Source organism: Hyla sarda, chromosome 1, assembly GCF_029499605.1.
Source record: "Hyla sarda isolate aHylSar1 chromosome 1, aHylSar1.hap1, whole genome shotgun sequence".
Taxonomy (NCBI): domain Eukaryota; kingdom Metazoa; phylum Chordata; class Amphibia; order Anura; family Hylidae; genus Hyla; species Hyla sarda.
This window is the reverse complement of record NC_079189.1, coordinates 262,584,988-263,161,703: the sequence shown is the minus strand read 5'-3', so window position 1 is coordinate 263,161,703 and position 576,716 is coordinate 262,584,988. Positions and strand designations below refer to the sequence as shown.

The following is a 576,716-nucleotide window of genomic DNA, read 5'->3' as shown; positions in this document are numbered from 1 at the left end:
CCTCGGCCACCCTGGTAACGTCTGGCTGTTGCTGCTTGGTTGGTATCTGACTGAGAATGAATGAAGTCAGAATTATGACTTACCGATCATTAAGTTTTATTTTTATGTCAAATATGTTATGTTTTTATTGTTTTCAACAAGGACAGCAAAAGAACGCAAAGTGAACAGTCGCAGCTGCTCATAACTTCGTAACAATTATACTTACAATATGCAATTCAGCATGTCATGAAAACAAGACAATGATGAGATTATAAACAAAGAAGTGTATAGTCCAGCTCACTCCCTCAGCCCGTCGCGCCAGGACCGGCGTGGGCAACGCCGACTGGAATTGACAAGAAGAAGCAGAATGTCCAGCGCGAATGAAAAGGAACTGGATGTTTATTCCAATAGCCAAAAAGACACGTAGAACATGACAAGGTGACGCGTTTCGGTCCTAAGGTTGGACCTTAGTCATACACTAGTATACAGTGAGTACAAACCTTATATAGGTGGCCCTTCAAACGCCGACCAGTAATCCGGCCGCATCTGAATAGGGTCCTCCTCCTCTCTCCGTGACGTGGGGGGGGATGAGTAAAGCCCGGAGAGAAGAATGAAAAAGTGAAAAGAAAAAAGCGGAGACAAAAAAGCAAGGAAAATAAAAAGAAAAAGAAGGTGGAACAAGAAAAGGAAGAAAAAAAAGGAAGAAGAAGAAAAAGGACCATACGTAATCGCCCCCACGTGACGGAGAAAGGTTACAATCTTAGACGATACAAAAGGTCAATAAAAACAATAACGTTTATTACATGTAAATGAAATATTTTTAAAAAAGATCAATAATACAACACATAATCTTATTCTAAGACTACTCCCAAAAGGGAGAGAAGAAATGAAAGGAATGTACTATGTTTGGGGTTTCGTGAGGAAAAGAAATGGAAAAAGAAATTATTAAACGATAAACAGTAAATTAAATGGTATTACTAATTTTTTTATATATAATAAAAAAATGTAATTCACTATATATAAGTAAATACATGATATGATGAAATAGTATATACCAATAACTTTCTCACAAGAGAAAGAATACTGTATCCTATGAAACCCTGACATAGATACTCGTACAGGATCAGCAAGTAGCTAGACTAGTCTGGGGTACTGGAACCGGTCAAGGAAAAGGATTGGGGGAGGGGACAGGGGAAAAAGACAAAAGAGATAAGAAAGCCCATGGTAAAATGGTCATGAGCATCCTGATTGAGAGGAACAAGGGAAATTTAAATAGGAAAGGCAACACCAATTAAATGGAGGGAGCAAAACATAAATAAACTTGAGTATGGGGTACCCGTACAGAAAAGAGTATTTCAATGAAGCAAATAGGAGGAACAGAGCTAAATGAATCTCCAGCCAAAAATCACTAATAATGGAGAATGGTGTCCATCCTTTTATTAAGGCCCCGAGGGACGCGACTGTCCAATCTCAAAATCCAATAGACCTCTCGGTCCAGGAGTTTGAGCTTGACATTGCCACCCCTCACAGGTGGGCTGACTCGTTCTAGCCCCTGTAGTATAAGGGATGACGTATTGCCGGCATGCACCTCGGCTATATGTCTCGAGACCATAGAGATATGTCTTGAATTAAAATGGGGTATATCCGAGATGTGTTTTCGGATACGGACTTTCAGTGGAGTGGAAGTGCACCCCACGTATTGTAAGTTACAGTCTCTGCAGGTAAGGACATAAACAACGTACGGTGTGTTGCAGTTGATATAAGCATTAATTTTATGGGTGTCACCCGTAGTAGTTGAAACCACCGAATTTGAATTTTGCATAAAGCCGCAACACACGCACCTGCTGTGTCCACACCTGTAGGACCCCATATAGCGTAACCAGGTTGGTTGTGATTTCTGCTGTGTGGAAAATAGACTGGGTGAAATGCTCTGACCGATAGTCGGGGCCCTTCTGGATATACATTTATATCCTGTAGGGAATACCCCTTGAAAGGCAGGATCACATAAGACAATGGGCATATATTTGTGTATGATGTTACAGATCCGTTTATATTCAAGACTATACTTGGTGCAGAAGACCACCGGGGAATCAGGGGTCTTCTGGGTACCTCGTGTCTTATTGTAGGAGGGAGAAATCAACAGCGCCCTATTTTTATTCGAGGCAATATTAATGCCCCTCTCTATGTCCCGAGACTGGTACCCACGGGCTTGGAGACGGGAAGAGATTTCACATATCTCCCGTCTAAAATCTGGGTCGGCTGAGCAGTTTCTGCGGGCTCTCACCATCTCACCCGTGGGCAAGTTACGAGTTACATGTGATGGGTGGCACGAGGACGCGTGTAATATTGAATTTACTGCAGTTTTTTTACGAAATGTAGCAGTTTTCACACAGCATCCCTCATTGTCACCCATCAAATGCAAGTCAAGAAAACTAACCATGGATACCTCCTGATTAAGAGTGAACCTCAAGTTGAGAGAATTCTCATTGATGTACGTGCAGAAATCCGGTATGGCCGCCACATCGGAACTCCAGATGATAAGAATATCATCTATGTAGCGGCCATACCAGATCATGCACGACAAAAATGGGTTGGATGGGGAGAAGATTGTCCCCCTCTCCCACCAACACATATAAATGTTAGCGAGAGAGGGGGAGAACTTCGCCCCCATAGATGCTCCCGTCACCTGCAAAAAGAAATGGTGATCAAACATAAAGAAATTATGGTGTAACAGGTAGTCCACCGCCTGAATGATATACTCTTGTACTGTATGAGAATAATCAGAGTATGTGATAAGGAACCATGTTAGAGCCTGAAGAGCCAGGGAGTGGGGGATAACAGAATATAGTGAGACAACATCAGTTGTAATCCATCGGTATGAATCACTCCACTTTATCTGGTTCATCATATGTAGAACATGGCCGCTGTCCTTGATGTATCCCGGCATATGTGCAATCAAAGGCTGCAGGGAAGCATCAACCCAAGCGCAAAGGCGTTCGTTGAGGGAAGATATCCCCGCAACGATAGGCCTCATAGGGGGAGGAAAAATACACTTGTGGATCTTGGGTAAGGAGTGGAAAATGGGGACCACGGGGTCCTCCACAATCATATATTCCGCCTGCTTTTTGGAAAAAATATTATGCTTAACTCCAAGATCCACAAGTGCACCAGGCGGACAAGGGGGGAGCTGTGGTCATTCTGGATGCTGGTCTGTATGCTAAAGTCAATATGTCTATGCTATCTGACATCGATACATACAGGCCACTCCGGAGTGACCCCACTCAAATCTATAAACGTGAACTAGGTGCAACTTTTATTCCAAAAAACCCTCCCCCACAAGCTCCAAAGTAGTCCTCTGCATACACGGATATGAAATGAGAAGAAAAAAACACACACATTTTTATCAAAGCTACTACTTTAGATCAGAAAAGTCACAGAGGAGAGGAGGTGGTGTTACAAAGTGGTGTTCTGAAGTCATTTATCGGTTTTTGCTTATGTGTGCTAAATTTATCAACCCCTGTGTAAGTATGATTTTAATAGTTTAGGTATGCTTTGTTTTCTGTTTGGACATATGTTGCAATGTGATATGAATTCCTGATCTTATATGTTGAATATTTGGGAGGACCTTTGTTATCTCCGTTTTGGTGGGACTTAGCTTTGTTGAAGAGGGATCCGTGGAAGTGCTTTGAATAATTCCCACATTATTGATGGGAACTATTTGTTAGCAGTGGCGTTGCTAGGGTTGCGGTGCGGTAGAAAATGGTGTCACCCCATACCTTCCCCCCCCCCCCCCCCGCTCAGTAAGTTTTTAGCCTGTTGTGACAGACACCACTGGTGTAGCGCATTGTGAGAAATTCAAGTATAATAATCAGATATACCAGTTGCCACAGAATAGGAAAGTGTTAAAGAAGTTTTCACCATTTAAATATACAGCTCCCAGAATTACTTAAAGGGGTACTCCACTGTAAAACATTTACTTTTATATCAACTGGTGCCAGAAAGTTAAACTGATTTTTAAATTACTTCTATTTAAAATCTTAATCCTAACAGTACTTATACGCTGTTGTATTCTCCACAGGAAGTTGTGTAGTTCTTTCCAGTCTGTCCACAGTGCTCTGTCCGTCCATGTCAGGAACTGTTAAGAGCAGGATAGGTTTGCAATGGGGATTTGCTCCTACTATGGACAGTTCTTGACATGGACAGAGGTGTCAGCACAGAGCACTGTGGTCAGACAGAAAATAAATTAAAAAAGAAAAGAACTTCCTGTGAATCACTTAAACAGCAGCTAATAAGTACTGGAAGGATTAAGATTTTTAAGTAGAAGTAATTTATAAATCTGTTTAACTTTGTAGCACCAGTTGATTAAAAAAAATGTTTCCAGTAGAGTACCCCTTTATGCAGTGGTAAGGTTATGCTGGGAGTTGTAGCTTCACTCACCATAACTGAACTTACAAGTGACTACAGCTCTGATAGGACATAGAAAGGAGAATGTACAATGATATCAGTGACTACAGGTGACGTCTTCTCTATAGTCTTTCCTTATCTAATTCAGATGGTACATACCGCCTGGTCCAGCTAAAACTTCTGTCTGTAGAATGTGACGCCCAGACGTCTCCTCACTATGTCAGCGCATTCTCATCCTCTATATGAAAACAAGTATTATTATAAACCTGCCAGACACTGTATCCTCTAAATATAATACTACTATACACTACACTCTTTGATTATAAACCTTCCATACACCATACCCACTGAATATAATACTACCATACATTGTACATTCTGAATATAATACCAACACATACTGTACCCTCTGAATATAAATCTGCCACATACTGTACCCTCTGAATATAAATCTGGTGGTGTTGCTAGTGGATGATGGGGGTGCTAGTACTGGGGGTGTGTTGCTGGAGGATGATGAGGGTGCTAATGGCCATCCCCCCTGGCAGTATCATCCCCATCATCCATCGGCAGGATCATCCTCCTGGCAGGAGCACCCCCATCATCCACCATCAGGATCTGCTGATGGAGGTGCTGCTGCTGGGGGGGGGGGGGTTACTGGTGGATGATGAGGGTGCTACTGCCAGGGGGGAGCATTAGGTAGGCAGCAGTTCCCCCACTTAAGGTAGGTAGCAGTTTCCCCACATTAGGTAGCATAGATTCCCCACATTTGGTACCAGTTACCCCACATTAGGTAGTAATTTCCCCACATTAGATAGCACAGATTCCACACATTAGGTAGCAGTTTCCCCACATTAGGTAGCACAGATTCCCCACATTAGGTAGCACAGATTCCCCACATTTCTTTCATTTCTTCTCTCCCTTTTGGGAGTAGTCTTAGAATAAGATTATGTGTTGTATTATTGATCTTTTTTAAAAATATTTCATTTACATGTAATAAACGTTATTGTTTTTATTGACCTTTTGTATCGTCTAAGATTGTAACCTTTCTCCGTCACGTGGGGGCGATTACGTATGGTCCTTTTTCTTCTTCTTCCTTTTTTTTCTTCCTTTTCTTGTTCCACCTTCTTTTTCTTTTTCTTTTCCTTGCTTTTTTGTCTCCGCTTTTTTCTTTTCACTTTTTCATTCTTCTCTCCGGGCTTTACTCATCCCCCCCACGTCACGGAGAGAGGAGGAGGACCCTATTCAGATGCGGCCGGATTACTGGTCGGCGTTTGAAGGGCCACCTATATAAGGTTTGTACTCACTGTATACTAGTGTATGACTAAGGTCCAACCTTAGGACCGAAACGCGTCACCTTGTCATGTTCTACGTGTCTTTTTGGCTATTGGAATAAACATCCAGTTCCTTTTCATTCGCGCTGGACATTCTGCTTCTTAATGATGAGATTATGTCCAACAAATTGGGGAAAAGGAGGTTGGGATAGTGGAGGTGAAGTAGTAAAGTAGAATAAAAGGAAAGAGAGGAGGCAGCTTAGAGAGAGAGTAAAGGCTAGAGAAAGAGGGTGTATAGAGAAGAAGAAGGGAAGAGAGAGGAAGAGATAAAGGTAAAGGTGCTCCTGAGCCAGTCTTAAGTAGCCCGAGCGACATCAAACTCCTTTATGTGCGTATTTGAGCCATGGTGACCAGGTTTTGAGAAACAAGTTGTGCTTCCTTATTGCCCTGTAAGACAGTTCTTCAAACCTACAGACTTGATGAACCTTTGAAAGCCACTCCCCCACAGTATGGGGGTCCCTCTGGAGCCACCTGAGAGGGATCTGTGTTGTGGCTGTGGCCAGTAAGAGGCTTACCAATGAGTTCCTACCAGGGGTATAACCCACCAAGGGGAGACCTAGCAGGATAGCTTCAGGCGTGAGCAAAATCTTTCTGGACATTATGGACTGGACAATTTTCCCTATTTCTCTCCAGAAGGGGGTAATTTGAGTACATGTCCACCAAATGTGCAGATGCGTGCCCAACTCTGACTGACAGCGGCAGCATAAATTCGTCGGAGAGAGCTTATGAGTAAACAGGAATTCCGGTGTTTTGCACCACCTAGACACAACTTTATAATGTGATCCCTGTAATCTTATACACCTAGAGAAACCATGGGAATACCTCAGTATTGTCTCAGTTTCTGAATCGGTAAATGATCTACCCAGTTCCTTGGCCCAGGAACTAATGTAATGTGGTGGTGTAGTGCATGTACTGGATGTGACCTGAGAGATACAGAACGAAAGCTTACGTTTCTTAGGTTGAGTGGAAATCAGGGTTTCCTCGAAAATAGTCAGCTTCCGCTGCATATCAAATCTGCTCTTGAGCAGCGAACAACAAATGGAGAAGTGGTTAAGGTGTAAGAAAAAAAATATCTGATTAGGAATCAGTTGTTTAAGAGTCTCCTGTGTTGGTGTCTCTCCAGCCCTAAACAGTTGGGACACTTCAGATGTTGTAAAAGATCCCACATAGGTTGGAAGGTAGGTGAGTATCTGTCCACGACCGCAGGTATAGTATTGACCGGTAGTAATGGGGAAGGTGTAGGTGAGAGTGAGGGTGACAATTCAGACCAAACATTTGAAGCTCCATGAAACAAAATAAATTTAGAATTAGGCCTATATCTAGCAAAAGTAGGGTTCCATATATTTCTCAATATGTCAGTAGTAATTTGGTTTACAGCAGTATGAGTCGTATGTCCAGTAGTGGGAAGTGGATGAGTGAGATCCATCCATCTCTGTAGATAAACAGCCTTCTAAAGTGTCTTTACATCTTGTAGCCCTATTCCTCCATCCAGCTGATGTCTCGCTAACAGACTGAGCTAGTCTAGGCCTGTTCGACTTCCATACGTATCTAGAAAACATGGGCTGCAGCTTCCTGAAGAAGAGTAAGGGAAGAGCAATAGGCAACATTCTCATCTTATATAATACTTTTGGCAGGACATAACATTTAATAACGTTCTTCCTGCCCAGCCAAGAGATCAGCGGGATATCATATTCCTCTAGTCTTCGCTGGACGTCGGCTAGAAGCGGTTTGTAATTAACGTCATATATCTTATTAATGGAAGAAGGTATGTTCACACTTAAATATTTCAAATAGGATGCTGTCTACGGGAAGTGTGTGAGGCCTGACAACTTGGGGGAAGAGAAATATTAAGCATCTCTGATTTCGACACATTAACCTTAAGGTTAGATAATCTACCAAAATCATAAAAAAAACGGGACAGGCAGGACAAACCCCCTTGAGGATTACCCAGCAGAAAAAGTCAATCGTCTGCGAAAGCAAGTACTTTGAGTTCTCCCTCGGAAACCAGAAAACCATGGATCTCAGGAGACTGACGTACTCTCTATAGTAAGGTTTCCATCACCAGGACAAAAAGTGTAGGTGAAAGAGGGCAGCCCTGCCTGGTCCCATTGCCTATTGTAAATACTGGGGATATGACCTCATTAACTTGCAGGGTAGCAGATGGAGAAGAATATAGGGAGAATACTGCGTCCACAAATGCTTCAGGAAAGTGAAATTTTAATAAAACCTCTTACTCTGTGAAATGCCTTCTCGACGTCAATGCCGAGAAGGACTAGGGGACGTTTCTCTAAGTGGGCCCTATGAATGGCAGTTAAGAGACGCGCAGTATTAGTACATGCCTCCCTGCCTTGTACAAATCCCGACTGTTCGGAACCAATTAACAAAGGGAGAAACTTCTTGATACGTGTGGACAGCAATTTTGCCCAGATTTTTAGATCCAAATTGAGCAGTGAAATTGGTCTATAACTGCCACAATCCTCCAGATTTTTCCCCTCCTAGGGTGATATGTGCCTCTAGAGTCTGCCTTGGAATAGGTGAGCACTGAAGAGCAGCCACGCAAAAGTCAGTCAGTTGTGGGAGAAGCGCAAATTTAAATGTCTTGTAAAAAGAGAGAGGAAGACCATCCGGTCCCGGGCTCTTCCCCGGGGGTGAAAGAGGAGAGAATTTTTATTCACCTCCTCTGTGTCAACAGGTCTCAGGAGATCTCGAGCCATGTCCTCTGTCATGGACGGAAGCTTCAAGTTACTCAAAAATGCCTTGACCAATTGTGACTTCTCTAAGCATCGTAGAGATGTATCCTCCTCTCCCAAATTAGAGAGCTTGGCATAAAAGTCTCGGAAAGTTCGAGCAATTTCAGACGAGGTGCTATGAAGCACTCTGGTATGTGATCTGACAGAGTGAATGTGGTCTTTCAGTCTGGCCTTCTTGAGTAAGGAGGACATACGTTTGCCCCCCCCCCCCCCTTGTTACCGTGGGCGTATATTTTGTGTCTGTAATGCATATACACTTTAGATTGTCTCTGTTGAAATATATCTCAAAGTTGTTCCCTAAGTGTTTGGAGGTCCTTTTGAATAGCTACCGCTCTCTTACGTTTAGGCGCCCTCTCTAGTGTTGAAATCTGGGAGAGTAAAGAAGTAATAATGATGTTCCTCTCTTTTTTTAGTTTGACTCACCATGATATAAGTATGCCCCTAATGTAAGACTTGTGTGCCTCCCATACTAGTGTTTCAGAGGGGACAGATTCTGCATTAAGTTCAAAGTACAGCTGGATATGTTTTAGTATGTCCTTTCTCACTCTATCATCCTCAAGTAGACTCTCATTTAGACGCCAACGCGTTTGTGAATGAGTGTGACCCGAGAGGGAGAGAGTTAGGGTGATTGGAGCATGGTCTGAGACTGTTATAGAGTCAATACCTGCGGTCGTGACCAATGGAAGGAGCGCCGAGTGGACAAGGAAATAGTCTAATCGTTGGTATGAATTGTGAACCATGGAGAGGAATGAATAGTCCTTTGTTCCGGGATGGAGATGACACCAAGTATCTGAAAGAGAGAGGTCAGAAAGTTTAGAGTGCAGTTTGGCAAGGGCTCTATACGAAATATGTGACTTTCCAGTAGTTGCATCCAGCAGCGGATTTAAAGTGACATTCAAATCCCCTCCTAAAATTATGGGACCATCAGCAAAAAGCGACAAAGTGTCAAAAGTCTTCAGCAGCCAAGAGATCTGACCCTGATTAGGGGCATATTTATTTACCAGTGTGAATTTACTCGTTTGGAGTTGAGCTTTTATGAAGATAACACGCCCTCATGAATCTCTAAACATGTCAATGACACGCAGAGGCAGGGAACGATGCACTGCAATTGAGACACCTTTTGATTCTGAAGACACATGAGTCGAATGGTACCACCTATCGAAGTGTCGCAAAGATAAGCGTGGAATTTTATTTTCCCTAAAATGCGTCTCCTGTAGGAATAGTATATTGGCACCTAGTTTCTTTGTAACTCCAAGGATCTGGCCTCGTTTGTTGGGCGAGTTAAAGCCCCGAACATTAAAAGACAGTAACTTCAACTCGGACATTGGGCTCTAAGGTGAAGGAAGATAAAACCTCTCGAGTAAATGGATATGCAAGAGAGGCTCAGGATCAGAAGAAGAAAGGGAAAGAGGAAAAGAAGACAGAGAATAGGGGTTAGTTGAGAAGGAGGAAAACAAGAGGGAGGATAGCAGAAGTAGAAATCAATAGGGGGAAGGTGGTGTGGGTAAAGTAACAGGTATAACAGTAGATGTTATATGTAGAAGCATGTGATTTGTTAATATAGATTTTGGTATCCCTCAAAGGATGAGGAAAAGGAATACGTTTTATTGTGAGGGTAGGTTTGTGGTGAAGTAAATCGGTTATCAACCAAAACAATCCTAGCCTGTGAGGCACAGGCTCAGAACCTAGCATTAAATCAGTTTGGGCAACTTAGGTATGAAGCATAAAATGTAGGGGGCAACTGGGGATAGCATAGAGCAGAAGATATGCAGCAGAAAGGCATAAGTGCATAATGGAAAGGTATGAGTTAAGAATTTGAAAGAGGGGGGAGGGGGTGACTGGGTAGGGGGAGGAAACGTGAGTGAGGATCTCTGGGAGCGAACGGGTCTGCTACTCATGTCCACAAATATGCTTGTGGGGGGAGTCCCGGCACAAGCATATCAGTCCCGGTAAGGTAAAGGTGACGGTAAGCGGGACTCGCCACGCAGGACCCGCGGGCTGTCTCCACAGCTCGCAGTACAGACCAATCTGTCAGTAGACTAAACAATATATAAAACCATCGGAAGTTGGTAAACTGGAACAATTTTACTTGCATAAGATGACTGGTGAGCCGGACAGGCAGATCGCTGAACTATGACAACACGAGTCACTCAGGTAGCTCAGCGGGGTGGCGGGGGACCCTTCACCAGTGTCTTCTTCCCCTTGTTGGACTTATGTTTAGAGACGACTCTCCATTCCTCACATCTCGGCAGGGACGGGAGACGCTGCATGTCGGCGATCGGTAGCCAGTTGGGGACTTTCAAAGGAGCCATCTCCAGGGCCACCCATACTGCCTCCAGGTCCTCCGGGGTACGTACAGCAATCCTCTTACCATTATGGTTAATGGATAGTCCAAAAGGGAAGAGCCAGGCATAGGTCACTTTCTTCTCCCTCAGTTTCTCCAGTAATGGCCTGAGGAGTCTGCGCTTGGCTAGAGTAGTTGGTGAGATATCCTGGAATAGGGACAATTCCGCATGCCCACACATTAGTGGGCTCTGCTCGTGGGCCGCTTGGAGAATACAGGCAGTGTCCACATAAGATAACAGGCCACAGATTACATCCCTAGGTGGTTCATTGGGCTTCGGTTTGGGACGCAATGCTCTGTGGATTCTTTCAACGACTTGAGCAGCCCTCTCAGGACCCAGCATGCCCCTGTAGAGATCCATGGCGATCTTGCGCAAGGACTCTGGTCCCCATGTCTCAGGTAACCCTTTGATGCGCACATTTTTTCTGCGGCTTCGGTTCTCCTTGTCTTCAATCTGGGACAAGGCGGCATTCATGTGCTTCTCCAGGTTAGCTTGTCTGTGGGCCCGCACACGTCATTTCCAGAGCCTCCGTTTGGTAACCAATCGACCGGACCTCGGACTTGATTTCCGTCCGAGGTCCCATGGTTCAGTCCGATGCACAGGTTTCAGTGCATCGGTAAGTGCTTTTCTCATGAAGGTTTTGAGGAACTGTTGGGTAACCACAGCAGGGGCCGCTCCCACATCCTCAGACACCGGCGCCATCTTGGGTGGTCTGGCGGGAGAGGTGGCGCCCTTCTTCTTCTTCAGGAATTTAGCCATATCAGCTTGGTTTTTCCTCGGCCCAGGGGGTTCGGCAGGGTCCAGGTACGTTCCCCTACCTATTTTGCCCATCTTGTAGCAGGTGAGGTTGCAGTTTTAGGTGCTGAGAGTGTGCTGAGGAGGAGAGCAGCAGGCTCATGCTTCCATCTCAGTCTGCGGCTAGGCTCCGCCGATCATTCCGTTTTTTTTGTCCAGCATGACAGCCACCAGAGATATGGTCCCCTTGGACCTAATAGGAACAGGAACAGAGAGTTTAAAAGTCCCTCCCCTCCCACACTTTCTCAGTGTTTTACAAATTTCCCTTGAGGGACAGGATAAGATGAATGATTAAACACAAATCAATCAATAATAATAATAATAAGGGGGTATGAAGGGGCTGTTTTGATGGACTAAAAAAAAAACTGAATTATCAGTAAATCATAATTCTGACTTTATTCTTCATCCACCATGACAGCCACCAGAGAAATACCAAGTAAACTAATTAGGGAGGGACAATAGCATGCAACCCTTTCCTACCAAAAGAAAGGGCCTGGCCTATAATGTTTGAAAAAAGTATGGGAACCAGACCAGGTGGCAGCTCTGCAGATTTGGCCAATAGATGCAGCAGACTTTTCAGCCCATGAAGCAGACATGGCTCTAGTAGAATGAGCCTTCAACCCTTTTGGAACTGGTTCCCCTTTGGATGTGTAAACTTCCGAGAGGACTGTTTTGAGCCACCTAGCAATTGGACTTTTAGAGGCTTTCTGGCCTTTGTTAGACCCCTGAAACTGAAGAGGTAAGTTGTTATCTTGTCTCCATGGGTCAGTTACTAACATCTAGTGTGTGAAAAACATTTTTCTGATCATTCCTCAGGTTATCACAAAAAGACTGAAGTACAGTCTCTTAAGATCTGTGGAAATTAGAAACAACTTTTGTCAAAAAGGCAGGGTCCAACCTCAGAGTCACTAAGAGGTATTTGATCCAAAGATTCAAAGGGAGAAACTGTCAGGCCTGAAAGAACCCAATTAAGATTCCAGGAGGTTGTTCGGATTGGAATTTTAGGTTTGATTCTGGCTAAAGCTCTAAAGAAATGTTTAATCCATCGATGATTCACGATTTGCTGATCAAACACTGCACCCAAAGCTGCCACCTGGACTTTAAGGGTACTTACCGACAGGCCTTTTTCAAACCCTTCCTGTAAGAAGTCAAGAATACAGGGAATATCAGGTTTGGATAGATTCAATTCTTTAGGAGCAACCCATTTTACAAACTTCCACCAGATCTTCATATAAATCTTAGATGTAGATTTTTCCTGCTTTTTAGAAGGAAGAGTAGCAACAACTTTATCAGATAAACCCCTTGTTTTTAAAAGGGACTCCTCAGAATCTAGGCAGTAAGCTATAGATTTTGAATGCCCTGATGATACACTGGGCCCTGGAAAAGAGTCCATTAAAGGGGTACTCCGGTGCTCTCTGCTGACATCTCTGTCCATTTTAAGAACTGTCCAGAGTAGGAGAAAATCCCCATAGCAAACATATGCTGCTCTGGACAGTTCCTAAAATGCACAGAGATGTCAGCAGAGAGCACTGTGTTCCAAAAAGTAAATAATTTCCTCTGTAGTATTCAGCAGCTAAAAAGTACTGGAAGGATTAAGATTTTTTAATAGAAGTAATTTACAAATCTTTTTAACTTTCTGGCACCAGTTGATTTAAAAAAAAATAAAAAGTTTTTCACCGGAGTATCCCTTTATAGGAAGAGGGTTGTCTATAGCTAGGCTCTTCAGAAGGCAGAACCAGACCCTTTTTGGCCAAAAAGGGGCTACGAATAAGGGTGAATACACACCATGTTTTTGCAATACAGTTCCTGTATCAGGTTTTTGATGAAAAACGGATTCCTCAAAACCTGACTAAACTGTATCAAAAAGTTTGTACAAATTTTAAACCATATACAGTTTAAAACCGTATACGGTTTGAAAAATAATGTTCGGTTGCATCCGTTTTTTAAGAAAAAAGTATACGTTTTTAACTTTTCACTCCATTTTTAATAAAGTTTCACTTGTTTGATTGAAATTGCAAGAAAAAAAACTGTGCAAAGTCAAAAACCGTATGGTGAAAACCTGATTGAACCGTACGCACATACAGTTCTGTACGGTTCCCATTGACTCCCATGTTTTAAAAAAAACGTATACGGTTTAATACAGTTTTTCACCCAGACCAACAAACGTGGTAGACTACAGTTTTGGGTATGGGTAAAAAACTGGACAAAACCGTATGAGATGCAAAACATACTAAACCGGATGATGCGTTTGACATACGGTTTACAATGTTAAGTCAATGCATACAGTTTTCTATACAGTTCCGTACGGTTTTTAACTCGAAACCATATACGGGAATTGTATAACAAAAACGTGGTGTGCATGCACCCTATCACTGTTAAATTGCTGTCCCGGATTTTTGCAAGTGATCTTGCAATAAGAGGGATTGGAGGAAATGCATAGGCGAGGGAAAAGTTTTGGCCAATGCATCCACCGCCTCCGGATTGTCCCTTGGATCCAGGGAGAAGAACTTCCCCACTTTCACATTCTTCTGGGATGCAAATAGATTTATGGAAGGAGATCCCCAGTTGTTTATTAGACACTGAAAGACCAGAGGGTTGAGAGACCATTCTCCTGGGCCAAATGTCCTCCGACTTAGAAAATCTGCCACCAAATTGCAGGAGCCATTTAGATGAACTGCCTTGATGGAGGCTACATTCCTTTTTGACCAGACAAAAATTCTTGAGATCGCTTGCAGAGCTCTGTGTTTTGTGCCTCCTTGATGTCTGATGAATGCTACTGCTGTAGAATTGTCTGACTACACTTTTATGTCTCGATTTATTATCAGATGCTTGGCAGTCTGTAGGGATTCCCATATTGCTCTCAACTCCTTGTAATTTAACCCCTTAAGGACGCAGCCCTTTTTCACCTTAAGGACTGAGCCCTTTTTCGCAATTCTGACCACCGTAACTTTACAAATTAATAACGCGAAAACACTTTTACCAAATATTCTGATTCTGAGATTGTTTTTTCGTGACATATTCTACTTTATTTTGGTGGTAAATTTTCGGCGTTACTTGCATCCTTTTTTGGTGAAAATCCCAAAATTTCATGAAAATTTAGAAAATTTTGCATTTTTCTAACTTTGAAGCTCTCTAATTGTAAGGAAAATGGATATTCCAAATACATTTTATTTTTCTTCACAAATACAATATGTCCACTTTATGTTGGCATCATAAAATGGACATACTTTTGCTTTTTGAAAAAATTAGAGGGCTTCAAAGTAGAGCAGCAATTTTCAAAAATGTCATGAAAATTGCCAAATCTGAAGGGATAGATGTTACAGAACTACAACTCCCAGCATGCCTGCGCAGTCGAGGCATGCTGAGAGTTGTAGTTTGGCAACATCTGGAGGGCTACTGTTTGGGCACCACTGTAACAGTGGTCTCCAAACTGTGACCCTCCAGATGTTGCAAAACTACAACTCCCAGCATGCCCAGACAGGCTTTGGCTCTCTGGGCATGCTGGGAGTTGCAGTTTGGCCCCCCTAGTGGTTGCCACAGTAAAGATCGATTTACTTTCTCTTTCAATTCCCCCCCCCCCACTGTCGATTCCCTACCTGATCAGGATCCTGCAGGCTCCAGCGAAGATCCCAGGTCCCCAGGCATCTTCTCCTGCAGGTACGGCCTCCATCTTCTTCCCAGAGCCCCTCGACATCCAGGGGCGGGCAGAACGGGGGGTTGCCATGGCAACCCCCTGTCCTGCGCTGCCATTGGTCAGAACTCCGTTCTGAGTAATGGCAGGGGATAGGAGTAGATCGCAGCTTTGCAATCTCACTCCAATCCTTTAGGCTGATCGGGGTTGTTGCTGACAACTCCGATCAGCCCTATTTTCCGGGTGATCGGGTCACCAGAGACCCGATCAGCCCGGAATTGGAGAAAATCGCATGTCTGAATTGACATGCGATTCTCTCCGATCGCCGACATGGGGGGGTCTCAGGACCCCCTGGGCGATGTGCCAGGGTGCCTGCTGAATGATTTCAGCAGGCATCCGGCTCCGGTCCCCTACCGGCTAGTGGTGGGCTCCGGAATTCCCACGGGCGTATGGATACGCCCTGCGTCCTTAAGAGGTTAAGGAAAACTTTTCCAAATGTGGAGGCCACTGACCTTGAAAATAATCTTGATTTACGTGAGCCCCCCAACCCCAGGCGCAGGTGTCTGTTGTTATAATTATCTGATCATGGTACCAAAAAACTCCCTTCTTCAAGTTTGTATCCCTGAGCCACCAGTTTAAAGACCTTGACACCCTGGGAGACAAGTGGAGGTTAGCTGAAACAGTTAACCTAATTTGTGGGAGGAGTCTGGTCTTTATATACCCACCTGATCCACACAGGTGCTGTCGCCAGCTTGCAAGATGTCTTTGCACTGGATGCTGTGGTTTTGGTGGGAGTTTTAATTGCATACGTCGCAGAGAGGCACTGTTTGCAAGCCTAACTATGATGCAAGGAATACGGTAATGTGTTACGGTACCTTTCATGCTGCAGGCTGGGAAGTAGCTACATCTGGCTCCTACAATATGCTGTAAACATGCAGTAAGCACATGTAGCTGTGCAGGCTCCAGCCTGGCCTGCTGGCCGTAAGGTAATTTGCATATTTCAGCCTGAGGTTAACTCTTTCCTGCCTCAGTCTCTTAGTCTGCAAAGATCTCTCATAGGAGATCACAGCTGTGGCTTATACATATAATTGACTGCAGCAGGAGGATGTGTTTGGGCTGAGAGAGCAGCACAGGCTGCTGAATCTCCAAGTTTAATCCTCTCAGCGCTGGGCTCCATATTTCGGTGTTGTGTGTTGACTGTGTTCTTACATTTCCTTCATATGTGGCCTGGTGTAATCCAGTTTCATGCTCACAACCGCTCTCCATTCTGTCCCCTCGCTGGAGTCTTTCCTGCTGCGTCTCCACATCTGTACGCTCTTTTATGCTGCAGCCCAGAACCGAGCTCTATCTCAGACATGTCATCCATTATAGGCCATGTATAAATTTGTCATTATACATTGTACTGTTATACATCACCAGTGCATTCATTTACTGTTTGTCAGTTATATGTACACCACGTATACATCTCTTAGTATATGGGGTGACTGGTTCTCAAGGTCTTGAGTGTGATGGAAATGTGTTATATGGTTTTGTCTGTGAATATGTAATGATGATAGTGGTGTTTATGAATAATTCAAGAGGGTGATGATGGGTGTTTGTATAAATTTGAGGGTATGTATATATATATAATGAAAGAGGGTGATAGGTGTTCCTGTATAAACTGGAGAATCTGTATATAATGATCGGTGTATATGGGAGAGAGGGAAAAGTATGGGGGAGAAAAGTATCTTGATAGGTGTTTGTGAATGATTGGAGAGGGGGATGGTAAGTGTTACTGTATAAATTGGAGAATATGCATGTATATAATGAATATTTGTGATGATAGGTGTTTCTGTATAGACTGCAGGATGTGTGTATATATTGATCGGTGTATATGGGAGAGAGAAGTATAGGGGAGAAGGAAATGATTGAAGGAGAAGGGGGATGATGAAAGAGAGATAGAGGATGGTGAAAATAAAAGAAAAGGCTCTTACTTGGATTGATAAAAGCGCAATTTATTTGTAATTTAATAATATAAAACAGGAAAAAACGCTGGGCCCTAGCGCTTATACTTTCCAATGCATATGAAACAGTTAAAATAATTCATAAATGTAATTCATAACAAGGTCAGTAGATGAAAAGCACTGAATAGTTATACAATGTGCAATAGTAGGTAAATGAACCCGGTGCTGCGACCGCAAGGTATAACAGACCAAGTCAATTGCTCTCGGTACGGCGACCGTAGAGATGTGTGAAATAGTCAAGTAGTCCACGGTGCTGCGACCGTATGCCAGAATGAAGAAACAAAGTCACAATGTAGCGGTACTGCGACCGTATGCCAGAAAGAAGAAACAAAGTCACAATGTAGCGGTGCTGCGACCGTAGTTGGTAGTACAATTCAATGGGACACAGTGTGTCAATGTTGCGAGGGTGCGTGCTGTCTCTAACAGAGTGAGGGAGCCATGGATTGGCAGTGGGCCAAAAGGAGGAAGCTCCAGCAGTTGCAAGGCTGGGTAGTGGAAAGGGGGAAGAAATATCTTGTGGTACTATGTACCTCTCACCCGGTCACTCCTATGGACTTTGTGATGTCGGTCCTCACTCTGGAAACGAAGCCGCTTGTTTGTGGCTGTCTGCGGTCACTGGTGCTCTGCTTCTCCTCGTGGCGGTGAGCGTGTTGGGCGCGTAATAGAATCCTGGCGCGCTGTGATGATCCTGTGGTTCAGCTGGTGATGATAGTGCTTGCAATGGTGTCTACTGCCTTAAGACTAGACGCGTTTCGGACCCTCTAGGTCCGTCCTCAGTAGTCTGCTTGAACACTGCCAAATTGTGCCTTATATACAGTCCAAGTAAAAGATGGAAGGAAAACATGGTGGAAGATCCGGACCCGGGTCCAAAATGGAATAACAGGAATGGACTCGGTCCGGGTGGTGAAAAAAGAGGTAGGTGAATTGGCGAAATAGAGTTTGAAGAGTTAGAGGTTGTAGATGATTAGTATGTGTATATGGCAAGGTGTGGATTTTACCTAAATGTATATATATCTCCAGGTGTGTTCTTATGGAAGGTCTGGTGGAGGTAATAGGTGAAGTATTTATTACATGATGAATGGTATGTTTGAGGGGACAAGAGCTGAATAATTAATGTTTGCAGGTATGGCTGGGTAAATGTAGAGGTGAAAACAGTTTTTCCATGTAAACTTATGTATAAATCAATGGATCTATAGTCATGAGTAAGAAGAATATAATGAATTGTGTGTATGGAGGGACAAGAGCTGTGTAATTAACAGGTCTGGCAGGTGTATGTGGGAATGGAAACGATTAATTGTATGATTATATATCAATCAATAGATACATAGGTATATATAAGAAAAATGGGCAAGATAACTGATTGTAAGAGTGGATATGGATAACAATTGGTGATATTCTGGGTGATCTAATAAATATGAGTAAGATCAAATTAAGTGGTGCAAGTGGGAGAAGTAGTGAAAAGATATTAAAAAGATGTTTAGGTAAAAAATTGGATAATAGAGGATATATGTAGAATGTGGAGTGCTGCTCTTATTGGAACACACGATTAATAGTAATAAATATGAAATAAAAAAATAATAAAATATAAAAAATAAAAAAATAAAAATAAAATAAAATAAAAATAATAATAATAAATATAAAAATAAAAATAAATAAACAAAAATAATAATAATAATAATAATAAATAATAAAAATAAAAATAAATATAATTAAAAATAAAAATAGTATAAAAATAAAATAAAAAAAAAAATTTATATAAAAATAAAAATGCTAATAATAAAAATAAATCTAAATAATAAAAAATATAAAATAGTAAAAATGGTAAAAGATGTAGTAGAAATAAGAATAAATGTAAATAATTGAATGGGTAAAATTAGTAAAATAATATAAAATATAATATACTCTGTAGCTGCGTACTGAAATTGTCTGTTTATAGGAATCCAAAAATTTCCAAGTCTGCGTTTAATCCAAAGGGCGCCAGAGTTTGCAGGTCATAGATCATTTTGCTTTCTTGTCTCGACATTTTCCTGATGTGGTCGCCTCCCCTCCAATCGTGTTTTATTTTTTTAATGGCTGCAAAGGTAAGTCCTGATGGGTTCCTGTTATGTTTATCTCTAAAATGCGTTGATAGAGAATGGTTCTCAAATCCTGTTTTTATGTTATGAACGTGTTCTTGTATTCTTTTTTTGAGGCTTCTTTTTGTGCGTCCTATGTATTGTAGTCCACATGGACATGTGATAATATATATCACAGACACGCTGTCACAGGTGAGGAACTCGGTTATCTTGTGTTCCTGTCCATTACCTTTGGATATTATTGTCTCCGTTTTCTTTGGGAAATCCATGATCTTGCAGTTGGTGCATTTTCCACAGCAAAAAAAACCTTTGAGTTTTAGCCACGTTTCTGTTGGTTTTTGGGTTTCTCCAATCACTGGTTGTTTAGTACTGGGGGCTAGTTTCAGTCCCAAATTCGGTGCTTTCGTGTAAACTATCTTCGGTTTGTCAGTTAAAATTGAGTTTAAGGCTTTGTCCTGTTTTAGTAGTTCCCAATTGCGTTTGATAATATTTTCAATTTGTTTATGTTGGTTGTTAAAGGGTAAGATAATTTTCGGATTTTGTTCCATTGTTGTAAGTTTGGTCTTTGGTTTGAAATAGTCTTTTCTTTCTTGTTTTCTGATTTTTTCAAATGCATTTGTCAGTATTTTCTCTGGATAGTCTTTGTTCTTGAATTCTTCTGTTAGTGATCTTGCTTCCTCCTCAAAATCTTCCTCGTTGGTGCAATTTCTTTTTAAGCGTCTAAACTGGCCCTGGGGTACATTTAGGAGCCATTGGGGTAGGTGGCAGCTGCTGAATAGGATATAGGAATTCCTCGCTGTGGGTTTTTTGTATGTTTGGCATTTTAAATTACCGTCATTGATTGAGATGAGAAGATCTAAAAATTCGACCTGTTCTGTACTGATTTGTGGGGTAAAACGGAGATTAAAATTATTGTCATTAAGAGAATCTAAAAATGTATCCAATTGGGGTCTTGAACCTCTCCAAATCATTATAATGTCGTCAATGTATCGCTTCCATAGGACCAGATCTGCGCCAAGCTTGGGGATAATAACATGTTGTTCCCAATATCCCATGAACAAATTAGCATAACTCGGCGCAAATCTGGTCCCCATGGCTGTTCCGACCTTCTGGCGATAAAATTGGAAAAACTAGAGTGGCATGAAGACTGGATAATCGGAACCCTAGATGTAAGTTCACTCTATACCTGTATTAATCATGAACAAGGGATAGAAGCATCGCACTATTTTTTAACCCAAGCAGAAGAACTTTTTCCCACCCAAATTGGGTTTTTAACAGAAAGTATCAAATATATTTTAACACATAATTATTTCTTTTTTAATCAACAATTTTATCGCCAGAAGGTCGGAACAGCCATGGGGACCAGATTTGCGCCGAGTTATTGCTAATTTGTTCATGGGATATTGGGAACAACATGTTATTATCCCCAAGCTTGGCGCAGATCTGGTCCTATGGAAGCGATACATTGACGACATTATAATGATTTGGAGAGGTTCAAGACCCCAATTGGATACATTTTTAGATTCTCTTAATGACAATAATTTTAATCTCCGTTTTACCCCACAAATCAGTACAGAACAGGTCGAATTTTTAGATCTTCTCATCTCAATCAATGACGGTAATTTAAAATGCCAAACATACAAAAAACCCACAGCGAGGAATTCCTATATCCTCTTCAGCAGCTGCCACCTACCCCAATGGCTCCTAAATGTACCCCAGGGCCAGTTTAGACGCTTAAAAAGAAATTGCACCAACGAGGAAGATTTTGAGGAGGAAGCAAGATCACTAACAGAAGAATTCAAGAACAAAGACTATCCAGAGAAAATACTGACAAATGCATTTGAAAAAATCAGAAAACAAGAAAGAAAAGACTATTTCAAACCAAAGACCAAACTTACAACAATGGAACAAAATCCGAAAATTATCCTACCCTTTAACAACCAACATAAACAAATTGAAAATATTATCAAACGCAATTGGGAACTACTAAAACAGGACAAAGCCTTAAACTCAATTTTAACTGACAAACCGAAGATAGTTTACACGAAAGCGCCGAATTTGGGACTGAAACTAGCCCCCAGTACTAAACAACCAGTGATTGGAGAAACCCAAAAACCAACAGAAACGTGGCTAAAACTCAAAGGTTTTTTTCGCTGTGGAAAATGCACCAACTGCAAGATCACGGATTTCCCAAAGAAAACGGAGACAATAATATCCAAAGGTAATGGACAGGAACACAAGATAACCGAGTTCCTCACCTGTGACAGTGTGTCTGTGATATATATTATCACATGTCCATGTGGACTACAATACATAGGACGCACAAAAAGAAGCCTCAAAAAAAGAATACAAGAACATGTTCATAACATAAAAACAGGATTTGAGAACCATTCTCTATCAACGCATTTTAGAGATAAACATAACAGGAACCCATCAGGACTTACCTTTGCAGCCATTAAAAAAATAAAACACGATTGGAGGGGAGGCGACCACATCAGGAAAATGTCGAGACAAGAAAGCAAAATGATCTATGACCTGCAAACTCTGGCGCCCTTTGGATTAAACGCAGACTTGGAAATTTTTGGATTCCTATAAACAGACAATTTCAGTACGCAGCTACAGAGTATATTATATTTTATATTATTTTACTAATTTTACCCATTCAATTATTTACATTTATTCTTATTTCTACTACATCTTTTACCATTTTTACTATTTTATATTTTCTATTATTTAGATTTATTTTTATTTTTAGCATTTTTATTTTTATATTAATTTTTTATTTTATTTTTATACTATTTTTATTTTTAATTATATTTATTTATTTTTATTATTTATTATTATTATTATTTTATTTTATTATTTTTATTTTTTATATTTTATTATTTTTTTATTTCATATTTATTACTATTAATCGTGTGTTCCAATAAGAGCAGCACTCCACATTCTACATATATCCTCTATTATCCAATTTTTTACCTAAACATCTTTTTAATATCTTTTCACTACTTCTCCCACTTGCACCACTTAATTTGATCTTACTCATATTTATTAGATCACCCAGAATATCACCAATTGTTATCCATATCCACTCTTACAATCAGTTATCTTGCCCATTTTTCTTATATATACCTATGTATCTATTGATTGATATATAATCATACAATTAATCGTTTCCATTCCCACATACACCTGCCAGACCTGTTAATTACACAGCTCTTGTCCCTCCATACACACCATTCATTATATTCTTCTTACTCATGACTATAGATCCATTGATTTATACATAAGTTTACATGGAAAAACTGTTTTCACCTCTACATTTACCCAGCCATACCTGCAAACATTAATTATTCAGCTCTTGTCCCCTCAAACATACCATTCATCATGTAATATATACTTCACCTATTACCTCCACCAGACCTTGCATAAGAACACACCTGGAGATATATATACATTTAGGTAAAATCCACACCTTGCCATATACACATACTAATCATCTACAACCTCTAACTCTTCAAACTCTATTTCGCCAATTCACCTACCTCTTTTTTCACCACCCGGACCGAGTCCATTCCTGTTATTCCATTTTGGACCCGGGTCCGGATCTTCCACCATGTTTTCCTTCCATCTTTTACTTGGACTGTATATAAGGCACAATTTGGCAGTGTTCAAGCAGACTACTGAGGACGGACCTAGAGGGTCCGAAACGCGTCTAGTCTTAAGGCAGTAGACACCATTGCAAGCACTATCATCACCAGCTGAACCACAGGATCATCACAGCGCGCCAGGATTCTATTACGCGCCCAACACGCTCACCGCCACGAGGAGAAGCCGAGCACCAGTGACCGCAGACAGCCACAAACAAGCGGCTTCGTTTCCAGAGTGAGGACCGACATCACAAAGTCCATAGGAGTGACCGGGTGAGAGGTACATAGTACCACAAGATATTTCTTCCCCCTTTTGGCCCACTGCCAATCCATGGCTCCCTCACTCTGTTAGAGACAGCACGCACCCTCGCAACATTGACACACTGTGTCCCATTGAATTGTACTACCAACTACGGTCGCAGCACCGCTACATTGTGACTTTGTTTCTTCTTTCTGGCATACGGTCGCAGTACCGCTACATTGTGACTTTGTTTCTTCATTCTGGCATACGGTCGCAGCACCGTGGACTACTTGACTATTTCACACATCTCTACGGTCGCCGTACCGAGAGCAATTGACTTGGTCTGTTATACCTTGCGGTCACAGCACCGGGTTCATTTACCTACTATTGCACATTGTATAACTATTCAGTGCTTTTCATCTACTGACCTTGTTATGAATTACATTTATGAATTATTTTAACTGTTTCATATGCATTGGAAAGTATAAGCGCTAGGGCCCAGCGTTTTTTCCTGTTTTATATTATTAAATTACAAATAAATTACGCTTTTATCTATCCAAGTAAGAGCCTTTTCTTTTATTTTCACCATCCTCTATCTCTCTTTCATCATCCCCCTTCTCCTTCAATCATTTCCTTCTCCCCTATACTTCTCTCTCCCATATACACCGATCAATATATACACACACATCCTGCAGTCTATACAGAAACACCTATCATCACAAATATTCATTATATACATGCATATTCTCCAATTTATACAGTAACATTTACCATCACCCTCTCCAATCATTCACAAACACCTATCAAGATACTTTTCTCCCCCATACTTTTCCCTCTCTCCCATATACACCGATCATTATATACAGATTCTCCAGTTTATACAGGAACACCTATCACCCTCTTTCATTATATATATATATACATACCCTCAAATTTATACAAACACCCATCATCACCCTCTTGAATTATTCATAAACACCACTATCATCATTACATATTCACAGACAAAACCATATAACACATTTCCATCACACTCAAGACCTTGAGAACCAGTCACCCCCATTTATCTTTACGAATTTTCTGCTTAATCAGGGTATACAGGAGATTATACCCAGACTGAAGTTCTCGGTCACCACACCAGATTGAGTACATCTCACACTTCCCTAATCTTTTTCAATATCTTAGTATATACCATGTAAATTGCCGTCAGTATACTGTTAAACGTCACCGTGGTTGTCACTTATCGTAGATACATCATATGTCTCTATTATACTGTTTTTTGTTACCATTCATATAACTTGTATAGTTTATTATTACATACACATAGTCATGTATGGGTTATGTCACCATAGAATATACTGCGTGCCCACCTGCTACGTCAGTGGACGTTTCATAGCTTTACTGTCACATTTGTCTTTTTGTCTGGTTTTAGTTCTGTCACGTTAGGCTTTCATTAATGTATGCAGGTCAGGTATTTCAAGCTGCTGCATGACTCTCATGGTTCTCAGGTGTAGTATGTTAGGCTGTTATCATGGCATAGCTTTTACATTTACTCATGTGGGAGGTCAGGTGTGATAGGATGTCCTTGCTGACATTACCACATGGTTTTCCACACTTATGTTTCATTACAGCGTTCTGTGTTTCGTTACCATACACGCCATGTTTCCCTGCATTTATCACACATACGGTTCACACAAGATAACACTTATTCATTTCAACCAGGGCATGGACATCACTTAGCTTCCTGTGTCATGGCTACATTCTACACAACTGCACAATGATTGTGTTTCCACTCAGTTGCATTAGCAGGCAACAAGCAAAACCGCGTACTGCCATACGTTCCCACACAGTATCCCACGCCTACCTTCCATATAGTGTTCCTTGCTGATATCCCACACAGTATACCAAGCTTGCGTTCAACAGTGTATTACTCAGGTTCCTACTCGGTGTACGTGCATATGTTTCCCTAGTGATATAACATGTACATCTTCCTTCAATGTGACTTGCATATGTTTCTTACAGTATTGTTTTCATGGCGTGACCCCATAACATTCACACTATGCAAAGGTTCCTATAGCAGGCACATTAGGCATAAAATTATGTATACTTTTCTGGAGCTGTCACATTGTACATACATGACTATGACATTTATGCTACAATAGTACCGGTGGCATGTGTTACCTGAGCTGATACCGTGCTTCACGTTATATTGGTTTGCAGTGCCAGGCGTTGATACCACAGCTGATGTACTGTGCTCGTTTTGGTATAGTTAATTTACTGGGCTTTGTGTTAATATAGCCGATGCTGTGTTACGTTTCCATAGCTGTCATGTGGTGCATTAATGTCCCTATTGTGGTCATACGGTGCTTATGTTACTATAGCTGATAATTTGCATTACATAACAAGTGTCTATATGCTATGCGTTAGTGTTAATACTGGGCATTTAACATTATTTTAGCTGACATATGGGCCTATGTTCTATTGCTGGTAATTGTGTTTACTGTGGCCTCTATATATGTATGTATATATATGTGTATGTATGTATATATGTATGTATGTGTATGTATATGTATATGTGTGTGTATGTGTGGATGTATGTATGTATATATATATATATATGTGTGTATATATATATTGTATTAGTGGTTAATTTATCTGTTCTGCTGAACATTAATGTTGTTCAGGGTTTACACTACTGTAAGCTTAAAGCTTATATACAGGGCTTTGTTGTTTTCGGACATGTTATACGGTGCTTACATTACTTCAAGTGATATACCATGCTTCAACGTTAACGGTTACCTTCAGTGTCACATACATACGGTTACCTTCAGTGTCACATACATACGGTTACCTTCAGTGTCACATACATACGGTTACCTTCAGTGTCACATACATACGGTTACCTTCAGTGTCACATACATACGGTTACCTTCAGTGTCACATACATACGGTTACCTTCAGTGTCACATACATACGGTTACCTTCAGTGTCACATACATACGGTTGTTACCTTCAGTGTCACATACATACGGTTACCTTCAGTGTCACATACATACGGTTACCTTCAGTGTCACAGTGTCACATACATACGGTTACCTTCAGTGTCACAGTGTCACATACATACAGTTACCTTCAGTGTGACATACATACATTTCCCTACAGGTTAATACGCATACAGTTCCTTACAGTGTACGTTTCATAGTTATTCTCCCGCTGTCACGTTATGCTTACGTTATGTACGCTAGGTTGTTTTAACTCTTAGTGCTATACGTTCGGTGTGGTTGAAGGCTGATTGCTATCGTCAATCTGTAAAGCCTCATCTTTATAGTTTCCTTTCTGGTCATTATACACGCCTTGTTACAGCCAAGTTGACCTCACCCTTCCAGGTAAGCTTTAAGTGCCTTTACATGCCTTTCGTACGTCACACGCTCCCGTGAGAGAGGCTGGCCGACAATCCTCGAAGCCTCATATCGTTGTCATTCCTTTGTATATTATAAATGTTCTCATTTGGGGCAGATTGTATAGTTAATCCACGAGCCTCTTTTGTCCGTACGTTACACACGCCCCTGTTAAAGTCAGATAGCTCATGTTATACGCTGCTTACGTTACTTCAAGGGATAAACCATGCGTCAACCTTAACGGTTCCCTACAGTAGGACATATATATGGTTCCCTACAGGGTAATTCACATACAGTTCCTTACAGTGTAAGTCTCATAGTTTATTGTCCCCTTCTGTTGTTTCAGCTCTTTTGTTTCATCTTACGTTATGTACGTTAGGTTGCTTTACGTCTTAGTGCTATGTGTTCGATGTGGTTGGAGGCTAAATGCTGTCGTGAATCCGTAAAGCTTCATCTTCATAGTTTTCGTTTTGGTCATTGCATACACCTTGTTACAGCCAGTTTGAGCTCGCCATTCCAGCTCTTTTGTTTCAGCTTACGTTATGTACTCTAGGTTGTTTTACCGCTTAGCGCTATACATTCGGTGTGGTTGGAGGCTGATTGCTGTCGTCAATCCGTAAAGCTTCATCTTTATAGATTCCTTTTTTTTGGTCATTACATACGCCTTGTTACAGTCAGTTCGACCTTGCCATTCCAGGTAAGTGTTAAGCTGTCTCTTTGCATGCCTTTCGTACGTCACATGTTCCCAGAAGAGAGAGACTGCCCGACAATCCTCAAGCCTTCGTATTGTCATTCCTTTGTACATTACAAACGTTCTTGTTTGGGGCAGATTGTAGCATCAATCCACGAGCCTCTTGTCATTTGTTTTTGTACGTTACTTACACCCCTGTTAGAGGCAGATTGCTTGACAATCAACGAGCCTCATGTTGTTTCCGATTCTATGTTTCATGCGATTTTGTCTGAGGCAGATTGCACTGTCAGTCCACGAGCCTCATGTTTTTTCCGTTTCTGCGTTTCATACGATTCTGTCCGAGGCAGATTAGTGCGCACTGTCAGTCCACGAGCCTCATGTTGTTGCCATCTCTATCTTGCTCTTATGTTTGTTGCTATGCATCTGATTGTGGTCTTAGTTGTACACATCTTAGTGTTAAGTTCTTTGATGTGGGTTTAGCTTGTTCAAGTCTTGTCATGTGTGTACCTGTTGGGAAATTTGCCCTTATCGGTCTTTGTAACCTGCTGGTCATGTAGATTTTATTTTGCAATAAGCCTCAGGGTGCAGCAGTAATAATCTTCTTTTCACCTGCAAGTATGTGGAGACTACCTTACTGGTACACGAAACCTCAGGTTAAGTGTGTTTATATCCTTTTATGTTTTGTCTATGCGGGTTAGTTGTCGTCACTTTATGTTGGCATGGTTCAATAGGATTACTTATGTGTAACTCGGGACACTTTTCAAATCTTCCTCTTCTGGCACTACCTATCTAAATACCTACTGACTTCTGTGTTTTGGCCACTTTTCTAACCGACTCATTGTACCTTCTGTCTATCTAGCACTTCAACATTTTCTATATTTCACACTTGGGTTACCTCTATCCAAGCACACCCTGGTAGTACCATTCTGGTAGGTGCTATGGGTCTAGTAGTGCCAAGTGGTATAACTAAAATTTATCTTGGCTTCGGCTCCATAACAGCTGCACCAGCTTCTGGGTAGGGGCTTCTCTTTGTCAGTTATCACTTAGATGTTAAGTAAGTTAGGGCACTGCTATCGCTCTGTTCCATTGACACGTTCCAACCTCCAGCTGTTAAATGGAGCATTTGGTCTGTTATCTTGGGTTCATATGACGTAGGTTATGCTTAACCATTAATTCATGTATTACCTAACTGAGGTATTTTTTTGCCCCCTTCTCTAGGATAGCCTTCACGGCCACCCAGGCACACCCCAGGCCTAATTATTCATGCAAGTGGTACCCTACTTACGGTACATATAAGAATCCGACCACAAGTGGAGGTTAGCTGAAACAGTTAACCTAATTTATGGGAGGAGTCTGGTCTTTATATACCCACCTGATCCACATAGGTGCTGTCGCCAGCATGCAAGATGTCCCCACCCTCCCTTACCCTTTTTTTCTACAGTCACTTTCAGGGTATCCCCCTTCTCTAGGATACCCTTCACGGCCACCCAGGCACACCCCAGGCCTAATTATTCATGCAAGTGGTACCCTACTTACGGTACATATAAGAATCCGACCACAATTGAAATTTCTTTTCCAAGAGTTTGTGCTTTCAGCATTCTGGAATGAAATTGTGCCTATTGGACAGCTGGAATAGTGGAAGTCATTGATACCAACACTGACATAGCTTGTCATGCTTTTTGTACACCCCAAAAATGAATCCCTATGTCTAATAAGTTTCATAGCATAATTGCATGATGTCCGCCATTTTGTGTATTAACCTAAGTAGGCCAATTCTGAAGTTTCATCTCCTATCTCCAATGCCAGTCTGGGAGTACAATGCTTCTTGTATCTTTAGCTTATTTATGGTGTTTAGATAAGAGACTGATAAGGGATCTGGTTACACTCTGTAGACGACATTACTACCATTCATCCAAGGTAAAGGGGGGTGAATGGAGAGAAGAAGGGGGTGAGATAAGAGATCGTGAAATAACTATGTCTCACTCATCCGAATGAACATTAGTTCTTTATATATATATATATATATATATATATATATATATAGATATATATATATATATATATGGTAATCAGTAGTACATGATATTGTCATATACTGGTAGTATTGTAAAGGACATCACTATATATCTATTATCTTATATATAATTCTCAGGTATAGACTTTGAGAATGAGTCTTTGTGTAGGGCTAGTTAGCCTGTGAATGTTATTGTAACCAACAATCAATTACCAAGATTGGACAAACAGAGAGATTCACACATCTGTGTGAAAGAGCCCTCCATGATCTTTATCTCTCTAATAAATTTAAATGTCTAATTGGAGACTCTATGTCTATGAGAATCCAGGTTTTGATTACTTATAGATGTCAAAAGTAATCCCTGAATTGTTAATTATGGTTCCATTCGTCAAGTGTGGAATGTGGGTTTAAGACCAATTATTGACAGTTAAAGAAAAGTGGTGGATAAAATCCAGGAAAACAGGAATTACCATACGGCGCTTTTACTCCTTGGACAGATGCAGGCAACAGTCCATATGACAGGTTAGTTCTTTATTGTGCGTATCTAAGGAGGCCCAGGTTGTGTGAGTGGTTGTATGGCCTGAGTGTCAGGCCATACAACCACTCACACAACCTGGGCCTCCTTAGATACGCACAATAAAGAACTAACCTGTCATATGGACTGTTGCCTGCATCTGTCCAAGGAGTAAAAGCGCCGTATGGTAATTCCTGTTTTCCTGGATTTTATCCACCACTTTTCATTGCCCATCCAGCGACCGAGAGGAACCTGGAAAGGAAACCGTGGCTGCTGACCTCCATTTCTTCCTGCAAGTCTATATGCCTGCTGAGGTGTTGTGCTCTTAGCACAACACGATGTGGTAAGCCTTCAATTTTTGTGCACATTGAAGCCACTCTGCTATACCGTCCACACTAGGAGCGCACCTTGTTGTTTTTTTGTCTTTTTCACATTTAATTATTGACAGTTAACCCTTAATGGTAATGATGCTAATTGCTTATGCAATAGCACCCCCTAGTGGATGGGTAGGTGACATTACACCACAGAAAAGGCATTATGGCTGATATGCTCAATGCATTATGGGTAGTATATTGATGTCATAGTCATTACCATATGTACACGCCCAACCTACATTCATTGGGGAATTCCAATTTAGGAGGGTGTGTCTAACTAATTTAAAAGTCTGGTAAACCAGATGTTACAAGGCTGGAGACTGAACTGAAAACTCTGAACTGTAGACTGTAGGCTGAAGAGAACACAAAAACACAAGAAAGAGGTCCACAAGATGGGAGCCATGAAAGCCATGTGAGATCCCATCAGCCGGACTGATCACACGGTACCGACCCAATGGCTATCCATGATGATGAGATGGACCGTTCAGTGTTCCTAAGAGCTGAAAGAAGATTCTTACATAAACTTGGTATGAGACACAAAAATGGTATTCCATTTAATTAAGACCAATTGGGATAATGTGAATGGGATTATACCATTTAGATTGGCGAATAAATAAAATAATTATCTCCATATTGAGATTATAGTTTTAGGATATGTGAGACTTCATTCTCCCTGCAGAAGAATCAAGGCTCAATCTATTAAAGCATTAAATAATTGCTTAGATATTGATAGAATTCCTACTCGCCAACCTAGGTGTTATAAATATAGTTCCCACACAGGAAACTTGTTTCAAGTTATTCCTCCTAAAATATAGAGCAAGATCATAGTCTTAATAGTCTTACTAAGATCATGTATAGAAAAATAGTCAAGAATGGGGCGGAAGTATTCTTCCATGTTTATATCCTTATGGATTTGCTCATTCTTGGAGTCATGTGATTTGTCGTGGTTAAAAGGGGGCGGGGAGTGTATTTAGCATTCCATATTGATGTCTATGATTAGATATTGCCCACCTTGATATCATGAGGTTCCTCTGAATAGAGTGATATGTAAAATTTTCTTATATATTTCTAACCTAGTAGCTTTTGTTTTATTTTAACAAGTTACTTACTACTCACATGTATTGTTCTACTAAATGTAGTCAATTAACAATCTTGTACTGTTTACTAATATCTAATTGATATTCATTTACATATATCATTTTATATATATATATATTTATATATATCATATTACTCATTTATGTTTATAATCTTATAACCAATAAATCTGCATACTTTATAATACCTGTGTATTATTGTATATTGCAAAACTACATCCTAAAGGGTAAATGTCATCCCGTCATAAAAATAACTTGTTGATATCTGAAGAAATAGTCGTACTCAGATGTGAATTGTATTGATTGGCTTTGTCTACAATTCACCAGGTCATAATTTTGATATTTTTAATAATTTTCATAATTTAAAATTTTTCATAATTAATCATTTTTATGACCATAATTCATAATTGATTTATTACCTCACGACAGGCTTTCCTTACTGACACAGTCCTTTATATCCGGAATATTAGAAAAGATAGTTTCCCTTCGGGAAAAAAAATTTCAAAAGGGTTGTGGGTTGTAGAATCATTCCCAGAAACTTCTTTCTGTGGTTGGGTATCAGGTCTGATTTTTCTAGATATATGATCCATCCTAGATTTTGTAAACAGCAAATGACTTGATGTTGATGATTTTTTAAGAGATCTGGAGAACTTGCTGAAATCAGGAGATCGTCCAGATAGGGAATTATAACAATATCTTTTAGTCTTAAGAAGGCAATTACTTCTACCATCAATTTTGTGAACAACCTAGGGGCTGATGCAATCCCGAATGGAAGGGCTACAAATTGGAAGTGAAGAATCTCCCCGTTGTGACTAACTGCAAATCTGAGATACTTCTGGAAGTTTGTATGAATAGGCACATGGAAGTATGCATCCTTCAAATCCATTGTTATTATAAGAGCCCCTGATGAAATCATTGGGATTGCCGTTTTTAGAAATTCCATCTTGAATTTTTTTGTACACAATAAACTTGTTTAGAAACTTCAAGTTTATTATAGTACGGAAAGAGACATTTGGTTTCGGGACTAGGAACAGGTAAGAATAGTAACCCCAACCCTGTTCCAAGTTCGGAACCTGAGAAATGGCTCCCAAATGCAGCAGATTGTGAACACTTTCTAACATCCTGTTCTAAAGAAGAGAAGCCTGGTTTGAGACTAGAAATCTTGGAGGAGGGAGAGCAGAAAATTCTATCCTGTACCCCGAATTTATTAAATTCAGGATCCAGGCATTTGCAGTAATTTCCTTCCACTGGGGAAGAAAAAACTTTAGCCTCCCTCCTACCGGCCTCCCGTCATTGTTTTTTGGGGGGCTGGGAAGAGTTAAAGGGGTTATCCATCATAAGGTGATTTTAGTACGTACCTGGCAGACAGTAAAGGACATGCTTAGGAAGGATCTGCGCTTGTCTTGGGGCTAAATGGCTATGTTGTGAGATTACCTTAACACTGTGGCTAGCTGTTTGTGAACTGGTATTTCCTGTTTGACTTTTCTTTTTTTGACTACAAATCCCACAATTCCATCTTTCTCCCTCCCACACATCAGCCACCCCACCCATTGAAACATAATGAGCTGCATCCATTCAAATCAGTGTGGTTTTAACCCCTTAAGGACTCGGGTTTTTCCGTTTTTGCACTTTCGTTTTTTCCTCCTTACCTTTTAAAAATCATATATTATGGCTTATATTTTGCGTCACCAATTCTACTTTGCAGTGACATTAGTCATTTTACCCAAAAATGCACGGCAAAACGGAAAAAAAAATCATAGTGCGACAAAATCAAAGAAAAAACTCCATTTTGTAACTTTTGGGGGCTTCTGTTTCTACGCAGTGCATATTTCGGTAAAAATTACACCTTATCATTATTCTGTAGGTCCATACGGTTAAAATGATACCCTACTTATATAGGTTTGATTTTGTTGCACTTCTGGAAAAAATCATAACTACATGCAGGAAAATTTATACGTTTAAAAATGTCATCTTATGACCCCTATAACTTTTTTATTTTTCCACGTAATGGGCGGTATGAGGACTTATTTTTTGCGCCATGATCTGAAGTTTTTATCGGTATGATTTTTGTTTTGATCGGACTTTTTGATCACTTTTTATTCATTTTTTAATGGTATAAAAAGTGACCAAAATACGCTTTTTTGGACTTTGGAATTTTTTTGCGCATACGCCATTGACCTTGCGGTTTAATTAATTATATATTTTTATAGTTCGGACATTTACGCACGCGGCGATACCACATACGTTTATTTATTTATTTTTTTACACAGTTTTATTTTTTTATGGGAAAAGGAGGGTGATTCAAACTTTTATTAGGGAAGGGTTTAAATGACCTTTATTAACACTTTTTTTTTTACATTTTTTTTTGCAGTGTTATAGGTCCCATAGGGACCTATAACACTGCACACACTGATCTTTTACACAGATCACAGGCGTGTATTAACACGCCTGTGATCAGTGTTACCGGCGCTTGACTGCTCCTGCCTGGATCTCAGGCACGGAGCAGTCATTCGTCGATCGGACACCAAGGAGGCAGGTAAGGGCCCTCCCGGTGTCCGGTCAGCTGTTCGGGACGCCGCGATTTCACCGCGGCGGTCCCGAACAGCCCGACTGAGCAGCAGGGTCACTTTCAGTTTCACTCTAGAAGCGGCGGTCAGCTTTGACCGACGCTTCTAAAGGGTTAATACCGCACATCGCCGCGATCGTCGATGTGTGGTATTAGCCGTGGGTCCCGGCCGTTGATGAGCGCCGGGACCAACGCGATATGATGCGGGATCGCGGCGCTATACCGCTTCATATCGCGGGAGCCGGCGCAGGACTTAAATATACGTCCTGCGTCGTTAAGGGGTTAATCAAGGTGCCTACAGCTGTTGCAGATTGATCTCTCTCCCTCCAAGCGATCCACCCACCCATAGAAGCAGACAGCTGACTAGTGAGTCAGGTTTTGGCCGCATTGCAAGCTGGGAAAAATCTGAGACAACAGTCATTTTGTATGTTGGTAAAAACAAATATTGGAGTGAAAATCACAGAAGAATTGTGAGAATTATGAACTACACTAACTTTACAGCCCCTGAAGTATAGTCAAATAAAAAAAACATATCCTAGTGTTGGGACATATAGCTCCACTGGAGCGCAAGGGGGATAAGATTAGGGAGCCCAAAAAAGGGGATCACAACCCACCCCAGGGGAAAAAAGAACTTTAAACAAAAAAAAGAAATTCCATCAACAGACCCCGGACCTCTGTCCTGGACCTAATAGGAACAGGAAAACACTGAGGAGGTGTGGGAGGGGAGGGTCTTTTAAACTCTCTGTTCCTGTTCCTATTAGATCCAAGCGGACCATCTCTCTGGTGGCTGTCATGGTGGACGAAGAATAAAATACGGGTAACCCCACATGTTTTTCTTTGCATACTTAAAGTGCACCTGTTAGATCCCACACAAAACAAACAACTGCTATATTACTCGGTACCTAATCCTGTATACATAATTTTTATGTCTCTATCACAGATATTTCACAAAAAAATAGCATATTACAGCTGCTCAATGTCTTTTCTATCTTCACAATGGGTGGGGGGGGGGGGGTGTCCCTCTCGTCTGCACTGTGATGACTCCTCCCCTTCCCTCACTTTGCTGACTCACTGCTCTTGGGAGCAAGCCTGGCAGCCCTGCTCTGTAATCCTTTGCTCTCTAGTTTAATACTGTACACACACACACTGATTATATTATTGGAGATTGCCTGTACTCTACCAAAGACAATATGGTAAGTGTATAACTTACATCTTCCCAAATTTGTGCACAGTTTTAGTGCTAAAAGTACAGTGTTTATTTATGCATACATCTTATATATGTTTCTGTGTCATTCATGTCCTTTGTCAGTCCGGAAATGCTGGAATAGTCTGAGGTACAGTCTTTGGATAACTCTTTTTTTTGCAGCAGTGTTGCCTTCAGCTGTGAGCCTACAGCTTTTGCAAAACTCAACTCCCCCCCCCCCCTTATTTTTATTCAAACCAAACAGATACAAACCAAACAGGAGGGTGGGCATTGACCATTGTTTCTAGCCCTCCACAGCCTAAATAATGCCGGCCTGTTACTGCCCAGGCCTAGGAGTGCCATTTTTGATGCTCCGGGCCTGGGGATCAGCACTAGCTGTTTTTGGGGCTAACGCAAAGCCCCGACTTAGTAATGGACTCCATTTATAAGACGGCTTCCACTAATAAGTCTGTAAAGTAAATTAAAAAAAAGCCACATGTTTAAAAACTTTTATTCCAAAAAAATCTCCCCAACAAGGCTTCATTAACCATTTTATTAATATTAAACAAAAATAAATGCAGGTTATCGCTGTAGTCCAACGAATGTGAAGTAGTCCTCTGCATACACGGATCTGAAATGAGAAGAAAAAAAAAATAAAGAAAAATAGGTTAATACATTTATGGCACCCTCCTCTGGGGAGACTGCTCATAAAGCAGGTTTTCCAGGCAGGGAACCTCCAGTAGTTGCTAAGCTACAACCCCCCATCATTCCTAGACAGCCTTTGGCAGTCTGAGAATGATGTGAGTTGTAATCTAGCAACAGCGGGGCTCCAGTTTAGCAACAGCTGGAGGCTTGCTGTTCCTTAGAGACACAATTAGAGGGGTTTGGGTTCATGGAGAACTGGGCCGACTTCACTGTCGGCTACCGGCTCTACCGTAGGGACGGGCTGCACCTCAATGGGGAGGGTGCAGCTGTGCTTGGAGCGAAGATGGCTAGAAGGGTGGAGGAGTGTTTAAACTAGGGACTTGGGGGGAGGGAACCTACAGCAAAGAGGGGGAAGATAGTGTAGATAGAGAGAGGGGACTTAATAATGTACCTGGGGGTGGAGCGGAGGGAGGGGTTAGAATAGTTAATAGTAATAGGCTTCATAGGAAAATCTTATACCCTTGAATCCCATTAACCCCAATAACAAAGGATGGAAATGTAAAGTGTATGTTCACAAATGCCAGAAGCCTAGCAAATAAAATTGGGGAGCTTGAGGCCTTGATACTGGAGGAACATATTGATATAGTTAGGGTCACTGAGACATGGCTGGACTCCTTGCATGACTGGGCTGTCAATCTGCAGGGGTTTACATTGTTTCGCAAAGATAGAATGAACAGAAAAGGTGGTGGAGTCTGTCTGTATGTAAGAAGTGGTATGAAAGTCAGTGTGAACGATGCCATAGTGTGTGATGATTCTGAGGATGTGGAATCACTGTGGGTAGAATTACAAAAGGAGGGAAATACTGAAAAAATAATATTTGGTGTAATCTACAGACCCCCTAATATCACTGAAGAGATAGAAGGTCAGCTGCATAAACAAATAGAGAGGGCTGCCCGGGCAGGTACAGTGGTAATAATGGGAGATTTTAACTATCCAGATGTAGATTGGGGTCCGGGGTTGGCTAAAACTACAAAGGGGCGACAATTCCTAAATTTATTGCAGGATAATTTTATGGGCCAGTTTGTGGAGGACCCAAAAAGAAGTGATGCCTTGTTGGATCTGATCATTTCCAACAACGCAGAGCTGGTTGGTAATGTAACTGTGCAGGAAAACCTTGGTAATAGCGACCACAATATAGTTACTTTTGACTTAAAATGTAGAAAACAAAGACAGGCGGGGAAGGCAAAAACATATAACTTTAAAAAGGCAAATTTCCCTGGGCTGAGAGCTGCACTACAGGACATAGACTGGGGGGGAGGTGTTGTCAAATACTGATACAGAAGGTAAATGGGACATCTTTAAATCAACTCTAAATAACTATACAGCTAAATATATACAAAAGGGGAACAAATATAAATGATTAAAACTAAATCCTACATGGCTGAAAAATTATGTTAAAAGAGCAATAAACAACAAAAAATAGCTTTCAAAAAATACAAATCTGATGGGTCAGCTATAACATTTAAACAGTACAAGGAGCTTAATAAAATCTGTAAAAATGTAATAAAAACAGCAAAAATTCTAAATGAGAGACAGGTGGCCAAAGAAAGCAAATCTAATCCTAAATATTTTTTTAGATATATAAATGCAAAAAAAGCAAGGACAGAGCATGTAGGACCCTTTAATAATGATAATGGGGAGGTTGTCACAGGCGATAAAGAGAAAGCAGAGCTACTGAATGGGTTCTTTAGTTCTGTATATACTAAGGAAGAAGGAGCTGACATTGGCCAGGTCAGTGCTGGTAACACATCATGTAATGTACTGAACTGGCTTAATGTAGAGATGGTACAAGGTAAGTTAAGTAATATAAATGTAAGAAAATCTCCAGGGCCAGATGGATTGCAACCAAGAGTTCTTAGAGAACTAAGTTCAGTAATATCTGTACCCCTGTTCATGATATTTAGAGATTCACTAAATAGGGGATAAGGGGATAAGATGTCAGATCGCTGGGGTCCCGCTGCTGTGGGCCCCCGGGATCTCTGCTTCTGAACCCACCTGTTCGGCTTCCACCTCACACCGGCAACGCTGGAGGCTTCGGAGCCCGAGCGTGACGTCACAACTCCGCCCAGGGTGACGTCACACCCCGCCCCCTCAATGCAAGTCTATGGGAGGTCCGTCACGCCCTCTCCCATAGTCTTGCATCGAGGGGGCAGGGTGTGACGTCACGTTCCTCCGCCATTGTGGTTGGGCTACGAAGCCTCCAGCGTTGCCGGTGTGAGGTGGAAGCCGGTGGGTGCTGCAGCCGAGATCCCGGGGGTCCCCAACGCCGGGACCCCGGCAATCTGACATCTTATCCCCTATTCCTTTGGAAAGGGGATAAGATGTCTAGGGGTGCAGATTACCCCTTGAAACAACACAATGTAACTCCAAGTCAATCACACTTCTGTGAAATCACTGTCCACTCAGGAAGCAACACTGACTGACAATCAATTTCACATGCTGTTTTGCAAATAGAACAGACAACAGGTGGAAATTATAGGCAATTAGCAAGACACCCCCAAAAAAGGAGTGGTTCTTCAGGTGGTGACCACTTCTCAGTTCCTATGCAACCTGGCTGATGTTTTGGTCACTTCTGAATGCTGGCGGTGCTTTCACTCTAGTGGTAGCATGAGACGGAGTCCACAACCCAAACAAGTGGCTAAGGTAGTGCAGCTCATCCAGGATGGCACATCAATGCGAGCTGTGGCAAGAAGGCGCTACCAGGAGACAGGCCAGTACATCAGCTGACATGGAAGAGGCCGTCGGAGGGCAACAACCCAGCAGCAGGACCGCTACCTCCGCCTTTGTGCAAGGAGGAGCACTGCCAGAGGCCTGCAAAATGACCTCCAGCAGGCCACAAATGTGCATGTGTCCACTCAAACAGTTAGAAACAGACTCCATGAGGGTGGTATGAGGGCCCGACGTCCATAGGTGGGGGTTGTGCTTACAGCCCAACACCATGCAGGACGTTTGGCATTTAACAGAGAACAGCAAGATTGGCAAATTCACCACTGGCGTCCTGTGCTCTTCACAGATGAAAGCAGATTCACACTGAGTACATGTGACAGAGTCTGGAGATGCTGTGGAGAACGTTCTGCTGCCTGCGACATCCACCAGCATGACCAGTTTGGCGGTGGGTCAGTAATGGTGTGGGGTGGCATTCCTTTGGGGGGGCCGCACGGCCCTCCATGTGCTTGCCAGAGGTAGCCTGACTTTCATTAGGTAACGAGATGAGATCCTCAAACCCCTTGTGAGACCATATGCTGGTGCGGTTGGCCCTGGGTTCCTTCTAATGCAAGACAATGCTAGACCTCATGTGGCCGGAGTGTGTCAGCAGTTCCTGCAAGAGGAAGGCATTGAAGCTATGGACTGGCCCACCTGTTCTCCAGACCTGAATCCAATTGAGCACATCTAGGACATCATGTCTCATTGATGCTTTAGTTGAGATCTGGGAGAACATCCCTCAGGAGACCATCTGCCACCTCATCAGGAGCATGCCCAGGCATTGTAGGGGGGGCTTGTGGAGACCAACCCACACTACTGAGCCTCATTTGACTTGTTTTAAGGACATTACATCAAAGTTGGATCAGCCTGTAGTGTGTTTTTCCACTTCATATCCAGACTTCATATCCAGACCTCCATGGGTTGATTAATTTGATTTCCATTGAAAATTTTTGTGTGATTTTGTTTTCAGCACATTCAACTATGTAAAGACAAAAGTATTTTATACGATTAGTTCAGTCATTCAGATCTAGGATGTGTTATCTTAGTGTTCCCTTTATTTTTTTTGAGCAGTGTATATCAAGTGTATATCCCCACTCCCTCCAGCCAGCGCCGCACATCTACCACCTGCCTGCTAAGCTGCTGCAAGACTACAACTCCCAGCATGCCCTTACAGTCAGGACATGCTGAGGGGTGTAGTCTTGCAACAGGTAGCAGATGTGCGGCGCGGGCAGGTGGGAGAAAGGCTGAGTGTCTTTCCAAAGGCATTTCTATAATCCAGGTTGGATCTGATTTGGCTTACCCACAAAAGTTGCACAAAAAAGTACTTAGGCACACATGTGACTTTTTGTACGCCTGAAGTAAGCAAAAACAAAATGCTCTTAACACCTTGATAACTGTCCCCCACAGTGAGCACCAAAGGATACTTACCTGGCTGCATTAGAATTTGAATTGCCTACAGCTGTGGTTCTGAGCATTTGTTGCAGTGCCAAGGCTCCTTTCTATCGTGGAATTGTACAGGTACTGAAAGAGCTTTAAAGTTAACTAGCGAGCAGCAACTTGAAGGAGAAGCAGATGGGTACATTGGAACATCAACTTCTCAGCAACACATGGAACATCACTTATTATATGGTTGACAAACTCCTGGAACAAAGGTGGACAGAAACTGCAACCCTGCCAGACCCATCAGTTACCCAAAGGGGCAAACATTATTGGGACCTAAAGCCAGAACAATTGAGTGTCCTTGAGGAGCTTTCTACTGCACTTAAAAGGGCACTGTCAGATCCAAAAACATTTTATACATTGTTACAGATGAAAATAAAGACCTTTTGTAAAATGGTTGTTTAAAACATTTTGATTATTCAATAAAGAAAACGGCTCCTGAAAATCACACCACTATGGGTCCCCATACCTACTGGGACACTAACCAGTCCTGCAGCAGAATCCGGCTTGTCCATGATTCATGAACAAGAGATGACTCATGGACAAGGCTGCATGAGCAGACACACCAATTACCTCAAACCACCGCAAGGGAGGGACATGCCCCCCTTCCCCTGAGAGGATTTCCAACACTGTGAGCTAAAGAAAAGAAGCATTTTTTTTAAATAACAAATAAAGATGATAGCGGCATTAAAAATGTAAGCCTTCTGAATGTGTCACTTTGTTTATGGGTGGTCAAAAACATACATCTCTACCTTCAATACTTGCGCTTGTCAGAATGCCTCCTCTCTGCAGCTTGTAAGAAGAAAGCTAGCCTTAGCCCTTAACACTGTAATTGTTACGTTATGCGCTCCGGCCGCACACATTGGCTGTGAGTCCCGTTACCTGCTGCTGCCGGCGGGGCTGGGATTCGCATTGTGGTACGCGCCCACATGCGAATCCCAGTCTGTCACTCGCCAGGTGCTTCTCCTACCCCCACCTCTGCCTCTCTGCTCCGGCACGTGTGTACCCGTCCCCTAGGGCGCACGCGCGGGCTGGAGCTTTAACATTTAAAGGGCCAGTGTGCCCATTAGTGTAGTACACCTGTGGCTCATTTATAAATTTCTCTTCCTCCCACACTTCCCTGCCGGATCTTTGTTGCCTTGTGCCTGAGAGAAAGCATACCTGACAGTTGCCTTGCCGTGTATCTGATCCTTTTCTCTGTGACCTGACCTTGCTCCTCTGCCGCCTGCCTACTGACCTCCTGCTACGTCCAGACTACGCTACTGTGCCGCCTGCCCTGATCTTCTGCTATGCTGACCACGAGCTGCCTTATCCCTCCTGTGCCTTGCATCTCCTCAGCCGCCTGTGTGGTCGAGCCGTGCCAGGGGTAGCGACCTGGGTGCCGCCTGCTGCAGCAAGTCCATCCCGCTTTGCGGTGGGCTCTGGTTAAAACCAGCGGCACCTTAGACTCCGCTCCCTGGTATGGTCCGAGTCATCTGCCCCACAGGTCCAGCGGATTCACATCCACTGGTGTTCCTGTCTTCTGAAACGTTAGTGTTACAGTAAGATCCAGCCATGAATCCCGCTGAGAGACCCTTGCCTGAAGTCACGGATCTTCCTTCTGTTGTGGTAGGTCAGTCTCAGCAATTTGTGTGACAGGCGCAGCAACTTACTCAACTGTCTGCTATGATACAACCGCTTTTGGCCTTGCAACAGCAGCAGCACCTGCAACCTGTCCCACATCCTCCTTCAGCTCCTGCAGTGTCTTCTGGCTCCCAGCTACATATACCATTACCCTCTGTGATAAGGTGGCAAGGAAAGGGTGTATTTCCTTTGCTCACCCTGAAGAATATCTCACCTGCTTGTTAAGTAATGAGGCAACAGGGAAGGGAGGTGTATATAAGATGGAGACTCGGTCTAATCTGTGCTCTCCCCAGGAAACAGCATGTTGCTGTAGGGGGAGTCACTTGGACCCTGTTGAGGAAGCACACAGCTGGAATCTGTGAGTGGTCCAAGAAGTGGTGTGAACTGTGAGTAACAGGTTGCAGGAGTCACATGTTTAACTGGCTGAGGGTAGCTCACCAGTTGATTGACAGGGCATGCTGATATGTGTAGTCAGTGACCAGACGGTCTAGGATTTTATTTTGTTCCTGCGCTATGTTAGTTTTTCCCCTGCAACCTGTCTAAATAAAGCTGGCAAGCAGGCTTGCATGAATAACCATTGTCTGCGGGTTTATTGAGTGGAAACATGTCACGTGACAGTGTCCAGGACGATCCCGGAGCTATCCCCAAAAATATGACGGTGATTCGAAGCTATGCAGAGGCTTCGTTACACAGTGCTCCATGCATTTGGAGCTCATGTCCGAACTGTTTCCGATGGAACGTGCTAAGGTGGCCTTTGTTATCAGCCTACTGTCCGGAAAAGCCCTGGCCTCGGCTACACCCCTTTGGGACCACGGTGATAAGGTTGCTTCCAACTTGATAGCATTTCTGGAAGAATTTCGCTGTGTCTTTGAGGAACCCGCAAGTGCCTCTTCTGCTGAGACAGCTTTGCTGAACCTATGTCAAGGGAATTCTTCCGTTGGTGACTATGCAGTTCAATTCCGCACTCTAGCCTCAGAACTAGCATGGAATAATGAGGCCTTGTGTGCCACATTCAAAAAAAGTACTTTCTAGCAGGATTAAAGATGCCCTGGCTGCACGTGATCCTCCTTCTTCTCTGACTGAACTTATCCACCTGGCCACACTTATTGATGTGCGTTTTTCTGAGAGGATGGAAGAACTGCACTTAGAGAGGGAACCTGCTCGAACATAGAGATATCCTAGCCTGGCACCCGTGTTTCAACATCCACCTCTACAGTTTCCTGCGCCTCCTGCCGAAGAGGCTATGCAAGTGGATCATTCCCTTCTTAAACAACAGGAGAGATCACAATGACGCAGTGAGAATTTGTGTTTGTATTGTGCTAGCCCGGAACACTTCCTCAAAGACTGTTCTGTTCGTCCACAGTATCCGAGGAAACACTCGCACCTAGGGTACGTAGGAGAGGCGTCCCTAGGTGTGAATACCACCTTTCCTTGCTTGACCATTTCTGTACAAGTCTTCGCTTCTGCCAAGTCTTCGTTCAGCGCTACAGTATTTTTGGATGCTGGATCTGCAGGTGACTTTATTGATGCTTCTTTCGTCCACAAATATCTTCCTGTTACTCCGCTTTCGAAGCCTTTGTTCATCTCCTCTGTTAATGGACAAAATTTGGACTGTAAGGTGCTATTCTGTACTGAGCCTCTCGTCATGCAAGTGGGTGTCTTGCATACAGAAAAGATTGAATTCTATGTACTGCCTCACTGTACCTCTGAGCTTCTTCTTGGCCTTCGTTGGCTCCGACGTTACTCTCCGCAATTAGATTGGAGAACTGGAGAAATTACTCGCTGGGGACCGTTCTGTTAAAATCTTTGTCTCAGTCCAGTCCAGCCTAAAGTTGTTTCTTGTCCTCCTCCTTTGCCTGGTCTGCCTCCACCTTACCAAGTTTTCTCTGACATATTCTGCCTCCACGTCGTCCTTACGACTGACCTATAGATCTTTTGCCTGGTACCACGCCTCCTCGTGGAAGGATATACCCTCTATCGGTTCCTGAGACCAAAGCCATGCCTGAGTATTTCCAGGAGAATCTCCAAAAGGGATTTATCTGTAAGTCCTCTTCTCCTGCTGGAGCTGGTTTCTTCTTTGTAGGGAAGGATGGCTCACTCCATCCATGCATTGACTACAGGGACTTAACAAAATCACGGTCAAGAACCGTTACCCTCTACCTCTCATCTCAGAACTTTTTGACCGTCTACGTGGTGCCAAGTTGGACTTATGTGAAGCGTATAACCTCATTCGTGGAAAACGGCCTACAATACTCGTGACGGACATTTTGAGTATCTCGTAATGCATTTTGGTCTCTGTAATGCTCCAGCCTTTTTCAAGAGTTTGTCAATGATATCTTCCGTGATCTTCTCTACACTTGTGTTGTCGTATACCTAGATGACATCCTGATCTTCTCTTCCAACTTAGAGGAGCATCGTACTCATGTTCGTCTGGTTCTTCAGCAACTACGGGAGAATCATCTCTACGCCAAACTGGAGAAATGCCTGTTCGAGAAATCTAGTCTTCTGTTTCTTGGCTACATTATCTCTCATCGGGGCCTGCAGATGGATCCAGATAAATTGTCTGCAGTGTTGGATTGGCCTCGTCCTTCGGGCCTATGTGCTATTCAACGCTTTCTGGTATTCGCTAACTATTATTGTCAATTTATTCCACATTTTTCGTCCTTGGTTGCTCCAATTGTGGCTCTCACTAAGAAGGCTTCTAATCCTAAGTCTTGGCCTCAAGAGGCCTTCTCCCATCTAAAGTCTGCGTTTGCCTCTCCTCCCGTGCTTACAAGACCTGATCCGGAGAGGCCCTTTGCTTTGGAGGTTGATGCTTCATCTATTGAAGCAGGTGCAGTTCTTACTCAGAAAAACGCCAAGGGCAAGACTGTAACTTGTGGGTTCTTCTCCAAGACATTCTCTCCTGCTGAGAGGAATTATTCCATTGGCGATCGTGAACTCCTCGCTATCAAGTTAGCTTGGAAGAATGGCAACATTTATTGGAAGGTTCTTCTCATCCTGTCAGAATCTTCTATACCTTCAGTCTGCGCAGCATTTGAACCCCCGCCAGGTCACTGTTCTTTTCTAGGTTCAACTTCTTCATCCACTTCCATCCAACAGACAAGAACATCAGTTCAGATGCTCTCTCCAGGTCCTCTGACCTAGGCATATTAGAAAAAAATTGAAAGAGTAATGTACATTAGTACATATGAAAGAGACACTAATTTGATTTTAAAAAAAAACAATCAATAAATACTGGGGAATATTAAAATCTGACCCCAAATACAGTAAATTGTTTAAAAAAACCACCTATGTTTATACACAACAGAGGAAAAACAATAGGAAACATGATAATACGGGGTGACATTTCAAAAAAGAAAACAGATTACCAGACATTTCTAGGAACTAAACGGAAAGGTACATACCCATGTTTATAATGTCCTCATTGTAATAATATAATTAAAGGAGAGAATATTCATCATCCTAAAAAAGGTTCAAAAATCCCTTGCCGTGGTTTCTTCACATGTAATACCGAAAACGTGATCTATATGTTGAAATGCCCTTGCGGCAAAAGTTACATCGGCCACGCCAGTAGAAAAATTTAAATAAGAATAGCAGAACATAAGAACAATATCAGGAAAGCGTTAACAACTAAAACAGTAGGAGAATCTACTAAATATAGCGAGACAACAGTAGCAAGACACTTCTTAAAAGCAAACCATAATGTGAATGAACTTCGTTGGCAAATCTTAGAACAAGTTCACACAGAGACGAATGACACTCAGAGCCGCAAGCGTCTCTTGCAAAGGGAAGCTTATTGGATTTCCCACATGGAAACGACTTCCCCATCAGGCTTAAATGAAGTCTGTAGTTATAGAGCTTTTTTTAATAAAGAGATAATACTATATAATCCAGAGCTAGATATGAAATCTCACATATATTACTATATAATTATAGCGGATCGTACATCCTATTGGATTGCACACACATAGAAAAAACTATTTGTTCTTTTACCTGATACTAACTGATTGATATCACCAGGTGTGAGATTCCTATATCTTCCTCTGGAATCCCAGGATCTAGTACGCATGAGTAAGGGGGAGGTCCCCCGAAATGTCGCCTCATGACCCTGATGGCTCCTAGTCAGTAAAATTAGACCTCTGCTAGACTGGATGTGTGCCAACATCCCACCTGAAAAGCTGACTAATACTGCAGAAATATCTAAATAAATAAGAAAAAGATGAACCCTCAAAACGTGAGTGCTGGAATTTATTTCAAAAGCATATAGCCCATGCCCTTTTATATATAATCATTAGTTGTAGCCCTAGTAAACCTGAAAACATATACATATATGCACATACACGCAGACAGCTCAAATATAACCCCCAACTTTGGCACTTCTGTTGAACGTTTTGTGTTCTGGCGCGAGTGTAGCGATGGTCAAGTGATCTGTCTCACTTCCTGGTTTTTTTTTGAGCATGCTCTGTAGCAATAAAAGATGTAAAAATAATGGAAACTAACAGAGATTACATTTGTCACCATAAACCTCATTGTTAAATTACTAACATACATTAGAATTTCTGTTATTTCTGAGAGAGAAAAAAAATCAATGCATGCGCAATATATTTTTTCTGTTAAAATTAGCGGAAATAATAACAACAGAGTATAGGGAGGTTAAAAATTGCCTTTAGTAATGAATACGATCTGTTTACTTCATTATTATTTCAGTTTCTCATAATAACAGAATCAAGCAAGAGAAAAAGAAAAAACGCTAATGCGAACCCAGCTTAATGCTCAGTTCTATTAAAGCTGTCTACTGCTGAGAAGTCAAAAAAAATTAAAATAGCTGCCACTAGGGGTCATCTATCTTTATGCAGACAGACTAAAGCATACTGAATACCGGCCATAAAGCATGTAGGTATCCAGTATAGGAGATCACTGCTGCACCACTACAGCCTTAAGCTGTTCCTAAACTACAACTCCCATGATGGGATTTGTACTTTTGCAACAGCTAAAGGCAACACTGCTCTAACACAGTTCTTTACAAACACTGCAGTAGAGCCCTGTATGGGACTGTTTTTTCAATCCCGCTCCCTATGATTTTGTCACCCGCTCCCGCAGGGTGTTTGCTCCACTCCCACCTGCTCCCGCAACATGTGTGTCCAATCCCGCCCGCTCCCGCTAAAATGTTTGTCCAATCCCGACCGTCATCATGGCAATTTCTTCCTGCCGCAATTCTTCACCATTGCACCTGTAAAACAAATCTATTAGGCTCCGCACTTTTCCAGATTCCCCTTTTACAAGTAAAGAGGAATACAGGGGCATATAGGTATAACATATGGGTGACAGAGGAGTGTACACAGGTGACAGAGGTGTAGATGAGTGTACATGGGTAACAGAGAGGTGTACATGGGTGACAGGGGTGTAGAGGAGTGTACATGAGTAGCAGAGGGGTGTACATGGGTAGCAGAGGGGTGTACATGGGTGACAGAGGCGGGTAGAGGAAGGTACATGGGTGACAGAAGTGTGTACATGGGTGACAGAGGAGTGTACATGGGTGACAGGAGTGTAGAGGAATGTACATGGGTGACTGAGAGGTGTAGAGGAGTGTACATGGGTGGCCAAGGGGTGTAGAGGAATGTACATGGGTGACAGTGGAATGTACCTGGGTGGTAGACGGGTGTAGAGGAGTGTACCTGGGTGGTAGAGGAGTGTACATGGGTGGCAGAGGGGTGTACATGGGTGACAGGGGTGTAGAGGCGTGTACATGGGTGAGAAAGTGGTGTAGAGGAAAGTACATGGGTGGCAGAGGGATGTAGAGGAGTGTACATGGGTGGCAGAGGGATGTAGAGGAGTGTACATGGGTGGCAGAGGGGTGACAGGAGTATAGAGGAGTGTACATGGGTGACAGAGGGGTGTAGAGGAGTGTACATGGGTGACAGTGGAGTGTACCTGGGTGGTAGAGGGGTGGCAGAGGGGTGTACATGGGTGACAGGAGTGTAGAGGAGTGTACATGGGTGACAGAGGGGTGTACCTGGGTGGTAGAGGGGTGTAGAGGAGTGTACATGGGTGACAGAGGGGTCTAGAGGAGTGTACATGGGTGACAGAGGGGTGTAGAGGAGTGTACATGGGTGTAGAGGAGTGTACATGGGTGACAGAGGGGCGTAGAGGTAGGTACATGGGTGACAGAAGGGTGTACATGGGTGATAGAGAGGTGTACACTGGTGACAAAGGGTTGTAGAGGAGTGTACAGGGGTGACAGAGGGGAGTAGAGGAGAGTACATGGGTGGCAGAGGGGTGTAGAGGAGTGTACATGGGTGACAGAGGGGTGTAGAGGAGTGTACATGGGTGACAGTGTAGTGTACTGGATGGTAGAGGGTGTAGAGGAGTGTACATGGGTGACCGAGAGGTGTACTTGGGTGACAGAGGGGTGTAGAGGAATGTACACTGGTGACAGAGGGGTCTACTTGGGTGACAGAGGGGTGTAGAGGAGTGTACATGGGTGACAGAGGGGTGTACATGGGGGGGGGGGAAGAGCGGTGTACATGGGTGGCAGAGCGGTGTAGAGGAGTGTACATGGGTGACAGAGGGGTGTAGAGGAGTGTACAGGGGTGGCAGAGGGGTGTAGAGGAGTGTACATGGGTGACAGAAGGGTGTACATGATTGACAGAGGGGTGTAGAGGAGTGTACATGGGTGACAGAGAGGTGTACTTGGGTGACAGAGGGGTGTAGAGGAGTGTACATGGGTGATAGAGAGGTGTACGTGGGTGGTAGAGAGGTGTAGAGGAGTGTACATGGGTGGCCGAGGAGTGTAGGAGTTTAAAGAAGCAATCCAGCGTGGGTGAATAGAAAATCCAGACTTTATTGACTCACGGTAAAAGCAGTACAGGCAACCAGCAGATCTGATGCGTTTCAGGCGCATGACGAAGGGCGCATGCGCCTGAAACGTGTCTGATCTGCTGGTTGCCTGTACTGTTTTTACCGTGAGTCAATAAAGTCTGGATTTTCTATTCACCCACGCTGGATTGCTTCTTTTCGACTGGATTTGTGTGCACCGGGCTGGGTGCGAATCCGTGTCGGGGGTGTACTGGTGGAGTGAGCTGGACCCCATTGGATTGCACATGTAGAGGAGTGTACATGGGTGACAGAGGGGTATAGAGGCGTGTACATGGGTGTAGAGGAGTGTACATGGGTGGCAGAGGGGTGTAGAGGAAGGTACATGGGTGACAGAAGGGTGTACATGGGTGACAAAGGGTTGTAGAGGAGTGTACATGGATGACAGAGAGGTGTAGAGAAGTTTACATGGGTGACAGAGGGGTGTAGAGGAGTGTACATGGGTGACAGAGGGGTGTAGAGGAGTGTATATGGGTGACAGAGGGGTGTAGAGATGTGTACATGGGTGACAGAGGGGTGTAGAGGAGTGTACATGGGTGGCAGAGGGGTGTAGAGGAAGGTACATGGGTGACAGAAGGGTGTACATGGGTGACAAAGGGTTGTAGAGGAGTGTACATGGATGACAGAGAGGTGTAGAGAAGTTTACATGGGTGACAGAGGGGTGTAGAGGAGTGTACATGGGTGACAGAGGGGTGTAGAGGAGTGTATATGGGTGACAGAGGGGTGTAGAGATGTGTACATGGGTGACAGAGGGGTGTAGAGGAGTGTACATGGGTGGCAGAGGGGTGTAGAGGAAGGTACATGGGTCACAGAAGGGTGTACATGGGTGACAAAGGGTTGTAGAGGAGTGTACATGGATGACAGAGAGGTGTAGAGAAGTTTACATGGGTGACAGAGGGGTGTAGAGGAGTGTACATGGGTGACAGAGGGGTGTAGAGATGTGTACATGGGTGACAGAGGGGTGTAGAGGAGTGTACATGGGTGGCAGAGGGGTGTAGAGATGTGTACATGGGTGACAGAGGGGTGTAGAGGGGTGTGCATGGGTGGCAGAGGAGTGTACATGGGTGGCAGAGGGGTGTAGAGGAAGGTACATGGGTGACAGAAGGATGTACATGGGTGACAGAGGGGTGTAGAGGAGTGTACATGGGTGACAGTGTAGTGTACTGGATGGTAGAGGGTGTAGAGGAGTGTACATGGGTGACCGAGAGGTGTACTTGGGTGACAGAGGGGTGTAGAGGAATGTACACTGGTGACAGAGGGGTCTACTTGGGTGACAGAGGGGTGTAGAGGAGTGTACATGGGTGTAGAGGAGTGTACATTGGTGACAGAGGGGCGTAGAGGTAGGTACATGGGTGACAGAAGGGTGTACATGGGTGATAGAGAGGTGTACACTGGTGACAAAGGGTTGTAGAGGAGTGTACAGGGGTGACAGAGGGGAGTAGAGGAGAGTACATGGGTGGCAGAGGGGTGTAGAGGAGTGTACATGGGTGACAGAGGGGTGTAGAGGAGTGTACATGGGTGACAGTGTAGTGTACTGGATTGTAGAGGGTGTAGAGGAGTGTACATGGGTGACCGAGAGGTGTACTTGGGTGACAGAGGGGTGTAGAGGAATGTACACTGGTGACAGAGGGGTCTACTTGGGTGACAGAGGGGTGTAGAGGAGTGTACATGGGTGACAGAGGGGTGTAGAGGAGTGTACATGGGTGACAGAAAGGTGTACATGGGTGACAGAGGGGTGTAGAGGAGTGTACATGGGTGACAGAGGGGTGTACATGGGGGGGGGAAGAGCGGTGTACATGGGTGGCAGAGCGGTGTAGAGGAGTGTACATGGGTGACAGAGGGGTGTACATGGATGACAGAGGGGTGTAGAGGAGTGTACAGGGGTGGCAGAGGGGTGTAGAGGAGTGTACATGGGTGACAGAAGGGTGTACATGATTGACAGAGGGGTGTAGAGGAGTGTACATGGGTGACAGAGAGGTGTACTTGGGTGACAGAGGGGTGTAGAGGAGTGTACATGGGTGATAGAGAGGTGTACGTGGGTGGTAGAGAGGTGTAGAGGAGTGTACATGGGTGGCCGAGGAGTGTAGGAGTTTAAAGAAGCAATCCAGCGTGGGTGAATAGAAAATCCAGACTTTATTGACTCACGGTAAAAGCAGTACAGGCAACAAGCAGATCTGATGCGTTTCAGGCGCATGACGAAGGGCGCATGCGCCTGAAACGTGTCTGATCTGCTGGTTGCCTGTACTGTTTTTACCGTGAGTCAATAAAGTCTGGATTTTCTATTCACCCACGCTGGATTGCTTCTTTTCGACTGGATTTGTGTGCACCGGGCTGGGTGCGAATCCGTGTCGGGGGTGTACTGGTGGAGTGAGCTGGACCCCATTGGATTGCACGTGTAGAGGAGTGTACATGGGTGACAGAGGGGTATAGAGGCGTGTACATGGGTGTAGAGGAGTGTACATGGGTGGCAGAGGGGTGTAGAGGAAGGTACATGGGTGACAGAAGGGTGTACATGGGTGACAAAGGGTTGTAGAGGAGTGTACATGGATGACAGAGAGGTGTAGAGAAGTTTACATGGGTGACAGAGGGGTGTAGAGGAGTGTACATGGGTGACAGAGGGGTGTAGAGGAGTGTATATGGGTGACAGAGGGGTGTAGAGATGTGTACATGGGTGACAGAGGGGTGTAGAGGAGTGTACATGGGTGGCAGAGGGGTGTAGAGGAAGGTACATGGGTGACAGAAGGGTGTACATGGGTGACAAAGGGTTGTAGAGGAGTGTACATGGATGACAGAGAGGTGTAGAGAAGTTTACATGGGTGACAGAGGGGTGTAGAGGAGTGTACATGGGTGACAGAGGGGTGTAGAGATGTGTACATGGGTGACAGAGGGGTGTAGAGGAGTGTACATGGGTGGCAGAGGGGTGTAGAGATGTGTACATGGGTGACAGAGGGGTGTAGAGGGGTGTGCATGGGTGGCAGAGGAGTGTACATGGGTGGCAGAGGGGTGTAGAGGAAGGTACATGGGTGACAGAAGGATGTACATGGGTGACAGAGGGGTGTAGAGGAGTGTACAAGGATGACAAAGGGATGTACATGGGTGACAGGGGTGTAGAGGAGTGTACATGGGTGACAGGGGTGTACATGGGTGACAGAGGGGTGTAGAAAAGTGTACATGGGTGGCAGAGGGGTGTAGAGGAGTGTACATGGGTGACAAAGGGTTGTAGAGGAAGGTACATGGATGACAGAGGGGTGTAGAGGAGTTTACATGGGTGAGAGGAGTGTACATGGGTGACAGAGGAGTGTAGATGGGTGTAGAGGAGTGTACATGGGTGGCAAAGGGGTGTAGAGGAAAGTACATGGGTGACAGAAGGGTGTAGAGGAGTGTACATGGGTGACAGAGGGGTGTAGAGGACTGTACATGGGTGACAGAGGGGTGTTGAGGAGTGTACATGGGTGGCAGTGGAGTGTACATGGGTGGCAGAGGGGTGTAGAGGAGTGTACATGGGTGGCAGAGGGGTGTAGAGGAGTGTACATGGGTGACAAAGGGGTGTAGAGGAGTGTACATGGGTGGCAGAGGGGTGTCAAGGAAGGTACATGGGTGACAGAAGGGTGTACATTGGTGACAGAGGGGTGTAGAGGAGTGTACATGGGTGACAGGAGTGTAGAGGAGTATACAGGGGTGACAGGAGTGTAGAGGAGTTTACATGGGTGACAGGTGTGTAGAGGAGTGTGCATGGGTCACAAGAGTAGTGTACAGGGGTGAAGAGGAGTGTACAGGGGTGAAGAGGAGTGTACATGGGTGGCAGAGGGGTGTACATGGGTGGCAGAGGGGGTGTACATGGGTAACAGGAGTGTACATGGGTGACATAGTGGTGTACATGGGTGGCAGAGGGGTGTAGATAGGAGTGTACATGGGTGGCAGAGGAGTGTGGACATCACCGAAGAAGAGCGGATGCGCTCGAAATGCGTCTGATGATATGGTTGGTTTTATCTGCATCCTGTGATCTTCAATAAAGCTGTTTGTTTTTGCAAGTGCTGGATCATCGTTCGTCTGTTCTTCATTGACAGAGGAGTGTACATGGTTGACAGAAGGGGTGTAGAAGAGTGTACATGGGTGTCAAAGGGGTGTAGAGTAGTTTACATGGGTGGCAGAGGAGTGTACATGGGTGGCAGATGGGTGTAGAGGAGTGTACATGGGTGGCAGAGGAGTGTACTTGGGTGACAGGGGCGTAGAGAAGTGTACATGGGTGACAGAGGGGTGTAGAGGGTCCCGCATGTCACCCTGTCAGAGGCCATACGCCCAGCAGAGGTGAGTGGATTAAGCATATTAGGATCCCATCCAACAAGAGGCCACCTCCGCGTGGTGGATGGGGGACACACGTTTTGATCAAAAAGCGCGCTAAGAGCCTCCATTTTTTGACCAAGAGTGCTGCTGCAACCTTCTTTTTTGTATACTTTATATTTGCCACAGCAGCGTGCACCCGTGTATTAGGTAGTTGTGCTGGCTATTTTTCTTTTTGTGTTTTTGCTCTGCAAGTTAGGAGGAGTGGCACCCTCTCTAGCCATGCACCCTTCCCTGTTTCACAGGTGGATTAAGAAAGTTAGGGTCCCATTCGACAAGAGGCCACCTCCGCGTGGTGGATGGGGGACACGTTTTGATTAAAAAAAAAGTGCGCTAAGAGCCTCCATTTTTTGGCCAAGAGTGCTGCTGCAACCTTCTTTCTTGTTTACTGTGTAGAGGAGTGTACATGGGTGACAGCGGGGAGTAGAGGAGTGTACATGGGTGGCAGAGGGGTGTAGAGGAGTGTACATGGGTGACAGGAGTGTACATAGGGGTGTACATGGGTGGCAGAGGGGTGTACATGGGTGACAGAGGGGTATACATGGGTGACAGAGGGGTGTAGAGGAGTGTACATGGATGAAAGGAGCATAGAGGAGTGTACATGGGTAACAGAGGGGTGGAAAGGGTACCGTACCTTAAGCAAGCTGGCACAGGAATCCAATGCAGCTTCCAATGGCGAGTTCTTCCCCTCTCCGGCCGGGCACCATTTTCGGCCTGCGACTCACTCACTGTGCCGCAGGGGGAGGGGGACACTGGGGATGCTGTGTGTACACGCACAAGCTTCCTTTTCCCCTTGCGGCGCCATGAGTCACAGGCGTGCAGGCTGGGGCGGGAAATTTAAAAAAAAAATGAAAAATTGACGGCAAAATCCCGCGCACCCCAGTTTAGGAATCACTGCCTTAAGGACTCATTAAGGCCATTTTCACCTTAAGGACATATTTGCGCTTTCATTTCTTTCTCCTCCCCTTCTAAAAATTATAACTCAATTTTCCACCTACAGACCCATATAATGGCTTGTTTTTTTGCATGTTTTTTTTGTCACATTACTCATTTTACCACCAAATCTACGGCAAAACCCCAAAAATGTTTTTGTTGGGTAAAATGGTGAATTATACTCACCGATAATTGTATTTCCTGGAAGTCTCCATGACAGCACCCGGAGATTGCACCTGCCTAATTGGGACAGGAAAAACAGAGTTTAAAACTTCCTCTCCATTCCCAGTGTATTATAAAGAACACCGAGTAGAAAGGAAAAGTGATCACCGAATGACTAAGCCAGAAAGAAAAAACCAAAGGGTGGGTATTATGGGTGCTGTCATGGAGACTTCCAGGAAATACAATTATCGGTGAGTATAATTCACCACTTCCCAAGTCGTCTCCATGACAGCACCCAGAGATATTACCAAAGAATAGTTTTCAGGGAGGGACCACAGCACTCAACACCTTGCGTCCGAACGCCATGTCCTGATTAGAAAGAACATCTAATCTATAATGTTTGGAAAACGTATGTAAATTTTTCCAAGTGGCTGTATGACAAATCTGCTCCACAGAAGCAGATGCTCTCTCTACCCATGAGGAAGAGACCGCACGGGTAGAATGAGCCTTTAATTCTAGAGGGGTATTTTTTCCCTTTGCCGAATAGGCGTCTGAGATGGCCATGCGGATCCATCTTGCAATTGAACTCTTGGAAGCCTTTTTCCCCTTGTTAGGACCTGCAAACTGGAGAAAAAGTTTTTTGTCTTTCCTCCAAGGACGGGAGGATTCAACATATTGTAACACTGCTCTCCTTACATCTAAACAGTTGAACGATCTTTCTTGATCATTCTTAGGAGCTGAGCAGAAGGAAGGAATAACAATATCCTGGGATCTATGAAATGATGAAGATACCTTAGGTAAAAAATTAGGGTCTAATTTGAGAATGATTCTATTATCTCTGACTATGAAAAAAGGCTGTAAAGTAGAGAGAGCCTGAATCTCACTGACTCTACGTGCAGATGTTATTGCTACCAAAAGTTTTTAAGGTAAGTAATTTGATATGGGACTCTATTGGCTCAAAGGGAGGTTCAATGAGGGCTTCCAGGACTACATTAAGGTTCCATGGAGGGTAGAGGTTTGTAATCCTAGGCCTAAGTTTTTCAGAGGCTTTAATAAACCTAGACACCCAACAATCCTCTCCTAATTTCATTTGTAAAAGAGCACTGAGGGCTGAAACCTGGACCTCTAAAGTGTTTGGAGAAAGACCTAAATCAAAGCCATCCTGCAGAAAATTAAGTATCTGAGGAATGTTAGGGGATTCAAGTGAAAAAGAAGACCCACACCAGGAAATGTATTTTTTCCAAACCTTAGAATCGATCTTACAGGTGGAAGACTTGCGACTGGCTAGCAGGGTGTTAATTACTCTTTCAGAGAAACCCTTTTTCTCTAGCAGAAGCTGCTCAGTTTCCAGGCCGCTAAGCTGAGGGTAAGAACCTGGCTGTGCTGGACTGGACCCTGGGTTAATAGATCTGGACGAGGAGGAAACCGTATTGGATCTTCCACACTCATAGATTTTAGAAGAAGAAACCAACTCCTTTTGGGCCAAAAGGGGGTGATGAGGATTAACGTACAAGAGTGGATCATCAGCTTGTGTAGTACTCTGGGGATTAGGACGATTGGAGGGAAGGCATATCCCAGGCTGAAGGACATTCTTAAACTAGAGCATCCACTGCCACTGGAGAGTCTCTGGGATTCAGAGAGAAGAAACTTCTCACTTTGAGATTCTTTCTGGAAGCAAACAAATCTATCTGGGGTAGGCCCCAGGCATTGACTATTGATGAAAATGCCCAGTCTGCTAGCGTCCATTCCCCCGGATCTATAAAGTTTCGGCTCAGAAAGTCTGCTCTGATGTTCCATATCCCCCTGAGATGGAAAGTATATTCTGTTCTGCCCAACAGAATATTTGACCTGAGATTGACTGTAGGGCTGAGTGGCGAGGCCCCCCCCTGATGACGAATGAATGCCACTGCCGTTGTGTTGTCTGAGTAAATGAGGACTTGTCTGTCTTTGCAATAAAGTTCCAAGTCCTGTAGAGCCATCCAGATGGCTAATAAGGGTATGTTCACACTGAGGAATTGGGGCAGAAATCAACTCACAGAGATTTTGCGCAGAATTTCGCACGGAATTCCGCGCGGAAATGCAGGTTTCATGCGGAGGAGGAGTTTCAAGTATTTCTATTCATAAAATATATATTTTTTTTTTCATGCGGAAATTCCGCGCGAATTCCGCGTGGAAATGCTTCTGACTGAAAAAAAATAATAACATTGATCTCTATGGGAGAACGACGCTGATTCAGCCTGAAAGAACATGTTCTTTCTTCAAGCGGAACAGACTTACTCGTCAGAATTCTGCTTGAGGAAATTCCTCAGTGTGAACTGAGGGGCAGAAATTCTGTACAACTCTATGGGGATTTCACTGCTGAATGATTTGGAGAGGAAAAAGAGAGCAGATTACTCGTGGAAATTCCTCTCCAATTCCCCAGTGTGAACATACCCTAACTCTTTCAGGTTTCCTGACCTGTTCACTAGAGCGGGACTCCATTTCCCTTGTACCGAAACTATTTCTGAATGGGCTCCTCAACCCCGAGCACTGGCATACGTGGTAAGGATCCTGGGGTTTGTTTGATGCCAGTGTACACCCCTTACCAGATTTTGGAGGGAAAGCCAACATCTTAGCTGGGTCTTTAATTGTGATGGAAGAGGAAATATTTTGTCTAAGGAGCTTTGCTTTTTGTCCCATACCATTAGAATCCACTTCTGGAGGGGTCTGGAGTGTTACTGAGCCCAAGCCACCGCCGGGATGGAAGATGTAAACAGTCCTAGGACCGACATGGCAAATCTTAGAGTACAACTTTTGAGAGTAAGAAGAAGAGTAAGAGTATGATGAATATGATCCTGTATCTTTTGGATCATTTCTTTGGGAAGGAAGGACTGTTGGGCTACTGAATCCAAGAGGATCCCTAAAAAGACTTTCCTGCAACTTGGTAGTAAGTTGGATTTGTCTAGGTTTAAGATCCAACCGAGATCCTGAAGGACCTGAGCCGTTCTTTTTATATGTTCTTTTAGATAAAGAACAGAGTCCGCCACAATTATGTTGTCCAAATAAGGTATTACAAGAATTTTCTCCTTTCTGAGAACTGCCACCACCTCCACTATCACTTTTGTGAAGATGCAGGGGGGCCGAGGAGTGCCCAAAGGGCAGACAAACAAATTGAAAATGGCGGACTCTTCTGTCCCACTGGACGGCGAATCTTAGAAAAGGTTGTGAGTCTATGTGGATAGGGAAGTGGTAATACGGGTCCCTGAGATCTATTGTTGCCATGACTGCCTTGTTTTTTTATGAGATGAATGGCTGATCTCACTGTCTCCATCCTGAATTTCATGTATGTAACTAGTCTGTTTAAGGGTTTCAGGTTGATGATAGTCCTGAATTTTCCATTTGGTTTCTTTATGACTGCCCCTAAACTCAATAGATTCTGGACCCCCTGAAGGATTAAGGCTAGGGAACCTGGGGATTTGTTTACCACAAATCTTGGGGAAAGGGGAGAGGAGAGCTCTAACCTTCTTGGATAATGTTGACTATCCAAAGGGTTGTATTCCCAAATAGGGGAGAAGGGTGACAGTCTCGCCCCTACCGGAATGGCGTAATTGTTTACCTCCATGAGCGCTAGACCGGTTGGGGTTAATCAAGAAGCTTCTTCCTAAGGCTCCTTATTACAGAATACACATTTCCTTATTTTATATTTTGATTTTACCAAAACCATAGGAGTATCCTTTTCTCCCTAAAATATAAAGGGAGGCAAGGATCAGACAGTAGTTCTGAAGATAGGCCAGGGTACAAAACTCTATAGGCCCTCATTACTTATGGTTACTTGGATCTGCACAGGATCAACCTCAGCGGCTTTAACTGGTGTAGGCATACTGGAAAACGACTGTAGCAGCAGAAATTGCTTCGGCTGTGACAGATAGTACCTTCAAGGGAACGGTCATAGAGCTTGAATCCACCATGGTAAAAGAAGCCAAAAAATGACCCAGCATCAGGAGTACTTACAATATATCCTGTAGCTGGTAATAGGACGTAGCAACTGTAGCGCTGTAGGGGGTCCCTGCGGCGCAGCGTCAGCTGTGGTAGTGAATCCTTCTGGAGCTTACTCTTCTGGAGTAAGCACCTTCTGTGATTTTCATGTGTCCTATATTCATGGGGATTTTGAAATCCCAGCATCTTTTCTTGCCAGGTGTGACGTCAGACACCATACACGAGGCCGGAAGCAGGCTCCGGAGGACTCCCACTTCACCGGAAGTGACGTACTTACCATAGAGTCCTCCGGTTTTGCGATGCCACCGCTTGCTGGTCGGCGCGGGACCAGAAGGCAGGACCTGAGGACCGCGATCCGGCCCCTATCGAGTCTCCCCTGCATAAGCCTCCCTGGGTTTCCCGGCAAGTCGGTAAGTATTTTTATGGGGCAGACTAACCCCCAAAGTTTTCTAGCAGAAGAGCGTTCAGCTTCCTTCCCTAATCGCGACAGGAAAAACACTGGGAATGGAGAGGAAGGGGTGGGGTTTTAACCCCTTAACGACAATGGACGTAAATGTACGTCATGGTGCCGTGGTACTTAACGCACCATGGCGTACATTTACGCTCCGTCATGACCGCGAGCACCGAAGCGGTGCTCGCGTCATGCCTGGCTGGTCCCGGCTGCTATCAGCAGCCAGGGAGCTGCCGGTAATGGCAGACATCCGCGATCGTGCGGATGTCTGCCATTAACCCCTCAGATGCCGTGATCAATACAGATCACCCACAAAAAGAACCCCTAGGTGGGTTAGGGATCCCACTAATATATATCACACAAACCCGGGGCCTAAGCCCAGGGCACAAATCCCTTTAAGGTGAACCCCCCAAAATAAAATATAACTTTTATTGTATTATCATATAAAATGATGACAAGTGATTAAAACCACAATTTTCACAGTTCCAGATAAGTAATGAATTCTGAGATCAACCCAGTGGTTTCTTGTCTTATGGGTCTGCAGTACCCAAACAAATGGAATCTGTGAAATTGATTAAAATCTGAAATTTGCCTCCTTTGCCTCATCTGCGCCGTCCTCAGGAGGAATATGCGGCAAAAACACATGGGGAAAAGGGGGAATGATGAGGGAGGGGAAGAATAGCATAGGAGGAGGAACATGATGGGGGGGATGATAACAGTGTGGGGGGGGATGATGAGACAGGGTGGGGGAATGATGTGACAGGGGGAAATGATGAGGGGGGGATGATGGGGGACATGATGAGACAGGGGGAAATGATGGTGGGGGAGGCACTAAATGCTTAATGTCTGTATGGCTAGTGGTGGTCTATGACAGGGGGATATATTGAGACATGGGGGGATGATGAGATATGGGGGGTGGCAATGAGAGGGGTAAATGTGGCACAGGGACTGATAAAAGGGAAGGAATGATGTGGCACTGGAGGGGACAGGACCAAACTGAGGTGCAGAAGAAAAAGTTGGGGGGAAGATGTGGCATTTAGTCCAAGTCATTAATTTTTTTTACTTAAATTTCCCTGTTAAAATGGGGGTGCGTGTTATACGCCGATAAATACGGTATTAAATATGCTAATATATACAGAGATAAAGCTCAAATAACCAAGCCATCCTTGACAGCAGCACTGTTTTGTATGCATTACTGCATATATGGCAAATCTCTCTCTTACCAGAGCGTGTTGTGCAGAGGGCACACCAACTGGGATTGCCTGTAGATTCGCATTGTAGTCCTAGATATGGGATGGCTGCCTCCGCGTCCAGCTCGATGCACAAAGAGTGTATCGTTGTAGAATTCAGCAATGCAAAAGAAAACCGGGATGTGTGGACTGGCGCCTCTCCCAAATAGTAATGGTTAGATGTCACAAATTGGTCCAAAGATATTTATTGGAAAGAGGGTGCAACTTTAATCTCTTCAGGACATAGGGCGTATGGATACGAGTCCTTAAGGACCGAGGGCGTATCCATACGCCCGTGGGAATTCCGGCCCCCACCGCTAGCCGGTTGGGGACCGGAGCCGGATGCCTGCTGAAATCGTTCAGCAGGCATCCCGGCATATCGCCCAGGGGGGTCATTATGCCCCCCCATGTCGGCGATTCCGGGTCAATCGGGTCTCCAGTGACCCGGAATTACTGGCTGTTCGGGGCCGTCTCTGACGGCCCCGAACAGCCAGGGCCTGCAGGGGTGAGGTGGCACTGGTGCCACCTCACGATCGCCCTGATTCGTCGGCCGGATTACCGGCCGACCAATCAGGGCGCCTGCTGCGGGTGTCACTCCCGCACCCGCTCCTCTTCCGGAGGACGTGAGCGGGTGCGGGACGTGCACCCCGGGTGCTGGGGACCCCGATCCCCGGCGTTAATGTTGGGATCGGGGCCACTCACCTCCAACGATCTGACTCTCCGGCGTGGATCGTTGGAGGTGAGTGACAGCCTCCTGCTGTTGCTTAGCAACAGCTCTCAGCATGCAAAAAGGGCATGCTGGGAGCTGTAGTTATGCAACAGCAGGAGGCAGACCACCACAACTCCCAGCATTCCCTTATGGGCATGCTGGGACTTATGGTTTTGCAACAGCTGGAGGCACATTTTTTCTATGGAAAAGTGTACCTTCAGCTGTTGTATAACTACAACTCCCAGCTTGCACAAACAGCTAAAGTGCATGCTGGGAGTTGTAGTGGTGCATCTGCTGGTTGCATAACTACAACTCCCAGCATGCCCGTTGGCTGTCGGTGACTGCTGAGAGTTGTAGTTTTGCAACAGCTGAAGGCACACTGGTTGTGAAACTCAGTTTTTTTTTACCTAACTCAGTGTTTCACGACCGGTGTGCCTCCAGCTGTTGCAAACTACAACTCTCAGCAGTCACCGTACACCATGCACCGTACATGCTGGGAGTTGTAGTTTTGCAACAGCTGGAGGCACACTGGTTGTGAAACACTGAGTTAGGTCACAAACTCAGTGATACATAACCAGTGTGCCTACAGTTGTTGCAAAACTACAACTCTCAGCAGTCACCGACAGCCAACAGGCATGCTGGGAGCTGTAGTTATGCAACAGCTGGATGTCCCCCCCAATGTGAATGTACAGGGTACACTCACATGGGCGGACGATTACAGTAAGTATCTGGCTGCAAGTTTGAGCTGCCGCAAACTTTCTGCTGCAGCTCAAACTGCCAGCGAGAAACTACTGTGAACCCCCCGCCCGTGCGACTGTAACCTAAAAACACTACACTACACTAACACAAAAAATAAAATAAAAAGTAAAAAACACTACATATACACATACCCCTATACAACCCCCCTCCCCTCCCCTCCCCAATAAAAATGAAAAACGTCTGGTACGCCACTGTTTCCAAAACGGAGCCTCCAGCTGTTGCAAAACAACTCCCAGTATTGTCGGACAGCCGTTGACTGTCCAGGCATGCTGGGAGTTTTGCAACAGCTGGAGGCACCCTGTTTGGGAATCACTGGCGTAGAATACCCCTATGTCCACCCCTATGCAAGTCCCCAATTCAGGCCTCAAATGCGCATGGCGCTCTCACTTTGGAGCCCTGTCGTATTTCAAGGCAACAGTTTAGGGCCACATATGGGGTATCGCCGTACTCGGGAGAAATTGTGTTACAAATTTTGGGGGGTATTTTCTGCTTTTACCCTTTTTAAAAATGTAAAATTTTTGGGAAAACAAGCATTTTAGGTAAAAAAAAAATTTTTTTTTTTACATATGCAAAAGTCGTGAAACACCCGAGGGGTCTAGTTTCCAAAATGATATGCCATGTGGTTTTTTTTTTTTGCTGTCCTGGCACCATAGGGGCTTCCTAAATGCGGCATGCCCCCAGAGCAAAATTTGCTTTCAAAAAGCCAAATGTGACTCCTTCTCTTCCGAGACCTGTAGTGCGCCAGCAGAGCACTTTTCACCCCCATATGGGGTGTTTTCTGAATCGGGAGAAATTGGAAATTTAGGGGTATTTTCTGCTATTACCCTTTTTAAAAATTAAAAATTTTTGGGAAAACAAGCATTTTAGGTAAAAACATTTTTTTTTTTTTACATTTGCAAAAGTCGTGAAACACCTGTGGGGTATTAAGGTTCACTTTATCGCATGTTACATTCCCCGAGGGGTCTAGTTTCCAAAATGGTATGCCATGTGTTTTTTTTTTGCTGTTCTGGCACCATAAGGGCTTCCTAAAGGTGACATGCCCCCCAAAAACCATTTCAGAAAAACGTACTCTCCAAAATCCCCTTGTCGCTCCTTCGCTTCTGAGCCCTCTACTGCGCCCGCCGAACACTTTACATAGACAAATGAGGTATGTCCTTACTCGAGAGAAATTGGGCTACAAATACAAGTAAAAATTTTGTCCTTTTACCCCTTGTAAAAATTCAAAAATTGGGTCTACAAGAACATGTAAGTGTAAAAAATGAAGATTGTGAATTTTCTCCTTCACTTTGCTGCTATTCGTGTGAAACACCTAAAGGGTTAAAACGCTGACTGAATGTCATTTTGAATACTTTGGGGGGTGCAGTTTTTATAATGGGGTCATTTATGGGGTATTTCTAATATGAAGACCCTTCAAATCCACTTCAAACCTGAACTGGTCCCTGAAAAATACTGAGTTTGAAAATTTTGTGAAAAATCGGAAAATTGCTGCTGACCGTTGAAGCCCTCTGGTGTCTTCCAAAAGTAAAAACTCATCAATTTTATGATGCAAACATAAAGTAGACATATTGTATATGTGAACCAAAAAAAAATGTATTCGGAATATCCATTTTCCTTACAAGCAGAGAGCTTCAAAGTTAGAAAAATGCAAAATTTTCTAATTTTTCATCAAATTTACGGATTTTTCACCAAGAAAGGATGCAAGTATCGACAAAAATTTACCACTATGTTAAAGTAGAATATGTCACGAAAAAACAATCTCGGAATCAGAATGATAACTAAAAGCATTCCAGAGTTATTAATGTTTAAATTGACAGTGGTCAGATGTGCAAAAAACGCTCCGGTCCTTAAGGCCAAAATGGGCTCCGTCCTGAAGGGGTTAAAGTTTTAAACTCAAGCAGAGTTCTTTGTCAGAACTTGTCTTGAGTTCAAAACTTTTAAGTTGCACCCTCTTTCTAATAAATATTTTTGGCATCTAACCTTTACTATTTGGGAGAGGCGACAGTCCACACATTCCGGTTTCTGCTGATTTTGTAACTTTTGGGGGCTTCTTTTTTTCAGGCAGTGCACTTTTCGGTAAAAATGACATCATATCTGTATTCTGTAGGTCCATACGGTAACAAGGATACACAATTTATTTATTTTATTACTTAAAAAAAAATTATAACTACATGCACCAGTATTTTTTTTTACGCGTATGCCATCGACCATGCAATTTAATTAACATTATTTTTTAATAGTTCAGACATTTACGCACACAGCGATACCACATACGTTTATTTTTTTACATTATTTTAGTTAAAAATGGGGGGGGGGATTCAAGCTTTTATTAGGGAAGAGGTCAATGGGAAGGGATTTGTTTTTCTTTTCCTTTTTGTTGTAGCTCCCATAGGGTATGTGCAGACTGCAGAGCATTGCACCCTAGGGTCTGTACAAGACACTAGGGTGCAATGCTCTGCAGTCTGCACATACCCCCATGTGTATAGCAGTGTGTGTGTACATTCCTATACAGGTGGGGGTATGTGCAGAGCATTGCACCCTTGTCTGTAGTAGATTAAGCTTCACTGAGGAAGCTCATCTGTAGTCAAACGATCATTGTGCTTGGGTAGGTATGTTCTGGCACCCTATATGGATCACTCTCCTTGGTAATGCTAGAGTTTATTAACTTTTGCTCTTTGCTTTTCATTTGCTGTATGCTATCTTTGGCATTGTTGTCCTTTGCCTCATTTTTGTATCCATTCCTATGAGTCCACCATGCCTATTTTCTGTTTTTGTTCTGGTGTTTTTAACATTGTGTCCTATTTTACATATGTATTTTTCTCAATAAAGATATACCGTATTTATCGGGGTATACCACGCACCGGCCTATAAAACTGACGTCATGCGCCGCGCAGCACACAGCAACGACGCAGGGGACGCACGTCGGAGGCCTGAAGGAACACGGACCCGACCCTGGCAACAGGTAATTATGCAACCGGGGATGGGGGGAGGCAACGGGGCAGCGGCGCCGGCAACGGGTGCTGCTGCCCCTTCTCTCCCCCTGGCTGTCGGCGCCGGCAATGGGGCGCCGGCACCGATAGTCAGGGGGACAGAACGGGCAGCGGCGCCGATAGCCAGGGGGAGAGAAGGGCCGGCAGCAGGGCTCTAGACCCCAGGAAAGGCAGTGGGAGAGAAGAATTTGTCTAGTGCACTAATTTTTTGGTTCTAATTTCGGTGTTGCATATTTGTCAGTGCACTCTTACCTATAGTTTGGGTAGGTTACTTGTTTATCGGTGACTACTTGCATGCAATGCCGTCAACGTTATTACTAGGGATGCACTGAAACCAAAAATTTAGGCTGTGCTTGGCCGAAAACCGAAACTGCATTTCCCCACCCCCTTTTTTTTTTCAATATAGTTTTTGTTTTACATTTTATCACTTTTTTTTAGGGATGTGATCAAAATCAGAAATTCTTGCGTTTGGGATTTTTTTTTTGCATTTACGCCATTCACAGTGCAGGATCAGAAACAATAATTTAATAGTTGGGACAATTACGCACATGCGGATAACAAATATGTTTATTTTTATTCTTTTTTCATATGTTTTATATGGAAAATGGGAAAAGGAGGGCGATTTTAACTTTTAGGGTGCGTTCCCACAGGGCGTATACGCAGCGTATTTGACGCTGCGCAAAATGTATGGCAGCAGCGGGAAATACGCTGCGTATCCCTTGCTCACTATACACACAGGGCTTTCCGGCGGCAGCCCTATGTGTGTAGTGAGTTTTGGAGGCGGAGCCGCGCGTCACAGATACGCCGGCACACGGCCCCGCCTCCAAAACTCACTACACACATAGGGCTGCCGCCGGAAAGCCCTGTGTGTATAGTGAGCAAGGGATACGCAGCGTATTTCCCGCTGCTGCCATACATTTTGCGCAGCGTCAAATACGCTGCGTATACGCCCTGTGGGAACGCACCCTTAATTTGGAAGGGATTAATGTTTTTTTTTTACATTTTATTAGTCCCCTAAGAGGACTTTTAGGAGGAATCATTAGATTCCTCATACAGATCAAAAGGAGTTCCATAGAACCACATACCACATTGGTCTGTGTGATCTGTGCTAATTTTGGTTGAGCCTGGCTAAGGCTGGGTTCACACTACATTTTTGCCATACTGTTTTCAATCCGTTTTTCTAAAGAAAACCGTATGGCAAAAAAACGGATGGAACAGTATGGAAAAAAGTAAACCGTATGCGTTTTTAAACAGTATACCGTTTTTAAAAGTGCATACAGTTCCGTCAGTTTTTATAGAAAAAAACCCATACGTTTTTGAAAATGTTGTCCATTTTTAATGGGAGGGGTCTTGGGTGGGGACTTTAGGATTCAAATGCGCATGTGCAAAGTAAAAACGTATACGTTTTTCCCGTATGGAACCGTATACATGTGCATTTCCCATTGACGTCCATGTTAAAAAAAACTTATGCGGTTGCAGTACGGTTTTTAAACTGGAGACAAAATTGTGGTCAACCACGGTTTTGACTCCAGTTTAAAAAACGTACTGTAATTTCACCCCACTGGACTACCAGGGAGCATTTACATGTCTCTTTAGACGCTGCTGTCAGCTTTGACAGCGGCAATCTAAAGGGTTAATCGCCGACCACGGCGATCGCCGCATGTCGGCTATTAGCGGCAGCCCCCTGCTACAAGAATTAGCAAGGGACTGCCGGGTATGGTCGATGACGGACATTGGAGCAATCTCTGATGTCCGTCACTACAGGGAGATGTCAGCTGCTGATAGCAGCAGGCATCTTCCGTGTATAATGCGGATCCGCGTCAAGTTCTCACCCGACCCATGACGTACATGTAGGTCATGGGTCGGGAAGGGGTTAAGCCACGCCCCCAAACATTTTTGGCTGAAAATTCATGCTGAAAGGGGCATTTTCGGCAGCCGAAATTTCAGTGCATCCCTAATTATTACATTGGTAAAACAGAAAAGTCAGCACTATGGGGGAGATTTATCAAAAGAAGGTTTCCACACCAGCACAGACAGGGGTTCTTTACTGTAAGAGCAGTGAGACTGTGGAATTCTCTCCTGGAGGTGGTCATGGTGTACTCAGTAAAAGAGTGAAAAGGGGCATTTTTGGAGAGTAATAACATCGCTGGTTATGTATACTAGATTTATAGGGACAGAATGTTGATCCAGGGTTTTATTCCGACTGCCATATTTGGAGTTTGGAAGGAATTTTTACCTCTAGTATGAGGGTTTCTTTTTGCCTCCTCTGGATCAACTCAACTCAATAGGGACTTATTAGGGTTATAGGTTGAACTTGATGACTCTGGTCTTTTTTCAAGATCTAAATTATTTCACTTTTGAGCACCCCACTCTGCATTGTCTGAAGCTGGCCTGGGAACCAGCTGTACTGGAGAGCACATACAGTAGTGGTGAAGTGATAGTGTGCAGTGCCAGCACCTGTTCTTTTTTCTTTTAATCTGACTGGTTGCTATGGGCAACTGCACCACTTTTGATAAATCCACCCTAATGTATAGAACAAAACGGTCTAAAAGAAAAACTGTGTAGCCCATGACAACCAATCGCTTTAATTTCTCCAGAGCAGAAACAGAACCTGAGATCTGAATGGTTGCTACAGGCAACATACTGGCTCAGATATATCTGCCAGAATCACAGTTTAGCTTTCATTTTACCTCAGCTCACAAGGATATGAAAGCTGAGCTGTGATTGGTTACTATGGGCAAAACCAGACAGTTTTGGTTTCAGGAAGATTGATACATCTGGGTCAGTATGTTGCCTGTAACACCATTCAGAGATCAGGTTCTGTCCTGGTAAAATTAGAACTGAGATCTGATTGACTGCTATGGGCAGAACAAAGCTTTTGCCAACCAGTGTGCCTTCGGCTGTCAGAGCATGATGGGAGTTATAGTTTTGCAACAGCTGGAGGTACCCTGATTGGAAAATGTGTCATTTTGCTGCATATTTTCTTCAGCTGATTTCGCTATCTAGGACATGAGCAAATACATCACGTGTGACCCTCCTCTTAAGCAGTGTGATAAATTGCCCCTATTATTCCCTTTACTGCCTATCATGGGGCAGTGCAGGGGCACAGTGGTGTTCCTGGAACTAGTATGTTCTCATTTAGGCATAGGACCCCAAGACTTGAGGTCCCCTCTGCACCACATGTTTCTTGTCTCCTATTGATATCACACAGTTGGAAAATGTGCAGAATGTCTGCACAGAAAACACGTGCGGACATTCAACACATTTGCCAATCCAGAGGGTGCTAGGACCACACAAAAATGTGGCTTCTCAAAGGCGGCAATGCATTTACTTGTGGACTCTGCAGAAAGGATAGGCCTGTCTATTCTTCCTGCGGATGCGGGGCAGAAACTCTGCTGTGTGAACAGTGCAGCAGAATCCCATGGGACACTGCCGCAGCAGAAAGTCCAAGCAGACATTCCGCCCAGAGTATGTTCACACGCAGAATGTCCACAGAAATATTCTGCAATAACATTCTGCTGAAGCAGAGTCTCATTGATTTCAAAGGAATTCTGCTGCTCTGCGCACATGGCGGAATTTATGTGCCAGATGTTTCTACCGATTCCAGCTCAGAAAGAATAAGATTGCCTATACTTTCTAAGGAGTCCGCTAGAAAATGCATTTCTGTCTATGAAATTGTGCATTACAGAGCGGTCCTAGCACCCGCCAGATTCTTCAAATCTGGGAAATGTCCACCCTTGTTTTCCAGGCGGACATTCCACAGATTTTTGACTGTGTGAACCCAGCCTAATAATGAAACCCCCATAGTGTGACGTCCGTCATTTCAAAATACATATTAATTGGAGGAAAGCGAAAATCTATGCATGAAATGAGTGCAGAAACCAGTAAAGGAGAATCCTCGCCTCCACAATCATTACGATGACGACATCTTAGAGAAGGCGCCATTCTCCCGCGCACCCTCACAAGCTCTAGCCTGTGTTACACACCGGAAGTGTCCCCAGGAGCGCGCCCTGACAAGAGCACGGCGGCCAGCCACTCCTGAGCGAGCTCTTCTACACTTAGCCAATGGTGTGAGGCGGCGGCGGGGCCTGTGCTTCCCACAGAGCATGCGCAGCCGTTCTCCGCCATGTTGCTTTCCTCTCGTTTTTCCTTTTTTTTCACTGAGTGACGATAGAAGCCGCTGCTCTTTCTGTGCTGGGAACGTGCGGGTTTGGACACGGTTCGCGCAGCTCACTCGTCTGCCTAGAGCGGAAAGCTCCCGACGGTAAGTACGGCTGAATGCTGGGACACCTTGCAGAGCATGGGAAAATGTGGAAAACGCTGCTGCCGCTGCTGCAGGCTTCATGGGCGGCCCCTGTCTGGAGCGCACACCCTCCTCCATAGGCCGCTCGTTGAGGCTGCAGTGCGGCCTGCTTCCCTACCGAGCCCAGGGTCATTGTGGCGGAGACCTGCCGAAGTACTCTACCTTGGGGATGGGCTGTGGGCCCGGATGCTGGCGGAAAATGTGGGGTTTGGCTCTGTGGGGGGATGGGCGGGAGAACGCGATAGAGATGCAGTAATGGCCGCTTGCTGGCATAGAGATGCCTTCTAGCTAATGGCCTGGGTTTATCAATCTGACTAAAACCATAACAACCAATTACAGTTTAGCTTTAGTTTTATAGAGCTCGTTATGAAATGAATGCTGAGCTGTGATTGGTTGTCATGAGAACCAGTGTTGAGGCAAATTTAAAGTTAGAGCTCCTTAACCCCTTAAGGACACATGATTTTTAGAAGGTGAGAAGGAAAAAAACGAAAACAAATAAAATTGTCTAACTCTTGTATATTTCTATCCACAGACCCATGTGAGGACTTGTTTTTTATTTATTTTTTATTTTTTGCATGACCAATTTCACTTTGTAATGACATCACTCATTTTACCATAAAATGTATGCGAAACCACAAGTGTTATTTGTGTGAGGAAATTGAAAATCAGAATGAGATTTAGCACATTCTGGAGGATTTTGTTTTTGTGCTGTACACTTTATGGTAAAACTGTTCTTTATTCTGTGGGTTGATATGTTAAAAATGATTCCAATGTTTACATTTCTATTGTACTGCTTTTAACCCTTGGGGATGGAGCCCATTATAACCCTAGGGACAGGAGCATTTTTTGCAAATCTGACCACTGTCACTTTAAGCATTAATAACTCTGGAATGCTTTTACTTATAAATTTGATTCCGAGATTGTTTTACGTGACATATTCTACTTTATGTTAGTGGTAAATGTTCGTCGATACTTGCATCATTTCTTGGTGAAAAATTCAAAAAATTTATGAAAAATTAGAAAATTTAGCAATTTTCTAACTTTGAAGCTCTCTGCTTGTAAGGAAAATAGACAATCCAAATAAATTATATATTGATTCACAAATACAATATGTCTACTTTATATTTTCATCATAAAGTTGACATATTTTTACTTTTTGAAGACATCAGAGGGCTTCAAAGTAGCAGCAATTTTCCAATTTTTCTCCAAATTTTCAAAATCGGAATTTTTCAGGGACCAGTTCAGGTTTGAAGTGGATTTGAAGGGCCTTCCTATTAGAAATACCCCATAAATGACCCCATTATAAAAACTGCACCCCTCAAAGTATTCAAAATAACATTCAGGAAGTGTGTTAACAGCAAATAGCAGCAAAGTGAAGGAGAAAATTCAAAATCTTAATTTTTTACACCCGCATGTTCTTGTAGACCCAAGTTTTGAATTTTTACAAGGGGTAAAAGGAGAAAAATCCTCACAAAATTTGTAACCCAATTTCTCTCTAGTATGGAAATACCTCATGTGTATGTCAAGTGTTCGGCGGGTGCACTAGAGGGCTCAGAAGGGATGGAGCGACAGTGGGATTTTGGAGTGAGTTTTTCTGAAATGGCACACTATTATGGAAACTACACCCCTCAAGGAACGTAACAAGGGGTACCGTGAGCCTTAACACCCCACAGGTGTCTGACAGCTTTTTGTTAAAGTTGGATGTGTAAATGAAAAAAAAATTCACTAAAATGCAGTTTTTCCCCCCCAAATTTTACTTTTTTACAAGAGGTAATAGGAGAAAATGCCCCCCCAAAATTTGTAACCCCATTTCTTCTGAGTATGGAAATACCCCATGTATGGACGTCAAGTGCACTGCGAGCGAACTACAATGCTCAGAAGAGAAGGAGTGCCATTGAGCTTTTAGAGAGATTTGTTTGGAATGGTAGTCTGGGGCCATGTACATTTACAAAGCGCCCGTGGTGCCAGAACAGTACCCCTACTGGCGTTTGACAGTTCTTTGGAACTATGGGCTGTGCAAACAAAAAATTACATTTTTCATTTTCACGGACCACTGTTACAAAAATCTGTCAGACACCTGTGGGGCGTAAATGCTCACTGTACCCCTTATGACATTCCGTCAGGGGTGTCGTTTCTAAAATGGGGTCACGTTGGGACCCCCCCGTCCATTGTTCTGGCACTATGGGGGCTTTGTAAACACATGGCCTTCAGTTCCAGACAAATTTTCTCTCCAACAGCCCAATGGCGCTCCTTCTCTTCTGAGCATTGTAGTTCGCCCGTAGATCACTTTACATACACATTTTGGGGGGCTTTTTTTTCCGATTTTTCCCTTGTGAAAATGAAAAATTTAGGGTAGCACAAGCATTTTAGTGGAAATTTTATTTTTTTCCCATTCAACTTTAATGAATATTCGTCAAACACCTGTGGGGTTTTAAAGTTCACTGTACCCCTTGTTCCATTCCGTGAGGGGTGTAGTTTCCAAAATGGGGTCACGTGTGTATTTATTTTTTTGCGTTTATGTCAGAACCGCTGTAAAATCAGCCACCCCCTGTGCAAATCACCAGTTTAGGCCTCAAATGTACATAGTGCGCTCTCAATCCTGAGCCTTGTTGTGCTCAGGTGCTATTTCCGTACTCAGGAGAAATTGCGTTACAAATTTTGGTGGTCTTTGTTTCCTTTTACACAAACAGGCTGGTGTAGCCCCCAACTTTTCCTTTTCATAAGGGGTAAAAGGAGAAAAAGCCCCCCAAAATTTGTAGTGCAATTTCTCCCGAGTACGGAAATATCCCATATGTGGCCCTAAACTGTTTCCTTAAAATACGACAGGGCTCCGAAGTGAGAGCGCCATGCGCATTTGAGGACTAAATTAGGGATTGCATAGGGGTGGACATAGGGGTATTCTATGCCAGTGATTCCCAAACAGGGTGCCTCCAGCTGTTGCTAAACTCCCAGGATGCCTGGACAGTCAGTGGCTGTCCGGAAATGCGTGGAGTTGTAGTTTTGCAACAGCTGGAGGCTCCGTTTTGGAAACACTGCCGTACAATAAGTTTTTCATTTTCATTGGGGGGGGGGGGGGGGCCTGCGGCAGTGTAAGGGGGTGTATATGTAGTATTTTACTCTTTTTATTATGTGGTAGTGTAGTGTTTTTAGGGTAGGTTCGCACTGGCAGGTTACGGTGAGTTTCCTGCTAGGAATTTGTGTTGCGGCGAAAAAATTGCCGCAGCTCATACTTGAAGCAGGAAACTTACTGTAAACCTACCTGTGTGAATGTACCCTGTACGTTCACATGGGGGGGGGGGGGGCAAACCTCCAGCTGTTTCAAAACTACAACTCCCAGCATGTACTGACAGACCGTGCATGCTGGGAGTTTTAGTTTTACAACAGCTGGAGGCACACTGGTTGGAAAACCTTCAGTTAGGTTCTGTTACCTAACTCAGTATTTTCCAAACAGTGTGCCTCCAGCTGTTGCAAAACTACAATTCCCAGCATGTACTGATGCTTGGAGATGTAGTTATGCAACAGCTGGAGGTACGCAACTACAATTCCTAGCATGCCGAGACAGCTGTTTGCTGTTTGGGCATGCTGGGATTTGCAGTTTTGCAACATCTGGAGGGCTACAATTTAGAGACCACTGAACAGTGATCTCCAAACTGTGGACCTCCAGATGTGGCAAAACTACAAATCCCAGCATGCCCAGACAGAAAACAGCTGTGTGGGCATACTAGGAGTTGTAGTTTTGCAAGATCTAGAAGGCGACAGTATAGAGATCACTGTGCAGTGGTCTCTAAACTGTAGACCTCCAGCTGTTGCAAAACTACAAATCCCAGCATGCCCAAACAGCTGTCTGGGCATGCTGGGAGTTGTAGTTCTGCAACATCTGGAGGGCTACAGTTTAGAGACCACTATAGTGGTCTCAGACTGTAGCCCTCTAGATGTTGCTAGGCAACTTACCAGCTTCTGTCGGATCCAGGGAGCCGTCCTCTTCTGCCGCACGACGCCCGCCGATCAGTCACTCTGCTGCCTCCGGATGGGTAAGTGGACTCCGGCGCCGTTCCCTTAGTTTTCCCCGTTCTGCCCTGCCTATTGTGGGTGGGTAGGACGGGGAAAACGAAAGTAAAGCCCCTCTGCCCCCGATCTGCTATTGGTGATCGCTTCTAGACCACCAATAGGAGGGGTGGCACCCCTGCCACCTCACTCCTATCCCTTCAGGGGGATCGTGGGCGTCTTAGACAACCGCGATCCCCCTTATATTCCGGGTCACCATAGACCTGTATGACCCAGAATCGGTGCAAATAGCAAGTGTGAATTCACTTGCGATTTGCGCCGAACGCCAACATGGGCCCCCCCCCCCCCCCCGGGGCATTTGCACGGGGTGCCTGCTCATTGACACCAGCATTCACCCCGGTCCCCGGGATACGCCCTTCGTCCCCAACAGGTTAAAGGAGAACTCCAGAATATGAAAATTCTCCCCTATACTGCCGACAGTAAAAAAAAATAAAGATGTACATACCTTCCTTCGCTCCTCCGGTAACCTTCTCCGGTCCTCTTCCTGGTTGCCGGTGGTCGACGAGTAATACTGCGCTCAGCTCGGCCGGCGATAGGCTGAGCGGCAGTGTGAGAACGCTTCAAGACACAAATTTCTTCACTACATCGGCACCTGCTGCCAGGGCCAAAAACGTCACACTGCCGCCTGCCGAGCCGGGACTTCACTTCGGCCGGTGATTGGCTGAGTGCAGTATGACAAGCAACCAGGAAGAGGATCGCGGCAGAGACCGGAGCTGGTTCCTGGAGGCCCCGGGGGAGTGGAGGAAGGTATGTACATCTTTATTTATTTTTTTTTTACTGCTGGCAGTATGGGGGACAATTTTTATATTCTGGAGTTCTCCTTTAACCCATTAAAGGGGTTGTCAATTGCCCTGCCTTCCGGAGCTCCGCTCGCAACGTCCTGAAGTTCGTTATTCTGAATGCTGTGTGCGGGCTTCCGTGTTCGAGGGGGCGGCCTCGAACACCGAAGCCCACACACAGCTTTCGGGGTAATGAACTTCTGGACGCTGCGAGCGGAGCTCTAGAAGGCAGGGCAGCGGACAACCCCCCTCGGGGGTTTCATTTTTGCACTTTGGTGTTTTTTTTTTTTTTCTCCTTACCTTCTAAAAATCATAACGCTTTCAATTTTGCACCTGCATATTTTTTTGCACCACCAATTGTATTTTGTAATGGCATCAATCATTTCACCACAAAATTTAGGACGAATCCAGTAAAAAATATTTGTGGGACAAAATTGAATGGAAAAAAACACAATTTTGTAACTTTTGGGGGCTTCTGATTCTATGCAGTGCACTTTTTGGTTAAAAGTACACCATATCTTCTGTAGATCCATACGGTTACAAGGATACCTACTTAATATAGGTTTTATTATACTACTTTAACCTTTTAAGGACGTGGGGCTTATGCATACGCCCGTGGGAATTCCCGTCCCCGCCGCTAGCCGGTTGGGGACCAGACCAGAATGCCTACTGAAATCATTCAGCAGGCATCCTGGCACATCCCCGAGGGGGGGGTCTTGATTCTGACCAATGGCAGGACAGTGGGTTGCCATGGCAACACCCGTTCTGCCCACCCCTGAATGTTGAGGGGAACGTGGGGAGAAGATGGAGGCCGGTACCAGGAGTAGAAGATGCCTGTGGACCCCCGATTTTTGCTGGAGACTTCAGGAAGGCCAAACCAACTCCCAGCGTGCCCAGACAGCCAAAGGCTGTGTCTGGGCATGCTGGGAGTTGTAGTTTTGCAACATCTGGAGGGTCACAGTTTGGAGACCACTGTTACAGTGGTGCCCAAACGGTAGCGCTCCAGATGTTGCCAAACTACAACTCTCAGCATGCCTAGACTGCCCAGGCATGCTGGGAGTTGTAGTTCTGTAACATCTGTCCCTTCAGATTTAGCAATTTTCATGACATTTTTGAAAATTGCTGCTCTACTTTTGAAGCCCTCAAATTTTTTCAAAAAAGCAAAAACATGTCCATTTTATGATGCCAACATAAAGTGGACATATTGTATTTGTGAATAAAAATAAAATTTATTTGGAATATTCATTTTCCTTACAAGCAGAGAGCTTCAAAGTTAGAAAAATGCAAAATTTTCTTGAAATTTTGGGATTTTTTCACCAAAAAAGGATGCAAGTAACGCCGAAAATTTACCACCAAAATAAAGTAGAATGTGTCACGAAAAAAACTCTCAGAATCCGGATATTCGATAAGTGTTTCCGAGTTATTAATTCGTAAAGTGACAGTGGTCAGAATTGCGAAAAAGGGCTGTCCTTAAGGTGAAAAAGGGCTGTGTCCTTAAGGGGTTAAAAAAAATAACTACATGCACCAAAATGAGTGTGCAAAATTGTCATCTTCTGACCATTATAACCTTTTCATTTTTCCATATACAGGGATTTATCAGTACCATTTTTTTTTTCCATTGGACTTTTTTATTGCTTATTATAAATTAAAAAAGTTTAGGGTATATAAAGTGACCAAAAGACGAATAAAAAAATAATTTTTTTTACATATTTTCATAGTTCGGAAATTTATTCACACAGCAATACCACATATGTTTTTATTTTTGTTTACATATGTTTTTTTTTTAAAGGGGAGTGACTTTATTCAGGAAGGGGTTCAATCACCTTTTTCATTTTTTTTTTTTTTTTTAAGCCCCCATAGGGGACTGTTGCATGCAATCCATTGATTGCATACACTGAACAATGCTATGCCATAGTACAATCTGTGCTCTGATATCATGCTTGAAGCAATCAAACACTGATCGGACAGCGAGGAGCAAGGTAAGGCGCTTTCCGCTGTCCTCTCAGCTGTTCGGGACACCACGTTTTTACCATAGCATTGATCAGTGTTATCTGTGTTCGATTGTTCCAGCCTGGATCACAGGCTTGGAGCAACGATCGGATGGCGTGAAGGTAAGGCGTTCCTGAACAGCTCCGCTGTTCTAACCGGCTGTGTTGCTCCGTTTTAGACGTCGCAAGCAACTTTGATCGCGGCGTCTAAAGGGTTAATACCGGACATTAGCCTGATCAGCAATGTCCAGTATTAGCTGATAGCAACTGGGACCCACCAGATATGAAGCACACTTGACATAACAGGAGCCGGCCTCAGACGTAAATAAGTCTGTGGTTGTAAAGGGGTTAAAAAAAACTTTCACAAAATAAGTGTTTACAATTGCCCTGTTTTGACCACCTATAACTTTTCCGCATGAGGGCTCATTTTGCGCTGTGATCTATAGGATTTATTTATTTTTTGTACCACTTTTGTGTATATCTGAGTATTTGATTGCCTTTTATGAAATGTGATGTGATCAAAACACAGCAATTCTGGCTACAAAAATGTTACTTTTACACCGTTTACCGCACGGGATCATGACCATTATATTTTGATAGTTCGAACATTTAAACACGCTGCAATACCAAATATGTTCCCTGTTTTTTTTTTGTTTTTTTTTTTACGCTTTTTGGGAGCAAATTGGGGGGAAAAATTGTCACTTTTTATGCATAGGCATAGCACTGATCAGTATTATCGGCGATCTGCTTCTTAATGTCAGACCAAGGGGAATGATAGAGGCAGATGAGGGTATCTCTGTCCACCATCTTGGCTGATCCATTCCTCGTGGCCGTACCGTAGGCTCAGATCAGCCATTTAAAGTGCCACATTGCTGCATGTGTCGTGATCTATGTTGTTGAGGTCCCATGTTTTTTTTTGTTTTTTTTTTAATGAAATTCAGAGATCTCTTAAAGGGGTACTCCGCCCCTAGACATCTTATCCAAAGGATAGGTGATAAGCTATTTGATCGCTGGGGTGCCGCTGCGATCTACCTACAGCACCCGGCGTTTGTTTAGAATGCCGGCTGCTGCTTCGGAAGGGGTCACGAGAGGGCATTTCTGTGATGTCAGCGCCGCATCTCTAGTCATCAGGCAGGAGCGAGGTTCGTTCTGTGCACCGGATGATTGCGGTGCTACAACAGACATCGCGGTTAGAGATGAGCGAACTTACAATAAATTTGATTCGTCACGAACTTCTCAGCTGGGCGGTTGCTGACTTTTCCTGCATAAATTAGTTCAGCTTTCCGGTGCTCTGGTGGGCTGGAAAAGGTGGATACATTCCTAGGACTGGATCCACCTTTTCCAGCCCACCGGAGCACCTGAAAGCTGAACTCATTTATGCACGAAAAGTCAGCAACCGCCGAGCCGAGAACTTTGTGACTAATCGAATTTACTGTAAGTTTGCTCATCTCTAATCGCGGTGGTTCCCAGCAGCAGGACCCCCTGCGATCAGACATCTTATCCCCTATCTTTTAGATGGGGATAAGATGTCTAGGGGTGGAGTACCCCTAAGGACCAGGCAATTTTTCATTTTTGCTCTTTCTTCTTTTCTCTCATCACCTTCTATAAATCATAACGCTTTCAATTTTGCAAACCATATAAGGGCTTGTTTTTTTTGCGTCACCAATTGTACCTTATAATGACTTCACTTATTTTATAACAAAATTTGCGGCAAAACCAAAGAAACTTAGTGGAGTGTAACTTTTGCAGTGCACTTTTTGGTAAAAATGACACCTTATATTTATTTTGTAGGTCCATATAACGATACCCAATTTATGTAGGTTTTATTTTACTACTTTTTCCTAAATACAGGCATCAAAATTAGTATGTTTTTAAAATCTTCTGACCCCTTTAAATTTTAATTTTTCCGCATACTGGGCTATATAAGGGCTCATGTTTTGTGCCCTGGTCTGTAGTTTTTATTGGTACAGTTTTTGTTTTGATGCGCCTTTTTGATCGCTTTTATAGAAAAAAAATTTTTTTATGGTATATGAAGTGACCATAAATGCACCATTCTGGACTTATTTTTTTTTACGTGTACACCATCAACCATGCGGATGGGAAAAGGGGGTGATTCAAACTTTTATTAGGGCATGGGGCACATAGGGGGTTATAACACGCAATCTTAAGACTTCATACACTGTTATATGCTGAGCTTTGGCTCAGCATTGATCATTGTTATCAGTGCTCGGCTCTCTCAAGCCTATGGAGGCTGGAGACAGAGGATCACTGGACGGTGAGGAGGCATGTAAGGGCCCTTCCACCATCCTCTTCTGAGCTGCTGCGATCGTTTCTTTAATTTTAGACACTGTGATCAGCTTTGATGTCTAAAGGGCTAATGCCGGGCAGTGGCCTGATAGTCTGTGCCCGAAAGTAACCCTAGGTCCTGGCTGCTTATTGCAGTCAGGACCCACCAGGTTTGAAGTGTGCTTGGCCCGAGAGAATGCTTTAAACACCGGTAACAGGACATGGGCAGGTATGCCTCTGGTCCTTAACCTGTTAAGGACCAAGGATGTACCGTTACGTCCTGAGTCCTTTCCCTTTTTATAACGCGGGGCCACGACGTGCCCTGCGTCATAGCGGGTCGGGCCCGGCCTCTAACAACGGCCGGGACCCGTGGCTAATAGCGCGCGGCAGTGATCGCGGTGCAGCGCGCTATTAACCCTTTAGACGCGGCGTTCAAAGTTGAATGCTGCGTCTAAAGTGAAAGTAAAACATTGCCGGTTAGCTCAGGGAGCTGTTCGGGATTGCGACGTCCCGAACAGCTGTAGGACACGAGGAGGAACTATAACATTGCAAAAAAAAAAATAGTGAATAAAGATCATTTAACCCCTTCCCTAATAAGTTTGAATCACCCACCTTTTCCCATTTAAAAAAAAAACCTGTGTAAATAAACATGTGGTATCGCAGCATGCGGAAATGTCCGAATTATAAAAATATATAATTAATCCGCACGGTCAATGGCGTGTGTGCAAAAAAATTCCAAAGTCAAAAATTGTGTATTTTTGGTCACTTTTTAGATCATGAAAAAATAACTAAAAAACGATCAACAAGTCCGATCAATACAAAAAGGGTACCGGTACAAACTTCATATCACGGCGCAAAAAATGAGCCCTCGTACCGCCCCATATGCGGTAAAATAAAAAAAGTTATAGGGGTTAGAAGATGACAATTTTAAACGTATACATTTTCCTGCATGTAGTTATGATTTTTTCCAGAATTACGACAAAATCAAACCTATATAAGTAGGGTATCATTTTAACCATATGGACCTACAGAATAAAGATTAGGTGACATTTTTACCGAAAAATTTACTGCGTAGAAACGGAAGCCCCCAAAATTTACAAAATGGAGTTTTATTTTTTCTATTTTGTCGCACAATGATTTTTTTTTTCTCTTTCGCTGTAGATTTTTGGGTAAAATGACTGACGTCATTACAAAGTAGAATTGGTGGCACAAAAAAGAAGTCATCATATGGGTTTCTAGGTGCAAAATTTAAAGAGTTATGATTTTTTTTTTTTTTTTTAAAGGTAAGGAGGAAAAAAGGAAAGTGCAAAAAACGGAAAACCCCCTGGTCCTTAAGGGGTTAAAGGGATTAAAGGCCAGCATTCGGAACATCATGATGTCACGTCACACCTCATTAATGCAAGTCTATGGGAGGGGGCATGGCTGCTGTCACGCTCCCTCCTATAGACTTGCATTGAGGGGGCATGACATTATGAAGGGTGTGGCCGACCCTCGCAGCGTGCGCACACAGCATTTGGAACTAAATGTTCAGAATGCTGTTAAGTGGAGTACCACTTTAAGCACCTGGAAGCAATGGCTTACTCATACCCTTCATCCTTTAGGGGTTAAAGTCAAATGCAGGACTTGTGGGTGTCCGGGATGGCGAGACATCACCCCAAAAGCGGGAATGTCCAGCCAGATCCGGGACAATTGGGAGCTATACCGGTTGGTGGGACCCGAATTAGCTGTTGGGGATATTTGCATGACTGAAAGTACTCGTGCAAATGTCCAGAATCTGTCCCAAAACAAACATCGGTATTGCAACATCCCTACTGATCGGATAGCCCGCGGCCGTCACACCCCTTCCTATAGACATGACTGGTCCTGGAAATACAAAGGTTTTCAGAGACTGAAGCAGCAGCGGTGGGCCCTCAGCGATCAGACCTTTTGTGCCATATAAGATGTCTATGGCTGGAATACCCCTTTAAAGGGGTACTCCGGTGTAATTTTTTTTTTTTTATCAACTGGTGCCAGAAAGTTAAACAGATTTGTAAATTACTTCTATAAAAAAAAAAAAATCCTAATCCTTCCAGTACTTATTACCGTCTGTATACTACAGAGGAATCATTTATTTTTTTTGGATTTCTTTTCTGTCTGACCAGTGTTCTCTGCTGACACTGCTGAAAATCCCCATAGCAAACATGCTGCTCTGGACAGTTCATAAAATGGACAGCGGTGTCAGCAGAGAGCACTGTGGACTGACAGATAAGAAATCTAAAAAGAAATTAATTTCCTCTGAAGTATTCAGCAGCTAATATGTACTGGAAGGATTTATTTTTATATATATATTTTTTTTTTATATAGAAGTGATTTACAAATCTATTTAACTTTTGGCACCAGTTGATTTAAAAAAAAAAATAATTCCTCCGGAGTACCCCTTTAAAGGGGTTCTCTGGAGCTAAGACATCTTATCCCCTATTCAAACACTAGGGGATAAGATGCCTGATCGTGGGAGTCCCGCCGCTGGGGACCCCCGTGATCTTGTACGCGGCACCCCGGTTAAAATCAGTCCCCAGAGCGTGTTCGCTCCGGGTCTGATTGCCGGCAACCACAGGTTCGACGGTGTGGGACGTCACGCCTCCGCCCCCGTGTGACGTCACGCTCCTCCCCTCAATGCAAGCCTATGGGAGGGGGCATGATAGCTGTCACACCCCCCTCCCATAGGCTTGCATTGAAGGGTGGAGCGTGACGTCGCACGCAGTCGGCCCTGTGGTCGCCGGTAATTGGACCTGGAGCGAACACGCTCCGGGGACTGATTTTAACTGGGGTGCCGCGTGCAAGATCACAGGGGTCCCCAGCGGCGTGACTACCGCGATCAGGCATGGATAGGGGATAAGATGTCTAAGCACCGGAGAACCCCTTTAAGTTCCAAGATGCGAGGGCGTACCCATGCGTCCTGAACTGTTCAACTGTTTTTTTGTTTTTTTTTATGATGCTCAGGCTGTGTTATAAAACAGTTGTACCTACCTTCCGCGCTGTTCCCTATCTCAGTAGGTCTACTCTTCTGTATGCTGGGGCCTAATACATAATTTGCCCCAACAGCGTCTTGCCTCAGCCAGTTGTTGGCTAAGCAGCAATTAGTGTATTTAGCCCAGCATGGTCTCATCCACGCTCTACTTCTTTATGCTGGGGGCTAATACATTACATTGCCACTCAGTCACTGGCTGAGTTGGGATGATTCATGTATTGTGCCCCAGGACTCTGAAGAGGGGTGCACCAGAGACTGGGGGCAGCGTTTCCAGAGGCATCAGGAAAGTGTGGAATGCATGGGTTTTTATTTATATATCTATTTTTTGAAAGCCTGGACTTAAAAAAAAAAATATATAAATATATATATACATATATATATATATATATATATATATATATATATATATATATATATATATATATAATAGTAAATGAGTATATTTCCCGCCCTTCTACCCACTTCCGCTATATAAGTGGTGCTGCTCTTTGAATAGCTTTTTCCTCTCTACGCTCACTCTGTAGTAATAGGGATAAGGATAGAATACTGTAGAACAAAGTGCGACTGTCAGAAAACAGACTTTCCATTCAGACTTGATCTAGAAGAGTAAATCTAGTTACTATGGAGAGCATAAAGATCATTAGAAAAACTTCTAGCTTGCGAACTGTCATGCACACTCAAAGGCCATGTTCACATCTGAGATTCTATTTGGAGCCTCCATTGCAGAAATTATCCAAAATCCTGTCTGATAAAACACCAGGTGCCATTACATAGTAGTCAGTGAGGTCCATCCGGTGCCATCAATATTCATGTAACTGCGCTGTGGGGTTCTGGCCATATGACAATATGAGCCTAAAAGTAACTTTCTAAACCTATGCTTTTTTTTTTTTTTTTTTACTATCATTAATTTATATGTATAAATTTTATTTTTATATATATATATATTATATATAATTTTTTTTTTTTTTTTTTTTTCACCTTCAAGAAAAATGTATTCCATCATGACTTAATGTTTTTGACCTACAAGGTTTTCAGTATGACAGTTTAGTTTCTGGTGCTTAGGTTATATACTTTTTTTTTTTTTTCAGGGTTTCCAATTGTACAGTCCTTGTTAGCGTTATTTACGGAAAAAATACCAGAAACCTGATTAAAGTAAATATTTTTGTCTTCCGTTTGCCAAATGATCTGGATTTGCTAATATGAGAAATATCGGTACATAGAGTTTCTTACTAACATGTTTTTCAACAGTTTGGTGTATAAGCTTATTCTATTGAATTCTATATGCATTTATATGCTTCTTCACATATGATATAAAAGTTTTCTCTGATCAATCAATGAAAGAACATCTCCATAATCTGATACCACATTAATGCAGCATTTGGTGGCACATGGATTTCTTGGGCCTTCAAACAGACTGCTTCACACATGCTGTTTTACTGCAAGGAAGTTGATAGTAAGGGCAGTTGAATATAGGAATTATTCGACATGCTTAGTGTCTCTAAGTCATCTGAATGCGGCAAATGAGATAGCTTAGAGAAAATATGTCTTAATCACAATGTGCAAATGTAGTAATTCACAGTATAGAGATCCTTCCAGTGATCTTTTTATACTTAAGCCAGGAACATGACAAGGGGGCATCCTCAATGTCTAGAGGAAAGAAGGTTCCACCATTATAACAGGCAGATATTCTTTACTGTAAGAGCAGTGAGACTATGGAACTTTCTGCCACATGATGTTGTGATGTCTGACTATAAACATGTTCAGGGGGGCCAGGATGCTTTTCTGGAAAATATATTGTTACAGAAACTAGGGATGTAAGAAAAAAATCGATTTGCGCGATTATTGCGATTATTTTATTTTTTTTCACTTACTGAATCGATTCAAAATATTTTTTAATCGATTCTTTTAGGGATGTGGAATTTGTATCTCCTGATGCCCGGGACATGCTGTTCCGGGTGTCAGGAGATACAAGTCCCACATTTGTGGAGCCGGGCAGGCCTGATCTGAAGCGGCGGCGTTCTGGGTGTACGGAGCGGTCTCCGACTCGTGCCCGCTCCATACTCTGCAGCCCCAGGCTGTTCTCAGTAACCTGGGGCCGCCGCTTATAGCCAGCATGCGGCGATCGCCGCGGCTGGCTATTAAAGGAGTAGTCCAGCGCACACTTTTCTCATCTTACCTGCATACGCTCCCCCAGTGCTCCGGTACAGGTGTTCGGTCCCCGGGCTGCATTTTTCTTACTTCCTGTTAGCACGTCACACGGAGCTTCAGCCTATCACCAGCCGAGGCGGGACATCGCTGCGGCCGGTGATAGGCTGAAGCTCCGTGTGACATGCCAGGCTATCACCGGCCGCAGCGATGTCCCGCCTCAGCTGATGATAGGCTGAAGCTCCGTGTGACGTGTCGGGCTAACAGGAGGTAAGAAGAATACAGCCCGGGGACCGAACACCTGTACTGGAGCTACGGGGGCTCATTGGCAGGTAAGAGAAAGTGTGTGTTTTCTTTTATTTTGCAGCCCGGACGGGATAAAATGAGAAAAGTGCGTGTTGGACTACTAGATCGCCGCTGTCAAAGCGGATCTGTGAATGCTCCCTGGTGGGCGATGTATCGGGATATATCGTCACCTAGACTGTATCGAGATATATCGAATCACCACACTGGTATCGCGAATCGTATCACCAAATTCTTGGCGATTCACACCCCTAATGGATACTAGATTCTTGGGGCTATAACATTGATCCAGGGATTAATTCTGATCGCCATGTTAATGTCAGGAAGGAATTTTCCTATTTGTCAGGCAATTGCCGTTAGCCTCATATTGCTTTTTGCCTTCCTCTGGATCAGCACAGTAGGGTTTTAGGTTGAACTTGATAGGTTATAAGTCTATGTAAGGTCCTTCGCATTGTGGTCTATGGTCCCTGCTGTAAAGCATATTAACAGCTCGGGCAAGATGGCATCCCCCATAATGTGTGTGTAGTAAAAACAAAAAAAACAAAAATATTAGAAATTAAAAAAACTGATATTTTTTTTTAAATGCTACACATTTAAAATCCTACACAGGTCAGTTTTCACTTGGAAAGTTTTTTCACACTTACATAATCTGGTAATTACAGATTCGCTACAGACCTATTGAAGTCAATGGGAATCAACCAAATCTGCAGCAGATCATGTATGTGTGAACGTACCTAGTTTCTATGCAGCGTTTTTATTTATTTTTATTGTTTTTTAAACAGCATATTAAAGATTTCTTAAAGGAAATCTGTCATCAGCACTAACCTGTCGGTACAGACAGGTAGTGCAGGTGACACTGATAACTATACTTACCTGCCCCAATTACGTGCTGTGGTTCTCCCGCAATGTTCTGGGGCAGACTTGGAGCATGGGTGGAGCTTAGTGACATCACCACTGCTGCTTTTCTGCTGGGTCCTGCTGCTAGCAAACAGTAGCAATTACGTCACTAAGCTCTGCCCATGCTCTAAGTTGGCCTCCGAATGGAAGATACTGTGGAAGATTGCGGGAGAACCATAGCAGGGAACAGGGCCACGTGAGTATCGTTGTCATCAGTGTCATCGTTTATCAGAATAGAAATGAAGGTTTCTCCAAGATTGTGGTATTGCAGTATTTCGAAGAGGATGTGTTAAAATTTAGTGTACATGCGGTATGCACATTAAAACGTGACATGGTAATGCTCTCTTTACATCTGTCAGTGGCTTTGCTTGGATCCTGTGGAAAATTGTCATATTTGACAGAAAAACCTAGCACACTAACAGCTGATACTTTGACGCAGTCCCAAGAATGCAGATATGAACAAAGTCAAAAAGATGTTTGACATATTTTTTTCATGTTTTTATAGTCCTACAGGTTAACCTTAGCCTGCTTTGCTTTTTAGTACTTAAACGAAAGCTAATTTTGTTAATTTTAATGTTAACAGATAATTTAAGATGTCTAACGGTTATGAAGATCACATGGATGATGTATGCAGGGATGACATGGCCAGAACTAACTTAATTGTGAATTACTTGCCTCAAAACATGACACAAGATGAGCTGCGCAGCCTTTTCAGCAGCATTGGGGAGGTGGAATCTGCCAAGCTAATACGTGATAAAGTTGCAGGTAAGTTTTCTGTTTTTGCAATTACAAATACTAAATTTTCAGTTATTCTAAAGTTCTGAACAGTGTATTAAAATTAAACAAGGAATTATTTACTTTTTTCTACCTTGGCTATAAATGCTTAATACAAATTTATACAACTGGGTGAGAAGTTAACATCGTGGTATTGTGGTAAGGTATGCCATTGATGGTCGAATAGCTAGGGGGAAAACCATAGTAAGGCAGGTACATATCCCCACAATTTACACTAAGCAGACTGGGAATGACCTAAAAAAAGTGACACAAGCCCATGAAGGCTATACACATTTAAAAATATAAGTCAGCAATAAGAGGGCAATGATTGAACAACTCATAGAATGTGTGAGTCCATGTTCATCTAGTTTTATATGTTTGCATGCTCTGGGATAAAAGTCCAGTGGGCGCTTTCTGCAACCTAGAACCTAAAGGTGAAAAGTATTAATTTTTATTTTATTTTTTTGTTCTCTTGGGCCTAAGTGTAGTTCCATTTACTGTGAAATTTGTACTAATTTATAAGAGAGAAAAATAAATCACTAAGTTAAAGGGGTATTTTAGCCATCAACACTTAAAGGAGAACTCCAGAATATAAGAATGGTCCCCCATACTGCCGGCACTGCGGCTGGTAATTGGCTGAGTGCAGTATGACTCTCCGACCACCGGCAACCAGGAAGAGGATCGTGGCGGAGGCCAGAGCCGGTTACCGGAGGCCCCGGGGGAGTGGAGAAAGGTATGTACATCTTTTATTTTTTTTTATTTTTTTTTACTGCTGGCAGTATGGGGGACAATTTTTATTTAATTTTTACTCCGGTTTTACATATCAGCTGTCTGCAGAAAGTTATACAGATTTGTAAATTACTTCTATAAAAAAATGTAATTCTTCCAGTACTTATCAGCTGCTGTATTCTACAGAGGAAGTGTAGTTCTTTTTCTGTCTGTCCACAGTGCTCTCTGCTGACACCTCTCTGTGTCAGAAATTGTTCAGAGTTGGAACAAATCCCCATAGCAAACCTCTCCTGCTCTGGACAGTTCCTGACATGGATAGAGGTGTCAGCAGAGAGCAATGAAGTCAGACTGAAAAAAACTTCTCAACTTCCTGCTGTATGGAGCGTACATCAGCTAAGTACTAGAAGGAATAGTAAAAGTAATTTACAAACCTGTTTAACTTTCTGGCACCAGTTGATTAAAAAAATGTAGTAATTGCTTTCCACCGGAGTAACCCTTTAAAACCCTCTGCACAGGCGTGTGTGGCTTGCCTCTTCAGATGAGTAGGTTGTTTTCACATTATATGCAGCGTTCTCTAAAGTGTGTTTTGTAGAGAAAAGGATGAAATGGTTAAAATGATAGAACTGAGATGTGCTATATAACTGAAGTCTTTTATAAGCTCTTACACTTAGAAGAGCAGTGTCAGGCATGTACTACAGTGTGTGGAGCTATTCAAATATATCTTACACAAAGCATGTGTATATCTCCATGTACCGTATTTATCGGGGTATACCACGCACCGGCCTATAACACCTACCCTCATTTTTCCAAGGATATTTGGGTAAAATTTTTTTTACCCAAATATCCTTGGTAAAATGAGGGTGCGTGTGTGCGCATGTGTATGCCCCAATAGACTGTTTCTGACCCCCGCAGAAGCGCAGCTTTTGCGAGGTCAGAGACCGCTGTCGCTGCCCGCTTCTCTCCCCCTGGCTATCCAGAGACTGCTGTCGCTGCCCTATTACCTCCCCCATCCCTGGTTTTAGAATTACCTGTTCGCGGGGTCCCCGCTGCTTCTGGCTCCGGAGGCGTCCTTGGCTGTCACTGTGCGCCAGGCCATTGACGCCACTTGTCATTGAAGACGTCACTTGTCATTGCGCAGCCCATAGCAACAACGCAGGACACTGCCGGAGCCAGAAGCAGCGTGGACCCCGGGAACAGGTCATTTTAAAACCGGGGATGGGAGGGGCAGTGGTGGCGGCGGCGATCTCTGGACCCCAGGATAGGCTGGGGCAGAGAAGCAGGAGGGACTGCAGGTCTCTGGACCTGCAAAAGCCGCTGCAGTTCATTGATTTAAATCGCCCGCTTTAAATCATTGAACTGCAGCTGCTTATCGGCATATAACACTCAGATAGACTTTAGGCAAAAAAATTTTGCCTAAAAAATTAGTGTTAAACGCCGATAAATACGGTAATTCTGTCATTCTCAGAAAGTCAATTTAGCTAGGACAGACTACTTAATGAGACTGAAGTCTTACTGAAGTGCTACTGTGCAGGAATTAAACAGATTGCACTGTAGGCGTAGTGGTGAGCAGTGTGCATTATATGGGCAAAAAAACGAGTTGGTTTAATCTTCCCTGTGATGGTACTACAGGGAAACTAAATATTTAACCCCTTCCCGCAGAATGTCATATATAAACGCCGGGTTGTGCAGTGCGTTCGCGCATCCCGGCGTTTATAAATGACATGCAGTTAACCCGGCGATGCGCAGCATCGCACGGGTTAACTGGCAGAAGTCCCGCTGTTTCCAGCAGGGGACAACTTCTGCTTCACCCCCAGGACCATCCATTGATGGTCCTGGTCAGCGATCACTGTGATTGGTCCCTGTGGACCAATCACAGTGATCTGGGGTGAAAGTTCAGATCCCCCGCACTGCCCGCCCCTGGAAGTCGGGCAGAACGGGGGACGAAGGCTGCGGGGGCTCGCGGGGACCTGCGGCACACGGGGGGGAACAGGAGGGGACCGGCGGACTTACCTGATCCAGCGGCGGGACCGAGGAGCAGCGCGGGACCGGCCACGTGGACGAGCAGCGACGGGTGAGTATATGGTCCTCAGAAGCAGCAGTGAAGATCTTCACTGCTGCTTCTAGGAGTCTGAAAACTACAACTCCCAGCATGCCTAGACAGCCTTTGGCTGTCTGGGCATGCTGGGAGTTGTAGTTTTGCAACATCTGGAGGGCCTCAGTTTGGAGACCATTGTATAATGGTCTCCAATCTGTGCTCTTCCAGCTGTTGCAAAACTACAACTCCCAGTATGCACTGACTGTCCAGGCATGCTGGGAGTTTTAGTTCAGCAACATCTGGCCCTTCAGATGTTGCCGTACTACAACTCCCAGCATGCCCTTCAGCTGTCTGGGCATGCTGGGAGTTGTAGTTTTGCAACAACTGGAGACACACTGGTTGGGAAACATTGTCTGTTTCTAACTCAGTGTTTCCTAACCTGTGCCTCCAGCTGTTGCAAAACTATGACTCCCAGCATGCACTAACAGACCATGCATGCTGGGAGTTGTGGTTTTGCAACAGCTGATGCAAGCCCCCCCCGCCCCGCCACCCCCGTGAATGTACAGGGTACATTCACATGGGCGAGGCTTTTACAGTGGGTTTCTCGCATCTTGAGATGCAGCAAATTTTGCGCTGGGAAACTCGCTGTAATCCCCCGCCCATGTGACTGTACCCTAAAAACACTACACTACACTAACACAAAATAAAATAAAAAGTTAAAAACACTACATATACACATACCCCTACACAGCCCCCCTCCCCCAATAAGAACGTCCGGTACGCCACTGTTTCCAAAGCAGAGCCTCCAGCTGTTGAAAAACAACAACTCCCAGTATTGTCGGACAGCCGTTGACTGTCCAGGCATGCTGGGAGTTTTGCAACAGCTGGAGGCACCCTGTTTGGGAATCACTGGCGTAGAATACCCCTATGTCCACCCCTATGCAAATCCCTAATTTAGGCCTCAAATGCACATGGCGCTCTCACTTTGGAGCCCTGTCGTATTTCAGGGCAACAGTTTAGGGCGACATATGGGGTATCGCTGTACTCGGGAGAAATTGCGTTACAAGGTGTGGGGGGCTTTTTCTTCTTTAACCCTTCATGAAAAGGAAATGTTGGGGTCTACACCAGAATGTTAGTGTAAACATTTTTTATTTTTTACACTAACATGCTGATGTTGCCCTATACTTTAAATTTTCACAAGAGGTAAAAGGGAAAAAAGCCCCCCAAAATTTGTAACGCAATTTCTCCCGACTACAGAGATACCCCATATGTGAGCGCAAAGTGCTCTGGGGGCGCACAACACGGCCCAGAAGGGAGAGTGCACCATGTACATTTGAGGTGATTTGCACAGGAGTGGCTGATTGTTACAGCGGTTTTGACAAACGCAAAAAAAACAAAACCCCACATGTGACCCCATTTCGGAAACGACACCTCTCACGGAATGTAATGAGGGGTGCAGTGAGAATTTACACCCCACAGGTGTCTGACGGATCTTTGGAACAGTGGTCCATGAAAATGAAAACTTGTACAGCCCACTGTTCCAAAGATCTGTCAGACACCAGTGGGGGGTAAATGCTCACTGTACCCCTTGTTACGTTCCTCAAGGGGTCTAGTTTCCAAAATGGTATGCCATGTGGGTATTTTTTGCTGTTCTGGCACCATAGGGGCTTCCTAAATGCGACATGCCCCCCGAGCAAAATTTGCTCTCAAAAAGCCAAATATGACTCCTTCTCTTCTGAGCATTGTAGTTCACCCATAGTGCACTTCAGGTCAACTTATGGGGTACCTCCATACTCAGAAGAGAAGGGGTTACAAATATTGGGGGGTATTTCCTGCTATTAACCCTTGGAAAAATGTGAAATTTGGGGGGAAACACACATTTTAGTGAAAAAAAAATATTTTTTTTTACATATGCAAAAGTCGTGAAACACCTGTGGGGTATTAAGGCTCACTTTATTCCTTGTTACGTACCTCAAGGGGTCTAGTTTCCAAAATGGTATGCCATGTGAGGGTTTTTTGCTGTTCTGGCACCATAAGGGCTTCCTAAATGCAACATGCCCCCAAAAACCATTTCAGAAAAACGTACTCTCCAAAATCCCCTTGTCGCTCTTTCCCTTCTGAGCCCTCTACTGCGCCCACCGAACACTTTACATAGACATATGAGGTATGTGTTTACTCGAGAGAAATTGGGCTACAAATATAAGTATACATTTTCTCCTTTTACCCCTTGTAAAAATTTAAAAATTGGGTCTACAAGAACATGCGAGTGTAAAAAATTAAGATTGTGAATTTTCTCCTTCACTTTGCTTCTATTCCTGTGAAACACCTAAAGGGTTAAAATGATGACTGAATGTCATTTTGAATACTTTGGGGGGTGCAGTTTTTATAATGGGGTCTTTTGTGGGGTATTTCTAATAAGAAGACCCTTCAAATCCACTTCAAACCTGAACTGGTCCCTGAAAAATTGTGAGTTTGAAAATTTTGTGAAAAATTGGAAAATTGCTGCTGAACTTTGAAGCCCTCTGGTGTCTTCCAAAAGTAAAAACTCGTCACTTTTATGATGCAAACATAAAGTAGACATATTGTATATGTGAATAAAAATTTTTTTTTATTTGTAATATACATTTTCCTTACAAGCAGAGAGCTTCAAAGTTAGAAAAATGCAAAATTTTCAAATTTTTCATCAAATTTTAGGATTTTTCACAAGGAAAGGATGCAAGTTACCACAAAAATTTACTACCATGTTAAAGTAGAATATGTCACGAAAAAACAATCTCGGAATCAGAATGATAACTAAAAGCATTCCAGAGTTATTAATGTTTAAAGTGACAGTGGTCAGATGTGCAAAAAACGCTCTGGTCCTTAAGGCCAAAATGGGCTTGGTCCTGAAGGGGTTAAGTGATCTGATTGCTATGGCCAACTGCTCTGGTGTTTCTTTGCACAGGGTTTGATAAGTCCATCCTTTGGTGTCTTTGACTAGCTGTTGGGAAAAATAATACATGTTTTTTTTTTTTTTGTTTAACCTCTACAGGATTTGTGTATAGTATGGGGTAGATAAAAAATCAAAACCTTCCCATGGCAACCACACAGATTGCTGCTTTCATTTTTCACAGGCCTTATTAAAAATGAAGGCAATCTGATTGGTTGCTATGGGCAACTTTTCATCCGGACAGGTTTTGATAAATCTCCCCCATGTGCTAAAATGCTGCTCTCAGATGTTTATTTGGAGCCTGAAAAAAATCTGAGAATACATACACATTTATCATGCTTTTTGCCTTTAATTATTTTTTTAGTGTGTGTAAAATTGTCCTTAAAGTCACAGCAAGCTCTGCTGGGACCCATTTTTGTGACTTTTTATAAATTTTTTTCTTCCAACCACTGCATTTATCTGTACCAATGTAGTGGTCATCGATTTTTATCATTTAGGATTTTTGGAAAGTGGCTCGTTTATGTTAAATGGACCACATTTATGCTACTTTTTTGATAAATTTGTCCCAGCCACATCAATTTAATCCCAAGTGAGTAATGAGTACATTATGTACACCATGATAAATTCTGTTACTCATATAAAATAGTAGTTACACTCACCCTTGTGTTCTCCCAACCCCCCCCCCCCCCCCCCTTTCCAACCTTTAAGAACTATTGCCTAGGCAAAACCCAGATGCCCCATACCAGAGGGAAAAATTCCTTCTTGACTCCAATATGGCAACCAGAATACATCCCTGGGTTAACGTTTTATCACCTTTTAAAGGAGAAGTGCGGCGCATATCAATAGCTATTCATATACTGTACAATCAAGTTATAACGGTGCTCAATATACTTGCGCTGTAAATATTGAACCGTTTGTCTGCTTTTCCTCTTGGTTTACCGGAAGCTGGGTAGTCCAACTGAGTAGCGTGACTTTTGAGGCCATAGAGAATCATAAGGACACCATCTTAGGCTCAAAACATCATCATTCTCCCACAATGCTTCAGGAGTTGTTTCTCCTCCTTAGACTCCTGCTCCCTTTGGATGAAACTCCCCTCTCCATTATTATTCCTAATTCATTATTCTTCTCAGCTCTGATACACTGAGCTGTCTTGGCGCTTCATCGCCACCCTCTTCTGCCTGCCAGACAATAATATAACTAATCCTGGCACCTGCGCACAACCCAAATCATGCTCCTGGCATAGTACGCATGCGTACATGCTAAGTTGCAAAGCAGCACAGCAAACCTACGCTAACCAAGTCCGTAGTACACTACGCAAGCACTGGCAGTGTACTATGGACTGCTGAATTCTCAAAGTAGCGTACATCGATTATGCTAGCCCCATACTAACTGTGGAGTCCGTAGTGAAGTGTGCATGTACGTACGATTTTCGATGAATGATGTATTAGGGGCTTGTGGGCTCATTGGAGATGAAGTCACACACTAGCCGCAGTTGCCTGCATGAACCCGGAAGTAGGAAATGTTATATGGTGGTAACAGGAGAATGAGAGCAGCCAGACTGCAATATTGTGATGAATAGAAACTATAGCGATGGAATGGGGTGTGTGTGTGGTGTGTTTTTTTTTAATTTTTGTTTTTTTAATTTTTGTTTTTTTGTGTGTGTGTACTACATATCTTTATTCCGCCCTAGACATCTTGTCTGATCGTGGTGGTTCTGCTGCTGGGGACCCCCATAATCTCTCCTGCTGCCCCCCGAATCATCACTGCACTGAGCCCCCCATAGACTTGCATTGAGGGGGTGGGCGTGACGTTACAAGGGACGGAGCCGTGACGTCACAATACTCCGGCCCCTGTATTGTAATTATGCACAGAGCAAAAGCTTAGTGCAGTGATGACTCGAGGGGGCTGCCAGAGAGAGTGTGGGGATTCCCATCAGCAGGACTCCCGTGATCAGACATCTTATCCCCTATCCTTTGCATAGGAGGATAAGATATCTAGGGTGGAATACCCCTTAAAGGAAATCAGGATTTTTTTTATTTTTGCACTTGAGTTTTTTCCTGCCTCCTTTTTAATAGTCCTAATTATTCACCTACAGACACATATGAAGTTTTGTCTTTTTGTGCACCAATTGTACTTTGTAATGACCTGAATAATTGTACCACAACATTTTGCAACTTTTTCAGTTTCTACAGTGCGTGATTAACCCCTTCCCGCTATAGGACATATGCATACTTCCAATCCGACACGTTCGTGCAATTGGACACATGCATACAGCATAGCTATCTCCGGCACTGCCGCGGACAGTGCAGTAGATCGGCGACGGGACCCGGCTGTCAATCACAGCCGGACTCCCACTGCAGCTGCCGGAGCTGCGATCGCGCCGGTCCCTGCATCATTAACCCCATCTATGGTGTTGACAGGGGGAGCGCTCTTCCCCTGTTCTCCAACGACGGTGCCGCCGCGATACAATCGCGGGTCGCTGTTGGTTGCTATAGCAGCAGGAGGTCAGATCATGACCTCCTGTATGCCTGCTACGGAAGCCTGTGAGATCCAGCCAGAGGCTGGATCGCACAGGCTGTAGTGTGTGCAGCTCATCAGGTTATACTGTGCTGCAGTACAAATGTATTGCAGCATAGTATAACCTGTAAAAAATAAAATAAAAAGTTCTTCAATAAAAGTATGAAGTGTAAGTAAATAAAAAAATGCCCCTTTCCCAATAAAAGCCCTGTATTATCACCAAAAACACAAATCATATACATAATAGGTATTGCCACGTCTGTAATGACGTGTACTATAAACCTATAATGTAAATTATCCCGCACAGTGAATGCAGTTTATTAAAAAAAAATATCAAAAACGCAAAATTCGACAATTTTTGTACAAATAGCGGAATAAAAAAGATCAAAAGGTAGCACAAAAATGATACCAATAAAAAGTACAGCTCATCCTGCAAAAAATAAGCCCTTAATGGCGTCGGATGAAAAATAAAAGTTACGGCTGTTGGAAAATGAATGGCAGAAAAATAACTTTGCTCAGAAAAGGAAAAAGAACATAGAAAGCTATATAAAATTGATATCGCCATAATCGTACCGACCCACAGAATAAATAGAACATCACTTTTACCGCACAGTGTACACCATAAATTTTTTTTTTAAACAGAAATTTTCCCGTTTTTCATAAAAAATGCTTTGTGTCAACAAAAATGCACCTCTTATATAAAGTACAATGTGTCACGAAAAAACAACCTCAGAATCGATCTGCTCAGGAAAAGCATTCTAAAGTTACCATTTAAAGAGATACATGTCAAATAAAAAAAAAGAGCCTGGTCATAGAGGTAAAACGGGTTGGTCCTTAAGGGGTTAAAATGACAAATTATCTAAATTCTATAAGTCCATATAATGAAAATTATATATAACACTGCAAAAAAAGTTAAGATCATTTAACCCCTTCCCTAATAAGTTTGAATCACCCCCCTTTTCCCATAAAAAAAACTGTTAATAAAAATAAACATAAGTGGTATCGTCGTGGGCGAAAATGTCCGAAGTATAAAAATATATATCTTCAATTAAAGGGGTACTCCGATGGTCAAAAAATAAAAATTTCCACGGGACTACCCCTTTTAACCCCTTAAGGACCAAGGACGTACCGGTACGTCCTGAATCCTTTCCCTTTCTATAAAGTGGCGCCACGTCATGGCCGGGACCCGTGGCTAATAGCGTGCAGCAGTGATCGCGGTGCAACGCGCTATTAACCCTTTAGACGTGGCGTTCAAAGGTGAAAGTGAAAGTGAAACCATACCAGTTAACTCAGGGAGCTGTTCGGGATTGCTGCGTCTCGAACAGCTGTAGGACACGAGGAGGGTCTCCTACCTTGCCTCCTGGGGTCCGATTGCCGAATGACTGCTCAGTGCCTGAGATCCAGACATGAGCAGTCAAATGGCAGAATCATCAATCAATGTAAAGCATCAGTGTGTGCAGTGTTATAGGCCCCTGTGGGAGCAAAGAAAAGTGAATAAAGATCATTTAACACCTCCCCTAATAAAAGTTTGAATCACCCCCCCTTTTCCCATTTAAAAAAAAAAAGTGTAACTAAAAATAAACATGTGAAGTATCCAAGCAAGATACAGCTCACTCCTGCAATGCGCACACCTGTGTCTCGGACCCGCCGGCACCGCCCCGGCTTCCACAGTAAATCCAACACAAACGAATGTCCAGCACTAGGTATGCGAATAAAATTTTTCCGTTTATTGAAGTTGCACAGGACAAACAGGTACAAGTGGTCTTTCTGACGCGTTTCGCGCTTAGATGCGCTTAGTCATAGAATAAAGACTTCACACTAAAGACACATTAAAATAGTATTTGTGAACAATCACGTGACTGATAGGAATCAGATATGTTGGAAAATGTGGTCCGGATTTTCTCCGATACTTTCTCCGGAATTTATCCACATTGTAGTCCATCACTTTATTATATACATACTATTAAGACAATGCATGTATCTCTACTATATTTTCCCGGTGTGTCTTTTACTCAAAAGTACTTAATAGTATGTATATAATAAAGTGATGGACTACAATGTGGATAAATTCCGGAGAAAGTGTCGGAGAAAATCCGGACCACACTTTCCAACATATCTGATTCCTATCAGTCACGTGATTGTTCACAAATACTATTTTAATGTGTCTTTAGTGTGAAGTCTTTATTCTATGACTAAGCGCATCTAAGCGCGAAACGCGTCAGAAAGACCACTTGTACCTGTTTGTCCTGTGCAACTTCAATAAACGGAAAAATTTTATTCGCATACCTAGTGCTGGACATTCGTTTGTGTTAAAAATAAACATGTGGTATAGCCGCGTGTGGAAATGTCCGAATTATAAAAATATATTAAACCGCACGGTCAATGGCGTACGCGCAAAAAAAATTCCAAAGTCCAAAATTGTGTATTTTTGGTCACTTTTTTATATCATGAAAAAATGAATAAAAAGTGATCAAGTCCGATCAATACAAAAAAGTACTGCTAAAAACTTCAGATAACGGCGAAAAAAATGAGCCCTCATACTGCTACATACCGTGGTCAACCACGGTTTTGACTCCGGTTTAAAAACCGTACTGCAACCACATACGTTTTTTTTTAACATGGACGTCAATGGCAAACGCATATGTATATGGTTCCATATGGGAAAAACGTATACGTTTTTTTTACTTTGCACATGCGCATTTGAATCCTAAAGTCCCCACCCAAAACCCCTCCCATTAAAAATGGACAAAATTTTCAAAAACTTATTTTTTTTTTCTCTATAAAAACGGACGGAACAGTATGCACTTTTAAAAACAGTATACTGTTTAAAAACGCATACGGTTTACTTTTTCCCATACTGTTCCATAAGTTTTTTTCCCATACGGTTTTTGATAGAAAACGTATGCGGGAACCGTAGTTGAAAAAACGTAGTGTGAACCCAGCCTTAGATGGTTATGTTCATTAGAGGGGTTAATCCAGGGGAAGATGTAATGTCCCATTACCTTTTATACTTCCAACGCTTTTGAAGGTCCCCTAGACCTCTTATTATAGGTGGATATATGTTAATTGTAGGTGAGGTATATGGTAAAACCATTACATTTTTTTTACTGGTAGCTTTATTTCTAAATTACAAGCTCTGTTCTAGTTCTACTACTGTTTTATGTGGCCTAAACTCACTCTCCAGATTAGTGTCTTCTGTGTGGTTACATTCTCTATGCATCCTACAGTACAGTCCTCACATAAGTCTGACTGTAATGGAGCTCGTGTATGAAGTTACCAGTAACAAAACGTTACTCTCTCAATCTCCCTTACACTACTAATTGGTAGAAAGGTTTAAAAAAAAAGTGCTGCTAAGAGTTTATAATATTGTTTGAAAGAGTTTTTATTTAATCTATGCCTTACAGAGTTCAAAAACATGGACACATCTGAACACGAGTGTTTTTGTGGGGGGGGGGGGGGTCCTATCTTTGACATATCAACAGGAAAGCAGGGAAGGCTGTTAAACATCCAATTTACAAATGTAGGTTTAAAGGAGAACTCCAGCCAAATGAAATTACCTTTTTTATATAGCTATTCGTGACGAATCGAATTTACTGGAAGTTCGCTCATCTCTAACTTCTCGGCTCGGCAGTTGCTGACTTTAGCCTGTGTAAATTCAGCTTTCAGGTGCTCTGGTGGGCTGGAAAAGGTCCTGGAAAGAGTCTCCTAGGACTGTATCCACCTTTTCCAGCCCACCGGAGCACCTGAAAGCGGAACTAATTTATGCAGGAAAAGTCATCAACTGCCGAGCCAAGAAGTTCGTGACTAATCGAATTTACTGTAAGTTCGCTCATCTCTAATAGCTACCTATGTTAGTTATGTAACTTGTGTGCAATGTACAAGTGTAATCTTTTCTGAGCTTATACCATGTTTCTCTCAACTTTTTCCTCCAGGCAGGAAGTCCAGTAGTTCTTATTACACATGATGTAACATCACACTTTAGTGTGCCATGTGATTGTCCCTGATTGGTTGAGGTGAACACACTTCCCTTTTTGTTATATTCACTGCTTCTCTAAACATTTGACCTGCTCAACAATCTCTCAAGGCAGCCCTTCCTGCAGCTCACAGAAAACAAGCGGAGGGGCTGATGGTTTGTGTAGTTTTTTTTCTCTCGGTTATATAGTGTAGGGCAGAGTATATGTATAGGTGTAGATTTTAACATTTTGTGCAGTAAATGAAACTATGAATGCGCAACGTTGTACTGTTCTGAGTAGGCTTTTAATTTCTTTACAGAACTCTAGTTCAGAATTTTGCTCTTGCGTGTACTGGACCATGAAAAGGTTTGTTTTAATGGCTGAAGTATATTAAAATGGGTCAATGATCCTACAGTGATTGCTCTATACAATAGTAATTTAAGTAGGGCTCACAGGTCTCTATCATCCTTTAGTCGAACAAGCATACCTGTTGTACAAGTAAACAGGAGAATGGGTGGAGAGGTGGGTTAAAACAGACTCTGCAGTACTGCTTTGTGTATAATGTATTATGCTTGCACAAATAATAGCTAAAGGTAACACTCGCTTGTGCTTTCCCACAAATTTTCAGTGCACTCTGTTGTTTTTGCTAATCCAGGTGCAACAGCAGTTGGTGCTAAAACATAAGTGCTGTCTGTGGCCTCTGACATTACTTGTACAAGCGGCTTAACCCCTTAAGGACGCAGGACGTAAATGTACGTCCTGGTGAGGTGGTACTTAACGCACCAGGACGTACATTTACGTCCTAAGCATAACCGCGGGCATCGGAGCGATGCCCGTGTCATGCGCGGCTGATCCCGGCTGCTGATCGCAGCCAGGGACCCGCCGGCAATGGCCGACGCCCGCGATCTCGCGGGCGTCCGCCATTAACCCCTCAGGTGCCGGGATCAATACAGATCCCGGCATCTGCGGCAGTTCGCGATTAAAATGAACGATCGGATCGCCCGCAGCGCTGCTGCGGGGATCCGATCATTCATAACGCCGCACGGAGGTCCCCTCACCTTCCTCCGTGCGGCTCCCGGCGTCTCCTGCTCTGGTCTGTGATCGAGCAGACCAGAGCAGGAGATGACCGATAATACTGATCTGTTCTATGTCCTATACATAGAACAGATCAGTATTAGCAATCATGATATTGCTATGAATAGTCCCCTATGGGGACTATTCAAGTGTAAAAAAAAATGTAAAAAAATGTAAAAGTAAAAAAAAAGTGAAAAATCCCCTCCCCCAATAAAAAAGTAAAACGTCCGTTTTTTCCTATTTTACCCCCAAAAAGCGTAAAAAACATTTTTTATAGACATATTTGGTATCGCCGCGTGCGTAAATGTCCGAACTATTAAAATAAAATGTTAATGATCCCGTACGGTGAACGGCGTGAACGAAAAAAAATTTAAAAAGTCCAAAATTCCTACTTTTTTAATACATTTTATTAAAAAAAAAATTATAAAAAATGTATTAAAAGTTTTTTATATGCAAATGTGGTATCAAAAAAAAGTACAGATCATGGCGCAAAAAATGAGCCCCCATACCGCCGCTTATACGGAAAAATAAAAAAGTTATAGGTCATCAAAATAAAGGGATTATAAACGTACTAATTTGGTTAAAAAGTTTGTGTTTTTTTTTAAGCGCAACAATAATATAAAAGTATATAATAATGGGTATCATTTTAATCGTATTGACCCTCAGAATAAAGAACACATGTCATTTTTACCAGAAATTGTACAGCGTGAAAACAAAACCTTCCAAAATTAGCAAAATTGCGTTTTTCGTTTTAATTTCCCCACAAAAATAGTGTTTTTTGGTTGCGCCATACATTTTATGATATAATGAGTGATGTCATTACAAAGGACAACTGGTCGCGCAAAAAACAAGCCCTCATACTAGTCTGTGGATGGAAATATAAAAGAGTTATGATTTTTAGAAGGCGAGGAGGAAAAAATGAAAACGTAAAAATTTAATTGTCTGAGTCCTTAAGGCCAAAATGGGCTGAGTCCTTAAGGGGTTAAGAGTGAGACATGAGACATGGCTCATACACTTAATCGCCCCAGTGGTTTCTACCTAAATCACTCTGCCAATCACTACCTGAGGTCGATCCCTCTTATGGTCAATGATGAACACCATTGGATTGAGTGGGGTTAGTATAGTACAGTGGCCTCTCAATTTCAATATTAATTGGTTCAAGAACAACCATTGTATTTTGGCGAATTAGGAGTGTCAACTCAAAATAAGAGAAACTGATAAAAGCAAAATTACCAGATAACTAAAAAAAGATAGAGACCTTACATGTAGACAATGGTTACATGTGACAAAAGGTTATTGTAGCTAGAGGGATACTAGTCCAATACCATAACACTTTTTGTGGTTCTGCCCAAGAGTTAAATTTTACACAGATTACTTTGCAAGTGAATAAAGGATTCTCACATCCATAACAAATGTAAAGTACTGCAGTTAGTTGGATAACATTTTATACCGTAATGGGCAATCTCCCGCCTATTCTCCGCCTCTCTGCATGAATGCAGTTTGTCGACCAAGGCACGAAGCTGTGGCCAACACCCCCCCCTCAATGCAACCCTATGGGAGAGCTGTACATACAGTGTTTGGGTATCTCCGGCTCTCCCAGAGAGATACATGATGGTGGTGTAAGATAGTGAACAAGCCTCCATTCATGAGAAAAGCAGCGTGCCCGGCGGGGGGGTCCCAGTGGTCGGACCCCCGCAATCTAAAACTTACCCCTATCCCACATATAGGGGATATGTTTTATATAACTCCTTTTTAATACTCTCCCTTTTAAATTACCATAAATAAAAGGTGCACATTCAGGAGCATCAGGTGTCCGTTTTAGCATGCAACATCTCCTTACCATTTACAACAGGATAGACGTTCCTTTTATGAAGCTAGCACAGGAGCTGCACAGTCTTTATTAGAAATTCAACTTTTACTATTCTACTGCTGTACATACACTATTTTCTGTGTATATTTTTCCAGCTTTTTTTTTTTCCTTGGTTATTTCCCACCTGTCTGAGCTGCTTTGTAACCTCCCCCTGCTGTTATCCTTAACCCTTAGCACAACAATCGTCAGAAATTGATCTAATCTTAATATTAAACCGGGTAGTAAACCTCTTATGAAGCCTATTTAGAAAGTTGCTTTATTTTGCATTCAGGAATCAAATCGACAATATACCAAAACGGAAAAGATGTCCATTACCTTTAAGTATTGCACTTGTCCAATGTGCATAGTGACAATGTGGCTGGGGGATAAAAGTATGAAGCGCATTTCATTCTTATTAGCATTAGGCTCCAAAATGTCCCCGCCCTCCCCAGAAAGCTTTCACTTTTATCCAAAACTTGCTCCAAAACTAGCTGAGTACCTGACCTTGTCCAGTCTTCTTGCCTAAACCTTAAGGGAGAGGAAAAAACTGATGCTCGTGTTCTCATATCCTGACCCCATGTGGGGCTGAGCTGTGATGGAGATTGTAGGCTGGAAATGGAACGGGTACATTTTTTGTGCAGACCGTGGCTTGTGGGAGAGATGTGGCTTGCAAGCCGGATCGACACATTCACCCGAAGATGTGGAGTAAGGTGGGGCTGAGCTATGATGAAGATTGTGGTTGAAGGACCTGTGATGTGCGTGAATTAGGCGAAGATGTTGTTTTCGGCCTCGGGCAGAAGCAAAAGGGCCGAATTTAGAAAGGATGTACCATGCAGAAGGGATGTGTGGCTTTCAAGCTGGACAAACACAATGCCATGAGATGTGGAGCTTGTGAAGTAAGGTACCAAAGTTATACACAAACCCCTACCCTCACAATTGGGAGTATGTTGGGGTTAATTTAACTATCCTATATTTTTAGTTCACATATAAGTAACTTGTACAAAGTTTCATCGAAATATCTTCAACCTATATATTTATAGATGTGGGTGTGACTGTCTACTTTTTTTTCTTTTATAATATTTTCTGCAAATTTTTGGTGCTCCCCAATGATCTCTCACTTATTAGAGGTGTTAAATAAATGAAAACCTCTTTGCTTGGTCATTCATGCGCAGTTTGGCACATGCCCATTCCTGCCAAAAGTTCCAGACATCTGAAAAATAAGGAATAGAAAAAGACATTTAATAATATAAAAAAGAAGCATGAATGATTGCATCACTTACGAAATGTGCTTGCATCAATAGAAACCTTTGTTTGCTTCCAGTACATATAAACATAGAACATCAATGTAACATTTGTCTTTTAACCTCCTAAGGATGCAGGGCGTAGGGTCATAGCCGAGTGGTCCTGGCGGCTATCAGGCACTAGGACCTCTGTCTAAACCCAACTTTGATCACCGTGTCTAAAGTGAAAGCAAACTTCCCGGCAGCTCAGTGAGGCTGTTTGGGACTGTTGCGATGAAATCAGTCCATGCCATGGAGCAGCAGAGAGCCGATGACACTGATCAATGCTATGCTACGGCATAGCAGTGAACAGTGTATGCCGTAAAGACAAACATGTGGTATAGCCACGTGCGTAAATATTTGAACTATAAAAATGTTAAACAGCATGGTCAATGGCGTATACGTAAATTCCAAAGTCCAAAATTGCGTATTTTTGGTTATTTGGTATACCCTTATAAAATGCAATCAAAAAGCCCCATCAAAACAAAAATGGTACCGATCAAAACTACAGACCACGGCGCAAAAATGAGCACTCATTGCCCTGTATGCGGAAAAATTTTACAATGATCAGAAGATCAAAGTTTTAACCACTTAACGACGCAGGACGTATATTTACGCCCTGCGCCGGCTCCCGCGATATAAAGCGGGATCGCGCCGCGATCCCGCATCATATCGCGTGGGTCCCGGCGCTAATCAACGGCCGGGACCCGCGGCTAATACTACACATCGCCGATCGCGGCGATGTGCGGTATTAACCCTTTAGAAGCGGCGGTCAAAGCTGACCGCCGCTTCTAAAGTGAAACTGAAAGTATCCCGGCTGCTCAGTCGGGCTGTTCGGGACCGCCGCGGTGAAATCGCGGCGTCCCGAACAGCTGATCGGACACCGGGAGGGCTCTTACCTGCCTCCTCGGTGTCCGATCGACGAATGACTGCTCCGTGCCTGAGATCCAGGCAGGAGCAGTCAAGCGCCGATAATGCTGATCACAGGCGTGTTAATACACGCCTGTGATCAGGATGAGAGATCAGTGTGTGCAGTGTTATAGGTCCCTATGGGACCTATAACACTGCAAAAAAAAAGTGTTGTTAAAGGTCATTTAACCCCTTCCCTAATAAAAGTTTGAATCACCCCCCTTTTCCCATAAAAAAAAATGTGTAAAAAAAATAAATAAATAAACATATGTGGTATCGCCGCGTTCGTAAATGTCCGAACTATAAAAATATATAATTAATTAAGCCGTACGGTCAATGGCGTACGCGCAAAAAAATTCCAAAGTCCAAAAAAGCGTATTTTGGTAACTTTTTATAACATAAAAAAAATGAATAAAAAGTGATCAAAAAGTCCGATCAAAACAAAAATCATACCAATAAAAACTAAAGATCACGGCGCAAAAAATGAGTCCTCATACCGCCCCGTACGTGGAAAAATAAAAAAGTTATAGGGGTCAGAAGATGAAATTTTTAAACGTATAAATTTTCCTGCATGTAGTTATGATTTTTTCCAGAAGTGCGACAAAATCAAACCTATATAAGTAGGGTATCATTTTAACCGTATGGACCTACAGAATAATAAGGTGTAATTTTTACCGAAATATGCACTGCGTAGAAACGGAAGCCCCCAAAAGTTACAAAATGGTGTTTTTTTTCCGATTTTGTCGCACAATGATTTTTTTTTCCGTTTCGCCGTGCATTTTTGGGTAAAAAGACTAATGTCACTGCAAAGTAGAATTGGCGACGCAAAAAATAAGCCATAATATGGATTTTTAGGTGGAAAATTGAAAGGGTTATGATTTTTAATAGGTAAGGAGGAAAAACGAAAGTGCAAAAACGGAAAAACCCTGAGTCCTTAAGGGGTTAAACATACGAATTTTGGTGCATATAGTTCTAATATATATATTTTTTTAAATGGTAAAATAGAATAAAACCTACAATCCTAGTAATTGTATGGACCTACAGAATAAATATAAGGTGTCAGTTTTACCGCGTAGAAACGGAAGCCACAAAAAATTACAAAAAGGCAGGTTTTTTCAATTTTTTTCCCCCCACATTTTTTGGGGTTTAGCCATCGATTTTGTGCTAAAATGATTGATGGTATTAAAGTAAAATTGGTAGTGCATAAAACAAGCCCTCATATAGGTCTGTGGATGGAAAACTGAAAGAGTTAAGATTTTTAGAAGGTGAGGAGGAAAAAACTAAAAACCCTTAGTCCTTATGGGGGTTAAATCCTTAAGGATGCAGGCTGTATATGTACATTCTGCTCCCGCCATATGAAGCACTCTGCATTCCCAGTGGGTCTCTGTTGCTTTCAACTCGGGATCGACCGATTATCGGTATGGTCGATATTATCGGCCGATAATGCCCCGACCCACCGCGTCGCACCCCCCACCATAGTGCTGGGCGGTATACCGGTATGGATTTTTGCCCATACCGCTATACCGGTCGGCCCCTCCCCCACCCTCCGAGTCAATAAAAAAATAAAAATAAACTTACCCGTAATGGGGGTGGTCCGGGCCAGCCATCCTTCCTTCCTTTAGTGTCCGGCGGCATTCCGGGTGGAGGGTGAACCGGTCCGGGCTGTCATTCTTCGGGGGGTGCTCTTCTCCACTCCGGGCAGGCACTGGCCTAGTACGCTGCATAGACGCCGTGACGTCAGGTGCGGCATCTATGCTGCGCTACTAGGCCGGAGCCTGCCCGGAGTGGAGAAGATGACCCCCGGAGAAGGACAGCCCGGACCGGTGCACCCTCCACCCGGAATGCCGCCGGACACTACAGGAAGGAAGGATGGATGGCCCGGACCACCCTGACAGGTAGGGGGAGAGAAGCGGGTGGCGACAGCGGCGGCCTATGGCACCACAAAAGCCACTGCAGTGCATTGATTTAAAGCGCCCGCTTTAAATCAATGACCTGCAGCGGTGTTGAGGGGGGATAAATAGCCGATAACTTATACCGGAATATCGGTATAAGTTATCGGCTATCGGCCCTAACCTCCACCGATTATCGGTATCGGCCCTAAAAAAACGATAACGGTCGATCCCTACTTTCAACTACTAGGACCCAAAGCTAATGCAGTATATCACCGATCGGACCAATGTCTGGCATTAACCCATAAAAATTTGCCCCCCCCCTTCTCATTTTTCTAATAAAATGTTATCAAACGACTTGTTGTGTATCAGTGTGCGTAGGTGTCTAAACTATTTAAATATATGAATTAATCTGCACGGTCAATGGCATAAAGGTAAAAAAAAAGTCTAGAATTGCATATTTTTGGTTACTTCATATACTAAAAAAATTAACATGCTATCAAAACAAAAATGGTGGCAATAACTACACATCATGGCACAAAGATGTAGCCCTCATACTGTATTAATATGTTACAGGGGTCAGAAGGACAATTTTAAGCATGCTAATTATACAAAAAGTTTAAATTATAAAAGTAGTCAAATAAAGTGCAAAAATGAAAAATCACTGCCTTTTTAAGGGGTTAAGCTGTTGATGCCACAGGTCGAGAGTGCTTGTCCTGAAGCTGTCAGCATTGTATAAAGCTGGCTTTAAACTCTACCCTGCTCCATACCAAACTGTATCAGCAGTCAAGGGCTACCGCTAATAGCTGGCGCAGAGATTGCATTGTCAACAATTTTTACTGTTTAAATGCTACTGTCAGTTTTGGCAATGCCATCTAAACAGTAACTCCTCGCATTGTCGTTGGTTTCGTGGACGAATCCTCTTTCCGCATCATGGGCAGCAGATTTGTCATAGCACCCCCGAGGCTTTTTGAAGACCTTTGTGTGTGTCGAGACATCTGTTATTACTGTTTGCATATATATTCTTTTTTTTTTTTTTTCCACCTTAAAAAATAAATAAATAAAAAATAGGTCCTCCCCTCATTCTCTATAGTTATTCTGTATCTGGAGCTCTCATAGTAGCTCCAGATAGGCCAGGTTCATACTACGGATTCAATCGGCACTAGGACTTCAACTTGTGTAGATACTGCCCAAAGCTTAACCCGATAACGACCACGGACGAGTATAGACGTCCAGGTTGGCGGCCGTTCCCGCACCTGGACGTCTATACTCGTCCATTATTCTCGTGGGTGCTGCCCAGTGCACCCACGAGATCGCGGCAGGGACTCGGCTGTATCACACAGCCGGGACCCTGCTGCACTGCCAGGACCGAAGTAAACTTCGGTCCCGGCAGTTTTAACCCTTACAGCCGCGGTCGGAAGTGACCGCGGGCTGTAAGTGTTATGACAGAGGGAGGGAGCTCCCTCTGTCACTCCTGCAGCACCCCGCATCGCGATCGCGGGGTGCTGTGTGTGTCCGCGGCTGGCCGGGACCTGCCGCACTGCCGGGAGTGAAGTTCACTTCACTCCCGACAGTTTAACCCTTACAGCCGCGGTCAGAAGTGACCGCGCGCTGTAAGGAGTTCTGACAGAGGGAGGGGCCTCCCTCTGTCTCTCCTGCAGCACCCCGCAGCGCGATCGAGGGGTGCTGCTGCATACCTGGGCAGCCGGGGGTCCTACAAAGACCCCCAGGTCTGCCCTGGGTATTGCCTGAAAGGACGTGCCAGAGGCACGTCCTAATATGCTGCCTGCTAGTGAAAACTGGCAGGCAGCATATAACTGCAATGCTTTGGAATACTAAGTATTCCAAAGCATTAAAAAGTGTAAAAATAAATAAAATAAAAGTGTAAAAATAAATAAAAATGTAATAAAAGTGTAAAAAAAAAAATATATATATATATATATATATATATATATATAAATATATATATAAATATATATATATATATATATATATATATATATATATATATATATATATATATATATATATATAATATATATATTAAAAATAATGTATTAAATGAATCTAATTAAAAAAAATGCATAATGTGAAGGATCGTATTGGTGGACATCCGCAGCATGTAATATGCTGCGGATGTCCACCATGTGATCCTACACATTATGCGGCAGTCACGGTAATGAGCTCGCTGCTGCGGCTGGGTAGCTTTGTGTGTCCACTCTTAGCGGCGGATTTCCCGCCGGCAGTCATGAGCGGACACACTGAGCTACCCAGCCGCAGCAGTGATGGATATATTCGCCATGAGCGGGTGCTTATTCCCACAACATGGCGAATATATCCATGAGGAGCCTTAACTGTCACAGACGCGTTATACTGCCAGCCGACCAAGGACCAATCAGAGAGGTCCCTGGTCCAGCCAATAACTTGTAGGGGTGCGGTATATAAATGGGGTCACTTGTGGGGGTACTGTTCTGCCCTGAAAGCCAAATGGCGCTCCTCTCCTTCTGAGTCCTACCACGCGGCCAAGGAACCATATATGGCCAAAGCGGGGGTATTTCCGAACATGGGACAAGCAGCTAAATAAAATATAGGAGCATTTCTTTCAATATCAGAAGTGATGTACAAAATATATGCCCCCCAAATGATGCATTTGTGAAAAATTGAAAATTTCGAATTTTTAACACTGACTTTGTAATCATTCCTGCCAAAAAACTATGGTGTTAAAATACTCACTGTACCCCCTAGCGAATACCTTGAGGGGTCTAGTTTTTAAAATGGGGTCATTTGGGGGGGTGTTCCTATGTTCTACCTTTTTAATTTCTGCAAACCTTGCATAGCACACAAAAAAAGATGTACTTTTCAAATTTTCAAAATTAAGTTAAATTGTTAGGCTTCTAACTAATTTAAAATGTTAATTAAAAACAAAAAAAAATGACGTCAAAATAAAGTAGACATCTGAAAGTATAAGTTTCATAAACTATTTGGTCAGTATGTATAAACATATGCAACCTATTAGTGTTAAAATAGCAAAAAATCGTAATTTTTTGTAAAAATGTCATGATTTTTTGCATTATAAAAAAAAAACTACAAATGATATCGGCTTACTTTTACTATGTACATGAAGGACAACTTGTGACAAAAAAACAATGTCAGAATTATCGTGATTGGCAAAACGTTACCAGAGTTATTCTCTAATAAAGACAGACATCCCCGATTTGAAAAAACAGGCCTGGTCTTTCAGGGGCGTACAGGTTTATTTGTATTGGTCCTTAAGGGGTTAATCAGAATTTCAAAAGCGGAATTCCATAGTGTAAACCCAACCTTATAGGAAAAACACTAGCCCCCTGATGAATCCTAAGTCATTAGAACAAATAACCAACCCCATAGGGCTTAACCCCACCCTATGGGGTAAAACCCTCTTACTAGAGAGACCCCACTCCCCCTGTATAAAATATAACTTTTACTGCTTTTAAAATGTTATTAATTTAGAGATTAAAAACCTAATTTTAAACCTAATCTAATTTTAAAATATTTGTGTTGATTTAAGGAAAAACACCATTTTTAAAAGCAGTATTTTATACAAGGGGGCTCATTAAAAGGATTGGTGATTGGTTACAGGAAAAACAGACTGACAGCTGTTGGGGCTGTTCAAACAGGCAAGATGATGTGACACAGTGATCACATGATCCCTGGGACCAGTACTTTGTGTGTATGTATATATATATCTTGTTCTGTCCCACAAAAGACAAACCCTTGTGTGACTAAATCAATGGGGGGGGGGAGTGCATTGTAAACGAATACTAACCTTGGTGCTTGTTTGCAGACCCTATTTAGGAGGCAGGGCCAAGCTAATGTTGGAGGATTGCTCTTGCAGCTCTTTGCTTCCATCATTTTAGGCTCTCCTTTCTGGTTACACAGGGAGATGTGCGGCCGACGATGTTTTTGTTTTATAACTTGTCAAAAGAAGTCATCAGCTTACCAATGAGCGTTTGCTCGTTTGCCAGCTAATCGCAATATCTGACTGTTTGGTCGATAATTGCATGTCATAGGGCCTTAACTTGTCATTGTGTAAAAACTAACATGTATTTGCTAAAACTGGAATACCTCTAAGTGTCACTGCAATTGCCTCATCCCTTTATTCCACAAGGGACAGTGTCCACCAATAGCCAGCGATGAATTGTGGATTTTCAGGTCAGTATGCTTATATAGCATGAGCAGCTTATATTGCACCAGTATATTTTTGCTTTGATATTCTTACACGTGTCATTTTGCATAACTAAATCTGTCGCAGTATGTGTACTAGTTTGTTTTGTTTATATTCTATCAACAGTAATATAACTTGACTTTATTTCCAGATTCATATTGCTACTTAAGAGAAATAAGTCTTAACTAGGTATTGCTGGTTAAATTTTTACCACTTGAATGTTTCAAAAATATTTTGATCAGTTTGGCCACCAGTTTTTTTTTTTGTTTATCAGAAAGGCAGGTGACTGGGTTTTCCTTTCCAGATTTTTTATGTATGCAATCAATTCAGAGAGGATTTTTTTTTTTCTTAATTGTGTTTTTTATTTTGTTTTTGTTTTATTTTTTTTCCTTTTGCAGGGCACAGCTTAGGATATGGCTTTGTGAATTACTTAAATGCTAAAGATGCTGAAAGAGCAATAAACACACTTAATGGATTGAGACTACAATCAAAAACTATAAAGGTGAATATATATCTTATAAACCTTAAAGAGCAAAGTGCTTTGACGGGATATCTTTGACTTTGCCACTTATGTCATTCAAAGTTTCCCATGGTTTAAGGGCTCTGCACTTCTGATCTTGCTCCTTGAATAGCAAGAATATTGGACTAGCTTCTGGACGACTCATTTTGTTATTGCAAAATTCTTCAGAGCGAGTAAATTTGTTCTTGAACATAAGACTCAATTTGGTTGTCTTTCATGGACAGGAAGGTTAGATTTGGTAATTCTTTCCTGCTCCATTAACTGAAAACATGCATAGAATGTGGAGCCTTGTTCAGAACCAAATTGTAAAAAAATCATTTTATTGTTCTAGTCTAAGATACTTTTATTTTTGTGTATTGTGGCACTCCTCAACCCAATCTTTTCTATACAATTTGTTTTAAAATTCCTCAATGGCAATGAATTTTCATCACTGAATTATCAGCAAGCTTAGTTATCTTATATTTTGTAGCCAAGTTGCCACAGTTTTGATCCTTTATATGTCCATTGCTTTGTGTGTGATTTTTTGTTAGTAAATAGTACTTAATGTTACAAAAAGGCCAATTATATGTTGACTTTTAATTTTGATCCTTAAGAAACTTCAAAGTTGCATTATAAGCTTACATAGCTTTTCCCCTCTATAATTATAACACGAAAGTATAGGTTCTTAAAGAGGTACTCCTGGAACCTGAGCTTATCAGACACCTACTCCCTATCCACAGAATAGGGTATAATTGTCTAAAGTTCAGTTCCCTGGAATTCCTCCTGAAAGTGTCCATGTCCTTTTTAAAAAAGACATGTGAAGTTTTATTTGATCATGATCTTAGTGCTGAGAACTCAACCGAGCAGATACTCCTATTTTTACAGGGCCCAGACTTATCACACTGTGTAAGAGAGTTTTTGCCCATAAAAATTAATCACTGCTCAGCTTTCAATTTACCAGAGCTTGTTGAGATATGAAAGCTGAGCTGTGATTGGTTTCTGTGGGAAAAACTCTCAGAGCCAAGGAGTCTTAAGCCTTAAGATTTATTTATTTTTTTTGCCCTGGCATTTGGAATGTGGTGGTGCATTTTGGTGGTGTGTGTGGGTGAGGGGTTTGACTTTTAAGACTCCGCCCAATTTCCTGCTGAATGGAGCAGTTGATAGCACGGGTTGCATCCATTCTCTGGAGCTGCCAGATATAGCTGAGTGCTATAGGATTTATAATGGGGAATATTCCCTAAAAACAGCACATATTTTTAACCCTTTCGCGACACATGACGAATTGTCTGTTATGGTGCCGTTCAGGGTGTATGAAATGGGCTCTGCCACTAATAGCAAGCATGCAGCTATTGCAGTGGGTGTACTGGGGAGGGACTATGGGTGTGTAGATGAGGAAACAAATTATGGCTTTTAAAGGGCAAGGAGGAAAAAACTAATGTACCCCAAAAACATTTTTTGGACCTGTTCTTAACACCTTAAGGACCGAGCATTTTTCAGTTTGTGCACTTTCCTTTTTTCACTCCCTACCTTTTAAAAATCATAACCCTTTCACTTTTGCACCTAAAAATTCATATGATGGCTTATTCTTTGCACCACCAATTCTACTTTGTAACGACAGCAGTCATTTTACCCCAAAATCTACGGCAAAACGGGGGGGGGGGAAATAATTGTGTGACAAAATGGAAGAAAAAAATGCCATTTTGTAACTTTTGGGGCTTCCGTTTCTACGCAGTAGATTATATTTTATTTTTTTATTCTGTAAAAATGACACCATCTTTATTCTGTATGTCCATATGATTAAAATGATAGCCTATTTATATAGGTTTGATTTTGTATTACTTATGGAAAAAATCATAACTACATGCAGGGAAATTTATGTTTTGAAATTGTCATCTTCTGACCCCCTATAACTTTTTTTTTTTCTACGTACAGAGCGGTATGGGGGCTCATTTTTTTGCATCGTGATCTGAAGTATTTATCGGTACCATTTTTGTTTTCATCTTACTTTTTGATCGCCTTTTATTCATTTATTTTATGGTATAAAAAGTTACCAAAAAACACTATTTTAGACTTTGGAATTTTATTGCCTGTACGCCATTGAATGTGCGGTTTAATTAACAATACATTTTATAGCTAGGACATTTACGCACGTGGCAGTACCACATGTTTGTTTTTATTGGCTTTTTTTTTTTTTTTTTTTTTTTTTTTTTTTTGGGGGGGGGGGGGGAAAAGGGAGTCACATTTTTATTAGGGAAGGGGTTAAATGATTAATTTTATTTTTTGCAATGTTATAGCCCCCATAGGGGACTATAACATGCAGTACGTTGATGCAATACATTGATCACTGCCATTGCAATGCCGTGATCATTGTTATTGGCGGTTGATTGCTCAAGCCTGTATTTCAGGCTTGGAGCAATCAACCGCCGATCGAATGCACAAGGAGGCAGGTAAGGGACCCTCCTGTTGCGTTCTAGCTGATCGGGACATCACGATTTTCCCACAATTGTCCCGATAAGCCCAACTGAGCTGCCGGGAAGCTTTTACTTTCACTTTAGACGCAGCAAACAACTTTTGCCGCATCTAAAGAGTTAATGCCGGACATCAGCCCAATTGACAATGTTCGGCATGAGCCGTGGGTTCTGGTTGCTTGTAGCAACCGGGAACCACCAGGTATGATGCGCGCTTACCTGCTGAGCACGCGTCATACCTCAGGAGCCGCATATGGATGTTTATAAATGTCCATATGCGGCAAGGGGTTAACAAAATATTATTGCTAAAGATGTGAAAAAATGGTTTAAAAAATAAAATACTGTCAGTCTCTTTCATTTTGCAAACTAATCCTTGTAACAGTCTTTGGTACAGCATGTGTGAAGGAGAATGTGGTGAATGGAGCACTCACCAGGTCCATATGAAGTTTCTTTATTTCATATCAAACATCATTGCAGCAGGGAGACAGGACGAATGGTGAATGTGGAGGGCTACGACAGTTTGCCACAAACACAATTTCTTCATTGTGAGGCCAGTAGAAGCACCTGTTGGTGTGAAACTGTTGTAGCCATCCTTGTTCCCTGTTTGACCGGTCTCCCTGCTACCTTGCTGTGATGTTTGATACGAAATTAAGAAACTTCATACGGACCTGGTGAGAGTGCTCCATTCACACCCATACCTTTTTGCTTCTTCTGTGGTCCAGCTTCTCGATCCTCCAGCTGTTTACCTGGTTTGACATATTGCAAATTGAAGTTGTGCCTGGTAATTTTCCCTTTGGCATGGTTTTTTTGGTACAGCAACTAAGTATTTTGGACCAATTTTCTGAGGGGAGAGGAGGGATGGTGTTCTCTTGTGCATCAGTGCAGTGTGTGAAGGCATACAGCCTTTTCAGAAGAGGAGCATTTCCATGCACGCTGACGAGCAAGGTGCTCAATAATTTGTAAAATGGTTTCTCTTGGTCAATTCATGAACTTATTTCTTGTGTATTTGCACCAAATACACATTGTTCTTTAGGGTTATAAAAAGCAGGCACTTTTTTACATTTGTTTGTGCAGACCCTATGATGAGGGGGGGGCGGCGGACGGTTGGCAAAAACTAAAGTACAACCTTGCATACAATCACATAAACAGATAACACAAGTAAGGCTCAATGTGCTTGCACCCCACTATTACATCGCCATAGGGTGTACACACCTCTACTGGATATGAAGTTAGAAAGTAAACACATACATATCAAACGCAAAATAAATAATCCTGTGCCATGTAGCAGCTCATACTATGCATGCCCCTAATAGCTAATCAGAAGGGGATCATTATTATGCAAAGTAATACATGCACCTCATGTACTGGCGCATGTACCCCTATCGCTATTCCCATGCATGCATTAGTTTGCTCTCTAACACTAGGAAACTGAATATTCTAGTGCAAGTGTGCAAAAAAAAATTATAACAAGTTCATTTATCTATACAAAGTCCTATATTATGGTAGATATTAAATATACATGGGTATAAAATTGAATTTGAAAATGTTTATATTAATTATGTGGATAAATATGATATAAATAGCCTGGTGAAATAAGTGAATTTAAAATGTGCATATGAACGTGAATACATTAACTCAATTAATATATATTTGTGTGTGTACACCTTCAATGTTCAAAATTAAGAAAACCTGCATGTCTTTGTAAATACAGGTACTCTTTAAAGTTAGTATACTAGATGCCAAAAGAAGAGGCTTAGAGAACCTGTAGCAAACCTCAAAAAATGCTTAATATTAAACTTTAAGTGTTTTGGGGTTGGCTAGAGGCCCTCTTTAAGAAGTCCCCTTCATACTGTGTTGTTGAGTTTAGTGCTAACAGTATGTAGAAAGTCTACATCTAGCCTATCCTTATGCTTACTAGTCCATCAGTGTTAGAATGGTGAGGGGCTGACCACCCTCAATGATTAGCTATTTAATGTGACCATGGCACTTGTATGAGTGCTGCAACCTCTTCCTTGTGTACATAACCATCTACATAACATTGAACTGGGTGCAACCAATTATGTTATGTTTTTTTACAAGGCTATCAGATCACTGTTAAGATATTTTAATAAATCAATCCTTTATTTTCTTTTTTTTTTCTTTAAATAATGGTGGTGTAGGGTAGAAATGGTGCCTTTCTTGCTTCTCTCCTCCTCTCTAGTTGTATAAAGTTTCTATTCAACTGTTTAAAGCCCCATTCACACTACCGTTGTCACACGGTAGTGTGACTGCCATCGGGGAGAATAGCGGGAGAGAAATACTGCTTTCGCGGTCTCCCTCCCGCTGAAAAAGTGGCGCCTGACGGACCCCATTGACTGTAATGAGGTCCATCGGGACCCTCTGTTGCCCATTGCGTCATGTCAAAATGACTGCCGTCAAACTAAAAAAATAAAAAATGTTGACGTCCGTTCTGGACAGGGCGCAATATCGGTGTGAAATAAGCCTTAGTCTGTTTTTAAACACTTGATAACATCCAGCATAGCAGATTCTAGATGATTTGTCAACAAGCTTTCCTATTTGTCGACCTGCTCTGTTTATATCCCTCTTTAGTTGTGGGGGGAAAAAAGCATAGGATTGTACTTTTTGTCAATTTTAAATATTGGTCTACTAATTTTTTGGGATCTTGTTAACTGATCATGTGACATACTAAAATCTTACATGGTGTACTGCCTTTAGAAAAAAGACCAAAAAAACGCATCAGCTCACAATGTAGCAGGTTAAGTCCAAGGTAGCTTCATATAAGGGAGCACAGATAAGTATTGCTAAGCCACATCCTCAGTGCGCAACAGTAGGAGATCCAACAAGGGGAGGATAATCCAGCTCCTCGTGTTGGATCTCCTACTGCTACCTTTTAGACTTTTATTTTTTCATTATTTTTTTTTTTTTTTTTTTTTGTGCTCTTGGTGTGCACTTCTAAGATCTGGTGGGATAGTGCACGTAAAGTATACATTAGATATAAAAATGACAGACGTAATACTGTTTTTTTTACTTTGTCATAAGGAGACACAAAACAAAAAAACTTGATTATATATGCCGAAGTACAACAATCAGTCTAGATAGGGATTTTTTAACCCTTTTACACTGACCTGCTGTTCATGTACTGCAGCTGCCCCCTAACGTACATGAATTTGATGGATGTATGTTCCCTACCCCAACCATACTAACTATGTAATGTACAATGAAGTGAGTTGAGAAGCGGAGCTTTCTTCAAAGATGGCGAGTGCCGGCTGGTATTAGCAGCCGACACTCAAAGACCCACATAAGCGATTGCGCTAAAATTATGCAATTGGTAGCCATTGCAGCATTTAAAAGGCCATGGTGGAAGTAAATACGAAGATTGGCTTGGTTGTTAATGTCTGCTTTATTATTCCATATCTTTATCTCTACATAAAATATAAATTTGTATGGATAGATATCCATTTCTGTATGAAGAGACACATCAGATATTTTTTGCAGTAGATCGCTACATACTAGAAGTACAGAGATCAGTAGAAGGTAACCCAAAGTATTGCATATCAGGTACACTGTACTAAAATTGTACTCTTTATACTGGGGCTGTACTCAAACTTTTTGCGTAGGTACTAGTTGATTTTTACATTTTAAGAAACCGCTGACTTGTGTATGTGGTTGACTTCTGTTGTTGCTTAGTAGTAACATTTACAAGAAATAGTGGTTGTAATCTGATGACTGACACTTTGAGAATGATAATCTACCTACTTCTTCCTTTAATATATTAGTGTGTATTTCTATTGCACACTTACAGGAACAATTTCAATAAGGGCCATAAATATTAGAGAATGGTTTCTAGAACCGTTCTCAGTACAATTTTAAAATGAAATAAGAAGGTGGAGGTAGAACATATTACTTCCTATGTATGTGCTGGTAACGTGACCCTAAAGGCTCTCCTGCATGTCCTGCAGTAAATCATGTGTAGTAATTCATTTTATCAGATTGATTAAAAAAAATAAAGGTTTATTGCAGGTGAAATATCCACCTATATTGACCTTATACACATATTGATTCTTCTGTATACCTTTTGCATTATCGACAGTCTTTCTGTAATACTATATCTTGCTTATAAGTGTGTACAATCTATTTCAAGTCCATCAATTGCAATATATTTCTTTAGCCAAAAAAAATAACTTTTACTCTTCCTTTCATTTTGAGGTATCGTTTGCACGTCCAAGTTCAGAAAACATCAAGGATGCAAACTTGTACATCAGTGGACTTCCAAGGACGATGACACAGAAAGATGTTGAAGATATGTTTTCTGGGTTTGGCCGCATCATAAATTCTCGCGTTCTTGTTGATCAGGCTACGGGTAAGTAATGTCAAGTAGTTTTTTTTTTAAATCTTTGTACAGCATCAGATTTAGCTTGCATAGCTTAGTGAGCTCCACCTGCTGATTCCATTTAAATGACAGGGTAACAGACATAACAGATCTGCAGCCTATGTTACACAGCAACGAGCGAGTCGCCAAGCGCATGCGCAGTGTACTCAGACATCCCTCTCACTCCGCAAAGTCTGAGTACACTGCGAGTGGGGACTCGCAGGTCCCTGTGTGGCTGCTCATAGCGGTGGATTGCTGCTGTGAACAGGATACTGGGAGAAAAAGTTGGAGGCACACTATAGGTTATAGGTTACTGCAGTGAATATGCTGAGAATGTTACTGCCTTTGCTATCAATTGCTTTTGTGGAACTAGCTGAGATGGCAGCTTTGGTAACCTATGAGTGTACTGGGTCTACAGACTCTGTGGGCACATATACCGCAAGATGTCATAGAGAACCAGTACACCTTCATGTCCAACCATATCTAATCTTGCATCCAGGCCAGTGGTGGCCTAACTGGGTATTAGAGCCTCCTTTCAATTAAACACTTCCTAATAAACATATCCTTTATCATCATCTATGAGGAGGTCAATTATAGATTGGTCTGGGGTGAAGCTGTGGGTGATAGATATCTGGACTTTTCTAAGGCGTTTGATACTGTGCCTCACAAAAGGTTAGTACATAAAATGAGGATGCTGGGACTAGGGGAGGCTATATGTAAATGGGGAAAAAGTGACGGAAAAAAAAAAAACAGGAAGCAGAAGGTTGGTATCAATTAATTCTACTCTGGTTGGGTGATAGTTTCTAGTGGGGTACCACAGGGGTCAGTACTGGGTCCACCTGTTAGAGTAGAATTTTTATACAGTAACCCCCCCGACATGCGATGGCCCCGACATATGATCAAATCGACATACGATGGCCTCTCGGAGGCCGTCGCATGTCGATGTCAGCATCGACATACGATGCTTTTATATGTCGGGGCCATCGCATTAACTGCTATCCGACAGCATAAAATGCTTAAGCTGCTGTCGGACAGCAGTTTAAGCATCGCGGACAGGTTCACTTGCCTATCCCCGCTGCTCCGGGTCCACTTCGCGATCCTCCGGCGTCTTCTACATCTTCTCCGGGGTCCGGCCCTCGCCGTCCCGGCGCCGCAACGTAATAACGTCACCAGAAAGCGAGGCCCAGACACCGGAGAAGAGGCAGAAAAAGCCAGAGGATCCCGAAGAAGATGCCGGAGCAGCGGGACAGCATCGGGAGCGGTGAGGACGCGGTCCGGAGCGGCAGGGACAGGTGAGTATAACTTCCTATACTTTACATTGCACGAATCCCTCAACATACGATGGATTCGACAAACGATGGGTCGTTTGGAGCAAATTACCATCGTATGTTGAGGGACCACTGTATTTGCAGATGGAACTAAACTGGCTACGGTGAACACAACAAAGCATGATTTTAGGATGATCTCAATGTTTTTTTTTTCTTCAACCTTACAAACTGTTAGTATATATCATTCACACACACAACTTCCCTACTTGATCACAGCTGCATTATAGCATTTTTCTTAGAGGCATTGGGGGAGATTTATCAAAGGAAACTTGCCTAGTTGCCCATAGCAACCAATCAGATCACTTCTTTCATTTTGCAAAGGTGTTAAAAAAAAAAATCTTCTTTGTTGCTATGGGCAACTGCAACTTTTCCTCTGCATGAGGTTTGATAAATCTCCCCCGTTATTCAGGAAGCAGGATCATTCCTATCGCCTGATGCCGGGGACATGTAGTTCCCGGGCAGGTGAATTTTTCAGGCTGCTAGCCCTACTTTGGGCAATCAGGGCCAGACCTGAAAGCCCCTGAAAAATACAGCGGCGCTTAGGGTGTATGAAGCGGCCCCCTGACTTGAAACTGCTCTACACCCGGAAGTCCCCAGCTGATTTTAGTAGGAATAGCTGGCATACAGCGATCCACGGCGGCTATTAAACCTTCAAATCGCTGCTGTCAAAGTTAACAGCTTCATCTTAAGGGACAGGTAAATGCTCCCTGGTGGGCTGTAAATGATGTTAATGTAAAAAAACTGAATTGATTAGATAGATAGATATAGATAGATAGAGATAGATAGATAGAGATAGAGATATATAGATATATAGATATATAGATATATAGATATATAGATATAGATATAGATATAGATATAGATAGATAGATATATATATATATATATATATATATATATATATATATATATATATATATATTCGAGTATAAGCAGAGACCCCTAATTTCAACCCAAAATCCCAGGAAAAGTTATTGACTCGAGTATAACCCCCCCCGGTCATCATCCAGACCCGTCATTAACATCCTCATCATCATCCCACACATCCCCCCTTCATCATCCCACACATCCCCCCTTCATCATCCCCTTATCATCCCGCACATCCCCCTTCATCATCCCCTTATCATCCCACACATCCCCCCTTCATCATCCCCTTGTAATCATCCCACACCCCCCCCCCCTTCATCATCCCCACCCCCCTTCATCATCCCCACACCCCCCCTTCATCATCCTCGTCTCATCATTCGCCCTCAGTGGTCTTCAACCTGCGGACCTCCAGAGGTTTCAAAACTACAACTCCCAGCAAGCCCGGGCAGCCATCGGATGTCCGGGCTTGCTGGGAGTTGTAGTTTTGAAACCTCCGGAGGTCCGCAGGTTGAAGACCACTGCGGCCTTCAACATCATCCAGCCCCCTCTCACCCCCTTTAGTTCTGAGTACTCACCTCCGCTCGGCGTTGGTCCGGTCCTGCAGGGCTGTCCGGAGAGGAGGTGGTCCGGGCTGCTATCTTCACCGGGGGCGCCTCTTCTCCGCGCTTCCGGCCCGGAATAGAGGCGTTGCCTTGACAACGACGCAGAAGTACGTTGGCAATGAACGCACCTCTGCGTCGTTGTCACGGCAACGTGACTATTCTGAGGCCGGGCCCGAAGCGCTTAGAAGAGGCCTCCCCGGTGAAGATAGCAGCCCGGAACCACTATCCCACCGGACCACCTCCTCTCCGGACAGTCCTGCAGGACCGGACCAGCGCCGAGCGGAGGTGAGTACTGTACAGAACTAAAGGGGGGTGAGAGGGGGCTGGATGATGTTGAAGGCCGCAGTGGTCTTCAACCTGCGGACCTCCGAAGGTTTCAAAACTACAACTCCCAGCAAGCCCGGACAGCCGATGGCTGCCCGGGCTTGCTGGGAGATGTAGTTTTGAAACCTCTGGAAGTCCGCAGGTTGAAGACCACTGCGGGTGGGGGAGTTCACTCGAGTATAAGCAGAGGGGGGTGTTTTCAGCACGAAAAATCGTGCTGAAAAACTCGGCTTATACTCGAGTATATACGGGGTGTGTGTGTGTGTGTGTGTGTATATATGTGTATATATATATATATATATATAGATAGATAGATAGATAGATAGATAGATAGATAGATAGATAGATAGATAGATTATAGAATATATATATATCTCTATTATTATACACATACACACAGTGGTCCCTCAACATACAATGGTAATTTGTTCCAAACTACCCATCGTTTGTCGAATCCATCGTATGTTGGGGGATTTGTGCAAAATAAGGTATAGGAAGTTACACTCTCCTGTCCCCGCCGCTCCGGACCGTGTCCTCGCCGCTCCCCATGCTGTCCCGCTGCTCCGGCGTCTTCTTCCGGATCCTCCGCCTTTTTCCGCATCTTCTCCGGGGTGCGGGCCTCGCTTTCTGGTGACGTTATTACATTGCGGCGCCGGGACAGCGTGCCCACTGACGTAATGACGCCGGAAAGTGTGGCCCGGACCCCGGAGAAGATGCAGAAAACACCGGAGGATCGTGAAGTGGACCCGGAGCAGCGGGAATAGGTAAGTGAACCTGTCCGGGATGCTTAAACTGCTATCCGACAGCAGCTTAAGCATTTTGCGCTGTCGGATAGCAGTTAATGCGATGGCCCCGACATATAAAAGCATCGTCTGTCGATGCTGACATCGACATGCGATTGCCTGTGTGTGTGTGTATATATGTATATATGTATATACATACACACACATATACACACACACATTTTAATATTTTAACCCCCCCGACATATGATAAAATCGACATACGATGCTTTTATATGTCGGGGCCATCGCATTAACTGCTATCCGACAGCGCAAAATGCTTAAGCTGCTGTCGGATAGCAGTTTAAGCGTCCCTGGCAGGTTCGCTTACCTATTCCCACTGCTCCGGGTCCACTTCGCAATCCTCCAGTGTCTTGCGCATCTTCTCCAGGGTCCGGGCCTTGCTTTCCGGCGTCGTTATTACGTCACTACGCACGCCGCGCCGGCGCAGCAGCGAAATAAAGTCACCAGAAAGCGAGGCCCGGACCCTGCAGAAGATGCGCAAGACACCGGAGCAGCGGGGCAGCATTGGGAGCGGTGAGGACCTGGTCCGGAGCGACGGGGACAGGCGAGTACAGCTTCCTATACTTTACATTGCACGGATCCCTCAACATACGATGGATTCGACAAACGATGGGTTGTTTGGAACGAATTACCATCGTATGTTGAGGGACCACTGTATATACACAGAGGCGCACACACACACACACACACACAGACACACACACGTAGGTGTGTGTGTGTGTGTGTGTGTGTGTGTGTATATATATATATATATATATATATATATATATACACACTATATATAATATATACACATACGTGTGTATGTATATATATATATATCCGTGTGTATTTTATATATATATATATATATATATATATATATATATATATATATTATAATCTCTCTCATACACACACCTGTGTGTGTATTATATAATATATACATACATACACACACCGGGGGGTGTGTGTGTATTATATAAAAATAAATAAAATTATATAATATAATATAGGTTTTTTTTTTTAACATCCCAGAAAAAAAAGTAGAAGGCTATTTAAAAACTCAGGTCGATACCAAAATGGTACTGATACAAACACATTGTGGCGCAAAAAAAAAATTAGCCCTCATACAACCTGGTATATGAAAAAATAAGTTACAAGGGTCAGAAAATGACAATAAAAAAAAAATTCTAAAGTTAAGAAATTTGGGGTGGAGGAGTGCAAAAACGAAAATTGGCCAGAGCAAGTGGATTGTCATGAGGGACAAGTAGAGTGTGCTCCTGTTTCAGTCCTATGGACAAGTAGATTTAAAAAAAGAAAAATTCCACACCCCTGTTGTAATCAAACCATGGAGGAAATCATGCCCACGTGGTGGCAAAAGATCTCAATGTTGCAAGAAAAGCTAATACCTTTCTTGCTTCCTATGTGACTCCTCATTTTAACATCTCATAGTTATTGAGAGCGAATATTTCATGATAAATGAAATGTTTTTTTTTTTTTTTTCTGTGTAGCGTGTTTCTTTGTTTTTAGGACTGACTAGTGTATTAATGCTGCCTACTTCCTAAATTTTATTTTTAATCACTACTTTAAGGTTTATCCCGTGGCGTTGCATTTATACGTTTTGACAAACGATCAGAAGCAGAAGAAGCAATTGCAAGCTTCAATGGCCATAAACCACCAGGCTCATCTGAACCAATCACAGTAAAGTTTGCTGCTAATCCAAACCAGAATAAAAACATGGCACTTCTTTCTCAGCTGTGTCATTCTCCAGCACGGCGGTTTGGAGGCCCTGTTCACCACCAGGCTCAAAGATTCAGGTATGTAATGTATTAGCTGCTACAGTCATACTAAATTATGGTCTGTTTTCTCAAGGCTGACTTTTAAAGAGGTTCTACAGTGACTAAAAACTATCCCCTATCAAGTGCCTGATTGTGGGTGTCATAACCCTGGAGCCCCCTCTGCCATCTCCAGAAGAAGACCCGGCTACTCACCAATACTTTGAGCAGAGCACCCCCACCCTAAGACGTACTGTCCGCTCAGCCATTTACCGGCAGAGATTGGGTCCTATCCTGTGAACTCCCAGTTACCCAGTAAACTCCCTTAACTGTAATAACTACATTAAAAGTTTGCTGCTTATGGCTATTTAAAGTCTAACCTACATTTTTAGTCCATGTTTATAATTTTCAGTTCAGGACAGATTTATATTCGTGTTAAATTGGGTGAGGTAGTGCTGAAGTGTAAGAGTCTGGGAGAACAATGTACGGTAAATATTTGTCGTCCCTGACATGTATTGTATTTATACATTTCTTCCTCTTCTCTTTTGAAATAGGTTTTCGCCAATGGGGGTAGATCATATGAGTAATATATCTGGTGTGAATGTTGCCAGCAATGCTTCTTCTGGATGGTGCATCTTCATTTATAACCTTGGCCAAGACGCAGATGAAGGAATCCTTTGGCAGATGTTTGGTCCATTTGGTGCTGTCACTAATGTGAAGGTTATCCGTGATTTTAACACCAACAAGTGCAAAGGTTTTGGCTTTGTGACCATGACAAACTATGAAGAAGCAGCCATGGCCATTGCAAGTCTGAATGGATACCGTCTAGGAGACAAGACCTTACAAGTTTCTTTCAAAACCAGCAAGTCCCACAAATAACTTGCTCTTAATTGTCTTTTGTATGAAATAGAGGAAATAAGTTTGACAAAGTTGGGGGAAGACTTTTCTTTGTTAGTGTAAAACTCATTCGCGCCAATTTTCACAAGTGTGTTTTTGTCTTAGTCTAAATGAAAAGTGGGAAAAGATTTTTTTATACTCTGGGGATGCAACATACATGTTCAAATGTTTGAGAGATCCCAACATGTTAGACCAATTTTAAGTTCCTTAAGTTATTTACTTTAAATATACAAATAAAATATGAATAACATTAAATGTACCCTATGGATGAAGATAACTTTAAGCATGCGTTAACCTTGAAGACTTAAAGAAGGTTTGCTCTGTGGGTTTCTATTTTCCAGACTCTGGAAATAACTTTTTTAATCAAGCTGTCAAGGTGCCAGCTTAGGTATTTGTGTAGATATATATATAAATAAACATTTGTTTTTCATTTTTTTTCTACCCTCCCTCTTCTCACTACAGCCTGACCTTAAGTTTTCTAAAAGCCACATTTTTAGTTACTCAAAATGATTTGTCAACAGGTCTATATTACGGTGTACAGCTTCCTAGATTAATGTCAAAGATATGTCCATTATCTTTATAGCATTTCATAGAAATGCAGCTTGTTTCCAGAGGCAACAGCCTTCTATACGCTTCTTATTTTATGTTTTCTAACAAAAGTTAAATATGCCTCTGATTTCCTCTATATTCATTTGAGGGTTTTCTTAGAACCATTTTAAAAACTAAACATGTTTTTTTTGGCTTGGTTTGAACAATGGTTCTAAAAAGCAGGAATGGATTTTTTTTTAATTTTACCCAAGCCAGTTTCTTGTTTTTTTTTCTCTTAAATAGGCCATATGAGAGGCAGGGAAGGACCAAAGAGTTCTTTGTGCATTAACTGAACTCTAAAAAAAACAAACATATTTCTTCTTATAAATTTTTTTTCCTCCATTGCGTCACATATTGTGCATTGTGCACTTTGTATTGGTACAGTTTAGATGAGTTAGTGTATACTTTTGAAGTAGAAGTAAAATGTATGATTTTGAACTAAGATTACTGTTTTAATAACACTTGTAAACATTTGAGCATTGTGCTTTTTCCTAATTTTTTTCTTTTTTTTTTCTTTTTTGGTTTCATGAATTTATTTTGTAGAAGTAATGACAATTTGCGTTTAAAAGCTTAATTTCCTTAAAGTTAAAATATTAACAGCATATTTAATTAAGTAAAATTCAATCCCCTTAATTTTCTACAGAATGCCTTGAGTTTTGTTTTGTTTCTCTTTATTTTGCTTTTTTGTGTTTGTTTGTTTTACTTTAAGACCATTAAATTTGATTTTGTTTTGCTCAAATTTTGTTTTCGTTTTTTTCTTTTGGTTTTGTTTTCTTTTGGTAACTAAATGCTTTCAGGCTTTTACATGTAGGAGTCTAAAAATTGATTTGTTTTTTATTTTAAAGTCTAAACAAATGTTACATTTCATGCAAATTTAACTTTTTATGCTTTAAAACAAATGGGATTTGTAGGGTGCTGTTGTTTTAGAGCAGGAGAGAGACTGCTCAAGCAGTAATCTTTCTCCCGCTATTCTCCCTGACTCCCCCCCCCCCCCCCCCCCCCCCCGATGGCTGTCACACTGCGGTGTCCTAATGGCAGTGTGAAAGTAGCCTTAAACAGAACTGGTTTGATATATGTATTTATAGACTAGCTTTTACAAATTTGCTTTAGTTGTTTAATTGAAAAAAAAACACAAATTCAGTTTCAGACAGATGAAATATACAGTTTCTTCTGAATGATCAACATGGTGTACTCATCATTATAAGGTACAAAAGACAATTTGTGGATTAATGCTTTTAAGGGTGCGTTCACACGTGGGTATTTTTGCTGTAGGTCTGTTGTAAATCTGCAAAAGCAAATCTGCGGCAGAAAATTTGCTCCTGTGAACGAGCCCTAAGGATGTTTTGCCCATATCTAGCAGACACTATCTAAATTATTTTTTTAGTTTATTTTAGTTATTTTTACATTGAAATTCAGTATTGGATCTAGCTTTTTAGTATTAAGTTATGTCTTTGCTACTAAATTGTTAGAACATATGAGCCTTTAAATCATTCTTGAGTAATCAGGAGACAAAATGTCTTTGGTGCATCTAGCTAATTCCCAGTCTACCTAAATAGTTTCATATTTAATTGTCCAGTGTGTATTTTATTTACTGAGGTTACACTGTATTTAATTCCACATAGCTAAGGCTTTTTAAAGTTCAGTATTTGATGTATTTGGAGTTAAAGGGGTACTCCACTGGAAAACAATATCATTTTTTTTTTTTTTTTTTTTGTTAAATCAACTGGTGCCAGAATGTTAAACAGATTTGTAAATTACTTCTATTAAAAAATCTCAATCCTTCCAGTACTTATCAGCTACTGTTTGCTCCACAGGAAGCTCTTTTTAAATTTCCTTTCTGCCTGACCACAGTGCTCTCTGACACCTCTATCCGTTTTATGAACTGTCCAGAGTAGGAGCAAATCCCCATTGAAAACCTATCCTGCTCTGGACAGTTACTAAAATGGACAGAGGTGTCAATAGAGAGCACGGTGGTCAGACAGAAAGTTCAAAAAGATCAGATCTTCCTGTGGATCATAACAGCAGTTAAGTACTGGAAGGATGAAGATTTTTTTATATAGAAGTAATTTACAAATCTGTTAACTTTCTGGCACCAGTTGATTTAAAAAAAAAAAAAAAAAAAAAAAAAGTTTTCCAGTGGAGTACCCATTTTTAAGGTTTGTCCCACCTCTTCCTCATTTCAGAAAAGTTTTCTCCATGTTCCCACGAAGTACATCACAATGCTATTTAAGTACACTTAAGGCTATGTTCACATCTGTGGTGGAGGTCCATTTTGGGAGTGCCGTTGCAGAATCTAATTAGCAGAAACTAAGTGGACAAAAAATTCTATATTAGCTAACTATAGGTTATTCTGCATTTAGATTGTTGCTTATTAGCTATAAACCAAAATTGGATCAATAAGGAAATATTTCCATTTAAAGGCAGATTGACTAATGTTTTATGGAGTTTACCTTTCTCTGAATAATGTTTTATGGAGTTTACCTTTCTCTGAATTAGTATGGGAAAAAGAATGCTTTATTTTACTTATTCCTTTGATTCACATCCTTATTCCCCGGTTGAACCAGATGGACATGTGTTGTGTTGTGTGGTGTGTTTAAAAAAAAAAATATATATAATATATATATATATATATATATATATATATATATATTATTTATATATATAATGAGCTTTAATGGAATATTTCTGCCTCTAAAATTAAATGTTAAGAAAAAAAAAAATTAGAACAATAACTGACCAGTGTGTTGGTTTTTTTGTAAGCACCCAGACTAATATTTTGAAAAATTGTTTTCTGAAGCCTGGATACTTCTAATTGTTGCAGTCATCCATCGGAAGATAAGTTAACCTGTGCTGTAGATTCTAAGGAGACCTTATTCATTTGCAACTACATATGTGAAAATATTATATATAATTTTTTTTTTTTTTTTTAATAGTCCATTTCATGAGTAGTCAGTGTTTTGATTATTTCCCATGAAGGCATCTAGATTAATTTTTAATCCACAGGACGTAAATGTACGTCCTGGTACTTAAAACACCAGGACGTACATTTACGTCCTTTACATGACCGCGAGCCCCGGAGTGTTGCTCGGGTCATGCACGGCAGGTCCCGGCTGCTATCAGAAGCCAGGGATCCGCCGGTACTGGTGGACATCAGCAATCATGCCGTGATCAATACATTTCACGGCATCTGTGCGGTCAGTTAAATTGATGATCGGACCACCCACGGCGCAGGATCCGATCATCCATAATGGCGGATGGAGGTCCCCTCACCTGCCTCCATCCATCTCTTCTGCTCTGGTCTGAGATAGAGCAGACCAGAGGAGATCGCCGATAACACTGATCAGTGCTATGCCCTATGCATGGCACTGAACAGTATTAGCAATCAAATGATTTCTATAAATAGTTCCCTATGGGGACTATTAAAGTGTTCCCCCTCAATAAAAATAAAATTTTCCCCTTTTCACATTTTACCCTCAGTGTGTAAAAATAAATAAATTAAAACATTTGGTATCGCTATGTGCGTAAATGTACGAACTATCAAAATATAATTTTGTTCCTGTACGGTGAATGGCGTAAACATAAAGTCCAAAATTGCTGCTTTTTTTCCCCGCATAATCAAAGAAAATTTAGTTTCATATATGCAAATGTGGTATCAAAGTACACATCATATGCAAATGTGGTATCAAAAAATTAGCCCACATACCGCTGCTTATACGGAAAAATGAAAAAAGTTTTATAGGTCGTCAAAATAGAGGGATTTTAAACGCACTTATTTGGGTAAAAAATTTTTTTTTTTTTTTTTTTTTTTTTTTAAAGTGGTACAGTAATAGAAAAGTGTGTAATCATGGGTATCATTTTAATTGTATTGACCCACAGAATAAAGAAAATGTCATTTTTACCGTAAAGTGTACAGCATGAAAACTAAACCTCCCAAAATTTGCTAAATTGTGGTTATTTTCAATTTCCCCACACAAATAGCATTTTATTATAGTGATGTCATTACAAAGGACAACTGGTCGTGCAAAAAAACAAGCCCTCATACTAATCTGTGGATGGAAATAGAGTTATGATTTTTAAATCAACTGGTGCCAGAACTATAAACAGATTAGTAAATTACTTCTATTTAAAAAAAATCTTTATCCTTCCAGTAATTAGCAGCTGTATGCTACAGAGGAAATTCTTTTCTCTTTGAATTTCTTTTGTCTTGTCCACAGTGCTTTCTGCTGACACCTGATGACCTTATCAGGAACTGTCCAGAGCCGGAGAAAATCCCCATAGCAAAGGTATGCTGCTCTGGACAGTTCCTGACACGGACAGAGGTGTCAGCAGAGAGCACTGTGGACAAGACAAAAATAAATTTGAAAAGAAAATTTTCTCTGTAGCATACAGCTGCTAAAATGTACTGTTAAGGATTAAGATTTTTTTAATAGAAGTAATTTACAAATCTGTTATTTTTTTTAAATGAACTGGTGCCAGAAAGTTAAAGTTTTCCACCCGAGTACCCCTTTAAATGGAGTAGTCCAGTCCTGAAAAACTTATCCCCCATCCTAAGGATAGATGAGAAGCTTCAAATAACTGGGGGGTCCGACTGCGATCTCTCGTACGGGACCCTGGCTCTCCTGCCCAATAGCATGTGTGTGTTGACCACCACACGAAGTGGCGGTCGACACACCCCCTCAACACAGTGCTATGGCAGAGCTGGAGATTGCTGAAGGCCGCTGCTTTGTGTGGTGTTTGACACTCCTCCTTCCGATGGGCTGCTGGGGCCCCGTACATGAGATTGCGGTCCCCCCACTATCGGAAACTTATCCCCTATCCTTAGGATAGGGGATACGTTTTTCAGGACTGGACTACTCCTTTAAGCCCAAAATGGGCTGTGTCCTTAAGGGGTTAATTTGTTTATAAATCCTTTCCACCCAAAATGTAAGCTAATATTAGTCAGTATGCTGTTAGTACAGAAGCAAGAGTCTGGTAAATGTGTATTAGATGTGGTTTTTAAAAAAAATTCTAGCCCAGCCATGTTTTAGTTTTAAGTGACTCATTTTAAACTGACATTTGATCAGCAAACTGAAAACCAATTTGTCCAAACATTTCAAAAGATGTTTTTGTGCCTCTAAGTTTAGGATTCTGCTTTCATTTTTGGGAACTTTCTTCTAACAACAGTAAATACCACATTGGTGCATTAACAGGCCTCAGTGATTTTTTGGTTATGGAACCTCAATAATAATAATGAATTTGCTTTCTATAATTAAAGAGGTTATCCAGCATAAGGTGATTTTAGTATGTACCTGGCAGACAGTAATGGACATGCTTAGGAAGGATCTGCGCTTGTCTTGGGATAAATGGCTATGCTGTGAGATTACCATAATACTGTGGCTAGCTTTTTGTGAACTTGTATTTCCTGTTTGTTTTCTTGTTTGCCTACAAATCCCATGATACCATTTTACTCCTTCCCACACATCAGCTACCCCACCCATTGAAGACCACAGGTTTGCAGCTCATTTATGTTTCAATCAGGATGCCTACAGCTGTTGCATTAGTTGCAGATTGATCCCTCCACCCATTGAAGCAGACAGGCTCCCTGTCATCAGCTGACTAGTGAGTCAGGTCTCGACCGCATTGCAAGCTGGGGAAAATCCGAGACAGCAGTAATTTTGTATGCTGTTAAAAATAAATATTGGGGTGAAAATCACATAAGAATTGTGAGAAAACCGTCACACACAAGTACAGACACTAGATTATGAACTACACTAACTTTACAGCCCCTGTAGCATAGTCAAATAAAATAAATTCCCGGAATACCCCTATAACCCAGCTTTTTCTTCAGCACTGAAGCCTGAAGCTGTGTGTTCTTTAAAGTACCTCTCATGATCTTGTTAAATTTCCTAATCCTTCCAGCTCACTGCCCCCATCATGATAAACCACCCCCTGCGTTTAATTTTATTGTTTAGTTTTCTATCTTGATTTTGCTCTGTATTTTCTGCTCAGATTCAGACTAGGAAGGGGCGTTACCCAGCAGGCGTGACATCATCTGAAGCCATACAGGGGAGAACTTCCTCCCTCACTCTGCTACACACAGCCCAGAGCAGTTCAGTGTGTGACATGAGATATGATTGGCTAAGGCTGCACCCCCATAAACCAACCCCGCCCACCCAATTTCCTGATTTTTGACTTCTGCCAGGCCAGCAGGAATCCAAAGTTTGTGCAAGAGATGGGTGGAAAATGTGCCCTGGACAAGTAGGAAGACACCTAATGGCAGCTTTTTAAAAAACAAATAACCTAGAAAACTTCAATTTTATTTACCATAGCAAAAATTAGTGTTAAGTGTTCTATAGTGATTTTATATAAAGGTGTGTATATAAGCCCCTCTTTCCCCTTTTTGCCCCACTTCCTGACACTGTTCATAACATTAACATTTATTTGGAATGCTGTCAGTTTGAAATACCACTGTAATGAAGGATTGGTAACAGCTGTCTTCCACACATTTTGGATCAAAAGGTAATGCAAAGTAAATGTGGACTTGGTTTTTCAATACATTAAAGGGGTACTCCACTGGAAAACTTTTTATTTATTTATTTTTATCAACTGGTGCCAGAAAGTTAAACAGATTTGTAAATTAAAAAATCTTAATCCTTCCAATACTTATCAGCTGCTGTATGTTCCAGAGGAAGTTGTTTTCTTTTTGGGTTTTCTTTCTGTCTGACCACAGTGCTCTCTGCTGACATCTCTGTCCATTTTAGGAACTGTCCAGAGTAGGAGCAATTCCCCATAGCAAACCTATCCTGCTCCGGACAGTTCCTAAAATGGACAGAGATGTCAGCAGAGAGCACTGTGGTCAGAAAGAAAGAAAACCCGAAAAGAACTTCCTCTGGAACATACAGCAGCTGATAAGTATTGGAAGGATTAAGATTTTTAAATTTACAAATCTGTTTAACTTTCTGGCACCAGTTGATTGAGAAAAAAAAAATTCCAGTGGAGTACCCCTTAACTCTAAAATGTATATTTTGTCATGCAAGTACAGTAACAACTCTCCAAAAGGCCACAATTTTATCAGACACAGACTACTTGGCTGAAGGGTTTTATTCCATATTCTATTTAAACTGGCCATTCTCTGAGACGACCATTAAAAGTGCATAAAAAATTATAATGCAGATTGTACGATAACTGAACAAAACTCCTTTCATGTTTTAATTTAAGGCAGATATTTGAAAGGGGTTATACATTTAAAAAAAAAAAGCTTATTTCTTCAAAAGGCATCCACGGATCAATGAAGCCAGGTTGGGTGGTATTTTTTCTTTCCCATTATTGGATAACCCCTTTTTACCTTATGATTTCATCTTGAATGTCAGTGAATTGGTTGTAAATTGCTTACATTTTTTAAATGTTGGACCTTTTTTTTTTTTTTTTTTTTATACTGCTTGCGACAGTATATGTAATGTGGCATGTCACATTGTGTATCAGTCTAAGCCGCAGCATTATAGAGCATCTGACCAGATTAATATATAGTTAAGCGGGAAAAGATTCAGTAGAACTTGTCATTTATGCATTTAAATTCGTTCTACTCTTGGGAGTCCAGTGGGCAGTCCCTGTCAGTGGCAGGCATGTTTTCTGTATAGTTGTATAGAGAGAGAAACAAAGGATCCCTGCAGAACACCAGCGTACCTTTACAAAGAAAAGTGGATTTTATTCCAACATGTGCTGAGTTACGGGCAATGTTTCTGCTGGCGCACACTATTATCAAGCAGAAACATTGCCCGTGGTGGTGTAGAATGATTCTCCTCATTTATGAAATACGCCTTTTTTACATTTCTGTGCAACAAAATGTGCTGTACATGAAATTTTTCCTCTTTAAAATACACCATTTTGCTGGCTTACAAAAAATACTTTCAGCAACCCTCTAGTACACAAAATTCAAATTGTGTAGAAAACAACTGTAACCACTCCAACATTAATAAATCCCCTTTTGTCTATAACGTTTATACATGTGAAGTCGTGTGTGTGTTTTTTTTATTTTTTATCATTTAGCACAAATCCTGGTATACAGCTGACTGCAAGCCACCACCATTGCAGTATGTGTTTTAGATCTTCCTCCCTCCCTGAAAGATAGTTTTAATTAAAAAATGATTTGAAAAAAGAACAAAGGTTCTGCAGGAATTAAACTTTATATTGTTTTGGGATTTTATTGTTTTTGTTCGGTCTTAAAGCTCACCCCCTTTCTTTCAGAATTTCTAGATCTATTAGTTTTGGTTAAATTATGGAATTTGAAGCATATGTAATTATAATTTAATTGTATATTTATAATCGACATATCGTCTACACTTAGTATAATCCTGTGAATCTGGAAGACACACTGTATATTATGTATAATAGCTGTGCTAAACATTAACCTTTCATTTCTTAGACTTATTTTGAACATGTTTCTCTACTGTAGGTTATAATGCATGTGTGTCTGGCTTTTATGAGATACAGAATGACATTTCTGGCAGTCAAATTTTGCATTGTGTATATTTTGGAAACTGAAGTTAAAGTAAGCTGATTAATGGGTATGTAGGTTTTCTGTATACACGCACAACTATACAAATGGTATAGTGTGACTTTTTCTATACACTAAGTAGAATAAAGTATCTTTTTTATTTTATCGCTGTATAATGCTGCATTTAGTTCTGCAGCATAAAATTAGTTGCTTGTAATTATAGATATAGTTTTTAAAATGGTCTGTTGTTGTAGCCTTTTTATTTTTTACCCAATTGCAGCCTTAGAGAATCGTGTGACTACAATAGTTTTTCCCCTCCCCTTCTACAACTTTTCTGTTCTATAGAAAGCACTGAGAAGAATGAAGATCAACTGTCAACCACTGACAGATAACTGCAGAGGGATTCCCTAATGAATTAAGGTGAAAAAATAGTTTCCCACCATAAAAAAAATACATTGCTATTTTTTCAAGGGTTGTGGCAATCTTGTTTTGTAATCTATATTTATTTCACTCATGTCCAGTAAAACACTTACACCAATTCTGCATGCAAAGGTTCCCTTCCCATTTATGGAATCAAGGGCAGCTGCATTTCATTTATTGGAGGTAATGCACACAGTGCAAGAACGTTAGCATGTAAGTATTTTACAATAAAATGTTAAACATAGTTTACTCCTAAGTAAGGTTCCTTGCTTAAAGGGTAGCTCCCACCATCCCTATATATAATATATATATATATATTTTTTTTTTATACTGTCCCTGCCTATTGCCCGTCAATCCCTAACCCCCTCCCTGCCTTACATTTTTTTTTTAAACATATAAAAAATGTCTTTTGTCTGCCTGGTAGGGCACACTTCCGCCCTTAGTTCACCTATTCAGTGTACCTCCAGCTGTTTCCCCACTGCAACTCCCAGCTTGCCCTGATATCTATTGGCTGTCAGGGAATGCTGGGAGTTGTAGTGGGGAAACTGTAGGCATACTGTATAGGGAGGTGAACACAGTATCTGTGATGGCTGCATATCCCGCTCTCCGCTGCGCAGCCCGCAAACCCCCCCCCCCCCCCCCCCCGGCCCCTTCGTTCCACTCAACCCCCCCCTTAGTTCACCTATTCAGTGTCCCTCCAGCTGTTTCCCCACTACAACTCCCAGCTTGCCCTGACATCTATTGGCTGTCGGGGCATGCTGGGAGTTGTAATGGGGAAACTGGAGGCATACTGTATAGGTGAACATGGTATCTGTGATGGCCGCAACCGCCTCCGGCATATTTTACCTGTCCCCGGGGCCGGCGTGCGAGGCCAGGGAGCCTGCGCGCATCCTCTTGCTTCAAAGTCTGGCTCGCTTCTGTCTGACTGACTGGCAGGGATCGAGCGCAGCCTGAATGAATTTGGACCGCTGCCCGGCCGGCATCGGTCCGAATTCAAGCGTGACGTCACGCCAGGCTGCTGCCTGCCACTAGGAGGGAGACCCCTAGTGGCCAGTTTTTAGATGTAAATTAAACCATTTTAATGGAAAAAATTAAAATCTGGTGACAGTGCCCATTTGAGTTAAGGAGGTTGGTGACATTTTGATCCATGTATCTCATTTATTAATGCCAACAGAATACTTTGTGTGCCATCATTTTTCTGACTGTGTGTATGCTGATCTCTTTAATGTACTACATAACCGCATTTGAAGATGTTGGAAAAATGTAATATCAACAAATATTGCTTATTTTTAGCGGTTCTGATAATGTATTTTTACATGTTATAAGTTTACTTTTTAGATTGGGCTTTAAAGATGGATTCATGTATCCATTCCAGCAGAATGTTTTTTTTTTCTTCAAAAACTGACCACAACTGAAGGAGAAATGCCTCAGTTGTCTTCAAGCTTTTTTTTTTTTTTTTTCTACGGAAAAGTTTTTAGAGCCGGATTAAAGAAAACGCTGCAGTAGTCCATTTTTTTTTTCTTCCTCTATCTGCTGTCTGGCATCCCCACTGACGAGGCTTGATGCTTTTTAAATGATCCCATTGAGAACAATAAAAATAAGTTCAAGCGACTGTTTACTTCTGGTACTTTACTCCCTTCCTATCGCAGGAATTGGAGTTGGCTTACAAGATGAGGACCTTAGTTAATCATATAAAATGTTTTTTTTAAGGGTTTAGAAACTGTGCCACTTTTGTCCACAGGTTGTTTATTGCACCTCAGTTACATTGATTTGAGTGTATGGAGCTGTGCTGAAATACAACACACAACCTGAGGACAGTTGTGACATTGCTTTTTGAACAAAGCAGATGATGAGTTACTAGATAAGCCCTTTAAAAGATTTTAAACTATCCTCTAACCCATAGCTTTTTTTTTTTTATTAACATAGAGGTTTAACCTATATTTTGTAAATTAGGCACACACAAACTAATGAACTGCTGGTTTTACAGGAAAGTTGTGTGTTCCAGTGTGGACAACAACTCTAATGTTCTCTAATGGAATAATACTTGTGAAATTAGTTAAGACTTTATAGGTGGTTTTAAAGACACTTTAAAGCATCTCCCAAGTTCCCATTGGCTTATACAAAAACCTTATTTTATTTGCACATACTTTTTAATTGTCTAAGCTCAGTTCTACTTGCCTTAGTAATGCCTTTTATGTTTTGGTTTCATAGAATCTGCTTTTAAATAAAAAGTATTAAAACAATTGGTACTAACTGTTTTTGCCAGTTTGGTAGTGTTATTAAGCCTCTGTGCATTCAGAACATCAAGTAGCATTTCTAAATGGTACTTTTGCCCCTGATCAGGATTTGTTATGATCAGGATTTATGTTTTGAACTCAATTTGTTGGTAAACAAGATGAGGCCCATTTGCTTGAAATGCATTTTGAGTTAATTTCATTAAATATGATGGTTTTGAAAGAATTACACAATTATGGTTACTAATACCTAATAAATTGTGACAGGAGATAGGGGTTAACACCACTAACCATTTAGTGAATCTTGACTGTATAAACCCTTGGTCATTTTATGCATCGTATTGCAGAAATAATACTTATGTTCCTATGTTGTGACTGTTTTTTTTTTTTTTTTTTTTTTTTTTAAACCTAAAGTTTAAGATTTTTTTTTTTTCACTTGGCAAACATCTCACCTTATTAACTTGAATCATATCTTGATTGTTTTGTATCTGATGTATGGTTAGTCTGTTGGAAAGAAGGCATTGTTTCCCATATTGTATATACTTAAACATTTTTGTATATTTGTTGTTAATTTATTTTGTTATATATTGTTTGTTTTTTAGGCATCATTTTTTTTCTTTTTAAACATTTGTTTTTACATGGTTTTATTTAAAATAAAGTATGACACTGCTTTTCAATTGAATCTGACGTCCTTTTGAGCTCAGTTGCATTCCCACAGTCTCTCTTCCTTTACGGAAAACTTTCTGAATGAGGGATCCAGTTGAACCAACAGTAACAAATTAAATCTTATCTCAAACTTGTACTCAGGGCTCCAGACATGTGCTAGTTACTGGCAATGTTGCATACATAACTGTATGAAAACCTTAGTTTAGCATAGTGGTCAGAGGTTTACCATGAAACCCCGTCCGAGCACATACCCTATAATAAAAGAATGAATGTTGGGGGGGGTTCCGCAAACATCAAATATGCACCTTCTGAATGGAGAAGGGGGAGTTATATATTCACGCCCCTCACTTAATCCCTATAGGCCCCACCTTGAGATGCAGCGGGCGTGAAATATTTACGCCCCTCCCACAAATACAGCCCTATGGGCTTTATACTTGTGCTCAACATGTGCTAGTGACTGGGAATGTTGCAATCATACCCGTATGAAAACCTTAGCTTAGCATAGCGGTCAGAGGGCATGCCTATAGAGGGCATAAATAACCCTAATAGGATGAATAACAACTAATACCATAACAAACCATACACAAGCATCACATACCCCTAACATACTCTACCTTGCTTGCCAGCAAAGAATAGCATCTACCAACTAGTGATTACTAGAGGTGGTACCTGTACCTTAGCAGCTGCGGCAGTAATGTCCATTTGTGAAAGAACGACCTGACTCTGATAACCGGAACAGACGGACATACTGAAATATACATTTTAACATGCTAATTTATGACATCACTACAACGGGATACTGACAGATGTTTGTCCAACATGACATAGAGCTCTCCCAAGTGCTTGCTATCAAAAGGCAAGAATAAACTGTCAGGTAAATACCAGGCAAGAACCTAACTACATGATAGACCTTTGTGGGTCGTGTCACTTGTGGCCAAACAAGGCTCCTAAAAGTACCTTACCTGAAGACTTCGACTGTATAGTCAGACATACCCAAACTGCCAACATTCTTACCCAACTGGTCTCGAGAGTGATGAGCCGCTGCAGATCATAGGTCCCTGTGAACCACCGAACCTGTAGACGTGACAGGTCTTTGTGAAAACCATTGTGCCTGTAGATGTGACAGATCTTTGTGAAAACCATTGTGCCTGTAGATGTGACAGATCTTTGTGAAAACCATTGTGCCTGTAGATGTGACAGGCCTTTGTGAAACCATCATGCTACCCGCATGCACATAGTAACATTAACCTCTTAAGGATGCAGGGCGTACCTGTACGCCTGGTCTCTGTGTTTAAAACGCGCATCACACCGGGTCGGTCTCGGCTGCTATTTATAGCCGGGACCCTGGGCTGATCGTTGTGCCGCGTGCTATTAAGCCTTCAGACGCAGTGATCAAAGTTGACCACCGCGTGTGAAAGTAAGCGCTTCCCGGCAGCTCAGTCGGGCTGATCAGGACATCGTGATAAAATCTCGATGTCCCGATCAGCTAGGGCGCGAGCGGAGGTCCCCTTACCCGTCTGAGCTACAGGCTTGAGCAATCGAGCTCCTATCTCGCTGATCCATGCAAAGCTATAATAGATCAGGGAGTGCAGTGCTATAGCTCCCTATGGGAGCTATAGCACTGCAAAATAAAAGTTAATAAAGGTCATTTAACCCCTTCCCTAATAAGTTTGAATCACCCCCCTTTTCCCATAAAAAAATAAATAAAAATAAACATGTGGTATCGCCGCGTGCGGACATTTCCAAACTATAAAAATATAATTAAATTGCACGGTCAATGGCGTACGCGCAAAAAAATTCCAAAGTCCAAAATAGCGTATTTTTGTATCATATAGCGTTTTTATATCATGAAAAAATTAATATAAAGCGATCAAAAGTCCAATCAATACAAAAATGGTACTGATAAAAACTTCAGAACACGGCGCAAAAAATGAGTCCTCATACCGGCCCATATGCGGAAATATAACGTTATAGGGGTTAGAAGATGAGAATTTTTAACATAGGAATTTTCCTGAATGTAGTTTTGATTTTTTTTCCAAAGTACGACAATATCCAACCTATAAAAGGTCATTTAACCCCTTCCCTAATAAGTTTGAATCACCCCCCCCCCCCCCTTTCCCATAACAAAAAACTGTAAATAGAAATAAACGTGGTATCGCCACGTGCGGAAATTTCCGAACTACAAAAGTAATTAAATCGCACGGTCAATGGCGTACGCGCAATTAATTCCAAAGTCCAAAATAGCGTATTTTTGGTCACTTTTTATATCATGAATAAAAAGCAATCAAAAGTCCGATCAATACAAAAATGGTATGGATAAAAACTTCAGAACACGGCGCAAAAAATTAGTCCTCATACCAGCCCGTACGCGGAAAGTTATAGGGGTTAGAAGAAGAGAATTTTTTTACGAAGTACGACTATCCAACCTATATAAGTAGAGTATCATTTTAACCATAAGGACATACAGAATAAAGATAAGGTGTTATTTTTACCGAAAAACGCACTGCATGGAAACGGAAGCCGCCAAAATTTAAAAAATTACATTTTTTTTCTTCAATTTTGCCGCTTAATGAATTTTTTTTCTGTTTCGCTGTCGATTTTTGGGTAAAATGACTAACTGCAAAGTAGAATTGGTGACGCAAAAAATAAGTCATCATATGGAATTTTATGTGCAAAATTGAAAGCATTATGATTTTTAGAAGGTGATGAGGAAAAAATGAAAATGCCAAAACGGAAAAACCCTGCGTCCTTAAGGGGTTAAGCGCATGCACAGAATAAACATGCTAAACCATATGTACAGAGCAAAAACACACTAACCGTAGGCATAGAATAAAACATGCTTACTATGCACAGAATAAACACGCTAACATTATGTACTCCACCCAACCTGCTAACCATATGCATAGAACAAAAAACACACTAACTGTATGCACAGAATAACGCCTGCTAACCATACACACAGAATGAAAGACTAACCATAGGCACCGAATAAAAACACGCTAACTTTATGCACCGAATAAAACACGCTAACTGTATGCACAGGATAAAATACCCTAACCGTAAGCACAGAATAAAACCTGATAACCGAAAAACTATCTAACTGTATGTACTGAGTAAACATGCTAACAGATAGCAGCATAGAATACAACATGCTAATTGTATGCACCTAATGAAAAGCTAATCGTGAGCACAAAGTAAAACTAACCATATACACAGAATACACATGCTAACCATAAGCACAGAATAAAACCAACCGTATGCACATATCTAAAACATGAAAAACGAAATGTAATTCTCTGAAGACGTGTCGGTAACAATAACCTATGTGGTGCATCCCCCTGCCGATGTGGCCGGCATAAGAAATGTGTGCTCTGTATAGCTGCTAAACTTAAGCGCAATATGAAAGCTGTAATTGTGTATTACGAATGTACGTACAGGAAGGGATGCTAGCCACCATAAATAGCTTCCCAACCAAATGCACCGAATAAACTGATAACCAAATGCACTCCGAACATACTAACCATACACACGGAATAAACATGCTACACCGTATGCATTGGAATAAAACATTCTAATATTATGCACAGAATAAAAAACATAACTAACCAAATGCATTGACTAAAACATGTTAACCATACACCAATAACACCCTAACGGTATGCACATCATACCACGCTAACCGTAAGCACCAAATAAAATGTACGTACGGAATTATGCATGCTAACCAGAGAAAGTATGTTAACCTTGTGCACAAAATAAAACACTCTAAACATATGCACAGAATGAACACACTAACTATATGCAACGGGTGAAAACACGCTAACTGTATACCTTGTTAACACATGCTACCTGTATGCACAGAATAAAGCATGCTTCCAGACTGAAACATGCTAAACGGATGCACTGAACACACACACACTAATGGTATACACAGAATAAAACATGCTAACCATGTGCACTGAATGTATATAACTCTAAAATGTATATCGAATAAAGCACTCTAATCATATGTACCTAACAAAGTATGCTAACCGTATGCCCCAAATTATGACATGTTGAGCGGCAACATATGCTAACCGTATGCACTGAATGAATATGCAAACGGTATGTATGGAATAAAACACGCTAACCTTATGCACAAAATAAATGCTAACCATAAGTACAGCATAAAATCCGCTAACCGAAGCACAGAGTCCTGCCAACTGAACGCACAGCATAACCATCCTAACTGAATGAAATCTAGGAAGGTATGCACATAAACATATACCTACTGTGCAGGCTACGTACGAATGCCTAAGTAAAGCTATGAATAAATGCATAGAATATCCTACTACGGCCGTATGCATCAACAATGCTATGAACTAGTGTATGTAGAGTATAAGTGCTGAGAGTGTATGTTCCGTGAGAATGTAAAGCAAGTTATGCACGCATGATATGATATGCGTCTATGTACAGCATAAAAGTTATGTACAGTGAACGCTACATGTGAACGGTATAAAAATCTTACATATTTACAGTGAAATGCTATAGATAAACAGTAACGATGCGTCGAGCGTATGAGCACTAAAAACTGCTACTAGCTTATGTACGGTAACCATTATGAGCATATTTATTATAACCAAGTTTGTATGCACCGTATATAACTAACCAGGACCGTAAACACTAGACCACTCTATAACCGTAAGCACAACATAAACTCATATGATACACACACATATGCACAACAGATATATATATATACACACACACACACACACACACACACGTATATACACGCATACATATGCACATCTACATACACATGCACGCACAACCCTCGGATACACATACATACTGTGACCATATGTGCTGCATAATAATATAACTGCATGCACTGTATATCGTATAAAATATGACCGTATGTACTGAATCTGACAGTGTGCATTGAAAAGCAACACTATAATCGTAAGTACTATATATATATATATATATATATATATATATACTGTAACCCTATGTACTAATAACAGATGCTATGTCTGAGCACTGTACAAAATATTAAGACCATAAGTAACTGTAGATATTATGATTGCATGCACTATGAATCAATTTATGACTGAATAACCTGTATATAACACTGTAACTTGTAAGCACTGCAGAAATACTGAGACCAGATGTACTGTAAATATAAAATGGTATGACTGTGTGCACTGTATCTCCAAAACTATAACCATGCGTTGCATATATCTAAAATAGGTTATAGAGACCATACACTCCATAAACTAGCACTGTGAACTATGACCACGTGATCTGTAAAAGTGCACCAACAAACGTCAAGACAGTATACGTTGTAAAATACTGTATACCGATACACGCACATTACACACATACATCCAAATGTACCCACAACCCTAACACTGTATACTCTAAACCTCTTGAGGAGTGGGCGACCACAAAGAGCCTCCCACCGCCTAACGAGTGGCTGTACAGTCACTGGCAGCTGCCGTGACCTCTATCCCAGGCACAAATGACTGTAGCTGTATGGGTGGCAGGCGGCCCGCATCCCGCCATGAGGCAGCTGGCTGGCTACGCAAGATGCTAAGGCCACCCACCCCCCACCACCAAGACAATCCACCTGCTTGCCTCTCCTCAAACCCCACCACCACTGTGGGCAGAGCCAGAGAGCACCATATGCTTGCCCTATATTACTTAACCAGGGCGATGCAGCATCCCACCATTTGACAGCCGGCAGAGCTGCCAGGGATGCTGCGCCTGCAAGGCTCCTTATCAGCAAGGTCCCGGCACCGTAAGCGGCCACTCTGAAAATGTATTGGTGGGAGAATCGAAACGCCAAACTGCTTCCGCAAACGTCACATATGCCCCTTCTGAATGGAGAAGGTGGAGTTATATACTCACGCCCCTCACTTAATCCCTAAAAGCCCCACCTAGAGATGCAGATGGCGTGCAATACAAATACAGCCCTATGGGCTTTATACTTATGTGCATACACACACCTATTCTCAATACACTGGAGCTTATTCCATAAGACAACAAACATATTGGCATTCTTTTATATTCCTCCTCCATTTCATGTGGGTCCACAGAACTCCTTTCTGAAATTTTTAAAGGGGATAGAGGATATCCCAATGTTTATGTGGGGTGATTTTAATAGTGTAGTTGATAAGGAGAGAGATAGGAGGAGTGTTGGGAGTAGTAAAGATCAGTCAAAATCACCTCAAACTCATTTGGCTAGATTAATGGGAGAATTAGGTTGGAAAGAATTTCGGAGACAATTATATCTGACAATAGATGTGTTCTTGTGTTATTCAACTTCCCACCAGTCTACCTCCTGTATAGACCTGGGGTTTTGTAATGATAGCAGTCTTTCAATGGTGAAAGATATGTCATATCACCTTAAATCAATATCAGACCACGGCTTAGTGGTAAAAGAGATTATGATTGGTGGGGAGTTGGAAGTATATTGATGGCTGGAGGAGAGATAGTAACCCAACCTAAAGAAATATGGCATAAGGTTCTTGAATTTTTTCTAGCTTATATAAATGGGATATTAAATTTTCTGAGCGTAAATGGGAGTTATATATGGGGCGGATAAAGCTACCAAAATTTACGGAATTATTAAGGGAACATTTTGAGAGATCTATAAACCTGGAGGAAGTGAAAGCTGCTCTTGATTCTCTATCTGAAACGTCAGCTCCCCATCTGGATGGTATTCCGTTAGGGATATATAAGGAATGGGGGGAAATATTGTTGCCCACATTGTTGAATGTCTTTAATGAATCCTAGAAGGGTGGCAAACTCACCCATCTATAATGGAGGCAAATATTACCTTAATTCCTAAGAAAGAACAGTCCATAATAGAGCTAACCGCATTGAGACCAATCTCATTATTAAATGTGGATGGGAAAATCTTAGCAAAAATTCAGGCACGTAGGTTGGAGGTTACATAGTAGTTACATAGTTAGTACGGTTGAAAAAAAGACATGCGTCCATCAAGTTCAACCACGGTATTGAAGGGTAGGGGTGTGGCGCGATATTGGGGAAGGGATGGGATTTTATATTTCTTCATAAGCATTAATGTTATTTTGTTCCAGGAATGTATCTAACCCTATTTTAAAGCTGTTACATTTTCCTGCTGTGACCAGTTCCTGAGGTAGACTGTTCCATAAGTTCACAGTTCTTATGGTAAAGAAGGCTTGTCGCCCCTTGAGACTAAGCCTTTTCTTCTCCAGATGGAGGTAGTGCCCCTCGTCCTTTGGGGGGGTTTAACCTGGAACAGTTTTTCTCCATATTTTTTGTATGGGCCATTAATATACTTATATACATTTATCATATCCCCCCTTAAACGTCTCTTCTCAAGACTAAACAATTGTATCTCCTTTAATCGCTACTCAAAACTAAGATGTTCGATGCCCCATATTAGTTTAGTCGTGCATCTCTGCACCCTTTCCAGCTCCACAGTGTCCCTTTTATGGACTGGTGCCCAAAACTGAACAGCATATTCCAGGTGAGGCCGTACCAATGCTTTATAAAGGGGGAGTATTATGTCCCTGTCCCTCGAGTCCATGCCTCTTTTTATACATGACAATATCCTGCTGGCCTTGGAAGCAGCAGCCTGACATTGCATGCTATTCTGTAGTCTGTGATCTACAAGCACACCCAGATCCTTCTCTACCAGTGACTCTGCCAGTTTAATCCCCCCTAAGACATACGACGCATGCAGGTTATTAGTACCCAGATGCATAACTTTACATTTATCCACATTGAACGTCATTTGCCAAGTGGATGCCCAGACACTTAGTCTATCCAAGTAATCTTGTAACCTATACCCATTCTCTATAGACTGTACCGTGCAAAGCTTGGTGTCATCTGCAAAGATAGAAACAGAGCTGTTAATACCATCCTCTATATCATTGATAAATAAATTAAACAACAGCGGTCCCAGTACAGAACCTTGGGGTACACCACTAATTACCGGGGACCAATCAGAGTACGAATCATTGACAACCACTCTCTGGGTACGATCCATGAGCCAGTGTTCAATCCAGTTACAAACTAAAGTTTCCAAACCCAAAGTCCTTAAAGGGGTATTCCAGGAAAAAACATTTTTATATATTTCAACTGTCTCCAGAAAGTTAAACAGATTTGTAAATTACTTCTATTAAAAAATCTTAATCCTTTCAGTACTTATGAGCTTCTGAAGTTAAGGTTGTTCTTTTCTGTCTAAATCCTCTCTGATGACACCTGTCTTGGGAAACGCCCAGTTTAGAAGAGGTTTGCTATGGGGATTTGCTTCTAAACTGGGCGTTTTCCGAGACAGGTGTCATCAGAGAGGATTTAGACAGAAAAGAACAACCTTAACTTCAGAAGCTCATAAGTACTGAAAGGATTAAGATTTTTTAATAGAAGTAATTTACAAATCTGTTTACCTTTCTGGAGCTAGTTGATATATATAAAAAAGTTTTTTCCTGGAATACCCCTTTAATTTACCTGTCAGATGTCTATGAGGGACAGTATCAAACGCTTTAGCAAAATCCAGAAACACTATATCCACAGCCATTCCTCTGTCAAGGCTTCTACTCACATCTTCATAAAAGCAAATTAGAATGGTTTGACAACTTCTATCCTTAGTAAACCCATGCTGGCTATCACTTATAATATAATTATCCCCTATGTATTCCTGTATGTAATCCCTTATAAGTCCTTCAAACAATTTACCCACAATGTACGTTAGACTTACCGGTCTATAGTTTCCTGGGGAAGACCTACAGCCCTTTTTGAAGATTGGCACCACATTCGCCTTGCGCCAGTCCCTTGGCACAATACCAGACACCAGTGAATCTCTAAATATCATGAACAGGGGTACAGATATTACTGAACTTAGTTCTCTAAGAACTCTTGGTTGCAATCCATCCGGCCCTGGAGATTTGCTTACATTTACTTTACTTAACTTACCTTGTACCATTTCTACATTAAGCCAGTTCAGTACATTACATGATGTGTTACCAGCACTGACCTGTCCAATGTCAGCTCCTTCTTCCTTAGTATATACAGAATTAAAGAACCCATTCAGTAACTCTGCTTTCTCTATATCGCCTGTGACAACCTCCCCATTATCATTATTAAGGGGTCCTACATGCTCTGTCCTTGTTTTTTTTTTTTGCATTTATATATCTAAAAAAATATTTAGGGTTAGTTTTGCTTTCTTTGGTCACCTGTCTCTCATTTTGAATTTTTGCTGTTTTTATTAAATTTTTACAGATTTTATTAAGCTCCTTGTACTGTTTAAATGTTATAGCTGACCCATCAGATTTGTATTTTTTGAAAGCTATTTGTTTGTTGTTTATTGCTCTTTTAACATCATTTGTCAGCCATGTAGGATTTAGTTTTAATCGTTTATATTTGTTCCCCTTTGGTATATATTTAGCTGTATAGTTATTTAGAGTTGATTTAAAGATGTCCCATTTACCTTCTGTATTAGTATTTGACAACACCTCCCCCTAATCTATGTCCTGTAGTGCAGCTCTCAGCCCAGGGAAGTTTGCCTTTTTAAAGTTATATGTGTTTGCCTTCCCTGCCTGTCTTTGTTTTCTACATTTTAAGTCAAAAGTATTGTGGTCGCTATTACCAAGGTTTTCCCGCACAGTTACATTACCAACCAGCTCTGCGTTGTTGGAAATGATCGGATCCAACAAGGCCTCACTTCTTGTTGGGTCCTCCACAAACTGGCCCATAAAATTATCCTGCAATAAATTTAGGAATTGTCGCCCCTTTGTAGTTTTAGCCAACCCTGGACCCCAATCTATATCTGGATAGTTAAAATCTCCCATTATTACCACTGTACCTGCCCGGGCGGCCCTCTCTATTTGTTTATGCAGCTGACTTTCTATCTCTTCAGTAATATTAGGGGGTCTGTAGATTACACCAAATATTATTTTTTCAGTATTTCCCTCCTTTTATAATTCTACCCACAGTGATTCCACATCCTCAGAATCATCACACACTATGGCATCGTTCACACTGACTTTCATACCACTTGTTACATACAGACAGACTCCACCACCTTTTCTGTTCATTCTATCTTTGCGAAACAATGTAAACCCCTGCAGATTGACAGCCCAGTCATGCGAGGAGTCCAGCCATGTCTCAGTGACCCCAACTATATCAATATGTTCCTCCAGTATCAAGGCCTCAAGCTCCCCAATTTTATTTGCTAGGCTTCTTACATTTGTGAACATACACTTTACATTTCCATCCTTTATGTTATTGGGGTTAATGGGATTCAAGGGTGTAAGTTTTATTTTTCTATGAAGCCTATTCCTATTAACTATTCTAACCCCTCCCTCCGCTCCACCCCCAGGTACATTATTAAGTCCCCCCTCTCTATCTACACTATCTTCCCCCTCTTTGCTGTAGGTTCCCTCCCCCCAAGTCCCTAGTTTAAACACTCCTCCACCCTTCTAGACATCTTTGCTCCAAGCACAGCTGCACCCTCCCCATTGAGGTGCAGCCCGTCCCTACGGTACAGCCGGTAGCCGACAGTGAAGTCGGCCCAGTTCTCCATGAACCCAAACCCCTCCTTCCTACACCAGCTTCTGAGCCACTTGTTTACCTCCCTAATCTCCCGCTGCCTCTCTGGTGTGGCTCGTGGTACTGGCAGAATTTCAGAAAATACTACCTTGGAGGTCCTTTCCTTAAGCTTGTGGCCTAAGTCCCTGAAATCATTTTTAAGGACACTCCACCTACCTCTTACTTTGTCATTGGTGCCAATATGTACCATGACTGCTGGGTCCTCTCCAGCCCCGCCCAGCAACCTGTCAACCCGATCCGCAATTTGCCGAACTCAAGCGCCAGGCAGACAACACACTGTTCGGCGATCCCGGTCTTTGTGACAGATCGCCCTGTCTGTCCCCCTAATAATTGAGTCCCCAACCACTATTACCTGTCTGGCCTTCCCTGCACTCCTCCCTCCCTCTGTACTGGAGTAGACACCCCCCTGGTGGTCAGAGGCAGTATCCTGCTGCAGTTCTGCTAGCTCTGTAATGGCATCCCCTTCATCTGCCAAGCGGGCAAACTTGTTGGGGTGTGCCAGTTCAGAACTAGCCTCCCTGACACTTTTTCCCCTACCCCGCTTTCTAACTGTAGCAAAAAAGAAAATGATCCAGCAGAGTCTGAGTTTTCTGATTTGTTGCATGTAAAATCAATACATCCACAGCAGTGGCAGGATACTGGATGCGTTTCGGACAGATTACCGTCCTTTGTCACAGCTAATGTCCAAACTGATACAGATCTATATATATAGACATTTCAAACACACACAGGAAATACTATTTGCAGGTGTGGTAAAAACAGGTAGTTAAGATCATGTGATCAAAATGGGTGGTACAAACTTACACCTTCCCGAACACTATGTGTGAGCAGGGTGTGGTATGCGGGAAAACTTCCCTTCAAGTGCAACATAAGCCCTCGTTCACACTGTGTTACGGGAATAACATGAAAATGCATGAGCTGAACATATCAAAAACTAATACAAAGTGCAAGACATGTATAAGGAACAGAAACATAATATACTAGTGCACATGAATTAACTGATGAAATAAATTAAACAGAGGAGACCTGAATTACCAGAGATCCAGCAATCTAACATAAAAAAATCAGTAATAAAGAAATAATTCCTTCCGGATATTTAATCCAAATGGTTCCACTGTATTTAGTGTTAGTTGCCAGAACGCTTCCCAATTTAGAAGCCGTCTGTGCAGGTCACCTCCTCGCAAATGCTGGAATACTTTTTCAATCGCATAGGCTCTGAACGCATTGTCTGAGCCTGCATGTATGTTTCTAAAATGGGAAGATACCGATGAGATGTTACACCTAGCAACGTTGGATATGTCATTGATGTGCTCTAAAATTCGGGTTTTAAATTTGCGTTGAGTGCACCCAACATACATTAGATTGCATTTTATGCACTCAATGACATATACAACGCTGGTAGAGCAACAATTTAAAAATCGTTTAATAGTAAATTCCCGCAAGGGGTCATGAATTTGTCTTCCATAACATTGAATACAGATGAAATTAGGGTATTATCAAAGGGCTTGAATTTTGCTCCGACTAATTCATTTAATGTCTGGTTGCGAAACACTGAGTTAAGTAACAAACTCTGGCCCTCGTACTAAAAGTGGAGTGTTTATTGTGGAGTGTTTTCAATATCACTTGTCTTTTTTTTCAGTCTTATTTACTATTCTGTCGCACATGTCGGTTATTTTTCTGTTGCACGTTTTTTTTGTATCGCACTATTCAATTGTGTTGCACAAACTCCGAGCTAAAGAAATTAGTTGTGTGAGTCAAAATGGTTTAGATTTGTTTGTTTAAAATTTTTTTCATGAATCAAAAGTATTCATGTGTTATAATTTTTCAAACATTACAACAATTATCCTTGTTTATCAGCTTGGGTGTTAAATTGATTTAAACCTAATATTGCAAATGTGTTAAGAATTTTTTTTTTAAACATTAACACAAAAGCATAACATTTTTTATTCATAAAAGTGTTTAACTGTACAAAATGTTTTCCGGTTATAAAACAAGTTACTTTCACACAAAACACAATGGCAAACAGTCCCTTGTTAGAACTCACTAAATTTTTTGAATTTCACTCGGCCTCTTGGCTGTAGGTGTTTGTGTGAGGCAAACTCACACTTTTTCTCGAGTGATTTTGGAAGTACATAGTAAGTACGGTTGAAAAAAGACATACGTCCATCAAGTTCAACCAGGGAATACTCCGAGTATTATTTTGTTTTTGTCGGTAAAACCCCCATTTTTGCATAAAACACACCCATTTCATAGAGAAAAAAAACACCCCCAGTGGTTTCTAAAGTTTTGCTTGTGCGGCCAAAATTGTTGTTGCGACTTAAATTTAGGCGCTAGAACCGAGAAAAAGAGTCGGTTGGACTTTAGTAAATGAGAGCCTCTGTGTTTTGCAACCAGTGTGCCTCCAGCTGTTGCATAACTACAACCCCCAGCATGCACGAAAGCCAAAGGGCATGCTGGGAGTTGTAGTTTTGCAACAGCTGGCAGTTTGCCCCCCCCCCCCCCCCCAAAGGCGGGTTTACAGTGAGTTTCTCGCTGCAAGTTGGAGAGTGGAGGAGTGTTTAAACTAGGGACTGGGGGGGAGGGAACCTACAACATAGAGGGGGAAGATAGTGTAGATAGAGGGGGTGACTTGTCAATGTACCTGGGGGTGGAGCGGAGGGAGGGGTTAGAATAGGTAATAGGGATAGACTTCATAGAAAAAAAAACATACACCATTGAATGGCATGTTGATTAATGCCAGAAGTCTGTCCAATAAAACTGACAAACTGGAGTTGATAATGTTTGAGGAGGATTATGACATAGTGGGTATAACAGAGACTTTGTTGGACGATAGATGTGACTGGCCGGTCAACATACAGGGTTATAGTCTATTCAGGAAGGATCGGACAAAATGGAAAGGGGGAGGAGTTTGCCTTTATGTAAAGTCCAGTCTGAAGGCCGCACTGCGGGAGGATAGATGGGAGGGAAATGATAATGTGGAGTCGTTATGGGTAGAAATATATGGAGATAAAAATAATTATCATAGGGGTTTGCTATAAGCCACCAACTATAAAGGAAGAGGCAGAATATCAATTACTGAGGCAAATAAACAAGGCAGCAAATCAGAATGACGTGATAATAATGGGGGACTTTAACTATCCTGATATAAACTGGGAGACTGAGACCTGTGAATCTCATAAAGGAAACAGGTTTCTGACTATAACTAAAGACAATTATCTGTCCTAAATGGTGCAGGGCCCTACCATAGGGGGCGCCGTACTAGACTTAACCCCTTAAGGACACAGCCCATTTTCACCTCTAGGACGCAGCCCTTTTTTGCACATCTAACCACTGTCACTTTAAACATTAATAACTCTGGAATGCTTTTACTTATCAATCTGATTCCGAGATTGTTTTTTCGTGACATATTCTACTTTAACATAGTGGTCAATTTTTGTGGTAACTTGCATCCTTTCTTGGTGAAAAATCACCAAATTTGATGAAAAAATTGAAAATTTTGCATTTTTCTAACTTTAAAGCTCTCTGTTTGTAAGGAAAATGGATATTCCAAATATTTTTTTTTGGGATTCACATATACAATATGTCTACTTTATATTTTCATCATAAAATTTATGAGTTTTTACTTTTGGAAGACACCAGAGGGCTTCAAAGTTCAGCAGCAATTTTACAATTTTTCACAAAATTTTCAAACTCGCTATTTTTCATGGACCAGTTCAGGTTTGAAGTGAATTTGAAGGGTCTTCATATTAGAAATACCCCATAAAAGACCCCATTATAAAAACTACACCCCCCAAAGTATTCAAAATGACATTCAGTAAGCGTTTTAACCCTTTAGGTGTTTCACAGGAAAAGCAGCAAAGTGAAGGAGAAAATTCAAAATCTTCATTTTTTACACTTGCATGTTCTTGTAGACCCAATTTTTGAATTTTTACAAGGGGTAAAAGGATAAAATTTATACTTGATTTTGTAGCCCAATTTCTCTCGAGTAAGCACATACCTCATATGTCTATGTAAATTGTTCGGCGGGCGCAGTAGAGGGCTCAGAAGCGAAGGAGCGACAAAGGGATTTTGGAGAGTACGTTTTTCCGAAATGGTTTTTTGGGGGCATGTTGCATTTAGGAAGCCCCTATGATGCCAAAACAGCAAAAAAAAAAAAACATGGCATACCATTTTGGAAACTAGACCCCTTGAGGAACGTAACAAGGAATTAAGTGAGCCTTAATACCCCACAGGTGTTTCATGACTTTTGCATATGTAAAAAAAAATAAAAACATTTTCACTAAAATGTGTGTTTCCCCCCAAATTTCACATTTTTGCAAGGGTTAATAGCAGAAAATACCCCCCAAAATTTGTAATCCCATCTCTTCTGAGTATGGAGGTACCCCATAAGTTGACCTGAAGTGCATTACGGGCGAACTACAATGCTCAGAAGAGAAGGAGTCATATTTGGCTTTTTGAGAGCAAATTTTGCTCGGGGGGCATGTCGCATTTAGGAAGCCCCTATGGTGCCAGGACAGCAAAAAAAAAACGACATGGCATACCATTTTGGAAACTAGACTCCTTGAGGAACGTAACAAGGGATAAAGTGAACCTTAATACCCCACAGGTGTTTCACGACTTTTGCATATGTAAAAAAAAAAAATTTTTTTTTAATCAAACATGCTTGGTTTAGCAAAAATTTTACATTTTTAAAAAAGGTAATAGCAGAAAATACCCCCCAAAATTTGAAGCCCAATTTCTCCCGATTCAGAAAACACCCAATATGGGGGTGAAAAGTGCTCTGCTGGCGCACTACAGGTCTCAGAAGAGAAGGAGTCACATTTGGCTTTTTGGAAGCAAATTTTGCTCTGGGGGCATGCCGCATTTAGGAAGCACCTATGGTGCCAGGACAGAAAAAAAAAACCCACATGGCATACCATTTTGGAAACTAGACCCCTTGGGGAACGTAACAAGGGGTAAAGTGAACCTTAATACCCCACAGGTGTTTCACGACTTTTGCATATGTAAAAAAAAAAAATGTTTTTTACACTAAAATGCTTGTTTTCCCCCAAATTTTACATTTTTACAAGGGATAATAGCAGAAAATACCCCCCAAAATTTGTAACCCCATCTCTTCTGAGTATGGAAATACCCAATAAGTGGACGTGAAGTGCACTGGGGGCGAACTACAATGCTCAGAAGAGAAGGAGCATCATTGAGCTTTTGCAGAGAGAATTTGGCCATGTGCATTTCCAAAGCCCCCCCGTGGTGCCAGAACAGTGGACCCCCCCACATGTGACCCCATTTTTAAAACTACACCCCTCACGGAAGGTAATAAGGCTTGCAGGGAGAATTTAAACCCCACGGCATTTGACGGATCTTTGGAACAGTGGGCTGTGCAAATTAAAAATGTTATTTTTCATTTTCACAGACCCCTGTTTCAAAGATCTGTCAGACACCTGTGGGGTGTAAATGCTCACTATACCCCTTGTTACATTCCGTGAGGGGTGTAGTTTCCAAAATGGGGTCACATGTGGGTATTTATTGTTTTACACTTATGTCAGAACCGCTGTAAAATCAGCCACCCCTGTGCAAATGACCAATTTAGACCTCAAATTTACATGGTGCACTCTCCCTTCTGAGCCTTGTTGTGCGCCCCCAGAACACTTTGCGCCCACATATGGGGTATCTCCGTCCTTAGGAGAAATTGCGTTACAAATTTTTTCTTTTACCGCTTGTGAAATTTTAAAGTATGGGGCAACACCAGTATGTTAGTGTACAAAAATGTTTTTTTTTTACACTAACATGCTGGTGTAGACCCCAACTTTACCTTTTCATAAGGGGTAAAAGGAGAAAAAGCCCCCCAAAATTTGTTAGGCAATTTCTCCCGAGTACGGAAATACCCCATATGTGGCCCTAAACTGTTGCCTTGAAATACGCCAGGGCTCCGAAGTGAGAGAGCGCCATGTGCATTTGAGGCCTAAATTAGGGATTTGCATAGGGGTGGACATAGGGGTATTCTACACCAGTGATTCTCAAACAGGGTGCCTCCAGCTGTTGCTAAACTCCCAGCATGCTTGGACAGTCAATGGCTGTCCGGAAATGCTGGGAGTTTTTGTTTTGCAACAGCTGGAGGCTCCGTTTTGGAAACACTGCTGTAGGATACGTTTTTCATTTTTATTGGGGGGGGACAGTGTACGTGTGTATATGTAGTGTTTTACTCTTTATTTTATGTTAGTGTAGTGTAGTGTTTTTAGGTTACATTCACACTGACGGCGGATTACACTGAGTCTCCCGCTAGGAGTTTGAGCTGCGGCTGCAGCTCAAACTTGAAGCAGGGAACTCACTGTAATCCGTCGCCAGTGTGAATGTAACCTGTACATTCACATGGGAGGGGGGGGGGACTACAACTCCCAGCATGCACTGACAGAACGTGCATGCTGGGAGTTGTAGTTTTGCAACAGCTGGAGGCACACTGGTTGGAAAATACTGAGTTAGGTAATAGAACCTATTACCTAACTCAGTATTTCTCAACCAGTGTGCCTCCAGCTGTTGCAGAACTACAACTCTCAGTATGTACTGATTGCCAAAGGGAATGCTGGGAGATGTAGTTATGCAACAGCTGGAGGCACGCCGCAAGTACAACTCCCAGCATGCCGAGACAGCCATTTGCTGTTCCTGAATGCTGGGAGTTGTAGTTTTGCAAGATTTAGAGGGGTTCAGGCTGGAGATCACTGACAGTGGTCTCTAAACTGTGGCCCTCCAGATGTTGCAAAACTACAAATCTCAGCATGCTAAGACAGCAAACTGCTGTCTGGGCATGCTGGGAGTTGTAGTTTTGTAATATCTGGAGGGCTACAGTTTAGAGACCACTGTCAGTGATCTCCAGCCTGAACCCCTCTAAATCTTGCAAAACTACAACTCCCAGCATGCCAACACAGCAAACAGCTGTCAAGGCATGGTGGGAGTTGTAGTTTTGCAACATCTGGAGGGCGACAGTTTAGAGACCACTCTCTAAACTGTCGCCCTGCAGATGTTGCTAGGCAACAGACTCTGCGTCATACTTACCTCCACCGCCGCCGTAATCACAGCCGCCGCCGCCGGGTAAGTGACCGCCGCTGCCGCCGCCGCTATTGCACGGTTCCCCCCGCTGTGCCCGGACACCGATGGGTGGGCATAGCGGGGGGATACGAACTTTAACCCCCCCGCCCCCAGTCTGCTATTGGTCGGCCGCTCCGCCGATCAATAGCAGGGATAGGAGGGGTGGCAACCCTGCCACCTCACTCCTATCTCTTCAAGGGGGATCGAGGGTGTCTTGGACACCCCCGATCCCCCTTATTTTATCGCCGCGCCGCGATTGATGGGCAGGGGAGAGCGCTCCCCCTGCAAACACCGTAGATGCCGTGATCAGAACTGATCACGGCATCTATGGGGTTAATGCTGCCGGGACCGGCGCGATCGCGGCCCCGGCAGCTGCGGTGGGACTCCGGCTGTGATTGACAGCTGAGTCCCACCCGCGATCTCCTGCGCTGCCCGCGGCAGAGCAGGAGATCGCTTGGACGTATGCATACGTCCATTTGTGCGAACGTGTAATTCGCCTGGACGTATGCATACGTCCAATAGCGGGAAGGGGTTAAAGGGGTTATCCAGGAAAAAAACTTTTTTTTATATATCAACTGGCTCCAGAAAGTTAGGCTGGGTCCACACTACGTTTTGTCCCATACGGGAGCGCATACGGCAGGAGGGAGCTAAAAGCTCGCGCTCCCGTATGTAACCGTATGCGCTCCCGTATGTCATTCATTTCAATGAGCCGACCGGAGTGAAACGTTCAGTCCGGTCGGCTCATTTTTGCGCCGTATGCGCTTTTACAACCGGACCTAAAACCGTGGTTGACCACGGTTTTAGGTCCGGTTGTAAAAGCGCATACGGCGCAAAAATGAGCCGACCGGACCGAACGTTTCACTCCGGTCGGCTCATTGAAGTGAATGACATACGGGAGCGCATACGGGAGCGCGAGGTTTTAGCTCCCTCCTGCCGTATGCGCTCCCGTATGGGACAAAACGTAGTGTGGACCCAGCCTTAATCAGATTTGTAAATTACTTCTATTAAAAAATCTTAATCCTTTCAGTACTTATGAGCTTCTAAAGTTAAGGTTGTTCTTTTCTGTCTAAGTGCTCTCTGATGACACGTGTCTCGGGAAACGCCCAGTTTAGAAGCAAATTCACATAGCAAACCCCTACTAAACTGGGCGGTTCCCGAGACAGGTGTCATCAGAGAGCACTTAGACAGAAAAGAACAACCTGAACTTCAGAAGCCCATAATTACTGAAAGGATTAAGATTTTTTAATAGAAGTCATTTACAAATCTGTTTAACTTTCTGGAGCCAGTTGATATATATATAAAAAAAAGTTTTTTCCTGGAATACCCCTTTAATATTAACCAACAGACCTGACAGAGTAACTAAGGTGCAAATAGAAGGACAATTAGGAAATAGTGACCATAATATAATACATTATAACTTGTTCTTCAATAAGGGAATCTCTCGAGGGGCCACAAAAACAATAAACTTTAGGAAGGCAAAGTTTGATCAACTTAGAGAAGCCCTTAACAATATAAAATGGGATATTGTCCTCAAAAAGAACAATACTGACACTAAATGGGAGACTTTTACAAATATCTTAAACTCTCACTGTAAGAGGGGCTGGATGCATTTTTGGAGAGTAATAATATTGCCGGTTATGTATACAAGATTTATAGGGACAGAACGTTGATCCAGGGATTTATTCTGACTGCCATATTTGGAGTCGGGAAGGAATTTTTACCTCTAGTATGAGTTTTTTTTGCCTTCCTCTGGATCAACTCAAACTCAATAGGGACTTATTAGGGTTATAGGTTGAACTTGATGGACTCTGGTCTTTTTTCAACCTTATGAACTATGAACTATCTTATGGGAATAAAAGGGTCAGAAATAAAAGAAAACCAATATTGATGAATAAAAATGTAAAGGGGGCAATAAATGAAAAAAAAAAAAATAAAGCATTTAACCTCTTAACCCCTTAAGGACCCAGCCCAAATATACCTTAAGGACCCAGCCATTTTTTTGAACATCTGACCACTGTCACTTCAAGCATTAATAACTCTGGAATGCTTTAACCTTTCATTCTGATTCCGAGATTGTTTTTTTCGTGACATATTCTACTTTATGATAGCGGTAACATTTTATCGATACTTGTATAATTTCTTGGTGAAAAATTCCAAAATTTTATGAAAAATTTTTAAATTTAGCATTTTTTTTAACTTTGAAGCTCTCTGCTTATAAGGAAAATAGACATTCCAAATAAATTATACATTGATCCACATACACAATATGTCTACTTTATGTTTGCATCATAAAGTTGACATGTTTTTACTTTTAGAAGACATCAGAGGGCTTCAAAGTTCAGCAGCAATTTTCAAATTTTTCACAAAATTTTTAAAATCTGAATTTTTCAGGGACCAGTTCAGGTTTGAAGTGGATTTGAAGGGCCTTCATATTAGAAATACCCCACAAATGACTCAATTATACTTTTTTTTTTGCATTGTTTTAGATCCCATAGGGACCTATAACACTGCACACACTGATCTCTTGCACAGATCACTGGTGTGTATTAACACGCCTGTGATCAGTGTTATCGGCGCTTGACTGCTCCTGCCTGGATCTCAGACACGGAGCAGATAGGACACCGAGGAGGCAGGTAAGGGCCCTCCCGGTGTCCTGTAAGCTGTTTGGGACACCGCGATTTCACCGCAGCGGTCCCGAACAGCCTGACTGTGCAGCCGGGTCACTTTCACTTTAGAAGCGGCGGTCAGCTTTGACCGCCGCTTCTAAAGGGTTAATACTGCACATCGCCGCGATCGGCAATGTGTGGTATTAGCCGCGGGTCCCGGCCGATGATGAGTGCCTGGACCGACGCGATATGATGCGGGATCGCGGCGCGATCCCGCTTCTTATGGCGGGAGCCGGCGCAGGACGCAAATATACGTCCTGCGTCGTTAAGGGGTTAAGAAGCCCCTATGGTGCCAGAACTGCAAAAAAAAAAAAACACATGGCATACTATTTTGGAAACTACACCCCTCAAGGAACGTAACAAGGGGTACAGTGAGCCTTCACACCCCACAGGTGTTTCACGACTTTATGTCAAATTTGGATGTGTTAATAAAAAATTTTTTTCACTAAAATGCTAGTTTTCCCCTAAATTTTAAATTTTTACAAGGAGTAATATGAGAAAATGCCCCCCAAAATTTGTAACCCCATCTCTTCTGAGTATGGTAATACCCCATGTGTGGACATCAAGTGCACTGCCGGTGCATTACAATGCTCAGAAGAGAAGGAGTCACATTTGGCTTTTGGAAAGCACATTTTGCTGAAATAGTTTTTCTAGGGCATGTTGCATTTAGAAAGCTCCTATGGTGCCAGAACAGCAAAAAAAAAAAAAAAAAAAAACACATGGCATACTATTTTGGAAACTACACCCCTCAAGGAACGTAACAAGGGTTCCAGTGAGCCTTACCACCCCACAGGTGTTTGACTACTTTGGATGTGTAAATTATTATATATTTTTTTTTACTAAAATGCTGTTTTTTCCCCACATTTTAGATTTTTAGAAGGGGTAATAGGAGAAAATGCCCCCCTAAATGTGTAACCCCATCTCTTCTGAGTATGGTAATACCCCATGTGTGGACGTCAAGTGCACTGCGGGCGCACTACAATGCTCAGAAGAGAAGGAGTCACATTTGCAAATTTTGCTGAAATGCGGGGGCATGTCGCCTTTAGTGCCAGAACAGCAAAACATTTTTTATTGTATGTGTAAATACATTTCTTTGCAATAAGGACGTACCTCATATCTGGACCGGTCACAGAAGAACAGGAGTGCAGTCAGGGGCCTTGAGCTTCGAAATCGCTGCCTGTGGAGCCAGAGCAGTGGGACCCCCCCTCAAGAGGCATTACATGGTGTAATTAATAAACGTTACATGGGGTAAGTTACTAAAATGGGGTACAGTGGGACATAAAATTATAAAACAGGTTATGATCCCAGAATGATGACCCAGAGCATAGCCAAAACTAAAGAATATGCCCAACCCAAACCCTATGCTCTGAATCATCATTCTGGGAATGTGATGTGTGTGGCCGTCCCTAACCTGTTGCCTCAAATGCGCACCCCGCTCAGATGGAGAGAGAGCACTGCGCATTTGAGGGAACATAAAATGTCCCCAATGATAGTGACTCAGTGACCCATGACCCGTTTTTTTTTTTTTTAAAATACCCCCCAGAGGTCTTATCAGTTTATTTATTTATTTTTGCTGAAAATTTTTTTGGGGCAATTTTGTGGTTTTATGGGGTTAAAATTTGGAATGTACTCTGGACTTGGTACATTGGGGTCAAATTATGGAAAATTTTAATGTAAAGGGAAAATGTAGTACCGTATCGAAGTGTGATACTCCCTGAAGCAGTTTTTAATGCAGAGGCCCGGATGATCGGGGCAAGTGTCACATTGATAGGTGGCGTCCTTCTGTATCCCCCTCCTGTGACACACTCTGCATTTTTTCTGGGTTCGTCCCTTCTTTCTAGTGTGCGGGATGTCACCTGGAAAGTGTTGGCCTGGGACGATCCTGGCACCAATTACTTCAGTTCCTTCTGAACTCCGGCCTGCTCTTTCCCGGTCAGCAAAGATCAGGGCCTTTAGGACTTCTTCTTGGAACTGGAGGAATGTCCCTGTGCTGCCAGTGTTCTGGTACAGTACAAAAGAGTTGTACATGGCAACCTGTACCAAGTAGACCACAACTTTCTCGTACCATACACGTGTTTTCCGCATGGCGTTATATGGCTTCAGGATTTGATCAGAAAGATCAACTCCCCCCATATACCGATTGTAGTCCAGAATACAATCGGGCTTGAGGACCATTGTTGTGGTACCTCGCACAGGGACAGGTGAGCTGCCGTTGCCATGAATAGTGGTCAGCATAAGGACATCCCTCTTATCCTTATACCTGACCAGCAACAGGTTTTCATGGGCAAGGGCACGGGACTCACCCTTGGGCATAGGTGTCTGCAGAAAAATTAGAGGGAGGCCTCTCTGGTTCTTCCGCACGGTCCCACAAGCGGACGTGGATCTGGCGGCAAGGGATGTGAAGGGATGCTGGTATAAAAGTTGTCCATGTACACGTGGTAACCCTTATCCACCAATGGGTGCATAAGGTCCCAAACGAGTTTCCCGCTAACACCCAGAGTGGGGGAGCAATCTGGGGGTTCAATACAGGAATCTCGCCCCTCATACACCCTAAACTTGTAAGTGTACCCAGAGGTACTCTCACAAAGTTTATAAAGCTTCACGCCATACCACGCCCGCTTCGAGGGAATATACTGGCGGAAGATGAGTCTCCCCTTAAAACTGATAAGAGACTCACCTGCAGAGAGCTCCCTGAGCGGTACGTAGGCCTCCAAAAATTTGGCCCCAAAGTGATCGATGACCGGCCTCCCTTTGTAAAGCCGGTCATAGGCGCTGTCACCTCGGGGTGGACATGCCTCATTATCTGCATAATGAAGGCATTTCCGAATGGCCTCAAACCGCTTCCGTGCCATGGCCATACTGTACTGTGGGGTCTGGTATAGGACGTCCCCGCTCCAGTACTGCCTGACACTTGGCTTTTTGACCAGGCCCATGTGCAGCACGAGGCCCCAAAATGTCCTCATTTCGGCTGCACTGACGGCGTACCATTCATTGGACCTGGCAAAAAAAGAATCTGGGTGGTGGGCGATGAACTGCTGGGCGTACAGATTCGTCTGCTCCACCATTAGATTGACCAGGCTGTCACTGAAAAAATAACTGAAAAAGTCAAATTCAGTGAACCCAGCCGTGTCAATCCGGATTCCGGAGTCGCCAACAAGCTCCGGAACCCGTGGCTGATAACCCTCTGGGGGTCTCCAGACAGGTTCACCGTAAGGGGGCTCCGGTAAAATCGCCCAGGGGGTCGGACTCCTAGTACGAGCAGCATTGTCGCTCGTACTGGTGCCGGCTACTGGGCCACTTTCATTGGGGGTGAGTGGCCTCGCCTGGCAGCGTTTCCGCCGCCGTGCAGGGGACTCATCCTCACTGCTAGATGATGAGGAGGACGATGAAGAACACAGGAATGTTGGATCTTCATCGTCCTCACTGACAGATTCTGAGTCGGAGGCAAGAAAAGCATATGCCCCCGCTGCCGAAAATGCCTGGCGAGCCATCGCCTTTTTCTATAGTGGCGGGGGTGGGGGGTGGTGGCGGGGGGGAGGGTGTGTTTGTGTGTGTGGGGGGGGGGGGGGGCGGAGATGTATTTAGTGAGTGCTTGGTGTAGCTATTAGATATAACGGTGTGTGATTAGAAATCTCACACCGTTATATAAGGGAGGAAAAAAATTGCGGACAAAAAAAAATGGGGGGGGGGACTTTAAAATTTTTTTTTTTTTACACTCACTCCTACCTTGCCCTGGAGTGTATTCTTTCCCTGCTCTGTCCCTGCAGATCTTCTTCCCTGAGGGAGCTCTGATCGCACAAAGGGGGGGTCCCTGGCACCTTCCAGCCAATAGCAGCGCTCCTGGTCACCTTGTATCTCCGGGTCATCGGTCACGGGTCACGTGACCCATACGAACCGAATCCCGGCAGATCGTTAGTGTCAATTCACTAACGATCTGCCGCGATCGCCGAAACGGGGGGGGCATTTGCACGGGATGCCTGCTGAACGATATCAGCAGGCATCCCGGTCCGGTCCCCGCCCGGTGCGCGGCAGGGACCGAAATTCCCACGGGTGTATGGATACGTCCTGGGTCCTTAAGTACCAGAAAGCCAGGGCGTATCCATATGCCCTAGGTCCTTAAGGGGTTAAGGACCCTTGACGTACGCGTACGTCATGACACCCTGGTACTGGTCCGCGCCGGGCGAGGATCAGACCGGGATGCCTGCTGAAATCCTTCAGCAGGCATCCCGTGCAAATGCCCAGGGGGGTCATTAGACCCCCCATGTTGGCGATCACAGAAAACCGCAAGCGAAGTCACACAGAAGACAAGAAGCCCCCATAGATCAGGGAAAGCATACAGTCCAGGGAAAGGTAGGGTAAAAAGTAAAAAATCCCCCCCGACCCCCTAATAGGTCCCCAAGGGTCCGCCGCTATTTTTAGCGTGACCCGGGCCCTATTAGGGGTTCAGGGTGCTGCATTTAGCCCCCCATATTTCTTTGGCCACAGCCCTTTTTTTTTTTTTACCCCCCTCATACAGTTATAGTTACACCAATCACACAGTACATAAAACACCCTCCCCCCCCCCCCCTGACACCGCCATCCTCACACCACCTCCCGCCACCATAGAAAAAAGGCACCAGGCATTTTCGGCAGCGGAAGCATACGCTTTTCTTGCCTCCGACTCCGAATGTGCCAGTGAGGACGATGAAGATCCTACATTCCTGTGTTCTTCATCGTCCTCCTCATCAGCTAGTAGTGATGATGAGTCACCTGTACGGTGGCGGAGACGGCGCCAGTCGAGGCCACGCACCCCGTATGAAAGTGGCCCAGTGGCCGGTGCAGTGCCGTGGATTGTAATTTGCCATAGATTGTGATGGAGTGACTAAGCAGTTTTCCCTGCTCGAGCGCTCCGCCTCCATCACATTCTATAGGCTGACACTCGCACCCCCCCCCCCCAACCATTGGTTAATGCGGGGGCTGGGGGGTGTGCGAGTGTCACGTGACATATTTAACCATCAGGCATCGCAGCTCACGGCAGTCTCACTTGGGCTATCACAGGGAGAGGATCTCTCCCTGTGATAGCCCGAAGCTGCACGGAGCTCTTATGGCGTCTGTGGCCCGATTCCGAGAGCGGAATGGAGCCACAGAAACCAATCCATTTACTGTGTCCTGCCTGCTGCGCCTGTCAGCTTGTGTGCCCCTCGCACAAGCTGACAGTCAGTGTCACCCGCCAGCGCGATCACTATTCACCGCTAACGGGACCCCTGTGCCCGCTAGCAGTGTTATGTGTCCCCGCTGCGCCTGTCAGCTTTTTTGCCCCTCACACAAGCTGACAGTCAGTGTCACCCGCCAGGGCATGCTGGTAGTTGTAGTTTAGCTTAGATTAGACAGCAAAAGGACTACAACTCCTAGCATGCCAAGACAGCTAAAGGCTGCCCAGGCATGCTGGGAGTTGTAGTTTTACACAGGTATAAAGTAGTTAGTGTAGTGTTAGCGCGATTTTAGCGTAGTTAGTTAGCGTAGCGTTAGCTCAATTTTAGCGTAGCTTTAGTTTAATGTTAGCGCGGTTTTACAGTTTTTAGCGTAGCATAATGTTAGCGCAGTTGTAGCGTATTTAGCATAGCGTAGTGTTAGCGCAGTTGTAGCGTAGCTTAGTGTTAGCGCAGTTTTAGTGTATTTAGCGTAGCTTAGTGTTAGCGCAGTTTTATTGTGTTTAACGTAGCTTAGTGTTAGCGCAGTTTTAGTGTATTTAGCGTAGCATAGTGTTAGCGCAGTTGTAGCGTATTTAGCATAGCTTAGTGTTAGAGCAGTTTTAGTGTATTTAACGTAGTGATAGCGCAGATTTAGTGTATTTAGCATAGTGTTAGCGCTGTTTCAGTGTATTTAGCGTAGTGTTAGCGCAGTTTTCGTGTATTTAGCGTAGTGTAAACGCAGTTTTAGCGTAGCTTAGTTTTAACGCAGTTTTAATGTATTTAGTGTAGTGTAGCATTAGCACAGGTAACGTCAGGCTGTTGCTGTTTGGTTGGTATTTGGCTGAAAATGAAAAGACGGGGAACCACACGTTTTTTTTTTTTTTTTTACCAAAAAACAAAATGTGTGTGGTTCCCCGTCTTTTCATTTTAAGCCAAATACCAACCAAACAGCAACAGCCTGACATTACCAGGGTGGACGGGGACCATTGTTACTGGCCCTCCCCAGCCTAAATAACGCCAGCCTGTTACCGCCTAGGCCCAAGAGCGCCATATTTGGCGCTCTGGGCCTGTTGGTATCGGCTCTTCCCTGTGCCCTTGTGTCGTTGGGTACCGGGGTAATAATTCGGGGTTAGCGCTAGCTGTTTTTGGGGCTAACGCTAAGCCCCGACTTAGTAATGGACTCCGTCTACAAGACGGCTTCCACTACTAAGCCTGTAAAGTAATAACAAAGAAAAAAAGCACACACAAGTTAAAACATTTTTATTAGGAAAAACACTCCCCTACAGCCCTCGTTAACCATTTTATTAAAAGAAAAGAAAAAAATGCAGGTCATCGTTGTAGTCCACCGATTCCGATGTAGTCCTCCGCATTCACGTATCTGAAACGAGAAGGCAAACACAAAAAAAAAATGGGTAAGTACCTGGAGAGACTAACTTACCACCCCCATTCGAGCTCCGTCATCTTCCTGCATTGCTAATAGTCCAGTGACGGAGCAGGAACGGAGGTGGGTAAGTGGCCTTGTGATCACCGTATCCAGCCATCTATACAGGTGGCCGTATACTACATTAATGTAGCAGAGCGCAACTGCCTCTGCTACTTTTGCAAAACTACAACTTCCATCCTGCCCGGACAGCCTTTGGCTGTCTGGGCATGCTGGGAGTTGTAGCCCCTTCACTTTATGACTAAGCTAAGCTACACCCCACGCTAAACTCTCTAAACTACACTTCATCTGCCTGTAAAACTAAGTTAGCTACACTACACCCGTGTACAACTACGCCAACTATGCTAGAACTGGACTAACACTACACTACGCTAACTACTCTAAGACTACGCTGCGATCACTACTCTAAGACTAGGCTAACAATACGCTACGCTAAATACGCTAAAACTGTGCTAATGCTACACTACACTAAATACATTAAAACTGCGTTAAAACTAAGCTACGCTAAATACGCTAAAACTGCGTTTACACTACGCTAAATACACTAAAACTGCGCTATCACTACGGTAAATGCCCTAAAACTGCGCTAACACTACGCTATGCTAAATACACTACAACTGCGCTAACACTATGCTACGCTAAATACACTAAAACTGCGCTAACACTATGCTACGCTAAAAACTGTAAAACAGCGCTAACACTAAACTAAAGCTACGCTAAAATTGAGCTAACGCTACGCTAACTACGCTAAAATCGCGCTAACACTATGCTAACTACCTTATACCTGTGTAAAACTACAACTCCCAGCATGCCTGGGCAGCCTTTAGCTGTCTGGGCATGCTGGGAGTTGTGGTAACTTCACTGCACTACAACGCCCAGCATGCCCGGACAGCTTTCCGCTGTCTGGGCATGCTGGGAGTTGTGGTCCCTTCACTGCACTACAACTCTCAGCATACCCGGGCAGCCTTCAGCTGTCTGGGCATGCTGGGAGTTGTGGTCCAATCAGCTAAACTACAACTCCCAGCTTGCCCGGGCAGCCTTCAGCTGTGTGGGCATGCTGGGAGTTGTAGTCCCTTCGCGGTCTAATCTAAGCTAAACTACAACTCCTAGCATGCCTGGGCTGCCTTTAACTGTCTGGGCATGCTGGGAGTTGTAGTCCTAAACTACAACTCCCAGCATGCATGGGCAGCCTTAAGCTGTCTGGGCATGCTGGGAGTTGTAGTCCCTTTGCTGTCTAATCTAAGCTAAACTACAACTCCTAGCATGCCTGGGCAGCCTTTAGCTTTCTGGGCATGCTGGGAGTTGTAGTCCTAAACTACAACTCCCAGCATGCCTGGGCAGCCTTTAGCTGTCTTGGCATGCTGGGAGTTGTAGTCCTTTAGCTGTCTAATCTAAGCTAAACTACAACTCCCAGCATGCCCTGGCAGCCTTTAGCTGTATGGGCATGCTGGGAGTTGTTGTCCTAAACTACAACTCCCATGCTGGGAGTTGTGGTGCCTAACCCCCTTTCACTTTTAATACTAAACTGTGCTGAACTACACTAACTATAGCCCTACGCTATTTGCGTAGTGCTGCGCATGCGCAGTACAAATTTTGCTGCGCTCGAACCTACGCATGCGCAATGGCTAGCGCTTTGCCCGAAGCACTTTAAATCTGTTTCCCGTTCCCTGAGTTAACAGGGAGCGGGCAACAGAGCCGCGGGTGGGCGGCTCGCGCAGGCGGAGGACACGCGTAACACTGCTAGCGGGCACGGGGGTCCCGTTAGCAGTGAACTTTGCTCGCGCTGGCGGGTGACACTGACTGTCAGCTTGTGTGAGGGGCACACAAGCTGACAGGCGCAGCGGGGACACATAACACTGCTAGCGGGCACAGGGGTCCCGTTAGCGGTGAATAGTGATCGTGCTGGTGGGGGACACTGACCCAGGCCCATATGCAGCAAGAGGCCCCAAAATTTCCTCATCTCGGCTGCATCAATGGCGCACCATTCATTGAACCCAAAAAAGAATCAAGGTGGTGGGCGATGAACTGCTGGGCGTAGAGATTCGTCTGCTCCACCATTAGATTGACCAAGCTGTCTCTGAAATAGTCAATTTCAGTGAACCCAGCTGTGTCAATCCGGATTCCGGAGTCACCAACATACTCTGGAATCCGTGGCTGATAACCCTCTGGGGGTCTCCAGACAGGTTCACTGGAAGGGGGCTCCGGTAAACTTGTCTGGGGGGTCGGACTCCTAGTACCAGCAGCATTGTCGCTTGTACTAGTGCCGGTGCTGCCGTGGATTGTAATTTGCCATAGATTGTGATGGAGTGACTCAGCAGTTTTCCCTGCTCAAGCGCTCCGCCTCCATCACATTCTATAGGCTGACACTCGCACACCACCCCCCAACCATTGGTTACTGCGGGGGCTGTGGGGGGGGGGGGGTGCGAGTGTCACGTGACATATTTAACCATCAGGCATCGCAGCTCACGGCAGTCTCACTTGGGTTCACTATCATCGGGGACCTTTTATGTTGCCTCAAATGTGCAGCGCTTTCTCTCTCCACCTGAGCGGGGTGCGCATTTGAGACATCAGGTTAGGGACGACCACACACATCACATTCCTAGAATCATGATTCAGAGCATAGGTTTTGAGGCGGGCACATTTTTTAGTTTTGGCTATGCTCTGGGTCGTCATTCTGGGAACATAATCTGTTTTATAATTTTATGTCCCACTGTACCCCATTTTAGTTATTTAGTGTACCCCAGTTATTTACCCCATGTAATGCCTCTTGAGGGGGGGTCCCACTGTTCTGGCTCCATGGGAGAAAGCCAAAGCTCATGGACCCTGACTGATCTCCGGCACCTCTGAGACCGGTGTGCATGCTGTTTACGCCCAGACATGAGGTATGTCCTTACGCCAAAGAAATGTATTTACAAACTTGTGGTGACATTTTCTCCTTTTACCACATTTTTTTTTAGGATTTTCCTAGCTTAGTGACGGAAAAAATAGATTTTATAAAGACAGGAGGCGAGTATCAGATGCATTATCCTTCTTTATTAAGCCCAATAGCAGAAAGAAATGCAATGTAACATGATAACAAAAGAAAAAATGGGAGTGCCGGTCGCTTAGCAACCATATACTCCCTTACATTCCAACCAATCCTATCCTGCCTTGCTCCATATTAACCGAATCCAGCTCCACCTCCTCCTCTTTCTTTCTGCTCAATAGCAGAGGCAACACCAGATAAGTATATGCTCCGTGGTTTTAGACTTACTGGCGATCAGAAGTACTCATAGTTTCTTCTGTCGCTCTTTATCTTCTTCTCCCTGGTAGCGGTGTAGATACTTCATACACCGGTCCTTGTTTCCCCCCCCCCCCTCTTTTTCCCCCTTTCTGTTATATATCGTTTCCCTCTGTGACACGCTTGTTGCTAGTGGCACGCTGTTCCTGTTACTAGCGTCTGTTTCGTTCTTTCCCCCCTGTTTCCCCAACGGGCGCTTGTCCCTATCTCTGTTCCTACCTGTCCTACTGGGCGCCATTGCAGTGACGTCGGTGCTTCTTCCCCACCGTCCGTCTCCGCCCCTATTATCCTGCGCGCTTCTCGGACCCAGCGTGTCACGTGCGCAACACAGCCGTTCACTAGGGACGCTTGTGTCCATAGTTACGGCTCTGTCTGTCTGAAAATCAAAATTTTCATTTTCACATCCCACTTCATGAATATTTATCAAACACCTGTGGGGGGGGGGGGGGGGTTAAGGCTCACTGTACCCCTTGTTACGTTCCTTTAGGGGTGTAGTTTCCAAAATAGTATGCCATATGTTTTTTTTTTTTGCTGTCCTGGCACCATAGGGGCTTCCTAAATGTGATGTGACCCCCATTTCAGCAAAATTTGCAAATGTGATTCCTTCTCTTCTGAGCATTGTAGTGCGCCCGCAGTGCACTTGATGTCTACACATGGGGTATTTCCATACTCAGAAAAGATAGGGTGAGACATTTTGGGGGGCATTTCTCTTGTTACCCCCTTGTAAAAATATAAAATTTTGGGGAAAAAATGCATTTTAGTGGAAAATAAGAATAAAAAATCATTTGCACATCCAAAGTCGTCAAAAAACTGGGGGGGTGTTAAGGGTCACTGTACCCCTTGTTACGTTCCTTGAGGGGTGTAGTTTCCAAAATAGTATGCCATGTGTTTTTTTTTTTTTTTTTTTTTTGCTGTCCTGGCACCATAGGGGCTTCATAAATGTGATATGCCCCCCCCCCCTTTCAGCAAAATTTGCAAATGTGATTCCTTTTCTTCTGAGCATTGTAGTGCGCCAGCAGCGCACTTGACGTCCACACATGGGGTATTTCCATACTCAGAAGAGATGGGGTTACAAATTTTGGGGGGCATTTTCTCCTATTACCCCTTGTAAAAATGTAAAATTTGGGGGAAAACTAGCATTTTAGTGAAAAAAAAATTATCATTTACACATCCAACTTTAACGAAAAGTCGTGAAACACCTGTGCGGTGTTAAGGCTCACTGTACCCCTTGTTACGGTCCTTGAGGGGTGTAGTTTCCAAAATATTATGCCATGTGGTTTATTTTTTGCTGTCCTGGCGCCATAGGGGCTTCCTAAATGGGACATGCCCCCCAAAAACCATTTCAGCAAAATTTGATTTGCAAAAGCCAAATGTGACTTCTCTTCTGAGCATTGTCTTCTGACGTCCACATATGTGGTGTTTCCATACTCAGAAGAGATGGGGTTACAAATTTTGGGGGGCATTTTCTCATATTATCCCTTGTAAAAATGTCAAATTTGGGGGAAAACTAGCATTTTAGTGAAAAAAAATAATAATTTACACATCCAACTTTAACGAAAAGTCGTGAAACACCTGTGGGGTGTTAAGGCTCACTGTACCCCTTGTTATGGTGCTTGAGGGGTGTAGTTTCCAAAATAGTATGGCATGTGAGTTTTTTTTTTTTGCTGTTCTGGCACCATAGGGGCTTCCTAAATGTGACATGCCCTCCAAAAACCATTTCAGAAAAACTCACTCTCCAAAATCCCACTGTCGCTCCTTCCCTTCTGAGCTCTCTACTGCGCCCGCTGAACACTTGACATACACATATGATATATTTCCTTACTCAAGAGAAATTCGGTTACACATTTTAAGCAGATTTCTCTCCTTTTACCCCTTGTAAAAATTCAAAAACTGGGTCTACAAGAACATGCGAGTGTAAAAAATGAAGATTTTGAATTTTCTCCTTCAATTTGCTGCTATTCCTGTGAAACACCTAAAGGGTTAACAAACCTTTTGAATGTCATTTTGAATACTTTGAGGCGTGCAGTTTTTATAATGGGGTCACTTGTGGGGTATTTCTAATATGAAGGCCCTTTAAATCCACTTCAAAACAGAATTGGTCCCTGAAAAATTTAGATTCTGAAAATTTTGTGAAAAATTTGAAAATTGCTGCTATACTTTGAAGCCCTCTGATGTCTTCCAAAAGTACAAAAGTAAAAACATGTCAACTTTATGATGCAAGCATAAAGTAGACATATTGTATATTTGAATCAATATATAATTTATTTGGAATATTCATTTTCCTTATAAGCAGAGAGCTTCAAAGTAAAAAAAAAAAAAATGCAAAATTTTCCTTTTCTTTCATCAGAAATGATGCAAGTATCGACAAAATGTTACCACTAACATAAAGTAAAATATGTCAGGAAAAAACAATCCCGGAATCAGAATGAAAGGTAAAAGCATCCCAGAGTTATTAATGCTTAAAGTGAAAGTGGTCAGATGTGCAAAAAAATGGCCGGGTCCTACAGTGAAAGTTGGCTGGGTCCTTAAGGGGTTAAACTACTAAAACGGCAGTGAAGAAGCATTAAAATGCTATAGAGAAAAAAGTAAAATATGTAAAAAACTGATAATAGCCACTAAAAAGAGACAGACTCATTGCCCAAAAGAGTAAAACTAACCCCAAAATGTTCTTTAACTATATAAATAGCAAAAAGGTCAAATATGAAAGTGTAGGCCCCTTAAAAAATGAAGAGGAAGAAATTATAAACGGAGAATAAGCAAATAAATTAAACAAATTCTTCTCCACTGTATTCACTGAGGAAAATGAAATGCCAGGTGAAATACAGCGAGATAATGTAAACTCCCCAGTACAGGTCACCTGTCAAACACAGGAAGAAATACAGTGCCGCCTACAAAAAAATCTAAATAGACAAATCACCAGGTCTTTTATAGACAAATTTCCAGTGGAGTACCCCTTTAAGTAATGTAATAGACAGACCCCTATTTTTAATATTCATGGAGTCCATAGTAACAGGGACTCTTCCCCAGGACTGGCACATGGCAAATGTGGTGCCAATATTTAAAAAGTGTACAAAAGGTGACCCTGGGAATTATAAGCCTGTTAGTTCAACCTCTGTTTTATGTAAATTGTTTTACATAAGAGATGCTATTTTGGAATATCTTGATAAAAATAAATGTATGACTCCATATCAGCATGGCTTTATATGGGATCGGTCCTGTCAAACTAACTTGATCAGCTTTTATGAGGAGGTGAGCTCCAGACTGGAAATATAAAAAAAAAAATGTGGGAGCTCAATGTAAAGGGAGGGGAAAACCTATACCAAGGATGCTGCATTGCACATATCCATGTGCCAAAAAAGAATTCTGGTAATAGAAAAAGGAAGGCAGTCCTGCCAGGCTAGGTAAGCGTAAGAGATATATAGTCTAAAACTAGAAAAAAGAGAAAAAGAAAGAGAAAAGGTGTCTAGAATAGCATAAAATATTGACATTTATTTAGAAAATGATGGGAGGTCTGCGGCAGGGCCCTTATCGCAGACTGGTCTCTAGATAAAATGTTACAATGGTATATAATACAAAAAATAAATAAAAAGTAGATATAAAATATATAAACAGTGATATTGCACTTCAACAATTAGACAATGAGACAATGAGACAACGAAGGTGGGGCAATGGGACAGTGCAAACAGTATCTGTTTAGTTATACTGTAAAGTCATATTATAGGAGCCGGGATTAATCCAGATGAAAGTGCATGGTAGAAAAGTTAATAATCCAATAGGGCAGTTTTCAGTAGCCCTGGAGCCTCCCAGATTGGGGCCCACTATAAACACTTTTAGGTGCAGAGATACAGGCGATGCCCCCTCTACCCGGCAGCACGGGGACTGAGTGCAAGAAGGCAATCACTATATAATTCGGGCACTTAGTGCCTCTTACCGGCTGCAGTGTGAGCATTCAGATGCCTGCGGCAATGCTTGTGGTCCGGAAGCACGTTCCTCCTGCACGGGAGAGATGTAGGAGGGGTGATGGGATCCGGTACTGGGGGACGGAGATGATTGCTGGGAAGCAGCGTGTGTCAGCGCTGTGAAGCCTAGAGATCATAGCAGCGTATGGCAACGCTGGAAGTATCCTCTCTACCCCGACGGCACGGGGAGCAGGTGAGAGGACCGGCAATGCGGTAACGATTGTCTCAGATGATGTGCAGGATTGTCTTAACACCAGACGCGTTTCGGGGAGCTGTGTCCCCTTTTTCAATGGTGGAAGTTCAGAAAGACTGCTTCCTTGTTCAATAATATATATAAAATTTATGTTACATATTGGATTGAATGAATAAATAGAAAAAAATTGATAATATAATAAATAAGTGAGAGATGTGTAAAAACATATATGCACACACATACACGTTAAGACATGTATGAGCATGCATATACGAGTACACACCTAGAAAGCACTGTATGTATAGAATTGTATATGAAAGAATAAAGGGAAGTACGCAGAAGTAATAAAAATTTTAGTAAAAATGTATAAATCACTATTAAATATACCCGCAGCTATAGATTGCTTTTGATGTACTCATTCAGACCTAGGGGTTGTAAGGTGCGCAATTTGTAAATCCAATTGTTCTCACGTTGTCTTCCAGTATGATATCTTTGTGGAATGTGTTTAGTAATATGTTCAATGGCCGTGATTTTAAATGTGGAAAAATCTCCATTGTGGTGGGTGGAGGCATGCGTGATACCGTGGAGTTGGTATTTCAGGGTAACGTTGCTATGGTGTTTATTCACCATAGCAACGTTACCCTGAAATACCAACTTCACAGTGTTTCACGGCATGCCTCCACCCACCACAACTATATTATTCACTGTATTTGTGTTTAATGTGCCATGTAACTTTAACCTTACACCTTGCCACCATCTTGGATCTTATTGACAACCATATAAAAAGCCCACATGTTCAGTATGTTGTATGCACCTTTCAATCGGATGAAGGAGTTGCTATACCCCGAATTGTGTTATTGCTTTAACCTTGTTCTATTTTATTCAAACAACTTTTATTCACATCCTCTATTTGGTTGTGATATTTTCCACTGGACACCTGGGCGCCTAGATCAAGGTCTGTTTTTCTATCCCTTGTAGGTTTAAAATTGTCATCTTTTGACCCCTATAACTTTTTTATTTTTCTGTGTACGGGGTAGTATGAGGGCTCAATTTTTTGTGCCGTGATCTGTAGTTTTTAGCAGTCCCATTTTTGTATTGATGAGACTTTTTGATCACTTTGTATTCATATTTTCATGATATAAAAAGGGACCAAAAATAAGCTATTTTGGACTTTGGAATTTTTTTGTTCTTGCGCGTACGCCATTGACCGTGCTGTTTAATTAATTATATATTTTTATAGTACGATCATTTACGCACGTGGCGATACCACATATGTTTGTTTTTATTTATACTGTTTTTTTTTTATGAGAAAAGGGGGTGATTCTTACTTTTATTAGGGGAGGGGTGACATTTTTTTTTGCAATGTTATAGCCTGCTCTAGGGGCTATGACACTGCACACGCTGATCTTCTACACAGATCACTGCCATGCATTAACATGATCAGTGTTATCGGCGGTCGATTGCTCAAGCCTGGCTTGGAGCAATCAATCAGGCTTGGAGCAATCAATCGCTGATCATACGCGCTGGAGGCAGTTAACGGACCCTCCACTCGCGTTCTAGCTGATCGGGACATCCCAAATTCACCTCAATGGTCCCGATCAGCCCGACTAAGCTGCCAGGAGTGTATTTTTGTTACTTTAGACGCAGCGATCAACTTTGAACGCGTCTAAAGGGTTAATAGCTATTAGCCATGGGTCCCGGCTAGAGATGTCGCGAATTGTTCGCCGGCGAATGGTTCCCAGCGAACATAGCTTGTTCGCCGCGCCGTGCAAACATATGCGATGTTCGATCCGCCCCCTTCGTCATCATTACAGTAAACTTTGACTGTTTGTCACAGTCAGCAGACACATTACAGCCAATCCGCAGCAGACCCTCCCTCCCAGACCCTCCCACCTCTCAGACGGACTCCATTTTAGCCTCATTCTGAAGCTGCTTTTGTAGTGAGAGGAGGGAAAGTGAACCAGCTCCTGATTTAATAGGGAAAGTGATAGCTAGGCAGTTTATTCAGGGTCCACTACAGCCCTGAAGGACTAATCTGATCTCTGCTGTAAGGACAGCACCCAAAAAAGCCCTTTTTAGAGCTCAAACATCAGTCTGCATTTTTTTTTTGTTCCCCTGTGTAATCTAATAGCATTTGCCTGCCTGTCAGCATGTGTGGCAGGCTCACAGCGTATATAATGCCCACTTGCCCAGTGCCATAACTCATATTTAGTGTCACAATAGCTTGCATTTAAAAAAAATATATTTTTTGACTGTAATATAATAGTCAGTTTCTTTCACACGTGTGTTTTGCAACAGCTGGAGGCACCCTGGTTGGGAACCACTGGTTAAAAGGGCTACTCCGGTGAGAAACTTATTTTATTTCAAGCAACTACAGTATTCAGTGTCCACAAAAGTCCTGAATGACTCATCTGATCTCTGCTGTAAGGACAGCAACCAAAACAGCCCTTTCAGGGCTAAAACATCAGTCTGCATTTTTTTTTGTTCCCCTGTGTAATGTAATAGCATTTGCCTGCCTGGCAGCATGTGTGGCAGGCTCACAGTGTATATTGTGCCCACTTGCCCAGTGCCACAACTCATATTTGGTGTCACAATAGCTTGCATTTAAAAAAAAAAACACTGTTTCTTTCACACAAGTGCGTTTCAGGGCCTGCAAGTGCACAGTGTTACACCAGTGCTACTCATATATGGTGTAACAGTAGTGTACATTTTAAACAAAAACACTTTTTTGACTGTGAAATAATAACAGTCACTTTCCATCACACAAGTGCGTTTACAGGCCTGCAAGGGCACAGTGTTACACCAGGGCTACTCATATCTGGTGTGACAGTAGTGTACATTTAAAAAAAAAAATACAATTTTGACTGTAATAGATTGAATAGCAGTTAGTTGTCTGCAAGCGTGTGTCTCAGGCCTACAGCGTCTACTCTGCCAACTTCTGCCAGTGCACAGTGCCACTCATATCTGTTGTCATAGTAGCTTGCACGCATAGTACCACTAATTGAAGGCCACCCCGCAGTGGTCGTGGTGCTGTGATTCCCTCTGGCCCTAGAATAATGGCCAGTGTTCAGAGGCCACATACCCTGAACTCACAAAGTTCTGAGGACATAGTTGACTGGCTAATACAGGACACTCAATCTTCTACAGCTTCCGCTCGGAAACTTGACACACCATCCTCCTCCAGCTTAGCTTCGGGCACCTCTCAAGTTACCACTCGCCCGCCTGCCACCACCACCAACACTAGCACCACAGCTGCTTTACTTGATCTGTCAGAGGAGTTATTTACACATCAGTTTGAAGAAATGAGTGATGCGCCACCATTATTGCAAGAGGATGTAGATGACAGGGATATGTCTCAGTCAGGCAGCATTACACACATGGACGTATGGTGTGATGATGATGATGATGTTGTACTTGCTGCTGCTTCCTTTGCTGAGTTGTCAGATACAAGTGAAGCGGTTGATGATGATGATGCGTCCGTGGATGTCACGTGGGTGCCCGCTAGAAGAGAAGAACAACAGGGGGAAAGTTCAGATAGGGAGACAGAGAGGAGGAGGAGATGAGTTGGAAGCAGGGGCAGGTCGTCGCAAGGAGCTAGTGGCACAGTCAGACAGCATGCATCGGCTCCCGGGGTCAGCCAGACAGCACGCCAATCAACTCATGCTGTTGCCACCACCAGAAATCCGTCATTGCAGAGCTCAGCAGTGTGGCATTTTTTTAGTATGTCTGCCTCTGACAACAGCGATGCCATTTGCAACCTGTGCCAAAAGAAACTGAGTCGTGGGAAGTCCAACACCCATCTAGGTACAACTGCTTTGCGAAGGCACATGATCTCACATCACAAACGCCTATGGGATTAACACATGAGTACAAGCAGCACACATACTCAAAGCCGCCATCCTCCTCCTGGTCCAGCATCTTCAGCCACGTCAACCTTTGCTGTCCACCTTGCCCCTTCTCAACCATCCGCCACTCCGTCTTTCGCATTGAGCAGTTCCTGCTCATCTGCCCATAGTCAGGTGTCTGTCAAGGACATGTTTGAGCGTAAGAAGCCAATATCACAAAGTCACCCCCTTGCCCGGCGTCTGACAGCTGGCTTGTCTGAACTCTTAGCCCACCAGCTTTTACCATACAAGCTGGTGGAGTCTGAGGCGTTCAAAAAATTTGTAGCTATTGGAACACCGCAGTGGAAGGTACCCGGCCGAAATTTCTTTGCACAAAAGGCAATTCCCAAATTGTACTCGATTGTGCAAAAGGAAGTAATGGCATGTCTGGCACACAGTGTTGGGGCAAGGGTCCATCTGACCACTGATACCTGGCCTACACTGCGCATTGGGTAAACCTGCTGACGGCTGCCAAGCATGGAGTTGCAGAGGAGTTGGTGACACCGCCACGACTTGCAGGCAGACCTGCTGCCACCTCCTCTATTCCTCCTACTCTCCTACTCCATCCTCCTCCATAACCTCCTTGGCTGAGTCCTCTTCTGCGTCTTGCTCCACATCAACGGCAACCCCCCCAGCTCCCCAGGTGCTATTCCACATCCCGGATACGGCAGTGTCACACCGTCTTGGGTTTGACTTGCCTGAAAGCAGAGAGTCACACTGCACCAGCACTCCTGTCTGCCCTGAACGCACAGGTGGATCAGTGGCTGACTCCGCACCAACTGGAGATTGGCAAAGTGGTTTGTGACAACAGAACAAATTTGTTGGCGGCATTGAATATGGGCAAGTTGACACATGTGCCGTGCATGGCACATGTGTGTAATCTGATCGTACAATGCTTTGTGCATATGTACCCAGGCTTACAGGACGTCCTAAGCAGGCCAGGAAGGTGTGTGGCCATTTCAGACGTTCCTACACTGCCATGGCGCACTTTTCAGATATCTAGCGGCAAAACAACATGCCCGTGAGGCGCTTGATTTGCGACAGCCCAACACGTTGGAATTCAACACTCCTAATGTTTGACCGCCTGCTCCAACAAGAAAAAGCCGTTAATGAATATTTGTACGACCGGGGTGCTAGGACAGCCTCTGCGGAGCTGGGAATTTTCATGCGTCCTTTTGAGGAGGTGACAAACCTAGTCAGTCGCACCAAAAGCACCATCAGCGACATCATACCATTTGTTTTCTTCCTGGAGCGTGCCCTGCGAAGAGTGCTGGATCAGGCCGTAGATGAGCGTGAAGAGGAAGAGTTGTGGTCACCATCACTGTTACGCCGAGCGTTCCGGGTCCCTGCTCCTCCCTGGAGCGCTCGCGGTGTTCTTCTCTGTGCAGCGCCCCGGTCAGACCCTCTGACCGGGAGTGCTGGACTGGTATCACCGGCGGGGATGCGATCCGCGTAGCGGGACGCGCCCGCCTGTGGGTCGCATCCCAATCTCCTCACCTGCCCCGTCCTCTTGCTGTTCTGTCCCGGCGTGCGCGCCGGCTCTCTGAAATTTAAAGAGCCAGTGCACCATTAATTGGTGTCTGGCCCAATCAGTACCCTACAACCACCCATAAAAACCCACTTCCCCTTACTGTCCTTGCCGGATCTTGTTGCCTTGTGCCCTGTGAAAGCGTTTAGTGTGTTCCCAAGCCAGTGTACCCAGACCTTCTGCTGTTGCCCCTGACTACGACTCTTGCTGCCTGCCCTGACCTTCTGCTACGTCCGACCTTGCTCTTGCCTTGTCCATGTGTACCGTGCCTGTCTCAGCTGTCAGCTGGGGTTGAGTCGCTATCGGGTGGAACGACCTGGGGGTTACCTGCCGCTGCAAGTCCATCCCGCTTTGCGGCGGGCTCTGGTGAAAACCAGTAACCCCTTAGACTCCGTTCCCCTGGTGCGGCCCACGCCATCACCCCACTGACACAGAGGATCCACCACCAGTGTCCACGTTGCATACCAGTCCGGATCCTGACAATCACCACCAGAAACAGCCTTTTCAGCATCGCTTGCTGGACCTGCGGCAACCCTGGAAGAGGAGTCAGAGGAGGAATGTGGCTTTGAGGAGGAGAAGGAGGAGGAAGACCAACCACAACAGGCATCCCAGGGTGCTCATTGTCACCTATCTGGTACCCGTGGTGTTGTACGTGGCTGGGGGGAAGAACATACCTTCCGTGAGATCACTGAGGATGAGGAACGAGACATGAGTAGCTCGGCATCAAACCTTGTGCAAATGGGGTCTTTCATGCTGTCGTGCCTGTTGAGGGACCCTCGTATAAAAAGGCTGAAGGAGAACGACCTGTACTGGGTGTCCACGCTACTAGACCCCTGGTATAAGCAGAAACTGCCTGAAATGTTACCGAATTACAGCAGGGTGGAAAGGATGCAGCAGGTACAAAATAAATTAACAATGGGAATCTAACAGGGGAAGAGGTGAAAGTAATCCTCCTCCTCCCACAACCACGCCGGCAAGGACAGGACGCTTTACAGACATGTTGTTGATGGAGGACATGCAGAGCTTTTTAAATCCTTTGCATCGCCACAGCCCTTCGGGGTCCAGACTCAGGGAACGACTCTACCGACAGGTAGCAGACTACCTCGCCTTAACTGCAGATATCGACACTCTGAGGAGCGATGAACCCCTTGACTACTGGGTGTGCAGGCTTGACCTGTGGCCTGAGCTATCCCAATTTGCGATAGAACTTCTGGCCTGTCCCGCTTCCTGTCCCGCAGATATCGACACTCTGAGGAGCGATGAACCCCTTGACTACTGGGTGTGCAGGCTTGACCTGTGGCCTGAGCTATCCCAATTTGCGATAGAACTTCTGGCCTGTCCCGCTTCAAGTGTCCTGTCAGAAAGGACCTTCAGTGCAGCAGGAGGTATTGTCACTGAGAAGAGAAGTCACCTAGGTCAAAAAAGTGTAGATTACCTCGCCTTTATTAAGATGAATGAGGGATGGATCCCGAAGGGACTGACAGTGGGCGATACATTTGACTAAAAATGGCCTGATGAGATGAGCTGCCTTGGGCTAAAAATGGTCCACACGCTGCTGTATTTTACCTCTGAATGCCAGATGACTTGCATTACTTATCCGCCACCAACTAGGGTTCAAGCCGCAATTTTTTAGGGCACTTTCTGCCTGGGAAACAAACATCAATTTTTCTGGCCGCTGCTACAGCAGCGGCTGCAACAATACCTAATTTTTAAGGCATGTGTACATGCCTAATTTTTCTGGCCTCTGGTGCGGCACTGTGGCTTCAAAACTCAAACCCCCAAAAAAGGCACATAACAGGGATTAAACTGGTAGGAGTGGTGTGTTAAGTAGTACTATTCCTATCTGGTGGCACATTAGATTGCAGTGCCCCAAATTTGAAGTAGGAGGTCTGACCAAGCATCTTTTTCCATCTCCCGGTTCCTAAAATTGATGCCTGATAGGGGACGTAACAGGGATTCAACTGATAAGAATAGAACTACTTAACACACCACTCCTATCTGGTGTCACAATAGCTTGCATTTCAAATCATAAAAACATAAATAAAAACATTTATTTTTTTTGTCTGTAATATAATAGCAGACAGTTTCCTTTACACGTGTGCGTTTCAGGGCCTGCCAGTGCACAGTGTCACACCAGAGCAACTCATATCTGGTGTAACAGTAGTGTACATTTCACTGCAGAGAACACACTTCCCCTTATATACCAAGAGCCCTCTCCCCCTTTCCCCCCAAAAACGACAGACTCAATTCTCCATTTTAACTGGGCTGGGTAGTGGTCACAGCTCAAATGTATTTTATGTAAACAATATAACCATATAAAAGTGCACGGCAGTTAACATTTAACATCAACTTTTACCTCAACATAAACCAGAAACTCTTACCAAGGCGGTATGGCGACCGCCGGATTCCTGGCGGGCATATGTGCCCTCGGTACCTTTTCCTCCAACTCCTCTCATACCACACAGTTCTCCGACCGCCACTAAGGAGGAAAAGTGCTTGATCTAGGCCATCCTGAAGGCCGGACAAAAATATGTCCAGGCCAATATCGTTCAGGTGGACCCCGTCCGGGATCATAAAACGCCTGTTGTCCCCTTCGAGCTCCCGGTGGCGAACAACCTCACCACCTTTCGAGCGCACAAACTTTGGCATCCGCGAGTTCACAAGCCGGCGAGATCGCTCGAAGGCTTCGGCATTGCGGGCCCCCAGCCACGAAAACCAAGACTCTCTCCACATCAGCCTTCATGAGAATTATAAGGTCCGGAACCCGGGAATGACAAAGGTCATTCCCCCCAACATGAACCACCAAAATCACACTAGTAGGAGTTATCCTTGCGATGTCCACCACCTCTGTCAATACCCTAGGCCACCACATGCCCGGAATACCTCTCCAGTGAGTCACAATGTCACTGCAGCCAGCCAGGCCGACAATCCGCTCTCTGTGCAGCCCGATGGAAGTAAGAGTGACCCAGGAAATAAACATTGGCTCTTTGAGAATCTGAAAAAGAAAAAACATTAAAGCAACAATTCTGGGCGAACATACCCCGCATGACAACCAGACCTCCAGTGCCCGATACGCTGTATTGCATCCACTGACAGGCCTGCTCTCGAAGCCTCGGTTGCAGCCTCAATCCGAGAGGAGTGGGTACCATACTCCGCCACAGGGGCACCTACCAACCCCAAACAACGCTTAAACACAACTTGAGATTGAAAACGGGTTAGGGGCGCCCAGTCAGTATGCGTAAAAAAATGTGCACCAGACTCCCTGACCGCCAAAAATTCCAAAACTGTCCGCACAAGGCAGGTAACCCCACCAATAGCTAAAACACGCACCCACGCGCCTTGCCCCACCTGGTCCGTCTTAGAACGCCTAACACGCAGCTCCAGCACACGTTGGAGCACACCACATCCTCCCACAACAAACCCCCCATCCCGCTCTTAGAGGCAGGAACTAACTCCCCAAGAAGAACAGCCTCGTTCTGTTGCATCCAAAGCTCCCCAGGTACTATTCCACATCCTGGATACGGCAGTGTCACGCCGTCTTGGGGTTGACTTGCATGAAAGCAGAGAGTCACACCCCACCAGCACTCCTGTCCGCCCTGAACGCACAGATGCATCAGTGGCTGACTCCGCAACAACTGGAGATCGGCAAAGTGGTTTGTGTCAACGGAAGAAATTTGTTGGCGGCATTGAATTTTGGTACCATACTCCGCCACAGGGGCACCTACTAGGGTTGCCACCTTTCCCTCAGAAAAATACCGGTCATGGGTGTGGCTATGTGGGGGTGGAGCTACAAAAGGGGAGGGGCCAGATTGCACAGGGGCTGAGGGATCAGGGGTTTAAGAAATGGCATGGGGGATGGGAGGGGTGTTTAAGAAATGGCATGGGGGATGGGAGGGGGGTTTAAGAAATGGCATGGGGGATGGGATGGATACAATATATATGCGGGGGGAGTTTTCCTATATCGCACAAAAAAATTTACATTTAGAGAATACCTACCAAAACCCTATTTATGCCGGCGGCGGCGGTAGTGGTGGTGCGCGACAGCAACGCTGGCTCTCTCTGATGACGAGTGACGTCCCCCTGCGCAACGTCAGATAAACAGGCTAATCAGACAGTATCACACATGACAGGATTAGATGCACAGGCTCAGCAGACAGTATCGCACATGACAGGATTAGATACACAGGCTCAGCAGACAGTATCACACATGACAGATTTAGATGCACAGGCTCAGCAGACAGTATCGCACATGACAGATATAGATACACAGGCTCAGCAGACAGTATCACACATGACAGATTTGGATATACAGGCTCAGCTCACAGTATCACACATGACAGGATTAGATACAGAGCGCAGCAGACAGTATCGCACATGACAGGATTAGATACAGAGCGCAGCAGATAGTTTCACACATTAAATCAGTGTTTCCCAACCAGGGTGCCTCCAGCTATTGCAAAACTACAACTCCCAGCATGCCCGGACAGCCAAAGGCTGTCTGGGCATGCTGGGAGTAATAGTTTTGCAACAGCTGGAGGCACCCTGGTTGGGAAACACTGCATTAAATACACAATTTTGCAGAGAGGTCTCACCTCACCAGTCTCTTGTCTTCACTTTCTCCTTTCCCCGGGCGGCTCCAGGTTAAGGAATGTCCAGGGGTTGAGGAGGAATGGGGTGGGCAATTATTTATCCCATGGGGCCACATGAGAAACTAAAAATATTGTGGAGGGTTGGGTAGTTTTTCCCCAGATTAGGAGCATAGTTGTCCCCCAGATTAGGCAGCATAGTTGTCCCCCAGATCAGGCAGCATAGTTGTCCCCCAGATTAGGAGCATAGTTGTCCCCCAGATCAGGCAGCATAGTTGTCCCCCAGATTAGGAGCATAGTTGTCCCCCAGATTAGGAGCATAGTTGTACCCCAGTTGTCCCCCAGATTAGGAGCATAGTTGTACCCCAGTTGTCCCCCAGATTAGGAGCATAGTTGTACCCCAGTTGTCCCCCAGATTAGGATCATAGTTGTACCCCAGTTGTCCCCCAGATTAGGAGCATAGTTGTACCCCAGTTGTCCCCCAGATTAGGAGCATAGTTGTACCCCAGTTGTCCCCCAGATTAGGAGCATAGTTGTACCCCAGTTGTCCCCCAGATTAGGAGCATAGTTGTACCCCAGATTAGGCAGCATAGTTGTCCCCCAGATTAGGCAGCATAGTTGTCCCCCAGATTAGGCAGCATAGTTGTCCCCCAGATTAGGCAGCATAGTTGTCCCCCAGATTAGGAGCATAGTTGTCCCCCAGATTAGGAGCATAGTTGTCCCCCAGATTAGGAGCATAGTTGTTCCCCAGATTAGGAGCATAGTTGTCCCCCAGATTAGGCAGCATAGTTGTCCCCCAGATTAGGCAGCATAGTTGTCCCCCAGATTAGGCAGCATAGTTGTCCCCCAGATCAGGCAGCATAGTTGTCCCCCAGATTAGGCAGCATAGTTGTCCCCCAGATTAGGCAGCATAGTTGTCCCCCAGATTAGGCAGTTTACCCCCCCCCCCCCCCCTACACACACACACACACACACACATATATACACAGACACATAGAGACACAGACACATATAAACACAGACACATATATACACACAGACACATACACAGACACATATATACACACAGACACATACACAGACACATATATACACACAGACACATATATACACACAGACACATATATACACACAGACACATATATACACACAGACACATATATACACACAGACACATATATACACACAGACACATATATACACACAGACACATACACAGACACATATATACAGACACATATATACACACACACACACATATATACACACAGACACTCACCCGCCCTGCGCAGCAGAGGGAGACAGAATACACGGCCTCTCCCCTCCCTGCTCTGCCTATGGAGGGTTGTAAGACTGCACGGGGCAGAGGGAAGGCGGGGGAGGGGGAGAGAGGAGACAGGAGGTGCACGCCCCCTCCCCAGCACTGTACAGTCTCTTCCTGTCATCGCACGGAGCTCTCCCTGTCACAGGCTGCTGGTGTCAGACCTGGGCATTGTACGGCCGGTCATGAAAGAAGTGCTGTTCTGGGGATGCTGCTCCGTCCGCCCCTGTCAGTGAATGAAAAATACCGGCCATTGCATGGCCGGTATTTTTCATCCAAACTTACCGGCACAGCCCGGAATGTAGATGAAAATACCGGCTGTGCCGGTAAAATACCGGCAGGGTGGCAACCCTAGCACCTACCAACCCCAAACAACGCTTAAACACAACTTGAAATTGAAAACGGGTTAGGGGCGACCTGTCAGCATGCGCAAAAAAAATGTGCACCAGACTCCCTGACCGCCAAAAATTCCAAAACTGTCCGCACAAGGCAGGTAACCCCACCAATAGCTAAAACACGCACCCACGCGCCTTGCCCCACCTGGTCCGTCTTAGAACGCCTAACACGCAGCTCCAGCACACGTTGGAGCACACCACATCCTCCCACAACAAACCCCCCATCCCGCTCTTAGAGGCAGGAACTAACTCCCCAAGAAGAACAGCCTCGTTCTGTTGCATCCAAAGCTCCCCAGGTACTATTCCACATCCTGGATACGGCAGTGTCACGCCGTCTTGGGGTTGACTTGCATGAAAGCAGAGAGTCACACCCCACCAGCACTCCTGTCCGCCCTGAACGCACAGATGCATCAGTGGCTGACTCCGCAACAACTGGAGATCGGCAAAGTGGTTTGTGTCAACGGAAGAAATTTGTTGGCGGCATTGAATTTTGGTACCATACTCCGCCACAGGGGCACCTACCAACCCCAAACAACACTTAAACACAACTTAAAATTGAAAACGGGTTAGGGGCGACCTGTCAGCATGCGCAAAAAAAATGTGCACCAGACTCCCTGACCGCTAAAAATTCCAAAACTGTCCGCACGGGGTGGGTAACCCCACCAACCGCTAAAACACGCACCCACGTGCCTTGCCCCACCTGGCCGGTCTTAGAACGCCCAACAAGCAGATGCAGCACACCGTTGGAGCACACCACATCCTCCCACAACAAACCAAGCATTCCCGCTCTTAGAGGCAGGAACTAACTCCCCAAGAAGAACAGCCTCATTCTGTTGCATCCAAAAGCAGACCTAACAGGGAAAAATAAACCGGCCGACGAGTGTCCTGCCGCACTTGAGTGCACTGCCATCCTTCTAAAGCCTGCTGGATCAAGAAGCGCTTAGTAACATCTTCCCAACCAAAAAGCTTAAAATAAAAACGAATGCCGGACAAGCGCCGTCGGACAACTATCGCAGAAACCTGAGACTCTTGTAAAGAAAGCAAATAGTCTACCGTGACCGCTAGGCGATCAGCCAAATTAACTGCCACCTCCCTTCCAGCTATCAACGTACACCACTCAGCCCATGCCTTACTGTGTCCAGCCAATGTGGCAGCCCCACGGGATGAGCGGGATCTGCGGGAGTGCTCCCTGCTCCTAGTATCCTGTCGATCAAATCTCCACCGCAGTTCTGCTAGGCCTGGAGCAGCCAGAACCACAGAAGGACGACCGTGATCGCCTCCCGCGGGTCCGCCCCCCAGTGTTGGGGCAAGGTCCATCAGACCACTGATACCTGGTCTGCAAAGCATGGTCGGGGCAGGTATATCACCTACACTGCACATTGGGTAAATCTGCTGACGGCTGCCAAGCATGGAATGCATGGCTCTGCAGAGGAGTTGGTGACACCGCCATGATTTGCAGGCAGGCCTGCTGCCACCTCCTCTACTCCTCCTACTCCATCCTCTTCCATAACCTCCTCGGCTGAGTCCTCTTCTGCTGCTGCGTCTTGCTCCACATCAACGGCACCCCCCCAGCTCCCCAGGTACTATTCCACATCCCGGATAAGGCAGTGTCACGCCGTCTTGGGGTTGACTTGCCTGAAAGCAGAGAGTCACACCGCACCAGCACTCCTGTCCACCCTGAACGCACAGGTGCATCAGTGGCTGACTCCGCAACAACTAGAGATCAGCAAAGTGGTTTGTGACAATGGAAGAAATTTGTTGGCGGCATTGATTTTGGGCAAGTTGACACATGTGCCGTGCATGGCACATGTGTGTAATCTGATAGCACAATGCTTTGTGCATAAGTACCCAAGCTTACAGGACATCCTGAAGCAGGCCAGGAAGGAGTGTGGCCATTTCAGGCATTCCTACACGGTCATGGCGCAAAGCGTAAAGCACCGAATGGTATGATAGGTAGTTCCTGGGTACAGAGTCTCTGACTTTGTGTTCCAGGGCACCCAACATACCCTGTGCAAAGGGGCACTGCCAAAACACATGCAAAGATGTTTCCTCCATGAAGGGGCACCGGGGGCAGTACCGGCTTCTGCACAGGTCGTGGGCATGCATGAACGACCTGAGAGACAATCCTCCCTTAATGGGCATCCACAACAAGTCCTTATCTCCATTGGTAAGCCGCTTTGAAGCCACATTAGTCCAAACAGTCTCTGCCGTGGCAGTGGGGAGCCCCGGAACAAGCTCCAATAAGTCTTTTCCTCAGATGAGCTTGTAGATTGTCTTTGGCTTCCACAGGTCCGGTTTCAGACCCTCCAGCTGGTGCTCCCTCACAAACCGGACAACATCCCCATAGAACTAGGGAGTGTTCCAGTTGTAAGGAATGGAGCTGTCCCACCTGTCCCAGCCCAGCTGTGTACAAAGGGGCATGAGGAACAAGCGAGACATGGATCTGCAAGCTGAGCCAGTCTTTTCAACAAGAGTTCGCTGCACGCTGACACATGCAAAGGAGGCACTCAGCAGAGTGGGGATATCGGGGATTACTTTCCCACCCTTGCATGGCTCCTTATACATCACAGTCCTCTTGACTGTCCATTTTGGCCCAGATGAAGTGAAAGCCATATACACGTCCCCTGATAGGGGATGTAACAGGGATTAAACTGATAAGAATAGTACTACTTAACACACCACTCCTATCTGGTGGGACATTAAATTGCACGCGTGTCACGGTTTGGCTGGCAGGAGGTGGATCCTCTTTGCCAGAGAGGGATTGGCGTGGACCGTGTCGGTGGACCGGTTCTAAGTTGCTACTGGTATACACCAGAGCCCGCCACAAAGCGGGATGGTCTTGCAGCTGCGGTAGCAATCAGGTCGTATCCACCGGCAACGGCTCAACCTCTCTGACTGCTGAGATAAGCGTGGTACAAGGGAGTAGACAAGAGCAAGGTCGGACGTAGCAGAAGGTCAGGGCAGGCAGCAAGGATCGTAGTCAGGGGCAACGGCAGGAGGTCTGGAACACAGGCTAGGAACACACAAGGAAACGCTTTCACTGGCACAATGGCAACAAGATCCGGCGAGGGAGTGCAGGGGAAGTGAGGTATAAGTAGGGAGTGCACAGGTGAGGATACTGATTAGGCCTGCTGCGCCAATCAGTGGCGCAGTGGTCCTTTAAATCGCAGAGACCCGGCGCGCGCGCGCCCTAAGGAGCGGGGCCGCACGCGCCGGGACAACACAGACGGGGAACGGGTCAGGTATGGGAGCCGGAATGCGCATTGCGAGCGGGCGCGTCCCGCGTCGCGAATCGCATCCTGGCTGGGAGTAATATCGCAGCGCGCCCGGTCAGCAGGACTGACCGGGGCGCTGCGAATGAGAGGACGCTGCGAGCGCTCCGGGGAGGAGCGGGGTTCCGGAGCGCTCGACGTAACAGCACCCCCCCCCTTGGGTCTCCCCCTCTTCTTGGAGCCTGAGAACCTGAGGATAAGACTTTTGTCTAGGATGTTGTCGTCAGGTTCCCAAGATCTCTCCTCAGGGCCACAATTCTCCCAATCAACCAAGAAGAATTTTTTACCTCTGACTGTCTTGGACGCTAGAATCTCCTTCACCGAGAAGACGTCAGACGAATCGGAAACAGAAGTGGGGGAAACAACTTTGGGAGAGAAGCGGTTAAGGATGAGTGGTTTAAGGAGAGAGACATGGAAGGCGTTGGGAATACGGAGAGAAGGAGGAAGAAGGAGTTTGTAAGAGACAGGGTTGATCTGGCACAAGATTTTGAAAGGACCAAGATAGCGTGGTCCCAGTTTATAACTGGGGACATGAAAGCGGACATACTTAGCGGAGAGCCATACCTTGTCTCCGGGAGCAAAATGGGGGGAGTTCTTCTTTTTTTATCAGCAAATTTTTTCATCCGGGATGAAGCCTGTAAAAGAGAATTTTGGGTTTCTTTCCATATGGTGGAAAGATCTCGAGTCACTTCATCAACAGCGGGCAAACCAGAGGGCATGGGAGTGGGGAGGGGAGGAAGAGGGTGACGGCCGTACACCACGAAGAATGGGGATTTAGCAGAAGATTCGGAGACTCTGAAGTTGTATGAGAATTCGACCCATGGTAGAAGATCTGCCCAGTCATCCTGGCAGGAGGAAACAAAATGTCGTAAATAGTCACCCAGGACCTGATTAATTCTTTCTACTTGCCCATTGGATTGGGGATGATAAGAAGAAGAGAAGTTTAATTTGATCTTGAGCTGCTTACAGAGGGCCCTCCAGAATTTAGACACAAATTGAACGCCTCTATCCGAGACGATATGCGTGGGCAACCCGTGAAAGAGAAAAATGTGTGTAAAAAATTGCTTTGCCAACTGAGGCGCTGAAGGAAGGCCTGGAAGAGGGGTAAAATGTGCCATCTTGGAAAATCGATCAACGACCACCCAAACAACTGTGTTGCCACGGGATAAGGGCAAGTCAGTAATAAAGTCCATACCAATCTGTGACCAAGGTTGTTCAGGAACAGGCAGAGGATGAAGGAGACCAGCAGGCTTCTGGCGAGGAGTCTTATCCCGGGCACAGACAGTACAGACCCGCACAAAATCAACAACAGCAGTCTCCAGAGTAGGCCACCAATAAAATCGAGAGATGAGTTGAAGGGATTTTTTGATGCCCGCATGGCCTGCGAGGTGGGAGGAGTGTCCCCACTTGAGAATCCCGAGGCGCTGGCGTGGAGAAACGAAGGTCTTCCCTGGAGGAGTTTGTCTGATGGAAGCTGGAGAAGTGGAGATCAGACAGTCCGGAGGAATGATGTGTTGCGGAGAGGTTTCCACTTCAGAGGCATCCGATGAACGAGAGAGGGCGTCAGCCCTAATGTTCTTGTCAGCAGGGCGAAAATGGATTTCAAAGTTAGAACGGGCAAAGAACAATGACCACCTAGCCTGGCGACAGTTCAGTCGTTGGGCAGACTGGAGATAAGAGAGATTCTTGTGATCAGTGTATATAATAACTGGATATTTGGATCCCTCCAGCAGGTGCCTCCATTCCTCAAGCGCCAATTTTATGGCCAGTAATTCTCGATCACCAATGGAGTAGTTTTTCTCCGCCGGAGAGAAGGTCCTAGAAAAAAAAACACAAGTAACAGCATGCCCGGAAGAATTTCTTTGTAGAAGAACTGCTCCAGCTCCCACTGAGGAGGCGTCTACCTCCAATAAGAAGGGTTTAGATGGGTCAGGTCTGGAGAGTACGGGAGCAGAAGAAAAGGCAGACTTGAGATGTTTAAATGCGTCTTCCGCTTGAGGAGACCAGGACTTAGGATTGGCATTTTTCTTGGTTAGAGCCACGATAGGAGCCACAATAGTGGAAAAGTGTGGAATAAATTGTCTGTAATAATTGGCGAACCCCAAAAAACGTTGGATAGCACGGAGACCGGAGGGGCGTGGCCAATCTAATACGGCAGATAGTTTATCAGGGTCCTGGCCAGAGACTAAGTATCCTAGGAAAGGAAGAGACTGACATTCAAAGAGACATTTTTCCATTTTGGCATAAAGTTGATTGTCCCGAAGTCTCTGAAGAACCATGCGGACATGTTGGCGGTGTTCTTCCAAGTTGGCAGAAAAAATCAGAATATCGTCCAGGTAAACCACAACACAGGTATATAGAAGATCACGAAAAATTTCATTTACAAAGTCTTGGAAGACGGCAGGGGCGTTGCAAAGGCCAAAGGGCATGACCAGATACTCAAAGTGTCCATCTCTGGTGTTAAATGCAGTCTTCCATTCGTCCCCCTCCCTGATGCGGATGAGATTATAAGCACCTCTTAAGTCCAGCTTGGTAAAGATGTGGGCGCCTAGTAGGCGGTCAAAGAGTTCCGAGATAAGAGGTAGGGGGTAGTGGTTTTTTACCGTGATTTTATTAAGTCCGCGGTAATCAATGCAAGGGCGTAGGGAGCCATCTTTTTTGGAGACAAAAAAAAATCCAGCTCCGGCAGGAGAGGAGGACTTGCGGATAAACCCCTTTTTTAAGTTCTCCTGGATGTATTCCGACATGGCTTGGGTTTCTGGAGCAGACAGAGGATAGATTCTGCCCCGGGGTGGAGTAGTACCCAGGAGGAGGTCAAAAGGACAGTCATAAGGCCTGTGAGGAGGCAAAGTCTCTGCTTGTTTCTTGCAAAAAACATCAGCATAGTCCAGATAGGCCTTAGGAAGACCAGATACCGGGGGAACAACAGGGTCTAGACTGTGAGTACTGGGAGCCGGTTTAAGACAGTCCTTGTGGCAAGAAGTACCCCAGTTCTTGATTTCCCCTGTGGTCCAATCAAGGGTTGGGGAATGGCGTTGAAGCCACGGTAATCCAAGAAGAATCTCTGAAGTGCAGTTAGAGAGGACCAAAAATTCAATTTTTTCGTGATGGGGTCCGATGCACATTAAGAGAGGTTCCGTGCGGTAACGCACGGTACAGTAAAATCTTTCATTGTTAACAGAGTTGATGTAGAGGGGTCTGGCGAGACTGGTCACCGGGATGTTGAACCTGTTGATGAGAGAGGCCAAAATAAAATTTCCTGCAGATCCGGAATCCAAGAAGGCCATAGCAGAGAAGGAGAAGGTAGAAGAAGATATCCGCACAGGCACAGTAAGACGTGGAGAGGCAGAGTTCACATCAAGAACTGTCTCACCTTTGTGCGGAGTCAGCGTGCGTCTTTCCTGGCGAGGAGGACGGATAGGACAATCTTTCAAGAAATGTTCGGTACCGGCACAGTACAGGCAAAGGTTCTCCATGCGGCGTCGTGTCCTCTCTTGAGGTGTCAAGCGAGACCGGTCAACTTGCATAGCCTCCACGGCGGGAGGCACAGGAACGGATTGCAGAGGACCAGAGGAGAGAGGAGCCGGGGAGAGAAACCGCCTCGTGCGAACAAAGTTCATATCCTGGCGGAGCTCCTGACGCCTTTCGGAAAAACGCATGTCAATGCGGGTGGCAAGATGAATAAGTTCATGCAGGTTAGCAGGAATTTCTCGTGCGGCCAGCACATCTTTAATGTTACTGGATAGGCCTTTTTTAAAGGTCGCGCAGAGGGCCTCGTTATTCCAGGATAATTCGGAGGCAAGAGTACGGAATTGGATGGCGTACTCGCCAACAGAAGAATTACCCTGGACCAGGTTCAGCAGGGCAGTCTCGGCAGAAGAGGCTCGGGCAGGTTCCTCAAAGACACTTCGAATCTCCGTGAAGGAGTGTACAGAGGCAGTGACAGGATCATTGCGGTCCCAGAGCGGTGTGGCCCATGACAGGGCTTTCCTAGACAGAAGGCTGACTATGAAAGCCACCTTAGACCTTTCAGTTGGAAACTGGTCCGACATCATCTCCAAATGCAGGGAACATTGTGAAAGAAAACCACGGCAAAACTTAGAGTCCCCATCAAATTTATCCGGCAAGGATAATCGGAGGCTGGAAGCGGCCACTCACTGCGGAGGAGGTGCAGAAGCTGGCGGAGGAGATGATTGCTGAAGCTGTGGTAGTAGCTGCTGTAGCATCACGGTCAGTTGAGACAGCTGGTGGCCTTGTTGCACTTGCTGGGCGACCACCGTGGTGAGGTCGGCGACAACTGGCAGCGGGACCTCAGCGGGATCCATGGCCGGATCTACTGTCACGGTTCGGTTGGCAGGAGGTGGATCCTCTGTGCCAGAGAGGGATTGGCGTGGACCGTGTCGGTGGACCGTTCTAAGTTGCTACTGGTATTCCCCAGAGCCCGCCGCAAAGCGGGATGGTCTTGCAGCGGCGGTAGCAACCAGGTCGTATCCACCGGCAACGGCTCAACCTCTCTGACTGCTGAGATAAGCGCGGTACAAGGGAGTAGACAAGAGCAAGGTCGGACGTAGCAGAAGGTCAGGGCAGGCAGCAAGAATCGTTGTCAGGGGCAACGGCAGGAGGTCTGGAACACAGGCTAGGAACACACAAGGAAACGCTTTCACTGGCACAATGGCAACAAGATCCGGCGAGGGAGTGCAGGGGAAGTGAGGTATAAGTAGGGAGTGCACAGGTGAGGATACTGATTAGGCCTGCTGCGCCAATCAGTGGCGCAGTGGTCCTTTAAATCGCAGAGACCCGGCGCGCGCGCGCCCTAAGGAGCGGGGCCGTGCGCGCCGGGACAACACAGACGGGGAACGGGTCAGGTATGGGAGCCGGAATGCGCATCGCGAGCGGGCGCGTCCCGCGTCGCGAATCGCATCCTGGCTGGGAGTAATATCGCAGCGCGCCCGGTCAGCAGGTCTGACCGGGGCGCTGCGAATGAGAGGATGCTGCGAGCGCTCCGGGGAGGAGCGGGGACCCGGAGCGCTTGACGTAACAACGCGCAGTACCCCAAATTTGAAGTAGGAGGACCGACCAAGCATCTTTATCCATCTCCCGGTTCCTAAAATCGATGCCATATACATGTCCCACAGATGCCCATGTTCTCTCCCTCTGGGGGCAGTCCTTGTAGCTGTGGGCCGCCAGTCCGCAGAGGTTGCAGGTCTTGCTCTTGGGGCAATCCTTGGTCTTGTGACCTGTCACTCGGCAAAACCTGCAGGCATCTTCCTTACAGTCCTTGCCCTCGTGGCCCATCTTGCCACATCTCCTGCAGGTCTGCGGCATGTCTGGGTAGATGATAAGTCCTGTTGAGTTGCCCAAGGAGAATGTTGGTGGCAGGTGCTGTAGTCCATCTGGAGAAGCAGGTTTCTTGTTAAGTCTGAAGACCACAGACCACTTGCAGGTCCAGTATCCAAGAGAGTTCAGGATGTGGGTGGGTTCTCTCACCACAGTGCAGAAGCTCTTCAGGAATGTCGAGATGTCCTTGCCTGGGGTGTGTGGGTTCCGCATTGAGTCTGTCACCCGCCTCTCCTCTCTTTGAATAGGGCAGTTGCCCACAAAGTGAGAGAAAGGGGATTCGGGACTTGCTGCTTTTATTGCCTCACAGTATTTTCTACAGGTGCTGATGGTAGCGAAGGCAATGTAGAAAATCCAGGACATGAAGGTCTGAATGCTGAGGGTGTCCGCAGAGGACACGTCGTGGGACATGTCCGGCACACTTCCATCCACTGGCTTCAGCTTCGCACGTTCGCGAACTTTTGGGGAAATTCGCATTCGCCGTTTTATGTTCGTGACATCACTAGTCCCGGCCTTCATTAGCCTTCATGAAGGCAGGGAACCACCTGCTATGATGCGTTGTCCCGGCGTGACCCCGTGTTATAGACCGGGACTGGGCGCAGGGCATACAGGGGTGCTCCGGTGGAAAACTTTTTTTTTTTTTAGAATCAACTGGTGCCAGAAAGCTAAACAGATTTTTAAATTAATAGTGTGTAGCAAAAGAAAATAATATTATCCGCACTCACCGCTAGAAACGGTAATAGTTGCTCCTAAATGGACATCATAGCCGGACCGGGACTGCAGAGACGTTCAGTGCGCTCAGAGGCCACAACCAGTTATTTCACGCATTAGCGCTTCATCCGGCCTTCATATTAAAAAATCTTAATCCTTCAATTACTTATTAGCAGCTGTATACTACAGAGGAAATTCCTTTCTTTTTGGATTTATTTTCTGTATGTCCACAGTATTCTCTGCTGACACCTCTGTCCAAGTCAGGAACTGGCCAGAGCAGGAGAAAATTCCCATAGCAAACATATGCTGCTCTGGACAGAGGTGTCAGCAGAGAGCACTGTGGGAAGACAGAAAAGAAATCCAAAAAAAAATAATTTCCTTTGTAGTATACAGCAGTTTATAAGTACTGGAAGGATTAAGATTTTTTAATAGAAGTAATTTACAAATCTGTTAAACTTTTTGGCACCAGTTGAAAAAAAAAATATGTTTTCCACCGGAGTATTCCTTTGACTCCTTACATTCCATGGTCTGGACCTGCACCTGATACATGGAAATGCATTTGAGTTGAGTAGCACATCTGCTACTAATTAAAATCACTGGGGAGCAGAATCAGCAATGGGTTTTTGATACCTCGTGCACTGTATCTTTATTTTATTTATAAGTTGTTATGATTCACATACTTCTTTGTCACATGTTAGTTGCATTCCTTACACACCTTGCTGAAAAAATAAACAGTTCTAATATAAGTTCTTTATTTGCCTATTTTCCTTAATTTTTCTCAAAATAATCCAATACAAATTTTTTTTTTCTGGGGTGGCCGCGTGCGCAAAAGGAGCTAGCTACCGCTCTGCCTTCAAACATTGCAAAAGTGCAGGTTTATAATAAATTTCCCACCATAAAAAAAAACATTTTGGTTGTAGATTTTATGGTAAAATAAAACATGCCATTACAAAGTACAATTAGTTGCGCAAAAAACAAGCCCCAAATGGGTATGTATGGGGGAAAATAAAAGACTTGCAAAAATGAAAATCTCCTGTGTCCTCAAGGCCAAAATGGGCTGTGCTAGATTTCCACTTGTTTTTTTTTTTTTTTTTTTTTTGACAAAAACACCAATATGTTAGCTGCAAGTCAATAGTAAACTGCAAAATGCCAAATCCACTAGGCGTTTTTCAGTTTGGCATTTTTTTAAATCCTTTTGGCGTTTTTGGGCTCCTTGGCAGTTTTAAAAAACGACCTCTTGTCGAGACTTTGGCGTTTTTTCTGGAAAATATAGGTATTTTTCTCCCATAGAAGTCTATGGGAGTGAAAAAACGCCATATGGGTTTTAACTTTGGCGTTTTTTCAGGCGTTTTTTATTCTCTTTTGGACTTTAGCGATCCAAAAAAGTGATGGAGATACCTTTTTTTAATAAAATTGTAGTAGGGTACCATTAAAAAATAATAATAAAAAAGATACAGTAGTGATGGAAAAAAATTTATTTAACGAAATTCATCTTTTTTATAACAAAATTTTTATAAATTCTTAAACGGGGATCAATTTATGTGTGTGGGTAGGGCACAAAAAATGTAGCCGACAATAATAAAAATGTATTGTGTGTGTGTTTTTTACTTGTTATTTCCCCCCCCCCCTCCCCCCCCCATTTTTTAGGTAGTACTACCACTCCCAGCAAGGAACACACTGTTCCATGATAGGAGTAGTAGTTACCTGTACTAATTGAAAGATCGCTGGGGTTCGTTGCGATCCTCATGTATAATGTATAGATGCGGCCGGCCGCTCTTCCATGGTCCCTGCACTGCCATGTATATACACATATTCATTTTTCCTGCAGAGCTGTGATTGGTCAGATGGCTCCAGCCAATCACAACTCTGTGGGAAATAGGTAAATGTGTATATAAACCTCAGTGCAGGGGGCCGTAGAAGAGCGGCCACCCGCATCTATACGTTATACAGGAGGATCACAGCGGGTGTCAGGAGGAGTGACACCCGCTGCGATCTGTCTATTAATGCAGGTACTACAGCTCCCAGCATGGAGCAGAGTGTGCTCCATGTTGGGAGCAGTAGTACCTGCAGTAAGGGACAGATCACAGCAGATGTCACTTCTCCTGACACCCGCTGCGATCCTCCTGAAGTGACTGTTCTCAAGGCTACAGAGCCAGGAGAACGGCTGATCCTGAGCAGTATATATACATCGTATACATACTGCCCAGCAAGAACTGAGGCTAAGTCTCCTCTTTTTGTCCTGCGTTTTTAGGGATTAAAAAAACGCCTGAAAAATCTCCAGTGCAATGTACGTCATCATGCGTTTTTTTCAGGCGTTTTTTTCATTTGTGTGGAAATTGCACCTTGGCGGTTTTTTTTTGGGTAACCAAAATTTGTTGGGTACCAAAAAAAAAAAAAAAAGGATGCAGCAGTGATGGAAATTTTTTTATTAAACGCAATGTATATATTTTATAACCCAATTTTTATAATTTTTTTATAAAGTGTGTGTGTTTCACTTTTTTTTCTTAATTTTTTAAATTTTTTTTTGTAGTACTACTACTCCCAGCATGGAGCAGACTGTTCCATAATGGAAGTGGTAGTACCTGTGCTATAGACATATCGCCCCGCTCGACTCTCCGCACTATACTCCGGCCAGTGATGTCAATAGAAATTCATATCACTCATTCATATTTTCCGCCCAGAGCTGTGATTGGCCGGATGGTTGCAGCCAATCACAGCTCTGAGGAAAAAATGAATGAATGAGTGGCCCGGCCCGGAGTATAGTGCAGAGCAGGGATGCGAGCGATGTATACAGCCGCTCCATCTCTGCTATAGATAGGACGATCACAGCGGATGTCAGTAGTGATACCCGCTGCGATCTGTTCTTATCTGCAAGTACTACTACTCCCAACATGGAGCACACTCTGCTCCATGCTGGGAGCTGTAGTACCTGCATTAATAGATAGATCACAGCGAGTGTAACTTCTGACACCCGCTGCGATCTGTCTATTAATGCAGGTACTACAGCTCCCAGCATGAGGCAGAGTGTGCTCCATGTTGGGAGTAGTAGTAGCTGCAGTTATGGAAAGATCACGGCGGATGTCACTCCTCCTGACACCCGCTGTGATCCTCCTGTATAATGTATGGATGCGGCCGGCGCTCTTCTATGGTCCCCTGCACGGCCCTATATATACACATGTTCCTATTTCTCACAGAGAGCTGTCATTGGCTGGAACCATCTGGCCAATAACAGCTCTGTGGGAAATAAGTGTAAATATACGTCAGGGCAGGGGACCATAGAAGAGCGGCCGGCCGCATCTATATATTATACAGGAGAATCGCAATAGGCGATCTGTCTATTAGTACAGGTAGTACTACTCCCATCATGGAACAGTGTAATCCATGCTGGGAGTAGAAGTACTAACTAAAAAAAATGTAAAAAGTAAAGCAAAAAAGGGAAAAACACACACACAATACATTTTTATAATTGTCGGCTTCATTTTTATTTCCCCGCACACATAAATTGATCCCTGTTTAAAAAGTAATAATTTTTTTTAAATAATATAAATTTCGTTAGATACAATTTTTTCCTTCACTACTGTATATTTAAAAAAAAATTAGTTTAATGGTACCGTACGAAATTTTATTAAAAACCGGCATCTCCATCACTTTTTTGGATCGCTAAAGTCCAAAAAATATTAAAAACCACCTGCAAAAACGCCAAAGTTGAACCCCACATATTGTTTTTCTTGGCATTTTCTCACTCCCATAGACTTCTATGGGAGCAAAACGCAACGATTTTGAGAAAAAAACGCCGGTTTGAGAGACATACAGCATTTTTTCAAAACGCCAAGGAGCTGAACAAAACGCAAAAATAGTGAAAAAGCGCCAAAAGGATTAAAAAAACGCCAAAGTGAAAAATCGCCAAGTGGAATTCGAAATTTGCGATTTCTCATTGATTTACAGCTAACATCTGGCCGCAGCGTTTTTTGGCCAAAAAAAAACGCCATGCTGCAGAATTGGCGTTTTTCTTGGGGTTTTGCCGGAAGGAGAGACTTAGCCTTACAGTGAGCCTGCAATGTGTATACAGTATTCACATTACTGGCTCACTTAACCCCTTGCTGAGCTGTGCGCTAAGCCAGCCCAGCAAGGAAAGAGTTAACTTACACTGCTGGACCCTTTGGGCGGTATACACTATATACAGCTATCTATAGATAGCTGTATATAGTGTATACAGAAGATGTAGAAGTCCCCTTACCTCCGTCCAGTCCCCGCATGTCCGTGTAGCTCCGCCCCCTAGTGATGAAGGTTATAAGGCTCTGTTAACATTGTTCGTATTGGATAATGTGAACAGACCCTTCTGCCAGTGTCTACCCAGACAGGGAGACTCCAGCTGTTGCTAAACTACAACTCCCAGCATGCCCAGACAGCCAAAGGCTGTCTGGGCATGCTAGGAGTTGTAGTTTTGCACCAATTGGAGGCTCACTGTTTAGGTAGACATTGCATTATGGGCGCTCTCCCCTGCAGACAGCGCAAAAAATTTCCTAACCCATTTTCTCGTTTCAGATCCATTTATGCAGAGGATTACGACGGATTCGATGGATTACGACGGATGAACTTTATTTTTTTTAATTTTTTTATAAAATGGTTAACGAGGGCTGTGGGGGAGTGTTTTTAAAATAAAAGAATTTTTCCAATGTGTTGTGTTTTCTTTTTTATTGAATATTCAGGCTTAGTAATGGAGGCTGTCTAATAGATGGAATCCATTACTAAGCTGGTGCTTAGCATTAGCCCCAAAAACAGCTGGCGCTAACCCCCAATTATTACCCCGGTACCCACCGCCACAGGGGTGCCGGGAAGAGCTGGTACCAACGGGCCCTGAGCGTCAAAAATGGCGCTCCTTAGCCTAGGCGGTAACAGGCTGGCGTTATTTAGGCTGGGGAGGGCCAGTAACAATGGTCATAGCCCACCCTGGTAACGTCAGGCTGTTGCTGCTTGGTTGGTATCTGGCTGATACTGAAAATAGGGGAACCCTATGCGTTTTTTTTTTTTTTTTATTTATGGAAGAAAAACGCATAGGGTTCCCTGTATATTCAGTATCAGCCAGCTATCAACAAAGCAGCAACAGCCTGACGTTACCAGGGTGGGCGATGACCATTGTTACTGGCCCTCCCCAGCCTAAATAACGCCAGCCTGTTACCGCCTAGGCTAAGGAGCGCCATTTTTTACGCTCAGGGCCCGTTGGTACCAGCTCTTCCCGACACCCCTGTGGTGGTGGGTACCGGGGTAATAATTGGGGGTTAGCGCCACCTGTTTTTGGGGCTAATGCTAAGCCCCGGCTTAGTAATGGATTCCGTCTATTAGACAGCCTCCATTACTAATCCTGAATATTCAATTAAAAAAAGACACAACACATTGGAAAAATTATTTTATTTAAACCCCCCCCCCCACAGCCCTCATTAACCATTTTATTAAAATAAAAAAAATCAAGTTCATCCGTCGTAATCCATCATAATCCCCTGCATACACGGATCTGAAACTAGAAGAAAAAAAACCCACAAAAGAATGGGTTAGGACATTTTTTGCGCTCCCTGCAGGGGAGGGCACCCATAATGCAATGTCTACCTAGACAGTGAGCCTCAAATTGGTGCAAAACTACAACTCCCAGCATGCCCAGACAGCCTTTGGCTGTCTGGGCATGCTGGGAGTTGTAGTTTAGCAACAGCTGGAGTCTCCCTGTCTGGGTAGACACTGGCAGAAGGGTCTGTTCCCATTATCCAAAACTGACAATGTGAACAGAGCTTCAGACTAACCTGAATCCCGTCTGTAGCTCCGCCCCCTAATGATGTCATCACTAAGGGGCGGAGCTACACGGAATGGCAGTGACAGAAACGAGGGAGGTTAGTGGACCTCCTGTTCTGTATACACTATATACAGCTATCTATAGATAGCTGTATATTCTGTATACCGCCCAAAGGGGATATAGGAGCAGGGAGTCCTGTCAGTATAGTGACAGGATTCCCGGTTCCTGTATAGTATACACCGGTACACTATGCACCCCTGTATACTATACAGCTGGGGGAGGTGAGTAGTGAAGCTATACATCACTCCTCATCTCCTTACACTCTGTGGACCGGGCGATCAGCATCCGACCCACAGAGTGGTACCTGAAGACAGTGAGAAAACTGCCACAGGGGACAAATTTGTCTGTTTTCACACACCAGGGAAAACGCCAGAAAAAATGCCAGAAAAACTGCCAAAACGCAGGAAAACCTGTGGCAGTTTTTCTGGCGTTTTTGCTGGAGTTTTTTAGGTGTACAAAAAATACCAAGTGTAAACCTAGCCTCAGGGGTTAAAAACTATCTGTTATATCTCACAAAAAAAAAAAAGTTATGTTACTCAGTACTTTATTATGACCATTTACACAAATACCTTCTCTTGATCATAGGCGTGCGCACAGGGTGTGCCGGGTGTGCCCAGGCACACCCTAATCACCGCGACCGCGGAGCAAAAGGGGCAGCTGCCCCGGGCCCTGTAATTCCTGGGGGCCCAAAAGCAGCTCGCCCCTTTTGCACCATGGGCCCTGATAAATCTGATAAAGGCTGGCGGGCCAGGCGTCAGGGGCCCGGACAAAATGTTAGTGGGAGGGGGCCCGGTTTTGCGCCGCACGCTACCCTTTTATGTTCGCCGCCGCCCCCGTCACTCATCCCCAGGCAGCCAGTACCGCAATGGCTGTCTGGGAGATGGTCATGTGACGTGACGTGCGACGTCACGGGCGGCATCATAGAGAGGAGCGGAGCAGAGAGAGTCTCACGCTCCTCTCAGTCCCCACACGGCCGCTTCCAGGATCCAGGCCGCTGCAGGGGACCCACCGCCGGATATGTGAGTATGTATAATGTGTGTGGTGTGTGTATGTGTATGGGGATATTTATTATATAGTGTGTGTGTGTGGGGGGGGGGGTTATTATATAATGTGAGGAGGGATTTATTATATAATGTGAGAAAGGAGGAAATTATTCATGTGAGGGGAGGATATTGATTATTATAATCCTCCCCTCACATATATGTAACATCTCTCCCTCACATGTATAATCTGATAACCCCCTCCTCACATTGATTATCCCCTCACATATAATCTGATTATGATATTATATATGTGAAGGGATAATCAATGTGAGGAGGGGGTTATCAGATTATATATGTGAGGGAGAGATGTTACATATATGTGAGGGGAGGATTATAATAAACAATATCCTCCCCTCACATGTATAATCTGATAATCCCCTCCCCCTGTACGTATCTTGAACTGATCCTGAGTTATATCCTGTATTATACTCCAGAGCTGTACTCACTATTCTGCTGGTGAGGTCACTGTGTACATACATTACATTACTGATCCTGTACTGATCCCGAGTGTGTGTGGGATGGGGGTGGGGCACCGGGGGGCCCAAAAAAAATTGCTTGCCCAGGGTCCAATCAAAATTAAAGACGGCCCTGTCCATTATACATACTGTACAGCAATCATACCTCCATTATACATACACTGTACAGCAATCATACATCCATTATACATACACTGTACATCAATCATACATCCATTATACATACATTTACAGCAATCATACATCCATTATACATACACTGTACAGCAATCATACCTCCATTATACATACACTGTACAGCAATCATACATCCATTATACATACATTTACAGCAATCATACATCCATTATACATACACTGTACAGCAATCATACCTCCATTATACATACACTGTACAGCAATCATACATCCATTATACATACATTTACAGCAATCATACATCCATTATACATACACTGTACAGCAATCATACCTCCATTATACATACACTGTACAGCAATCATACATCCATTATACATACATTTACAGCAATCATACATCCATTATACATACACTGTACAGCAATCATACATCCATTATACATACACTGTACAGCAATCATACATCCATTATACATACACTGTACAGCAAGCATACATCCATTATACATACACTGTACAGCAATCATACATCCATTATACATACACTGTACAGCAAGCATACATCCATTATACATACACTGTACAGCAATCATACATCCATTATACATACACTGTACAGCAATCATACATCCATTATACATACACTGTACAGCAATCATACATACACTGTACAGCAATCATACCTCCATTATACATACACTGTACAGCAATCATACATCCATTATACATACACTGTACAGCAATCATACATCCATTATACATACATTTACAGCAATCATACTTCCATTATACATACACTGTACAGCAATCATACATCCATTATACATACATTTACAGCAATCATACATCCATTATACATACACTGTACAGCAATCATACATCCATTATACATACACTGTACAGCAAGCATACATCCATTATACATACACTGTACAGCAATCATACATGCATTATACATACACTGTACAGCAAGCATACCTCCATTATACATACACTGTACAGCAATCATACCTCCATTATACATACACTGTACATCAATCATACCTCCATTATACATACACTGTACATCAATCATACATCCATTATACATACACTGTACAGCAAGCATACCACCATTATACATACACTGTACAGCAAGCATACCTCCATTATACATACACTGTGTCTGTGACTGTACAGCAATCATACATCCAATCCATTATTAATGGATTGGATGTATGATTGCTGTACAGTCACAGTGTATGTATAATGGAGGTATGATTGCTGTACAGTGTATGTATAATGGAGGTATGATTGCTGTACAGTGAATGTATAATGGAGGTATGATTGCTGTACAGTGTATGTATAATGGAGGTATGCTTGCTGTACAGTGTATGTATAATGGATGTATGATTGCTGTACAGTGTATGTATAATGGAGCCTCCAATCCAAAGAAAAGCCTCCAATCCAAAAAAAAGTTTTAATAAAGTTTTTCATTTTGTTTGTATTGATATTTATATGAGTGTAGGTCTGTTCATGTGTGCATGCAAGCAAGAGAGTGTGTGTGTGTGTATATATATATATATATATATATATATATATATATATATATATACACGCATAAACACACACAAGCGTGCGCAGCTTGAGTTTGTGCTTTAGGGTGCACACCCTAATGCAATAGGCTGCGCACGCCTATGCTCTTGATTAGAGTATGCTAACACAGCGGAATGTCCATGTGGACACAGAGGATTCTGCAGCGGAAATCTGGATTTTGCATCCGCAAGAAGAATCTATTCTTGTCTATTCTTTTTTGCGGAATTTGCTCGGAAATGTATTGCCTTCTATGAGATGGCGCGTTTCTGAGCGATCCTAGTGCCTGCCGGATTATTGAAATGTGCTGAATGTTTCTGTGTGGACAGTCTGCATATTTTACAACTTGTGAACATGGCCTTACATGATTTTTCAACCTGTGCTCTAATGGGGTGTGCTTGGTCCCTTCATCCAATCACTGCATGCTGCTCTGCAACCCTTTCTCTCTGTTTTCAGACAGGAATGAGCACAGAGGTGCAAGTCCTGTCCTCACTTATGTCCCAGCCTGTGCTTCAGCTGGGACAAATATGCCTTTTTTTTTTCTATAAAAAGGAGATACCTTTATTAAGTGTATTAGAAGGGTTAATGTTTTGCCAAGATTTACAACATATAAACGTTTCTTTAATCAGACATTGCCCATTTAAATCGTCACTGTTGTTTAAAACATATTTGTAAATAACCCAATTAACTTAAAACCGCTCCATAGCCCCTGGGAAAAACAAAACAGCCATTAGGTGACTGCCCTCTCTCCAATCAGTTGGGGAAATTCCATCTCTAGTAACAGGAAGGTGAAACACAGGAAGTGAGAGCAGGTATGTGCAGGAGAGTCTGGGCTGTGTACCCGCATCAGTGCTCACTTTAACTCTTACCTTGCTGTACTGGAACTGTTTTTCATTTTGGACTCACCTAGGGCATAACCAGGGCCAGTTTTAGGCTTAGTGTGACCCTTGGTAAAATTAAAAGTGGGGCTCCAAAAGTCAAAATAGTGCGCTAACCAGATTTGCGCATTTTTGGTCACTTCAAATACCATAACATAAAAAAACATATAAACAGTGATTAAAAAGTCCCATCAAAACAAAAATGGTACCGTTAAAAACTACAGATCACATCACAAAAAATACTGAAAGGTGCACTGCGTAGAAACGGAAGCCCCCAAATTTAACAAAATGACGGTGGTAATATTGAGATTCTGAATCAGTGCGTGGCATGACACGGCATGTCTGCTACCCATCACCACTACAAGCAACCACTGCTCTTTGTGGCAGAGGGCTCAACCATCGTCGCGCCTGATCTTAAGGTGGTGATGGTGGTATTATGGAGTTCCATGCGCCCCAGACAAATTTGCTTCCTCTACTTTCCTCTGGTCTTGAAACATTTCCAAACCGGCTCTTCAATATACATTCCTTGCCTCCACCTCCCCACTCTGTATTACTGGCTACTGCACGGCTGCTGCTGCGGCCTTCGTTCCTCCCACTTGCCTGACTCCCATCATCCTTCTTTTGTAAAACTACAACTCTCAGCATGCCCAGACAGGCTTTTGCTGGGAGTTGTAGTTTTGCAACAACTAGAGACACTCTTTAAAACACTTGTTGTAACACTAATGTATTTCTCTCTATCTCTCTGTCTATCAGTGTTTTCCAAACTGTGTGACGCCAGCTGCTGCAAAACTGTCAGGGCATGCTGGGAGCTGTAGTGTTACTAAAGCTTGCGACACATTTACCACTATCATCATGCCTGGACACGATTTGGATGTCTAGGCATGCTGGGAGTTGTAGTCTTGAAACAGCAGGCAACACACTGTTATATTATTTGTCTGTGTTCTCCAAAACAGTGTGTTCCAGCTGTTTCAAAACTACAACTCCCAGCATGCCCAGACAGCCTGTCTTGGCATACTGGGAGTTGTAGTTTTGCAAAATCTATTTAAACACTGTTTTGTAAACACTTGTATATGTCTTGTGATGGCATATACAGTATATTTGCTAATAATAAACTTTAGGAGTCAATTGAAGGCAGGCAGATTGCTAAGGACGCTTCTTACACGTCCAAGATGGCCGCTGGTGTGAAGCTGCGCAGTAGCCAGTAATACAGAGAGGGGAGACAGAGGGACGAAATTCATATTAAAGAGCCGGTTCGGAAATGTCTGAAGAGCTGAGGGGAGGAGCGGACGCAAAGTTGTCCGGGTTGCATGGAACTCCATCAAAGTAGCCCTAGAACAAATGGGGAGGAAGGGGGATGCTGTTTGGCCACTGCTGCGATAAATGCAGCAGTGGTCTGGGCCATATTGGCCTAGTGAGAGATACACCACTACATATCACAAGCAGAGAAAAAACTTTACAAATACACACATATATCATGTGTATATACATGCTGTAAACACTCAACACAATATACAAAAATTCAAGAGAAATAGTTCACATCACACATGTACACACACTAGATATAAATATACATAATTTTACGCAGAGCTTGCTGGGGGCAGACAATACTTTAGCAGCTAGGGGTTCATGGCTTCCTGGGGCCTTCACCCATTGGCTGACTGGCAGATACACTGTGCGACATCTACCAGCAGAAGCAGAAGGACGGAGGGGGAGCTGGGGGGTTGTTAAAGCAGCCCAGTCTCTCCCTGCCAGCACTATGTGAATGGCCTCTGCTGAGAGCTTTAAAGAAGCAGCAATTCTTAATTCTAAATGTTGCTAGCTGCACTTCCATGCACATTCCCCCGAGCCACAAACACTGTAGCAGCCACAGGGACTGGGGGCCCTGGGCAGTTTCCCTGTTTGCCCCCCACTTAATGCTGGCCCTGGGCATAACTAGAAAAGGCTGGGCCATGTACCACATTTTGCATGCCCCCCACACCACAATGTTATGATGCTTAGCTTGGATTAAAATTTTAACAGGTTCCTTACTTGGCTTGATAAACTGATATGAGAATACCTTTACCCTTTAACTCCTTGGGGACGGAGCCCATTATAACCCTAGGGACGGGAGCATTTTTTGCAATTCTGACCACTGTCACTTTAAGCATTAATAACTCTGGGATTCTTTTACCTTTCATTCTGATTCTGAGATGGTTTTTTCGTGACATATTCTACTTCATGTTAGTGGTAAATTTTTGTCGATACTTGCATAATTTCTTGGTGAAAATTCCAAAATTGATGAAAAAATAGAAAATTTAGCATTTTTTCGAACTTTGAAGCTCTCTGCTTGTAAGGAAAACAGACATTCCAAATAAATGATATATTGATTCACAAATACAATGGGGGAGATTTATCAAAGGCTTTAGACTGGTTTTTCCTGTCTAAATTTGTTGCACAGAAAGTCGCAGTCTAAATATGTGCGGCTTTTCTGCGACTTTTGCTGTAGAGGATTTTTAGAACATGATGCATGCAAGTCTATTTTAGATGGAAATGCATTGGAAAATGCATTGGTGCGGAATTTATCAAGTGCAACTTTTGTGCAACAAGTCGCATCTGCCCAAAATACGCTGAAATGTCAGACCATGTTGGAGCAGTCTAAATGCAGTTTAAGCTGTAGACCCTGAAGTCTGAGCACAGAATTTATCAAGGGCTGTGAGACCTTTGATAAATTAGGAGCACAATAGACAGGAGACTACCACATACGCTGGTCTATAAGCATACCCCAAATAGACTAGATTAGTAAATGTCCCCCAATATGTCTATTAATGTTTGCATCATAAAGTTGACATGTTTTTACTTTTGGAAGACATCAGAGGGCTTCAAAGTTCAGCAGCAATTTTCCAATTTTTCACAAAATTTTTTAAATCAGTTTTGAAGTGGATTTAAAGGGCCTTCATATTAGAAATACCCCATAAATTACCCCATTATAAAAACTGCACCCCTCAAAGTATTCAAAATGACATTCAGAAAGTTTGTTAACTTTAGGTGTTTCACAGGAATAGCAGCAAAGTGAAGGAGAAAATTCAAAATCTTCATTTTTTACACATTCATATTCTGGTAGACCCAGTTTTTGAATTTTTACAAGGGGTAATAGGAGAAAAAGCCCCCCAAAATGTGTAACCCAATTTCTCTTGAGTAAGGAAATACCTCATATGTGTATGTCAAGTGTTCGGAGGGCGCAGTAGAGGGCTCAGAAGGGAAGGAGCAACAATGGGATTTTGGAGAGTGAATTTTTCTGAAATGGTTTTTGAGGGGCATGTCACATTTAGGAAGCCCCTATGTGCCAGAACAGCAAAAAAAAAAAAAAAAACACATGGTAAATTTTGGAATAGTAATTTTGGAAACTACACCCCTCAAGAAACTTAACAAGGGGTCCAGGGAGCCTTAACACCACACAGGTGTTTGACGACTTTTCGTTAAAGTCGGATATGTAAATGAAAAAAAAAATGTTTTCACTAAAGTGCTGTTTTTTCCCCAAAATTTACCATTTTTACAAAAGGGTAATGGGAGAAAATGCCCCCCAAAATTTGTAACCCCATCTCTTCTGAGTATGGAAATACCCCATGTTAAGGCGTAAAATGCTCTGCGGGCGAACTACAATGCTCAGAAGAGAAGGAGTCACATTTGGCTTTAGGAAAGCAAATTTTGCTGAAATGGTTTTTGGGGGCATGTGGCATTTAGGAAGCCTCTATGGTGCCAGAACAGCACAAAATACCCACACGGCATACTATTGGAAACTACACCCCTCAAGGAACGTAACAAGGGGTACAGTGAGCCTTAACACCCCACAGGTGATTGACGAACTTTCGTTAAATTGGGACGTGAAAATGAAATTTTTTTTTTTTAACACTGAAATGTTGGTGTTACACAAAATTTAATAGAAGAAAATGCCCCACAAAATTTGTAACCCCATTTCTCTCGAGTAAGGAAATACCTCATATGTGTATGTAAAGTGCTCTGTGGGTGCACTAGAGGGCTCAGAAGGGAAGGAGCAACATTGGGCTGTTGGAGAGCGAATTTTGCTGAAATGGTTTTTGGGGGCATGTCGCATTTAGGAAGCCCCCATGATGCCAGAAGAGTAAAAAAAAAACAAAAAAAAAACACATGGCATACTATTTTGGAAACTACACCCCTCACAGAACTTAATAATGGGTGCAGTGAGCATTTATACCGCACTGGCATTTGACAGATCTTTGGAACAGTGGGCTGTGCAAATGAAAAATAAAATTCAAAAAATCTGTCAGACACCTGTGGGGCGTAAATGCTCACTGTACCCCTTGTTACATTCCGTGAGGGGTGTAGTTTCCAAAATGGTGTCACATGTGGAGGGGGTCCACTGTTCTGGCACCATGGGGGCTTTTTTAACACACATAGCCTTCATTTCCAGCCTAATTCTCTCTCAAAAAGCCCAATGGCGCTACTTCTCTTCTGAGCATTGTAGTTCGCCCGCAGAGCACTTTACTTCCACATATGGGGTATTTATATACTCAGAAGAAATGGGGTTACAAATTTTGGGGGCCTTTTTTCCTATTACCCCATGCGAAAATGAAAAATTTGGGGTAACGCCAGCATTTCAGGGGAAAAAAACTAATTTTTAATTTTCATGTCCAAATTTAACAAATATTTGTCAAAGACCTAAAGGGTGTTAAGGCTCACTATACCCCTTGTTATGTTCCGTGAGGGGTGTAGTTTCCAAAATGGGGTCACATGTGGTTGTTTTTTTTTTCCCTTCATGTCAGAACCGCTGTAATGATCAGCCACCCCTGTGCAAATCACCATTGTAGGCCTCAAATGTACATGGCGCTCTCTCACTTCAGAGCCATGTAGTTCGTCCGCAGAGCATTTTACGTACACATATGGGGTATTTCCTTACTCAGAAGAAATTGTGTTACAAATTTTGGGGGTCATTTTCTCCTTTTACTTCTTGTGAAAATGAAAAGTATGGGGCAACACCAGCATGTTAGTGTAAAGGTTTTTTAAAATTTTTTTACACTAACATGCTGGTGTAGCACCCAACTTTACCTTTTCATAAGGGGTAAGAGGAGAAAAAATGCCCCAAAATTTGTAGTGCAATTTCTCCCGAGTACGGAAATACCCCATATGTGGCCCTAAACTGTTGCCTTGAAATACGACAGGGGGCTCTGAAGTGAGAGAGCACCATGCGCATTTGAGGCCTAAATAAGGAATTTGCAATAGGGGCGGACCCAGTTACCTACAGTAAAACCCTACAGCAGTGTTTCCCAAACAGGGTGCCTCCAGCTGTTGCAAGACTCCCAGCCTGCCAGGACAGTCTATGGCTGTCCGGCAATACTGGGAGTTGTGGTTTTGCAACAGCTGGAGGCTGCCTTTAGGAAACACTGCCGTATGTGACTTTTTTTCATTTTTATTTGGGGGGGGGGGGGTGTGTGTAAGGGGGTGTATATGTAGTGTTTTACTTTATATTATTTGGTAGTGTAGTGTAGTGTTTTTAGCGTACATTCACACAGGCGGGGATTCACAGTAAGTTTTCTGCTGGGAGTTTGAGCAGCGGCGGAAAATTTGCCGCAGCTCAAACTTGTAGACGGAAACCCACTGTAAACTCCCGCCCGTGTGAATGTACCCTGTACATTCACATGGGGGGGGGGACACCCCAAACCTTCAGCTGTTACAAAACTACAACTCCCAGAATGCACTGACTGACCGTACATGCTGGGAGTTGTAGTTTTACAACAGCTCTAGGCACACTGGTGGGGAACCACTGAGATAGAAAACAGACTCTAGCTCAGTGATTCCAACCAATGTGCCTCCAGCTGTTGCAAAACTACAACTCCCAGCATGTATGGCCTGTCAGTGCATTCTGAGAGTTGTAGTTTTGCAACAGCTGGAGGCACACGGGTTGGAATCACTGAGTTATGAAACAGACTCTAGCACAGTGTTTCCCAACCAGTGGGCCTACAGCTGTTGCAAAACTACAATTCCCAGCATGGCCAGACAGTCAAGGATGCTGGGCGTGTATTTCTGCAATATCTGGCCCTTCAGATGTTGCAGAACTACAACTCCCAGCATGCCTGGCAAGTCTGGGCATGCTAGGAGTTGTAGTTATGCAACAACTGGGGAAGAACAGTTTGGAAACCGCTCAGTAGTGGTCTCCAAACTGTAGCCCTAGAGATGTTGCAAAACTACAACTCCAAGCATGCCCAGACTGTCCAGGCATGCTGGGAGTTGTAGTTCTGCCAGATATTGCAGAACTACATGCCCAGCATCCCTGACTGTCTGGCCATGCTGGGAATGGTAGTTTTACAACATCTGGAGGGCTACAGTTTAGAGACCACCTTATAGTGGTCTCCAAACTGTGACCCTCCAGATGTTGCAAAACTACAACTCCCAGCATGCCCACACAGCCTTTGGCTGTGTGGGCATGCTGGGAGTTGTAGTTTTGCAGCTTTTAGAATTTGCCGCGATCACTTACCGCAATCTTCACTGCAGCCTTCTCCGCTTCACTTTCCGGCCGCCGCTCCTCCTGCTGCTCCTCACGCTGCTCCGTGACGCCGACTCCGCCGCCTCCACCGGTCCGGGTAAGTCGGGCCATGTTTACCCCCTCGCGGCCCGTGTTCCCCCGCTCTGTACCAACTTCCGATCGGTGCGCAGAGTGGGGGAAATTAACTCTAACCCCCCGCCCCCCTCCTGCCATTGGTGGTCAGCCTGACCGACCAATGGCAGGGGATAGGAGGGGGTGGCAACAATGCCACCTCGCTCCTATCCTTTAAGATGGTCGGAGCTGTCTCTGACAGCTTCAATCATTCTTATTTTCCGGGCGATCGGGTCACCAGTGACCCGAATGGCCCGGATCGCGGGCAAATCGCTGGTCTGAATTGACCAGCGATTTGCTGCGATCGCCGACATAGATATCAGCAGTCATCCCGGTCCGATCACCGCCCGGCGAGCGGCAGTGATTGGAAATGCGCCCTCCGTTGCCAAGGAGTTAAGGACCCAGCCCAAATATACCTTAACCCCTTAAGGACCAGGCCAATTTTCACTGTAGGACCAGAGCGTTTTTTTGCACATCTGTCACTTTAAGAATTAATATCTCTAAAACGCTTTTACCGAATATTCTGATTCTGAGATAGTTTTTTCGTGACATATTCTACTTTATTTTGGTGGTAAATTTTCGTCGTTACTTGCATCCTTTTTTGGTGAAAAATCCAAAAATTTCATGAAAATTTAGAAAATTTTGCATTTTTCTAACTTGAAGATCTCTGCTTGTAAGGAAAATGGATATTCCAAATAAATTTTATTTTTATTCACAAATACAATATGTCCACTTTATGGTGGCATCATAAAATGGACATATTTTTACTTTTTGAAAAAATTAGAGGGCTTCAAAGTACAGCAGCAATTTTCAAAAACTTCATGAAAATTGCAAAATCTGAAGGGACAGATGTTACAGAACTACAACTCCCAGCATGCCTGGGCAGTCTAGGCATGCTGAGAGTTGTAGTTTGGCAACATCTGGAGGGCTACAGTTTGGGCACCACTGTAACAGTGGTCCCCAAACTGTGACCCTCCAGATGTTGCAAAACTACAACTCCCAGCATGCCCAGACAGCCTTTGGCTGTCTGGGCATGCTGGGAGTTGCAGTTTGGCTTTCCTAGTGGTTGCCACAGTAAAGATCACTTTACTTTCACTTTCATTTCCCCCCCCTTCCCACGTCGCTTCCCTACCTGAGCCAGGATCCAGCAGTCTGCAGCGACGATCAGCTGTTCCCAGGCATCTTCTCCTGCAGGTACCAACCTCCATCTTCTCCCCATGTTCCCCGCGACATCCAGGGGTGGGCAGAACGGGGGGTTGCCATGGCAACCCACTATCCTGCTCTGCCATTGGTCAGAATCAGTTCTGATCAATGGCAGGGGACAGGAGGAGATCGCATCACTGCGACCTCACTCCTACCCTGCAAGATGATCTGGGCTGTCACTGACAGGTCAGATCATCACTATTTTCCGGGTGATCGAGTCACCAAAGACCCGATCAGCCCGGAATAGCAGAAAATCGCATGGGGGGGGGGGGTCTCAGAACCCCCCTCGGCGTTTGAACGATTTCAGCAGGCGTCCGGTTTCGCAACCCGCCCGGCACGGCGGGATGGGAAATTCCCACGGACGTATGAGTACGTGCCTGGTCCTTAAGACCCAGGGAGCAGGGACTTACTCATACGTGCCTGGTCCTTAAGGGGTTAAGGACCCGGCCATTTTTTGAACATCTGACCACTGTCACTTCAAGCATTAATAACTCTGGGATGCTTTTACCTTTCATTCTGATTCTGAGATTGTTTTTTCGTGACATATTCTACTTTATGTTAGTGGTAAAATTTTGTCGATACTTGTTTCATTGTTTTTTTTTTTACTTTGAAGCTCTCTGCTTATAAGTAAAATGGATATTCCAAATAAATTATACATTGATCCACATACACGATATGTCTGCTTTATGTTTGCATCATAAAGTTGACATGTTTTTACTTTTGGAAGACATCAGAGGGCTTCAAAGTTCAGCAGCAATTTGCCAATTTTTCACAAAATTTTCAAAATCTGAATTTTTCAGGGACCAGTTCAGTTTTGAAGTGGATTTGAAGGGCCTTCATATTAGAAATACCCCACAAATGACCCAATTATAAAAACTGCACCCCTCAAAGTATCCAAAATGACATTCAGTAAGTGTATTAACCCTTTAGGTGTTTCACAGGAATAGAAGAAAAGTGAAGGAGAAAATTCAAAATCTTCATCTTTTACACTTGCATGTTCTTGTAGACCCAGTTTTTGAATTTTTACAAGTGGTTATAGGAGAAAAAGCCCCCTAAAATTTGTAACTCAATTTCTCTCGAGAAAGGAAATACCTCATATGTGTATGTCAAGTGTTCGGCGGGTGCAGTAGAGGGCTCAGAAGGGAAGGAGCAACAATGGGATTTTGGAGAGTGAATTTTGCTGAAATTATTTTTGGGGGGCATGTCGCATTTAGGAAGCCCCTGTGGTGCCAGAACAGCAAAAAATACCTACATGGCATACCATTTTTGAAACGACACCCCTTAAGGAATGTAACAAGGGGTACAGTGAACCTTATCAAGAAACAGGTGTTTGACAACTTTTTGTTCAAGTTGGATGTGTAAATGAAAAACATTTTTTTTTTACTAAAATGCAGATTTTTCCCTAAATTTTACATTTTTGCAAGGGGTAATAGGAGAAAATTACCCCCAAAATTTGTAACCCCATTTCTTCTGAGTATGGAAATACCCCATGTCTGGATGTCAAGTGCTCTGCTGGTGCACTACAATGCTCAGAAGAGAAGGAGCACCATTGAGCTTTTAGAAAGAGAATTCGTTTTTAATGGTAGTCAGGGGCCATGTGCTTTTACAAATGCTTACTGCACCCCTTATTGTAGTTTCCAAAATGGGGGGGGGTCCAAAATGGGGGGGGGGGGGTCCAAAATGTGGGGGGTCCAAAATGGGGGTCACATGTGGGGGGGGGGTCCATTGTTTTGGCACTATGGGGGCATTGTAAACACACGTGGCCTTCAATTCCGGACAAAATCCCAATGGCGCTCCTTCTCTTCTGAGCATTGTAGTGCGCCCGCCGAGCACTTTACATCCACATTTGGGTTATTTAAATACTCAGAAGAAATGGGGTTACAAATTTTGGGGGGCTTTTTTTTCCTATTTTCCATTGTGAAAATAAAAAATTTGGGTAACACCAGCAAATTCCCTTTGTCCATTTTCCCATCCAACTTTAATGAAAATTCTTCAAAACCTGTGGGGTGTTAAGGCTCACTATACCCCCTGTCACGTTCCGTGAAGGGTGTAGTTTCCAAAATGGGGTCACATGTGGGTATTTATTTTTTTGCGTTTATGTCAGAACCGCTGTAAAATCAGCCACCCCTGTGCAAATCACCAATTTAGGCTTCAAATGTACATGGTGCGCTCTCACTCCTGAGCCTTGTTGTGTGCCCTCAGAGCATTTTCCACCCACATATGGGGTATTTCCGTACTCAGAAGAAATTGTGTTACAAATTTTGGGGGTCTTTTTTCCCTTTTACTGCCTGTGAAAATAAAAAGTATCGGGCAACACCAGCATGTTAGTGTACATTTTTTATTTTTTTACACTAACAGGCTGGTGTAACCCCCAACTTTTCCTTTTCATAAGGGGTAAAAGGAGAAAAAGCCCCCCAAAATTTGTAGTGCAATTTCTCCCGAGTACGGGAATATCCCATATGTGGCCCTAAACTGTTTCCTTGAAATACGATAGAGCTCCGAAGTGAGAGAGCGCCATGCGCATTTGAGGACTAAATTAGGGATTGCATAGGGGTGGACATAGGGGTATTCTATGCCAGTGATTGCAAAACAGGGTGCCTCCAGCTGTTGCTAAATTCCCAGCATGCCTGGACAGTCAGTGGCTCTCCAGAAATGCTGGGAGTTGTTGTTTTGCAACAGCTGGAGGCTCCATTTTGGAAACACTGCCATACAATACGTTTTTCATTTTTATTGGGGGGACAGTGTAAGGGGGTGTATATGTTGTGTTTTACCCTTTATTTTGTGTTAGTGTAGTGTAGTGTTTTTAGGGTACATTCGCACTGGCGGAGGTTTACAGTGAGTTCCCTGCTAGGAGTTTGCGCTGCGTTGAAAAATTTGCCGCAGCCCAAACTTGAAGCAGGAAACTTACTGTAAACCTGCCTGTGTGAATGTACCCTGTACATTCACATGGGGGGGGGGGGGCAAACCTCCAGTTGTTTCAAAACTACAACTCCCAGCATGTACTGACATACCGTGCATGCTGGGAGTTGTACTTTTGCAACAGCTGGGGGCACACTGGTTGGAAAATCTTCAGTTAGGTTCTGTTACCTAACTCAGTATTTTCCAACCAGTGTGCCTCCAGCTGTTGCAAATCTACAACTCCCAGCATGTACTGATCACCGAAGGGCATGCTGGGAGATGTAGTTATGCAACAGCTGGAGGAACACAAGAGACAGCTGTTTTCTGTTTGAGCATGCTGGGATTTGCAGTTTTGCAACATCTGGAGGGCTATAGTTTAGAGACCACTGCACAGTGATCTGCAAACTGTGGTCCTCCAGATGTTGCAAAACTACAAATCCCAGCATGCCCAGACAGCAAACTGCTATGTGGGCATGCTAGGAGTTGTAGTTTTGCAAGATCTAGAGGGATACAGTTTAGAGACCACTGTATAGTGGCCTCAAACTGCAGCCCTCCAGCTGTTGCAAAACTACAACTCCCAGCATGCCCAAACAGCTGTCTGGGCATGCTGGGAGTTGTAGTTTTGCAACATCTGGAGGGCTACAGTATAGAGACCACTGTATAGTGGCCTCAGACTGTAGCCCTCCAGATGTTGCTAGGCAACTCACCGGCTTCCGTACGATCCAGGGAGCCGCATAGCCATCCTCTTCTGCCACCTGCTGCCACCGCCAATCGCGTCCCGCTGCCATCGCCAATGGGTAAGTGGACTTTGGCACCCAGTCCTCTGTCGTTTTCCTGTCCTGCCCCGCTGATTGTGGGTGGGCAGGATGAGGAAAGCGAAGGGTAACCCCCCGCCTCCGATCTGCTATTGGTCGTCGCTTCTGATGACCAATAGCAGGGATAGGAGGGGTGGCACCCCTGCCACCTATCTCTTATCCGTTCAGGGGGATCGTGGGTGTCTTAGACAACCGCGATCCCCCTTATATTCCGGGTCTCCATGGACCCGTATGATCTGCCGATCGCCGACATGGGGGGGTTTGATGACTCCCCTGGGCATTTGCATGGGGTGCCTGCTGATCGATATCAGCAGTCACCCCGGTCTGGTCCCCGCCCGGCACGTGGCAGGGACCGAAATTCTCTATGACGTACGCGTATGTCCTTGGCGATGCAAAAAATAAGCCATTATATGGATTTTTGGGTGGAAAATTGAAAGGGTTATGATTTTTAAAAGGTAAGGAGGAAAAAACAAAAGTGCAAAAACTGAAAAACCCTGAGTCCTTAAGGGGTTAAAGTGTACCTGTCATAGTGCAAAAAAAAATAAAATTATATGTTACTCAGTACATAATCCGGATCATGTACATACGGTATATTTTTATGTGTCTAAGACCTATATATCCCTAACAAATAGCATTTATAACTTGCTTTTTAACCTCTTAAGGATGCAGGGCGTACCTGTACGCCCTGCGCCCGGTCCTGGTGTTTATAGTCGGGACCCTGGGCTAATAGCGCGCAGCACCGATCATTGTGCCGCGCGCTGTTAACCCTTCAGATGTGGCGATCAATGTTGATCGCCGCGTCAAAAATGAAAGTAAAAGCTTCCCGCCAGCTTAGTCGGGCTGATAAAATTGCGTTGTCCCGATCTGCTAGGAAGTGAGCGGAGGCCCCCTTACCTTGCTCCGTCGCGTCCGATCGGCATTTGACTCCTCCAAGCCTGAGCTACAGGCTTGAGCAATCAACCCCCTATTACGCTGATCCCTGCAAAGCTATGGCTTTGCAGGGATCAGGGTAAAAGATCAGATCAAAAGATGTGTGCAGTGTTGTAGCCCCCTATGGGAGCTATAAAACTGCAAAAAAAAAGTGAATAAAGATCAAACCTCTTCCCTAATAAAAGTTTGAATCACCCCCCTTTTACCATTTAAAAAAAGAAAGTGTAAATAAAAATAAACATTTGTGGTATCACCGCGTGCGGAAATGTCCGAACTTTAAAAATATATCGTTAATTAAACTGCACGGCCAATGGCGTACGCTCAAAAAAATAGCGTAAGTCCAAAATAGCGTATTTTTGGTCACTTTTTATATCATAAAATAATGAATAAAAAGCGATCAAAAAGTTCTATCAATACAAAAATTGTACCGATAAAAACTTCAGAACATGGCGCAAAAAATGAGCCCTCATACTTGCCCGTACATGGAAAAATAAAAAAGTTATAGTGGTCAGAAGATGACAATTTTAAACGTATAAATTTTCCTGCATGTAGTTATGATTTTTTACAGAAGTACAACAAAATCAAACCTATATAAGTAGGGTATCATTTTAACCATATGGACCTACAGAATAAACATAATGTGTCATTTTTACCAAAAAATGCACTGCGTAAAAACAGAAGCCCCCAAAATTGACATTTTTTTTTCAATTTTGTCGCACAATTAAAATTTTTTTCCGTTTCGCTGTGGATTTTTTGGTAAAATGACTAATTTCACTGCAAAATAGAATTGGTGGCGCAAAAAATAAGCCATCATATGGAATTTTATGTGCAAAATTGAAAACTTTATGATTTTTAGAAGGTGATGAGGAAAACATGAAAATGGAAAAACGTTGAGTCCTTAAGGGGTTATTCATGCCTCATGCCTGCTCTGAGTCTGGGAGCAGCCTGGCAGTCTGCAAATCACTGCATTGTAGTTTTTAATCATACGTTTTCTATCTGTTCCTAGTAAAACTGGATGCTGATCAACATAGCTCTCACTATGTGTGTGATTCAGCGTTCACAGACTCCTGAATGTCTTAACAGCTTCTTTGTTAGGCTGGGTTCACATCACGTTTTCTCCCATATGGGAGCGCATACGGCAGGGGGAGCTGAAACCTCGCGCTCCCGTATGTAATTCATTTCAATGAGCCGGCTGGAGTGAAACGTTCGGTCGGCTCATTTTTGCACTGTATGCGGTTTTTCCCCGGACCTAAAAATGTGGTGAACCACGGTTTTAGGTCCGGATGTAAAAACGCATACGGTGCAAAAACGAGCTGACCGGACCGAACGCTTCACTCCAGCCGGCTCATTGAAATGAATTACATACGGGAGCGCATAGAAAGGCATACGGGAGCGCAAGGTTTCAGCTCCTCCCTGCCGTATGCGCTCCCGTATGGGAGAAAATGTGATGTGAACCCAGCCTTATTCAAGAGTCAGAGAAAGCTTTGGCTGTTCAAGCATGCTTGGAGTTGTAGTTTTGCAAGAGCTGGAGCTGCAGTGTTTGTAAAGCACCGTGTTAGAGCAGTGTTCCCTTTAGCTTTTGTAAAACTATAACTCCCAGCATGCCCACACATCCTTTGTCTGTAATTTTGCAAGAGCTGGAGGCACACAGCTGGAGAATACACAGCTCTAAAAAAGAGTTTTACAAAGATTGTACCCCCAGCTGTTGCAAAACTACAACTCCCATCATGGGAGTTGTAGTTTAGGAACAGCTGAAGGCTGTAGTGGTGCAATGGTGATCTCCAATACTGGATACCAACACACTATACGGCCGGTATCCAGTATGCTGCAAAATACAGAGTAGTCTGTCTGCATAAAGACAGATTTAAATTTTTTAGTAAAATTGAAATTTTTTTTAAATAAATGTATATTGAAAAAAAACTCATCTTATCAGTAGTACTACAAAATATAAATAGTTTTTCATAATGACAGTGCCTCTTTAACCTCTTAAGGACGTAGGGCGTACCTGTGCGCCCTACGCCCGGTCCCGGTGTTTAAAACAGGGTCACGGTGCGGTCCCGGCTGCTATTCATAGTTTGAACCCTGGGCTAACAGCACGCGGCATTGATCATTGTCCTGTGCGCTATTAACCCTTCAGACGCTGCGATCAAAGATGACCACCGTGTCTGAAAGTGAAAGTAAATGCTTCCCGGCAGCTATGGCTTGACAGGGATCATGGTAAAAGATCAGTGTGTGCAGTGCTATAGCCCCATATGGGAGCTATAGCACTGCAAAAATAAAGTGAAAAAAAAAAGTTACCAACGGTCATTTAACCCCTTTCCTAATAAAAGTTTGAATCACCCCCCTTTTCCCATAAAAAAAAGAAAAACTGTGTAAATAAAAATGAAAATAAACATATGTGGTATCGCCGCGTGTAGAAATGTCCGAACTATAAAAATATAGCGTTAATTTAATCGCACGGTCTATGGCGTATGCGCAAAAATATTCCAAATTCCAAAATAGCGTATTTTTGGTCACTTTTTGTATCATGAAAAAATGAATAAAAAGCGATCAAAAAGTCCAATCAATACAAAAATGGTACCGATAAAAACTTCAGAACACGGCACAAAAAATGAGTCCGCATACTGACCCGTACGCGTAAAAATTAAAAAGTTATAGGGGTCAGAAGATGACAATTTTAAACGTATACATTTTCCTGCATGTAATTATGATTTTTTTCCGAAGTACGACAATATCCAACCTATATAAGTAGGATATCATTTTAATCGTATGGACCTACAGAATAAAGATAAGGTGTTATTTTTACCGAAAAATGCACTGCGTAGAAACGGAAGCCCCCAAAATTACATTTTTCTTCAATTTTGTCGCACAATTAATTTTTTCCATTTCGCCGTGGATTTTTGGGTAAAATTACTAATGTCACTGCAAAGTAGAATTGGTTACGCAAAAATAAGCCATCATATGGAATTTTATGTGCAAAATTGAAAGCGTTATGATTTTTAGAAGGTGATGAGGAAAAAATGAAAATGCAAAAATGGAAAAACGCTGCGTCCTTAAGGGGTTAAGTACACAGCCAATTTCCATTTTTGCTTTTTCGTTTTTCCTCCTCGCCCTCTAAAAGCCATAATGTTTAAATTTTTCCATCTACAAACCCATATAAGGGCTTATACTTTGCAGAACAAATTTTACTTTTTAGTGTCACCTTTCATTTTACATTAACCCCTTAAGGACAATGGACGTACTCCTACGCCCCCGTTTCCGAGTCCTTAAGGACCGAGGACGTAGGAGTACGTCCTGTCCTTTCCCGGCCCTCCGCCGCTAGCCGGAGGGGAGCCGGTGCCCGATGCCTGCTGAAATCGTTCAGCAGGCATCGCGGCATATCGCCCAGGGGGGTCATTATGTCGTCAGAGACGGCCCCGAACAGCCAGAGCCTGCAGGGGTGAGGTGGCACTGGTGCCACCTCACGATCGCCCTGATTCGTCGGCCAGATTACTGGCCGACCAATCAGGGCGCCTGCTGCGGGTGTCACTCCCGCACCCGCTCCGCCCCTCTTCCGGAGGACGTGAGCGGGTGCGGGACGTGCACCCCTGGTGCTGGGGACCCCGATCCCCGGCGTTAATGTTGGGATCGGGGCCCCAGGAGCGACGACTGCGGCGGCGGCGGGACTGACCTGTGCGGCGATCAAGCAGCAGCAGGAGGTGAGTGACAGCCTCCTGCTGTTGCTTAGCAACAGCTCCCAGCATGCAAAAAGGGCATGCTGGGAGCTGTAGTTATGCAACAGGAGGAGGCAGACCACCACAACTCCCAGCATGCCCTTATGGGCATGCTGGGACTTATGGTTTTGCAACAGCTGGAGGCACATTCTTTCTATGGAAAAGTGTACCTTCAGCTATTGTATAACTACAACTCCCAGCTTGCACAAACAGCTAAAGTGCATGCTGGGAGTTGTAGTGGTGCATCTGCTGGTTGCATAACTACAACTCCCAGCATGCCCGTTGGCTGTCGGTGACTGCTGGGAGTTGTAGTTTTGCAACAGCTGAAGGCACACTGAGTTAAGTAGCAAACCAGTGTGTCTTCAGCTGTTGCATAACTACAATCCCCAGCATCCCCAGCCAAAGTAGTATGCCTCCCGCTGTTGCATAACTACAACACCCAGCATGCCCTTCCGCTGTCCGTACATGCTGGGGGTTGTAGCTTTTGCAACAGCTGAAGGCACACTGGTTGCAAAACACTGAGTTTGTTGCCAAACTCAGTGTTTCACAACCTGCGTGTCTCCAGCTGTTGCAAAACTACAACTCCCAGCATGCACTGATAGACCGTACATGCTGGGAGTTGTAGTTTTGCAACAGCTGGATGTTCCCCCCCCCAATGTGAATGTACAGGGTACACTCACATGGGCGGAGGATTACAGTAAGTATCCGGCTGCAAGTTTGAGCTGCAGCAAATTTTCTGCTGCAGCTCAAGCTGCCAGCGAGAAACTACTGTGAACCCCCCGCCCGTGCGACTGTACCCTAAAAACACTACACTAACACAAAATAAAATAAAAAGTAAAAAAACACTACATATACACATACCCCTACAATAAAAATGAAAAACGTCTGGTACGCCACCGTTTCCAAAACGGAGCCTCCAGCTGTTGCAAAACTACAACTCCCAGCATGCACTTATAGACCCTACATGCTGGGAGTTGTAGTTTTGCAACAGCTGGATGTCCCCCCCCCCCCCCCCAATGTGAACGTACAGGGTACACTCACATGGGCGGAGGATTACAGTAAGTATCCGGCTGCAAGTTTGAGCTGAGGCAAATTTTCTGCCGCTGCTCAAACTGCCAGCGAGAAACTACTGTGAACCCCCCGCCCGTGCGACTGTAACCTAAAAACACTACACTACACTAACACAAAAAATAAAATAAAAAGTAAAAAACACTACATATACACATACCCCTATACAACCCCCCTCCCCTCCCCTCCCCAATAAAAATGAAAAACGTCTGGTACGCCACTGTTTCCAAAACGGAGCCTCCAGCTGTTGCAAAACAACTACTCCCAGTATTACCAGACAGCCACTGACTGTCCAGGCATGCTGGGACTTTTACAACAGCTGGAGGCACCCTATTTGGGAATCACTGGCGTAGAATACCCCTATGTCCACCCCTATGCAAGTCCCTAATTCAGGCCTCAAATGCGCATGGCGCTCTCACTTTGGAGCCCTGTCGTATTTCAAGGCAACAGTTTAGGGTCACATATGGGGTATCGCCGTACTCGGGAGAAATTGTGTTACAAATTATGGGGGGTATTTTCTGCTATTACCCTTTTTAAAAATCAAAAATTTTTGGGAAACCAACATTTTAGGTAAAAATTTTTTTTTTTTTTTTACATATGCAAAAGTTGTGAATCACCTGTGGGGTATTAAGGTTCACATTACCCCTTGTTACGTTCCCCGAGGGGTCTAGTTTCCAAAATGGTATGCCATGTGTTTTTTTTTTTTGCTGTCCTGGCACCATAGGGGCTTCCTAAATGCGGCATGCCCCCAGAGCAAAATTTGCTTTCAAAAAGCCAAATGTGACTCCTCCTCTTCTGAGACCTGTAGTGCGCCAGCAGAGCACTTCTCACCCCCATATGGGGTGTTTTCTGAATCGGGAGAAATTGGGCTTCAAATTTTGGGGGGTATTTTCTGCTATTACCCTTTTTAAAAATGTAAAAATTTTGGGAAACCAAGCATTTTAGGTAAAAATTTTTTTTTTTTTACATATGCAAAAGTCGTGAAACACCTGTAGGGTATTAAGGTTCACTTTACCCCTTTTTACGTTCCCCGAGGGGTCTGGTTTCCAAAATGGTATGCCATGTGATTTTTCTTTGCGGTTCTGGCACCATAGGGGCTTCCTAAATGCGGCATGCCCCCAGAGCAAAATTTGCTTTCAAAAAGCCAAATGTGACTCCTTCTCTTCTGAGACCTGTAGTGCGCCAGCAGAGCACTTTTCACCCCCATATGGGGTGTTTTCTGAATCGGGAGAAATTGGGCTTCAAATTTTGGGGGGTATTTTCTGCTATTATACTTTTTAAAAATGTAACATTTTTGGGAAACCAAGCATTTTAGGTAAAACATTATTTTTTTTTTTTTTACATATGCAAAAGTCGTGAATCACCTGTGGGGTATTAAGGTTCACTTTATCCCTTGTTACGTTCCCTGAGGGGTCTAGTTTCCAAAATGGTATGCCATGTGGTTTTTTTTTTGCTGTCCTGGCACCATAGGGGCTTCCTAAAGGTGACATGCCCCCCAAAAACCATTTGACGCTCCTTCCCTTCTGAGCCCTCTACTGCGCCCGCCGAACAATTAACATAGACATGTGAGGTATGTGCTTACTCGAGAGAAATTGGGTTTCAAATACAAGTAAAAATTTTCTCCTTTTTACCCCTTGCAAAAATTCAAAAATTGGGTCTACAAGAACATGCGAGTGTAAAAAATGAAGATTGTGAATTTTCTCCTTCACTTTTCTGCTATTCCTGTGAAACACCTAAAGGGTTAATACACTTATTGAATGTCATTTTGAATACTTTGGGGGGTGTAGTTTTTATAATGGGGTCATTTATGGGGTATTTCTAATATGAAGACCCTTCAAATCCACTTCAAACCTGAACTGGTCCATGAAAAATAGCGAGTTTGAAAATTTTGTGAAAAATTTCCAAATTGCTGCTGAACTTTGAAGCCCTCTGGTGTCTTCCAAAAGTAAAAACTCATAAATTTTATGATGCAAACATAAAGTAGACATATTGTATATGTGAACCCAAAAATGTTTTATTTTGAATATCCATTTTCCTTACAAGCAGAGAGCTTCAAAGTTAGAAAAATGCTAAATTTTCATTTTTTTCATCAAATTTGGGGATTTTTCACCAAGAAAGGATGCAAGTTACCATAAAATGTTACCACTAAGTTAAAGTAGAATATGTCACGAAAAAACAATCTCGGAATCAGAATGATAACTAAAAGCATTCCAGAGTTATAAATGTTTAAAGTGACAGTGGTCAGAATTGCAAAAAACGCTCTGGTCCTTAAGGTGTAAAATGGCCTGGTCCTTAAGGGGTTAAAGAAGAAGTCTCATGGTAAAAAACATATTCCCTATAGGCAGGAAAAATAATTATAGATACTAGAAAGTTATGGATACTAGATTTATGTGGATAGAACATTGGTCAGGGGACTTATTTTGATCGCCATATTGGAGTCAGGAAGGAATTTTTTCTCTAGCAATTGCTATCAGCCTCATGGGTTTTATTTGCCTTCCTCTGGATCAACACAGTGGGGTTTTAGGTTGAACTTGATGAAGGCTTTTTTTCAACAGTTCAACTATGTAGTATGACACATAGCACTGGTATGGTATAATGAGGGTAGTAGTAATATGGATGATGTTACCTATCAGTGCAGTCTTAGTTCTACAGCAGAATCTTCATCTCTCGGACCAGCAGCTTCAGGACCTGATCCATCCTGGATCTGTCCTGCCCAGTTTCCTCTTCCACAGCGTTATTACCTCAGAGGGGCCTGCTGTGTCCTCTGTATGCTGACACTAGTGTTATGGCGGCTGTGGCCAGAAGCCATATATACACTCACACACTGCAGTTTTTTTTGTTTTGTTTTTAAAGGAAATCTGTCACCAGTGTCACCTGCACTAACCTGTCGGCAGCGTGACACTGATGACAACGGTACTCACCTTTTCCTGTTCCGTGGTGGGGATCTTTGGTAATTTTCTCCGTCAGCTTCAGGCACCCAGCTTGGGGCACGGGTGGAGCCTAGTGACGTCACCGCTGCTGCTCCCTGCTGGGTCCTGCTGTGAGAGAACAGCAGCGGTGATGTCACTAAGCTCCACCCGTGCCACAAGCCGGGTGTCCGGAGCGGAGCTAACGGAAAAGATTACCGAACATCCCCGCCATGGAACGGGACAAGGTGAGTACCTTTGTCATCAGTGTGACCTGCACTATCTGTCGGTACCGACAGGTTAGTGCAGGTGACACTGGTGACAGATTTCCTTTCAATCTGCCACTACTGTTTTAAGATAAATCCGAAGTTAATTTAAACGGAATGAAAATATAAATGAAGGACTTATACTTCTTCTTCCTGCGGGATCCACTTCTGTCTTTGGCTCAAAAACTGCTGTGTGTCATCTGCATAGACATAAGCCACTTTGATATGAACAAAGACTTTTACGACCACCTTTGTCTTTTTTTTTTTTTACTTACAGTAAATTCGATTCGTCACAAACTTCTCGGCTCGGCAGTTGATGACTTCTCCTGCATAAATTAGTTCAGCTTTCCGGTGCTCCGATGGGCTGGAAAAGCTGGATACAGTCCTAGGAGACTCTTTCCTAGGACTGTATCCACCTTTTCCAGCCCACCGGAGCACCGGAAAGCTGAACTAATTTATGCAGGAAAAGTCATCAACTGCCGAGCCGAGAAGTTCGTGACGAATCAAATTTACTGTAAGTTCGCTCATCTCTAGTTATTTTATCTGACTTATTTATTGCAAATCATTATTTTGTACATCTGCTTGTGGTAATAAAGATTGACAATGTTGGTTGTTACTTCAGTCATTTTTCATTTATTGTGTTAATAGAGTAGGATTGCAGGTTTGTTGGTCCATATACTTTTGAACAGTGTAAGTTAATGGGAAAGAAAATAAATAAAATCACAGTGTGCTCAGGAGACATTTATGGTATCACAGTCCAGCAAACGACACTAACAGATCCAGACAGGTCCCTATTTTGCAGTATTTTAGTGGAGAAAACAAATCTGACGTAGGATTTTGTTCTCCACTAAACTCTCGTCATTTTAACAGAATCTGTGAATGAAGCTTCTAGGTCTGATGTATACGAGGCCTTAGTTTTCATAAATGAAGCTTATTTTTAATGTGTGCTTGTGTTACACCTGACAGATATTAAACTGGATTCTTCTTTTCTCATATCGTGATTCTTCAATCATCTCCATAATCTGACAATCACCTTGTTGCTGTGGATCATTTGAAGACAGTTGTAATGGTGTTGTTTCAACAGACAGATCCTAAAATAGAATACAAAACAGCCTTAAATTAACACTAAAGTAATGTTAAAATATCTTCAACATTTAACAACTAGAAATGTAAATATATAACTATACACATGCGCTTCTAATAAATATACCCCAAGGGACAGCTGCTAGTATACGTGAGGACTCCCGTACGCCTCACAAAAAAATATAGAAAATATGTAATATAAGTAATACCAGCGCTTGAACCACAGGGTAGAAAATAGAGAAAAGTATATACAGTGATCCCTCAACTTACAATGGCCTCAACTGGGGACTGTTTTAAAGTGGCCGCAGCGCCGGCTGCTTGTTAAAGATCAGTAGCCCGGCCGCGGCCACTTTAAAACAGTGACCAGCTGCGGCTCCTGTGGGCCCGGACTCCTCCTGCTTTTTCTATTTTTCATATTTCCTTACCTGGCCGCGCTTGGCAGGCTCAGGTAATGCGGTGGGTCTTGTGGGCTGTTACAAGTGATGTCTCCTGCGGCTCCTCTGCACGGCATCAGGGACGTCACTCATTATTTCCTGCGGCCGTGGCCGCTACAGGGCACAGTTTTTTTCATTACACCCCAGCGCTGCAGGAAATGAAGAGTGACGTCCCTGACGCCGTGCAGAGGAGCAGCAGGAGACGTCACTCGTCACAGCCCACAAGACCGAACGCATTACCTGAGCCTGCCGAGCGCGGCCAGGTAAGGAAATATGAAAAATAGAAAAAGCAGGAGGAGGGGGAGCAATGACCAGGGGAGGATGATGAGGCAGAGGGGGGTAATGATGAGGCAGAGGGGGGTAATGATGAGCATGGGGGTAATGATGAGAAGGGGGGGAATGATGAGCAGGGGAAAACATGGGAAAGGAGGCACAGGGGCTAATAAAAGGGGGAGGAAGGAGGGGAGGGGAACAGGATCAAGGGGAATCAAATTTGTGGGGTTGATGAGGCATATAGTACAGAGCTTCCAAGTAATTTATTTTACATTTATTTTTTCCCCTCAAATTTTCCTGTGAAAATGAGGGTACGTGTTATATGCCAGTGCGTGTTATACACAGATAAATACTGTCATTCCCCTTCCCCCCCTCACATTCAGCAAGACATCCCTGTGTCCTGAAAGATCTTTTCGGGCACAAGGATGTCCCGGTTACCTTTCTGCAGCCCCGCGTTAACTTTAGAAATGCAGGGGCCGCCAGGAGGTAGCGCACGCAGGGACATCACTGACGTCCCGTGCATGCGCCCGTAGGAGCGGAGCAGCGAGGATGCACGCATGGTAAGTTACCTACACGTCATCTACACGTTACCTACACGTCACCTACACGTTACCTACACGTCATCTTCAGTGCTCCGACCACCGCTGCTCCGGTCCCGGGACCTACTGCTATGGCCCCTAGGCCATAGCAGTAGATCATGACCCCGGACCAGAGGAGCGGTGGTCGGAGCACTGAAGTGGGGCAGTACACAGACATACAGTCTCCAGCCGTACACTGTATATGGCTGGAGGCTGTATATCTGTGGGGGAACTATACTGCCAACGTAATGTGGGGGGACTACAACCTAATGCGGGGGAACTGCAACCTACTGTGGGGGAACTGTCACGCCCCCTCCCATAGACTTGCATTGAGGGGGCATGACATCACACGGGGGCGGAGTCGTGACATCACGATCTTCCGTTCCCGTGGTCGGGAGCCAGAACCTCCAGCGCTGCCAGAAGCAGATACAGATGGGTGCTGCATGCTATATCCTTTGGATAGGGGATAAGATGCCTAGGGGTGGAGTACCCCTTTAAGGACCAGGGGAGGACTAAGGCTAAGTTTCCAGAAAAGGCAAAAGCACAAGAAAAAAATACCAAAAAATTACCATAACACAGGAAAAAGCAGTAGCAGTTTTTCTGTGTTTTTGCAGGTAAAAAAAAAGGGGGAAACCTAGCCTTAGGGGTCTCTGGGAGCAGGAGTCTGGAGGAGGACTTAGGGGACTGGGGGCAGAGGGGTCCAGGGGAATTAGGGCTCGTCCACACAACGAACTTCCGCCAGCAGAATTTTGCTTGTTTTCAATGGGATGCTGCTGCTCTGTGCACACTATGGAAGACACAGTGTGTGGTAGTATTATTTTTAGAGGACATGATGTTTGGAAGTATAATATACAGGGTACACACGGTTTGGCAGTATTATATTTAGGAAGCACAGTCTCTTGAAGGGTTATAATGATTGTTGTCTTTATACAGAGGATGAGGATCAGCTGGCAAAGTGAGGAACCAATGATGTCCCGGAGTCTAACTTTACAGAGGAAGATGGAGCTAGAAGAATACATGGTGTCTGGACCAGATCATTTTATGTTTGTGTATTTTCCTGACTCTCCCATTAGATCTCTCGTCACTTCTAAGTTTTGCAGTAATAATGGATTGTATTCTTTCCCTGATCATCATAATGAAGTGCTCCGTCTTCCAGGCAGCCTTAATCTGGCCCTGCTTCTCTACCTCACAGGAAAACTGGACGTAGGGATTTTGTTCTATTGCTTTGAGGTCGGATTCCATTGAGGTTTTTTGTCCATCATAAAAAACACCATAAAAACTGTCCCAGCTTTTTCCTGCGTTTTGTCAGTTTTTCTTGCATTTTTTTCTTGCGTTTTTGCTGGTGTCTGGAAACAAAACAATTTACTAAACTTTTTGTTGCCCAGGAACGCCATTTTTGACGCTCCGGGCCTGTGGGTACTGGCTCTTCCTGTCACCCCTGTGGCGGTAGGTACCGGGGTAATAATTGGAGATTAGGGCTAGCTGATTTTGGGGCTAACGCTAAACCACAGCTTAGTAATGGATTCTGTCTACAAGACGGCTTCCACTACTAAGCCTGAAAATTAAATTATAAAAAACAGAACACATTAGTTACATAGTTACATAGTTACATAGTTAGTACGGTCGAAAAAAGACATATGTCCATCAAGTTCAACCAGGGAATTAAGGGGTAGGGGTGTGGCGCGATATTGGGGAAGGGATGAGATTTTATATTTCTTCATAAGCATTAATCTTATTTTGTTCCAGGAATGTATCTAATCCTGTTTTAAAGCTGTTAATTGTTCCTGCTGTGACCAGTTCCTGAGGTAGACCGTTCCATAAATTCACAGTCCTCACGGTAAAGAAGGCGTGTCGCCCCTTGAGACTAAACTTTTTTTTCTCCAGACGGAGGGAGTGCCCCCTCGTCCTTTGGGGGGGTTTAACCTGGAACAGTTTTTCTCCATATTTTTTGTATGGGCCATTAATATACTTATATACGTTTATCATATCCCCCCTTAAACGTCTCTTCTCAAGACTAAACAATTGTAACTCCTTTAATCGCTCCTCATAGCTAAGATGTTCCAAGCCCCATATTAGTTTAGTCGCGCGTCTCTGCACCCTTTCCAACTCCGCAGTGTCCCTTTTATGGACAGGTGACCAAAACTGAACAGCATATTCCAGGTGAGGCCGTACCAATGCTTTATAAAGGGGGAGTATTATGTCCCTGTCCCTTGAGTCCATGCCTCTTTTGATACATGACAATATCCTGCCGGCTTTGGAAGCAGCAGCCTGACATTGCATGCTATTCTGTAGTCTGTGATCTACAAGTACACCCAGATCCTTCTCTACCAGTGACTCTGACAGTTTAATCCCCCCTAAGACATACGATGCATGCAGGTTATTAGTACCCAGATGCATAACTTTACATTTATCCACATTGAACCTCATTTGCCAAGTGGATGCCCAGACACTTAGTCTATCCAAGTCATCTTGTAACTTATGCACATCCTCTATAGACTGTACCGTGCTACAAAGCTTGGTGTCATCTGCAAAGATAGAAACAGAGCTGTTAATACCATCCTCTATATCATTGATAAATAAATTAAAAAAAATGTTTTAAAACACTCCCCCCACAGCCCTCGTTAACCCTTTTATAGACATAAAAAACGCTGTTCATCGTCGCAAGCCACAAAATCTGACATAGTCATTCGCATTCACGTATCTAAATTTCGAAGAAAAAAAAACTACGAAAAGTTTAATAAATTTTTTTGATTTCACACACCAGAAAAAATTCAAGAAAAACTGACAAAATGCTGGAAAAAGCTGGGACAGTTTTTCTGGCGTTTTTTATGATGGACAAAAAACCTCAATGGAATCCGACCTCAAAGCAGTAGAACAAAATCCCTACGTCCACTTTTCCTGTGAGGTAAAGAAGGAGTGTACGGTAGAGCGTGGGGGGGGGGGGGGGGCGTTTCTATATTTTCACAAGATTTATCAAAGGAGTGTACACCCTCAGTAAATTCTGAGCAAGAGTGTACAATAGACAAGCAGAGTAAAGGGGTAGAACTGTGTCTACAATAGACAAATAATGATAAATCTTCCCCTATATCTCTATTTTCTACCCTGTGGTTCAAGCACTGGTATTACTTATATTATATAACAACTAGAAAGTATTGATTGACAAATAATATCCATAACTAAAAGAGTTCTGTAGTGTTCAATATACACTATAGATTCCCAGAAACTTCTATTTGGACATTCCTGTACATGCAGCAGTGGTCCCTTAGATGTCAACTTAAGGAAAGCATACTTATTGTTGGGATCTTAAGATATCTATCATTTTAACTAACTTTAGACTTGTCATAGTTACATGTCAGAAGTTTTGATCAGTGGGGTTCTCAACACCCGTGGTACCAGGGATGTGCACAGAAATTTTGGAGGGCAGGGGCTCAAGTAAATAAAAAGGACACTTCTCATAATTAAAAAAAATTCAGACTCACTGAGTATGCCCTGCAAGGAGTGGACGTGGCATCACAGAGGAGGAGCACTGCAGCCCAGGGACACAGTGGACCTCCGGCCAGGCCTCTTTGACATTCCTAGCCACCATAAAAGTTGGAGTTTTTATTAAATAAAGTCAAGAACAGCTACTATAAAGGTAGGCCATGAATATATACACTTTGGCTGCGCTGGCAGTTTTATTCACATAAAACGTCATAGTTCGAAAAAAGACATACGTCCATCAAGTTCAACCAAGGAATTGAAGGGAAGTGGTATGGTGGGATGAAGGGGAAGGGGTGTTATTATATTTCTGTGTAAGCATTAATGTTATTTCGTTCTAGGAATATCTAACCTTGTTTTAAAGCTTTCAACTGTTTCTGCTGTAACCAGTTGAACTATAATATACTGTATTATATAGGAGATTTATTAAAACCTGTGCAGAGGAAGAGTGGTGCAGTTGTCCATAGCAACCAATCAGATCGCTGCTTTTATTTTGGAGAGGGTTTTTCCTCCGCAAAGGTTTTGATAAATCTCCCCCTATATGCTCTGGCCTGACCTCTGTATGACAGAACTTGCACTGTACCTACCTCATCCAGGACCAATCACCTTGCAACCACTACATGCAGGAATCTCCACATTGCCCTAGCTTTTACACTGAAGAAATGGGCACTGCACGAATATATGCTTATTGTGCTAGAATATACAAAATTGGACCAAAAAAAAAAAAAACTAGGCAAAGAATTAGGAATATGTGGAAGATGAACAGGCATAGCACAGCAAATAGGACAGAGGCCGGGAAGCTTGGCAAGCTGGCTCCCACCTCCATTACGCACAACACTGAGTTTGCATGCTAGCACCCCGTATAACATCAATTCACATTTGTTCACTTGCACAATAACCTGGTGTATTGGGTTTAGTGCGGGTAAACAGCCTGTCAATTTCACTTTAATTATATACTATGCTTCTATTAATGTACAATATACTGTGCTCCATTAATAAACTATATACTGTGCCACTATTAATAAACTATATACCGTGCCTCCGTTAATGCACTATATATTGTACCACCATTAACCCCGACATCTGTACTGCATGAATTTTCTATATTCCTGTGCTCGGGCTGCAAAAATAAACAGAATAAACTTTAACTCACCTTCCTACGTTCCCCTGTTGCTCCGGTACCGGCCTCTCGGTCCTCCGCTGAGGTCCTCTTGCCGCCTCGGCCGGTGATAGGCTGAGCGCACTGTCATGTAAGGAGACGGTCAGCAGCCACCACGACATATTGCCCAGGGGGGGGTCATGAGATCGTCGTGAATCGCCAGTCAATTCTGACTGGCGAAACACGGCATTTCCGGGCCAATCGGGTCTCTGGTGACCTGATGACCCAGAAAACAAGGTTGATTGGTGCTGTCCGAGACCACACCAATCGCCCCTAAGCAGCAGGAGTGACTGGTGCCACCTCACGATTGCTGTGATTGGTTGGGAAGCCGACCATTCACACCTCTTGCTGGGAGGCACCTGTTCACAGCTCCTGCTGGGAGGCACCCGTCCTGCCCCCCAGGGCGGAGGGTAGAGGGGGTGCACGTCGGGGGGTACATGGGGCTTCAGTGGCGGCAAAATGGTCAGCGGCAGCGGCATGATCAGCAGCGGCAGCGGGATCTTGGCATAAGTGCAACTTCCAGCAGGCACAGCCAAAGGGCATTCTGGGAGTTGTCGTTATGCAACAGCTGGAGGCACACAACTACCAGCATGCCCTTCGGCTGTCTGTGCATGTTGGGAGTTGTAGTTATGCAAGAGCTTTTCCACTAGCACTTGCAGAACTACAACTCCCAAAATGCACAGACCGCCAAAGGGCATGCTGGGAGTTATAGTTGTGTGCCTCCAGCTGTTGCATAACTACAATACCCAGCTTGCCTTTTGACTGTCTGTGCATGCTGAGAGTAGTAGTTATGCAAAAGCTGGAGGCACTCAAAAGGTGTGCCTCCAGCTATTACATAACTACAACTCCTAGCATGCACGGACAGCTGAAGGGCATGCTGGGAGTTGTAGTTATGCAACAGCAGGAGCCACACAACTATAACTCCCAGCGTGCCCTTCAGATGTCCGCACATGCTGGGATTTGTAGTTATGCAATAACTGGGGGCACATTTTTTGCCTCTAGCGGTTGCATAACTACAACTCCCAGCATGCACAGACAGCCAAGGGGCATGCTTGGAGTTATAGTTGTGTGCCTCCAGCTGTTGCACAACTACAACTCCCAGCATGCCCTTTGGCTGTCCGTGCATGCTCGGAGTTGTAGTCATGCAATAGCTGGAGGTACACTTTTTGCCTCTAGAAGTTGCATAACTACAACTCCCAGAATGTGTGGACAGCTGAAGGGCATGCTGGGAGTTATAGTTGTGTGCCTCCAGCTTTTGCATGACTACAAGTCCCAGCATGCACGGACAGTCTAAAGACATTTTGGGCGTTGTAGTAATGCAACAGTTGAAGACACACAACTATAACTCCCAGCATGCACTTTGACTGTCTGCACATGCTAGGAGTTGTAGTCCATGTGTGGACAGCTAAAGAGCATGCTGGGAATTATAGTTGTGTGCCTCCAGCTGTTGCATAACTACTCTTCCCAGCATGCTGTCTACACATGCTGGGAGTTGTAGTTATACAACAGCTAGAGCACATGGTGGGTTTACAGTAAGTTTCCCGCACAGAGTTTGAGTTGCGGAAAATCCGCCGTTGCTCAAACTTGTAGCCGGAAACTTGTTGTAAACCCGACCGTGTGTACGTTGTACGTACTGTAAAAAAAAAAAAAAAAAAAACACCTGCACTACACTTACACAAAATCACGGAATTCCGCGGGAATTACGTAGTGTGAACATACCCTAAGAAACATACTTGCCCCCAGCCGTCTGAGGAAAAAATGCAAAGATAAATAAACAATCCACATCAATCCCGTTTACCCCAGGTTCTTTCAAATGCGGCCAAAGGGGATGTCTATGCTGCAACAATATCGGCCACAATGTGAACACCTTCACTTCAAAAACCACCTTCACCACCTATACAATCAAAACCCACCTCAACTGCAGCTCTACGCATGTAATTTACCTTATAGAATGCAGCTGAGGACTCCAGTATATTGGAAGAACCACTCAATCACTATGTAAACGTCTAAACGGTCATCGTCATAACTGTTCCAATGGATTTTTTAAACACAGTGTCTCCCGCCATCTGACTGAAACACATAGCAAAGATTTCTCACAGATACGCATCCTACCTATTAAACACATCACATCGGAGACCCAAAACAGAGTGGCCACTTTGAATAGGAGAGAAGCCTTCTGGATATTCAAATTGAACTGTCTCAAACCTGACAGACTGTTCGAGTTTTATAGTTCTATACATTCATTCACTCAATTTATTTTTCAACAGTTTTTATTCATCATTATTTCATTTATACAGTATATATGTTTGTCACGATGCCGGCTGGCAGGTAGTGGATCCTCTGTGCCAGAGAGGGATTGGCGTGGACCGTGCTAGTGGATCGGTTCTAAGTCACTACTGGTTTTCACCAGAGCCCGCCGCAAAGCGGGATGGTCTTGCTGCGGCGGTAGTGACCAGGTCGTATCCACTAGCAACGGCTCAACCTCTCTGACTGCTGAAGATAGGCGCGGTACAAGGGAGTAGACAGAAGCAAGGTCGGACGTAGCAGAAGGTCGGGGGCAGGCGGCAAGGTTCGTAGTCAGGGTGGATAGCAGAAGTACTGGTACACAGGCTTTAGACACACAAAACGCTTTCACTAGGCACAAGGGCAACAAGATCCGGCAAGGGAGTGCAAGGGAGGAGCTCAGATATAGCCAGGGAGCAGGTGGGAGCCAATTAAGCTAATTGGGCCAGGCACCAATCATTGGTGCACTGGCCCTTTAAGTCTCAGGGAGCTGGCGCGCGCGCGCCCTAGAGAGCGGAGCCGCGCGCGCCAGCATATGACAGCAGGAGACGGGAACGGGTAAGTGACCTGGGATGCGATTCGCGAGCGGGCGCGTCCCGCTGTGCGAATCGCATCCCCGACGGCCATGACAGTGCAGCGCTCCCGGTCAGCGGGACCGACCGGGGCGCTGCGGAGAGAGAGACGCCGTACGCGCTCCGGGGAGGAGCGGGGACCCGGAGCGCTAGGCGTAACAGTACCCCCCCCCTTAGGTCTCCCCTTCTCTTTGTCCGGTAACTGCCTCCCCTGGGATGAGGAGACCGGGAAAGGATGGAGGGATTCCTCAACGGCAGGCAGAACAGCAGGAGTAGGAATGGGGAGGGAGGGCAGAGGGCGAGGCCTGGCACGGGGCAGTGTGACACCAGGACGAGGGCCATGAGGAGGCACCGAGGCTTGCCTGACTGGACTGGGAGGGGGGGAGAGGCACTTCTTAAGGCAGGCAGAGTCCATAACAACTTTAGGGAGACCGGATACAGGAGGAACCACAGGGTCACGGCAGGGGGTACTGGGAACCGGTTTAAGGCAGTCCTTGAAGCAAGAGGTACCCCAGCTCTTGATCTCCCCTGTGGACCAATCCAGGGTTGGGGAATGGTGTTGAAGCCAGGGTAGTCCAAGGAGAATTTCGGACGTGCAATTGGAGAGGACCAAAAACTCAATTTTTTCGTGATGATTTCCGATGCACATTAGGAGGGGCTTCGTGCGATAACGCACGGTGCAATCCAACCTGGCTCCGTTGACCGCGGAAATGTGGAGTGGCTTGACAAGACGGGTCACCGGGATGCGGAATTTATTCACCAAGGACTCCCGAATAAAATTCCCAGAGGCACCAGAGTCCAGGCAGGCCACGGCTGAGAGGGAAGAACTGGCTGAAGTAGAAATCCGTACAGGCACCGTGAGACGTGGAGAAGCCGACTTAGCATCAAGAGACGCCACACCCACGAGAGCTGGGTGCGAGCGTGCGTTTCCTAGACGTGGAGGACGGATAGGGCAATCCATCAAAAAATGTTCGGTACTGGCACAGTACAGACAAAGATTCTCTTCCTTACGGCGATTCCTCTCTTCCAGGGTCAGGCGAGACCGATCCACTTGCATGGCCTCCTCGGCGGGAGGCCTAGGCGCAGATTGCAATGGAGACCGTGGGAGAGGTGTCCAGAGATCTAAGTCTTTTTCCTGGCGGAGCTCTTGATGCCTCTCAGAAAAACGCATGTCAATGCGAGTGGCTAGATGAATGAGTTCATGCAGGTTAGCAGGAGTTTCTCGTGCGGCCAGAACATCTTTAATGTTGCTGGATAGGCCTTTTTTAAAGGTCGCGCAGAGGGCCTCATTATTCCAGGATAGTTCTGAAGCAAGAGTACGGAATTGTATGGCGTACTCGCCAACGGAAGAATTACCCTGGACCAGGTTCAGCAGGGCAGTCTCAGCAGAAGAGGCTCGGGCAGGTTCCTCAAAGACACTTCGGATTTCCGAGAAGAAGGAGTGTACAGAGGCAGTGACGGGGTCATTGCGGTCCCAGAGCGGTGTGGCCCATGACAGGGCTTTTCCAGACAGAAGGCTGACTACGAAAGCCACCTTAGACCTTTCAGTAGGAAACTGATCCGACATCATCTCCAAATGCAGGGAACATTGCGAAAGAAAGCCACGGCAAAACTTAGAGTCCCCATTAAATTTGTCCGGCAAGGACAGGCGGAGGCTAGGAGTGGCCACTCGCTGCGGAAGAGGTGCAGGAGCTGACGGAGGAGATGGTTGTTGCTGCTGTAGCTGAGACTGAAATTGCTGTTGCTGTGACTGGAGCTGCTGTAGCTGCGACTGGAGTTGCTGTGTCATGGTGGTCAAGTACGACAGCTGGTGCTCTTGTCGGGCTTGCTGGGCGACCAGTGTAGGGAGGTCGGCGACAACTGGCAGAGGAACTTCAGCGGGATCCATGGCCGGATCTACTGTCACGATACCGGCTGGCAGGTAGTGGATCCTCTGTGCCAGAGAGGGATTGGCGTGGACCGTGCTAGTGGATCGGTTCTAAGTCACTACTGGTTTTCACCAGAGCCCGCCGCAAAGCGGGATGGTCTTGCTGCGGCGGTAGTGACCAGGTCGTATCCACTAGCAACGGCTCAACCTCTCTGACTGCTGAAGATAGGCGCGGTACAAGGGAGTAGACAGAAGCAAGGTCGGACGTAGCAGAAGGTCGGGGGCAGGCGGCAAGGTTCGTAGTCAGGGTGGATAGCAGAAGTACTGGTACACAGGCTTTAGACACACAAAACGCTTTCACTAGGCACAAGGGCAACAAGATCCGGCAAGGGAGTGCAAGGGAGGAGCTCAGATATAGCCAGGGAGCAGGTGGGAGCCAATTAAGCTAATTGGGCCAGGCACCAATCATTGGTGCACTGGCCCTTTAAGTCTCAGGGAGCTGGCGCGCGCGCGCCCTAGAGAGCGGAGCCGCGCGCGCCAGCATATGACAGCAGGAGACGGGAACGGGTAAGTGACCTGGGATGCGATTCGCGAGCGGGCGCGTCCCGCTGTGCGAATCGCATCCCCGACGGCCATGACAGTGCAGCGCTCCCGGTCAGCGGGACCGACCGGGGCGCTGCGGAGAGAGAGACGCCGTACGCGCTCCGGGGAGGAGCGGGGACCCGGAGCGCTAGGCGTAACAATGTTGCTTCTATTTTCAGTTATTTTCATATTTATTTTCAGTAATTTTTAAATTAATTTATTTTTATTATTATTATTAATATTATCTTATTCTCATGTTTATTCTCATATTTTCTCATATGTCCTCATTTTTATCTTTATTTATACTTTAAATTTTTTTGCATTTTAGTTTAATTTCACTTTCATGTCTGCCCGTCCATCCATGTTATGTTCATGCCAACCAGCCACATCTCACATCTCTGCCTACCCTTTCCCACAATTCCCTGGAACACAGCCAATTTCCACACTTCAGCCATATCCTCATACCATACCATACAGTTATGCCTCCCATTTTTTTGCCATTCACCTCAGGTTCACATCTTCCAAACACTCATATTCGCCATTCACCTCTGGTCACATCTGCCAAACACTCATTATATTGCCATACAGTTATATCCTATAATCCCTGTATGTAAAACAGCCATACCCTACATTTTCAGTTTTACCAACCAACATTCATATCTATTCCATTTTACCCCAATAACTATTTTCCCGGCTAATCAGCCCTGCATTTATATCCCTCCAGTGCACCCCACTTCATCTCCGACATCATACACGTCTATTAGCTTATTTTCTCATCCTAACTATGTACACACAGCCCTATAACTCCTCTGGACCAGCGCCAGCACGCGCCGCCCAGACACATTGTCCTCTAACCTCAACTTGTCTTTCTCACAGCATTACAGGTTTGAGCCCAAACAAACCCTGGGGCAAGTTTACAATATCCACTTTTCTTACCTTAAACAGATGCCCTGGAGTCTATCCCTGACATTATAACACTAACCTCCAGTATACTGAAACTGCTGTTCGCCTCTTCTAGTACTGATGCCCTGTGGTCATTTTGAATTTATTTTTTTTACCATGCAGTATTAACTCAGTATCTAGACTACAAGGCTTTTTTGTATTTACTTTTTATGTGAATGAAAACAACACTTTAAATTTTAAGTATTAAGTATAGCTGTTAACTATACGCTACAGCATGTTTTTTTACATTTGTGTGCAGAGTTGGATATTCATTTGGATAATTTGACTGTGCCTTTTGCATATTGTCGCATGTTTTCTACACAGTATGTACACTATTGCATTTTCCCACCATGTCATACCTAAAAATGTATCACACCAAAACATTACCCTAGGAGTCTCAGGGCAATTATTAATCTCAACACAATTTTAGGGACAAGCCCCTCAGGACTGCCCTAAACTAGAGACTGCCTACAGTCTAAGTTAAAACTTAACTTTTAATTATTATCAATTATAAATACGAAAGAAAATCTATTGTGCTCTGGTATAAACAGTGGGAAATTATATATTAAAATTCCGGTCACCTTATTAGCGTGCACTGCTATCAGTTATGCAGCTAGTCACTTTTTATTTTAACAAGTTTCACAGTCAGTCAGTGGGCCATCACTGTCAGTGCTGCTGCGCCTGACAGCCTATACACACTCACTGAATCACTGTAGGGCTGTGTGTACATAGTTAGGATAAATATAGGGATGTCAGTACTTTGAGAAAGCCCGGTCCACGGGCGAAACCTTAGTTCAGAGGCATTAATATTTTAATATTGGTACCTGTAGCGGCATAGATTTTCATACAATAATTGAGCAGTGATTCAGTGAGTGTTTATAGGCTGTCAGGCGCTGATAGCAGTGCACGCTAATAAGGTGACCGGAATTTTAATGTATAATTTCCCACTGTTCATACCAGAGCACAATAGATTTTCTTTTGTATTTATAATTGATAATAATTAAAAGTTAAGTTTTAACTTAGACTTTAGGCAGTCTCTAGTTTAGGGCAGTCCTGAGGGGCTTGTCCCTAAATTGTGTTGAGATACCCAAAAATGTGTCACTGTCCCGACAAATACTTCGCACTAAAACCTACCCCTCCATATATATGTGTATACATGTACATATGTGTCTATTTTTTTTAAACTGTAAGTGGACCTGAAGAAGGCATTAGTGTATGCTGAAACTCCAACCCCCTTCTTTAACAATTATGTTTGGACAGTGAACTAGCACCACACAGTCTTCCACCCGGGGACCGTAGTCCACTCTATATGCACACGCTGCGGTGTGAAAAAGCCAACGAATAGGGAGAAATCCAGATAAATCCAATAATGAAGAAAGAATGGGCCGCACTCATCAGCTTTAAAGTGCAAACAGTGTTGATTCTTTATTTCAGAGATGCATCACATCAAATGGCATGACAGTTCACAAGAGCTTCCGCATGAAAAATGGGTGACAGCTGTTGCGCGTGCACATGCACGCTTCATCAGACCCTGCCCTCCTTGGTGCATATCACCTTTAATACTCTCATGTGGTCACATGCAGGAAGGAGGAGCAAAATGGTTTACATCGATACATACTAAAATACAATAAAAATAAATAAATACTTCTCATGCAATGTACTGATTTAAGTTACAAAAAGACACTGAAATCCAGTCTTTCATTCAGACCAAGGTTCCCTTGTTCATTGGTTTAATTATCCAACGTGCCTCCGTTTGCAGGAGGATTTTTCTTTAATTGCCACTTTCTTTGTTAAAAACTCGTTCGATCCCATAAAACATTAGACTTCTGCAATCTCCTCCGTGCACTGTATTCATGTGTTCAATGAATCTGGGAGATCCCTTTCCTGAGCGCACGGAGTAGACATGTTCACGAAATCTAATGTGGACGGGTCTCTTGGTGCTGCCGATGTAAAAATGTCCGCAGCTGCAGGTCAGGGCATACACCACCCAGGGAGTATTACAGGTAATTAGAGCTCTAACCATAATATCAAATCCTCCAATTTTGAAGTGTTTCCCTGGTTTAAAATTGAAGCACCATGATCAGGAGCCACAACGGTGGTTCCCAGTGGGGCCCAATTTTCTGAGCCATTCTGCATTTGGTCTCTGTTCAGATTGGAACTTACTTCTAATAACTTGATCTTTGAGATTTTTACATCTGTGAAAAGTAATCTTGGGTCTGTGAGGGACAATTTTATATAAATCCACATAGTTTTTAACTAAGAACCAATTTTTCTGGATGATCCTTCTTATCTTATTTGCCATGGGGATGAATTTGAAGGAAAAGGAAAAATGTTCATTGTTAGCAGGAGTAGTATTTTGTCTTACATTCTTTTCTTTTCTTTTAAAACCCTTTAGCAAAGATCTTCTATCTTGTGACAGGGCCCTATCCAGAGCTCTGTCCAAGACTTCAGTGGGGTAGCCCCTTGCGAGCAACCTATTCTTCAGATCCCCAGCTTGTTGCATAAAATCCTCATTCGTACTGTTAATATGGCGTAGTCTTAAAAATTGCCCATAAGGGACTGCTTGTTTGTTGAGAGGGATGATAGCTGGAGAAATGGAGAAGGGAATTGCACGCAGAGGGTTTTCGATAGCTCACTGTAGTCACCTGCCCCTTATTGATTTTTACCAGAACATCTAGAAATTCCAATTGAGTGCTGTCAATCTTATATGTAAACTTGAGGTTCATATCATTAATATCATTCAGATACCTTACAAACTCCTCAAAGTCCGTCACGGTGCCATCCCAGACCATGAACACATCGTCCACGAACCTGAGATAGCACCGGATAAACCTGAGGAAAGGATTTTTATCTGTGAATACGTATTTACTCTCAAAAACCGCAACATAAAGATTTGCAAAAGTACATGCCACGGGGGTTCCCATGGCCACACCTCCCGTTTGCGTGTACCACTGCCCATCAAATTGGAATGAATTGTTATTTAGGATGAAAGTGAGAGACTCGCAAATAAATTGGATGATATTTGCTTGTTTATCTGTATGTTCCAACAGTTCTCTGATGCACTCTACTCCTAGTTTTTGTGGAATACTTGTATAGAGCGACTCGATGTCGATCGATGCAAGTAGACATGTTTCTGGCCAAGCTAGATTCTGCAATTGAGAAATTGGTTAGTGTCCCTTGTACTAACGCTGGTACTTCTTGAAAAAGGGGTTGCAGTAGCCAGTCCAAATATTTGGATAATGGCTCTGTGACCGACCCGTTCCCGAAACAATAGGTCTTCCTGGGGGTGAGGGTCTTATGTACCTTTGGCAGGAAGTACCAGTGCAGAAAATTAGGGTATTGGGGTATTAATTTTTCAGCCTTGGCTTTTGAAATAGAACCTTTTTCTACAAAACACCTTAATAATGTTTGCAAATGAGTCTTGTTTTTTTCCACTGGATTACCTTTCAATCCAGTGGAAAAAAACAAGACTTTATTTTGAAAGAGGTATAAATTACCGCCTGAGGTAATCTAGACCTCTTTCAAAATAAAGTGGTGGAGGAGATTATCTGACTAGGGAGGAACCTACTGCCCTAGACATCTTAAAGAAAATGGACTATTTAATAATTAAAAAATCCGATAAGGGCGGAATTATCGTTATCATGTCGAGTGAGTATTATGCAGCAGAAGTGAACAGACAATTAAGTGACGCCCATACCTACCAAAGATTGCGAGGTAATCCAGTGGAAAAAACAAGACTAATTTGCGAACATTATTAAAGTGTTTTGTATAAAAAGGTTCTATTTCAAAAGCCAAAGCTTTTACCCCAATACCCTAATTTTCCATGCTGGTACTTCCTGCCAAAGGTACATAAGACCCTCATCTCACCCCCAGGAAGACCTATTGTTTCGGGGATTGGGTCGGTCACAGAGCCATTATCCAAATATTTGGACTGGCTACTGCAACCCCTTTTGCAGGAAGTTCCAGCGCTAGTAAGGGACACTAACCAATTTCTCAATTGCAGAATCTAGTTTGGCTGGAAACATGTCTACTTGCATCAATTGACATTGAGTCACTCTATACAAGTATTCCTCAAAAACTAGGAGTAGAGTGCTTCAGAGAACTGTTGGAACATACAGATAAACAAGCAAATACCATCCAAAGTGAGTCTCTCACTTTCATCCTAAATAACAATTCATTCCAATTTCATGGGCAGTGGTACACGCAAACAGGAGGTGTGGCCATGGGCAACCCTGTGGCGTGTACTTTTGCAAATCTTTATGTTGCGGTTTTTGAGAGTAAATATGTATTCACAGATAAAAATCCTTTCCTCAGGTTCGTCCGGTGCTATCATAGGTTCTTGGATGATGTGTTCATGGCCTGGGATGACACTGTGACGGACTTTGAGGAGTTTGTAAGGTATCCGAATGATATTAATGATATGAATCTCAAGTTTCCATATAAGATTGACAGCACTCAATTGGAATTTCTAGATGTTCTGGTAAAAATCAATAAGGGACAGGTGACTACAGTGAGCTATCGAAAACCCTCTGCGTGCAATTCCCTTCTCCAGCTATCATCCCTCTCATGATAAACTTTCATCTATCATCCCTCTCATGTAAAACAAGCAGTCCCTTATGGGCAATTTTTAAGACTACTCCGTATTAACGGATCTCGCAAGGGGCTACCCCACTGAAGTCTTGGACAGAGCTCTGGATAGGGCCCTGTAACAAGATAGAAGATCTTTACTAAAGGGTTTGAAAAGAAAAGAATGTAAGACAAAACAAAACAAAATACTACTCCTGCTAACAATGAACATTTTTCCTTTTCCTTCAAATTTATCCCCATGGCAAATAAGATAAGTAGGATCATCCAGAAAAAATGGTTCTTAGTTAAAAATGATGTGGATGTATGTAAAATTGTCCCTCACAGACCCATAATTACATTTCGCAGATGTAAAAATCTCAAAGATCAAGTTACTAGAAGTAAGTTCCAATCTGAACAGAATGGCTCAGAAAATTGGGCCCCACCGGGAACCTCCGTTGTGGCTCCTGTTCATGGTGCCTCAATTTTAAACCAGGGAAACACTTCACATTCGGAGGATTTGATATTATGGTTAGAGCTCTAATTACTTGTAAAACTCCCTGGGTGGTGTATGCCCTGACCTGCAGCTGCGGACGTTTTTACATTAAGAGACCCGTCCACATTAGATTTCGTGAACACGTCTACTCTGTTCACTCAGGAAAGGGATCTCCCAGATTCATTGAACACATGAATACAGCGCATGGAGGAGATTACAGAAGTCTAATGTTTTATTGTATCGAACAAGTTTTTAACAAAGAAGGTGGCAAATTAAGAAAAATCCTCCTGCAAACTGAGGCACGTTGGATAATTAAAATCAATGCACAGGGGAACCTTGGGCTGAATGAAAGACTGGATTTCAGTGTCTTTTTGTAACTTTAATTTAATTACTTTTAGTACATTGCATGAGAAGTATTTATTTGTTTTTATTGTATTTTAGTATGTATCGATGTAAACCATTTTGCTCCTCCTTCCTGCATGTCACCACGTGAGAGTATTAAAGGTGATATGCACCAAGGAGGGCAGGGTCTGGTGAAGCGTGCATGTGCACGCGCAACAGCTGTCACCCATTTTTCATGCGTAAGCTCTTGTGAACTGTCCTGCTATTTGATGTGATGCATCTCTGAAATTAATAATCAACACTGTTTGCGCTTTGAAGCTGGTGAGTGCGGCCCATTCTTTCTTCATTATTGGATTTAAAAATGTTATTGTCTTGTGCTGCTCGAGTCCTCTCTTCATGACCACAGTTGTCCAGAGCCTCCAACAACCTGTTTTTTTATACCTCATTCGTCCTTCGCTATTCTCTATCGTTCACCATTACTGGGGTCCGATACTGGTAAGAGTGCAGCAGCCAACAACCGCGCCAATTGCTGCAAATTCCAGCACAGTGTCATAAAAGGTGGGTATCTCACCTGGGTGTGGTGAAGGGTACACACTAGTAGATACCCCTCATCAGGGAGTGCCCCCTATGTTTTTTATTCTTTCTTCTAAACTCCCTACTCGGGAGAAATTGTGTTATACATTTTGGGGGCTATTTTTCCTTTTACCCCCTATGAAAAAGAAAAGTTGGGGGCTAGACCAGCATGTTAGTGTAAAAAATTACATTTTCTACACTAACATGCTGGTGTAGCCCCATACTTTTCATTTTCAGAAGAGGTAAAAGGAGAAAAAGACCCCCAAAATTTGTAACGCAGTTTCTTCCGAGTTCAGAAATAACCCATATGTGGACGCAAAGTGCTCGGTTGGTGCACAACAGGGTTCAGGAGGAAGCCATGTACATTTGAGGACTAAATTGGTGATTTGCACTGGGGTATTTCTATACTCAGAAGAAATGGGGTTTAACATTTTGGGGGGACTTTTCTCATATTTCCCCTTGTGAAAATTAAAAACTTGGGGTAACGTTAGCATTTTAGTGAAACTAAAATGTCCAACTTCCAACAAACGTCCAAATTTAACGTACATTCGTCAAACACCAGTGGGGTGTTAAGGCTCACTGTACCCCTTGTTACATTTCTTGAGGGGTGTAGTTTCCCAAACAGTGTGTCATGTGTTTTTTTTTCCTGCTGTTCTAACACCATGGGGATTTCTTAAATGCGACATGCCCCCCAGAAACCATTACAGAAAAATTTGCTCTCTTAAAGCCCTCGCAGTGCACTCGCAGAGCACTTTACACCCACATATGTGGTATTTCTATACTCAGAAGAGCATTTTAGTGAAAAAAATAAAATTTATCATTTTCACGTCCAACTTTGATGAAAATTCGTCAAACACCTGTGGGGTGTTAAGGCTCACTATACCCCTAGTTACATTCCTTAAGAGGAGTCGTTTCCCAAATAGTGTGCCATGTGTGTTTTTTTCTGCTGTTCTAACAACATGGGGATTTCTTAAATGCGACATGCCCCCCCAGAAACCATTAAAGAAAAATTTGCTCTCTTAAAGCCCATTGTCGCTCCTTCCCTTCTGAGGCCTCTAGTGTGCTTGCAGAGCACTTCACGTTCACATATGAGGTATTTCCAATTGGGTTTCAAATTTTGGGGGTCTTTTTCTCCTTTTACCCCTTTTAAAAATGAAAAAAAAAAATGGGACTACAAAAACATGTTATATAAAAAAATGGAAATTTTGAGTTTTCTCCTCCACTTTGCTGCTATTCCTGTGAAACACCTAAAGGGTTAACAAACTCTGATTTTGAATAATTTGAGGGGTGCAGTTTCTATAATGGGGTCAATGGGGATTTTTCTTTTCAGAAAGGCCCCTCGAATCCACTTCAAACTTAACTGGTCCCTGAAAAATTCAGATTTGGAATTTTTTGTGAAAATTTGGAAAATTGATACTAAACTTTGAAGCCCTCTAATGTCTTCAAAAATCAATATATTTAATTTATATGGCATTTTTATTGGGAGAGGGGCTTATTCACATTCCCCCACCCCCTAATTTCAATGTCCCCATAGGGGAGTCTATAGTAATCCTTAGATTGCTAATATTGTTTAGTGCTATGCAGGCCAGAGAAGATAACCATGTAAGAGCAGCTAGAGGCAGGTAAGGATACATCTGTCCACCATCTTAGTTCATCTGATCCCCATGGTAGTTCTGCGGGTGATCAGATGAGCTATCAGAGCCTCCACATTGCTGCAGATGCCATTATCAGTATTGATCACAGCATTTAAGCAGACATCAGCTCCGCTATTGGACATACCTTAGAGATACCCTAGTCAAAGAAATAGGGAGGGGCAAGTCAGAAGCAGCGAGTGCACACTCCGAAGGTGATAGATCAAGCAAACGCTCTTGGTAGCACTTTTTCCACAGCAGGAACATGGTTTCCTTCAACAGTGTTTTTTATTGGAGTCAAATAGATATTGTTACATCATATCTATGCAACAAATTTTCTAATTTTTAACAAACAAAAAGAAAATATAGTGAAGAAAATAATAATAATTCTGAAGTAGAGTCTACTGCAGGCTTCAAGTCTTTATGTTGGTAATGTCCATAGGATAATGTAGAAGGTGCAGTTTACAGTAGTCTATTTTAGCACATATATGGTGTTGAAAGTGAACAGGTAATGGGATATTTCCCATGTTAGCATGAAAGTAATAATGTGATGTGCCACTGGGGTGAGTGGCAGGGCCACGGGTGTTGCAGTGATAAATGGGTGGGATCAGATGTTATTAACCCCGGGGGTCGGATGGTATTAACCCTTATGTGTTTGTGACGCCAGTGTGGTTTTCGGTTTCCGGGAACACCACACGCCTGCATTCTCCGCTATCCCGAGGGCTAGTAGTGAATAAAGAGTCCAAAACCAGTTTCAGGTAAACAGAGGCTTTACTGAATAGAAGACAGGTGTAATTATCTTCACAGCTATCGTCAGATTGTCCCAGGGAGGTGACCAATACCAAGAGGACCTTGCAGCTTGCTGGACCAATATTTGTAATAAACTTAACTTGTAATTTAGACTTGACTGTTATAAGACTGGGCTTGACTTTGTGCAGGACTTGACTAACTTCAGTGACAGCAGACATAGACTTGTAGACTTATTGGAGAGTTGTAGCTTTGTGGTACTCCAGATGCTATTTTATGTGACTGAAGTATACTTGACTTGTGTATACTAGACTATGTGTTCTGTAGTTTATTTACACATACTATTTACATTTGTTTGTACTTTAGTCCCTGTATCTAGCATCTGCCCTAATGTGGACCGTTGGGACCTATGCAGCACCATTTCCGGAGACTCTGGAACAGCAACCTCTTCAGGAGCTCTTGACTCTGCTTGGCTGACAACAGATTCTTCTCTCTCAACAGCTGGAACAGGAGATGACTCTTGACTAACAGGAGGGTCACTTGGAGTGGGAGACTGATATGGGTGAGGTGGTTGGACTGGTGATTGGAGTGAACTCCTGTGCCATTGGTGACAGAACTTGGGCCGGCGGAGTGACTACCGTTGGCTGCACAGGCCCACAGACTGATGTGAACCCGAAGATTGCAGTTTGCTACAGCGGGAACGTGGGATCATCCATAGATGGGCAAATTCCTCCTCTGGGCCCATACTCCCTCACCGACTGGACTGGGAGTGAAGGAGGCTGCAATGACACTGGCAAATCTTCCTTGCGACACAACTTGATTCGATTACGGTGGACAACTTGGGGCTCATACCCTGACTTTTGAATTGCATACACATCTGTATCAGGATAGGGTACGGTGTCACTGTGTAGGGCTCCATTTCCCAAATGGAGTCCAATTTATGGGTTCTCGGAAATTTCTTCAGCCAGACTTTATCACCTATTTAGAGTGGCTTGGCAGAGGCATGACGATTATAGTCTTGCTGCTGCCTCTGCTGTGCCTCCCCCATTTTTCTGTTGACGATTTTCCTTTGCCTCCTAGATCCTCTTCTGGTGTTCAGAGACCCATTCCATAGAGGCTTGTGCAGAATTATTGAAAGGAGCTTGGAGTCCAAATGTTCTATCCTTGGGTAGCTGGCCATGTTGGCTCATCATCAGGCAGAATGGAATGTATCCAGTGGAGCAATGTACAGTATTGTTGTAGATCTCCAACAGTTCTGGCAACAGCTGAGGCCATTCTTCATGTCTGGACACAGACGCTGCTCGCAGGATGTGAATGAAGACTTGGTTGATCCTTTCACAGAGTCCATTCCCTTGAGGGTGATAAGCAGCTGTCCTGAGCTTCTTACAGGCATGGAATTGGCATAACTCCTGTAAGAGCTTGGCCTCAAAGGCCGTTCTCCGGTTGGCCAGGACAGACTCTGGACACCCAAGGATTTGTACCCAATGGGAGTAGAACATCTGTGCTGTGGTCTTGGCTGTAAGAAAGATCTTTAACTGGTACGACTACAACTAGAGATGAGCGAACTTTTCAAAAATTGGATTCGGCAGCATGAGGAGACCATATAGTGGCTGAATGACACAGCGTGGAGGTGTTGGCAGCATGAGGAGACCACATAGTGGCTGAATGACACAGTGTGGAGGTGTTTGCAGCATGAGGAGACCATATAGTTGCTGAATGACACAGCGTGGAGGTGTTGGCAGCATGAGGAGACCATATAGTGGCTGAATGACACAGCTTGGATGAGGCTGAAGCATGAGGAGACCATATAGTGGCTGAATGACACAGCGTGGAGGTGTTGGCAGCATGAGGAGACCATATAGTGGCTGAATGGCACAGCCAGGAGTTGGCAGCAGCATGAGTAAATACTAGGCCTTCACAATCTCTAAGATTAAAAGATTAATTCAGAAATTGAAACCGAAGATTTTGGATAGCTAGTGCTACCTACCATAACAACATTTTTATTCCCAGACCCAGGCCCAGCAGCAGTATCAGTAAACCATATATTGCCTGAATGATACAGCCTGGAGTCGGCTGAAGCATGAGGAGACCCCAGGGCTTTACAATCCCCTCAAAATAACACAAGAATTTTTGAAATTTTAAATGAAGAATTTGGATAGCTAGTGCTACCTACCATAACAAAATTTTTATTCCCAGACCCAGGCCCAGCAGCAGTATCAGTAAACCATAGATTGCCTAAATGACACAGCCTGGAGTTGGCTGAAGCATGAGGAGACCATTGAAATGTATGATTTTTTTATTCAAATTTAAGATTTTGAAATTTAAATTAATGATTTTGAAATTGACCTTTAAACTCCCAAGTTTTAGTGTCCCGGACCCCGGCGTGTGGGTACAAAGGGCCAAATCTAACAAGCCCCCACAGGGCTCATGTGGCCGTGAGATGTAGGCGCAATGGGGGAAATTTATCAAAACCTGTCCAGAGGGAAAGTTGCCCAGTTGCCCATAGCAACCAATCAGATCGCTTCTTTCATTTTTCAGAGACCTTTTCAAAAATGAACGAAGCGATCTGATTGGTTGCTATGGGCAACTCAACAACTTTTCCTCTGGACAGGTTTTGATAAATCTCCCCCAATGTCTCCATTGCCCTGACCAGCCATTGTTTCCAACACTTTTCGTCAAGGCAAACCATGTGAAGAACAGCGTGACACCGCCATGCCCTGTACTCATTGTATGCTGAAGGGCCACTGAGACTTGTCCGGGCAGTGGAGGCTGAGGACATGGTGGAGGATGAGGAGGTGGAGTCAAACACTGTCACAGGACCAAGGGTCTGACAGAGTGGAGCAGGAAGCAGCATGAGAACACAAGAGGGGTTCACAACCCCTAAAAGTAGTAGGTGAATGTTGAAATCTCTATTGAAGATGCATGTTAGGTAGTGCTACCATCCAAAAATGTAAGGCCCAAGCCCAGAAGCATCAGTAAGCCAAGTAGTTCCTGAAAGACACAGTCAGGAAAAGGCAACAGCAGAACACAAGAGGATTTCATAACCCCTAATCTTGAAATATCATTGTTGAAATTTCAATTAAGCATGTATGTCAGCTAGTGCAAAACATCCATAAATTTAAGGCCCAAGCCCTGAAGCATCAGTAAGCCAAGTAATTCCTGAAAGACATGGGAGCAGTCAGCAGCAGGCATCAGAAGTACCTAAGAGGGTTTCATAACCCCTTAGATTGAAAGATCAATGTTGAAATTTCTATTAAGCATGTATTTAGCTCGTGCTAAACATCCAAAAATTTAAGGCCCAAGCCCAGAAGCATCTATAAGCCAAGTAAATCCTGAAACACACAGTCAGGAGCAGGCATCAGCAGTACCCCTCTTGCTTTCATAACCCCTTACATTGCACGATCAATTTTGAAATTTCAATTAAGCATGTATGTAGCTAGTGCAAACATCCAAAAATGAAAGGCCCAAGGCCAGAAGAATCAGTGAGGCAAGTAGTTCCTGAAAGACACAGGATCAGTCAGGAGCAGGCATTTGCAGTACCCAAGAGGGTTTCATAACCCTAATTGATAACCCAAGAGGGTTTAATAACCATAATTGTGAAGTGTTGGTGTAGAAGCATGTTCAATCTACTCTGAGGCATCTGGCATTGGTGGGTGGAAATCCTGGCTGATCCATGCCTGATTCATCTTCATAAAGGTCAGTCTCTCCACATTTTTCATGGACAGACGAGTTCGCCTTGGGGTGACTATGGCCCCGGCCGCACTAAACACCCGCTCTGATGGCACACTACTGGCTGGGTAGGACAGCTTTTCCAGGGCAAACTCTGCTAGTTGCGGCCATAAATCAAGTTTGGCTGCCCAGATGTCACTATGCGGGTGAAGAAAGCTACTCATCAGCGACTGTAGACTTAGGCTGTTGATATAGAAGCTGGTACTGCTCCTGCCACCCCTCCCCTCCACAGCAGCCATGGCAATGGAAGGTGAGCACAGAGGGCCCCTCGAGTCAGACCTGCGAGTGGATGGACCATGTTGCCGATAGGCATCGGCTAACTGACTACGTAGGATCTCACTGTGGTAGGTCAGTTTGTCCTCCCTCTCATTGGGTGTAAAAAAGGCCCCCATTCTGTGACGGTAGTGAGGGTCCTATAAGGTGGAGAGCCAGAAGTCATCCCGCTGACGAATTATGACAATTCGGGGGTCACTACGCAAGCAACTGAGCATGCATCGTGCCATTTGCGCCAGTGACTCGGAGGGACTCCCTGCCTCTATCTCCACTGCACACTGCAACGGTGTGTCTGGGTCCTCTGTCTCGCCTTCCTCATAATAACCCTCTAGCTCCTCTAGCTGAATATGCTCCTCCTCTCCTGTCCGATGACTAGAAACACCGCCCATCTCATCAAACCTAAACTGTGCTCCACTCTGCCTCTCATCCTTCTCCTCCAGTTCAGCCCCCACAGGGCTCATGTAGCCGTGAGATGTAGGCGCAACGTCTCCATTGCCGTGACCAGCCATCGTTTCAATCATTTGTTGTTAGCAAAGTAGGAGTGGAATTACGTTGTTCATCCCGTAATCCAGGTGACTTACAAATAATGTGGCTTCCTCAAAGGGCCTCAGCAAACGGCAGGTGTCACGTATGAGCTACCACTGGTTCACATTGAAGTTACACAGGGTGTACCCCTATCTGCTTGGATCATCAAGAAATCAGTGATGGCTTTTTTTGTTCGTATAGTCTGTCCAATATATGGAGGGTGGAATTCCAACGTGTGGCAACGTCACAAATAAGACTATGCTGTGGGACACCGTTCTGATGCTGCAGCTCAAGGAGTGTGTGCTTTGCGGTATACGAGTGGCTGAAGTGCATGCACTGTTTCCTTCCAATTGTTAGGATGTCTTGCAAATGGGCTGAAGATTCCAGGAAGTGCTTGACAACCAGATTTAACACGTGTGCCATGGAGGGCGCATGTTTCACACTTCCTTGACGCAGCGCGGACACAATGTTCTTCCCGTTGTCGGTCACCATGGTTTCCATTTCCAGTTTTTGTGGAGTAAGCCATACTCCAATTTCTTGACAAATAAATTTTTGCAGTTCCTCCCCTGTGTGACTATGTTCGCCAAGACAAACCATGTGAAGAACAGTGTGACACCGACGTGCCCTATACACATGGTACGATGAAGGGCCACTGAGATTTGTACGTGCAGTGGAGGATGAGGTGGCGGAGTCGCACAGTCACAAGACCAATTGCCTGAGAGCGAGAGCATGGAGGAGGAAGCGGTGTGACCTGTCCAAGTTGCTGTTGTGGCTGTGCAGGAACCACATTTACCCAGTGGGCCGTAAAAGATATGTATTGTCCCTGCCCGTAGTTACAGCTCCACACGTCGGCGCTGCCATGCACTTTTGAACACACCGTCAGGCTCAAGGACTGGCACACAGTCCCTGTGCCGAAATTGCCTCTGTCCTATTCTGTTCCCTCCCCTAAAGAATTATCTTACCCAGTGGGTTCAGCTCCACTATTCAGTGAGGAAGATGTATTAGATGACAGTCAGCAGCTACTGCCCAGCCAAGAAGTGGAGGAGACATCTGCCGCTTCCTACGATAGGCAGGCATTTATTGATGAAGAGGGTGACGTGGAAGGTGGTTGTACAAAATTATGCAGGGCTGGTACTGCCATCTTCGCAAAGAAATGACGGCTTGGGATTCTCCACCTCGGCTCGGCACAAGACATCAATTCTCTTAAAGGTGCAGAGTCCACCACTTGAAATGGGAGGGACTGCAGCACCAGCAACTTGGAAAGGAGGACATACAGCTGCAGCATCATTGGATGAGTGGTCGCATACTGTTGTCTCTTGGACATGGCTTCGCCTATGGATTGTTGGCGGAATGGCTGACTAAAAGTAGGAGGAGCAGAAGCATCTAGACAGAAGGAGGGTATGACACCCAGCTCCCTTCGCCTGAGGTGGTGGACCCTTGGCTGGCTTAAAGAGAGAGTGGCGTGCCATTGGGTAATGCGGCAGGCTGGACCACCACATCTGAGCCACGGTTTTCCCAGGCTGCTTTATGGTGGCGCATCATATGTTGACGCAGGGCCGTGGTGCCAACATTGCTACCCTGTACACGCTTCACCTTCTGCCGAAATATCTTGCATGTGGCTGTGTGAACTTCCTCCGGATGCTTGATGAAAAACTGCCAGACCGCCGAGTATCGGATTTTACCACCAATAGTGCACAATAATTGACTGCTACTGCCGCCATCTCTAGGAACCCCTGTTCCACTACCTCCTGGGAAGGTAGGCTGCCACAAAGCAGGTGGCCTACCCCGGGCACGTTTGGCTCCTGAATTTCCACTTCTGCCACTATGCTGACTGCCAATCATGCTAACACCTTGCTGGCTCATCTGCTGCCTCACAGGCAACCTGCAACCCTCTTCTGCTGATGATGATGAAGCCCCCTCTGCACCCGGCTCCCAAGTGCGATCGGCTTCATCATCATCGAGTTCTGTCTGCACGTCACTGATGTCCTCCTCAGGTTCCTCAACAGTGTATGATTCAGGACCCTGAATGCTGGAAACACCACCTTCCACGTCACCCTCTTCATCAATAAATGTCCGCCTATCGTAGGAAGCGGCAGATGTCTCCTCCACTTCTTGGCTGGGCAGTAGCTGCTGACTGTCATCTAATACATCTTCCTCACTGAATAGTGGAGCTGAACCCACTGCGTAAGATAATTCTTTAGGGGAGGGAACAGCATAGGACAGAGGCAACTTCGGGACAGGGACTGCTCCTGGGCCATGCCAACTGAGCGTTTTGTCTGAGGAACCCACCGACTGTTGACTGGGGGGGTATCAGATGTTACTTGAGATGAAGTGGATGAACGCGTCAACCAATCGACAACGACAGATGGGTTGTCGGTAGAGACATGACTGGTAGCTGATACCGGGAGCTCAGGCCTCTCACTGCGACTCCTGCTGCCACTTGCCCCTAGTCTGCTGCGACCTCTGCCTGATAAATTTAGGCCTCTGCCACTCCTCTGAGCACGTCCTGGCACTTCTCTGCCTGACATACTTAGTGCGTATACAAGGGGAGTAAAATACGCTTCACAACACGCCTTTCACTGTATGTGGGCTTGTTGCAGGTTAACAGGTTAAAAAAAGTACACTACTTAGATGTAGCTATGTGGTATGCACATTTGACATAAAAAAAAAGCTCTATAGTACACTTGGAAAACTTATTTTCGTAACAAACCAGCCGGTGGTTACCATTCCCTGGCCTTTCACTGTATGTAGGTTTGTTTCAGATTAACAGATACAAAAAAGCACACTACCGTATATACTCGAGTATAAGCCGAGTTTATCAGCACAATTTTTCGTGCTGAAAACTCCCCCTCGGCTTATACTCGAGTGAACAAAAAAAAAATGCTTCTGGCATACCGGTGGGGGGATGGACCGGGCGGTCCATCTTCGCCCATCTACGATACAGGGACCGTCCGCATTCTGGTGGGGAGGGTGAGCTGATCCGGGCCGTCTATCTTCACCGGGAGGCCCTCTTCACCACTCCGAGCCTGCCCCAATCTAATGACGCTGCCTTGATGCTGCAATGCAGGGATGTCCTTGCGCAGCAGATATCTGTGACGTCAGTGGCGTCACTGCACATAGACGTTTGTTGCGCACGGATGTCCCTGCGCGGCAGCTTCAAGGCTGTGTCATTAGATTGGGGTTGGGGCAGGCTCGGAGTGGTGAAGAGGGCCTCCCGGCGAAGATGGACGGCCCGGACTGGCTCACCCTCCCCACCGGTCCCTGCGCATCATCGTTAATGCAGCATAACTAGTCTGGGGCCGGCCCAGAGCGGAAAAGAGGGCCTTCAGGTGAAGGTGGACGGCCTGGACCGGCTCACCCTCCCCACCGGTATGCGTACATTTCCTGCAGCTACTTGGCAACAGGAATGAGATAACTGGGGAGGTCAGTAGACAATGAGATGTATGTCTGTTTGTTGACAGAGGGGGCGCCTGGATGATGACAGGGGGGAAATTGACAGGGGGGTCTGGATGATGAAAGGGAGGATTTGACAGAGGGTGATGATGACGGGGGTCTGGATGATGACAGGGGTTGTTGACAGGGCGTGATGATGACAGGGGGTCTGGATGATGACGGGGTGATGATAACAGGGGGTGATGATGACAGGGGGTCTGGATGATGACAAGGGGTGATGATAACAGGGGGTGAAGATGACAGGGGTGATGATGACAGGGGGGTCTGGATGATGACAGGGGGATGATATATTTCCCACCCTAGGCTTATACTCGAGTCAATACGTTTTACAAGGTTTTTAGGGTGAAATTAGGGGCCTCGGCAAATATTCGGGTCGGCTTATACTCAAGTATATACTGTACTTATTTGTAGGTATGTGGTATGCACATATGACAGAAAAAAAGGCTCTCTAGTACACTTGGAAAATGGTACACTACTTAGATGTACTTATGCGGTATACACTGATGAGGGCAGAAAAATGTGCTACAATACGCCTAAAAACTCTGTCTTTTTGAAAAACACCAGCCGGTGAGTACTGTTGCTTGGACTTTCACAGTATGTAGGCCTTTCACAGATTAATAGGTACAAAATGGTACACTAATTAGATGTACGTATGTGGTAGGCACTGTTGAGGGCAGAAAAATGCGTTACAATACGCCTAAAAACTCTGTCTTTTTGTAAAACACTAGCCAGTGAGTAATTTTGCTTGGACTTTCACAGTATGTAGGCCCTTGACAGATTAACAGGTAAAAAATAGTACACTACCAAGTTGTAGGTATGTGGTATGCACTGATGAGGGCAGAAAAATGGGTACAGTACACCTTAAAAACTCTGTATTTTTTTAAAAACATCAGCCGGTGAGTAATTTTGCTTGGACTTTCTGAGTATGTAGGCCCTTGACAGATTAACAGGTACTAAATGGTAGACTACTTAGATGTACATATGCAGTATACACTGATGAGGACAGAAAAATGCGCTACAATAAGCCTAAAAACTCTGTCACTTTGTAAAACACCAGCAGGTGAGTAATTTGGCTTGGACTTTCACAGTATGTAGGCCCTTGACAGAGTAAAAGGTAAAAAATAGTACACTACTTAGATGTAGATATGTGGTATGCATGTATGAGGGCAATACAATGCTCTACAATACCCCCAAAAACTCTGTATTTTTGTAAAACACCAGCCGGTGAGTACTGTTGCTTGGACTTTCACAGTATGTAGGCCTTTCACAGATTAACAGGTACTAAATTGTACACTAATTAGATGTACATATGCGGTATGCACTGATGAGGGCAGAAAAATGTGCAACAATACACCAAAAAGCTCAGTATTTTTTTTAAACACCAGCCGGTGGGTAATTTTGCTTGGACTTTCACAGTATGTAGGCAATTGATAGACTAACAGGTACAAAATGGTACACTACTTAGATGTAGGTATGTGGTTTGCACGTATGAGGGCAAAAAAATGCACTACAATACGCCAAAAAACTCAGTATTTTTGTAAAACACCAGCCGGTGATTACTTTTGCCGGGACTTTCCCAGTATCTAGACAGATTTACAGATACAAAATAGTAGACTGTTTCCATGTAGGAATGTGGTATGCACATATGAGGGCAGACAAATGCACTACAGTCTGCTGAAAAACGTATTTTTGCACAGCAGCAGGACATGACGGTGCAGCACCACAAAAAAAAAAAACAAAGAAAAACGGGGATTAGACCCTAAATTGCATTCTGTCACAGAGTGTTAAGAATGGTGTGAACTGGTTTTTATACTGTCTACAGACTAGTATAAGCAGCAGTTGATTTCTTTCCTGCCTCCTGTGATAATATTCATGAAGTTCAGGCAGCTTGTCAATATGTATGAGGCAACGAAAAGCTATCTGCCCCTCTGATAAAATGCTGAATGAAGTGACTGGGAGCTTAATGGCTTCTGTCAAAATCCTTCTCAGTGACAACATGCACTGCACTACTCTCTGTCCACAACGCTGATGTAACTAGCAGTTGGCAGTGGAACGCTGTGGTACAATCAATTCAGCGTCTCTGTGTAACACACAGAGACACGCAGTATGTCCTATCTCTGCAGTGTATATGGCATGATATGAGCAGCCGCAAGATGGCTGCCGATTATATAGGGCTATGACATCACAGCTGTCAATGAATGCTGATAGGCTGCATCCCGCATGTGATTCAGGGTCATCATGCCTACCTCGCTTCCCGCCTCGCATGCCTGCCTTCCCAGCATCCCCCTGCCCCATGGATCCACCATTTTATTTGAATAATAATTGAATAATCCAAGGAGAAGAGTAAATAGAGACTGTCTCTATTTATTACCAACCCTGTGTCTGAGAGCTATATTCACATCACATCATCAGGGCACTCCAACTTCCATCAGTTTAGAGGTAATTACAGGTGTGCAGATCTACATAAAGTATGTGGTAGCTTAGTGGGAACTGGACTAGATGATGTGTCGAGTGTGGCTTGTCTGCTAAATACAGTATGACCTGCAGCTTACTGTTTTCCCTAAAGTAAGCCATGGTGAATTGTGGCTCTTTTTTAGCGAGCTGAGTCATTTGTTCTCTATTGAATCTTGAATTTGCTCTATTCAATCTTAATGGGAGCTGCTGGACATAGCATTCTAATGGGTGACTGGGATCCCCATTGGTTGGATGCTTTCTGTGGATGGGAAAACCTCTTAAATACAGCTTCTGCCTTTTTATCTACCCAGAAGTCTAGCCTTTCATTGCTATCAGAGTAAATTCTCAGTTACGCAATGTCGGGGGGGATTATAGAGTGTAATAGGGTCAGGAGAAGCACAGAGGCAGTATTTCCAGGGGTGTGTTATAGGTTATTAGGGCGCCTATCCTGCTGTTTTGTAGGGAATAAATAATGGCTGAACAAGCAAGGGAACATAGTCAGTAGGTGGTGTAGATCTCAGAGGGGAGCTGACTCCCATCATTAACACCTTTGGTACCCCGCTCCCCAAATCAATATTTTGGCACAGTGGTGATGCTAATCAAATATGGTGACAAAATCTTGTTGCTATTTGAAAATTCCTCTCAGATCCTGCTGAAACTTCCCTGCTTGCATCCTGAGAACGACTGGGAAAGAAGTGAGAACTGTCTATGCTGTTATCTACAGTACATTCAATGAAACTTGAAGTTATTTGCTGTATTGCATAATGCTGGTTTTAAAAGGGAGGTCGTAGTGTGATAAGCATCACTCAGATTCATCAGCTTGGCCATTAACCCCTTTCTTATGTGTTGCATACACCTGTCTCTTAGTTTTTGCCTTTGGGGATTCTGTGGCATGTAGCTCACGCTGTGTCCCTCATAGGCAATGTCCCCAACATTGATTTAGATCACTCTGCAGCATCAAACTAGACTTTTGTATTAATGTATTGCAAAGGATTTGGTAAAAAGGTCATACTAGAGACTCTCCTTTTTTGGCACAAAAAGTGGCGCAAAATCAGATCACTTAAAATTGTCCAAAACAGCATGACCTTGGTGCATGTGGCCTAGGATCATTTTATATATGTCAGTTAATGTGTGTGGTGGCCCAGTACAGGAGATGCACCCCTGTACCTTTGCTGCCCTGTCTGGCAGACTCCATTCCGTGACCCCTGCCCCCCCCCCTTTACTTGTGTCTTATGTACCTTTAAGTGTTGTTGACATGTGATTGTAACCAGGGAAGGTACTAGTGACCATGTGACCTAAAGGGTGACCTATGGCACTCCTCCTGAGTCTCCCCCATATAAGCCTTGGATGGAGCTTCCTCAGTCTCTCTTTAGTACTGAGTTGCAGTGAGGTCAAGTCTGGAGAGAGTGTCTGGTGTCCTAAAGAGGTCTTCAGTCTACCACGCAGCCACGGATCCACAAGTTCACTACCCCCCAGGTCCAAGTCAAAACCTGGTAAACTACAAATGGGGTAAAGTCAGTCATAGTCAGTCTCAGTCAAGTCAGTCCAAATCAAGTCTGTATCAAGTCAGCGTGGTCCTGCATCAAATTGTCCAAGTCCACAATACGTCTCAGCAAGCCCTGTGGTCTCTAAAGTCACTGGTCACCTCCTTGGGCCTAGCCAAGCTGTATAGAGTGTTACACCTGTCTGACTCAGTAAAGCTGCCGTTGTTCTGTAATTTGGTGTCGGAGTCATTATTTGCCCCGTGCCTATCCCAGGATCCAGCGGTATACCTTCGGGTGGTGTAGAGGATAAACCTCGTCCTGACTTCATGAACACAAGGGGTTAATGCCATCTGCCCCTAGGGTAATTCCATCGGCCGTCATCACACATTCACCGCAACTTTTGGCATGCTACGAACAGGATATGGGGGTGCGCCTTATGCGAAAAGTACTCCCCCCACAGTCTGAACTGTGTCCAGTATTGCCGAAAATTTCCACACAGATGTGAACAAAAATAGCGCCAGAAAGTGTACGGGACTTTGTCAGTGAAGAGTGTTTATTCGGAGGCGCTTGTGAAATAGAGGGGGAGGTGAACAAAAGACTGTTATCTGCCACTGTGAATTGTCCAAGAACTGTGCCAACCATGTGTAAAATCAGGTCCAAAGTTATGCTACGTAAAAAAAGTATTGCCTGTACTTGAAAGGGTTAAAGATGTGCCAGAGAAGTGTGTGAAAATGTCCTGCACTGGTCAGCGTCCCATCCCATATTGGGGCCTCGTGCTGCATATGGGCCTAGTCTAAATAACAAATATTAGGGAATATTGGAGTGGGGATGTCCTGTACAACACACCACTTTACCTTATGGTCATGAAAAGGGCTCACTCTTAGTAAATCCAATGGCTTTGTGAGCGCCCTTGCTCCCGTCGCAGAAATGCACACCTCCTATAGAGGAGGTGTATATTTTTCCGACTTTACATGTTGCAAGTTGGTCCTAAAATCGCATGTGAGTCACTCACAATCCCTGCAACTGTCAGTAGCCCCTGTGCAAATCCTAATATGGGCCTCAAATGCACATGGAGCTCTCTCCCTCCTGAGCCCTGTCGTATTTGAAGTCAACAGTTTAGGACCACATATGGGGTATTTCCGTTTTCAAGAGAAAATATGGTGCAAATTTTGGGGGTCTTTTGCTCCTTTTACCCCTTATGAAAAAAAAAACTTGGGGACTACACCAACATATTAGTGTAAAAAAAAAAAACAAGAAAAGAGTTAAAAGTCGAAAAGGACCCCCAAAATTTGTAACACAATTTCTTCAGAGTAAAAAAGTACCCCATATGTGAAAGTAAAGTGCTCTGCGGGCACATGCCAGGGCTCAGGAGTGAGAGAGCACCATGTACATTTGAGGCCTTAATTGGTGATTTGCATTTGAATGGCTGATAGTGGCAGAGATTTGGACATAAATGCTATGAAAAAACATACTACAACCCTCTAGGAAAGTATTGAAGGGTGAAGTGTGCATTTACATCCCACAGGTGCCTGACAGATTTTTGTAACAGTAGTCTGTGAAAATGAAAAATTTCATTTTTTACACTAACAGGTTGGTGTAGCCTCAAACTTTTAATTTTTACAATGGGTGAAAGAAGAATAAGCGCCACAAAATTTGTAACCCAATTTCTCCTGAGCACCAAATACCCCATTTGTGGACATAAAGTGTTTTACAGTTTCACAGCAGGGCTCAGAAGGGAAGGTGTGCCATTTGGCTTTTGGAGAGTGCATTTGGCTGTAATGGATGTCAGGGGCCATGTTGCGTTTATAAAGCCCCCATGGTGCAAAAACAGTGAGGAGCGCACTGAGCATTTACACCCCAGAGGCATTTGACAAATTGTTTGGACAGTAGGCCCTGAATATGAAAAATCACATTTTTCATTTTTACAACCCTCTGTTCCAAAAAATTGTTGGACACATTTGGTGTCCAAATGCTCACTGGACCCCTTATTAGATTCCTTGAGGAGTGTCTTTTCTAAAATGGAGTCACATGTGTGTGGGGGATTACACTGTCAGGGCTCCATGGGGGCTTTGTAAATGCAACATGGCCCCCAAAAACGATTCTACTATGTAAGCCAAATGTTGCTCCTTCCCTTCTGATCCCTGCCATGCACACGCAGAGAGCTCAAGGCCCACACATGGGGTATTTTCATACTCAGGAGAAATTGGGTTACAAATTTTACTGGAGCTTTTTCTCCCTTTACTCCTCCTGAATTTGAAGAATTAGGGGTTACACCAGCATTTTAGACCAAAAATGTTAATTTTTCATTATAACAGTCCACTGTTCCAAATTGTGTCAAACACCTGTTGGGTGTAAATGCTCACTGCAACCATAAGGCTAGGTTTCCACTTTGTCTTCTTTGCAAAAGATGCCAATATAAATGCCCATTCTGCCCATTTTCTGTGGAAAAAATGCTGAGGCCAGATGTTAGCTGCAAGTCTATAAGGAACTGAAAAATGCCATGTCCACTTGGCCTTTTTCAGTTTGGCGTTTTTAAAAATCCTTTTGGCGTTTTTCAGTTATTTTGGGCTCCCTGGCAGTTTTTCAAAAACGACCTATTGTTGAGACTATGGGAGTGAAAAAACGCCAAAAAAAAGCCATGTGGGTTTTAACATTGGCAATTTGCAGGCGGATTTTAGTCTTTTTTTCTTTTACTTTAGCGATCCAAAAAAGGGGATGGAGTTAGCTTTTTTTAAAATAAAATTTCGTAGGTAACCATTAACAAAAAAATAAATAAATAAATACAGTAGGGATGGAAAAAATTGTAGGGAACAAAGTTAAGGATTTATATAGAGAAAATTTTTATTAATTTACAATCAGGGACCAATTTATGTTAGCAGGCAGGGACATAAAAATTTAGCCGGCAATATTAAAAATGGATAAAGGGGCTATGTAATTGTAAAAATAATATATTTTTTAATTTTTTTTTTTTTACTTTTTATGAAAAATTTATTTTAATTATGTGTTTTATTATGTGTGTGATGTTTATTACTTTTAAACTTTATTCTCTTTATTTTAGACATTATTTAGGTACTGCTACTACTCCCAGCATGGAACAGGCTGTTACATACTTTGAGCTGTAGCACCTGTTGCGATTGTCCCATTGCGATTGTCCTTTATATTCTTGAGATGCGAAGCGACTCTCTTCTGCGCTTCGCATCTCTGTTCTATACTCCGGCCAGTGATGTGAATAGAAATTCACATCACTGATTCATATATGCATCTCAGAGTGGTGATTGGGCTGGATGGTGCCAGCCAATCACTGCTCTGAGTGTCATATATGCTGTACATCACTCCTCAACATTTTACACTCCGTGTGCCAGGCGCTCTGCATCAGACCCATGGAGTGGTACCCTGAAGGCACACCAGAAAAAATGGCAGAAAAAAAGAAAAAAAGCTGTGGCAGTTTATCTGGTGTTTTTTTAGCATTTTTTCAGGTTTAAAAAAAAGTGGAAACTTAGCCTTACTACATGTTCTAGCACCATGGGGGCTTTATGAATGTGACATGGCCCTCAAAAACTAATTTAGCCAAATTCTTTATCCAAAATCCGAATGGCGCTACTTTATTTCTGTGGGCTGCCGTGCACCCGAAGGGCACTTTACATCTATATATGGGGTATTTCCATTCTCTGGAGAAATTTGTTTACAAATTTTCAAGGGCTATTTCTCCTTTTACCCCTTTCAAAAATGAAAAATTTGGGGCTGCAACAACATGGAGATTTTAACTTTTCACCTCCAAATTGATGCTTAACCCCCTTAACGACCACGGGCATATATTTACGTTCCTGTGGCCGGCTCCCGATCTTCATATCTGTAGGGACCCGCGTATGTGTAGGGACCCGGTTGCTATCAACCAGGACCCGCGGCTAATACCGGACATTGCCGATTGGGCTGATGTCAAGTATTAACCCTTTAGACAACGCAATCAGAATACGCTGCCAGTTAGCTCAGTGGAGCTGTTCGGGATCGTTGCGGTGAAATCACGGCATCCTGAACAGCTGAAAGGACAGCGAGAGGCGTCTTACCTTGCTCCCGGCTGTCCGATCGGCATTTGATTGCTCTAAGGCTGAAATCCAGGCTTGAGCAATCAAGCACAGAAAACACTGATCAATGCATTCCTATGGCAATGCATTGAACAGTGTAAGAGATCAGTGCATGCAGTTTTATAGCCAATGGAAGGGGCTATAACACTGCATAAAAAAAGTAAAAAAATTAATAAAAAAAGTTAATAAATGTGATTTAACCCCTTCCCTAATAAAAATCAGAATCTCCTATACAAAAAAGTGTGTAAATGAAAACAAACATATGTGGCATCGCCACGTGCGTAAATGTCCGAACCATAAAAATATATCATTATTTAAACCACACGGTCAATGGCGTGTGTGCAAAAAAACTTCCAAGGTCCAAAATAGCATATTTTTGGTCACTTTTTATACCATAAAAGATTAATGAAAAGCGATCAAAAAGTCCAAAACAAAACAAAAATGGTACCAATTTTCAGATCATGGTGCAAAAATTAGCCCTCATACCACCCCATTCATGGAAAAATAAAAAAGTTATAGGGGTCAGAAGATGACAATTTTAAACGTATAAATTTTCGTGCATGTAGTTATAATTTTTTCCAGAAGTACTACAAAACCAAACCTATATAAGTAGGGTATCACTTAAATCATATGGACCTACAGAATAAAGATAAGGTGTAATTTTTACCGAAAAAATGTACTGCGTAGAAACGGAAGCCCCCAAAATTTACTAAATGGAGTTTTTTCTTCAATTTTGTCGCACAATGATTGTTTTTCCATTCCACCGTCGATTTTTGGGTAAAATGACTGATGTTATTACAAAGTAGAATTGGTGGTGCAAAAAAAAAAGCCATCATATGAATTTTTAGGTGCAAAATTGAAAGGGTTATGATTTTTATAATGTAAGAAGGAAAAACGAAAGTGCAAAAACTGAAAAACGCTTGGTCCTTAAGGGGTTAACAAACATTCTGAATGTCGTTTTGAATACTTTGAGGGGTGCAGTTTTTATAATGGGGTTATTTTGGGTGAATTTCTAACATGAAGGCCCCTTATTATGCCTCTTACGCGTGCATAATTGCCCATTAAATTATTGTGTTTCAGATCCTGCACCGTGAATGGCGTAAACGCAAAAAATTCCAAACTCCAAAATTGTTGATCATAAAATTTATGAAACCTTCTCCTGCGGGTGTTAAAACACGAGGTGGGAAACCCCCCATGTCAGAGAATTCTCAAGCAGGAGAGGAGGAAATGGTGGCTAATTTGGAACTGTGTAGTAGCACCGTGGTGCAGGAACTTTCTGGAAATTCCGAATTTCCCCTCTTATTCTAAAAATAATGGTTAGAGTACTCTTCTGGAATGTGAGGGGAATGGGGGCAAGGGTGAAGAGAAGCACCATTTTTGACCAATTAAATAAACATTTGCCTGCAATAATTCGTTTGATCGAGACCAATGTAACTAAAGATTCGTATATACAAGTTATCAATTCCATTCAACATATTCATCATACTGGTCGGGAGTCTTGGTGTAACACTCACGTTTCAGAAGACAGGAACCCCGGTGAATGTGGATCCGCTGGACCTGTGTGGCAGATGACTCGGACCGTACCAGGGAGCGGAGTCTAAGGTGCCGCTGTTTTTCACCAGAGCACCCAGGTCGCTACCCCTGGCACGGCTCGAGGAGATACGAGGCACAGGAGGGATAAGACAGCTCGTAGTCAGGATAGCAGGTCAGGGCAAGCGGCACAATAGCATAGTCAGGAACAGAGCAAATGGTCAGTAGGCAGGCGGCAAGGAGCAAGGTCAGGTCACGGAGCAAAGGATCAGATACACAGCAAGGCAATAACAGGAATGCTTTCTCTCCAGCTCAAGGCAACAAAGATCCTGCAGGGAAGTGAGGAGGGTGGAGGAATTTATCAATGAGCCACAGGTGAATTACACTAATGAGCGCACTGGCCCTTTAAATCTTAAAGCTCCGGCAAGCGCGTCCTAGGGGACGGGTATATGTGCGCCGGAGCATTGAGGCAGATACAAGGACAGGAGATGCACCAGGTGAGTGACGGACTGGGGCTCACATGCGGGCGTGTCCTGCGATGCGTGTCCCAGCCCCGCCAGCAGCAGCAGGTAATGGGACCATGCGCTCATGGCCAGTGTGTGCGGCCAGAGCGCATAATGTAACAGTACCCCATCCATTTACGAGTCACAAAACTCCTGAGAAGGTCATGGTCCAGGATATTCATCTCAGGCTCCCAAGATCTCTCCTCAGGACTGTAACCCTCCCAGTTGACAAAAAAAAATTGTTTACCTCTCAGTCTTTATAGCAATAATCTCTTTAACCTTGAAGATGTCAGAAGAGCCGGAGACAGGTGTGGGGACAAGATTCTTCTGAGAAAACCGGTTTATGACAAGAGGCTTGAGGAGAGAGACGTGGAAGGAATTGAGAATGCGTAACGTAGCAGGTAGATGGAGTTTATAGGAGACAGGGTTGATTTTTTGTAGAATATGGAAGGGACCAAGGTAGCAAGGACCGAGCTTGTAACAGGGGATCTTGAAGTGGATGTACTTGGATGAAAGCCACACCATGTAACCAGGAGAGAAGGACGGAGGAGGTCTTCTACTTTAATCCGCCTTCATGTGTGAAAAAGCCTGAGAAGGAGTCCATAGACAACAAAAAAGGGGGACAACCTCGTGGACTCCAAATCCTTATGATTATATGAGAATTCAGCCCAGGGGAGAAGGTCGACCCAATCGTCTTGGCTAGCTGAAACAAAATGCTGAAGATAAGTCTCTAGGATTTGACTAACCCTCTCCACCTGACCGTTGGAGTGAGGGTGGTAGGCCAAGGAGAAGTCCAGCTTGATGTCCAGATGGTTACAAAGGGCTTACCAGAACTTAAAGAAAAACTACATACCTCGATCTGAAACGATATGCTGAGGAAGACCATGTAAACGAAAGACATGCAACACGAAGTACTTCGCCAGCTGCTTGGCAGAGGGAAGACCTGGTAGAGGAATGAAAAGAGCCATCTTGGAAAACCGATCTACAAGGACCCAGATAATAGTGTTATTATGAGATGGAGGCAAATCGGTGATGGAATGGGTAAAGGCTGTAAGAATCCTGCAGGTCTCTGTCGAGGAGTTTCGTCACAGGCACAAGTTTCACAGGAATGAACAAAATCAGAAACCTCACATTCAAGATGGGGCCACCAGTAGTGCCGGGAGATAAGAAGTAGAGTCTTGCGTAAGCCAGGAAGTACTGCTGTCAAGGAAGAATGACCCCATTTCAATACCTTTCATCTCAATCTGGTGGACACAAAGGATTTTCTTGGAGGAATTTGTTGAATCTCGGCAGGAGCAATAGGGATCAAACGGTCAGGAGGAATAATATGCCTAGGCGTGGAGTCTAAACTAGAGATGAGCAAACCTTTGAAAAATTCAATTCGTCCGATTTGCCGAATAAAAAAAAAAAAAATTGGTTCAATCCGAATGTATTTAAATCTATATTAAAAACGGCTATTTCTGGCCTACAGAAAGCCTCAATAGGGGTGTAGAACACTTTGCTGTGTTCTAACACGCATATGGAATGTGCTGGGGTAGTGAAATAATATTGTTATTCAATTATTATAATAACATGCAGATTACCGACATTGCTTTTAGAGTCACTGCGGCAGACCATCACAATGACAGAGCCTGGAGGTGGCAACAATATGAGGAGACCATATAGTAGCTGAATGACACAGTGTGGAGGTGTTGGCAACATGAGGAGACCATATAGTGGCTGAATGACACAGCGTGGAGGTGTTGGCAGCATGAGGAGACCATATAGTGGCTGAATGACACAGTGTGGAGGTGTTGGCAGCATGAGGAGACCATATAGTGGCTGAATGACACAGCATGGAGGTGGCGACAGCATGAGGAGACCATATAGTGGCTAAATGACACAGCTTGGATGAGGCTGAAGCATGAGGAGACCATATAGTGGCTGAATGTCTCAGTGTGAAGGTGTTGCCAGCATGAGGAGACCATGTAGTGGCTGAATGACAAGGCGTGGAGGTGTTGGCAGCATGAGGAGACCATATAGTGTATTAATAGCACAGCTAGGAGTTGGCAGCAGCATGAGTAGACGCTAGGCCTTCACAATCCGTAAGATTATAAAATGAATTCTGAATTTTAAACCAAAGATTTTGGGTAGCTAGTGCTATCATAACAACATTTTTATTCCCAGACCCAGTCCCAGCAGCATTAGTAAACCATATATTGCCTGAATGGCACAGTCTGGAGTTGGCTGAAGCATGAGGAGACCATATAGTGTCTGAATGGCACAGCCTGGAGTTGGCGGCAGTTGAGGAGACAATAGGGCCTCACAATCTCTAATAATAAAAGATGAATTTTGAAATTTCAATTGAAGATGTATGGTACCTAGTGCTACCATAAACATATATAGGTAATGTCCTAGGCTCAGTAGCATCACTAACCTTCTTAGCAGTTATCCCGAGCGTGACTCGGGGTTAATTTTCCCTGCCAGGAGCAGTAACCCCGAGTCACGCTCGGGGTAGAATTGCAGAGTTACCGGCCGGGCTGCATATATCGCAAAAGCAATGGAATTGCGATTTTTGCTTTTTGCGATATAGCGATACAGCCCCCTGGAAAACATATGATTATCTGCTCAGGCTGGCTCCCATGGCCAGCCCGGCCAGAGTAGGTAAAGAAAAATCTAAATACTAAAAGTCAGTGTTTCCCTACCAGGGTGCCTCCAGCTGTTGCAAAACTATAACTTTGAACAGCCAAAGGCTGTCCGGGCATGCTGGGAGTAGTAGTTTCACAACAGCTGGAGGCAACCTGGTAGAAAAACACTGAGCTAGTGTAAAAGGCCACAGGGACGGAAAAAAAAAACCTCACCTAGTCCTGGTCCCTGCAGATGCCGTTCCCCTCCGTGCGGTCCGGTCCCTGCTCTTTTCATTATTCATCTTGTAGGACCTTTCCCTTTTCAGCCAATCACCGGCCGCAGTGGTGTCACTTGTCAAGCCTGTGATTGGCTGAAGGGGAAAGGACTTGTTCTGCAGCAAATACACTAGGTTTGAAATTTGCCCGGCAAACCTAGTGTGTGTTGCTGCCGAACAAGAAAAGGTGACAAGGGGGATGAATGTGACAGGGGGAAATGTGACAAAGGGGGGGGGGGGGGGGGAGAATGTGACAAAGGGGGGAAGGGGGGAATGTGATTAGGGGGGGGGAGGGGGGAATGTGATAAGGGGGGGATGTGACATGGAGGGGGAATGTGACATGGAGGGAGGGTGAATGTGACAAAGGGAGGAATGTGACAGAGGGGGGAATGTGACAAGGGGGAAGAATGTGACAAGGAGGGGATGTGACAGGGGGGATGGGAATGTGACATGGAGGGGGGGAATGTGACAAGGGGAGAAGAATGTGACATGGGGGGAATATGACAAGGGGGGATGTGACAAAGGGGAAGAGAATGTGATAGGGGGGGAAATGTGACAAGGGAGGGGGTATGTGACGGGGGGACATGTGAAATGGGCGGGGGGAGATGTGAAATTTCAATGCCAAAAATTGTACCACTTTTGGTACAAATTTCCAGACATAATCATACCGCCAGGGAGGCTAAACCATGTAGTTGCTATGTGACACATACAGGAGCAGGTAGCAGCATGAGTACTCAAGAGGGGTCACAACCCCTAACATTAAAAGGTGAATGTTGAAATCTCTATTGAAGATGCATGTTAGCTAGTGCTACCATGCAAAAGTTGAAGGCCCAAGCCCAGCAGCATCACTTAACCATGTAGTTGCTGAATGACACAGACAGGAGCAGTCAGCATTAGGAGTACACAAGAGGGTTTTATAACCCCTAAGATTGAAAGATAAACGTTGAAATCTCAATGAAGCATGTATGTAAGCTAGTGCTAACATCCAAAAATGTAAGGCGCAAGCCCAGCAGCATCAGTAAGCCAAGTAGTTCCTGAAACACACAGTCAGGAGCAGGCATCAGCAGTACACCCGAGGGTTTCATAACCCCTAAGATTGAAAGATCAGTGTTAAAATGTCTATTAAGCATGTATTTAGCTAGTGCTAAACATCCAAAAATGTAAGGCCCAATCCCAGAAGCATCAGTAAGCCAAGTAGTTCCTGAAAGACACAGGAGCAGTTAGGAGCAGGCATCAGCAGTACACCCGAGGGTTTCATAACCCCTTACATTGAAAGATCAATGTTGAAATTTCTATTAAGCATGTATTTAGCTAGTGCTAAACATCCAAAAATGTAAGGCATAAATCCCAGAAGCATCAGTAAGCCAAGTAATTCCTGAAAGACACAGGAGCAGGCATCAGCAGTACACCCGAGGGTTTCATAACCCCTTACATTGAAAGATTAATGTTGATAGGGGGGGAAATGTGACAAGGGCGTGGAGGTGGCTGAATGACACAGCGTGGAGGTGTTGGCAGCATGAGGAGACCATATAGTGGCTGAATGACACAGTGTGGAGGTGTTGGCAGCATGAGGAGACCATATAGTGGCTGAATGACACAGCATGGAGGTGGCGACAGCATGAGGAGACCATATAGTGGCTAAATGACACAGCTTGGATGAGGCTGAAGCATGAGGAGACCATATAGTGGCTGAATGTCTCAGTGTGAAGGTGTTGCCAGCATGAGGAGACCATGTAGTGGCTGAATGACAAGGCGTGGAGGTGTTGGCAGCATGAGGAGACCATATAGTGTATTAATAGCACAGCTAGGAGTTGGCAGCAGCATGAGTAGACGCTAGGCCTTCACAATCCGTAAGATTATAAAATGAATTCTGAATTTTAAACCAAAGATTTTGGGTAGCTAGTGCTATCATAACAACATTTTTATTCCCAGACCCAGTCCCAGCAGCATTAGTAAACCATATATTGCCTGAATGGCACAGTCTGGAGTTGGCTGAAGCATGAGGAGACCATATAGTGTCTGAATGGCACAGCCTGGAGTTGGCGGCAGTTGAGGAGACAATAGGGCCTCACAATCTCTAATAATAAAAGATGAATTTTGAAATTTCAATTGAAGATGTATGGTACCTAGTGCTACCATAAACATATATAGGTAATGTCCTAGGCTCAGTAGCATCACTAACCTTCTTAGCAGTTATCCCGAGCGTGACTCGGGGTTAATTTTCCCTGCCAGGAGCAGTAACCCCGAGTCACGCTCGGGGTAGAATTGCAGAGTTACCGGCCGGGCTGCATATATCGCAAAAGCAATGGAATTGCGATTTTTGCTTTTTGCGATATAGCGATACAGCCCCCTGGAAAACATATGATTATCTGCTCAGGCTGGCTCCCATGGCCAGCCCGGCCAGAGTAGGTAAAGAAAAATCTAAATACTAAAAGTCAGTGTTTCCCTACCAGGGTGCCTCCAGCTGTTGCAAAACTATAACTTTGAACAGCCAAAGGCTGTCCGGGCATGCTGGGAGTAGTAGTTTCACAACAGCTGGAGGCAACCTGGTAGAAAAACACTGAGCTAGTGTAAAAGGCCACAGGGACGGAAAAAAAAACCTCACCTAGTCCTGGTCCCTGCAGATGCCGTTCCCCTCCGTGCGGTCCGGTCCCTGCTCTTTTCATTATTCATCTTGTAGGACCTTTCCCTTTTCAGCCAATCACCGGCCGCAGTGGTGTCACTTGTCAAGCCTGTGATTGGCTGAAGGGGAAAGGACTTGTTCTGCAGCAAATACACTAGGTTTGAAATTTGCCCGGCAAACCTAGTGTGTGTTGCTGCCGAACAAGAAAAGGTGACAAGGGGGATGAATGTGACAGGGGGAAATGTGACAAAGGGGGGGGGGGGGAGAATGTGACAAAGGGGGGAAGGGGGGAATGTGATTAGGGGGGGGGGAGGGGGGAATGTGATAAGGGGGGGATGTGACATGGAGGGGGAATGTGACATGGAGGGAGGGTGAATGTGACAAAGGGAGGAATGTGACAGAGGGGGGAATGTGACAAGGGGGAAGAATGTGACAAGGAGGGGATGTGACAGGGGGGATGGGAATGTGACATGGAGGGGGGGAATGTGACAAGGGGAGAAGAATGTGACATGGGGGGAATATGACAAGGGGGGATGTGACAAAGGGGAAGAGAATGTGATAGGGGGGGAAATGTGACAAGGGAGGGGGTATGTGACGGGGGGACATGTGAAATGGGCGGGGGGAGATGTGAAATTTCAATGCCAAAAATTGTACCACTTTTGGTACAAATTTCCAGACATAATCATACCGCCAGGGAGGCTAAACCATGTAGTTGCTATGTGACACATACAGGAGCAGGTAGCAGCATGAGTACTCAAGAGGGGTCACAACCCCTAACATTAAAAGGTGAATGTTGAAATCTCTATTGAAGATGCATGTTAGCTAGTGCTACCATGCAAAAGTTGAAGGCCCAAGCCCAGCAGCATCACTTAACCATGTAGTTGCTGAATGACACAGACAGGAGCAGTCAGCATTAGGAGTACACAAGAGGGTTTTATAACCCCTAAGATTGAAAGATAAACGTTGAAATCTCAATGAAGCATGTATGTAAGCTAGTGCTAACATCCAAAAATGTAAGGCGCAAGCCCAGCAGCATCAGTAAGCCAAGTAGTTCCTGAAACACACAGTCAGGAGCAGGCATCAGCAGTACACCCGAGGGTTTCATAACCCCTAAGATTGAAAGATCAGTGTTAAAATGTCTATTAAGCATGTATTTAGCTAGTGCTAAACATCCAAAAATGTAAGGCCCAATCCCAGAAGCATCAGTAAGCCAAGTAGTTCCTGAAAGACACAGGAGCAGTTAGGAGCAGGCATCAGCAGTACACCCGAGGGTTTCATAACCCCTTACATTGAAAGATCAATGTTGAAATTTCTATTAAGCATGTATTTAGCTAGTGCTAAACATCCAAAAATGTAAGGCATAAATCCCAGAAGCATCAGTAAGCCAAGTAATTCCTGAAAGACACAGGAGCAGGCATCAGCAGTACACCCGAGGGTTTCATAACCCCTTACATTGAAAGATTAATGTTGAAATTTCTATTAAGCATGTATTTAGCTAGTGCTAAACATCCAAAAATGTAAGGCCCAAGCCCAGAAGCATCAATAAGCCAAGTAGTTCCTGAAAGACACAGGAGCAGTTAGAAGCAGGCATCAGCAGTACGCCAGAGGGTTTCATAACACCTAAGATTGAAAGATCAATGTTGAAATTTCTATTAAGCATGTATTTAACTAGTGCTAAACATCCCAAAATTTAAGGCCCAAGCCCAGAAGAATCAATAAGCCAAGTAGTTCTTGAAACACCCGGTCGGGAGCAGGCATCAGCAGTACACCAGAGGGTTTCATAACCCCGAAGATTGAAAGATCAATGTTGAAATTTCTATTAAGCATGTATTTAGCTCGTGCTAAACATCCAAAAATTTAAGGCCCAAGCCCAGAAGCATCAGTAAGCCAAGTAGTTCCTGAAAGACACAGGAGCAGTCAGGAGCAGGCATCAGCAGTACACCAGAGGGTTTCATAACCCCTAAGATTGAAAGATCAATGTTGAAATTTCTATTAAGCATGTATTTAGCTAGTGCTAAACATCCAAAAATGTAAGGCCCAATCCCAGAAGCATCAGTAAGCCTAATAGTTCCTGAAAGACACAGGAGCAGTCAAGAGCAGGCATCAGCAGTACACCTGAGGGTTTCATAACCCCTTACCTTGAAAGATCAATGTTGAAATTTCTATTAAGCATGTATTTAGCTAGTGCTAAACATCCAAAAATATATGGCCCAAGCCCAGAAGCATCAATAAGCCAAGTAGTTCCTGAAACACACCGTCAGGAGCAGGCATCAGCATTACACCAGAGGGTTTCATAACACCGAAGATTGAAAGATCAATGTTGAAATTTCTATTAAGCATGTATTTAGCTAGTGCTAAACATCCAAAAATGTAAGGCCAAAGCCCAGAAGCATCAATAAGCCAAGTAGTTCCTGAAACACACCGTCAGGAGCAGGCATCAGCAGTACACCAGAGGGTTTCATAACACCGAAGATTGAAAGATTAATGTTGAAATTTCTATTAAGCATGTATTTAGCTAGTGCTAAACATCCAAAAATTTAAGGCCCAAGCCCAGAAGCATCAGTAAGCCAAGTAGTTCCTGAAAGACACAGGAGCAGTCAGGAGCAGGCATCAGCAGTACACCAGAGGGTTTCATGACCCCTAAGATTGAAAGATCAATGTTGAAATTTCTATTAAGCATGTATTTAGCTAGTGCTAAACATCCAAAAATGTAAGGCCCAATCCCAGAAGCATCAGTAAGCCTAGTAGTTCCTGAAAGACACAGGAACAGTCAGGAGCAAGCATCAGCAGTACACCCGAGGGTTTCATAACCCCTTACCTTAAAAGATCAATGTTGAAATTTCTATTTAGCATGTATTTAGCTAGTGCTAAACATCCAAAAATGTAAAGCCCAAGCCCAGAAGCATCAGTAAGCCAAGTAATTCCTGAAAGACACAGGAGCAGTCAGGAGCAGGCATCAGCAGTACCCAAGAGAGTTTTATAACCCCTTACATTGAAAGATCAATCTTGAAATCTATGTTAAGCATTTATGTTAGCTAGTGCTACCATAACATATTTGGAGTTAATATCCCAGTCCCAGTAGCATCAGAAAACGATATATTGGCTGAATGACACAGCCTGAAGGTGGCTGAAGCATGAGGAGACCATATAGTGGCTGAATGACACAGTGTGGAGGTGTTGGCAGAATGAGGAGACCATATAGTGTCTGAATGGCACAGCCAGGAGTTGGCAGCAGCATGAGTAGACACTAGGCCTTCACAATCCCTAAGATTATTAAATTAATTCTGAAATTTAAACCGAAGATTTTTAATCCCAGTCCCAGCAGCATCAGTAAACCATATATTGCCTGAATGGTACAGCCTGGAGTTGGCTGAAGCATGAGGAGACCATTGGGGAAAAAGGAATCCGATCCTGGCGCTCACCCGTGCGGCAGCTGAGGAAATGATGTCAGGAGCCGTGATGAGGTAAAAGATGCACTTTATTTTGGATAAAGCAGGGACTACGCATTGCAAGGGGACAGGCTCCCCTCTTCCTCAGGTCCAATCATAAGGGCTAGGGGGTAGGGCTTGTGTTTTAAAGGGAAAAAAGCCAGCGAATTTGGGTGCTCATAATCACAGAATACACAATAATGCAAAAAATAGCAGACAAATACATAATATATAAGGATCGTGAGCGATACAAACATGTGGGGTACAGAATGTTACAAAGGCCCCATGTGAAAACAAAAGATAGGATATGTTCTCTATTTAGTATAGTTTCATGCACCAAGTATTGGGCAGTGATACTATACGACATGGTGCACAGGAAGTCCCAGTGGTATGGGGCCATGGACAGACAGTGCACTTAGTCGCTGTTCAGGCATGGCAGGGACAAACCTCTGGATGGGAGACATAGGAACCGACAATCCAAGCCCTTCAATTGAATCCAGATGATGAGAAAAACATTCAAAGAACAAGCAGGAATCTTGAAAAATCACTTCCACGAAAAGGGCTATCCAAAACAGCTGGTTAGGGATGCATACCAGAGAACCCTCAAATTGACTAAGGAAGATTGCCTACCGGTTCCTGAAGCAGGATCCTCAGCTTGGGTGGCTCTCCCGGCAGCGATGGATCCTGTTGTTTCCCTAGTCCATCCCTTGGAAACAAAGGGGAATGAAATTACACCAGTACCCATATCTCCTGGCCCCAGAAAAAGGAAACAGGCAAAGTCAGACAGAAGTAATCCAACGTTGAATTTTATTACCACATACTCTGGAGGCCACAGAATTATACAACAAATCATCAACAAACACTGGAATGTTCTGAAATCAGATCCCCATCTCTCTGGAATAATTCCAGATAAACCTAGGTTTACCTACCGTAGGGCTCCTACTCTACACAATCTGATCGCCCCTAGCCGTGGTAAGAAAAAGAAAAAACATCTAACCATAGGGGGTACCTTCAATACCATGACCACGAAAAATGGAGCCTTTAAATGTGGTCATCCCAGATGTTTATGCTGCACTACCATCTGCCATAAGCAATCAACCATTACAAGCACAACAACGGGTGCCACGTTCCACCTCAAATCCCGCATGACCTGCCAATCATCTTACGTGGTCTACCTGATAAACTGTATATGTGGCAAACAATACATTGGTCGGACCACACAACCACTTCACATACGCTTGAACCAGCACAGGACGAATATAAGAAAAGGTTTTCTCCTCCACAGCTTATCCAGACATACCAGTATTCATCATAAGGACATCCCTAACCCAATTACCATCACACCAATTGAGCAGATCCCCATTGGTGCGGACAACAGGTCTGCAATACTGAACAAAAAAGAGATGTTCTGGATTTACTCCCTCCAGACACTTCACCATAGGGGTCTGAATGAGGCAATTGAGCTCATCTGCTAATATCAAGCTATGGACATTACCACCCCCCTTAGGTCTGCCAGCCTATTTTCTGCCTAAACCATGTACCCACCTCAAATCATCTGGATTCAATGGAAGGGCTTGGATTGTCAGTTCCTATGTCTCCCATCCAGAGGTTTGTCCCTGCCATGCCTGAACAGCAACTAAGTGCACCATCTGTCCATGGCCCCATACCACTGGGACTTCCTGTGCACCATGTCGTATAGTATCACTGCCCAATACTTGGTGCATGAAACTATACTAAATATAGAACATATCCTATCTTTTGTTTTCACATGGGGCCTTTGTAACATTCCGTGCCCCACATGTTTGTATCGCTCACGATCCTTATATATTATGTATTTGTCTGCTATTTTTTGCATTATTGTGTATTCTGTGATTATGAGCACCCAAATTCGCTGGCTTTTTTCCCTTTAAAACACAAGCCCTACCCCCTAGCCCTTATGATTGGACCTGAGGAAGAGGATGGATCCGGGCAGCACACCGTGGATTTCCACTTACCCACACCAGTTGGGCCCCTTCAAGATGCAACAGGTGTTATGCTCTCAACATAACACCACCAGGTGAGAGCATTCCTTACGCTTCCTCACCTGTCACTTGTAATAAGGATAACGGCACATAGATAGAAGCATTGTCCCTTTTTGTCTTTCATACTTCTCTATGAGGAGACCATTGAAATACAAGAATTTTAAATAGAAATTTAAGATATTGAAATTGAGGATTTTGAAATGGAACTTTTAACTTCCAAGTTTTAGTGCCCCGGGCCCCGGCATGTGAGTACAAAGGACCTAATCTAACAAGGAGTCCTATGTCACATGGCAGCACAATGACAGAGCCTGGAGGTGGCATAAGAACGAGGAGACCATATAGTGGCTTAATGGCACAGCCTGGAATTGGCGGTAGATGAGGAGACAATAGGTCCTCACAATCTCTAAGAATAAAAGATGAAAATTGAAATTTGGGATGTTAGTACTAGCTTATGTACATGCTTAATTGATATTTCAACACTGATATTTCAATATTAGGGGTTATAAAACCCTCTTGTGCACTCCTGCTGCTGACCGCTCCTGCCTGTGTCATTCAGCAACTACATGGTTTGGTGATGCTGCTGGGCCTAGGACATTACCTACCATAAACATGTATAGGTAATGTCCGAGGCCCAGCAGCATCACTAAACCATGTAGTTGCTGAATGACACAGACAGGAGCAGTCAGCAGCAGGAGTGCACAAGAGGGTTTCATAACCCCTAAGATTGAAAGATCAATGTTGAAATCTCAATTAACTATGTATGTAAGCTAGTGCTAACATCCAAAAATTTAAGGCCCAAGCCCAGCAGCATCACTAAGCCAAGTAGTTCCTGAAACACACAGCCTGGAGCAGGCATCAGCATGAGTTTACAAGAGGGCTTCACAACTCCTAACATTATGTTAATGTTGAAATCTATATAGAAGATATAAGTTAGCTAGTGCTAACATAAAAAATGTTTAGGCACAGGCCCAGCAGCATCAGTAAGCCACATAGTTCCTGAAACACACAGCCTGGATCAGGCAGCAAGATGTGTACATAAGAGGGCTTCACAACCCCTAACATTAAAAGATCAATGTTGTAATCTTTATTGAGCATGTATGTTTGCTAGTGCTACCATAAAATAATTGTAGGTAATATCCAAGACAGTCCCAGCAGCATCAGAAAACAATATATTGGTGGAATGACACCGCCTGGAGGTGGGGAAAGCATAAGGAGCCCATATAGTGTCTGAATGACACAGCCTGGAGGTGGCTGAAGCATGAGGATACCATATAGTGGCTGAATGGCACAGTCTGGAGGTGGCATCAGGAGTCCTGAAAGTGACCCTAATGCAAGGAATTTCTGAAACTGGGGACCAGAACCATTATGTTTTGCAGTATTCAAGGCAGCACAATGAGAGAGCCTGGGGGTGGTAGCATCAGCACGAGGAGACCACAGAGCAGCACAATTATAGAGCCTGGAGGGGGCAGCATTAGCATGAGGAGACCATAGAGCAGCACAATTATAGAGCCTGGAGGTGGCAGCATCAGCATGGGGAGAACATAGAGCAGCACAATTAGAGAGCCTGGAGGTGGCAGCATCAGCATGAGGAGACCATAAGGCGGCACAATGACAGTGCCTGGGGGTGGTAGCATCAGCATGAGGACACTATATGGTGGCACAGTGACAGAGCGTGGAGGCAGTATCATCAGCATGAGGAGACCATAGAGAAGCACAATGAGAGAGCCTGGAGGTGGCAGTATCAGCATGAGGAGACCATATGGCAGTACAATGACAGAGCCTGGAGGTGGTAGCATCAGCATGAGGAGACCATATGGTGGCACAATGACAGAGCGTGGAGGTGGTAGCATTAGCATGAGGAGGCCATAGAACAGAATAATGAGAGAGCCTGGTAGTGGCAGCATCAGCATGAGGAGACCACATTGCGGCACAATGACAAAGTCTGGAGGAGGCAGCAATAGCATGAGGAGACCATAGAGCTGCACAATAACAGAGCCTGGAGGTGGCAGCAGCAGCACGAGGGCCATGCCAACTGAGGGTTGAGTGTGAGGAACCCACCGACTGTTGACTGGGGGTGTCGGATGTCACTTGAGATGAAGTGGATGACCGAGTGAACCGATCGATCATGGCTGCTGGGTTGCTGGTCGCGACACGACTGCTAGCTGACACCGGGAGCTTAGACCTCACTCTGCGACGCCGGCTGCCACACACCCCTACTCTGCTGCGACCTCTGCCTGCGCCTGATGAATTTAGGCCTCTGCCACTCCTCTGTGCACGTTCTGGCAGTACTCTTCCTGACACGCTTATTGCGTATATGAGGGGAGTACAATGCACTTCACTACACTTAAAACAGTATTTGTCTAGAGCAGCAGCAGGTGTGTACTATTGGCTGTCCTTTCATAGTTTCTAGGCCCTTGACAGATTAACAAGTACAAAATAGTACACTACTTAGATGTAGGTATGCGGTATGCACTGATTAGGGCAGAAAAATGCCCTTCAATAGTAACATAGTTCATGAGGTTGAAAAAAGACCAGAGTCCATCAAGTTCAACCTATATCCCTAATGAGTCCCTACTGATTTGATCCAGAGGAAGGCAAAAACCCTCATACTAGAGGTAAAAATTCCTTCCCGACTCCAAATATGGCAGTCAGAATAAATCCCTGGATCAACGTTCTGTCCCTATAAATCTTGTATACATAACCAAGAATGCATCCAGACCAGTTTTGAACCGGTTTATTACTCTGGTTGCCCGTCTTTGAACCCTCTCCAGCTCCACTACATCTTTCTTGTACACTGGTGCCCAGTACTGTACACAGTATTCCATGTGTGGTCTGAATAGTGATTTGTACAGTGGTAGAATTATTTCCTTGTCGTGGACATCTATGTCCCTATTGATGCACCCCATGATTTTATTAGCCTTGGCAGCAGTTGCCCAACACTGGTCACTACAGCTAAATTTACTGTTAACTAAGACTCCTAAATCCTTTTCCATGTCAGTCTTCCCAAGCGTTCTCCCATTTATTACATAACCCCAGCCCGGATTTTTCCTCCCCATGTGCATTACCTTACATTTATCAGTGTTGAACCTCATTTGCCACTTCCCAGCCCTAACCGCCAACCTATCCAGATCCATTTGTAACAGTGCACTGTCCTCTATAGTGTTTACCGCTTTACAGAGTTTAGTATCATCTGCAAAGATTGTTACTTTACTATTCAACCCCTCTACAAGGTCATTAATAAATATATTAAACAGAACAGGACCCAAGACGGACCCCTGTGGTACCCCACTAGTAGCAGTCACCCAATCAGAATAAGTACCATTCACTGAGCCAGTTACTTACCCACTTACACACAATACACCTAAAAACTCTGTAGTTTTTGTAAAACACCAGCCAGTGAGAACTTTAGCTTGGACTTTCACAGTATGTAGGCTCTTGACAGATTAACAGGTACAAAATGGTACACTACTTAGATGTACGTATTCGGTATGCACTTATGAGGGCAGAAAAATGCGCTACAATGCGCCTAAAAACTCTGTATTTTTTTTAAAACACCAGCCGGTGATTACTTTTGTCTGTCCTTTCACAGTATGCAGGCCCTTGACAGATTAACAGGTACAGAATGGTACACTACTTAGCTGTAGGTATGTGGTATGCACGTATGAGGGCAAAAAAATGCGCTACAGTACACTTGGAAAACGTATTTTCATAAAACAACAGCCAGTGATTAATTTTCCCTGACCTTTCACTGTATGTAGGCTTGTTACAGATTAACAGGTACAAAAAAGTGCACTACTTTGATGTAGCTATGTGGAATGCACGTATGAGGGCAAAAAAATGCGCTACAGTACACTTGGAAAACGTATTTTCGTAAAACACCAGCTGGTGATTACTTTGGCGTGGACTTTCCCAGTATCTAGACTTGTTACAGATTTACAGCTACAAAATAGTACACTGCTTTGATGTAGGTATGTGGTATGCACGTATAAGGGCAGAAAAATGCCCTACAGTCCGCTGAAAAAACTTATTTTTGCACAACAGCAACAGTACACAACAGTGCTGCTTCAATTCGCTCATCTCTAGTCCAACCCAATGACGTCATAGGACCTGGACAGAGCATCAGCCCTGATGTTCTTGTCTGCTGGACGGAAGTGAATGAAGAAGTTGAACCTAGAAAACAGCAGTTACCATCTTGCCTGGCGGGGGTTCAAACGCTGAGCAGACTGAAGGTATAGATGATTCTTATAGTCTATAGTCTTATAGTCTGAGTATATGCTGACCAGATGAGAACAACCTTCCAATAAATGTTGCCATTCCTCCAAAGCTAGCTTGATAGCAAGGAGTTCACGATCTCCAATGGAGTAATTCCTCTCAGCAGGAGAGAAGGTCTTGGAGAAGAACCCACAAGTTAAACTCTTGCCCTTGGCGTTTCTCTGAGTGAGAATGGCACCCACTACAATAGATGAGGCATCAACCTCCAAAGCAAAGGGCCTCTCTCCGGATCAGGTCTTTTAAGCATGGGAGCAGAGGCAAACGCAGACTTTAAACGGGAGAAGGCCTCTTCAGCCTCTCGAGGCCAAGATTTAGGATTATAAGCCTTCTTAGCGAGAGCCACAATTGGAGCAACCAAGGATGAAAAATGTGGGATAAACTGAAGATAATAGTTAGTGAATCCCAGAAAGCATTGAATAGCATGTAAGCCCGAATGACGAGGCCAATCCAATACTGCAGACAATTTATCTGGATCCATCTGCAGGCCCTGATGAGAGATAATGTACCCAAGAAATGGAAGACTAGATTTCTCGAACAGGCATTTGTCCAGTTTAGCATAGAGATGATTCTTCCGTAGTCACTGAAGAACCAGATGAACATGAGTACGATGCTCCTCTAAGTTGGAAGAGATCAGGATGTCATCTAGGTATACGACAACACAGGTGTAGAGAAGATCACGGAAGATATCATTGACAAACTCTTGAAAAATGGCTGGAGCATTGCAGAGACCAAAAGGCATTACGAGATACTCAAAATGTCCGTCACGAGTATTAACCCTTTAAGGACCCGGCCAATTTTCACTGTAGGACCCGGCCATTTTTTGCACATCTGACCACTTTCACTTTAAGCATTAATAACTCTGGGATGCTTTTACCTTTCATTCTGATTCCGAGATTGTTTTTTCATGACATATTCTACTTTATGTTAGTGGTAAAATTTTGTCGATACTTGCATAATTTCTTGGTGAAAAATTGCAAAATGTTATGAAAAAATTGAACATTTTGCATTTTTTTTTACTTTGAAGCTCTCTGCTTATAAGGAAAATGAATATTCCAAGTAAATTATATATTGATTCACATATACAACATGTCTACTTTATGATTGCATCATAAAGTTGACATGTTTTTACTTTTGGAAGACATCAGAGGGCTTCAAAATTCAGCAGCAATTTTCAAATTTTTCACAAAATGTTCTAAACCAAAATTTTTCAGAGACCAGTTCTGTTTTGAAGTCGATTTGAAGGGCCTTCATATTAGAAATACGCCACAAATGACCCCATTATAAAAACTGTACCCCTCAGAGTATTCAAAATGACATTCAAAAGGTTTGTTAACCCTTTAGGTCCTGTTTCACAGGAATAGCAGCAAATTGAAGGAGAAATTTCAAAATCTTCATTTTTTACACTGGCATGTTCTTGTAGACCCAGTTTTTGAATTTTTCAAGGGGTAAAAGGAGAGAAATCTTCCTAAAATGTGTAACCCAATTTCTCTCGAGTAAGGAAATACCTCATATGTGTATGTCAAGTGTTCGGCGGGTGCACTAGAGAGCTCAGAAGGGAAGGAGCAACAGTGGGATTTTGTAGAGTGAGTTTTTCTGAAATGGTTTTTTGGGGGCATGTTGCATTTAGGATGCCCCTGTGGTGCCAGAACAGCAACAAAATCATCCCCACAAGGCATACTATTTTGGAAACTTCATCCCTCAAGGCATGTAAAAAGGGGTCCAGTGAGCCTTAACACCCCACAGGTGTTTCACGACTTTTTGTTAAAGTTGGATATGTAAATTATTTTTTTCCCACTAAAATGCTAGATTTCCCCCAAATTTTTAATTTTTACAAAGGGTAATAGGAGAAAATCCCCCCAAAATTTGTAACCCCATCTCTTCTGAGTATGGAAACACCACATATGTGGAGGTCAAGTGCGCTGCTGGCGAACTACAATGCTCAGAAGAGAAGGAGTCACATTTGGCTTTTGCAAAGTAAATTTTGCTGAAATGGTTTTTTGGGGGGCATGTCCCATTTAGGAAGCCCCTATGGTGCCAGGACAGCAAAAAACTAACAAAAAAAATAAAAACCCACATGGCATACTATTTTGGAAACTGCACCCCCACATGTGGCCCAATTTTGGAAACTACACCCCTCACAGAATTTAATAAGGGGTGCAGTGAGTATTTACACCCCACTGGCGTTTGACAAAAAAATTACATTTTTCATTTTCACGGACCACTGTTCCAAAAATCTCTCAGACCCTTGTGGGGCGTAAACGCTCACTGTACCCCTTATTACATTACGTGCGGGGTGTAGTTTCCAAAATGGGGTCAAATGTGGGGGGTCCATTGTTTTGTCACTATGGGGGCTTTGTAAAAACACATGGCCTTCAATTCTGGACAAATTTTCTCTTCAAAAGCCCAATGGCGCTCCTTCTCTTCTGAGCATTGTAGTTCGCTCGCAGAGCACTTTACATCCACACATTTTCTTACTCAGAAGAAATGGGGTTACAAATTTTGGGGGGATTTTTTCCTATTTTACCTTGGGAAAATGAAAAATTTAGGTGTAGTTTCCAAAATGGGGTCACATGTGGGGGTGTAGTTTCCAAAATAGTCTGCCATGTGTTTTTTTTTCTTTTTTTTCATTTTTCCATCCAACTTTGAAGAATTTTTATTAAACACCTGTGGGGTGTTAAGTCTCACTATACCCCTTGTTACCTTCTGTGAGATGTGTAGTTTCCAAAATGGGGTCACATGTGGGTATTTCTTTTTTTGAGTTTATGTCAGAACCGCTGTAAAATCAGCAACCCCTGTGCAAATCACCGATTTAGGCCTCAAATGTACAAAGTGCACTCTCACCCTGAGCCTTGTTGTGTGTCCGCAGAGCATTTTATGCCCATATATGGGGTATTTCCGTACTCAGGAGAAATTGCATTACAAATTTGGGGGTCTTTTTTTCCTTTTAACGCTTGTGAAAATAAAAATTAACGGACAACACCAGCATGTTAGTGTAAAAAAAATTTTTTTTACACTAACAAGCTGGTGTAGCCCCCAACTTTTCCCTTTCATAAGGGGTAAAAGGAGAAAAAGCCCCCCAAAATTTGTAGTGCAATTTCTTCTGCGTATGGAGATGAGAGAGCACCATGCGCATTTGAGGACTAAATTAGGGATTGCACAGGGGTGGACATAGGGGTATTCTACCCCAGTGATTCCCACACAGGGTGCTTCCAGCTGTTGCTAAATTCCCAGCATGCCTGGACAGTCAGTGGCTGTCCGGAAATGCTGGGAGTTGTTGTTTTGCAACAGCTGGAGGCTCCATTTTGGAAACACTGCCGTAAAATAAGTTTTTCATTTTTATTGGGGGGGGGGGGGGGGGGGACAGTGTAAGGGGGTGTATATGTAGTGTTTTACCCTTTACTATGTATAGTGTAGTGTTTTTAGGGTACATTCGCACTGGCATGTTACGGTGAGTTTCCCGCTAGGAGTTTGCGCTGCGACAAAAAATTTGTCGCAGCCCAAACTTGAAGCACGAAACTTACTGTAAACCTGCCTGTGTGAATGTACCCTGTATGTTCACATGGGGGGGGGGGGGGGCAAACCTCCAGCTGTTTCAAAACTACAACTCCCAGCATGTACTGACAGACCGTGCATGCTGGGAGTTGTACTTTTGCAACAGCTGGAGGCACACTGGTTGGAAAACCTTCAGTTAAGTTCTGTTACCTAACTCAGTATTTTCCAACCAGTGTGCCTCCAGCTGTTGCAAAACTACAACTCCCAGCATGTACTGATCACCAAAGGGAATGCTGGGAGATGTAGTTATGCACAGCTGGAGGTACGCAACTACAACTCCCAGCATGCCGAGACAGCTGTTTGATGTTTGGTCATGCTGGGATTTGCAGTTTTGCAATATCTGGAGGGCCACAGTGATCTCCAAGCTGTGGCCCTCCAGATGTTGCAAAACTACAAATCCCAGCATGCCCAGATAGCAAACAGCTGTGTGGGCATGCTAGGAGTTGTAGTTTTGCAAGATCTGGAGGGATATAGTTTAGAGACCACTGTATAGTGGTCTCAAACTGTAGTCCTCCAGCTATTGCAAAACTACATATTCCAGCATGCCCAAACAGCTGTCTGGGCATGCTGGGAGTTGTAGTTTTGCAACATCTGGAGGGCTGCAGTTAGAGACCACTGTATAGTTGTCTCAAACTTTACCCTCCAGATGTTGCTAGGCAACTGACCGGCTTCCGCAGGATCCAGACGCACGACATCATCGGCCGCCGATCTCCGTCGCCCACTGCCTCCGGACGGGTAAGTGGATCTTCGGGATTTCAGCAGGCATCCCGGTCCGGTCCCCGCCCGGCGCGCAGCAGTACCAGGGTGTCATGACGTACGCGTACGTCAAGGGTCCTTAAGGGGTAAAAGGCCGTTTTCCATTCATCTCCCGTGCGGTACAAATGAGGTTATACGCTCCACGTAAGTCCAACTTGGAGAAGACCTTGGCACCACGTAGACGGTCAAAACGTTCTGAGATAAGAGGTAGAGGATAACGGTTCTTGACTGTGATTTTGATACATCCCCTGTAGTCAATGCAAGGACGGAGTGAGCCATCCTTCTTCCCAACAAAGAAGAAACCAGCTAAAGCAGGAGAAGAGGAGTTACAGGAGATTCTCCTGAATATACTCCATGCCTTTGGTCTCAGGAACCGATAGAGGATATATCCTTTAAACTAGGAGGAGTGGTACAAGGCAGAAGATCAATAGGGCAGTCGTATGGACGATGTTGAGGCAGATACTCAGCCTGTTTCTTGCAGAAAACATCAGAGAAAACTTGGTAATGTGGTGGCAGACCGGGTAAAGGAGGAGGACGAAAAACTATTTTAGACTGAACTGATAGGAGGCAAAGATTTTGACGGGATTGTCCCCAACGAATAATCTCTCCAGTTTTCCAATCCAGTTGTGGAGAATGGCGTTGCAGCCAAGGAAGGAAGGCCAAGAAGAATCTCTGAAGTACAGTGTGGCAGAACATAGAATTCAATCTTTTCTTTGTGCAATACTCCCACTTGCTTGACAAGAGATTCAGTACGGAAGTGAACCATACAGTCCAGATTTTGTCCATTAACAGAGGAGATGAACAAGGGCTTGGCAAGCTGAGTAAGAGGATGATGATACTTGTGGACCAAAGAAGAATCAATAAAGTCACCTGCTGATCAAGAATCCAAAAATGCTGTAGCACTGAAGGAAGACTTGGCTGAAGCGAAGACTTGTACAAAAATAGTGGAGGGGTAGTATTCACACACAGGGACACCTCTCCCACAAACCCTAGGTGCAAGTGTTTCCCGGAAGCTGTGGGCAAGCTGTACGGTCCATGAGGAAGTGCTCCGGGCTGGCACAATACAAGAACAAATTCTCACTACGTCGTTGTGACCTCACCTGTTGCGTAAGACGAGAACAATCCACTTGTATAGCCTCTTTGGCAAGAGGCAAAGGAAACAGAAGAGGTGGATGTTGAAACACGGGTGCTAGACGAGGGTATCTCCTTGTTCGGGCAGGTTCCCTTTCTAAGCGCAGTTCCTCCTGTCTCTCAGCAAAACGCACATCAATGTGAGTGGCCAAGTGGATAAGTTCAGTCAAAGAGGATGGAGGATCACGTGCTGTGAGGGCATCTTTAATTCTGCTTGACAGTCCTTTTTTGATGTGGCACACGAGGCCTCATGATTCCATGCAAGTTCAGAGGCAAGAGTGCGGAATTGAGCCGCGTAGTCACCAACGGAAGAATTCCCTTGACAGAGGTTCAGCAAAGCCGTCTCAGCAGAAGAGGCACGTTCGGGTTCCTCAAAGACACTGTGAAATTCTGCATGAAAGGCCTACAAATTGCAGGAAAGCGGATCACCACGGTCCCAAAGGGGTGTAGCCCATACCAGAGCTTTTTTTCCGGACAGTAGACTAATGACAAAGGCCATCTTAGCACGTTCCATCGGAAACTGTTCAGACATGAGCTCCAAGTGCATGGAGCACTGTGTAACGAAGCATCTGCATGACTTGGAATCCCCATCATACTTGGAAGGTAACAGAAGACGTAGCTGGGAGACAGAAGACACTGCAGTAACTGGTAGTGGGAGTGGGCCAGGTTGCGGTACCTGCTGCTGTTGTAAGGCCAAAAGCTGTTGCATCATAGCAGAAAGTTGAGAAAGTTTCTGCGCCTGTCGGGCCAACTGCTGCGACTGACGTACCACAACGGAGGGAAGATCCGTGACTTCAGGTGGGGTACCTCAGCGGGATCAATGGCTGGATCTTACTGTAACACTCACGTTTCAGACATGCTCTTTCTGAGTGTTGTTGTGTAAGAGGGGGCGTGAAAGAGGAGTTTCAAAAACTGTGATTATCTGTTGTGCGGAGTGAATCTGTGGAGTGGGTGCGACTGCCTATAGCCCACATTCATATTTTGGGGGGAGGAGGAGTAGATTGGGCACAGGTGTATAAATCTTAGCTTGGGACTCTTATTGAGAGCTTGCTCTTTCTGAGTGTTGCTGTGTAAGAGGGGGCGTGAAAGAGGAGTTTCAAAAACTGGAGTTTGAAAGCAGGAGGTTGAGATCGCTGTGAGTTTTAATTTTTGAACCCACAAGGTCTACAAAAAATTTTAAGTGTAATTTTGACTGTCTGTTTTTTCCTATACATTTGTGAAATTCCCATTATTAGATGGCCTCCATGTTGGAAAATGCAGTCCAATGTACATCCTGTTCAATGTATGCAATCCTTGAACAACAGTTTGAGGGTGCATATTGTTGTACGAGATGTGTGCTAGTTGTCCGTTTGGAAGCCCAGATCCTGCATCTAGAGGGGCGACTGGCAACAATGAGAAGCATTAACAACATGGAGAGGAGTCTCCTGCTCACTGAGCAGGCACTCTCGGGAATAGAGGTGGGGGAGGACAGTGGGACGGAGTTGCAGGACAGTCAGGCAGTTAGCTGGGTTACAGTTAGAAAGAGGGGTAGCGGAAAAAGTGTCAGGGAGGCTAGTCCTGAACTGGCACACCCCAACAAGTTTGCCCGCTTGGCAGATGAGGGGGATGCCATTACAGAGCTAGCAGAACTGCAGCAGGATACCGCCTCTGACCGCCAGGGGGGTGTCTGCTCCAGTAAGGAGGGAGGGAGGAGTACAGGGCAGGCCAGACAGGTACTAGTGGTGGGGGACTCAATTATTAGGGGGACAGACAGGGCAATCTGTCACAAAGACCGGGATCGCCGAACAGTGTGTTGTCTGCCTGGCGCACAAGTTCGGCACATCGCGGATCGGGTTGACAGGTTGTTGGGCGGGGCTGGAGAGGACCCAGCAGTCATGGTACATATTGGCACCAATGACAAAGTAAGAGGTAAGTGGAGTGTCCTTAAAAATGATTTCAGGGACTTAGGCTAAAACTACAAAGGGGCGACAATTCCTAAATTTATTGCAGGATAATTTTATGGGCCAGTTTGTGGAGGACCCAACAAGATGTGATGCCTTGTTGGATCTGATCATTTCCAACAACGCAGAGCTGGTTGGTAATGTAACTGTGCGGGAAAACCTTGGTAATAGCGACCACAATATAGTTACTTTTGACTTAAAATGTAGAAAACAAAGACAGGCGGGGAAGGCAAAAACATATAACTTTAAAAAGGCAAATTTCCCTGGGCTGAGGGCTGCACTACAGGACATAGACTGGGGGGAGGTGTTGTCATATACTGATACAGAAGGTAAATGGGACATCTTTAAATCAACTCTAAATAACTATACAGCTAAATATATACCAAAGGGGAACAAATATAAACGATTAAAACTAAATCCTACATGGCTGACACATGATGTTAAAAGAGCAATAAACAACAAAAAAATAGCCTTCAAAAAATACAAATCTGATGGGTCAGCTATAACATTTAAACAGTACAAGGAGCTTAATAAAATCTGTAAAAATTTAATAAAAACAACAAAAATTCAAAATGAGAGACAGGTGGCCAAAGAAAGCAAAACTAATCCTAAATATTTTTTTAGATATATAAATGCAAAAAAACCAAGGACAGAGCATGTAGGACCCCTTAATAATGATAATGGGGAGGTTGTCACAGGCGATCAAGAGAAGGCGGAGCTACTGAATGGGTTCTTTAGTTCTGTATATACTATGGAAGAAGGAGCTGACATTGGCCAGGTCAGTGCTGGTAACACATCATGAAATGTACTGAACTGGCTTAATGTAGAGATGGTACAAGGTAAGTTAAGTGATATAAATGTAAGCAAATCCCCAGGACCGAATGGACTACACCCAAGAGTTCTTAGAGAGGTAAGTTCAGTAATATCTGTACCCCTGTTCATGATATTTAGAGATTCTCTGGTGTCTGGTATTGTGCCAAGGGACTGGCGCAAGGCGAATGTGGTGCCAATCTTCAAAAAGGGCTCTAGGTCTTCCCCAGGAAACTATAGACCGGTAAGTTTAACGTGCATTGTGGGTAAATTGTTTGAAGGACTTATAAGGGATTACATACAGGAATACATAGGGGATAATTGTATTATAAGTGATAGCCAGCATGGGTTTACTAAGGATAGAAGTTGTCAAACCAATCTAATTTGCTTTTATGAAGAGGTGAGTAGAAGCCTTGACAGAGGAATGGCTGTGGATATAGTGTTTCTGGATTTTGCTAAAGCGTTTGATACTGTCCCTCATAGACGTCTGACAGGTAAGTTAAGGTCTTTGGGTTTGGAAATTTTAGTTTGTAACTGGATTGAACACTGGCTCATGGATCGTACCCAGAGAGTGGTGGTCAATGATTCGTACTCTGATTGGTATTTTCCAACCAGTGTGCCTCCAGCTGTTGCAAAACTACAACTCCCAGCATGTACTGATCACCAAAGGGAATGCTGGGAGATGTAGTTATGCACAGCTGGAGGTACGCAACTACAACTCCCAGCATGCCGAGACAGCTGTTTGATGTTTGGTCATGCTGGGATTTGCAGTTTTGCAATATCTGGAGGGCCACAGTGATCTCCAAGCTGTGGCCCTCCAGATGTTGCAAAACTACAAATCCCAGCATGCCCAGATAGCAAACAGCTGTGTGGGCATGCTAGGAGTTGTAGTTTTGCAAGATCTGGAGGGATATAGTTTAGAGACCACTGTATAGTGGTCTCAAACTGTAGTCCTCCAGCTATTGCAAAACTACATATTCCAGCATGCCCAAACAGCTGTCTTGGCATGCCGGGAGTTGTAGTTTTGCAACATCTGGAGGGCTGCAGTTAGAGACCACTGTATAGTTGTCTCAAACTTTACCCTCCAGATGTTGCTAGGCAACTGACTGGCTTCCGCAGGATCCAGACGCACGACATCATCGGCCGCCGATCTCCGTCGCCCACTGCCTCCGGACGGGTAAGTGGATCTTCGGGATTTCAGCAGGCATCCCGGTCCGGTCCCCGCCCGGCGCGCAGCAGTACCAGGGTGTCATGACGTACGCGTACGTCAAGGGTCCTTAAGGGGTAAAAGGCCGTTTTCCATTCATCTCCCGTGCGGTACAAATGAGGTTATACGCTCCACGTAAGTCCAACTTGGAGAAGACCTTGGCACCACGTAGACGGTCAAAACGTTCTGAGATAAGAGGTAGAGGATAACGGTTCTTGACTGTGATTTTGATACATCCCCTGTAGTCAATGCAAGGACGGAGTGAGCCATCCTTCTTCCCAACAAAGAAGAAACCAGCTAAAGCAGGAGAAGAGGAGTTACAGGAGATTCTCCTGAATATACTCCATGCCTTTGGTCTCAGGAACCGATAGAGGATATATCCTTTAAACTAGGAGGAGTGGTACAAGGCAGAAGATCAATAGGGCAGTCGTATGGACGATGTTGAGGCAGATACTCAGCCTGTTTCTTGCAGAAAACATCAGAGAAAACTTGGTAATGTGGTGGCAGACCGGGTAAAGGAGGAGGACGAAAAACTATTTTAGACTGAACTGATAGGAGGCAAAGATTTTGACGGGATTGTCCCCAACGAATAATCTCTCCAGTTTTCCAATCCAGTTGTGGAGAATGGCGTTGCAGCCAAGGAAGGAAGGCCAAGAAGAATCTCTGAAGTACAGTGTGGCAGAACATAGAATTCAATCTTTTCTTTGTGCAATACTCCCACTTGCTTGACAAGAGATTCAGTACGGAAGTGAACCATACAGTCCAGATTTTGTCCATTAACAGAGGAGATGAACAAGGGCTTGGCAAGCTGAGTAAGAGGATGATGATACTTGTGGACCAAAGAAGAATCAATAAAGTCACCTGCTGATCAAGAATCCAAAAATGCTGTAGCACTGAAGGAAGACTTGGCTGAAGCGAAGACTTGTACAAAAATAGTGGAGAGGTAGTATTCACACACAGGGACACCTCTCCCACAAACCCTAGGTGCAAGTGTTTCCCGGAAGCTGTGGGCAAGCTGTACGGTCCATGAGGAAGTGCTCCGGGCTGGCACAATACAAGAACAAATTCTCACTACGTCGTTGTGACCTCACCTGTTGCGTAAGACGAGAACAATCCACTTGTATAGCATCGTATGTCTTAGGGGGGATTAAACTGGCAGAGTCACTGGTAGAGAAGGATCTGGGTGTACTTGTAGATCACAGACTACAGAATAGCATGCAATGTCAGGCTGCTGCTTCCAAGGCCGGCAGGATATTGTCATGTATCAAAAGAGGCATGGACTCAAGGGACAGGGACATAATACTCCCCCTTTATAAAGCATTGGTACGGCCTCACCTGGAATATGCTGTTCAGTTTTGGGCACCTGTCCATAAAAGGGACACTGCGGAGTTGGAAAGGGTGCAGAGACGCGCGACTAAACTAATATGGGGCATGGAACATCTTAGCTATGAGGAGCGATTAAAGGAGTTACAATTGTTTAGTCTTGAGAAGAGACGTTTAAGGGGGGATATGATAAACGTATATAAGTATATTAATGGCCCATACAAAAAAATATGAAGAAAAACTGTTCCAGGTTAAACCCCCCCAAAGGACGAGGGGGCACTCCCTCCGTCTGGAGAAGAAAAAGTTTAGTCTCAAGGGGCGACACGCCTTCTTTACCGTGAGGACTGTGAATTTATGGAACGGTCTACCTCAGGAACTGGTCACAGCAGGAACAATTAACAGCTTTAAAACAGGATTAGATACATTCCTGGAACAAAATAAGATTAATGCTTATGAAGAAATATAAAATCTCATCCCTTCCCCAATATCGCGCCACACCCCTACCCCTTAATTCCCTGGTTGAACTTGATGGACATATGTCTTTTTTCGACCGTACTAACTATGTAACTATGTATGTAACCCTGGTGGATGTGGATCCGCTGGACATGTGTGGCAGATGACTCGGACCGTACCAGGGAGTGGAGTCTAAGGTGCTGCTGGTTTTCACCAGAGCCCGCCGCAAAGTGGATGGACTTGCTGCGGCAAGTGGCACCCAGGTTGCTACCCCTGGCACGGCTCGACCCAACTGGTGGCTGAGGAGATGCGAGGCACAGGAGGGATAAGACAGCTCGTAGTCAGGATAGCAGAAGGTCCGGGCAGGCGGCAAGTAGCATAGTAGCAAGTAGCATAGTCAGGAACATAGCAAATGGTCAGTAGGCAGGCGGCAAGGAGAAAGGTCAGGTCATGGAGCACAGGATCAGATATACAGCAAGGCAATAACAGGAATGCTTTCTCTCAGGCTCAAGGCAACAAAGAGATCTGGCAGGGAAGTGAGGAGGGTGGAGGAATTTATCAATGAGCCACAGGTAAATTACACTAATGAGTGCACTGGCCCTTTAAATCTTAAAGCTCCGGCACTCATGCCCTAGGGGATGGGGACACGCGCGCCAGAGCAGAGAGGCAGAGGCGGGGGCAGGAGAGGCCCCAGGTGAGTGACTGACTGGGGCTCGCATGCGGGCGCATCCCGCGATGTGAGTCCCAGCCCCATTGGCAGCAGAAATTAACGGGACCATGCGCCCTCGGCCAGTGTGTGTGGACGGAGGGCATAACTTAACACTTGGTCTATGTACATAAAAATATTGGTTTTCAGGTTTTGAAATCTCAAATTGATAGTAAAGAAAGATAAATTTTTTTGTTGGTGGAAATAAATATGAAAAAGATCATATAGAACATATTCGTATTTCTCTATATCCCTCTTCTCCCCTTTCTCCTTAGAAGAATTGAAGAAATTGACTGGGGCATTGGTTATGAAGAAGAGATGACGGTACTTGTTTGTGGCGATCTCAATTTTGTCATGGATTATCAAATAGAGAAAAAATATATATCCAGAAAAGGAAGCATTCACCTGTTTTAGGAAATCTCATCAGACTGCATCGCGGATCGATTTGATTCTTGGAAAAATTTTGTTTCTTTAGCTAGGAATATTAAATTTGGTATCAGATCTATCTCTGATCATGTGCCAATGTTTATGAATTTAGATCTAGACAATGCAGGTAAGATGGGAGGGTGGGGATTTCTATTCAACTTGTATTGACTACGTATTTTCTCTAATAAAGAACAGATTTAAAAAGAAATGTCACAGGTCTGGGAAGAAAACTGTGGTTCGGCAAGTCCTCAGGTAGTATGGGACTCACTGAAAGCAGTCCTTAGAGGTCCATTGTTTAAAGCGGTTAATGCACAAAAAAGAAAATTAGTTGGTGGAAAATGTTAATCGGAAGGAGGCTCAATTATTAATAATCCTTTTAACAGTAACTTTGAAGAACAAATAACAAGAGGAATATGAATGATACATTAATGATAAAGTACAACAGAAACTTTTCTCTAAAGGGGTTCTCCGGTGCTTAGACATCTTATCCCCTATCCAAAGGATAGGGGATAAGATGCCTGATCGCGGGAGTCCGGCCGCTGGGGATCTTGCATGCGGCACCCCTTTTGCAATCAGTCCTTTGGATAGGGGATAAGATGTCTAAGCACCAAAGAACCGCTTTAAGGGCCAGAAGGCTTTTGTAGAAAAGGACCACGCTAATGGAACCCAGGCTAGATTGATTAATGCACAAGAGAGTGATAAACAGATTAGCTTTATTCAGTTGGCAGATTACATTTTCTCTAATGATCCTAAAATTATGGAGTGGGAATTTTATGTGCAGTTATATAAATCTGAAAGGGACATATGATGCATTTCTTGGTGAACTTAATCTTTGTAGAATTGACTCCCCCCAGGAAATTAATCTTGTTGAAAGTGACACTCAGTTCATGTAAGTCTAGGTCTGCTACTGGAGGGACCGGGCTACCCTTTGAAGTTTACAAGTAATTCTCTGATAAGTTGCTACCACCACTTCTTCCTGTAAAAGCAGCATATGTAACTATGGAACTACATTTCCTTCCTCAATGAGTGAGGCTAACATTATTTTGATTCCAAAGAAGGGGGGGGACCTTACTCGACTGGAATTGTTGAATGTTTCAGCCAATCTTGATGCTCACTTCCGATGTAAAGCTTTTTGCGAAAGGTGTTGGCCGCGAGGTTGACCGGAATGAAAAATCATGTGATAGGGACAGAGCAAACAGGATCCTTTTATCCCTAAAAGGTCTATGTTTGATAACCTTAAAAAAGTCTTTATGAATACCCAGGGGGAGATGGAGGGGCCTGCTCCATTCTGTCGCTTGATGCCATGAAGGCTTTCGACAGAGTGGAGTGGGGCTTTCTATGGCGTATCTGCGAGTACATGTGATTTGGGGGACAGTTTTTAGAATGGATTAAGCTTATGTATGTGAATCCTACGGCAAGGTTATTGAATAATAGGGAACCAACAGAATCCTTTCAGCTGGAGAGCACTTTTTTCCCATTATCATTTACAATTTATAATGAATCCCTTGACCAGGCCATCATCTTGATGTGTGAGCCGGCATGTAAGAGCCTCAGTGCACAGAGCCCTTTATGAATATCTTCAAATTATTGGAGTCTGGCTTTTTACTGGTGGATTGTGTTAGGAAAGATTCCTATGCGGTTCTCTATGAAAAGGTTTGTGAATGAATAAAATGTATGGCCCAGATTTATCAAGCTTTGTGAGAGAAAAAATAGAGAGATTTTCCCACATGAACCAATCACAGCTCAGCTTTCACTTTACCTCAACTAGTTACCTGAGCTGTGATTGGTTGCTGGGGGAAAATCACTCTCTATTTTCTCTCACACAATTTGATAAATCTGGGCCTATATGTATGAGTGGACAACGGCATAAAAATCATCAAAGGGCTTGAAACTATTTGAAAAACTTGGAGGAATCGACAGTTAGATGGACTGGGCCTCTATAGAAATAGGTACTGTCTCTTTCAGGATGACACTCTGTAATTAATCCTTACGTGGCGTTTTTTTTCTCTCTCTGCAGATGGGGTGGGTTTGGAGTAAGGTAATATTGTTTTGTAACTGTAATTGTAATTTTTATGTACTCAGGGCTTGAAGTACAGTATTCTTTAACCCCTTAACGACCAAGGACGTATATTTACGCCCTTGGCCAGCTCCCGCGATATAACGCGGGGTCATGTGGTCTAAAACGAAAGTGAAAGCTGCCCGGCTGCTCAGCGGGGCTGATCGGGACTACCGCAGTGAAAATGCGGTGTCCCGATCAGCTGGGACACGAGTGGAGGTCTTCTTACCTGCCTCCGGCTTGTCCCCTCGGTGATTGATTGCTCCAAGCCTGAGATGCAGGCTTGAGCAATCGACCGCCGATAACGCTGATCATTACAAAGTTATTGTCACGATGCCGGCTGGCAGGTAGTGGATCCTCTGTGTCAGAGAGGGATTGGCGAGGACCGCGCTAGTGGACCGGTTCTAAGTCACTACTGGTTTTCACCAGAGCCCGCCGCAAAGCGGGATGGTCTTGCTGCGGCGGTAGTGACCAGGTCGTATCCACTAGCAACGGCTCACCTCTCTGACTGCTGATGATAGGCGAGGTACAAGGGAGTAGACAGAAGCAAGGTCGGACGTAGCAGAAGGTCGGGGACAGGCGGCAAGGTTCGTAGTCAGGGTGGATAGCAGAAGTTCTGGTACACAGGCTTTAGACACACAAAACGCTTTCACTAGGCACAAGGGCAACAAGATCCGGCAAGGGAGTGCAAGGGAGGAGACCAGATATAGCCAGGGAGCAGGTGGAAGCCAATTAAGCTAATTGGGCCAGGCACCAATCATTGGTGCACTGGCCCTTTAAGTCTCAGGGAGCTGGCGCGCGCGCGCCCTAGAGAGCGGAGCCGCGCGCGCCAGCACATGACAGCAGGGGACGGGAACGGGTAAGTGACCTGGGATGCGATTCGCGAGCGGGCGCGTCCCGCTGTGCGAATCGCATCCCCAACGGCCATGACAGTGCAGCGCTCCCGGTCAGCGGAACCGACCGGGGAGCTGCAGGGAGAAAGACGCCGTGAGCGCTCCGGGGAGGAGCGGGGACCCGGAGCGCTAGGCGTAACAGTTATGGCTTTGCAGTGAACAGTGCTGGCAATCAGTGTGTGCAGTGTTATAGGTCCCTATGGGAGCTATAACACTGCAAAAAAAAGTGTAAAAAAAAGTTAATAAATGTGATTTAACCCTTTCCTTAATAAAAGTTCAAATCACCCCCCTTTTCCCATAAAAAAAAACACCATGTAAATAAAAATAAATATAAACATGTGGTATCGCCGCGTGCGTAAATGTCCGAACTATACAAATATATAATTAATTAAACCGCACGGTCAATGGCGAACGCGCAAAAAAATTCCAAACTCCAAAATAACGTATTTTTGGTCGCTTTTTATATCATGAAAAAAAATGAATAAAAAGCTATCAAAAAGTCTGCACGGTCAATCCCAATCCTTTCAGTACTTATCAGCTGCTATATACTACAGCAGAAGTTCTTTTCTTTTTTAACTTCCTTTCTGTCTGACAACATGCTCTCTGCTGACACCTCTGTCCATTTTAGTAATTGTCCAGAGTAGGAGCAAATCCCCTCCCCATAGCAAATCTCTTTTGCTCTGGACAGTTCCTGACACAGACAGAGGTGTCAGTAGAGAGCATGTTGTCAGACTGAAAGGAAATGCAAAAAGAAAATAATTTCCTCTGTAGTGTACATAATTAAAAAAAGTACTGGAAGGATTGGGATTTTTAAATAGAAGTAATTTACACATCTGTTTAAATTTCTGGCACTAGTTGATGTTTTCCAGTACCCCTTTAATGGTGAGATGTATGTGGTTTGTCTCATACTTTAGTAAATACATTTTGTGAAATACTTTTAGAAGTGCATTGTATCAATGTTTTAAGCGAGCCATGTAAACTGGTACTGATACATGTATATTTGAAAATATACCCTTATCAGTACACATGAGGAACAGTTTTTACATGTATATATAATTTTATGATTCAAAATAGCACTTTGTCATGTTGAATCTCTAGAATACCAAATGTAATCCTGTAGCATCTTATATATTTGTCACTAAGTGGCATAGAGCGATATTTTTGCGTGTCATAGCATCACTATTGGACGTAGATTTTAGTTTTGTAGGTAAAACAAAATAAAATGTGAGAAGTAGAGTATAGGACAAACAGTCACCATGTATACTCCTTTTAAATTTAAGGACAATACTTCACTTCGGATAAGTACACTGGAAGTAAAAATGTTTTGCTACTTCCCAACTGACACAGTCCTTCTCCAAGTGATTATGCAATTGGTATTTCCTTACCGTTTCTGGATTAGCAGCAAAATCTTGCCGACACACGTGAGCTACAACCCCAGCAGCCAAAGCATCTCCAAGGACATTGGTCATTGTTCTAAACCGATCTCTGGATAATCAAAATACATAATTAAAAGTAATAATGATGTTTCACATACAAAAAGCACATTAATGATAACTAGTTGAAACATCCTTTAAGAGAAACTGACAGCCTGTTCACCTACACTATGCCCAATATATCGGTTTATTGTGCGGGGAAACAGCATTATAAATATTGGTGCAGTATATACATTTACCGCTATGCCCGCTCGTCTAATGAATATACAAATGTCTTCAGGCTGTGGGAGTTACGTGTTGTGGTCTCTGAAAGCAACAGCGCCTGCGCTCTGCTCAGTTTATTGGGTTTAGTGTGGGTGAACAGATTGTCAGTTTCCCTTTAAATGGGCACTGTCAGATCCAAAAACTAAATTTTTTTATATGTTGTTACTGAGGAAAATGAAATGTCTTTTGTAATATGGTTGTTTAATTTTTAGTGAATATTTAAAGGGGTTCTCCCCTGGAAAACTTTTTTTTTTTTAAATCAACTGGTGCCAGAAAGTTAAACAGATTTGTAAATCACTTCTATTAAAATGTTTTAATCCTTCCAGTACTTATTAGCTGCTGAATACTACAGAGGAAATTATTTTCTTTTTGGAACACAGAGCTCTCTGCTGACATCTCTGTCCATTTTAAGAATTGTCCAGAGTAGGAGAAAATCCCCATAGAAAATCCCCATAGAAAATCCCCATATGCTCCTTTGGACAGTTCCTAAAATGGACAGAGATGTCAGCAGAGAGCATTGTGGTCATGATGTCAGCTGAGCTCTGTGTTCCAAAAAGAAAACCATTTCCTCTGTAGTATTCAGCAGCTAATAAGTACTGGAAGGATTAAAATTATAGAAGTAATTTACAAATCTGTTTAGCTTTCTGACACCAGTTGATTTAAAAAAAAAAAAAAAAAGTTTTCCATGGGAGTACCCCTTTAACCCCTTAAGGACCGAGCCCTTTTTCACCTTAAGGACCGGAGCGTTTTTTGCAATTCTGACCACTGTCACTTTAAACATTAATAACTCTGGAATGCTTTTAGTTATCCTTCTGATTCCGAGATTGTTTTTTCGTGACATATTCTACTTTAACTTAGTGGTAAAATTTTATGGTAACTTGCATCCTTTCTTGGTGAAAAATCACCAAATTTGATGAAAAAAATTGAAAATTTAGCATTTTTCTAACTTTGAAGCTCTCTGCTTGTAAGGAAAATGGATATTCAAAATATATTTTTTTGGGGTTCACATATACAATATGTCTACTTTATGTTTGCATCATAAAATTTATGAGTTTTTACTTTTGGAAGACACCAGAGGGCTTCAAAGTTCAGCAGCAATTTTGAAATTTTTCACAAAATTTTCAAACTCACTATTTTTCATGGACCAGTTCACGTTTGAAGTGGATTTGAAGGGCCTTCATATTAGAAATGCCCCATAAAAGACCCCATTATAAAAAACTACACCCCCCGAAGTATTCAAAATGACATTCAGTAAGTGTATTAACCCTTTAGGTGTTTCACAGGAATAGCAGCAAAGTGAAGGAGAAAATTCTAAATCTTCATTTTTTACACTCGCATTTTCTTGTAGACCCAATTTTTGAATTTTTGAAAGGGGTAAAAAGGAGAAAATTTTTACTTGTATTTTAAACCCAATTTCTCTCGAGTAAGCACATACCTCATATGTCTATGTTAATTGTTCAGCGGGCGCAGTAGAGGGCTCAGAAGGGAAGGAGTGTCAAATGGTTTTTGGGGGGCATGTCACCTTTAGGAAGCCCCTATGGTGCCAGAACAGCAAAAAAACACACATGGCATACCATTTTGGAAACTAGACTCCTCAGGGAACGTAACAAGGGGTAAAGTGAACCTTAATACCCTACAGGTGTTTCACGACTTTAGCATATGTAAAAAAAAATTTTTTTTTTTTACCTAAAATGCTTGGTTTCCCAAAAATTTTACATTTTTAAAAAGTGTAATAGCAGAAAATACCCCCCAAAATTTGAAACCCAATTTCTCCCGATTCAGAAAACACCCCATATGGGGGTGAAAATTGCTCTGCTGGCGCACTACAGGTCTCAGAAGAGAAGGAGTCACATTTGGCTTTTTGAAAGCAAATTTTGCTCTGGGGGCATGCCGCATTTAGGAAGCCCCTATGGTGCCAGAACAGCAAAAAAAAACACATGGAATACCATTTTGGAAACTAGACCCCTCGGGGAACGTAACATGGGGTAATGTGAACCTTAATACCCTACAGGTGTTTCACGACTTTTGCATATGTGAACATTTTTTATTTTTTTTTACCTAAAATGCTTGGTTTCCTAAAATTTTTACATTTTTAAAAAGGGTAATAGCAGAAAACACCCCCCAAAATTTGAAGCCCAATTTCTCCCGATTCAGAAAACACCCCATATGGGGGTGAAAAGTGCTCTGCTGGCGCACTACAGGTCTCAGAAGAGAAGGAGTCACGTTTGGCTTTTTGAAAGCAAATTTTGCTCTGGGGGCATGCCGCATTTAGGAAGCCCCTATGGTGCCAGGACAGCAAAAAAAAAAACACATGGCATACCATTTTGGAAACTAGACCCCTCGGGGAACGTAACAAGGGGTTAAGTGAACCTTTATACCCCACAGGTGTTTCATGACTTTTGTATATGTAAAAAAAAAATTTTTTTTTACCTAAAATGCTTGTTTTCCCAAAAATTTTACATTTTTAAAAAGGGTAATAGAAAAAAAATACCCCACAAAATTTGAAGCCCAATTTCTCCCGAGTACGGCGATACCCCATATGTGGCCCTAAACTGTTGCCTTGAAATACGACAGGGCTCCAAAGTGAGAGTGCCATGCGCATTTGAGGCCTAAATTAGGGATTGCATAGGGGTGGACATAGGGGTATTCTACGCCACTGATTCCCAAACAGGGGGCCTCCAGCTGTTGTAAAACTCCCAGCATGCCTGGACAGTCAGTGGCTATCTGGCAATACTGGGAGTAGTTGTTTTGCAACAGCTGGAGGCTCCGTTCTGGAAACAGTGGCGTACCAGAAGTTTTTCATTTTTATTGGGGAGGGGAGGGGGGCTGTGTAGGGGTATGTGTATATGTAGTGTTTTTTACTTTTTATTTTATTTTGTGGTAGTGTAGTGTAGTGTTTTTAGGGTACAGTCACACGAGCGGGGGTTCACAGTAGTTTCTCGCTGGCAGTTTGAGCTGCGGCAGAAAATTTGACGCAGCTCAAACTTGCAGCCGGATACTTACTGTAATCCTCCGCCCATGTGAGTGTACCCTGTACGTTCACATTGGGGGGGGGGGGGGGACATCCAGCTGTTGCAAAACTACAACTCCCAGCATGGACGGTCTATCAGTGCATGCTGGGAGTTGTAGTTTTGCAACCGCTGGAGGCTCCGTTTTGGAAACAGTGACGTACCAGACGTTTTTCATTTTTATTGGGGAGGGGAGGGGGGCTGTGTAGGGGTATGTGTATATGTAGTGTTTTTTACTTTTTATTTTATTTTGTGTTAGTGTAGTGTAGTGTTTTTAGGGTACAGTCGCATGGGCGGGGGGTTCACAGTAGTTTCTCCCTGGCAGTTTGAGCTGCGACAGAAAATTTGCCGCAGCTCAAACTTGCAGCCGGATACTTACTGTAATCCTCCGCCCATGTGAGTGTACCCTGTACGTTCACATGGGGGGGAAGGGGGGGAGAAACATCCAGCTGTTGCAAAACTACAACTCCAAGCATGTACGGTCTATCAGTGCATGCTGGGAGTTGTAGTTTTGCAACAGCTGGAGACACACAGGTTGTGAAACACCGAGTTTGGTAACAAACTCAGTGTTTTGTTACCAGTGTGCCTTCAGCTGTTGCAAAAGCTACAACCCCCAGCATGTACGGACAGCGGAAGGGCATGCTGGGTCTTGTAGTTATGCAACAGCCGGAGGCATACTACATTGGCTGGGGATGCTGGGGATTGTAGTTATGCAACAGCTGGAGACACACTGGTTTACTACTTAACTTAGTGTGCCTTCAGCTGTTGCAAAACTACAACTCTCAGCAGTCACCGACAGCCAACGGGCATGCTGGGAGTTGTAGTTATGCAACCACCAGATGCACCACTACAACTCCCAGCATGCACTTTAGCTGATTGTGCAAGCTGGGAGTTGTAGTTACACAACAGCTGAAGGTACACTTTCACATAGAAAGAATGTGCCTTCAGCTGTTGCAAAACTACAAGTCCCAGCATGCCCATAAGGGCATGCTGGGAGTTGTGGTGGTCTGCCTCCTGCTGTTGCATAACTACAGCTCCCAGCATGCCCTTGTTGCATGCTGGGAGCTGTTGCTAAGCAACAGCAGAAGGCTGTCACTCACCTCCAACGATCCAGCAGCACAGGTCAGTCCCTCGTCGTCTCCGCCGCCGCCGCTGCTCCTGGGGCCCCGGTCCCAACAGGGACGCCGGGGATCGGGGTCCCCAGCACCGGGGGTCGTCTTCCCGCACCCGCTCACGTCCTCCGAAAGAGGGGCGGAGCGGGTTGCGGGAGTGACACCCGCAGCAGGCGCCCTGATTGGTCGGCCGGGAATCCGGCCGACGAATCAGGGCGATCGTGAGGTGGCACCAGTGCCACCTCACCCCTGCTGGCAATGGCTGTTCGGGGCCGTCTCTGACGGCCCCGATCAGCCAGTAATTCCGGGTCATCGGGTCACTGGAGACCCGATTGACCCGGAATCTGCCGCAGATCGCTGGACTGAATTGTCCAGCGATCTGCGGCAATCGCCGACATGGGGGGACATAATGACCCCCCTGGGCGATATGCCGGGATGCCTGCTGAACGATTTCAGCAGGCATCCGGCTCCGGCTCCCCTCTGGCTAGCGGTGGGGGCCGGAAATGCTCAGGGCGTATCCATACGCCCTCGGCCCTTAAGGACTTGGAAACGGGGGCGTATGGATATGCCCTATGTCCTTAAGGGGTTAATAAAGAAAAACAGGTATATAAAGTCCTACCACCAGGGGTCCCCATATCTACTGGGACTGGTTAAGTCCTGCAGCAGCATCTGGCTTGTCCATGAGCAGACACACCAATCACCTCTCACCACCAAAAGGAATGGACACGCCCCCTTCCCTGGAGAGGATTTCTAACACTGTGAGCTAGTGAAAAGAGGTATTTTTATAATAAATATAGGAGTTAGAGGCATCCTTTTTTATTTTTTTTGGATCAGACAGGTACACTTTTTAAAGGAGTACTGCAGCCTTAGACAACTTATCCCCTATCCACAGCATAGTGGATAAGTGTATGATCACAGGGGTTAGACCACTGGGACCCAGCTAAGAGGTCAACAGACACGCCCCCTCCATTCAGCTCTATGGGAGAGGGGGGCTGCACGAATGCTGCATCTCCGTGTCTGCATCTCCACGTCATGCTGTGGTGAACACACCTCCTGCATGTACAAAAGAACACAGAGAGCGCTCCTTAGTGCAATAAAAGATGGGTAGGAACCGCATATAATAATAATTTGCGCTTACCCAAAGAGTTGTGCTGACAAACAGGCACAACTCTGGTGATCTGGTGATAGGAAAATGTCCAAAGTGCAGCCGGTCCCTCTCCACCACCTCGTGGTGTTCAGTATTCCAATAAAACCTCCAAACCACTAAGGGTTAATTCAGGCGCAGGCAATGGATCGTGGTGTGTACAGCAATGCTGATAGATGGCTTATAGGAAAGTAGGAACAATGTGGATAACCAAAGGTTATTTATTCAGAACAACGCGTTTCAACGCCGGAGCAGGCGTCTTCCTCAGGTTGAAACGCCTGCTCTGGCGTTGAAACGCGTTGTTCTGAATAAATGACCTTTGGTTATCCACATTGTTCCTACTTTCCTATAAGCCATCTATCAGCATTGCTGTACACACCACGATCCATTGCCTGTGCCTGAATTAACCCTTAGTGGTTTGGAGGTTTTATTGGAACACCTCCTGCATGGGGAGAGCCGTGGCAGAGCCAGGGCCCTGACAGGAGACACTCATCCCCTAGCTGCAGTACTCTTTTAAGGATTTATATTTTTTCATATATTAATGGGGTACTCCGGTGAATTATTATTTTTTCAATCAACTGGTGCCAGAAAGTTAAACAGATTTGTCAATTACTTCCATTAAAAATCTTAATCCTTCCTGTATTTATCAGTTGCTGTATACTACAGAGGAAGTTCTTTTCTTTTTGAATGTATTTTCTGTTTGACCACTATGCTCTCTGCTGAGACCTCTGTCCATGTCAAGAACTGTCCAGAGCAGGGTAGGTTTGCTATGGGGATTTGCTCCTGCTCTGGACAATTCCTGACATAGACAGAGGTGTCAGCAGAGAGCACTGTGGTCAGAAAGAAAAGACATTCAAAAAGAAAAGAACTTCCTCTGTAGTATACAGCAGCTGATAAGTACTGGAAGGATTAAGATATTTAAATAGAAATAATTTACAAATCAATTTAACTTTCTGGCACCAGTTGATTTAAAAAAAAATAATAATAATTTCCGAGAAGCAATATGAGGGTTTAAATATAGCATGATAATTGACTACCATTGATTGACATCCTGTAAGAAGAGTAACTTACAAAGCCCAATCGACTGCAACAATCAGCGTAATGTCATCAGTAGGTAGTCCAACTGATGTCAGCACAATCACCATGGTGACCAGTCCCGACTGTGGTATACCTGCAGCCCCAATGCTTGCTGCTGTAGCTGTTATGCTGTAAAAGATTACGTGTATTGGTCATTTTTGTTTGTTTATCTTTGACTTTATCTTTGATAAATACATTTAACTTCACTATAGCTATACTATATTTCTAGATTGAAGATGGTTCATTGATCTCAAGATTTATTTATTTATTTATGTTTTGTTTGCTATATAGGACCTGAAATTATCATTATAACATTATAAAATAATTTTATTATTTAGCATTTTTTTTATGAAAGAATGAAGGATGTCCTTACAATGTTCAATTAGTCCAGCAAATAACAAGCTCTCATATGAGTCCGTGGAGGAAAAAAATAAATGTGTTATGGCTATTAGAAAGCAAGGATTTAAAAACAAAAATGCTAATTTGCCCAGTCCTGAAGGGATTGAAGGGGTATTTCCATAATCACATCCATGGTTCATTGTCCCAGAGAAAATATAAATAATATAAATAAGTCTTATAAAATTCAAAACATTTTCTCTGCTCCATATTTTACCCACCCCAAATACTCAAGATGAGCAATTTGTATTTACAGATTGCCAAAAGATATCCCTCCATCAGTAGTTTTCGGTCAGAAGGGCGTGCATAGTTCATACTCACTATTGTTCTATAGCAGGTGCCCCCCTTCTGTGCAGGGATGTCAAAGAGTTAATGGTTGTAGTCTGATTGTAATGTCATGTTAACCCTCCATGCAGATTGGTTTATGTATTAGCGCAATCCCGTAGCAGCCCTAGCTTTGTGAGGTAAAATAACCAAAGCCAGACAATTAAGTAAAAATTTAAAAACAAAAGGATCTTTGTGTCTTGACCTGAAAGAACTAGCAGTGGAGGTCATTGCACTGAAGAACACAACCTTCACAGCAGAAAAAGAAAGATGAACATATATACACATAAGAACAATATCAAACATTCATATATAAAACAATTACATCCATTTAGAATACCTCATATATAAAAGATTTAATTGGCACTGTCTGATATAAAACCTTTGTATATGCTATACATCTTGGCAAAACATTAACCTTTCTAATATACTTTCTTTTTCATAGAAATCATGGCTTTTATAAAGAAAAAAAAAAGCATATACACACACACACACACATATATATATATGTATATATATATATATATATATATATATATATATATATATATATAAACACCTCATACAATCCAGAACATAATCCTGTCTGGCTGCCACATCGTCATTGTCCAAGCTGAAGCACAGGCATGGACAAAGTCCAGTAAGTGAGGGTGGGACTAGCTCTCCTCTGAGCTACCTCCTGTCCTATCAGACTGCAGCAGAGACGAGGGGGTTACAGAGCAGCCTGCAGTGATTGGATGGAGAACCCAGCACTCAGGGAGGAAGATGAGTCATGCAACGCGTCCTTACTCCTCCAAAGCTCAGAATGACAAAGCAAGTAAGCAACAGAAAGAAGAAATGTATTCCTTCCTGGCTCCAAATATGGCAGTCAGAATAAATCCCTGGATCAACATTCTGTCCCTATAAATCTAGAATCCACAACATGTAATGTTATTACTCTCCAGAAATGCATTCAGGTCCCCTTTTAACTCTTTTACTGAGTACACCATGACCACCTCCTCCGGGAAAGAATTCCACAGTCTCACTGCTCTTACAGTAAAGAACCCCCGTCTGTGCTGGTGTAGAAACCTTCTTTCCTCTAGACGTAGAGGATGTCCCCTTGTTATAGATACAGTCCTGGGTATAAATAGATCATGGGAGAGATCTCTGTACGGCCCCCTGATATATTTATACATAGTTATTAGGTCTCCCCTAAGCCTTCTTTTTTCTAAACTAAATAACCATAATTCTGATAATCTTTCTGTGTACTGTACTCCTACCATTCACCATATTACTCTGGTTGCCCATCTTTGAAACCTCTCCAGCTCTTCGTCAGGTCCACGGATTGGGTAGCAGGAGCAATGACGGTTTTTATACCGTTTTTGCCTGCGAGAATAACTTTTCTTTGAAAACAGATGTAGTAAAATCACAATGAAAACAGTTTGTTATACATAAAACTATCACATGATCAGATGTGCAAAATAAGCATTACATACAAAAAAAATTAAAACATGCGTGTATGTGCAATAATTATCACTATTCCCCAGGTTAAAGGAAAGGTATGACATAGCCTCATCTAAGCTGTAGATGTCAGTTTTGATTCAGATAAGAGTTTGTTATCCGTGCCCTCAGGTCTGAGGCACGGCTCATCTACAACAAGTGTTAGTCTGTCCCGGAGAGAATGGCGGACCACTCGGCATTAGAAGCGCCAGAGAGCCACACCACAGACTCACTCTGTCTCGCAGTGTCGGCGTTCTGGCCGCATTCCACAGGGTAAAGCTTCCTGTATGGGATCGCAGGGAAGGCAACCTGTAGTTTTGTATTGTCAGCAAAGGTCATATAGTGGATTAAAGACAAAATGCAGGCATAAGATTATGGTAGTGCATCTAAGATAATAGTGCATTAGTAAAGCAAATAATGCATATACAAGACAAATGCAACCTTGTTCTACGGGCTAAACCTAGGAATAAACGGGAGGGATAGCTAACAGTATTATCTCAGGAGAAAAGGGATATATATATAGGGGATGGCTCAAAAAGAGGGCAAACAAGCAAAAAGGATAAATATAGGAGATGGCTTAAAAAGGTCAACAGACAGGATCGGCTTTTGAGCTGGAAATCGCTGGGAAGTTTTAAAAAGGAACAATACAGGTAATATGTAAACAATTTGGTATCATAGCTTATGTGATGTAAAGGATAATTAAATAAATAATTTAGTAAATGACTTCTGTAATTTCATTTAGACCATGCGGCTGTAATGTTTGAAGGGAATACATCCAGGGAACATCTCCTTTTTAGATAGGGCTTCAGCTCTATTTGTGACGTGTATTGGTATATGATCAATTGGTAGAATGGTTAACAGATTATTCTTTTCACTTTTGTGTTGTAACTTAATATATTTCTGAAGAGACCATGATGCATAAAATTCTTTTTAATATGGCATCTATGCTGCTTGAGCCTCTGGTGTAGTTTTTGTGAGGTCCTCACGACATATTGTTTCCCACAGTGACAGTTGATTAAATATATGACAAAAGAAGATTGACATGTCATATGGTGTTTTATGGGAAAGATTTCCCCCGTATATGTACAACTAAAAACAGTAATTTGGTGCTGTATGGTGAGACAGCAGAGACATCTCTTTTTCTGGCATTTGAAAACTCCCTTGTTCAGGAGAGTTTCACTGGACTCGGTTTTAGTTTTCCTCTGTATTCTCAGGCAGCTTGGAGCAACAATATTTTGTAAGGATGGTGCCCTCCTAAAAGTTATTCCCGGATTTTTTTTATAGTATATTTTTAGATAGGGGTCATAAGGATTTGTCATTTGTTTTGTTGTCCAGTAGAATAAGTGGGGATGAAATTTGTGTTGAATTTATTTGTTTGTAAAATCTTTGTGGGTATTCTAGATATTTCTTCTTTATTTTTCTCTAAGTCTTTTTAATTTTCTTTCACCTGTTTCTCATTTTTTGGGTTATTGGATGTTCCTGTGTTCACTGACAGGCATTCCTCTTGGGTGAATAGTTGTGTTTTCTGTTAGGTGTCTTCTATTAGTTTTTTTGGATAGCCCTTTGCTTGAAAACGTGTTTTAAAAATGTTTGCTTGCTTCGCAAAGGTAGTTTCATCAGTGCCATTTTTTCTAACTCTCCTGAATTGGCCGTAAGGTATATTTTGCTTCCATTTCTGGTAATACCCACTTAAAAAGGGGACATTACTGTTGGAATCTATGGTCTTGAAGTAGGTAGATGTTACTATTTTGTCTTCACAGTGGGTTATCTGTAAGTCGAGGAAGTCAGTGGATGTATCAGAGGAGTTTGGGATCAAAGAGATCACCCAATCATTGGCATTTATTTCCTGAACAAGTTGCTGTATTGTTTCACTTGCGCCTTTCCATAATATAAAAAGATCATCAATATATATTTTTATAGATCACTGCAGGTTCACAAAATAGTGAGTTATTGATTATAAATTTCTCCTAAAAGCAAAGAGGTTTGCATATGAGGGGGCCACACGGGTCCCCATAGCAGTTCCTTTTATTTGATGGTATATAGTTCCATTGTAGGAAAAATTTTTTATTATTCAAGATTAACTCGAGACATGTCACCAGAAAATCTGCCTGATCAGATGGGATATTTGGATTTGCATCAAGATAGGTTTTTGTGCTTGCAATACCTAAATTGTGTTTTATATTGGAATATAATGCAGTAACGTCCAGTGTGACAAATAACATGTCCTCTTCCCATTTGCTATTTTTCAATATGGAAATTAGTTGGTCAGAATTTTTCAGAAGGCTTGGCATCTTCTGTACATGATCTTGGAGTATAAGGTCTAAATAATGGTAAATATTGCAGGTAGCACTGTTTATCCCTGAAATGATGGGTCTCCTCTCGGGTCCCCTTCATTTAGATCTTTTGGACCTTCGCTTTAAGAACCTTCCACTAGATTGACTGTTACCTTCTCAACCAAGTTGTTCCTGTTCTTCAAGTTTCCAGTTCTACACATCCGAAGCCACAGATTTCTCCGACCTCTTCCCTAAACTCTCTTCGACAGTTCCAGTTCGTACTTCGAAAGATTTCATGAACCATATTTACTTTTTCTTAGTACCCTTTAAGTATAAGTTATCGTAAAGAAAGAGGAATATATCCTGTTGATTAGCACCTTTATTACCTTGGGTGTTACCTGATTGGCTAATATTTATACAGCACCTTAGGGTGTACCTTTGTTCATGCAAGCTTTTTTCTCTCATGTGTGATAAACATTTTAACAATTTCACTGCTATGTTTGACAGTAAAGAAAGAATTGCCTATAATGCTCGCCTCCTGTCTTTCATAAAATCTATATTTTCTGTCACTTAGGATAGGAAAATATTCAATTGTAGTTGAGGAAAGGGGTCACTTTTGGCTTGCTTGTAATATGACATATCCTCCAGGATTTTTCGTGCTTCACTGTCATAGTCGTTATAGTCCTGGCTAACTATCCCGCCCTGCTTATCGGCGGGGCGGATGATGATATCCACATTATTCTTTAAGGATTTCAAGGCAAGGTGTTCTTTCTTTGTTAGGTGTCCCTCTTGGAAACCGGATGGAAAAGAATCAGGAAGATTTCTGAGGTCCTGGAAGGTCTGTAGAAAATGTCCCTGGCTCCCGACAGGATAAAACTTGGATTTTGGTTTAACCCCTTAAGGATGCAGCCCTTTTTCATCCTCCAGGATTTTTCGTGCTTCACTGTCATAGTCGTTATAGTCCTGGCTAACTATCCTGCCCCGCTTAAAGGATGCTGGGAGTTCCAACTCTGTCTATTCCTTTTTTAGAGACAGGTCTTGTCAAGAACAAAACAATCACAGACCTTTTCCTTCCAAGCAAAGCAACAAAAAGAAATTTTTTTTTTTTTTTTAGAAGAGGCACCAGAGGAAGATCTCACAAGAAAGACAAAAAAAGCCCTAAAGAGATAACAACATGATCCATGACCTCCACATCCAAAGAAGATACCACTATTAAGATTTTCTATCTGGCACAACATAGTATAGATGAAGGTGAATTATCCCTTCTACAGAAAGGGCTATCCTACTGCCCAAAATACCATTCCCAAAAATTTGATTTCTTTTTGATTTACATCAATTCACCCACCGTTTAACTCACCAGCGCTATTTTTCTATACAAAGTAATATACACAAACAGCCTACTGCAGGAGTGGGCGTTGACCCAGGAGTTAACCTCTTCAGGATGTGGGGCGTATGCATACACCCTGCATCCTGAGTCCTTAAGGACGTAGGGCGTATGGATACGCCCGTGGGAATTTCAGTCCCGGCCGCTAGCCGGTTGGGGACCGGACCGGGATGCCTGCTGAGGGGTAGCTTCTTCTTTATTTGGTCAATACCGACAAGACAAATAAGCCGACGCGTTTCGGACCTACACTCGGTCCTTAGTCATGGCATGAAATGAATTCTGACCAATGGCAGCGCATGACAGTGGGTTGCCATGGAAACCCCCCGCTCTGTCCACCCCTGGATGTCGGGCAGAACGGGGGGAGAAGATGGAGGCTGGTACCTGGAGGAGAAGATGCGTAGGGACCACCGATCATCGCTGGAGACTGCGGAGATCACGGCGCAGGTGGGGAAGTGACGGTGCGGGGAGGGGGGGGTAAGGAAGGGGGCAGTAAAGTGATCTTTACTGCTGCCCTTCTAGTGGTTGCCAAACTACAACTCACAGCATGCCCAGACAGCGAAAGGCTTTCTGGACATGCTGGGAGTTATAGTTTTGCAACATCTGGAGGGTCCCAGTTTGGTGACCACTGTTACAGTGGTGTCCAAACGGTGGCCCTCCAGATGTTGCCAAATTACTGCTCTCAGCATTCCTAGACTGCCCAGGCATGCTGGGAGTTGTAGTTCTGTAACATCTGTCCCTTCAGATTTTGAAATTTTCATGAAAATCTACTTTGAAGCCCTCTAAAAGTAAAAATATGTCCATTTTATGATGCCAACATAAAGTGGACATATTGTAATTGTGAATAATATAAAATTTATTTGGAATATCCATTTTCCTTACAAGCAGAGAGCTTCAAAGTTAGAAAAATGCAAAATGTTCAACATTTTCATGAAATTTGGGGATTTTTCACCAAAAAAGGATGCAAGTAACGGCGAAAATTTACCAACAAAATAAAGTAGAATATGTCACGAAAAAACAATCTCAGAATCAGAATATTCGGTAAAAGCATCTTGGATTTATTAATGATTAAAGTGACGGTGGTCAGAATTGCGAAAAAGGGCTCAGTCCTTAAGGTGAAAAAGGGCTGCATCCTTAAGGGGTTAAACCAAAATCCAAGTTTTATCCTGTCGGGAGCCAGGGACATTTTCTACAGACCTTCCAGGACCTCAGAAATCTTCCTGATTCTTTTCCATCCAGTTTCCAAGAGGGACACCTAACAAAGAAAGAACACCTTGCCTTGAAATCCTTAAAGAATAATGTGGATATCATCATCCGCCCCGCCGATAAGCGGGGCGGGATAGTTAGCCAGGACTATAACGACTATGACAGTGAAGCACGAAAAATCCTGGAGGATAAGTCATATTACAAGCAAGCCAAAAGTGACCCCTTTCCTCAACTACAATTGAATATTTTCCTATCCTAAGTGACGGAAAATATAGATTTTATGAAAGACAGGAGGCGAGCATTATCGGCAATTCTTTCTTTACTGTCAAACATAGCAGTGAAATTGTTAAAATGTTTATCACACATGAGAGAAAAAGCTTGCATGAACAAAGGTACACCCTAAGGTGCTGTATAAATATTAGACAATCAGGTAACACCCAAGGTAATAAAGGTGCTAATCAACAGGATATATTCCTCTTTCTTTACGATAACTTATACGTAAAGGGTACTAAGAAAAAGTAAATATGGTTCATGAAATCTTTCGAAGTACGAACTGGAACTGTCGAAGAGAGTGTAGGGAAGAGGTCGGAGAAATCTGTGGCTTCGGATGTGTAGAACTGGAAACTTGAAGAACAGGAACAACTTGGTTGAGAAGGTAACAGTCAATCTAGTGGAAGGTTCTTAAAGCGAAGGTCAATGTTGGTTTCACATATGAAGATATCAATAAGCTGAAATACATATATAAGAAGAGAAAAAATCATAAGGGTGGGAACATTGGGAGGGATAATGCTCGCCTCCTGTCTTTCATAAAATCTATATTTTCCGTCACTTAGGATGGGAAAATGTTCAATTTTATGTCAAGACAGGAGGCCTTGCATTATAGGCAAGTTTAAAGCTCTAAATAAATGTCTAATAATAATAAGATGCATAATAAGAATACACTATAACAGACACATTGCGATATGAGAATCAGGTCTAAAATAGAAAGATTTAAACGTAGATTCTAATGGCCAATTTGCGGCTGAAAAAGAACCTCCTGAGTTTGGTAGAGACAGCGCCTCTAGTTGAATGGGCACCAAATATAGTAGTGTCTATATTAGCTAGAGTCATGGGTTGTCTAATCCATCTAGCTAGATTGGCAGAAGATACAGCAAGATGCGGTTTGCAATAGGAAATAAGGAAATAATGGAAATTAAACAGAGAAGAGATGTAAGTTTGAAGGTTTGAAATTTGAGAGCTAAAGAATCATTATCTACCCAAGAAAAAAACAGATTAAGGAGAAGGGTAACGTCCCATGTGGAAGTATATTTTTGGTAGGGGGGGCCTCGGAAACAAATGCCTTTAAGTAGTTTACATATTATAGGATGTCTACCCACTGGAATGGAGTCTATAGGAGAAGGGTAAAAAGAAATGGCGGACGGGTAAAGGTTCAGGGTGCGATAAGCCTTACCCGAATCAAAAGAAGCGGATAAATAATTTAAGATGTGGGAAAAGGTGCATAAACGGGATCCAAATTCTGTTGATGGCACCAATCAGCCCAAAGTTTCCAGGCTAATCGGTAAGCAGTTCTGGTACCCTTGCCCAGGCTTCTGCAAGGATGTTTCTAGTTGACTGAGAAATCTCAAAAGAGTTTGACCTGAGATCAACCAAGCAACCAGTTGAAGTTGATGGGAAAGAATAAAAGGATGGGGATTTTCTAATGGGTCTAGAAGTATATTTGAATGGTGAGGAAGAATTCTGGGGTAATCTATCAACATTTTTAGAATGTGGGGGAACCATGACTGGGACGTCCACCAAGGAGTGATCAATACTATGGTCACTTTCCGGATGTATATCTGTAATAGGACTCTGGTGATTAGAGCGAACGGGGAAAGTGTACAAGATTTTTGTTGGCCAATTCTGTAGTAAAGCATCCACTCCCAGAGCTTCCGGGTCAGGTCTCCAACTGAAGAACTGTGGAAGTTGTAAATTTAGGCGGGAGGCGAAAAGATCTAAATGAAGGGGACCCGAGAGGAGATTTATTTCCTGAAAGATTAAGGGGTCTAGTTTCCAATCGCTGGAATCTGTGAGGTATCTGGAATTCCAGTCCACTACTGCATTGGAGAGGCCTGGAAGATATTCCGCTCTTAACCCCTTAAGAATCCAGCCCATTTATACCTTAAGGACCTGGCCATTTTTTGAACATCTGACCACTATCACTTTAAGCATTAATAACTCTGGGATGCTTTTACCTTTCATTCTGATTCAAAGATTGTTTTTTCGTGACATTTTCTACTTTATGTTAGTGGAAAATTTTCATCGATACTTGCATCATTTCTTGGTGAAAAATTCCAAAATTTGATGAAAAAATTGAAAATGTTGCTTTTTTTTTTTTACTTTGAAGCTCTCTGCTTATAAGGAAAATGGACATTGCAAATAAATTATATATTGATTCACATATACAACATGTCTACTTTATGTTTGCATCATAAAGTTGACATGTTATTACTTTTGGAAGACATCAGAGGGCTTCAATGTTCAGCAGTAATTTTCAATTTTTTCACAAAATTTTCAAAATCGAAATTTTCAGGGACCAGTTCAGTTTTGAAGTGGATTTGAAGGGCCTTCATATTAGAAATTCCCCACAAATTACCCCATTATAAAAACTGCACCCCTCAAAGTATTCAAAATGACATTCAGTAAGTGCGTTAACCCTTTAGGTGTTTCACAGGAATAGCAGCAAAGTGAAAGAGAAAATTCAAAATCTTCATTTTTTACACTCGCATGTTCTTGTAGACCCAATTTGTTGAATTTTTACAAGGGGTAAAAGGAAATAAATCTTCCTAAAATGTGTAACCCAATTTCTCTCGAGTAAGGAAATGCCTCATATGTGCATGTAAAGTGTTCAGGGGGTGCAGTAGAGGGCTCAGAAGGGAAGGAGCGACAGTCGGATTTTAGAGAGTGAGTTTTTCTGAACTGGTTTTTGGGGGGCATGTCACATTTAAAAAGCCCCCATGCTGCCAGAACAGAAAAAAAACTCCCACATGGCATACTATTCAGGAAACTACACCCCTCAAGGAACGTAATAAGGGGTCCAGTGAGACTTAACACCCCACAGGTGTTTGACGACTTTTCGTTAAATTTGGATGTGTAAATGATTTTTTTTTTTACTAAAATGCTAGCTTCCCCCCAAGTTTTAAAGTTTTTCAAGGGGTAATAGGAGAAAATGCCCCCCAAAATTTGTAACCCCATCTCCTCTGAGTATGGAAATACCTCATGTGTGGACGTCAAGTATTCTGCTGGCGCACTACAATGCTCAGAAGAGAAGGAGTCACATTTGGCTTTTAGAAAGCAAATTTTGCTGAAATGGTTTTTGGGGGGGCATGTCCCATTTAGGAAGCCCCTATGGTGCCAGGACAGAAAAAAAAACACATGGCACACTATTTTAGAAACTACTCCCCTCAAGGAACGTAACAAGGGGTACAGTGAGCCTTAACACCCCACAGGTGTTTGACGACTTTTCGTTAAAATTGGATGTGTACGTTTTTTTTCCACTTAAAATGCTGGTTTCCCCCCAAATTTTACATTTTTACTAGGGGTAATAGGAGAAAATGCCGCCCAAAATGTGTAACCCCATCTCTTCTGAGTATGGAAATACCCCATGTGTGGATGTCAAGTTCACTGGGGGTGCACTACAATGCTCAGAAGAGAAGGAGTCACATTTGGCTTTTAGAAAGCTAATTTTGCTGAAATGGTTTTTGGTTTGTCAGGACAGCAAAAAAAAAAACCCACATGGCATACTATTTTGGAAACTACACCCCTCAAGGAATGTAACAAGGGGTACAATGAACCTTAACACCCCACAGGTGCTTAATGACTTTTCGTTAAAGTTGGATGTGTAAATTTATTTTTTTTCACTAAAATGCTGTTTTCCCCCCAAATTTTCAATTTTTACAAGGGGTAATAGGAGAAAATGCCCCCCAAAATTTGTAACCCCATCTCTTCTGAGTATGGAAATACCCCATGTGTGGACATCAAGTTCTCTGCTGGTTCACTACAATGCTCAGAAGAGAAGGAGTCACATTTGGCTTTTGGAAAGCAAATTTTGCTGAAATGGTTTTTGGGGGGTATGTCCCATTTAGGAAGCCCCTATGGTCCCAGGACAGCAAATAAAAACCCCACATGGCAAACTATTTTGGAAACTACACCCCTCAAGGAACGTAACAAGGGGTACAGTGAGCTTTAACACCCCACAGGTGTTTGACGACTTATCGTTAAAGTTAGATGTGTAAATAATTTTTTTTCCACTAAAATGCTGGTTTTCATCTAAATTTAACATTTTTACAAGGGGTACTAGGAGAAAATGCCCCCCAAAATGTGTAGCCCCATCTCTTCTGAGTATGGAAATACCCCATGTGTGGACGTCAAGTACACTGCGGGCGCACTACAATGCTCAGAAGAGGAGTCACATTTGCAAATTTTGCTGAAATGGGGGGGGGGGATATCACATTTAGGAAGCCCCTATGGTGCCAGAACAGCAAAAAAAAAAAAAAAAGTTCTCTGTTGGTTCACTACAATGCTCAGAAGAGAAGGAGTCACATTTGGCTTTTGGAAAGCAAATTTTGCTGAAATGGTTTTTGGGGGGTATGTCCCATTTAGGAAGCCCCTATGGTCCCAGGACAGCAAATAAAAACCCCACATGGCATACTATTTTGGAAACTACACCCCTCAAGTAACGTAACAAGGGTTACAGTGAGCCTTAACAACCCACAGGTGTTTGACGACTTTGGATGTGTAAATTCTTTTTTTTATTTTTTTTCCCTTAAACGCTGGTTTTCCCCCAAATTTTACATATTTACAAGGGGTAATAGGAGAAAATGCCCCACAAAATGTGTAACCCCATCTCTACAGGGGTATGGAAATACCCCATGTGGGGACGTCAAGTGCTCTGCTGGCGCACTACAATGCTCAGAAGAGGAGTCACATTTGGCTGAAATGGGGGGGGGGGGGCATGTTGCATTTAGGAAGCCCCTAAGGTGCCAGAACAGCAAAAAAAACACCTACATGTGACCCGACTTTGAAAACTACACCCCTCAAGGCACATAACGAGGGGTACAGTGAGCATTAACACCCCACAGGTGTTTGAAAAATGTTCATTAAGTGGGATGTGAAAAGGAAAAATTTGATTTTTTTTTTAACACTAAAATGCTGGGGTTACCCCAAATATTTCATTTTCACAAGTGGTAATAGGAAAAAATGTCACCCTAAATTTGTAAATACATTTCTTTGGAGTAAGGACATACCTCATGTCTGGATGTTCGCAGCTCTGCGGGTGCACACTGTACTCTAAGAAGCAGGAGCGCAGTCAGGGTCTTGAGCTTTTGCGTTGCTGCCTATGGAGCAGGAACAGTGGGACCCTCCCTCAAGAGGCATTACATGGGGTAAATAACTGGCGTACGCTAAATAACTAAAATGGGGTACAGTGGGACATAAAATTATAAAACAGGTTATGTTCCCAGAATGATGACCCAGAGCATAGCCAAAACTAAAAAATATGCCCGCCCCAAACCCTGTGTGTGTATGTGGTGGGGGGGGGGGTATGTAGTGTGTGCTTGGTGTAACTGTATTATATAACGGTGTGTGATTAAAAATCACACATCGTTATATGGGGTAAAAAAAAACTCTAATAGGGCCCGGGTCACACTGAAAAAACTGCAGAAGACCCTTGGGGACCTATTAGGGGGTCAGGGGGGGGAAATTTTTTTTTAAACTTTTTACAACTTTATCTGTTTTTTACTCCTACCTTTCCCTGTTGTGTTAGCTGTCCCTGCTCTAAGGGGGATCTTCAGTCGTGAGGGGGCTCCAATCTTGCAGAGGGGGGGTCCCTGGCTTCCTCCAGCAGCTCTGACCACTGACTGAACTCAGTCAGCCGTGGGAGCTGCGGGAAGATGCCATTAACCCCTCCACTGCTGGCTGCTATTGGCCGGACAATCGCAGTAATCCTGGGGGGGATGACAAAATTGCCACCTCCCCATAGATACAGTGGGTGTTAGGGGGTGTATCCTACACCCCCGATCACCATGTATCTCCAGGTCAGCGGGTCACTAGTGACGCGCTTCACCGGAATCGCAGCAAATCAAAAATGTGAATTCACTTTCGATTGCCCGCGATCGCCAACATGGGGGTCTGATGAACCCCCTGGGCATTTGCGCGGGGTGCCTGCTGATCGATATCAGCAGTCACCCCGGTCCGGTCCCCTGCCCGGCGCGCGGCTGGGACCGAAATTCCCACTGGCATACAGGTACGCCCTGGGTCCTTAAGTACCAGGGACCGAAGGCGTACCTGTACGCCCTGGGTCCCTATGTGGTTAAGGTAATATTTTTGTTTAAACAGAAATGCCAAAGATCTTTGGCAATATCGGCTAGAGGTTCTGATTTCGTTCCCCCTAAACGATTTATGTATTGGACAGCTGAAATGTTGTCCAAGCGAAGAAGAATACAAAAATCCGAGGAGTCTTTCACGAAACTCCGGAGAGCAAAGAAACCTGCCAGGAGCTCCAGACAGTTGATGTGTAATCGAAACTCTGATGGGGACCATTTGCCTCCTGTAGAAAGGGATCCACAGCGTGCTCCCCAAACGATCAAACTTACGTCCGATTCCATAATCAGATCCGTGTTGGAATGCAAGATTGTTTTGCCATTCCACTCCGTGAGCGTGATGAAGCCACCAAAGAAATTCTTCTTTGGCTTCCCAAGAGAGTTGAATTTTGTCTGAATATTGCAATCCTTCTCTGAAATGTAGAATTTTTAGGCATTGTATAGCCCTGTAATGTAAAGGGGCCGGAAAGATACCCCCGCTTCTCCCGTGCACTCTTCCCTGCTTGTCGTCTATGGTTGAAGCTTTAAGAATAAAGTACCACTTGCTAAGATCATCTGGTCCGGTGTGGTATGTTGCTCCGTTTCTCTGCTCTTGATTGTGGATTTAATATATGGACTTAGTTTGTACGTAGAGCACCACCGAAGTCCCTCCAGCAGTTGCAAGGAAAGACCAACACAGTTGCGCTATTGCCTATCCTAAGTGTGAACAAGGGTGGTGCAGAGTCTCTATCTACTTGGTTGAGAAGCTGAAAGAAGGCCTACTATACGAGCTATAGAATGTAGAGAAATAAGATCCTTGTTGAGGATGGATCGAATTTCTTTTCGGATGGTTTTTAATTTTTTGGAAGGAAGACTTAACATGGTTGAATGGGTATTGATGAGAAATTCCAGGAATTCCAATTCTTTGGAAAGAATAAGAATGGATTTGTCGTAGTTGATCAGAAAACCTAAATGGACTAAGAGTGAGAGAGTCCAATCCATATGAAGATGTGCTATCTGTTGAGATCTGGCTATAATGAGGATATTGTCTAGATAAATGATTAGACGAACTCCTTGAGAACGAAGAATAGCCACTCCCGTTTTCATCAATTTGGTGAAACACCAGGGGGCTGAGGAAAGCCCAAATAGGGGAAAATTATTGTATTGAAGAAGGATGGATAGGTACTGTTAAATATGCATGTTTCAGATCTATCTATCCAAGTCAATCGTCTGGCAATAATAGATCTTTTAAAAGAAGGATGCCTTCCATCTTGAAATGTTGGTAACGTACAAAATTGTGTAATATTTTTAGGTTTATTACAGGTCTTTCTTTTTTTCTAAAAAGAGATCACTGATGAAACCTGTTGAGTTTAGGGTAACCTCGAATATAGCATTTTTGGAAGAGAGTTCTGCTATCTCTGAATTTACTAGTATCAGATCTTCCTTGGAAAATTGTATGGGATGAGGAAGATGTTCCTGATGAGGTAAAGAAAGGAATTCAATTTGATATCCTTTCACAGTGTTCAGGATCCAATGATCGGAGGATATCAATTCCCAATTCAGGAAAAAATGAAGGACAGACAGACTTACCTGTAGGTCTGGAGCGAGTGAAACCTCTTTGTCCCCTCGCCCTCCAAAGACGTTCACGAAATGGGAGGGGCCTGGGTGGTGGGTATAGGATACGTTGGTGTTACGCCGAGCGCTCCGGGTTCCCGCTCCTCCCCGGAGCGCTCGCTTCACCTCCTCCGCTGCAGCGCTCCGGTCACGTCCTCTGACCCGGGGCGCTGCGATCCTGCTGCTAGCCGGGATGCGATTCGCGATGCGGGTAGCGCCCGCTCGCGATGCGCACCCCGGCTCTCCTACCTGACTCGCTCCCCGTCTGTTCTGTCCCGGCGCGCGCGGCCCCGCTCCCTAGGGCGCGCGCGCGCCGGGTCTCTGCGATTTAAAGGGCCACTGCGCCGCTGATTGGCACAGTGGTTCCAATTAGAGTTATCACCTGTGCACTCCCTATATTACCTCACTTCCCTTGCACTCCCTTGCCGGATCTTGTTGCCTTAGTGCCAGTGAAAGCGTTCCTTGTGTGTCCCTTGCCAGTGTTTCCAGACCTTCTGCCGTTGCCCTTGACTACGATCCTTGCTGCCTGCCCCGACCTTCTGCTACGTCCGACCTTGCTTCTGCCTACTCCCTTGTACCGCGCCTATCTTCAGCAGCCAGAGAGGTGAGCCGTTGCTAGTGGATACGACCTGGTCACTACCGCCGCAGCAAGACCATCCCGCTTTGCGGCGGGCTCTGGTGAAAACCAGTAGTGGCTTAGAACCGGTCCACTAGCACGGTCCACGCCAATCCCTCTCTGGCACAGAGGGTCCACTACCTGCCAGCCGGCATCGTGACAGTAGATCCGGCCATGGATCCCGCTGAAGTTCCTCTGCCAGTTGTCGCTGACCTCACCACGGTGGTCGCCCAGCAGTCACAACAGATTGCGCAACAAGGCCAACAGCTGTCTCAACTGACCGTTTTGCTACAACAGTTGCTACCACAGCTTCAGCAGTCATCTCCTCCGCCAGCTCCTGCACCTCCTCCGCAGCGAGTGGCCGCTCCTGGGATACGCTTATCCTTGCCGGATAAGTTTGATGGGGACTCTAAGTTTTGCCGTGGCTTCCTTTCCCAATGTTCCCTGCATCTGGAGATGATGTCGGACCTGTTTCCCACTGAAAGGTCTAAGGTGGCTTTCGTAGTCAGTCTTCTGTCCGGAAAAGCCCTGTCATGGGCCACACCGCTCTGGGACCGCAATGACCCCGTCACTGCCTCTGTACACTCCTTCTTCTCGGAAATCCGAAGTGTCTTTGAGGAACCTGCCCGAGCCTCTTCTGCTGAGACTGCCCTGTTGAACCTGGTCCAGGGTAATTCTTCCGTTGGCGAGTATGCCGTACAATTCCGTACACTTGCTTCAGAATTGTCCTGGAATAATGAGGCCCTCTGCGCGACCTTCAAAAAAGGCCTATCCAGCAACATTAAAGATGTTCTGGCCGCACGAGAAATTCCTGCTAATCTACATGAACTTATTCACCTAGCCACTCGCATTGACATGCGTTTTTCTGAAAGGCGTCAGGAACTCCGCCAAGATATGGACTCTGTTCGCACGAGGCGTTTCGTCTCCTCGGCTCCTCTCTCCTCTGGTCCCCTGCAATCTGTTCCTGTGCCTCCCGCCGTGGAGGCTATGCAGGTCGACCGGTCTCGCCTGACACCTCAAGAGAGGACACGACGCCGTATGGAGAACCTCTGCCTGTACTGTGCTAGTACCGAACACTTCCTGAGGGATTGTCCTATCCGTCCTCCCCGCCTGGAAAGACGTACGCTGACTCCGCACAAAGGTGAGACAGTCCTTGATGTCTACTCTGCTTCTCCACGTCTTACTGTGCCTGTGCGGATGTCTGCTTCTGCCTTCTCCTTCTCTACAGTGGCCTTCTTGGACTCTGGTTCTGCAGGAAATTTTATTTTGGCCTCTCTCGTCAACAGGTTCAACATCCCAGTGACCAGTCTCGCCAGACCCCTCTACATCAATTGTGTAAATAATGAAAGATTGGACTGTACCATACGTTTCCGCACGGAGCCCCTTCTTATGAGCATCGGATCTCATCATGAGAGGATTGAACTTTTGGTCCTCCCCAATTGCACCTCGGAGATTCTCCTTGGACTTCCCTGGCTTCAACTTCATTCCCCAACCCTGGATTGGTCCACTGGGGAGATCAAGAGTTGGGGGTCCTCTTGTTCCAAGAACTGTCTAAAACCGGTTCCCAGTAACCCTTGCCGTAACTCTGTGGTTCCTCCAGTAACCGGTCTCCCTAAGGCCTATATGGACTTCGCGGATGTTTTCTGCAAAAAACAAGCTGAGACTCTACCTCCTCACAGGCCTTATGATTGCCCTATCGACCTCCTCCCGGGTACTACTCCACCCCGGGGCAGAATTTATCCTCTCTCTGCCCCAGAGACTCTTGCCATGTCCGAATACGTCCAGGAGAATCTAAAAAGGGGCTTTATCCGTAAATCCTCCTCTCCTGCCGGAGCCGGATTTTTCTTTGTCTCCAAAAAAGATGGCTCCCTACGTCCTTGCATTGACTACCGCGGTCTTAATAAAATCACGGTTAAGAACCGCTACCCCTTACCCCTCATCTCTGAACTCTTTGATCGCCTCCAAGGTGCCCACATCTTCACTAAATTGGACTTAAGAGGCGCCTATAACCTCATCCGCATCAGAGAGGGGGACGAGTGGAAAACGGCATTTAACACCAGAGATGGACACTTTGAGTATCTGGTCATGCCCTTTGGACTGTGCAATGCCCCTGCCGTCTTCCAAGACTTTGTCAATGAAATTTTTCGTGATTTATTATACTCCTGTGTTGTGGTATATCTGGACGATATCCTAATTTTTTCTGCCAATCTAGAGGAACACCGCCGGCATGTCCGTATGGTTCTTCAGAGACTTCGTGACAACCAACTCTATGCCAAAATTGAGAAATGTCTGTTTGAATGCCAATCTCTTCCTTTTCTAGGATATTTGGTCTCTGGCCAGGGACTACAGATGGATCCAGACAAACTCTCTGCCGTCTTAAATTGGCCACGCCCCTCCGGACTCCGTGCTATCCAACGCTTTTTGGGGTTCGCCAATTATTACAGGCAATTTATTCCACATTTTTCTACCATTGTGGCTCCTATCGTGGCTTTAACCAAGAAAAATGCTGATCCCAAGTCCTGGCCTCCTCAAGCAGAAGACTCCTTTAAACAACTCAAGTCTGCCTTTTCTTCGGCTCCCGTGCTCTCCAGACCTGACCCTTCCAAACCCTTCCTATTGGAGGTTGATGCCTCCTCAGTAGGAGCTGGAGCTGTTCTTCTACAAAAAAATCCTTCCGGGCATGCTGTCACTTGTGGTTTTTTCTCTAGGACCTTCTCTCCAGCGGAGAGGAACTACTCCATCGGGGATCGAGAGCTTCTAGCCATTAAATTAGCACTTGAGGAATGGAGGCATCTGCTGGAGGGATCAAGATTTCCTGTTATTATCTACACCGACCACAAGAACCTCTCCTACCTCCAGTCTGCCCAACGGCTGAATCCTCGCCAGGCCCGGTGGTCTCTGTTCTTTGCCCGATTTAATTTTGAGATTCACTTTCGTCCTGCCGATAAGAACATTAGAGCCGATGCTCTCTCTCGTTCCTCGGATGCCTCAGAAGTTGATCTCCCTCCGCAACACATCATTCCACCTGACTGCCTGATCTCCACTTCTCCTGCCTCCATCAGACAGACCCCTCCAGGAAAGACCTTTGTTTCTCCACGCCAACGCCTCGGAATCCTCAAATGGGGTCACTCCTCCCATCTCGCAGGTCATGCGGGCATCAAGAAATCTGTGCAACTCATCTCCCGCTTCTATTGGTGGCCGACTCTGGAGACGGATGTTGGGGACTTTGTGCGAGCCTGCACTATCTGTGCCCGGGATAAGACTCCTCGCCAGAAGCCCGCTGGTTTTCTTCATCCTCTGCCTGTCCCCGAACAGCCTTGGTCTCTGATTGGTATGGATTTTATTACCGATTTACCCCCTTCCCGTGGCAACACCGTTATTTGGGTGGTCGTTGATCGATTCTCCAAAATGGCACATTTCATTCCTCTTCCTGGTCTTCCTTCTGCGCCTCAGTTGGCTAAACAATTTTTTGTACACATTTTTCGTCTTCACGGGTTGCCTACGCAGATTGTCTCGGATAGAGGGGTCCAATTCGTGTCTAAATTCTGGAGAGCTCTCTGTAAACAACTCAAGATTAAATTAAATTTTTCCTCTGCATATCATCCCCAGTCCAATGGACAAGTAGAAAGAATTAACCAGATCCTGGGTGATTATTTGCGACATTTTGTTTCCTCCCGCCAGGATGACTGGGCAGATCTCCTTCCATGGGCCGAATTCTCGTATAACTTCAGGGTCTCTGAATCTTCCTCCAAATCCCCATTTTTCGTGGTGTACGGCCGTCACCCTCTTCCCCCCCTCCCTACCCCCTTGCCCTCTGGTCTGCCCGCTGTGGATGAAATTTCTCGTGACCTTTCCATTATATGGAGAGAGACCCAAAATTCTCTCTTACAGGCTTCTTCACGCATGAAGAGGTTCGCGGATAAGAAAAGAAGAGCTCCCCCCGTTTTTTCCCCTGGAGACAAGGTATGGCTCTCCGCTAAATATGTCCGCTTCCGTGTCCCTAGCTACAAGTTGGGACCACGCTATCTTGGTCCTTTCAAAATTCTGTGTCAAATTAATCCTGTCTCTTATAAACTTCTTCTTCCTCCTTCTCTTCGTATCCCTAATGCCTTTCACGTCTCTCTTCTCAAACCACTCATCCTCAACCGTTTTTCTCCCAAATCTGTTCCTCCCACTCCTGTTTCCGGCTCCTCGGACGTCTTCTCGGTCAAGGAGATTTTGGCTGCCAAAAAGGTCAGAGGAAAAAATTTTTTTTTAGTAGACTGGGAGGGTTGTGGTCCTGAAGAGAGATCCTGGGAACCTGAGGACAACATCCTTGACAAAAGTCTGCTCCTCAGGTTCTCAGGCTCCAAGAAGAGGGGGAGACCCAAGGGGGGGGGGTACTGTTACGCCGAGCGCTCCGGGTTCCCGCTCCTCCCCGGAGCGCTCGCTTCACCTCCTCCGCTGCAGCGCTCCGGTCACGTCCTCTGACCCGGGGCGCTGCGATCCTGCTGCTAGCCGGGATGCGATTCGCGATGCGGGTAGCGCCCGCTCGCGATGCGCACCCCGGCTCTCCTACCTGACTCGCTCCCCGTCTGTTCTGTCCCGGCGCGCGCGGCCCCGCTCCCTAGGGCGCGCGCGCGCCGGGTCTCTGCGATTTAAAGGGCCACTGCGCCGCTGATTGGCACAGTGGTTCCAATTAGAGTTATCACCTGTGCACTCCCTATATTACCTCACTTCCCTTGCACTCCCTTGCCGGATCTTGTTGCCTTAGTGCCAGTGAAAGCGTTCCTTGTGTGTCCCTTGCCAGTGTTTCCAGACCTTCTGCCGTTGCCCTTGACTACGATCCTTGCTGCCTGCCCCGACCTTCTGCTACGTCCGACCTTGCTTCTGCCTACTCCCTTGTACCGCGCCTATCTTCAGCAGCCAGAGAGGTGAGCCGTTGCTAGTGGATACGACCTGGTCACTACCGCCGCAGCAAGACCATCCCGCTTTGCGGCGGGCTCTGGTGAAAACCAGTAGTGGCTTAGAACCGGTCCACTAGCACGGTCCACGCCAATCCCTCTCTGGCACAGAGGGTCCACTACCTGCCAGCCGGCATCGTGACAGTTGGTCTATCTTGATGGTAGGATCCTCGCTGCTGAGGTCTGTACTGGGGGCCTCGGACGGAAAAACGGCCCCGACGTTTCCAAGCCCTAAAAACCTTGCTGGAGAAGACCTTTTTCAGTGATGATTGGGCCTTATACAATGTTGAAAATAACCCTACATATTTAGATATCTCTTTTCTGAATCGGTCTCCGAAAAGAAGACCTTCGGTAGGGGATAATGGTTCAGAGGAGGCCAGATGGGCTAGTTGGGGATCTAACTTCATAAGCACCGCTCTCTTTCTCTCGGTGCAGAATGCTTGGTTGACATTACCAAAAATACACATGGCCCATTGGGCCCAACCTCTGGGAATGTCAATGGGAGTGTCCGAATTAACTTCCTCCTCAAATAAGTCTAGTATTTTTGAAATGAGGCCTAAAAGGTCTAACAATTTATCCTGACATAGTTTGAAACTACAGTCAATGCCTTTCTTTGGGTTCTTTCCCAATTTTTGAAGGTACTTTATCAAAATCGGATCTAATTCAGGAGTCTGAGCCGCATTCATAGAATGGGAGGGGTCAAAGAATGGGACACCTTGACTATCCAAAATACCTGATTCCCCAGTAGAGGAATCGACAAAATTCGTATCATATCCCTCTGATCCTTCAGGAAAGTAAGAGGGGTCATTATAATCCGAATAAACGGAAGTGTCATCTGAGTCATTATAGTCAGTGTCCTTCATTTTATTAGGTTGTTCATGGTGAACAGAGGCTTTCTTAACCCGGTTACTCATTTGCTCCTCCTGAGTAGAGGGTCCTTGATGCAACATATAGGCATCTGTATTATGGCCATCATCGTGAGAGAGACCTTCACTGTCAACCTGACCTTCATTCCCATTATTGCTTTTTTTGTGTTTAGAACTTGGAAGGTCATCATTATTAATATTCCTCTTTTTTGAGAGACTCTTACGTGCTAAAACCTGTGATTGATGCTTTTTATGGGCCATCATTTGAGAAATTGTCATAGCAACAGATTTAGCCATGGACTCATGCATGGATGTCATTGCAGTATTCAGCACATTTTGAACAGACCTAGATACAGCTTAATCAATTCATTCCTGTATTTGTTCCTCAGACATGGAATTTTTAGTTTGTTCAGAATAATTTTTTTTTATAGATAAAATGAATAAAATGTATCTGTCTATGAGGAAAGTATATATAATTAACTAGATAATATGATATATATATATATATATCTATATATATATCTATATATATATCTCTATATATATATATATATATATATATATATATATATATATATATATGAAAAATGAAGAGATGTCCAGCGCAGGTTCCAAGCAATACGAAATAATTTATTCAGCAGTAACACAACATGATGACAGGTAGGTGACGCGTTTCAGCCACAATCTGCGGCCTTAGTCATACAACAATACATTACAAATGAATCTCTTTTATAAGGGAGAGAGGCAGGGTTCTATCCAGCAGGAAGGGTGTGCCCGGTGAGTAAAATCACCCTCAGGGTTAACCCGTTGCTGGAAGTTAACTCGCTCATCCCCCGTACAATTGTGATATAAAAACGCATGGTTTGTGTGAACACATGCTAAAAATTACAAATATTACAAACAAACCCATATTGAATGGGATTCACAATTATAAAAGGTTCTTAAGTACGGATTGGATAATGGTGTCTGTAAATTAGTCATAAACCAATATTTGATGGTCACTATATAACTTATAAAAATAGCAATTTCATATGAAAATATTTATCAAATGTATATAATGCAATAATTTGCTAATTTTATACGACAAACACCATGTCTTAGAGAAATGGGAAGATCAATGTGAAAATACGAAATATTGAAATGGACTCATATGTGTTAGTGTTGCGAATTTATCTGGATTTTCTTCATATGAACAAAATCACATGTTGATGACGATAATTTAATCCTAAATAATTAGATAATATTCATTATATTGCACAGAGGGCATAAAGCGATATAAATTCAATTTGATTATCTGTGTATTTTAAACATTAAATATTTTAACTACTAAATTCGTAATATATATAAAGAGTCATAATTTCAATAATGCAATATCACATCTTGTCTTTGATTCAGGCCTTGGGGGTACCTAGTTTGTAATTTTATAATCCAATAAACTTCCCTATCCAGTAGTTTTTGTTTAATATTTCCACCCCTAATTGTGTGGGCAACTTTTTCTATTCCCTGAAGGCTAAGACCGGAAAAATCCCCCTCATGGTTTTCTGCACAATGTCTGCTGACCATGGATAAATGTCTAGTTTGGAAATGGGGAATATCAGACAGCTGTTTTCTGATCCTCGCCTTCAGGGGATTCGTGGTTAGTGTTGAGCGGCATAGGCCATATTCGAATTCGCGAATATTCGCGAATATATGGACGAATATTCGTCATATTCGCGAATATTCGCATAGTCGCAATATTCTCGTTTTATTTTCGCATATGCGAATATTCGCATGTGCGAAAATTAACATGAGCGAAAATTCGCATGTACAAAAATTAGCATATGTGAAAATTCGCATATGCGAAAAATAGCTTATACAAATTTTCGCATATGCAAAAATTCGCATACCGGTCTCACACAGTAGTATTAGAGCCTTCTTACACCACATAAGCTGGAAGAAGAGAGGGATGATCACTGTGATGTGTACTGTGAAGAAAAAAAACAAAAAAAAAAAACGAATATTCGTAATTACGAATATATAGCGCTATATTCGCGAATATTCGCGAATATGCGATATTCGCGAATAAAATTCGAATTGCGAATATTTGCGAGCAACACTATTCGTGGTACACCCAACATATTGAACTTGGCATAGTTCACATGTCATTAGATACACCACGTTATTAGTGTTACAATTTATGTATCCAGACATGTTAAATGTTTCTTTTGTTGTGGCAGAGAAAAAAGTTTTACTGTTTTTCATAATTGTACAACAAATACATTTCAGGTGTCCACATTTATAATTTCCTTTCACTTTTAACCAGGTAGAATTTTTCTTATCTGTAGAACTATAAAGACTGGGAGAAATATATTGCCCAATGGTTTTTGCTTTTTTCGAAATATATTTATATCCATTTTCAAATATTTTTGTATAATGACTATCATTCGCTACCATTGGCAGATATTTTTCCACTATATGACAGATTTGTTTAAAATTTTGGCTGTAATTAGTAGAAAAAATAAGTGTTTTTTTGTGATTCTGTGATGTATGTCGCTTAAGTTTTTTGTTATCTCCATATATTAGCTCGCTTCTATTTCTTTTACTGGCAATATTTTTTGCTCTTTCTAATGACCATTTTTGATATCCTCTCTGGCTTAATCTTTGCGATATATCATCCACTTCACGATCAAAGATCTCTGGAGTGGAACAATTACGTCTGGCCCTTATCATCTCCCCCACTGGGAGATTTTTAATTACGTGGGGGGGGATGACAAGACCCTGCCTGTAATATAGAGTTTGCTGAAAGTTCCTTACGGTATGTGGAGGTCTCAATTTTGGCATTTATTACATCACCTCTTAATGTTAAATCCAAAAAATGTATTTCATTTTCGTGACTATGTAATGTAAATTTGAGATTGCAAGGATTATGATTTAGATATTCACCAAAGTGCTGTGTAGTCGGCATAGACGACCTCCCGATAAACAGGATATATATATATATATATAGTCTTATAATTATAATCCTATGAATATAATAACAGAGGTTAGATATATGTATTTTTATAAAAATTCTATAGCAAAAATGAGTAATTATAATATGAAAGACTGCAATATCTTTAAAAGGACACTAGGGAGTAGTCTAGCACCAAACAGGAGTGTGAGTGAGAGAGGTCCGCTGTGACAAGATGAATGTCGCGTCTGTCAGAGCAGGAGGCGGGAACGACTAGGTGATCACCAGCTGGTCAAGTAACGCGAGAGACAGGGTCTGACACCGAAGATGGAGGCGTGCATGCGCATATCGGCGAAATTGAATACAGAGCGGCGATGGCGGGGAAAATATTAAGAACTGAGCGAAAATAGAGGAGGTAACCCTGAGAAAGGAAAGATAATATATGTGAATAATAAGACAAGTACAGTGATTAATAGGGAGAAAAGATTAGTACAGTAGTCATATGTTAATTATTTATAACTGAGAAAATATATGGAAAAACACAAAGTATCGATATATATGGAGACAATATGCAGGCACAAGCACTTATCTGCAGAGCAGTAAAAAAAAAAAAAAAGAGGAATATATCCTGTTTATTAGCACCTTAATTACCTTGGGTGTTACCTGATTGGTTAATATGTATACAGCACCTTAGGGTGTACCTTTGTTCATACAAGCTTTTTTCCCTCATGTGTGATAAACATTTTAACTATTTCACTGATATGTTTGACAGTAAAGAAAGAATTGTCTATAATGCAAGGCCTACTGTCTTGATATAAAATCTAGGATTTTAGCATTGTTGGAGAATGGTCTGTCTAACAATCTAATAACCAAAAAAGAAAAAGAGTTTTTACTCATAGAAAATCCTGTTTTATTATCATTTGCCAAAAATACATAGTGATCCATCATTTCAGGGATAAACAGTGCTACCTGCAATATTTCCCATTATTTAGACCTTATACTCCAAGATCATGTACAGAAGATGTCAAGCTTTCTGAAAAATTCTGACCAACTAATATCCATATTGAAAAATACCAAAAGGGAAGAGGACATGTTATTAGTCACACTCAACGTTACTGCATTATATTCCAATATAAAAGCACAAAAACCTATCTTGATGCAGATCCAAATATCCCATCTGATCAGGCAGATTTTCTGGTGAAATGTCTCGAGTTCATTTTGAATAATAATTTTTTTTTTATAACTACAATGGAACTATATACCATCAAATGAAAGGAACTGCTATGGGGACCTATGTGGCCCCCTCATATGCAAAAATCTTTATGGGGTGCTTTGAGGAGAAATTTATAATCAATAACCCACTATTTTGTGAACACACAGTGATCTATAATTATATATATTGATGATCTTTTTATATTGTGGAAAGGCACAAGTGAAACAATACAGCAACTTGTTCAGGAAATAAATGCCAATGATTGGGGAATCTCTTTGATCTCCAACTCCCCTGATACATCCATCTACCTACTTCAAGACTGTAGATTTCAACAGTTATGTCCCCTTTTTAAGTGGGCATTACCAGAAATGGAAGCAAAATTTACCTTACGGCCAATTCAGGAGAGTTAGAAAAAATTGCACTGATGAAACTACCTTTGCGGAGCAAGCAAATATTTTTTAAAACACGTTTTTAAGCAAAGGGCTATCCAAAAAAAACTAATAGAAGATGCCTAACAGAAAACACAACTACTCACCCAAGAGGAATGCCTGTCAGTGAACACAGGAACATCCAATAATCCTAAAAATGAGGAACAGGTGAAAGAAAAAGACTTAAGAGAAAAATAAAGAAGGCGCTTGCTAATATCCGGTCTGTGCATACACAGGGAAGCACTTTATCCATGCGTTCCACTGTGGAGTGCAGAGCGGAAGTCATTCCACCTCCGGTCTCTGCGCGCCCAATTGACAGACACCGGAGGTATTGAAAGGAGCAGGAGGCCGGCACTTGGCAGATGCCGCACCATCCTGGACTCCTGCACACACTGACCACCAATCCACCTAATTGTAAGTAAATACCATTTTTTTAATTTACCCAGGGTCATTATATATACCCATATGTCTGACCTAATGGCTAATATTTATGTATCTTTATAGGCAGGTACCTAGCATCCATATGGCCCTATCAACCATCCTAAAGACGCCATCTAAATATAATTATAGTTTATACCCAATCTGTTGAGTTTTTATACATTTATGCAATGCTCCCTATAAATGATACACCCATACTACTTACCTGCAGATACGGCCCCAAGTTATATGTAGGACCATCATCCTGTGGGTGTATATTCCGTGCCCCCCCCCCCCCACACAAGGTAACTAAAAGGACCCCTTACCTCCCTCTGACATCATACTCACCTACGGGAGGTGTACTAATATCCCCCTTCTTACTTTTGTTAGGTTTATTGTATCAACCTAATAATCCAAATAAGTATTTGTATCCATGTATCTACCGCTCTGCACCTATATACTCATCATATCAACTTAAGGTAGGCGACCATTACTATCCTTTTTTATAAACATATTATCTTAAATAACATGAACATACTCTACATACAATAATATTATGCATCTACAGGACGGTATTTATCAAAATACAAGAGGGAACATAAACCTTGGACCATTACCTACATAACCCCATTTGGGCCTTTCTACCTAAGCACACCAGAATACTTATCTATACCTCTATATGTCTTATCACAATCATACTACTATTCAGTGAGGGAGGCTATGGGAGAAAATAAACTCTTACCCTCTACACACTTGTCCCTGAAGAGTTGGGCCTTGAAAATGTGCCGCAACGAAACGCGTTGGATTTATGTGGCTTAAACTGTACAATATTTGTATGCAATCTTTGTATCCTATAATTGATGTGCCTACAATTTGTATACTCACCGAATAATTAGGTTGAGGTTTTTACAAACCAGCTGAGTTTTTGCTGGTGACGTGCTATACTCACTGCACCCGACGCCTCCATTCCCTCCAGAACCAGGGAGAGACAGGAGGTTCCTGTTGCAGGTTGGCACTCTATAGGAAGGCCTCCCTGCAGTAACAAGTAGGGGGTCCTATGCGACTAAGCAGGGTTAGTATAGCCTCTACTCCAGCAATATATCCAATACTAGGATAAGCTGGATTGCTATCTATATACTGTTTTGTATACCTTTTTGTTTTTTGTGTGCCTATATTTAATTATACACCAATAAAAGTATGTTTTATGATCTTAGTGTTTTTTCTATTACAGAAAAATAAAGAAGAAATATCTGGAATACCCATGAATTTTTTTTTACAAACTAATAAATTCAACACGAATTTCATCACCACTTATTCTACAGGACAACAAAACATATGACAAATCCTTAAAAAACATTGGGGAATATTAACCCCTGACCCCTATCTAAAAATTATACTATCAAAAAATCCGGGAATAACTAAAACCGAGTCCAGTGAAACTCTCCTGAACAAGGGAGTTTTCAAATGCCAGAAAAAGAGATGTCTCTGCTGTCTCACCATACAGCACCAAATTACTGTTTTTAGTAGTACATATACGGGGGAAATCTTTCCCATAAAACACCATATGACATGTCAATCTTCTTTTTTCATATATTCAACTGTCACTGTGGAAAACAATATGTCGTGAGGACCTCACAAAAACTACACCAGAGGCTCAATCAGCATAGATGCCATATTAAAAAGAATTTTATGCATCATGGTCTCTTCAGAAATATATTAGGTTACAACACAAAAGTGAAAAGAATAATCTGTTAACCATTCTACCAATTGATCATATACCAATACACGTCACAAATAGAGCTGAAGCCCTATCTAAAAAGGAGATGTTCTCTGGATGTATTCCCTTCAAACATTACAGCCGCATGGTCTAAATGAAATCACAGAAGTCATTTACTAAATCATTTTTTTAATTATCCTTTATATCACATAAGCTATGATACCAAATTGTTTACATATTACCTGTATTGTTCCTTTTGAAAACATCCATCGATTTCCAGCTCAAAAGCCGATCCTGTCTGTTGACCTTTTTAAGCCATCTCCTATATTTATCCTTTTTGCTTGTTTGCCCTCTTTTTGAGCCATCCCCTATATATATCCCTTTTCTCCTGAGATAATACTGCTAGCTATCCCTCCCGTTTATTCCTAGGTTTAGCCCGTAGAACAAGGTTGCATTTGTCTTGTATATGCATTATTTGCTTTACTAATGCACTATTATCTTAGATGCACTACTATAATCTTATGCCTGCATTTTGTCTTTAACTGACAATACATAACTACAGGTTGCCTTCCCTGCGATCCCATACAGGAAGCTTTACCCTGTGGAATGCGGCCAGAACGCCGACACTGCGAGACAGAGTGAGTCTGTGGTGTGGCTCTCCGGCGCTTCTAATGCCGAGTGGTCCGCCATTCTCTCCGGGACAGACTAACACTTGTTGCAGATGAGCCGTGCCTCAGACCTGAGGGCACGGATAGCAAACTCTTATCTGAATCAAAACTGACATCTACAGCTTAGATGAGGCTATGTCATACCTTCCCTTTAACCTGGAGAATAGGGATAATTATTGCACATAAACGCATGTTTAAATTTTTTTCTAGTATGTAATGCTTATTTTGCACGTCTGATAATGTGATAGTTTAACCCCTTAAGGACGGAGCGTTTTTCTGTTTTTGCACTTTCGTTTTTTCTTCTTTACCTTTTAAAAATCATAACCCTTTCAATTTTGCACCTAAAAATCCATATGATGGCTAATTTTTTGCACCACCAATTCTATTTTGTAATTACATCATTCATTTTACCCTAAAATCTACAGCAAAACGGGAAAAAAATCATTGTGCGACAAAATGGAAGAAAAAAGTAACTTTTGTAACTTTAAAATGATACCCTACTTATATAGGTTTGATTTTGTCGTACTTCTGAAAAAAATTATAACTACATGCATAAAAAGTTTAAATACCTTAATACCTTTAAAATTATCCTCTTTGGACCCCTATAACTTTTTTTGTTTTTCCACGTACGGGGTGGTATGAGGGCTCATTTTTTGCGGAACCATTTTTGTTTTGATCTGACTTTTTGATCGCTTTTTATTCATTTTTTTATGGTATAAAAAGTGACCAAAAATACGCTATTTTGGACTTTGGAATCTTTTTTGCGCGTACCCCAGTGACCATGCGGTTTAATTAATGATCTATTTTTATAGTTCAGACATTTACGCATGCGGCGATACCACATATGTTTATTTTTATTTACACAGTTTTTTTTATGGGAAAAGGGGGGGTAATTCAAACTTTTATTAGGGAAAGGGTTAAGGGTTAAATGATCTTTATTAACTTTTATTTTTAAATTTTTTTTGCAATGTTATAGCTCCCATAGGAGGCTATAACATGCAGTACATTGATTCAGTACACTGATCAATGCCATTGCATTCTATGGCAGGGATCAGTGTTATCGGCGGTTGATTGCTCAAGCCTGGATTTCAGGCTTGGAGCAATCATTCGACGATCGGACGCGCAGGAGACAGGTGAGGGGACCTTCTGCTGCGTCCTAGCTGATCGGGACATCACGATTTTATCGCGATGGTCCAGATCAGCCCGACTAAGCAGCCAGATGCTTTTACTTTCACTTTTAGACGCGGCGATCAGCGATGTCCGGCATTAGCGTGCGTCCCGGTCACTTATAGCAACCGGGACCCACCGGGTATGACGCCCGCTCACCTCGTGAGCGCGCATTATATATGGGGACGCGCATATGGACGTTCCTAAAGGGGTTAATGTATAACAAACTGTTTTCATTGTGATTTTACTACATCTGTTTTAAATGAAAAATTATTCCCGGTGGCAAATATGGTATAAAAACCGCTACCCAATCAGTGGACCTGACAAAGAAGGGGTCCGGCCCCTCGAAACGCGTTGTCTGAACTTATTTAGCAAATTTTTTTTTTTTATTATTTTACTGGTCCGTGTTTACGGTTAAAGTTGTTTGACCATCCTGGAGAGTGCCTGAAGACATAGACTTCCAGCTGTGCCTACAGTGTCTTTGGTTCTACAGTTTCTGACCTTTGCAAGGACGGGTTTGAGGCCGGCTGCACTCCAGACCTTTTAGCCACGCTACTGGCTGTATGCGCATATTGGTGTTGTACAACACATTAAGGAGAGCGTACCCCGTAACATCACAGCATTTATCCCCGTAAGGAAATAACAGCACATGGTTGCACTTTGTTTCTGTTTTTTGTTTCTTTTACACATACCTATAGTTTAGGGTTAACGATAGCTTCACTGAGGTAGACAGATGGTACAGTCTTTACAGCTAGGCCAGGATCCCAGAGAGGTGACCAGTAACACAGGGGACCTCGCAGCTTGCTGGGACTTGTAGTGACTTTGAAAGACTTTAGGACAGCCACGCTGAATATAATACACTTGACTTGACTGAAGATCGTGACAGCAGACAGAGATGACTTGACTTATTGACTTTTGGCTGTAATTTAGACTTTAGGCCTCCAGATGTGCTGGACACTGGATCTGAGACGTCTGGACTGTACTTGACCTCAGTAGAAGTGTGGTGGAAGATAGAAAAGAGAGAGATTGTAGTATCTCCCCCTCTTATAAAGGGGGGCTGAGCAAGGAGCCCATAGGCTAGCTGCAGGTCATCTGGTCACCTGGTGCTCTCTGGGTAACAAAACATGTGACTTTAACACGTGACAACAGTGTCCTTTACACACACTATATAACTAATTACATTATTGGGGGTACACTGCAGATAAGCCCTGGGGCATGCTGGGACTCAAACTGATGGGACTGTGAGATTCATATCCCACACTGGGACATCACAAACCCCCCTACTTAACTAAAGCCGCCATCGATGTCCATCCTGGAAAGCTTTGAGGAGCGAAATGGCAGTGGGGCCACATGTAGTCCTGGAGCATTGTATTCAATGTCCATTTCCAGGCTGTTTGTTGTCGACAAGAACTGATAATGCAATAGGGTCTCTGTATCAATGTCCATACATGCTCTGGTAGATTTTTGTATTTAATGGAGAATAAGAATTATGTATAATAATAACAACATACCTATGACTATGGTATAACACGACTTATGGACTATGACTATGTATATCATAATATTAGACTATGGCTATGCATACTATGACATTTGACTATGCATAACAACACTTTTAATATACATTACTAAGACATAACACTAGCGGATTAAGTTGCCAGAGGCTTTCCGCCCAATGCCTTGGCTACTGGGGTCCATTAGCATTACACACTTCTCCCCTGAACACTAGTTATTTTAATGCTACAGGGGTGCCGGGAAGAGCCGGTACCAACAGGCCCGGAGCGTCAAAAAATGGCACTCCTGGCCCTAGGCGGTAACAGGCTGGTGTTATTTAGGCTGGGTAGGGCCAGTAACAATGGTCCTTGCCCACCCTGGTAATGTTAGGCTGTTGCTGCTTGGTTGGTATCTAGCTGAGAATAAACATACGGGGAACCCTATGCGTTTTTTTAATGTATTTATTTATTTAAAAAAATGCATAGGGTTCCTCGTCTTTTTATTTACAGCCAGATACCAACCAAGCAGCAACAGCCTAACGTTACCAGGGTGGATGAGGACCATTGTTACTAGCCTAAATAACGCCAGCTTGTTATCGGCTAGGCCAAGGAGTGCCATTTTTGACACTTTGGGCCTCTTAGTACCGGCTCTTCCCGGCACCCCTTTGGTCGTGGGTACTGGGGTAATAATTGGGGGTTAGCACTAGCTGTTTTTGGGGCTAACCCTAAGCCCTAGCTTAGTAATGGATTCCGTCAATAAGACCAGCTTCCACTACTAAGCCTGAAAATTCTATTTAAAAAAAAAAAAAGACGACACATTGGAAAAAAAATTTATTTTAAAAAACAATCCCCCACAGCCCTTGTTTTCTCACAATTCTTCTGTGAGTTTTACCCGAATATTTATTTTTAACAGCATACAAAATTACTGTTGTCTCAGATTTTTCCCACGTTGCAATGCGGCCGAGACCTGACTCACTAGTCAGCTGATGACAGGGAGCCTTTCTGCTTCAATGGGTGGAGCGATCGCTTGGTGGGAGAGAGATCAATCTGCAACTAATGCAACAGCTGTAGGCACCCTGATTGAAAACCACAGGTCTTTTGAATGGATGTAGCTAATTAATGTTCAATGGGTGGGGTGGCTGATGTGTTGGAGGGAGAAAATGGAATCAAGGGATTTGTAGGCAAAAGAAAAAAACTCAAAACAGGAAATACCAGTTCACAAAAAGCTAGCCACAGTATTATGTTAATCTCATGACATAGCCATTTCGCGACAAGCGCAGATCTTTACTAAGCATGTCCATGACTGTCTACCAGGTATGTACTAAAATCACCTTATGGTGGATAATCCATAGACATCTTATCCCCTATTCAAAGGATAGGGGATAAGATGTCTGATCGTGGGGGTCCCGCCGCTGGGACCCCCCGTGATTTCCATGCAGCAGCCAACATTCTAAACAGTATGTTTAAAATGCTGTGTTCCTGTGGTGGGAGACGTGACGTTACATCACGCCCCCTCCCATAGACATGAATGGAGGGGCGTGGTGTGACGTCACGTCTTCCGCCATGGGAAGCCAGCATTTTAAACATACTGTTTAGAATGCTGGGTGCTGCACAGAGATCGTGGAGGGTCCCAGTGGCAGACCACCGTGATCAGACATCCTATCCCCGATCCTTTGAATAGGGGATAAGATGTCTAAAGGTGGAATACCCCTTTAAAATGAACAAAGTTTAAATTTTTATTAATAAACTTACCTTATTGTAATGATTTGTCCTAAATCTAGATCATACTCATTCACTTGGGCAATAAATATTGCAGCCACAGCTTCATACAATGCAGTGCCATCCATATTGATAGTAGCACCAACTGGAAGAACAAATCTGGCCACACGCCGGTCTATTTTATTATTTTCTAAAAGGCATTTTAGTGTTATCGGTAGAGTTGCAGAACTGTAGCAAAATAAATTATTACATCTGGTTAATAGTTACAAAAAGTAAATTCTCTACACCATTTCATGAAACCTGAAAACTGACAGCCAGCACAGTCAGGTTATGTTCACACGGCACAATTTCTACATAAGCTTGCTGAATGAAATTGCAGAATTCCAGGGTTTTGGCAGAATTTCTGTGTTCTCAGAACACTGAATTCTGCCAAAAAGTAAGCCCCTTTGACTTCAATCGGATTCCACCACGGAATTACGCAAAATATAAATATAGGTGAAGGGAGGGCGGCACTCCGATGATATTGCCATGCACATGGACCCCAAAAGTCCAAAGTATAAAAGAAGATGTCCCGGCACTGGCTTTTTTGAATACTACAAGGGATTTATTAACAGTATATTCACGTAGGTTACATAACCTAAGTGGATATAAATAAAACCTTTGAGGCATTCAAAAAAGCCGGTGCCGGAACATCATCTTTTATATTTCCACGTAATATAAAACTGGTCTTATATTTTTATGGAAAGCCGAATTTCTGTGGTAGAATGCCCACTGCAGGAATTCCGCTGTGTGGATAGGACAGAGTAATCCCCTTGAAGTGAATGTACAGTAAAGTTTAGCGGGATTCTTTAGCAAAATTCCGCATGGAAATTTTAACATCTGAACATAGCCTAAGGAAGGAGTCCATCGTATTTATTAAAATCAACCCCCCTCCCCTCCACACACACACCTGCTGCAGATTTACAGTTATTTTCCTATGCACAGTAATAGGAGAAAAATATCACAGGTAGGAAACAAAACAAGGTTACCAGGGAAACTTTTCTCATCCCTCTGGTGTCATAGTGAATGTTTCACATTGAATTATAAAGATACTAAATACATGATTTGATATCTTATGAGGTATATTCAATATAAATTACTGTATAACTATCATTATATAAATGTATTTGTGTTATGCTTTGTCACAAATCATGGCACATCACAACATTCGGGAAAATTGTGCAACTTCCAGACCCACAAGACTTCTAAAACCCCAGTCCGTACACAGTCATACACTTTCATTTTTCAGTGGATAACTTGAATACATATGGTTTGCATATTCATGAAACATTTTACTTATTTCAGCATCACAAAATACATGGTATGGTTACAAACTCACCTTGAGGAAGTGGCAAGAGCAATTAGAAGAGCCTGGAGTATTCCTTTTATAAATGAAAATGGGTTTTTCTTGGTAATAATAAGGTATAATAGTGGTAGAAGCACTACACCATGTATTATTAGTCCAGCCATAACTGTTATAGCATAGAGTCCCAGCTTCCTCCCAATTACAGATGGGTCCTCCATTTCCAAAATTTTCCCAGCAATCAGGAAAACTATTCCAAACGGAAAGTACCTAAAAAAAATGTTAAATACACCAACATAAAGATGAATCTCACATGTAGTCACTGTCTTATTTGTACATGCCCTTCATAACCCTCAAAGCAGATCAATAGATTCTGTGTGTCTCCCACCTTTCTTCTTTAACCTGCAGTTCCCATTATATCAGCACTGTGTTACAGTGGCGCTCCGGCCGGACTCTCCGTCCATGAGCGCTCCCTGTCCCCGCTGCTGGCGGGGCTGAGATTCACATCGTGGGACATGCCTGCATGTGAGTCTCAGCCCGTCACTCACCTTCTTGTGTCTCTGCTTTCTGGTGTACCCGCAGCTCCGGCGTGCATGCCTTCACCCCCTAGGGCAGCGCGCGCCGGAGCTCTGTTTCTTAAAGGGCCAGTACCAATTAATTAAAGTGTCTGAACCTTTCCCTTGTTACTAACAGCCATGATGCAACAGATTTTTGCCATGCTGCAGGAACAACAGCAGCAGACACCTGTTCCTGAGCCTCCTCCTGTATCTGCAGCTTCACCTGGTTCCAAGTCTCGTTTGTCCCTGCCTTCTAAATATGACAGAGATCCCAAGCTGTGTAGAGGCTTCTTGACACAGTGTTCTATTCATCTTGAACTTATGGCAGATCTGTTCCCAATGGAGCGTGCTAAAGTGGCATTTGTCTTTAGTCTTTTGTCCGGAAAAGCCCTGGCCTGGGCTACTCCTCTCTGGGATCGTAGAGATACGGTCTCCTTGAATCTGTCTGCCTTCCTTGTAGCATTCTGCAGTGTATTTGAAGAACCCGCGCCAGCTTCCTCTGCCGAGACGGCTCTGCTGAACCTCTGCCAAGGAAACTCCTCCATTGGCGAATACGCGGTTCAGTTTTGAACTCTTGCCTCTTAACTTTCCTGGAACGATGAGGCCTTGTGTGCCACCTTAAAAAAAAGGCCTTTCCTCTAGAATCAAGGATGTTCTCGCTGCACGAGATTCTCTGGCTAACCTGAGTGAACTTATCCATTTAGCCACTAGAATTGATGTGCGTTTTGTCCAGAGGCAAGATGAACGTCCCTTGGAAAAAGAACCTGTCTGGTGTCCCAACATCCTCCTCTGCTACCAACTTTGCCTCTTGCCGAAGAGGCTATGTGTGTGGACCGTTTTAGTTTAACACCAAAAAATTCAAGGAAAAATTCAAGGGAAAATTCAGTCGACACAATGAGAATTTGTGCCTGTATAGTGCCAGTCCCGAGCACTTTCTCAAAGACTGTTCTGTACGTCCTCCGCGTTCGAGAGAAAGTTCTCATCTTGGTCAAGTTGGAATAGCGTCCCTTGGTGTGAATTTTTCTTCTACTCGCTTGTCCATTCCGGTTCAAGTCTTCACCTCTGCCAGGATCTCTTTCATTGCTTCTGCTGTTTTGGACTCCGGGTCCGCTGGCAACTTCATTAGTGCCTCCCTGGTCCATAAATTCCGTCTTCCAGTGTCTCATCTTGCTAAGCCCTTCTACATTTAATCTGTAAATGGACAAAATTTGAACAGTATGGGGCAATTTTGCATGGAACCCCTCGACATGCATGTAGGAGATCTGCATAAGGAGAAAATTGCATTCTATGTATTACCACGGGGTACTTCAGAGCTCCTGCTTGGTCTTCCCCGGTTGCAACACCATTCTCCTCATCTCTACTGGAAGACCAGAGAGATCGCATCTTGGGGACAATATTGCCACCATCATTGTCTTGTTCCTCCAATGTTGTCTTCTGTCAGATGTAAATTCTTAAAATGGGGACATTCTTCCTCACCAGGTGGACATCTTAGAAGACGGAAGACTCCTTGCCAGAAATCTGCTAGTTCCTTTTAGCCTTTGCCCAGTCCAGTATCCCCCTGGTCTCATGTAGTGGGGGAACTCTTTGAGTTCCAAAGAAGAGCTCTGCGGCCATGAGCACTCCCTGTCCCCGCTGCCGGCGGGGCTTAGATTTGCATTGAGGGACGGGCCTGCATGCGAGTCTCAGCCCGTCACTTGACTTCTTGTGTCTCTGCTTCCTGGCGTCCCCGCAGCTCCGGGGTGCGTGCCTCCCCCCCCAGGGCGCGCGCGCGCCGGAGCTCTGTTTCTTAAAGGGCCAGTACCAATTAATTAATGTGTCTGCACCTGTCCCTTGTTCATAAGTATCTGCTCCCCCTCTGTTCCCTGTGCAGGATCTTTGGTTGTCTAGCAGTTACGCCGAGCGCTCCGGGTGCTCGCGTCGTTCGTCTCTGTGCAGCGCCCCGGTCAGACCTGCTGACCGGGAGCGCTGCACTAGTGTCACCGGCGGGGATGCGATCCACGTAGCGGGACGCGCCCGCCCGCGGGTCGCATCCCAATCTCCTCACCTGCCCCGTCCTCTGTCTGCTCAGTCCCGGCGCGTGCTGCACCGCTCTCTAGGGCACGCGCGCGCCGGCTCTCTGAGATTTAAAGGGCCAGTGCACCATTGATTGGTGCCTGGCCCAATCAGTACCTGCACCTGCGCCAATTGTATATAAACCCACTTCCACTTGTTGTCCTCGCCGGATCTTGTTGCCTTGTGCCCTGTGAAAGCGTTTAGTGTGTTCCCAAGCCTGTGTACCCAGACCTTCTGCTGTTGCCCCTGACTACGACTCTTGCTGCCTGCCCTGACCTTCTGCTACGTCCGACCTTGCTCTTGCCTTGTCCCTGTGTACCGCACCTGTCTCAGCTGTCAGCTGGGGTTGAGTCGCTATCGGGTGGAACGACCTGGGGGTTACCTGCCGCTGCAAGTCCATCCCGCTTTGCGGCGGGCTCTGATGAAAACCAGTAACCCCTTAGACTCCGTTCCCCTGGTACGGCCCACGTCATCACCCCACTGACACAGAGGATCCACCACCAGTGTCCTCACTACATACCAGTCCGGATCCTGACAGTAGATCCGGCCATGGATCCCACTGAGGTCCCGCTGCCTAGTGTCGCTGACGTAACCACGGTGGTCGCCCAGCAATCCCAACAGATCACGCAACAAGGACAGCAGCTGACTCAACTGACCGTCATGCTGCAACAACTTTTGCCACAGCTTCAGCAATCATCTCCTCCGCCAGCTCCTGCATCTCCTCCGCAGCGAGTGGCCGCTCCCAGCCTCCACCTGTCTCTACCGGACAAGTTTGATGGGGACTCTAAACAATGCCGTGGATTCCTGTCCCAGTGTTCCCTACACTTGGAGATGATGTCGGACCAATTCCCCTCTGAACGGTCTAAGGTGGCTTTCGTGGTCAGTCTCCTGTCTGGAAAGGCCTTGTCATGGGCCACACCGCTCTGGGACCGCAACGATCCTGCCACTGCTACAATCCAGTCCTTCTTCGCTGAAGTTCGTAGTGTCTTTGAGGAGCCAGCCCGGGCCTCCTCAGCCGAAACTGCTTTGCTGAACCTCAGAGTTCTTCCAAGGGAGTTCTTCCGTAGGCAAATATGCCATCCAGTTTCGTACCCTCGCCTCAGAGCTATCCTGGAACAATGAGGCCCTCTGCGTGACCTTCAAGAAAGGCTTATCCAGTAACATCAAAGATGTCCTGGCCGCACGAGAAATTCCTGCAAATCTGTCTGAACTTATCCATTTGGCCACCTGCATCGACATGCGTTTCTCTGAAAGACGCCAGGAACTTCAACAGGAAAAGGATCTTGTTCGCACCAGGCGTTTTCTCTCCCCGGCTCCTCTCTTCCAAAGTCCTTTGCAATCTGTTCCTGTGCCTTCCGCCGAGGAGGCTATGCAAGTGAATCGGTCCTGCCTGACCCTACAAGAGAGGACTCGCCGCCATAACGAGAATCTGTGCCTGTACTGTGCTAGTACCGAACACTTCCTAAAAGACTGGCCTATCCGCCCTCCGCGTCAGGAGAGACGCACTCCGCTACCTCACAAAGGTGAGACGACTCTTGGTGTGAATTCTGCTTCTCCACGTCTCACTGTGCCTGTGCGGATTTCTCCTTCCGCCAACTCCTCCTTCTCAGCTGTAGCCTTGTTGGATTATGGTTCTGCAGTAAATTTTATTTTGGCCTCTTTTGTTAATAGGTTCAGCATCCCAGTGACCAGTCTCGTCAAACCGCTCTATATTTCTTCTGTCAACGGAGAAAAGTTGGACTGCACTGTGCGCTACCGCACAGAACCCCTGCTTATGAGCATTGGACTGCCTCATGAAAAGATTGAATTTCTTGTTCTGCCCAACTGCACCTCTGAAGTTCTTCTCGGCCTGCCATGGCTCCAACGTCATGCTCCTACCCTTCTTGTCTCAAACGATGCCTCTCATCTGCTTCCACTTGTCAAACTCCTGTGGCTCCACCTATTCCGGGTCTTCCCAAGGCCTACCAGGACTTTTCTGATGTTTTCTGCAAAAAGCAAGCAGAGATCTTACCACCTCATAGGCCTTATGTCTGTCTCATTGACCTCCTTCCTGGAACCACTCCACCCCGGGGCAGGATTTACCCTCTGTCTGCCCCAGAGACTCAAGCCATGTCCGAGTATATCCAGGAGAACCTAAAGAGAGGTTTTATTCGGAAGTCCTCATCCCCTGCTGGAGCGGGATTCTTCTTTGTCTCTAAAAAGGATGGATCCTTACGACCATGCATTGACTACCGCTGTTTAAATAAAAATCACCATCAAAAACCGCTATCCCCTGCCTTTGATCTCTGAACTCTTTCACCGTCTTCGTGGCGCTAATATATTTACTAAATTGGACTTAAGAGGCGCATGTAATCTTATTTGCATCAGGAAAGGTGATGAGTGGAAGACCGCGTTCAATACTAGAGAGGAACATTTCGAATATCTAATTATGCCCTTTGGGCTCTGCAACGCCCCTGCAGTCTTCCAGGACTTTGTTAATGAGATATTTCGGGACTTATTATATACCTGTGTTGTGGTTTACCTGTACGACATCTTGATTTTCTCCTCTAACTTGGAGGAACACCGTCGTCATGTCCGTCTAGTGCTCCAAAGACTTCGTGAAAACCACCTGTATGCAAAAATTTAAAAATGTCTCTTTGAATGCAACAGTCTTCCTTTCCTAGGTTACCTAGTCTCTGGCCAAGGGCTTCAAATGGATCCAGATAAACTGTCAGCGGTTTTGGATTGGCCACGCCCTTCTGGACTCCGTGCTATCCAACGCTTTCTGGGATCTGCCAACTATTACTGACAGTTTATTCCTCATTTCTCCACCATTGTGGTCCCTATTGTGGCCCTGACCAAGAAGAATGCTAATCCTAAGTCATGGCCTCCTCAAGCTGATGAGGCCTTCAATCGTCTCAAACTGCCTTCGCTTCTGCACCAGTGCTGTCCAGTGCTATCCATCGAAACCTTTCTTTCTGGAAGATTACGCCGCCTCAGTCGAAGCCGGAGCCATACTTCTCAAAAACTCTACCAGACGTAACATTACTTGTGGTTTCTTCTCTAAAACTTTCTCTCCGGCAGAAAAGAATTACTCCATTGGAGATCGTGAACTTCTGGCCATCAAGTTAGCACTCGAAGAGTGGAGGCATCTATTGGAAGGTTCCAAACATCACATAGTCATTTACACTGACCACAAGAATCTCTCGTACCTCCAGTCTGCTCAGCGCCTGAATCCTCGCCAGGCTAGATGGTCGTTGTTTTTTGCCCGCTTTAACTTCGAGACACCCTTTAGTCCCGCAGACAAAAATGTCAGAGCTGATGCCCTTTCTCGTTCCTCTCATGCCACCGAATCTGAAGCCCCTCTGCAGCATATCGTACCGCCTGAATGCCTGGTCTCCTCTGCTCCAGCCTCACTGGGACAAACTCCCCCTGGATAGACTTTTGTTCCTCCACGCCTTCGCCTCAAGATCCTCAAATGGGGACATTCCTCTCATCTTGCTGGCCATGCTGGCATTAAAAAGTCCATCCAGCTCATTTCCCGTTTGTATTGGTGGCCTACACTAGAGTGTGACATTACTGATTTCGTTCGGGCCTGTACTATTTGTGCCCGGGATAAAACCCCTCGCCAGAGGCCTGCTGGACTCCTCCTTCCTTTACCCGTCCCTGAGCAACGATGGTCCCAAATTGCCATGGATTTTATTACTGATCTGCCCGTATCCCATGGCAACACCGTCATCTGGGTGGTCGTTTATTGTTTCTCCAAAATGGCCCACTTCATTCCACTTCCAGGTCTTCCTTCTGCGCCACAGTTGGCGAAGCAATTTTTTCTGCATATTTTTCACCTTCACGGGCTTCCCATGCATATCGTCTCGGATAGAGGTGTTCAATTTGTGTCGAAATTTTGGAGAGCTCTCTGTAACCAATTAAAAATCAAATTAAATTTCTCGTCCTCCTATCACCCCCAATCCAATGGACAAGTAGAGAGAGTAAACCAGATTCTTGGGGACTATTTGCGACATTTTGTCTCCTCCCGCCAAGACGATTGGGTCGACCTTCTGCCCTGGGCTGAATTCTCGTACAATTTCAAAAATTCGGAATCCTCTGCCAAATCCCCATTCTTTGTGGTGTACGGCCGTCACCCTCTGCCCCCCCCCTCCCCATTCCCACTTCTTCTGGACTGCCTGCTGTAGATGAAGTTACCCGGGACTTCTCTGTTATCTGGAAGGAGACTCAAAAGAAGAATAATGCAGATAAGAAGAGGAGAACTCCTCCTGTCTTCGCTCCTGGTGACAAAGTGTGGCTCTCTGCCAAATATATTTGCTTTCGTGTTCCTAGCTACAAGCTGGGTCCACGCTACCTTGGACCATTTAAAATCAAGAGTCAAATCAATCCTGTCTCCTACAAACTTCTTCTTCCTCCTTCCCTTCGTATTCCTAACTCTTTTCATGTTTCCCTTCTCAAACCTCTCGTTCTTAACCGCTTTCCCCCCCAAGGTCACCGCTCCTGCTCCTGTCTCTGGCTCCTCTGATGTCTTCACGGTAAATGAAATCCTCGCCTCCAAGGTAGTCAGAGGTAAAAAAAAAAATTCTCGTTGACTGGGAGAATTGTAGCCCCGAAGAGAGGTCTTGGGAACCCGAGGATAATATCCTCGACAAGGAACTCATCCATAGGTTCCTGGGCTCCAAAAAGAGGGAGAGACCTAAGGTTACGCCGAGCGCCCTGGGTCCCTGCTCCTCCCCGGAGAGCTTGCGGCGTTCGTCTCTGTGCAGTGCCCTGGTCAGACCCGCCGACCGGAAGCGCTGCACCAGTGTCACCGGCGGGGATGCGATCCGCGTAGCGGGACGCGCCCGCCCGGGGGTCGCATCCCAATCTCCTCACCTGCCCCGTCCTCTGTCTGCTCAGTCCCAGCATGCGCAACCCCGCTCTCTAGGGTGCGCGCCGGCTCTCTGAGATTTAAAGGGCCAGTGCACCATTGATTGGTGCCTGGCCCAATCAGTACCTGCACCTGCGCCAATTGTATATAAACCCACTTCCCCTTCCTGTCCTCGCCGGAGCTTGTTGCCTTGTGCCCTGTGAAAGCGTTTAGTGTGTTCCCAAGCCTGTGTACCCAGACCTTCTGCTGTTCCCCTTGACTACGACTCTTGCTGCCTGCCCTGACCTTCTGCTACGTCCGACCTTGCTCTTGCCTTGTCCCTGTGTACCGCGCCTGTCTCAGCTGTCAGCTGGGGTTGAGTCGCTATCGGGTGGAACGACCTGGGGGTTACCTGCCGCTGCAAGTCCATCCCGCTTTGCGGCGGGCTCTGGTGAAAACCAGTAACCCATTAGACTCCGTTCCCCTGGTACGGCCCACGTCATCACCCCACTGACACAGAGGATCCACCACCAGTGTCCTCACTACATACCAGTCCGGATCCTGACACTAGCCTTAGTAAAGTCATATTTCCTAGAGTCTGTGTATCTGTTCCTAGTTCCGCCATATCCTGTACCTGTGTTTCAGCCCTGTTCTTCTGCCATCCCGCCACGTCCTGCCAGCCACATTCTGCCAGTTGCTGTCAGTGCCACGTCACCCCCCAGCTACCTGTGTGGACGAGTCGTGCCAGGGGTAGCAACCTGCCGCAGCAAGACCATCCCGCTTAGCGGCGGGCTCTGGTGAAAACCAGTGGCCCCTTAGACCCCGCTCCCTGGCATGGCTCAAGTCTCCTTCCACACAGGCCCAGAGGATCCACCACCTGCTGTCCACCTGCCGTGATTCCTAACACACTGTTTGCCAGACTTCACTTATAACAACACCAGATAATAGGATAAGTGACCAAACTTCACATTACGGCAAAGCATCATGTAACACATAGGTATTTTACCACCCACTTGCCTACTAAATTATCCTGGAACTTTCCCTCCCCCAACACTATATATCAATCTGCTCAGCACATTCTACTCTATAATATGATGTATGCAGACTGGTCTGTATTTTAAGTGTGTGTTCCCTTACAAGTACAGGAAAACTTTGTTTTCTTTTGTTCTCTGCAATTTATCAAATAAGAGCAAATATATTAGTAACATACAAATAACGTAATACATTTATAGCCAATGTTTTAGGTCAAATTGAGTTGGACTTGATTTGACACTAAAGGATGACAACAAAGGTCTCAAGACATTTATATATTGGTGAAAAAATTGCAATTATTAAATAAATAGAAAAGAATAAAAGGAAGCAAAGCTTTTCTGTGTTTTCATTTATATTTTGCATATAGTCTAAGATTCCAGGTATTGAGAGGTATGCATATAATACTAGGAACCCTTTCCTTTCTCATATTAAATTGTAATCACATTATTTTGATGGTGTGCATTTCTGAAACTGTGTAAAGTATAACACGCACTTTTTAGGCAAAAATTTTTAGCCTAAAGTCTATGTGCGTGTTATACGCCGATACACCCCCAGGAAAGGCAGGGGGAGGGAGGCCGTCGCTGCCCGCTTCTCTCCCCCTGCCTTTCCTGGGGTCTAGAGCGCTGCTGCCGGCCCTTCTCTCCCGCTGGCTATCGGCGCCGCTGCCCGTTCTGTCCCCCTGACTATCGGTGCCGGCGCCCCATTGCCGGGGCCGAAAGCCAGGGGGAGAGAAGCGGCGCCGACAGCCAGGGGGAGAGAAAGGGCAGCGGCACCCATTGCCGGCGCCGCTGCCCCGTTGCCTCCCCCCATCCCCGTTGGCATAATTACCTGGGTCGGGTCCGCGTTGCTGCAGGCCTCCGGCGCGCGTCCCCGGCGTCGTTGCTATGTGCTGCGCGGCGCATGACGTCAGTGCGCCGTGCATAGCAACGACGTAGGGGACACGCGCCGGAGGCCTGCAGCAGCGCGGACCCGACCCAGGTAATTATGCCACCGGGGATGGGGGGCGGCAACGGGGCAGCGGCGCCGGCAATGGGTGCCGCTGCCCCTTCTCTCCCCCTGGCTGTAGGCGCCGCTTCTCTCCCCCTGGCTTCTCTTTTTTCTACAGTTCCATGTGATTAGAACAATTTATATACAGTATAGTTTTGTTTTACTTTTCCTAGGTTTAAAAAAAATAACTTTTTGTAAGAAAATTAGTATGTTTAAAATTGTCCTTTTCAGATCCCTATAACTTATTTTTCTGCATGAGGGGCAAATTTTTTGTGCCGTGATCTGTAGTTTTTATTGGTACAGTTTTTGTTTTCATGGAACTTCTTGATCTTCTTTTATTCATTTTTTTCTGGTGTATGAAGTGACGAAAAATCTGTAATTTTTTTTATGTTTACCCAATTCACTATGCGGTTTCATAAACATTGTAATAGTTTGTATAAATATACAAAGAAATGAAACCACCGGCACCGCTAGGTATGTTGCAGTCCTACCATGTAGCTGTATCTCGGACACAATAGTTAATATCGTCCAATACTATAGTTCCACCTTAGCGTGGGCCAGCACGAGGATCGACTGACTATGTGTGAAGACAAGGCTGGTGCTCTTCTGTAGCAGATACGAGGCAATACATACAAGTACATACGAAAAGATCAGAATGCACTCACCCGGAGTCGATTGCCGTCACCAGGGGGTCCCAATCCGGGTCACCATCAATCCGCAAGGAGCATCGCAGGAGAGAGCTGTAGCGTGTGGGGGAGTTCTCAGACTCTGAGAACTCCCCCACATGCTACAGCTCTCTCCTGCGATGCTCCTTGCGGATTGATGGTCACCCGGATTGGGACCCCCTGGTGACGGCAATCGACTCCGGGTGAGTGCATTCTGATCTCTTCGTATGTACTTGATTGTAATAGTTTGGACATTTCCACACACAGCAATACCAAATATGTTTATGTTTTTTTTTTTACATTATTTTATTAGAAAAATGGGAAAAGGCGGAGTGATTAAAACTTTTAATAGAGGAGGAGCCTCTTCACACTTTATTTAAAAAAATGGCTCAGTATTAATTAGTGTTCTGGTCCCTCCACTTATTAGACATGTGCACAATTGAAAAATTTGGTTCTGTTTGTTTAGTTTCATTAAGTGCATTTTTTCGTTCTGTTGTTTAATTCTTTTACCTCATTTGGCATTTTGAACTTTTCATTATTCACACTACAGAAAAGTTTTGTTAAGTTTACTTTCTTGTTGCACATTTTTGTTCTGTCACCTTCATTTTTCAACCTCATTCATTATCCTAAATATTAATTATTCTGTAGTGAAATTATCATTTTGGACCAATACGGCATTCGTAACTGCATTCTTTCGGTAAGGTTTAGGGGGAGATTGATCAAAGCCTGTCCAGAGGAAAAGTGAAGCTGTTGCCCATTTTTTTGTATGAAAAAAGCAATGATTGGTTGCTATGGAAAAATGCTCCCTTTTTTTCTGCACATGTTTCGGTAAATCTCCCCCAAACTTCTCTTTTACTGTCACCAGATCTGCCCTGCCTCCTACTGAATGTATTCGTTATTAGACAGTTTTCAGTTTTGTCATATTAGTCTTTTGCATCATTCAGATTTTCATTTTTCTTATTTCATATTGTCTATTTGAATTATTGTATCTGAGTGAATATATACATAAATTTGGTTTGTTGCTTCAGTTGGATTCAAATTTACGAAAAACTGAATTTTCCATACAAAAATGATTTGTTATGGAACAAATTGCACATGTCTACCAGTTATACAGCCTGCCGAGGCTGCCTGAATTTTTTGAGCACTGATTTGACTTATTGAACTCTGGCCAACTGAATGAATTGAACTCTGCAATTTCGCCATGGTGGTTCTGGTGAGTTTCCCTAAAGGCCCGGCAAGCAAATTTTGCTGCTTTTACATGCCAAGATCGACTTTGACCATGGTGTCTCAAAAAGTAATGCCGAACAATGGCATAATTACCATTGTCTGGCATTATTGGTGAGATTTGGCTGCTGATAGCAGTCATTTATCATCAGCTTTGAAGTGGGCTTAGCTTATAAATGCTCACTAATGTCCCTAAGGAGACATACACGTGACATACATGTACACTGCTCAAAAAAATAAAGGAAACACTAAGATAACCCATCCTAAATATGAATGAATGAACTAATCGTATGAAATACTTTCATCTTTACATAGTTGAATGTGCTGACAACAAAATCACACAAAAATGATCAATGGAAATGAAATTTATCAACCCATGGAGGCCTGCATATGGAGTCACACAATCAAAATGGAAAATCACACTACAGGCTGATCCAACTTTGATGTAATGTCCTTAAAACAAGTCAAAAGGAAGCTCAGTAGTGTGTGTGGCCTCCACGTGCCTGTATGACCTCCCTAAAATACCTGGGCATGCTCCTGATGAGGTGGCAGATAGTCTCCTGAGGGATGTCCTCCCATACCTGGATTAAGCATCTGTCAACTCCTGGACAGTCTGTGGTGCAACGTGGCATTGGTGGATGGAGCGAGACATGATGTCCCAGATGTACTCAATCGGATTCAGCTCTGGGGAACGGGCGGGCCAGTCCATAGCATCAATGCCTTCCTCTTGCAGGAACTTCTGACACATTCCAGCCACATGAGGTCTTGCATTGTTTTGCATTAGGAAGAACCCAGGGCCAACCGCACCAGCATATGGTCTCCCAAGGGGTCTGAGGATCTCATCTCGGTACCTAATGGCAGTCTCTGGCAAGCAAATGGAGGGCTGTGCGGCCCCCCAAAGAAATGCCACCCCACACCATTACTGACCCACTGCCAAACCGGTCATGCTGGAGGATGTTTCAGGCAGCAGAACGTTCTCCACGGCATCTCCAGACTCTGTCACGTCTGTAACAAGTGCTCATTGTGAACCTGCTTTCATATGTGAAGAGGACAGGGCGCCAGTGGCGAATTTGCCAATCTTGGTGTTCTCTGGCAAATGCCAAACATCCTGCACAGTGTTGGGCTGTAAGCACAACCCCCACCTGTGGACGTCAGGCCCTCATACCACCCTCATGGAGTCTGTTTCTGACCGTTTGAGTGGTCACATGCACATTTGTGGCCTGCTGGAGGTCATTTTGCAGGGCTTTAGCAGTTCTCCTCCTGCTCCTCCTTGCACAAAGGCGGAGGTAACAGTCCTGCTGCTGGGATGTTGCCCTCCTACAGCTTCCCCCATGTCTCCTGATGTACTGGCCTGTCTACTGGTAGTGCCTTCATGCTCTGGACACCATGCTTTAAGACACAGCAAACCTTCTTGCCACAGCTCACATTGATGTGCCATCCTGGATGAGCTGCACTACCTGAGCCACTTGTGTGGGTTGTTGACTTTGTCTCATGCTACCACTAGAGTGAAAGCACCGCCAGCATTCAAAAGTGACCAAAAACATCAGCCAGGAAGCATTGGAACTGAGAAGTGGTCTGTGGTCACCACCTGCAGAACCACTCCTTTATTGGGGGTGTCTTGCTATTTTCCTATAATTTCCACCTGCTGTCTGTTCCATTTGCACAACAGCATGTGAAATTGATTGTCATTGCTTCCTGAGTGGACAGTGTGATTGACTTGGAGTTAAATTGTGTTGTTTAATGGGGTACTCCACCGCTAGACATCTTATCCCCTATCAAAGGATAGGGGATAAGATGTCAGATCACGGGGTCCCACCGCTTGGGACTCCCGAGATCTTGGCTGCAGCACCCCTCTTTCATTATTGCACAGAGAAAACTCGCTCTGTGCTTAATGACGGGAAATATAGGGGCCGGAGCATTGTTACATCACGGCTCCACCTCCTTGTGACGTCATGGCCCGCCCCCTCAATACAAGTCTACGGGAGGGGGCATGACAGCCATCACGCCCACCCCCATAGACTTGCATTAAGGGGGCATGCCGTGATGTCACGTGGGGCGGAGCCATGACATAATGATGCTCCGGCCCCTGTATCACCGGTCATTACGCACGGAGCGAGTTTGCTCTGTGCAGTAATGAAAGCAGGGTGCTGCAGCCGAGATCCCGGGGGTCCCCAGCGGCTGGACCCTCGCGATCTGACATCTTATCCCCTATCCTTTTCATAGAGGATATGATGTCTAGGGGTGGAGTTCCCCTTTAAGTGATCCCTTTATGTTTTTTGAGCACGTTAAGGAATTAAGCTAGAGGATAGCTTGTAGGCTTGGTGGCCCAAGTCCTGACCTTATGCTTTTTTACCTATAGTTTAAACCTATATTTTAAATATATGTTATTCTGTGATACACTCACAGCTGCCCAACCTGTTTTTCATCCTACTATTCTTCATCCTAATTGTCACGATGCCGGCTGGCAGGTAGTGGATCCTCTGTGCCAGAGAGGGATTGGCGTGGACCGTGCTAGTGGACCGGTTCTAAGCCACTACTGGTATTCACCAGAGCCCGCCGCAAAGCGGGATGGTCTTGCTGCGGCGGTAGTGACCAGGTCGTATCCACTAGCAACGGCTCACCTCTCTGGCTGCTGAAGATAGGCGCGGTACAAGGGAGTAGGCAGAAGCAAGGTCGGACGTAGCAGAAGGTCGGGGCAGGCAGCAAGGATCGTAGTCAGGGGCAACGGCAGAAGGTCTGGAACACAGGCTAGGAACACACAAGGAACGCTTTCACTGGCACAATGGCAACAAGATCCGGCAAGGGAGTGCAGGGGAAGTGAGGTGATATAGGGAAGTGCACAGGTGAACACACTAGTTGGAACCACTGCGCCAATCAGCGGCGCAGTGGCCCTTTAAATCGCAGAGACCCGGCGCGCGTGCGCCCTAGGGAGCGGGGCCGCGCGCGCCGGGACAGAACAGACGGAGAGCGAGTCAGGTACGGGAGCCGGGGTGCGCATCGCGAGCAGGCGCTACCCGCATCGCGAATCGCATCCCGGCTGGCAGCGGAATCGCAGCGCCCCGGGTCAGAGGATGTGACCGGAGCGCTGCAGCGGGGAGAGTGAAGCGAGCGCTCCGGGGAGGAGTGGGGACCCGGAGCGCTCGGCGTAACAGTACCCCCCCCCTTGGGTCTCCCCCTCTTCTTAGAGCCTGAGAACCTGAGGAGCAGACTTTTCTCTAGGATGTTGTCCTCAGGTTCCCAGGATCTCTCTTCAGGACCACAACCCTCCCAGTCCACTAAAAAAAAAGTTTTCCCTCTGACCTTTTTGGAAGCTAAGATCTCTTTGACAGAGAAGATGTCCGAGGAGCCGGAAACAGGAGTGGGAGGAACAGATTTGGGAGAAAAACGGTTGAGGATGAGTGGTTTGAGAAGAGAGACGTGAAAGGCATTAGGGATACGAAGAGAAGGAGGAAGAAGAAGTTTATAAGAGACAGGATTAATTTGACACAAAATTTTGAAAGGACCAAGATAGCGTGGTCCCAACTTGTAGCTAGGGACACGGAAGCGGACATATTTAGCGGAGAGCCATACCTTGTCTCCAGGGGAAAAAACGGGAGGAGCTCTTCTTTTCTTATCCGCGAACTTCTTCATGCGTGATGAAGCCTGTAAGAGAGAATTTTGGGTCTCTCTCCATATGATGGAAAGGTCACGAGAAATTTCATCCACAGCGGGCAGACCAGAGGGCAAGGGAGTAGGGAGGGGGGGAAGAGGGTGACGGCCGTACACCACGAAAAATGGGGATTTGGAGGAAGATTCAGAGACCCTGAAGTTATACGAGAATTCGGCCCATGGGAGGAGATCTGCCCAGTCATCCTGGCGGGAGGAAACAAAATGTCGCAAATAATCACCCAAGATCTGGTTAATTCTTTCTACTTGTCCATTGGACTGGGGATGATATGCAGAAGAAAAATTTAATTTAATCTTGAGTTGTTTACAGAGAGCCCTCCAGAATTTAGACACGAATTGGACGCCTCTATCCGAGACAATCTGCGTAGGCAACCCGTGAAGACGAAAAATGTGTACAAAAAATTGTTTAGCCAACTGAGGCGCAGAAGGAAGACCAGGAAGAGGGATGAAATGTGCCATTTTGGAGAATCGATCAACGACCACCCAAATAACAGTGTTGCCACGGGAAGGGGGTAAATCAGTAATAAAATCCATACCAATCAGAGACCAAGGCTGTTCGGGGACAGGCAGAGGATGAAGAAAACCAGCGGGCTTCTGGCGAGGAGTCTTATCCCGGGCACAGATAGTGCAGGCTCGCACAAAGTCCACAACATCCGTCTCCAGAGTCGGCCACCAATAGAAGCGGGAGATGAGTTGCACAGATTTCTTGATGCCCGCATGACCTGCGAGATGGGAGGAGTGACCCCATTTGAGGATTCCGAGGCGTTGGCGTGGAGAAACAAAGGTCTTTCCTGGAGGAGTCTGCCTGATGGAGGCAGGAGAAGTGGAGATCAGGCAGTCAGGTGGAATGATGTGTTGCGGAGAGAGTTCAACTTCTGAGGCATCCGAGGAACGAGAGAGAGCATCGGCCCTAATGTTCTTATCGGCAGGACGAAAGTGAATCTCAAAATTAAATTGGGCAAAGAACAGAGACCACCGGGCCTGGCGAGGATTCAGCCGTTGGGCAGACTGGAGGTAGGAGAGGTTCTTGTGGTCGGTGTAGATAATAACAGGAAAACTTGATCCCTCCAGCAGATGCCTCCATTCCTCAAGTGCTAATTTAATGGCTAGAAGCTCTCGATCCCCGATGGAGTAGTTCCTCTCCGCTGGAGAGAAGGTCCTAGAGAAAAAACCACAAGTGACAGCATGCCCGGAAGAATTTTTTTGTAGAAGAACAGCTCCAGCTCCCACTGAGGAGGCATCAACCTCCAATAGGAAGGGTTTGGAAGGGTCAGGTCTGGAGAGGACGGGAGCCGAAGAAAAGGCAGACTTGAGTCGTTTAAAGGCGTCTTCTGCTTGAGGAGGCCAGGACTTGGGATCAGCATTTTTTTTGGTTAAAGCCACGATAGGAGCCACAATGGTAGAAAAATGTGGAATAAATTGCCTGTAATAATTGGCGAACCCCAAAAAGCGTTGGATAGCACGGAGTCCGGAGGGGCGTGGCCAATCTAAGACGGCAGAGAGTTTGTCTGGATCCATCTGTAGTCCCTGGCCAGAGACCAAATATCCTAGAAAAGGAAGAGATTGGCATTCAAACAGACATTTCTCAATTTTGGCATAGAGTTGATTGTCACGAAGTCTCTGAAGAACCATACGGACATGCTGGCGGTGTTCTTCTAGATTGGCAGAAAAAATTAGGATATCGTCCAGATATACAACAACACAGGAGTATAACAGATCACGAAAAATTTCATTGACAAAGTCTTGGAAGACGGCAGGGGCGTTGCACAGGCCAAAGGGCATGACCAGATACTCAAAGTGTCCATCTCTGGTGTTAAATGCCGTTTTCCACTCATCCCCCTCTCTGATGCGGATGAGGTTATAGGCGCCTCTTAAGTCCAATTTAGTAAAGATGTGGGCACCTTGGAGGCGATCAAAGAGTTCAGAGATGAGGGGTAAGGGGTAGCGGTTCTTAACCGTGATTTTATTAAGACCGCGGTAGTCAATGCAAGGACGTAGGGAGCCATCTTTTTTGGACACAAAGAAAAATCCGGCTCCGGCAGGAGAGGAGGATTTACGGATAAAGCCCTTTTTTAGATTCTCCTGGACGTATTCAGACATGGCAAGAGTCTCTGGGGCAGAGAGAGGATAAATTCTGCCCCGGGGTGGAGTAGTACCCGGGAGGAGGTCGATAGGACAATCATAAGGCCTGTGAGGAGGTAGAGTCTCAGCTTGTTTTTTGCAGAAAACATCCGCGAAATCCATATAGGCCTTAGGGAGACCGGTTACTGGAGGAACCACAGAGTTACGGCAAGGGTTACTGGGAACCGGTTTTAGACAGTTCTTGGAACAAGAGGACCCCCAACTCTTGATCTCCCCAGTGGACCAATCCAGGGTTGGGGAATGAAGTTGAAGCCAGGGAAGTCCAAGGAGAATTTCCGAGGTGCAATTGGGGAGGACCAAAAGTTCAATCCTCTCGTGATGAGATCCGATGCTCATAAGAAGGGGCTCCGTGCGGAAACGTATGGTACAGTCCAATCTTTCATTATTTACACAATTGATGTAGAGGGGTCTGGCGAGACTGGTCACCGGGATGTTGAACCTATTGACGAGAGAGGCCAAAATAAAATTTCCTGCAGATCCAGAGTCCAAGAAGGCCACAGTAGAGAAGGAGAAGGCAGAGGCAGACATCCGCACAGGCACAGTAAGACGTGGAGAAGCAGAGTAGACATCAAGGACTGTCTCACCTTTGTGCGGAGTCAGCGTACGTCTTTCCAGGCGGGGAGGACGGATAGGACAATCCCTCAGGAAGTGTTCGGTACTAGCACAGTACAGGCAGAGGTTCTCCATACGGCGTCGTGTCCTCTCTTGAGGTGTCAGGCGAGACCGGTCGACCTGCATAGCCTCCACGGCGGGAGGCACAGGAACAGATTGCAGGGGACCAGAGGAGAGAGGAGCCGAGGAGAAGAAACGCCTCGTGCGAACAGAGTCCATATCTTGGCGGAGTTCCTGACGCCTTTCGGAAAAACGCATGTCAATGCGAGTGGCTAGGTGAATAAGTTCATGTAGATTAGCAGGAATTTCTCGTGCGGCCAGAACATCTTTAATGTTGCTGGATAGGCCTTTTTTGAAGGTCGCGCAGAGGGCCTCATTATTCCAGGACAATTCTGAAGCAAGAGTACGGAATTGTACGGCATACTCGCCAACGGAAGAATTACCCTGGACCAGGTTCAACAGGGCAGTCTCAGCAGAAGAGGCTCGGGCAGGTTCCTCAAAGACACTTCGGATTTCCGAGAAGAAGGAGTGTACAGAGGCAGTGACGGGGTCATTGCGGTCCCAGAGCGGTGTGGCCCATGACAGGGCTTTTCCGGACAGAAGGCTGACTACGAAAGCCACCTTAGACCTTTCAGTGGGAAACAGGTCCGACATCATCTCCAGATGCAGGGAACATTGGGAAAGAAAGCCACGGCAAAACTTAGAGTCCCCATCAAATTTATCCGGCAAGGATAGGCGTAGCCCAGGAGCGGCCACTCGCTGCGGAGGAGGTGCAGGAGCTGGCGGAGGAGATGACTGCTGAAGCTGTGGTAGTAACTGTTGTAGCATAACGGTCAGTTGAGACAGCTGTTGGCCTTGTTGCGCTATCTGTTGTGACTGCTGGGCGACCACCGTGGTGAGGTCAGCGACAACTGGCAGAGGAACTTCAGCGGGATCCATGGCCGGATCTACTGTCACGATGCCGGCTGGCAGGTAGTGGATCCTCTGTGCCAGAGAGGGATTGGCGTGGACCGTGCTAGTGGACCGGTTCTAAGCCACTACTGGTATTCACCAGAGCCCGCCGCAAAGCGGGATGGTCTTGCTGCGGCGGTAGTGACCAGGTCGTATCCACTAGCAACGGCTCACCTCTCTGGCTGCTGAAGATAGGCGCGGTACAAGGGAGTAGGCAGAAGCAAGGTCGGACGTAGCAGAAGGTCGGGGCAGGCAGCAAGGATCGTAGTCAGGGGCAACGGCAGAAGGTCTGGAACACAGGCTAGGAACACACAAGGAACGCTTTCACTGGCACAATGGCAACAAGATCCGGCAAGGGAGTGCAGGGGAAGTGAGGTGATATAGGGAAGTGCACAGGTGAACACACTAGTTGGAACCACTGCGCCAATCAGCGGCGCAGTGGCCCTTTAAATCGCAGAGACCCGGCGCGCGCGCGCCCTAGGGAGCGGGGCCGCGCGCGCCGGGACAGAACAGACGGAGAGCGAGTCAGGTACGGGAGCCGGGGTGCGCATCGCGAGCGGGCGCTACCCGCATCGCGAATCGCATCCCGGCTGGCAGCGGAATCGCAGCGCCCCGGGTCAGAGGATGTGACCGGAGCGCTGCAGCGGGGAGAGTGAAGCGAGCGCTCCGGGGAGGAGCGGGGACCCGGAGCGCTCGGCGTAACACTAATTTTATATGTTTATTATTTTTTACTCAGCACATGGATTGTGAATAAAGATTTTATTGATTTTCACTTTGCATCTGTATATTCATTTAGGGCCCTGTAGGTTTTCATGCAAGAGAGACATCAGACAGCATCCCATTAGCATTGGGCCAAAAGGCCTCCTGTAAGATACTTGAGGGTGTTGTATTCCATGCACAACATCAAGGGGTGTGTTTTTGGCACCCTCTTCACTACTGTATTGTTAAAGTTCTGCACAACAGCAATATTATTTTTCTATTTTAAACAAAGAGAGAAGAAGCAGCACGCTAACTGATGGAAATGGCATTCGGGTACTATAGGCGAGGGGTCCTGGGGCCACAGAAGAATAAAAGAAGGAAGAATCACCACAGCACGCATAGATAAAGTGAATGAATGGTAGCTTTATTCCAATACAGGCTGAACTTCATCTGTGCGTGCTGTAGTGATTCTTCCTTCTTTTTCTATTTTAGATTTGCCATCACTTTTGTATATCATCCCCATCTCAAATTTTTTTTTTTCTTACCAAACTGCAACTGCAACAATTTTCATTACTGCTTCATTCAGACATTGACACACATTGACTAATGGAGTTCCTCTTTCACCCATCTTACCTAGCAGGAGACCTGAAACAATGATATATATGTATCTCAGAGACAAAGAAAATCAGATCAGGAAAAAATAAAACGGATGTGGTACTTATAATACTATGATGATGCCAATAGGCTGCATTAAAAAGCCAACCATTAAATTAAATGACATATGATTCTTTCATGTGAATGACCAATCAATGACACTTAATCTGTAGTATATATATATATATATATATATATATATATATATATATGTATATATATATATATATATATATATATATATATATATAAAATAATGTATGTATTACTTTTGATATTTGCTATTTTAAAAGCTGAAGTCATTTCTAAACAATAGGAAACATGGAAACTAAGCTATAAAGACTCCCTATTATATTACAAAGTTTTATATAACTACACACTGTACCATTTATGGAAAAAATTTATAACTAAATAAAAAAAAACATTTACACACACACACACATAGAGAGCGAGAGAGAGAGAGAAAAAGATCTCATAATGATTGGTATGCGGCTCTCACTCTTACACATATAACCAGTATATAAACAAAAAAACTTTTATGTAGGGTATGTTCACACGAGGTACACGTGTGGAAAATCTGCAGCTTATTACAACTGCAATTACAACCGCTCATTACAATAACTGTAAAGTGAATAGTATTTGTAAAAAAAAAAAATATCTGCTTGCAAAAAGTTCCCTGTGGTAAGGATTTCCAATCAGCAACATGTCAACTAATGGTGGTTCGAGGGTATGTTTACACAATAGGGTTTACAGCAGGTTTCCCACTGTGAGTTTTAGCACCGGCTGGTTTTCTGTAAAATCCTCAGCAGACCCCACTGATGTCAATTTTTCGCTGCAGAAAACTGTCTGTAGCTCAAACACTTAGCAGGAAACTAGCATGATGCTCTCATGTGTGAACGTACCCTTAGTACCGATTTTCTCCATTGACTTCAATAAGGAACTTTTTGTTTTTGCAGCTTGGTTGCGTCTCATTATCATAAGGGCAGGGACGTGCACACATAGGAGTGAAAGGGGGCTGGAGCCCCTGCCCTTTTCCTCACCTGCCCCTCTAGTGCCCTCACAAAAGGAGCTGCAGACTTAGGGTGACAGGTGAAGTAAAAAGGATCCATTGCTGGGGAGTTGTATGTGGTTTAATGGAGGGTGCTGTGCCCTCCCTGCAGCAAGGGGGCGCCACTCACCCTGTCATTATCTGCTATTTCTAAGCTTCTCTCCACACGGAGGAGACAGGAGCAGCGGAGGCAGAGAGAAGCCCCGCCCACAGCATGTCCGGACACACACTTCAATCTATGCAGCCCTTACTGTAAGTAACTGTAAATATATGTCAGTGTGTGTGTATGTGTGTATATGTGTGTGTGCTATGTGTATATATGTGTGTGTGTGTGTCTATCTCTATGTATGTGCAGATAGGGATGGCTGGGGCCTTACTATAAGTAACTGTAAATATATGTATATATTGTATATATATTGTATGTGTGTGTGTGTGTGTGTGTGTCTATCTCTATGTATATGCCTATATATGTGAGCAAGTGTGTGTATGTATGTGTATGTATGTATATGTGTGTATGTATCTGTGTATGCATATGTGTATGTATGTATATATGTATGTATGTGTGTATGCATGTATATATGTATGTGTGTGTGTGTATGTATGTATGGATGTATGTGTGTATGTATATATATGTATGTATGTGTGTATGTATGTATATATGTATGTATGTATGTGTATGCATGTATATATGTATGTGTGTATGTATGTATGTGTATGTATGTCTGTGTGTATGTGTGTATGCATATGTGTATGTGTGTATGTATGTATATATGTATGTATGTGTGTATGCATGTATATATGTGTGTGTGTGTATGCATGTATGGATGTATGTGTGTATGTATGTATGTATGTATGTATGTGTATGTATATATGTATGTATGTACGTATGTGTATGTATGTATGTATGTGTGTGTATGTATGTGTGTATGTATGTATGTGTGTATATATATATATATATATATAGATATATATATATATGAGCAAGTGAATATATGTATGTGTGTATATATCTGTGAGCGATTGTATGTGTGTACCTGTATGAATGATGTGCTTATTGGCTATATCTTTTAGTATATATTCCATGTTATATGTGTGTCTGTGTATTTATGTTTCTTAATGTATATTTGTACCTGTATGTATGTGTCAAAGTGTCTTTTTGTATGTGTGTATATTACCTATGTACTGTATGTGCTTTTATGTTATGTGCTTGTATGTATTGTATGAAGCACATTATTAGGGAATTATTGGAGGAATGTAAGCACAGTATATATTTCATTATGTTGGAACATTATATTTTTTATGTATGCTGTCACTGTGTATAGATCCTTAGGGTGCGTTCACATGTGCCTATTTTTGCTGCAGATTTTGCTTCCTATTGACAATGGGAAGAGAAATCTGCTAAAGCAAATCTGCAGCATATTTGCAGCAGAAAATACGCACGTGTGAACGCACCCTTATTGGTGGCACAGTATAGTTAAATAATAGTGGCACAGTATATAGTTCATTAATGGTGGCACAGTATATAGGGAATTTATAGATGAATGGTGGCACAGTATATAGTTCATTAATGGTGGCACAGTATATAGGGAATCAATAGATGAATGGTGGCACAGTATATAGGGAATTAATAGCTGAATGGTGGCACAGTATATAGGGAATTAATAGATGAATGGTGGCACAGTATATAGGGAATTAATAGATGAATGGTGACACAGTATATAAGGAATTAATAGATGAATGGTGGCATAGTATATAGGTAATTAATAGATGAATGGTGGCACAGTATATAGGGAATTAATAAATGAATGGTGGCACAGTATATAGTGAATTAATAGATGAATGCTGGCACAGTATATAGGGAATTAATAGATGAATGGTGGCACAGTATATAGGGAATTAATAGATGAATGGTGGCACAGTATATAGGGAATTAATAGATGAATGGTGGCACAGTATATAGGGAATTAATAGATGAATGGTGGCACAGTATATAGGGAATTAATAGATGAATGGTGGCACAGTATATAGAGAATTAATAGATGAATGGTGGCACAGTTTATAGGGAATTAATAGATGAATGGTGGCACAGTATATAGGGAATTAATAGATGAATGGTGGCACAGTATATAGGGAACTAATAGATGAATGGTGGCACAGTATACAGGGAATTAATAGTGGCACAGTATATAGTTAATTAATAGTGGCACAGTATATAGGGAATTAATAGATGAATGGTGGCACAGTATATAGGGAATTAATAGATGAATGGTGGCACAGTTTATAGGGAATTAATAGATGAATGGTGGCACAGTATATAGGGAATTAATAGTGGCACAGTATATAGTTAATTAATAGTGGCACAGTATATAGGGAATTAATAGATGAATGGTGGCACAGTATATAGGGAATTAATAGATGAATGGTGGCACAGTATATCGGGAATTAATAGATGAATGGTGGCACAGTTTATAGGGAATTAATAGATGAATGGTGGCACAGTATATATGGAATTAATAGATGAATGGTGGCACAGTATATAGGGAATTAATAGATGAATGGTGGCACAGTATATAGGGAATTAAGGGGGGGTATGGTATATAATTAAAGGGAAACTGACAGGCTGTTTACTCGCACTAAAGCCAATACACTAGGTTACAGTGCATGTATACAAAAATTGGTCTTTCCATTTTCTAGGTATTGCCCCACATTCCCGGCTTCCCTGCCTCCATCCTGTATGCTGTGCTATGCCTGGTCGTCTTTGTATATTTACAATTCTTTTTTTTGCCAACTATAGTATATTGTAGACTGTAAGCATATATTTGTGTGGTGTCCATCTCTTCAGTGTAAGAACCAGAGCTGTGTGGAGATTCCTGCATAAGTTGGGTGCTGGGTTATTGGGGATGGGTGATGGGTGCTGGGGGATGGTTGACGGGTGCTGGGTGATTGGTGCTGGGTGATTGGTGCTGGGTGATTGGGGATGGGTGATGGGTGATTGGTGCTAGGTGATTGGTGCTGGGTGATTGGGGATGGGTGATGGGTGATTGGTGCTGGGTGATTGGTGCTGGGTGATTGGGGATGGGTGATTGGGGATGGGTGCTGGGTGATTGGTGCTAGGTGATTGGTGCTGGGTGATTGGTGCTGGGTGATTGGTGCTGGGTGATTGGTGCTAGGTGATTGGGGATGGGTGCTGGGTGATTGGGGATGGGTGATTGGGGATGGGTGCTGGGTGATTGGTGATGGGTGATTGGTGATGGGTGATTGGGGATGGGTGGTGGGTGATTGGTGATGGGTGATTGGGGATGGGTTCTGTCATATAGAGCTCAGGTGGGGCATATATGGGGAGATTTATTAAAACCTTTGCAGAGGAAAATCCTTCTGCAAAACGATTTGATTGGTTGCTATGGGCGACTGCACCGCTCTTTCTCTGCACAGGTTTTGATGAATCTCCTCTATAATACAGTATATTATAGGGCAGCTGTCACATGTTTTTTGTAAATAAGACTGGTAGCACAGCCAAAGTGTATATACACATGGCAGACCTTCATAGAAACTGTTCTTGACTCGATTTTACAAAAACACCAACCTTTATGGGGGCTAGGAATGTCGAGGAGGCCCAGCGGGAGTCCACTGTGTCCCTGGGCCGCAGCACATCTGCCCATTAAGTCTGGCAGACGTTTTTTAAATTATGAAAAGTGCCCTCTTTTTTTACTTGAGCCCCTGCCCTTCAAAATGTCTGTGCACGTCCCTGCATAAGGGTAAGTGGTTTAATGCCTGCACAGAGGACATCACACATCCAGAGAACAATAACCTTTCAGTGGGTCTGCTCACCTTATCATATTGTACTGGGGCACAACTGTTGAAGTGCATGTAGGGAGAGTTGCTGCCTGGCATCTGTCCAAAATTGCAGTTCCCAGAGTACAAGGACTAGCAATCCAGAGATCAAAAATTGACCTGTTTATGGCGGTTCTCTCTTGATGTTTAAAGAAACCAGTATCATAAAGCAATAGACAATCCAAAGTTGTATGACATGAATTAGGTTGTCCATTGCACATAAAAAATAAAAAGACACAACTTTGCATTGGCTTTGGCTCTAATAAGAGGAAAATTTATCATTGAGTAAATCAAGTTATTTTTACCTCCCTTTTGCCTGTGTGTACGCCATGGGAACAACCCCCTTACTTAACAAAAAGTAGCTTAGGTATAGACAAGTTTCAAAGTAGGGTCCAGATTTGAATGAGATTGCGCAAAAAAGATGCAGTTGATAAATCCTCATCCACTGCAAAAGCTAAACTTGCCTCACTATATTTAAGTTGTTTTCTTGAATTCATTAAAATTAGTTCCTCAAAAATGTTGTAACTTATTCACCTATTGCGCAAAAAATTTGAGAGAGACAATTTACAACCACCAAAAAAAAATCGGTAAAACTCGTACATTTACATGTGCATATTGAAGTCAATGGGCAGCAAAATCTGCTGAAGCAAATCTGCAACAGAAAATATGCATGTGTGAACGTATCCTAAAAGAGGAGCTGCTCTACTGAAGCCAGTTACTAAGAATGCAGTATATTCGGTATGTCAGACATCAGTATAGTAGTATGACAGCATTATCAGGGTAAGTTAACAGAGGCACCTACGCTGGACTAGGAGAAGTGAGCACACTCTGGTTTGTTATTTTAAAGCCCTGGGAGGCTGCATTGAAATTTTATATAAAAACAAGACGCTTTGTATTATGCTTAAACCTCTTTTACTTGACTCAGCAGCAAAAGAAAAAAGTATAAGAAAACTTTGAAAACGTAGTATATGGCGTAGCCTATGGTGCTATGCCACCGTAGCCAATCAGCACACAGTACAATACATATCAACAACTGTCGCCTTTATCACTTCCTCTTCTTTTGCTGCTCAGCAGTGTGAACAGATGAGTATTTTCTTTCTCCATATTATTTAATTAAATTAATTTGTTGTTAATTAACTAGTTTATTGTTAATTAATTCATTTATTTTGGTTTATTGTTATGATATCTTCTACATTAAAGACTGTCATTATCTTTATTTTATACTCATTATTTTTCCTTCCTTACTTATTGAGTGTTATTACATATTGTTACCTCATTCTTAATTAATTTCCATTATTATCATTTATTTTCCTCTATCAATAAAGCGCAGACTAATATAAAAAAAAGTCTTTGCACAGAGAGTTTTTGGTAGGGCCGGGAAAGGCAGGAGTCGCTTCCCCGGCAGCTCCAACCCATCCCGAAGAGGCTCCTACCAACCCAATACATCATATGCAGTCCAACCTGTCAATACCACTCCATTCTTCCCATATCGAGCAAGACCATGGCGTCCCAGAGGGAATCGAGGAGGACCCCGAGCAAAAACATCTTCAGGTAAGTCTTCCTGTTTCTTCAGATTGGGTTCCATTGGGCGGAAGACTCCAAAATTTTTTGAACAATTGGAGTATGATTACTTCCGACTCATGGATCCTGAACACTGTATCAGGTTTCCAGATAGATTTCATATGTCATCCCATACAACACTCTCTTCCTCATCCCATCCAATTTTCTTTAACAGATCAAACTCTGATAGCTTCAGAGGTGAAAGATCTCATTACAAAAAGGGCCATTATACCGGTCTCTCAAGACACACCAGGCTTTCTCAGCAACCTTTTTCTAGTAAAGAAAAAGGACGGAGGTCACAGACCGGTTATCAACCTCAGACTACTCAACAATTTTGTTGTGTACAGACACTTCAAGATGGAGGGCATCCATCTTTTGAGAGATATACTTCTAAAGGACGATTAGTTGATCAAGATAGACTTGAAAGACGCTCATCTTACTGTTCCGATCCATCCTTCGTCTCAGATTTTCCTTCAATTTCTTTGGGACAATCAGAAATGGCAATTCACTTGCCTTCCCTTCGGTCTTTCGTCAGCCCCGTGGTGTTTTACGAAACTTCTAAAACCAATCGTGGCTCTACTCAGGAGTCGAGGAGTTCGTCTTATTATTTACCTCGACGACATCCTCATTATGGCACAATCCATATCTCTTCTTCACGTTCACAGAGATTGGACTCTAGATCTTCTGAACAACTTAGGTTTTCTTCTAAACCTCAAAAAATCCGTGCTTCAACCAACTCAAGAGATCGAATTCTTAGGTTTCTTGATAAACACGCAATCCACTTGTCTACGGCTCCCTCCCAGGAGACTAAAAACTATTCGGAAAGAGATTCGCCAAATTTTACACAAGGATCTGATTTCTCTCAGAACTATAGCTCGTTTGGTGGGTCTCCTTTCAGCCCCCATTCAGGCTGTGTTTCCAGCCCCTCTTCACTATCGGGCTCTTCAACGTCTGAAGATCAAACATTTGAGAGGAGGCCTAGGTTATTCGGACGAAATTTGTCTCTCTTTTGACGCCAAGGAAGAACTTCTATGGTGGCTATCTCACATCCAATCCTGGAACGGAAAGGCGATCTTCCATCCGAATCCAGATATAATAATAGAATCGGATGCAAGTCTTTCAGGATGGGGAGCTCGTTGCGACTCCCTCTCTACTGGAGGGAAATGGTCTCCTTCCGAATCCAAGCTACACATCAATTGCTTGGAACTTTTGGCTGGGTTCTTCATGCTAAAGAGCTTTGTGAAGGATTCATATCATTGCTGTGCCTTACTTCGCATGGACAACATATCTGCTGTCCAATATATCAATCATCTTGGCGGAACTACTTCAAAAACCCTTGCAGATATTGCCAAAGATTTCTGGCATTTCTGTCTCGAAAGAAATGTGGTTTTGAAAGCAGAATACCTTCCGGGCGTTTCCAACTCCATCGCAGACAGGAACTCCCGGTTCCTCTCGGATTACAGCGATTGGAGACTTCACCCCAAAATATTCCATCACATCAATCTATTGTGGAGTCCCTCTCACGTAGACATGTTCGCTTCTCGTCTCAATTGTCAATTTCCACAATTCTTCAGCTGGAGACCAGACCCAGAAGCTTTAGGAGTGGATGCTTTCCTCCAATTCTGGCCTCGGGAAACACTGTATGCGTTTCCTCTGTTCAATCTTATCCCTCGTGTTCTTCTTCAAACTTCAGTTCGCAAATCGACGTTAGTTCTCATCATTCCTTGGTGGCCAACTCAAACTTTATTTTCTTCAACTTCTGCATCTCTTAGTAGATTTTCCTCGCATCATTCCATCTTCTCCAGACCTTCTACAGCATCCTCTTGAAAATTATCACCCGCTAATCCTTGCAGACCAGTTGTCTCTTGTTGCTTGCCTAATATCAGGCCTTCCAGACCGTCCTCTCCACTTTCTCTCTCAACTAGAGAACTCTTATCCGATGCATGGGCACCAGGTACCAGATCAGCTTACAGATCAGCCTGGAAAATTTGGCTTCATTGGTGCTCTCAAAGGGATCTGGATCCCTTACATGCATCTATCTCCGACATTCTAAATTTCCTTTCTGCATCTTTTGATGCTGGTAGAGCTTATAGAACGATTAATCTATATCGCTCTGCTATTTCAGCCAATCATTCTCTTATAGATTCTATTCCTGTTGGCAAACATCCGTTAGTATGCAAACTGTTAAAGGGTATATGTTTCCGTCGTCCCCCTTTACCTAAATACACTTCGACTTGGGATGTTAATATCCTTCTGGATCTCTTTCTTTCTTGGGAGGATAATTAATTTTTGTCTCTTAAATTATTATCTTTCAAACTCACTGTCTTACTCTGCCTAATTTCTGTCAAACGCGTTTCGGATGTCAGGGCCTTAGACATCTCCCGTCGACAATACTCTCCAGAAGGAGTTATCTTTACGATTCATCGCCGCACTAAAACTAATTTACATTCTGTATCTTATCCAGCTTTTCCTCATCATCACAAACTCTGTGTGGTTAGGTGCCTTCGTTGTTATGAATCTAAAATGGCACTTTTAAGATCAGAATCTTCTTCACAACTTCTAATATCTTTCTGTAAATCCCATAAACCGGTTTCTTCTTGTACTGTAGCCCGTTGGGTTAAGCTTACCATGGAAATGGCTGACATTGACATTTCTAAATTTGGTCCACATTCTACCAGAGGAGCAGTTTCGACAAAATTGTTTCAATCCGGAGCTTCTCTCTTAGACATCCTTAAAGCGGCAAATTGGTCGTCCGAATCGACGTTTAAAACATTTTATTTTAAACCTGAATCTCACGTTTCTATGGTTTTATTGTAATTTGTTATCATATTAATATTTTATGATTTGTATTGACATGTATACTTATACTCTTGTTTAATTTCAGCTTTAAACTAGCATAATACGAAGCGTCTTGTTTTTATATAAAATTGAAGATTTTCCTACCCTTGGTGAGGAAAAATATAGATTTTATTAAACACAAGACGCGAGTATTATCCCTCCCTCAGAACCCATCCCTATAATTCTTTATATTCTGTTTATATTCACAGCCTCCTAAGACCATCTTCTGGCACGGAACCTGTTCCGGATTATTAAGGACTGCCTCCATGCCCCGGCTTTTTACTGCTGTTCCCGTTCTGATTTGAAGTTTCTATCCTATTTGGGACGGTTATATTCACTGCAAAGAAGAGGAAGTGATAAAGGCGACAGTTGTTGATATGTATTATACTGTGTGCTGATTGGCTACGGTGGCATAGCACCATAGGCTACGCCATATACTACGTTTTCTGTATACTTTTTTGTTTTGCTGCTGAGTCAAGTAAAAGAGGTTTAAGCATAATACTCGCGTCTTGTGGTTAATAAAATCTATATTTTCCCTCACCAAGGGTAGGAAAATCTTCAATTTTTAAGTAAACCAGAGTAAAAGTATTAAGTATGTGAGATATTCAAATTGACTTCCGCTGCAATCGGGTTTATTGTTAAAGGGAATCTGACAACAGCATCACCCGCACTAAAACAACAACCTACAGGTGTGGAAGACCACACAACAAAATGGTGAATATACCCCAGTTAGAAGTAACTTATGACAAGTATGATCATGTATAAAAATGATTTTATTGAAATATATAGTTTAAAAAATACATATATGTATATCTGAAATCACAGAATCAAATCATAAACAGTAGTATAAAAATAAAGGATATATATAAAAGTATAAGTAAAAGTAAAAGGTGGATACTGGGGTGAGAGAGCCTGTATGCCAATAAAATAGATAAAGAGATAAAAAAGTTCTTTGAGAAGTCACGATGCTAGTAGTGAGCTGCAATTAATGGTTATAAATAAGTAAATTGATAATAATAAATAAATTAATATCTACAGGGGTTGCATGCACAAGGTGAGGGAAAGAAGGGGGGAAGGGCGTCATGCAAGATATGTGCAAACAAAAATGTGCAATACTTGTGGAATTAAATACCACGCAATAGCCGGTGAGGACAAACAAATATATGTGATGGAATTATTAATTAATAACCAAGGCAGAAAACAAATAAGTAAAACATAACACTCAAGTGAGTTACAACAAGTGCAAAAAATTAACCGTGCAAATGAAGTGGACAAGGACCTGAACATGCAACCCAAAAAAAGGAGAATAATATCACCTGGGTCACATAGTATGGTGCTAACAATAAGCAATAACAACCAACAGGCAAATAGCAGCAATAATATGGATAGCAGCAGATAGATAGCAGCAAGTTTGAGTAGTGACTGGCAGCAAAGAGTGATATACAGAGAAAAAACCGTATGGTATAGGCTGGCACAGGACTCACCCCAGTCCACCTCCACAACTCCGACGCATTTCGCCGGAAGCGGCTTTGTCAAGGAGTGAGGTGGATTGGGATAGCCTCGCTATAAGTAGTATATGTGTGCCAATGGGGAGTGAGGAACGCACCTGTTACGAGACACTAGGTGATGTATCAAGATAAATCCCCTAGGGGTTTCTGGGCCAATTTAAGTTCCACAATACCTACTTGGGGAATAAATCCCCTCAGGATAAACCCTGACTAGAAATCCCCCATAAAAATAAACTTTTAATTTCGCTCATTAAAATAGTGTCCAAACTAGTATGTTGCACATCTATTGCATCTAAATGGCAGTGGTGTTTAAAATTATCAGTACTGTGTCCAGTTAAATCCTATAATATCATGAAAATGTCTGCCATGCAGGCTATTAGTTTGTCTATCTAGTGTACCACGGTTGCCTGCGGCAGCTTGGGCACTCGGTGTACTAGCTAGAAAAGGTCTCTGGTACAATCTGTGGTTAAAACATTAATCCTCTCTTCTAAACGTTTTCGCCATTCTGAATGGATTTCTCAAAGCCATTCAGCCATTCTTTGAGAAATCCATTCAGAATGGCGAAAACGTTTAGAAGAGAGGATTAATGTTTTAACCACAGACTGTACCAGAGACCTTTTCTAGCTAGTACACCGAGTGCCCAAGCTGCAGCACGGCACCGTGGTACACTAGATAGACAAACTAATAGCCTGCATGGCAGACATTTTCATGATATTATAGGATTTAACTGGACACAGTACTGATAATTTTAAACACCACTGCCATTTAGATGCAATAGATGTGCAACATACTAGTTTGGACACTATTTTAATGAGCGAAATTAAAAGTTAATTTTTATGGGGGATTTCTAGTCAGGGTTTATCCTGAGGGGATTTATTCCCCAAGTAGGTATTGTGGAACTTAAATTGGCCCAGAAACCCCTAGGGGATTTATCTTGATACATCACCTAGTGTCTCGTAACAGGTGCGTTCCTCACTCCCCATTGGCACACATATACTACTTATAGCGAGGCTATCCCAATCCACCTCACTCCTTGACAAAGCCGCTTCCGGCGAAACGCGTCGGAGTTGTGGAGGTGGACTGGGGTGAGTCCTGTGCCAGCCTATACCAAACGGTTTTTTCTCTGTATATCACTCTTTGCTGCTAGTCACTACTCAAACTTGCTGCTATCTATCTGCTGCTAAAAGTTAATTTTTATGGGGGATTCCTAGTCAGGGTTTATCCTGAGGGGATTTATTCCCCAAGTAGGTATTGTGGAACTAGGTGATGTAAACCGGAAGTAGCGTCAGGTCACATGAGCGGATCGGCTCATGTAAATGAGACCGGGATCTCGCGAGAGGAGGGCCGTGTAAGCCGTCCTCGCCTGGGGTACACTAGTGCGCATGTATGCCGGCTCAACTCCCATACAGGGAGCCGGAAACGCGCACGGATGGAGCTATTGGCGCAGGCCACACAAACATGGCCGTATGCTATGATATTGCGCATGTGCGCCGGACCCGGTCCCTAGAGGCAAAAATGCCTGTGGCCTCACTAAGATGGCTGAATGCCGATAATAGACTAAGGGAATGAAGTGATGTGTAGAAGATAATTGAAAAATAATACTTAATGAGGGGAAATGGTAGGATCTAAATTGGATCAACCATATGGGATATATGTAATACAGGAAATGTGTAAGGATGTGTGTGTGCGTGGGAATAAACAAAATTGTGTAAAGTGGTGAAAGGGCAGGGAGGAATAGAAGGGAAGGAGAAGAAGGGGAGGTGTGAATGGGAATTATATAATATGATGAACCTGGTGTGCAAATATGCAATAGGATTTAATGCTAAGAGGGTGAGTGAGTGGAAGTGATAAGATGAATAAATAAATGTGAAAAATGTGGGAGATAATTAATGCATTGATGTTGCCAAGTGAGAGGGTATAGGAACCAATAGAAAGGGGCGTGATAAATGAATTATACATCAATAAAAAAGAATGATAATATAATAGCCAAATATTAATAATTATAAATAACATATAGGTTATGAATAAACATACATAATAAGGTGGGGGGCCCCCCATATAGCTTTAAACATAATTAAGAAAAAAATTTAGTTTATTCCCACGCACACACAAATCCTTACACATTTCCTGTATTACATATATCCCATATGGTTGATCCAATTTAGATCCTCCCATTTCCCCTCATTAAGTTTTATTTTTCAATTATCTTCTACACATCACTTCATTCCCTTAGTCTATTATCGGCATTCAGCCATCTTAGTGAGGCCACAGGCATTTTTGCCTCTAGGGACCGGGTCCGGCGCACATGCGCAATATCATAGCATACGGCCATGTTTGTGTGGCCTGCGCCAATAGCTCCATCCGTGCGCGTTTCCGGCTCCCTGTATGGGAGTTGAGCCGGCATACATGCGCAGTAGTGTACCCCAGGCGAGGACAGCTTACACGGCCCTCCTCTCGCGAGATCCCGGTCTCATTTACATGAGCCGATCCGCTCATGTGACCTGATGCTACTTCCGGTTTACATCACCTAGTGTCTTGTAACAGGTGAGTTCCTCACTCCCCATTGGCACACATATACTACTTATAGCGAGGCTATCCCAGTCCACCTCACTCCTTGACAAAGCCGCTTCCGGCGAAACGCGTCGGAGTTGTGGAGGTGGACTGGGGTGAGTCCTGTGCCAGCCTATACCAAACGTTTTTTTCTCTGTAAATCACTCTTTGCTGCTAGTCACTACTCAAACTTGCTGCTATCTATCTGCTGCTATCCATATTATTGCTGCTATTTGCCTGTTGGTTGTTATTGCTTATTGTTAGCACCATAATGTATGACCCAGGTGATATTATTCTCCTTTTTTTGGGTTGCATGTTCAGGTCCTTGTCCACTTCATTTGCACGGTTAATTTTTTGCACTTGTTGTAACTCACTTGAGTGTTATGTTTTACTTATTTGTTTTCTGCCTTGGTTATTAATTAATAATTCCATCACATATATTTGTTTGCCCTCACCGGCCATTGCGTGGTATTTAATTCCACAAGTATTGCACATTTTTGTTTGCACATATCTTGCACGACGCCCTTCCCCCCTTCTTTCCCTCACCTTGTGCATGCAACCCCTGTAGATATTAATTTATTTATTATTATCAATTTACTTATTTATAACCATTAATTGCAGCTCACTACTAGCATCGTGACTTCTCAAATAACTTTTTTATCTCTTTATCTATTTTATTGGCATACAGGCTCTCTCACCCCAGTATCCACCTTATACTTTTACTTATACTTTTATATATATCCTTTATTTTTATACTACTGTTTATGAATTGATTCTGTGATTTCAGATATACATATATGTATTTTTTAAACTATATATTTCAATAAAAGTGAATAATAAATCCCCTATCCTACCCATATAATATTATTCTATTTTGAGCCCTTAATGAAAGTCTTTTTCGGTCACACATCACCCGCACTAAGCTGAATATTCAGGTTAATAGTTCAAATGATTTTGATTAAAATGCAGTTCACCATAGAAAAATCTGTGCAGCCGTTCTGTTGTAATCCTTAGAAAAGAAAATATGCAAATTAGCCTGTACTAGCAATGTTTCTACTGCCTGCTCTGTCCCATAACTCTGCCTACTCTGGCCGGTAACTCCACCCCTCCCTTTATCAACAATATTCATCTGTGAAGGGGTCAGAGTCACAACCAAAGGAGTTACTGGCCGGAGAAGACATTAGAAGCATTGCTTGTACACTATAAAGAACACTAACAGTCCAACTGATTACAACAAAATAGCTGCATGGATTTTCATAAGGTAAACTGCATTTGAGGGTAGGGTCACACATGTCCTGTTTGCTGCTGCATATTTTCATACCAATTGAAGTTAATGGGTAGCAAAATATGTATCTGATTTTGCTGCCCATTAACTTCAATGGTTCGGAAAATACATAGCAGCAAATATGCAGCAATATGCGGCACATATGACCCTCCCTGAATCAGCATTACCTGCTATATTAACCCCTTAAAGACTCAGCCCATTTTGGCCTTAAGGACTCAGACAATTTAATTTTTACGTTTTCATTTTTTCCTCCTCACCTTCTAAAAATCATAACTCTTTTATATTTTCATTCACAGACTAGTATGAGGGCTTGTTTTTTGCGCGACCAGTTGTCCTTTGTAATGACATAACTCATTATATCATAAAATGTATGGAGCAACCAAAAAATACTATTTTTGTGGGGAAATTAAAACGAAAAACGCAATTTTGCTAATTTTGGAAGGTTTCGTTTTCACGCCGTACAATTTACGGTAAAAATGACGTGTGTTCTTTATTCTGAGGGTCAATACAATTAAAATGACACCCATTATTACGTACTTTTCTATTATTGTTGCGCTTTTTAACCAAATTAGTACGTTTATAATCCCTTCAATTTGATGACCTCTAACTTTTTTATTTTTCCGTATAAGCGGCGGTGTGGGGGCTCATTTTTTGCGACATGATCTGTACTTTTTTTGATACCACATTTGCATATAAAAAACTTTTAATTAATTTTTTATAATTTTTTTTTAATAAAATGTGTTAAAAAAGTAGGAGTTTTGGACTTTTTTTTTTTCCGTTCACGCCGTTCACCGTACGGGATCATTAACATTTTATTTTAATAGTTCGGACATTTACGCACGTGGCGATACCAAATATGTCTATAAAAAAAAATTTTTACGCTTTTTGGGGGTAAAATAGGAAAAAACGGACGTTTTACTTTTTTATTGGGGGAGGGGATTTTTCACTTTTTTTTTACTTTTGCTTTTACATTTTTTTACATTTTTTTTTACACTTGAATAGTCCCCATAGGGGACTATTCATAGCAATACCATGATTGCTAATACTGATCTGTTCTATGTATAGGACATAGAACAGATCAGTGTTATCGGTCATCTTCTGCTCTGGTCTGCTCGATCACAGACCAGAGCAGGAGACGCCGGGAGCCGGACGGAGGAAGGAGAGGGGACCTCCGTGCGGCGTTCTGAATGATCGGATCCCCGCAGCAGCGCTGCGGGCGATCCGATCATTCATTCAAATCGCGCACTGCCGCAGATGCCGGGATCTGTATTGATCCCGGCACCTGAGGGGTTAATGGCGGATGCCCGCGAGATCGCGGGCATCGGCCATTGCCGGCGGGTCCCTGGCTGCGATCAGCAGCCGGGATCAGCCGCGCATGACACGGGCATCGCTCCGATGCCCGCGGTTATGCACAGGACGTAAATGTACGTCCTGGTGCGTTAAGTACCACTGCACCAGGACATACATTTACGTCCTGTGTCCTTAAGGGGTTAACCTGTATATTTAAATTAGTGCAGGTGTTGCTGAGGTTAGTTTCCCTTTAATAGCCCATGTTAATCCAGTTAACCAACTGTTTGCCTCGCAGTAATTAGCAATTAAACAGCTGTTTGCCTCACAGTCATTAGCAATTAAACAGCTGTTTGCCTCGCAGTCTTTAGCAATTAAACAGCTGTTTGCCTCCCAGTCGTTAGCAATTAAACAGCTGTTTGCCTCGCAGTCGTTCGCAATTAAACAGCTGTTTGCCTCACAGTCATTAGCAATTAAACAGCTGTTTGCCTCGCAGTCGTTAGCAATTAAACAGCTGTTTGCCTCGCAGTCATTAGCAACTTAACAGCTGTTTGCCTCCCAGTCGTTAGCAATTAAACAACTGTTTGCCTCCCAGTCGTTAGCAATTAAACAGCTGTTTGTCTCGCAGTCGTTAGCAATTAAACAGCTGTTTGGCCATTTTGTGGCTGCATCAGTTCCCCAATGTGGAAGCCAACAGCAGCAGAGGAGTGATTCTATTCTATTCACCTATTTAGAACAGAATTAGGTTCAAGAGCTGCTGGGGTAGGACCAATTCTGTTTAAAACCTGACCAAGCTCTCTTGTAAAATTAGGGGGGAGATTTATCAAAGCCTGTGCAGAGGGAAAATGGAGCACTTGCCCATAGCAACCAGTTAGATTGCTTATTTAATAAAAAACTAACCAAAACCATTTGGTTGCTATAGGCATCTCCACCCCTTTTCCTCTGCATAGGTTTTGATGTCTTCCCCTAGGACTGTGGTGTATGCTGGTTAATGAATGTTTCTACAACGCGCTCTCTCTTAGCCTCTCAACCATTAGCTTCAGCCAGTGACACAACACTTATACGCTTACCTATTGTAGCAGAAAAAATTACAATTCCTAAAACATTCATTTCTGTATTTGTCCCAGGCAAAGTTTTGTATTTCACATCAGGAGATGGTGTAATTTCTAAGATCAAAGATTGATGAATCAATGGATTTTTTTCATCTGGAGCAAAGTACACAAAATTAATTGGCTTTCTGGCCACTTGGCGAGTATCTTGAGTTTTGACAATTGGAACTAAAATAGTTCTGTACTAAACGAAAGAGAAAAAAATAAAAAAATGTTACTTTTTTAAAAAAAAGAAATAGATTTACTATTTATATAGTGTCAACATCAGCAGTGTATAGAGATTTCTATCATTTACTTTCTTCCCTGTACCCAGTAGGTCTCACATTCTAAACACTCAAACACATTACTGCCAAAGAACCTAACAAAACAATATTTGACTTAAAGGGGTAGTCCAGTGGTGAAAAACGTATCCCCTATCCTAAGGATAGGGGATACGTTTGAGATTGCGTGGGGTCCGACCGCTGGGGCCCCCTGCGATCCCTCTGTACGGGGGCCAGGCTCTCCGGCCAGATAACGGGTGTCGACCACCACACGAAGCAGCGGCCGACACGCCCCCTCAATACATTGCTATGGCAGAGCCGGAGATTGCCGAAGGCAGCGCTCTGGCTCTGCCATAGAGTTGTATTGAGGGGGCGTGTTGGCATCCGCTTCGTGCGGAGGTCGATATGCCCCCTTCCCGCGGCCTGTCGTGGTACCGTACAGGAGATCTCGGGGGGCCCCAGCGGTCAGACCCCCCGCGATCTGCAACTTATCCCCTATAGGGGATAAGTTGTTCACCACTGGACTACTCCTTTAAAGGTATTGGCCACCTTTAGCAGGTATAGGGGATAAATGTGGCACTGAACTGACAGACACCCCCTGTCCCTCTCTTTTGGGGTGCCCAACTCCTTAATATAGGATGTCCCCAATTATGGAACCGGTCCCTACTCTACAAATGTTCAATAAGTAGTGAAGTCAAAATAACAAAAGAACACTGTATGGACATCAGGGAAAAGATCAGGGCACAAACAGAGCAACATTAGAAACACAAACAGGGAATGCACAAACATATGAACAATCAGGGTCAAACAAGCCTATTCGGAGCAGAACAGTACTAAATCTGAACACAACAGAGAAGTCAAAAGCAGGCAATGGTTAGACCAGATGGACTACAAGGTACAGAACAGCAGGCAAAAGAAAGAGGACTAGCAGATACACAGATACACAATACAAATGAGCAGGAATAAACAATGGTGATAGTGGTTTGAGCTGCAATCAGGAGCAAAGGCTGGAGGCTGGAGCCAGTTCACCCAAAAAACAGGGATATAGTGCGCATGAACCAGATTAAAATGAGGTATAACTTACCCGGACCCATGGTCGGGTTCTAGAGAGACATTAGATGGCATTGCTAATATGTTAATTATCAGCTTTGCACAATCGAGGCAAGACCCTGCATTCCCAGTGTTCCCTGCCTTCATCCCTTTTGTTTTAATATGTCTGCTGGGCAATTAACATATTAGCAATGCCGGCTAATAAAGGGTCTCTTTCTGAAACTGGACCACGGATCTGGGTAAATTATACCTCGTTTTAATCCTGTTCACCCGCACTATAATACTGTATATGTCAATTTCCCTTTAAATAAACCACCTCTGGGATGTGATGTCTAGCCAGGTGTGATCGTTACAATTACCCCTTTAAGGTGTATTCACATGTACAGTATCCTGTGCATATTTAATGCGCAGGTTTTAGTGTTGAGCGGCATAGGCCATATTCAAGTTCGCGATATTTCGCGAATATATGGACGAATATTCGTCATATATTCGCTAAATTCGCAATATTCACGATTTATTTTCGCATATGCGAAACATTCGCGTATGCGAAAATTATCATATGCGAAAATTATCATAAACCGAAATTAACATAAGGGAAAATTCGCAAATGCAAAAATTAGCATATGCAACTTTTCGCATATGCGAAAATTCGCACGCCAGTCTCACACAGTAGTATTACAGCCTTCTTTACCACCACACAAGCTGGAAGCAGAGAGGGGTGATCACTGTGATGTTTACTGTGAAATAAAAAAAATTACAAAAAAAAAACAAAAAACGAATATTCGTAATTACGAATATATAGTGCTATATTCGCGAATATTCGCGAATTTGCGAATATGCGAATAAAATTCGCTTTGCGAATATTCGCGAGCAACACTAGCAGGATTTGAAGCTACAGATATTATGCTGCAGATGTCAATGTAAACTAAATGACTGAGCACAGCTTCAAATCTGCAGTTTCAAATCCTGCGTATTAAATATGCACAGGATACTGTATGTGTGAATATATCCTTAAGCTGCCCTACGTTCCAAAGAGAATAAGAAATTTGTCTAGAGGAACCCTATGGTTTTAATAAAATTATTTAAAAAATTTACCTAAAGGGGTACTCCGTTGCTAGAAATCTTATCCCCTGCAGACACTCGGCATTCTGAACACATTGGGCCTCATTTACTATGCTGAAACCGACCAGTTTTTGTCTGGTTATTTTTAACGCAGAGTGTCTGAGACATGTCTGTGTCAGTCTGCGCCAGTGTGCGACAGCGTGTGCCTGGAAAATACGATAAACCCCACATTGCACTGTGAAAAGCCGAAAAAGGGGTGTGGTCTGCCGCAAATGGGCGTGGTCAACCCAAAAGGGGGCGTGGTTTCACAACATGACCGATTTACTATTGAATTCACAGAAAATCCTAGAAAAAGCTGGTCAGAAAATGTTCCCGATAGTAAATAGAGAGGAATCCTGCAAGTCTGAAACAACTTTTCCCACTAGTGAAAACCCGACACTCTTAGTAAATGAAGCCCAGTATGTTCAGGATGCTGGGTTCAGGAGGCATCATGACCACAGCCTCCCGAACTTAGCATTCTGAACAAAATGTTTATAATGGCGGGTGTCTGCATGGAGATCGCGGGGTGTACCAGCAAAAAGGACCCTAGATTAAACCTACCATGCCAGACCTAGCAGAAGTGGTAATAGATCTCAAGTTGTTACTTTATGCTTCAATGCATTCTGCTGCACAGTACACATCTAAGTACATACAATAGTTACATAGTTTGTAAGGTTGAAAAAAGACAATCGAGTCCAACCTAGAACCCTACTGTGTTGATCCAAAGGAAGGCAACCCCCCCCCCCCCCATAAAACTTTTTCTTCTGTCATGGGGCGACGATCAGAATAAATCCCTGGATCAACATTCTATCCACCCAAATCTAGTATCTATAGCCTGTAATATATTTTGCCCAAAAAAACATTCAGGCCCCCCTTGAACTTGTTTACTGAGTCATCACAACATCATGGGGCAGAGAGTTCCATAGTCTCACTGCTCTTACAGTAAAGAATCTCTGTCTGTGATGATGGCGAAACCTTCTTTCCTCTAGATGTAGAGGATGCCCCCTTTGTTATGGTTACCAGCTTTGGTATAAAAAAAAAATCAAAAGAAAGTACACACTATGGAATTTCAGTAATGGATATTTCACCGCTAAAATTCTGCCTCGAAAAGAATAATAACGCTCATTCTTCAGACAAAATGCGTGCAGAAGACATTGCTGTCTATGGGAATGTCAATGTCAATGCTGGGCGCACTCGTAATCTACTATAGATTTTTTTCCCAGTGTGAACCTAGCCTTAATATGTCACACACCTCACAGTTTGTAAACAACCTGAGATTTGAATTATTTTTGGTGTGACCCTCTAATACTTTTAACTACATGGGCATAAAACTCTCTTTTGACCTCTTTTAACTTTTTACCATTAATTTCTTCCAGTCAGACCGGGTTCACACTTGAGAAGCCCCGAACGGATAACTTCCATCCAGAGCTTACGAGTGCAACCAGAACCGCGCAGACATTGCTGTCCGCATAGATGTCAATGTCTGTGGAGCAAAAATCCAACATCTTGCAGAATTTTTTGAGTGGATTTTCCGGTCTGAAAGTCTGTTACAAAAACTGTGCGGTGCACTGTGCAGCGGAATCCTATTGCTGCACTTGAATTTTCGAGCTTAATTTTAAAATGGAATTCCACTCTGAAATTCTGTAGTGTGAACCCAGTTTTAAGTGACTTGGATTCCTGGAATCTTAGGCCAGGATCAATAATTTGCAGGTACTGTAATCTGCTGTAGACTTGTTGAGCAAATTTCTATGTGGAAAATTCACAGCATGCATAATGTGCATTTACATACCTCAAACTCCTAGTCAAAATATGAAGGCTGATTGGTGTGCCTGCTCTCCATAAATATGATTTATCCTTAGCTCATGTCCACTATCTTTACATGTTGCATTATAATAAAACTAAACTATGGGTTTATAATGTACAAGATAAGTGCGGTAGGGAATGCAAGGCCCCCTTCAATGTGTGATAATGTTACAAGGCAACAGGTGTGGACCTGTTGTGCTACCCAACTGGTTTGGCTTAGGGCCACACTCAGAAGCGGAGTACCCCCCAGGTTCATCTTTTATTCTACTCCAGGATCTGGAAGCTGGATTTAACTGCTAGAGAGTAGCCCAAGAGTGGTTTCAGTTTGGCTAATGGCTGGCCCTGCAGACAGCGGTGCATGGCACTGAATGGTCAGGCATGTTAGGTTAAAGTCTGGGCATAGGTCATGGTTAGGCACAAGGTAGCATAGTCAGATACAGGTAAGGGAGTCAAGATTCAGGGTCAGGCATAGGAGAGTTAGGATGGTACACATGGATCAGGCAGAAATCGACACAGGCACATGTCAAAATATATGATGTTTGAATCAGAACGCCTGTGAGCCACCTCTGCTATGGTAAAACAAAAATGTACTCATGCGCAGATGAGCGGGTGGAGCAATTCTGGGGTTGGAAGGAAGTGCTGGGATGGTTTTTGGTGTTAAAATGTTTCTTCTAAACTTGATAACTTGACATTCTGCAAGTGCAATCTGAGGATAAAAACATTGTTATATTTACCTGTTGGAAAGAAGCTTCTATCAGGTTGGCAGGAAACATATTTCTATAATCAAGAGAAGATAGAATAAAAACAAGAAAAAAATATACATGATTTACAAACTATAACAAAATACAGCAACAACGTAAAAACAACTTTGTGTTTCTCAGTAGAATTCAGTCATTAGTCTAAAATTGCCACTGCCATTAGGACAAACATTTGACATGTCCATTGACCAAATGACAGGTACACTTTAAAGGAAACCTGTCATCAGAATTGAGGGCAGAGGCCAAGTGCATAGTGTAAAAAACATCATAAGGCTAGGTGTCCACACAGGTTTTTTTTTTTGTTTTTTTTACACTTTTAGTCCCCTTATGGGACTTTTAGGATGAATCATTTGATTCCTCATACAGAGCAATGTGGTTGTATAAAACCACACTGATTTGTGTGCTCTGCGCTGCAGGGGCCAGGCTTTATCATTCTGAGCGCTGGTGTGAGGTGAGATTTCCAAACCCATGCAGAAACCGAACCGCTCCTCCCCTCAGCTCTTTCGCTCCTCCCCTTCGCTAAAGCGGGGATGAGCGAGGGCAGAGGCCGAGATCGCACATCTGCAGGACATAATTAAGCCATGCCCCTCAGGTTCGGAAATCTCACTTCACACCCCTCACTCTACAAGAAGACACTGCAGGGGGAATTAAGCCATACCCCTTGGGTTCGGAAATCTCACTTCACCCCCCCGCTCTACATTACACAAGAAGCAGGGGGAGAGCGAGGACATCCACAGTTTGGTACACAGCTCCTCACCCAGACACAGCTCCATACACAGCTCCATCCCCGCACACAGCTCGGTACACAGCTCCATCCCCTCCCCCTGCTCTGTCTCCCCAGGACCTGATCTACCACAGGGAGGTTGCAAGTTTGCACAGGGAAAACACAGAGCAGGAGGCTGGGGAGGGGGGAGAGGACGTTCGTGCACAGCTCCTCACCTCCATAATGACTGTGTGAGGAGGACAGACTGCACTGCACGTGGAGGATTTCTCTGTGTAGGAGCGGAAGAGCTGAGGGGAGGAGCGGTTTGGTTTCTGCATGGGTTCGGAAATCTCACCTCACACATTTCCGAACCCAAGGGGCGTGGCTTAATTCCCCCTGCAGTGTCTTCTTGTAGAGTGAGGGGTGTGAAGTGAGATTTCCGAACCTGAGGGGCGTGGCTTAATTATGTCCTGCAGACGTGCGATCTCGGCCTCTGCCCTCGCTCCTCCCCGCTCCTCCCCACTTTAGCTTCGGAAAACTTCAGAGAGCGAAGGGGAGGAGTGAAAGAGTTGAGGGGAGGAGCGGTTCGGTTTCTGCATGGGTTCGGAAATCTCACCTCACACCGGAGCAGATACAGGACAGGAGGTAAGCCCTCAGGCTACCTCAGCAGTGGAACTCCCCCCCCCCCCTCCCCCCGAAACTACTGTATCTATTTATGTAAACTATGTTTATGCAGTCAAGGCTGTGTTCACACATTGTGTTACTGCATCATGGTACTGCTGAGTTTTGAAGCATTTTTCATTTTTACCATAAAGTTGGTTATTTGCAGCATAAATGAGGCAGTACTGTGATAACGAAACATGTGAACTTTGTCTTAGGGCCCATTCACACTACAGAATCTCCTATTCTGTGTGGAGATTTCATCTGTAATGGGGGCCACCTGAATCAGGCCCTAGGACTGCTCAGAAATGCGACCTCTTCATAGACAGCAATGCATTTCCAATCGTATTTTACCAAAAGAAATTCGGTAGTATGAATAGTACAGCAGAATCCCATTAAAAACAATAAAATGCTGCCCTAAAATTTTCAAGTGGAATAATGTGATTGGGCCCTAAAGCAGCAAAATGATCCATACAATGATGTAGCTCCATGATTATTTCACTCACCTTATTAAATCTAGCAAAGCATCTGCAGAACTTAGAACAGGTTTTCCGACAATATGATCCTCCTTTTGTGCTGCAGCACCAGGATGAATGCAAATCACCAATATGATTCCTAATGCAACAGCCAGAAATGTTGTCCATAGGTAATATGTGATAGTAATGAGACCCATTCTTCCGCAAACTTTTGAATCCATTGTTGCTAATCCAGACATTAAACTAAAAGATAAAGTTTTATTTTTAATAATCATAATGATCCAATAAATGTCATTGTCTTAAACATTGCTTTGAAGCTTTGAAACACACCGGCACAGATTTACCAATATGTGTAAAAGAAAAACTATGTGTGTAAAATAAAAAGCTTTTTTATTTTACCAGAGCAATGTGATAAAGAATAGCTGAGCTGTGATTGGTTGGTATAGGCAAATCAGACAGTTTTTGGCTGAGACAAATTGATAAATCTGGACCACTGTTCAAGTGTGGCCCTTGGCAAAATTAAAAATGGGGCTCCCAAATTGTGTAACTAAACATTCCCTGAATTGTGCTGCATCTCGTCTAATGTGAGTAAATAGGGTTGTGCCGCAAACCACAATGACTACAACATGACTCCCATAATAATTCCATCCAGTATGAAATTCTGGCAACTTGTCGGGGCACATAGAGAAATCCAGCAAAAATCAGTTCTTGCTCTTTAGGTGGTCTATTAAATGCTTAAGACCGCATCATAAGATCATAAAATGCATGGTCACAGGAATCCACATGGTCACAGGAAACCACATGGTCACAGGAAACCACATGGTCACAGGAATCCACATGGTCACAGGAAACCACATGGTCACAGGAAACCACAAGGTCACAGGAATCCACATGGTCACAGGAATCCACATGGTCACAGGAAACCACATGGTCACAGGAATCCACATGGTCACAGGAAACCACATGGTCACAGGAAACCACATGGTCACAGGAATCCACATGGTCACAGGAATTCACATGGTCACAGGAAACCACATGGTTACAGGAATCCACATGGTCACAGGAAACCACATGGTCACAGGAAACCACAAGGTCACAGGAATCCACATGGTCACAGGAAACCACATGGTCACAGGAATCCACATGGTCACAGGAAACCACATGGTCACAGGAATCCACATGGTCACAGGAAACCACATGGTCACAGGAATCCACATGGTCACAGGAAACCACATGGTCACAGGAAACCACATGGTCAAAGGAAACCATATATTTTATGATACTGTTTTAAGCGTTTAATAAACCACCGAAAGAGAAAGAACTGACTTGCACGTGTGACCATGTTTACTTACATAGTTTTAGATGCGTTCTAAGTGACTGCTTTAGGTTGATGTCCTGCTCCAAATTAGATAAATACGTGCACGGAGAAAACACGCTGACTCAGTAATAGTCTCTGAACACACTAAAACAGTTATCTTCTCAGTGCAGCCTATCAGTAATAGCGCTCATTTTAATCCTCACACAGTAATAGTTCTCCCCTTAATGCCCTACACTGTAAAAATGCCCACCTCTGTGTTCCCTACAGTATAATAATGTCTCCTTTGTGCTCCTTCCTGTATAACTATGCCCTCTTTGTGCCTTTTATAGCATTAGAATGCCATACACCTGACACCTCTTTATGCCTGTATTCACATTATTGTATTGTTGTCAGCCTAAGTGCTGTATACTTTATACCAAAAAAAGATTAAAAACTGATCAAAGGTGACCGGACATCCTCCTCCTCCTAAACTTTCCACTTGTCTTCTCTGTTTTGTAATAAAGAATACACAGCACTAGGTTACTGATCATGCACTTTTGACTAGAGATGACCAAACTTTTAAAAGTTCCTCCGAAGTTTCTCCAACTTTTTCAAAATAGTTGGTTCGATTCGGCTTGGTTCAATGCGAACCAGAAATGTATTAAGCACCGAACACTGCCCAACAACCCTGAAGCCCTCTCTAACACTGCTAAGAATGTATTCACACACTTATAACTAGCAGAGGGTTTCCCACTGCGGAAAATCCACTGCTACCATTCACTTGTATGGGCCAACTGACAGTCCACAATAGTGGCAGATTTGCAGGTTGCCAGCGGACCTGTTGAAATGAATGGTAGAATAACTTACAGCAGATTTCCCGCAGCGGGAAACCTGCTACTAGTTACGAACATGTAAAGTACACTAAAGGGCAGTAAAAAAAAAAATCCACTATGCCCTGGTTGCAAGAATAAAAAGTAATAAACTTTAACATATCTTCCCGATTGAAATCTATATATATAGAACTCAACGTGTGTGTGTGTATATGTATGTATATATGTATGTATGTTCCACAAAAACTTCCAAACAGCTAAAGATATTAACATGAAACTTGGCACACATGTTTCTTATATGTCAACAACAAACATAGCATAGGTGATTTAACCCTTACTCACCCCCATTTGCCAGGGGCGGGGCTTATGTTTAAAGTCCCATGCAAGTCAATGGGAAATATATGTTACCGCATAACTTCCAAATGGCTGGAGATATTTCGTTAATACTTGGTCACATGTTACTTATATGTCCACTTAAAATATAGGATAGTTAATTTAACCCTTAACTACCCCCATTTGTGAGGGTCGAGGTTTTTGTTTAAAGTCCCATGCAAATCAATGGGAAATATATGTTACCGCATAACTTCCAAACGGCTGGAGATATTTCAATAATACTTGGTCACATGTTACTTACATGTCCACTTAAAATATTGGACAGTTAATTTAACCCTTAACTACCCCCATTTGTGAGGGTTGAGGTTTTTGTTTAAAGTCCCATGCAAATCAATGGGAAATATATGTTCCCACATAACTTCCGTATGGCTGGAGATATTTCAATACCTGGTACACATATTACAGGTCGGGATATGAGGACGGGATGGGAGGTCAGGATAGGAGGTTTAGATAGGAGGTCGGGATAGGAGGACGGGATATGAGGAGGAGATATGAGGTCGGGATATGAGGACGCGATAGGAGGACGGGATAGGAGGTCGAGATAGGAGCTCCAGATTGGAGGACGGGATAGGAGGTCGGGATAGGAGGTCGAGATAGGAGTTCGAGATATGAGGGCGGGAAAGGAGGATGGGAAAGGAGGTCGGGATAGGAGGTCAGGATAGGAGGTCAGGATAGGAGCTCGAGATTGGAGGACGGGATAGGAGGTCGAGATAGGAGGACTGGATAGGAGGACGGGATAGGAGGTCGGGATAGGAGATTAGGATAGGAGGTTGAGATAGGAGATTGAGATAGGAGGTCAGGATAGAAGGTCGGGATAGGAGGACGGTATAGGAGGTCAGGACAGGAGGTCGGGATAGGAGGTCGAGATAGGAGGACGGGATAGGAGGTCAGGATAGGAGGTCAGGATAGGAGGTTGGGATATGGGGTTGGGATATGACAAGAATATATGAGGACAGGATATGAAGTCAAAAGCTTCTTCCTTTGTTTATTTTCCTCCCCAACAGGGATTAGGAAGGAAAAACCGGGCAACGCCGGGTACTAGTTAAATATAATGTTAATGATCCAGTATGGTGAATGGCACAAACTTAAAAAAGTTAAATAAAAAAACATGTCAGTTTAACTGTAAAGTAAACCATAAAATCTAAACCCTCCAAAAGGGTTAAATATTTCTATTGACCGGCTGTATATATAATTTGTACGGTGTGAAAACACACTGCTCCCTATGGCACCCCCTCTCACGGTTTCCCCTATGACCTGCTATATATATCATTTCTATAGTGTTAATACACACTGTTCCCTATGGCACCCCCTCTCACGGTTTCCCCTATGACCTGCTGTATATATAATTTCTATAGTGTTAATAAACACTGCTCCCTATGGCACCCCCCTCCCCCTATACCTTCCCAAGACTGCAAAAAACTAAACAAAAGTGACGCAAAAATGAACTATCACATATTTTCAGAATGTCAAAGCAGCACAAGATACCTTAGAAAATATGAGGGAAATTTTTTTTTAGAAATATTGCTGTAACAGTATTTGAATATTAGTAGGGGGTGGGTGAGCGCATCTCAGCCACTCACAGTGGCTTTGCTTAGTAAGAATTTGGATTAACTGCTGAGGTCACATTTGGCTACTAGGCACAGTTTTCTTCACTACAGTGCTAAAATAAATGATGGTATCCCATAGTTATTGCAGATTTGACTGCGGCACATTCATGATGCAAACAAGTGAAACTGCAGAAATTTGTTTATGTCATGCATGTTTTGCCTTCTTTTTGACATTGTCATGATGGGGAGGGGCATAATCAGTATCACATAAAGCACAGCCATGCAAAGGGTTGGGAAACTTGATGCAAAAGTAAAATAGAAATAGCACACTGCCTGTTATGAGTGTTGCAATTTCTAATCTGTTTTTATGTTAATAATAAATGCACATACTGTATAATTGGAAAAGTATGAGACTGAGTCTAACAATGATCCATGATCATATTCCGTCCAGTTATGTACTTTTGACTAGCGAAGACCACATTTTTAAAAAGTTCCTCCGAAGTTTCTCTGAACTTTTTCAAAATAGTCGGTTTGATTCGGCTTGGTTCAATGCGAAGCAGCAATTTATTAAGCACCAAACATGTTTCTAAAACTACCCAACAGCTCTGAAGCCCTCTCTAACACTGCTAAAAATCTACGTTTTTTAAGGCTTTAGTTATGGCAAACCATACCATGCGGTAACCAATGGTAACTAACAGCTTCTTAAATTAGCTGGCGGATTTTTGAGGCTTATTCACACTAAACTAAAGAAGCATCAGGTATCTCTGGTTGTCGGTAGATGCCTGCCGGTTGTTAAAATGCACTCGGAGGTATCGGAAGCTGCAGTGGATTTTTTCCAAGTGTTTCAGACATTTTCCTTTTTTGGGGGTAGCAAGAACTTTTTAGTTTGAAGAAGAAGGGACAGATTATTTCTGCCGTAAAAAAAAAAATCCCTTTTTGAGAGTAGCAACAGAATTGTAACTGTAACTACCAGCAGCAAGGGTGATGGCGGACTAGAGGGACTGATAGTAGGCAGTGGACAGCAGGAGGTGGATTTTTTTTTTTTTAGTTAAATTTGACCATGTAGACTAGGCCTTGCTGGCGGTAGCAGCATCAGTATGGGTGATGGTGGACTAGTGGGAATGGTAGTAGCCAGTGGGCAGCATAAGGTGGAACAATTTGTTTCTTGTTAAATTTGGCCAGAAGGCCCAGGACTGGCTGGAGGTAGCAGCAAGGGTGAGGCTGGACTAGAGCTGAAAGCATCTAAATTGGAAGCTGTAAGCATCCGAATTAACATTAACTGTTTTTCCTAGGTTTGTGTGGGGTTTCAAACTCTGTCTGGAAGTAGTCAAAATCTGCACAGCACAGATTGTTCTGCACACCGGCATCTGCATGGAGTGGCTCACCATTAACAGCACATGATTATGCACAGCAAAGACTCCTGGTAACTATAGCGCAGGAGGTTGAAAAATTTGATATGATTGAAATTTTGCCAGCCAGGCAGCACAGGCCTGGCTGGAAGTAGTCAAGTTTCCCCCTTACCACCTCAGAAACACGCTCCAAAGGCTGACCGTGACACAATTCCTCCTGGTAACTCGTGCTATCCATCTGTGTAGCAGTAGGAGGGGGGAGCAAGACAGAGATGAGGAAACTCAATTCTTTGACCAGACATATTTTTGGGGTAATATTAAAGATTTTGTTTAATGAAACAAATAATATTCATAAAAAATGTTGTAACGCCACAACGAGAGTGGACCTACTGTGCCACTCACCTGTTTGGCGTAGGGCCAAACTTGGGAGTAAAGTTCCCCTGGTTTTTACCATTTATCCCGTTCCAGGATGCTAGAGCTGGTCTTAGCTGCAGGGGAACACCAGGTCGCTGCCACAAGAATGGTACCAGTAAATGGCAGCTGGCCAAGCAGGCCAGAACGCCCGAGAGCCAAGCACCGGGGATACAGGCTGGTGAGTGTAGGCTGACACTGGAGATGAAAGAACACAGCAAGCGGAGTCAGATGCAGCAGGGCAGGCCAGGGGATTAAGCAGAGCTGGTGCTGGTAAAACAGCAGAGCTGAATAGCTCAAGTGAAACTAGATGGAACAAGCTTGCTGGTAGAGAGAGGTGCAGTCAAACAGTTCGATCATACACTGGAGAGGCTAAACAGAAGCAGAGGGATCAAGCAGAGACAAAATCAGGAAAAGGCACAGGTCAGGAAATTGGAATGCAGGAACACCGCAGAGAACACATTTGCTTGCAGAAACTACAATATTGCTCAGGCAAGTATAACAGGGTGGAGCAACCTTAATAGGTGATGCCAGTCAGGGATTGGAGGGGAGCAGAATCAGCGACATGCATGGACCCTTAAGGACCCTTAAAGAGACAGACCTTGCCCCTACTGGATGCACCAGACACTGTCGACGCCTGAGACGGTGCAGAAGGAATAGTCCGGAGCCTGCAGCGAGGTGGAGGAACCATAAGTGCAATGTGGTCAAGGTAGCTAATGTGTTTTAATTGCACCTGCTTTTTAGTCCGCTGCTATGCTACAGCCTGTAGGTATACTAGTTTGGTGATTGTCTCCTGCGGATGTGAGTAAAGGCACTATGCTGTGTTTATGGCGCTTTGCATTGGGGGGATTACATAGGTCTACTGGAGAGTTAGTCGACTAAAATCTTATGACAGTTAGTTGACTAAAACTAGAATAAAACTATGTAACTAATTCAGATGACTGAAACAAAATGTTTGAATATGAATAAAACGAAATGTTGTTTAGACTGCTTACTGATTCTTCCAGCTACATCTTTCTCTGCAAAGTTTGACACCCAGACATCATTGACTCCCCACTTTTTCAACTGATTCTCATCCTCTGTATGAAGACTATAATTATTCTAATCTTGCCAAATGCCATACCCCCTGAATTTAACCCTGCCACACACTGTGTCACCTTAATGAAGCCCTGCTGTTACGCCTAGCGCTCCGGGTCCCCGCTCCTCCCCGGAGCGCTCACGGCGTCTCTCTCCCTGCAGCGCCCCGGTCAGTCCCGCTGACCGGGAGCGCTGCACTGTCATGGCCGTCGGGGATGCGATTCGCACAGCGGGACGCGCCCGCTCGCGAATCGCATCCCAGGTCACTTACCCGTCCCGGTCCCCTGCTGTCATGTGCTGGCGCGCGCGGCTCCGCTCTCTAGGGCGCGCGCGCGCCAGCTCTCTGAGACTTAAAGGGCCAGTGCACCAATGATTGGTGCCTGGCCCAATTAGCTTAATTGGCTTCCACCTGCTCCCAGACTATATCTGCTCACCTCCCCTGCACTCCCTTGCCGGATCTTGTTGCCTTGTGCCAGTGAAAGCGTTTAGTGTGTCCAAAGCCTGTGTTACCTGAACTTCTGCTATCCATCTTGACTACGAACCTTGCCGCCTGCCCCGACCTTCTGCTACGTCTGACCTTGCCTCTGCCTAGTCCTTCTGTCCCACGCCTTCTCAGCACTCAGCGAGGTTGAGCCGTTGCTAGTGGATACGACCTGGTTGCTACTGCCGCAGCAAGACCATCCCGCTTTGCGGCGGGCTCTGGTGAACACCAGTAGCCTCTTAGAACCGGTCCACTAGCACGGTCCACGCCAATCCCTCGCTGACACAGAGGATCCACTACCTGGAAGCCGAATCGTGACAGTAGATCCGGCCATGGATCCCGCTGAGGTGCCGCTGCCAAGTCTCGCTGACCTTCCCACGGTGGTCGCTCAGCAATCGCAGCAGATTGCCCAACAAGGACAGCAGCTGTCGCAGTTGACCGCCATGTTACAGCAACTTCTGCCTCTGCTACAGCAGCAACCATCTCCTCCGCCAGCTCCTGCACCTCCTCCGCAGCGAGTGGCCGCTCCTAGCCTCCGCTTGTCCCTGCCGGACAAATTTGATGGGGACTCTAGACTCTGCCGTGGATTTCTGTCTCAGTGTTCCCTGCATATGGAGATGTTGTCGGACTTGTTTCCTACAGAACGGTCTAAGGTGGCGTTCGTAGTGAGCCTTCTTTCAGGAAAGGCCTTGTCTTGGGCCACACCGCTCTGGGACCGCAATGATCCTGCCACAGCCACAGTCCAGTCCTTCTTCGCTGAAGTCCGGAATGTCTTCGAGGAACCAGCCCGAGCTTCTTCTGCCGAGACTGCCCTGCTGAACCTGGTCCAGGGTAATTCTTCAGTGGGCGAGTACGCCATCCAATTTCGTACTCTTGCTTCTGAATTATCATGGAATAATGAGGCTCTCTGCGCGACCTTTAAAAAAGGCCTATCCAGTCGCATCAAGGATGTGCTGGCCGCACGAGAGATTCCTGCCAACCTGCAAGAACTTATCCATTTGGCCACCCGCATTGACATGCGCTTTTCTGAGAGACATCAAGAGCTCCGCCAGGAAAAAGACTTAGATCTCTGGGCATCTCTCCCACAGTCTCCGTTGCAACCTACGCCTGGGCCTCCCGCCGAGGAGGCCATGCAAGTGGATCGGTCTCGCCTGACCCAGGAAGAGAGGAATCGCCGTAGGGAAGAAAATCTTTGTCTGTACTGTGCCAGTACCGAGCATTTCCTAGTGGATTGCCCTATTCGTCCTCCACGTCTGGGAAACGCACGCACGCACCCAGCTCACGTGGGTGTGGCGTCTCTTGGTTCTAAGTCTGCTTCTCCACGTCTCACGTGCCCGTGCGGATTTCTCCTTCAGCCAACTCCTCCCTCTCAGCCGTGGCCTGCTTGGACTCTGGTGCCTCTGGGAATTTTATTCTGGATTCTCTGGTGAATAAATTCCGCATCCCGGTGACCCGTCTCGTCAAGCCGCTCTACATTTCCGCGGTCAACGGAGTCAGATTGGATTGCACCGTGCGTTACCGCACAGAACCCCTCCTGATGTGTATTGGACCCCATCGCGAAGTGATTGAGCTCTTCGTCCTCCCCAACTGTACCTCTGAGGTCCTCCTCGGTCTGCCATGGCTCCGGCTTCATTCTCCCACCCTTGATTGGACCACCGGGGAGATCAAGAACTGGGACTCCGCCTGCCATAGGAAGTGCCTCTCCCCCCCTCCCAGTCCCGTCAGGCAAGCCTCAGTGCCTCCTCATGGCCCCCGTCCTGGTGACACACTGCCCCGTGCCAGGCTTCGCCCTCTGCCCTCCCTCCCCATTCCCACTCCTGCTGTACTGCCTGCCGTTGAGGAAACCCTCCATTCTTTCCCGGTGTCCTCATCCCAGGGGAGGCAGTTACCGGACAAAGAAAAGGGGAGACCTAAGGGGGGGGGGTACTGTTACGCCTAGCGCTCCGGGTCCCCGCTCCTCCCCGGAGCGCTCACGGCGTCTCTCTCCCTGCAGCGCCCCGGTCAGTCCCGCTGACCGGGAGCGCTGCACTGTCATGGCCGTCGGGGATGCGATTCGCACAGCGGGACGCGCCCGCTCGCGAATCGCATCCCAGGTCACTTACCCGTCCCGGTCCCCTGCTGTCATGTGCTGGCGCGCGCGGCTCCGCTCTCTAGGGCGCGCGCGCGCCAGCTCTGAGACTTAAAGGGCCAGTGCACCAATGATTGGTGCCTGGCCCAATTAGCTTAATTGGCTTCCACCTGCTCCCAGACTATATCTGCTCACCTCCCCTGCACTCCCTTGCCGGATCTTGTTGCCTTGTGCCAGTGAAAGCGTTTAGTGTGTCCAAAGCCTGTGTTACCTGAACTTCTGCTATCCATCTTGACTACGAACCTTGCCGCCTGCCCCGACCTTCTGCTACGTCTGACCTTGCCTCTGCCTAGTCCTTCTGTCCCACGCCTTCTCAGCACTCAGCGAGGTTGAGCCGTTGCTAGTGGATACGACCTGGTTGCTACTGCCGCAGCAAGACCATCCCGCTTTGCGGCGGGCTCTGGTGAACACCAGTAGCCTCTTAGAACCGGTCCACTAGCACGGTCCACGCCAATCCCTCGCTGACACAGAGGATCCACTACCTGGAAGCCGAATCGTGACACCTGCAGATATCATGCCCCCTAAAAATAATATTGTCAAACACTGTTTCTTCTCAGTTTGATAGCCCCTCACCCGTTTATTGTCCTCCCCTAGACCCTTAAGTCCCCCAGACCCATCTTTCCCCTCCTCCTTCAGACCTTTAAGGGCTTGTCCTCTTCAGACCCATCTTTCACCTCCTCTTTCAGACCTATAAGTCCCCCATGACCCTCTGTCCTCCTCCTCTAGAACCCTAAGTCCCGCCAGACTCCTCTGCCCTCCCAGACCACTTTGCCCTTCTTTTTCACACTTTTGCCCTCCCCAGACCTTTGTGTTCCCTTCCCCTCCATACTCCTCTGACTTCCCACCCCAACCCCTGCATCTTGTAGAGGGGGCTCGGTGCTCCATGGGCGTGGTAGGGTGCACAGCTATCTTCGGAATTGCCTACTGCTTCGAGCGGAGCAGCTAGGGCTGGGACACGTCAGGAGCGAGTCTGCACATGGACATTGGCTCTTAAAGTGGCAATATCCCTGTCCCAGTTCACTGTTCTTGGGGCCAGGGGATAACAAGGAGCAAGGCCCTCTTCAGCATGACCAGAAAAAGGGGCCTTGTGGGGGAAGGCCAGCCAAAGCTGCATTTGTTTTATAAAAATAAAAGTCTGATGCTGGGGCAGATGGATAGCACCACTGACTGCCCGGTCCGCCAGGCAGACGCCCGGTGTGTCCGATGACCAGTCCGGCTTTGATCCTATGTACCAATATGCATAATCAAGGTAGATAATAAAAAAGTACAACATTACCTTCAGATACTGCCAATATATAGGAATAGAAAATTAACTGGACGGCGTACCCATCAATTACCAAGTTTCCTACACAGGGATAGCAGCAATTATGTATAAATATGTGCAAAAAACACAGAAAAATCTTTTCCATCTACAAGGTACAAAAATTACAATACAACTACCGGTATATTAATAATAATAAAAAGTCACCTCACAGTTCACAATCATCTCATTAAAACCTTCGGGATTTAAAGTGATAATTTAAAAAATCCAGAAGGATTCCCAACTAACCAGTTGCTGAAAACGGTTTGAGCAATCTTCAGGGATAGAGTCTATCACACATAGTGAAAGACCATTTATATCCCCTCCATGTGCTATTGTTATGTGGCGTGATAGACTGTGGGGCATAAATTTATTAATAATATTACATTTATTATTCATATTATACCGATGCTTATTAATTCTGGCGGCCAACATATTAGTGTATAGTGCAGCCAACATATTGAATACCACATGTACATGTTAGTAGGTAAACTACATACAATGAAGAACAGTCGGCAAAGGTTTTTAACATAAATTTCTCGCCTGTAGATTTTGACAAAAAACCTCCACCTTTCGGTATTCAAGAGCAACAGAGGCATCTTGGATTATTATATGCAAAAGTACTAATGAAGTACTAAAAGACTAACGAATCTCCAGAAAGGGTAAGTTGTTTCTATTTTGGATTATTTAATCTTTTAATTCGACTTGGCTAAATGGTTGCGCAATGTTTTTGCACGTCAAAAAGTGAGTGCTGTTTTTTGTGGTATTACTGATTTTAAAATCGGATCCAAAAGTTAAACCGACCGATGTTTAAACAGAATTTTTTGTATATTATTGGTACAAGAATTATAGTTTGCAATAAAATTAAATCTTCTACCCAAGGTGTCTTTGTTTTTTTTTGTTCTTTTCACTTTTATTGTGGGTGCTAATTAAGTTTTTCTGTTGTAGTTTATTCACTTTATTAAAAGCATCTCTTAAAACATTCTTGGGGTACACCTTTTCATTAAAATGCTCACGTAATAAATTAGACTGAATTTTAAAATCCCTGTCAGAACTGCAATTTTTTCTTATCCGTTGATATTGACCATATGGTATATATTTATTTTTTTATCCATTTTGGATAATGGCAACTGGAAACATTTTGAAAACTGTTGACATCAACCTTTTTAAAATGTTCGTTTGTATGGTGTTATTAAAATCCTTAAAAATTCTTAAAAATTCAAGATCTAAAAAAAAATGCTGTTAGATGAAAAATTAGGGGTAAATACTAAACCCCATTCATTATCATTAAGGTGCATCACAAATTCCTGTGCCTCTGACTCACTTCCATTCAATATTATCAGAAGATCATCGATGAATCAACGAAAAAACTAAATCTGAGAGCCATACCAGCGGGACTGTGCTATATATAGGGACTTGAAGAGCCCCGTGCAATTTGCTTAACTAGGGGCAAAACAAGTCCCCATCGCACAGCCACGCTCCTGTCTGAATACCTGATATATAATATTTTTATAATGTTTTTATTTTTGATGATCAGGTATTCAGACAGGAGCATGGCTGTGCGATGGGGACTCGTTTCGCCCCTAGTTACGCAAATTTATACATGGGGCTCTTCAAGTCCCTATATATCGCACAGTCCCGCTGGTATGGCTCTCAGATTTAGTTTTTTTGTCGATTCATAGATGATCTTCTGATAATATGGAATGGAAGTGAGTCAGAGGCACAGGAATTTGTGATGCACCTTAATGATAATGAATGGGGTTTAGTATTTACCCCAAATCTTTCATCTAACAGCATTGTTTTTTTAGATCTTGAAATTTTTAAGGATTTTAATAACACCATACAAACGAAAATGCATTTTAAAAAGGTTGACGTCAACAGTTTTTAAAATTTTTCCAGTTGCCATTATCCAAAATGGATAAAAAATATACCATACGGTCAATACCAATGGATAAGAAAAAATTGCAATTCTGACAGGGATTTTAAAATTCAGTCTAATTTATTACGTAAGCATTTTAATGAAAAGGTATACCCCAAGAAAGTTTTAAGAGATGCTTTCAATAAAGTAAATAAACTACAACAGAAAAATTTAATTAGTAACCACAATAAAAGTGAAAAGAACAAAACCAAAGACACCTCGGGAAGAAGATTTAATTTTATTACAAACTATAATTCTTGTACCGATAATATTCGAAATTTTTTGCACATCTGACCACTTTCACTTTAAGTATTAATAACTCTGGGATGCTTTTACCTATCATTCTGATTCCGAGAATGTATTTTCGTGACATATTCTACTTTATGTTATTGGTAAAATTTTGTCGATACTTGCATCATTTCTTGATGAAAAATTCCAAAATTTGATTAAAAAATTTAAAATTTAACATTTTTCTAACTTTGAAGCTCTCTGCTTGTAAGGAAAATAAACATTCTAAATAAATAATATTTTGATTCACATATACAATATGTCTACTTTATGTTTACATCATAAAGTTGACATGTTTTTACTTTTGGAAGACATCAGAGGGCTTCAAAGTTCAGCAGCAGTTTTCCAATTTTCACCAAATTTTCAAAATCAGAATTTTTCATGGACCAGTTCAGGTTTGAAGTGGATTTGAAGGGCCTTAATATTAGAAATACCCCACAAATGACCCCATTATAAAAACTGCACCCCACAAAGTATCCTAACCCTTTAGGTGTTTCACAGGAATAGCAGCAAAGTAAAGGAGAAAATTCAAAATCTTCATTTTTTACACTCGCAAGTTCTTGTAGACCCAGTTTTTGAATTTTTACAAGAGGTAAAAGGAAAAAAATCCTCTCAAAATTTGTAACCCAATTTCTCTCAAGTAAGAAAATACCTCATATGTGTATGTCAAGTGTTCGCCGGGCGCTGTAGAGGGCTCAGAAGGAAAGGAGCGACAGTGGGATTTTGGAGAGTGAGTTTTTCTGAAATGGTTTTTGGGGGGCATGTCACATTTAGGAAGCCCCTGTGGTGCCAGAACAGCAAAAAAAAAAAAAAAAAAACACATGGCATACTATTTCGGAAACTACACCCCTCAAGGAATGTAACGAGGGGTACAGGGAGCCTTAATACCTCACAGGTATTTCACGACTTTTTGTTAAAGTCGGATGCGTAAATGAAAAAAACATTTCTTTTCACAAAAATGCTGTTTTTTCCCCAAATTTTACATTTTTTACAAGGGGTAATAGGAGAAAATTACCCCCAAAATTTGTAACCCCATTTCTTCTGAGTATGAAAATACCCCATGTGTGGACGTCAAGTGCTCTGCTGGCTCACTACAATGCTCAGAAGAGAAGGAGCGCCATTAAGCTTTTGAAAAGGGAATTTGTTTGGAATGGAAGTCAGGGGCCATGTGCGTTTACAAAGCCCCCCGTGGTGCCAGAACAGTGGACCCCCCCCCACATGTGACCCCCATTTTGGAAACTACACCCCTCACAGAATTTAATAAGGGGTGCAGTGATCATTTACACCCCACTGGCGTTTGACAGATCTTTGGAACAGTGGGCTGTGCAAATGAAAAATTACAATTTTCATTTTCACGGACCACTGTTCCAAAAATCTGTCAGACCCCTGTGGGGCGTTAATACTCACTGTACCCCTTATTACATTACGTCAGGGATTCAGTTTCCAAAATGGGGGTCACATGTGGGTATTTATTTTTTTGCATCTATGTCAGAACCGCTGTAAAATCAGCCACCCCTGTGCAAATCACCAATTTAGGCCTCAAATGTACACAGTGCGCTCTCACTCCTGAGCCTTGTTGTGCCCCCACCGAGCATTTTACGCCCACATATGGGGTATTTCCATACTCAGGAGAAATTGCGTTACAAACTTTGGGGGTCTTTTTTTCCTTTTACCTCTTGTGAAAATAAAAAGTAAAGGACAACATCAGCATGTTAGTGTAAAAAATATTTTTTTTTTACACTAACAGGCTGGTGTAGACCCCAACTTTTCTTTTTCATAAGGGGTAAAAGGAGAAAAAGCCCCCCAAAATTTGTAGTGTAATTTCTCCCGAGTACGGAAATACCCCATATGTGGCCCTTAACTGTTTCCTTGCAATACGACAGGGCTCCGAAGTGAGAGAGAGCCATGCGCATTTGAGGCCTCAATCAGGGATTGCATAGGGGTGGACATAGGGGTATTCTACGCCTGTGATTCCCAAACAGGGTGCCTCCAGCTGTTGCTAAACTCCCAGCATGCCTGGACAGTCAGTGGCTGTCGGGAAATGCTGGGAGTTGTTGTTTTGCAACAGCTGGAAGCTCCATTTTGGAAACACTGCCGTACAATACATTTTTCATTTTTATTGGGGGGGGGGGGGGGGGGGACAGTGTAAGGGGGTATATATGTAGTGTTTTACCCTTTATTTTGTGTTAGTGTAGTGTAGTGTAGTGTTTTTAGGGTACATTCACACTGGCGGCGGTTTACACTGAGCTTACTGCTAGGAGTATGCGCTGCGTCGAAAAATTTGCCGCAGCTCATACTTGAAGCAGGAAACCTACTGTAAACCTGCCCGTGTGAATTTACCCTGTACATTCACATGGGGGGGGGGGGGGGCAAACCTCCAGCAGTTTTAAAACTACAACTCCCAGCATGCACTGACAAACTGGGAGTTGTACTTTTGCAACAGCTGGAGGAACACTGGTTGGAAAACCTTCAGTTAGGTTCTGTTACCTAACTCAGTATTTACCAACCAGTCTGCCTCCAGCTGTTGCAAAACTACAACTCCCAGCATGTACTGATTGCCGAAGGGCATGCTGGGAGATGTAATTATGCAACAGCTGGAGGTACACAACTACAACTCCCAGCATGCCGAGACAGCTGTTTGCTGTTAGGGCATGCTGGGATTTGCAGTTTTGCAACATCTGGAGGGCTACAATTTAGAGATCTCCAAACTGTGGACCTCCAGCTGTTGCAAAACTACAAATCCCAGCATGCCCTGACAGCAAACTGCTGTTTGGGCATGCTAGGAGTTGCAGTTTTGCAACATCTGGAGGGACACAGTTGGAGATCACTGACAGTGATCTCCAAACTGGGGCCCTCCAGCTGTTGCAAAACTACAAATCCCTGCATGCCCTAACAGCTGTCTGGGCATGCTGGAAGTTGTAGGTTTGCAACATCTGGAGGGTTACAGTTTAGAGACCACTGTATAGCGGTCTCAAACTGTACAACCAGATGTTGCTAGGCAACTTACCGGCTTCCGTCGGATCCAGGGAGCCAGCTGCACGACATCGGTGGACTCCGATCTCCTCCACCGATGGTCGCCCGCAGCCTCGCCCGCTGAATAAGTGGATGTCGGCGCCGGTCCTCTGTCAGTTCCCCGTTCTGCCCCGCCTATTGTGGGTGGGCAGAACGGGGAAACCGAAAGTAAAGCCCCCCGCCCCCGATCTGCTATTGGTGGTCGCGTCTATGCCACCAATAGCAGGGATAGGAGGGGTGGCACCCCTGCCACCTAACTCCTATGCCTTCAGGGGGATCATGGGTGTCTTGGACAACCGCGATCCCCGTTATTCCATAGACCCATATGACCCAGAATAGACGCAAATCGCAACTGTGAATTCACTTATGATTTGCGGCGATCGCCGACATGGGGGGTCTGATGACCCCCCCTGGGCATTTGCGCGGGGTGCCTGTTGATAGATATCAGCAGTCACCCCCGTCCGGTCCCCGCCCAGCGCGCGGCAGGGACCGAAATTCCTACGAGCATACAGGTACGCCCTTGGTCCTTAACCCCTTAAGGACCAAGGACATATGAGTACGTCCTTGTTCCCGCTCCCGTAATATAACGTGGGGTCCCACGGTGACCCCGCATCATATCACGGCGGGCCCAGCATCATAGTGGACCCGAGACCCGCCTCTAATAGCGCGCAGCACTGATCGCGGTGCCGCGGCGCTATTAACCCTTTAGCCGCGCGCTCAAAGCTGAGCCACGCGGCTAAAAGTGCCCGGCTAGCTCAGGGAGCTGTTCGGGATCGCCGCGGTATAAACGCGGCATCCCGAACAGCTGTAATACAGGAGGAAGGTCTCTTACCTTACTTCCTGCAGTCCGATCGCCGATTGAATGCTTCAAGCCTGAGATCCAGGCTTGAGCAATCAATCGCCGAAAACACTGATCATTGCATCTCTATGGAGATGCATTGAACAGTGTTAAAGATCAGTAAATGCAATGTTATAGTCCCCTATGGGGGGTATAATATTGCAAAAGAAAAGTGTAAAAAAATCATTAACCCTTTGAATTATCCCTTCCCCTAATAAAAGTTTGAATCACCCGGCATTTCCAATAATAAAAAAAAACTGTGTAAATAAAAGCAAAAATAAACATATGTGGTATCGCCACGTGCGGAAATGTCCGAATTAAAAAAATATACCACTAATTAAACTGCGTACGGCGTATGGCGTACGCGCAAAAAAATTACAAAGTCCAAAATAGCATATTTTTGGTCACTTTTTATATCATGAAAAGATGAATAAAAAGCGATCAAAAAGTCATATCAATGCAAAAATGGTACCGACAAAAACTTCAGATCACGTTATAGGGGTCAGAAGATGACAATTTTAAAAGTATAAATTTTCCTGTATGTAGTTATGATTTTTTTCTGAAGTAATACAAAATCAAACCTATACACGTAGGGTATCATTTTAACCATATGGACCTAGAGAATAAAGATAAGGTGTCATTTTTACCGAAAAATTTACTACGTAGAAACGGAAGCCCCCCAAATTTACAAAAAGGCTGTATTTTTTCAATTTTGTTGCAAAATGATTTTTTTCCCATTTCTCCGTAGATTTTTGGGTAAAATTACTGATATCATTACAAAGTAGAATTGGTGCCGCAAAAAATAAGCCATAATACAGATTTTTTGGTGCAAAATTTAAAGAGTTATGATTTTTTAAAGGTAAGGAGGAAAAAACAAAAGAGCAAAAACGGAAAAACGCCCGGTCCTTAACCCCTTAAGGACCAATGACGTACCGGTACGTCATTGGTCCTGCTCTTCTGATATAACGCGGGGTTACACAGTAACCCCGCGTCATATCATGGCGGGCCCGGCGTCATAGTGAAGCCGGGACCCGCCTCTAATAGCGCGCAGCGCCGATCGCGGCGCCGCGCGCTATTAACCCTTTAGCCGCGCGCTCAAAGCTGAGCCGCGCGGCTAAAAGTGAAAGTGAAAGTTCCCGGCTAGCTCAGTCGGGCTGTTCGGGATAGCCGCGGCTAATCGCGGCATCCCGAACAGCTGACAGGACAGCGGGAGGGCCCCTACCTGCCTCCTCGCTGTCCGATCGCCGAATGACTGCTCAGTGCCTGAGATCCAGGCATGAGCAGTCATCCGGCAGAATCGTTGATCATTGGTTTCTTATGAGAAACCAGTGATCAACATAGAAGATCAGTGTGTGCAGTGTTATAGGTCCCTATGGGACCTATAACACTGCAAAAAAAAAGTGAAAAAAAAAAGTGAATAAAGATCATTTAACTCCTCCCCTATTAAAAGTTTGAATCACCCCCCTTTTCCAATAAAAAAAAAACACAGTGTAAATAAAAATAAAAATAAACATATGTGGTATCACCGCGTGCGGAAATGTCCGAATTATAAAAATATATCATTAATTAAACCGCTCGGTCAATGGCGTGCGCGCAAAAAAATTCCAAAGTCCAAAATAGTGCATTTTTGGTCACTTTTTATATCATTTAAAAATGAATAAAAAGTGATCAATAAGTCCTATCAATGCAAAAATGGTACCGTTAAAAACTTCAGATCATGGCGCAAAAAATGAGCCCTCATACCGCCCCATACACGGAAAAATAAAAAAGTTATAGGGGTCAGAAGATGACAATTTTAAACGTATAAATTTTCCTGCATGTAGTTATGATTTTTTCAAAAAGTCCGACAAAATCAAACCTATATAAGTAGGGTATCATTTTAATCGTATGGACCTACAGAATACATATCAGGTGTCATTTTCACCGAAAAATGTACTACGTAGAAACGGAAGCCCCCAAAAGTTACAAAACAGCGTTTTTTTTTCAATTTTGTCGCACAATGATTTTTTTTCCCGCTTCACCATAGATTTTTGGGCAAAATGACTGACGTCATTACAAAGTAGAATTGGTGGCGCAAAAAATAAGCCATCATATGGATTTTTAGGTGTAAATTTGAAAGAGTTATGATTTTTTAAAGGCAAGGAGCAAAAAACGAAAATGCAAAAACGGAAAAACCTCCGGTCCTTAAGGGGTTAAGGGGTTAAGTACCAGGGAGCAAAGGCGTACCTGTACGCCCTTGGTCCTTAAGGGGTTAATCAGGATTTCTTCTGGATTTTTAAAATTAACACTTTAAATCTTAATGAGATGATTGAGAGAACTGTGAGGTTACTTTTTTATTATTATTAATATAGTTGTATTGTAATTTTTGTATCTTGTAGATGTAAAAGATTTGTATGTGTTTTTTGCACATAGTTATACATAATTGCTGCTATCCCTGTGTACCTATATCCTGATGATTTTTTGACATGTCTTCCACCCACATTTTCGTCATTTCTGTTCTTGTCATGTGTCTGTAATGTTTTTTCCCCTATATCTATATATACTGCCACTTCCATGTGAGTTGCACGCCTGACAAAAGCGCCATCTGGGCCTTGAAACGAGTTGTGTGTGAATAAACTTTGTTTCAACTATATATTTTTGACTCCTAACTTGTTACTGGGAGATTGGCAGCGTGGAAAGACTTACAAAAATTCCAATTGTGTTTGGTCCGGTATCTGTTGCACGCCACTCCGGCGTGGGAAGCCCGTGACAGCCAGCTAGCACCATGTGTGTGATTTTGACTAAACCCTGTGAGCGTTGCGCCTCGTTCATTGGACAACAACATAAGATGAGCGTAATACTCACCTACCTGTCCTGTTGTTTGTTCTGGTGATCCTACACATATAAGCGCTCCTGTGTCTTTTATGTTTTCTAGTACATATGTATATAAGCAGGGCTGTCTTTAATTATGATTAGAATTTTTTGGGGGCCTCCCCTACCCCACCATCCCCATCACATAGTCCATACTAACAGTCAAACCCATACTCCCTGGAGGAAAAAAAGGAAAAGACAGCCAGCCATTCCTTTAGAGGAGCTTATGGGTCCTTTAGCAACAACAGAAAAAACTCACATGAAAGATTTATACGATGCTGTATGTATTACGTGCACAGAACATTTTCTTAGAAACATAAAATAATGGATTTGGAAACATAAAATAACTCCACACCAGGGCAACATTTTACCGCTGCAGTGACAAAATAATCCCATTACTGTATACTGTTAACCCCTTATGGATGCAGCCTATTTTTACCTAAATGACCAGGCCAAATTTTTCATATCTGACATGTGTCTCTCTAACCCCTTAAGGAATCAGCGTTTTTCAGTTTTTGCATTTTCGTTTTTTCCTCCTTACAATGTTAAAAATCCTAACTCTTTCAATTTTCCACCTAAATATCCATATTGTGCCTTATTTTTTGCGCCACCAATTCTACTTTGCAGTGACATTAGTAATGTTACCCAAAAATCCATGGAAATATGGAAAAAAAAAATCATTGTGCGACAAAATTGAAGAAATTTTTTTTGGAGCCTTCCGTTTCTGCGCAGTGGATTTTTCGGTAAAAATGACCACCCTACTTATATAGGTTTGATTTTGTCGCACTTCTGGAAGAAATCATAACTACATGCAGGAAAATTTATACGTTTAAAAATGTCCTCTTCTGACCCCTATAACTTTTTTATTTTTCCGCGTACAGGGCAGTTTGAGGGCTCATTTTTTGCGCCGTGATCTGAAGTTTTTTTTTTAATGGGACTTTTTGATCGCTTTTTATTCATTTTTTAATGGTGTAAAAAGTGACAAAGTGACGCTATTTTGGACTTTGGAATTTTTATTGCGCGTATGCCATTGACTGTGCGGTTAAATTAACAATATATTTTTATAGTTTGGACATTTACGCAAGCGGCGATACCACATATGTTTATTTTTATTTATACAGGTTTTTTTTATGGGAAAAGGGGGGTGATTCAAACTTTTATTAGGGAAGGGGTTAATTCACATTTATTAACACTTTTTTTTGCACTTTTTTTGCAGTGTTATAGCTCCCAAAGGGGGCTATAACACTGCACACACTGATCTTTTACACTGACCACTGGCATGTGTTAATATGCAATTGATCAGTGTTATCGGTGCTTGACTGCTCCTGCCTGGATCTGGCTCCTGCCTGGACTGACCCGATATGACGCGGGGTCACCGCGCCGGCACAGGACGTAAATATACGATCTGTGTTGTTAAGGGGTTAAGGTAATAACTTTGACACGCTTTTAGTTTCAGAGATAGTTTTTTGTAAAATATTGTACTTTATATCAGTAGTACATTTTTGTTGGTACATGCTGTATTTTTTGTAAAAAAAAAACTCCAAAATTAGGTGAAAAATTTCTGGTATTTTTTTAAATGTATTTTTTTTAACCCCTTCCCGCTATTGGACGTATGCATACGTCCAGGCGAATTACACGTTCGCGCAAATGGACGTATGCATACGTCCAAGCGATCTCCTGCTCTGCCGCGGGCAGCGCAGGAGATCGCGGGTGGGACTCAGCTGTCAATCACAGCCGGAGTCCCACCGCAGCTGCCGGGGCCGCGATCGCGCCGGTCCCGGCAGCATTAACCCCATAGATGCCGTGATCAGTCTGATCACGGCATCTATGGTGTTTGCAGGGGGAGCGCTCTCCCCCTGCCCATCAATCGCGGCGCCGCGATAAAATAAGGGGGATCGGGGGTGTCCAAGACACCCTCGATCCCCCTTGAAGAGATAGGAGTGAGGTGGCAGGGTTGCCACCCCTCCTATCCCTGCTATTGATCGGCGGAGCGGCCGACCAATAGCAGACTGGGGGCGGGGGGGTTAAAGTTCGGTTCCCCGCGCTATGCCCGCCCATCGGTGTCCGGGCACAGCGGGGGGAACCGTGTAATAGCGGCGGCGGCGGCGATCACTTACCCGGCGGCGGCTGTGATCACGGCGGCGGTGGAGGTAAGTATGACGCCGCGTGTGCAGAGTCTGTTGCCTAGCAACATCTGCAGGGCGACAGTTTAGAGAGTGGTCTCTAAACTGTCGCCCTCCAGATGTTGCAAAACTACAACTCCCACCATGCCTTGACAGCTGTTTGCTGTGTTGGCATGCTGGGAGTTGTAGTTTTGCAAGATTTAGAGGGGTTCAGGCTAGAGATCACTGACAGTGGTCTCTAAACTGTAGCCCTCCAGATATTACAAAACTACAACTCCCAGCATGCTCAGACAGCAGTTTGCTGTCTTAGCATGCTGAGATTTGTAGTTTTGCAACATCTGGAGGGCCACAGTTTAGAGACCACTGTCAGTGATCTCTAGCCTGAACCCCTCTAAATCTTGCAAAACTACAACTCCCAGCATTCAGGAACAGCAAATGGCTGTCTCGGCATGCTGGGATTTGTACTTGCGTGCATCCAGCTGTTGCATAACTACATCTCCCAGCATTCTCTTTGGCAATCAGTACATGCTGAGAGTTGTAGTTCTGCAACAGCTGGAGGCACACTGGTTGGGAAATACCGAGTTAGGTAATAGGTTCTATTACCCAACTCAGTATTTTCCAGTGTGCCTCCAGCTGTTGCAAAACTACAACTCCCAGCATGCACGTTCTGTCAGTGCATGCTGGGAGTTGTAGTTTTGCCCCCCCCCCTCCCATGTGAATGTACAGGTTACATTCACACTGGCGGCGGATTACAGTGAATTCCCTGCTTCAGGTTTGAGCTGCAGCAGCCGCAGCTCAAACTCCTAGCGGGAGACTCAGTGTAATCCGCCGTCAGTGTGAATGTAACCTAAAAACACTACACTAACATAAAATAAAGAGTAAAACACTACATATACACACGTACACTGCCCCCCCCCACCACCCCTTCCCCCCCAATAAAAATGAAAAACGTATCCTACAGCAGTGTTTCCAAAACGGAACCTCCAGCTGTTGCAAAACAAAAACTCCCAGCATTTCCGGACAGCCATTGACTGTCCAAGCATGCTGGGAGTTTAGCAACAGCTGGAGGCACCCTGTTTGGGAATCACTGGCTTAGAATACCCCTATGTCCACCCCTATGCAAATCCCTAATTTGGGCCTCAAATGCACATGGCGCTCTCACTTTGGAGCCCTGGCGTATTTCAAGGCAACAGTTTAGGGCCACATATGGGGTATCGCCGTACTCGGGAGAAATTGCCTAACAAATTTTGGGGGGCTTTTTCTCCTTTTACCCCTTATGAAAAGGTAAAGTTGGGGTCTACACCAGCATGTTAGTGTAAAAAAAAAAACATTTTTGTACACTAACATACTGGTGTTGCCCCATACTTTAAAATTTCACAAGCGGTAAAAGAAAAAAAGCCTCCAAAGTTTGTAACGCATTTTCTCCTGAGGACGGAGATACCCCATATGTGGGCGCAAAGTGTTCTGGGGACGCACAACAAGGCTCAGAAGGGAGAGTGCACCATGTAAATTTGAGGTCTAAATTGGTGATTTGCACAGGGGTGGCTGATTTTACAGCGGTTCTGACATAAGTGCAAAACAATAAATACCCACATGTGACCCCATTTTGGAAACTACACCCCTCACGGAATGTAACAAGGGGTACAGTGAGCATTTACACCCCACAGGTGTCTGACAGATCTTTGAAACAGGGGTCTGTGAAAATGAAAAATAAAATTTTTAATTTACACAGCCCACTGTTCCAAAGATACGTCAAATGCCAGTGGGGTGTAAATTCTCCCTGCACCCCTTATTACCTTCCGTGAGGGGTGTAGTTTTAAAAATGGGGTCACATGTGGGGGGTCCACTGTTCTGGCACCACGGGGGGCTTTGGAAATGCACATGGCCAAATTCTCTCTCCAAAAGCTCAATGATGCTCCTTCTCTTCTGAGCATTGTAGTTCGCCCCCAGTGCACTTCACGTCCACTTATTGGGTATTTCCATACTCAGAAGAGATGGGGTTACAAATTTTGGGGGGTATTTTCTGCTATTATCCCTTGTAAAAATGTAAAATTTGGGGGAAAACAAGCATTTTAGTGTAAAAAAAATATTTTTTTTTTTACATATGCAAAAGTCGTGAAACACCTGTGGGGTATTAAGGTTCACTTTACCCCTTGTTACGTTCCCCAAGGGGTCTAGTTTCCAAAATGGTATGCCATGTGTTTTTTTTTTTCTGTCCTGGCACTATAGGTGCTTCCTAAATGCGGCATGCCCCCAGAGCAAAATTTGCTTCCAAAAAGCCAAATGTGACTCCTTCTCTTCTGAGACCTGTAGTGCGCCAGCAGAGCACTTTTCATCCCCATATTGGGTGTCTTCTGAATCGGGAGAAATTGGGCTTCAAATGTTGGGGGGTATTTTCTGCTATTACCTTTTTTAAAAATGTTAAATTTTTGCTAAACCAAGCATTTTTGGTAAAAAAAAAATTATTTTTTTTACATATGCAAAAGTCGTGAAACACCTGTGGGGTATTAAGGTTCACTTTATCCCTTGTTACGTTCCTCAAGGAGTCTAGTTTCCAAAATGGTATGCCATGTCGTTTTTTTTTGCTGTCCTGGCACCATAGGGGCTTCCTAAATGCGACATGCCCCCCGAGCAAAATTTGCTCTCAAAAAGCCAAATATGACTCCTTCTCTTCTGAGCATTGTAGTTCGCCCGTAATGCACTTCAGGTCAACTTATGGGGTACCTCCATACTCAGAAGAGATGGGGTTACAAATTTTGGGGGGTATTTTCTGCTATTAACCCTTGCAAAAATGTGAAATTTGGGGGGAAACACACATTTTAGTGAAATTTTTTTTTTTTTTTTTACATATGCAAAAGTCATGAAACACCTGTGGGGTATTAAGGCTCACTTAATTCCTTTTTACGTTCCTCAAGGGGTCTAGTTTCCAAAATGGTATGCCATGTTTTTTTTATTTGCTGTTTTGGCACCATAGGGGCTTCCTAAATGCAACATGCCCCCAAAAAACCATTTCAGAAAAACGTACTCTCCAAAATCCCCTTGTCGCTCCTTCGCTTCTGAGCCCTCTACTGCGCCCGCCGAACAATTTACATAGACATATGAGGTATGTGCTTACTCGAGAGAAATTGGGCTACAAATTCAAGTATAAATTTTATCCTTTTACCCCTTGTAAAAATTCAAAAATTGGGTCTACACGAACATTCTAGTGTAAAAAATGAAGATTTTGAATTTTCTCCTTCACTTTGCTGCTTTTACCGTGAAACACCTAAAGGGTTAAAACACTTACTGAATGTCATTTTGAATACTTTGGGGGGTGCAGTTTTTGTAATGGGGTCATTTATGGGGTATTTCTAATATGAAGACCCTTCAAATCCACTTCAAACCTGAACTGGTCCATGAAAAATAGCGAGTTTGAAAATTTTGTGAAAAATTGTAAAATTGCTGCTGAACTTTGAAGCCCTCTGGTGTCTTCCAAAAGTAAAAACATGTCAATTTTATGATTAAAATATAAAGTAGACATATTGTATATGTGAATCCCAAAAAAATAATATTTGGAATATCAATTTTCCTTACAAACAGAGAGCTTCAAAGTTAGAAAAATGCAAAATTTTCAATTTTTTCATCAAATTTTGGGATTTTTCACCAAGAAAGGATGCAAGTTACCACAAAAATTTACCACTATGTTAAAGTAGAATATGTCACGAAAAAACAATCTCGGAATCAGATTGATAAGTAAAAGCATTCCAGAGTTATTAATGTTTAAAGTGACAGTGGTCAGATGTGCAAAAAAGGGCTGCGTCCTAGAGGTGAAAATGGGCTGTGTCCTTAAGGGGTTAATGGTGTTCACTGTTTGGTAAAAATGATGTTATCTTTATTCTGTTGGTCAGTACGATTATGGCAATACCCAATTTATATAGTGTTTTTTGTTCACTTTCTTTTTCACAACAAAATCCTTTTTTTTTCTCTTTTGTGTGTTGCCATATTTTGACAGCCATAACTTTTAATTTTTCGTCCGACCGCATTATGTGAGGGCTTTTTTTTTTTTTTTTTTTTGCAGAATGAACTGTAATTTTATTGGTACCATTTTTGCAATACCTTTTGATCATTTATATTCCACGTTTAGGACCAAAAGGCCATCTACTGTCCTCCTGTTGTCTTGGCAACCATCCAGATCACATTGCAGGGTCGCCAGTGGGGCAGTGGGGAGCAGGAAGTGCCCCCTCCTCCTGTCAATGCCATAGAAGCCATGGTCAGTACTGACGTTGGCATCTACGGGGTTAATCCTGAGGAGACCAGCACAATCTTGGTCAGGATGGCGATCTCTTGTGCTGTGTCCCGGAGCACAGGAGATCAGTAGAATGTATGCATACTTCCTATTGAGTGAACCTGACGAAGGTAGGATGTATGCATACATCCTATAGTGATGAAGGTCACTATACACAAATATCACCAATAAATAAGGGACATAATTGCCCTACCACTACCATTATCACTACATTGTGACTGAATAATACAAACGTACTCATGCTGAATAAAATAACACTATATACAAACTAATATTCCCCATACAGTGCCCAGATAGTGGAAGATACCAGCTATATTACAGTGTAATTACATCTGCGGTGCCACAGGATGGTGTTAGTAGAAATACCTGATCACTTTGTGACTCCTATACACGGTCCGAGATTGGGGACAGCTTCTTCTGGGCCAGACACGGGGAGTAAATGAACACGCCGACGTCAGGTTACGGATAACTGTCTTTACTGAGCTGGGAGCAGATCTTAAGACATGTACAGCTGGCTTTAGGTGAGAGAGTGCAGCATAACCCCTTGGGAGCCCTGTTGCCTTGCTGGGACTTGTGGTGCTTACACCAAACAGATTAATACTGACTTGTGAGACAAAAAGATGAATCCTGGTAGGTAGGGTTCTGTCAAGTAGTGATGAGCGGCATTGCCCATATTCGAATTTGCGATATTTCGTGAATATATAGATGGATATTCGTCCTATATTCGCGAATTTCGCGTTTTCGTTATATTCGCATATTCAAGGAAGAAAACAGTGAGGGGGTGGGCAATTTTACTATTGGTTGCTAGGGATGTTGTTGATAACCTCTGACAAGTGTATTTGCATCATTCTAATTGGCCCACAAGTGAAAAGAAGGAATATGCGAATATTCACATATGCGAATATTCACATATGAGAATATGCGCATATGTGAATATGCGCATATGCGGAAAAAAGTGAATATTCATAATTTCGAATACATAGTGAATATATTCGCAATATTTGCGAATTTGCAATATTCGCAATAAAAGTTTGAAATGCGAATATTTGCGCCCAACTACTGTCAAGGTAGTGAAGCCTTCTCCGCAGGGGCATGAACTTCTACTGTGCGAGTAATCCTTGCAGGAGGACCAGTTAAGATTAGATTTGAGTTGGGCCTTCCCTTGAGGCTTCTCCACACAGCACACCTGAACCACACTGTTGCTCAGGAGCCACACTAGGGTGAACTGGGGTAACTCCTCCCCCACTACACCATAAGGGTGAGACTCTAGGGGTTCCCATTGGCAGGCAGGGATCCATGGGGTTCACTGCTCTGATTTAAAGGTACAGTAACACATAAAAACATATATACACATAACAAGAATATAATTGATTTAGAAAAATATATTATTTAGTAATAGAATGTAATCATAAATAATATAACTATAAGTCTCTGGTGGGCCCAACACCTTGTGCTACCAAGCTGCCAAGACAGTCCAAAGCTACAGGACAGCTATTGGTGCTGGGACACCACACATCCAGTGACGTCTCCTTGCTGTTCATTTTCTTCTTTATCTGGCTCAGACCACGATGAAAACTTTTTTCAAACCATGACTGGTTTCCGCCAAATCTCCCAGACAACAAACATTTTAGGCTCTGTGCTTTTCCAGCACACTTCCCACCTTTTCCCTCATTGCCCCAAATAATGCCTCCCTTGGTGCCTTGATAAGTATGAGTGAGTAGGCAATTGTATTCATGGAAAGGGTAGGCGGATTGGGTTGTGTTGGGCAAGTAACCCCCTCTTTCATTAGGTAGTTTCCTCTAGTTGGTTGGTAGATAGGTAGCGAATTTCTTTAATTAGGTACCGTATATACTCGAGTATAAGCCGACCCGAATAGAAGCCGAGGCCCCTAATATCACCCCAAAAACCCAGGAAAAGTTATTGACAAGACTATAAGCCTAGGGTGGGAAATACATCATCCCTCCCATGTCATCATCCCCCCTTTATCCTCACCGCCTGTCATCATCACCCTGTCATCATCCCCCCTTCATCATCACCCTGTCATCATCCCCCCGTCATCATCACCCTGTCATCATCCCCCCTTCATCATCACCCTGTCATCATCCCCCCCTTCATCATCACCGCCTGTCATCATCCCCCCTGTCATCATCCAGACCACTGTCATCATTCCCCCCTTCATCATCACCGCCTGTCATCATCACCGCCTGTCATCATCCAGACCACTGTCATCATTCCCCCCCCTTCATCATCACCGCCTGTCAATCCCTTCATCAGTGATGTTGCCTTGACGACAATGCACAGGGACATTCATGTGCAGGGATGGACGTCTCTGTGCGTCATCATCAAGGCAACGTCACTAGTCCGGGGAGGGGGGGGTCTGGATGATGACGAAGGCCTCACTGAGAAGGGATTGACAGTCGGAGAGTTCACTCGGGTATAAGCCGAGGGGGGCGTTTTCAGCACGAGAAATTGTGCTGAAAAACTTGGCTTATATTCGAGCATATACGGTATTTAATTCCCTCCCACACCACTAGGAAGCTGCCTAGTTAGAAATGCCAGATGGGTATATAGCTAGGGAATATCCCAACCTCTTGTAGGTTATCCCCCCTCATAGGCATACAAAAAAGAAGGTTACAGCAGCACTCTTGGTCAAAGGCTTTTTGATAAAAATGTGTCCCCCATCCACCAAGCGGAGGTGGCCTCACTTTGGATGGACCCTAACATGATCAATCCACTCACCTCTGCTGGGCATATGGCCTCTGACTGGGTGACATGCAGGATCCACTATCACGGCTAAAGAGGATGCCGCTCCCCCTAACTTGCACTGCAAAAAAAAAAAATAGCCAGCACAACTACCTAATATACGAAAAGAATACAGAAAAGAAGGTTTCAGCAGCACTCTTGGCCAAAAAATTTAGGCTTTTAGCGCTAAGAGCCTCCATTTTTTGACCAAGAGTGCTGCTGCAACCTTCTTTTATGTATACTTTGTATTTGCCACAGCAGCATGCACCTGTGTATTAGGTTGTTGTGCTAGCTATGTTTTTTTATTGCTCACCCTCATAGGTAGATGTCCTAAGTAGGTGGAGAGATAGCTAGGAAATCTCCCTCCCCATTAGGTTGATGTCCCAGATAGGTATATAGATAGCTAGTAGATGCCCCTGGCAGATAGGTAAATAGTAGATGCCCCAGCTACATAGGTAGATAACTAGTAGATGCTCCAGGTGGACAGGTAGGTAGATAACTCCCCCCCCCCCATATGTGTAGGTGCCCAGAATAGGTCCCCTCCAAAATTAAATACCACTCCCCTTTCTTTCCACTCTCAAGCTGAGGTCTTTTCCTCCGACCCATCTGGGATCTGGTGCAGGACTTCTGCAAGTTGCATGCAATGAGATAATGTCATTGCCTATGGCTTGTGGTATAAGTGGTGGGCTGCTGTATTGACGTACAGTACCCGTTCCCTGCTCCTGTACAATACTGTGAGTGGTAATGCGCACATTGTGCATTTACTTCCGTAGGGGGTTGTGAGGTTTTGGGCAGCAATGCAGTGGGCTCAAGGGCCCCCCAAGGAATGGAGAAAGCTTCAAAACAATGATAATGATGACGATGATAAAATAAATATGATAGTAGTAGAACAAAAACACCAACAAAAACAAAAGTGGACTTCCTGATTGAAATAATAGATTCATATTAATGGAATAAAAATATGCAAAACTGAACATCCTGAAAATGGGCATCATGGAAAGGAATATTGATCATGGTAGGTTAGAATATAGGTAAATCATAGAGCTGTCACGCCCCCTCCCATAGACTTGCATTGAGGGGTGGAGCGCGACGTCACACAGGGGCAGAGGTGTGACGTCACACGCCGTTGGCCCAGTGGCGGATCCAGGGGGGGGGGCAACGAGACAATTTCCCCCCCCCCCCCCCAAGATTGCTGCCCCCTGCCCCCTAGAATGGTGGAGCCGAAGCTGTAAGCCACTGTTAAGGGCACTATATCGTACAGGAGGAGGGGGAGTTAAAAACTTAGGGGGGGAGAGAAAGGGGAATTTTTAATTTTTTAATGTGAGGGGCTGCAGAGCAAAGCACTGGGGGCACTATATGTGAAGAGCACATGAAAGGGGGGCCCCCTGTGCTGTGCCCCTCACATGTAATGCCCCCTGTGCTGTGCCCACACATATAAATTATATGTGTGGGGGGCACAGCACAGGGGGTATTATTTGTGTGGAGCACAGCACAGGGGGCATTATATGTGAGGGGCACAGCAAAGGGGGCATTATATGTATGGGGCACAGCAAAGGGGGCATTATATGATATAATGCCTCCTGTGCTGTGCCTCTCACATATAATACCCCCTGTGCTGTGCCCCTCACATATAATGCCCCCTGTGCTGTGCCCCTCACATATAATACCCCCTGTGCTGTGCACCTCACACATAATGCCCCATGTGCTGTGCCCACACATATAAATTATATGTGTGGGGGGCAAAGTACAGGGGGCATTATATGTGTGGGGCACAGCACAGGGGGTATTATATGTGTGGGGCACAGCACAGGAGGCATTATACGTGAGGGGCACAGCACAGGGGGCATTATATGTATGGGGCACAGCACAGGGGGCATTATATGATATAATTCCCTCTGTGCTGTGCCCCACACATATAATGCCCCCTGTGCTGTGCCCCACACATATAATGCCCCCATCATGCGCCCCTCACATATAATTCCCCCTGTGCTGTGCCCCTCACATATAATCAGGGACGTGCACAGACATTTTGAAGGGCAGGGGCTCAAGTAAAAAAAGAGGGCACTTTTCATAATTTAAAAAACGTCTGCCAGACTTAATGGGCAGATGTGCTGCGGCCCAGGGACACAGTGGACTCCCGCCGGGCCTCCTCGACATTCCTAGCCCCCATAAAGGTTGGTGTTTTTGTAAAATCGAGTCAAGAACAGTTTCTATGAAGGTCTGCCATGTGTATATACACTTTGGCTGTGCTGCCAGTCTTATTTACAGTAAACATGTGACAGCTGCCCTATAATATACTGTATTATAGAGGAGATTCATCAAAACCTGTGCAGAGAAAGAGTGGTGCAGTCGCCCATAGCAACCAATCAAATCGTTTTGCAGAAGGATTTTCCTCTGCAAAGGTTTTAATAAATCTCCCCCTATATGCCCCACCTGAGCTCTATATGACAGAACCCATCCCCAATCACCCATCACCAATCATCTACCACCCATCCCCAATCACCCATCACCAATCACCCATCACCAATCACCCAGCACCCATCCCCAATCACTCATCCCCAATCACCCAGCACCAATCACCCAGCACCCATCCCCAATCACCTAGCACCAATCACCCAGCACCCATCACCCAGCACCAATGACCTAGCACCAATCACCCAGCACCCATCCCCAATCACCCATCCCCAATCACCCATCCCCAATCACCCATCACCCATCCCCAATCACCCATCCCCAATCACCCAGCACCAATCCCCCATCACCCAGCACCAATCACCCATCCCCCAGCACCAATCACCCAGCACCCATCACCCATCACCCAGCACCAATCACCCATCACCAATCACCCAGCACCAATCACCAATCACCCATCACCCAGCACCAATCACCCAGCACCAATCACCCAGCACCAATCACCCAGCACCCATCACCCAGCACCCATCAACCATCACCTAGCACCCATCACCCACCACCCATCACCCATCACCCATCCCCAATAACCCAGCACCCACCTTATGCAGGAATCTCCACACAGCTCTGGTTCTTACACTGAAGAGATGGACGCCACACAAATATATGCTTACAGTCTACAATATACTAGAGTTAGCAAAAAAAAGAATTATAAATATACAAAGACGGCCAGGCATAGCACAGCATACAGGATGGAGGCAGGGAAGCTCCACCTCCATTGCGCACAAGACTGACTTTGCATACTAGCAATGTGGGGCAATACCTAGAAAATGGAAAGACCAATTTTTGTATACATGCACTGTAACCTAGTGTATTGGGTTTAGTGCGAGTAAACAGCCTGTCAGTTTCCCTTTAATTATATACCATACCCCCCCTTAATTCCCTATATACTGTGCCACCATTCATCTATTAATTCCCTATATACTGTGCCACCATTCATCTATTAATTCCATATATACTGTGCCACCATTCATCTATTAATTCCCTATATACTGTGCCACCATTCATCTATTAATTCCCGATATACTGTGCCACCATTCATCTATTAATTCCCTATATACTGTGCCACCATTAATCTATTAATTCCCTATATACTGTGCCACTATTAATTAACTATATACTGTGCCACTATTAATGAACTATATACTGTGCCACCATTCATCTATTAATTCCCTATATACTGTGCCACTATTAATTAACTATATACTGTGCCACTATTAGTTCCCTATATACTGTGCCACCATTCATCTATTAATTCCCTATATACTGTGCCACCATTCATCTATTAATTCCCTATATACTGTGCCACCATTCATTTATTAATTCCCTATATACTGTGCCACCATTCATCTATTAATTACCTATATACTGTGCCACCATTCATCTATTAATTCCTTATATACTGTGTCACCATTCATCTATTAATTCCCTATATACTGTGCCACCATTCATCTATTAATTCCCTATATACTGTGCCACCATTCATCTATTAATTCCCTATATACTGTGCCACCATTCATCTATAAATTCCCTATATACTGTGCCACCATTAATGAACTATATACTGTGCCACTATTATTTACCTATACTGTGCCACCAATAAGGGTGCGTTCACACGTGCGTATTTTCTGCTGCAAATATGCTGCAGATTTGCTTTAGCAGATTTCTCTTCCCATTGTCAATAGGAAGCAAAATCTGCAGCAAAAATAGGCACATGTGAACGCACCCTAAGGATCTATACACAGTGACAGCATACATAAAAATATAATGTTCCAACATAATGAAATATATACTGTGCTTACATTCCTCCAATAATTCCCTAATAATGTGCTTCATACAATAAATACAAGCACATAACATAAAGGCACATACAGTACATAGGTAATATACACACATACAGTACATAGGTAATATACACACATACAGTACATAGGTAATATACACACATACAGTACATAGGTAATATACACACATACAGTACATAGGTAATATACACACATACAAAAAGACACTTTGACACATACATACAGGTACAAATATACATTAAGAAACATAAATACACAGACACACATATAACATGGAATATATACTAAAAGATATAGCCAATAAGCACATCATACATACAGGTACACACATACAATCACTCACAGATATATACACACATACATAGATTCACTTGCTCATATATATATATATATATATATATATATATATACATACACACATACATACATACACACATACATACATACACACACACATACATACACACACACATACATACACACACATACATACATACATACATACATATATACATACACACACAGACAACATACACACACATACATATATGCATGCATACACATACATACATACATACACACATACATACATATATACATACATACACACATACACATATGCATACACACAGACAACATACACACATATACATACATACACATACATACACACATAGATATATACATGCATACACATACATACATATATACATACATACACACATACATACATATATACATACATACATACATACACACATACACGTATGCTTACACACAGACATACATACACACATATACATACATACACATACATACATACATTCACTTGCTCACATATATAGGCATATACATAGAGATAGACACACACACACACACACACACATATATACATACACACACACTGACATATAATATATATACAATATATACATATATTTACAGTTACTTACAGTAAGGCCCCAGCCATCCCTCTCTGCACATACATAGAGATAGACACACACACACACATATATACACATAGCACACACACATATACACACATACACACACACTGACATACAGTCACTCACATATATTTACAGTTACTTACAGCAAGGGCTGCATAGACTGAAGTGTGTAGGCGGACATGCTGTGGGCGGGGCTTCTCTCTGCCTCCGCTGCTCCTGTCTCCTCCGTGTGGAGAGAAGCTTAGAAATAGCAGATAATGACAGGGTGAGTGGCGCCCCCTTGCTGCAGGGAGGGCACAGCACCCTCCATTAAACCACATACAACTCCCCAGCAATGGATCCTTTTTACTTCACCTGTCACCCTAAGTCTGCAGCTCCTTTTGTGAGGGCATTAGAGGGGCAGGTGAGGAAAAGGGCAGGGGCTCCAGCCCCTTTCACTCCTATGTGTGCACGTCCCTGCATATAATGCCCCCTGTGCTGTGCCCACACATATAAATTATATGTGTGGGGGGCACAGTACAGGGGGTATTATATGTGTGGGGCACAGCACAGGGGGTATTATATGTGTGAGGCACAGCACAGGGGGCATTATATGTGAGGAGCACAGCACAGGGGGCATTATATGTATGGGGCACAGCACAGGGGGCATTATATGATATAATTCCCCCTGTGCTGTGCCCCACACATATAATGCCCCTGTGCTGTGCCCCACACATATAATGCCCCCATCATGCGCCCCTCACATATAATTCCCCCTGTGCTGTGTCCCTCACATATAATGCCCCCTGTGCTGTGCCCCTAACATATAATGCCCCCATCATGCGCCCCTCATATATAATGCCCCATCATGCACCCCTCATATATAATGTCCCCATCCTGTGCCCCTCATATATAATGCGCCATCATGCGCCCCTCACATATAATGCTCCCTGTGCTGTGCCCCAAACATATAATGCCCTCTGAGGGGACAGGACAGGGGGCATTATATGTCAGGGGCGCATGATGGGGGCATTATATGTGAGGGGCAAAGAACGGGGGCATTATATGTGAAGGGCACAGCACGGGGCATTATATGTGAGGGATGCATGATGGGGGCATTATATATGAGGGGCGCATGATCGGGGCATTATATGTGAGGGGCAAAGAATGGGGGCATTATATGTGAAGGGCACAGCACAGGGGGCATTATATGTGTGGGGCATATAACAGGAGCATTATATGTCAGGGGCACAGCACGGGGGGCATTATATGTGAGGGGAACAGCACAGGGGACATTATATGTGAGGGGCACAGCACGGGGGGCATTATATCTGAGGGGCACAGCACAGGGGGAATTATATGTGAGGGACGCATGATGGGGCATTATATGTGAGGGGCGAAGAACGGGGGAATTATATGTGAAGGGCACAGCACAGGGGGCAATATATGTTAGGGGCACAGGGCATTATTATGTGGGGGGAACAGGACGGGTCATAATTATTATATGTAGGGGCACAGGATGGGGCATTATTACTATATGTGAAGGCACAGAGTGTTCTGCATTTCAGAAGTATATTGTAGATTATGAGGAATTTCTGGGGTGGTACGTTTTTTTATGGGCAACAATACATTTGGGTATTTTATTCAGAGGGTGCACTGCACAGCAAGTTATATTCAGAGAGTGCAGTGTGTGGTAGTATTAAATTTAGAGAACACAGTGTGTGGTAGTATTATATTCAGAGGGTGCAGTGTGTGATAGTATTATATTCAGAGAGTGCAGTGTGTGGTAGTATTAAATTTAGAGGGCACAGTGTGGTAGTATTATATTCAGAGGGCAAAGTGTGTGGTAGTATTATATTCAGAGGGTGCAGTGTATGAGAGTATTATATTCAGAGGGCACAGTATGTGGTAGTATTATATTTAGATGGCGCAGTGTGTGGTAGTATTATATTCAGAGGGTACGGTGTGTCGCGGTATTATATTCAGAGGGTACAGTGTGTTGTTTATTCAGGGGATACAGTGTGTCAGAATTATATTCAGAAGGTATGTGCCAGTATTATATTCGAAGAATACAGTGTCTGGCAGTATTATCATAATTATTGTTTTCATATAGAGGATCAGAATCCGCTGACATAGTGAGGAGCTATTTGGGCGTCAAGTTCTGCAGAGAGAAGATTTAGCTGGAACAAGTCCTGGTGGTATGTACATCTGAATTAGATAAGGAAAGACTATAGAGAAGATGTCACCTATAGTCACTGAGATCATTCTGTATCCTCCTGTGTGTGTCCCATCAGAGCTGGAGTCACTTGTAAGTTCTGCAGTAATGATGGGTGAAACAACAACTCCCAGCATCCCCTTACCACTGCTTAGGTCATACTGGAAGTGGAAGCTGTAGTTTTAAATGGTAAAAACCTCTTTAGCACTTTCCCATTCTGTGGCAATTGATATATTTGATTATTATTCTGACATGTGAGCGTGGCCTAAGAGTCTTAAACAAGGTTAGGACTGTATGATACATTTAATAATATTGTTCCGTAAGCAACATCTTATTTTCTGTCCGCCAACACAAAATACTCTAATAGTGCCCCTCCCGAGACTCGACTCTGGATCCGCCCCTGCGTTGGCCCTGTGGTCGCCGGTTATCAGATCCGGAGTGAACACGCTCCGGGGACTGATTACAAACGGGGTGCCGCGTGCAAGATCATGGGGGTCCCCAGCGGCGGGACTCCCGCGATCAGGCATCTTATCCCCTATCCTTTTGGATAGGGGATAAGATGTCTAAGCACCGGAGAACCCCTTTAAGTGTATTTCTGCTTTTTCTCCCACAATTAACAATTTAGTAGCTTCTATGGTAAAAGTGGGCCAGGGAATGGGAGGGGAATAGGCAACTAGTTGGTGCAAAGCGAAATTTTATCACTCTGGTACATCTATGCTAGTCTGCTAAATATAGAGAATGGCATTGAAATTTTTATATATGTTTTTAGTTCAATTATAAATGAATGTATTCATTAAACACAGTAGAGGGATAATACACACAGTGATGTCATAGTACATGGATAATGCACATAGTGATGTCAAAGTGTTGGGTTAATATGCACAGCAATATGTACAGCACATACTATGTCACTGTGCACATGGTGTATGGCAGGGGGAGGGTAGTTGGGCATGGCATGGGCCAGGGCAGGGTATTTACCCTTCATACAATTGATACCCTTACCTAACAGCTACCCGGTAATCTTTTCTCTCTCCTGGTGGCTGCGGCAGATACAGTGGAGCTGGAGCAAAGCATGGACCCACGAAACAGGCGCCAGGAGTGGTGAAACAATGCCTCGTTTCTCCCCTGCGCTCCTCTTTGGACAAAGTTGACGTGCGTACAGTACGTCTCTTAAATTGGCAGAAGGGGCTGATACTTGCATGGGCGGGGGCAGGAGTGGGGCCTTAGGCAGCGGCCTACAGTCATGGCCGTAAAGGATTGCAGTGACACATGTTTTGCTATACACATGTTTATTCCCTTTGTGTGTATTGGGACTAAACCAAAAAAAAGGGAGGAGAAAAAGCAAATTGGACATTATGTCACACCAAACTCCAAAAATGGGCTGGACAAAATTATTGGCACCCTTTCAAAATTGTGGATAAATAAGATTGTTTCAAGCATGTGATGCTCCTTTAAACTCACCTGAGGCAAGGAACAGGTGTGGACAATATAAAAACCACACCTGAAAGCAGATAAAAAGGAGAGAAGTTCACTTAGTCTTTGCATTGTGTGTCTGTGTGTGCCACACTAAGCATGGACAACAGAAAGAGGAGAAGAGAACTGTCTGAGGACTTGAGAACCGAAACAACAGTGGCACCGGTACCTTAGGCCTCCTAAGACCACGAGATGGAGACGGCGTCCCGCTAGACTGGAAATCCACCCTGGCAACGGAGGTGCTAGGACAATAAAGACCGTAGTCACCAAATAGTAGTAAATGAAGAAAAAAGGTGTCCTGCACTCACCGCTTCAGTCCAGGTAATCCTGCTCCCATCTCGGGTCACGACTCGAACACGGAGGGCATGGGTAGTGGAGCGCTCAGAGGCGACTGCCGGCGGTTTCACGCATAGGAATGCGCTTCATCCGGCCTCGTTAACGTCATCGCGCTGTGCGAATTATAAAGGTGCAGCTGGTGAGTCACATGATTCCAGGTGAACTCTCACCCCGTGTTACATTCAGAAGTGAACGGACCGAAAAGCCACATAAGGAAGCAAAAAGCAAGTTAGGTAAGTACATCAATACTAATAGACCTAGAACTGCCCTGAATAAAGAGAAATTTATAAAAAAGGGGAAAAATCTAATTTATCATTTAACCCTAACGGCCCCTGTGCGTCAAGGCGCAGTATCCATCGCGCCTCAGCACGCAGGAGCAGACGACGTCTATCTCCTCCAGAAGGGTGACAGGGAATTGTTTCAAGACCTCCAAATTTTAACGTGGTGCAATTTCCACCATGTATGGATTGCATATGCTGAACAAATCTTGGGGATCCGCCTCCTTTTCGAACCGAGTAAATATGCTCACGTACTCGGGCCCGGAGTTGTCTCTCGGTTTTTCCAATATAAAAGAATCGGCAACTACAAAATAAAAAATATACAACAAAGGTGCTCCGGCAGGTGATGAGGTGTTTTATTTCAAACACATAACTCCCTAATTTAATAGAAATCGCATTAATGTTGTGAGGGCATTGAGGACAGAAACCGCACTTCTTATTCCCTTTCGGGGCTATACCAGACAACCAAGTCTCCTTGGGATGTGCTTCTCTATTCAACTTCTGACCCTTCAATAAATCAGCGATCGTCTTGTTTTTTCTGAAGGTCACTATAGGTCTATTCTGTGCTGTATTCACAATATCTGGATCTGCCATGAGTAGATGCCAATTCTTAGTGATGGCAGATTTAATAACGTGATTCAAAGGGCTGTTTTTAAAAGCAAACGTGAATCTTGAATTCTGTTCAGTAGTAGACTGAAAATCTTTTTTCTTATTTTTTGAATCTATAAGTAAATCCTCTCTGTTTTTAGTTGCAGCTCTCCTGTAAGCTCGTGCCAATACTTCATTAGGATACTGACGCTGTCTAAAGCGTGTAAGTAAGTGTCCTGCTTGTTCCTCATAATCAGACTGCTTGCTGTTATTTCTTTTTAGACGTAAAAGCTGGCTATACGGAATAGAATTTTTAGTTTCAATAGGGTGGGAGCTCTTATAATGTAAAAGAGCATTTCTTGCCACTTCTTTCCTATAGCCTTGTGCCAGTAGCTGGTTATTCTCCACATATAGTTTAAGATCCAAAAATTCGAGACTATCTCCCCCAAACACACTCGTAAATACCATGTTCATGGCATTGACATTAAGATAGGCTACAAAATCCTCAAACACACTTGGGGGCCCATCCCACACCACCAGGATATCATCCATATACCTCCAAAATGCCCGAATGTACCTAGAAAAAAGATTGGAGGTACTAAAGACATACTCCTGTTCAAACGCGGCTAAAAACAGATTCGCGTATGAACAGGAGGTGGGACTCCCCATTGCGGTTCCGACTTTCTGTCGGAACCATTGCTTGTCGAATTGAAAAGTATTGTTATTAAGAATAAACATGAGGGCATCACAGATAAATTGTACAAAACCGTGAGACTTGTCAGTCCTACTCAGGATGTTTTGAATGGCTTGCACACCCGTAATGTGAGGAATGCGGGTGTACAACGCCTCTACATCTATAGATGCCAAAGAGAAAGAGGGTTCCCAATTAAAGTCGTGAATAAACCTTAATACGTCTCCTGTATCTTTAAGATATGTTGGAATGGAGGTAAGGAGGGGTCTAAGGGACCAATCTACGTATTTAGATAAGTACTCGGTCACCGAACCCACCCCCGCAACAATAGGTCGTCCAGGGGGGTGGGTGCGGGACTTATGTACTTTGGGCAACAAATACCAATTGGGGTCACTGGGGGCCACAGGTATAAGACGTTCTGCTAATTTTAGATCCAACACTCCAACCTCTACATAGTGGCGGAGGAACGATCTCAACTTCTCTTTAATACGGCCCGTAGGACTCTTTGACAACTTTTCATAGGTGTCTATCGCAGACAATTGACGCTGAGCCTCTTGGTTATAGTCGACTCTAGACCAAACAACAATACTGCCTCCCTTATCTGCTCTTGAGGTGACAAGATCCTCTCTCTTAACTAACCAACTCAGACCTTCAAATTCATCGTTAGATAAGTTACTCAGTGGATGGGGATAAATGAGTGCCTTCATGTCATTTTTTACTGCCTTCATGAACAAATCAATAGGGCCACCCGGTGCTAGGGGAGGGTTGGGGGGGAGTCTCCTCCACACTGAACCTGAGTGGTATCATCTGACGCCAAGTCAACTAACATATTCGTAAACTCCATGTCATTAGCATCAAAACCCTTAACGGGGATAAAGCCTAAAGGGCCTATATGGCAAGGTGTATTACAATCAATAACTACAGGAGGTTTTTTTACGGAGCTGGAAAAAAACTTATTGAGGTTAATTTTACGAACAGCCCTAAACAAATCGACTTCAAAGGAAACAAAATCAAAACCTTCAACTAATCCAAAATTAAGACCTTTAGACAAAGCAGTCAGAGTACTCTGGGGGAGGACAACATCTGTCAGGTTCTCCACCAGAGTCTCACCTGCTAATCTCTCCAAGTGACCTCCTTGCGTTTCTGTGCCCACTTTCCTCTGAGCGTGCCTCTTTCTGCCCCCCCTTCTGGTCTTCTTTCTAAAGGGGGTTGCTGAGTATAGGAGTTTCCCTGGCTAGAATCTCTATTACCCTCATCTGAGGCGCTCGTGTCTGATTCAGTGGTCCAGAAGTCTTGACTTCTGCGACCCTTGAAGTTTCTTCTTCTAAATCTTCTACCTGCATTTCTTCTACCATTTTTGTTATTATTGGTACTCCAAGAAAATACATTATCGTTGTCATAATCGCGCTTATCGTGCACAAATTTGTCGCGTTTTACTTCTTTTATCTCAATCTGGAGGAGGGCAATCTTCTTCTCAAGATTTTTAAAAAAAAGTGGTTGCTTGTATTTCAGATACTCGTTTACGAAATTCGCTTTTAGACCTTTCCAAATCTTCAGTAATTTTAACATAGTCTCTCTGATGTTGTTCCAGGACTATTTCTACTAATTTCAAAGCATGTTGCATATGTGCAGATTTCCAAGCATGCATAAACTCATTACTTTCCAAAAATTGGGATGGAAATTTATAATTCCTTAGACCCCTAGGGGCTCTGCCTGAGTCTACATAAGCCTGCAACGAATTAATAGACCAAAAAGATCTTGCTTCCTTTTCAGTGAGTGAAACAATTCTGTGCTCAAGTGCTCGTGTGCTAATAAGCTGCAATTCATCCTGCAAGTTGCAGGATGAAAAAAACGCTCCAGCGTCCTGTCTTCCTGTGTCCGGTATCGGATTTCCATCTGTGGAACTATTATCTGTCTCCATAGCTGGTACAAGGCTAGGTAACGTGCTCAACTTAAGAAAGTGTGCAGAGAAAGTACTAAAAGTAAACAAGAAACAACAGTGGCACCGGTACCTTAGGCCTCCTAAGACCACGAGATGGAGACGGCGTCCCGCTAGACTGGAAATCCACCCTGGCAACGGAGGTGCTAGGACAATAAAGACCGTAGTCACCAAATAGTAGTAAATGAAGAAAAAAGGTGTCCTGCACTCATCGCTTCAGTCCAGGTAATCCTGCTCCCATCTCGGGTCACGACTCGAACACGGAGGGCATGGGTAGTGGAGCGCTCAGAGGCGACTGCCGGCGGTTTCACGCATAGGAATGCGCTTCATCCGGCCTCGTTAACGTCATCGCGCTGTGTTGTATATTTTTTATTTTGTAGTTGTCGATTCTTTTATATTGGAAAAACCGAGAGACAACTCCGGGCCCGAGTACGTGAGCATATTTACTCGGTTCGAAAAGGAGGCGGATCCCCAAGATTTGTTCAGCATATGCAATCCATACATGGTGGAAATTGCACCACGTTAAAATTTGGAGGTCTTGAAACAATTCCCTGTCACCCTTCTGGAGGAGATAGACGTCGTCTGCTCCTGCGTGCTGAGGCGCGATGGATACTGCGCCTTGACGCACAGGGGCCGTTAGGGTTAAATGATAAATTAGATTTTTCCCCTTTTTTATAAATTTCTCTTTATTCAGGGCAGTTCTAGGTCTATTAGTATTGATGTACTTACCTAACTTGCTTTTTGCTTCCTTATGTGGCTTTTCGGTCCGTTCACTTCTGAATGTAACACGGGGTGAGAGTTCACCTGGAATCGTTTTTTTCATCCTGCAACTTGCAGGATGAATTGCAGCTTATTAGCACACGAGCACTTGAGCACAGAATTGTTTCACTCACTGAAAAGGAAGCAAGATCTTTTTGGTCTATTAATTCGTTGCAGGCTTATGTAGACTCAGGCAGAGCCCCTAGGGGTCTAAGGAATTATAAATTTCCATCCCAATTTTTGGAAAGTAATGAGTTTATGCATGCTTGGAAATCTGCACATATGCAACATGCTTTGAAATTAGTAGAAATAGTCCTGGAACAACATCAGAGAGACTATGTTAAAATTACTGAAGATTTGGAAAGGTCTAAAAGCGAATTTCGTAAACGAGTATCTGAAATACAAGCAACCACTTTTTTTAAAAATCTTGAGAAGAAGATTGCCCTCCTCCAGATTGAGATAAAAGAAGTAAAACGCGACAAATTTGTGCGCGATAAGCGCGATTATGACAACGATAATGTATTTTCTTGGAGTACCAATAATAACAAAAATGGTAGAAGAAATGCAGGTAGAAGATTTAGAAGAAGAAACTTCAAGGGTCGCAGAAGTCAAGACTTCTGGACCACTGAATCAGACACGAGCGCCTCAGATGAGGGTAATAGAGATTCTAGCCAGGGAAACTCCTATACTCAGCAACCCCCTTTAGAAAGAAGACCAGAAGGGGGGGCAGAAAGAGGCACGCTCAGAGGAAAGTGGGCACAGAAACGCAAGGAGGTCACTTGGAGAGATTAGCAGGTGAGACTCTGGTGGAGAACCTGACAGATGTTGTCCTCCCCCAGAGTACTCTGACTGCTTTGTCTAAAGGTCTTAATTTTGGATAAGTTGAAGGTTTTGATTTTGTTTCCTTTGAAGTCGATTTGTTTAGGGCTGTTCGTAAAATTAACCTCAATAAGTTTTTTTCCAGCTCCGTAAAAAAACCTCCTGTAGTTATTGATTGTAATACACCTTGCCATATAGGCCCTTTAGGCTTTATCCCTGTTAAGGGTTTTGATGCTAATGACATGGAGTTTACGAATATGTTAGTTGACTTGGCGTCAGATGATACCACTCAGGTTCAGTGTGGAGGAGACTCCCCCCCTTTTTTAGGGGGGGTCCCCTCCACATTCAACCCTCCCCTAGCACCGGGTGGCCCTATTGATTTGTTCATGAAGGCAGTAAAAAATGACATGAAGGCACTCATTTATCCCCATCCACTGAGTAACTTATCTAACGATGAATTTGAAGGTCTGAGTTGGTTAGTTAAGAGAGAGGATCTTGTCACCTCAAGAGCAGATAAGGGAGGCAGTATTGTTGTTTGGTCTAGAGTCGACTATAACCAAGAGGCTCAGCGTCAATTGTCTGCGATAGACACCTATGAAAAGTTGTCAGAGAGTCCTACGGGCCGTATTAAAGAGAAGTTGAGATCGTTCCTCCGCCACTATGTAGAGGTTGGAGTGTTGGATCTAAAATTAGCAGAACGTCTTATACCTGTGGCCCCCAGTGACCCCAATTGGTATTTGTTGCCCAAAGTACATGAGTCCCGCACCCACCCCCCTGGACGACCTATTGTTGCGGGGGTGGGTTCGGTGACCGAGTACTTATCTAAATACGTAGATTGGTCCCTTAGACCCCTCCTTACCTCCATTCCAACATATCTTAAAGATACAGGAGACGTATTAAGGTTTATTCACGACTTTAATTGGGAACCCTCTTTCTCTTTGGCATCTATAGATGTAGAGGCGTTGTACACCCGCATTCCTCACATTACGGGTGTGCAAGCCATTCAAAACATCCTGAGTAGGACTGACAAGTCTCACGGTTTTGTACAATTTATCTGTGATGCCCTCATGTTTATTCTTAATAACAATACTTTTCAATTCGACAAGCAATGGTTCCGACAGAAAGTCGGAACCGCAATGGGGAGTCCCACCTCCTGTTCATACGCGAATCTGTTTTTAGCCGCGTTTGAACAGGAGTATGTCTTTAGTACCTCCAATCTTTTTTCTAGGTACATTCGGGCATTTTGGAGGTATATGGATGATATCCTGGTGGTGTGGGATGGGCCCCCAAGTGTGTTTGAGGATTTTGTAGCCTATCTTAATGTCAATGCCATGAACATGGTATTTACGAGTGTGTTTGGGGGAGATAGTCTCGAATTTTTGGATCTTAAACTATATGTGGAGAATAACCAGCTACTGGCACAAGGCTATAGGAAAGAAGTGGCAAGAAATGCTCTTTTACATTATAAGAGCTCCCACCCTATTGAAACTAAAAATTCTATTCCGTATAGCCAGCTTTTACGTCTAAAAAGAAATAACAGCAAGCAGTCTGATTATGAGGAACAAGCAGGACACTTACTTACACGCTTTAGACAGCGTCAGTATCCTAATGAAGTATTGGCACGAGCTTACAGGAGAGCTGCAACTAAAAACAGAGAGGATTTACTTATAGATTCAAAAAATAAGAAAAAAGATTTTCAGTCTACTACTGAACAGAATTCAAGATTCACGTTTGCTTTTAAAAACAGCCCTTTGAATCACGTTATTAAATCTGCCATCACTAAGAATTGGCATCTACTCATGGCAGATCCAGATATTGTGAATACAGCACAGAATAGACCTATAGTGACCTTCAGAAAAAACAAGACGATCGCTGATTTATTGAAGGGTCAGAAGTTGAATAGAGAAGCACATCCCAAGGAGACTTGGTTGTCTGGTATAGCCCCGAAAGGGAATAAGAAGTGCGGTTTCTGTCCTCAATGCCCTCACAACATTAATGCGATTTCTATTAAATTAGGGAGTTATGTGTTTGAAATAAAACACCTCATCACCTGCCGGAGCACCTTTGTTGTATATTTTTTATTTTGTAGTTGCCGATTCTTTTATATTGGAAAAACCGAGAGACAACTCCGGGCCCGAGTACGTGAGCATATTTACTCGGTTCGAAAAGGAGGCGGATCCCCAAGATTTGTTCAGCATATGCAATCCATACATGGTGGAAATTGCACCACGTTAAAATTTGGAGGTCTTGAAACAATTCCCTGTCACCCTTCTGGAGGAGATAGACGTCGTCTGCTCCTGCGTGCTGAGGCGCGATGGATACTGCGCCTTGACGCACAGGGGCCGTTAGGGTTAAATGATAAATTAGATTTTTCCCCTTTTTTATAAATTTCTCTTTATTCAGGGCAGTTCTAGGTCTATTAGTATTGATGTACTTACCTAACTTGCTTTTTGCTTCCTTATGTGGCTTTTCAGTCCGTTCACTTCTGAATGTAACACGGGGTGAGAGTTCACCTGGAATCATGTGACTCACCAGCTGCACCTTTATAATTCGCACAGCGCGATGACGTTAACGAGGCCGGATGAAGCGCATTCCTATGCGTGAAATCGCTGGCAGTCGCCTCTGAGCGCTCCACTACCCATGCCCTCCGTGTTCGAGTCGTCACCCGAGATGGGAGCAGGATTACCTGGACTGAAGCGGTGAGTGCAGGACACCTTTTTTCTTCATTTACTAAGATTTATAAATTACTTCTATTAGCTTCTATTAGGCTTCCACTTTATTAACTTCTATTAAGTTTCCACTTGGCTTTTTTTCTGGCAGTTTTTGGAATACTGCCACTGCAGTTTTTGAGCCAAAGTCAGAAGTGGATCCATAAGGGAGGAGAAGTGTAAGTTCTTCCTTTATATTTCCTATTCCTTTTGAATACATTTCTGACTTTGGCTCAAAAACTGCAGTGGCAGTATTCCAAAAACTGTCTGAAAAAAAACCAAGTGGAAACTTAGCCTAACTATTGCACTCTCCCTAAAGTAGGTAATCACCCTGGCTGTGTGGCATGTGACTGGGGCACTCACTTTAGAAAGGGTAACCCCCATGCCCCTGGTACCTGATTCCTAACTGAGTATAGTCCCTAAAATATTCTCTGTGAAGAGAGAAAAAGGATGATAAAACTTTTGTAAAAAAAAAAACTAGTTTACAATTTAATAAACATGAAGTACATCACCTGGAAGTAATAAGAGGTAGAATTAACATCTTGAGCATTCTCATTAGCAATTCCCCAGGGAAGGAAAAGTATTGTTTTTCCTGAAAAATAAAATATGAAATTATTATAAAAGGCTTATACTGTATTTCCATACATAAAAAAAGTTAATTCCATTTCATATAATTTGAGCCTATGTCAATAATTTTTATTGCTGTAAATATATTGTATGTATGACCAAAATATTGCATGTAAAAGTCATTCAACATATGACGGGGGATATGGTATGAGGTGTCATGCAGCTTTGTCCACGAGTCATCTCTTGAACAAATGCTGCTGCAGGACTTCTATTCCCATAAAAACACAAGAAGACATAAAAACAACATAAGAAAGTGATGTAAGATGTAATTATATACAATAAATAATACCAGACATTGCTCCTAATGAACCAAAATAAACACTGAAGGGCAGATTTATCAAAACTTGTGTTGAGTAAAAGTTGACTAGTTACCCATAGCAACCACTCGATTTGCTCCTTTTATTTTTCACAGGCCTCTTTATAAATGAAAGTGGCAACTGGTCGACTTTTCCTCTGCACAGGTTTTGATAACTCTTTTCCTTAGTGCTTACACATTGCACATATTCCCAAATTGGATTCCAGGGCCCAAGCAAACACTGGGGCAGCACAATACAACAAAACAATTGCACAAATACCAAACATAAAGGCCCAACTGGGAAAATATAATGATAGCACTGATACCTGGGATAGTCAGTCATGTTCCCACCTCACCCACCAACGCATTTCGCTATCCTTCTTCCTCCAGTGGGATGGGGTGCAGGAGTGACTATTTTTGCCCCCAAACAAAGATGCAATGGCCAATCATCTAACTCAGCGTGACGCCAAATATCCAGCACTCCGTGCACATCCACTGGAACGACCACAATAGGGACAGAAAGACATATCACCATCATGTCATCTCGGTGCATGCACACGAAGCGCATCACACCATTGCAGCCATCTTAAAAGCTAAGGATGGTAACAATTTATACCCAAAATAATGGTAAAGATTTCCCAATTGGAGAGAGCTCACATCACAGCAACGTTTCTGTCCTCTCACAGAACCATTTTAAAGCTAAGTGATACATCTACATAGGTCAATTAAAGTGCAAAGTGCCAAACAATAAACATTCTCAGTGCTCATCAATAAAAATGTCATATTTGTGCAAATTCATATTTCATAAGTGCATATTCATTTTGTAAAAATAGCCAGTTTCAGACATTATTGCTTCCAGTTCATGTTTACGGTTCATTAATATCATCTGTGTAACTTCATGTGCATCAAATTCATACTTAAAGGGGTACTCCTGTGGAAAACTTTTTTTTTATTTAAATCAACTGGTGCCAGAAAGTTAAACAGATTTGTAAATCACTTCTATAAAAAAAATCTTAATTCTTCCACTACTTTTTAGGGGCTGTATACTAAAGAGAAATCCAAAAAAAGAAATGCATTTGCTCTGATGTCATGACCACAGTGCTCTCTGCTGACCTCTGCTTTCCATTTTAGGAACTGTCCAGAGCAGGAGAAAATCCCCATTTCAAACATATGCTGCTCTGGACAGTTCCTAAAATGGAAAGCAGAGGTCAGCAGAGAGCACTGTGGTCATGACATCAGAGGAAATGCATTTCTTTTTTGGATTTCTCTTTAGTATACAGCCCCTAAAAAGTACTGGAAGGATTAAGATTTTTTAATAGAAGTAATTTACATATCTGTTTAACTTTCTGGCACCAGTTGATTTAAATAAAAAAAAAAGTTTTCCACGGGAGTACCCCTTTAAGTACAGAAAGCCATGCTCACCCGTTCTCCAGTTGTTATCATGGCACCGCTAGCGTGGGTGTCTCTTCTTCAGCTGTGCAAGTAATAAAAGTACTAGCGTCCAGACGTAGTGCGCTGACGAGCCCGGAGCGCGATCAGCTGACAGCAGTCACGTGACCTAAAAAGCCACATGACGCCGCCATCATCATGGTGATCACCCACGCTACTGGTTAGATGGACATATCTTATTCACTCAAAGCCATTCATATGAGGGACAATTAACATCCTATCCACCCTAGTGAATTTAACTGTAATTCTGCAATTATTTCGTATTATGTATATCTATTATAAACAATATGCTATATATAATCATAATTGCTACATAATCAGGTGGGACTCCAAGTGTAGAATTAACTTAATAGTAAACAAAATATAAAAATAAACGTAACCCCTTAAGGACCAAGGGCGTAATGTTACGCCCTTGCGCCCTGGTACTTAAGGACCAAGGGCGTAAACTTACGCCCTGGCGTTTTCCGGTCCCTGCCGCACGCCGGGCAGAGATCAGAAGTGGATGCCTTTTGAAACGCTTCAGCAGGCATCCAGGGCAAACACCGAGGGGGGCCATGTCTGCCCCCCATGTCGGCGATCGCCGCAAATCGCAAGGGAAATCGCCCCTGCGATCTGCGGCGATACCGGGCTGATCGGGTCTCTGGAACCCGACCGCCCGGTAATTTTGCATGATCCCGGTTGTCACAGATAGCCAGGACCATGCTGAAGTATAGGAGCGAGGTGACAAGCCTGCCACCTCCTTCTATCCTATGTGATTCTTCGGTTAGCTAACCGACCAATCGCAGGGGGGGGGGGGGGGGGGGGGGGCGGAGGACGCGGCGGGGGGGGGGGGGGGGGGGGGAGTGCTGGGGCCCGACCCCGGTACTTACCTCATCCCGGAAGACCCGGATCCCGGCGGCGGAGACGGCGGCGGTGGCGTCTGGGCATGCTGGGAGTTGCAGTTTTGCAACATCTGTAGGTCCACAGTTTGGAGACCACTGTGCCCTTCCAGATGTTGCAAAACTACACATCCTCAGCATGCTCTTACTGTCCAGGGATGCTGGGAGTTGTAGTTCTGTAACATCTGGCCCTCCAGATGTTGCAGAACTACAACTCCCAGCATGCCTGGACAGTTTTGGCATACTGGGAGTTGTAGTTTTGCTACATCTGGAAGGGCACAGATTGGGAACCACTGTATTAGTGGTCTGCAAACTGTAGTCCTCCAGATGTTGCAAAACTACAACTCCAAGCATGCTGGGAGTTGTAGTTCGGCAACATCTGGCTCTAAAGATGTTGCTGAACTACTACTTCCAGCATGCCTGAGAATGTTTGGGAGTAGTGGTTTTGCAACAACTGGAGGCACACTGATTGGGAAACATTGTCTGTTTCCTAACAGTGTTTCCCAACACGTGTGCCTCCAGCTGTTGCAAAACTATGACTACCAGCATGCACTGATAGACTGTGCATGCTGGGAGTTGTAGTTTTGCAACAGCTGGAGGTACATTCACATAGGCAGGGGGCTTACAGTGAGTATCAGGCTGCAAGTTTGCAATGCAGCAAATTTTGCGCGGCAGCTCAAACTCGCAGCGGGAAACTCGCTGTAACCCCCCGCCCGTGTGACTGTACCCTAAAAACACTACACTACACTAACACAAAATAAAATAAAAAGTAAAAAAAACTACATACACATACCCCTACACAGCCCCCCTCCCCAAAAAAATTAAAAACGTCTGGTACGCCACTGTTTCCAAAATGGAGCCTCCAGCTGTTGCAAAACAACAACTCCCAGTATTGCCGGACAGCTGTCGACTGTCCAAGCATGCTGGGAGTTTTGCAACAGCTGGAGGCACCCTGTTTGGGAATCACTGGCATAGAATACCCCTATGTCCACCCCTATGCAAATCGCTAATTCAGGCCTCAAATGCACATGGCGCTCTCACTTTGGAGCCCTGTCATATTTCAAGGCAACAGTTTAGGGCCACATATGGGATATTGCCGTACTCGGGAGAAATTGCCTAACAAATTTTGGGGGGCTTTTTCTCCTTTCACCCCTTATGAAAAGGTGAAGTTGGGGTCTACACCAGCATGTTAGTGTAAAAAAATAATTTTTTTACACTAACATGATGGTGTTGCCCTATACTTTTCATTTTGACAAGAGGTAAAAGGGGAAAAAAAGCCCCCCGAAATTTGTAATGCAATTTCTCCCGACTACGGAGATACCCCATATGTGGGCACAAAGTTCTCTGGGGGCGCACAACAAGGCCCAGAAGGGAGAGTGCACCATGTACATTTGAGGTGATTTGCACAGGGGTGGCTGATTGTTACAGCGGTTTTGACAAACGCAAAAAAAACAAAACCCCACATGTGACCCCATTTTGGAAACTACACCCCTCATGGAATGTAATGAGGGGTGCAGTGAGAATTTACACCCCACTGGTGTCTGACAGATCTTTGGAACAGTGGGCTGTGCAAATTAAAAATTTTGTACAGCCCAATGTTCCAAAGATCTGACAGACACCAGTGGGGGGTAAATGCTCACTGTACCCCTTGTTACGTTCCTCAAGGGGTCTAGATTCAAAAATGGTATGCCATGTGTTTTTTTTTGTTTTTTTTGCTGTCCTGGCACTAAATGCGACATGCCCCCCGAGCAAAATTTGCTCTCAAAAAGCCAAATATGACTCCTTCTCTTCTGAGCATTGTAGTTCGCCCGTAGTGCACTTCAGGTCAACTTATGGGGTACCTCCATACACAGAAGAGATGGGGGTTACAAATTTTGTAGGGTATTTTCTGCTATTAACCCTTGCAAAAATGTGAAATTTGGGGGGAAACACCTGTGGGGTATTAAGGCTCACTTAATTCCTTGTTATGTTCCTCAAGGGGTCTAGTTTCCAAAATGGTATGCCATGTGTTTTTTTTTTTTTTTTGCTGTTCTGGCACCATAGGGGCTTCCTAAATGCAACATGCCCCCCAAAAACACTTTCAGAAAAACGTACTCTCCAAAATCCCCTTGTCGCTCCTTCGCTTCTGAGCCCTCTATTGCGCCCGCCGAACACTTTACATAGACATATGAGGTATGTGCTTACTCGAGAGAAATTGGGTTACACATACAATTATACATTTTCTTGTAAAAATTCAACAATTGGGTCTACAAGAACATGCGAGTGTAAAAAATGAAGATTGTGATTTTTCTCCTTCACTTTGCCTCTTTTCCTGTGAAACACCTAAAGGGTTACAACACTTACTGAATGTCATTTTGAATACTTTGGGGGGTGCAGTTTTTATAATGGGGTCTTTTTAGGGGTATTTCTAATATGAAGACCCCTCGAATCCACTTCAAACCTGAACTGGTCCCTGAAGAATAGTGAGTTTGAAAATTTTGTGAAAAATTGCTGCTGAACTTTGAAGCTCTCTGGTGTCTTCCAAAAGTAAAAACTTGTTCATTTTATGATGCAAACATAAAGTAGACATATTGGAAATGTGAATACATTTTTTTTTTTTGAATATCCATTTTCCTTACAAGCAGAGAGCTTCAAAGTTAGAAAAATGCAAAATTTAAAATTTTTTCATCAAATTTTGGGATTTTTCACCAAGAAAGGATGCAAGTTACCACAAAAATTTACCACCATGTTAAAGTAGAATATGTCACGAAAAAACAATCTCGGAATTAGAATGATAACTAAAAGCATTCCAGAGTTATTAATGTTTAAAGTGACAGTGGTCAGATGTTCAAAACACGCTCTGGTCCTAAGGTGTAAAATGGCCTGGTCCTTAAGGGGTTAATCATGGTTAAAAAATTGAAAATAAAACTATATTGAATGAAAAAATAAAAAAATTTAATTAAAAAATAATGAGCTACTAAATAAAATAAAAATAAGAAAATAAGAAAAAAATAATCAAAAAATAGAAAAAGAAAAAAAAGGAAAAAGAAATGTAAAAGATCAATTGAAATAAATACTTTATGTAAACCAAAAAAAATATTTCAGTCTAGGACCACCATTAGGTTCAACCATGGGATATTTGTGATCTCAACTAGGACTAGCTTCCAGGTTTGCAGGGTGTCAACATTCTGGCAACCCTCACAGGGTGCACAGAAAGAAATCCCTCAGGACCCCAACCTCCATATAACCCCACTGCAGCCAAAATGGGAGCATGCTTGCTACAGAGCAGCACACCAAACTCTCTTGCGACCAACCTTGTACTAACATAACATGATCAAAAAAATAATATAAACTAAGACCAAAAAGAATAAAAAATAAAATTTATAAAAAAATAATATAAAATAAAATACCAAAATTTTTTATAGAATTGTTCTACCAACTTGCAACTATCTTTTATACTATCTTTGGAGTCCAAACTGATATAATTACTGCATATTCAAATTAAGTAATACAAAAAAGGTCCCCCATAATTTAGGCTTTATTGCATAATTACAAAAAAAATATTTTATTTATTATACAACAGCCCACAGTTTTGTGAGTTTTGTTCAATATTATTCGGAACGGGTGTCATGTTTTCTGTTCACAACTGCAATCTGTATAGTGAAAAAAAAAGAAAAAAATATTAGAACAGTATTCATATTTACATTATTATATACAAAATGTATCACAACATACGCTGAACTGCGAGGTATCGCATTCATACAAGTTGAGGCAAATTAAACCACTTGGATGTAACTATGGGATCCACCATAATTCTCTTTTCTTTAATACACTTAAACCATCCCTCTTTAAAATATTAATCTTTATTTACCACAATTCATAAAAAGTGAAGACAGCCATCTCAAAAAATCTGGACTTAAATGAGGGCCACAGTGATTAGGCCGGGCAACCAAACAGAGAGCTAATATTCAGTTGTTATATATATATATATATATATATATATATATATATATATATCTGGGAGCACATATATAATGAACAGTATTAAAGGGGTATTCCAGGAATTTTTTTATTTGACTATGCTACAGGGGCTGTAAAGTTAGTGAAGTTCATAATATAGTGTCTGTACCTGTGTGTGATGGTTTTCTCACAATTCGTATTTGATTTTCACCCCAATATTTATTTTTACCAGCATACAAAATGACTGTTGTCTCAGATTTTTCCCAGCTTGCACTGCGGCCGAGACCTGACTAACTAGTTAGCTGAAGACAGGGAGCCTGTCTGCTTCAATGAGTGGAGGGATCGCTTGGTGGGAGAGAGATCAATCTGCAACAGCTGTAGGCACCTTGATTGAAAACCACAGGTCTTTTGTTTCAATGGGTGGGGTGGCTGATGTGTGGGAGGGAGGAAAATGGCATTGTGGGATTTGTAGTAAAAAAAAACATAAGTCAAACAGGAAATACAAGTTCACAAAAAGCTAGCCAGTGTGTTATGGTAATCTCATGACATGGTCATTAAGCCCCAAGACAAGCGCAGATCCTTCCTAAGCATGTCCATTACTGTCTGCCAGGTACGTACTAAAATCACCTTATGGTGGATAACCCCTTTAATGCACTCTTAACATTAGGGGATTAGCTGTATTCCATTACTAGAAGCCCCATATACTTATCAGGCTGCAGCATTCCCTATACCACAAAGCTACATATAAACCTATAGAGAGTGCACAATCACATTTACTCAGCAACAGCCCCTTGAAAAAGGTTACGAAGCAACAGCCCCTTGAAAAAGGTTACCAAACGGCGTTGGGGTACAGAGCAGCGGTATCATGGGTAAGCACTAGACACTTTATTATTCTTTCATGCATTTTATGATCAGGTAGTGTTATCTTGCACTCCCTAGCTATGCACTTTGGAATAGAGTAAATGTGATTGTGCCCTCTCTATAGGTTTATATGTAGCTTTGTGGTATAGGGAATGCAGCAGCCTGATAAGTATATGGGGCTTCTAGTAATGGAATACAGCTAATCCCCTCATGTTAAGAGTGCATTAATACTGTTCATTATATATGTGCTCCTAGGTATATATATAACAACTGAATATTAGCTCTCTGTATGGTTGCCCGGCCTAATCACTGTGGCCCTCATTTAAGTCCAGATTTTTTTAGATTGCTGTCTTCACTTTTTATGAATTGTTGCAAATAAAGATTAATATTTTAACCCCTTCCCGCAGAATGTCATATATAAACGCCGGGTTGTGCAGTGCGTTCGCGCATCCCGGCGTTTATAAATGACATGCAGTTAACCCGGCGATGCGCAGCATCGCACGGGTTAACTGGCAGAAGTCCCGCTGTTTCCAGCAGGGGACAACTTCTGCTTCACCCCCAGGACCATCAATTGATGGTCCTGGTCAGCGATCACTGTGATTGGTCCCTGTGGACCAATCACAGTGATCTGGGGTGAAAGTTCAGATCCCCCGCACTGCCCGCCCCTGGAAGTCGGGCAGAACGGGGGACGAAGGCTGCGGGGGCTCGCGGGGACCTGCGGCACACGGGGGGGAACAGGAGGGGACCGGCGGACTTACCTGATCCAGCGGCGGGACCGAGGAGCAGCGCGGGACCGGCCACGTGGACGAGCAGCGACGGGTGAGTATATGGTCCTCAGAGGCAGCAGTGAAGATCTTCACTGCTGCTTCTAGGAGTCTGAAAACTACAACTCCCAGCATGCCTAGACAGGCTTTGGCTGTCTGGGCATGCTGGGAGTTGTAGTTTTGCAACATCTGGAGGGCCTCAGTTTGGAGACCATTGTATAATGGTCTCCAATCTGTGCTCTTCCAGCTGTTGCAAAACTACAACTCCCAGCATGCACTGACTGTCCAGGCATGCTGGGAGTTTTAGTTCAGCAACATCTGGCCCTTCAGATGTTGCCGAACTACAACTCCCAGCATGCCCTTCAGCTGTCTGGGCATGCTGGGAGTTGTAGTTTTGCAACAGCTGGAGACACACTGGTTGGGAAACATTGTTTCTAACTCAGTGTTTCCTAACCTGTGTGCCTCCAGCTGTTGCAAAACTATAACTCCCAGCATGCACTAAAAGACCATGCATGCTGGGAGTTGTAGTTTTGCAACATCTGGAGGGCCCCAGTTTGGAGACCATTGTATAATGGTCTCCAATCTGTGCTCTTCCAGCTATTGCAAAACTACAACTCCCAGTATGCACTGACTGTCCAGGCATGCTGGGAGTTTTAGTTCAGCAACATCTGGCCCTTCAGATGTTGCCGAACTACAACTCCCAGCATGCCCTTCAGCTGTCTGTCTTTTGCAACAACTGGAGACACACTGGTTGGGAAACATTGTCTGTTTCTAACTCAGTGTTCCCTAACCTGTGTGCCTCCAGCTGTTGCAAAACTATGACTCCCAGCATGCACTAACAGACCATGCATGCTGGGAGTTGTGGTTTTGCAACAGCTGGTGCACCCCCCCCCCCCCCTGTGAATGTACAGGGTACATTCACATGGGCGAGGCTTTTACAGTGGGTTTCTCGCATCTTGAGATGCAGCAAATTTTGCGCTGGGAAACTCACTGTAATCCCCCGCCCATGTGACTGTACCCTAAAAACACTACACTACACCTACACAAAATAAAATAAAAAGTTAAAAACACTACATATACACATACCCTTACACAGCCCCCCTCCCCCAATAAGAACGTCCGGTACACCACTGTTTCCAAAGCAGAGCCTCCGGCTGTTGAAAAACAACAACTCCCAGTATTGTCGGACAGCCGTTGACTGTCCAGGCATGCTGGGAGTTTTGCAACAGCTGGAGGCACCCTGTTTGGGAATCACTGGCGTAGAATACCCCTATGTCCACCCCTATGCAAATCCCTAATTTAGGCCTCAAATGCACATGGCGCTCTCACTTTGGAGCCCTGTCGTATTTCAAGGCAACAGTTTAGGGCGACATATGGGGTATCGCCGTACTCGGGAGAAATTGCGTTACAAGGTTTGGGGGGCTTTTTCTTCTTTAACCCTTCATGAAAAGGAAATGTTGGGGTCAACACCAGAATGTTAGTGTAAACATTTTTTATTTTTTACACTAACATGCTGATGTTGCCCTATACTTTACATTTTCACAAGAGGTAAAAGGGAAAAAAGCCCCCCAAAATTTGTAACGTAATTTCTCCCGACTACAGAGATACCCCATATGTGAGCGCAAAGTGCTCTGGGGGCGCACAACAAGGCCCAGAAGGGAGAGCGCACCATGTACATTTGAGGTGATTTGCACAGGGGTGGCTGATTGTTACAGCGGTTTTGACAAACGCAAAAAAAACAAAACCCCACATGTGACCCCATTTCGGAAACGACACCCCTCACGGAATGTAATGAGGGGTGCAGTGTGAATTTACCCCCCACAGGTGTCTGACGGATCTTTGGAACAGTGGTCCATGAAAATGAAAACTTGTACAGCCCACTGTTCCAAAGATCTGTCAGACACCAGTGGGGGGCAAATGCTCACTGTACCCCTTGTTACGTTCCTCAAGGGGTCTAGTTTCCAAAATGGTATGCCATGTGGGTTTTTTTTTGCTGTTCTGGCACCTTAGGGGCTTCCTAAATGCGACATGCCCCCCGAGCAAAATTTGCTCTCAAAAAGCCAAATATGACTCCTTCTCTTCTGAGCATTGTAGTTCGCCCATAGTGCACTTCAGGTCAACTTATGGGGTACCTCCATACTCAGAAGAGATGGGGTTACAAATTTTGGGGGGTATTTTCTGCTATTAACCCTTGCAAAAAGGTGAAATTAGGGGGGAAACACACATTTTAGTGGAATTTTTTTTTTTTTTTTTACATATGCAAAAGTCATGAAACACCTGTGGGGTAATAAGGCTCACTTTATTCCTTATTACGTTCCCCGAGGGGTCTAGTTTCCAAAATGGTATGCCATGTGGGTATTTTTTGCTGTTCTGGCACCATAGGGGCTTCCTAAATGCGACATGCCCCCCGAGCAAAATTTGCTCTCAAAAAGCCAAATATGACTCCTTCTCTTCTGAGCATTGTAGTTCACCCATAGTGCACTTCAGGTCAACTTATGGGGTACCTCCATACTCAGAAGAGAAGGGGTTACAAATATTGGGGGGTATTTCCTGCTATTGACCCTTGGAAAAATGTGAAATTTGGGGGGAAACACACATTTTAGTGAAAAAAAAATTTTTTTTTTTACATATGCAAAAGTCGTGAAACACCTGTGGGGTATTAAGGCTCACTTTATTCCTTGTTACGTACCTCAAGGGGTCTAGTTTCCAAAATGGTATGCCATGTGAGGGTTTTTTGCTGTTCTGGCACCATAAGGGCTTCCTAAATGCAACATGCCCCCAAAAACCATTTCAGAAAAACGTACTCTCCAAAATCCCCTTATCGCTCTTTCCCTTCTGAGCCCTCTACTGCGCCCGCCGAACACTTTACATAGACATGTGAGGTATGTGCTTACTCGAGAGAAATTGGGCTACAAATATAAGTATACATTTTCTCCCTTTAACCCTTGTAAAAATTAAAAAATTGGGTCTACAAGAACATGCGAGTGTAAAAAATGAAGATTGTGAATTTTCTCCTTCACTTTGCTTCTATTCCTGTGAAACACCTAAAGGGTTAAAATGATGACTGAATGTCATTTTGAATACTTTGGGGGGTGCAGTTTTTATAATGGGGTCTTTTGTGGGGTATTTCTAATAAGAAGACCCTTCAAATCCACTTCAAACCTGAACTGGTCCCTGAAAAATAGTGAGTTTGAAAAGTTTGTGAAAAATTGGAAAATTGCTGCTGAACTTTGAAGCCCTCTGGTGTCTTCCAAAAGTAAAAACTCATCAATTTTATGATGCAGACATAAAGTAGACATATTGTTTATGTGAATAAAAAAATTTTTTATTTGTAATATACATTTTCCTTACAAACAGAGAGCTTCAAAGTTAGAAAAATGCAAAATTTTCAAATTTTTCATCAAATTTTAGGATTTTTCACTAGGAAAGGATGCAAGTTACCACAAAAATTTACCACCATGTTAAAGTAGAATATGTCACGAAAAAACAATCTCAGAATCAGAATGATAACTAAAAGCATTCCAGAGTTATTAATGTTTAAAGTGACAGTGGTCAGATGTGCAAAAAACGCTCTGGTCCTTAAGGCCAAAATGGGCTTGGTCCTGAAGGGGTTAAAGTCAAGCGGGATTTTTGTGAACTCTTTTTTCTGTGTGGTCTGTGTGAGTTTTTTCCGCTAAGGTTTAGGATCAAAATAGACACCATGTAGCTATGTATGCTGAATATAAATATAGGTGTAATTTGGGATTCTTTTTGTTTGTATTTCTAATGTAGAAAAATGTATCCCCTGTACAAAGGATAGGGGATAAGTGGAAAAGAAGGGGAAACATTTCCTATATGGGACTACTCCTTAAAGTCTGTTGCCCCCATAGTAGGTAGTTCCTTTCTCCCACTATAGGTATTCCCCACATAGTGCCCCCACACAGTGGATTGTGTTCTCTCAACCACCCAACAGGTTCCTCTCTGCATAATAGAGTAATAATTAAAAAAAAATGATTTACTTCTCCTCTCCCTGTAGGCTCCTGCGTCTTAGCTTCTCTTTCCAATGGCTGTGCCTAGTGCAGGAAAAGTGATGATGTCACTGCAAAGAAAACATGAGGCACAAATACATAGAGTAGAACTGCCATTATCTAACGCTACACCTGTATTTTTGTGAGGTGTCCCAGCACAGCAGTTCCAGCTGCTATTCAGAAAGCCAAAGGCTTTCCGGGAATGCTGGGAATTGTAGTTTTGTTGGAAAACATTGCAGTAGAGAGTTGCTGGGTGGCTGAGTAAAGAAATGTTTGCTGGAGGAACATTGCATAAATCAAGTACTGGATGTTTTTTTTTCTGCATTTCACTTCCATTTTATGCATACACTGAGGTAACCAGAGTGCAGAGGGTTAATCTTGCTCATATGTCTTCTATTTAATTGCATAGAAGAATGATGATTTGGTCAGGGCAGGTGCAAGGATTTTCGTACACACAGGCGAAAGGGCATTTTGGCGCATCCCCCATCACTGACGTGGCGTGGGTTGGAAACACCTGGGGCAAGGTAGAATATTGTGAATCTTCCCAGATGAGAATTGTGGTGTATACAGTATACATACATCGCTGCTCACCAGGGACGCATGCAACACACCAGGATGACATATTGTTACTGCAGTGACTAACACCATCATACTAAATAATGACCACTATACAGAGACCAATATCACCACTATACAAGGGACACATCATTTCACCACACCATGACCACTACCATTACCTCCATACAGTGATGGCATAATACTACCACACTGATACTGAATAAAACCACAATATACAGAACAATGTCTCCCATACAGTGACCATGTAGTGATGACCTTGGCTATACATAGGCTCTGCAGACTGTATAACAGATTACAGTTACATGTAATAACTCAAATAGGGGCCTCTTAGTTTTCTTTAGGGGTTAGCCACCATATTGTGATTTTAATACGTACCTGGCAGGCAGTAATGGACATGCTTAGAAAGGATCTGCGCTTGTCCTCGGGCTAAATGGCTATTGTGAGATTACCATAACACTGTGGCTAGCTGTTTGTGAACTTGTATTTCCTGTTTGACTTATGTTTTTTTGACTACAAATCCCATAATGCCATTTTCCTCCCTCTCACACATCAGCCACCCCACCCATTGAAACAAAAGACCTGTGGTTTTCAATCAGGGTGCCTACAGCTGTTGCATTTGTTGCAGATTGATCCCTCCACCCAATGAAGCAGACAGGCTTCCTGTCATCAGCTGACTAGTGAGTCAGGTCTTGGCCGCATTGCAAGCTGGGAAAAATCCAAGACAACAGTCATTTTGTATGCTGGTAAAAATAAATAGTGGGGTGAAAATTACAGAAGAAATGTGAGAAAACCGTCACACAAGGGTACAGACACTATATTATGAACTACACTAACTTTACAGCCCCTGTAGCATAGTCAAATAAAAAAAAAATCCTGGAATACCCCTTTAAGTCACTCACTTTCCTTTTCTTCTGTCTTGCTCAGACGCCATGAAGACTTCTTCCAACCATTACTTGACTGCAAAATTTGACACAATTTGACATGTTAAGCTCTGCGCATTTCCAGAAAATTTCCCCAACTTTCCCCCAAAAAAGCCTTCATTGGTGCCCTGCATAGTATGGGAGTAGGGAGGAAGATAGGTAATCCCCCCCCCCCCATTTGGAATATGCTCCCAGTAGATAGGTAGGAAATCTCAAAGGTATATATTATGTAATCCCCTCTGGAGGGTTCCCTTATTAGATAGGCAGGTAGGTAATGGCTCACGTAGGTAGGTATATAGGGCAGGTAGATATATAGTACAGGTAGGTAAATAGAGCAGGTAGTTATATAATGCGGGTAGGTATCTGGGGCAGGTAGGTAGATATATTTACAGTGTAGGTAGGTATCTAGTTTAGGTAGGTATATGGAGCAGGGCAGGTAGGTTTCTGCGGCAGGAAGGCATATGGGGCAGGGCAGTTAGGTACATATAGGTAGGTATCTAGGGCAGGGCGGGTAAGTAGATATTTAATGCAGGTAGGTATATAGGGCAGGTAGGTATATGGGGCCAGGCAGGTAAATATATAAAGCAGGGCAGGTAGGTATATAGGGAAGGAGGGGGCAATCCTTAATCCCCAGGTTAAATAAAAATACAACCAGAGTAATATGGGGAATGGGAGGACTAAAGTACCCAGAAAGATTTTCAGAATTAGGGTTATTTAGTTTAGAAAAAAGAAGGCATAGGGGGCGACCTAATAACTATGTATAAATATATCAGGGGACAGTACAGAGATCTCTCCCATGATCTATTTATTGAGGACTGTATCAATAACAAGGGGGCATCCTCTACGTCTAGAGGAAAGAAGGTTTCTACACCAGCACAGACATAGTAACATAATAACATAGTTCATAAGGTTGAAAAAAGACCAGAGTCCATGAAGTTCCACCTATAACCCTAATGGGTCCCTACTGAGTTGATCCAGAGGAAGGCAAAAAACCCTCATACTAGAGGTAAAAATTCCTTCCCGACTCCAAATATGGCAGTCAGAATAAATCCCTGGATCAACGTTCTGTCCCTATAAATCTAGTGTACATAACGAGAAATGTTATTACACTGCAAAAATGCATCCAGACCCCTTTTGAACTCTCTTACAGAGTTCACCATGACCACCTCCTCCGGGAGAGAATTCCACAGTCTCACTGCTCTTACAGTAAAGAACCCCCGTCTGTGCTGGTGTAGAAACCTTCTTTCCTCTAGACGTAGAGGATGACCCCTTGTTACAGTCCTGGGTATAATTAGATCATGGGAAAAATCTCTGTACTGCCCCCTGATATATTTATACATCGTTATTAGGTCTCCCCTTCTTTTTTCTAAACTAAATAACCCTAATTCTGATAATCTTTCTGGGTACTGTAGTCCTCCCATTCACCGTATTACTCTGGTTGCCCGTCCTTGAACCCTCTCCAGCTCCACTATATCTTTCTTGTACACTGGTGCCCAGCACTGTACACAGTATTCCATGTGTGGTCTGACTAGGGATTTGTACAGCGGTAGAATTATTTCCTTGTCGTGGGCATCTATGCCCCTATTGATACACCCCATGATTTTATTTGACTTGGCAGCAGCTGCCCGACACTGGCACTACAGCTAAATTTACTGTTAACTAAAACTCCAAAGTCCTTTTCCACGTCAGTCGTCCCAAGTGTTCTCCTATTTAATACATAATCCCAGCCCGGATTTTTCTTCCCGATGTGCATTACCTTACATTTATCAGTATTCAACCCCTCTACAAGGTCATAAATGAATATATTAAATAGGACAGGACCCAAGTACCATTAATAACCACCCTCTGTTTCCTATCACTGAGCCAGTTACTTACCCACTTACACACATTCTCCCCCAGCCCAATCCTTCTCATTTTATGCACCAACCGTATCAAATGCCTTGGAAAAATCCAGATATACAACATCCAGCGATTCCCCCTGGTCCAGTCTGGAGCTCACCTTCTCATAAAAGCTGATCAGGTTAGTTTGACAGGACCAATCCCTCATAAATCCATGCTGATTTGGAGTAATACATTTATTTTTATCAAGATATTCCAAAATAGCATCTCTTAGAAAGCCCTCAAACAATTTACATACAACAGAGGTTAAACTAATAGGTCTATAATTCCCTGGGTCATCCTTTTGTCCCTTTTTTAAAATATTGGCACCACATTTGCCATGCGCCAGTCCTGGGGAACAGTCCCTGTTACTATAGAGTCCCTGAATATAAAAAATAGGGGTCTATCTATTACATTACTTAATTCCTTTAGAACACGGGGGTGAATGCCATCTGGACCTGGCGATTTGTCTATTTTGATTTTTTGTAGGCGGCACTGTACTTCTTCCTGGGGGTTCTTTACTGTAAGAGCAGCGAGACTGTGGAATTCTCTGCCAGAGGAGGTGGTCATGGTGAACTCTGTTAAAGAATTTAACTGGATTAACGACCATGGAAGTTTATACTCGTCCATGTGCCGTTACCCGTTGTATGACGCGGGCTCCCGACTCGAGCCCGCGTCATACCGGCCGGCCCCCAGCTAATTCTTTTAGCTGGGGGCCAACGTTAATAGCCGACATGTGGTGATCACCACCGCCGGCTATTAACCCTTTAGATCTAAGCTGTGAACACTCCTTGTGGTCCAGTGGGGTGGATCGCCCCCCGCAGCGCGATCACAGGGGGGGATCCACTGTGGAGGCAGCCGGAGGGCTTAGCTCTGCTGCTGTGGCTGTCCTGGCTCTCCCATTGATAAAGCCTGGCTGGACCAGGCTTTATCAAAGGAGCGCAGATCACACAGATCAATGTGGTTCTATGAACAACATTGATCTGTATGAGGAATCTAATGATTACTCCTAAAAGTCCCCTAAGGGGACTAATAAAGTGTAAAAAAAAGTTTAATAAAAGTAAAAAAAAAACACACATTAAACCCTTCCTTATTAAAAGTTGAAATCACTTTGATTTTCTCAAATTCCTTATAAAAAATATAAAAACATAATAAAAATAAACATATGTGGTATCGCTGCGTGTGTAAATGTATGAAATATAAAAATATAATGTTAATTAAACCGCAGGGTCAATGGCGTATACATAAAAAAAATACCAAATTCTAAAATTGCACATTTTTGGTCACTTTGTGTACTCTAAAAAATGTTTAGAAAAAAACAATCAAAAAGTCCCATCGTCCCATAAAAACAAAATTTATACAGGTGAAAACTTCAGATTGTAGTGCAAAAAAATTAGCCCTCATATCACCCTGTATATGGAAAAATGAAAAAGTTATAGGGGTCAGAAGAGGACAATTTTAAACATACTAATTTTGGTGCATGTAGTTATAATTTTTTTAAAGTAGTGAAATAAAGAAAAACCTATAAAAATTGGGTATCAAAAAATTGGGTATTCTGTATGGACCTACAGAATAAATATATGGTGTCATTTTTACCGAAAAGTGCACTGTGTAGAATCGAAATGGCTTTTTTTTACACAATTTTGCCCCACAAATTTTTTTTCTGGGTTTGCTGTAAATTGTGTGGTGAAATGATTGATGTCATTACAAAGTGGTGGCACAAAAAATAAGCCCTCATATGAGTCTGTAGGTGCAAAATTTAAAGCAGCATGATTTTTAGAAGGTGATAAGATAAAAATGGAAGTGCAAAAATGGAAAAACCTGTGGTCGTTAACCCTTTAACGACAATGGGCATAAATGTACGTCATGGTGACGTGGTACTTAGCGCACCATTTACGCACCACCATGATTGCGAGCACCGGATCAGCAGCGGATCAGCAGCTATCAGCAGCCAGGGACCTGCCTGTAATGGCGGACATCCACGATCCGCCATTAACCCCTCAGATGCCGTCATCAATACAGATCACGGCATCTGCGGCAGTGCGGTACTTTGAATGGATGATCAGATCGCTCGCAGCGCTGCCGCGGGGATCCGATCATCCAGCATGGCGGCCGGAGGTCCCCCCACCTGGCTCCGGCCATCTCCCGGGGTCTTCTCCTCTGGTCTGAGATCGAGCAGACCAGAGCAGAAGTTCACCGATGATACTGAGCAGTGCTATCGTATATACTCGAGTATAAGCCGACCCGAATATAAGCCGAGGCCCCTAATTTCACCCCAAAAACCCAGGAAAAGTTATTGACTCGACTATAAGCCTAGGGTGGGAAATACATCATCCCACCTGTCATCATCCAGACCCCCGTCATTAACAACCTCATCATCATCACCCTGTCATCATCCCCCCTCATCTTCCCCCTTCATCATTACCCTGTCATCATCCCCCCCTTCATCATTACCCTGTCATCATCCCCCTTTCCATCATCCCCCTTCATCATTACCCTGTCATCATCCCACACCACCCCCTTCATCATCACCGCTTGTCAATGTTTGATTTAACAGTGGTCTTCAACCTGCAGACCTCCAGATGTTCCAAAACTACAACTCCCAGCATGCCTGGACAGCCATTGGCTGTCCAGGCATGCTGGGAGTTGTAGTTTTGAAACATCTGGAGGTCCGCAAGTTGAAGACCACTGCCCGGGCCTTCGTCATCATCCAGCCCCCCCTCCCCCCTTTAGTTTTGTACTCACCTCCGCTCGGCGGGATGTTCGGGTGAGCTGGTCCGGACCATCTGTGCTGCAGGGGATAGTCGTTCTGGGCTGTCCACCTTGACCGGGTGGGCCTCTTCTCCGCGCTTCGCTCCCGGAATAATGACGTTGCGTTGACGACGATGCACAGGGACGTTCATGAGCAACGTCCCTGTGCGTCGTCATCAAGGCAACATCATTATTCCGGGGCCGGGCGTGAAGCGCGGAGAAGAGGCACCCCCGGTGAAGATGGACAGCCCAGAACGACTATCTCTCCCCACCGGACGGTCCTGCAGCACAGATGGCCCGGACCAGCTCACCCGAACGTCCCGCCGAGCGGAGGTGAGTACAAAACTAAAGGGGGGGAGGGGGGGCTGGATGATGACGAAGGCCCGGGCAGTGGTCTTCAACCTGCGGACCTCCCGATGTTTCAAAACTACAACTCCAAGCTGGGAGTTGTAGTTTTGAAACATCTGGAGGTCCGCAGGTTGAAGACCACTGAGGGCGGAGAGTTCACTCCAGTATAAGCTGAGGGGAATGTTTTCAGCACGAAAAATCGTGCTGAAAAACTCGGCTTATACTCGAGTATATACGGTATGTCCTATACATAGCACTGAACAGTATTAGCAATAAACCTATTGCTATGAATAGTCCCCTACGGGGACATAAAAAGTGTTAAAAAAAAAAAGGTAAAAAAATGTAAAATAAAAAAGTTACAAAAATTTGAAAAATCCCCTCCCCCAATAAAAAGTAAAACGTCCGTTTTTCCCATTTTACCCCCAAAAAAGCTTAAAAAATAATTAATACACATATTTGGTATCGCTGCATGTGTAAAAGTCTGAACTATTAAAATATATTGTTAATTATCCTGTACGGTGAACGGCGTAAACGTAAAAAAAAAAGTCCAATTGCTGCTTTTTTGTCACATTTTATTCCTAAAAAAATTCATAAAAAGTAAAACCTAAGCAAAAGTGATCCTGATACACACTACAGATTATGGCGCAAAAAATGAGCCCTCATATCGCCCCATATACGGAAAAATTAGAAAGTTATAGGTGGTCAAAATAGGGCAATTTCAAACATACAAATTTTGTTAAAATGGTTTGAGATTTTTTTCAAGTGGTACAATTATAGAAAAGCATATAACATGGGTATCATTTTAATTGTATTGACCCAGAGAATAAAGAAAACAAGTAATTTTTACTGGAAAATGTACAGCGTGAAAACATAACCTTCCAAAATTTGCTAAATTGCGGTTTTCTTTTCAATTTTCCCACATAAATAATATTTGTTTGGTTATGCCGTACATGGTAAAATAAGTGATGTAATTACAAAGTACAATTGGTGATGCAAAAAACAAGCCCTCATATGGGTCTGTGCATGGAAATATAAGAGATTTATGATTTTTAGAAGGCGAGGAGGAAAAAACGAAAATGCAAAAAATAAAATTGGTCTGGTCCTGAAGGCCAAAATGGTCCTAGTCCTGCATGAGAACTTCACCCTGAAGCACACCGGACCTGGTATCTTGTCTATGGCCAATGCTGGACCTAACACAAATGGTTCCCAGTTCTTTATCTGCACTGCTAAAACTGAATGGCTAGACGGAAAGCACGTGGTGTTCGGCAAAGTCGTTGAAGGCTACGAAGTTGTAAAGTCGTTGAATGCTACGAAGTTGTAAAGAAAAGGTCTGGATGCATTTTTGGAAAATAATAACATCACAGGTTATGGATTCTAGATCTATATCAACTCAGTAGGGACTCATTAGGGTTATAGGTTGAACTTGATGAACTCTGGTCTTTTTTCGACCTTATGTACTATGTTACTATGTTACTAAATACCACTCACCTGACCTCCGCTCCAAAGCTGACACACCATCTTATTGCGCGGTGTGCAGGGTAGGAGGAGCACCACCCGTGTCGTGTCCAGTTCTTAGGCATGGATCCCTTCCCTGGCTGCTCCTGTCTTGTCAGGAAGGTTTGTTTATTTCAGTAAGTTCAGTAAGTTTAACCCTTACACAGCTTGACAGGAGCAGACAGAGATGGGAGAGGGGAAACTTATAGTGCCATTTATATGACAGATAGTATACATGGCACTATAAGTACATGACCTCTGGTTCCAAGCACCGTGTCTTTGTGCGACGCAGAAAAGGTAAACGGATGGACTATACATGCCTGGTTCCCACCGTGAAGCATGGAGGAGGAGGTGTGATGGTGTGGGGGTGCTTTGCTGGTGACACTGTTGGGGATTTATTCAAAATTGAAGGCATACTGAACCAGCATGGCTACCACAGCATCTTGCAGCGGCATGCTATTCCATCCGGTTTGCGTTTAGTTGGACCATAATTTATTTTTCAACAGGACAATGACCCCAAACACACCTTCAGGCTGTGTAAGGGCTATTTGACCAAGAAGAAGAGTGATGGGGTGCTGCGGCAGATGACCTGGCTTCCACAGTCACCAGACCTGAACCCAATGAAGGCAAAAGGGCCAACAAGTGCTAAGCATCTCTGGGAACTCCTTCAAGACTGTTGGAAGACCATTTCAGGTGAGTACCTTGTGAAGCTCATCAAGAGAATGCCAAGAGTGTGCAAAGCAGTAATCGAAGCAAAAGGTGGCTACTTTGAAGAACCTAGAATTTGACATATTTTCAGTTGTTTCACACTTTTGTGTTATGTCTATAATTCTACATATGTTAATTCATAGTTTCGATGCCTTCAGTGTGAATCTAAAATTTAATAGTCATGAAAATAAAGAAAACTCTTTGAATGAGAAGGTGTGTCCAAAATTTTGGTCTGTACTGTATGCTGTAGAAGCTCAGTACACTGCTGCTATACACTGACTACACTGACTACAACCCTACAGACTACAACAGTATGATGGTAACATGTATGGTGATAATATTCCTCCTATACTTGTATTATTGTTAATATTGGTCTCAGTATACAGGATTTGATCAGTAACAGTATAATGGTAATATGTATGGTGATAATATTTCTCCTTGTATACTGGTGTTTTTTGGTAATATTGGTTTCAGTATACTGGATTTGGTCAGTAACAGTATGATGGTAATATGTATTGTGGTAATATTCCTCCTTGTATAATGGTATTATTGGTAATATTGGTCTCATTATACAGAATTTGGTCATTAACAGTAACAGGAGTTTACACAATGTATTTCATTTTAAAGGAAATGCATACACAAAATAGCAGAAATTTTGTATGAGCATTTTTAACATCGTATTGTGCTCTCTGAAGGTCTATGGGAAAGTGGTTGTTCGACACACTAACGTGATCCCAACTTTTTTACTCTGGTTTTGAGCCCAAATTGTGTCTCACGTTTCATGCACCAGAATTTGCGACCAAAAAAACTAAAACGCTCCATTTCACAAGACAAACCTGAAAATGGGGTAAGGCCAACCGAGAAAGGGTGTGTGGTACTGACAAAGGAGGCGTATCCCCAACAGTTAAAAACAACAACAACAACAACTAATGTTCCTACATAAAATGTGGTGGATTTTAGCTCTGAAAAACAAGACAGTTCAGAGCAGTTGTAAAAAAAAGCAAAATGTAGGGAATGCCTTTCCTGGGGTCTAGAGCGCTGCTGTCGGCCCTTTTCACCCCCTGATAGCAAGGGGGAGAGAAGCGGCACCGACAGCCAGGGGGAGAGAAGGGGCAGCGGCACCCATTGCCGGCGCCGCTGCCCCGTTGCCTCCCCCCATCCCCGGTGGCATAATTACCTGAGTCGGGTCCGCACTGCTCCGCTGCTCCAGGCCTCCGTCGTTGCTATGCGCTGAACGGCGCGGCGCATGACGTCAGAGCGCCGCGCCGTGCATAGCAACGACGCTGGGGACGCACGACGGAGGCCTGGAGCAGCGCGGACCCGACTCAGGTAATTATGCCACCGGGGATGGGGCCGGCACCGATAGTCAAGGGGACAGAACGGGCAGCGGCGCCGATAACCAGGGGGTGAAAAGGGCCGACAGCAGCGCTATAGACCCCAGGAAAGGCAGGGGGAGAGAAGCGGGCAGCGACGGCCTCTCTCCCCCTGCCTTTCCTGGGGGTATATCTGGGTATACACGCGCACACACGCACCCTCATTTTATCATGGATATTTGGGTAAAAAACTTTTTTTACCCAAATATCCTTGGTAAAATGAGGGTGCGTGTTATAGGCCGGTGCGTGGTATACCCCGATAAATACGGTATATACTTTTTTAAATATTGTGTGCACAGACAACTACTTTCTCATAGACATAAATTAATGTTAAAAATACGGACGCAAACTAATTTTTTTAAAACGTCTGAAGTTTTTTTGAGATACGTTTGAGCCACACCCATGACCAAAATGGGCTGCTTATTCTAAAATACCCAGGCCTATTTTTGGTCTCAGTCTGGCCCCTGGCATTACTCTAAACAGTGGGTGGAATGGACTAACTCACAGACTGACTGACTTACTGCATGTGGATGGAGACTGGACACTCTGACCTCAGTGCTGCCTGTTGGAGCCTTTTGCTGACTCTTTGCATGGAGCAGGAGGAAGGAGGTGGAGCTCTAAATAAGGGAACAACATATTCATCCCTGCTCAGTGGAGACATCCTGCTGCCACATAGAGGAGGTGAGGTGCCTCAGAGACTTGTGCAGTCTTGCCCTGCCCAGTGACTTAAAGAGGCACTGTCATTGTTAAAAACTTTTCATATATTGCAGGATATTTCACAATATACATCTGTTAAAAAAAAATCAATTTTCACCTGAAATTCAAGCTCAAAATAGCCACTAGGGGTCACCTGTCTTTTAGCCAGACAGACTAGTCTAGATTTTACAGCATACTGGATACCGGCCGTAAAGCATACCTGTATCCAGTATAGGAGATTTCTATTGAGTGTATGCAAAACTACAGATAAAGGATGTGTGGACATGCTGGGAGCTGTAGTTTTACAACAGCTGGAGGCAACACTGCTCTAACACAGTTATTTACAAACATTGCAGCTTCAGTTGTTACTAAACTACAACTCCCAGCATGCTGAACTAGTCAAAGCTTTCTCGGACTCCTGAATGACAAAGAAGTTGATCAGATATTCAGGAGTCTGTGAAAGATGAATGACACACAGTGACAGCTATGCTGATTAGCATCCAGCTTTACTAGGAGAAGATAAAACAGATAGAACATGTATTCATAAAAATGCTGTACTTTTATCTAAAAAATCCTTGCACTAATTTTATAAAGATCTATTCTTATATTTATACATTTTATCCTGTTATGAATTCACCATAATGTCTTCTGATTACTGCAGGCAAGCTCCAAGTATCTTCCTCTGACACATGACACAGCATAAAACCAGAGAGGAAAGGGTTACAGAGTAGAGAGTACTGATTGGCTGACTGCCCAGGCTTGCTCCTGTGAGGGAGACAGACTGACACGCCCCCTTCAGCCTGCACAATGAAAAAGTAACTCACCAGCAGATAAATGCTTATATCTCTGGATATATAGGTCCGAGACACATAAAAATTATATGCACATGATCAGGATATATCATATATATATATATGTATATATAATATATATATATATAAGATATAACATATATAATATATAACATATCACTTTTTTTCGCACTATGACAGGTACGCTTTAAGCCAATGGCTAAAGTACAGGGAGCAGCACTGTGCAGAGGAAGAGTGGCCCTGACTATACAGATTGCAGTACTTGGACCCAGCCCTGTGAACATGTGCTAGAAGCTAGACGGCAATCAAAGCATAATTTCGATGGACAGTGATCAAATCTAAATTCTTCTGATTCCAAAGCTGTATTATTTAAAACTGTATTCAAGACACTGCATATCTCTGCAAAATGAGTTATGTTTGCAAGTTGTTTCCAGACCTCCTAGCTTCATGGGTCTCATTCCTGTGCTTTTGATACATGGACAGCTTTACTGACAAAAAGAGTTGTGTGTTAAAGACATGCATTGGAAATTAGATCTGCAGAACCCAATCCAAAACGTGCAGAAGTGAGCAGTAATGAGGCTGTTGCGAGCAGGAACGGGAGATCCTGCGCTATGCCTGCAGGCAGGGCTGTATTAAGGTAGGGGATAATGAAGTTGCAGCTCCAGGCCCCTACCTTAACCCCTTCCCACAAAATCAGGCACATGTAAGTGGTGATTAGGGACGACTTACCGCAACACCACGTACATGTACCTGATGAGAATACCTTATTGAGCTCTGCTGTGCTGCACAGCCGAGCCTCCCTGAAGCCGCCCAGGGATCAATCGCAGCGGTCCCCGGCCAGCGATCGCTGCTATTGGTCCGTCAGTACAGACGGACCAAAAGCAGGGATCTGGTGTGGATCTCCTCCTTTCCCTTCTCCTCCGTCACTTCACTGTGTGAAGCGATCGGTGGTGAGGGGGGCCCCATCGGAGGAGGCCACCCGTGGGCACTCAGGATCGGAGCTGTGCTCCGATCATGGGTTAACACTGTAGACGCTGCGGTCACTATGACCTTTCATAAGAAGTGGAAATGCCTCTGTCACGATTCGGCTTCCAGGTAGTGGATCCTCTGTGTCAGCGAGGGATTGGCGTGGACCGTGCTAGTGGACCGGTTCTAAGAGGCTACTGGTGTTCACCAGAGCCCGCCGCAAAGCGGGATGGTCTTGCTGCGGCAGTAGCAACCAGGTCGTATCCACTAGCAACGGCTCTACCTCGCTGACTGCTGAGAAGGCGTGGGACAGAAGGACTAGGCAGAGGCAAGGTCAGACGTAGCAGAAGGTCGGGGGCAGGCGGCAAGGTTCGTAGTCAGGATGGATAGCAGAAGTTCAGGTACACAGGCTTTGGACACACTAAACGCTTTCACTGGCACAAGGCAACAAGATCCGGCCAGGGAGTGCAAGGGAGGAGATCAGATATAGCCAGGGAGCAGATGGAAGCCAATTAAGCTAATTGGGCCAGGCACCAATCATTGGTGCACTGGCCCTTTAAGTCTCAGAGAGCTGGCGCGCGCGCGCCCTAGAGAGCGGAGCCGCGCGCGCCAGCACAAGACAGCAGGGGACCGGGACGGGTAAGTGACCTGGGATGCGATTCGCGAGCGGGCGCGTCCCGCTGTGCGAATCGCATCCCCGACGGCCATGACAGTACAGCGCTCCCGGTCAGCGGGACTGACCGGGGCGCTGCAGGGAGAAAGACGCCGTGAGCGCTCCGGGGAGGAGCGGGGACCCGGAGCGCTAGGCGTAACAGTACCCCGCCCCTTAGGTCTCCCCTTTTTTTTGTCCGGTAACTGCCTCCCCTGGGATGAGGACACCGGGAAAGAATGGAGGGTTTCCTCAACGGCAGGCAGAGCAGCAGGAGTAGGAATGGGGAGGGAGGGCAGAGGGTGAAGCTTGGCACGGGGCAGGGTGACACAAGGACGGGAGCCATGAGGAGGCACAGAGGCTTGCCTGACGGGACTGGGAGGGGGGGAGAGGCACTTCCTAAGGCAGGCAGAGTCCCAGTTCTTGATCTCCCCGGTGGTCCAATCAAGGGTGGGAGAATGAAGCCGGAGCCACGGCAGACCGAGGAGGACCTCAGAGGTACAGTTGGGGAGAACGAAGAGCTCAATCCTTTCGTGGTGGGGTCCAATACACATCAGGAGGGGTTCTGTGCGGTAACGCACGGTGCAATCCAGTCTGACTCCATTGACCGCGGAAATGTAGAGCGGCTTGACAAGACGGGTCACCGGGATGCGGAATTTATTAACAAACGACTCCAAAATAAAATTTCCAGAGGCACCGGAGTCCAAGCAGGCCACGGCTGAGAGGGAGGAGTTGGCTGAAGGAGAAATCCGCACGGGCACCGTGAGACGTGGAGGAGCAGACTTGGAACCAAGAGACGCCACACCGACGTGAGCTGGGTGCGTGCGTGGAGGACGGATAGGGCAATCCACCAAGAAATGCTCGGTACTGGCACAGTAAAGACAGAGATTTTCTTCCCTACGGCGATTCCTCTCTTCCTGGGTCAGGCGAGACCTATCCACTTGCATGGCCTCCTCGGCGGGAGGCCCAGGCGTAGATTGCAACGGATACTGTGGGAGAGGTGCCCAGAGATCTAAGTCTTTTTCCTGGCGGAGCTCTTGGTGTCGCTCAGAAAAACGCATGTCAATGCGGGTAGCTAAATGGATGAGTTCTTGCAGGTTGGCAGGAATCTCTCGTGCGGCCAGCACATCCTTGATGCGACTGGATAGGCCTTTTTTAAAGGTCGCGCAGAGAGCCTCGTTATTCCATGATAACTCGGAAGCAAGAGTACGAAATTGGATGGCGTACACGCCCACTGAAGAATTACCCTGGACCAGGTTCAACAGGGCAGTCTCGGCAGAAGAAGCTCGGGCTGGCTCCTCGAAGACACTCCGGAGTTCAGCGAAGAAGGCCTGGACTGTGGCTGTGGCAGGATCATTGCGGTCCCAGAGCAGTGTGGCCCAAGACAAGGCCTTTCCTGAAAGAAGGCTTACTACGAACGCCACCTTAGACCGTTCTGAAGGAAACAAGTCCGACAACATCTCCATATGCAGGGAACACTGAGACAAAAATCCACGGCAGAGTTTAGAGTCCCCATCAAATTTGTCCGGCAGGGACAAGCGGAGGCTAGGAGCGGCCACTCGCTGCGGAGGAGGTGCAGGAGCTGGCGGAGGAGATGGTTGCTGCTGTAGCAGAGGCAGAAGTTGCTGTAACGTGGCGGTCAACTGCGACAGCTGCTGTCCTTGTTGGGCAATTTGCTGCGATTGCTGAGCGACCACCGTGGTAAGGTCAGCGAGACTTGGCAGCGGCACCTCAGCGGGATCCATGGCCGGATCTACTGTCACGATTCGGCTTCCAGGTAGTGGATCCTCTGTGTCAGCGAGGGATTGACGTGGACCGTGCTAGTGGACCGGTTCTAAGAGGCTACTGGTGTTCACCAGAGCCCGCCGCAAAGCGGGATGGTCTTGCTGCGGCAGTAGCAACCAGGTCGTATCCACTAGCAACGGCTCTACCACGCTGACTGCTGAGAAGGCGTGGGACAGAAGGACTAGGCAGAGGCAAGGTCAGACGTAGCAGAAGGTCGGGGGCAGGCGGCAAGGTTCGTAGTCAGGATGGATAGCAGAAGTTCAGGTACACAGGCTTTGGACACACTAAACGCTTTCACTGGCACAAGGCAACAAGATCCGGCCAGGGAGTGCAAGGGAGGAGATCAGATATAGCCAGGGAGCAGATGGAAGCCAATTAAGCTAATTGGGCCAGGCACCAATCATTGGTGCACTGGCCCTTTATGTCTCAGAGAGCTGGCGCGCGCGCGCCCTAGAGAGCGGAGCCGCGCGCGCCAGCACAAGACAGCAGGGGACCGGGACGGGTAAGTGACCTGGGATGCGATTCGCGAGCGGGCGCGTCCCGCTGTGCGAATCGCATCCCCGACGGCCATGACAGTACAGCGCTCCCGGTCAGCGGGACTGACCGGGGCGCTGCAGGGAGAAAGACGCCGTGAGTGCTCCGGGGAGGAGCGGGGACCCGGAGCGCTAGGCGTAACAGCCTCCCTTCCTCTATAGGTCTGCTCAGCAGAATGCCATCACTATGTAAAGATGCTAGAGCACCACTTTCCAATTCAGACTCACAAGCCAAATCAGCCCTGGACTACATAAAACTTGCTTTAACATGTTCTGGCTACACATATGCCTTGACCATGGTTGATCACTATTCTAAGTGGGTTGTTCTTGTTGTACATGTGAGAGACCTTAAAGCAAGAATAGCTGCCATCGTCTCCTACTACAGATAGGTCCGTTCATACGGTTGTCCAGATGCTGTGTTGACTGATCGTGGACCAGCTTTTGAAGCTCATTTGTTCCAAGAGCTATGTCAGGTTCATGGGTGTTAGAAGCTGGGAACAATTGCCTACCATCTTCAAGGTAATGGCCTGTGTGAAAGAATTAACTAAGTCAAGCAAGGGGAATGGCCTAAAATTCTAACAGAACTTGTAGATATCCACAACACAACACATTGTAAGAGATTATGTATAATTGAAGATCTATTGTACAGTCCAGCTTGATTAATTATACTCAGATACTGTTGTCTAAAAAGTCCAAATTAGTAATAGTATTTTGCAAACAGTGCATTGTAGCCGCTTAAAATTTTCCTGTAAAGGAGGACCTTCCAATCTTCCATCCAATTCCACAGCAGTCTACAGAAGGAAATCCATCAGCTCCAGAAGGGATGGGGAGACTACATGTTACTAGTAACCAATGTTCATATACCAGTTTTGGAGGTTGAGCCTCACACGCCGGCACACGGCCCCGCCTCCAAAACTCACTACACACATAGGGTTGCCACCAGAAAGCCCTGTGTGTATAGTGAGAAAGCAATGCTGCCGTAAATTTTGAGCAGCGTGAAATACGCTGCGTATACGCCAGGTGGGAACACACCCTTACAGTGATAGACTGCTACATAAATCCCATAAAAACTGAAGGGTAAAATGGACATATGGTCCCCATATGGATTACACAAAAATGGTTCCGATGTTTGGAGGCTTCATGAACAAAATTTTATGGGGGAAAAATAGAGTAAGATCTAAGTTGGAGTCCATGATCTGGAAGGAGGGGGGGGGGGGGGTCTGGAATTACCCAACTGTAGTCTATATTTTTTAGCCATGAAACTACAGGAAATAATGAAATGGAGAAATTATCAAATCATGGAATATTTTATGGGGAAAAAAGGGGCACAGCCGCTGATTTTTTTTTCCCTTTCAGAAACAGGTCACTTTTCAATTTCTGCACTTTATGATAGGGTATAAATGAGGATTTTTGGAAAAGAAAGGGGGCATGCACAATAAATCAAATGTTTACACAGGGTAGGATTTTTTAATTTGTAGAGGTCAAAAGAAGATATGGTGTAAATTCACAGAAGCTGGTAATGCAGATTTTGCAAATTGAATATCTTAGAGGAAGGATCGAGATGTTTGGCTAATATTAGGACAGTTTCCTGCAATTTATCATGTAGAGTTGTGCAATTGAGAATTCTTTATAGGTTAAACTTTTCACCACTTAGGCCATGGCATTTTCCTGCATTTTATTCCTGGCGGAAATTGCATTTTTTTGCCCATTTGTTGTTTTTTAAGAATTTTGTTGATACCAAAAAAAATAAAAAATAAGGGTGGAAAAAATTTTATTTAACAAAATTTATATTTTTTTAGAACCTGTTTTAGATTAATTTTTAGACAGGGACCAATTTATGTACGCAGGCAAGGACCTAAAAATGTAACGACAATATAAAAAAATGCATTAAGGGGCCATTTCATTGTAAAAATAATATATTGTTTTATAATTCATTTAGTGAAACTTTATTAGAAATGTATTTTAATTATGAATTTAATAAAGTGTGTTTTTTTTAACTTTTTTTTAAAACTTTTTTCTTTATTTTTTAAATTTTTTAGGTACTACAACTACTACTACTCCCAGCATCAAGCAGACTGTTCCATGCTGGGAGTAATAGTACCTGTACTAATAGACATATCGCCCGGGTGTCACTTCTGACACCTGTTGTGATCCTCCTGTACAATCTATAGGAGCGGGCGGCATTTCCCCTGCCCGCCACTATACTTCTCTGTGATGTCCAGTTCTCTTCACATTACAGATTCATATTTGCCACTCAGAGCGGTGATTGGCCAGATGGTGTTTCAGATCAGCGATTTGCGGCGATTTCGGCCTGATTGGGTCTGTGGTGACCCGATAGCCCGGAAAATAGGAATGACCTTCCTGAAGGATAGGAACAAGGTGGCAGGGGTGTCACTTCCTCCTATCCCATGGACTGACCAACCAATGGCAGTTGGGGGCAGGAGGGTTAAAGTTGAAATCCCTGCTCTGTCTGCCCCTAGATGTTCGGGCAGAGCAGGGGAAGATAGTGGCGGGTGCCAAACGGCGAGGGTCCAGCGATCACAGAGGGACCAGCGGCAGGCAGCGGTGGGATCGGCGGCAGTGAAGAAGCCGGCGGCGGCAGCAGCAGTGAAGATCAGTGGTAGGTGATCTTCACTGCTGCCTTCTAGGAGTTGCCAAACTACAACTCCCAGCATTCCCAGACAGCCAAAGGCTGTCCGGGCATTCTGGGAGTTGTAATTTTTCAACATCTGGAGGGCCACAGTTTGGAGACCACTATACAGTGGTGCCCAAGCTGTAGCCCTACAGATGTTGCAAAACTACAACTCCAAGCATGCCCAGACTGCCCAGGCATGCTGGGAGTTGTAGTTCTGTAACATCTAGCCCTTCAGATGTTGCAGAACTACAACTCCCAGCATGCCTGGACAGTCTCAGCATGCTGGGAGTTGTAGTTTAGTTTTGCAACATCTGGAGAGCATAGTTTGGAGACCACTATACACTGGTGCCCAAACTGTAGCGCTCCAGATGTTGCAAAACTACAACTCCAAGCATGCCCAGACTGCCGAGGCATGCTGGGAGTTGTAGTTCTGTAACATCTGGCCCTTCAGATGTTGCAGAACTACAACTCCCAGCATGCCTGGGCAGTCTGAGCATGCTTGGAGTTGTAGTTTTGCAACATCTGGAGGGCTACAGTTTGGACACCACTACACAGTGGTCTCCATACTGTTCTCCTCCAGTTTTTGCATAACGAAAACTCCCAACATGCCCTTCGGTTGTCTGGGCATGCTGGGAGCTGTAGCTTTGCAACAACTGGAGGCACACAGGTTGGAAAACATTGTCTGTTTCCCAACTCAGTGTTTCCCAACCCATGTGCCTCCAGCTGTTGCAAAACTATAACTCCCAGCATGCACTGACAGACCATGCATGCTGGGAGTTGTAGTTTTGCAACAGCTGGAGGCACACATGTTGGGAAACACTGAGTTAAGTAACAACCCCTCAGTTTTTTGCAACCAGTGTGCCTCCAGCTGTTGCATAACTACAACCCCCAGCATGCACGGACAACCAAAGGGCATGCGTGAGTTTCTCGCTGCAAGTTTGAGATGCAGCAAACTTGCTGTGAACCCCCGCCCATGAGAATGTACCCTAAAGACACTACACTACACTATACAAAATAAAAAGTAAAACACTACATATACACATACCCCTACACAGTCCCCCCCCAATAAAAATGAGAAACGTCTGATACGGCACGGCTTCTAAAACGGAGCCTCCAGCTGTTGCAAAACAACAACTCCCAGTGTTGCCGGACCGCTATTGACTGTCCAGGCATGCTGGGAGTTTTGCAACAGCTGGAGGCACCCTGTTTTGGAAACACTGCCGTAGGGTAATTTTGGTATCGAAAGCAAGTCTAATTCTTGCATCCGGGTCCGCCCCTGTGCAAATTCCTAATTTAGGCCTCAAATACGCATGGCGCTCTCTCACTTCAGAGACCTGTCGTATTTCAAGGCAACAGTTTAGGGTCACATAAGTGGTATTTCCGTACTCGGGAGAAATTGCCTAACACATTTTGGGGGGCTTTTTCTCCTTTTACCCCTTATGAAAAGGTATAGTTGGGGTCTACTCCAGCGTGTTATTGTAAAAACATTATATTTTTTTACACTAACATATTGGTGTTGCCCAACACTTTTCATTTTCACAAGAAGTAAAAGGAAAAAAAGGCCCCCAAAATTTGTAACCCCATATGTGGAAGTAAAATGCTCTGCGGGCGCACTAAAGGGCTCAGGAGTGGGAGCACACTATGTACATTTGAGGTGATTGCACAGGGGTGGCTGATCGTCACAGCAGTTCTGGAAACTACACCCCTCACAGAACATAAAAAGGGGTATAGTGAGCCTTAACACCCCACAGGTTTTTGAAGAATTTTTGTTAAAATTGGACGTGAAAATTATTATTTTTTTTTTCACTAAAGTGCTGGTGATATCCCAAATTTTTCTATAGGAAAAAAGCATCCTAAAATTTGTAACCCCCTTTTTTCTGAGTATAGAAATACCCCATATGTGGATGTAAAGTTCTCTGCTGGTGCACTACAGGGCTCAGAAGAGAAGGAGCGCCATTGGGCTTTTGGAGAGAGAATGGGTCTGGAATTGAAGGCCATGTGTGTTTACAAAGCCCCCATGGTGCCAGAAAAGTGGAGCCCACCACATGTGACCCCATTTTGGAAACTACACCCCTCATGGAATGTAATAAGGGGTGCAGTGAGCATTTCCACCCCACATGTGTCTGACAGATTTTTTGAACAGTAGTCCATGAAAATTAAAAATTTTATTTTTCATTTGTACAGCCCATTATTCCAAAGATCTGTCAAATGCCAGTGGGGTGTAAATACTCACTTCACTCCTTATTACATTCCGTGAGGGGTGTCGTTTCCAAAATGGGGTCACATGTAGGGGGGTTCACTGTTCTGGCACCACGGGGGGCTTTGTAAACGCACATGGCCCCCGACTTCCATTCCAAACAAATTCTCTTTCCAAAAGCTCAATGGCGCTCCTTCTCTTCTGTAGTTCCCCCGCAGAGCACTTTACATTCACATATGGGGTATTTCCATAGCAGTATGAAACAAGGTTAAAAGTTTTGGGAGGCTTTTTCTCCTATTACCCCTTGTGAAAATAAAAAATTTGGGGTAACACCAGCATTTTAGTGAAGAAAATCGAATTTTTCATTTTCACGTCCAACTTTAGCGGGAATTTGTCAAACACCTGTGGGGTATTTCCATACTCAGAAGGTGGGGTTATGAATTGGGGGGGGGGGGATTTTCTCCTATTACCCCTTGTAAAAATGTTAAATTTGGGGAAAAAAATGCATTTTTGTGAAATTTTTTCTTTAATTTACACATCAAACTTTATCAAAAAGTCGTCAAACACCTGTGGTGTGTTAAGGTTCACTGTACCCCTTGTTACATTCCTTGAGGGGTGTAGTTTCCAAAATAGTATGCCATGTGGAGGTTTTTTGCTGTTCTGGCACCATAGGGGCTTCCTAAATTTTGGGCTTCCCAAAAACCATTTCAGCAAAATTTGCTTTCCAAAAGTCAAATGTGACTCCTTCTCTTCTGAGCATTTTAGTGCACCCGCAGTACACTTGACGTCCACACATGGGGTATTTCCATACTCAGAAGAAATGGGGTTACAAATTTGGGGGTGGGGGATTTTTCCTATTACCCCTTGTAAAAATGTAAAATTTGGAGAAAAACCTGCATTTTAGTGAAAAAAATTATATTTCATTTACACATCCAACTTTAACAAAAAGTCATCAAACACCTGTGGGGTGTTAAGGCTCACTGTACCCCTTGTTACGTTCCTTAAGGGGTTTACGTTCCTTGTTACGTTCCTTGAGGAAATGTAAAGTAATCATAAAATAGTGTGGCATGTGTTGTATTTTTGCCATTTGTGGGCTTCCTAAATGTGACATGCCCCCCAAAAACTATTTCAGAAAAATTCACTCTTCAAAATCCCATTGTTGCTCCTTCCCCTCTGAGCACTCTAGTGCACCCACAGAGCAATTAACATCCACATATTAGGTATTTCCTTACTCAAGAGAAATTGGGTTACAAATTTTAGGGTGATTTCTATCCTTTTACCCCTTGTAAAAATGTAAAATTTGGTCTACAAGAACATGTGAGTGTAAAAAATGAAGATTTTGAATTTTCTCCTTCACTTTGCTGCTATTCCTGTGAAATACCTAAAGGGTTAACACACTTTCTGAATGTAATTTTGAATACTTTGAGGGGTGTAGTTTTTATAATGGGGTCATTTATTGGGTATTTCTAATATGAAGGCCCTTCAAATTAACTTAAAACCTGAACTGGTCCCTGAAAAATTCCGATTTTGAAAATTTTGTGAAAAATTGGAAAATTGCTGCTGAACTTTGAAGCCTTCTGATGTCTTCCAAAAGTAAAAATATGGCAATTTTATGATGCAAATATAAAGTTGACATATTGTATATGTGAATCAATGTATAATTTATTTGGGATGTCTATTTTCCTTATAAGCAGAGAGTTTCAAAGTAAAAAAAAATACAACATTTTCAAATTTTTTATCAAATTTTGGATTTTTTTTTTACCAAGAAATCATGCAAGTGTCGACGAAACATTTACCATTAACATAAAGTTGGATATTTCACGAAAAAACTATCTTGGAATCAGAATGAAAAGTAAAAACATTCCAGAGTTATTAATGCTTAAAGTAACAGTGGTCAGATGTGCAAAAAATGCTCGGGTCCTTAAGGTGAAAATGGGCTGAGTCCTTAAGGTGTTAAACTCCTTCACTGTATTGGCAGCTACTACCTCTGCAGAAAGACTATTCCATGCATCCACTACTCTCTCAGTAAAGTAATACTTCCTCATATTACTATTAAAGGGGTACTCCAAAGAAAAACATTTAATCCCCTATCCAAAGGGCATAAGATTTCTGATCTCCGGCGCGGTACCCCGGTCATCTGTGCATGGAGCAAACTCTGCTCCATGCTCGATGACTGGCGACTACAGCTGCCACACCCCCTCCATTCATGTCTTTGGGAAGAGGTGTGATGGCTATGTACTAGCCATCATGCTCCCCCTCCCATAAACTTGAATGGAGGGGGCATGGCGTGACTTCACGAACACGAAAGCTCCAAGCTTCCTTGTTCCAGACGCCACCACTGCTGGCCCGGAGATCACTGGGGGCCCAGCTGCAGGACCACCGCGATCAGAAATCTTTGGATAGGGGATAAGATGTTTTTTGCCTGAGTTCCCCTTTAAACCTTTGCCCCCCTAATTTTAAACTATGTCCTCTTGTGGCAGTTTTTCTTCTTTTAAATATACTCTCCTCCTTTATCGTGTTGATTCACTTTATGTATTTAAAAGTTTCTATCATATCCCCTCTGTCTTGTCTTTCTATACATGTTAAGGTCCTTTAACCTTTCCTGATAAGGTTTATCCTTCAACCCATGTACTAGTTTAGTAGCTCTTCTCCGAACTCTCTCCAAAATATCTATAATTCATTGCTGTTTCTCTCTTTCTTAAGAACTGCTCCCATTCTGCTCCTATGTTTTTGACATGTTCAATTACTGTCATAGACAATAGCTTTGCACTCCCTTCATGGCATGTTCTCATGGCCTCTATTAATCACAAAATGACTGCAGTTTTTGAGCCACAGCCAGAAGTGGATCCATGATTATGGAAAAGTACAAGTCCTTGCTTCATATTTCCCATTCTTTTTGGATCCACTTCTGGCTTTGGCTCAAAAACTGCCAAAATGGAAACACATCCCAAGACATAATAGAGAAGCCTCTGAATTTCAAAAGCGGTACCATTGTAACAGCCTGCCTATTCTTTTGCCTCTGGCAAAAAAACAAAACAAAAAAACAAACAGGATAATACTGCATTCTATTCTAAAACAGACAAAAAAAAAAAGGAACCTACAAAATGTCTTTATCATGTTGCATCCTGTTTCATTTGTAAAATTGCCCAGCACAAAAAAAAAGAGAAAAGAGAATGCAGCCTTAGGGTGCATTCACACCACATTTTGAGCATTTAAGATTGGTGCCGTACCCTATTCATTTCAATGACCCGACCAGAGTCAGCTAGTGACTCAGGTTAGCTCATTTTCTGACCATATCCAGTTCTTGAACCAGACTGAAAACTGTGATCTGCTGCACTTTTTAGCCCGATTCAAAAACCAAATACAGTCGGAAAATGAGCTGACTGAAGTAACTAGCTAACTGCAGTCAGCTCATTGAAATTAATAGGGCACTGCACTGCGCTTTTCAGTCTAGTTTAAAAGCTCGATAAAGCTGGGGTACAGCACGGGTCCAGAATATGGCAGGAGACGGTTTTGAAATATCCCTGCAGAATCCAATGGTCATTTTCCCTAAACATGGTGTGAATGCACCCTTAAAGGGGTTGTGCGCTGCTCTGCAGTTCGGAGCTCCGCTCACAGCGTCCTGAAGTTCATTACTCCGAACGCTGCGTGCGGGCTTCTGTGTTCGCGGCCGCTGGACGTGACGTCACGCCAGGCCCCTTCGTGACGTCACGCCCGGCCCCTTCGTGACGTCTCGCCCGCCCCCTCGTGACGTCTCGCCCACCCCTCAATGAAAGTCTATGGGAAGGGGGCACGACCGCTGTCACGCCCCCTTCCCATAGACTTTGGTAGAGGGGGCGGGCGTGACGTCACGAGGGGGCGGGCGAGACGTCACAAAGGGGCCGGGCGTGACATCACATCCGGCGGCCGCGAACACGGAAGCCCGCACACAGCGTTCGGAGTAATGAACTTCCGGACGCTGTGAGCGGAGCTCCGAACTGCAGGGCAGTGCACAACCCCTTTAAATGGTTTTTCTGACATGGAAAAAACCTGCTATGGGTATAAAATAAGAAGATACCCTAAACTCCCCTTACTGAGTCCAGTTCTGCTGGTCTGGTCTGCCCCGGTTCCAATGTTAACTTCTGGTGATGTGCTCTCCTTGCTCTGCTGATGGTGTTCTGATCACACACTGAGGCCAGTAATGGTTTCAGTATGTTGAAATGTCATAAGCAGTGCAAGTGATCTATGAATCTATACAAAAAAGCACAGCAGTGCTCCTCATAGAGTAATTTGTTTAATTAAATGCAAAGAAAAATAGAGTGCAGAGAACACATTCGGGTGGCTGTTCACCTGTTGGCATTGTGTAGGAAAGATACAATACATTTTTGTAATGCCTTTCTGTAATATAATCAACAGTGCAGCCTCTAGGTGCCTGCCTTAGATACTTGATCATACAGAACACAGGGATAGAGGAAATATGATAGAAAAATCTGGCGCAAGACTCTTCAAGAAAATTGCAGTAGTAGTACTTATGCTTAAAATTATGTCTTTATTTTGAATGATGTTGAGCCACATACATAAGGTGTTTCTCTGTGTAAAACACCCCTTCCTCAAATGTGCTTATGGAATATACCAGTAAAGCAAACAGACTTACATGATGAAGGAAAAATTATGCCACTATCACTACACCAATCAGACTCCATTGCAAGTGAAGACACAGCACAAATGATGGTGTTCAGGGTGAAGAAAGTGGCTCCATTTTTATTGAACCAATACATATTACATGCACCGTTTCGGCCTGATGGCCTTTCTCAAGCATGAGAAAGGCCATCAGGCCGAAACTTTGAGAAAGGCCATTAGGCTGAAACATTGCATGTAATATTTATTGGTGCAATAAAAATGGAGCCACTTTCTTCACCCTGAACACCATCATTTGTGCTGTGCCTTCGCAGCATTGGCACACTGTTTGGACACCTGCATTTCTGTTGGGACTCTCGAGTGCTGACTTCGCTTTGGATTCTGGACTACACCAATCAGCATGGGTTAATTACAGTACTACTTTGGTACAATGTACACATCCATACTAAAACAAATAAATTACAGAAATAACACAAATGTGTACAGGATGTCAAAGAATCCACCATATACAGCATGAGATAAAATAATGACTCGTAGTGCTAAAGGACATGAAGAAATCCTTATACACCAAGACATCTATACCATTTACATAACCATAGAGTTACTCACAAGAGAAAGCACTTTAACTTGCAGTATTAACCACTGCAACTGAAAGAAACGCTTCTGGCTCTAGCTGCGACAAGGTTACGTCAACATGCAGATCTGGGGTAAACAAGTCTGAAATACCCATTGTACCATAAGAAAGGATCATAGTGCACAGAGGCACCAGATAAATTAAAGGAGACAGGACAGAACAAAATGCAACATGTAAAAGGATGTATGTAACACTCACGTGTCAGAAGACAGGAACCCCTGTGGATGTGGATCCGCTGGACCTGTGTGGCAGATGACTCGGACTGTACCAGAGAGCGGAGTCTAAGGTGCCGCTGGTTTTCACCAGAGCCCGCCGTAAAGCGGGATGGACTTACTGCGGCAGGCGGCACCCAGGTCACTACCTCTGGTATGGCTCGACCACACAGATGGCTGAGGAGATGCGAGGCACAGGAGGGATAAGGCAGCTCGTAATCAGGATAGCAGACGGTCAGGGCACGCTGCACAGTAGCGTAGTCAAGAACGTAGCAAATGGTCAGTAGGCAGGCAGCAAGGAGCAAGGTCAGGTCACGGAGCAAAGTGTGGTGTCCCGGTACCGTATCCTATCCCGATACCTGCGTGTGTGGGTCCCCTTAGCCAGAGTCCCTAGGACGTCAAGGTCCCCATTGTCTAGTTCACCCCTGGTCACCTCTCATCCAGATAGTTATTGCGCTAATAGTTTATTTAGGAAGCATGTAAATATGATATCAGTGTCTATAAATAGTTAATTACCTGTCTATAGTGTAGCAGGACCTGCGGGTCACGTGGTCAGGTGAATTCTATGGTATTTCTGCTTAAGGACCTTTGGAGGTCCCTGTGACGTAGTCAATCCCATCACACTGTGCAACAGTGAATGACGGATGTTCGGACCAATCAGATTCACCCTGCCCCTGCCCATATAAGGGAGCGGCGGGCTTTGTTCGCTCTCTTGTTCCCGGGCTGTCAAATGAGCAGGATCTGCACAGCTGTCTATCGCAGTGAGTTAGGCCTGAGCCTTGCGGCAACGCCTGATATATTCAGGGTCGCGAGTGTATCAATCCCTAAGCACTCTGCAGGATCACCAAACCTTATCTATCCCCTAAATCCGGACGGATCTTCAATAATTACCCTAAATTCAGAGACTTTAATTTCATTCAAGATCCGCAACAATTGTCAGTCATTGAGATATATAGAGACTGTTTGCCTGAGACTGTTATTGTTCATTGGATATACCGTAAGCATCTAAGTAAAGTTCTTCAAGTTAAAGTTCAACTACTTTGTGGATCTTCAGTCATTTTATTACATGCACCTATCGTTACTGGGAAGGGCGGCGATAGGCCAGAGAATTACCTCAGCATACTAGCCCTCAGCCTGGCATCATGAACTATAGGGCTTACATTAACCCCTCATTTACTGAAACAATACTCCCACTACCAACACCCCCCAAGGGCTACCACAAAAGGATCAGATACACAGTAAGGCAATAACAGGAATGCTTTCTCTCAGGCTCAAGGCAGCAAAGATCCGGCAGGGAAGTGAGGAGGGTGGAGGAATTTATCAATGAGCCACAGGTTAATTACCGGAACGCGCGCCCTAGGGGACGGGGATACGCGCGTCGGAGCAGAGAGGCAGAGGCAGGGGCAGGAGAAACACTCGGTGAGTGATGGACTAGAGCTCGCATGCGTGCGCGTTCCGCGATGCGAGTCCCAGCCCCGTCGGCAGCAGCAGGTAACGGTACCATGCGCTCACAGCCAGCGTGTGCGGCCGGAGCGCATAACGTAACAAAGGATAACTAGGATAGGTAGATATGAAGAACTGTGTAAATGATACTAATATAGAAGGTCATGACCTATGAGAAAAAGATACTTGTCTGTACTACACAGTGACAAGGATAGCTAGTTAAAACCTAACTAGGTGGATATGAAGAACTGTGTAAATAATACTAACATAGAAAGTCATGACCTATTATAAAAAGATATTTGTCTGCACTATACAGTGACAATACTCGTGTAGGAGAGAGCCAGCGCAGGATTGTTGTTAGGCTAGGTTTCCACAAAGTTTTTTGAGGCATTTTTTGGGGAATTGTCACTTCAGTTTTTGAGCCAAAGTCACAAGTGTATTGAAAAAAAAAAGGAAAATATAAAGGAAGGACTTCTACTTCTTTCTACTGGATCTACTTCTGACTTTGGGTCAAAAACTGTACTGGCAGTTTTAAAAAAAATACCAGCAAAAAACCTGTGTGGAAAAATACCCCTAGGCCGGCTTCACACTACAGACGAAATCCATCTGGAGATTCCGAGTGCGGGCAGTGCCGACCAGCACAGTCTGAATCAGTTGGCGTTAGGACCGCGCAGACATTGCTGGCCCCATAGACGGCAGCGTCTGCGGAGGGAAAATCCTCCAGAACATTGAACAAGGACAGACAGGGTTAAGCTATGTTTATCATAGCTATTTAATCCCTTCAGTCCTCGGCAGGTGCACATGTACATCGCTTGATAGTGTCCCCAAAGTGTTAAGGAGGGATGCAAATCCCTCCTCATCTCTTTTCTGGCTGAGCAGTAGATATACCAATGTCTACCTTCTGTGTCCAGCTCAGAGATCTGCATATAAGGCATTTCTCATTCCATGTGTCCAGCGCACAGAATGACAAATACTCCACACAGCCCATGTCAGCAGGACACCTTCTGGCAGGCACAGGCTGTGGAACTTTATGTGCGATTTTTGAAGCATTTTTTTTTCTTTTAAAGCCGCACACAATACATCCTCTTCTCCGCAAGCTAGATTCACCAGTGAAAATAGCTTTTTCCATTGTCAAACCTAGCTTGCTGCATGCTGCACATAAGATGTGCAGCTGCAGCAGAAAATATTAATTATTATTAAAATATAATTGTTAAAAAGTCTATCCCAAAAAGTGATGGAGAAACCTGTTTTGAATAAATTTAGTAGGGTACCATAAAAAAAAAAAAAAAAAGATACAGTAGTGAAGGAAAAAATTGTATCTAACAAAATTTATAATTTTTATAAAAAACATTTTATTACTTTTTAAACAGGGATCAATTTATGTGTGCGGGGAAATAAAAATGTAGCCGACAATTATAAAAATGTATTGTGTGTGTGTTTTTCACTTTTAGTTAGTACTACTACTCCCAGCATGGAACACACTGTTCCATGATGGGAGTTGTACTACCTGTACTAATAGACAGATCGCCCACTGCGATCTTTCTGTATAATGTATAGATGCGGCGGGCGCTCTTCTATGGTCCCCTGCCCTGACGTATATATACACATATTCATATTTCCCGCAGAGCTGTGATTGGCCAGATGGTTCCAGCCAATCACAGCTCTCTGTGAGAAATAGGAACATGTGTATATATACTGCCGTGCAGGGGACCATAGGAGAGAGGCCGCATCTATACATTATAGAGGAGGATCGCAGCAGGTGTCAGGAGTGATACCCGCTGTGATCTTTCCATAACTGCAGGTAATACTGCTCCCAACATGGAACACACTCTTCCTCATGCTGGGAGCTGTAGTACCTGCATTAATAGACAGATTGCAGGGGGGCGGGTGTCAGAAGTTACACTCGCTGCGATCTGTCTATTAATGCAGATACTACAGCTCCCAGCATGAAGCAGAGTGTACTCCATGTTGGGAGTAGTAGTGACTGCTTAAGGACACATCACAGTGGATGCCACTACTGACACCTGCTGTGATCGTCCTGTCTATTGCAGAGATGTAGAGCGTCGCTATACAGCGCACGCATCTCTGCCCTGTACTCTGGCCACTTACTCATTCATATTTCCCTCTGAGAGCTGTGATTGGCTGCAACCATCCAGCCAATCACAGCTCTGGGCGGAAAATATGAATGAGTGATGTTCTATTGACATCACTGGCCGGAGTATAGTGCAGAGATGTGAGCGCTGTATACAGCCGCTCTGCATCTCTGCTATATTATGGACGATCGCATCGGGTGTCAGGACTGAGACCCGGGGCCATCTGTCTATTACTACAGGTACTACTACTCCCAGCATGGAACAGTCTGTTCCATACTGGGAGCAGTAGTACTACCTAAAAAATGTAAAAAATTAGAGAGAAAAAAGTGAAACACACACACTTTATTAAAAAATAATAAAAAGTTGGTTATAAAATATATACATTTCGTTTAATAAAATGTTTTCCATCACTGTAGCATCCTTTTTTTTTCTTTTTTTTTTTGGTACCCAACAAATTTTGGGTACCAAAAGAAAAAAAAAACGCCAAAAGGTGACAAAAATGCTATTTCCACATAAATGAAAAAATTCCAGAAAAAACGCCAGATGCAGGACATTGCACTGGCGATTTTTCAGGTGTTTTTTCATGCTTTTTTTTAATCCCTAAAAATGCAGGACAAAAAACAAAGTGGAAACCTCAGTGTTGAGCCTATATATATCCTATATATATCCAATATGCGTCTGTCACGATCACACCCTATCTATCGGTCCAGCCAAGACGCTAGAGAGAGTGTGATGGTGCAAGGGTTAAGGCCGCCAGACCTCTGGGTATCCACTACAAGTCCCAGCAATTCACCAAATTAACCCTTAGATAAACGTGTTTCCACCAGAGCTGCCTTCAGAAAGGTGAGCTCCTATATTTACAGATCAAAGACCAGAGCTGATTAATTAATCCGATAAAAGGTATCACAGTGCTATGCATAAAAATAAACAAATGACATACAGTTACAAAAATATGAAAGAGTTTAGCAAGGCAAGTTCAGAAAACAAAAGATGAAGTTCTTACAGCATGAGAGTGAGTTCCAGCTGTTCTTAGGATGGTCTTGTCAGCTTGTTGCACAGCATTGAACAACCTGAGGAGGCTCCTTCCTGTACCCCTTGACTGTGCCTCCATATAGTAGTAAAGTCCCATAGAAAAAAATTTTGGTGCTCAATTTCCACATTGTTCCTCTTCTTTCCTATAGAGCTACCTGCGCAGAAATGATCAGAAATCCTATCTGTGACCCCTGTGACAGAACAGGGAGCTGTTGCTTACAACTGTGTGTGCGTCCTAAGAATGCACATGCAATTAAGAAATGCGTTCAGGCAGAGTTGAGGGACAGGTGTTGCAGAGTCCAGTCCCAGTAACAACCCTCTACAACTATCATCATTAATCCATTGGTAATGAAATATTATCAAAAAAATCATGGCCATCTCTTACTCCCTGCCACCCCCACTGCTTGTGTTGCGCTGTCTATATTTCCCATGATTTTCCCTCCCCAAATATTTTGTTAAAAGGTTAGCGCTTACCTTCTCCTTCCATGTAAAGCACTAATCCTTTGCTAATATATCCTAAATATAGCATGTTCACACAACCAGATAGATCTGTTTTGAATCTGGAGATTATTCTGCAGCTGAAATCTGAGGCAGATCCTGAGATTTCTGTTGTGGTTTTACAGTTTCATATGCTATGGATTTGGATACAGATCAGTCCCTGAAACAGTTTGCACATGTATTCCATGTCAAGGAGACACGTCACATCTTGCCATGCCTTGTCATGATTTTAGTTTCATATCAGAATAAAAATCAGCATTTTATAATATACAGCACTAATTTCCATTGGAATAAATGGAACAAACATATCATATTGATCCCAATGCATTATTCGCATCAAAAGCCATGTCAGTCCAGGTCACCAGACCTGTGGTCAGGCTAAGATTTGCATAAATACCATTCTTAGGAAATGTCGTAAAAATATAACTGTAACATGCTTATATGAAAGCAGTCATAAACTAAGGCTACCCTTGTGTGTGTTATAAGGGTTTAGTGATCAGTCACAAGGCAGCACTTCTACTATGACTGGTATGCATTTTTCATAATTTTCAATATGATATTTATTATTATTACTATTATTGTGTTAATATATATGATAAACTATATACTTAATGTCCTCCACTTAAAAAAAAAAAAATTTTAACAAATACTGATATTTTTTAATACGATTATAAATATATGAAGTTACAGTGATTCGATTGGTCACGAACTTCTCGACTTGGCGGTTGCTGACTTTAGTCTGCATAAATTAGTTCAGCTTTCAAGTGCTCCGGTGGGCTGGAAAAGGTGGATACAGTCCTAGTAGAGAGTCTCCAGCCCACCGGAGCACCTGAAAGCTGAACTAATTTATGCAGGCTAAAGTCAGCAACTGCCGAGCCGAGAAGTTCGTGACGAATCGAATCACTGTAACTTCGCACTTCTCTAATTATAAACATATCACATTCTTCACATGTCTCGTCCAACATACCACATATAATAGCCGACATGTGGCTGCGGCCATCTATTAACCCTTTAGATCGCCGCTGACAGCAGCATCTAAAAGGGACATGTAAATGGTCCCTGGTGGTCCGGTGGGGTGGATCGCCCCCCGGCAGCGCGATTGAGGGGGGGGGGGGGGGGGGGGCGATCCACTGTGGAGGTAGTCGGAGGGCTTACCTCTCTATGTTTTGGTAACATCACATCCCCAAGAAAAGGAATAAACAGCCAAGCACAGCCTGAGTTTTCGGTTTCGGACAAAAATTTCCCTTTTGGTGTATTCCTAGTATTTCCCAATCATCACAACTTTTAATACAATATCATTCTTTCTCCCGAAATTCAACATATCTCCCAATATAGCAGATCTAATATCCTAAATGTCTTAAACTCCAACACCAGCACCTCAAAACAGACCAATTTCCCTTGATAATAAAGTTGATGAAGAAATTTTATCCCCAATTGGGACCAAAATTGCCTCTCCAAACCTTTATTAAATTCTGTGAACCTATACTTTCCCCATATCCTTGTGCACACAAGCTTTACTTTATTTGACAAATTTGTTTAATTTCATTTCAAACTTTATAACAGAAATCCAAAAAAGAAAAGTGCTTAAGTGCATACTGTTCTCATCCTGGATCCTTATTTTGGAAAGGGAAAAATCACTGCAGCACATCATAAGGCAAAATCTGTTATATTTAAGTGTTTCCTCCATCATCATGTTTTCCTAGGTGACAGTTCAACTCCCGTAGGAAGATGGGGACATTGCTGGAGTGAAGACATTGCTGCTCTCTTTATGACGTGATCTTTGAATCTCTTGTATGCTAAGCAACAAATCCTCTGCAATCCCTCTGGATCAATCTGGATTGTTCATCGTACTCATAGTAATAGCGCCATCACTAATCATTATTCCTAAGGTTGTGTTCACACATTTGGGTTTTTTATTGTATTTTCTAAATACAAAGCCAGAAAATTGCAAATAGCAGACATAATTTAATTTCTGGCTTTGTATTGAATAATTGCAATAAAAACCTGTTCCCAACCTAAATGTAATGTTATGGTAGAGATAGATTCTGGAATGGTTTTTAAGCAGTGCCAGATTGTGGTAAAGTTTGCAACATATTAGATTATATCTAACCAAATGATTTTTGCATATTTAGAATAACTAGACCTTATAGGCTAAAAAAACTGAAAATTTTATAAAATTAAGTACATATAAAGGCTATGTAAACTACACAAATACAGTAAAAGCATAAAAGGATCAAATCAAGATTATTTTCAAACATGTGTCTTATCTATATAAATGCCATTCCAAAGATAGCTTTAACATAGTCAACTCACCAAATCGCTGAGCTCCAGTATTCTGAGTAAAAATCCAATAAGGCACCCCGTTACAACAGAAAGAACCGAAAGAGTAAGCAAACCATTTTGTGTCCAGAATGTTTTTACCCATCGACAGAAGTTTAACCGCGAACATGTAAAGACACTAAGAAAACATTCTTTGAGGCATTCCCACATTTCTTCACTGAAGGTATCCAAGCATGAGATTATCTGCATTCAATGAATAGTCATTCAAAAGACGTGTTGCTAAACATGAATGGCTTACATTTCCTATAAACTCTCTTCATCTCCAAGAACACATCCATAATCTTACGGTGGATCTTTAGAAAGGATCAGACAACAGGGAAATGTCCAGCCCAGCTTAAAGTGCCAGGTCACAAATTGGATAAAGCTATTTTAAGAGCATTATAAAAAGCAAAGGAAACGGACATGGCCATAACATCTAATGCTGGGTTCACATCACATTTATTTGTTTCAGATGCCAAAAAATAAAAAGCATACTGCCAGTATGCATTGTCTTCCATTTAAAAGAAACATGTCCTGTCGTATAAAAAGAACGTTGTGCAGCCAACATTTCTCAGTACAGTTATATAGAGTAACCAGAAATAAATCTGTCCTACATATGCCTACAGTCTATAGTTACAGTACAGTATCTCCAGATATCTTTTTTGGTTCCAACTGTTAGCTGTATTTTAAAAAATAGATAAAGATTTGGTACAACATTAGCAAGTTGAAACTAAAATGTATGGCTTTTACCCAAAAAAATTTATGGATATGATATTTTTTGTGGCCAAAAATTTTTTACCTTTCAAAGCTTTTAAAGTACAAAGACTCCTTCTTCAGGCATGATATGACAGAACATCTGAAGAGACACAACCAAGCAGATATTTAACATTAACCTTACAGAATCATTTCAGAATGAAAATCCTTTATGAGCTGACAGATAAGTCTGAGTTTGACAATAAAAACTGTATGGGAAAATAAACAAAGAACAATTTCATTCAAAAACAGCTCCACATCTGTCTCCAGGTTGGGTGTAGATAAAAGGAGATCCAAGAAAGGGAGATGAACCGCGCTGCCACAAGAAGTATATATGGGTACATTTATTGCACACAAAGGATCCACGCGGAGGTTGGGTGTGGTATTACAACTTGGCTACAATTATTTCAATGGAAATGAACTGCAAAACCACACCAACCTGGAGACAGACAGGGAGTTGTTTTTTCAAAGACGGAGAAGAAAAGGTTTAGTCTCAAGGGGCGACACACCTTCTTTACCATCAGAACTGTGAACTTATGGAACAGTCTACCTCAGGAACTGGTCACAGCAGGAAAAAATTAACAGTTTTAAAACAGGGTTAGATACATTCCTGGAACAAAATAACATTAATGCTTATGAAGAAATATAAAATCCCATCCCTTCCCCAATATCGCGCCACACCCCTACCCTTCAATACCCTGGTTGAACTTGATGGACGTATGTCTTTTTTCACCCGTACTAACTATATGTAACTATGTGACACATCAAACTTATTGGGAATTTCACAAGGAAAACAATGAAGTGCTTGGTTTTAACGTAACTTTATTCTTTCATGAGTTATTTACAAGTTTCTGACCACTTATAAAATGTGTTCAATGTGCTGCCCATTGTGTTGGATTGTCAATGCAACCCTCTTCTCCCACTCTTCACACACTGCTAGCAACACCGCAGAAGAAATGCTGGCACAGGATTCCAGTATCCATAGTTTCAGGTGTTGCAGAATGGGCAAAACAAAAATTGGAACAGGACCCTCAGTTTACGCAGAAGATTTTGTTCAGTGATGAGGCAAACTTTTATGTGAATGGTGAAGTTAACAAACAAAACCACCACTATTGGTCTGACACTAACCCACATTGGATAGATCCCTCCAAGACTGTTGGAACACAAAAATTGATGGTATGGAGTGGTATATGGGGTACAAAGATAGTGGGGCCATTCTTCATCAATGGAAACCTCAAGGCCACTGGATATGCGAAATTGCTACATGATGATGTGTTTCCCTCTTTATGCACTGAAGCTGGCACGTTCCCTGAGTTTTTCCAGCAAGATGGTGCACCACCACATTATGGGTGTCAGGTCCGAGCATTCCTAGATGAACAGTTTCCTGGAAAGTGGATTGGTCATCGTGGGCCAGTTGAATGGCCCCCAAGGTCCACGATCTGACCCCCTTAGACTTTTATCTTTGGGGTCATCTGAAGGCAATTTTCTATGCTGTGAAGATACAAGATGTGCAGTACCTGAAACTACGGATACTGGAAGCCTGTGCTAGCATTTCTCCTGCGGTGTTGCTATCAGTGTGTGAAGAGTGGGAGAAGAGGGTTGCATTGACAATCCAACACAATGGGCAGCACATTTAACACATTTTATAAGTGGTCAGCAACTTGTAAATAACTCATGAAAGAATAAAGTTATGTTAAAACCAAGCTTGTGAAATTCCTAATAAGTTTGATGTGTCACACAACCCTCTTCCTATTGAAAAAACAAAAGTTGGATTCAAAATGTCCGACTTCAAAATGGCCGCCATGGTCACCACCCATCTTGAAAAGTTTCCACCCTCTTCCACCCTATATATGCCCATTACCTTGCTGCTCCCTGCTGAAGACCTTGATAAGACTCAGGAGAGGCAGACCCGATACTCTTCTTTGCAGCCGTGCGCTACACTGATATTTGGGCATCGCGCGCCAGCTCTCCTTGCAACAAGGAGCAGCCTGATGAAGCGGCTGGCCAGGTCAGGAACACCTGTGCTGCGGTCACATCGCTTGCTCCAGCCTGTCTGATTGACACATGGGTAGCTGCGCTGTGCTCTACAGTGTCCGGCTGCACAGAGATTTCGGACTCATGCTGCCAGGCCAGCATGAGTCCGAACTCTATGCGCCGGGACATGTAGGGATCATTTTTCAACCTCTTAAGGACGCAGGGCGTAACTGTCCGCCCTGCGTCCGGTCCCGGTATATGATGCGGGGTCACTGAAGGTCGGTCCCGTCGGCTAATGAAAGCCAGGACTGGGCTAATTACGTGCAGCACCGATCGTTGCGCCGCACGTTATTAACCCTTTAGACGAGGCGTTCAAAGTTGAAAAATGAAAGTGAAAGCTTCTCGGTAGCTCAGTAATCTCGGGAAATCTTGATGTCCGGATCAGCTAGAAAGCTACCGGAGCTCTCCTTACCTGCCTCCGTTGCGTCTGATCGGTGATTGATTGCTCCAAGCCTGAAATCTTGGCTTGAGCAATCGACCGCCGAGAACACTGATCTTTGCCGTGTCAATGCACAGCAATGATCTGTGTAGCAGATCATTGTGTGCAGTGTAATAGCCACTAGGGGAGCTATGACACTGCAAAAAAAATTAAAAAGTGTGAAAAAAGTTAATAAAGATCATTTAACTCCTTCCCTAATAAAAGTAAGAATCACCCCCCTTTTCCCATTTAAAAGAAAACTGTGTAAATAAATAAAAAAAATAAACATATGTGGTATCACCGCGTGTGGAAATGTCCAAACTATAAAAATATATTATTACCGTTTTTATCGGCGTGTAACACGCACTTTTTAGGCTAAAATTTTTAGCCTAAAGTCTGTGTGCGTGTTATACGCCGATGCACCCCCAGGAAGGCAGGGGGAGAGAGGCCGTCGCTGCCCGCTTCTCTCCCCCTGCCTTTCCTGGGGTCTAGAGCGCTGCTGTCGGTCCTTCTCACCCCCTGGTTATCGGTGCCGCTGCCCGTTCTGTCCCCCTGACTATCGGTGCCGGCGCCGATAGCCAGGGGGAGAGAAGCAGCGCCGACAGCCAGGGGGAGAGAAGGGGCAGCGGCACCCATTGCCGGCGCCGCTGCCCCGTTGCCTCCCCCCATCCCCGGTGGCATAATTACCTGAGTCGGGTCCGCGCTGCTGCAGGCCTCCGGCGTGCGTCCCCGGCGTCGTTGCTATGCGCTGAACGGCGCGGCGCATGACGTCAGTGCGCCGCGCCGTGCATAGCAACGACGCTGGGGACGCAAGCCGGAGGCCTGCAGCAGCGCGGACCCGACTCAGGTAATTATGCCACCGGGGATGGGGGGAGGCAACGGGGCAGCGGCGCCGGCAATGGGTGCCGCTGCCCCTTCTCTCCCCCTGGCTGTCGGCGACGCTTCTCTCCCCCTGGCTATCGGCGCCGGCACCGATAGTCAGGGGGACAGAACGGGCAGCGGCGCCGATAACCAGGGGGTGAGAAGGGCCGACAGCAGCGCTCTAGACCCCAGGAAAGGTAGGGGGAGAGAAGCGGGCAGCGACGGCCTCTCTCCCCCTGCCTTTCCTGGGGGTATATCGGGGTATACACTCGCACACACGCACCCTCATTTTACCATGGATATTTGGGTAAAAAACTTTTTTTACCCAAATATCCTTGGTAAAATGAGGGTGCGTGTTATAGGCCGGTGCGTGGTATACCCCGATAAATACGGTAATTAAACCGCACGGTCAATGACGCATGTGCCAAAAAATTCCAAAGTTCAAAATAGCATATTTTTGGTAACTTTTTATATCATGAAAAAATGAATAAAAAACTATCAAAAAGTCTGATTAATATAAAAATAGTATCAATAAAAACTTCAGATCATGGCGCAAAAAATTAGCCCTCATACCGGCCCATGTGCAGAAAAATTTAAAAGTTATAGGAGTCAGAATATGATAATTTTAAACGTATAATTTTTCCTGCATGTAGTAATGATATTTTTTTTAGAAGTACAACAAAATCAAGTAGGGTATCATTTTAACCGTATGGACCTACAGAATAAAGATAAGGTGTCATTTTTTACAAAAAAATGCACTGCGTAGAAACGGAACCCATTTTTTCTTCAATTTTTTAGCACATTAATTTTTTTCATGTGGTGGATATTCGCGGTGGATATTTTGGTAAAATGACCAATGTCACAGCAAAGTAAAATTGGTGGTGCAAAAAATAAGCCATAATATGGAATTTTGGGTGCAAAATTTAAAGCGTTATGATTTTTAGAAGGTGGTGAGGAAAAAAAATGCAAAAACGGAGAGGGGTTAAAAGTACAAAAAAAAAGAGATATAAAAATACATTTTGGATAATCACATGTAATTAGAAAGTTGTTTCTAATACATTGATTAACAAAATATAAAAAGTTTTTTTGGTAACAGGTACTCTTTAACCCCTTAACAACGCAGGTCCCGGCGCTCATCAACGGCCAGGACCCGCGGCTAATACCACACATCGCCGATCGCGGCAATGTGCGGTATTAATCCTTTTGAAGCGGCGGTCAAAGCTGACCGCCGCTTCTAAAGCGAAAGTGAAAGTATGCAGGCTAGTCAGTCAGGCTGTTCGGGACCGCCGCACTGAAATCGGGGCGTCCCGAAGAGCTTACAGGACACCGGGAGGGCCCTTACCTGCCTCCTCGGTGTCAGATCGGCAAATGACTGCTCCATGCCTGAGATTCAGGCAGGAGCAGTCAAGCGCCGATAACACTGATCACAGGCGTGTTAATACACGCCAGTGATCAGCATAGGAGATCAGTGTGTGCAGTGTTATAGGTCCCTATGGGACCTATAACACTGCAAAAAAAAAGTGTTAATGAAGGTCATTTAACCCCTTCCCTAATAAAAGTTTGAATCACCCACCTTTTCCCATAAAAAAAATTAAACAGTGTAAATAAAAATAAACATATGTGATATTGCCGCATGCGTAAATGTCCGAACTATAAAAGTATATCGTTAATTAAACCGCACGGTCAATGGCGTACACGTAAAAAAATTCCAAAGTCAAAAAAAGCATATTTTGTTCACTTTTTATACCATTAAAAAATGAATAAAAAGTGATCAAAAAGTCTGATCAAAACAAAAATCATACCAATAAAAACTTGAGATCACGGTGCAAAAAATGAGTCCTCATACCGCCCCATACATGGAAAAATAAAAAAGTTATAGGGGTCAGAAGATGACATTTTTAAACTTATAAATTTTCCTGCATGTAGTTATGATTTTTTCCAGAAGTACGACAAAATCAAACCTATATAAGTAGGGTATCATTTTAACCGTATGGACCTACAGAATAATGACAAGGTGTCATTTTTACCGAAATATGCACTGCGTAGAAACGGAAGCCCCCAAAAGTTACAAAATGGCATTTTTTTTCCGATTTTGTCGCGCAATGATTTTTTTTCCCATTTCGCCATGAATTTTTGTGTAAAATGACTAATGTCACTGGAAAGTAGAATTGGTGTCGCAAAAAATAAGCCATAATATGGATTTTTAGGTGGAAAATTGAAAGGGTTATGATTTTTAAAAGGTAAGGAGGAAAAAAGGAAAGTTTAAAAACGGAAAAACCCTGAGTCCTTAAGGGGTTAATGACAAAAAAAACCCACAGATATGTATGCAGTACTCCAGGGTAGAGTTTTCCTACAATATAAAAAAAGTTATAACACGAAGATTTGACATATATAAAAAAATATATATAAATTGGCGTCTTTAGCTACTGTGTGCAAAAAACAGGATGTGAAGAAAGCCTTACCCTTAAAAACTGGCACATTTAAATGTAGTTATTGCATGCTTTTTAATGATAAACAAAACATTGTGTGAATGCATTATTTTAGCAGACACATTTTCATTTAAAGAGTACCTATCATCAAAAAAACTTTTGATATATTATAGATTAATGTATGCAGAATAACTTTACAATTGCATGTTATTAAAAAATATGTTTCTTTCTATTTAATTTTCCACTTTGAAGAAAAGACCACTAGGGGTCTCCCTACCAGTCCTGGCAGCAAGCATTTCAGACTCATGCTGGAGTCCTAAACACTACGAGCTGCCAGTCTGCTTTGTTCACAAAGGAGAACACTAAGAGCTGCCAGTCTGCTTTGTTCACAGCCTGTTGGGCTGTGAACAAAGCAGGCTGGCAGCTCTGAGTGTTTAGGACTCCAGCATGAGTCAGAAATGCTTGTTGACAGGACTGATCGGGAAAAATACAATAGAAAGAAGCATATTTTTCATTAACATGCTATTGGAAAGTTATTCAACATTCATTAATCTAAAATATATCAAAAGTTTATTTGATTAGAGGTACCCTTTAATAATAATAAATGATGTGACTGTTACTCTATAGCAGATCTCCGTATGCAGTGTGTGCTGGAAAGGATTCCTATACACTAATATTCTCCATGGTTTTATTTGTACTTTACACATGGCTCATGCAGTGGCAAAGTGCAGTGACCTTAATGCCAGGTACTAGAGGCTCATACTGTTCCACACTGAGTTGACAGGTTTCCCTGATCCTTACTGTCAGGATACTGTGCTTGCTTTCAGTATATAATGAATAACAGATCTAACGCCTGCTGCAGATGGATATATATAATGTTACATTATATAAAGATACACTAAAGAGATCCATGCCTTCCTTTGTTTTGGTGTCTATAATCTCTTCTACAAAAAAAATCAGCAAAGGCAGGAGGATTATGATAAATCTTTCTCTTCCTGACAAGCTGTGCTGACTAAAGGAGATTGGCATTAAATAATTACTGTTAGTATAACCCTTTCTATCTAATTGGAAACAGCTTTTTAGTAATTGTATGCGTAATTTATAGCTGATAAGAACTTGGGAACCATAGTCCTGTTAATGTAAAATTATACAAACATCAATATGTACATTCAATTGCATTTCTAGCTAAATAAACCTCTTTGATGTGTTAATATGTTAATATTTGTCTCTAGGAGGACTACATGAATTTTGACACAATATTGATTGTGCGAATGGAAAACTGCAATTTTTTGGTGTGTTACTATTTTGCATGTCGATACATTTACAGCAATAACAAATTTATATACTTTTTGTATTACTTTTGCACAAAATAACTTTAGATGTTGTGGAAATTCTCCACAATAAATAAAATAGATTCTATTGGCCCTTGTGTCTAAATTTTACAATATATTGAGGGTTAAAAATAAATAATAATATCAAGGCACGTGTGTCAATATCTCAATGTAGGTGGTTAATTGGGCCATTTATTCTGGCCAGATAGGTCATCAATAGTTGGTCAGCAGGGTGCCGAATGGGAGCTGCTCCGCAGTTACCCAGTGCAATGTATAAGCCATGGAACCAAGCTGAGGCTTCCAGCTTCCGTACACTGTTTATGTCTGGCCAATCAACTATCCACAGTATAGGTCATCAATAGTCTTAGGCCAGAAAACACCTTCAAACACATAATGGTATCTGTCACTTTGAAGACGAAGAAAAAGGGAGAAAAGAAAGCGAAAAAAAGGAGAGGACATAACCATGAGAAAATATGAACCCAGACCCACCATGCAGGCTGGCTAATAACGTGTAGGGTTTTGTATCGTTTTGTAATGTAAGTGGTTGCCTAGTAGAAACAATGCATTCTCAAAGTCCTCAGGCCCTTTCACTTTTTTTGTGGCCTTGTACTTAAATAAAAATCATGTTTTTCCAAATCATCTGCACTCAATACCCCATCATGACATAATGAAAACAGAATGTTACAAATCTTTGCTAATTAATTAAAAAGAAAAAAAAAAGACAAATATTGCAGTAAAACATTGAAGTATACAGACCTTTTGAACAGTAGTTGAAACACCTTTGGCAGAGATTGCACCCTCCAGTCTTCTTGGCTACAAGGTTTTCGCACCTGAATTTCTGTCATTCTCTTCAGATCCTCTCAAGCTCTGTCAGGTTGCATGGTGACTGTCAATGGACAGCCATTTTCAGGTCACTTTGGAGATGTTTGATTGGGTTCAAATCAGGGCTCTGACTGACCAACCCATCGACATTCGCACACGTCCTGGATCCCAGAGTGAGCACAGCTATTAACTGTGTGTATCTTTAAAACACGAACACAGTGAGGCTGGGATTCCACTGAGGTTTTTCCCACCAGCAAAAACACCAGGGAAAACTGTGATTTTTCAGGTGTGTGGAAACAGCCAGTTTTGTCCCCTGTGGCAGTTTTTTCACATCCTTTAGGTTACCACTCTGTGGGTTGTATGCTGATCACCCGGTCCGCAGAGTGTAAGGAGATGAGGAGTGATGTACAGCATCACTACTCACCTCCCCCAGCCGTATAGTATACAGGGGTGCATAGTGTACCCATGTATACTATACAGGAGACGGGAATCCCCTCACCAGACTGACAGGACTCCCTGCTCCTATAGCCCCTTTGGGTGGCATACAGAATATACAGCTATCTATAGATAGCTGTATATAGTGTATACAGTAGAGGAGATCCCCTTACCGCCCTCTCTCCCTGTCCCTGCCGGGTCTGTGTAGCTCCGCCCACTGGGGATGACATCATTAGGGGTGAAGCTACATGCGGGAGCCAGGCTGGTAAGTGTGTGAGGCTCTTTTACATTTTGTATAATGTGAACAGACCCTTCTGCCATTGTCTTCCCAGACAGGGATACTCCAGCTGTTGCTAAACTACAACTCCCAGCATACCCAGACAGCCAAAGGCTATCTGGGCATGCTGGGAGTTGTAGTTTAGCAACAATTGGAGGCTCTCTGTTTGGGAAGAGATTGCATTTTCGGCGCTCTCCCCAGTGGAGAGCGCCAAAAATGTCCTAACGGAATTTTAAAGGTTTCTTTTTTTTCTTCTCGTTTCAGATGCGTGTATGCAGAGGATTACGGTGGATTCGGTGGATTGCGGCCATGAACTAGATTTTTTTCTTTTAATAAAATGGCTAACGAGGGCTGTGGGGGGAGTGTTTTTTAAAATAAAATAATTTTTCCAATGTGTTGTGTTTTTTTTATTGAATCTTCAGGCTTAGTAGTGGAAGCCGTCTTACTGATGGAATCCATTACTAAGCCGGGCTTAGCATTAGCCTCAAAAACAGCTAGCGCTAACCCGCAATTATTACCCTGGTACCCACTGCCACAGGGGTGCCAGGAAGAGCCGGTACCAACAGGCCCAGAGTGTCAAAAATGGCACTTCTGAGCCAAGGCGGTAACAGGCTGGTGTTATTTAGGCTGAGGAGAGCCAAAAAATAAATAAAAACACATACAGTTCCCCATATTTTTATTCTCAGCCAGATACCAATGAAGCAGCAACAGCCTGATGTTACAAGGCTGGGCAAGGACCAGCCTGTTACTACCTAGGCCCAGGTGCACCATTATTGATGCTCTGGGCCTGTTGGTACCTGGCACCCCTGTGGCGGTGGGTATCGGGGTAATATTTGGGGGTTAGGGCCAGCTGTTTTTGGGGCTAATGCTAAACCGGCTTAGTAATGGATTCCATCAATATGACGGCTTCCACTACTAAGCCTGAAAATTCAATTGAAAAAAATGTTATATTGGCCTCGTTAGCCATTTTATAAAAGAAAAAAAATCTAGTTCATCGCCCTAATCCACAGAATCTGCCACAATCCTCTGCATACACGGATCTGAAAAGAGAAGAAAAAAGGAACACAAAAAATGGATTAGGACGTTTTGGGCACTCTCTGCTGGGGAGAGCGCCCAAAATGCAATGTATTCCCAAACAGAGAGCCTCCAATTGTTGCAAAGCCTTTGGCTTTCTGGGCATGCTGGGAGTTGTAGTTTAGCAACAGCTGGAGTCTCCCTGTCTGGGAAGACACTGGCAGAAGGGTCTGTTCACATTATACAAAATGTAAAATGTGAACAAAGCTTTGCACCCTTACCAGCCTGGTTTTCGTCTGTAGCTCCGTCATCACTAGGGGGCTGAGCTACATGGACCCGACAGGGAGAGAGGGAGATTAGGGGATCTTTTTTTCTGTATACACTATATACAGCTATCTATAGATAGCTGTATATTCTGTATACTGCTTAAAGGGTTAACCTACACTGTCCAGCAGTGTAAGTTAACTCATTCTTTGCTGGGCTGGCGCATAGCGCACAGCTCAGCAAGGGGTTAAGTGAGCTAGCAATGTGTATACTGCATACACATTGCAGGCTCACTATAAGTTCTTGCTGGGCAGTAGATATACAACGTATATCTACTACTCAGCATCAGCTGTTCTACCGGCTCTGTAGCCGTGGGCACAGCTGAGTCCCGAAATTCACATCAGGAAGATCGCAAAAGGTGTCAGGAGTGACACCCGCTGTGATCTTTCCTTTACTGCAGGTACTACTGCTCCCAACATGGAGCACACTCAGCTCCATGCTGGGAGCTGTAGTACCTGCATTAATAGACAGATCGCAACGGGTGTCAGAAATGACACCTGCTGCGATCTGTCTATTAATGCAGGTACTACAGGTCCCAGCATGGAGCTGAGTGTGCTCCAGGTTGGGAGCAGTAGTACCTGCAATTAAGGAAAGATCACATCGGGTGTCACTCCTGACACCCGCTGTGATCCTCCTGTATAATGTGTAGTTGCGGGATGCCGCTTTTCTATGGTACTCTGCACTGACGTAAATATATACCTATTCATATTTTCCACAGAGTTGTGATTGGCTGGAACCATCCGGCAAATCACAGCTCTCTGCGGGAAATATGAATAGGTGTATATATACGATTGTTGAAATGTGATACAGACCTCAAGATGGTGTAAATAGTCCAAGCAGGGCCCATGCTGTGGACTAGTATATTACTCATATACAATAGAATATAAATTATAATAAAATACAATAGAATAAAGTGAATAAATTTGAATAAAATTGTTCATATAACAGCCACTTGGTTGCTCAATAATAGTTCTTGAATAGTTAATAACCTCTTATTTAATGCATTAGATATTGATACATTAAATGTTGCTATTTGCAGATGAAAGTTGGGCAGTGATCCACAAAAAGATAAGTTATATCTTGTTGGTCCCGGTATGGTAGCCCTGCTGTGGCTGGGTTCTGTGCTGTAGACTGGCACGGCTGGGCAGCCGGCTCGATGGTAGTGTCCGCACAATGAATGTATCCCAGTATCCTCCTGATGTGGCACGGGATGCGTCCGGCCGTATAGATGGCAATGATGGTAATGATGCGGTATTGGAGCCATGGGTGGATGTCGGCAAACGGCAGTGATACCGAGCGGCGTCCTCGTGGCTGGGTGCGTGCACCTGTACAGTGGTCCCAGTTGCAGGGGATTCCAGTGCACTGTGCCACTGGGTGCCTGCAGAACCCTGAAACTGCCAGTATGCTACTTCTGCTGCTGGAGTCAGCAGCAGAAGTGAGCTCCCCGATCTACAGCTTTTCTCCTACTATGAGCCCCCGATCTACAGCTTTTCTCCAGGTATATATATACGGCAGTGCAGAGGACCATAGAAGAGCAGCCACCCGCCCGCATCTATACATTGTAAAGGAGGATCGCAACGGGTGTCAGAAGTGTACTACTACTCCCACCATGGAACAGTTCTACCTAAGAAATGTAAAAAAATAAAGAAAAAAAAGTGAGAAAAGTTAAAACACACACGCACATTTTATTCAACACATTATTAAAAGACATTATTAATAAAAAGTTTAACAAAATTAATTATAACATATATATAATTTTTACAATTAAATGGCCCCTTTCTAAATTTTTATTATTGTTGGCTACATTTTTAGTTCACTGCCCGCCCACATAAATTGATCCCTGTTTAAAATAAAAAAACATTTTGTTATTAAAGAAAATTTCATTAAATACAATTTTTTCCATTACAACTGTATCTTTTTTATAATTTTTTTATGGTACTATGGTACCCTACAAAATTTTATTAAAAAAGGTATCTCCATCACTTTTTGGGATGGCTAAAGTCCAAAAAAGAATGAAAACCGTCTGCAAAAACGCCAAAGTAAAAACCCACATGTCGTTTTTCTTGCTTTTTTTTACTCCCATAGACTCCTACGGGAGAAAAACGTCAAGATTTTGTTGAAAAAAAAAATGCTAAAGTCTCAACAAGAGGTCGTTTTTGAAAACTGCCAAGGAGCAGAAAAGGGGTGAAAAACGCCCAAAGGATTAAAAAAACGCCAAGTGGATCTGTCATTTTGCAGTTCACTAATGATTTGCACATAACATCTGGCCATGGCTTTTTTTTCACCAAAAAATGCAGTGCAGCAAAATGGGTGTTTTTATCTGTGTTTTTGCATGAAAAACCTCAGTGGAAACCTAGCCTTAGACTATGCCACAGAGCAGAGGCTGCCAGGTCTTTGGGTGCACTGCCTGCCTAAGAAGAGGCAAGGACTGGCAGAGGAACCTCAGGAAGATGCAGGGGAGCGATGTAACATGTGGGTTTTCTTTAGCTTTTCATGTTGCTATATATATATATATATATATATATATATATATATATATATATATATGTATAGATTCGGGGGTGAGACCGCACCGGGTGACCAACTTCTGTGCAGGTGACCACCCAGGCAGCCAGCCCAGGATAGTAATGCAAAAGTCCAAAATGTCACCGCACAAACAGGTCTTAGGATCAATAAAAGCTGGTTTTCTTTATTCCCAAAGTAAAGTGCAACGTTTTGGCTGTAATAGCCTTTATCAAGCACAGTGAATACAGAGAAAATACACATTTATATATACATCAAACAGTTTTCATTGGTTACAACACAGGTGCAATCAGTATACAATCATTAATTTCCACACCTACATTGTGTGTCTATTGGTATAGAGATCTGTCAATCTAAGTGACATCATATCGTCATAGCAACTTGTATATACAAAAAAATCTTTTAGTGAATATATAGTGTTCACAGTGATTCAAAACCAAATAAACATAATCTCGGTTCAGGTACCTTCATCCTCAGTCTTTCTGTAACTCCGATCGCTGATCCATCACATCTAGCAGCCTGTCATAGTGCCGATAGTTCTGTACATGCTCTTGTTTGTAAACAAACCAACTGCGCACGCGCTATCAGTGTGTCAGTATGGTTACTCTCTGTTATCCAATCACTTGCCAGTCGCATGTAGCACATCACATAGGTCACCTTGTCTACGTCATGCCCATACCCAAATTGAGCGCCTCGGTCTCATGCGCATGCATCAACCTGCCGCGCACCCGCGTCATCCCATAACCAGGACCAGGATGATGGGAGCGCATCGGCGAACAGTGCATGCGCAGACCCCATTCATAAGCAATACAATGTACACAATCCAGTGCTAAAATTCTAAAACTTTTATTGTAATAATATTTTAGTATGTTATGTAGAATCCATATGTAAACGACCTGGCATATATGATTGGAACATCGGGACAAAAATATATTGTTTAAAATAACTGGTTGTGATGTTAGCAATCCAGGCTGGGAAGAAGGTCCTTCACATATAATTCAGCATTTTTTTGAACAAAGTGTCAGTGTCTATAGATATAAAGAAAAGAATAATGAATGAACAAAAAATTTCCTAAAATCAATCAATTTCTGAAAAGTGCATAAATATATACTGGATAGAATACTGGAAGAGATAAAAGAGTGACAGGAAGAAAACAAAATAAAACCTGATAAAAATAAAATAAAAAATAATAAGTAAAAAATAAATCATAAAATATAAAAATAAAAATAAATGAAAGTAAAATTAAAACTAGAGAAAGGAAGAAAAGAAAGGAAAAAAGGGAAAAACAAACAGCAACAAAGGAAAAAAAGGGGGGAAAAAAGGGGGGGGGGAAGGAAAAGAAAAATAGGAAAAGATTTTTTGGAAAGGAAAAAGAAAGAGAAGAATATCAACACTGTCTAATTACATATAAAGTTTGAGGCTAAAGTCCATATTTAACCCTTTGGGATGCATGGAATTTAGGGTATATATCCATCTAAGTTCCTTTTGTCTGAGTAATCTCTCCCGATAATGCGAAATCTCATCTGGCTAATGTTATGTCCATGTTCTGCATAATGTTTAGGAATTGGTAAATCTAATCGCCCAGTTCTAATAGAGGATTTATGTCCCGTGAGTCGTATTCTGCATTCATTTGTCGTTTCGCCAATGTACACTAGTCTGCAAGGACATTGCAACATTTAGATTATATAACTTGATCTACAGGTGTAATGACTCTTGATTTTATATAGTTCTCCTGTATGTGGATGGTAAAAAGTGTCACCTCTTAACATACTATTGCAGTGGCTACATGATCTACACGGAAAATTGCCGTTTTTTAGAGGTGTCAACAAAGATTGTCTGCTGGTTTGTTTAAAGCTGCCTACATCTGATTTGATTAACCGGTCCTTAAGTGTCCTACCTCTTTTATAAGCCATAACTGGATATTCTTCAAGTTTTAGTGTTCTGCTTACTAGTATCCAATTTTTGCAAATTATCTTAGCTATGGTTTGGCTGTTGTGGTTATATGTGGATGTAACCAATGAAAACTGTTTGATGTATATATAAATGTGTATTCACTATGCTTGATAAAGGCTATTACAGCCGAAACGTTGCACTTTACTTTGGGAATAAAGAAAACCAGCTTTTATTGATCCTAAGACCTGTGCGGTAAGACCTTGTGCAGTGACTTTTTGGACTTTTGCATTACTATCCTGGGCTGGCTGCCTGGGTGGTCACCTGCACGGAGGTTGGTCCCCGGTGTGGTCTCACCCCCGAATCTATTGAATTGCCATTTGGAGACAAGTAAGGAGTGAACGGTTGGATTTGCTGGAACCATGACGACGACGACAGATACGGGAACGTCAGGTGATACTATCCCAAATTTATTTCCTTACACTGAACAGGATGCTGCTAGAATATTAAACACTGTTCAGAAGGAGGCTAATTTCTTGAGTGCCCCCTCTGGAGAATTGCTCCTTAAAAAATGGGACTCTGACTCATTACATTAGAACTACACCTTCCACGGGGCATGCGATCCCATTTAAGCCCAAATCTATTTCCTTATAATGATGCATTTCATGTCAAGTTCATCCAGATCTCCAATAAATATGCGTTTGATATTATATTGCTCAATATGGAATTTCTCCAATTGGAAATCGATAAGACGAAAGCAAAATGTCTAGATGTGGAAGATATGTAAAAATCTTTATTATCTCCCCAAGAGTACCAGGGAGCAAAGGAAAAATTGGCATCCAGATTGTTAAAACATCAACAAGATCTATAGGAGACCAAGAGGAATAAATGGCATCTTGATCTCGATGACTACAGTGAAGGAAAAATGTATATGTGGCAATATAATATGGAAGACAACAGAGGTCGACGTCGTCGAAGGCAACGCCCACAAAATCGGGCAAAACCACATACTAATACAGAAGGTATTTTGTCCACAGCTTTGGATACCGATTCATCTGATGGCTCTCAGCAGAGAGCTTTTTTACCCCAGGACAGGGATTTATCCACAAAACCAGGCGGGGCGGAAGGAAACACAAGAAGAGGAGGAGGGACCCGTCATCGGAATACCAGACCCCCGAGGGGTCACCCCAACACCAGGACTCATCCTCATTAGTGGTAACTATCTCTTCTATGTCACTCTCTGAGATGCAAATTAATATATTACAAAAAGGTCTAACATTCTGTCCAACCACTGATACAGATTTGTTTAGTTTAACCGTAGATTTACAAATGTTTTTTAGAAGGTTAAGTTTAAAAGCACAGTTCATGGATAAACAGGCTATTCCCTTTGAAAGAGGCTCTAGCGAGCTAACTTTGAAATCAATGGGTCTTTTCAATAAAAGTACGTATAACCCCATGAAAAATCATAATGGGGTAGAAGCTTTTGTGGAACCAGTTACATGTGAAATAAATGCATTACGTGTAAGATCAGAACAGGATACAGTGAGGTGGAATAATTTAAATAACACTGAATTTAAAATATTGCGAGAACTACAATTGAATAATGATATTACGATGAAAGCCGCAGATAAGGGCGGAGCCTTGGTAATTATGGACACCTCACTTTATCTTGATGAGATCAGGAGACAACTGTCTGATGAGATGGTATACCAAAAATTGGAAAAAGATCCCCTACCCATGATACAGAAACAAATAAATGGGATTGTCGAACGGGCAATTAATCATAGATGAAGATTTAAAGTTATTTTTGATACAACAGTACCCTAAAACACCGATAATATATTGTTTGCCTAAAATTCACAAAAATTTACAGAACCCTCCCGGTAGACCAATAGTCTCCGGGAGGGATTCATTATTTGCTCCATTGGCAATATATCATGATAAAGTTTTACGCATACATGCAGTAACTTCGAAATCGTACATACAAGACACAATGGACTTCATTAACAAGATTCAGCATATCACATGCCCACCTAATTGTCTTTTGGTATCATTTGATGTGGTGAATCTATATAGGTCAATTGACCACACGAAGGGGACTAGGGCAGTTGAGGATTGTGTCTTAAAAACCGATTTGAGTGAGGGGGCTCGTTCCTTTGTTCTGGACATATTGGGGGTCATTCTCAGGCAGAACTATTTTATGTTTTGGGATGACTACTATGTCCAGAACAGAGGAACAGCCATGGGGTCCAATGTGGCCCCAACATACGTGAATATATACGTGACGCAGGTAGAAGAACAATTTATTTACACTTCCCAACTGTTCCAATATGTCGAAACTTGGTTTCGATATATTGACGATACGCTCGTCATATGGACGGGGACACGTGAACAACTAGACCAATTTTTCCAAGAGCTTAATCAAATTTACCCAGAATTACAATTTACCATGGTGGTGTCGGACAAAATGATTCATTTCTTTGACACTATGGTCGAGTTGAGCGGAAGCATTTTGACTACAGATCTATATGTGAAAGAAACCGATAGAAACAGCCTATTACTTTATGATAGCTTTCACCCTCGTCCCACTATTGAATCTCTTCCATGGAGCCAGCTATTACGGGTTAAAAGGATAGTTTCGGACCCTATAAAAACAGAAACCAGGATTGAAGAGATGTGTAAGAAATTTGAGAAACGGGGTTACCCTAAGCACTAGTCATAAAAAGAGATTATCAAATATTACCAGAAATTCTCTATTACAATCTCATTCCAAAGAAAAGTCAGACAGAATCCCTTTTGTATCCACATATAACCGGAACAGCCAAACCATAGCTAAGATAATTAGCAAAAATTGGATACTAGTAAGCAGAACACTAAAACTTGAAGAATATACAGTTATGGCTTATAAAAGAGGTAGGACACTTAAGGACCAGTTAATCAAATCAGATGTAGGCAGCTTTAAACAAACCAGCGGACAATCTTTGTTGACACCTCTAAAGAACGGCAATTTTCCGTATAGATCATGTAGCCACTGCAATAGTATGTTAAGAGGTGACACTTTTTCCCATCCACATACAAGAGAACTATATAAAATCAAGAGTCATTACACCTGTAGATCGAGTTATATAATCTATATGTTGCAATGTCCTTGCAGACTAGTGTACATTGGCGAAACGACAAATGAATGCAGAATACGATTCACGGGACATAAATCCTCTATTAGAACTGGGCGATTTAACAATTCCTAAACATTATGCAGAACATGGACATAACATTAGCCAGATGAGATTTCGCATTATCGACCATGTTTCACCTCAACGTCGAGGAGGAGATCGGGAGAGATTACATAGACAAAAGACTCTTAGATGGATTTATACCCTAAATTCCATGCATCCCAAAGGGTTAAATATGGACTTTAGCCTCAAACCTTATATGTAATTAGACAGTGTTGATATTATTCTCTTTCTTTTTCCTTTCCCAAAAAATCTTTTTCTATTTTTCTTTTCCTTCCCCCCCCCCCTTTTATTCCCTTTTTTCCCATTTGTTGCTGCTTGTTTTTCCCTGCTTTCCTTTTTCTTCTTTCTTTTATTCCTTTCTCTAGTTTTAATTTTACTTTCATTTATTTTTATTTTTATATTTTATTATTAATTTTTTATTTATTATTTTTCATTTTTTTATATTTTATTTTTCATCTATTATTTTATTTTTCATTTCATTTCTTATTTTTTATTTATTAAGTTAAATTTTTTATTTTTTATTATATATTTTTTATTTTATTTTTATCAGGTTTTGTTTTCTTTTCTTTCTGTCACTCTTTTATCTCTTCCAGTATCCTATCCGGTATATATTTATGCACTTTTCAGAAATTGATTCATTTTATAGTAATTTTTTGTTCATTCATTATTCTTTTCTTTATATCTATAGGCACTGACACTTTGTTAAAAAAAAATTATGAATTATATGTGAAGGACCTTCATCCCAGCCCGGATCGCTAACATCACAACCAGTTATTTAAACAATATATTTTTGTCCCGAAGTTCCAATCATATATGCCAGGTCGTTTACATATGGATTTTACATAACATACTAAAATATTATTACAATAAAAGTTTTTGAATGTTAGCACTGGATTGTGTACATTGTATTGCTTATGAATGGGGTCTGCGCATGCGCGATTCGCCGATGCGCTCGCGTCATCCTGGTTATGGGATGACGTGGGTGCGCGGCAGGTTGGCATGGGCATGAGACCTGAGACGCTCAATTTGGGTATGGGCATGACGTAGACAAGGCGACCTATGTGATGCGCTACACGCGACTGGCAAGTGATTGGATAACAGAGAGTAACAATACTGACACACTGATAGCGCGTGCGCAGTTGGTTTGTTTACAAACAAGAGCATGTACAGAACTATCGGCACTATGACAGGCTGCTAGATGTGATGGATCAGCGATCGGAGTTACAGAAAGACTGAGGATGAAGGTACCTGAGCCGGGATTATGTTTATTTGGTTTTTAATCACTGTGAACACTATATATTCACTAAAAGATTTTTTTGTATATACAAGTTGCTATGACGATATGATGTCACTTAGATTGACAGATCTCTACACCAATAGACACACAATGTAGGTGTGGAAATTAATGATTGTATACTGATTGCACCTGTGTTGTAACCAATGAAAACTGTTTGATGTATATATAAATGTGTATTTTCTCTGTATTCACTATGCTTGATAAAGGCTATTACAGCCGAAACATTGTACTTTACTTTGGGAATAAAGAAAACCAGCTTTTGTTGATCCTAAGACCTGTTTGTGCGGTGAACTTTTATATATATATATATATATATATATATATATATATATATATATATATAAATATATATATATACAGTGGGGAGAAAAAGTATTTATTCAGCCACCAATTGTGCAAGTTCTCCCACTTAAAAAGATGAGAGAGGCCTTTAATTTTCTTCATAGGTATACCTCAACTATGAGAGACAGAATGGGGGGAAAGAATACAGGAAATCACATTGTATGATTTCTAATGAATTAATTGGTAAAATCCTCTGTAAAATAAGTATTTGGTCACCTACAAACAAGCAAGACATCTGGCTATCACAGACCTGTAACTTCTTCTTTAAGAGTCTCCTCTGTCCTCCACTCGTTATCTGTATTAAACTGGTGCCAGAAAGTTAAACAGATTTGTAAATTACTTCTATTAAAAAATCTTAATCCTTCCAGTACTTATTAGCTGCTGAATACTACAGAGGAAATTCTTTTCTTTTGGAAAACAGAGCTCTCTGCTGACATCAGGACCACAGTGCTCTCTGCTGACACCTCTGTCCATTTTAAAACCTGTCCAGAGTAGGAGAAAATCCCCATAGAAAACATATGCAGCTCTGGACAGTTCCTAAAATCAGTAGAGAGCACTGTGGTCATGATGTCAGCAGAGAGCACTGTGTTCCAAAAAGAAAATAATTTCCTCTGTAGTATTCAGCAGCTAATAAGTACTGGAAGGATTAAGATATTTTAATAGAAGTCATTTACAAATCTGCTTAACTTTCTGGCACCAGTTGATTTAAACAAATAAATGTTTTCCACTGGAGTACCCCTTTAATGGCTCCTGTTTGAACTTGTTATCAGTATAAAAGACACATGTCCACAACCTCAAACAGTCACACTCCAAACTCCACTATGCCAAGACAAAAGAGCTGTCAAAGGACACTAGAAACAAAATTGTAGACCTGCACCAGGCTGGGAAGACTGAATCTGCAATAGGCAAGCAGCTTGGTGTGAAATCAACAGTGGGAGCAATTATTAGAAAATGGAAGACTTACAAGACCACTGATAATCTCCCTCGATCTGGGGCTCCACGCAAGATCTCACCCCGTGGTGTCAAAATGATCACAAGAATTGTGAGCGGTGAGCAAAAATCCCAGAACCACATGGGGGATCTAGTGAATGACATGCAGAGAGCTGGGACCAATGTAACAAAGGCCACCATCAGTAATACACTACGCCGCCAGGGACTCAAATCTTGCAGTGCCAGATGTGTCCCCCTGCTTAAGCCAGTACATGTCCGGGCCATCTGAAGTTTGCTAGAGAGCATTTGGATGATCCTGAAGAGGATTGGGAGAATGTCATATGATCAGCTGAAACCAAAGTAGAACTTTTTGGTAAGTACTCAACTCATCGTGTTTGGAGGAGAAAGAATGCTGAGTTGCATGCAAAGAACACCATACCTACTGTGAAGCATGTGGGTGGAAACATCATGCTTTGGGGCTTTTTTTCAGCTAAGGGACCAGGATGATTGATCCGTGTAAAGGAAAGAATGAATGGGGCCATGTATCAAGAGATTTTGAGTGAAAACCTCCTTCCATCAGCAAGGGCATTGAAGATGAAGACTTTCAAGGTCCTGGAGTGTCCTAGCCAGTCTCCAGATCTCAACACCATAGAAAACCTTTGGAGGGAGATCTGTGTTGCCCAGCGACAGCCCCAAAACATCACTGCTCTAGAGGAGGAATGGGCCAAAATACCAGCAACAGTTTGTGAAAACCTTGTGAAGACTTACAGAAAACATTTGACCTCTGTCATTGCCAACAAAGGGTATATAACAAAGTATTGAGTTGAACTTTTGTTATTGACCAAATGCTTATTTTCAACCATAATGTGCAAATAAATTCTTTGAAAATCAGACAATGGGATTTTATGGATTTTTTTCTCATTATGTCTCTCATAGTTGAGGTATACCTATGATGAAAATTACAGGCCTCTCATCTTTTTAAGTGGGATAACTTGTATAATTGGTGGCTTACTAAATCCTCCCCCCCCCCACTGTATATATATAGATAAATAGGGACATTGTGGGGGGCACTTTCATATGGGTGCAGTGTACTGGACCTAAATACTATACTGGGGCAGTGTGGGGGTCCTAACTATATGGGGACAGTGTGGAGGCCTATCTATTATATGATGGCAGTGTTGGTGGCCTAACTATTATATGGGAGCAGTGTGGGGGGGGGGACTTACTACTATATGAGAGGACTAATTACTATATGGTGACAATGTGTAACTACTAAATGTGGGTACAGAAAAGCCCAACTACCATAATGGGTAGTTTAATACACATGGAGAGTTTTTATAGAGGTGAATGGATGCTGGAGCCCAAAATGTTTGTCCAACAGATTCTACAAGATGATCTCCTCTGATCTGAGTGAGTAACTCATGATCAGAAGAGACTTCATATGTCCGTCACTACATGTAGCTGTATGTGATTATTTATATGGTCTGTAGAGTCCGTGTTTAGCTGGTATCTACCTCCATATAGTAAGTGAGTGTGGGAATCTTGGTCTGTATATAGTGTCCAATCAGACCAGCGCATCTTGTTTCTCACAGACAGAGTCCTTTTGGTGTTTTTTTACAGACTGCAGGCAGAGTTTCATGTTTCTTTTACTGTGTAAAGGCTACAGTTATGGTTGACCTTTTGGAAGTTTATCGCATCGGTACACAGAAAACTTTGAGCTCAGCCAGAATAACCATTTTGTTCTTGTTCACCTCTCTTACTAACACCCTTCTCCCCCTATTACTTTGTTTTGTGAGGCTGTACATTGGGTGGGTAGGTTGCTCCTATAGGTAGACAGGTTCATCCAGTTCATAATTTTATTATATTAAATAAGTGCACCCAGCAAGTAGTTTCCCCCATTAAGTAGGTGCTTCTAGTAGGTAGTTTCTACCATCCCATTGGGTAGGTGCACCCAGCAGGTAGTTTCCACATTAGGAAAGTGATATTTTTCCCTATAAGGTAGTTTCCAGCAAACAGGTAGTGTCCCCCATTAATTAGGTGCATTCAGTAGATAGTTTCCCTCTTTAAGAAGGTCCCTCCATTAGGTAGGTGCCTCCTCAACAGTTTTCCCCATTAGGTAGGTCCTCCTATTAGGTTTGTGCCCCAGAAGATAGTTTCCTCTATTAGGGTATGTTCATATGGCATAATTTTCGTGTGGAATCCCGCATGGATGATGGTATTCTGCTGCACTGTGCACACGATAGAATTTCATTGCCAGATGTTTCTGGTGTGGAAATCCTGTTTTCGGCATCCACAAAAACATTGAACATGTTCAATGTTTTTGTGTATTCCGGAAGGAAATGCTTTGCCATCTATGAGACAGTGCATTTCCGAGCAGTCCTATCGGCCACCGGTTATTCAAATGTGAGGAATGTCCGCACCTGTTTTTGCATAGACATTCCACACATTTTACACCTGTGTGAACATAGCTTTAAAGGTAGGCCCCTCCTTTTGAAGACTGAAAGACAAAAACAAAACAAACATACTCCCATAGAAAGCACCAGCACCTTTTTCTTCCAGATTCTTGTGGCAAAGGCTAAAAGCCACCCGCAACTCTATGAGTATGACTTACAGAGTAAGGAACCAGTGCAAAACCTTTCACTACTTTAGCTGCAGGAGTGTTTTTAATTTCTCCCAGTTCAGCGCAGACAAAATAGCTGAGAACACTTCCTTTAAGCCCCCCCCCCCCCCCCCCAAGAATCTGATAGGTGTCAGTGACAAAAATGACCTTGCCCGAGTCCATACTGTGCAGAGCAGTGGCAGATGCAGAGTCTAGTCTCGGGTGGGGCACTATCAGTCTATAATTACACAGGGGAATGTCGGCACATAAAATACTATATATTATTACACAGTATAGTGGCCCTCGTATAGTTGCCCTGTTGCTCCCCCCCTGGATCCGCCCATGGTGCAGAGGAGATGCCTCTCTGAAATTGGCTAGCCAGGGTTGTACCTTAATCAGACTGGCTGAATCTTCCAGAGAATGACAAGCAGCGGTATAGAGTGCCATGGGTTCTGGTACACTGTTGGCTGTTTCCTAATCTCTTATTGTAATTGATGAATATTGCTGTATGCCCCCATGCAGGTGTGCCAATAATATGTAGGACTTACTATTGAGTAGGTTTTTTTGTAAACACATATACAGTACATAGTAGTTAGGCCCCCCAAACTGCGCCATATAGTGGTTAGGCCCCCACCCCACTTCAATATAGTAGTTTGGTATTCCATACTGCTCCCATACGGTAATTAGGCCTCCACATTGCCACCATATAGTTAGGAACCCCACACTGCTCCAATATAATAGTTAGGTCCTTTACACTGTCCCCATAGAGCAGGGGTGTCAAACTCAAATTCATCGGGGGCCGCAACAGCGGTTTTGTCACCCTCAAAGGGTCGGTTGTATCTGTAGGACCCCTCCCCCCCCCCAAATACCGTATATGCCGGCGTATAAGACGACAGGGTGTATAAGACGACCCCCAGCTTTTACAGTTAAAATGTAGAGTTTGGGATATACTCGCCATATAAGACTACCCCTCCTACCGCAATGTACGGTACCTTGTAGTTCCCCCCACATTAGGTAGGCAGTATAGTTCCCCACACATTAGGTAGGCAGCATGTTCCCCCACATTAGTTGGCAGCATGTTCCCCACATTAGGTTGGCAGTATAGTTCCCCCCACATTAGGTTGGCAGTATAGTTTCCCCCACATTAGGTTGGCAGTATAGTTCCCCCCACATTAGGTTGGCAGTATAGTTCCCCCCATATTAGGTTGGCAGTATAGTTCCCCCCACATTAGGTTGGCAGTATAGTTCCTCCCACATTAGGTAGGCAGTATAGTTCCCCCCACATTAGGTAGGCAGCATGTTCCCCCACATTAGTAGGCAGCATGTTCCCCCACATTAGGTTGGCAGTATAGTTCCCCCCACATTAGGTAGGCAGCATTTTCCCCCACATTAGTTGTCAGCATGTTCCCCCACATTAGTTGGCAGTATAGTTCCCCCCACATTAGGTTGGCAGCATGTTCCCCCACATTAGGTTGGCAGTATAGTTCCCCCCACATTAGGTAGGCAGCATGTTCCCCCACATTAGTTGCCAGCATGTTCCCCCACATTAACTGGCAGTATAGTTCCCCCCACATTAGGTTGGCAGCACCCCCCTCCCCTCCCTCCCCATAGACATACAGCCTCCAGCCATATACAGTGTATGGCTGGAGGCTGTATGTCTGTGTGCTGCCCCCACTGTGATCCGGTCACAGCTCCTCCAGCCCGGGGTCACATCTTCTGCTATGGCCTATGGACCATAGCAGAAGGTGCCAGGACCTGTCGAGCGGTGACCGGAATGCTGAAGAAGATAACGCGCCACCGGTCACTTACCAGGGCCTGCGCGCGTCCTCCTGTTCCTCCCGCATCTCTATGGTTGTACGCACGGGACGTCACTGACGTACAACCATAGAGGCGGAGGACCAGGAGGACCGAAGGAGGATGGCCGCGCATGCGCTGAAGAGGCGGCTTTCTTTAAAAAAAAAAAAAAAAAGCGACATTAAAGGTGAAGGCTGGCGGCGGGCCACATGACTGGCCGGGTGTTTGACACCCCTGCCATAGAGAAATTAGGCTCACTACACTGCCTCTTTGTAGTAACCTTTCCCCCCCACAATGCTCCCAAGATGAAAAAAAAGAAACACACCTATTGGCCACAGTGCCCATGGCAGTCCTCAGGAACTTTGGGGCCCCTTACTGTTAAAGTATTTGGACAACACTTTCCACACACACACTCTTACCAGTCCCAGTCTTGCATCATATAATGTATCTGTAACTTTTGCCAAAGATCTGGTTTTGTTTTAGCACCACTGTATTCCCAGAACTTTTCAGTATATATATCTGTATGAGAGGCCTGTGGCATCAGTATGAGAGACAGGAGGAATTGCGCTTAGAGAGGGAACCTGCTCCTCTGACACCCGTGTTTTAAGTCCGCCTCTTCAGTTTCTTGCGCCTGTTGCTGAAGAGCTTATACAAGTAAATCATTCTCATTTTATGCAACAGGAGAGGTCACAACGACACAATGAGAATTTGTGTTTGTACTGTGCTAGCCCAGAGCACTTTCTCAAGGACTGTACAGTTTGCCCGCACCTAGGGTACATGGGAGAGGTATCCCTGGGTGTGAATACTACCTCTCCACGCTTTACTATTCCTGTACAAGTCTTTGCTTCAGCCCAGTCTTCCTTCAGTGCTACAGCATTTTTGGATTCTGGATCAGCAGGTGACTTTATTGATGCGGCTTTAGTCCACAAGTATCATATTCTCTTTACTCGGCTTGCCAAGCCCTTGTTCATCTCCTCTGTTAATGGACAAAATCTGGACTGTAAGGTTCACTTCCGAACTGAATCTCTCGTCATGCAAGTAGGAGTATCGCATAAAGAAAAGATTGAATTCTATGTTCTGCCACACTGTACTTCTGAGATTCTTCTTGGCCTTCCTTGGCTGCAACGCCATTCCCCGCAACTGGATAGGAGAACTGGAGAAATAATTCGCTGGGGACAATCCTGTCAAAATTTTTGCCTCCAATCTGCTCAGCGTAAAGTTGTTTCTCGTCTTGCTCATTTACCTGGCCTGCCGCCTGGTGACATGGTGTGGCTTTCATCCAAGTACTTCCGCTTCAAGATCCCCTGTTACAAGCTCGGTCCCCGCTACCTTGGTCCCTTCCAGATTCTACAAAAGATCAATCCTGTCTCCTACAAACTCAGTCTAACTGCTACGTTACGTGTTCCCAATTCCTTCCACGTCTCTCTCCTCAAGCCTCTTGTCGTAAGCCGATTCTCTCAGAAGAATCTTGTCCCCACACCTGTCTCCAGCCCAACTGTGCCCATCCAGATGTTGCAAAACTACAACTCCCAGTATGCCGAGACTGTCCATGGATGCTGGGAGTTGTAGATCTGCAACATCTGAAGGACCAGATGTTACAGAACTACAACTCCCAGCGTGCCTGTACAGTCTGGGCATGCTGAGAGTTGTAGTTTTGAAACTCCTTAGATACAGCAGTGAAGATCACTTAATGGCGATCTTCACAGCTGTATCTGGGAAACCGCTGCTGCCTCCATTTGGCTGCGCCTCCTGTCAGCCGCCGGTCCCTGGTCCTCGGTCACCGCGTGAGCCCAGGTAACCGGTGCCAATCTGAATTGTCTCAGGACCCCCCCAGGCATTTGCAAGGGGTGCCTGCTGAATGATTTCAGTAGGCATCCCATTCTGATCCCCGTCCGGCTAGCGGCGGGGGTTGAAATTCCCACGGGCGTACAGGTTGGTCCTTATACTTCCACTCTCAAGGACACAGCACCAGTCACAAGGTCTGGGTTAAATGCAGTTAAAGGAAGCTTTATTGCACCAGAATATAAAGTGCAACATTTCGGCTCAGTAGCCTTTCTCAAGCATGTCTCAGGACCCCCCCCCCCCCCCCCCAGGCATTTGCACGGGATGCCTGCTGAATTATTTCAGCAGGCATCCCATTCCGATCCCCGTCTGGCTAGCGTCAGGGATCGAAATTCCCACGGGCATACAGGTTGGTCCTTAAGTATCAGGACGCAAGGGCGTATCCAAACGCCGTGGTCTCCAAAAGGTTAAACCAGTTTTAAATGACATTCAGTTTTTGATTATCTGTAAATTGTAGCTTGTATGAAGGCGTTCAGTGAATATTCTTTCAGTTTGTACAAAGGCGTTCAGGAAAAATTGGTGTTTCAATAAAGACGTTCAGTCAAAACTGTTTTAACTGGGAAAAAGCAATCAATTCTAGTTTTCACAAAGGCGTTCAGTCAAAACTAGTTGCTATTGAAAAAGAGGTAGATGAGTACCTCGAAACGCGTCTAGCCTCTATCACCTGTACCCCAGTATTGGCAAACCCGACGATCTTTACCATCATTCACAAGAGCACGCTTCCGGGGTTTTACGCATCCCGCCTGCCAGTGGATGTCTCCCAAGCGAAAACCTTTTTCCAGCAACCAGGCTCCAGGACATTGCTGGTAAGAAGCACAGTGTGCCAAATCCGCAAATCCACCTGTGACACCGGGGTAGAGTGGTCCACATTTGAGGGGCCTCCAGCTCTGCAGAGCGCTGCCTCATGCACCCACAGGATTACAATTAAGAGACTATCTATGTCCCACTCACCAATCTCTATCCCTGTGCTGCCAGGGTAGAGTGAGATACACACAAGGAATCCCCAGCGTCGCAGAGCGCATTGATTTTAACCCCTTACCAACACGCTGCTGCATGCAGTATCCTGACCAGATACGGGCTATACAGAGACATTGCTACTGAGACTATTTGTAATCAACCATACAAGGCACAATCTCCGTGCATACATCTATAAGCGCTACAGACTATTTGCCGCACTGGGATACCAGCACTTTTTTACCCTGTATATTATATGTCTATTTTATTTTATTGTCTGAATATTTTATACATTTACTAACTTGCTTATCATGGTGCGTCCGATGTAAGGGCCCTACAAAGGATACCACAAGTACTATCATTGTCATAATAATTTGTTTTAAATTAAATCACTGGATCTACATAATTTTTTTACATATATTTTATATACACCCATTTATTGGTGACAATCAAGCCCAGACTTGAGGAAAGTGTACCCTCACTTTATACATTGTTCGCAGGTTGTATGGGATACACAACCTTTTTCAAATTAGTACTCATCTGGCAGTAATACTATTGTCCCTATTGTCGGGTTGCAGCTACCTATACACGTTTTTAAAAACTAGTTTTAACTGTAACATATATAAATAAATAAAGTTCCAAAGCCATGACACTACCCTGGATATGTTCCCTGTAAACCCTCTTGCCTGATATGCATGGCTCCTGTAGCCTCTGTTGTCTTCTCTGGATGCTTGATATTCTTTGCTATCTTTTTCTATCCTTGCCCACATCTGCCAGCAATCATTGCAGCCCCCAACTTCCTGCTCTGAACAGCAGAGGAAGATTCAGTGTCTGATTGGCTGAGGCTGCACACACCTCACAGTTCTCAGCACTAAAGAAAGCATGACTCATCAGCAGGGCAGAAACCATGTGGTCTTAGGAGGGTGGGGGCTGCTTTCAGAGAGGGATTTTTGACAGAGACAGAGTGGATGGCTGGATGATGTAATTCCCTCACTTCATGCATATAAGTGACAACCAAAGAGAGGAAACTGATCTTTATAGCTTATGAATTATTTTTAGGCAGTTAAATAGGTTGATGAGAAGGAAAGGATGGACTATGGATTTAGTTCCCTGAAGTACCCATTTAATTTACATTAGACCATATCCACATTGAGCCAGTTCAGTACATTGCATGATGTGTTACCAGCACTGGTCCTGCCTATGTCAGCTCCTCCCTCTTCCTTCGTACATACAGAACTAAAGAACCTATTCAGTAGCTCTGCCTTCTCTTCATCCCCAGTGACCACCTCCCCATTATCAGTATTCAGGGGTTCTACATGTTCTGTCCAAATTTTTTTTGCATATATATATATATATATATATATATATATTAATAAAAATGTTTGGGATTTGTTTTGCTTTCCTAGGCCATCAGCTTTTCATTGAGAATTTTTACTGCTTTTATTACGGTCGGCTTTTAACATACCTTGCTAGAGCGAGTTGCCCCTTCTCTTTCATCCCATGTCAGTGCAGGATAGCTTCTGACAGCTCCCAGGGTATTAATTGGGCTTTCCAGGACTTCTAAAGGGAATTGTACTCTTCCTATTGTACATCATCTCTGGATGAATTATCTATATTTCTTCTCCACTTTTTTTCTCCTTCTTCCATGAAGGAGGCTCATTCTAGTTCACATTTCCAGTGAGGAGATTGAGAGGGCTATCCATGATATATACCACTGGGAAAAACTCCAGGATTGGATGTGTTGGTTAGGGAATGGTAGCTGTGACTGTGTCTTATTGGATCCCAAACTTCAGAGCCTATATTGTATCAGCTATGGAGAAGGGTCTACACCCAGACTCTTTGCATGAGGCACTAATTGTTGTACTGCCAAAGCCAGGGAAGGATATTTCCAAACCCATTTCTCTCTTGAACTATGATATAAAGTTTTTGACTAAAATATAAGCCTCTAGGCTGAATAAGGTTATCTGCTCTCTAGTCCATCCTGGTCACATTGGCTTTATGCCTGGAAGTCCACTGATATTAACATTCAACACCGGAGAGGAGTGACCGGACATGCATGGCGGAGGAGTGCTGAATGAGCGCACGCCACCGCTATCCACCACCAGCAACTCAATGCAGCACTGACCGGCATCAAGGCACCCTTTTTCCCAGGGTAAACAACCATGCCGCTGCCATTGGCATAACTACTGAAAAATAACCTACCTCACGCCGCACGCTCTGCAAAAAGCTCCGGCAGCACAGCACGGCTCAAGGCGGTTCAGTGGGACCATCAAGCTACTTCCACATGCATAGAAGAGCCCATTGGAGGTAGACAGTGAGGTGATCCCGGAAGCCCACAGCTTTCCGGAACAGACAGATTGAGACGGACGCGCCTGCCGGAGTCGCTGGGGTGAGGTGGACCATCGTGGCGCCAGAGCTCCGGAGCAGACGGACTGAGGTGGATACACCGGCGGAGCAGTTGGACTGGAGCGGATCAGCGTGGCATCGGAACTCAGCCAAGGGCGTACCTGAGGTATTTGAGTTCGGCACTGAGTGGGGGATTTAGAGACCAGAGGGCCTCCAACATAAGCGGACTGGTGGGTTCAGAACTGGTGAAGAGGCTCAGTTTGATGGGGTTTGGAGGTGCACTGAGACCCTGCACCTGCAGAACATAGTGACCGGAGGCTGACACTTTAAATACCCTGGAGTGCAGCAGAAGTTTAAAAACAGTAGCACCCACTTACATAAACTTAATTTAGATTCCTGTGACCCGGCATCTATAAAGCATGGAGGCTCACATTTAAAAGACTCTGAAGCACATAGCAGCAACCATTCATATAAACTTAATATAGACCTGTGGAAAGAAGTACAAACTGTAAAATAGCAGTAACCACCTACTTAAACTTAAATTTAATAAAAGTGGAGTGAATTAAAACCCCTCAAATAACAACAAGCAATTAAACAATATTAACTCCAGAACTTGCAACGGGGCAATAATAATAAAAAATAAAAAAAAAGGTGGGAGATAACTTAGTCTATACTGAGGATGAATAAACAAAATCCTGAGTTCAAATCTTAATGGAACCAGAAATGGGCCGTACCAGGAGAGCTACTCAAAAAAAAAAGTCCATTAAAGGTATCTGCCTTTTTCTCCTCAGCCGACTCTGAAAGTCATCAGAGCGCAGAACATTCTGAAGTATCTAAATGGAATACCCCTCATTGTACCTTACAATCTCAAGTCCACAATCCTGAGACCCTTCAATCAGATCTCCAAAGAGCTGTTAAAAGTATTCAACACAAAGTCCAATCTCTTGGAATGAGAACTGCCCACATAGAGGAAAAGGTGGAAGACCTTACAAAAAGCCATAATAGTATGATGGGAAATGAGAATGAGAATACAACACAATATAAATGGGGTTTCCCAGTGAAAATATTACTGACTTATAAAGGAACTAAATATGGATTTTCTTTTCTTTTCTAATTTTTCCTCTTTTCTATAGCCCCTGCCCCTTCCTCCCCCCCTTCCCCCAACCCTTCTTTCCCTTTTTTTAGCTGTAACCTTGGAAGTGTCTCTAAACACTCGACTCTATTGGTGTGCTTTCAAAGCAAATTTGAGAGGTCATTTAATAAGTCAAACATCTCATAACAAAAAACAAACACTCGAGCAAAGAACTCAAATTTTACAAGAATTAACAGAATTACATAGGCAAAATAAATCGCATTTTTCAAAAGAATGAAATGATCGAATCTCTAGGCTAAGTGAGGGGCTGCACCTCCTGGATCTTTATAAATATCATATGGCCTTGGAAAAACTTAGACTACGGATGTACTGGCAGTCTAATAAAGCAGGGGCATACTTAGCCCGGCAAATAAAATCTAGAGAAGAGAAAACTAGAATTACCTTTTTAAAATATATGGATGGATCCAGAAGTTGCCACCCCCAAGATATAGCAGATTCTTTCTCTACCTATTACTCAACACTTTACGATATTTCAAAAGACACCCAGACTAATCACCCTACACCATTAGCTATACAAAATTATCTAGCAGGAATAGAAACTAAACCTATACCATTATTTGATATCCATAACTTATCAAGACCAATTACAGATCAGAAGTATCACAAGCTATTAAGAGCCTGAAAATAGGAAAAGCACCAGGCCCTGATGGGCTTATTAATCAAATATATAAAGCCCACACTAAAATAATCTCCCCCTAACTTACCCTATAGTATAGGGAAATTCAAGAATCAGGTGAAATTCCACGAGAAACGTTGGAGGCAACTATTGTCACCATTCCCAAACCTGGGAAACCTCCAACATGCCCAATGAATTTAAGGCCAATTTCATTATTAAATACTGACCTTAAACTCTATTCAAAAATGTTGGCAACCCGATTAGCGGAAGTACTACCCAATATTATACACCCCGATCAAGTTGGGTTTGTCAAGGGGAGGCAAATCTCAGAAGGCATTCGACCGCGTTCATTGGGGATATCTGGAAGCTGTTATGCGGAAATACCATCTCCCCCTAAATTTATTAAAGCAACCACTGCAATGTATTCAGAACCATTTGCAAAAGTATTCACATCTGGGGCCCTATCAAAGCTATTTACAATTTATAACAGAACAAGACAAGGGTGCCCTCTTTCTCCATTGTTATTTACGATATTTATTGAACCCCTAGTGGAATACATACGTACATCATCTGAGATATCAGGAGTAAAAATAGGAGGTATTGACCATAAAATAGGATTATTTGCAGATGATGTCCTTATGGTATTAACCTCACCACAGAAGTTGCTTTTCACGGTTATGAACCTTATTAAACAATTTTCCGATGTCAGTTACTATAAAGTCAATGTGGGAAAATCAGTAGTGCTTCCAATATCAATCTCAGCCACCCTTAAAAATCATTTGACAGCTAGCTATACATTAAAATGGGTAGAAAATAACATTACTTATTTAGGGGTAAAATTATCAACAGATTTTATTGATCTTCCATCTTTGAATATAAACCCTCTCATTTCCATTATTAAGGAAAATCTTGATTCATATTCAAAACTTCCGATGTCCTGGATAGGTCGCATTTCTGTAGTAAAAATGTTCCTTCTGACCAAAATTTTATATATATTCCAAAACCTACCAATTTTATATCCCATAAAAGCCATAAACCAACTACAAACAATCATAAGGAACTATATATGGAAAGGTCAGAAAAGCAAGAGTAGCTGCTAATATATTATATACACCAATTGCACATGGAGGGATGGGACTTCCAAATATTGCTGCATATTATAAAGCAGCAATATTAAACCAATTAAAATCATGGTGGCAAAACCATTATAATAAATCCTGGGTAACAATAGAAACAGCTATGATGGAATTACCTCATGCCAATTTAGCCCTCTGGTCAACAGGAATTTTCCAATATAAAATCAATATAAACACACCAACAGTAAGGGCAGGCATTAAAGTATAGAAAGAAACACTATCTAAAAACATTTTTAACCCTATAAAATATTTGGATATACCCTTAGGAGTTATACAACTAATGCTCCCACAAACAGACCTTACTTATTGGAACCAAATGGGAATTCAAAAGGTAGCTGATATAACCATATCAGGTAAGCTCATGCCCTTCCCAGAGTTATGCTCTAAATTTAGAATCCCAGAGTCAGATTTTCTTAAGTATTCTCAAATAAGACACCTTCTGAGTACTTTTAAACAATTGCAGCGAGAGGACACTTCCGTATACATAAAACATTTTCTAAATGGAAATAATATGCATAAGGGAATATCACGAGCATATAATCATATGGTATTGGTTAAGGAATCGAACCCTTTTCCATTCCAGAAAGCGTGGGAAAAAGATTTAGGTCGTAGCTTCTCAGTGGAGGAATGGCACTTTATTTTTAATTTACCATCTGAAGTCTCGAAATGTTCCAACCACTTAGATATAACAAGGAAAATAATGTATAGATGGCATTGTGTACCACATCGACTAAACCAAATCTCAACTAACCATTCAAAATTCTGCTGGCGATGTAAAACATAAGTAGGCTATTTTTTTCACATTTGGTGGGAATGCCGAGAGATTCAGAAATACTGGAAACAGGTATTCTCTTTATTAGAGAATATTATGGGACACACAATAAATAGAACCCCCGAGGTGGCATTACTATTTTTAACAACTAATAACTTACCCAATTGTGAGTTAATGGTAACAACACATATCCTATTCGTGGCACGTTCCTAAATAGCACAAAGATGGAAATCTGATATAAATCCTACCATCCATGAACTAATAAAAACTGTTCATAGAAATTATAAGATGGAAGGCTTAATTGCACAAACAGTTTGGGTATTATTACCCATAGGCAAAAATGGGAACTTTGGGAGGAGTATTATGTGAAGAAACTTGCCATCACCACAATCTGAATAAGGGAGATACATCTCAAAGAAGTGTATTCATAGAGAACGTAATACCTCTTGAAATTTGTGATTAACCTCTTCAGGACCCATGACGTATGCATACGTCTTCACACCCTGGGTCTTAAGGACCCATGACGTATGCATACATCATGTCTTTTCCTGGTCTCCGCCGCTCACCCGGCGGAGATCGGAAGCGGAGCCCTGCTGAAATCCTTCAGCAGGGATCCAGGGCAAACGCCGAGGGGGGCCATGTATGCCCCCCATGTCGGCGATCGCCGCAAATCGCAAGGGAAATCGCCCTTGCGATCTGCAGCGATACCGGGCTGATCGGGTTTCTGGGACCCGACCGCCCGGTAATTTTGCATGATCCCGGCTGTCACAGACAGCCAGGACCATGCTAACGTATAGGAGCGAGGTGGCAAGCCTGCCACCTCCTCCTATTCCCTGCGATCTGTCGGTTAGTTAACCGACCAATCGCAGGAGGGGGGCGGTTACTTCCTCCCGTCCTGCCCGGCCCATGAAAGTCCGGAGAGGACGGGAGGAAGACCGGAGGACGCGGCGGGGGACGGGGGAGTGCTGGGGACCGGCCCCGGTACTTACCTCGTCCCTGAAGACCCGGATCCCGGCGAGGAAGATGGCGGCGGCGGCGACAGGTGAGTAGATCTTCAGCCGCGGTCGGGCCCTTTACAGCAATGCACGTCGCCGTAAAGCGACATGCATTGCTGTATTGGGACCCTATATACTACAACTCCCAGCATGCCCAGACAGCCCTTGGCGCCGGGGCATGCTGGGAGTTGCAGTTTTGCAACATCTGGAGGTCCACAGTTTGGAGACCACTGTGCCCTTCCAGATGTTGCAAAGCTACACATTCTCAGCATGCCCTTACTGTCCAGGCATGCTGGGAGTTGTAGTTCTGTAACATCTGGCCCTTCAGATGTTGCAGAACTACAACTCCCAGCATGCCTGGACAGTTTTGGCATACTGGGAGTTGTAGTTTTGCAACATCTGGAAGGGCACAGATTGGGAACCACTGTATTAGTGGTCTGCAAACCGTAGTCCTCCAGATGTTGCAAACTACAACTCCAAGCATGCTGGGAGTTGTAGTTCGGCAACATCGGGCTCTAAAGATGTTGCCGAACTACTACTCCCAGCATGCCTGAGAATGTTTGGGAGTTGTGGTTTTGCAACAACAGGAGGCACACTGGTTGGGAAACATTGTCTGTTTCCTAACTCAGTGTTTCCCAACCCGTGTGCCTCCAGCTGTTGCAAAACTATAACTACCAGCATGCACTGATAGACTGTGCATGCTTGGAGTTGTAGTTTTGCAACAGCTGGAGGTCCCCCCTTGTGAATGTACAGGGTACATTCACATGGGCAGGGGGCTTACAGCGAGTATCAGGCTGCAGTTTGCGATGCAGCTAATTTTGCGCGGCAACTCAAACTCGCAGCAGGAAAATCGCTGTAACCCCCCCGCCCGTGTGACTGTACCCTAAAAACACTACACTACACTAACACAAAATAAAATAAAAAGTAAAAAACAGTACATATACACATACCCCTACACAGCCCCCCTCCCCTCCCCAATAAAAATGAAAAACGTCTGGTACGCCACTGTTTTCAAAATGGAGCCTCCAGCTGTTGCAAAACAACAACTCCCAGTATTGCCGGACAGACGTTGACTGTCCAAGCATGCTGGGAGTTTTGCAACAGCTGGAGGCACCCTGTTTGGGAATCACTGGCGTAGAATACCCCTATGTCCACCCCAATGCAAATCCCTAATTCAGGCCTCAAATGCACATGGCGCTCTCACTTTGGAGCCCTGTAGTATTTCAAGGCAACAGTTTAGGGTCACATATGGGGTATCGCCATACTCGGCAGAAATTGCCTAACAAATTTTGGGGGGCTTTTTCTCCTTTAACCCGTTATGAAAAGGTGAAATTGTGGTCTACACCAGCATGTTAGTGTAAAAAAATAAATTTTTTACACTAACATGCTGGTGTTGTCCTATACTTTTCATTTTGACAAGAGGTAAAAGGCAAAAAAGCCCCCCACAATTTGTAATGCAACTTCTCCCGACTACGGAGATACCCCATATGTGGGCGCAAAGTGCTCTGGGGGCGCACAACAAGACTCAGAAAGGAGAGTGCACCATGTACATTTGAGGTGATTTGCACAGGGGTGGCTGATTGTTACAGCGGTTTTGACAAACGCAAAAAAAAACCCCCACATGTGACCCCATTTCGGAAACTACACCCCTCACGGAATGTAATGAGGGGTGCAGTGAGAATTTACACCCCACTGGTGTCTGACAGATCTTTGGAACAGTGGGCTGCGCAAATTAAAAATTTTGTACAGCCCACTGTTCCAAAGATCTGACAGACACCAGTGGGGGGTAAATGCTCACTGTACCCCTTGTTACGTTCCTCAAGGGGTCTAGTTTCCAAAATGTTATGCCATGTGGGTGTTATTTTGCTGTCCTGGCACCATAGGGGCTTCCTAAATGCGACATGCCCCCCGAGCAAAATTTGCTCTCAAAAACCCAAATATGACTCATTCTCTTCTGAGCATTGTAGTTTGCCCGTAGTGCGCTTCAGGTCAACTTATGGGGTACCTCCATACTCGGAAGAGATGGGGTTACAAATTTTGGGGGGTATTTTCTGCTATTAACCCTTGCAAAAATGTAAAATTTGGGGGGGAAACACACATTTTAGTGAACATTTTTTATTTTTTTTTACGTATGCAAAAGTCGTGAAACCCCTGTGGGATATTAAGGCTCACTTTATTCCTTGTTACGTTCCTCAAGGGGTCTAGTTTCCAAAATGGTATGGCATGTGGGTATTTTTTGTTGTCCTGGCACCATAGGGGCTTCCTAAATGCGACATGCCCACGAGCAAAATTTGCTCTCAAAAAGCCAAATATGACTCCTTCTCTTCTGAGCATTGTAGTTCGCCCATAGTGCACTTCATGTCAACTTATGGGGTACCTCCATACTCAGAAGAGATGGAGTTACAAATTTTGGGGGCTATTTTCTGCTATTAACCCTTGCAAAAATGTGAAATTTGGGGGGATAGCACACATTTTATTGAATTTTTTTTTTAAATTTTTTACATATGCAAAAGTCGTGAAACACCTGTGGGGTATTAAGGCTCACTTTATTCCTTGTTACGTTCCTCAAGGGGTCTAGTTTCCAAAATGGTATGCCATGTGTTTTTTTTTTGCTGTTCTGGCACCATAGGGGCTTCCTAAATGCAACATGCCCCCCAAAAACCATTTCAGAAAAACGTACGCTCCAAAATCCCCTTGTCGCTCCTTCCCTTCTGAGCCCTCTACTGCGCCCGCCGAACACTTTACATAGACATATGAGGTATGTGCTTAGTCGAGAGAAATTGGGCTACAAATAGAAGTATACATTTTCTCCTTTTACCCCTTGTAAAAATTAAAAAATTGGGTCTACAAGAACATGCGAGTGTAAAAAATGGAAATTGTGAATTTTCTTCTTCACTTTGCTGCTATTCCTGTGAAACACCTAAAGGGTTAAAATGCTGTCTGAATGTCATTTTGAATATTTTGGGGGGTGCAGTTTTTATAATGGGGTCATTTGTGGGGTATTTCTAAGATGAAGACCCTTCAAATCCACTTCAAACCTGAACTGGTCCCTGAAAAATTGTGATTTTGGAAATTTTGTGAAAAATTGGAAAATTGCTGCTGAACTTTGAAGCCCTCTGGTGTCTTCCAAAAGTAAAAACTCGTCAATTTTATGATGCAAATATAAAGTAGACATATTGTATATGTGAATAAAATAAAATCATATTTGGAATATCCATTTTCATTACAAGCAGAGAGCTTCAAAGTTAGAAAAATGCAAAATTTTCAAATTTTTCATCAAATTTTGGGATTTTTCACCAAGAAAGGATGCAAGTTACTAAAAATTTTTACCACTAAGTGAAAGTAGAATATGTCACGAAAAAACAATCTCAGAATCAGAATGATAACTAAAAGCATTCCAGAGTTATTAATGTTTAAAGTGACAGTGGTCAGATGTGCAAAAAATGGCCGGGTCCTAAGGTGTAAAATGGCTGGGTCCTTAAGGGGTTAAACTAGAAGAATTTAATGAATGGATGAGCAAGAATATTTCTTTCCTTTTCCTTTTTTCTTTCCTTGGGTCCAGATATAGACACTGTTTATATAAATTTCTCTTTGTTATATGTACATATGTTATGTAATAAAATAAAATAAAAAACATTCAACGCTTACATTTAAATATTGCTGCCTCAAGAGACAATGACCCTCCTGAGTTTATTCTTAGTTTAGATGTTTATAAAGCGTTTGATTCTGTGGAGTAGCAGCATCTTTGGAGCTTGTTGGATGCTTAGCATTTTGGCCCTCAGTTCTGTGGGTGGGTGTATCTGCTGTACGACTTGCATATGGGCACGTAACCAGACCAATTTAGACATCTTTGAATCCTTTCCCTTGGGAAGGGGTACACAGCAGGGTTGTCCGCTGTCCCCCATGCTCTTTGCCCTGGTGGTCGAACCAATGGAAGCGGCTATTAGGGCATCCCCCTCAGTGTGCAGTATCACTTGAGGTGCCTTGGTGGAAAAAATCTCCCTATACGCTGGGGACACCTTGGTGTACTTGGTAGATGTTGAGGACTCGCTACTATCCCTGTTTCACCTCCTTGATACCTTTGGCTCCCTTTCTGGCCTCAGAGCCAATTAGGCTAAATCGTCCTTGACGCCCCTCACTTAACACTCTTATCTCCCATTAGATATCTGGGGGCTGAGGTGACTGCAGATGTAGCCTCCTACGTCCCTTTTAATCTGGAACCCTTCCTGTCTAAAACAGAGTTGCAGTTTCAGACTTGCTCTAATCTCCCTCTATCATAAGTGGGTAGAGATAACATTTTTAAGATGGTATATGTCCCTCAGTTTCGATATCTTTTTCATGTCTTTCCTGCACTCTCTCTTAAGTGCTTTTTAAGATCACTTGACAGGGTACTGAGGTCTTTCTACTGGCAGGTTAAGCCCCCTAGGCTGCTACTGGCTCTCATGCAGGCATTAGGAGGTCTGGCAGCCCCTAACATGTATAACAATTTTTTGGCTTCCAAAATGGTTTACGCCCATTGGTGAATAGATATGGATCTCTCTAATGTAGCTACTGCACTAGCAGAAGCTTTACTTGGCTCTTATAAGTCTCTTACTAATACTCCGTACAGGTACCACCATATTCTCTCCCTTCTCTCTTCTGTTGCAACAGTGGCTCAGGTTTGGTCCTTGGTCTCTCGGATGTTTCCTACCGATGCAGTTTCCCCTAGACCCCACTGTGAGCCAATGATCACTTCCCTCATTTACAGTCTCTCCATACTGCTGCATTTTGGGGGAATCATGGGGTTAAATTTGTCACTAGCTTGTTTTCTGAAGATCAGACTTTCTAGACCTTTGCCTCCATAAAAGAAAAATTTGTTATTCCCTCTACTGTTTTTTTTCTGTATCTTCACCTCCCTCACACCGTTGGTGCTCTTCAGGTGATAACAGAGTTTTCTCGGGTGGAGCAGCTGCTGAGCACCACGAACCTTCCTACTTACACAGGCTTACCTCCTTCTCCAGTCATTGGGACCGAATCAATTCTCTGTTGGTTATATCAAATGGGTAGCAGATGTACCTTCCCTCACAACTCTTGCACTATCCCACCATGCTTAGTGCAAGAGATCTCTTTATTCAGTCCAAATTTCTTCTTCGGCTCTATTACACACCAGAGAAGCTTAAAAGAATGGTAGTGTTTTCATGGGATGTCTGCTTTCGCTGATCTGAGGCAAAGGCATTTGTCTATGAGGTCTGGGGGTGCCAAAGGGTGATCCCTTTCTGGAGGGAGGTGGTCCAATTCCTGCATAGTCATCTGGAATTTCCATTCCTCCTAACTCCTCAAGTCTTTCTGCTGGGTTTTGTTAATGATGTATCTACAGTATGAGCTCCTATGCTAGACTTTGTATTCGTGTTCTATTTTTCTTACGCTATACCAGGCACTGTACAGCAGTAGGAAGTGCCCCACAAAATTTGATAAAGCATGGAGACAGTGTGTTTATCTAGATGAAACTGTTAGCATCCCATGTCAAGAGGCTGTGAGTGACTACCATCCAGGGGCAGACTGACCAGCCGGTCCATACGGAAGTAGTCCGAGGGCCCGGCCGGGTAAAGGGCCTGCTGCAGCTGCTGAGGATCCAGGACACTTGTCAGACAAGTGCTAGTTTTAGCTGATGTAAATATCCCTGCACTGCTCCTGGTCTGCGTATCATTAGCAGGGATGAAAGGTACCTCATTGATGGCTCCTCCCCAGCACAGGAAGAGGACGGAGGCCTAGAGCTGACAGGCCTCCCAGGAACACAGAGCGGATGCTTCATGTGAGGGTGAGTAATGTCCATTAGTGTTGAGCGGCATAGGCCATATTTGAATTTGCGATATTTGGCGAATATATGGACGAATATTCGTCATATATTTGCTAAATTCGCATATTCGTAATATTATTCGAATATTCGCGTTTTATTTTTGCATATGCAAAAATTAACATATGCAAAAATTAGCATACACAAAAATTTACATGCAAAAATTCGCACGCCAGTCTCACACAGTAGTATTATAGCCTTCTTTACACCACACAAGCTGGAAGCAGAGAGGGATGATCACTGTGATGTGTACTGTGAAAAAAAAAAACACGAATATTCGTAATTGCGAATATATAGTGCTATATTCGTGAGTATTCACCAATATTCGCATTCGAATAAAATTTGCATTGCGAATATTGGCGAGCAACAATAATGTCCATGTGTGCTGCCTCTCTCTCCCCTGACTAGCAGTGTAACCTGGGGGCTGGGGTGTGTGTAAAGTAGCGATTTTTGTAAATTGCTGTAAAAGTGCGCCATTTTTGCCGAGATTTTTTTTTAATTGTTCTGGCAGTGTACCTTTTTGTGACCTGTTTGGATACTGGAGGAGGGAAAGTGACCCAACTGGGGCCACAATATGTGAACACACTGCATGTTTATTTATCATTAACCATGATCTGCTGCATATTTTTTGCAGCTGATTTTACAACCCATTAGCTTCAATGGGTAGCAAAATCAGCTGCAGAAAATATACAGCAGATCCCGTACGTGTGAACGTACCCTAAGGGCTCATTCTCACGGACGAAATCACAGCGTATTTTACGGTGCGGATCCTCCGACAATGGACCCTACAGTGCTGCCTCCATCTATGCCTGCTCATAGCGGCAGTCCGCTGATACGAGCAGACACGCTGCGATGTGCGAGTCACCATGTGCATGCACAGTGTACTTGCACACATTGCGGCCGCTCCCCCTGCTCCCTGAGCTAGGCCGAGAGTAGACGAGATGTGTGCGAGTATACTGCAGACTGCTGCTATGAGCAGGCACAGATGGAGGCAGCACTGTAGGGTCCATTGTCGGCAGATCTGCACCGTAAAATAGGCTGTGGATCCGTCCGTGTGAATGAGCCCTAAGGATGCAAGGCGTACATGTACACACTGTGCCTGCTCCCACTGTGTTGTATAAATCATTAGCTTATGCCAGACATCACCAATCAGGCTGATGTCCGACATTAACACTTGATGGCAGTGTCTAAAAGTGTTAAAATGCATGTGCTAGACAGTTAGGGAAACTGATTAGGATCACACCGGCAAAATAACAGAGTCCCAATCAGCTGAGAGGAAGGCTGAAGAGGCCTTACCTGGCTAAGTACCGTCAGATCGGCACTACAAGAATATAGGCAGCCTGTATAAATATATGCCAATAACACTGATCAATGCTGTGCTAGAGTACAGCACTGTTCAGTGTTTGCAAACAAAATGTGACATGTGACAGTTCCCAAAAGGGACTAAATATGGTGAGAAAACTATAATATAGGACATTTTCATTTTTGCACTTTGGTTTTTTCTTCCTCATCTTCTAAAAATCATAATGCTTTAAATTTTCTACCTACAGAACTATATGAGGGCTTGTTATTTGCGCCACCAATTTTGCTTTGGAATGACAGCAATCATTTGTCCAGAATTGCTGAGTTTTGGTCACTTCACATACCTTCATATATAAAAATGAATTTTAAAAAATATCAAAAAGTCCAATCTGGTCAAGAATGGTACCGATAAAAACTACAGATCATGAGCCCTCATACATCCCCATATACGGAAAAATAAAAGTTATCGGGGTAAGAGGATGATTTGAAACTTACACATTTTCCTACAAAAAGCAACATTTTTTAAAAGTAGTAAAATAATACAAAACCACTATAATGTGGGCATCGTTGTAATATTTTCATATTATTATAAAGATAATGGCCCAGATTTATCAACCTGTGTAAGAGAAAAAATAGAGTGATTTTTCCACAGCGACCAATTAAAGCTCAGCTAACGATCTCTGGTAAAGGGAAAGCTGAGTTGTGATTGGTCGCTGTGGTAAAATCACTCCACTTTTTCTCTCACACAGTTTGATTAATCTGAGCCAATGTGTCATTTTTGTGTAGAAACAAATCCTACCACATTTGCAAACTGCTCTGTTTTTTTTAAAGAAAATTTGACCCACAAATATTGTTATTTGCTTTTCCCATAGATTTTGTGGTAAAATGTAATGATAAACTACCTAGCTAGTTACCTGGATACTTATTTACCTGGCTACCTAATTACACACCTACCTACATACCTGGCTATCTACCTATCTGGCTAGTTACCTACCTAATACCTGGCTACCTTGTTAGCTACCTACCTGCCCTTTTACTGTGCATGAGGGCATTATAACAGTTTGGGCCTATAGATGGGGAGATTGTGTAGAGGAGGGGAGGGCACTGTAAAAATGCAGTGTAACATGTTTTTCTTACATATGTTTTGGCTTGAAGAAGTCGACATGGCTGTCTGATGCGGACAGAGAAGAAAACGAAAAAGGGTGACACTGATCAGAAAAACTGTTGATTGTGAGTCCTCAAATGTAACTGTAATCATTTATATGGTATACACAACCTGTGTACAGCTGGTGTCTATCTCTATATGGCCCTGTTTATAATAACTTATATGGTATACAGATCCTGTGTACAGCTGGCATTTTTACAGCAGCGATTCACCTCCCAGTCACAGCAGTGTTCTGTTGCAGAAAGAGAGAGGGACAGTATAGATTTTTTACAGCAGCAATTCACCTCAAGCCCAAATCCAGCCTATAAGCACCGATAGTTGGTGGACAGAGTTGTTTTCTGCCAGTAAGAATGTTTGTGGCAGTACTAGTACAGGTAGTGGCAACAGAAGCCAGGTGTCGTGTGGTAGCTGCGTCAACCATCCCAAGTTCTCACTGCCTGAGAGAGGTTATGTGGTTTCACTGGATGATCCAGCTTTACTGGAATATTTCTGTCATTCTGAGGAGGAAGACACTTACAATCTGATGGTGAGCCCCCAATCAGTGGATTCCTTCGCATCTACACTCACATGGGAAGCTGGAAAGGTCCATCCCAGATGCTGTGTATCCTCATCTTTGGCTTTGCCTCCCCCCCTGCTGCTACGCAGAAGGATAACACTAGCCATGGGTAGGAGTTGTGTGGAGACAGTCAAGCTTTAGAGTGTGTTGGCGAGGTGGTGGAGGTAGAATCAGTGGTCAGGCCCAGCACAAGCAGCACTGGTTGTGGTAGGTGGGGTGCGGATACTGTAAGGTGTCAAGGTGGCTATGCTGAGGGGGAGCAAGAAGTCCATGCAGAGAGTAATGGCATGTACGATGAGGAGTTTGATGTTGACAATGATGTGGCGTTAGACAGGATGTGGGAACCACAGGGGCATGAGCTGACATGTTCAGCGCAGGAGGGTAGTGTCAGTATCAGCAAAGGAGAGTGTAGCCGAGGTAGGGGAAAAAACATCCAGAGGAGGGGCACAGTCAGGTGGCACAGTCCCTGTCCAATATTCTCATGTGTTGAACTTCTTTTTGACCTTACCTGATGCAGAGAATGTGGCAATATGTTATCTCTGCAAAACAGAAAGTAAGTCGTGGCCAGGGTCCGAGTGTGGGAACTACGTCTCTACATAGGCATATGGAGCGTCACCACAAGGCCGCATGGGATAGTCAAGATGCCCCACAGCTGCTGCTGCTGCTACTGTTAATCCCCCAGATCCCTCCCAACTGTCTAACAGCTAGGCCTCTTCCACAGGCAGCACATTTTCTTAATTTGCCTTATCTGAGTCATGCCATCCTCCTCCCCGGTCCTGTCAGGTAAGTTGGAAAAGATTCACATCAAAATAAACCGGCATTAAGTATCCATGGTTGTCAGTAGATGCCCTCCGGTGTTAATTTGCACACGGAGGCATGGGCAGATGTAGTGGCTTTATTCCAGCTTGCCAAAAATGATCCCTTTTCTTCAAGTAGCAAAAGGTTCTCAGTCTAGCAAGTGAAGAAGATGGCATGGATTGTAACAAGCGTTCCAAAAATTATCCCTTTTTTTGGGTAGCAAGAGGCTCTTAGTCTAGCAAGTGAAGAAGACATCATGGATTCTTCTAAGCGTTCCAAAAAATTTTGGGAGTAGCAACAGAATTGGCGTAAAGACTTAGAAAAAGACAGCTCTTGTATGAAAAGAAAAAATTATCCCTTTTCTGGGTTGTGTATGTGTAGGCCTGGCTGGAAGTAGGGTGATGTTGGATTGGTGTTACTTGTAGTAGTCTGCGTACAGCAGGTGGTGGCTGACTGATGTTAATAACGTACAGCATGAGATGGAAGACCGATGTTAATAGAGTACAGCACAAAATGGCGAATTAATGTCACTAGCTTACAGCATGAGATGGAGGACTGATATCACTAGCATACAGCATGAGATGACGGACTGATATCACTAGCGTACAGCATAAGATGGTAGACAGATGTCACTAGCGAACCGAGCCGAACCTAACTCCCAATTTTTGAAAAGTTTGGCAAGTCCGGCGATACGAACTTTTCAAAAGTTCGCTCAACTCTAATCTAGAACATGTAAAACATATAGATCCGAGTAATTATATGCATGATGACATGAGACCTATGGGAAGATCCTGTGGTGATTGATGCAAGGACAGAAGAGGTCAGGTTTATCATCAGCAAACATCTGACAAATCCGAATTCGTTACAAATTTCAGGAAACATTTGATTCACAACGAATGCGAATATCGCCGAGATTCGATCACGCAAATCGCTTCATTAAAGTGGTACTCTGGCGCTAAGACATCTTATCCCCTATCCAAAAGATAGGGGATAAGATGCCTGATCGCGGGGGTTCCGCCGCTGGGGACCCCCGTGATCTTCCACGCCGCACCCCGTTAGAATCAGCCACGGAGCGTGCTCGCTCCGGGTCTGATTACTAGCGATTACGGGGATGGAGCATAGTGACGTCACGCTCCGCCCCCTCAATACAAGCCTATGGAGGGGGTGGGACCCCCGCGATCAGGCATCTTATCCCATATCCTTTGGAGAGGGGATAAGATGTCTTAGTGCCAGAGTATGCCTTTAAACTCCATTTAGTGGGGTCCAGGCTCCACGGCATCTAAAATTGCGGATCCACATGTGGAGACATGGGGCAAGGAATCCTGGGAAGGCAGGATGACCCTTAATCACATGCAGCATGCAGCCTATCAGCAGCCAGCCGCCCCTGTGATGTCACAGCTCAATATAATTGGCAGCCATCTTGCGGCCAGTCACGTCAGTCATTTATTGCAGAGAGAGAGAGGGACAGACAGCTGTGTGTGTTGCACAGAAAAGCATTTTTTACAGCAGCAATTCACCTCCCAGTCACAGCAGCGTTCTGTTGCAGAAAGAGAGAGGGACAGTATAGATTTTTTACAGTAGCAATTCACCTCAAGCCCAAATCCAGCCTATAAGCACCGATAGGGAAGGGAGGGAGATTGAGAGAGAAAGTGCAATTTTGGGTGTAGTACACAGCGACTGTGTGCTGCAGCACTGGTGTATACAACAACTGAAAAGCTAATAGTAGCCAGCCAGTTAGGGTGAGCAGAGCACTAAAATTGTATTGTCCTCTATTACGTGTAACCTGTGCATACACCTAAGTGATATGCCATGTTGTTCCGGTTAAAGTCTTAAGGGCCTAGAGATTGTGAAATAGAAAAGGTAAAAGAAAAAAACAGGGATATGCACCCCTAGTGAAGGATGTTTTATAGGTGAGATGGAGACAGGTTAAATTGTTGCACTCACCGATTTGCGTTGTGCTGAGAGCACAACACCTATGATAGCCTTAGATGAGATCTGAGGTCTGCAGCCATGGTCCTCTGGAGCAACAGCAATGTACCAGCAGTGTAAGTAACAAGAAAAGGCAAAATTGGGCCGTTGATGGCGCTGGTCCTGATGGAAAGAAAGTTCTATAGACCCTTCTCAGTGTCTAAAACATGGTTTATGAGCACAGAAAGTAACGCGTTTCTGTTCCGAACTGGACCCTTCGTATGGCATTGTTGTATGCACTTATGAGGGGAGGACAATACGCTACAGTACGCTTAAAAAAGTATTTGTGCACAATATCAGCAGTCCACAACAGTTCTGCAGCACACAGTCACTGTGTACTACAGCCAAAATTGCACTTTCTCTCTCAATCTCACTCCCTTCCCTATCAGTGCTTCTAGGCAGGATTTGTGCTTGAGCTGAATCTCTGCTGATTTGTGCAACACGCTGCTCTCTGTCCCTCTCTGTAATAGAACGCTGTAGACAGTGACTGGGAGGTGAATCGCTGCACTAAGAATGCTTTTCTGTGCAAAACACACTGCTCTCTGTCCCTATCTATCTCTCTGCAGTGAAATGCTGAAGTGACTGGCCGCAATATGGCTGCCCATTATATAGGGCTGTGATATCACAGGGGTGACTGGCTGCTGATAGGCTGAATACAATTCAGGGTCATCCTGCCTACCCTTGTTCCCGCCTTCCCAGGATTCCTTGCCCCATGTCCTCACATGTGGATCCACCATTTTAGATGCCCAGGAGCCTGGACCGCACTAAATGGAGTTTAATGAAGTAATTCGTGCAATAGAATCACGGCAATATTCCCATTCAATTCAAATCGAATTTTTCCTAAAATTTGTAACAAATTTGTATTTGTCAGAATCGATTTGCTCATCCCTAGCTGTGGGTTCAGCTCCACTATTTAGTGAGGATGATCTAGAGGACAGTCAGCAGCTACTGCCCAGCCAAGAAGTGGAGGAGACATCTGCCGCTTCCTCCACTAGGTAGGCAAGTAGTGATGAGGAGAGTGGCGTGGGAGGTGGTGTTGCGAGCGTTCAGGCTTCTGAAGCAGACACTTTGTAGGAACCTGAGGAGGACATCAGTGATGTGCAGACAAAACTCGATAATGATGAAGCCGATCGCACTTGGGAGCTGGGTGAAGAAGGGGGCTTCATCATCATCATCATCATCATCATCAGGAGAAGAGGGTTGCAGGTTGCCCGTGAGGCAGCAGCTGAGCCAGCAAGGTGGTAGCATGGTTGGCAGTCAGCATGGTGGAAGAAGTGGAAAGTCTGGAGCCAAACGTGCCCATGGTAGACCACCAGCTTCGCGGCAGCCTGCCTTCCCGGGAGGTAGTGGAATTGGGGTTGCTGAAGTTGGCGGCAGTAGCAGTCAATCAGTGTGGACTGTTGGTGGGAAAATCAGCTATTTGGTGGTGTGGCAGTCGTTGGTCAAGCATCCGGAGGATATTAACCTTGCCACATGCAAGATGTCTCAGCAGAAGGTGAAGCATGGCCAGGGTCCCAATGTTGGCACCACGGCCATGTGTCAACGTATGCAGCATCACCATAAAGCGGCCTGGGAGAACCGTGGCTCCGAGGTGGTGGTCCAGCCAGCTGTATCCACCAGTGGCACGCCACTCCCAGTTTCAGCCAGCCAAGGCTCCACCACCTCAGCCGAAGGGAGCTGTGTGTCATACCCATCTTCTGTCGCTCCAGATGCTCCTGCTCCTCTTACTTCGAGTCAGTCATTCCACCAGCAATCCATCGGTGAAGCCATGTCCAAGAGACAAAAGTATGCGCCCACTCATCCAACGGCGCAGAAGCTGAATGTGCTCCTGTCTAAGTTGCTGGTGCTGCAGTCCCTCCCTTTTCAAGTGGTGGACTCTGCACCTTTCAGAGAACTGATGGTTTGTGCTGAGCCGAGGTGGAGAGTCCCAAGCCGTCATTTCTTTGAGAAGAAGCCAGTACCAGCCCTGCACAATTTTGTGGAACACAAAGTAGGCCAGTCCTTGAGCCTGTGGGTGTGTACCAAAGTGCACAGCAGCGCCGACGTGTGGAGCTGTAACTACTGTCAGGGACAATAGATGCCCTTTCAGCCCACTGGGTGAATGGGGTTCCTGCACAGCCACAACAGCAACTTGGACAGGTCATGCTGCTTCTGCCTCCATGCTCTCAGGCCGTTGGTTCTGTGACAGTTTGCGAATCCGCCTCAGTGTCCTCAGCCTCCACTGCACGGACAAGTCTCAGTGTCCCTCAAGCATACCATGTGTGCAGGGCATGGCGGTGTCACACTGTTCTTCACATGGTTTGCCTTGGCAAACGGAGTCATACAGGGGAGGAACTGCTAAAAGTCATTCATCAAGAAATCGAATCATGGCTTACTCTACAAAACTGGAAATGGGAACCATGGTGACCAACAATGGAAAGAACATCTTGTCTGTGCTGCGACAAGGAAGCCTGAGCCATGCGCCCTGCATGGCACACGTGTTCAATCTGGTTGTCAAGTGGTTCCTGAAGTGTTTCCCCCCATCTGCAAGACAATGGGAAGAAAACTTTGCATGCACTTCAAACACTCGGCACACGGCAAAGCACACCCTCCTTGAGCTGCAGCGTCAGAACGATATCTCCCAACATAGTCTGATTTGCGACGTTTCCACATCATCGATTTCTTGATGATCCAAGCGGATAGGGGAACTCCCCTGTGTAACTTCAATGTCAACCAGTGGCAGCTCATACGTGACACCTGACATTTGTTCAGGCCCTTTGAGGAAGCCACCTTATGAATCATTCGTCAGGATTACAGGATGAACAACATCCTTCCACTGCTTCATTTACTACAACACGTGTTGGAAACGATGGCTGTTCAGGGCACTGGAGACGTGGTGCCTACATCTCACGGCCATATGAGCCCTGTTGGGAGATGGGAGGTTTTTCTAGTCATCTGACAGGAGAGGAGGAGGAGCAGGAGCAGACATAGGAGCTAGAGAGTTATGAGTAAGGCAAGACAAAGGACCCTAACACACCGTGGCATTATGCAGTGGAGATGGAGGCAGGGAGTCCCTCCGAATCACTTGCACAAATGGCACAATGCATGCTTACTTGCTTGCATAGTGACCGCAGAATTTTCACTATTCGGCAGTGGGATGACTTCTGGATCTCCACCTTATTGGACCATCGCTACCGGCACAAAATGGGAGCCTTTTTACACCCACTGAGAGGAAGGACACACTGACCTACTACAGAGACATCCTATGTAGTTGGCCAATGCCTATCTGCGCCTTCGTCCATCCTCTCGCAGGTCTGACTCGGGGGGCCCTCTGCGATCACCTTCCACTGCCATGGCTGCTGGGGAGAGGTGGGATGGCAGGAGCAGTACCAGCTCCATCAGCAGCAGCCGGAGTCTACAGTCACTGATGAGTACCTTTCTTCACCCAAATAGTGAAGCAACTCATCAGCAGCAGGTAGACCTGGAGCAGGACCTGAACCAGCAGGTGGTGGCATGCATTGACATGACCATGCCACCACACCTTGAAGATCTGCTAGACTTCTGGGCAGCCAAACCAGCCTGATGCCACACATCTGATGCCAAGTTCTTTCTTCACCCACCTTCGTCACCGGGTACTGGTATTGCCACCCACTGCCTCACTATGCCACCTCCAGTCTGTCTCATTCTGCCACCATATGTTCTCCTCATGCTTCTGCCACCTCCAGGCTGTGTCATTCAGCCACTATACGTTCTCCTCAAGCTGCCGCCAACTTCAGGCTGTGTCATTCAGCCACTATATGGTCTCCTCATGCTGCCGCCAACTCCAGGCTTTGTCATTCAGCCACTATTTGATCTCCACATGCTGCTGCCAACTCCAGGCTGTGTCATTCAGCCACTATATGGTCTGCTCTTGCTGCCTCCAACTCCAGGCTGTATCATTCAGCCACTATATATTCTCCTCATGCTTCTGCCACCTCCAGGCTGTGTCACAGTACCGCTATGTGGTCTCCTCATACTGCTGGCACATTAACAAAACATTTTAGGTTCATCTATTTGAAATCTTTACTTTAAAGGAAAACTGTCTGCTTGCTCCCCACACTCTAACCAGCGGTTCTGGCTGGTAGTGCAGGAGACACTGATCAGTTTGATGCCTACCGTGCCCGGCTCCGTCCCGCCATTCGGATGAACCTTCGATTTTATGTATATGCTAATTAGGTGCTAACTGACACAGGCGGGGTTACTGGCATTCTGACGTCACCGCCACTCGTCCGCAGCGCCGACCAGCTCATCAATATTCCTCCCCTCTCTCCGCCTCTCCCTCTTCATTACAGAGCGGGGAGAAGAGGCAGAGGGAGGAATATTGATGAGCTGGGTGGCGCTGTGGACGAGCGGCGCTGACGTCAGTGTGCCAGTAACCCCTCCTGTGCCAGTTAGCACCTAATTAGCATATACAGAAAAACAAAGATTTTGGCCGAACGGAGGGACGGATCCGGGCACAGTAGGCAACAAACTGATCAGCGTCCCCCGCACTACCAGCCAGTACTGCTGGCGGGGGGGGGGGGGGGGGGGGGGGTGCACATAAAATAAAACTTTTTAGGTTCATCTATATGAAATCTTCAATTTAAATGTTAAAAAATATCTTTAATCTTTTAAATTGTGAGGCCCTATGGTCTTGTAAGGCTGTTGTCACCTCCAGACTGGGTCATTCAGCCACTATATGGTCTCCTCATGCTGCTGCCACCTCCACGCTGTGTCATTCAGCCACTAAATGGTCTCCTCATGCATCTCTAATCGTGATATATTAGTTTTACAACTCCCCTGTTCACAAACTGCATTTTTTGCAAATGTGAAAAATGCTGTAAAAATTCAACATGTGAACACAGCTTAAAGATGTCAAATCTTCATAAAACACCTCACTTTTGATTATAGATCAAATTAACATTTCTCTAAAAAAGACATTCGAGTAAGAAAATGCATGACAACTGCACAATGTGAACTGACACCAACCCACTTGCCTAAAACCATAGGATTCATGGGAAATGTAGGCTGAACATCATTGTGTATTTGTAAACCTAAATTAAAAGGGTATTCCATTTATTTGACAAAGCTACAGGGGCTGTAAAGTTAGTGTAGTTCATAATTGTAACGCCGAGCACTCTGGGTCCCGCTCCTCCCCCGGAGTACTTGCAGCATTCTGATCTTGCTTGCAGCGCCCGGGTCAGACTCGCTGACTGGGAGCGCTGCTCTGTGTCCCCCGGCGGGGATGCAATCCGCGCGGCGGGAGGTGCCTGCCCGCGAGTCGCATCCCGTTCCACTCACCTGCCCCGTCCTCCTGCTCAGTCCCGGCGCGTGCGGCCCCGCTCTCTATGGCGCGCGCGCGCCGGGTCTCTCAGATTTAAAGGGCCAGTGCACCATTAATTGGTGCCTGGCCCAATCAGTTCCAATCAATCCCTACACTATATAATCCCACTTCCCCTTCCTGTCCTTGTCGGATCTTGTTGCCTTGTGCCCTGAGAAAGCGTTTCTGTGTGTTCCCTAGCCTGTGTATCCAGACCCCTTGCCGTTGCCCCTGACTCCGAACCTTGCCGCCTGCCTTGACCATCTACTACGTCTGACCTCACCTTGCCTTGTCCTTGTGTACCGCGCCTGTCTCAGCTGTCAGTGAAGTTGAGTCGCTATCGGGTGGAACGACCTGGGGGTTACCTGCCGCAGCAAGTCCATCCAGCTTTGCAGCGGGCTCTGGTGAAAACCTGTAACCTCTTAGATTCCGTTCCCCTGGTACGGCCCACGCCATCACCTCACTGACACAGAGGATCCACTCCAGTGTCCTTCCTGCATACCAGTCCGGATCCTGACAATAATATAGTGTCTGTACCAGTGTGTGACAGTTTTCTCACAATTCTTCTGTGATTTTCACCCCAATACTTATTTTTTACAGCATACAAAATGACTGTTGTCTCAGATTTTTCCAAGGTTGCAATGCGGCCAAGACCTGCCTCACTAGTCAGCTGATGACAGGGAGCCTGTCTGCTTCAATAGGTGGAGGGATCAATCTGCAACTAATGCAACAGCTGTAGGCACCCTGATTGAAAACCACAGGTCTTTTGAATGGATGCAGCTCATTTATGTTTCCATGGGTGGGGTGGCTGATGTGTGGGAGGGAGGAAAATGGAAACTCAAAAAGGAAATAAGAGTTCACAAAAAGCTAGCCACAGTGTTATGGTAATCTCACAACATAGCCATTTAGCCCAAAGACAAGCGCAGATCCTTCCTAAGCATGTCCATTACTGTCTGGCAGGTATGTACTTAAATCACCTTATGGTGGATAACCCCTTTAAGCCTATTCCATGCCTACCACATTAGCAAAAAGAAGTAAGAAAAAGTTATATACAAAAATTATAAATTAATCCCTTATAATAGCCTATTGCTGCACTATACAGTAACCCCACCGACATGCGATGGCCCCGACATATGATAAAATCGACATACGATGGCCTCTCAGAGGCCATCGCATGTCGATGTCAGCATCGACATACGATGCTTTTATATGTCGGGGCCATCGCATTAACTGCTATCCGACAGCGCAAAATGCTTAAGCTGCTGTCGGATAGCAATTTAAGCATCCCGGACAGGTTCACTTACATAACCCCGCTGCTCCGGGTCCATTTCCCGATCCTCCGGCGTCTTCTCTATCTTCTCCAGGGTCCGGGCCTTGCTTTCCGGCGTCGTTATGACATCAGTGCGCACGCCGTGCCGACGCAGCAGCGTAATAACGTCACCAGAAAGTGAGGCCCGGACCCTGCAGAAGATGCGGAAGAAGCCGGAGGATGCGGAAGAAGACATTGGAGCAGCGGGACAGCATCGGGAGCCCCTGGGACAGCATCGGGAGCAGTGAGGACGTGGTCCGGAGAGGCGGGGACAGGTGAGTGTAACTTCCTATACTTTACATTGCACGGATCCCTGGACATACGATGGATTCGACAAACGATGGGTCGTTTGGAACGAATTACCATCGTATGTTGAGGGATCACTGTATAACGAGAAAAAAAAAGTACTAAACTCATCGATGTATGGAGATCCCAAAAAGAAAGAATGAAGCCAGTGATCAAGTGTGCTATTGCTCCATTACCCTTCCAGTTCTCATGATATGGGGTCTGTCTCCCAGTGCTCCCTGAATTGTGCTGAATCTCAGCTAATGCAAGTAAATGGAGTCATATTGTGACCCCCAAATGGCCACAGCCAGAAATTAATTCTTGATGGAATTATCATGTATGTCAGTTCGCAGACACAGCCATTTGCAGTTTGCCCCGTAACTCTATTTACTTACATTAGCAAAGATGCAGTACAATGCAAGGAGCGCAACATTGTGATGTTTTGTCACCCAACCAACGTTTTTTATTTTGCCCAGGGCCACAATTAGTTTAACTAATCCTGCCTCAGTGGAGAGACAGTCTGCTGTGTAGAGCTATGATTTGCAGTGGCACTGAGTGGGGAACTGGCAGGAGGGCTGTGATGAAGAGCTGAGGGAAACCATTGCCTTCTGGAAATTGTAATACTGAACAACTTTTCAAACAGGAAGCACAATGATTATATGACATAGGAAGATTGTAATTTTTTATTTTTGATAGGTATAATGTACGGCAAACTGCAAGATTTCAGTTTTGTCTTTCTTTATTATAGATAGTATAATGGAGAGTTAGAAAAAATATCACCAAACATGCAAATTATACCAATTATAGGACATAAAGTTGCTAATGTTGAATACTATAACATTTTTGCCATGAAGTGTTACTGTCATTAAAGACAACTTTTGACAAGTCAAGCAGACATGTCAAAAGTTGTTGATCGCACTGGGTCTCCTGAGACACACTGCGATCGGGAGTTATTAGCCAGCGAAGTGGGCATCATTGCACTCTGTTCCCCTGCAGGTCAAGAGATCCATACATTTCTCTGCATACATAGAAGTCAATGCAGAGAAATGAATGGGTCTCTTGGCCAGCTGAAGAGCTGAACACAACTGACAATCGCAGCAGGTCTTAGGAGACCAAGGGGGAGATTTATCAAAGGATTTAGACTGGTTTTTCCTGTCTAAATTTGTCGCACAGAAAGTCGCAGTCTAAATATGTGCGACTTTTCTGCGACTTTTGCTGTAGAGGATTTTTAGAACATGATGCATGCAAGTCTATTTTAGACGGAAATGCATTGGAAAATGCATTGGTGCTGAATTTATCAAGTGCGACTTTTGTGCGACAAGTCGCATCTGCCCAAAATACGCTGAAATGTCAGACCATGTTGGAGCAGGTTTAAATGCAGTTTAAGCTGTAGACCCTGAAGTCTGAGCACAGAATTTATCAAGGGCTGTGAGACCTTTGATAAATTAGGAGCACAATAGACGGGAGACTACCACATACGCTGGTCTATAAGAATACCCAGAATAGACTAGATTAGTAAATGTCCCCCATGTGTGATCAAAAACTTTTAACATGTCTGATCGACATGACAAAAGTTATTTTTATGACAGTAACAATTTAAGAGACTTGGCTTGGGTGGATGACAATATTACGATTTTTTAACAATTTTACTGTTTATTCATACTGTTTATCTGGACTGCCATAAGAGCCTTGTGACAGTCTGAGCATCATGTGTATACATCTTAATAATAAATGTTTTAATTATTTTATTCTTGGTCACATGATAGTTTTTATTACATTTTTTGAATTTCTCTCATTAAAGGGGTACTCCAGTGGAAAACTATTTTTTTAAATCAACTGGTGCCAGACAGTTAAACATATTTGTAAATTACATCTATTTAAAAATCTTAACCCTTCCAGTACTGCTGTACGCTCCACAGGAAGTTGTATTTCTTTCTGGAATTCTTTTCTGTCTGACCACAGTGCTCCCTGCTGCCACCTCTGTCCATGTCAGGAACTGTCAAAGTACAAGCAAATCCCCATAGAAAACCTATCCTGCTCTGGACAGTTCCTGATATGGACAGAGGTGTCAGCAGAGAGCACTGTGGATAGACAGAAAAGAACTCCAGAAAGAAATACTACTTCCTCTGTAGTATACAGTAGCTGATAAGTACTGGAAGGATTAAGATTTTTTATTTAAAGTAATTTACAAATCTGTTTAACTTTGTTGTCTGTTTTCTACTGGAGTACCCCTTTAAATATCAGTCTGCTATACCTGAGGACTGCTTTTTGTGTACAGTTTCATACATAGGAATACCTTTACAAATGTATACTTTATACTGCTGTTATACTATACTACTAGTGGTTGCATGCATTTATTCTGCCCTATCTTAGGTGACAGAAAAGAGGCCATACTCAATGGTTACTGGTTCAAGGGAGATGGTTAAAAACCTATTCTCACCATGATGATTTATTGTAATGTTAGTGTAGGGACTTGTAAGAGACTGAGGACACTTGATGTCAGTTGCAAACTTTGGTACTTTGGACAAAATATCAACTACTATCATGTTTATGATTTTTTTCACACAGTGCCCTGGTCTTGTGATGCTGGGGGAGCACAGCGTGCCAGCTTTCTGTGTGGTGCACATATAGGATGCTGGGCAACTTGTGTGATCAAATATGATATAATAGGCTTTAAGCCAGCATAAACTGCTTCAAGTTATCATGTAACTGTCATCCATTGTATGCCTTATCTATTTTAAGTTATAACACTAAGCAACTACCCCCTCATGGATAGTAGGTGTGTGAGTGGTTGTTCATCAGTATTTTGATCCCATTTACTGCAATTTTGATAATTTTGATCCCATTTACTGCAATGTTTTTACCCTACCTGATGGCAGCATATGACAGAGAACAATGCTGGGCTTTTTGATATATAGGTCAATACAATTTGTGGTCGGAAAGCAAATCCTGAAAGGACTCTATGACTAGGAGAGGAAGTGAGAGTTTTGCCTTCACGCCTAGTGATTGACAGCTTTCCGTTTATCAGTGTACAGAAATGATTGTAAATCCCAGTGAGGGAATCTGTAACCGCCTTTCCTAGGAGTCCTGTCAGGATTAGCTTTTTACATAAAAATCCTGAACAAAATCACATAAACTTATACATTGTGGAGCTCACCATCTCTTTCTGTATCACATCCTGCTTTCAGATAGGGTTACATAAATCAGCAGATAGGATTACTTCTATATTATGCTCTACTTAAAGCAGTCGTGTACACTGGAGTTTAAATTGCATGTTGAGTCATTTACAGCTCTGCCAGTCTCCATCTTCCTTGAAGTACTGTATTCATTTACATCAGAAACAATTAGAATTTTAAAAAGAATGCAAAACATATTGTGAGGTAAGATAATTGAGATATGCTGCCGCTTTAAACAAATTGTAAAAAAAAAAAAAAATAAATAAATAGTGAAAACAAAAAAATATAAATGCCCACATTTATCTTCTTTGTTGTGTAATCCCAGAACCTGTAATAAATTAGTAGGCAAACAATTAAATACATGTAAATACAACAATAATTTTCTAAACTGCAGTTACAAGTTGTGGCAGTATTGCATTCTCAAAATAAAGCATTAGTACATTAAAGGGGTACTGCAGTGTAAAACAACCTATCCCCTATCCAAAGGATAGGGGAAAAGTGTCTGATCGTGCCAGTCTCTCCCATGCACGGAGCTGTGTCGACCTCCATACGAAATGCTCCATGGATCTCTGTGGGAGAGGTACAGTGTTCGTGTATCTCCGGCTCTCCCATAAAGATACATGAAGGAGGCGTGTCGACCACCGATTCGTGTGGGGGTCAACAGTCTCCTTACACAGAGCTGAGATCACTCAATGCAAAGAGAGTTGGGTGTCGGGCAGGAGATCATTGGGGTCCCAGCGGTCAGACACTTATCCCCTATCTTGCAGATAGAGGATAAGTTGTCTTACACTGCAGTACTCCTTTAATGCTGTTAGTACACTAATCTGTTGGACACTCAGATACTGACTAAGTAGAACCCACAATTCAATCTGTCATACATTGGATACCACAGGGACCAGATGCACCATGTTGACTTATAATGAGGTTCATTAGGTTATCCATCATTTTGACAGAATTGGCAATGTAGGCTGTGCACAGATCCTTTAATGCAAATGTGAATAGAGCCTTGGAAAGGTCTTTTTGATAAACTTACAAATAGACATTAAGGCAATTGTAAGGGAATTCTATCCTGCCATTTTATTCCTGACACTTTATTGAGGATTGCTCAAAAAAGGAAGTCATTATAAGTCATGGACAGTGACAGGCAGCATATACTGCAAAAATCACAAGCCAAAACTTCCAATCTCAAATCTTGTAAACTATTTAAGGCACAGTGAATATTAGCAGCCATTAACTATTGAATGCAATATCACATTTGATTGGGCTAGATCACTATACACCAATTATAAAAAAACATCTTTCAAAATCAGAATATAATATTAAAGTAGAAATGTGTGGCACTCACCCAGCATTGGCATTTCAAGTTTCTTTGTTAGAAAAGGACAAATTATTCAAATGTGGGAAGGCTACATACACTTCAGGAAGCACAGTAAGGCAACAACTGTTTTGTGGTACATCGCACTTCTTCTGGTCTCCAGAGCAGAAGTGTGACGTAGCAGGAAGCGATCGTTGCCTTACCACGCTCTGTATGTAGCCTTCCTACTTGTGTTTACTTTGTCCTTTTGAAATAAAAACTTGAAATACCATCGCTGGGTGAGTGTGGCACATCTATGGACTTCATATGTAGAGCAACAGCATTTGTTGGTTTAGTTACATCTACTGTGATCCATCAGTGAATTGCCATCCAGGTGCAGATCAGTTTATCAGACTAGAGCAGTGCAGTTTTGTTTATCATTATAAAGACGTTTGTTTTATAATAAAGTCTACACATACCTGAGATGCCAACATCATCATAAATTTCTTTTTCACTGCAAATATAAACACAATTTTTTTTTACATAGTTTCAAACAGATAGTTTAGATATTATATATCTGTGCTGTGATGTTGGGCTTTGATTGTCTCCACCATAAACTATTGTTATTCATCACACTTTCTACTGCTTATTGAAAGAAAATATGGGTAGTAGAGAGGTCACTAGAAATCATTGTAAAGTCTGAATTATATGATAACATATTATGATAATTCAGTATTTTCATGTACCTTTGGTGAATTGAATTGTGTTTTTAAATGTTTCACTGCTTGTCTCCTGCGAACTTGAATTCAAATAAAATCTATTGTTCTTATTTAATAAATAATTTCTTATGTTCTGCTGCTCCATTGATGACTTTGGTATCCTGTTCCTGTCCTCGCTGTGGTCTTCTTTCTGCTTCTTGTGACTCGTTACTCTCCAGCACATTATATCAATGTCGCCTGTGATAGGCTGAGTGATAGTGTGATGTATTGAGCCCCGGCCACGTTCTTCTTATCGGTGCCAGGACTCAATACATCACACTGCTGCTCAGCCTATCACCGGCCAAGGGAGGGCACACTTGCAGTGTGACGAGTCGACCACAAGAAGCAGGAAGAGGATCCCAGCAGAGGATGGGAGAGCGATACCGGAGTTATCAGGGGGAGCAGTGGGCAGTAAGTGTAGGTTTTTTGTTTTAATGCCGCTAGCCTGGGCAGGATTTTTTTATTTAAGCATTTAAACCAGATAACCCACTTTAACTCTTATGTTATCCAGTTGTATATATTTTCATAAATATTGACATTATTTTATGCTTGTTACAATCAGTACTTACAGCTGTAAAACATATCTTCTCTTAACATAACCATCTAAAAAAGAAAGAATGTATTAGAATTAGCATGTTACCTTTTTTTTTCAATTATGGTATGGTAAGACTATATTATATATATAATATATATATATATATATATATATATATATATATATATATATATATAAAATTCACTGCTCTGTTATTTTTTATATAATTACTAAATACTATTTTTTTTTATGAATTTGCCCACTTCTGCAAAGTACCACAATGGTCTCTTTCTTTTTTTGCCTATACTGACAAACCTAATGCAGTTATACTGCTAAAACTCCACTTGTCCTGACCTACAGCCTAAATATCATCTTATTAAAACTCTGCCTGCCCCAACCACAGCCTTTCTCAGTGGGTATTCTTTCTTCTACCTTTACCTCAATTCATTAACAGCTGGCAATACAAGTGTCACATATGGGCAGGGATAAAGTGCAGCCCTGAGCTCACCCACTCCTTCTATTCCTGCCTACTTTCGCACCCGTCCTGAATAACGGCTCCACAACCACCGAGACAGTCCCCTCTTAAATTGGTGAGGGACAGTAAAAAGTCAAAACAATAAACTACAAAACTGACAAAAGGTCGGGAAAGGCTGGAGGCACACAACGAACAGAAAACAAACCTAAACATGCACACACAAAAATACGTAGTCAGAGAACCAAGTCTAAACCAGGAGAGCACGAAGTACAATAAAAGAGTATCAAAGGGAAGTCAAAAGGCAAGCCAAGAGTCACAAAAACCAGAATAAACAGAATGAGTACAGAGATTGCTAGGTCAGTTATTAAGAACTATCACAAGCAGGGAATGACTGAAAAGGGCCTCTTATATATGCCTGAGCTGCAACCAGGAGAACTCTAATTGGCATAGCAAGCTGAACCACACCCAGGAGCACAGATGCGTCGTCCCAGCAACCAAAACAAACAACATGGCTAGAAAACATTAACCCTACAGGTTCTGGCAGAACCAGTCATCACACCGAGTATCATCAAAACAATGCCATTCAAAGTTAGCTCCATAAAAATGCCATGGACATTCCCAGAATAATAGTGCAATGTACAGTGTTCCCTAAACACTGTTAGCCATTGTCCTCCCTAATAATAAAATACTTATCTACTCCAATACTCCCTTACCACTGTGTTACATGTAAGTGTCCTGGGCAACTGATATTCCTGTGCTAAACCTCCCTGCAGAATCGATCTTTTAAGTATGTGGAGACATACATACTTACACATATCTTAGATAAATTGGTACAATCCTGTACAAATATAATTTACATACTCAGCAAATGGTTTTTTCATGCAGCAGTGTATAATAACATAATATGGCATAACAAATTTTTTAGCATCTAAAACATACGTACATTTGCCTTTACTATTTCGGCACAATAGTTTTTCTTCATTGGTGAACTGGATTACTTCAAGGATTTCACCTTTACTAATTGACAGTTCTTTCCCTCCTCCTCTTTTGTTTCCAGCACTTGGAACAACCATCATATGGGTCAAAACCCTTATTTCACCTTGGATCTAAAGTGAACGAAAGGCAATGAATAGTCATTTTAATAAAACACACAGGTTTGATTGATATCTTGATGGTTAACCAGTGTTACAAATTTGATGTTTACATTATCAAGACTGGTTTCTGAAACCCTGGTCTTAGTAAATCCCCTGTCAGCACACAGGCGCACTGATTTATGTAAATGCATGCAACTTTTTCACGTTTAAATTAGGTGAAGGTATGATAAATCCCACCCTTTATTTTTATTCACTGTCATAGGCCTGGACTATGCAAATAGCATGAGGTCAGTAGTTCTGGCGCCTCCATTACCCTTACTCTATCTCAGGGTGTGGTTTTACTGTACATTCTTTTTTTCCAAACATATAAACTTTTGTTTTAAAGCACAAAATCAAGTACAAGTAGTATTAGTTTGCCTGCCCATCATGATTATAAGAGGCTTCCTTCTGGGACAACAGCCATGTAGACCAATTAAAAGATGTGTGTAGTGTAAGCACTGACAGGCTGACCATCTCCCCATCCCTTCAACCTCTGCAGCAATCCTTGCAGCACACATACGTCTACTTCTCAAAGACAACCTCTGGATATGATGCTGACCATGTGCACCAAATTTCTTTGGTCGACCATAGCAAGCCTGTTCTGAGTGGAAGCTGTCCTGTGAAACCACTGTTGTTCTTGGCCACCATGCTGCAGCTCAGTTTCAGGGTCTTGGCCTAGGCCATCATTATGTAGAGCAATATATATATTTTTTCATAAACTCAGAGCATTATTTGCCATGAGCTGCCATGTTAAACTTCCAGTATTAGAGAGTGTGAGAGCGATAACACCACATTTAAACTCTTAAGGACGCAGGGCATACCTGTACGCCCTGAGCCCAGTCCCGGTGTTTAAAACGGGGTCACGCCGTGACCCCGCATAAACCGGGTCGTCCCGGCTGCTAGTCATAGCCGGGACCCTGGGCTAATAGTGCACGGCAGGGGGGGTTAAAGTTAATTTCCCCTACTCTGCACACTTATCAAAGCCCATGCAGAGCGGGGGGAATGGCTGGCTTACCGGAGCAGCAGTAGCTGTGGTACAGACATCGATCCACGGCGGTGGCAGAGACCTCATGCATGCCTTTCCGCTGTCAGTGCATGCTGGGAGTTGTAGTTTTGCAACAGCTGTAGGCACACTGGTTGGGAAACACTGAGCTAGAGTCTGTTTCCTATCTCAGTGATTCCAACCCGTGTGCCTCCAGCTGTTACAAAACTACAACTCCCAAAATTCACTGACAGACCGTACATGCTGGGAAAGGTAGCTGGAGGCACACAGGTTGGAATCACTGAGAGTCTGTTTCCTAACACAGTGGTTCCCCAACAGTGTGCCTACAGCTGTTGCAAAACTACAACTCCCAGCAAGTACAGTGCATTCTGGGAGTTGTAGTTTTGCAACAGCTGAAGCGGTGGTTTACAGTCGGTTACCTTCTACAAGTTTGAGTTGCAGCAAATTTTCTGCCGCAGCTCAAACTCCCAGCAGTAAACTCACTGTGAACCCCCGCCTGTGTGAATGTACCCTAAAAACTCTACACTAACACTAAATAAAAAGTAAAACACTACATATACATATACCCCTACACAGTCCCCCCTCCCCCCCCCCCCAATAAAAATGAAAAACGTCTAATACGGCAGTGTTTCCAAAACGGAGCCTCCAGCTGTTGCAAAACAACAACTTCCAGTATTGCCGGACAGCCATTGACTGTCCTGGCAGGCTGGGAGTTTTGCAACAGCTGGAGGCACCCTGTTTGGGAAACACTGACATAGGGTTTTGGTGGAGACAAGCGCCATCCTTGTAACCGGGTCCGCCCATATTGGAAATCCCTAATTTAGGCCTCAAATGGGCATGGTGCTCTCTCACTTTGGAGCCCTGTCATTTTTCAAGGCAACAGTTTAGGGCCACATGTGGGGTATTTCCGTACTCAGGAGAAATTACATTACAAATTTTGGGGGGATTTTTCTCCTTTTACCCCTTATGAAATGGAAAAGTTAGGGGTTACACTAACATGCTGGTGTTGCCAAATATTTTTAATTTTCACAAGAGGTAAAAAGAAAAAAAAGACCCCCAAAATTTGTAACGCAATTTCTCCTGAGTACGGAAATGCCCCATATGTGGACGTAAAATGCTCTTCAACAGGGCTCAGGAGTGAGAGAGCACAGGGGTGGCTTCTGGTTACAGCAGTTCTGACATGAACGCAAAAATAACACCCACATGTGACCCATTTTGGAAACTACACCCCTCAAGGAACATAACAAGGGGTACTACACCTTACACCCTACAGGTCTTTGACGAATTTTTGTTAAAGTTGGACGTGAAAATTATAAATTAGTTTTTTTTTCCCTGAAATGCTGGTGTTACCCCAATTTTTTCATTTTCACAAAAAGTAAGGGAAAAAAGCCTCCCAAAATTTGTAACACCATTTCTTCTGAGTGTATAAATACCCCATATGTGGACGTAAAGTGCTCTGCGGGTGCACTATAATGCTCTGAATAGAAGGAGCGCCATTGGGCTTTTGGAGAGAGAAGTAGACTGGAATTAAAGGCCATGTGCGTTTACAAAGCCCCCATAGTGCCAGAAAAGTGGACCCCATTTTGGAAACTACACCCCTCATCTAATATAATAAGGGGTGCAGTGAGCATTTACACCCCACAGGTGTCTGACAGATGTTTTTGAACAGTGGTCCATAAAAATGAAAAATTACATTTTTCATTTGCACAGCCCACTGTTCCAACGATCTGTCAAACGCCAGTGGGGTGTAAATGCTCACTGCACCCCTTATTATATTCTGTGAGGGGTGTAGTTTCCAAAATGGACAGTTGTCCGTAAAAATGAAAAATTTAATTTTTCATTTGCACAGCCCAATGTTCCAAAGATCTGTGAAACGCCAGTGGGGTGTAAATACTCACGGCACCCCTTATTACATTCTTTGAGGGGTGCAGTTTCCAAAATAGTTTCACATGTGGGGGTCCACTGTTCTGGCACCACGGGGACTTTGTAAACGCGCATGGCCCCCAACTTCCATTCCAACCTAATTCTCTCTCTCCAAAAGCCCAAAGGCGCTCCTTCTCTTCTAAGCATTGTAGTTCGCCTGCAGAGCACTTTATATCCACATATGAGGTATTTCCATACTCAGAAGGAATGGTGTTAAACATTTTTTGGAGTAACACCAGCATTTTATTGAAAAAAATATTTTTATTTTTTATTTTTACGTTCCACTTTAAAAAAAGTTCTTCACCTGTGGGGTTTTAAGGCTCAGTGTACCCCTTGTTACATTCCTTGAAGGGTGTAGTTTCCAAAATAGTATGCCACGTGGGCAGTTTTTACTGGTCTGGCACCATGGGGGCTTCCTAAATGCGACATGCCCCCCAAAAACCATTTCAGCAAAATTCCCTCTCCAAAGGCCCAATGTTGCTCCTTCCCTTCTGAACCCTCTAGTGCACCCACATATGAAGTATTTCCTTGAGAGAAATGGGGTTACAAATTTTGGGGGGCATTTTCTCCAATATTCCTTGTGAGAATGAAAAGTTTGGGGTAACACCAGCATTTTAGTGTTAAAAATCAAAATTTTCATTTTCACGTCCCACTTTAACGAAAGTTCGTCAATCACCTGTGGGGTGTTAAGGCTCACTTTGCCCCTTGTTACATTCCTTGAGGGGTGTAGTTTCCAAAATAGTGTGCCATGAGGTATTTCCGTACTCGAGATAAAATGAATTACAAGTTTTGGGGGGCCTTTTTACCTTTCACCCCTTGTAAAAATGAAAAAAAAAAAACATTTTAGTGTAAAAAATTTAGATTAAAATTTGTCTACTGCATTTTGCTGCAAAACACATATTTAACACCTTTTTTCCACTTCATCATTATCTACCATGTCTAGGGTCTATTCATTGCTATACCTCAGTATAGCTCAATGCATAACATAGTAAACAAACAAAGAAGAGCATAACTAATCTTTATTACACAATTTTAAAATCATGTAATTATCAAACCAAGATTATATGACAAACAATAGGTAACTAAGGAACTGAAAGTAATCTTGAATTGCTATTCTGTGAAATATTGCCAAAGTATTGCAAGTTACATATGTAATTGGGTAAGTATAATATAATATTCAAAGTTTCGAGGATACCTCAGATCACAGGTAGTAGGATGCACCAAGAACCCTAGGGGTAATAATCACCCTCACTTCACATCAATAGTGGTTCATGCTATGCTAATCACTACCTGCCAGATATTCATACAAATTTTTTTTATAATAAATCTGCTAGGAATCTGCTAGAAAGTGTAATGCACAGTGTTACAGTGAAATGTAGCACTAGTAGATAGAGGAAACAAAAGGAGTTCAGCCTCCTCTCCCCTATAGAATGACCTCCCCACCGGTCAAAGAGCATGCTCACAAACATGTCCTGTACAAAAAAAAGGGTTTGGAGATGTTATGTCTATGTCCACTGGTCTTGCCGTAAGGAATATCTCTAAATTATGTTAAAAACAGACTAGGCAAGAGGCTACCCCATAATATTGTTCTAAAAATAAAATTTGAAAAATTTACAACCATAAAATAGAAACAAATATATTATTAAAATCACACTTTTGAGTTTATGTCTCTAATCATTAAAAAAAGAAAAACAAAAAATCTAGGTGACACATTCCCTTTAATTGAACCAAAAAGTATGAACAGTAATCTAACCTTTTTGCATTTTTCTATTTTTAAATCCCTACCTTCCAGGATCTTTCTATTCTTCTGTTGATGTAGCCATATGAGGATTTTTTTAAATAAGTTGCAGTATGATTTTAATGATACCATCTTATAGAATTACTTTAAGCTTTACTTTTGCACAATAAAAACACTTTAAAAACATTTGTTTTTGATATATTCTGAGCGATATCTTTCTTATTTTTTTGGTTGACAGCTGTTTGTAGGCTTGTTTTTGTGTAAGAAGCTGTAGTTATTATTGGTACCATTCTGGGGTACATATAACTTTTTAATCCTTTTATACTCAGGGGTACAGGGGTGGAATGAGCAAAAATAACAATTCTTGCATTGTTTTGCCTTTCTAAAAGATTTGGGGTTTTCCCTCACTATAAACCCCTTAATTATCCATGATGTACATCACAGGCTGCTGACAGTTACTGCTCTATAATGAACCTCCTGCTGCAACTGCAGGATCAGAGACAACTCCAATCTTAGCTGTTTAACCTCCTAGATGCCATGGTCTATAGTAACTGCTGTCTGTTGTCCTGTCTGTTTTCCTGTCAGTTCCCTGTGATGCGATTGTGTAGTGTCACTTGGTTGCTATGGTAGATCCCAATGTTTACCATATGTGTTCACCCATTAAAGGAGTACTCCGGTGGAAAACATTTTTTTTATTAACTGGTGCCAGAAAGTTAAATACATTTGTAAATTACTTGTATTTAAAAATCTTAAAATCCTTTCAGTACTTATCAGCTGCTGTATGCTCCACAGGAAGTTCTTTTCCTTTTGAATTTCTTTTCTGTCTGACCATAGTTCTCTCTGCTGACACCTCTGTCCATATCAGGAAATGTCCAGAGCAGGAACAATTCCCAATAGCAAACTTCTCCTGCTCTGGACAGTTCCTGACATGGACAGAGATGTCAGCAGAGAGCACTGTGGTTAGACAGAAATGGGGAAAAAAAAGAACCTCCTAGTATACAGCAGCTGATAAGTACTGGAAGGATTAAGATTTCTAAATAGAAGTAATTTGCAAATCTGTATAACTTTCTGACACCAGTTGAATAATGCCTGCCATGGCTGTCACTTTTAGGCTATGTTGACACACAGTATTTTTGTCACTATAGATAACTGATAACATAACAACCACATCCGACACCATCTGAGCAATACAATTATTATAGTGTGTAACCTAGACAGTGAGTGCCAAAAAAGGCCACCTAAATTATAATGGAAACATTGCAGTCTTTTGGGCCTACCAAAAAATTTAACAAAAAGTGATCAAAAAGTTGTATGTACCCTGTAATAGTATCAATGAAAATGCTAACCTATTATGCAATATACAAGCCCAAATACAACAATATAAAAGTTATACCTCTCATAATATAAGTACCCCAAAACTATTTATTCTTTAAGTGTTTTATTTTATAGCTGTAGTAAAATATAAATAAATTATAGAAATGTGGTATAATTTTAATTGTATTGATTGCAGAATAAAGTTAACATGTTATTTATACAGTATTGTTACAAAACAATTATTGAAAGAGCACAACAAATGCTGCAAAAAATGTGTCCTGATTTATAAAAAAATTTAAAAAATAACTCTTGGAATGGGAGGAAAAAAATGTAAAAGCATTTTGTCTGTTCTAATAAATACGTGCATTCCCCATAAAATTTCAGGCTTTTATATATGCCATTATATGCCTTATGTGTTGTTCCTCTGTTATTCTTAGAGGAATGCATGAGTAAACAGATGGCTTCTGTGTAACCACTATGTAACCACTAGGGCTGCAATATTAATCGTAAAATCAATCAAAGCGTTATATAACCAATAGCCATGTGTGATTCATGCAATTATAAATTACAAACAAAAGGCTGTGATTACCACCTTAAAATTACATTTTGGCGGCCCAGCCACAGACTTGACACCCATGTGTGTGGTATGGACCTGGGGCGCAGGGGAAACATAAACAGACAAGCAGCTGGCTGCAGGACCTTCCCAATAAGACATGAAATGGGAGGATTGGACATGAAATAAAAGGGATTAGACATGACACTGGGGATTAGACATGAAATGGGGAAATTTTACATAAAATGGAGGGAATTAGACATGAAATGGGACAATTGGACGTGAAATGGAGGGGATTAGACATAAAAAGGGAGATTGGACATGACATTGCGGAGGTTAAACATGAAATGAGGATATTGGACATGAAATGAAGGGTATTATATATAAAATGGGGAATATTAGACATTAAATGGAGGGAATTAGACATGAATTGGAGGAACTGGGCATGAAATGGAGGGCAGTAGACATGAAATAGATAAGATTAGACATAAAAAGGGGCATTGGACATGAAATGGAGGGGATTTGACATGAAATTGAGGAGGTTAGACATGAAATGAGGGACTTGGACATGAAATGAAGGGTATAAGACATAAAATGGGGGATATTGGACATGAAATGAAGGGGTTAGACATGTAATTGGGAGTTTTGACATGAAATGGAGGGAATTAGACATGAAATGGGAAAATTGGACATGAAATGGAGGGGATTACACATAAAAAGGGAGGATTGTACATGAAATGGGAGTTTGTACATGAATTGAAGGGGGGTTTACATCAAATTATGGGATTGTACATGAAATGGAGGAAATTGTAAAGTAAATGGAGGGAATCTCACCATTTGTTTATTATATCGAAATCGCATATTGAAATCACAAAATTTACCTCCATAATTGCAATATGACATTTTCCCCAAATCATGCAGCCCTAGAAACCACCTACATATTGTGATCCTTATTTAGCTAGTTTTGATAGCTGGCTCATGTAGTAGATTGGTGAGCACAGTTTCTAAAACCAAGTAATTCAAATTATGTAACCTTACGTCAAGTTAAAGACTTACATACAATTACATCATTCTGCAGGAAGGGGTTAAGGATGTATATTTTGAGTATATGTGTGTGTGCATGTATATGTAGTTGGTTATACCTTGAATTTCTTCCTCAATTCTTTAAGTTCTTTGTCTTCATTTTTTGATTTTGAATTCTCTCGTTTTGGTAATGGAGGTTTACTGCTAAAAAGAAATAATCATAATGTAAAGTGCCATTTCTTTATTATTAGCTTGTAATTAATCTTAAGTTTTTTTTAAATGTGCATGGTTATGTTAGATTTAACCTTTAGAGTGGTGACACAGTGATTTTACGTTTATTGAGCCCCTGAGAGTTCCCTCCATGGTGCACAACTTTTTCTCATTCTCTCCATTTGAGGCAGCAGACCAGAGAAGTGCTGTTTGACAGCAGTACAAACACAGTTACTTCTTTTTCCACACTTGTCTGGCCAATCACTGCATGGCACCTAGTCCTTACTACTATACTATGACAGTGCTGGTGAAAGAGCACTGGACTGAACAGCTTGTCACTGTGCTGGAAGATTATTTATAGATGTAATTGAAATGTATATGGGATTCAATACAGTACACGTATATTGCTTATGTATGTTTAAAAGTACACTGTCACTTGTACACGGTTTTGATGTGTGACAAATATGTTTTTTTTCCACTCAATTTGTTAAAAAGATACCAGATTGGTATCCCTATATGGTGTGTGATAGGCACCATTTGTACTGAGCTTGAGAAAGACCAGAAGAGTTGGTTGAAACGTTGCTATGTGACATTCACTTTTTTTGATGGAATACATTTTTCATGTTTTTCATGGACTTGAGTGCTGCAGATATATTCATTGTTCTGCTTAATATGGACTCCTGATCCGGATCTGACTTCTGTGTGCACCATTTATTTTTGGAAATTTATTGTGGAGTGCTGTTTTTTCTACCAATACGTATATGTATATATATATATATATATATATATATATACATACATATACAGTGGTCCCTCAACATACGATGTTAATTGGTTCCAGGAGAACCATCATATGTTGAAACCATCATATGTCGAGTACATATGTCTATGTAAAAATGGTAATTGGTTCTGGGGCCTCGGAACAATTGTATGTTGAATACATATCTCTATGGGAAACTGCTAATTGGTTCTGGGATGACCATTGTATGTGGAGTGTATGGGGAGTGTTTAACAAACCAGGGTGCCTCCAGCTATTGCACAACTACAACTCCCAGCATGCATGTACAGCCATTGACTGTCTGGGCATGCTGGGAGTTATAGTTTTGCAACAGCTGGAGGCACACTGATAGGGAAACATTGATGTATGGAGTGTATAGTGTGTATATGTATTGTATGTGATGTGTGACATCGCATACAGTACTGTACAGTTCTTTAAATACCTTCAGGGGGGACAGAATGTTCTCCATTACGATCCTGCTGACTACAGCTCCATAGGAAAGGAAGGGGATGGCAGCCAGCAGCTCATTGGATGCCTGCAGCAAGATGCTGCAGGCTATTGGCTATGGCTGCACTGGGGGGGCTTACACTGAGCTCACAGTGGAAGCCTGCGTGAGTTAGCAGGACAGCGTGTGAGTAACAGTGTCACGCCAAGCCCTCTGGGTTCCGCCGCTTCCCCGCACTGCTTCCATGTCTCTGGTGGGGACGCGATCCGAGGTATGGGACGTGCCCGCTCTCGGATCGCGCCCCGTGTCTCTCACCTGCCCCGTCCTCCTGTTCAGTCCCGGCACGCGCGGCCCGGTTCTCTAGGGCGCGCATGCGCCGGGTCTCTCAGATTTAAAGGGCCAGTGCACCATTAATTGGTGTCTGGCCCAATTAGTCCCAAGCACTCCCTACACTATATAAACCCACTTCCCCTTCCTGTCCTTGCCGGATCTTGTTGCTTAGTGCCCTGTGAAAGCGTTTCTGTGTGTTCCATTGCCTGTGTACCCAGACCCTTGCCGTTGCCCCTGACTACGAACCGTTGCTGCCTGCGCAGACCTTCTGCTACGTCCGACCTTGCTCTTGCCTTGTCCTTGTGTACCGTGCCTGTCTCAGCTGTCAGTGAGGTTGAGTCGCTATCGGGTGGAACGGCCTGATCACAGCAGATCGCGCAACAAGGACAACAGCTGACTCAGCTGAACGCTATGCTGCAACAGCTTCTGCCGCAACAACAGCAACCATCTCCTCCGCCAGCTCCTGCATCTCCTCCGCAGTGAGTGGCTGCTCCCAGTTTCCGCCTGTCTCTTCCAGACAAGTTTGATGGGGACTCTAAACTGTGCCGTGGATTCCTGTCCCAGTGTTCCCTACACCTGGAGATGATGTTGGACTAATTTCCTACAGAACGGTCTAAGGTGGCGTTCGTGGTCAGCCTCCTGTCTGGAAAGGCCTTGTCATTGGCCACACCGCTTTGCGACCGCAACGATCCTGCCACTGCTACAATTCAGTCCTTCTTCTCAGAAGTACGTAGTGTTTTTGAGGAGCCAGCCTGGCCTTCCTCAGCCGAGACTGCTTTGCTGAATCTTGTCCAAGGGAGTTCTTCTGTGGGCGAATACGCCATCCTGTTCCGCACCCTCGCCTCTGAGCTTTCCTGGAATAATGAGGCCCTCTGCGCGACCTTCAAGAAAGGCTTATCCAGTCACATCAAAGATGAAATCCCTTCTAACCTGTCTGAACTCATCCATTTGGCCACCCGCATCGACATGCGTTTCTCGGAAAGATGCCAGGAGCTTCGTCAGGAAAAGGATCTTGTTCACACCAGGCGGTTTTCCTCCCAGGCTCCTCTCCTCCAACATCCTTTGCAATCTGTTCCTGTGCCTCCTGCCGAGGAGGCTATGCAAGTGGATCGGTCTCGCCTGACGCAACAAGAGAGGACTCGCCATAGGAATGAAAACCTGTGTCTTTATTGTGCAAGCACCGAACATTTCCTAAAAGACTGTCCTATTCGTCCACCGCGTCTGAGAAATGCACCCACTCACCTAGTCAACGTAGGAGAGTCGTTGCTAGGAGTGAATTCTACCTGTCCACGATTGACTTTACCTGTGCAGATTGCTATACCCGCTAATGCTACTTCCCTCTCCGCTGTGGCCTTCTTGGTTCAGCAGGAAGTTTCATTGAAGCCTCCCTAGTAAACAGATTCAACATTCCAGTTACCCTTCTCGTCAAGCCTCTCTTCATTCGTTACCACACTCAACCGCTACTCATGACTGTTGGAGTTCACCATCATGAACATATTGCATTTTTTATGCTACCCAACTGCACTTCTGAAATTCTTCTGGGCTTGCCCTGGCTCCAACGCCATTCGCCTAGCCTCGACTGGGTCACCGGGGACATTAAGAGCTGAGGATCTTCTTGCCACAAGCGATGTCTTCACCCAGTTTCTTCCTGCGTAGTCTCCATGGCTACTCCTTTGCCAGGTCTTCCTAAGGCCTATCAGGACTTTTCAGACGTCTTTTGTAAAAAGCAGGAAGAGGTCTTACCACCACATAGACCCTATGACTGTCCTATCGACCTGCTCCCTGGTACCACACCGCCCCGTGGTAGGATTTACCCACTTTCTGCCCCGGAAACCCAAGCTATGTCTGAGTACATACAAGAAAACCTCAAAAGAGGTTTTATCCGGAAATCTTCTTCCCCGGCTGGAGCTGGATTTTTCTTTGAAACTAAAAAAGATGGATCTCTCTGCCCTTGTATTGATTACCGCGGTCTCAATAAAATTATCGTAAAAAATCGCTATCCTGTGCCTCTCATCTCCGAACTCTTCGATCGACTGCGAGGTGCTAAGATTTTCACCAAACTAGATCTAAGGGGCGCATATAACCTCATCCGTATTCGAGCAGGAGATGAATGGAAGAGCGCCTTCAATACCAGGGATGGTCACTTTGAATACCTAGTTATGCTTTTGGTCTATGCAACGCCCCAGCAGTCTTTCAGGACTTTGTTAATGACATTTTTCGGGATATGCTGTACTCTTGTGTGGTAGTCCATCTTGACGACATCCTCATTTTTTTCCTCCAACATCGCCTTCATGTTCGTCAAGTGCTCCAGCGACTACGCCAAAATCAACTTTACGCCAAAATCGAGTAGGGCCTATTCGAATGCAGCAGTCTTCCTTTCTTGGGTTACATTGTGTCCGGACAATTGTGTCTTCAATTGGACCCTGATAAACTTTCTGCGGTAATGGATTGGCCTCGTCCCACTGGCCTGCGAGCAATCCAAAGATTTCTCGGATTTGCAAATTACTACCATCAATTCATTCCCCACTTCTCCACCATTGTTGCTCCTATTGTAGCACTGACTAAGAAAAATGCTAATCCGAAATCCTGGCCGCCACAGGCGGAGGAAGCCTTTAACCACCTCAAAGCCACCTTCTCCTCTGCTCCAGTCGTGTCCAGACCTGATCCTCAGAAGCCCTTCTTCCTCGAGGTTGACGCCTCCTCTGTTGGAGCCGGAGCTGTTCTCCTACAAAAATCTGCAAAAGGAAAAAATGTCACTTGCGGATTTTTCTCCAAAACCTTTTCACCTCAGGTCTACCTCAGGAACTGGTCACAGCTGGAACAATTTACAGCTTTAAAACAGGATTAGATACATTCCTGGAACAAAATAACATTAATGCTTATGAAGAAATATAAAATCTCATCCCTTCCCCAATATCGCGCCACACCCCTACCCCTTAATTCCCTGGTTGAACTTGATGGACATATGTCTTTTTTTGACCGTACTAACTATGTAACTATATAACTATGTAACCTCCAGAAAAAAATTATTACATCGGAGACCGCGAACTATTGGCGATTAAGTTGACCCTTGAGGAGTGGAGACACCTTCTGGAAGGATCCCTTCACCCCATCACCATCTATACAGATCACAAAAATTTGTCTTATCTCCAATCCACCCAGCGGCTAAATTCTTGCCAGGCTAGGTGGTCGTTGTTTTTTTGCCCGTTTCAACTTTCAGATCCATTTTCGTCCCGCAGACAAGAATGTCAGAGCTGATGCTCTATCTCGTACCACCGATGCCTCTGAAGCCGAGACCCTTCCTCAGCACATCATTCCCCCTGAGTGCTCCTGCTTCTCTGGTACCTGTCCCTCCAGGAAAGACTTATGTTCCTCCCCGTCTTCACCTCTGGATCCTCGAATGGGGCCATTCCTCCCTTCTGGCTGGTCACGCTGGAATAAAAAAGACTTTACAGTTGATTGCCAGACACTATTGGTGGCCCTCCTTGGAAAAGGATGTGACCGATTTCGTACGTGCCTGTACAGTATGTGCACGTGACAAGACCCCTCGTCAGAAACCTTCAGGTCTTCTCCATCCGCTGCCCGTGTCTGAACAGCCTTGATCCCACATAGCCATGGTCTTCATCACTGATCTTCCTGTATCCCATGGCAACACTGTCATCTGGGTGGTCGTTGATCATTTTTCCAAAATGGCTCACTTTACTCCGCTTCCAGGCCTTCCTTCTGCGCCACAGTTGGCGAAGCAATTTTTTCTGCAGATCTTTCATCTTCACGGGCTCCCCACGCATATCGTCTCTGATAGAGGCGTTCAATTTGTATCTAAATTTTGGAGAGCTCTCTGCAATCAATTAAAGATCACATTAAATTTCTCGTCCTCCTACCACCCGCAGTCCAATGGACAAGTGGAGAGAGTGAACCAGATCCTTGGTGACTACCTGCGACATTTTGTTTCCTCCCGCCAAGATGATTGGGTCAACCTGTTACCCTGGGCTGAATTCTCGTACAATTTCAGAAACTCTGAGTGTTCCACCAAGTCTCCGTTCTTTGTGGTGTACGGCCGTCACCTGCTTCCCCCCTCCCCATCCCCACTTCTTCTGGAGTTCCTGCCATAGATGAACTGACCCTGGACTTCTCCACTATCTGGAAAGAGACTCAAAAGTCGCTCTCACTGGCCTCTTCTCGCATGAAGAAACAACTCCTCCTGTCTTTTCCCCTGGTGACAAAGTGTGGCTCTCTGCCAAATATATTCGGTTTGGTGTCCCCAGCTACAAGCTGGGTCCTCGTTACCTCGGGCCATTTAGAGTCAAAAGTCAATTCAACCCTGTCTCCTACAAGCTCCATCTTCCTTCTTCTCTTCGTATTCCTAACTCCTTTCATGTATCCCTTCTCAAACCTCTCATTCTTAACCGCTTTTCCCCCAAGGTCACCGTTCCTGCTCCTGTCACTGGGTCCTCTGACGTCTTCTCGGTAAAAGAAATCCTCGCTTCCAAGGTTGTCAGAGGTAAAAAAAAAAATCTTGTTGACTGGGAGAATTGGGGTCCCGGAGAGAGATCTTGGGAGCCCGAGGACAATATCCTCGACAAGGAGCTCATCCTTAGGTTCCTGGGCTCCAAAAAGAGGGGGAGACCCAAGGAGGGGTCTGTCACGCCGAGCGCTCCGGGTTCCGCCGCTTCCCTGGAGTGCTCGCGGCGTGCCCGTGTATGCAGCGCTCCGGTCGGCACCGCTGACCACGAGCGCTGCTTCCATGTCTCCGGTGGGGACGCGATCCGAGGTACGGGACGTGCCCGCTCTCGGATTGCGCCCCGTGTCTCTCAGCTGCCCCGTCCTCCTGTTCAGTCCCGGCGCGCGTGCGCGCCGGGTCTCTCAGTTTTAAAGGGCCAGTGCACCATTAATTGGTGCCTGGCCCAATTAGTCCCAAGCACTCCCTACACTATATAAACCCACTTCCCCTTCCTGTCCTTGCCGGATCTTGTTGCCTAGTGCCCTGTGAAAGCGTTTCTGTGTGTTCCATTGCCTGTGTATCCAGACCCTTGCCGTTGCTCCTGACTACAAACCGTTGCTGCCTGCCCAGATCTTCTGCTACGTCCACCTTGCTCTTGCCTTGTCCTTGTGTACCGCGCCTGTCTCAGCTGTCAGTGAGGTTGAGTCGCTATCGGGTGGAACGACCTGGGGGTTACCTGCCGCTGCAAGTCCATCCCGCTTTGCGGCGGGCTTTGGTGAAAACCAGTAACCCCTTAGATTCCGTTCCCCTGGTACGGCCCACGCCATCACCTCACTGACACAGAGGATCCACCACCCGTGTCCTCCCTGCATACCAGTCCGGATCCTGACAAACAGGAGGCAGATCGGGGCACAAGGGGCATATTAAACAACTATCTGTCAGTAGCTGAAGTTGTCAGCGCTGATAGCAGTATGTACGATGGCCCCGACACACAGCAGCATCGTATGTCAATACTGCCTTTAACATACGATGGGCTCTGAGAGGCCATCGTATGTTGAAATGATCATATGTCGGGGCCATCGTAAGTCGGGGGGTCACTGTATATATATATGTATATATATATATATATATATATATATATATATACACACAGTACAGACCAAAAGTTTGGACACACCTCATTCAGAGTTTTCTTTATTTTCATGACTATAAAAATTGTAGATTCACATTGAAGGCATCAAATCTACGAATTAACACATGTGGAATTACATACAGGAATACATAGGGGATAATTGTATTATAAGTGATAGCCAGCACAGGTTTACTAAGGATAGAAGTTGTCAAACCAATCTAATTTGCTTTTATGAAGAGGTGAGTAGAAGCTTTGACAGAGGAATGGCTGTGGATATAGTGTTTCTGGATTTTGCTAAAGCATTTGATACTGTCCCTCACAGACGTCTGACAGGTAAGTTAAGGTCTTTGGGTTTGGAAACTTTAGTTTGTAACTGGATTGAACACTGGCTCATGGATCGTACCCAGAGAGTGGTGGTCAATGATTCGTACTCTGATTGCTCCCCGGTTATTAGTGGTGTACCCCAAGGTTCAGTACTGGGCCCGCTGTTGTTTAATTTATTTATCAATGATATAGAGGATGGTATTAACAGCTCTGTTTCTATCTTTGCAGATGACACCAAGCTTTGTAGCACGGTACAGTCTATAGAGGATGTGCATAAGTTAAAAGATGACTTGGATAGACTAAGTGTCTGGGCATCCACTTGGCAAATGAGGTTCAATGTGGATAAATGTAAAGTTATGCATCTGGGTACAAATAACATGCATGCATCGTATGTCTTAGGGGGGATTAAACTGGCAGAGTCACTGGTAGAGAAGGATCTGGGTGTACTTGTAGATCACAGACTACAGAATAGCATGCAATGTCAGGCTGCGGCTTCCAAAGCCGGCAGGATATTGTCATGTATAAAAAGAGGCATGGACTCAAGGGACAGGGACATAATACTCCCCCTTTATAAAGCATTGGTACGGCCTCACCTGGAATATGCTGTTCGGTTTTGGTCGCCTGTTCATAAAAGGGACACTGTGGAGCTGGAAAGGGTGCAGAGACGTGCGACTAAACTAATATGGGGCATGGAACATCTTAGCTACGAGGAGCGATTAAAGGAGTTACAATTGTTTAGTCTTGAGAAGAGACGTTTAAGGGGGGATATGATAAACGTATATAAGTATATTAATGGCCCATACAAAAAATATGGAGAAAAACTGTTCCAGGTTAAACCCCCCCCCCCCCCAAAGGACGAGGGGGCACTCCCTCCGTCTGGAGAAGAAAAAGTTTAGTCTCAAGGGGCGACACGCCTTCTTTACCATGAGAACTGTGAACTGATGGAACAGTCTACCTCAGGAACTGGTTACAGCAGGTAAAATTAACAGCTTTAAAACAGGATTAGATACATTCCTGTAACAAAATAACATTAATGCTTATGAAGAAATATAAAATCCCATCCCTTCCCCAATATCGCACCACACCCCTACCCTTCAATTCTCTGGTTGAACTTGATGGACATATGTCTTTTTTCGACCGTACTAACTATGTAACTAACTATGTAACTATGGAATTATATACATAACAAAAAAGTGTGAAACAACTGATAATATGTAATATTCTAGGTTCTAGCCACCTTTTGCTTTGATTGATGGTTTGCACACTCATTGGCATTCTCTTGTTGAGATTCAAGAGGTAGTCACCTGAAATGGTTTTCACTTCACAGGTGTGCTGGTGTGGAGGAGGAGGTGTGATGGTGTGGGGGTGCTTTGCTGGTGACACTGTTGGGCATTTATTCACAATTGAAGGCATGCTGAACCAGCATGGCTACCACAGCATCTTGCAGCAGCATGCTATTCCATCCATTTTGCGTTTAGTTGGACCATCATTTATTTTTCAACAGGAAAATGACCCCAAACACACCTCCAGGCTGTGTGAGGGCTATTTGACCAAGAAGGATAGTGATGGGGTGCTGCACTAGATGACCTGGCCTCCACAGTCACCAGACCTGAACCAAATCGAGATGGTTTGGGGTGAGCTGGAGAGTGAAGGCAAAAAGAGCCAACAAGTGATAAGCATCTCTGGGAACTCCTTCAAGACTGTTGGAATACCATTTCAGGTGACTACCTCTTGAAGCTCATCAAGAGAATGCCAAGAGTGTGCAAAGCAGTAATCAAAGCAAAAGGTGGCTAGAACCTACAATATGACATATTTCACACTTTTTTTAATGTATATAATTCCACATGTGTTAATTCATAGTTTTGATGCCTTCAGTGTGAATCTACAATTTTCATAGTCATGAAAATAAAGAAAACTCTGAATGAGAAGGTGTGTCCAAACTTTTGGTCTGTACTGTATATATATATATATATATATATATATATATATATATATATATATATGTTGTATCTATGTTTTATCTATATCTTTGTGCTAGCAGTGTGCTGCTGTATTCTTCTGTTGCTGTACATTTAGCCCAGCAGCTTGCACCTGTAAGCCAGGTCTGTATAATAGTTTGGAATCAATAGTGCTGGCCAACTTATCCTTTGTTTACCCATACCTGGGGGAACAGTATATTAATAATCCATATCTGGAAGCAAAGTATTAAAATAATTCATATATGGGAAGACAGTATATTAATAGTCCATATCTGGGAACATAGTACATAAATAATTCAAATCTGGGGGTCCAGTATATATGCAATCCATATATAGAGGCATAGTATGTAAAAAAAATCTGCATCAGTGTATAAATAATCCATATCCGGGAGTCAGGGGGGTACAGTTAGTTGCTTGCTGCTAGTCATCCTGCCTCAGATTCTGTGGCCACTTTAAATCACCAGAGGCTGCTGGGAGCACAGTATATAAATAATTCATATCTGGGGCACAGTATATAAATAGCCTATATCTTGGGGCACAGTATATATATATATATATATATATATATATATATATATATATATATAGTCCACATTATATTAATAGTCCATATACAGGGGCACATTATATAAATAGTTCATATATGGGGGTACTATGTATAAATAGTTCATATATGGGGGCACGTTATATAAATAAACCATATCTGGGGGCACGGTATTAAAATAATCCATATTTGGTAAAATAGTATATATTTGAATTCATTTATAGGGATAAAGTGTATAATTCATTTGTTTATGGGGAACAGTATATAATGAATTAATTTGTGGGGCACAGTGTATTAAAATAGATCTTCCATCTGACCATATATTGCCAATGTAACTACTTTACTGAATAAAGAGCACAGCAACGGATTGGTGAGTGAACCGCTTCTTCCTTTCGTCTCCTTTGGATATATGTTTCATTGTACTCTGACAGCGTGAGCACCACAGTGTATACGGCTAATGTGAATAGCGCAGTACCTACTGACGGCAGTGTATTATTGCATCCACTTCCCGAGAGCAGTGCCAGGTGTTCTGTTTAACTGAGATCTTAGAGTTTGTTTTGAATTTCAGGAGATTGATATATATTGTAAATAATTTCTGGTTTGGCAGGGGATACAGTATGTGGTATTATTTTTTTACAGAGGGCACAGTGTAGCAATGTGGCAGTAGTATATTCAAGATGCATACTCTGTAAAGCTTTTAGGGGCATAAGATGTCTAAGCTCCAGAGTACCCCTTTAAGGCCAAAATGGGCCTGGTCCATAAGGGGTTAAAGACACTTATAGGAATGAATACACGGAGAGCCAGCTGCCTCCTTAGGGAACAATCTGGCAGCCCAGATGAATGGTGACTGTGGTCTGGATCTGGACCATGGTCCATCACTGTCCTAGACACTTCCACAGCTCCTTTTACCCTGTGACTTATTATTGTTAATAAGATTTGGCATAGCAGCCGCTAGGTTTGACCCATAAGCGGACATTTACTAAAAGTACATAAGTACCCCTATTCTAGAGTATGCAACAGGGTTAAAAGTGGATTTAAAGGGTGCAAGAGTGTTACATGGGCAGCCACAAAGAAGAATGTTGCAGATGTTTGAGCAGGAGAGGATGAGGGCATACACTAGAATTTTTACTTGACTTAAGGTTAAGGAAAGAGCTAATTTAAGAAATGTTTTTGAAATGGAGGTGACAAAAGGTGGTATGAGCTTGGATGTGCAGTTTTAAAGATAAGCAAGAATAATTAGTTATACTGAGGCGATGTTCACAGAAGCAAATAGAAGCTGAATGGCTTTGCACGATGGAAACATGCCACCTCAATGATCTGCTATGCCTGTACAGACAGCATGATCATGTAAGTTATGATGGATAGCCTGAAGAGAAGAGTTTTCATTTCTCTTCTGACTATTATTTTTCTGAGGAGAGTTTTCATTTTTATGTTTTAGTAAACATAGGCCATAACATAGTTTATGTACACATTTATTTGCTTACCTACTATGTTAAATTGCATTTGACCTGACATTTAAAAAGTGTTCAATTGAGAAGGAAAATTGATGAGTAAGGTTATGTTCACACATGCGCATTTTGCTGCCAATTTTCTGGAGCTAATTTTGACTTTAATGGGTTGCAAAATCAGCTGTGTAAAATCTGAAGCAAAATATGCACGTTTTAACGTACTCTTAGTCATAAAAAGTTGAGTAATTGTGAATGATTCATAACAAGATATATCACAAAATTGTATTGTACCTTTTGTTGCTGGGATTTCTTTGAAGAAGTCTTGCCACATAGCCATTCTGAAATCTTCATTTCCAAGTAGGACGTGTGAAAAAAAGAAAATAGGTTTTAAAATTCTTTTGTGGTATGATTCAAAGGTATTTATCATTGTATTAATGCTCCTAACTGGCTATTCCAGATACACTGCTCAAAAAAATTTATGGAACACTAAGATAACACATCCTAGATCTAAATGAATAAACTAATCATATGAAATACTTTAGTCTTTACATAGTTGAATGTGCTGACAACAAAATCACACAAAAATTATCAATGGAAATCCAATTTAACCCCTTGAGGACGGAGCCCATTATAACCCTAAGGATGGGAGCATTTTTTGCAATTCTGACCACTGTCACTTTAAGCATTAATAACTCTGGGATGCCTTTATTTTTCATTCTGATTCTGAGATTTTTTTTTCGTGACATTTTCTACTTTATGTTAGTGGTAAATTTTTGTCGATACTTGCATTATTTCTTGGTGAAAAATTGCAAAATTTTATGAAAAAAATTGAAAATTTTAAATTTTTCTAACTTTGAAGCTCTCTGCTTGTAAGGAAAATGGGCATCCCAAATAAATGATATATTGATTCACAAATACAATATGTCTACTTTATGTTTGCATCATAAAGTTGACATGTTTTTACTTTTGGCCAGAAAACAATAGAAAGATGGATCTCCAGCAGGCGCTTTAACAGCATGAATTAAGGATGAAATGTTCAAAGATCATATAGCAATTTATTGGGGCACACAAAGCAAAGCGTTTCCTTCCCGTAGCGGGCACTTCATCAGGCAACAGACACATTTGCCTGATGAAGTGCCCACTACAGGCAGGAAACACGTTGCTTTGTGTGCCCAAATAAATTGCTCTATGATCTTTGAGCATTTCATCCTTAATTCATGCTGTTAAAGCGCCTGCTGGAGATCCATCTTTCTATTGTTTTCTGGCTGATATTGGACCGGTGGTCGAGGACTTGACCAGAGGATCGGGGCTGCTGACAGCTAACCAATGTTTTACACGCTGCATGGTGTTGTGCCCAGAGCGCAAACGCTACTTGGTAAGTGTGTTTTTTACTACCACTGCCATATTTAAATACAGTATTACACTAGTGGCGCGTGTGCCTTTTTTCCTCTTTTGTCTCTACATGTTTTTACTTTTGGAAGACATCAGAGGGCTTCAAAGTTCAGCAGCAATTATCCAATTTTTCTCAAAATTTTCAAAATCTGAATTTTTTCAGGGAATTTTTCAATTTGGATTTGAAGGACCTTCATATTAGAAATATCCCATAAATTACCCCATTATAAAAACTGCACCCCTCAAAGTATTCAAAATGACATTCAGAAAGTTTGTTAACCCTTTAGGTGTTTCACATGAAATGCAGCAAATTGAAGGAGAATGTTCTTGTAGACCCAGTTTTTGAATTTTTACAAGGGGTAATAGGAGAAAAAGCCCCCCAAAATGTGTAACCCAATTTCTCTCGAGTAAGAAAATACCTCATATGTGTATGTGAAGTGCTCAGCAAGCGCAGTAGAGGGCTCAGAAGGGAAAGAGCAACAATGGGAATTTGGAGAGTGAGTTTTTCTGAAATGGTTTTTGAGGGTCACATTTAGGAAGCCCCTATGGTGCCAGAACAGCAAAAAAAAAACACATTGCATACTATTTTGGAAACTACACCCCTCAAGGCACATAACAAGGGGTCCAGTGAGCTTTAACACCCCACAGGTGTTTGACGACTTTTCGTTAAATTTCACTAAAGTGCTGTTTTTTCCCCCCAAATGTACCATTTTTACAAAGGGTAATGGGAGAAAATGCCCCCCAAAATTTGTAACCCCATCTCTTCTGAGTATGGAAATACCCCATGTTAGGACATAAAATGCTCTGCAGGCGCACTACAATGCTCAGAAGAGAAGGAGTCATATTTGGCTTTTGGAAAGCAAATTTAGCTGAAATGGTTTTTGGGGGGCATGTCGCATTTAGGAAGCCCCTATGGTGCCAGAACACAAAAAAAAACCACATGGCCTACTATTTTGTAAACTACACCACTCAAGGAACATAACAAGGGGTTCGCTGATCCTTAACACCCCACAGGTGATTGACGAACTTTCGTTAAAGTGGGATGTGAAAATTGATTTTTAACACTAAAATGCTGGTGTTACCCCAAACTTTTCATTTTCACAAGGAGTAATAGGATAAAATGTCCCCCAAAATTTGTACACCCATTTCTCTCGAGTCAGGAAATACCTCACATGTGCATGTAAAGTTCCAAAATGGGGTCACAAGTGGGGGGGGCACTGTTCTGGCACCCTGGGGGCTTGTAAACACACATAGCCTTCAATTCCAGCCTAATTCTCTCTCAAAAAGCCCAATGGCTCCCCTTCTGAGCATTGCTCGCCCGCAGAGCACTTTACATCCACATATGGGGTATTTATAAACTGGGGTTACAAATTTTGGGGGGCATATTCCTATTACCCCTTGTGAAAATGAAAAAATTGGGGTAACACCAGCATTTCAGGGACATTTTTTTTTTATTTTCATGTCCAATTTTAACGAAAATTTGTCAAAGGCCTGTGGGTTGTTAAGGCTCACTATACCCCTTGTTACGTTCCATGAGGGGTGTACAGTAGTTTCCAAAATGGGGTCACATGTGGGTGTTTTTTTTTTGCGTTCATGTCAGAACCGCTGTAACGATCAGCCACCCCTGTGCAAATCAACAATTTAGGCCTCAAATGTACATGCGCTCTCTCACTCCTGAGCCTTGTTGTGTGCCCGCAGAGCATTTTACGTACACATATGGGGTATGTGTACTCCCAGCATGCCGGGACAGTATGGGCATGCTAGGAGTTTAAATTATGCAACAACTGGGGAAGAAGTTTGGAGACCACTAAGTAGTGGCCTCCAAACTGTAGCCCTCCAGATGTTGCAAAACTACAACTCCAAGCATTGCCCAGACTGTCCAGGCAAACTGGGAGTTGTAGTTCTGCAACATCTGAAGGGCCAGATATTGCAGAACTACACGCCCAGCATCCCTGACTGTCTGGCCATGCTGGGAATTGTACTTTCACAACATCTGGAGGGCTACAGTTTGGTGACCTCCTTATAGTGGCCTCCAAACTGTGCCACTTCAGATGTTGCAAAACTATAACTCCCAGCATGCCCAGACTGACTGTAGCCCTCCAGATGTTGCAAAAGTACAATGCTGAAAATTGTAGTTTGGCAACATCTGGAGGACCACAGTTAAGAGACCACTACACAGTGGTCTCCAAACTGTGACCCTCCAGATGTTGCAAAACTATAACTCCCAGCATGCCCAGACAGCCTTGCCACAGTGAAGATCACTTACCGCGATCTTCGCTGCAGCCTTCTCCACGCCGCACTTTCCGGCCTGCCTCCTCCTGCTGCCGCCGCTGCTCCAGTATGCTGCCTCCGTCGGTCCGGTAAGCCAGGCCATGTTCTCTACTTCGCCGCCCGTGTTCCCCCCAGCTCTGCCCCGACTTCGATTGGTGGGCAGAGCGGGGGAAATTAACTCTAAGCCCCCCGCCCCCCTCCTGCCATTGGTCGTCAGCCTGACCGACCAATGGCAGGGGATAGGAGGAGGTGGCAATACTGCCACCTCGCTCCTATCCTTTAGGAGACAGCTCCGATTATTCTTATTTTCCGGGCGATTGGGTCACCAGTGACCCGATTGGCCAAGATCACCGCAAATTGCAGGTCTGAATTGACCTGCGATTTGCGGCAATCGCCGACATGGGGGGGGGTATCAGGACCCCCCTAGGCATTACCACGGGGGACGCGTATGCATATGCCCTCCATCCCCAAGGAGTTAATAACCCATGGAGGTCTGAATATGGAGTCACACTCAAAATCAAAGGGGAAAACCACACTACAGGCTTATCCAACTTTGATGTAATGTCCTTAAAACAACTCAAAATGAGGCTCAGTAGTGTGTGGCCTTCACATGCCCTTATGACCTCCCTACAATGCCTGGGCATGCTTCTGATGAGGTGGCAGATGGTCTCCTTAAGTATGTCCTCCCAATTTAGGATGGATAGATGAATATCATATATAATAATAAATGGGTAAAAAGTGTATAAAAAGAAATATTAACCCCTTAAGGACACAGCTCATTTTCACCTTGAGGACGCAGGCCTTTTTTGCAAATCTGACCACTGTCACTTTAAGCATTAATAACTCTGGGATGCTTTTACCCTTCATTCTGATTCCGAGACAGTTTTTTCGTGACATATTCTACTTTATGTTAGTGGTAAAATTTTGTTGATACTTGCATAATTTCTTGGTGAAAAATTCAAAAATTTGAGGAAAATTTAGCATTTTTTTAACTTTGAAACTCTCTGCTTATAAGGAAAATGGACATGCCAAACAAATTATATATTGATTCACATATACAATATGTCTACTTTATGACTGCATCATAAAGTTGACATGTTTTTACTTTTGGAAGACATCAGGGGGCTTCAAAGTATAGCAGCAATTTTCCAATTTTTCACAAAATTTTCTAAATCAGAATTTTTCAGGGACCAGTTCAGTTTTGAAGTGGATTTCAGGAGCCTTCATATTAGAAATACCCCAAAAATGACCCCGTTGTAAAAACTGCACCCCTCAAAGTATTCAAAATGATATTCAGTAAGTGTGTTAACCCTTTAGGTGTTTCACAGGAATAGCAGCAGTGAAGGAGAAAATTCTAAATCTTTATTTTTCACACTCGCATGTGCTTGTAGACCCAGTTTTTGAATTTTTTACAAGGGGTAAAAGGAGAAAAATCTTCCTAAAATTTGTAACCCAATTTCTCTCGAGTAAGGAAATACCTCATATGTGTATGTCAAGTGTTCGGCGGGTGCACTAGAGGGCTCAGAAGGGAAGGAGCAACAATAGGATTTTGGAGAGTGAGTTTTTCTGAAATGGTTTTTGGAGGCATGTCACATTTAAGAAGCCCCAATGGTGCCAGAACAGCAAGAAAACCCCCACATGGCATACTATTAAGGAAACTACACCCCCAAGGAACGTAACAAGGGTTCCAGTGAGCCTTAACACCCCCCAGGTGTTTGACGACTTTTTGTTAAAGTTGGACGTGTAAATGTAAAAAAAAATTTCACTAAAATGCAGTTTTTTTTTCCCAAATTTAAAATTTTTACAATGAGTAATAGGAGAAAATGCCACCCAAAATATGTAACCCCATCTCTTCCGAGTATGGAAATACCCCATGTGTGGATGTCAAGTGCACTGCGGGCGCACTACAGGGCTCAGAAGAGAAGGAGTCACATTTGGCTTTTGGAAAGCAGATTTTGCTGAAATGGTTTTTGGGTGCATGTCACATTTAGGAAGCCCCTATGTTGCCAGAACAGCAAGAAAACCCCCACATTGCATACTATTTTGGAAACTAAACCCCTCAGGGAACGTAACAAGGGGTCCAGTGAGCCTTAACACCCCACAGGTGTTTGACGACTTTTAGTTAAAGTCGGATGTGTAAATGAATTTTTTTTTTCTCACTAAAATGCTGGATTTTCCCCAAATGTTACATTTCTACAAGGGGTTATAGGAAAAAATGCCCCCCAAAATTTGTAACCCCATCTCTTCTAAGTATGGAAATCCCTCATGTGTGGACGTCAAGTGCTCTGCTGGCAAACTACAATGCTCAGAAGAGAAGGAGCGCCATTGAACTTGGTTGGAATAGAAGTCGGGGGCCTTGTGCATTTACAAAGCCCCCGTGGTGCCAGAACAGTGGACCCCCCCCCCATGTGACCGCGTTTTGGAAACTACATTCCCCACAGAATTTAATAAGGGGTGTAGTAAGCATTTGCAATCCACTGGCGTTTGACAGATCCTTGGAACAGTGGGCTGTGCAAATGAAAAATTAAATTTTTCATTTTCACAGACCACTGTTCCAAAACTCTGTCAGACACCTGTGGGGCGTAAATGCTCACTGCACCCCTTATTACATTACATGAGGGATGTAGTTTACAAAATGGGGTCACATGTGGGGGGGGTCCATTGTTCTGGGGGGGGGGCTTTGTAAACACACGTGGCCTTCAATTCCGGACAAAATTTCTCTCCCCCAAAAATTTTTTTTTACACCAACCGGCTGATGTAGACCCCAACTTTTCCTTTTCATAAGGGGTAAAAGGAGAAAATGCCCCCAAAATTTGTAGCGTGATTTCTCCTGAGTACAGAAATACCCCATATGTGGCCCTAAACTGTTTCCTTGAAATACGACAGGGCTCCGAAGTGAGAGAGCACCATGTGCATTTGAGGACTAAAATAGGGATTGCATAGGGGTGGACATAGGGGTATTCTATGCCAGTGATTCCCAAACAGGGTGCCTCCAGCTGTTGCTAAACTTACAGCTTTCCTGGACAGTCAGTGGCTGTCCAGGAATGCTGGGAGTTGTCGTTTTGCAACAGCTGGAGGCTCTGTTTTGGAAACACTGCCGTACGATATGTTTTTTTTTTTTTATTGGGGGGGTCAGTGTAAGGGGGTGTATGTGTAGTGTTTTACCCTTTATTTTGTGTTAGTGTAGTGTAGTGTTTTTAGGGTACATTCACACTGACGGGTTTATAGTGAGTTTCTCGCTAGGAGTTTGCGCTGTGGCAGAAAATTTGCCACAGTTCAAACTTGAAGCAGGAAACTTACTGTAAACCTGCCCGTATGAATATACCCTGTACATTCACATGGGGGGGGGGGGGGGGCTGGGAGATGTAGTTATGCAACAGCTGGAGATACGCAACTACAACTCCCGACATGCCCAGACAGCTGTTTGGGCATGCTCTGATTTGCAGTTTTGCAACATCTGGAGGGCTGCAGTTTAGAGACCACTGCACTGTGGCCCTCCAGATGTTGCAAAACTACAAATCCCAGCATGCCCAGACAGCAATTGGCTGTCTGGGTATGCTGGGAGTTGTAGTTTTGCAACAGCTGGAGGCACACAACTCACGTTGTTTTGCGTTAAGGGGTTAATATATATATATATATATATATATATATATATATACACATATAAAATGTATAGAGAAATATATATATATATATATATATATATATATATATATATATATAAAATATTATATAAAAGGGGTATATAGAGGTACTATAACTATATTATGATTTTGTGTACCCACAACTAAAAGTTGCTTTCAATATACTCGTTAAGACCTAGGGGATGTATGGTGCGCAATTTATAGATCCAGAAGTTCTCACATTGTCTTAGAGTATTATATCTTTGGGGGATGTCTTTATTAATTTGTTCAATGGTGGTGATTTAAAATGTAGAAAAATCTCCATTGTGATGGATGGGAGCGTGCTGTGAAACACTGGGAAGTTGATTTCTCAGGGTTACATTGCTTTGATGCTTGTTCACACGGTTCCGTAGACATTGCATTGTTCGGCCCACATATTGCATTTAATTACCAACCTTTGAGGGGTTGATCCCTCGTGGGGAAATCCCTTTACTAGTGACCCCCCTAAAATAACGCCTTTATTAGTTTTATATATAAAATATACCCCACACAAATGTTTAAAATTCCAGCAGCTCTGAGGTGGTATTTGCTGGAGAGTCAATACCAGTCTCTCTATATCGGGACACTTATTATGCCCAGGATAGTGCTTGTAATCTGTGTGCTTGTTCTACAGCACACGACTGCACCTGGTGCCAAGTCCCTATTGTTGTTGTAAACCACCTTTATGCCCACTGTGTTAAAACATATAACTACTAGTGTTGCTCGCGAATATTCGCAATTCGAATTTTATTCGCGAATATCGCATATTCGCGAATTCGCAAATATTCGCGAATATAGCGCTATATATTCGTAATTACGAATATTCGTTTTTTTATTTTTTTATTTTTATTTTTTTCACAGTACACATCACAGTGATCCTCCCTCTCTGCTTCCAGCTTATGTGGTGTAAGAAGGCTCTAATACTACTGTGTGAGACCGGTGTGCGAATTTTCGCATATGCGAAAGTTGCATATGCTAATTTTCGCATATGCGAATTTTCACTTATGCTAATTTCTGAATATGCGAATTTGGCATATGTTAATTTTCGCACTCGCGAATATTCGCATATGCGAAAATAAAACGAGGATGTTACGAATATGCGAATTTTCGCGAATATGACGAATATTCGTCCATATATTCGCGAATATTCGCGAATTCGAATATGGCCTATGCCGCTCAACACTAATAACTACTAGTCTCCCCAACGTAGTCAAGGGTAGAGAGGCTAATGCGTTCACAAACGCCGTCTGCCTTTTTTTTATAATCTTCTCGTGATGACATTTCCGTCCTTATTCCACCAATCAGTGTGTCCCACGTAGTATATAACATCTCTCGCGTGAACTGCAGTGACCAATCAAAGGATTTAACATCTGGGTGTATCTTCTCTGGATTCACAAATCACATAACCGCAAATCTCCCGGTATAATGGTGCCGATCTTAGTGCACATGATTTTAGACTTACCGTATTTTTCGCCCTATAGGACGCACCGGCGTATAAGACGCACCCAATTTATAGGTGCCAAATCTAAAAAAATAAAGATTCTGAACCCAACAGTGGTCTTCAACCTGCGGACCTCCAGATGTTGCAAAACTACAACTCCCAGCATGCCGGACAGCCGTTGGCGGTCGGGGCATGCTGTGAGTTGTAGTTTTGCAACATCTGGAGGTCCGCAGGTTGAAGACCACTGGTATAGGAGGTAATACTCACATGTCCCCGCCGCTCCGGACCAGTCACCGGTGCCCTGGATGTCGCTTCATCGCTGTCGCCGCGTCCCCGTGGTGTCCCGACGCTCTGGACTTCTTCTTCCCTGGGATCCACGCTCTCCGTCGCCGTCATCACGCCGCTACGCACGCTGCTCCTATTGGATGACTGCGTGCGCGACGGCGTGATGACGTCGAAGGAGAGCGCAGGGGATCCCGGCACGGAGAAGCTGTTCGAGACGCCGCAAATTCACCGCGGCGGTCCCGAACAGCCCGACTGAGCAGCCGGGTTAGTGTTATTTTCGCTTCAGACGCGGCGGTCACCTTTGATCGCCGCGTCTGAAGGGTTAATACAGGGCATCACCACGATCGGTGATGTCCTGTATTAGCGGCGGGTCCCGGCCATTGATGGCCGCAGGTATTCGCCTTATAAGACGCGCCAACTCCCCCCCCCCCCCCCCCCCCCCCAGATTTAGGGAAGAAAAAGTGCGTCTTATACGGCGAAAAATACGGTATCACTGCCCTCTGGCATCACCGCGCATGTCATTGCACTTAGTTTTTAAATGATCCTGTGTCCTATAGAGTGCCTGTCAGATGTCCTTTTTTCCTGCTATACAGGTAATGGTGGCTACTCGTTTTTTTTGTGCTAATAAATCTATATCATATTTCCACAGTCCTTATGTTTAAATACCTAGAAGGTGTTTTTAGATTTCTATTTATTACTTATAGGATGTACATATTGGATATACAGTCATGGCTGTAAATGTTGGCACCCCTGAATTTTTTCAAGAAAGTGAAGTATTTCTCACAGAAAAGGATTGCAGTAACATGTTTTGCTATACACATGTTTATTCCCTTTGCGTGTATTGGGACTAAACCAAAAAAGGGAGGAAAAAAAGCAAATTGGACATAATGTCACACCAAACTCCAAACATGGGCTGGACAAAATTATTAGCACCCTTAATTTAACCCCTAAAGGACGCAGGGTTTTTCGTTTTTTCCTCCTCACCTTTTAAAAATCATAACTCTTTCAATTTTGCACATAAAATTCCATATGATGGCATATTTTTTGCGCTACCAATTCTACTTTGCAGTGACATCAGTCATTTTACCCAAAAATCTACAGAGAAACGGAAAAAAAACATCATTGTGCGACGAAATTGAAGAAAAAACGCCATTTTGTAAATATTGGGGGCTTCCGTTTCTATGCAGTACATTTTTCAGTAAAAATGACACCTGATCTTTATTCTGTAGGTCCATACGGTTAAAATGATACCCGGTTTGATTTTGTAGTACTTCTGGAAAAAAATCATACCAACATGCACAGAAATGTATATGTTTAAAATTGTCATCTTCTGACCCCTATAACTTTTCTACATATGGGGCGGTATGAGGGCTCATTTTTTGCGCCGTGATCTGATGTTTTTATCGGTACCATTTTTGTATTGATCAGACTTTTTAATCGCTTTTTTTTTCATGATATAAAAAGCGACCAAAAATATACTATTTTGGACTTTGGAATTTTTTTGCAGGTACGCCATTGACTGTGCGGTTTAATTAATGATATATTTTTATAGTTCGGACATTTACGCACGCCACATACCACATATGTTTATATTTATTTTTATTTACATGGTGTTTTTATGGGAAAAGGGGGGTGATTTGAACTTTTACTAAGGAAAGGGTTAAATCACATTTATTAACTTTTTTTTTTACACTTTTTTTTTTGCAGTGTTATAGCTCCCATAGGCTATAATTTTAAAATCTTGGCTTTATTCTCATGTCAGACAAACATGTCTAGCTAATGGGGTATCAGTTCCTGTTCTAATGGTACTGATGTGTTTTCCTATCCTCCTTCTGAGTTCCTGTGTAGTTTTACCTACATATAACTTCGGGCAGGCGCAGGTAGCTATGTATATGACATTTTGGCTACTAAAATTAATAAATTGTCTTATAGTGTATTATCTACCATCTGGTGGTTTCCGAAATCTTCTTATCTTTGCCATGTGTTTGCACATGACACAATGCCCACAAGGAAAAGAACCCATGGGTGGATCTGAAATCCATGTAGTTTGTCTTTCATCTTCCTTTTGGAAATGACTATGAGCTAAAATATCTTTGATATTGGCCCCTCTTCTATAAGTGATACTAGGTCTGTGACCAATCACTTCCTGTAGATCGGGGTCCAATCTCAATACATGCCAATGTTGGTTTAAGATCCGTGTAATATGAGATGCATAAGCATCAAATGTCCCAATGCATCTAATTACCTTTTGTTCCCTATTGGTCTCGCTTTTGGGACCAAATAGTTCCATTCTGTTGAGGGTTTTAACCTCACTGAAAGCTCTTCTCAGATGCTGTTTTGGATAACTATCTATCTATATCTATAAAGTGTTGCATTCAATTGTTACTCTCTATTTGGAAATTCTCCTCTTCCGAACAGTTTCTCTTTGCTCTTAAGTACTCTCAATATGGCATACTGCATCTTAAAGAACCAGGGTGCCAGCTTTGCCAATTGAGGAAACTATTAGTCGCTGTAGGTTTTCTATATATATTGGTTTGGATCTTACAATCTTCATCTATATATATATATATATATATATATATATATATATATATATAGTGATATCCAGAAAGTTTATGCTTTTGCCCCCTTTTTTCCCCCAAAATAAAATGTGCTGTGTGTAGTCCTGTGATTCATCTCCAAAAACAAAAGTGCTTTCCCACCACCCCAAAAATAAATTTGCAAATGTAGGTGCACATGTGGTCCCCATTGCTGTGCCTTTCAAAAAGGAAAAAGTTGTGCATTAAAATATATTCTAATAGTGTAGTAACAAATTGATTATGCCTCTCAAAGTGGATCCTACGTGTAGCCAGAAATGTGCTCACCGCAGTGCTACCTAATTGGTGATCTATATTACTGTACAAACTTTCTATGTCGAGACTCATTAATTTAGTGTGTGGTGTCACTGACAATTCACTAATTTTCATGACTGTGTCCTTTGTGTCCTTTAACCCCTTAAGGACCAAGGACGTATCGGTACGTCCTTGGTCCTGCTCTCCTGATATAACGCGGGTTTACACAGTAACCCCGCGTCATATCACGGCGGGCGCGGCGTCATAGTGAAGCCGGGACCCGCCTCTAATAGCGCGCAGCGCCGATCGCGGCGCCGCGCGCTATTAACCCTTTAAGTGAAAGTGAAAGTTGCCGGCTAGCTCAGTCGGGCTGTTCGGGATAGCCGCGGCTAATCGCGGCATCCCGAACAGCTGACAGGACAGCGGGAGTGCCCCTACCTGCCTCCTCGCTGTCCGATCGCCGAATGACTGCTCAGTGCCTGAGATCCAGACATGAGCAGTCATGCGGCAGAATCGTTGATCACTGGTTTCTTATGAGAAACCAGTGATCAATGATGAAGATCAGTGTGTGCAGTGTCATAGGTCCCTATGGGACCTATAACACTGCAAAAAAAAAGTGAATAAAGATCATTTAACTCCTCCCCTATTAAAAGTTTGAATCACCCCCCTTTTCCAATTAAAAAAAAACCACAGTGTAAATAAAAATAAAAATATATGGTATCACCGCGTGCGGAAATTTCCGAATTATAAAAATATATCATTAATTAAACCGCTCGGTCAATGGCGTGCGCGCAAAAAAATTCCAAAGTCCAAAATAGTCCATTTTTGGTCACTTTTTATATAATTTAAAAATGAATAAAAAGATCAATAAGTCCTATCAATGCAAAAATGGTACCGTTAAAAACTTCAGATCACGGCGCAAATAATGAGCCCTCATACCGCCCCATACACGTAAAAATAAAAAAGTTATAGGGGTCAGAAGATGACAATTTTAAACGTATTAATTTTCCTGCACGTAGTTATGATTTTTTCCAGAAGTACGACAAAATCAAACCTATATAAGTAGGGTATCATTTTATTCGTATGGACCTACAGAATAAAGATAAGGTGTCATTTTTACCGAAAAATGTACTACGTAGAAACGGAAGCCCCCCAAAAGTTATAAAACTCCGTTTTTTTTCAATTTTGTCGCACAATGATTTTTTTTCCGTTTCACCGTAGATTTTTGGGCAAAATGACTGACGTCATTACAAAGTAGAATTGGTGGCGCAAAAAATAAGCCATCATGTGGATTTTTAGGTGCAAAATTGAAAGAGTTATGATTTTTTAAAGGCAAGGAGCAAAAAACGAAAATGCAAAAACGGAAAACCCCCCGGTCCTTAAGGGGTTAAATAAGAGGGGAGGCAAGAAACAAATGGGGCTAGAATTTTGTCTACATAGACACTTGCTCCCTGTGTTAAATTATTATTACCTGATACTATGGGACGTCCTTTTTTGGGTTTGTATACTTATGGGTTTTGGGCAAAGCATAAAAAGTGTATATCACTGGATGTTAGTAATAGATATATTTGTATTCACTTTCCGTGATCAGATAATCCTCCTAGACTCTATCCAAAACGGTCCTAAGTTCTAACAAGTACTGTTTAGTTGGATCACGGGGTAAAACATTGTACATTGTTCTGTCATCTAATAGTCAATGACACATGTCTTCATAGTCCTTTTTATCTAACAGTACAATGTTTCCCCCTTTATCTGAGGGTCTGATAAATAATTTATCATTTTCCTGTACCTTTTCAATGCAACACTTTCTTCTACTAAAAGATTTGAATGTATGTGACGACTTTGAGGTTTAATTCTTTTTATATCCTGTGTCACCAGGTTTACAAAGGTCTCAATAATTGATGATTGAGATAATGGGGGATTCATAACGGATCTTGGTTTAAGGTTTGTAAATGGTGCATTCATTGTGATTTCCATCCCCTCATTTTCCTTCAACAGATCATAGAGTATCTCTACTGCGGCAGATTCTCTGCATCTTAGTTCATTTGTAGCATTCTCATTGCGTATGTGCCATTTATACAGGGCCAGCTTCCTGGCAAAGAGGTTGATATCCTTCGCCCATCCAAACTCATCAAATTTGGGAGTGGGGGTGAAGGACAGACCCCTTAACAGAAGAATTTCTTCAGCCTCTGTAAGACTATAAGTAGATAAGTAAAAAAAATTGACATGCTCTGATTATTTGTTATTACTGGACGCGCATTTGTGGCAACTAGATCTATTGAATCTTGATTGTTAGCCTTCCTTGTATAGGATTTATATCATGCGTGGTTGTAGAGGAGGTATCATTCCTGCTTGATATGTTGCTGGAGTCAGAGACTGGGGATTTGCTATACCCCTGTTGCCCCACCTCCTACTCCCAAAGGTTGACCTAAAAAAAGGAAGTGGGGCATGTGAAGCAGATGTCTGCAGAGGTGTAGCTGATCTCACTACATTCGATCGATTCCCAGGGTATGATTCTTGAGCTATAGAGGGATCCACTGATCCACTCATATTGCTTATACCCTGATTTAACATAATTTGACTTGGCACATTTGTGTATACATTCGTGCCCTGCATAGAGGATGCACCAGAACCAAACCCACGTCCATTGTTTAAATCTCATGTTGTTTGATTGTTGGGATTTGGTCGGGGGTTAAAAGTGCATTGGTAAGGTGTCTTTTTTTTACCAGGAAAATTTGTTTTCCCTTTCTTGAACTTTCTTTTGGTTCCTGTCCCTCTGTTGCTGGAATCCGATAAGTATCCCTCAGTTCCTGAGGTCTAAGTTTCAGATGTATCTCTACTATACTTGTTGGGAGGTGAATATTTCCTATAGTTCTTTTCTTTATAGGTATATATTCTCCCTGTTGAGAAGTCTGTAAAATCTCTGATGTATTTTTTGTGTTTTCTTTCTTTTGTCTCATTCTTGTATGTTTCTAAGTTTATCTGTAATTTTGTTTCCAAAATAGGAAATTCTTGATCATTGGCAAAGACTTGAATTTGTTGAATTTCTTGTTCTAACTGTATATTATTTTTTTGTAGATAATTCCTTTCATAATCCAGAAGGTAAGACATAACATTTTTTCAGTTTGTAGGGATTCCCACCCTTTCATGAATGTTTCATCCTCCCTATGTGAATTGGGTACAACTGGGTACCTCAGACCTCTATAGACTAGATTTTGTTGTGCATAAGTTTCCAAGATTGAAACCTTCCACCATGCCCGGATATATTGTTTATAGGTTTTATCGCCCTAAAAGCATGGTTAATGTCAATCTTATGTAATGGTAGGTTAATAGTTGAAAACATGGGAACATGGGAAGCATCAGATATTAGTTGATGTGCATTCATAGGTTGAGATAAAAAGCCCAACATAATACAACAATGGGACAGAGTAAGCTGTTACCAGCTGCCATTTATGGTCATATACAAAATCCAAAGGAATTCCTTTGGATTTCACATATTGCATTTTGCACGTGCATTGCAGGACATAAATTACATATTTAGAGTCATATGTCATGTGGGTTTTAATGGGGAAGGTTTCTCCTGAAACTTGCGAACAGAATTAATAATGATGCCATTATCTTACTAACTTAATGCTATTTCTTACTATCTTAATAATGATGCCACTATACCACAGGAACCGAGTGATTTTATCCTGAAAGGAATTGAATTTATTTTAACCCACAACTACTTTTCATTTTTAAACCATATTTATACTCAGAGGGGTACCACAGAGGGGACACTATTTGCACCTAGTTTTGCAAACCTCTTTGTTGGGTGTTTTGAGGACGCTATTTTACAAACGCACCCCTCTTTTACCCACTGTAAATATTACAAACATTATATTGATGACATTTTTATCATGTCGGATGGTACTCACTTTTTTCTAACAACAACTCAATAATAATGACTGGGGTTAAACGTTTACACAAAATATTTTTAATAATAATGTTGAATTTTTAGACGTGGTTGTCTTCCATACAGATGATGTTAAGATTAATACAAAAACCTTCTGTAAGAAGGTAGATGGCAACAGCTATCTAGACTTCACCTGTTCTCCCTACAGAAAATGGCTTTTAAACGTCCCATATGGGCAATTCAAAAGAATTTGTTGAAACTGCACTTTAGAATCCGATTATACAGCACAGAGCAAAATCCTGAAAAGTAGATTCCATGCGAAGAAATATCCAAAGAGACTCATTGAATCTGCTAGCAATAGAGCCAATCAACTTACACAAGTACAATGTTTAATAAAAACTAACAAGGATAGTGCCGACGTATGTCAAGAAAAATGAAGCCTTAATTTTATTACCACCTTTTGTAATATTAGTAATCAGATCAATCGTATTTTGGCCAAACACTGGGATATTGTTACGCCGAGCACTCCGGGGCCCTGCTCCTCCCCGGAGCGCTCGCGGCATTTCTCTCTCTGCAGCGCCCCGGTCAGACCCGCTGACCGGGAGCGCTGCACTGACACTGCCGGTGGGGATGCGATTCGCATAGCGGGACGCGCCCGCTCGCGAATCGCATCCCAAGTCACTCACCTGTCCCGGCCCCCGGATGTCATGTCCTGGCGCGCGCGGCTCCACTCCTTAGGGCGCGCGCGCACCAGCTCTCTAAGATTTAAAGGGCCAGTGCACCAATGATTGGTGCCTGGCCCAATCAGCCTAATTAGCTTCCACCTGCTCCCTGGCTATATTACCTCACTTCCCCTGCACTTCCCTGCCGGATCTTGTTGCCTTGTGCCAGTGAAAGCGTTTAGTGTTGTCCAAAGCCTGTGTTCCAGACCTTCTGCTATTCCATTTGACTACGAACCTTGCCGCCTGCCCCGACCTTCTGCTACGTCTGACCTTGCCTCTGCCTAGTCCATCTGTCCCACGCCTTCTCAGCAGTCAGCGAGGTTGAGCCGTTGCTGGTGGATACGACCTGGTTGCTACCGCCGCAGCAAGACCATCCCGCTTTGTGGCGGGCTCTGGTGAATACCAGTAGCATCTTAGAACCGGTCCACAGACACGGTCCACGCCAATCCCTCGCTGACACAGAGGATCCACATCCAGCTAGCCGAATCGTGACAGTAGATCCGGCCATGGATCCCGCTGAGGTGCCGCTGCCGAATCTCGCTGACCTATCCACGGTGGTCGCTCAGCAATCGCAGCAAATTGCCCAACAAGGAAAGCAGCTGTCGCAGTTGACCGCCACGTTACAGCAACTTCTGCCACTACTACAGCAGCAACCATCTCCTCCGCCAGCTCCTGCACCTCCTCCGCAGCGACTGGCCGCTCCTAGCCTCCACTTGTCCCTGCCGGACAAATTAGATGAGGAAACCATACAATCGCTCCCAGTGTCCTCGTCCCACGTGAAGCAATTGCCGGACAAAAAAAGGGGGAGACCTAAGGGGGGGGGTACTGTTACGCCTAGCGCTCCGGGTCCCTGCTCCTCCCCGGAGCGCTCGCGGCGTTTCTCTCTCTGCAGCGCCCCGGTCAGACCCGCTGACCGGGAGCGCTGCACTGACACTGCCGGCGGGGATGCGATTCGCATAGCGGGACGCGCCCGCTCGCGAATCGCATCCCAAGTCACTCACCTGTCCCGGCCCCCGGCTGTCATGTCCTGGCGCGCGCGGCTCCGCTCCTTAGGGCGCGTGCGCCAGCTCTCTAAGATTTAAAGGGCCAGTGCACCAATGATTGGTGCCTGGCCCAATCAGCCTAATTAGCTTCCACCTGCTCCCTGGCTATATTACCTCACTTCCCCTGCACTTCCCTGCCGGATCTTGTTGCCTTGTGCCAGTGAAAGCGTTTAGTGTTGTCCAAAGCCTGTGTTCCAGACCTTCTGCTATTCCATTTGACTACGAACCTTGCCGCCTGCCCCGACCTTCTGCTACGTCTGACCTTGCCTCTGCCTAGTCCATCTGTCCCACGCCTTCTCAGCAGTCAGCGAGGTTGAGCCGTTGCTGGTGGATACGACCTGGTTGCTACCGCCGCAGCAAGACCATCCCGCTTTGTGGCGGGCTCTGGTGAATACCAGTAGCATCTTAGAACCGGTCCACAGACACGGTCCACGCCAATCCCTCGCTGACACAGAGGATCCACATCCAGCTAGCCGAATCGTGACAGTAGATCCGGCCATGGATCCCGCTGAGGTGCCGCTGCCGAATCTCGCTGACCTATCCACGGTGGTCGCTCAGCAATCGCAGCAAATTGCCCAACAAGGAAAGCAGCTGTCGCAGTTGACCGCCACGTTACAGCAACTTCTGCCACTACTACAGCAGCAACCATCTCCTCCGCCAGCTCCTGCACCTCCTCCGCAGCGACTGGCCGCTCCTAGCCTCCACTTGTCCCTGCCGGACAAATTAGATGAGGAAACCATACAATCGCTCCCAGTGTCCTCGTCCCACGTGAAGCAATTGCCGGACAAAAAAAGGGGGAGACCTAAGGGGGGGGGTACTGTTACGCCTAGCGCTCCGGGTCCCTGCTCCTCCCCGGAGCGCTCGCGGCGTTTCTCTCTCTGCAGCGCCCCGGTCAGACCCGCTGACCGGGAGCGCTGCACTGACACTGCCGGCGGGGATGCGATTCGCATAGCGGGACGCGCCCGCTCGCGAATCGCATCCCAAGTCACTCACCTGTCCCGGCCCCCGGCTGTCATGTCCTGGCGCGCGCGGCTCCGCTCCTTAGGGCGCGTGCGCCAGCTCTCTAAGATTTAAAGGGCCAGTGCACCAATGATTGGTGCCTGGCCCAATCAGCCTAATTAGCTTCCACCTGCTCCCTGGCTATATTACCTCACTTCCCCTGCACTTCCCTGCCGGATCTTGTTGCCTTGTGCCAGTGAAAGCGTTTAGTGTTGTCCAAAGCCTGTGTTCCAGACCTTCTGCTATTCCATTTGACTACGAACCTTGCCGCCTGCCCCGACCTTCTGCTACGTCTGACCTTGCCTCTGCCTAGTCCATCTGTCCCACGCCTTCTCAGCAGTCAGCGAGGTTGAGCCGTTGCTGGTGGATACGACCTGGTTGCTACCGCCGCAGCAAGACCATCCCGCTTTGTGGCGGGCTCTGGTGAATACCAGTAGCATCTTAGAACCGGTCCACAGACACGGTCCACGCCAATCCCTCGCTGACACAGAGGATCCACATCCAGCTAGCCGAATCGTGACAGTAGATCCGGCCATGGATCCCGCTGAGGTGCCGCTGCCGAATCTCGCTGACCTATCCACGGTGGTCGCTCAGCAATCGCAGCAAATTGCCCAACAAGGAAAGCAGCTGTCGCAGTTGACCGCCACGTTACAGCAACTTCTGCCACTACTACAGCAGCAACCATCTCCTCCGCCAGCTCCTGCACCTCCTCCGCAGCGACTGGCCGCTCCTAGCCTCCACTTGTCCCTGCCGGACAAATTAGATGAGGAAACCATACAATCGCTCCCAGTGTCCTCGTCCCACGTGAAGCAATTGCCGGACAAAAAAAGGGGGAGACCTAAGGGGGGGGGTACTGTTACGCCTAGCGCTCCGGGTCCCTGCTCCTCCCCGGAGCGCTCGCGGCGTTTCTCTCTCTGCAGCGCCCCGGTCAGACCCGCTGACCGGGAGCGCTGCACTGACACTGCCGGCGGGGATGCGATTCGCATAGCGGGACGCGCCCGCTCGCGAATCGCATCCCAAGTCACTCACCTGTCCCGGCCCCCGGCTGTCATGTCCTGGCGCGCGCGGCTCCGCTCCTTAGGGCGCGTGCGCCAGCTCTCTAAGATTTAAAGGGCCAGTGCACCAATGATTGGTGCCTGGCCCAATCAGCCTAATTAGCTTCCACCTGCTCCCTGGCTATATTACCTCACTTCCCCTGCACTTCCCTGCCGGATCTTGTTGCCTTGTGCCAGTAAAAGCGTTTAGTGTTGTCCAAAGCCTATGTTCCAGACCTTCTTCTATTTCATTTGACTACGAACCTTGCCGCCTGCCCCGACCTTCTGGTTGCTACCGCCGCAGCAAGACCATCCCGCTTTGCGGCGGGCTCTGGTGAATACCAGTAGCATCTTAGAACCCGTCCACCGACACGGTCCATGCCAATCCCTCGCTGACACAGAGGATCCACATCCAGCTAGCCGAATCGTGACAGATATCCTATTGAACGACCCATTTCCTAAATCCAGTCTTCTATCTAAACCACAGATAACATCGTAGGGCACAATCTCTGAAGAATATACTTGCTCCTAGCAACTTAAAAAATCATAGTGATAAAAACTCTATAACTTTTCTTCATAAAAATGGTTATTTTAAATGTAACCATACCCGTTGTAAATGCTGCTCAAACTTGACACACCTGGCACCAGAATTTTCAGGAGAAACTTTCCTCATTAAAACACACATGACATTTGACTCTAAATATGTAATTTATCTCCTGCAATGCATGTGCAAAATGCAATTTGTGGGCCGAACAATGCAATGTGTGAGGAACCGTGTGAACAAGGATTGAGCAATGTAACTCTGAAATATCAAGTTCCCAGTGTTTCACGGCACGCTTCTATCCATCACAATGGAGATTTTTCTACATTTAAAATCACCACCATTGAACATATTAATAAAGACATCCCCCAAAGACATAATACTCTAAGACAACATGAGAACTTCTGGATCTATAAATTGCGCACCTTACATCCCCTATGTACATGTACTTATTTTTTAATTATATATATGTACTTATTTTTTAATTACCCATATATATTATTTATCATACTATTTTTATATTTTGTACCATTAACCACTTAGGAACCCAGGGCGGTCTGAACTGAACGGCGATCTGCAGCGATTGCGGGTCATACGAGTCTCCGGTGACCCAGAAAATAAGGGGGATCAGGGCTGTCCAAGACACCCATGATCCCCCTGAAGGGATAGGAGCAAGGTGGCAGGGGTGCCAACCCTCCCATCCCTGCTATTGGTCAGTCAGAAGCGACCAACCAATAGCAGATCGGGGGCGAGGGGGTTAAAGTTTGGTTCCCCCGTTCTGCCCTCCCACGGTAGTCAGGGCAGAACGGTGGAACTGTGGTGTGACCAGCAGCGGCGGTGGAGGTCACTTACCGGCGGCGATCGGTGGCGGCGGGCGGCGATCCTCTCCCTGGTGCGGCGATCCTGTGACTAGGGAAGCCGGTGAGTTGTTGCCTAGCAACCTCAGGAGGGCTACAGTTTGAAGACCACTATACAGTGGTCTCTAAATTGTAGCCCTCCAGATGTTGCAAAACTACATCTCCCAGCATGCCTTTCGGTGATCAATACATGCTGTTAGTTGTAGTTTTGCAACAGCTGAAGGTTTGCCCCCCAGTGAGTTTCCTGCTTCAGCTTTAAAACACTACATATACATCCCCTTACACTGCCCCCCCCCCCCACCCAATAAAAATGAAAAACATATTGTACGGCAGTCTTTCCAAAACAGAGCCTCCAACTCCCAGCATTTCCGGAGAGCCACTGACTGTCCAGGCATGCTGGGAGTTTATCAACAGCTGGAGGCACCCTGTTTGGGAATCCCTGGCGTAAAATACCCCTATGTCCACCCCTATGCAATCCCTAATTTAGTCCTCAAATACGCATGGCGCATGGGGGGCTTTTTCTCCTATTCCCCTTATGGAAAGGAAAAGTTGGGGTTTAAACCAGCCTGTTAGTGTACAAAAATAAAAAAAAATTACACTAATATGCTGGTGTTGCCCCATACTTTTTATTTTCACATAAGGTAAAAGGAAAAAAAAGATCCCCAAAATTTGTAACGCAATTTCTCCTGATTACGGAAATACCCCATATATGGGCGTAAAAGGCTCAGGAGTGAGAGCGCACTATGTACATTTGAGGCCTAAATTGGTGATTCGCACAGGGGTGGCTGATTTTACAGTGGTTCTGACGCAAAAAAAAACACCCCACAGGTGTTTGACGAATTTGGATGGGAAAATGAAAAAAAAAAAGAAATTATTTTTTTTACTAAAATGCTGGTGTTACCCTAAATTTATCATTTCCACAAGGGAAAATAAGAAAAAAAGCCCCTCAAAATTTGTAACCTCATTTCTTCTAAGTAAGAACATACCCCGTATGTGGATGTATAGTGCTCTGAGGGCAAACAACAGTGCTCATAAGAGAGCATTGGAGAGAGAATTTGGCTGGAATTGAAGGCCACGTGCATTTACAAAGCCCCATAGTGCCAGAACAATGGAACCACCCCCCACATGTGACCTCATTTTGAAACTACACCCCTTATGTAATGTAATAAGGGGTACAGGTGTCTGACAGATTTTTGGAACAGTGGTCCGTGAAAATGAAAAATAAAATTTTTCATTTGCACAGCCCACTGTTCCAAAGATCTGTTAAATGTCAGTTGGGTGTAAATGCTCACTGCACCCCTTATTAACCCCTTAAGGACTTAACATTTTTCCGTTTTTGTATTCTCATTGTTTCCTCATCACCTTCTAAAAATCATAAAGCTTGCAATTTAGCATTTAAAATTCCATATGATGGCTTATTTTTTTGCGCCACCAATTCTACTTTGCAGTGACATTAGTCATTGTACCAAAAAATCCACGCAAAACGGAAAAAAAATTAATTGTGCGACAAAATTGAAGAAAAAATTTCATTTTGTAACTTTTGGGGGCTTCTGTTTCTACGCAGTGCATTTTTCGGTAAAAATGACACCTGATATTTATTCTGTAGGATCATACGGTTAAAATGATACACTACTTATATAGATTTGATTTTGTCGTACTTCTGAAAAAAATCATAACTACATGCAGGAAAATGTGTTTAAAAATGTCATCTTCTGAGCCCTATAACTTTTTTATTTTTCTGCGTATGGGACGGTATGGGACTCATTTTTTGCGCTGTGTTTTGAAGTTTTTATTGGTACCATATTTGCATTGATCAGACTTTTTGATCGCTTTTTATTCATTTTTTTATGACATAAAAAGTGACCAAAAATACGCTATGTTGGACTTTGGATTTTTTTTGCGCGTACGCCATTGACCCTGCGGTTTAATTAACGATATATTTTTATAGTTCAGACATTTACACACAGGGCGATACCATATGTAAGGGGGGGGGGTGATTCAAACTTTTCTTAGGGAAGGGGTTAAATGACCTTTGTTAACTTTTATTTTTCACTTTTTTTTTTGCAGTGCTATAGCTCCCATAGGGACCTATAACACTGCACACACTGATCTTTTACCCTGATCCCTGCAAAGCCATAGTTTTGCATGGATCAGCGAGATAGGGGCTCCATTGCTTAAGCCTGTAGCTCAGGCTTGGAGCAATCAAACCCAGATCGGACGCGATGGAGCAAAGTAAGGGGGTCTCCGCTCGCATCCTAGCTGATCGGGACATTGCGATTTTATCGCGATGTCCCGATCAGCCCGACTGAGCTGCCGGGAAGCGTTTACTTTCACTTTCAGACTCAGGTACGCCCTGAGTCCTTAAGAGGTTAAATTCTGTGAGGGGTGTAGTTTCCAAAATGGGGACACATGTGGGGGATCCACTGTTCTGGCACCACAGGGGGCTTTGTAAATGCACAAGGCCCCCCTACTTCTATTCCAACCAAATTCTATCTCCAAAAGCTCAATGGCGCTCCTTCTCTTCTGAGCATTGTAGTGCACCAGCAGAGCACTTAACGTCCACACGTGGTATTTCCAGAATTTTAGTGAAAAAACTTTTTTTTTTTCATTTACACATCCGACTTTAATGAAAAGTCATCAAACACCTGTCTGATGTTAAGGCTCACTGGACCCCTTGTTACGTTCCTTGAGGGGAGTAGGTTCCAAAATAGTATGCCATGTGTTTTTTTTTTTTTTTTTTTTTGCTGTTCTGGCACCATAGGGGCTTCCTAAATGTGACATGCCCCCCCAAAAACCATTTCAGAAAAACTCACTCTCCAAAATCCCATTGTCGCTCCTTCCATTCTGAGCCCTCTAGTGCACCCACAGAGCACTTGCCATACACATATGAGGTATTTTCTTACTCGAGAGAAATTGCGTTACAAATTTTAGGTTGATTTCTCTCCTTTTCATAAACTGGGTCTACAAGAACATGTGAGTGTAAAAAATGAACATTTAGAATTTTCTCCTTCACTTTGCTGCTATTCCTGTGAAACACCTAAAGGGTTAACACACTTACTGAATGTCATTTTGAATACTTTATTTCTAATATGAAGGCCCCTCAAATCTACTTAAAAACTGAACTGGTCCCTGAAAAATTCAGATTTTGAAAATGTTGGGAAAAATTGGAAAATTGTTGCTGAACTTTGAAGCCCTCTGATGTCTTCCAAAAGTAAAAACATGCCAATTTTATGATGCAAACATAAAGTAGACATATTGTATATGTGAATCAATATATAATTTATTTGGGATGTCCATTTTCCTTATAAGCAGAGAGTTTCAAAGTAAAAAAAAAGAAAAAATGCAAAATTTTCACATTTTTCATCAAATTTTGGAATCTTTCACCAAGAAATGATGCAAGAATCGACAAAAATTTACCACTAACATAAAGCAGAATATGTCACAAAAAAACAATCTCAGAATCAGAATGAAAAGTAAAAGCATCCCAGAGTAACAGTGACAGTGGTCAGATGTACAAAAAATGCCCGGGTCCTTAAGGTGAAAATGGGCTGGGTCCTTAAAGGGGTACTACTGTCCTGCCAACTTATCCCCTATCTGAAGGATAGGGGATAAGTTGCCTGATCGCGTGGGGTCCCGCCGCTGGGGACCCCCGCGATCTCGCACGCAGCACCCCGCTCTCATCAGGCCCCGGAGCGAACATCCGCTCCGGGTCTGATGACTGCCGATCACGGGGCTGGAGTATCATGATGTCACGGCTCCGCCGCCAAGTGACTTCACGCTTCGCCCCTCAATGTAAGTCTATGGCAGGGGGCGAGACAGCTGTCTCGCCCCCTGCCATAGCCTTGCATTGAGGGGCGGAGCGTGACGTCACACAGGGACGGTGCTGTGACGTCACGATCACCGGCCCCGTCATCAGACCTGGAGCGGATGTTCGCTCTGGGGCCTGATGAGAGCGGGGTGCTGCATGCGAGATTGCGGGGGTCCCCAGCGGCGGGACCCCGAGCGGTCAGGCAACTTATCCCCTATCCTTTAGATAGGGGATAAGTTGTCAGCACGGTAGTACCCCTTTAAGGGGTAAATATTAGGGATCGACCGATATCGTTTTTTTAGGGCAGATACCGATACCAATAATCGGTGGAGGTTAGGGCCGATAGCCGATAACTTATACCGATATTCCGGTATAAGTTATCGGCTATTTATCCCCCCGCAACACCGCTGCAGATCATTGATTTAAAGCGGGCGCTTTAAATCAATGCACTACAGTGGCTTTTGCGGTGCCATAGGCCGCCACCACCCGCTTCTCTCCCCCTACCTGTCAGGGTGGTCCGGGCCATCCTTCCTTCCTGTAGTGTCCGGCGGCATTCCGGGTGGAGGGTGAACCGGTCCGGGCTGTACTTCTTCTCCGGGGGTCATCTTCTCCACTCCGGGCAGGCTCCGGCCTAGTAACGCAGCATAGACGCCGCTGCGCAGTGACGCCCGTGCGCAGCGACGCACCTGATGTCACGGCGTAGCGGCGTCTATGCAGCGTACTAGGCCGGAGCCTGCCCGGAGTGGAGAAGATGACCCCCGGAGAAGGACAGCCCGGACCGATTCACCCTCCACCCGGAATGCCGCCGGACACTACAGGAAGGATGGATGGCCCGGACCACCCCCATTACGGGTAAATTTAATTTTTTAATATTTTTAATATTGACTCGGAGGGTGGGGGAGGGGCCCGACCGGTATAGCGGTATGGGCAAAAATCCATACCGGTATACCACCCAGCACTACGGTGGGGGGTGCGACGCGGTGCGGTGGTCGAGGGGCGGTCGCGGTGCGGTGGGTCGATACCGATAATGCCCAAAATCGTGATTATCGGCCGATAATATCGGCCATACCGATAATCGGTCGATCCCTAGTAAATATGTCTCTGTTCCTTCAAATACCAACTGACATTTTCCATAGAATATTCCGTCAATGTGCCTTCCCCTGTTTCAATTATGGATATAATTTTATAGTGTATCTTAGGGTTCCCTATGGTCCTACATAACACATGTGGGGTATAATATTTTTTTCCCATCTACCCACATAGCCCCTTAATATATTTACATATCTATCTTTATTGATTTATGTGGACCTTTTATTGTAATATTATGGTCTTTATTACCATCTGCCTCAATTGTAATAACATTATCTTCACTAATGCTAACCTTATTTTAGGTCTAAAACTAATTATATAACAAGTTTTTGTTTCAGATTCCATGTATATATGTATGCAACCTCCTTTATAGCAGTTCTAGAGCAGTTTTCAATGGATTTTGTGCGTATCTGTATAGTGCAGAACGCCATCAGTAAAACGCCCGCATCCAGTAATGAACGCTCCTCACAATGTACATAACGCTCCATAGTGACGCGTCCCTGACTACTAAAAAGAAACACACGACTACTGTTTACAGTGTGTGGAGCGCACAGAGCGCTCCCCCCTCCCGCTACAGAAATCAAGCCTCATTTTGGATCACACACTGGACAGATTACATCCAGTCATCTTTACAAGAATGCAAGATTACTATTTATTCCTTGAGACCAACTAAATTTTCTTTTAGAAAAGCCTGCATTACCTATTGTTTTATGTAAATTGCTGCTAAAATCTAGATTACTTGTAAAATTTCTTATTAAACTTGTGTTTGTTATGCTGTGTAACTTTGACCTTTTACCTTGCCACCATCTTGAGACTCAGCCACCATATAAAAAGCCCACATGTTTAGTCTGCTGTATGCATTTCTCCAATCTGATGAAGGGGTTGCTACACCACGAAACACATTGTTTTATTGTTTTAATTTGTTTTATTTATTTAATAAACAAGATTTCACTTCACATCCTCTACCCGGTTGTGATACTTTTTACTAGATACCTGGGCGTCTTTATCAAGGTCTTTTTTTCTATCCTCTGATCCTTTGCATAGGGCAGATGGGCAATAGGAAGGGTCAGCTGTTTTAGGGACAGTTAGGGTGCACTAACTCCCCTTTCATGACACCCTGAAGTTCTATGGGCTGGAACACCTCCTCACTCCTCCTCTTATCCCTGTTTGATTAACTTTCAGCTGTATGTCGAGTCCTGTTTCCAAATCTCATCCCTGCAATATGCATGCAAAGAGATTTGGAAATAGGGTTTGGCTTTCAGATTTAAGCTGTAAATAAAGCAGGGGGGGAAGGACTTGTTCTAGAACTTAAGTGCTTGGAAACACCTCTTTGACACTTGGCACCAGAGAATAAAACCATTTTGTATGTTTTGGAAGCACAGATAGATCTATGAAAGGTACCATGTGTCAACCTGCATCAAACAGTGTTTGAAAAGTGAATTGCAGTTGACAGATTCCCCTTAAAGGGGTTCTCCGGTGCTTACACATCTTATCCCCTATCCAAAGGATAGGGCATAAGATGTCTGATTGCGGGAGTCCCGCAGCTGGGGACGCCCGCGACCATGCACGCGGAACCCCTTTGGAATCAGTCCCCGGAGCGTGTTCGCTCCCGGTCTGATTACGGGCGACTACAGGGCCGGCGGCGTGTGACGTCACGCCTCCACCTCCGTGTGACGTCCCGCTCCGCCCCTCAATGCAAGCCAATGCGTGATAAGATGTGTAAGCACCAGAGAACCCCTTTAAATTTTCAAACTGACTAACCAAAATGCTAAAAGCAACTGCAATACCTGTAATTCAATTTTTTTTTTAAATAACAAATTAAAGAGAATTTTGTGAAATAAATTGTTACCTTGGTTTTATTGCCACAGCAGGAAGTTTATTTGATATTAAATCTGTATTATCATATATTTCATCTGTAATGCAAAATATACATAAATAAAAATAAATATACATAATTCCATTACTTGATGGGCAATTAGAAACAAATAGTAATTTAAAAGTACCATTGTCCTTAACTCCTTAAGGACTCAGCCAATTAAATTTTTACGTTTTCATTTTTTCCTCCTCGCCTTCTAAAAATCATAACTCTTTTATATTTTCATCCACAGACTAGTATGAAGGCTTGTTTTTTGCGCGACCAGTTGTCCTTTGTAATGACTTTCATCATGTATCATAAAATGTATGGCGCAACCAAAAAACACTATTTTGTGGGGAAATTAAAAAGAAAAACGCAATTTTGCTAATTTTGGAAGGTTTCGTTTTCACGCCGT

General features: G+C 43.6%; 3 protein-coding genes and 1 long non-coding RNA gene across 11 annotated transcripts in view; 2 read left to right on the top strand and 2 right to left on the bottom strand.

Annotated features, from left to right (window-relative positions):
• The first annotated feature begins 67,873 nt into the window (after positions 1 to 67,873).
• On the top strand, positions 67,874 to 122,664 carry ELAVL1 (ELAV like RNA binding protein 1). Of its 2 annotated transcripts, XM_056571460.1 has the most exons (7): positions 67,874 to 68,198; positions 81,451 to 81,514; positions 84,291 to 84,472; positions 108,248 to 108,351; positions 115,023 to 115,176; positions 120,686 to 120,911; positions 121,424 to 122,664. In XM_056571460.1, the coding sequence occupies exons 3-7, from the start codon at positions 84,301 to 84,303 to the stop codon at positions 121,746 to 121,748; spliced, it is 981 nt and encodes a 326-aa protein (XP_056427435.1). In that variant the 5' UTR covers positions 67,874 to 68,198; positions 81,451 to 81,514; positions 84,291 to 84,300; the 3' UTR covers positions 121,749 to 122,664. The 2 variants fall into 2 exon arrangements, with proteins under 2 accessions (XP_056427435.1, XP_056427427.1); XM_056571452.1 differs by lacking the exon at positions 81,451 to 81,514 and having other exon boundaries at positions 67,877 to 68,198.
• Positions 122,665 to 220,853: 98,189 nt separating this feature from the next.
• Positions 220,854 to 468,535, bottom strand: LOC130368083 (excitatory amino acid transporter 5-like). The gene is made up of 12 exons (XM_056571355.1): positions 468,359 to 468,535; positions 422,885 to 422,964; positions 376,525 to 376,737; positions 374,632 to 374,674; positions 369,645 to 369,867; positions 352,559 to 352,658; positions 332,629 to 332,862; positions 331,284 to 331,478; positions 298,061 to 298,195; positions 291,414 to 291,513; positions 269,113 to 269,188; positions 220,854 to 221,006 (listed from the first exon to the last, which is right to left on the bottom strand). The coding sequence occupies exons 1-12, from the start codon at positions 468,533 to 468,535 to the stop codon at positions 220,993 to 220,995; spliced, it is 1,590 nt and encodes a 529-aa protein (XP_056427330.1). The 3' UTR covers positions 220,854 to 220,992.
• Positions 353,812 to 447,239, top strand: LOC130368089 (uncharacterized). Its single transcript, XR_008892283.1, has 3 exons — positions 353,812 to 353,967; positions 387,857 to 387,969; positions 446,932 to 447,239. It is a non-coding gene; the product is annotated as an uncharacterized LOC130368089 (long non-coding RNA).
• Positions 468,536 to 524,189: 55,654 nt separating the features above from the next.
• Positions 524,190 to 576,716, bottom strand: part of LOC130305178 (FYN-binding protein 1-like) — a 253,903-nt gene continuing 201,376 nt past the window's right edge. For 6 of the 7 annotated variants that reach the window (XM_056551981.1, XM_056551983.1, XM_056551985.1 and 3 more), the window contains 7 exons: positions 576,296 to 576,359; positions 548,868 to 548,921; positions 537,065 to 537,149; positions 529,202 to 529,364; positions 527,818 to 527,851; positions 526,970 to 527,004; positions 524,190 to 525,524 (listed from right to left, as the gene is read on the bottom strand). In XM_056551981.1, the coding sequence (XP_056407956.1) occupies positions 525,496 to 525,524; positions 526,970 to 527,004; positions 527,818 to 527,851; positions 529,202 to 529,364; positions 537,065 to 537,149; positions 548,868 to 548,921; positions 576,296 to 576,359 (464 nt within the window). In that variant the 3' untranslated portion in view covers positions 524,190 to 525,495. The remainder of the gene's footprint in view (positions 525,525 to 526,969; positions 527,005 to 527,817; positions 527,852 to 529,201; positions 529,365 to 537,064; positions 537,150 to 548,867; positions 548,922 to 576,295; positions 576,360 to 576,716) is intronic. The other variant, XM_056551982.1, reaches the window with a different exon arrangement.

Bases quoted from the DNA above. Each gene is read 5' to 3' on its own strand.
- ELAVL1 (XM_056571460.1), top strand. From the start codon at position 84,301: ATGTCTAACGGTTATGAAGATCACATGGATGATGTATGCAGGGATGAC. The intron at 108,352-115,022 runs GTGAATATATAT...TTTCATTTTGAG, and splicing joins TACAATCAAAAACTATAAAG to GTATCGTTTGCACGTCCAAG. The intron at 115,177-120,685 runs GTAAGTAATGTC...CACTACTTTAAG, and splicing joins TCTTGTTGATCAGGCTACGG to GTTTATCCCGTGGCGTTGCA.
- LOC130368083 (XM_056571355.1), bottom strand. From the start codon at position 468,535: ATGTGGGAATGCCTCAAAGAATGTTTTCTTAGTGTCTTTACATGTTCG. The intron at 374,675-376,524 runs GTGAGTGAAATA...TCTTGATTATAG, and splicing joins GCTTTGCTAGATTTAATAAG to AAATATGTTTCCTGCCAACC. The intron at 331,479-332,628 runs GTGAGTTTGTAA...ATTTTGCTACAG, and splicing joins GCTCTTGCCACTTCCTCAAG to TTCTGCAACTCTACCGATAA.